This window comes from Anolis sagrei, chromosome 3 (genome assembly GCF_037176765.1).
Source record: "Anolis sagrei isolate rAnoSag1 chromosome 3, rAnoSag1.mat, whole genome shotgun sequence".
Lineage (NCBI taxonomy): Eukaryota > Metazoa > Chordata > Lepidosauria > Squamata > Dactyloidae > Anolis > Anolis sagrei.
The window spans coordinates 34989334-35544549 of NC_090023.1; the positions used below are offsets into that span (position 1 = coordinate 34989334).

Here is a 555216-nt window from a genome sequence, read left to right on the forward strand (position 1 = left end):
TTTTAAAATGAGGTTTTACAAGAAGAGAAAAATCTCAGCTGGAGTCAAAAGGATGATTGAAAAGATACATTTTTTTACAAGTATTAGTACATTTGGAGCCAAAGCTACCAAAAAGTTTTAACGCTCCATGCCATTTAACTATGTGTTCAAAATACCAACTTAACATAAAGCTTTGGGATTTTTTCCCCATTTGCAATCTCTTATACACATACTTTCACATTAAACTCTGGGAGATATATTCATATAAACACACTAGATCAGCTTTATCCAACGCTGGTGGAACCCAGAAGTATTGTACTATAATGCTCATCATACCGAGACAGTATGTGATGCAACATATTGTAATTCAAGACATGGTATTTAAAAACGGGTTACATTTATTGCTGCCTTCCAAATGTAGCCTCCCAATCCAGATAAAAAGAGAGATATGCAGAAAATAGAATTCTTAAAGCTACAGAAGTTGGGTATTTTTTTAGTCTCCCATGAAATAGCTTTGCAACCAGAGAACAGACAGAAATTTTGAGAAGCTTGTTACACAACCTCCAGTATATTCTTCTTGGGCAGTTCTACTGCCAATGGAAAAAGTAAACTATAATGATTGAACCACGATGCAATCGTAGTACAACTATAGTTGCTTATGAATTATTAGATTTTTTACATACAATAGCACAAGAGGAGGTTGCAAATTTTTATGAAATACATAGAAGCCAGTAAGATTTTCTAAGAGTCAGCCTGGAGGTCAAAGCAGCTTTGTGACTTCTACAACAAGAAGTGGCTGGTAGCTTCCATGTCATTGGGGTAATGGATGTCCTCTGAATTTTAACATGAATATTAACCGTCCTTTCCAAAGTGCTGAACCTTATTTCCTAAGGTAATTTACTGCCTCAGAAAGTTTTAAAGTTTGAATTAAACCCACCAGTGGATTCATTGCCCCAATGACATGGGAGACACCAGCTGCTACCAGCAGAAATGCAAGTAATTTAGTATCATGCCCATTTTTTTAAAAAGTGTCATTGGCAAATGGGAAACTGTACCCATGCATAAAAGCAAACAACAAAAAATAGCAAATATTCAGTAATTATTTACTATTTTGTTCAGACCATCAAATAAAGGCCTGTAGGAAAGAACGTGTTGATGATGAAGTTCCAGGTTTCACCAAGTCAAGATAATTAGGTTTATGCACTCAGAGGGTTAACAAATGCTTAAGCCACATACAGTAGCTCATAGCTCGACTGATGAAAACATTCATTGCTTCTATCCCTTTTTGAAAATTATATATATATATGTATGTATGTGTGTATATATATTTTTTAAAAAGCAAAATAGTCTTAACCCTTTGAGGATCGTATTAGCAGCAAGTCACAATCTAGACAGAGAACAAAGATCATTTCAGTCATTTAAGAAATTATTATTACAAAGATACTGTAAACACCTCTTTTCCTTCTTCAAGCAACCGATATAGACAAAAATCAAATGAAACAGTTGCACACGGGTTTGGAGGATATTTTTTTCCAGAATCTCAAAGGGTTAAGCCAAAACCTTCAGCAGAAGTGGTTTATTAAAAGGGTGAGTTAGGTGAGCGAACAGTCTCAGATGAACTTGGTGAATAGTCTTCCGATTCGGAGTTGAGTTCGGGAGGTGCTTGCTGTGACTTGAAACGTCCCCTCACATCCGGGTTGCGTCTTCGTCGGAAAACCTGCCTCTCCTTATCAAGAGCGGTGGTCTGACAGGGGCATAAAATGAGAATAAATGAAATTAGGCTGTGTATATAGTGGCCAATGTGGATTCCATGTGTTCCGCATTCCTCCATTTCCCCCCAATACTGAGGCTAAAAACTATCCAAGTCAAATCAAACTGGTTGCCCCACCCTGTCAGTTTTGCAGGATTTAATTCATAACACAGCTATACAAAAAAGTGCCTAACCCAACTATTAAAGAGGCAGCAAAACATCATCAAGCATATACAGTGATGTGCCTGTGTGTATGTGTGTGCGTCATATGGGTTTCATTAATTTGTTAGAGTTATGGATTCAGGTTTCAGGCAAATGCAGGCAGGCCCTGCTATTCTTTTTCAAAGTAGGCCCCCTACTCTTACAGTAAAAGTAAAGTAAAGATTCTGGATTATTTGATGGCACAAGGGGGATAAATGTTTGCCAGTATTTTTAAAACAGTGTATTAAAAAATCCCCAACCGCTGTCAAAACCTTGGATCATTACAAGACTGTCAAACCTGAATCTGAAAAGCTTAGCAGGACTGTTAATAACATATTATTTTGGAGAGCTCTGATTCCTAGGGTTTCCATAACTCAAAGCCACTTGACGGCACTTAGTTATAACTACTACAAACAAGAAAGAGAACAGATATATGAACATTCTTTATATACAAAACTATGCATGATGGTCTTCAACAACTGGGTTACTAGAAAGAGGATATAATCTAATCTATAGCGCATATATGTGTACATTCCCAAACATTCATTTTCATAAATGGAGTGAATAAAACATCAAATCATCCTTTATGGTTTAACACTGTGGTTATAAAAGCTCATATTTTGTTTTTACACTACAGCAACAATCCATTGCTAAAGAGACAAACGATGTTTGGTTCTACAAACAGCTTGTCTCTTCAAGTGTAAGGACAGCGGTAGCAACAGTATCAAAACCGCCTCTAGTTATATCCATATTTCACCTCCTTCCTGAATATGCATGCTACTACTTAAATTACAACCATGAAATTTCAAAGTCACTGTAAATAGCCTAATTTAACACAGGGATTAAGCATGTCCATGTACCTAAAGTAAGTTAATTTAGGTGGCACTTCAATTTAAGGTGATGTGAAAGCAGGATAAAGATTTAGCTTCTGGACTGCAGATATCCACTTGTGAGTAAGAGAGGCTAAAAACTATTGGGTGGTTTTAAAAAAACCAAATGAATCTAAGTGTTAAGCCAAAAATGCAGGAAAGAACTCTCTTTGTCATAATGATGTCTTTAAAATAATGCAACCAATAATTTTTTTCTCCTTCATTTTCTCTAGGGACATATGCAACTGTTTTTTCTTCTGCAAAATGGGCTTGGTGTCATAGAATCATGGAGTTGAAAGATATCATGTGGGCCATCCAGTCCAACCCCCTGCCAAGAAGCAGGAAAATCGCATTCAAAGCACCGCTGACAGATGGCCATCCAGCCTCTGTTTAAAAGCCTCCAAAGAAGGAGCCACTCTCTGCACCACACTCTGGGGCAGAGAGTTCCATTGCTGAACAACTCTCACAGTAAGGAAGTTCTTCCTAATGCTCAAGTGGAATATCCTTTCCTGTAGTTTGAAGCCACTGTTCCGTGTAGGACCCCCCCCCCCCCCCCCCCGTGGTGCAATGGGTTAAATCCTTGTGCTGGCAGGACTGAAGGTCGGAGGTTCAAATCCGGGGAGAGCGTGGATGAACTCCCTCTGTCAGCTCCAGCTCCCCATGTGGGGACATGAGAGAAGCCTCACACAAGGATGGTAAAACATCAAAAACATCTGGGCATCCCCTGGGCAACGTCCTTGCAGATGGCCAATTCTCTCACACCAGAAGCAACTTGCAGTTTCTCAAGTCACTCCTGACACTGAATTTTTTTTCTGTGTCCTGTGCCTTTGGCGAGTGAACATATATTCCATATTTTGTCTGTTCCAACTACAGTTCCATCCTCATGATGCACTTTCCCCCGCCCTTAATGAAGGTCTAACCCCGTTGTTTGTTCCTTTTGAGCTCCTCCCTCAGAAAAACATTCTTCCACCACTTATCTCATCCAGGGTTTAATCAATTTTATCCTAGTGCATTTGGCCAACCCACTGTGTTCTATTTCTCGATCATGCTATTTTAGAATTGTTTATTTTATTTAGTTATTTCATGTATTTATTTTGATTGCATTTTCTGTTTCTTTGTATTTTATTTTGCTGTACTCTAATTTTGGGATTGGCCTCATATTAGCTGCCCTGAGTCCTCTTTGGGGAGATGGTGGCGGGATACAAATAAAGATTATTATTATTAGTCTCCAGAGCAGCAGAAAACAAGCCTGCCCCCTCCTCCCTATGACTCCCCCTCACATATTTATACATGGCCATCATGTCTCCTCTCAGCCTTCTCTTCTGAAGGCTAAACATATTGGGATTCTGGTTAGACAATAATATGCATTTATAGATTGAATGTTTTAAAGAACTAGATGAAAACAAAATCCAACAGAGAATATTGTAGCAATCCATGCTCCAAAATAATGTAATCAGGGCTGAAAAAATGATGTAATAAAGATGGAAGATGGACAGTGCTTCTACAGCAAATGGATTCAGTTAGGCTGAATTGTTCCACTAATAGCTTTATGGCTGGAATCTTTAAAGCACTAATACAGAGTGGTAATAAAAGTTCATCTTGGGTTTTAAAGAACAATAATTTTCAATAAGGATGCTAAAATCCAATTGCGATGGTTTGCCAAAGGGTCTTTGTTTACTGCTGATCCTTGGAAAAGACTTGACCGTTTTCAAAGCTCTGTATACTGCTTTGCCTTAGAATCAACTTTATGATTATATTTTAATACGAAGCAGAAGACTTTGGGGATCATATTCATGTTACAAATCTAACATTTACAGTATATAATTCTCTGTAACAAATGGAGAGCATGGCATACATTACTATCCTATGACATACAGATTTACATTTTAAAATCTTTTCTTATGCTTGAAAGGAGTTTGTTTAAAGGCCTGACTCACATCGCATCATTTTTATATTAATCCCAGACTCACAAGATTTCCTCCCTTAGATGGAAAGCTTGATTTAAAATATGGAGACTGCAAGCAAGCCACCAGAGTGGCATTGTGCTAATGTTATTGAAGTCAATTGTCTTGATCTGGCCAAGGATCTGTGCATGCAGATGGAGGCTTCTACAGATGTATCTAACTACATTCAAAACTGAAAGTAAGGGAAAAAAGGCATATTAGCGAATATTGAGATTGCTGGCTGAACTGATTACAAATTGATTATGTGCAGGAATGAAGAAAGGTCAACACAGTTGAAAATGTTTCCTCAAATGAAGACCATGAATAATTTCTTACAATTGTATTGCATTAAAATTACTCAAACCTAGTGCATGCTTTTGCCATTTTTGCATGTGTGTCAGAGTGACTTGAGAAACAGCAAGTCACTTCTGGTGTGTGAGAATTGGCCATCTGCAAGGACGTTACCCAGGGGACACCCAGATGTTTTACCATCCTGTGGGAGGCTTCTCTCATGTCCCCACAAGGGAAGCTGGAGCTGACAGATGGGAGTGCACCCCACTCCCCAAATTTGAACTACCGCCTTTCAGGCAGCAGTCCTGCCGGCACAAGTGTTTAACCCATAGCACCACTGGGGGCTGCGGTGCTTTTGCCAAGAATGCTTAGGTTTTTCTCTATAAAAATCTACAAGAAAAAATGCCTTGGATGACATATCTTCTGGTTTATATTGGAGGGATGCACAGGGTTCATAATAAGCCGGTTCTGAATTATGCGAAGAACTCGCTTATCATTAAGATTTCTAGACTAAGGAAACATCATTGCTTACTGAGGGATTAAAATGTTCTTGTATTCAACATTTATTTCAAAGGCTGGAATTTACATTACTTGTAAATGCCTTTTTAATACCATTTAATTCCATGGATGCACATGGAATCAGTACTGCATACTAGTGTGTCTCTGAATTTTTCTCTCTCACTTAAGGGCACTTCAGAGAGTACACTAGCACTCCTGATATACAGAGCAAACACTATCACTTTAACAGATTTATTTATAATCTAGTCCATTATGGCTTTCCATACAACCCTTTATAATAGATAAGCTACTATGAAGTCCATTCAAGGTCCAAGAAATTCCAGCTCTCCATCATATTATGATGAGAGCAATAGAAAGTCACTATTTCAACTGGAGGTCAGAATTACTGAGATTTCTCAGGAAAAGTCAGTAACTTAGAAAAATTAGAAGCACCTTTGTAGGAATTTAAAGCTACTTACTGTGTAGTACACCCCCCCCCCCCCACACACACACACGTCTGAAGGGTTATATTCCTGAACTACATGTGGAAACAGGAAGTTGTGGATAATAGCGAAAACTACTGAAATGAGTTACTTGTATCAGAGAGCTATCCTCACTAAGAATTAGCTAGCTTCTTCAGCTCCCAAAATTCCTGACCACTGGACAAGGGCTTCTGGGAGTTGGAGTCCCAAACACTTGGAGGGCCACTGGTTGTGCAGGCTTGGGTTAAACCATGGTTACTGGTCCTGTGGGGACAGGGGTCACACTGTATATATGTATAGCAGTGGTTCCCAATCTTTGGTCCTCCAGGTGTTGTGGACTTCAACTCCCAGAAATCCCAGCCAGTTTACCAGCTGTTAGGAATTGTGGGAGCTGAAGTCCAAAACACGTGGAGGACCAAAGGTTGGGAACCACTGATATACAGATATACAGTGTGACCCCTGTACCCACTGCTGTATAGCAAATTGTACCTAATTGTTTGGTGCTAATGAATGTGAAGCACCTTAAAGCAACAGTGGTTGCAGTACTCATTTCTTGACATCATTAACAAGACTTGCCATAATTATTGCCATTCTTTGAAATTCTACTATATGTTCAAAGTGTGCCTGCAAAAAATCATTTAATCTGAAATATGGACCCCTATTAGACACTATGATTCTACAAATTCAGCCATCACTGGATTTAAAATAATCACTTTTTTAGATAGTGACTTTCTATTGCTTTATTTTTATTGCTAACAATAGCTAGCAAAATGTCATTTCGTTAATCAAAGATTGTTGCTTTATATTTTGTCTCCTAGAACATCCTTTCTTCATATTAGATATTAGGCTGTGGGCCGGATGTCTTTACAGTTCAGTCTAGAAACACTGCTGGTGGAAGCAGCAAATAACAACTAAGTCATGGATATATTTTTCATTATTATTATTATTATTATTATTATTATTATTATTATTATTATTACATTAACTTTGCATACTTTATAAGGATGTAATTCTTCACTTATTTTCTTCTTAAAGGAGCAATTAATGCATTCTAGCATTTTTCTTTTTCTAAAATTTCACATTTCTCAAACATTATTTATAATTTGGGATTTATAACACACAAAATTTGCCCAGGATTGTTTTGTACAGAAAACATCCTATTTGCACAGAAAACAATATTTATGTGTATAAGTATTATTTTCTGCACAAAAAGCCTGATTGCAATATCTATGTGCATAAGTATTATTTTCTGCAGAAAAAAAAGCCTGCTTGCAGAAAAAGATTTTCAGAGTAAAACAATCATGTGCGAATTTTATACAATCTCCAAACTGCAAAGGTTCTCACCATTCCAGGATTTTGTCAATCTTTGAGAAATATGTTTTTGACTGCTTTCCAGTATTTTCCAACATTTTATCCATTCTCAGTTCTTAGAGGCAGAAATCCAATAGAATATATCCAATATAATATCGGTGGATTAAAAATCCCTACTAGTACAGTTCTGCTGGATTGTGAAAGTGGTTAAAAACTGGACTAGCTGCAAACTATGTATGAAAATGCCTTGTAAAATTGGAGGGATAAACATAATTTAATCCTGCAGAAATGGATGGTAGCACCTCGAAGGATGAAGGATGCTCTCTCAGAGCTGCATTCAACCAACATCTGGAGGGCCTTCATAATTCCTGCCTTTGCACTAGCAATTGAGTCTTGTGCTACCACAATAATATAATGCCATATAGGACAAACATACATTTTTTTTATCATGTCAGAAGTAAATTGAGAAGTTGCTTCTGGTGCAAGGGAATTGGCCGTCTGCAAGGATGTTGCCCAGGGGATTCTCAGATGTGTTACCATCCTGTGGGAGGCTTCTTTCATGTCCTCGCATGGGAAGCTAAGGCTGACAGATGGAAGCTCACCCTGTCTTGTGGATTCGAATTGCTGACCTTCAAGTCTTCAGGACAATAGTTCAGCCAGTACAAGGGTTTAACCCATTGCGCCATTGTGGCTCAACATCCATAACAACTTATTGTTCTATTTCCGTTAGCATTGTTAGTATCTTAGTATGATAACAAATGACAGTGGAATAGTTGCAAGCAGATCTAAAGTTCCTGGTTGCCTACTAACTCAGCTACAGAATCTATAGAAGAACAATCACATCTCAATTCGTTCTCCAAATGTCCATAGATCAGTGCCCTTTCTCAAATTATGTCCATATATCTGTGTCATACAGGACAGATTCACAACATCTTTGGTTTGTGAAAGGTGTATTCCACACATACAAAAACAAGCTTTTCCAAGCTCTGCTTCAGAAAAATCAGTAATCAGAACACACTGGAAAAACACATGCTTTGCAAAGGCATTTCATTGGCAACTGTGTCAGCAGAATTTGATTTGATCCAGCCTGGTTGTTTTTATTTTCAGTGTACTCTTTTTATAAAGTCACTGCTAGTCTACAGTTGCATCTAATATCCTTGCTCACCAGAACAAGACTATATCAGAATGGGGTCAAAGGGACATTAAAATTCAGATGTTAAATATGTTAAAGTTGTTCAAGGATGGTTAAATATTGATATATACTTGCTCAGTGAGGTGTAGGAAATACAATGAAAATGTGAAAGGTTACAAAAATCCTGTCATTTCTTTTTCTCGAGAGAACACATTTTTCCTTCATTGTCTCTTTCATTTTTTCTCACGTTGAGCTTTCTTGATTTTTTATCTTTGCTTCTTTTTAAAAAAGGACAACTGGATATGACATGTTTAAAATTCTTGCTATATTAGAAAAAAAAGCACATCTCTACATACAGAAAATACGTTGGAAGGACTTTTCTTCCTGATGAACTCTCTACAATCTGTTCAATCCACCCAGTTTAGCTGTGACTTTGAAAATCTTGTGAATAGGATGCATGGACTCAGACGCAACTATCAAATTCCAGTTAATTATGGGAGGAGTAATTGTTTCAGTGAATAAAGGAAGATTAAATGAAAAGAGGAAACTACTTTATGCAAGAAATCTAAGCTTAAGCAAATAAGCAAAGTAAAACTGGTTGATGCTTGGACCATTGTCAGGGGTTTTTTTTTTTAAGCAGGAGCAACAAAATTTATTGTCCTCCAAATAGTCCACTTCCCATATTAAAAATGCCCTTACATGGTGGTACCAACTACATGATAACGGTTTACAATTATTCATGGTAATACTGGTTCAATAACTTTAATTTTCTTAGTGGAACCTCTTATTCTAAATATATTTTTCCTATGTTGTTTAATATTTTTAAAGTAATATTACTGCTTTTGTTTATAGCCAAAGCTTTAAGGACAATTCTCACCATATTCAATTAAAATGAATAGGTAGGAGAATGGGGAAAATTGTGTACATGATGTCAAATAATTACTGCCAATAAAGTTGCTTAGACACAATACTGTATTAGATGGATAAAAAACTTGTCTCAATATAAGAGAACTATATGTGGAACTCATTTCCAAAAGGCACCAAATCTATCTGAACAAATTTCACAGGAATAAAAAAACCTGTAGAGGATATGCATTCTTTTGCTATAAAATGCAATTTTCCAAGCCCTGTACTGAATTTTTTTTAAAATTTCAGGAGCAACTTGAGAACCTGCAAGTCGCTTCTGGTGTGAGAGAATTGGTTGTCTGCAAGGATGTTGCCCAGGGGATGTCCGGATGTTTTACCATCCTATGGGTGGCTTTTCTCATTCCCCGTATGCTAGAGCTGACAGACGAGAGCTCACCTAGCTCCTTGGATTCGAACCGCTGACCATTTGGTCAACAGTCCTGACTGCACAAGGGTTTAAACCATTTTGCCATTGGGGGCTCCTTGTACTAAAATCATTTGACACATTTTGATAGTTTTGATCTGTACATAATATTTCACTTTTATCCAACAACATGCTGCCACCTATAACTCATTTTTCAATATTTTTTGGATTTGGTATCTTTTGGAAACAAACTCCACACATATGTTCTTGTGAAAACAAGGTCTTGTTTAAAATATCAAATTCTGTTTTGTTTGTTGAGCAACTATAATGGCTTATTACGAGTCATGTGTGGTTGAAAATCTACACCACATTAGATATAACATTTTATGAAAACTGTGGTTTGCCAAATGTCCGGTTACAAAACACACATAAAATATGGAAACCCTGGGAATGAACTAAAAGGGATTTTTAAAAGGCAAATACATGAAATGATTATTTGTATTGAGTTACGCGCCACGTTTATTGGTGTTCTTGTGCTATAGATTTACACGGAACACAATCCTGTGTAAGAATTAGCAGGCAAGATACACAACAGTGGTATCTGTTATTTCAACTCTTTGTGTTCGTGCTAGAAGAGGTATCACTGCTCTCAATTTGCTTGTATGGGTTGAGCATGCCTTAAATAGAAATCCAAAATCTGAAAATTTCAATATGGCTTACTTTTGATGATTCAAGCTTCACAAACTTTGTTTTGCACACAAAATTATTTAATAATATTATTGATAACATTACCTTCAGGCTATGTATACTTGGCATATATGAAACATACATGAATTTTGTGTTTCAGTCATCTTCAATATGTGTGTGTGTGTGTGTGTGTGTACAGGTAATCCAAAATCCAATCAAGCACTTCAGATAAGGAAAACTCAATCTGTACTATAAAACCAGAAGACCATATACAAGGTGTGGGGTTTATTTAGTGTGTGTTTTTGCTTGCTTTGTGCACACAGTGTGCAGGTCCCAGGAAAAAGTAATTGGTAATGGTTTTTCAAAATCTAGCAAACAATGTACAAATGGAGAGAAAAAGTATCTGGTCAGCATGCTATGCACAATTTGCATGTGAATACCTTTTGCATATTTTTGTAATATCTTCAGATATATTGCAAAATTGTGTCTAGGCACATGCTTACCTTGAAGTGCTAACTTTCTCCTCTTTTTGCTTTACTCACACTACATGTTTCATGATCACAATGCTACCATAACTCATGGGAAGCAATTGGCATCATTATCATCATGCATACCTGGAGAACATTCCACTCACATCTAATGCCAATTCCACACAGACACAGACACACACACACGCGTGCGCGCACACACACACACATATATACAGTAGACTTTCAATTAACATAGGCAACTGGAATTCTCAAGCAACTGGCAAAAAACCTGAAGAAATAATACTTCAAATTAATAAATAAAACAGAACCATTTTACATTAAGTTAAGTTATTTTTGTCTTAATTTGCTTTTACTACATATCCATATTAACATCAAGTCAACACAGAGCTTATGATATGGCATAGTATGAGGTATAGATAGGCCTCTTTTAATAGTAACTTCCAAGTCACCAGAAACTACATTTATTTGGCATCTACCCATCCCCATGGGTGTCGCTTAACTAAAAGTCTACTGTATTTCAAATGCATTTTAGAGTATATTGTCTTTAAAACAGACATTTAATTGCAGAGTGTCAGCTGGAATTACAAAACCTCTGGGAGACATGACTGGCAGGAATTAAAGATAAATATTTAGAATTGCTACTTATTTTATTGAATTTTAAAAAGACAGAACAAAATTCAATGGCTAAGTCCAATCTAGGCCAGAGTAGTGTGATGAAACAATGAGATTTACAGAAGTTTTAGTTTGGTGCATCTAGTGTAGACTGGATCTACACTGCCATATAATCCAGTTTCAACCTGCTTATATCCACAACCATTGCTGCGTTTTACCGAATCTTTTAAATTACTGGGGGTTTTTATATGTTGTTTTATGTAATTTGCTATGTAAACCTATTTTGTTATTCATTTATATCTCTATTTATTTGGCTGTATTTTGTATATTGTTGCACTAATGAGTGTTTTTGTGAGCCGCCCCGAGTCCCTTCGGGGATATGGTTGCGGGATATAAAACAAGTTTTATTTTTTACTAGCCATCCTCTGCCACACATTGCTGTGGCCCAGTCTGTGTATATGTGTGAGTGTATATTTGTGTATATATGCGTGTTTGCATATGCATGTATATGTGTGTGTGTGTGGGGGGGGGGGGGGGGTTGTGCATGCGTTGTAATGTAATTTTAGTTTTTTTGGCTTTTTAAGTCTCTTCTGCTGTGTTTTTCAGTGTTTGTATGAGTGATGGTCACTGGTTGGCCTGATAGGTGTATTGTGTCCAAATTTGGTGTCAATTCGTCCAGTGGTTTTTGAGTTATGTTAATCCCACAAATGAACATTACATTTTTATTTACATTGATTATTTTATTTCAGAATGCAGATTAACTGATTTGAACTGGATTATATGAGTCCACACTACCATGTAATCTAATTCAGTGCAGTTAATCTGCATTCAGAAACTGGATTATATGGCAGTGTGGATGGCACCATAGTTGGATCTAGCAAATGGATTTTAGTCAGAGTGAATAACCTCAAGATCTTTATGCAGCAGAAGAGATATAGGTATTTTGAACAAACAAACTTTTTAGAATCATATGTAATCAGAAAATATGTTGATTAAATAAATTAAAATATTTGGCACACAGATGTGAATTTTAAACACTGGTGGATTGGACTAAATATAGTCTCCTTCCCTCCACCATCCTCTCTTTCTTCTCTCTCCCATTCCTAAGCAAGCAAAAACAAGAAACAAACCCAGTCAGATTTATATAAAAATTCTGGTTGAATATAATGGAAGGAGCCCTAATTCTTTCCATCTAGGCTGCTGAAGTCTGATCCATGCATTTCAGTGGAATTATATGAAAGAAGAGATCTAATTTACTGTAAATGCTTGTGATGACTGCTGCCACCATTGCGCTAATGAAGATAAAATTTGTGAAGTTTTTTTTACAATATTGAGAGCATGTCTTTTAAAAGGAATAAATCTGTCAATCTTCTGTTACAAACCACTGTTTCATTCATTGCATATTCACCACAATCCCCAATGAAAATAAATAGTTATTGGACAGATGAACAGTGACTGATTTAAATAGCGAAGGGTTAACATTTACTTCTGTGGCAGATTATATCTTTTTAAATAAATATGATTACAAGAAATCACCCCACGCCTTCCATTTGACACGAACTCACAATCACAATCCTATTAACACTGTACATTATAGGAAAATGCTAAAGAGAAAGGGAGAGCCATGCAATATAGTTTTTTCAAAGAAAAAAAGTCTACTTCTTTTTATTAATGGGAGAAGGGTAACAAAAATGTGCATACTTTGAAAACACAAGCTTACCAGCACACATACAATGCATTAGATTTTACTGAAACAGGGGAAAGCTTCTAATTGCTATGTTATATCAATGCATTGTTCAGTCTAGAAGGTAAGGGTAGTGGTGGGGAAGAGGAGAATTTAAAATGACAGCATATAATTTCAGATCTCCAAGAGATATAGATATATGGATAGATAGGTCGGTATTGCTATCCTGTGACTGCGTCTCAAACAGAAGAGCACAGGACAGTAGATGCCTTTAAAAAACGTAAACATAAAAGAAACCCATTCATTTTATTTATTTTTTCCGTATACACTGTCCTTTTAACTCTAGGGATAACTTGGTACTGAGCATGTGCAATGACGAAAAAGCTTGCAATGTCAGTGTGAATAATGGGTGGAAAAAAGGGGGAAATGAGGGGGGGTGTCGCATCTCAATCAAGATCAAAATGAAACCGATAAAGCAGCATATGGACTGGATAACAAATCAAAAAAACATGTTTATTCACTGAAGGAACTGGTTAATGGAGACTGCCAGCACGTTGCCATGGAAACACTGACTGTCGGAGCTGTACCATCTCATACCTTATCCAATACATTCCTGGTTGTTGGTAGTAGTCCAAAGACCCTGATCTCTTGATGGTAAACCCGTGGTCCAGCTGAGCAGAGAGAAACGGGGCAACTCAGTGGGTCGACATGGTGCTACAGCATTAAGACCTCCAGACCAAAACTATCCCTTATTTAGTGCATTATTTATTGTTCACTTTCACAAGGTATTATTCTAACATTCTTTTGTGGCTGTTTGTTTGCTTAAATGGGAAAACAAGAAATGAACCAATGATAAAAGAAGATTCTATTCCCAGTTTCTTTCTGGCTAGATTAGAGTCTCACTTTAAACTTAATACCAGTTGCTTGGTGCAGAACACATTTATACATCTGGTAAATACTTTATAGAGAAACAGAAGTGGGCTCTCTCAAATTCCATGTGTGTGTTTTTTTTTACCCATTTTACAAAAGAAAAAGAAAGAAAGGATGTGTGAAGCAGTTTTCTTTCTCCCTAAAAATAACCATTGTAAGCATTTCTGGGGCCAGAATAAGACAAATCACATAGTGGTTAAGCTATTCTTCATATTTGTTGAATTGTATGCAGAATGAACTGAATCACATCTAGACATTTCTATTAATTTTTGTAACGAAGCCTATTGATTTCATAAAGATGATAGGTTCCTTGTTAACTATCCATTAATATAATATACAATGCTACTGTAACACATTAAGCTATATTAATGAAGTACAAGGTTGCACTGCAATATCTGTTAAAACATGTACAAAATTTCAAGTTATTTTTAAAAACTTTCAAAAATAGAGTTATAGAGGAGGCATGTATTCCGTCTCATTTTTTTCAGTTGCACTGAGAGTAAGATAACAACAGAAAGGTGTTATTTTTCTAACCTTTCCATAGTGTATTGACATATAACTGGGGCACCAGTTAATAGGTAATTAAAAGCTGTTTTAGTGCGAAAATTCTTCAGAGACACAGAGGAAAGGCACACTGTGCAGTTTAATACCATTCAATCCACAAAAGAGAGACAATGCTCTTTCTTCTTTTGTTTGACTCATCAGACGAAAATGCAGCGAAATAGTGTTGAAAGTTTACAATTTAAATTACAAAAGGCAATATGATATATTTTCACCAAACCAGCTATTTATTAATTGCAGTACATTATTTTGCCACTGAATCTATAGAGCAAAGTTTCTAAATGCTTTGTTTATATTCTTTCATCAACCTATGTATTGTCTTATGGAAAATATTTTAATACATCTTAAATTATTGAATACTTCCTGTTGAAAAGCCGCCTTTGCCTTGCTTCTTATACTAAGGTAGACTGAGCTACTATTGCCATCTACTGGCCTTCTAATGTTATGTATCTCTAAATCACCAACTCTTTATAGGGTGAATATTATGCTATTATTACTTTGCAATTTGGATTTTGGAAACCTTAATGGGGAATTTGTCTTTGGTCATCATACACATTTCCTCTATTTCCTAAATTAAATTTTTAGTAGCATCTAAATAACAGCCACGCACGCATACACACACACTTTCAGTTCCTAATAGGGTTGCCAGTCCAGGCTCATCTAAGGTCCTGCAACCGATGGATAGTGCTTTGTTATATGGTGAGGCATTGTGCATTAAGTATCAACCACAGTTATTCAATTTGTTATTCCATGCAAATTGACATAATTTACAGCTTGGAAATGAAGACTTTGATAAAGGGGCTAATATTAAAGAGAAACAAAGGATTTATTCCTTCTCACTTACTTAGGAGATGGGATAATAAATATTTAATCTATCCCGATTGCTTCTAAACAGGAGAGAGTGAGACTTGCACCAAAATGGCATGGATGGAAGGAGAAAGTTAACTATGCAGACATACAGACCACCTAGAGCAATGATTCCCAGACCTCTAGTCCTCCAGGAGTTTTGGACTTCCTAGAAGCCTTAGCTACCATTGATCAAAGATTCTGGGAGCTGAAGTCCAAAATCTCAAAGGATTGTAGTTTAGTGTAGTGAGTTCTGGAGAGTCTTTGCAAGCTGAAATAACAAATCAATTAAGCCCAACAAATGGTAGGAACTTCCTCTAGTCCTAGGTGGTCAGAAGATGTGCACATAGCCTTTTTTGCTTGCCTGAAGCTGAGCCTTCCAATCCTGGTGAAATTGAATACTCCTACAAAGGCCAGAGAGTCAGGGGCAGACCCTGGCAGCTAACACCAGTTGCTAGTGCATGGTGCAAACCAAAAGGCTGTAACCTAGGAGAGGCAACAGCCAAGATATAGGGGATGGTGGCACAACCTCTTCTTCACTATGGAGGGCATATCTCACCACTGTGGCAGAGGTCCTCCTCAAATGGTGAGAACCTTTGGCATCTACTTCTTCAGTCAGAAGCAAAGACATTGGTACCAGCTTCCACGGGTGCTTGAAATCAATTCCCCCCATAAATATTATTGGCCCAGCACACTGCCAAGCAGACAACTGTCTGAGAAGGAGGAGAGCTCTTCACAGACTACTCCAACACATTATCTAATGTGAAATATCTTTCCACCACTTGGAAAACAGTTTGGTATGGTTGGTGGAGAAAGACATCAACACCTTCAGAAGCTACTTGATGGTCAAAATGAATGTTTTGCACCAGGACAATGCTGATTGCCTATCTTTTTCTGCACAATATCCAAGACTTCATAAGGAGGAAGTATGTGGGCAGAAGTGGATTTCTTAAGCACCCGCAATTTAAAGCAGACTTTTGGGGACAGGAAAGCTCTACTCACTGCCTCAGACATCCCCTCTTCTCCAGCTCATTTCATTCAGCAGTGGAATAATTTTAATGGGGCTCAAGGAGTGACCATTGAGAGGACCAAACTCTCTTGTCAATGTGGTTGTAAACGCCTAAATCCAGATTCTCTATATGCTTTGATTTTTATCTAAACAAAAGACCACAAGCTTTAACAAGTAAGTTGATCGCTGTTAATTGATGGCTACTTAATTAGTGAGGATCAATTTGAATTGATGATTTTAAGATAAGGTGATGTGTGCTTCCTTTTTAAAAAGTAGACTAGTTCTGGTAATAGAGAATCAGAATGAAACATTAAAGATTAACTTTCCTTCTGAGACTCTGAAATGACACCTTAATTGCATAGATAATGAATGAAATAAAAGGCAAGTGATTAGTCTACAAAAAGAAATCTTAGCTGACAATACACTTTCATTAAGCCACCTGTCATTTATATGATTGTATTATGATTGGATGTATTTAGAGTTAATGTATTTTCAAATGTAGTTTCAAATGGAAGAATCCCTGTATTAGGGCTTTGGGCCTTTTGATATTTTTGATAGCCATTTCATGCACAATGTTCTCCATCCCTTGGAACACTTTGTTATTGTTACATAACTTCAAGTCATTTCTAACTCATGGAGACCCTAATTGGAGTTTTCTCAGCAAGACTCTTTCAGAGGAGATTTTCTACTGCCTTCCTCTCAAGGTGGGAGAGCATGACCTGCCAACATCCTCCTGAGTCCTAGTCCAACATTCACATTATTACACATTGCTGGCTCTTTTATTTACAGTGCATTACAGACAGACCAAATCTGTCTTGCACCCAAAATTCCTTGTGATGCATCTACTGCTAAGCTCAAATAATGAGACTCTTTGAGTCTTGTTTAGGAGAGGAAAGTGGTGTAGTAGTAGTAGTAATAATAATAACAACAACAACAACAACAACAATAACAACAACAACAGCCAGCAGAGTGTCTGCTGTGGACTCATCTTGTTGTGTTTCAAATAATAATAATAATAATAATAATAATAATAATAATAATAATAATAATGGAACTGCATGGAGGATGAGACGAGGCTCTCAAAATGGAGTTTAATTTTGCTAGTGAGCCTTAGAGAGCAATTCTTTGTACATGCACTCCTAAACGAACCCTGCTCAGTTCAATCTCAGTCTCAGTCAAATTGTGAGTTTTGCTGGACTTCTGATTCATGCTCTGAAGAGCACTTAGTTATTCCTCTTTTTCACTGTCATGTGTTTCTTGATATTTTATTTGGTATTGCTAAGAAAACATTTATATCACAGGTTCTCAACCTGTGAGTCTCCAGGTGTTTTGGCCTACAACTCACAGAAATCCTAGCCAGTTTACCAGCTGTTAGGATTTCTGGGAGCTGAAGACCAAAACATCTGGGGACCCACAGGTTGAGAACCACTAATTTAAATGAATATCCTGCCTTCAATTTACCATAATTGAATCTGACTACAAATAGAAAAATCCTTCAAATAATATTGGAGGCCAACAGATCTTTACTACCCCATTTCCCCAAAAATAAGACCTCCCTAGCACGATTTTTTCAGGACTTTTGAGGTTGCTTGAAATATAAGACCTACTTAAAAAATAAGCCCTAGTTACAGTTCACTATTTTAAAAAGTTAAAATAGTGTCTAGACAGCTATACATAAGCCCTAACAGATATTTTGGAGCAAAAGAGAATATAAGTCCCTGTCTTACTTTCAGGTAATCAACTATATTTTGAAATTATATTTAATTCTTCTACATCATAACGATATGGTTTTGGGGGGCTTCAGGTTGAAATCTACTTCCTTAGCTACATTAAGGATCTTGAATAATCTAAACAAAATTAGCCTTTTCTTTTAAAACTACACACAGGGCAGTGCCTCCACACACATGATATCACACTTTTAACATACATGAAACAAACACAAATTGAACGATCTTGAGCTGGTATGTTGAATTTACCATTTTTTTTAAAAAAAGTAGGGCTCATTTATTTTTTATTAATTTTTAAACAGAAAGGTGTTCTCAGTCAAATGTATAGAGTGATGGCATTTTACTAAAATTCTTTCAGTACATCTGTTTTTAGTTAAGCCATAATTGTCAGCTCTCCTCTTTAACGATTGGCAACCCTACTAGCAGTGAGGCCAGTAGTTTGAAGCATTCAGACAAAAGGCGACAAATTGATAGAGTCCATTTATAGACCTGAAGCAATTACTTTTATCTTTAAAACATTTTTTCAGGCTTTACAGTGTAAGAGAGGGAAGTAGCATTTGTTGACACGACTCTTTTCTTTGTTTAAAATCACAACTACTACAACCCTCAAGAAGAAAATTTAAAGTTATTTTACACTTCACAAGAATTTACTATTACCATGAGATGGCTTTAATCTTATCCTATAAAATTCATAGTTTCCTCCAAATCTGAGAAGGTCCATTTGACAATATATTTTCCAATATAACTTTTAATATGACAAGTCATACTTATTGCTTATTTGTACAAATAGCATATGAAGTTCCTAAACATTAATGAATTGTCATCAATCTGTTGTTCCTTGAAATGATTTGAACTGTCATATGAGATAAATGATGCAGGTCTATCAACATATAGAAGAATACATCCATGGTTCCCTAATATTATTATTAGGAGCTTTTCATGAATGAAATGTCTCTATCTCCTCAGTGTAATAATTCAATGAGCACAAAGGACCTTCACAACACTACACAGAATATAATCCTACCATACCACAGAGCACCACTTCTTAAGGTTTCTGAACACTACCTAGACATTTATATGACTCGTTTAGCAGCAATTTGCAATGTTTACAATACACTCTGCAGAATATGATTTAGCTGTACTCCTCAAAAATGAAAATAATCTTGCTTAGCAAGCTTTGCAGATGTTGATTTATTATCAGTAAATGTTTGATTTTTTTATACTTATATACTAAAAATTTCTTGGGGGGGGGATCACAAGTGGAAAAAGTTTAAGAAGTCCTGCCATAAAGTTACACCACTGATTTTAATGGAAGGGGCAGCCTTGTACACAAAGGCAGAAGTGAACACAATTGTTGTCTTTGTTTTTTATGTTTGTTTTTTTGTCGTGTCAGGAGCAAGTCGCTTCTGGTTGTCTTTGTTGAAGAGAAGGAAGAAACCTTTGTGGATAGGGGACTTCTGAGGGTACAAATTGCAGTAGTTGTAATATGTGTGGGGGATTTTCCTTTCAAGCTTGATGAGCATGCAGGGCATTGTCCATTACAAAATTCATGGCAGCAGGGTTTTGGTTCAGATTAGAAGAAGGTCTATGTAGCCCAGCATCCTGCAGTAACTAGCGCACTACTTCAACAAAGCCTACTAGCTGGTTCTAAAAGCAATCGACTCTGGCCATTGTTTGCTCCATATTCTAATACTCCTAAACAAGAAAGTTTTGTATAATCACTTCATCTAATCAATGTGGTTTTAAAAAGAGAAAATTGTCCAATTCCTTTTTCATAAACCATTTAAGCCAATGTTATGTCTTGGAAACATGGTACACCATGCTTTAAGGCTCACATGGATACTAAACACAACCCACTAAATCCAATTTTAGGTTCAATGAGAGCAGGGCCTTTTAAATCCATAGGTATTATGTTAGCTTTGACTAAAAAGTTACATTTGTTTCAGTAGGCCAGTTAGTTTGGCTGGGAATAATACTTAACTAGCGGGCTTAAAATTCAACGGCTCACTTTGTGTATGTTTGATAAATACAACAACACACATAACTTCTCAACACTTGAATGGACATTGAACACCTGCTCACAAGACATGCACATGACATTTCAACAAATATGAAGTCATTAACATTCAGGATTTTTAATTAAATTATGATCAACAGTCTATCTTTAAATCAACTATGCCTGGCATCGCATTTTAATTTTATCAGCTGGTGTTGCTACGGCTAGGTTTTGACTGCAATCCTGAATTTGGTATCCTGAAAGTAATCCCCATTTATATCAACGAGGATAACTTTTGAATATACAGTAGAGTCTCGCTTATCCACCATAAACGGGCCGGCAGAATGTTGAAAAAGTGAAAATGTTGGATAATAAGGAGGGATTAAGAAAAAGCCTATTAAACATCAAATTACATTATTATTTTTCAAATTAAGCACCAAAACATCAGACAGAAAATGCAGTTCAATATACAATAATGTTATGTAGTAATTACTGTATTTACGAATTTAGGACCAAAACATTTCAATGTATTGAAACAGCTGTGGATCTGGGCAAGAGACAGAATGCCTTGGATAATACAGAATGTTGGATGAGCGAAGGTTGGATAAGCGAGACTCTACTGTGTGTGTGTGTGTATATATATATATTCACACACATATACATATACATAGGATTGCACTGTTAATCAGTTTTGAAAGGAGATCTTGATTTTATTGTTGGTAAACTTTTTTAAAGAGATCGTAAGCTATAAAGTTTATGAAAGGAATAAATTTATTAGAATTATTTGCCCTATGATATAATAAATATGGCAGAATATGAAATTTAGAAATTTAGATGAAGTTCTAGTGCTTCTGTTCAAGTTCACAGCAAATCAGACCTATGGAATACTAGCAGAATTGTGCAAAGCTCCAGTACCAAACAGACAGGGTGCCAATACTCAGTAGATAATGATATAGTGCTGAACCCAGTGTTTTTATGTCATGTTTGTTTTTCAGTGCAATTTTTTTATCAAGTAAAATATTAAAACTAGGAAAAGTAATCAACCTCCATTGCAATTGGTACAAATCATTTTTTAAAAAAGAAAAGAAAAGAAAACAGAGTCAAGGAGGCAAGGAATGGGTGCATAAAGGGAAAGCAAAGCATTTTGAAGAGTGGTCTTTTTGTTTTTAAAAAAGCTATGAAATCCCTAATATAACAGAAGAACCTAGAGTAGTACTTCTCATGGACAAGCGTGCTGGCAGCCCAATGGAAAAGATTTCCAGATGGGCAGTTGAGAACATACCTGGCATTTTGTATGAAGAATGCGTACAATGGGATGTTTGGATTGTGGGAGAGCTAACCATTGCTTTTGTTGCTTAAAAATATGAAAATAAAAACAATGCTGGCTGTATGTTAGCTGATGATATTAAAAGGAAAAAAGAAGAAGAAAAAAGACCAAACCTAAGAAAAGCACGAGGGAAAAACTATTTCCACATTGGAAAGAGGGCTTTTTTCACTGTTAAAGAAATAAAATATGAAAGAGATGGAAAGGGCACAGCTTGAAATGGGAAGCATTTGCAGTACTGGATAACTCTGATACTGGATCTAGCATCTAGACAGAAAGACTGTGCCAACTCAGCTGAATTTACTTTTATGCTCACTTGAAATCTGTCCCTGAAAAACATCAAAGTGGGCAAATACCATCAAAAGTGTACACTTGTGGCCACACTACCCAGAGCCTATCATGGTTCAGAGCAAGCACCAATTGCTCAGATATGGCTGATGTTTGATGCAGAACTCCAGTGAATCACTCTGGAGCACAATTAATATAGGCATATTTATACATTATCGTTTTCAATACAGGCAGACATTAAGAAAGGAGAAGATGTGCAATTTTAAGAAAAAGGATCACTTGGCAATACTAATTAGTAAAAACCAGGGGTCTTCATTTATTATGTATGCTATCTTGCCAGAAAAAGAGAAGAAAGGGAGGCCTAGTATGTTACCGTCTGGGTTATTATATGAAAGGGAAATTTTAACAGGGTTTTCCACTAGCTTCCAAAAATGTGCTACTCTGTAGATGCAGCTTGCTGCCAGGTCTGTATAGAATTTGCTTTCTATTTCAGGCCAGTTTAAAATTTCTGCTTGGAGGAAAGCAGCCAACTTAAGCATAGAAATTGAATAAAATCTATAGGCTGTATTTTAGAATGAAAAGGGGGGGGGGGGTGTTTCTTTCAGTGCTGGCAAGCCATCACATACCCCTTTGCAAGGCTTAAAATGAGTCTATTAAGTTTTTTACTGTTTATTGTAAATTTGGAACAAGACACTGCACCCGGAAACACAGGATGGTTAAGTGTTAGGAATACCAATATTCCTAAATAAGCTGGCTGTGTGATCGCCAGTGATGCACACAGAATGTGAATATTTGAAGTAATGTATATGTTACCAGATACAGTTACCCATTTCTGAAATATGCAAGTTATAGCTGGTGTGGGGTGCAATTGCTACACCAGAAGTGATTTTTTGCAGTAGTCCTTAGTATCCCTTTTCAGCATTTTAAAAGGCAGAGAAAAGCTGCAATATGTGGATTCCAATATAATTTTTGGAGCTCCATGGAATACCTAAACCTCCATGAAAAAAATGGGGAGGGGCTTAAAATTGTTTTTTGTTTCAACCCTCAAAATGGACAATGCAAGCTCACTTCTGTTGAAAATGGGTGTGATTGTCTATGTGCTTCCTGTTTAAATATAAGGTGTTAAACAGGTAAAGGAATGCAAAAAAAAAAAAACTCCTCCCAGTGTAGTGTAATGGCCAAAGGTGAAATAATGTTGCTTTCTTTTTAAAATTTTGGTGGGGTGACAATGGGCTGCAGTGCTTGGTTATCCAGAGACCTTCAAGTAGACTGATATGACTCCAATTCTTGGCAGTTATCTCTGTTGTATAATGTTGCTCTTACTACTAATTTGGGGGTGTTTTGTTGTTGTTTTATTTACTTGATCAAGTCCAAACTAGTTATTCTGTAAATAAGTGGCCACAAACCACAATGTCTTGTCATTGAATATATAGTGGACCTTTTCCCCCGAGGAACTGATTTGCAAGAAGATGAAGGACTTCCTAACCCACTACCAGTGGTCCTCAACCTGTGGGTCCCCAGATGTTTTGGCCTTCAACTCTCAGAAATCCTAACAGCTGGTAAACTGGCTGGGATTTCTGGAAGTTGTAGGCCAAAACACCTGGGGACCCACAGGTTAAGAACCACTGCCTAGGCTGATGGCATGACTCTCATGATGAAGCAATAGAACAAAAGAACAGTGACAGGATAAAATAGGTTTTTTTCTTGTCTCCTTAAAGCTGAATCTATCTGTTGAGTACTGGGCAGCACCTTCTCAATACAGGTCAGCATATTACAAACACTGGGGCAAATTTCAACATTGTATGGCAGATGCTTACTGCTATAACAGAAACTCCAGCGGCTGTGCTGTTCGGCTTGGGGCCTGTGTTGAAATGCTTTTTTATCTTCCCAGCTACTGACAACTGATGTTCATTCTCAGGAAGGCCATCATCCTGCAAAGTAAAACCAAACAATTATAGATTATATTCTACAAGAAGCTAAATAAATAATAATTCTAGATGCTTCTTTCCAAATCACATAATACAACTTGGGATGATCTGTTCAATCTGTTTTCTGATTATGGAACTTCAAGACCATTGGATATTTATCATGAATTGATGTACCCTGAAATGACTAAACTGTTAGGACTTCAAGTTCAGCTTTCATATGTATTGATTCATTAAGTCTTAGTTTCCTCATTCTGTATTGAATTCCCTAAGATGAATTTCAAAAATAAGCACAAATTGTAATTTCCTTCCCAAGTCATTGTAAAATGGACTAATTAGGTACTTTAACATACTGTTCAAACACTCTACTAAAATCCGAACACATGGATGATGATACTGTGCTTCATCATGCTACTAATTACATGCAACATGTAATTACATGTAAAAAGGAAACTCTAGATTTCCTTTGACCAATTCATCCTTTTGTCATCATCATCATCATCATCATCATCATCATCATCATCATCATTATTATTATTATTATTCTACATTTATACCCTGCCCTTCTCACCCAATGGGTAGCTTACAGACCATGGCATACAATACTGCACTACACATAAAACAATAAATATAATATATAAATGTAAACTATTAGCATTGTTGTTGTTGTTTTTGTTGTTGTTGTTGTTGTTGTCAGTGATAGAATATCTCTCTTTCTCTCTTTTTCCATTGTGAAGAACACTGGTTCATCTTTTGTGACTATTGCCAACCTTTCACAAAGCTGCACTGCACTGATTACATTGTGGTGCAAGAAAATCTTATTAAGAACAACTGATATCCTTGGCAAGTGACAGCAACTAACATTCTGACATTAAATGTTTGCAATGGTACTTAAACCATGGAGTAATATTCTGCTTTATAATTTGGAAGCAATCTGAAGATGTTTCTGTCAGAGATATTGAAAATTAACAGTGTATTTTTAATTACAAAAATGATGTACAGGCACTGAAAGAGTTCAACCAGCAGGTTGTTATAAGCAGGTGTGCCTGTGGAGTTGTTGGCCCCTGTGTGAGAAGAGCCAAGCTTGCCTGGTGAGAGAAGTTGAGGCCTGTGTGTGAGAGATGCCCAGCGTGTGAGCAGAGAAGCCAAGAGCCAAGAATGAAGGAGTTACTATGGGCAGTGTAAGTTGGTGATGTATGGCTTGTTTGTAGTTGGAATCATCCATGCCTAGTTAAGTTTGATTAACTTTATTTGCATTAGAAGAAACCTTGTTTTGTAAATTCTGCAATAGTGTTACTTTTGTTACAAGAAAAAAAAACCTCCAGAGGAAGTGAAAGACTGGTTTGTGTGTTTTTGTTCTTTTGGTCACTTTCTGGCTGCTGCTGGGTTACGTTGCTGCGGGTAGACTATATGTACTATACTTCTTTTATGTACTATACTTCTTTTATGGGAGGGTCTTTTGTTTGTAAGACCACTCACCCAAAAGTTTCTTCTTCAGCACATTCCAAACAATTATGTTCTCATTATGTGCTTTGCTGAACTAAAGATTAAAACTTACTTCCATGTGATGGCGCGAGTGGCACCACCTATATGTAGAACTGTAAGTTGCAAGATTTGAACTGTTGTTTCATGTCTGATTTTGCCTTTTTACCCTGTAAATGCATAGTTGGATTGATTGATTATTTATAGCTATCAATCAATGTTGTTTTCACCAGTTATATTGCTTCCTCAGCTCAATTGTTTGGCTCCACCTCTTCCTGGAGCAGGACAGTGTTCCCTTTTTCATTCCACCATCAAACTTTCTATCAGATGGACATGAGAAAGAGACTTGGCTCTAAAAGCCCTTGATTAAGTTACCTCTCAGCACCAATTCTGAGGTTTTTACCCTTGAGACTTATGCTTCATGTTCAGATCAACCTGGATGACGTTGAGAAGTCTCAAGTGCCTTCAAACCAGTCCTTTGGCACCAGAGGAAGACTTTGTGTCTTCAAACATTTGCCATTTGGACTGGGGTTGTGGATTGCTCCAGCATTCACAGCCATTGAGAAAGAGGGACCTGAAAAAGCTTCTCAGCTGCAAAACTCCTTGGACCCAAGACAACCAGAGACTTAATGTATATTTTCCTTTACCCCTTTGAAACTTCCAGCTTATTGCCTTAAAGGGATAACTCTTTGTGAACAATTAAACCTATTTTGAGTTAACTATAGTGTTTTGGTCTTTGGGAGTTCCAGTTTCTTAAAGGAGGGAAAGAAGCAATCCCCTGGGGAAAGATGTCACGTCTATGTCTCTTTCACTAAGAGTTATAGCCCCCAGGCACGACGGCACATTCCAGCAGCAAGTATTCCACAGGTAAATAACAAGATCAAAATTCAAAAGTGTTCTCTGTTCTTTAGGAATTTGTAATAGTTTTGTCAAAATGTTCCCATTATTGTTACTTAAGCCATTTTGGTGCTAGCTATTAATATTTTCAAAATCCCCTGAACAAATTGGTATTTTAATAATTGACTCAACTGAATATATTTAAAAAGGAGAAAGAATAAAATGATGAGCTTATTGGTTTAGAAATACAGAGTGACTGACTCAAATACTTCAGTGCAAGCAAAATTAATTTTCCACTCAATGAAACACTGTGGGGAAGAAAACCCTGGATGCAACTTCAGGAATGAAATGAAGTTATTATGGAAAAGTCCAAAGCTTCACTGCAGTTGATACAATGATGTCAGGAATTTGAGACTACATTCTGCTTTGGAGGCATGTCAGTGCCATAAGTATGTTCTTTCAATAAGTGCCCTGTTGTGGCAGCTCCACTGGCTACTGGTCCGCTTCCAGGCTAAATACAAAGTTCTTGTTTACTACCTATAAAGTCCTAAATGGTTTGGGCCCTGACTATTTAACTAACCACATATCTGCATATAAACCAACATGGACACTGTGGTCAGCGGAGGAGGTTGTCCTCTTGGTCTCACCCTTGTTTCAAGCATGGCTGATGGGAATGAGAGTTCCAGAGGCCTCCTGCCTCTGGAACTCCCTCCTCAAGAAGGAAAAATGGCCCCTCTTTCTTCTCCTTTAAAAGGCTTTTTAAAAACAGATCCTTGCACCTTAGCCTATGGAGAGGAGGAGGATTAGAACATCTTAATATATAACCTCGTTGGACACAGGAAGTGCACTTTGGAACTGTTCGGCTGTCGTATATCATAATCATTGTATGTTTTAAATAACACCACTCATCATTTTATACTTTTAATTGCACTTTAATTATTTAGATTTTTATGATGTAAACGTGTATTATGAGGTTATGTGTTTTTAACTATTCTTTGGTTAATCATTTAAGTTTTTTTACATGTTTCAGGAGCGACTTGACGCTTCTGGTGTGACAGAATTGGCCATCTGCAAGGATGCTGCCCAGGAGACACCCAGATGTTTAAACATATGGGGAGCTGTAGCTCTCAGTGGGAGCTCATCCGTGCTCTCCCCGATTTGTACCTCTGACCTGTCGGTCTTCAGTCCTGCTGGCACCAGGGTTTAACCCATTGTGCCATCTTATTGGCTCCCTATTGCTGGTACAAGTGAAGTGCTTAATACTTCAAATGATAATACTAATCATTTAAGTATTAAGTTCATATTGATGCTATTTTTTGTTTTTGATTTGTTCATTGAATGGTTGCCACTTTTGTTTTGGAAATTGCCCTGAGTTTTCCTGGGGAGAGAGATAGGGTGGGTAACAAATAAAGATTAATAATAATAATAATAATAATAATAATAATAATAATAATGTTTGGCCTGTTTCTGGGTCTATTTGACCTACAATTTCAAAATGGTGCCTGTTTCCCCCTATCAGTTCTAATTTTTGAGATACAGAACATATGGCAACATATGGCATCTACCAATATTTTTTTCTTGTTGGGCTGTGTAAATGGATGTTTTACAGTTCTTTGGACGGTGATTCTCAGGATAGGTGATCAAGTAAGACCACTGAGACTCTGAGTCCTTATTTTCAATTGTCAACGTTTCACTGTTTCAATGGGTCTACTTTAGTTGTGACAAGCAATTGGATTTAGAACTGTAATTCAGAAAGTCACTTTCCTCTAATATTTATTTCATTGTCAAATGAGCCACAGAAAGAACAAAAAGCAAGAGTACATTTTTTTAGGATATAGAGTTAAACATCTGCTTTTGGCTTCCAGTATTTTTTCAGCAATGAGCCAGCATTCTCGCCAAGTTGCTTGAAATTGAAACTAAAATATAAACATATGCTTTGATCTCTTGTGTGTCAATAAATCTAGTTTAATTTTGTTGGCTCCCTATTGCTGGTGCAGGTGAAATGCTTAATACATATTTACAAACTCATGTCAGAGCTTAATATGTAATGGAGAAAAGTATCAGGTAATTCCTTAGGTATCAGGTAAGCCCGTATTTTGGCACTTTGCAATGCTCCAGTAAACTAGTTATACATTCCAAAGACGCAACATATTGATTTTCTGACGTCTTTACTTCTTCAGAACACAAAGTAGAGAAAAATATCATTGGAATTTTTTACTTGTGATATATTTAAATATTTCCTCTTTCCAAAACAACATTTAAAAACAACTTTTGCAAAATAAATAGAGCATAACAAGGCCAAAACTAAACCAGCAGTTCTAATATGTACTTACATTAACCCATGGGTGTTCAAGGACTTGCAAAGCAGAAAATCGTTGTTCTATATCTACCTGAAGCATCATTGTAATAAGCTCCTGTGGAATGAAAATTCAGGCACAATTAGTGTCATCCAAACTGAAACCTTTTCTGAAAGCCTTGCCTGCAAATGAATAAATGGGAATACATCGCTTAATATTTTGTAAAATTACTTAAATGAAGGATGTTCTAATTCTACAATTTAGCTCATAAATTAATAACAGACATATTTTGCTGGAGGAAACAATTCTTGATAATGCAAGGAAAATGTTTTGTTTTTCTTTCTGTATACTGTAGTAGCATTAAAATGTAGTTTTTTGTTTCTCAGATTCCTTATAAAGAAAAGAGATTTTTTTTAAAAAAAGACCTAGCCTATGTTTTTAGATTTATCATCTTAGAGCTATGAACTCAATATTTTCTCTGTCATCTCTGTGCTTTAAAAGGCGGGGGGAAATTAGCCATGCAACTCAAAACACAACTTTGGCAATATAATACTAGTGAGGGAATGTTATATATAACTTCCAAAGTATCGTTAAATCAATTAAGCATGGTTGAACATGCTTTATAACAATATATTATTTGTAGTTGGCCTTTTAAAAAGACCATTTATAGATAAAACACAGACACTGCTCATTGATTTCACAAGGCCACATGCCAAGGATCCCCTATATATATATATATATATATATAATGTTTTGTTTTTACAAACTCATCAATTCCAGCATGTGTGTGTCTATGAGCCTTCAAATTGCCTGGTTCAATATCTACTTAATTTATATATTCGAACATAGTTTCATGCTGCATTCAGAGAAATGGCAGAGTAAGTATCTGGCATGCCTTCATACTGCTATTTCAGTGTCTAAATCCTCCTCCACATGATAATCATATTCTGCAAGATCGTGGAGGAGGTAAAAAGATTCCAAGTCTGGGATTTGTTTGTGTGTGGGTGAATGGGACAGTTACATGGGTCTGTTAGCAACAATATAATAATATATAACTTTATTTTTATACCCTGCCTCTTGAAGGGACTTGGGGTGGCTTGTAAACAACGTGCAGTGTTTACAGTGGACTCTGCTGGAAATGCTTCAGCTGTATTTCATGAAAAGGAAAATCAGCCTTTTTAGCAAGCCTTGCAAATACTGATTTATTATCAGCAAATATTTAAATTTTATACTTATTTTATTCACTTATTTACCTGGGGTCGCACAAAAAATTTCTCAGGTGGAAAGGAGTTGCAAGTGGAAAAGGTTTAAGAACCCTTTTATTTTTCTGGACGACATTCTAAGAATGCAGCAAATATAGTGGCCAAATTACAAAGAGGGCCCTCTTGGCTGCTACACATTACATTTGGCAACAAATAGTTTTTTGGGTTTCAGGGTTTTGAAAACTGAGGTGTGCATTAGATTCTGTGGTGCATTAGACTCAAGTAAATACATTTATATTAAAGAATAAATGTGATAATAATGGTTTAATCAGAGTTACAAATTCCACTTTAAATTGCAGATTCATGTAAGGTGTTCAAATTGTTATCAATATGCAGCAATGCAATGCATTTGTCAAAGCACAGTTAGAAACCCCACTTAAAATATTCTTGTAATTTCACAACACCTTTCTATAATATTGAAGCCTTTAATGCTATTACGGGCATTTTTAAGATGTTAAGGGTGAATACATTCTTGGGTACACCCTGTATATCAAAACATCTGTGCATGGTCAGATAAGGTCTATGAATGGGCATCTGACAAAATAAGAACACACGAAGGAGCCCAAACTTTATAAACATACCTTTGCAGAGTCAGAAACATTATCCCAGTAAGGAGATGGAAAGTCTACTTGTCCCATCAAAATCTGATCAAAAAGTACTTCCTGGTCTTCTCCACTTCTACACAAGGAAATAAAACCAACAAGAAATTAAAGCAAAGCAAGCACATGGAATAACAAGATTGTGCTGCTTAGGTCAAATGCCTGAAAAACTATTTTCCCATCATTAGCAGTGAAGTACACTTTATCTTGCCCAGTTGAGATACAATATGAGAAATCTTCTCCCTCCAGCTGCCAACTATCTTCTATAGAAGGGAGAAGAAGTCCTTCTATTCTGCTTTCAGAAACCCAAAAGAATTGCAAAAGAAGATGATGTTGTCATATTATCCCTTACTATAGATTTCCTTAATTAAACCACTGTGTTGCAAATGTTCAAGGAAACTTGCCATGCAACTATTATTATATACCTAAAAGGGGGGAAAGGCATAAGGGATGCCAATATGACATAGTTCCTTTTAAAAGAGATAAATACTATATCATAATCCATACCCACGAAATGGAGGAAAACCACACAGCAGGATGTAAGTAATCACACCAGCTGCCCAGATGTCCACTTTCAAGCCATATCTAGAAAGGATAAGAGATTAAGTTTAGCAAAACCAAAAATGTATGATCCACACAGATTAAAACCAAAGGAAAAATGGTATGATGGCAAGACTCTCATAAAATTAAATGACCTCATCTGCATAAAAGATGTATTTTATCATATTTTTGAGATAGTAGGAAGAAATCTGTGAAAAATTAAAAGCCATTGAGTTAAATCTAAGAGATAAATATTCCAGTGCAGCATAAGTGGTGCCTGAATGGATATCTACTATTCAAAAGAAGGACTGAAGTGCCCAAAGAATATTTTTCTTCAGATGGTCTTCATTTCACACGACAGGCACTATGTGAAGTAGAACAGAAGATGAAGAAAAAAGTATTATGAATAGCAGGCAGTTAGAACTAATGCTACTTGAGAAACACTGTATGTTTAATTGTTGCTGCTATTCTAACTTGTGATGACCCTTTTCAAATCTTGTTTGTTAACTACTGATACATTTCATTTATCATATGAAAGTGATTCAATGCTACAAAATTGGCTCACCCAGTTTCTGCAATGATTTCTGGAGCTACATAAGTAGGAGTCCCACAGACAGTATAAAGGGGTCCATCAACTATGGTGGCCAATCCAAAATCTCCCAGCTTCAGAGATTTGCTCCCATCTTGGTGTTCATAAACCTGAACAAAGAAATGTATACATTAGTGCTTCATTTATGACAGGACTGTCTTACACCTATTTCAATATTTTATTCTATTTTGGTTTGAGGCTGTGAATACTCTTGAGTCACCAGACAGGAAAGAGCTGGTGAATTTGAACTAAGCTTTAACTTAATGAAGATGAAATTGTAGCAATTATATTTAAACAGAAAGGCTCTGCTTAGATCCAGTTGTTGGTCCCAACTACAGTAGGGCCACCGAGTCAATAGACTTTATTAACATACTGACATGTCATTTAACAATTTATGAAGAACTGGATTTCAGTTTTCAAAATATTATAAAGAATTGCTATGTTCAAAATCCATTTGGATGGCATAATTCTTCACACACCACACATCTTCATTCTTTCCTTCTCATTAACACACTCAATAAACAAAAGCCAAGAGAAACCACAGCATTCCAGTTCATGGGACCAGCTAGCAATAAAGTTTTCTCTCATTTTCCAGTAAACTGAGGGTAATGTGACTAAGTGAATGACCTTCTCTGAGGATCTTCAACTTTTGGCAGACCTGAAGGGGAGAATACAGTATTTCACACAAATTGATTTAAACTACAGTATTTTGTAAGTCATAACCAGCATGATGACAGATGTCTGAAAGTAGAAACCTGTACACTGAATCTGGCTCAACAAGAGGGTTAGTGTGCCCCCTGTAACCGTACTTAGTTTTGTACAATTACCAAATAAAAGATCATCAGTTGTGACATAATTCCTATAGGCTGGAGATGTGGGGAGAAGCAACATTTTTCCCCAGAAGGCAAGAATAGGTTGCCTTAGGGATGCCATATCTTGCCATAAGTCATAAATTACTGGAAGACACACAACAGCAAAAGTTGTCTTGAGTCTTGAAATAGGAAAAAAAAGATAAAACTGAGAGATAAAAATTGAGGTAATTCCAGCTTCATCATAGTTTTGGCTAGGTCTTCTCCCCCATTCATTCTATGATTGGGGGTACCTCATAAATGGATACCTGCTCTTGGCAGGGTGTTGGATACGATGCCGTAAGGCACTTCAGACTCAATTATTTCATAGTTTTATGACCACTGACAGCACAGGAGAATATATGAGATTTGACCTGATTAAAAATTCCCCTGGGTGTCTCATTTCTTTCCAGGACTCTTCTCATTAAATTGTGAGGTGGGCAGCCACCGAAACCTGTGGTAAGTATCAATATATAGGACAAAAAGTTTTCTGATTTGCTTGCTATATATATTTAAAAAGCTTTCCCTCCAGAAACCATTTGTATTCAGTGACTTATTTCACCCTCTTCCACTTCAGTTGACTTTCAATGATTTAATATAGTTGGAATTTGTCCTCAGACAGGGACAACAATCTAAAGTTCTCAACATGCAGGCTTTTGTCCCTTCCACACAGCCATACAACCCAGAATATCAAGGCAGAACATCCCACAATATCTGCTTTGAACTGAGTTATCTGAGTCTACACTGCCATATAATCCAGTTCAAAGCAGAAAATGTGTGGAAGGGGCCTCGAACAGGGAACAAGGATACTTAAAATTGTAACTACAGAATTATTAAAATAATTGCTTTTTGGATACATCTGTTTTCTGAAACTGGGAGAAAATGTCACTGATTCGGCAGTCATAAATTATATTTAACCACATTTTAAAATTAGGAGTCATTTTGAAGATGGTCTGATGGGACCATAACAAACTGAGTTGGACCTCTGCAACCAAGCCTACATTAGGCAGTGTGCTCACATTTCTTAATAAATGGTCCCAGATAATGCATTTTAAACATTATATCTGCATGTTCCTGATGTAGGTCAAGCAGGAGAGATGAGGAGAGGAATCCCAGCTGAGCAAAAGTGTTTGGAAAATTAGAAATATAATATGTATTGCTTTATGGAATATAGTACCAGCTTAAAACAACACATTCTCCCTTCCAGATTTTTATCTTTTACCTCTGAGAAGTTCATTTTTTTCAAAAGCAAAACAACAATGCCTCACTTCCTTTCTGTAAACAAACAAACACCAAATTCACTTTATCACTGTTTCCTAAAAAGTAAGATTAAAGGATTAAAAAATAATGATCCAATGTGATGTAGTAATATTTTAATTGTCTGCCCTGCCAAGAACAAAGACTGTAGAGGAGCATTTTAAAGCTCATATGACTTGGAAAGTAAGCTCTTTCTAAGTTCTATTTTCCTTTAAGCCCTGAAGAGCAATTACAGAGATGTGGATTAGTGCAAATTACCTACTATGTAGTGCTTTCACTGTTTTAACTAAGTAATAAAACTGTGTAATTGTACAACACTAATTGAATCCAGCCACTCATAATTGTGTGCTGCCATATGTATCCTATTACTCTAAAGACTGTCCATATTTTCTAAGCTGCTCTTGAGAGCGCCGCAGATGGCAACAGTCAGGGAAGTTGTTCTCCTGGGCTTATTATATGGCTATAAAGCTATCCCATGATTTGACAAAACAATCATGTTAAATAGGTGCAATTATGAAAAAATGCTCCAATTAAAATAGGAAAGGCATGTCTTGCAGATACCAGATGAAGTGAATAGAGATGTGAAATATTACAGCCATTTCTGTATGCACACATGATTTAAGGTCTTTTAAGTTAGGTTGCTAAGATGGTAAACCGCCTAGCTGATTAATAGCATATGCATTGGAATTTGATAGTAATACCATGTGGGATAAATCAGCAAAGAGACTGACCAAGGTGACTAGCCAAAATAGTTTAAACAGAATTTAGTAATCCCTTTACACCAATTCATGTCAACCTCTGCCTTCATCCAGGTCAAAACTATCCACATTCTGAGTGCTTCAGATTGTTTAGGGAATTCTCGGATTTGGAAATTAAAAGCAAGGGTTATTTTTATTTACTTTAAAACATGTTTTCATGAGGACTGTTAATTTCAGAAAAAACATACAAAGTTAAATAATCTTGCTTTGATAACCACATAACTTTTTATAAAGTGCTTACATATTATTGTATACTTTAAAATGGAAGAAATAATGTGCATAAGGATGTCCTTTGTGTGATATTGATTTAATAAAAAAAACTGTGTGGGCTACCAGTCATTGCATAATGTAGCAGGCAGAACTATTGTACGTATTCTGCATTGCAAAAGAAGAATAAACAAAATTGATTTACCATTGCTAACAATAGATCGCAGAATTTGATGTAAGGGAGGGAGAACGATTCAAAGTGGGGGGCAGGAGGGGAAAGCAGCAGGAAATTTACTGCTGCCAACTTCTAGGAAACGTTAAATACAAAAGTACTGCAAGCATTTGCTAATGAGACCATCTCTGATATTCTAAGAAACGGAAATTAATGAATCCTGATGTGATTGTTGTCTATGTGTATGCAATGGAGCACTAATATTAAGACTTCTAGATAGCTAAACATGTATTGTTGAAAACAGAGCCATACTGCTTGGTGTTTTACTGGGAATTGTAGACCAAACAAATTTTCCCCCTAAGTTTTTATGTTTAAACATTTGTCTCATTTGTTGTTATTTGCCTTCAAGTTCAGGCAGCCCTACAAATGAGAGACCTCAAACAGTCTGATTTCCATACAAGAGCTAATTACTATTTCCATACCACCACTCCTTGCAAATTACTGCTTCCATACAGCCACAAATTTAAGGATCTCTAGCTCTGACACACATGCACTGTCTTTCCAAGGCAAGTTTAGATGTACACGAAAGCAAGCTTTTGTGTTGAGCAGATTTTCGTGTGGGGAGGGAGCTTCCCATTTCGTGCTTCCAAAGAAACAAAAGACATGAAAGAAACAGCAGGAACAAATTTTATGCACGACCCTATTGATTATGCCATATCTAACTTATTTTTTTTAAAGAAGAACTAATTACTTACTCAGAGGGAGATTTACTTTTATATTGTGAGATTACAGATACCATATATATATTCTCTTTTTGCTCAGGGCAAAAAAAGTCTGTAAAGGTTATTTCACTATAACTGAGATCATTAACATGCTATGTTGAGTAATTAAATGTATTTAAAATGTTCAACATCTAAAAATAAAATTTGAAAAAGAATTTAGGCAAAATGTATTGAACTGCATAATAGGATTCAGCAGCACAATTGTTCATAGTACATATATTCAATTTGGAGAAGATAGAAATAATCAGGTTGTATTGCACAGGTCATGCATAACTTTTCTAAACATTGTGTAGTTTAGGGCATGGAAATAATTTGGGATGAAAATTTTCACTTAGTCCACTATTTATGACACACATTTCAAATGTACTTGGGATAGCAGGTCAGTGATATAATGTCATCAACAGAAATTTTTACAATACCATGAGTGTTCTGCTTACCAGTAGATTCTCAGGCTTGATATCCCTATGGACAATATTCAAGCTATGAAGGTATTTGATGGCACTGGCCAGATTGTAAAGCATTCCACTGGCATCACGCTCTGTATACTTGTTTGTGGAGGTAATGGCATCAAAAAGGTCTCCCCCCTGGAATAAAGAAACCATCACATAGTAACTTCACTTCTCTAAGCACAGAAAAGAAGGTTGTTGGAATTTCAGTAAAGTCATTATAATGATCGGTGCCATTTTCTTTGAGGGCACCACAGAAATCCTATATTTTACAAAGAAAAGATTAACATTGCGACAGATCACAATCTCCAACTGCTCCTGAGTTATAGCATTTCATACTGCAGGTGGAGCATGAGTTGAGCACATGCTCAAGTCATGTACACACTGTGTGTGGGAAGCTTGCGTTCAGGAACAAAGGTGCCTGGTACATTCAGTTGTTTAATAGACAACATTTGTACACAGTCCATGATCAGTTATAGACTTTGGTACTTGTGGAGTGGTTCATAATTACACAGTCAGCTGTAGAAAAAGGCAAATGGAAGCTGCAACATTTAAAAAAATGGAGAATGCTTTTTTCTAGGCTGCCAGTCAACCATGTCCTCTTGCAGGATATTTCATTCTGTTTTCCTTACTGCCTGGTTTTCTGCCCCTGTCATAACTTCTCTCATTTTCCCCTTAAGGTAACATTAAAGGTAAGGCCAAAAAAGAGTGGGGTGGGGGTGGGGGCGGAATTAGCTGCTGGAAAGAAACATCCTCCCTCGCCCAATGCTCTTGTGCCAAAATGGAAAGTTATAGGGCATGAGGGAAGACTGGGAGAACAAAGTTGCCACATATCGTCCTTTCTACCATTTTTTTGCATTGGAAAAATGGCCTGAAAACAATTATATAAGGAAGGAATCTGTGGGCTTATGGAGGTGTTCTAGAGAACTGAGAAATGGGGAAAAGAGAATGGAGACACCCTGCATTCCATGGATTCCTCCAACTCTGATCTATGACCATGCTGATTTCAAGCCAGAAAGAAGCATACACTACCTTGACTTTATCTGGAGAAGAGATGTAGTGCATGAAAGCAATTATTTGTGAATAATGAGATATTTGTTATTGTTGTTATATAATAATAATAATAGTAATAGTAATAGTAATTATAAGCACTCTGCCATAATCGAGACATAACTAAGAAATATTTGTAATATTTGTTTTGTAACAAGGGACAACTTCACTACTTCTGTGGCCTGGCAGTAGCTTTAGTTACTTTTATAGTTCTAGGGCATATGGTGTAAGACCTTGTTTCATTTCACAAAGCAGTGGATTATAAGTGGATTATAAAACTTAATTACATTAGTTGCTTTTGAATAATGAAAAAGTAAAGTGTTGTATTATACATTCAAAACTGGAAACAGAATAGTAACTAAATATTTTGGTGGATCTTGGGATGGTACCCATAAAGGGATGCTCAATCTATAGAACATGAGCTGTGAGTAAGGATATAATTTTGAACAACATATTTTGGGCCAGGCTGATTTGAATGTCATCCTCTGGGAAAACTGGTGAAAAGGTCCACTGGGACTTAAGGAACAACTACTAGAGGGATGAGGAGGAGGGGTGTCCTCTTTCTAAAATAAGTTTGCACACAATAATCTTACCTATGTGAATGTATCTCCCTTTATGAGCCAGTTAGAGCATTAAGATCCGCTGAGGAGATCCTGCTCCCAGTCCCACTGCTCTTCCAGGCATGACTGGTGGGCATGAGACAGGGCCTTCTTGGTGGTGGCCCCTTGGCTGTGGAACTCCTTCCATACTGAGATCAAATCAGCCCCCTCCCGACATTTAGGAAACTAAAACATGGCTTCTTAAGCAAGCATTTGAGCAGTGAGATGAAGCAGTCAAGATAACTTCGGGATTGGTGCAAAGACTAATGTTCTATGTTTTATGTTTGTCGATGTCCAATGTTGCATAGTTTACTGGTTTTAATCTATTGTTATATGCTATTTTACTTATGTGTTGTATTTTATATTTTGTGAGGCATTGAATTTTGCCTTTTACTTTGTTGTGAACCACTTTGAGTCCCCCCAGGGGTTGAGAGAAGCAGTATATAAATAAAATAATTAAGTACTGCTTTCAGGCAAACGGCTAAAGCAGGGCGATTCCAAAAAATAATCCAAGGACTCCTCCCATGAAATTGATTTTTTTCTGGCCACTTCAATTTTTTTGTATTAACTTTTAATTTTTATTATTTACTTTATTTATACTTCACCTTTTTCCCATAGGGGACTTATGATGGGTAATCTAACAATTAATTGCAATGTGATTCCTTTTTCTCTAAACATTTATTTTGTTGTATCCATAAAAGTCTTCTAGTTTGTTTTGCGATTATAACAGAATGCTCAAAAATGAAGAAAAAAGAAAGAAAAATAAATGCAGAGCTATTCATCAGTCTCTATTTGTTAAAGGGCTTAAAGAGTTTACAGGGAATTCACTTGGAGACAGTACTATTTAAAGTTATACTCAGAGGCTTGCCAATTTCTACCATGCTAAGTTACATCAAACTGTGCACACTATTGCTGAAGCACAGTGCTTCAGTTTTATCATTTAATACCCCATCTGAAGCTTTTTGGAATCCAGACAGAATTATAGCATCATCGGATTGCATTTTATTTTTACTTTTAAGGAGAAACAATCTTGTCACTCATGAACATAAGGTGTTGCAATCCAGAAATACAGTAACCAATTATTTATTTACTAGCTTGCATGTGAAATCAAAATTAGATCCTACACGCAGCAAGATGAAATCCCATAATAAATCAAGTTTATTAAAACAGTGCTAGTCTTGAATGTGAAGGAAGGCAGCTTTCCTGGAAACCTGTTCTTTCTCCTTCTTCAAGTACAACTTGTAATGTGTTTTTATTTCTACTTATGAAGAGTTTTCCTCAGTTCTGAGACCCTTTACTCAACTACACCCAATATGCTTTCCATGATATGAGAACGTGTTCGAAACAGTGACTTATATCAAATTTGCTACTGCTAATTAATGCAAAATGGTATTAAGTCAAAAGTTGGTGCTCCACCACAATAAGTTTTTTTCCCCGCTCGAATAACTTTCCAGTTTGGGAGCTTGAACTTAATTTAAATGTAGGTCTTCAAAAGCCAGTCCATAGCAGATGGTTACTCAATTGTAAAGGGCATGCTGTGCAAAAAGAGAGAGAATACAACCAGCAGTTGCGAATGGATGATTCAGCATCCTTCAGACATATTTGGCTACAGTAATTGAAAAATAACACATAACTAAGTTTGTTCAGAGGAGGAGATGACCAACCTGTTCTGAATAAAAATGTCAAGTACTTTAGAATAGCTCTCACATGCAGTTGAGAAAATGTGAGTATCTTTGTAACTATGAAAAGTTGCCGCATTTAAACTCTATTCCAATGATTTCACGCAGTGAAGTGGAGTATTTTCCAAATCTCTTCTTCTAGATGTTTGGGATTTCAGCTCCCAGAATGCCTGATCATTGGCCAAGGGAACTGGGATTTCTGGAGGTTAATGTCCAAAACATCTGGGGCAACAGAGTCTGGGAATCACTGGTGAAGTAGATTTGGAATCAAAACTTCAGAACTTGAATTTCTGTCATTTGTAACCTCAGGTGTGGGGGTTGAGTCTCTGCCATTAGATTTTTGGAGTTCTTGTTAGCACCATGGCCAAATGTTATCTCAATAATGCTACAGAATGGGTTAATTTGCTAGTACTCTTTGGCATTAGCTTGGCAGTTTAATGTTGGGGAAATATTTATTTTATTTTGTATCTTGTTTTTCTTCCAGATTAAGGCAGAAAAAGGATTGGGGAGGGATGCATTCCCCACTGCCAGTAACCTATTTGCACAATTCTCATAGATACTGGGAAAGAGATAGGTCACACTTGTACAACTTGCTTACTTGCTTCTATAAAACAAGTAAACAACCCTTGCAAGTTTAACTACCATTGCACTCACCAAGGGATGTGCATCTCTGCACAGGGATTATGTCCTATTTAGGCAGCAATGGAGAATTGACAGAAAATAAAACAGAAAATACTGGCCACATCTCACATAATTACCTGTCTGAATGTATATTTCCCTATAAACTGGTTAGAGCAGTGGTTCCCATTCTTTTTTTTTTTTTTTTTACCAGGGACCACTTTGACCAGGGACCACTCTCTAACATTAGTACCAAAAGGGTTACAAATCAGTTTTTGGTCAACTTTAGATTTGGTCTGGTTATTTGGGGTGCTGATTCAGAAAACCGCATTGGATAGACCACATCAGCTCTAGTTTGTGATACAGAACATATTCAATACAGTAGTTGTCATCTGCTCAGCCACAGAAAACCACATTTAATAATCTAGAGCCACAAATCTTATTTTAGGTTTTTGTGGCCCACCAGTAGGTCACAGCCCACAGATTGGGAACCACTGGGTTAGAGCATTAAGATCTGCCAGGGAGACACTGTTAAACTACAATATCCAACCTTCCTCATGAGTAGCTATACTGCTAGATCTGATGTGACTGGCAATCTGACAATATCTGGTGGCCCCCTGAGCCCCATTCCTGCCTTAAGAGTTTTGGCTCATCACCTCCTTCGGTTGCTGCTTCCAGGGAAGACATGAGACTATGTTCAATTCTGAGATTTTACACTAAGATTAAGCAGCTAGCTTCCCCTTAAGAGGTTCTTCTCAGGCAATTAAGAAAATTGTTCTCTGATATGACACACAAGCAGAGTTATGTCCTGTGCTTTCATATGGGACTGGAAACGTAGTGCATGGGAACTATTAATTGGTATTTTTCTTTTACCTTTACAAGCTCCATGACGAGGTACAACTCTGTGGGCATATCCATCTCTTCAATCAGAAGAACAATATTGGGATGCTTGACCCTTCTTAAAATAGAAACTTCATTCTGGATCATATGCTCCTGCCATATAAAACAAAAGGAGTCAGGAAAAACACAAACAAAAGAAACAAATCAGAAGACACTCACTTATTTTTCATTTCTACTGTTTCATGGAGGATTCAACTGCAGGCATCCAATTCTGAGAATACATTAAGAAATTGTAAAATCTGTACACATTAATACCATTTTCAGCCAATGTTACAAATCTGGCATAAGAGACACTAATATAATGCAAGGGTAGAGGAAAAAGTATGTGAACAGACTATATTTTAGCACACTGTAGTCATTTAGCCCTTAACCTTATGGCAATTTCTCTGAGAGTAAGCCCTGCTTAACTTAATAGGAGTTTTGAGCAAATTTGTAAAGAATTGCATAGTTGGTCATTTAATTTTTTCAAAACTATTGTAATAAAAACATAATTTGTACCACCACAAAAGAATAGTTAATTATATTTTGCTGTACTTCTTTAAAAGCTTTTGTTGTAGAATTATTGATGTAAGGACTAATTTAGTTTGTGAAATGTTGTTCATTTGATTGTGTGTGTGTCTGTGTGTATTCTAATTATTCATGTTCCACATTGTGTCAGTAGTTAATTATTATGAGAATTAGATCTTTTTCATTTTGAAGGCATACAAATACATCAAATAGGTTGACTGAATGTTTAAGCACTTTGTGAGCAATTAGCCTGCCTGTCTTAAGATTTCCAGAAAAATAAAAGTTCAAGGTAAAATGCTTTCACAGCTAACTGTTCAACTGAATATATTCAGATGCAGTCAAAATTGAGATGGCTCTTATTACTGAAATGGAACATGAACTGTCTAAAAATGTATCTACACTGTAGTTTTAATGCAGTTTGACACTTCTTCGACTACCATCTCTCAATGTGATGAAATCCTGGATTTTGCAGTTTAGCGAGGGCAATACTCCCAACTTCATAGCACTCAGCCATGGCAGTTAGTGGTGTCCAACTGCATTTGTTCTATAGTGTAGTTGCACTGAAAGATAAATACACTATAGAACAAATGCAGTTGGAAACTGGGGCCTTCTATGTCAGTTTGGATCCAGTCTATGTTTTAGCCCAGATTTGAAGAAATTATATCAGGCAATGAACAACAAAACAAGTTTAACACCTTGGGCACCTCCTTTTAGAAGAAAACATGGATTTGATTTACAACACCACTGACAAGAAAGCCCACCATTGGCATGATCCACATTTGAAATCTTTTACTTACTTTTCCTCTACATTTACTTTTTTTGATGATTTTCAAGGCATATTCTCTACCAGTTGACCTAGTAAGAGGCAGAAGAAAGAAAGAAATAGAATAAAGGAAAATACAATAATGAGCAATAGTTTCTGATTCAAAGATCAATAATAATAATAATAATAATAATAATAATAATAATAATAGTGAAACAACTTGAAAAGCTGACACGATATGAGGATTTAAAGATTGAACTGCAAAGACTCTGGCTCAAACCAGTAAAGGTGGTCCCAGTGGTAATTGGTACACTGGGCTCAGTGCCTAAAGACCTTGGCCTGTACTTAAACACAATTGGCACTGACAAAATTACCATCTGTCAGCTGCAAAAGGTCACCCTACTCAGATCTGCATGCATTATTTACCGATATATCACACAGTCCTAGACACTTGGGAAGCATCTGGCATGTTATCCAATACAACAGCCAGCATAGTGATCTTGTTTGCTGTATGCTAATCTTGTTGTGTTTCAAATAATAATAATAATAATAATAATAATAATAATAATAATAATAATATAAGTATGAATATTCAGAAAATGAGCAGAATGTTTTTTCTCCCTAAGGAAGGATGATATGAAAGGATAAGTCTCAGAACATATCCCAGGAAAAAAAAGATGAGAAATTTCTCTGAAGAAATTACTGCACTGCTCTGTTTAGAACATACATCAAGGTTTGGAGAGGCATTGCATTATGGTTTGAATGGATTGAAATGTGGACTGCTTACTGTTACCATAAAACAGAAGTAAAATGAAAAGTTTAAAACACCTAAGACTAAATTCAAAGAGAAAGCTTGGCAGAAAGGAAAAATGCATTCAAGCCATGCTTATTTACATTCTGCAGCAAAATGCCTATGAGAAGACTCAGTGTAGTATTTCCATTTTATTTTATGCTAGCCATCCTCATGTTTTGCCCGCTAGAGGGCTTCTTGACATAACTGCAAGAAATGAGGCACCATTTCACTGGAGGAAGAGCTTTATATGCATGCACTTATTCTGAAGACGAGCTTCAAATTAAAATATGATAAAGGCCTAATCAATTTACAAATCATTTAATCTCTGTGAATGAAACATCCTGGATATTCTTTGCACTGCAAAAAGCAAAGCAGTGAGGTTGGCTAGTTATAACTTCATGCCATAACCTGAAGGACACTTCTTGCTGTATTGTCAAAGGCTTTCAGGGCTGGAATAATTGGGTTGCTGTAATTTTTTTGGGCTGTATGGCCATGTTTCAGAAGCATTCTCTTCTGACGTTTCACCCACATCTATGGCAGGCGTCCTCAGAGGTTGTGAGATCAGTTGAAAATTATGCAAGTGAGGTTTATATATCTGTGGAATGTCCAGGGTGGGAGAAAGAACTCTTGTCTGTTGGAGGCAAATGTGAATGTTGCAACTGGCCACCTTGATTAGCACTGAATGGCCTTGCAGCTTCAAAGCCTGAGAGACCTCACAACCTCTGAGGATGCCTGCCATAGATGCAGGCAAAACGTCAGGAGAGAATCCTTCTGGAACATGGCCATACAGCCCGAAAAACTTACAGCAATCCAACACTTCTTGCTTTTTATGCTATATTAAAATGTGTATTATAAAAAAAGAAACCAAGCATACATTACAGAGAATTAATATGCAGTTGATCTAACAAGCATGTGATGGTACAACATCTTTTAGATTTGATGGTGGAGACTGGAACTATGACATTGCTCTCCCCAAAAACAATTATTCTCCTGACCATATGGAATGGTTTTGAGCTCCCTAAATTTCTAGCATTGCAATTAGTTAAAACTTCAATTGAACTGTTGTTTTATAGTTTTATAATTTTAATGGTTTTAATCATTGTTGTTGTTGTTTTGATATTTGTTGTTTTATACATGTAAGGCATTGAATTTTGCAATTGATTATCTTGGGAACTGCTTTGAGTCCCCCTAGGGGTCAGAAAAGTGATATATAAGTGTAATAAATAAATAAATAAACTTTTAGAAGTACAAGTATCCAAGGAAAATGAGTGAGCAAAGAAATAATAAATATCCTAGTGTAGCTAAATGAAAGACCACTAACTTTGTTCTGCATCTTTAAATACTACTTACCCTCAGTACATGTACAGGGCATATTATTCGTTTTTGTACACAACCATCTTTTAAAGATAGTTTGCTTGTAGGTAATAAACTCAAAAACAGGTACCCTCTAATTGTGATCAAACAAATGGATTTTCACAGGCATTCAGGAGGGGGATATTTGGATTCAATTCCCCCGTGACTCCTCCATTCTCCAGTGAAACTGAACTTCTTGGAGATATGAAATCAGGATAAATACACAGTTTGTTTTGGTACTCAACTTATTGGTGTAATTTACTCCAACTAAAGTGACATCATGCCAAGCTATGCATAATCTTGAATCAAAGGTTATTCTCCTATTTAGTGCTTGTTCCAGAGTTGGGAAAGTTGATTCTTGGATTATAGTGTATAGAAGATGTCAGTAAGCATACTGGCCATAATGGCTGGGGGTGTCTAGGAGCTGTAGTCCCCAAAAATAACTTTTCCAAATTCTGAGTTGATTTGCAAGAAGATTATAGAATCACTGCATTGGAAGAGACCTTGTGGGCTATCTAGTCCAACCCCTTGCCAAAAAGCAGGAAAATCATATTCAAAGACAAACATTTCATGTCTGAACATGCAACAAACCTTTTCCTGAGACCTGGGAACTGCCACCACTGAGAGTCAGACATACTGGGCTCAAAGGATAGACAACATGATCCTGCATAAAGGCAGGAATTTATGTTTCTCTGATCTGTGTGGCAAGTAACATTTAGAGACATAAGGACCGATGCCCAGGGCACCAGGTGTAAATAACACTGGTGTCTCTGGAAATCAGTCTGAAGCAAAACCTGTGGGCATTTGTTTTCCAATTGCCAAGAAAAATTATTTCCAGCCTATTATTTTAGTACAATGAAAAAGCTCGAACGATCTCCCAGAAGGGGCACTGAATTTATAAACTGTTTCTTGCAAAACACTTTAGAGTTATAGCTGGAGTAGGATTTTTTCATTTTGTACATATGGAGCAGAGACATTACTTTGTTCCATATGTGCTGCAAATAAAGACACGATTCTGGAAAAGCTTAGCATTAGTGACTGCTTTAACAGGAATAAGCAAGAAATCTCTCTCACCTTTCAATACACTCCTTTACAATGGCAAAATTTCCATCTCCTATAGTCCGACCCACTTTATATCTTTCTGCTATAGAGGCTGGAACCTGGAAGCCTTCTTCTAACACTTCTGAAAATAATCATTAGTACATTTTTATTGGTAGGGAAGGTAACACAGATGTGACATAGCATACATATTTTAACTCTGTGGTTTAAGAACAGAAATATTATTCCAATAATATTACATACATGTCACAAACTCAATCCCATAAATTATGAAAGGTCAAGAATGTGGATAGTGGATTGAGTTTTAACATATTTACAATCTTGCTGTATATGTGACTCTTTTAAAGAAAAAAAACCCATATTTTTGTGATTGGCTCAGGTAGAAGATTAATCTCAAATGAATGCTGAATTCATTCAGCCCACCACAATTAAATCTATCTACAAAAGAAGTCTAACACTCGAGCACTTCTTTTATTACATCCTGTAAAGTGAGACCTCTATAAACTTGTTCATGTGATAAGTGCTATTTCCCCCTCTGCTTTAAATATTTAGTTTTTTAAACAAGTGTTCTCAATAATGTCACCCACGCAGACAACCTGGGCACCAGATGCTTTAAGAAATCAGTCAGTCAAAACAGTAAAGAAAAAAGTTCTTGCATTTCTAGTAGCCATTAGAGCACCGTTATTCTTCAAACTAGAAATACAGAAAACTAGAAATACAAACTAGAAATACTGTATGAAAGTGTCTCATATGTTTTTTTAAAGGCCCAGAACACATGAAACACATGAAGTGTGTTTCAACCAGTTCAATATTAGGAATACCCCTTACAAACAGCAATCTCTTCCCCTCCTTCTGTGCTTGTAAATTTCTGGCTCTTAAACAGTAGGAACAGAGTCTGTTTGAAAGAATTAGGGCAAAATGTCCCCTTGAGGCCTTGCTTTCACAGTAGACCCTGGTACACTAAGCCAATGGTTTAGATCTACCTGACAACAGTGTTTCAAGAACAGTCACATATAATTTGAATTTTTCCCATAAAACTCCAGGTTAGAGCTCCTATGTAACAAAATTTGGAAACATTTCTGGCTTTGAAGTGTTATTTCCTGTTTAATTGCATGGTACTTACTTTGAAAGTAGTTGTTATACTTCAGAAACTTTGTTTTTGTGGCTGCCACGATGATACTATAATATTTAGACATTCTAATATTTACCCGCTATATTCAAATTTCTTTGTTCATGTGTATTAAATGTACAATAATATATGAAATGTTTAATGTCTGTTACATTAGTTTGATTGATTATATATAATTTTTTTTACTGTTTTTAGAGCACCAGAAGTTAGTAAGGTGTTGAGTACCTCGATTCCAATAGAACAGGCATGTGCAAACTTCGGCCCTCCAGGGGTTTTGGACTTCCACTCCCACAATTACTAACGACCTAAGGCCCTTTCCTTTTCCCCCTTAGCCACTTAAGCAGAAAAGGAAGGGGCTTGAGACTATTAGGAATTGTGGGAGATAGAATCTGAACACCTGGAGGGCCAAAGTTTGCCCATGCCTGTGACAGAACATCCCTGAATCCACTGTTACTTGTTGAATCTATGTAAACACATACATACATCATTGTTCAGTTTAGTTTTCCCGCAACTCCTGTGAAGGACATATGCAAGTGTAATTCTGCCTTATGCTTGCATGTCCATTTTTTGGCTATTGCAGAGTTTTGTAATACCTTCCTTCCTCTGTAATAAAAAAGTCTCTTCCCTTGGACTCACCACTGCATAATTAACATTCACCAACATTGCTTCAAAGTAAAGAATCCATATTGAATTTTATAGGCATATCTCTAGGTTTATGGGAGCTATCCAAAGTGCTGAGCCTATTTTGGGAATAGGATTCAGTACTTTGGATGGCACCTACATACCTCAGAATTGCTCGATAAAACTCAAATTGGTTTCATTACCTTTAAGCAACATAGCCTCTGGTCAGTTCCACCTTGATATTGAGACATCTTCAATCGACCAAAGTAATGGAGGATGGAGAAACTGTCTACTTCTGCATCCAGACTCACAAAATTATTCAGAAATTTATATTTCCTTCAATGAAATAAAACCATGACTTGATTTGTATCCTGCTCAATGGCTAAACTATTGTGAATTGCGAGCTTCTGTTTCTACACTACGTAGGAAAATATTAATTTCAATTTATTTCATTATGCTTGTCATAACAGTCTTGTACATCAAAGACTATTATTTTGTGGTTTTAGCTCAGTATAATTCACAATAAAATAATTTGAATGTATCAGAATGGATATTAGTAGCTGAGGACATTTTAGCTATACCCTTAGCAAAAGCTGAAAATCATCTAAACAATGAAATAACTTTTTAAACCTAAAAATGGAGTTAAATTGGAGGCTGAGTAGAAGTATTAGTGCTATTATGCTACTGTGCCACACTATACAGATGAACTGTAAGTGTGCGAAGGTGTACATTTTTCTGACAGTAAGCTCAATGACTTCTTCACCTGCTGGTGAATGGCTCATATTTTATCATATACAGGCAGTATAATATCCAACTTAGAAATGTCTCATACCTAAGAACAGAATTGAGACAACAGGAAGGGAGCAAAATCTACCCCACGGAAGGAAAATTTATTCCTGAAAGAGTTATCATGGGAGGGAAAGTGTCTCAACTGAAGTTTTATCACCAATCCTTGTTTTCACAACAAGCATTTTTTTTTCAAAATCAAATTGTTACAGAAACAGAAAGTATGATGAAATTTCTGAACAGGGGCACAGGGATATTAATTCTTCTCTATGTTGCCCAGAGCTAAAAAAATAGATATTAAAAATAGACATTAAAAATTACCTGTTCCAACATACATCCAAATTTAAGTTAAGAACAAACCTACAGAACTATCTTGTTTGTAACTTGGGGACTGCCTGTTCTGAGGAGACAGAAAAGTTCAAGTTTGGTCTTTGTCATCTCTGAATCAGAGTCCACTACAAAAGGCATTCAGAGTCTTAAATGTGTTCTAAGCATTATTATAAATGTTATGACTACCAAAGCATTGTGCTACCAGAATACAGAGAACATTTTGTCTCTGATGCCTGTTCTTTAGTCATCATAGAATTTCACAAATTGACTGTTTCTGCAATTCTGTAGCTAATGTGTAGAGATGCATAGATTTAATTGGAATGTGGGAGAGAAGGAGACTAAAACTCCTATAATCTGTGCTTTAGAGGTGTTTTTGGAAACTTCAATTCCTAAAATATTACAGTACTATATTCTAAATCCTAATTTAGAAATAATCTATTTTTATTCTAAGCCTACACATAAGTGTATTTACAATAAATCCTCTATTAGGTACATTTAATATTATTATAAATTGATTTCAACTTATGGTGACCTTATGAAGGAGAGACCGCCAAGAGGCCCAGTCATCTTATGTCCAGCTCAGTCTTGCAAACTCTGGCCTACTTGATGGAACGAATCTACTTGTCAAGCATCCGCCTCTTTTCCTATTGCCTTCTGCATTTTCAGTGAGTCACATCTCATTATATATGCAAAGTATGACATTTCGGTTTAGTCATCTTGGCTTCTATTGAGAGGGCAGGCCTGACTTGCTCTCAGACCCAATCATTTGTCTGACTAGCAGAGTCTATAGAACTTTCCTCCAACACTATACTTCAAATGAGTTGATTCATTTCCTGCTAGCTTCCTTAAATGTTATTGTCTTTTCCTTTCAGCTTTCTTTTACACCTACAGATAAAAATTAAAAAATGCTACTCTAAGCTCCAGAACACTTTAGATATTAACAGCTCTATACTGAAATTGTCTCAATGTTGTATTAGGATCCAGTACTGCATCTTCAAAATTGGCATTGAATGTCCCTAGGAGGCTGTTCCAATTGACAGACTAGTTACAGCATTTTGTATTAGTTACAGCTTTTAGTTTTGTCTAAAAAGCCAAGCTATTCCATTGGCCCAAATATCTCTGGTCAGGAATATAGTAGCTGGGATGTGGAAAACATTATCTTTAACATATCCTTGTGCTTCTGTTTTGACGAAAGCATAAAATCCACATTGCACTTGCTCCCTCAGAGAAAGAACAGCCAAATACAAAACAGACAACTGCTTATTCAAAGTGCTTCCATTTTGTCAAGTTTCGGGTTATTGCCCTCATCCTTCCCTCTGCTGCCTCCAAGCACTGATCCATGACCCATAGAGCTTTTCCTGATTTAGATGGCATAAAGAAATAGAGAACATGATCCACAAATAATTCAAATTCCTGCTAATTAAAAAGGAACTGAAAATTCAGGGGAGAAAACACAGAGATTGCTAATACATTTTTCTTAACATTTTACATGTATCAATTGCTCTGAATAGACATGCAAACTTTCAATCAGAATTTATTTACCTTCACCAGGTCCATCATTTTCATCCATGGAGCTGCAGACTTTGGTAGATGCTAGTGAGGTAGAGGAACCACTGTGCTGAGAGCTCTGGAAATAGAGGATTGGAGCAGGGGAAGACACATGGCAAAAAAAGCTCTATTAAAAGGTGGCTTCACGGCAAACCTAGATATTATGACACAACAAGACAGAAAGCGTCTTCTCCTTCTCTGCATGTTTTAACTGCTCCTGTACCAAGCCTGAAAATTAACCTTTAAAGTTTAAGTATTTAAAACTATATTTTCAAGGCAATGCAAGTAACTAATCATAATTATAGTTGCATTTTTTAAAAAATATATTAAATGCATTCCTTGTTCTCAAAAAATTACAAAAGCAATTATTTTATTTACTAAAAAACATTTTATTGTTGCTTCATTGACTACAAGAGAGCATGAAGGAACAACACAAGGTATCACACTAGTTAAGACTTGAACCATGAGATGTTGTTCCTTCATCACTTAGTGAGGTCACAGGTCATAACTGTAAAAATAATTAAAAGTTGCAGTACATGATTAAAGGAGTAATGTTATCTCTTGCTAAGTTACATAATATAATGCAACACAGGGGTTCTGTCACTGTTGGAAAAGTATTTATCAATAAGAAAAGAGTTTTTTGTATCTAATTTTGAAGTTCTGCCCTTGTAACAAATGTATCCCATGTTTCCTTCATGTATAATTTGCTTCATTATTAAATTTGTGGGCCTCTAAAACCTTTCTGTTGAGAAAACAGCATCAAACCTCTAAAATATTAATATGTTCTTTGATGCTGTTTTTTTTAAACTACTGCCAAATCTTCTTTTTCCTTCCTGGCTTCCTAATCTTCAAACAATTCAGAGTATCTCTACTAAAATCACCACTCTTCCCTCGGCATTTGAATCATGTCACATTGATTCCTAAATTATTTGCACTGGGAAGCTCCTTATTACTTATGCTTCAGGCTCTCTACCTAACTTCTAACACCTCTTCCTCTGATTTCTCCATAACCGAGTTTTAATACTAAAAAGAAAATGTGAGGTTTTTTTCTGAAAAAATGGATGTGACTGAAATAATTTTTGTTCAGAAAGGGTGGGATCAAAAGATTTACAAGACAGCTTCACAAGAAGCAATCTCCTCCTGGAATAGAAGATGAGAAAACAAGCTTTGAATCTTCTTTTTTGTGTAGGGATATTCCAAGAATCACAGAAGACGACAGCATTCATCTTCCCAGTCAGCAGATGTTAAGATAAATTGTAATGCAACAATGTTTTTCAGTGTTTGGTAATGAAAAGGCTTTAATATAATAGGAGGAAAAAAACAATGGGCAAAATCAACCATGGTTTGTATGAACATATGTGAGATAGACATTGGTTTGTGAAGCAAATCATTATTAGACTACACGATGCTTTAACACTAAATCTGAACTGTGACTTAAAGTACCTATCATATCATTTGTAAATTGTATTGAAAGTGCACACATGTACTAAAAATTCATTAAAAAAATATGGATCCCCAGTACAGTTTATACTAAAATGTACAAGCAGTACATGGTTGTTACATGTGATAATCCATAGGCTCATTATTTCCTTTAGCATTATTATTTTCATACTTTTTGCTGTCTGAAAGTAAGCAGGTCCTGCACTTTTACTGTGTCTCCCACTGGTGATTCAATGGTATCATGTCCTGAGATATCATCTACAACTACAACCTTAAGGTAGGTTCAGTTTCACAAACTTCTCTAATCTGGTAGCTTATTCCATGTGGCAACTGAAGGAGCTAAAACATGTAGTAGCACTTTGAGTTGACAGTGAAGACCCAGCTGAACCCTGCACTTCTTAGGAAAGCAGTTGCTCCTTTCATACTATGTTCTTTTCCTCTGAAATCACACTTTATATACATTGTGAAGGCTTCTCAAGCAAGAACATCTTCTAGTCTGCCTAGCTTACAGTTAACATACTGTCAGTCAGATCGTAAACCATTTGGACCAGCCTGCTTGTGACACTGGCGTATGTCATGGTGTACCATCATAACAGCATGCTATGTGACATTCTGCTGGCATAACTGTTCTGTATCTATCCATCCTAAACTAAAGTGACTCTTGTCTATGTTGTCTTTCAAACAGTGTTTGCTCACTAAACAAGGACATGGCAGCCCACGTCTCCCCTTCCCAAGGCCCTTCACTTCCCTGATTCATGTACCACATGTTCTCTCATTATGACACCCAAGGAGAGACTGACAAATTTATTCTTTTCTGGTGGCTTCATGTGGATTGAAAAAAAAAACACAATAAATCTTCTGCTTAGTGGGGTTTTGCTTAAGCTATCAAGTCTCTCTCTACATTTTTTTGCATTGTATGTATTAATGATTGCACTTTGTTTAATATAGAAAATAACCAACAGTTAGCTGTAATAATTCACTAGGAATATAACATATACTCAGATTAAAAAAAACAAAACAAAATATAAATTGCATTGCAATGTTCTATTAAGAATTTGAGGTAACATTATGGTCAAGTACACAAGAATCATGGGATTAATACAGGTCCTTTAAAAAAAACACCCACATCATCTCCTATAACCTTAGGCAATAAATATGTTACAAGATTGGTTTGAGTAACCAATTAATCAACATTCTTATTATAGTTATTAAACCTGCATCTGTACATTAAGAATTGTTTTACATCCACATCTATTCTATTTACCTTCAATCTCAGCAATCTTCTTATTCACAAGGGCATTTTCTTCTTTTTAAAGGGTAATATCATCACTCCATTCAATTCTCTTCTCCTTTTTAAAGATAGCTGCATACTAAACTGTATATGTGCAAATGACTGTATCAGTAGATAGCTGCCAATAGCTGCTAGGAATAAATAAATGTTGCCCATGGAGTCTTGGTGAAGTTTTGGCTCCAGCTCTTTGTTTGGCATCAAGTCATTATGGACTGCTTTCCACTGGGAGTACAGGGTAGATATACAAAAAACAACACCTCCACAAATTGCCTCCAAGCATGTTCCTTGAATTTATAGAGTGCCTGATTTATGACATTACTATCTTAGCAACAGGATATCACATTCTCTAATCTCTACTGCTCTGCCACCTACTGCTAGATGAAGGGGAAAGATTTTAATGACCAAAACCAGGGTAGGGGCAATCGTAGAATTAAATTGTTCTGGAGGGAGTCACTATAAGACTGCTCTACATGTTCTCATAATGTTCTTGACTGTATTATATCCATTATATTTTCTGCAAAGAGATATTTTCATATACTGAAACAATAGTGTATATGGCATGGTTTGGGTTGAGGAAACTTACCTTAAAGTTTCAAATGTTAATGCAAGATTTAGGGAAAACCTATAGCAAAATTCTATCACCCCACAAAGGGAAGAAATAAAAGCAATTTCTCGGTGGAAAAACGTGTGAAAAGACTATCGGTATTTCCTTCTGTCCCAATGCAGCTAGATATTATTTCATTTTTATTCAATAATCCATGAATGGTAATAATGTGGTTTAAAAGTCATGATTTTCCACTACAATAATTTGTAAGAGTACTACGGCAGTAATTTATTTAAACCATTTCTTTAAACATGATTTTACATATTATAATAGGCAGATTAATATTTTCGCTGATAAAGAATGTCTCAAACATACTTAACACAACTTCAGTGTCAGATAATCCACTGCTTTCTGATTTGAACAAAATATTAACATTTAAACTTCATTTTATAAATTACTTTTTATTATAGAATTTAATTACAAAAGTTCATGTTGAGCTTTTTCAGTTCCAAAGCTGCAGAAGCCTTATTTACATAGGAGCCCACATTAACAGCATTCAGAAATGAGAAACACATAAATCTCTAAAACAAATACATATGAGACAAGCAAATGACATAGTTTTTAAAAGAAGAAAATTTTCCAATCTATATTCTTACTGACAGTGACACACTAATGTCAGCTATCCTTCCCAATCTTGTATCCTTCACAATTTTTAGAATTTCCTCCCCTTCATTATCTAAATCAGGGGTTCTCAAATCTTTTCAGCCACAGAGCCCCTTTTGAAGCAAGAGTTTCTCATGGAGCCCCAATAAATGTTATATTATATTATATTATAATTTATATATATCAGAAAGCTTTTGGACACAGGGGCCACATTGCATTTTAAAATTTGACAGACGGGCCAGGCCAGTGGCAGATGGATGGAGAAATAATTGAAAAAAAAATGAGCAAATTCCTAAGCACATGGCACACATCTCATTTGTAGTGCAAAAAAAGAGAAAGAAAGAACAATACAATATTTAAAAGGAAGAATAATTTTAACCAATGTAAACTCAACAGTATTTCAACAGGAGACCCCAGGGGCCATCCTGTCCAATCCTCTTCTGCCATGCAGCAAAAGCACAAAGTACCCACAACAGATGGCCACCAGTCTTTGTAGTAATGGTAGTAGTAGTAGTAGTAGTAGTAGTAAGAGTTTGGGTGGCAATGCGGGGAAGAGGGGGAGGAGAAAAGTGAAGAGCCCTAAGGACTCCACGGAGCACAGTCTGAGAAACATTGATCTAACAATCGATTACAATCTTGAAGTGTATTGGTCCCAGGACAGAACTCTGAGTAACTCTTTTTGACTTCATTACAACTTGAAGCACAACCATTGATGACAACTCTTTAAACACAGATTTCCAACTAATTATGGAGGCATCTGATGATGTTTCCATCGATTCCATGTATAGTTCATTTGTTAATCAAAATATTATAGGAAGCCTTATCAAATGCTTTGCTGTAATCCAGATAAGTGACATCCACAACACTGCCATCATCTCACCATCATATCATAGGCTATGACTCGTGGCTGAGTATGATTGCCTTACAAGCATAGGGTTTTGATAGTTGGCCTGTAGGTGACTATAGAGGACTATTCTTGATCTGCATGTTCTTTCACAGTGAGGCCATCAATTTCCATATGGATGGTAGTCCCAACAAGGGTTGGCTTGACATGACTTCCTCTTGAAACATTTCTCCCTTTCACCCTCCGTGGGTGACTCTTTGAATCTCACAGCACTGTTGGGAATAGCTGACTTCCAGTTACAACGCTCAAAGTCCAGGGCTTCCCAGTTCTAAGTGCCTATGCCACAGTTTTTAAGGTTAGCTTTGAGCCCAACTTTAAATCTCTTTTCTTGTTCACCATTTTCCATTCCATTTTCCATTCTTGAGTTGGGAATATAGTAACTGCTTTTGGAGACGGTGATCGGGCATTCGGACAATGTGACCAGTCCAGTGGAGTTGATAGCGGAGGATCATTACTTCAATACTGGTAGTCTTTGCTTCTTCCAGCATACTGACATTTGTCTGCCTGTCTTCCCAAGAGATTTGCAGTATTTTTGGAGGCAACGCTGATGGAATCATTCCAGATGTTGAGTGTGATGTCTGTAGACAGTCCACGGTCCATGTATAACAGGGTTGGGAGGACAATAGTTTTATAAACAAGCATCTTGGTACTCCCACAAATGTCTCAATCCTCACATACTGTTTCATTTGAAAAAATGCTGCACTTGCAGTGCTCAAACGGTGTTGTATTTCAGTGTCAGTGTTGACTTTTGTGGACAAGTGGCTACCAAGGTAGTCAACATGGTCAACATTTTCCAACATTACACCATTAAGCTGTATTGCTGGCATTGCAGAGGGATTGACTGGTGCCTGCTGAAAGAACATTTTAGTTTTCTTGATGTTCATTAAGAGGTCAAACTTTTGGTATGCTTCTGCAAAGGTGTTTAGAATGGCTTGTAGGTCTTCTTCTGAATGAGCACAGACTACATTATCATCAGCATATTGGAGTTCTATAACATATGTTGTTGTGACCTTGGTTTTGGTTTTGAGTCTGCTGAGGTTAAATAGCTTGCCATCTGTTTGATAGATGATTTCCATGCTAGTAGGAAGCTTTCCATCAACAAGGTGGAATGCATCCAGAGGAGGGTGACCAAAACGATAAAGTCTGAAGAACAAGCCCTATGAGGAGCAGCTTAAAGAGCTGGGCATGTTTAGCCTTCAGAAGAGAAGGCTGAGAAGAGACATGATGGCCATGTATACATATGTGAGGGGAAGTCATAGAGAGGAGGGAGCAAGCTTATTTTCTGCTGCCCTGGAGACCCAGGATGCGGAACAATGGCTTCAAACTACAAGAAAGGAGATTCCACCTGAACATTAGGAAGAACTTCCTGTCTGTGAGAACTGTCAAACAGTGGAACTCTCTGCCCCGGAGTGAGGTGGAAGCTCCTTCTTTCGAGGCTTTTAATTTAAGCAGAAATTTGATTAGTTATCTGTTGGGGGTGCTCTGAATGTGATTTTCCTGCTTCTTGACAGGGGGTCCGACTGGATGGCCCATAACGTCTCTTTCAACTCAATGATTCTATGATTGTAGGTGCAGTTCTTAGGCGATCCCTCATAGCTTGAGGATGATTGTCCTCGAGATGTGGTGTCCGCAGGTGGCTGTGAAGCCCTATTCTTGATCCGCTTGTTTCGCCCTCCATTTGTGCCTCTTCAAATTCTGCAGCACTGCTGGTCACAGCTAACTTCCAGTTAGAGTGCTCAAGGGCCAGGGCTTCCCAGTTCTTGGTGTCTATGCCACAGTTTTTGAAGTTGGCTTTAAGCCTGTCTTTAAATCTCTTTTCCTGTCCATCAACATTCCATTTTCTGTCCTTGAGTTTGAAGTAGAGTAACTGCTTTGGGAGACAGTGATCAGATATTCGGACAATGTGGCCAGACTAGCAGAGCTGATGGTGGCGGAACATTGCTTCAATGCTGGTAGTCTTTGCATCTTCCAGCATGCTGCCATTTGTCTGCCTGTCTTCCCAAGAGATTTGCGGGAATTTTTCGGAGGCAGTGCTGATGGAATCGTTCCAGGAATTGCATATGACATCTGTAGACAGTCCATGTTTCTCAGGCGTATAGCAGGGTTGGGAGTACAATAGCTTTATAAACAAGTACCTTGGTATCCCTACAGATGTCCCGGTCTTCAAACAGTCTCTGCTGCATTCAGAAGAATGCTGCACTTGCAGAACTTAGGTGGTGTTGTATTTTGGTGTCGATGTTGACTTTGGTGGAGAGGTGGCTGCCAAGGTAGCGGAAATGGTCAACGTTTTCTAATGTTACACCACTAAGCTGTATATCTGGCATTGGAGAGGGATTGGCTGGTGACTGCTGGAAGATAGGTGCAGTATTATAGCCTTGAAGATGGGGAATAAAGCTGAGGCAATAACACATCCCTATTTGACACATCATCCCATCATCTACTAAACTAGTGGTGTGTTAAAAATAAAAGATTAGTTTGACAGGATTTTTTTCTTGATGTTGTCATCAACATTAAGAACAACATTTTTATAATATTTATGTATTAAGATCAGGTTAATAACTACCCTATAGTTTTCTGGATCTTCTTTTAATTTTTAAAAGAAAGGGACAATTTTTGTCCTTCTCCAGTCCTCTGTCTTCTCACCCATTCTTCAAGACTTCTGAAGAATGATGGCAATTGTCTCTGTAAGTATGTCAGCAAGTTTCTTAAATACTTTGGGATGCAGGTAATCTGGTCCTGCAGATTTGGACTCATTTAGGTTAATTAGGTGATTCCTGACTAACTCCTTATCAATCTTTATTTGCAACCTAGATTCCTTTCCAAATTCTCTGCTGATGCATGGAATAACACAGTTTTCTTTTTGAAGGAAAAAAAACACCCCAAAGCAAAATAGGTATTGAGAAGTTCAGCCTTCTTATTGCGATTTGGTAACATTTTGCTATCCTTGCTATTTCCTTCATCATTCTCTTGCTTCAAACACATTTGTGAAAAAACTTCTTTGGACACTACTTGCTTACTTAGCCAATTTCTGGTCATTTTGAGCTTCCCTTACAGTATTCCTAAAAGCTTGGCACACATTTGTATTTTGTCTTGGTAATACATTCTTCATTCTATTCTTTTCTCTCTCCCCCCCACATGCTTTTTTCTATTCACTTCCCTCCTTGAGTTGGCCTTTTCAGGTGTTTTCCATTTTTCTTATTCTATTGAACTGAATTGTGCTTTTAGGAGTACCTTCTTCATGAAATACAATCCATACTGGTTGGTTTTTTTCCCCTTTCACATCTCCAGCCACGGAATTCTACCTAGTATTTCCCTAATCTTAAGAAAACCTGCTTTCCTGAAATTCAAGGTTTGTGTTTGATGACACTCTTCTTTGATATGTCCCACAACGACAAATTCCAGTCTCAGATGGTTGCTAATCTTCCTAAAGTACCAACCACTTTCATTCTTATTGGTTCAAGGGGGAGATTTCTGATCCCCTTTTTTCTTTCTGCACCTTTTGAAAGAGGAAATTACCTGCAAGGCACATTATAAATTGTGTTGGGAGAACCTATGCTCAGCAGAAATAGTCTTGTAGGAGAAATCAGGATAATTGAAGTCCCCCAAAACAACCAGTTCTTACTCGTTGGAGTCTTCTGAGATTTGTTTCAGAAAAACATCATCCACCACCTCATTTTGGTTTGATGGCATGTAGTAAACATCTACCACAGTGCTATTTTTATTTCTTTCTCCCTTTATTTTTACCCAGATGCCCCACAAATCCAGTCGGATCATTCACATGGATTTGTCTACAAGTGAATTTTTATTTGACACATAATGCTGTTACCCCTACTTTACTTACTCATCTGTTCTTTTTGAACAGATTATGGCATACTATTATTATATTCCAACCACAGCAGTCATCTACTAAGTCTCCATTTACCTTCCTGATCTGTAACTTGCACATCTTGTTTGTTCCCTAAAATTTGTGCATTGATGTATAGACATCTAAAGCATTGTTTGTAGTAACTGATATTCTACTATGATTTACTCTTGTTCTCATTTTCTCCATCTACTACTTCTCTAGAATTTTGTTTAAGCTGACATCTCCAACTTCTCACCCTCTCCAATTTAGTTTAAATCAATTTTGATCAGATTTGCCATGCTTTTGTCAAATGAATTATTTCAGTCTTCATGATTTGTACCCCATCTGTAACCAGTAGACTTTCATTTAAGGAGTGAAAACAATGTTTCTAGAAGCCAAATCTCTCCTGTCAATACCATTTTTGTAACCTATCCCTGTATCGTCCCCAACCTTACAATGGCAGAATTGATGAGAAATCCACCTTTGCCTCCAAACTCTTCACTTTCCTCTCTAGGGTCCAAGGAGATCTGTTCCAAAGTTTTTTTTTAATAGTGTTGATGGTGCCCAGATGCACCAGAAGAAAAGTGGTACTGTTTTCTCAAAGAGCTGGATATGCACGCCAATAAGGTGGCAAAACTTTTAGCTTCATCTTGTCTGATTGATGCGGTTTCAATATATCCTTGAGCAATGAATCCTCCTGACATGAGCATCTTTCTTTTCTTCTTGCTGCATTGATAGTAAGGTTGGCTCCTTCCTTGGCATGAAGAGTTTCTTCTGCTGGTCACCTGTCTGTGCCACTTCAGAACCATTATCCTCAGCTAGATGGGGCAAATGATTGCTTAGCTGGAGAGGTTCTGAATCTCTTGTCTCCCCTTGACTGCATGTTCTGCTCCTGGTGGTGACTGCCCTCCATAATGCCCCCTGAGTGTTAGTTTTTCTTGGCAGCCTTTCCCTATAGGATCAATTCTTTCAGAATGTTTCCTGGAAGTTGTGTTGAAGAGGCTCAACATGTACCTGTCGGACATTGACCTTTTCTTCCAAGGGAATCATCAGTTAGAACTTACAGCAAATGTAGCCAGCAAGGTTTTGTGACAAGAAGACAAATATTGCATACACACTGCAGCAATGTCAGATCCTTTTGCAACCATCTCTGAAGTTATTTTTCACCCCTACCATAATTAAATGCCATCTAAATATATTTGATTTACAACTATAACCAATATAATGGTTGGAGGAGCAAAAGAGGGGTGCCCTCCTTAATGTTGCTCTATATTCCTTCATCCTTGTCTACGCAGGCTGGTGCTAATGGGAGTGACAGTCCAACCAAATACGTGTGTCCTGCCCCATCAAACTCTGATTTCAATCTGGCTAACTAAGATATAGTCCAGCTGACTCTTCTTAGAGCCTATAGAGCTGTGTTACTTCGGCAAAGCTATGATTGCAACTCTGCATTTATAAAACAAAGAATGCAAGACTAGCAAAAGGGAGAGTGGCAGGTAAGCAAAATCCTAAATCCCATCTGCTTATATGGATTTCCCCATCTCAAATGTTATTATCCCCTGACTTCCTTGGCTAATTTTTCTAATCCATTATGCTTCTACTTTTAGGACTAGGTTGAGGAAAGAGAATATTTTTGAGCCTAAAGAGGGATGGGAAATTTGCAAAGAATGGTCTTATGGGGGAATGGATAAGCATCTCTTACAATTTAAATTACCCATCTCCTGTCCTTCAGCAAACAAACTCTATGCTACCTTCATAATATAGTGTTGTGTGCCTTCAAGTTGTTTCAGAGCTATGATGACCCTAATGTGGTTTTCTCAACAAGGGTTGGCTTCCTCTTGAGCTGAGAGTGTTAATTACCTATAGTCACCCAGTGGGTTTTTATGGACAGGCAAGGATTTGAATCCTGGTCTCCCAAAGTCATAGTGCAATTCTCAAACCACTCCCAACATGCTAGCTCTCATTTATAATACACACCTTGAAGTGGGGTCTTCATAAAATCTGTTCATCTTACTTCCTGAAGTTACTGTCATTTAGATGTGGTAAGTTAATAGGACAGACTGTAAAAACATACTGCAAACTTCAACAAAATTCTCTTTCTGTTTTGTGGACTTTTATTAATAGGTTATGATGGGCCCTGAAGCTTAGATGATGTTAAATATTTTTAAAGCCTATTATTAGTAAACTGCTTCATATCTGTAGCAATGCCCTTCAGTTGCTGGAAATTGGACAGCAGATCTAAGAGATGCAGCCAAAGCTGTGCACACTACAGTTAAACACAGCTGGAGATCCCATCAAGACCACTACAAAGAGAATATTCCATACCAAAAAGCTTCCATGGAACCTGAAGCACTCAAAATAAATGATCTGTCTTAATTTTAATTCAGTCTGCACCATATGAAATGTCATCACCCCTACATGGGTTTTAAGAGGCAGCTTTCTGGCCACCTGGCTGTTTTTATGACACACCTACATTAAAAGAAAGTTGCTGCTTAAAAGCAAGATTGGGTCTTTGGTGTAAGTACTTCACATCCAGATCAGGTTCAGATTAACAGATGGCCAACATACCACCATTTTCTCAATGATGGGAAAGAGGAGATCAGTGCTATAGGATTTCAGCCACATCTTACTCAAAGATTTGTTCTGCAATTCATTTGCAAATATCTTTAACTGGAAAACCTTGTGCCATTCCTGAACAAACGACAATGCATGAAAATGCTCAAAGCCTACCCATTGTTTCCTTCTGGAAAGATTTTTCTTCTATTAAACATACTTGAACCTTACAGGGATCCATTTACAGTGGCCCGTTAGTGTTAGAGAGCCATCAGAAAATTGTGAAGCATAATGCTCAAGAACATAGCCAACTAACAGATTGCTCCATAATGTTTGTTTCCAAGGCAGTAAAATGTATTGTCAGATTACCCTTGTCAAGTCTTTAAGGAGTTTTATTTGTGCTTGTGAGGCTTGCAAAGATCTCTGACAGTCTGCATAAAGAAATGATAGGGCAAACTGTGTAGGTGTAAAGCTGTTGTTTTAGATGCTCTCAGCGCAGCTACTGAAAATCTTGTTTATATAGAGAATTAAAAACTAGCAAACTAGTTTCAAGAGCACACAAATTTATCATCTTTTAAAAATGCCAACTCCTTCAAAAAAGAAAACTAATGCTGAGTATTCTATTAAAATGCTAACGGAAAATGCCAGTAAAGAGACTGAGCTGTTCGGCAATTTTGTCAATGACTACCAAGTCTCTTCTAGGCATCATGGTGGTGCCTTCAAGTCATTTATGATTTATGGAGACCCTAAGGTGATCCTACTACAATGTTTCCATGGCAAGATTTCCTCAGATATTTGTCACTGCCTTCATCTGAAATTGAGAAAATGTGATTTTCCCAAGATTATCCAGTGGGTTTCCATGGATGAGCAGGTACTTGAACTCTAGTTTCCAGAGTCATTGTCCAACATTCACACCATTGCTCCAAACTGGCTCTCTAAACCATGCTAAGGGCTGGAAAATGCAGACATTAATCTGAAGAGTCATTATTTTGCTTATCTACGGGGAAATCCTCCATGCATCTAAGGAAGTAGACTGAGCCCATGAAAGCTTATGCTACCAACTTCTTCCTCTCAGTTAGTCTCAAAGGTGCAACAAGATCCCTTTGCATATTGATATTCTAGACTAACATGAGTATGTTAGTCTAGAATATCAATATTCTAGACATTAATGATGTGTGTCTTCAAATAATTTCTGTTTTATGGTACTTCAAGGCAAACCTACCACTGGGGTTTCTTGGCAAAATTTGTTCTGACGGGGTTGCCTTTGCCTTTCTCTGAGGTTAAGACAGTTTGACTTGCACAAGACCAACCCATGGGTTTCCATGGTGGAGTGGAGAGTTGAACTCAGGTCCAACACTCAAACCATAGTGGGAGGCATTATATGTTAATGAACTCCCCATAAAAATAGAAGACAGTACATTCATCATCAGCATTGAGATCCATCCTCTTATTTTTCTTTCAGGAATTCAAGAGAAAGGTGGGTAGATGGGTGTATAAAATACCAGTGTAAACTTTCCTATTTCCACCTTTACAGTATTTGGCATTTCTTTAAATGATATTTTACCCTGCCTCTTTCTTTTCCAAGTATGCATTTAGTAATTACTCACTACTTTTTCTCTCCTAGATTACAGTGTCATTCACTTCCCTATTCTTTCCGCTCTTTGTAATCCCATCTACTGTAGAGTCACTGAATCAGTAGCAGCATGGTAAATCAACAGTTGTGAATGTTCTCTTGATTTAAGCCTATGTAACCGTACTTTTCTTTTCTTTTTAGTGATTGCAGTGATTGACTATCCATTTCAGCAGGGCATTTGAAAATTGTAATTAAGTAAGGGAAGAAAAGATTAAAATAATGTAGGGCCCAGTATTGCTGAACAATGTGTGTTTGCTTTAATTTGTTTTTTTTTTTTAATGATCACTTAGTGATCCTGTACTTTCTTTCTCCCTCATACCTCCCATGACCACATGTCCCATGACCTCCCCTCACTGGCTATACAAGTTGGAAGTGGGGAGTGTAAGCTTAGGGAAGACTAAGGATGCATCTACATTTAATGAAGTTTGACACCACTGTGATTACCATGACTCAATGCTATGGAATGACTGGAATTGTAGCACTCTTTGGCAGAGAAGTCTGAAGACCTTGTAAAATTACAGTTGCCATGATTCCACAACATTGAGTCATTAGAAGGCTGTGGAGTTGTGGTGTCTACCTGCACTGATTCTACTGATGCATCCTGAGCTACATGATTATCTCTGTCATATATTTGCTGTCCTTTCAGTGACTAGAACAGTGGTTCTCAACCTGTGGGTGCCCAGTGTTTTGGCCTACAACTCTCAGAAATCCCATCCAGTTTAATAACAGCTGGTAAACTGGTTGGGATTTCTGTGAGTTGAAGGCCAAAACATCTGGGGACCTACAGGTTGAGAACCACTGGCCTAGAATGTATGCATATAATTAATGAGTTAGACTTAATTCTTATATACATCCTCACCAAAAGCTGAGATTCTCTGAATATTTTAAATGCTTAGGATAAAAGAACCATTGGTGGAATACCAACACTTTGATAAGAAAACCAAGATTCGAAACTAGCCTGAAGTAGTTTTTATCACCCCCTTGAATCTATTTCAAAAACGTTTTGCTCATGTAAACAGAGGGCATTTTAACTAGCAAAAATTGACTATTTTCTGTTACTGTGTTTCTCACTGGAAAAATGAGAAAGCATGTCTCAGAATATTTTAAAACAGTAGGCCTTAACCTCTCTCCAATGTCATTTCCATAACTCAAGTCTTTTAAGGTTTTTCTAATAGGAAATGCAAGGATAGTGCTTTTGAAAGCAAGTTGATATGTGACTAGAACAAAACTCAAGAATATATCAAATGCATTCCCCATTCTGACATCAGGTCTATTATTTGCCATAACAAGGATATGTGGTAATATGGTTTGGTTAAATTATTATCCCAAGTACCCACTAGAAATTCCATCTTTAAGTATTTTTAAGGTAGTACCCACAAATTTACATTTAAAAAACCACTGAATGTATTCATATTTCAAACTGCCAGTTAAGATTTATGGCTTCCATACTTGTTGACCACAAAAATGTGGCTAAGTTAGTGTGGAAATTGAGTTTTGTCTAGTTTTCCCATTTTCAGAAGAAGTTCACTAAATTTTTAAAACAGATTTTCCCATTTATTTATTACACGACTCACGGCATAAAATCCAGCAAAGGCAGTCAAGTATGGCAAGATTAAACACAAGATAAACATACAATGCATTGCACTGATGGTACAAAAATTGAAAGTGGATTACTTGATTGATTAGAAAAGCAAAACTATTTTCAATTGCACATTATGTAAAATGTTTTACAGATTTTGCAGTTTAAGAATTATATTGAAACAAAGAGAGAGAAAGATTAAAAAGAAAATAGTATTTCAAATAACAGTATATAAAACTGTAAACTTATTTGATCAATAAGCATTCACAATACTGCTGTTTTCTTTTACTGGACAATAGAAACCAAATGAAGATTATTTATACAATGGGAACAACAATGATCACTTTTTAATATCACAACACACTAGATGAGTACACAATATAACTAGTACATTCTTGTCTATATCTTGCTGCATAGATATTAATTTAAACAAATGCAAATAAAAATGCCCAAATATCTACATTAGGAGGCATTTAAATACACACACATACATTGTGTGTGCATGCATATGTGTGCGCATAGAATAACAAGCAGCTTTGAAGTACACAATTCTGGATGCAATAGGAATACTTCTGTTATTTTTCATGCAATCCTGTACACTGGTATACAATCACACTGAGATAAAATTACATGAAACAGGTGTGCATGTGGTGAATTTGATAAAAATATCAGTTTCAACAGTTGAGAAAAATGATCTCTTAGAACACAGAGAGATCTTCAGTGCATTGCATATGATTCAAAACAGAGCTTGGACAAATTACCATCAGTGCTCCACTTTTAAGGGTGTGACTTCTGTGAATTTGATTATTTGCAGATTTGATGCAAATTTTCTCTCTAGAAATGTCTAGGTCTTCCAGTGCAATCCTGGAGCTAGCTTCCAGCAGAATTCATACTGAAGGACCTAGACCAGTGGGTGTCAACCTGTGTGTCCCCAGATGTTTTAGTCTTCAACTCCCAGAAATCCTAACAGCTGGTAAACTTTTGTGGAAAGGTGACCATAGAATTGGGTTGGAGAACCTATAATACCTAGAGCAGTGGTTCTCAATCTGTGGGTCCCCAGGTGTTTCAGCCTACAACTTACCAGCTTTTAGGATTTCTGGGAGTTGAAGGCCAAAACATCTGGGGACCCATAGATTGTGAACCACTGGCCTAGAGAACTGTTCTCTCTATGAATTTCTAAGTACTCTAGCACAATTCTATAGTCAATATCTGACAAATGTTTAATTCAGAATTATGCTAGAGGATCTAGGGCAGTGGTTCTCAACCTGTGGGTCCCCAGGTGTTTTGGCCTACAACTGACAGAAATCCCAGCCATTTTACCAGCTGTTAGGATTTCTGAGAGTTGAATGCCAAAACATCTGGGTATGCACAGGTTGAGAACCACTGATCTAGAGATTCCTCAAGAGAGTACATATTAAATCATACCTGCAAATAATCAAACCTGCAAAAGTGAAAACCATAAAGTGGAAGGCCAACTGTAGAGAGGTTTCATGATCACAACCATTCTATTTAGGAGTGGTCCCCTCTTACTTCTTGGTTCTTTATTCTTGGGTTATGGGGTTATCAAGATCTCATAACATTTTACATTGCAATTATGTGACCATACTAAGGGGCTCACAAACTTTTTCTTTACATTTATGTCTTTGAGAATTCTGACCAGAAATATGCTTAGTTACCCATTAAGTAACAATTTTAAAAATATACCCTTTCCTACTTAGCAAATCCACAGCCATGAATTTTAAATGCAACAGCACTGAGAATCCTATTCTTACTGGATAAAGCAAATTTCAAATTAGTCTAAGTCTATAATAACAGAAGAAAATCGAATTACAATATTTTAATTTTTTTCAAACTTGTCAATTTGTAGGTTTTCCAAGAGAGATCCCTTTAAAAATTCATTATCCTTGTTCCAGGACTAACTGGTATATGACATTCCTTCTGTCTGTTTTAAATGTAATGGCAAATTGCCTTTAAAAATACAGTACTTTAATATATAGTTTCTTCTGAAAAGAGGAACTATAAATAAGCCAGCCCTTTAGGGTTTTTCAGAAGGAATTGATTTCATTAATTCATAGAAAATTAACTAATATCAGTATAAGCTCATTCACCAGGTAACAAAGTAGAATACATACTATAAGTTATACTACAGACAGATTTTTTTATTTGGTGTTGTTTCTTAAAAGAGAGTGCATATTAAAAATCCTAAATATTTTTAAATGATAAGGAAGTAGCAGGACACTCAAAAGGCATTTAGGTGTAGTTGCAACTATTACCTGTATTGAAAATTAACAATGCAGAGGTCAACTGTCAATACAACTGTTTGAAATGTTACACCTAATTACATCCTGGTTAACAAATACGGAATAAAAATCAAGCAAGCATTTATTCAGACCATGATATTTTGCAGTAAGAACACTGTTTTCCAAAACAGTAGAATACAAACTTTTAGTACAGTACATATATATTGTCACAAAGTGGTTGAGCTACCTAAAGACTGAGCCAGTGGAAATTTCTCTTTTAAAAACTACATTTACTTTGTGTGGCTTTCACAGAAAACATGTCCACCAGATCTTTCCCTTGTATAGCTCTTTAAAATAACCACTTTAAAACCTATACATCTATAGGAAATTTTACTCCAGAATGGGTTGTGCATTTCATTATACACAAAATCACAATGGGAAGGAAAAATTCACAGTGGAGAAATTGCTTTTAGCATAAAATATTTAAATCAACATGGAGATTCAAATTTTCAATAAGGAAACTTGAGGAGAAAACTGGACTCATTTTTGTTGCAACTGAGCCTTAGAAACCCTGTTCCCATATATACATTCAGAGATAATATGTAGAAAAAAATTCTTGCAATCCATTACTTCATGTAATTCATTATTTTATCAGCTTTAATATCATGGTCATTTTTCTTTCCGAATTCAGTTCATGCTATCCATTTTTACTGTAGCAAGAACGAACTAGAAAGCTACCAATAGTTAACTAAAAAAGGTGCAGAATGGTGGCCTGTGTCTATGCTGGCTATTCTTTTCTAAACATGTTTATGGTCTATTAATTGCTCTCCCAGCAAATTTGCAAATTGCCTTTCTCAAATTGGGGGCCCTTTCACACAGCCCTATATCCCAGAATATCAAGGCAGAAAATCCCACATTATCTGAGTGTGGACTCAGATAACACAGTTCAGAGCAGATATTTTGGGATTTCCTGACATGATATTCTGGGATATAGGGCTATGTGGAAGGGCCCAAGTTTGTTTTGTAAGCAAGCATAATGTTATGGGTTTGTATCCAATACTAGTGTGAGGGGGATGGATGTTGATGGAAATTGCCTCAACTGATGTCTTAGACTTTTTGTCCCTCCATCTACCAACTCTGGACCCCTCCACACAGCCCTATATCCCAGAATATCAAGGCAGAAAACCCCACAATATGTGCTTTGAACTGGGTTATCTGAGCACACACTCAGATAATGTGGGATTTTCTGCCATGATATTCTGGGATATAGGGTTGTGTGGAAGGGCCCTCTGTGACCTACATTAGAGATCCTTCAGATGATTTTTAGGGGGTTTAGCCCTACTGGCAGATCCCTCACACTAATCTCTATTCTGCTCCTACTAATCATGGATACAACCCACACAGAGCACTTAGGAAAATAATAGCACCTTTTTGCATTATTTATTTCATTTCAAAAAGTATGCACAATTTAATTTTGATTTTTTTTTAAAAAAAGCATCCCCTAACATAGCATCTCCCAACCAGATTTCTCCAGATGGGCTGGACCACATCTCCCATCATTCTTAGCCAGCATGAGGCATTATCACACTGGTTGCAAATGAGAGATACTACTAGGTTGAGGAAGACTGCCTGTACTTTATCATAGAAATCAAGCAATATCGTATTAACAAATTGTCATCATAATATAAATGAACAAACGCCGGTGTTTTAATATCAAAATAGGAAAAAACACTTTTTGTGCAATTCACTAATATTGATTAGCAACTAACTACATTCTTAAGAAGTGTTAAACTTTAACCCAGTCACAAACCATTAAGCACTGTTCCATTTTCTGTTTTTACACAGAGTCTCCTACTGAATCCAAATCATCCGAAGAGAGTGGGCGATACAGGTCCTGTAAGATGAAGTGCAGTATAGATTTGTTTGCTGTATTTTATTTCCTGCACTGCAACTTAATTCTCTCTCTTTTTTTAAAAAAAATTACTGCCCTTGGGGAAGACCCCATCTGTCTATCCAGCGAGTTAAAGTTTATCTTCTCAAATGAACACATTTGTACTTTGTCAAATATTTATCATATTATCATAATATTATTATTATTGACATTTTACTCTTATTCTGACACTTTAACCCATTGGTGATTTTAAAACAGTTCCATATTGTGAGAATGTGCCACAATGATGCCTTTATATTGCTTTGGCTTTTTTCTTCTTGCTTTATATAAGGGAGGAGGGAAGTAGAAGAATAGCATGGTGGGAAAATGTAGCTTCTGTGCTCTTACCAGTGGTAGCCAAGCAACCAGTTCATATCAGCAGAGGAAAAGAGAGCATGTGCATTTCTGACTCTGTGCACATGTTAAGACTATGCATCTCCATTTGTTTTGCACTCCTACTGCCAGCTTCCTCTCACTGATCAAATAATTTACAAATGCCAAAGGTGTGGGAGTATAATGGGTGGCCTCATTCAATCTATACAGCACAACACATGTCTCAGAGATATACAGTACAGAAAAAAGAAGGAGAGGATGTTCAGAAGGAAGAAGAGAGTGATAGCAGCATTATTTGAGGTGAATTATGAGATGTTTGCTTAGAAGGGATGGAGATAAAAGTGCTAATGTGAAATGTCATGCCTTTTCTATGACAAAATAATTCATCTGACTCTCCTAGCATTGTTTCAATCTACAGTGTGACAATGGCACACTGGAAAGGGCATGGAAGACTCACTTGCAGCTTGGGTCTCTCCATATGTTTCGGCCTACAGTCATGAAACATCAGAAACATCAGCCATGATAGTTGAGGTTTATGGAGCTTATAGCCCAAAATCTATTGGAGGGACCCAGACTGAATCAAAGTTTATTTTCTACTGAGACAGTTTCATTTTCTATTAAGAATTGCACATGTACTATACTCATGCATATGTCTAGATATTTAAGGAAATAACAACCACAAAAATATGGGTTGACCAATACAAGGCCAATGTATTTGTTGTGTCTAAACTCTTATTTTTAATTTCTTAATGGTAAAGGGCAAGAGCTTAGTTCATCCTGGGAAAACCTAAAAGAAGCACCAACACCCTCTCCCCTCTCTACCGCAACATAGCTTCTGAACTTTCTGAATACCTGAGTGGAATAATGGTAGCGACCAGGAGCAGCTGACTTTCTGAAGTGGCTTTGGTGCTTTCTCCTCTCTTTGGAATGACTCTCAATTTATCCACCTATATTAAAATCCATAACTTTGCCCCCAAAAAACTGTCCTCAATTTATACATGAAGTCAACATACACAAGTATATACACAAAGTACTGTTATCTCTTATGTTGAATCACTCACCACCCATTACTTCATTTTCAATTTGAAATTCAGATACACAGGATAAAATGCTACATTACAACATATGAGAGGTGGATCTGACCTATATCAGAATCATGGTAGAATTCTACATGGGATACATAGTTAGTTGTGCATAACTAAGTAATGCCTCCTGGCCTCCCAAACCTTTTTTTTTTACCAGACACTGAGAGAAGAAGGCCTGTTCTGCTTGTGGCTGGGGCAAGGTTGTAAGACACCCCACTGGTATCAAGTGAGATTGTGCTGAGGACCTTTAACAGGGTTCTGCCTCTGATTTTTGTAGATTCATGTATTGGTGAAAAGGATGTGTCTATATCATCCATCTGTGCTCCAAACACCAGGAAAATAGATCTCCTTTTCTTAGTGTGGCCGATACCTGGTGATGCAGGTGAAGGGGAATACAACAGTGCTACACATGTGACTATGAATATATATCAGATGTTGGAGATGTCTATGGACAACGCCGGTTCTTAGACTTAGAAGTGGAGATAAGCACTAACCCCCAGAGTTGGACATGACTAGACTTAATGTCAGGGGAAATTTTCACCTTTACTTACAGATGTATAATTCCAGGTTCGTGATCATAACTGTGATAAAGAATTCCAACCATGTTTCCAGCAATGGGTGACTAGTTTACTACCAGTGTAGAACAACAAGCCCGTATCCAGAACACACATCAAATTACGACAATCACCAGAAAAAATGAAATTAAAGAAGGCCGAGGATTATTATCCAGATTCTGACTTTTCATTGATAAGGTTACCCTATAAACCAATGTATTCTGTGTTTTCCTTCTTCTAGGTCAGTAGTTCTCAACAGATGTTTTGGCCTTCAACTCCCAGAAATCCTAACAGCTGGTAAACTAGCTGGGATTTCTGGGAGTTGTAGGCCAAAACACCTGGAGACCCACAGGTTGAGAACCACTGTTCTAGGTTGATAGTTGCTGAAGTCCACCTTACTGCTGAACTGTAATGGCTCTTCAAGGCAGCACTATATTTCTTTTGGCATTCCCCCATGTCAGAAGTCTCAGGAAGTAAGCACTAGCATTATTCTCCCAACAACATGGTTGGTAGCCATATACTTCCCACATTTAAGTTGCTTTAATTTTTGTGACACAAACTGATATCAGAGACAGCTTATAAGGAAGGAATTGTATTTTTCTTTACACAACAACATAAATTTTCTACAACTAAGCTCTGAAGTAGAATATAGGGGATGAGGATAGTAATGGCACTGCATTGCTGTCTTCTCAGAGCCACCTTAGATATGGGCAACTAAGTTAAATATAGGCAATAGAGCTTTCCTGAAGCAAGAACTAAATAAAATTGCTTTGTGGACTATAGTTTCCAGAATCTCTAAACCAGGATGGATACCAGCTATATTGGCTGGTGTTGTGAACCCTGAAAGTTACTTTCCCAAATCTCTACGAAGTTAACAAAAGACAATGATTCCTGGACAAGCATAATGCACCAGTAGATTCTTAATTACTCTCAAGGTGTCTGAGTAGTTGAAATGCTTTTCTTGTCTCTGCCTTTGATGAGGAATGACGGGAGCTGCAGACAAACAATAATTAAAGAGGCTGCATTCTCCCAATACTTGCAATAAATTCCAAGTCCTTGCCCAATTTATGACATAAATTTAGAAACAATAAGGATGATGCACCAAAAGGAAGGAAGAAAGACAGATTTCAAAAAGTGAAAAATATGTATTATGTTTGGTTACATATACTTGGGTTTAGTTGCAGTAAGCAATAACAAAAGTATGACAAAAGTTTATTGGAAAATCTGGGTTTTGAAGAGTTTTTTTTTTCATGTCAGGAGTGACTTGAGGAACTGCAAGTCGCTTCTGGTGTGAGAGAATTGGCCATATGCAAGGACATTGCCTAGGGACACATGGATGCTTTACCATCCTGTGGGAAACTTCTCTCATGTCCCTGCATGAGAAGCTGGAGCTGACAGATGGAGTTCACCCTGTTCCCCGGATTCAAATCACTGACAGAAATTTAGAGAACATGTCTGATTGATTATGCAATGGTTGGAAATGGGGTGGGAACCAAATCCATTGATATCAAGAGTTTCTCCAGATAGCCACAACTGTTCTTCCATGATGCCATGGTTTTGTAGTTTTCTAGCTTTAGTTCTAGGCAGGTAGCGACCAGAAATGTAGTACTTTTGGTCACTTTCTTTTTCCTTTGGCCTTTTCCACTGCTATAACATGGCCTTAAGAAGCTTCACATTGGCCCCTGGAAAACAGTTTGTCTTAGTAGTTTTCAGAATCTGAGAACTCCCTCAGATGAATCTTAAAGTCAAAAGGGTCAGTTCGTACTTGGAAAAAGACAGTTTAAAAATACAGACTACTTCTTTCAGTCTCAAGCAGTCCTCTACATTCAATATAAGAACAAGTTCGTTGAGCAAGGTATTAAACTCATTTTCATCGAGGGTCACATCAGCCTTATGGATGCCTTCAAAGGGCCATTTGTAATTGTAAGATTGTGTGAATGTAAGTATGCTGCCTGGTATTGAAAGTCTTGCAAGCCTTCAGTGTGACAGACCAGACCATAGAGGGTACAAAAAGTTAGGGGCAGCTATTTTTTTTCCCTGTGCAACTTGCAGTCTGTGTACATAACTGCATGGGGAAAGGTGGTGGTGGGGGGACTTCTCACCATTTTTTAACTTCCCCGATATACTATAAGAGGAAATAACCGTTCCTGATTCCTACTAATTCCTCATTTTCTGTTCACAATGCCTCAATCAACTTCTTTTCTTTAATTTTATAGTGACAACACCTTCCACCTTTTCTAAAGGTATCAATATACTCATTATAGAAAAATACTCAAGAGGCAGACACAAAAGCTAAGCTAATTATGTCATCAACTTATAATGATGAAAATGTTCAGTAGACACTTAAAATAATCAGAGTCTAGGAGGTTAAATTGAAGTCAATTCTTGACTGGAATGCAAAATCACAAATCTTAGATATTCAAGTTTTTAAGACTATATAGGTTCACTCAGAAAACCTAGCTATCAAGAATGTTGGGTTTTAAGGCTTCCTAACCGTTTTGCATTGCCAGAAGTTCTGGAAATTCACACTTAATTACTGTTAAGACCTTGTTCTGCCTTTGAACGTCATCAGACCTATGAGAACTTACATCTCTGTTAAAGAGAGAAAATTCTGGTGCTCAGGTTAATCAAGTGAGACCATTGTACTGATATGATTACAAAATATGGTATGCTTCTTGCTTCACAGCCCACATTGTTTTTGTAGATCCCATACTTTGCACTCTTACTGTGCTCTGTTCCTATGCTTTTGCATCTTACCTGGCAAGGCCAACTTAGTGTCTTCAATTGACTGCTATTGTTTTCATTTTTGGTTGATGTATCATGTCGATCTGTGATATTAGAATTATTTTAAAGTAGTAGATTCTGGTTCGTTTCAAAAATGTGCTTTAGTCACATATTTACTGTTTTAAATATTTTTATCTATAATAAAAATAAAAATAAAAATATTTTTATTTTAAAATGTTTTTATATTGTTTTAGAATCATAGAATCATAGAGTTGGAAGAGACCTCATGGGACATCCAGTCCAACCCCCTGCCAAGAAGCAGAAATGTTGCTTCTTTTATTTTATATTTTATTATAATATGTATGTATATTTGTGTTGGTTTTACTCTGTTGTTGGCACCTCTGCAAAGGTTGAGATAGGATGGGATTCAAATGTTATAAATAAATAAATAAAAACTATTTGTATCCCACCCTATCTCCCCGAGGGGACTCAGGGCGGATTCCAACATAACAATGGCAAACATTCAGTGCCAAACATTCACATGATACTGATATAAAATCCCAGAAAAACCCCACATATAAAGTAGCATTAAAACCTAACATCAAATTAAAAACCTAGCATCAGTAAATTAAACTTAACATCTATAAATTAAACTACACATAGTCAGATAAAATTCTATAATAACATAAATCTAAACAAAACATCCACACTAGTGTACAAGGTTTTACCGAACAGTGCAGGTAGGTTATGTAGTCATTGGGCTGGGAAGCCTAAATAAAAATAATTCTTAACCAGAGGCCTGGCAATGATCTCTCAACCATCTAATCCATCTAAACTGGAGCCCCCAGTGGTGCAGTGGGTTAAACCCCTGTGCCGGCAGGACTGAAGACTGACAGTTGCAGCATGGATGAGCTCCCTTTATCAGCTCCAGTTCCTCATGCAGGGACATGAGAGAAGCCTCCCACAAGGATGGTAAAACATCAAAACATCCGGGCATCCCCTGGGCAACGTCCTTGCAGACGACCAATTCTCTCACACCAGAAGCGACTTGTAGTTTCTCAAGTTGCTCCTGACATGACAAAAAAAATCCATCTAATCTAATCCTCCTCCTCTCCATATGCTAGTGTGCAAAAGTACATTACCTATACTATATTTGGATTGTTCTTGTAAATAAAGCCATCTCCTTAATGTGGTGGTAAATGCATCTTACGCTGAGAACTTTCTGGCCCTAAATCCAGTCCTGGCTATTTGACTACTGTAACTGTATAAAGGAGTTGACCAAGGATCTAGACCACACTGGAAATTATGCAGGTGTTGTGAGCCTACAACTCACAGTTGTCCTCCCCACTGATGATGGGTACATCTATGTTGTTGAACTAGTGTACCACTTTAACTGCTGTGCCTCTATGCTATGGAATCATAGGAGACACAGTTTTATATGACTTTTAGCCTTCTCTGCTAAATAATAATGTTGTCGCACCAAACTACAAATCCTAAGATCCCACAGCATTGAGGCATAACAGTTATAGTAGTGTTAAAGTACATTCATTTTACAATGCTAATGCACTCCATCATGAAAGCCACATGATTCCTTCCTCAGATCTAGGCCAAAAGGTTCTGCTTTAGTGGCTTGATTTTTAGCATTTTAGTAGTCCAGTGTAGACCTGGGTTCACTGTGAATCAAACTGGTTGATGACTGAGATGGTTAGTAGTGTTACCCTGCACTGTCAGTTTAGGCTGAAACCAGAAGAAGGGAGCCAAAAGACTCCTTGAACTAATATAATAAGATTCCTGCCTTGCCAACTTTCCTGGCTGTTGAAGATGTAATGGTTTAGGGAAGGGATCCCCAAACTAAAACTTAAATATGGTATTGTTATTTCATGTGTTATTTTTTGCAGTACAAACAAGATAAATGAACTGTGCATGAGAATCAGTTCCCTTCTCTTTATCTGAAACAGTCACAGGATCAGAAGGTTTGACTCATTTTTAAAACTGCAATAAAGTATTATTGTCAGACTTGGGCAGACTTTGGTTTGTCTCAATATGTCTTAGGAAAAAAGTTTAGTTTCAAAGTATGGTTTATATACAATTGGCCCTCAATATCTGCAAACTTAACTGTTGTAGATTTGTTTAGCTGTGAATTTGATTAACACTTCTCTAGAAATCCCTAGGTTCTCTGGGGTGACTCTGTGGTCAACTTTCACCAGAAACAGACTATATAGCTATTCTAGAGATTCCTAAAGAGAACATTTCTCTAAGATTCCTTAGAGCAGTGGTTCTCAACCTGGGATCCCCAGATGTTTTTGGCCTTCAACACCCAGAAATCCTAACAGCTGGTAAACTAGCTGGGATTTCTGGGAGTTGTAGGTCAAAACACCTGGGGACCCACAGGTTGAGAAGCACTACCTTAGAGCCTTAGTGTAATACTGATTTAGGATCTCATTCCATGGATTCTGAGCTCCATTTCCATGTGCTGCGGAAACAGAGTCCCATGGCCATAACATGAAGTTAAGGGCACTTCTGGTGAGACTCCATTTCCACAGCACATAGAAACAGAGGCCAGAATGCATTTTAAAGAGTTGGGTGCTGCCAGACTCCAAGTGGGGAAAACCAGGGGAAAGGACTTGTAACGGCTGGCTATCCCTTTAGATGGACCTCCGTGGGAGGGAATGGAGTAAGGTGTTTCCCTACGCTTTCCCCAACTTTCCTCCTACTCATGGGATAAGGTCGCTTGAGTCACCCTGGAGGACCAAGAGATTGCTAGAGAAATATTCTCTTGGTTTAAAAAAGGAGAGAGGGTTATTCATGATTTTTTTCACTGTTTCATGGCTTCTGCACTCTGAATCCAACAAAAGTTTAGTTGGCTTTTTACTCCAAAGTTGTCTTCTCCAAAACTCCACAAGTCTATTTTATTGTTGGCATAAATTAACTGAACATTGGTTCTTTAGCTCATCTTACAGTGGGCCAGTGATTGTTCCAGTGGTTTTTTTGGGGGGAGGGGGTGCAATCCTTGGGTAAGATATTCCTAGTGGGCCATCTTATCTATGTGGACAATATATGCCTCTCCTCATCATTGCTGTACTTATTCATTTATGTGATTCTCCTGGAGGAAACAGAACAAGGTGGGTTTCCCTGCTTGTCTTCCTTTCTTTTCCTACTTCACACGGACAGATAAACAAGCTGTAAATAAAGTGAGTAAGAACAGGACCAAGGGTTGGAAATGACCTCTTTATTGGGAAGAGGCCTTGACAAATAAACAGTGGTACTGATTTCGATGTTAGACCTGCTGTACAAAAATACTCATAGCCAAATTGAATGATGTGCATATCATTCTCCTACAATGGATAGGTAAGTTAAGCAATTCATTCCATTTATTTGACATCATTCATCTGACTAGTTGCTAATCCAGTTACTACAAGCCTACATTTACAATTTCTATAAAATTACTGTACCATGTATCCTCAGAGCATGTCTTGGATTAGTTCAGCCAAAAGATGGAACTAAATGAGTTCAGTCAAAAGATGGACCAAACTGTATTAGTAAACAGAAATGAAAGACATGAGTGTGCTGCATTAAGGGTGACTTTATTGGAATACAATGAGTTCACGTGAATAACGCAGGTGTCTCTTCCAATTCGTATGCATTGTTGAGATATATATCCTATGTACAAAACAGTTGAGAGGTATATCTATAGCATTTAGAATGACCAATAGTACTAACATATGTTGAAAACATGAAAACACTTAGTACCATTATTCTGAGTGTATGACTGGTTTTTGACTATTGTATTGTTGTTTTTTTCACCCTCAAAAAGAATACAAAGGAGACCACACAGATACCTCTCAAGTCCAATATAAGGTACAGATGTCTTTATAGTTAATTTGTTTCCCACAGTCCAGAACCATTCTTATGTGACATTTACTGCACTTAGCTTTGAAAAAGCACCCTTTCTTTCTTTTTTATGCCTTAGAATTCATGGGTGTCAGTTTAGAAAATTATATTCACTGTTCTTAGTTCATGTAATATGGAGGAAAGGGTAAGGAGGGCACTGGGAGTCTAACATTTATTTCCTGCAGTAAAATGTTTTTCAATGAAATCTTTAAACTGTATTCACCATAATAAATAACTTTGGGTAGATATCTTTCAACAATGCCAAACATAGTGCAACTTTCTTGGTTGTTGCTAAGCTTATAGAACAGCTTCCTTACAAGAGTTTTAAATGTAATTGTTGCTACATTCCCAGTGAAAAGATGAACAATGGCTATTATGATTCCCTGGAAGACAGCCTGTCCTTCACTATCCTGAAAATATCCTTTAGAAAGAGTTATGTGTCTCCCAGACTGAACTCTGTTCACATAGAACAACTGTGAGGCAAAAAGGTTTAAGGCACAATCATAACTCACATGACCGAGAGCCAGCTGACTCAATACTAGGCCTGCTCAAGCTTTGTTGAATCTAAACCACTTCCAATTTAGGGATTTTGGAAATTATTTAGGATTACTCAGGCCCTTCATAACTTTATACTAATGCAATTACTATATTTTTGGACTAGGGGAACATTTGGAACTCCTTTGTTCCATTCTTCCTCTCTTCTTTTGTTGACCCTTCCTCTGTCATCTCAGCCAGCAGAGCAGTTGTGATAGCAGGTTCCTCACTCATTTGATCTCTGAGACCAGCCAAGAGAAGGTGGATATGTTGGCACAAGAAACTCCTATCTCCTCATCACCCCCACACTGCCTTCTCCTCACATCCAGTACATCTTGGACTACACTGAGCATTATTATACTATACAAAAATACTTTTTCTGCAGCATACCACAATTCCAGAAGTGGGTCACAGGGATTCTTGAGGTGCAAATGTTAAGTTTTTCAAATAAGAAATGTCTTCAAATTTCTCACAAGTTCCAAACTACAAACTTCTGGTTACACTGCAATACCATCATATTAGTTATCTGAACTCTATTTCTTGATTTTTCAAAGATCACCACATATGCACATCATAGTGTTGTTATAAAATGAGATCCCTTCCATTCATTTACAATACTTTTTCTTACTCTGATATGCACACAAGCAGCTGAGTACATGGAAATGCTGCATTCTGGGGGTTTTGGAGAAAGGACATGCATAACAGACAGTATTTTGATGCACAAAATTACTTTTGCCTACCAGTGTAGGAAAGCAAATAATGCATACAAATGGAAGGCTGATAAAACCACATTAGTGTGTACATACACACATTCTGGAAATATTCACAGAATGTGGGTACAGGGGGAAATAGAAATAGAGAAGATCAGAAGATAAGGAAAAGCCAATTAGATGCCTTACAAAGCACAGTGAGGAAATTCCTCACCACAAGAAGTTTCTCAGGTGATCAATGAATAGGCAAAGTATTCCCTGATGGTAGAGCGTGTGAAAACCACTGTAATAGACAAAGCTAAATAGTGCCAAAGCCTCTTTCTTGGCCAATCTTAAGCCTCCAGTTTTCTTACCCTCTGCTTCCGCAGGCTTCCTGGGCTGGTGGGAGAAGGGCTTGGAGACTTCCCAGAGCGGGGAGTAGAAAGCTGGCTACCAGGAGTTCCATTGACTAGAAAAACAGAGAAACAAATAAAGAAGAATAGCATCAGATCTGTGTAGTACTGCAATATGAACAATTCACACTCTTCCTCCATGTCTCTCTACATAATAAATGTTATTTGATCATGCCATTTCTTCTACATATATATGCTCCTAACCTCCATAATAAACATTCAATTAAGGGAGCTTGCAAGTAATTCCGCTTTATAGCATGAGTGTATCAATACTGGCATGCCTTACATTATGTTTAAACAAGTGATCATCTAATTTGTATTCACTCTGTGGACACAACGCTGATAGAATTAAAATTATTGCCTTCAACTGTGGAGTCTTTGTGAATGCAAAAAGAAGCACAGCCATATGCTTTCCCCCCACCATGTTTAAGCAGTTACTCTCTGCATAAAATCTTCTATTTCTGTGTGGGGGTGGGATGTCTCATGGTGTTATTCATTAGCAATTTAAAATCAGTGCCTTAACAGAATAGGGACAGAATATAGAGGTAGTGTTAATAGCAATGGGTTACTCAGTTGTAAAGATTTCTGCATGGTACCTTTGACCCAAGCATTAACCCAGAGATAACTCTTATGGACTCTGCCATTTTTCTAATATCGTTGCCTGGCTGTCCTAAAATATGAATGGCTCTTTGAAACTGTTGATGCAGTTTTTACAAGCATCCTTTCCATTTCCATAAAATCTACTGTAAAATTAAGAGCACCTCCCTCCCAAGAGCAAAGCACAGAGCAACTGAGCACAGGATACTACTAATCATGTACTGAAAAGCCAAAAGAGAAAGCAGGAGAGAGATGGAGAGATTGAAAGCAAGAGAAATGCTACGGAATAAAATGTCTCCTCAGACACAGCACTGCTAGGTTACAAACTATATTCAGCAGCAACAGGGAGAAAAAAAGCATCCGCTACCAGACACCCAACTCTCTGCCTTGAATTAATATTTACACGCCAGGATAGCAATAAGGCATTTAACTTACCTTCTATGAGTTCTAACATGGACACAGACTTAGTTTTTAAACCTGATAATGCCAAGCAGGAAAATGCTTGCCTTTGTACTATAGCCAGGCACTAGCAGAAATGGGAAGCGCTGGGATTAGTTAAGGATAGCCAAAGCTGCTCGCAGAGAGAGCTGAATGAGATGCAGGATTCATAAGCCGAAGCCTTTTCTGCGTAAAGGCTGACGTCTTCTGAGCAGCAGTGGGAGGTGCAGGTGCTGTCTTAGGGGCTACATCAAAGGTGTCAATTAAGCACAATGCCACGACTTTAGGATGCTGAGCAACTGCAGCCCCCACTCGGATCTACGAAGCCCCCAAAGCCTTAGTAATCTTATATGCTGCTGCACACTGAATCATAATGAGGTGCCTTTGGGGGCAATATACTAGATGACTCATCTGAAAATCACAATGACAATAACTCTTGTAAAACCTTAGCTGACTGGCAGTCTCACAACTGCTAAACCCATCAGAGAAAACTGGATTTTACAGCTCTGTGGGGTAGGGAGGATGTTTCTTCCCACCTGCCAAATATTCACAGTGGCAAACACAATGGCCCAGATAGCTTACATGCATGGATTTTTTTATTCAGGTCATACAAGAGGAGCATTAAATGATACACTAACTAATGATTACAATACTGAATGCTGAGTTGATCTTTGAATGCCTGTCATTTGCAGTGTATTGGAACAGGTATATGAAAGCTGTAGAATTAACAGACAACATCTTGAATCCTCTTCGTTAGTGTGAACTAGTCATTTGCATGAGTTTACAGAAAAGACCATTGGAGTGATGCGGACAGCGGCAACTGGAAAGAAGACTTAGGATACCTGCGACATAGATTTAGCCCAGATTTGGATTTGGTTTTAACTGGCGTATTTAATCTACTGTTTTAATGAATTGATTTAATATTTTAATGTATTTGTTGACTGTTTATATGGGGATAGCACCGTACGGTGCTTGTATGAGGCCGCCCTGAGTCCCCCCTCAGGGGGGAGAAGGGCGGGGTAGAAGTGTATGATATATATACATAATAAATGTGCTTGCTTATAAAAACCACATACACCCCTAAATACAGGTTAAACCATTTCCCATCATTCTGGCTGACTACAGCATTAAATTTGTTGTTAACTTTAACTATAGTATATCCATTGAATCAATTGTTGAATGGAGAGATGACATATGGGTAAATTCCATTAGAATGATCAAGGGTCTGGAGAACAAGCCCTATGAGGAGCGGCTTAAGGAGCTGGGCGTGTTTAGCCTTAAGAAGAGAAGGCTGAGAGGAGATATGATAGCCATGTATAAATATGTGAGAGGAAGCCACAGGGAGGAGGGAGAAAACTTGTCTGCTTCCCTGGAGACTAGGACATGAAACAATGGCTTCAAACTACAAGAAAGGAGATTCCATCTGAACATTAGGAAGAACTTCCTGACTGTGAGAGCCGTTCAGCAGTGAAACTCTCTGCCCCGGAGTGTGGTGGAGGCTCCTTCTTTGGAAGCTTTTAAACAGAGGCTGGATGGCCATCTGTCAGGGGTGATTTGGATGCAATATTCCTGCTTCTTGGCAGGGGGTTGGACTGGATGGCCCATGAGGTCTCTTCCAACTCTTTGATTCTATGATTCTATGAGTCAACATACCTACTATAGTTAAGATTAACAACGAATTTCATGCCATTGTCAGCCAGAATGATGGGAAATGGTTTAACCTGTATTTAGGGGTGTCTGTGGTTTTTATAATCAAGTTCATCACTCTTGAGTTCTGTGAACTCATGCAATGGACACTAGCTTGTAAAACAGAGCACATTTATCAATTAATTTTAAATGTATGGAAATAGCTTCACATAGATCATTTAGAAGAGGCAATAAGGTCTTTCAATTAAAAGGGGGCTAATACCAGGGCTACAGTCAACAACGTTTAAAGTTGAGCAAACGCCTGGGTTTCTAAACAAATGATCTACCTTTAAATTCACACAATGACCCATATATGAAAATGCTAAGCTTTTAAATATTTTCTCTACCTTTACCGTCACATATTGTAAGATATAATAGCGCTCATGCACCTTTGAGGATTCGGAATAAAATTACAGTGTAGCTTTAAATTGTCCTTCAGTTGACCACCCCTTTCCAGACATTTCCCCCATCACTAGGCAAGAGGCCAAGAGTTTATGGATGAAACACATACACACACACACATGTTCAGTGTAAAATATTCCAAGGTTCTCTTTCTGTCATCATTACTTGTAAATCTTCTCAAATAATCAGAGGCCTAAATGTGCATGAAAACCTGGACTCCCCTTGAATAGGCATCAGGCTATTTTTACAACACTCTTATTACTTCCAGTGAGTACTATGGGTTATCCTGGGTTAAATTTGGTTTTGCCTCACTGCATGCGAAGTTGAGGTATGCTCCAGAGTTTGCTTGAAACTACGGAGCATCCTGTGGCTTAAGGGCAGAGCTGATAGCTGAATCAGGTTCAGTTCGGATGTCCACTGTCTGCACAAAAAACCACTGCTATCACATTTTCCCTGAACTCATCAGTGTAGGGAAAGGGGGATGAATTGTGCCAGTGTCAGTGCCATCATATCTTTCCCAGTTGGCCACAGACCTCTATGTGACCTGGTTATGCTGGACACCCCATGTAGACATCACCATCATCATCATCATCATCACCATTTATACCCTGCTTTTTCTCCCGACAAAAGAAACTTGTACTAAGCTATGTGGCCAGTTAGGAGTGGTAATGGTGACTCGAAAAGTGAGGTGATGGTCCAGTACAGCCAATGTAGTTTTGGCCTGGCTGGACTGTGTTGGGTGCATGTGTGGACACCTCTGTCAGAGATTTCTGCTCTGAACTGGCCACAAGTTTACCAGCCAGTGTAGACCTGCTATGGGAGAGATGACTTTCACGGAGTTTCATCAGAGAAAACCCTGGCAAGGAGAACAGTATAATCCAGCTTTGCTTCCTTATGGCAGGCCTTTTCAACTATTGCTCTCCAGCTGTTTGTGCTTCCAACTCCCAGACCCCAAGCCAGCTTGTTCAATAGTCAGGAATTCTGGGAAATGAAGTCCAAAATACTAGCAGGGCTGTGGATTGAAGAGGCCTGACTTATGGTATCTCAAATCTTCCCCCCAAACATATAACATTGCCATTTCCCTAGAAATTATGGGCAAGGATGCAATCCTTAATTTACTGGGTCCTTGTAGGAAAGAATGGAAAACTTCAAGTTTACTTTCACTGGGTAAGATCATGATTTTTCATATTTTGGAAGTGTCCCATCCCCCTCCCCCCCCCACCCCACCACAACCACAAAATATGGTGCTTTAAATCACTTTCCAGCCTGCTGGAGCTTCCAAGGTGGTGCACAGCAGATAAAAACATTGTATGAAGGCAGACCGAAACATTTTTTTAAAAAGCCATGCTTTTAAAACAACGAACCCTAAAGCCAACCCTAAAATAGGGTTACCTTATTTTGAAATGCGAAAAAGTCTACTTCAAACCTCCAATTGCTATGACAACTCTCACTTTAAAATACCCTTATTATATAAGCTGCGATAATTGCTACTAGAAATATTTCAAACCTTAGCATTGTATTTCAGTAAGAACAATTCAAATTGTTTATTTAGCAATATTTAAGAATTCAAACAATGGATCTGGCTACAACAGAATTTTCAATACCTATCTAATTCTAAAATGAAATGTGCCCAAAGTATTGCAAATATGCTATGAAGCACATTGGTACATGAAACTCCTGCATGAGTACAAATAAGAACAATAACCTGTCTCATTCTGGTGCATTTTGTTCTTCCTCCTGACACTGACTGGCTCAAGAATGCCATTATACAGATTTTACAGGCTTGGCTACACCAGAGTCTTTCCTTTCTCCCTTCTTTGCCTCTTCTGACAGTCACCGCATTTGGAAACAGGTGTGCCATTCAATAACCTTCACAGGGATGAGGCTTGCAGGTTTGGCATTTTCCTCACCTTACTTTAATCCAGCATGCTTTTCTTCCTCCTTGACATACTTCACCTTGTCCACTTCCTCCAGTCTGAAAGAGGGCATGTTCTAGAAAAGGTGAGCCTAAGAAACTCGAACTAAACCTACTTTTAAGCAGTAGAGGTTCTGCAGAACAATGCAGTCGTATTTAGACTACAGAATCACAGTTTGAAGAGACAAGGATCATCCACTCCGCCCCTCTGACACTATGAAATCACTCCCAACAGAGGGCCATCCAGCCTTTGCTTCAAACTCACAATCCATGGGAACTCCTGGAAACTGAGCTCTTTATTCGTCCTACAAGCAAACAAAAGTCCCAGCCCCTGACTAGTATCATTCATAAGTTCCATTCTTAAGTCGATGGCAAATTGCAAGAGGCAGAAAAAACACAAAGGTATTGATTTTTATTACTATTATGAGGTTTGTAACATTTTAAACATCAAAATATAGTGCAAACAGAGGGTGATATGAAGGTGAAGTGTGACAGTCTCAAAATTAAGCTTAGGTTTAAGGTGCAACCACTTATCCATCATAGATAGTTATGGACGTAATACAGCGACACCTTAGCCTTCACAGTGGGGCACAGAAGTACATATTTTAGAATGTAATTTTATAATAGGATAATCTTGCCAGATTTTGCAGCAAGTAATGGCAGTGCTTTGCACTTAAATCTGATTGTTTGTTAGTTGCTGCTGGTAGAAAGAACATTTTGTACTCTACAAAACATTCGTGCATGGTTGATGTTGCTTATTTACTCAAATTGTTTGCCAGACATAATAAAGACACAGAATTGGGAGAACACTGGTGAGAAAAAATCAAATGTCTTTAAGAGAATTACTGTAGATTTTTTTTTAAAAAAAACAAAAACACTACAATAAAATCACACAATTCTCACCTTACATGATCGTTTAGTGATTTGTATCTAATTATGTATCTTAAGAGTATTTTGCATTATAGCTTTCCCTGCATGTTATTTTACCAGAAGATCCACATGTATACAATATCACAAAATATATAATATCAACCACATGAACAGAATGTCAACATGTATACAATGTTTTTACAGTTCACAGCTCATCCTATGTTCTACCCTGACTGATTGTATACGTATTGATAGATCCTATTGTAAATAAGCATCTAATAATATACCATTGCAATGGGAATGTGCTGTTAAGGATTGGATTTATGAATCCAATCTCTCTGTTCTTAGAAAACTAATATCTGGGCTGAGCCCTCTGAATAATTTTCAATAGATTATGCACACAGCCGTCAAACTCAAGGTCACTGGGCCAAATCTGGTCCGCCATGACATTTTTGTGGCCCTCCAGATGCTGGGCCACAAGTCATCATTAGACATGATGAATTTTCTGTTTAGTCAGGATACTGAGGTTTGAATTTAAAAACAAGGCTTGTGGATATGATGTCCGGATTTAAAATGCCCTTTCACCTCAAAGCCACAGGTGCTGTTGGGGTGTAATTTCCATTAAACCCAGTCTACATGGCAGATAATCAAAAGTGATGGGAATTGTCATTCAATAATATCTGGGGGCCCAAATTGGATAAAAACAAAAGAGTACTGACACTATGCAAGAAAATTATAATTGGCCTGCTGTATCCACAGAATTTCCATCCATGGATTCAACGGACCTTTGAAGGCAACCATAAAGCTGTTGTGTTCCTCAATGATGATGATGATGATGATGATAATAAGAAATTTTATTTATATCCCACCACTATCTCCCCAAAGGGGACTCGGGGCAGCTAAAATGAGGCCAAGCCCAAAATTACAATGCAGTAAAATAAAATACAACAAAGAAAAAATAACATCAAAATAAGATACATAAAATAGCAAAATAAAATAAACAGTTACAAAATAACAAGATAAAGAAATAGAACACAATGGGCGGGCCAAATGCAGAGGATAAAAATGGATAAAACGTAGATGAGATAGTAGTGGGAGAATATCTTTCTGAGAGAGGAGCTCAAAAGAAGCGAACAGTGGGGCTAGACCTTCATTAAGGATGTGGGAAAGAGCATCATGAGGACGGAACTGTAGTTGGAACAGACAAGATATGGGATATATGCTCACTCGCCAAATGAATCTGACACCCCTGGATTATGGGAACTCTGAATTCTTCCTTGCCTGGGATTAAAATAAAATATAAGGAAATATTCCCAAAACCATCTACAGTGACTGTAGATATCACATTTTTTATGCCAGAGTTCCCTGAGATGTGAAAATTATTTCAATGGTTCCTCCAGGTAAAAAGTCTGGGAAAGGCTGGATTAGACAGTCCTGTTCCAGATGGATAAAAAGTCCAGTAAGAATGGAGTAACCTCTTTCCTTCCCCTGTAAAGACTAAAAACTCCAAGAAACCTTTGGGGGCAAATTGGGAGCAGAGGAAGAAAGTCCTGGCTGCGTAGGTGAAAACACTGTGAGATCTAGGCCACTGTCTAGTCTAAGGCAGTTACCTAATCTCCCTACTTTTGTACCAACCCACAGTTATTTAGCAGCCTGTCAAAGACATGTCAGATTCCCAAATCCTTTTTGCACATGCTAGCAGCAGCAGCCTCAGCAGCAGTGACACGAAACTATAAGGGATCATTTGATAAAATCATTTAAAACAATCCTCTTCCCAATATCAGCTATAACAATTTCCTAGTCCTTAAGTGATTGAACGTACCAAGAAACTAGTGGAAACAACTCTAGCACCACAACAAACTGGTTCTGTTGGGACCTAATCTCCATGGAAGACAGCAAAGCAAACAAACATTTAACGCAAACCACTTGTAATATTATTCCAGATTCCTAGAACCTTCTGTTTTTCCATTCTCAAATGATTTAAATCCTGATACAGAAAAGACATAAGAAGAATATGGAATATGGATAACGAGATTGGTTTATGATTCTACGATGAGACGGCGCGGATGATTTAGTGTAATTGTATTATTGATAGTCATGTTGATATTTCGTTGTGATATTCCCTTATTGTAAACTGTTTTTATATGTTGTACACCACTGTGAGTCGCCGTAGGGCTGAGAATGGCGGTCAACAAATGCAGTAAATAAATAAATAAATAAATAAATAAAGATGCACAGAAACATCCTTCTAGTGCATTTTAATATCGTGTGGGATTCTGTTTACACATTGCAAAATAACTGTTGCTGAGATGTGTTGCAGAAATGTCTTGTCAGTGAATATACCCAAAAGCCCCATAGGGAACTTTTAGAAGAATCACAAGTTCAACTAACACAACTGCACTAATCATATAACTGAACGCCAAGCTTACATTCAAGCTTGGGAATGGCCTGGGAAATTATATGATCCTCTAGGTTTTGTTGAACTGTAACTCTCAATAACCCTAGCTTGCACAGACAGTACTGAATGACAATTCAAAACATCTGAACGGCTGTGTGATTCCTACCCTTGATTTACACACTACCTAATATATCTGGCCTCTATAAACTGAATGCTGAAGATGTCGAATAGGAAATACTTGAGAGTTTTGTGTCTCAAGAAAAAAACCCTAAAACATGCACCTCCAGACAGAAGGGGCCAACCAGATGGCAGGAGGGGAGCACTTGGATCCCCTTGTGAAAGACCAGCATTTCTGGCTGGCGTTTGCACCAGTCGGCTGGGAGGGACTTATGAAACTTTCCTGCAGGTAGTTCCTTCCCCTTTCATTTTGGCCTCCATGTACCTTCCTATTTCTAATGTTTCATTATGAACAGTTCTGCTAGAGACTTGTTCTTTCTATTTCCAGAGTTAAAGGCTATCTGATAATCACATCGGGCAATTTGAAAACTCCGCCTTCCTCTCTGTTTCTCCACCAGCATATCTGTGGACCACATCCTCCTCAGAGTCTTGTTGTTTAGAATTGACTATCCATCCTTTCTCCATCTTTAGTATTTCTGGACAAGTACAAAATACTACTAATTGCTACTTGGTTATGGGACCAGGCCTTTGGGCAACCAGGCAATTAAAGATCAGCAGGATGGACGAAATGGTATTAAAAGCGGATCTATGAGACAGCAAACACTGACAATGTAAGGGAGGAATTTAGGTTTGTATTGTTTTTATTGATTTTATTGACTTTACTGGAATAATGCATGAAGCTGTTAGTAACTGTGAATTTTACTGTAAGTTGTGATGATTGTTGTGATGCTGGCATCTAATCGTGCCTTACTGTGTAAGCCGCCCTGGGTCCTCTTCGGGGTGAGAAGGGCGGGGTAAAAGAACCCCAAATAAATAATAATAAATAAATAATACTAGAATGGCAAAGAGTCTGCTGTATTGTTCTGACTGGATTATACTTGTGACATTTTACCTTGTTGGCCCTAAATCGGAAACTAAGGAGAAATCTAATAATCTCCCAAACTCTTTTAACATGAGCGATTTGTTTTTGCTCATATTTTATTATCCAAGTGAGTTGTATAACTCAAGCTCAGCATAGTTTAACAAATATGAACAAGTTAACATTCAAAGTACTTGCAGTACTAAAATTCCTCTGCTGCAGAACACACAGCACTGTTTTGGGTCCCACCAACAGCTCATGACTAAATCCCGCTGAAAGTAATGGGAGTGACTAATTTGTATAATTGGTTTCAGTGGGATTTAGCTTTGATATCTTTGGATCAAGGCCAGAGAGTGATTTGCAGTACCACCCAATCTACAGCATTTTATCTCTCTATGGTTGTTTTTCACTGATAAACTGAAATAGCAAAAGTAAATCAACTATTAAAAGCTATACTCTTTAATCAGTATTTAAAATCTATGCTGCACATTTAAATATATGTAAATTTATTCATCAACGTACATTAAGAATATGAGCACACTAGCAATGAACACAATGTACTACGTGACCATTTACATTTAACAGTCAAGCAGATTAATGGCTAGATTTTTAACATATTGCTCAGAGATAATTTTTTTTCAGGGAAATTGACTATATAAAATCAGGACTAATCTTGCGATGGTGCTACAAGAAGGAAGCAGCATCCTGTGAATATTAACATTATTTCAGTTTAAAACTAGTAAAGAAGAGCACAAAACTTTGGTTTGTGTTATGTATATATGTGTGTTTTGCTGGAGGGTTTTTGGCCTCAGGTTAAAACCTGCCTGCAACAAGTGTCTATAGACTATATTTGTAAGAATAATGTGCTTGAAAAAATATTTTATCATGATTTGGGTAGGATTGTATATAGCTGACAGAGCTCAATGATCTCCCAAAACAATTCTGCCAGTTTTCACTGTGATCCTGCAGAAGGCAGCATTTATGGGGTCAGGACATGTAAGTTAGAGAAGGATATTTATGCCAGAACAATGACTGTCTGCAGTTTGGCAGTGATTTACATGTAAAAGAAGAAACATATGTTGCCAAGATTCTCATCCATTCTCAAAGAGCAATTGAAGACTCGACTCACAAACTTTTGATCACAGAATCATGCTGGAGATCATAAAGGTTCCTGGAGAAGTGTAAAAAAAATAGTGGTCCTATCCCCCTAACCCCAGTGAATGTGAAAGGCCACCTGAATAGCACATATTAATTCACTTTCATAACAATACTCTTGGGACTTGCAGTTTAGAGAAGGGCATTTTGAATTTTCAGCCAGAGAGCTGTGGTACGTCTCCAAACTACAAACCCTACAGAATGTAGCTTTGGAAGTTATAAGTAGAATCATGTTGTGATAACTGTATAGTCCGAAAGGCTTCATTAAAGACACAGGCTGCAAAGCAAAATATAGTCTTTTTGCTTCAACTGTGGCCACAGAGCTTCTGGTTGCCATTCAGCACCTTTGCCTATGTCATCAAGGGTGCCTTTGTGACTTGGAGAAGGGAGGGGGATCACCGCCTCCTTTCTTCCTTTCCCTCTCCAACTCTATAACATTAGCAATGATGCCAAGTGATGGCCAGGAGTTCTCTTGATGCATGGCTGCCGCTGCAAAGACAATATGATACAGGTAAAGGTGGCCATCCAGTGGGGCTGAACTGGATTTGTCCCACCTGGATAGGTGGGGCTCCATCACATGAGATGAAGATCGGATGCCCTAGGGCTGGCCATGAATATCGCCACTTCAGATTAGCTCTGTATTAAATGGCATATGTAGATGGGCACTATGACTCTGTTTAGATGTCACAATAAGCCAGAATTCTGAAGAAGATGAGCTCACTGTAGGGAAATGCCACATTGCTGATGCATACTGTTTAATTGTTCCCAAGGCTAAGGGAGTTGGGAACAAACAGAAAGGCAAGCAAATGATTATTATATGATGCTTCATTTTTTGTTTATTCTGAGTAAGGATATGAAGAAAACATTAATATTCACAATCTTATAAAATAAAAGACACTCATATATTCTTGCCAACAAAAAGAACAGCACCATGAATCTTCACATCACAAGATTTTGTTTGGGAACATTCACTTGTGTAAAAATTACACATCTTGTTTCTGCACAGAAAACATATTTTTGTCCAAACAGCAATATTTTTGCACCAGAAAAGGTGTATTTTGCATGTCTTTATATAGAAAACGCATTTTCTGTACCAAAAACCTTGTTTGGATAGAAAATCCACATTTTTTGCATAGAAAATCTACCTAAATTATTCCCAAACTAGAAATAATATCTAGTTTTAGGAGAAAAAAACTCCTAAAATTATTCATTCTTGCACGTGGAAGCAAAATAAGCAGTGAGTTACCCAATGTATACTCATGTATAAGTCAAACAGATTGATAAGTTAAGGGTAGATCTGGGAATAAAAATTATGAAATTTTATATGACCCAAAGATAAATCAAAGATCATTCCATGGAGAAGGGAAAGACGGTATCTCATGAAGCTAGTTGCCCCTGGCTGCTACCATTTTCCCACTAAAATATTCAAAAAGGACAGAAGTTTTGCTGCAAATTTTGACTAAAATTTCTAGACATATACATGAGTACATACAGTACAAGCTTAGTATTAAGGTAGATTTTCAATATGTATCCTAGCTGGGAAAGACAGGTGTAACTAACAATATGCACACATTTTTCAGTTTAGGGACAGCTTCTGTGTCTTCAGTTGGTTAAGTAGAAGACAAAACTTCAGTGGATGTTGCTTGTTACGGAGTTAGGTAACAAGCAACACTCAATATCAATGAAGGTGAAGAAGTAAAGTTGTTTATAGAGTCTGAAACAATTTACCAAGTAAGGCCTTTGAAAGCTCACCTTCAATGATGTATTTAAACTTATACAGAACTGTTTTACCTGAGCTGGTGGATGCTGGAGATTTGCTGCGTCTAGATGGGCCTGGGCTCTTGGTAGCACTCCTACGTGGTGTCGAAGCTATTTTGGTATAGGAGGTGGATTTCACTACCCGACATTCTGAAAGACAAATACATATGTATCTAATTAGTAAACAGTGAACAGCAGTGCATTTTTATAATAGTGATACATGGGGAAAAGCTATACAATGTATGACTTACTCTCCAGAAGATAATTAGATATTGTTAACTAACATAACAACAACAACAGTAATAATAATAATAGTAATAATAATAATAATAATGACTTTATTTTTATACCCCACCACCATCTCTTCAAAGACACAAGCCCAAAAATACAGATTAAAACCCTACAATAAAATAAAATGAAACAAAATAAAATCGACAACAACATCAGAAAAACATTACAATGCCAGTACACATTTTAAAAACAGTACAATGGCTGAAAGATTAAGTGCTGAGTGTGGAAGTATCAGGAAATGTGCAATCGTTCCTAGATAGAGCCCAGGGAAAGTGCAAAATGCACTTCAATTCACTTAAGGTCACAGCTGGGAGGGTAACATCCTTAGGCATTTAAGGTAACAGGAATATAGGTGGGAGGGCCAATGAAAGTACAAAGAGTTATGGTGATATTGATCCAAATTCTCTGGTGAATTGCCTAATCAAATGCACAGCGGAACAGCCAGGTTTTTAACTTCTTGTGGAAAATGGGAAGGGTAGGTGCCAACCTGATCTCTTTGGGTAGCGGGTTCCAGAGCCAAGGGGCCACCACTGGGAAGGCCCTCTCTCTCGTTCCCACCACTCGTTCCTTGAGACGGCAGTGGAAGCGAGATCAGAACCTCCCCAGATGATCTTAAAATATGTGCTAGTTCATAGCGGAAAATGCGATCTCAAAGATAGGCACAGAGAGATACCCAGAAAGATATAGATCTAGATCTATTTGGGGTACATTTATTTTTAATGGTTTTACAGCTGTTATATTTTAAATGATTTTAATTTTTTTAAACTTCACTTTCATTTTAATATTAGAGTTTATTGGTTTTAACTTTTAAAAAGCTAGTCTGATTGAGTTTAATCATATTATAAAATGCAGAACTCTTTCTTTATATTATAATGTCTGTTGTATACATCCTCAGTCTCTGGACTTGCAGAAAGACAGTGTGTGACTCAAACTAATAAAAATTAAATAAACAGACTTATATATACTTGGTCCAGGTCATCATTCTGCATTGTAATCATGTTGCAGAACAAACATGTTGGCTTAAAGGATGTAGAAGAAGTCTTTCTTAAGCTACATAAGGTAATAACAGGACTCTGCCATGTCAGTCATAAAAGGTTTTGAGGACAGTGAAGCAGGTTTGATTTTCCTACATAATCCTCTGGTTTAGCCACATCTCACAATAAAGCAAACAGAATTTATCAGGAGCAGAGGAAAACTGCTCAGAGATCAGTAAAATCAATGTACAGGAAGAACTACTTTCTCACCTGAGACCAAGCCAAGATGCTGGAATTTATATGTGCACACACAATTCTAAATTATCCCTGCAAAATTATTTCTGGGCTAAATTTTAAGGAAACCGAGTATCCACGAGAGTCAATAAATTCTGCTCACAACACAACCTAAAATAACCAAATAAGTCAAATAAAATCTAAAAGAATAAAACATTTACTTGTTAAAATCAATTGCAGCAGGGAGTTATATGACTGTGGTTTTACCAATGCTGTAGAATTAATGCAGTTTGACACCACTTTAATTGCCATGGCTCAATGATAAGGAATCTTGGCGTTTGTAGTTTTATAAGGTTTTTTGCCAAAGGTCTGTCAAAGACTACAGGTATCTCACAAAAATGCACGTCTGATATGGAGATGTCATTGGCCTATATGAGAGAATTTGGTTGTCTGGGTTTATTAGATTAACTTTCTGAAGTCTTGCAATCCATTTTGCATTTAACACCTCCTTGGAGGGCATCTCTTCTTGATGGCTGCCATTATGACTCATCCCCTCCAGTTGGCCCCAATGAGTAAGCATTCTGCTTAGTGGAGGACATCTCCAAGGGAGAAAACCAAGGGAGCTCTCAGCATCCCCATTGCTGAATCAGGCACTTATCAATTTGTATCTCCAAAACCCAAGGCCTTTACTCAGACTGTTCAGTAAAACCCACACATATCTGAATCAATCAGCATAAACTGATCACAATCAGATCAAGATATAGTTTGCTCTTTATTCACTGTAAGTTAGCTTCCGAAAACTATGACTTTTTTTATTCTAAGAGCAACTGTAATACTGTTCTCTGATGAGGATACTCACACCTGTCTAGAGCCAAACTAACTTTCCCCGCATTACCAATCTAAAATCAACCCCGTAATGCATTTTGATCAAGTATGTAATGGCCAGATAAGCCCTTTGTTTAAAACTAGCAGAATACTCTGCTCTGTGCAGAAAAAGGTAGAGCTTCTTGAAAAGCTGAGCTTAGGATATTGATCTACAGATATAAAGTGGCATCTGCTGGGGTTTGGTTCCAGAGTCCCCAATGGATACCTTAATAATAATAATAATAATAATAATAATAATAATATACTTTATTTAAAATCCATGGATGCTCAAGTCTCATTGTATACAACAGCATCATAAAATGGCCTCCCTTCCAGGAAAAATCAAACATCCTTTTTTGATTTTAAAAAGAGTATTTTCAAAAATCTCTCTGGTTGCTGATGCTGGAAGTGATTATTTTTCCCCCTCATATTAACACATTTTCAAAGCAAAGTTAGCCCCTCCCCCCACTTTTCAACATTATGGGATTCCCCCCCCCCCCCAAGTACCTACAATAAATTGTACGTATTGTAACACAGTGGTTTGCTATGAGTTTTCCAGGCTTAAGAAGCATTATTTTCTGATGTTTTGCCCACATCTATGGCACGCATCCTCAAAGGTTCTGAGGTTTGTTGGAAACTAGGCAAGTGAGGTTTATATATCTGTGGAATGTCCAGGGTGGGAGAAAGAGCTCTTGTCTGCTTGAAGCAAGTGTGAATTTGCAATTGGCCACCTTGAATTAGCATTTAATAGCCCTGTAGCTTCAAAGCCTGACTGATTGGTGCCTGGGGGATCCTTTGTTGGGGATTGTTAGCTTGTCCTGATTGATTCTTGTCTGAAATTCCCCTATTTTTTGACACAGTTTTCTCCTATATACACATTTTGTGCATCATTCTCCACACTCATACAGACATCACATACTATGTTACAAACCTTTTAAAAATGTTCTTTTTATATGTAATCTCTCCTAACATATGCATATTTGTGGAAAAAATGACAGGAAATCAGCATAACTAAAATATAAAAAAACCTGAAGAACAACTGCATTTTCCTTTCTGGTCATAGTCTGGCAAATGTGAATTGGGTTAATACATATTAAAATGAAAATTAGATTTTGCTCCGGTTCTTGTTTGGAGGACTTTAATCACAATCAGTCAGGGACCATCCTATAAAATGTAATGACATTACAAAGTCATGTAGCTAGATTTAGCATAATGCTGAATTAGTCACCATTCAGACTATTCAGAGTATGGGCAGAGTATGGCTGTATTTTAAAGTGCAATGGGCCTTTCCAATCTGTGAGCTCCTGATCTGCATTTCAATTGACCGTGAATTTCCATGGCTCCTACCTCCTGGACACGTTGATGCAGACACATGCATGCTGTTGCCATTTAATAATATGGGATATAATTATCCACTTTATTGGCACCCAAATCCCAGAACCAAATTCCCATGGATCCAGAAGGTCCATTGGAAGAAACCTCTACTTCCAATAACATTATTGTTGTTTTCAGACTTCTGAAAAATACTTGGAGGAAACAGTCAACTATAAACATCCTGTTTTATCTTGTATGTGAACTACAGTCAGGGGGGTTCATGGAAGTAGCATGAAAAATATTCTACACCAATGCTAGTCTCAATTTTTGACTGGTTATTTTTGTGTAACCAAAATAGCATTATCCAGACAGAAGTAGAACTGAAAAGTTTATTAAAGCCCCAAATAACTTCAGAAGAAAGTATTCTGAAAAACAATTTCACATCCTAGTAAAGTCTGGATGTGCCTAAATACCCCAGAATGCTGGTTGTTGGGTGAAGAAGAACTATAAAAATCAAGTGGGCAGGGATGGATGGATGAATCTGTTTCCGTTTTTATAACTTGACCTTTCTACAACACACATTTGTTCCACCCGATTTCTGAGTTAATTTGAGAATTTTTGGTGACAAGTACACAGGAAAATCCATTCAAAAATATATCTTGCTGTGTGCAATCTACATATATTTTAATGCTGGGATTAGAAGAAATTCATAGTGTTATTATATCCACATTCCTACATGGATCCAACAAATATCAATCACTCTATCATTAATCAACTGGTATTATTGTTGGAATGGATAAATAGCAGCAGGAATATAAAATGTCTGACTCTTACTTTCTTTTCTTATGTAAAGATGTATTGGGTTAAAGAAGTGAAAGAATAAGTTCTGTGATCCTTTGTTATTTCAGCTCCACATGAAAGCAGGCTTTCATGTCAAGCTGAGTTTTGTGTGGGAAGGGCACTTCCCATTTTGTGCTTCCAAATAAATGGAATACATGAAAGAAATGGAAGCAATGGTGTAAACAAATATCACACACTTATCTATTGCTTAACACTTTCTATTAAGGACACTATTGTACTATACTGTTGTATATGAGACTTGACCAGCCACTGTAGATTTTGATACTTACAAGAGGTCCTGAAACTAAATCCCAGCAGATACTGTGGGCCTACTGTACATTGGTTCAACGGGCTATTAAAAGTATTAAAGGACTAGCTGGAAAAAAAGCTCAGGTTGTATCTGCACTGCCATATAATCCAGTTCAAACTGCACTATATGGCAGTGTAGATTCAGTCTCAGTTCTGAGTCCCCTGGAGAGCTGTTGCAATGAAGGATAAGACATCTGGTATATGACAGCATCTTGTCTTCCTATGATTATCAGAAAATGATGAACTAGAGAACACTTGGAATAATTGGTTTCCTCTGTATCTAAGCAATAATACCCTCAGATCTGTTTCTGTCAAATCTTGCCTCACTTTGATCTTCAGCCTGCTGTCCTCCTCTTATAGATCTGTTATCACACTCTCCACTCCTCCCACGTGGCTTAGCAGGCTACAATATTTTCATGGCTTTGATTCATCCTATAATTTGTTATTGATCAGGGCTTAGATTTGCAGACCACTCAGGCTTCCCATTCAGCATTAGTGCCTATCCTAAAGCCATTCCCTCTTGCAGTTCTTACATGATTTCTGCCTGGCTTCACTTCTGATATACCTGACATCAGGGCAATTAAACAAGTGCAACTTTAGAGAGCTGTTCATAAACAAAGTCAAAAGTCTATGTGAAGTTGCTCTGGGGCACACACACGTAGCACTGTTGCACTTAACATTGCAATTCTGCTTTTCAAGAATGCAAAAGGAAAGAGCTTATAGCACAAAATATTTCACAGAAATACTTTGAAACAATGAGAAGGAAAAATAATCAATGTTCTATTGACCCAATCACAGAATTTACAATAAAACAGTCACATTTCAAATTGATGCCTCACACTGGTGAACAAGCAAATAGCACAAGTTTCAAATATGTGAAATTATAGTATTGCCTAATATTATACAGGAATGAACATGAAAAATAAGAAAAAAGACAACTGATGGAGAGATGGCAAGACATAATGTGGTGTCTGTGCTAGCGTAAAACAATGAAATGAGTAGAAGTATACTACTTTTATGTAATTATTTGTGAACAAGTCGAATTTGGTTAGTAATCCTATTAATGAGAGGTTTCCAAGATTGCCCTGCTCAGGTATTATTTGACTGAATCAATCACCCTGTAATTGTGGTCTCCCTCTTTTCTTACTGTCTCCCATTTTACTATTAACATATTTTCTAATGAACCATGACATTTCCTGATATGTCCAAAGTATGACAGCCTCCGTTTAGTGTTTCATTTGAGTCAACACTCTATTTTAGCAGCTTACGATATCAGTAGAACTCTTCTTGCACATTACATCTTAAATAAGTTGCTCATCTTCCTATCAGTTTCCGTCACTGTCCGGTTTTCATTTCTTTACATGGAAATTGGAAATACTTTGCATGCAATTATTCTGATGTAAGAATTCAACAATATATTTACACTTGAGGATCTTATCTAATTCCTTCATAGCTTCAATTCTAAGACCTCAGGTGCCACCTAGACTGTAGAATTAATGCAGTTTGACACCACTTTAACTGCCATGGCTCAATGCTCTGGAAACATGGGAGTGGTGGTTTTGCAGACCATTTAGCCTTTTCTGTCAGAGTGCGGGTGCATAGCTTTGAGCCATTGCAGTTAAAGTGGTGTCAACTGAATTAATTTTACAGAGTAAATCCAGTCTTAGTCTTTTGATTTCTTGACAGTAGTTTCCATTTTGATGAACAACTGAGCAAAGACACAGAAAATGTTGAATTATTTCAGTGTCTTTATTATCCACTTTAAAGTTAGGCAAATCACCTATAGCCATTATTTTTGCCTTTTTAATATTAAACTGTAACTCAGCTTTTGCAAATTCTTCCTTATCATAGAATCATAGAGTCGGAAGAGACCTTGTGGGCCATCCAATCCAACACCCTGCCAAGAAGCAGGAAAATCAGATTCAACGCACTCCCAACAAATGGCCATCTAGCCTCCAAAGAAGAAGCCTCCACCACATTTTGGGGCAGACAGTTCCATTGCTCAACAGTTCTCACAGTCAGGAAGTTCTTCCTAAAAGTTCTTCCTAATGTTCAGGTAGAATCTCCTTTCCTGTAATTTGAAGCCATTATTCTGCATCCTAGTCTCCAGGGCAGCAGAAAACAAGCTTGCTCCCTCCTCTCTATGACTTCCCATCACATATTTATACATGGCCATCATGTCTCCTCTCAGCCTTCTTTTTAACAGGCTAAACATGCCCAGCTCTTTAAGCTGCTCCTCACAGGGCTTGTTCTCCAGACCCTTGATCATTTTGGTCACCCTCCTCTGGACACATTCTAGCTTGTCAACATCTCCCTCAAATTGTGGTGCCCAGAATTGGACATAGTATTCCAGATGTGGTCTGACCCAGGCAGAATAGAGGGGTAGCATGACTTCTCTAGATCTAGACACTAGACTCCTATTGATGCAGGCCAAAATCACATTGGCTTTTTTTGCTGCCGCATGACATTGTTGGCTTATTGTTGGCTCGTGTTGGCTCATGTTTCCATTAAGAGTGGTTCTATGTAATATGGTGTTGTATACATATCTTACTTTGTTAATGTTCCTTCCCCCAATTTCATGTCTGCTTCTATTGACTCTAATCCAGCTTCCAGCATGATATATTCTACATATAAATTACAGAGATAAAATGCAATGTTGTTTGACCCACTTGTCTATTTTGTTTCTCCATATTGTGTCCTGACAGCAGCTGTGTAGGTTACTTATCAGGACAATCAGGTGCCCATCACTATTTATGCATAGTCATTTAGAAAGGAAAGGAGGAAATCCCAATAACCCTTTCCCCTGCATTTTCTGCATCTGAAATATTTCAGTAGTATAACTTTCCTATAATAGGCCATGTAATGTAAAGTAAGTAGAATGAAGCTATACTGGAGAAACTGAAGAGACCTAGCAGAATTGCAGCATTCCCATTCCTCCAGCTTCCTTGAAGTGTTATTTGAATTATCAGTGGAACAAAAATGCTTATTTGTAAACCAGATCAGAACTTGTAACGGAAAATTTGCTCAAGTTAAACCCTAATCCTTAACCATCTCCTGCTTTTTGTGTGTGAAGTTGTTTGTGTGGCAGGGATTAATTTTTGGAATCTCCCCAAGGTTATTAAAAAACGATTTCTGAAAGATGGAGACTTTCCCGTCATTTTGAAAACATCTGTACTATAAAGATAAGCCACACAGAGGATCAAAGATGTCTCCGGTTGCCGAAAAGTTATTTTATTGAAAGCTTAGGATGCCATCTCTGTTATTGTTCAAATGGCATCAATAATAGGGCAGTAATTTTGTAGCTTTCACAGACCCTGAAGGGCAATGAGAAACAATATAACAATGTATTTCAGTTTTCAGTGGTGAAGAAGGCATTATAAAAGATAGAGCTTCTTACTGCACAGTTTAAAAAGCATACTTTTAATTAAAATATATTCTCTTGACAAAATTATGATGTTTGAAGAAATGAGATTGTTTAGGTTAATACCCTATACAGTCATCCCTCCACATTAGCAAGTTAAACATTTACAGATTTGATTATATGTCAATATCAGTATTTACTTTCCTCTCAATATTAGTATTATTAAATACTATTCAATACTTCTCTAGTACTTTCTAGGTTCTCCAACACAATTCAGTGATCAGGTTCTGCCAGAAGTTGATCACAGAATGGCACTCAAGGGTAGAAATGCCCAGAGAACCTATTTTGGACACATATAGAACAGTATCTGAGAGGAAAGTAATATAATCAATTCTGTAAATGCTTAACTTGCTAATGTGAAAGGGTGACTGTATAGGTAATAATAAATAAATAAACAAATAAATAAATACTTCATTTATACCCTGCCCCATCTCCCTAAGGGGACTCGGAGTGAAGAAGAGAAGAACTTTATTTTTCTACCCTGCCTCCATCTCCCCGAAGGGACTCGGGGCGGCTTACATGGGGCCCAAGCCCAGGCAGAATACAATTAAAATAAAGCAATAACAATTAAAACAGCATAAAATAACATAACATAAAGTGGCTTACAACAATGTAAATAACACAAAAATAAAAATAAAACGATAATAAAATAAACCAGTAACCAATTTAAATAGAACCAACACAAGTAACTAAACAATCCATAACAGTGAAAAGAGTAAACCAAACATATGAAATTAACAATTAGCCAATTAACAATATTGGGTTGTTGTGAGTTTTCTGGGCTGTGTGGCCATGTTCCAGAAGCATTTTCTCCTAACGTTTCACCTGCATCTATGGCAGGCATCCTCCGAAGTTGTGAGGTCTGTTGGAAACTAGGAAAATTGGGTTTATATATATGTGAAAAGTCCAGGGTGGGAGAAAGAACTCTTATTTGTTGGAGGTAGGTGTGAATATTTCAACTGGCCATCTTGATTAGCACTTACTGGCCTTGCAATTTCAAGATCTGGCTTCTTACTGCCTGGGAGAATCGTTTGTTGGGAGGTGATTAGCTGGCCCAATTGTTTCTCGTCTGGAATTGTCCTGTTTTTGAGTGTTGTTCTTTATTTACTGTTATGATTTTAGAATTTTTTAAAATACTGGTAGCAAGATTTTGTTTGTTTTTATGGTTTCTTCCTTTCTGTTGAAACTGCCCACATGGTTGTGGATTTCAATGGCTTCTCTGTGTTGTCTGACATGGTAGTTGTTAGAGTGGTCCAGCATTTCTGTGTTCTCAAATAATATGCTGTGTCCAGGTTGGTTCATCAAGTGCTGAGTTAGTCTGCAGTGCCTTTCATGTTCCTTGATTCGTGTTTGGGCAATGCTACATTTGGTGGTCCCTATGCAGACTTGTCCACAGCTGCATGGTATATAGTAGACTCACAACAACCCAGTGATTCTAGCCATGAAAGCCTTCTACAATAAATTAGCATATTAATATATCCGGTTCAGGGCTGACCATAGTCCATGGAAAGAAGTGCTGCAGAATAAATGCTATCAATTCACATGTAAAGTTGGGCAGCCACAAAGGATATAGCAAAGGTAATTCCACCTTCTCCAACATTCATGGACCTCCATGGCCAGTTTATTCTTTTCAAGACCAAGTATATTTTAATCGTTATTTCCTAATGTAGTAGTGGTGTGGGGAAGAAATCTGCCACAGAAATAGCTGAAAATATGGTAATTTGTGCACTTCTAAAGGTTTCTAGAGATGTGATTCTCCATTATCAAATGTTTTCTGTAATAATTAGGCTTTTGAGGTCAAGGAGCATTGGGTGTCCCATGTGGAAACAAATCACTCGGGTGGGGGGCAATGCTCCTTCTGATTAGTGAATGCAAAACTATGGAGTTGTAATCAGACATTTATTGTATTTGGTGTAGAACCAATAGAACAAATGCTTACAATGGGTTTTCACCCATTGAAACCCATAATTGATTTCAATAAGTATATCCAGGGATGGCTAAATCTGGATCTAATTTGTGGATAACAGGATATGTATAATATAGTGACTGTTAGAAGCATGACAGATATTTATGAGCTTGTAAACTACAGATCTTTTAGGTCTTAAGGAAGAAATTTATTTTAAGACAAGGAGAAATATTACCAATCTCTCCCCAACAACCTTCACATAGTCCCATTTTAAAAGTGCTAAATTTGAAAGCAGGCACTAGCAAAATGACCGTAGATAATGTTAAATGAAACTCAACATATATAGATCTCAGATGAGCCTGGAGCTTCACTCCAAAATGCAAATAATGAGTTCTATGGTTTGACCTAGAAAAATTATTAATTACAAAGCCAGTGAAAAATGCTTTGGAAGACCTTCATATCTCTATGGCTGCAAAGTGTGAATAACTCTTCATAATACAATTGGTGAAATGTTCTTGGATCTGAGAAGCGCTTGAAAGCTGAGGCCTGTGACTCAGGAGCTGGAGCCCACAGTTGGTCCTGGCTAGCGTCCAGAATTAAAGTTCTTTGTGCACTAATGTCCTCCACCTTTAAATAAAATGGAATCTGAGAAAAGTTGCCAATGACCTCAAAGTAAGAAGGCAAATTAGTCAGGTTACTGTTGCTGGTTTTTTTTTTTCAATCAGCTGGTGGCCTCACATTCGAAGTGTGACCCTTAATATTGACTTTTTAAAAAATCATAGAAATTTACTGGCTTGCAAGGGAAGCAGAAATGATAAAATGACTCTCAGCCAACTCTTGTGTCATCTAGTGTACATCTTGTGTTAATTAAGTAGTCCTACTTTGAGCGGAGAGGGGGCAAGGCCACTGGCACGCAATTCAAAACAGCTATGCACAAATTGCAGCACATACCAAAAACTTGGAAAATGTGACTGGTCTAAAACCCATAGAATATCCGAGGCAGCATGGTTGATGGTCATATTGGTTAGGAACTTCTTGGCTGAGAGGATTCTGAAGGTTATAGTCCAACTCCTAGAACATCATAGGTCCTAATGCTGTAACTCACAACACCAGAGGTGCATTCACTTGCTCATCCTCTAATTTGATATGAATTATTTTTGTCATCAATGTTTTTCTACACTCTGTATTGGACAAACAGGGAAATATCTATGAAAGAAGTTAACAATGCCTAGTATAGTCCTGTAACTTTATGGGTCCATACTTGAACATTGTACTGGTATTCTTTCACATAATTTGCTTACTATCACCAAGTGTTCTCTTATATGAACATCAACAATTTAAGATATGCAGATGACATATTATTTCCAAAATATAACAAAGACTTGGAACAGTTACTGAAGTAAGTCAAAGAAGAGGGTGCAAAGGGGGGTTTACAGATGAACATTAAGAAAACAAATAAATAACTACAGATGATTTATATAACTTTAAACCAGCCCCTACCCTGGTAGCTTTTAAGAAAGATCTAAAAACTTGGCTCTTCCGATGTGCCTTTGGAGAGTGATCACATACCCCATTTCTGGCTGTTCCAACCTTAGTGCCATCTTCATGATGCACTTTCCTCCCCGTCCATAATGAAGGTCTAACCCCACTGTTCATTCCTTATGAGCTCCTCCCTCAGAAATACACTTTTCCACTACTATCTCATCCAGGGTTTTATCATGTTCTTATCCTGTGCATTTGGCCTGCCCATTGTGTTCCATCTCTTCATTATGTTATTTTGCAACTATTTATTTTATTTTGTTACTTTATGTATCTTATTTGGATGTAATTTTTTGTTTCTTTGTGTTTTATTTTGTTGTATTGTATTTTTGGGCTTGGCCTCATGTTAGCTGCCCCGAGTCCCCATTGGGGAGATGTTGGCGGGGTATGAATAAAGATTATTATTATTATTATTATTATTATTATTATTATTATTATCATTATTAAAGTAGACAGTGTAGGCATTGCAATAGTTAATATTTTCTATACTTTGGCTTAATAATAAATCAGAATACAGACTGTAGGAAAGAAAGGAGGAGGAGATGATAACTTGGAAAGATAGCTATGAAAGAACTAAACAAGATCTCAAGAGTATATATACATATTTACATACACTTAAGATTGTCCGTATGCTATCACATTTCCCATTTCTATGTATGAATGTAAAAGCTGGACAGTGAAGAAAGTGAATAGGAAGAAAATCAGTTCAACTTAAATGTGCCGGAATAGAGTTCTGCAGATAGAATAGTCTGCCAAAAAAGACAAATTTTTCTTGAATGCCATTATGACGAGATCAAAGTTGTCATAGGGTACATCTATACTGACTATTTAATGCAGTTTCAATTCAGATTCATTGCATGGTGTTAGACTACACAAGCCACAAAAGCACACTACAGCATGCTTTAAGGGTTTTAAATTGAGGTAAGCAAAGTCAGGGGGAAGTCTGAAATAAAGTCCTCAATTTGCACCACAGTGCTATAGTGCAAACCACATTACACAGTGAAATCAATCCCACAGAAAGTAAATCATTGTGTGGACACTTGAAGTACTCTATTGATCCAAACGTGCATTCCAGGATGTGTGTGCGTGTATGTGTAAAAATGAATTCTCCATGGCTTGCCTATAGTCTCCATTTTGATTAATAATTGAACCAAAGTATATAAAATCATGAATTATTTTAATACCTACACTGTCATGTCATGGATACTGTGGATCCAGGAACTTGTTTAAGGCCAGTATCTGTGGTTTGTATAATCTGTGTGGGAAGTTTGGCCCAATTCTATTGGTGCGGTTCAGAATGCTCTTTGATTGTAGGTGAACTATAAATCCCAGCAACTACAACTCCCAAATGTCAAGATCTTTTTTCACCAAACTCCACCAGTGTTCAAATTTGGGCATATTGAGTATTCATGCCAAGTTTGGTCCAGATCCATCATTGTTTGAGATCACAGTGCTCTCTGGATGTAGGTGAACTACAACTCCAAAACTCAAGGTCAATGCCCACCAAACCCTTGTTGGTCATGGGAGTTATCTGCCAACTTTGGTTCAATTCTATCATTGGTGGAGTTCAGAATGCTCTTTGATTGTAGGCTAACTATAAATTCCAGCAACTACAACTCCTAAATGACAAAAGCAATCCCCCAACCACACCAGTTTTCAAATTTGGACGTATTGGGCATTTGTGCCAAATTTCATCCAGTGAATGAAAATGCATCCTGCATATCAGATAGTTATGATTCATAACAGCAGCAAAATTCCAGTTATGAAATAGCATCATAAATAATTTTATGGTTGGGGTCACCACAATGAGGAACTGTATTAAGGTCGTGGCGTTAGGAAGGTTGAGAAACACTGCTTTAAACAAAGGTCCTGCACTGCTCTGTGCTGAGGAAGTTTCCTTGACTAATGGTTTGTACAATCTAGTATTGGAAATATCATATGTTATAATACCAATATTGATATTAGAGTACTACATTTCAAACCTGAGGTGCCTTTTTATATGAAATACTGGAGCTGAGCTGTAGGGGGAAATCTGGCAAAAGATAACATTTCCTTTGAAGTTGACAACCTTCCACAAAATGTGAATGAGTCATCATCAGCAAAGCATGTTATGCCTGGCAGAGCAGTTCACAAATTTATGAGCTACACCAGATATCTTTTTGTGAATTAAATGTGTACTTTTGCTGCAGGAAGTGATGCTTTGCCAAGGAAATCCAATCCTATCTTATAATTCCACTTTAAAACTAAAAATTCAAAACTTTTTAACTCATTACCTAATTTAGGTAAAAAAACCCACTTCCTTATGCAATGCAATTACTGATTTATGAACGAATAAACCCATGAAACTTCCTATCAGTCTTATTGTTCCAATGGTTCTATCCTAAACATTATCTTGAAGTAATGGAGAATAGAGTGGGTGGATTAAAATTTCAAGGAAATTACAAGTTTGGTTTCCTCAGTCAACATAAAGTTGAAAACAACTTGATACCCTTTAGATATTTTCAACTCCAGCAGGACCAATGGTCAAGAATTATGGGACTCCAAAGAATTATCAACTGTTTACCTTTGTTGCATGCTGTTAAAATCTAGTAGAGGGGGGAAAGCATCAGATGATGTTCCCTGGTTTTACTAGGGAAACTGTCCTAGTCTCTGTATTGTTTCAATACAGGTTCATATCAGGCTTTGTCACAAATACCATATTGAAAATGACTCATTTGAGAGACAAAGGAGAGTGCTACTATTGGTTATTCCTGATCTCATTGAGAGTTTTGACAGTACCATTCATAATTATCTAGGACTCACAGTCCAAGGTCAGAGAAGGGAGAAAATGTTTGCAGTGGTTCCATTCTTTTGTGTATGGCCCAACACTACAAAGTTGTACTTGAAGAATACATCTAAGTGCCAATTCCTCTCTAGTTTGAGCCTCCACAAAAGTAAGGCTTACTTCCAATTACAATTTATGCCAGCTACAGCTTACAGGATTTATAATCCACCAATTCCCTGGAGAGCCAAGATTCCTAACATGATCTACATGAACCCCTGTAACCTGTTGATTTGAAGTGCATTATAGAATGCAGCTCTACATCTCATTTTCATCTCCATCATATGAGGTGTGCTGAAGCAGACTGGATGGGAACCAATAAAACAAGGCTTAAACATGAAAATACAGTCAGTGTAAGTGGTTCCTCTGGCTCAATTATTTGTGTTCAACCTATCTGCACTGCCCTTCATGGAACAGGTTTATTACTTGAGTGTTATTATTCTTATTATGTTTGCTTATTTATTTAATATATTTATCATGTCAGAAGCAAATTGAGTTATCATGTATTAAAAAACACAAACAAATTTAAAGACCTGGCATTATGCTAAATATCCTTTGAACAGAAGCTGGCCACTTCAAGTGCCTTTAGTGTTGCTGTAAGGTCCTCCATTGAGCATGTGACTGGGCTCAGGTGGCATTGTAGTAAGCGGTCTGTGGTTTCCTCATCTCCACACTCACATGTCATGGAGTCCACTCTGTAGCCCCATTTCTTAAGGTTGGCTCTGCTTCTTGTGGTGCCAGAGCACAGCCTGTTTAGTGCCTTCTAGGTCGCCCAGTCTTCCGTCTGCCGAGGAGGGAGTCTCTCATCTGGTATCGGCCACTGATTGAGGTTCTGGGTTTTTGGTTGCCACTTTTGGACTCCCAGGTATTTTGGTGTGCAGCAGTGCTCCAGTGGGATTCCTTCCCAGGTAATCCTCAGAGCTTGAGATTTCTTTAATTAATAATAATAATAATAATAATAATAATATTCTAGGCAAAATTTGGTATGAGTAAAAGTTGTTCTGCAGGCATGAAAACTGTGTGCGCTATATAGAGGAGCTTAGTTTTCCAATTATTCATTGAGCACATTCAGTAAACATTTTAAAATCCAAAATGAATATTTTTGTGGCTCATTTGGAAATTGATCTTGCAAACCCATTCAATTAATAGGGATAATGGCCCTTCCAACATGAGTTTGAGAAATTCGAATCAAGCATCTTTGTTCAATACCTAATGCTTTTAAATTAGTACTTATTGATAAGAACCAATTTTGACTCTAATCTATGGTTATAGTGAAAAGTTTCAAGCAAAAAGGATAGATAAGATACCACTGTCTTCTGTTAAGAGTGCAGCTACTGTTGCTAGGTCTGCAGATATGCTTTTAAAAAGAATTCTAAAAGGAAAAAAAGAGCTTTCTCTACAATATAATAGAATAGATGCAACTGCTTATCTGCAAAAGCAAATTTGTTTCATTTGATTTTTTTTTGTTCCAAGTGCAGCAGAAGCTGAGGACAGCCATTGCTGGGTGATTTAGGAAGATATAATTCTTTTAAAGAGTGTATGAGTTGTCTTTGTCTAGCTGCCAATGTGCTGCCAATGGGAAATTTCAGCCAAAACCCCCTTCAAAACGAATGACAGACAGTTTAAGAATAAGACATCATTATGATCCACAGCTTCCTCTAATCAATGATTTAATAGGACAGAAGACAATTGCTTTGTTATCAGATGTTATTTCATTTATTCGTTTTAATTACTTCATAGCACAACCATCTCAAAATTTGCTGCAGTGCAGGAGAAAATGAAAGGAAGGGAACAAAACTATAAAACAGAGTGTGCTAATGCATCTGTTTCCAGATGGGACTCATTGAGCTCCAGCACATAATAAAAGTGGAGAAAGGCTTCTTCTGCAAATGAGCTTCAAAAATCCCCATGATAAAGACAAGCAGAAATAAATAGGTGGTCTTTTAAAAAAAACATATTATGAACAAAGAGTCTAATTTATCTTCATTACATGCTGAGAGTTTTTTATGTCTAAAATCCCCTTGCACTAGATGAACTACATGTTCAGGAGGGCAGGGGAAAGGGGAATTTGACACGTTAACACAATATAACAAACCTCCCATGGCAACTCCAGCTGCCCCATCCTCCCAAGAAGGAAAGCAGTGGGCCAAAAGGGAAATTAATCTTTTTTTTTTTTAACCACATGGCTACAATCATTTTACAGCTAGTTTCTCTAAATCAGTCACAGCATTCATGGGAGCAAAAGTACACAAAAGGGAGAGTTCAGGTAATTGAGTTTTATTTTGTTCTGGAGAGCAAGTTAGCATTAATCTGAGGGTAAAAACAAAATAATATTAATTGGAATGATATTAAAATAAAATAATAATAATAATAATAATAATAATAATAAGAAGAAGAAGAAGAAGAAGATGGTGGTGGTGGTGGTGGAGGAGGAGGAGGAGGAGGAGGAGGAGAAATTTGTTAATCGCCTTTCACTGTGGCTCAACATGGTTAAAACAGACAAACAAATGCAGCACAATTAAAATGCATATATCAAACTACACACAACAAAGACCAACACCAATACCAATAAAATGTTGGTTAAAATTCATAGTTTAAAATTGACTGGGTAGACTTTCTGGAAATAACAGGTTTTCAATTGTGTTCCGTATTCTAACAGCTCATTTAGCTCTGTTGAATCTCTTCTGGTAGGTCAATCCACAGTCTTGGGGACGCCAATGAAAAGGTACTCTGAGTGACAGTTGCCAGACAGGTTCTGGCAGGCTGGAATAGCCGACCCCCAGAGGATCTCAGTGTCCTAAAGGCCAGATTGAATGGGAGAAGGTGATCCAGTAGGTAACCTGGACTCAAACCATTTAGGGCAGTGTGTCTCAGCCTGGGGGTCAGGACCCCTGAGTGGGTAATAAGGGGATTTCAGAGGGGTTGCCAAAGACCATCAGAAAACATATATTTCTGATGGTCTTAGGAACCCCTTTGGCAGAGAAGGCTGAAGATCTCTCCACCTGTCTTTTCCTTTTGGAAACAGACAGTGAATCCTCCCATCAAAAGCCCTCTTCTGCTATGATAGGCCAGTCTATCTGCCAAAGGGAGGGCTGTTTCTTGGACTCTAAGAAGGAGGGGAGAACATGCATGCTTGGCACATGGCAGAGTGGTGCGCAAGTGTGGGCGAGGGACAGTGTGTGAGGCTGGAGGGAGACTTTGCCCTTCAAGGCATAGGGGTTCTGTGTGGGAAGTTTGGGGCCATTCTATTGTTGGTGAGGTCCAGAATGCACGTTGATTGTAGGTGAACTATACATTCCATCAACTACAACTCCCAAATATCAAGCTCTGTTTCCCCAAACTCCACCAGTGTTCACATTTGACCATATTGAGTATTCGTGCCAAGTTTAGTCCAAAGCCATCATTGTTTGAGTCCACAGTGCTCTCTGGATGTAGGTGAACTACAACTCCAAAACCCAAAATCATTGCCTACCAAACTCTTCCAATATTTTCTGTTGCTCGTGGGAGGTCTGTGTGCCAAGCTTGGTTCAATTCCATCGTTGTTGGAGTTCAGAATGCTCTTTGATTGTAGGTGAACTATAGATCCCAGCAACTACAACTCCCAAATGACAAAATCAATACTCCCCTCCAAACCCACCAGTATTCAAATTTGGGTGTATTGGGTATTTATGTCAAATTTGGTACAGTGAATGAAAATACATCCTGCATATCAGATATTGACATTATGATTAATAACTGTAGTAAAATTACAGTTCGGAAGTAGCAACTAAAATAATCTTATGGTTGGGGGTCGCCACAACATGAAGAACTGTATTAATGGGTCACAGAATTAGGAAGGTTGAGAACCACTGGTGTAAGGTTTTGAAATGTCAAAACAACGCCGTATACTTTTCCAGGAAAAGTATCCATATATTCAGTATCCAAAAAGCAAACTTTGATTTTATCATTTTATTTAAGGGACAGCATTTTACTGTGCCATTGTATGTGATGGGACTTGAGCATCCATGGATTTTGGTATCCACGGGGGCCCTGGCACCAAGCTCCAGTAAATATTGAGGGCCCATTGTCATAAGTTTATATTGACATGCAATATTCTTTCTTTATTTTACCTGAATATTAAACTTCTATTTGAATTGCTCTCTCTCTCTCATACACAGACAAAACTTCAAAACTTTATTATATTAAGAATGCACAGGAATTCATGTGTTTGCCTGAAAATAGCTCTTCATAAACTGCCTTGGGGCCCGAATTGGAAGAAAAACATGCTAAAAATGAAATGAAAGAGGACAGAATGCTATGCAAGAAAACAAATGCCTCAAGAAATTTTGACATGTGTCTCATGTTTTGGGAACACCATAAAGAATATCCTTTTCCTGCTTGCATTGGTAAAATCCCAGCAGCAACCCAGAACTGTACTTTATGAAGAGTGGCAACTGTTGTCTCTATCTTCAGTAGAACCTGATTGTAAAGGGTTTTTTTTGTCTTTTTGCTGAAAAAAGCAGGTAGGAATGCCATAATTCAGAGACATTGGGCACATACTGTTTGTTTATGAACACACTGATATAGATATACATCATTTGTAAGGAGGGACTCTGATAAGAATCCAGAGCTCTCTGTGGTTTTAGTGATGAGCTAAGAACACAGCAACCTGCATTATACTGAGTCAGGTAATGGGGTGTGTCTACACTGTAGAATAAATTCGGCTTGACACCACTTGACTTGAACAGTTCAAAGCAATCCTGGGAACTGTAATTTTACAAGACATTTATCTTTCTCTGCAAAAGAGAGCTTGTGCCTCACCAAACTACAACTCCAAGGATTCCAGAGTATTAAGCCATGGCAGTTACAGTGATGTCAAACTGCATTAATTCTACAGTATAGATACACACATGATTTCATTTGACCCACTATGGATGCTTTTGACTGGAAGAGCTGTTCAGTTTTCAGGCCTTGTCTGGAGACTTGGTTTTACTTGATAATTGCAGCTGATTTCCCTTGTTCCTTTTCTTTATTTTGCTATATTTCATATTCTGCTCTTCCAAAACTCTGACTTAAAAGGAAGAAATTCTAAGATTAACTATCCTTTCAATTTTAGCTCATTCAAATGTGTGTATACTTATGCATTGCTAAAACAATGCACACAGAGCAAAAGCAGTCTTAAGCTCAATGCAATGGAAGTAATGACTGCATCCAAATCCATTTTGTATAGTATTTTATCAGCATACACATTCCCTTGTGCTCATCAGCAAAACATCAGACAGAAAGAATCCCAATGCAATTATATGCCTCCTCACATCAAGATTACTGACTGCAGTGCCTTTATCCATGCGTTATCAGTAGCACAGTGTTGGAGGAAATGAACAGTGTGATAAACGTCATATCTACAGTTTAATATTGGAAGGGTTTTTTTAAAAAATAGAAAGAGAAAACAGAGAATGTAACTTAAAATTAAGTCTACTTTGAAAGCAAGGCACGGTCAGTTTAAAGCAGTAGTTCTCAACCTGTGGGCCGTGGCCCAACAGTGGGCTGCAAGAACGAAAATCCAGTCAGCGAACCTCCTATTTCCACTCCTTTCTGCAGAGTTAACCAGCCCTGCCCCTTTTGGTAGTAATGTTATAGAGTGGTCCCTGGTCAAAGTGGGCCCTAGTAAAGATTAGGAAGAAAATTTTGGGAAGACTCATAATTCACTTCACTTTCAGGGGAACAGATATCATCTGGAGAAAGGCAGAGTACAAATTCAATAAATAAAATAAATATTCCTTCAGCATTACAAATAAAAACAGAAATCTCTAAATTCACCACATTGCTTTCACAGGTACTTGTATAGGAATGTATGTGCTTTTTGTTATCAGTTACCTTATGGCGATGTCATGGATTTCACTGGGATTTTTTTGGGAAGGAATATTCAGAGAGATTTTGCTATCGCCTACCTCTGAATATCACTTACAGCACTTGGTACTTGTTGGCGGTCTTCCATCCAAGTTCTAATCAAGGTTAAAGCTGCTTTGCTTCCTAAATCAGACAGATCTGGTACCTTCAGGATCCCTCATTATCTAGAACGCTCAGGGCTACACTACTTATAGTGAACATATAATCGAGAGCAACAAGTTTACTTTATCCTTTAATTAAACCTGTTTGATAGGTTCTGTTTTTTATTAGGACACCACTCCCATACAGGCTTCCCGCTCTTCTTTGCATCCCCCAAATTTTTGATAATTTATCTCCTTCCAACTTCCATGTGGCTTAGGTGTTAAAAATTGTCTTCCATTGGACTATTTCTAAACCTCATATCAGGACAGAGAGACTGAGGAGGACAGAATCAGAGTTGGAAGATAACACAATGGGTCTTAAGGTAAGAAATACTCAGCGGTGTTTTTTTCCACTGACACGGAAAAGATGCATGGCAATCCTACAAAAAAGTAATTCTCAGCTGTTTTTGTTTTAAACAGTGTGTCTGCTTGCTATATCTTCTACATACTATGTGACTGGACCTTCAGTGTACTGCCTTTCAAAGTTCTGGGTAAGGGTAAAATAGTGTTGTGACTTTTGACAGCAGATATTATGTTGCTAGGACCCCTGGTTTGCCAGACTAGTCTCTTGTCACTATAGGAGACTAGAAGATTGTTGAATAGCTGCTGGGTGGAAGATAAGATTCACAGCTTGAATGGATTTCAAGACCTTTTTGTTGACGTTCTTTCAGCTGAGTCCAAAATATAACATAAATCAAGCATGACATAAAATCCCACACAGTTCTAATTTCCTATGAATCAATGCAAAGATATTATACAAATATTTTGGACAAAACCTAAAATTGTATCAGCAGGTGTCTGCTCATGGAATGAGAGTTTTCCATCTTCTCTTTCTCCCTGTCATCTATTTGGAGGGGCAGAGTTTGAAGACATGAGAGATAATGGAATCAAAGAAACTTGGCACTTCTCTCTTCCACTGAAAGAAGCTATTCCGTCACTGGGAGCAACCAATTGGATGCAACCCTAAATCTTTTTCACCCAGGAAATGTACATACTGAAGTCCACTGAAAATACTCTTAAGCATAATTTTTTTTGCCTGTAGTTATTATTATTGGTATTATTTTAGTTTAAATTTGCAAATTGCAAATTGAATATGCCGATAGTATTTCTCTTTTTGGTAACATATGCTTGGTGGATCTTGCTCTAACATATAAGGAATGTAGAAAGAATCATGGAGTGGTGGTGGGACAGAGATGAAGAGAAATCCATTAGGTCCAGAATCCAAAAATATCTAGTAGCTGCAATACTGCTTAACGTAAGTAATATTCCAACCGGGGCTCCAAACCTAAATCAGTGTCTTTGTGTATCTTTTCAATTAACGAAATCATTCTGCACAAAGAAATGCAACTACAGAGCATCAGTGACTTTATTCTAATTTCATTAAGGAGAAAAGATGCAAAAGTCAAAGGATTTTGTATTTAAATAAACATTCTTTCTAGCAGAGTTAAACCCTTACATTCTTAGGAACAAGTGATATCTCCTCAATTGTAAAACAGTCAGTATTATTGCAACATTCATAAACTCTTTAAGATATTAAGTAAGAGCAACTCAGCAACAAGAATTATTTTTCTCCAATACAATAAGTACTGCCATGTGTTTAAAATTCCTCATTTATGCATCTTTTAAAGTCAACTACTTTAACCGCCATGGTGGTCATGTACATATATAGGATCATCACATTCAATGCTAGGTCATGAATAGGATAAAAAGCATATTCTGTGGGACATTTGAGTTCAGCTGACAATTTTGTCCAAGATGAGCAAGGTGATGACAATTTTGACCATGTGTAGAGAATGAAAGGAGTGTTACTGCACTCATGTCATGCTTAGGAGCTTTCTGTCTAATGAAAATGGCATTTCCCCCTCTTTTCTTTGATTATTTCATCACTCCAGCTAGCAGCACTCATGCAATTAGCCACAATGACCACTATTTTTATGCCCAGTCACAGCTGCCAAGCCCACAACAACAGAGAGAAGGTAAGAGCCATCCCGTGTCCCTGAGTTGCCCAAACTCTGGGAAAGCGGGATGGTCATGTGAACAAAGTGCAGGGAAGTTCCAGAACATCCCACGTTAAGGACAATGGAGCTTGTGCCTCATATTGATACCATAGAGCCTATCCACTCCCGCACTGACTCATTTGGTCTGTGAAAATGGGTCCCCAGAGAATGAGATTTGTACAACTCCAGTTAGTCAATTTCCAACAGGCAAAATGGCATCTGAACACTGCCCTTTCTTGCTGCTGTGTGGATTGTGGAAACAAGATTTGTATCTTGATAATAACCTAATAATCTTGATTCATTCTGATAACCTTACAGTCAGACTCAGAAATAATTTATACATAGACACATCTTGTGTGCATAAAGTTTTAAGATGTGTACAATTAAGTTGATTTTGCTTCCTAGTCCAACTCTGAGCATGGCACAGGAAAAAGCATTTTTAATAATAGTTTTTGTCTCTGTGCCAACTTCCAAATGGCCTCCAGCTAAACTGTCCACAGATTTGTACCCCCAAAGACTGGTTTGTAGAGTCTGAGATGTTAATTAGAGCTGTGGCATATTTAGCTGTTAACACATGTATCCTCAAGGAATTTTTCATTTGTTTCATTTTCTCTTAATTAATGTGCTGGCATGTCAAAAGCAATTTAAAGTAAATGGAGCCTGTTTCACATACAAAGTCACTTTGAACACAAAGTCTGGATTAGATTTCAATTTTTCTGATAGAATAGGGATACAACATATAATTTATACTTACCTCTATAGTAGCCTCTCTGGCCTTGTTTCTACTACACAGCACAGGTTTTGTCTTTAAAGTATGGCTTATGATGCAGTTTCTAATGAGATATTTAGCCAAACTACCAGAAATGCATATCAGCATCTAAATTTGCAGGGGTTTTTTTGTTTAAATTACATTCAGGTGGAGCTGATCGTAATTAATTTATTCACAGCAGATGTAAGGGTGGGAGTGGGATTTAGTTATTTCCTCCCCTGCTGAAATTTTGAGGAAAATCTACTTTCTAAACTGGAGCATTCTTCTGCCAATATAAATAGTAGCTTAAAGAACTGTAATTTTGTTAGGAACCAAAGCAGGAGACAGAAGAGACATATCATACCTGCTTGGATTTCATTATTATTCTGTCCCCATATAAAATAATAGATGCAGTTTCACAATAACAAAACATCACCTTCCCAATGGTCTGTAATAGACTTTGTTTCCAGCAACCTGGCTGGAAACTATATATTCTGGAGGGGATTAATAAATCTGTTAATAGACCAATGGGAGGTGATGCTGGATGGAAAACCCAAATCCTGTCAATAGAAACTTCAATCTCTTGAGGGAATCCTGAGATGAGAGGCTGCCAGACTTCAACAACATACAGATAAAATGTGAATGTTTTCCATTGAACTAATCATATCTGCATAACAGCATTTTTGTATTCTGAGGCTTAACCTTTGTACAAACCGGACTTGGTCAATAATCCTATCATGAACTGTTTTACATATTGATTCAGAATACGTTTACCTGCCCGCTCGACAGGGGGAGTGTGTCCCTGCTGGTTGTCTTGGACATCTCAGCAGCTTTGGATACCATTGATCATGGTATCCTCTTGGCCTGGGGCACTGTTTTGCAATGGCTCCAGTTCTACTTTGAGGGCCAGTCCCAGAAGGTAGTGCTGGGGAACTCCTGTTTGAACCCCAGGCCTTTGTCCTGTGGAGTTCCTCAGAGGTCTGTTTATCCCCCATGATTTCTAACATCTACATGAAGCCGCCGGATGAGATCATCTGGAATTTTGGAGTGCAATGCCACCTCTATGCCAATGACACTCAATTCTACTACTCATTTCCGTCAAAGTCTAAGGAAGCCATCCCACTCCTGAACCAGTGCCTGATGGCAGTAATGGACTGGATGAGAGTGAACAAGCTGAAACTCAGTCCTGACAAGACAGAAGTTCTCCTGGTCAGTTGGAAGGCTGATCAGGGTATAGGGCTACTGCCTGTGTTAAACAGGGTTACACTCCCGCTGAAGACACAGGTTCGCAATTTGGGTGTGGAGACATTGACCGTGGAGACCCAGGTGTCAGCAGTGGGCAGGGGAGCCTTCGCACAATTAAAACTTGTGTGCCAACTGCGCCTGTACCTTGTGAAGTCAAATCTGGCCGTGGTGGTCCATGCCCTTATCCCTAATTCACAAGCAGGCAATGCCTTTTCAAGTGTCTTTGCGATCATATTTTCTACCAGTATAGCTCCATTTCAAGCCTCTTCACGCTTGCCTGCCTATTCAGATTGCAAAGACACTTTGTATGTATCTTACTGACACTTTGTCAGATCAGTTTTTAAGTATAGTACCTATAGTGCACAGTATAGCAGGTCTCTGCCTGAAGACCTTTTGGCTTAAGCTGGCTTTTTTGTATTTGGATGGAAAATATGCAGCAGGAAATCTAAGAACAAGGCAGTCCTCCTTTATAATTCCAATTTAGCAAATGGCTTTGGGTCTTTGTTATTTAACTTAATTATTTCTTCCCCTCCTTTTCTGAAAAACTCAGTTTGTCGTCATAACTGGGTGCACCTTCCCCCCCTCCACCGACCCAAATGGTTTCCAGCTTATAAAATTAAGCACTTTATTAATTAGGTAATGCTGAAGGATCCAGAAATGAGTCATCCTGGCAAATGATCAAAAACAGAGATGGACCTTCCATCCTTACTGCCATTTCAAACTAAAGTGAGTATAATAAAGCAGGCCAAGTTTTTTTTTAAGTAAGCTACCAATGAAGACTGCTCAAATTTCCGTACAGTGGCCCTTATTTCTCATGCCAGTAAGGTAATGCTCAAGATCCTGCAAGGAAGACTCCAGCAATACATGGAGCGAGAGTTGCCAGATGTTCAAGCTGGGTTTAGAAAAGGCAGAGGAACGAGAGACCAGATTGCCAATATCCGCTGGATAATGGAGAAAGGCAGGGAGTTTCAGAAAAACATCTATTTCTGCTTCATTGACTATTCTAAAGCCTTTGACTGTGTGGATCATAATAAATTGTGGCAAGTTCTTGGTGGGATGGGCATACCAAATCACCATATCTCTCTCCTGAGGAATCTGTACAAGGACCAAGTAGCAACAGTCAGAACTGACCACGGAACAACAGACTGGTTCAAGATTGGGAAAGGCGTACGGCAAGGCTGCATACTCTCACCCAACCTTTTTAACTTGTATGCAGAACACATCATGCGATGTGCGGGGCTGGATGAATGCAAAGCTGGGGTGAAAATTGCTGGAAGAAACATTAACAACCTCAGATATGCAGATGACACCACTCTGATGGCCGAAAGCGAGGAGGAGCTGAGGAGCCTTCTAATCAAGGTGAAAGAAGAAAGCGCAAAAGCCGGGTTGCAGCTAAACGTCAAAAAAACCAAGATTATGGCAACAAGAATGATCGACAACTGGAAAATAGAGGGAGAAACCATGGAGGCCGTGACAGACTTTGTTTTTCTAGGTGCAAAGATTACTGCAGATGCAGACTGTAGCCAGGAAATCAGAAGACGCTTACTTCTTGGGAGGAGAGCAATGTCCAGTCTCGATAAAATAGTGAAGAGTAGAGACATCAGACTGGCAACAAAGATCCGCCTAGTCAAAGCCATGGTATTCCCTGTAGTCACCTACGGATGTGAGAGCTGGACCTTAGGGAAGGCTGAACGAAGGAAGATCGATGCTTTTGAACTGTGGTGTTGGAGGAAAGTGCTGAGAGTGCCTTGGACTGCGAGAAGATCCAATCAGTCCATCCTCCAGGAAATAAAGCCCGACTGCTCACTGGAGGGAAAGATACTAGAGACAAAGTTGAAGTACTTTGGCCACATCATGAGGAGACAGGAAAGCCTAGAGAAGACAATCATGCTGGGGAAAGTGGAAGGCAAAAGGAAGAGGGGCCGACCAAGGTCAAGATGGATGGATGGCATCCTTGAAGTGACTGGACTGACCTTGAAGGAGCTGGGGGTGGTAACGGCCGACAGGGAGCTCTGGCGTAGGCTGGTCCATGTGGTCACGAAGAGTCGGAGACGACTGAACGAGTGAACAACCAATGAAGAGTAAACGTGCTCACTTGGATATATGAAATTTCAAAAAGGCTGTGGCTTGAAAGCTAGTCCAAGAATTAGACTCATTCAATCACATCTCTACATTGGTAAATACATTCTTCATTACTGCAGACACAAATGCACCCCATGTACGGAGATACGATACAAGCAGTCTTGTCAAGCAGAACAATGAGATCACCCACAAAGGTCAACAATCCAAGTAACAAAAATACAAAGTAAATGCCATTTTCCTCAGTAACAAGAGCCAATAGAAATAGAAAACTATGTGGCATCCATTTCAATTGCCTTTGTATTAATAAAAATGTCAGGTCTCATAGTTCTACCTGCTTCACACAAAATGTCACCAGCATGAACTGCATTGCTATATAACTCATAGTAAAAATGTAGAGTTTTCAGGGGAAAAAAGAATCTGGATTGACAGGTTCTTAACAACAGAGATGAAAGAATACAAAAGGAGGAGAGAAAATACTTTCAAATTCAATACATTATGAAGAGAGAGTTTGTACCAAATTTCCATGGTCTAACTTGGCGGAATCTAAGAAGAATAATGATAATGTAGATTGTGCATCCCTTATCTAGAATTTCAAATTCCTCTAAAATCCATTAATATTATTATTAAAAGTATAAATGAATGTTATGTTTAGACTTGGGTCTATACATATACTAATACAAGTATTCCAAAATCTGGAAAAAAAAATCTGAAATCCAAAACAATTCTGGTCTCAAGTATTTCAGATGAGGGATACTCAAGACTGTAGAAACCATACCCAATGATGGGCATTTCTAGTTTTTAGTTGATGCTTCAAACATCTAATGGAGACAATGATTAAATAGATCTCATTAACATAAAATATCTGGGCTTTCAAATTTGTTCTCCCAGTCATGAGCAGCATTCACATGATCCCAGAGTGAGATGTCACTTGCATGCCGATCCATCAGACAATTCAATAGGAATGAGGAATGAATTCAAACAGTACAGCCTGTTCATAGACCACCAGAGAGCTTTTCAGTGGCAGTTGGTTATTAGCAAATATGTTTTAATTGGACCAAATGGACACCACACAGCATGTATAAAACAGCAATGTCAGCATCCTCCTGAAGAAGCAGTGCTTTGGCCTCTGAAGGATGCGGCCCCTTAAACTCTTTTCTTTTCTCCTATCTCCCACCATCCTATCCTATCCTTCCTTCCTTCCTTCCTTCCTTCCTTCCTTCCTTCCTTCCTTCCTTCCTTCCTTCCATCCTTCCTTCTCTCTTTCCTTCCTCCTTCCCTCCCTTAGCTCCCTCTTTCTCCCTCTTTCCCTTCCACCCTTTTGTCCTTCCTTCTTCCCTCCTTTCCTCTCTCTTTCTCCTTCCTTCCTTCCCTCCTTCCTTCCTTTTGTCTTTTCTCCCCCTCCCTCGCTTCTCTCCCTCCCTCCCTCCATTCCCTTCCATCCTTCCTTCCATCTTTCTCTTCCTCCCTCTCTCCCTTCTCTTTTTCCTTCTTCCTGGAGAATGTTTAGCTGGAAGAAGAGACAGTAGAAAGGGAACATGGGAACCATGTTTCAAAATTTAAAAGGGTTTCCCATTGAGAAGGAGGGGAAAAATTGACTTTTTATTGCTCTAGAGACCAGGGCACAAGGGATCATTGGTTTCAAATGGCAGGGAAAGAGATTTGACTGAAAAGATTAGGAAGAACTTCCTGATAGTAAGAGCTGTTGGAGAGTTGCATAGGCTGCTGCAGAGTGTTTTGGAGACTACTTCTCTTGAGGCTTTTCTGCAGAGGCTGTCTATCATTGTGCTTTGATATGCCTTCTTGCATGGCAGAGGCTTGGACTGGATGGCCCTTAGGGGATCTCTTCCTGCTTTGGGATTCTAGGAGTAAGGAATATGGGATCTAATGCATATACTCTTTCTCTCCTGTCCACCATCTCATCCTTTTGGGATCCAAATGTTTCCTGTCTTTCCTTTACTTTCTGCCTCCAAAAGAGAAGAGAAAGGGGAGGAAAGGGCAGGGAGGAGGCTTTTGGAGAACCCTTCCATCCTGGACCACTCACATCACCGTGCAGCCCCCAAGTTAAAAAGTTTGCCCATGCCTGCTATATAATGTATGAATCCAAATAATATTTTTTTTAAAAAAAATCAACTCAAACACTTGGATCAACTTATTCATGGGTCAATGTGAGTACTGTCTACCTTAAGTCTCATTGCAAAATGAACCATCTCCTTCCCTGAATATACTGGTAAAAGGCAAGAACCTTGTTCTAGAAGAATTACTGATCTCCTCTAGCCTCAAACCCATGGTGGTGTTTCTGGTGTTCTTGAATGACTGGGTGGGAAAACAGTGGAGGTGGTCTGGAATGACTCTCAACTTATCCACAAATCATATCAAAATCCATCATTTTGGTCACCAAATCTACCCTCAACTTACACATGAGGCTGACTTGTACATGAGTGTATATCATGCTCTAAATAAATAAGCAAAACTTTCCATCTACAATAGTAAAATAAAATATCAAAATAAAAAGCTAGTAAAATAAAATATCAAAATAAAAATATCAAAATAAAAAAATCTGAAAATGGTTAGACCTTTCAAGTCTAGTGTAATCTTACACCAGTTGAATCTACATGGATACCTGGAGGGATGGACTGGGAAGGTAAAGCAGTATGTTCACCATAATGGGCTTCTAATTTTTTTAAGTGTAGGCTCTTAAGTAACTCTTTTTACAGAGCACTTTGCAGAGTTAATATGAAGAAATTGATTCAAAGGTACAGAATGAATGTAGACACATACAGGTAAATGTCAAGCTTTTCTATACCTTTGAAGGTAACACAACTTGTCAGTGCAGTAAGCATTTTTCAGAAGTTTCAACTGATTTTCTAGACTACTTTAGAAGGAAACAAATTTCCTGTAACCTCTCACACTGCAGCTTGAAATGAAAGAATTGTCCTCTGGCTCCACTTCTCAAATTGAGCTGTGGGTTGGGAGCAGAAGATGAATCAATCAAGTCTGACAAAGCTAAGCTGTCTGTCTGATTAGGGTGAATCAACACCTTTTCCCCCTTCTAGTCCTCTCCTGATGTGCCCAAGGAGCCTACAAGATATGCAATTGAAGCTTTTGATCTTGGCCAAATGGACAAGAGCATTTTTAAAAAGCTGAAAGCCTTCATTCTGCCTTAAAGTAGACAATCAAGAATGCCAGTTGATTTCCTTTCATTTAGAGAGTCTCTTAGCAAGAGTTTTGAGATTTTTCTTTTGTTGACCTCCACCTTTCCCATTTAGTAGAAAGGCCACCAATATCACTATCGGTTTCTTCCTTTAAAAAAATCCATTCTTAAACTGTCAGAGACAGAAAATTGAGTAGTAATCGTTGCTCTATCACATACATTATACTGATACCATAGCAACAGAAAAGTAATTCCAGTAGTTACAGTGGACTCTTAATATCAAATGGGGTTTAGTTATAGGACCCTCCATGAATACCCCAAAACCATGGATGTTCAAGGCCCTTTATATACAGTGACATAGTAAGATGGTGTCATGTCAAAATCAAGTTTTTTTTTCAATTTTTTTCAAGTCATGGATGGTTGGATCCATGGATGCAAATGGCTGACTGTACTCTCGAAACAGATAAAGTGTAATATCTACAGGAGAAAGTGACAGGTCTCTTGGAGTAAGCAGCACCATGCAATAAGCTCTTTAAGTTGGCTGCTAAAGACTGAGACTTGCCCTGGGTATTTTAAAATGCACCTAGCATAATAAGATGCGCATTCATTCAAGTTCCAAATTCAATCAGGAGACTTTGTGAAAAATTAGAAGATGTGTGAAGCAAAATGGGTAGCCTCTGAATCTTTCTACTGATTAATCTGACTCGTTGTAAAGTTTCAGGAGTGATACAGAGAAAATGTGGGTGAAAGAGAATGGGAAAATAAATGAGCAATTAGTTCTATGATTGATAGCTCTAGCTTCTAAGCTAGGGATCAGATTTCTTTGATCTGTATGATGTTGAGGGGACAGAAAGGAACTTATCAGAGGTGCCTCCTGTGTTTTCAATGCACTTGTGAGTCAGTGGGAGTTGAAACTCGCTGTTGATCTTAAAAGTGTAGCCCCTACAGTTGAAGTGATCCTTGGCTGTTTAAAAGGGAGCTAATGGCAGATAAATCCAGGAGCGAACATCTCCTATCTTTACATCAATTTCATCAGCTCCACACAGCATGTAATTCCATTTTTGGCCACAAAAGAAATGAAAATCATAACAAAAATAGATGTGGTCTAAAGAAAAAACAGTCCATGAATGCATTCTGAAAGAAACTTTGGTCTTTAGAAGGTCCAGAGTGTTATTCTATATTTATTCAAGGCTTACCTGGCTTGGTCATTTCGTTTCACAAATGCCCATAATGTCAGTATTGAACAAACAAAACATGTTAAAAAGCTTTTCTTTTTTTGCTGTGTAGGATCCTTTCCTCTATTCCTTCCATATCCTTTTTCCAATACCAAATTTGGTGTGGAAATAAATGATGCCCAAAAACACACTAATTTCATTAATGGTGCTATTAGATCTACACTTTTGTACAATACTTTGAACAAATAATTTCAGAAAAGCCATATAATAAGTATTTTCAGAATTAGAACTAGAGCATCATAGAGTTGGCATTTTTATTCTGCAGAAATACAATTTAACTCCATATTACCAGTTGGAGCTTGACTTGATAAAATGAATTCCATCATAAAAACATACAGTAATAGTCATATTTTATCTTATACATTGTTTGTTTTTAAAATATCTTATATTTATACTTTTGTTTTGACTTTTGTATTTTTTTTAATTTGTATTGTTTTAATGTTAAGCCCCATTATTAGGAGAAAAGCAGGATGTTAATGAATGAAATAACAACAACATTGAATTGGTTTATATTTGATGTTTAACTCGGTTAGCCTCAACTAAAGATTTCTAACAGATTGTCATTTAACCTCTGTTTAAAATCTCCACAAAGTACATGCCCAGAGAAGGGCAACAAAAATGATCAAAGGCCTGGAGGCCAAGCCTATGGGGAGTGTCTTGGGGATCTGGGTATGTTTCACTTGTACAAGCAAAGGCTGAGAGAGAAAATGATAAACAGGCAGCAATGGCTCCAAAATTGCAGGGAAAGAGATTTCACAGAGTCATTAGGAAGAATCTCCTGACATTAAGAGCTGGTCAACAGTGGAATATGCTGCCTCAGAGAATGGTGGACTCTTCTTCTCTGGGGTTTTTTAAACAGAGGCTGGATAGCCATCAGTTGGGAATGCTTTGATTCTGTATTCCTGCATGACAGAAAAGGCCCTTGGAGTCTTTTCTAGCTCTGTGATTCTATGATTTTACAGCCCATCCCTTTCTGAGGTAGTTGAACATCTCTTCTCATCAGGAAGTTCTTCATAATGTCAGCATCTCCTTTCTTATCATTTGAAACCACCCGTCACCTGGAGCAGCAGAAAACAAACTTGATTCATCTTTGATGTGACAGCTATTTAAAGAGGACATTTAAAGAAGGCTATCATATCACTTGTTTTCCTTTTCTTCCTCAGACAAACATATCCAACTGTTTTTCAAAGTCCTTGGTTTCCTAACACCATCTTGCTCACCTTCCTCTAGACATGTTATCAATTTCTGGATACAATTAATATTATGTCTAACTCTATAAACCGGGAAAAGATAAAAGCTAATGAATCAATTATTCATATCTCCACTTGCAAGGCAAACTCTTCCTAGTTAAAGTAGCACAACCGAGTTGACAGTATTCCAAGAATAGCCGATGAACATGTCAGGGGAACATGTATGAAAGGAAAATGAAATCCTCAAATTGTTGTAGAAATTGCTACATAAAATAATATATTTTGGTTAGAACAATATTCCACTAATACATATATCAATATCTATGTCCATTCCCGACAGCATTCCTCTAGTTTTCTTCCAGTAGTTTCTGATCTGTTTGCAGAGTAATGATAGTTTATTACTTGTGGTCAATTACACTTTAGACTTCAAGATTGTGCAAAATGCTGTCTGGAACTATAACTCCTGTATTCAACAAATATGGTCCTGTCTGGAGATTCTGGTGTGCTGTGCCAAATGTCATTTTCCCAAATTCTTGTGCTATCATTCCAAGTACATTGTTGGGTTTTGACACAATCAACGATTTCTAGTCTCAATTAGAGTAGAACCATTAAATCAATTACTAAATACTAATTCAGCACTTATAGTAATTTAACACTAACAGCTGAATGATCGTCTCTATTTGCACCCACCACTGGATATAAGATTTAACTTCTTATTGCCCTACCAAACAGGAGTTTGAAGATGACTTTCCAGTCTTGGTTTGCTAGGACAGTCACAAACCAGGCTTTGGGTTTTCATGTAACTTTAATTTTTTGCATCTCTGTCATTTTTGCTTGTTGTTATGTTTAAATATGCCTTCAGTTGCAAACTCTCTGCCCTTTCTGCAAAACAGGACCCAACACTTCCTTGTATGATTTACCTTGTATTTGTGCAATTACAGGGGCTAAAAACACAATCTTTAAAAGAGAAAGTATGATCTAATTAATTAATAAATCCATGGCACCAAATGCCTTGGGCACCAGGAGGCATGCCGAGAACCAATGTCGTATATAACAATTCAGTAAACAAAGCCACTCAGCATGCAGCTATATCATCTTGCCAAGAGACCCATAATAGCAAATAATCACAGGTGGCAGCTCTGGACTTTCATCTTCACACATTTTCTTCACATGGTCATGAAAGATAGAAAATTTCTACTAAAATATAACCTTTTAGATCTCATTCATTTCAGTTCAAGGTTATTTTGCACACAAAAAAATCACACATTTCAGAAAATAACCAACCCCCGTTTATGTATTAAAAGCCCCCATAGAGTAGATATGCATTCTGCACATATTTATTTTCCAAATCCCTTCAGCATGCATCACGAAAAATCTGCTTTATCCCACAGAAAAAAATGCTATGGAAATAAAGCATCCTTGAACACAGAAACAAAGGAGTAAAAGATATCCTTCCTCAAAGCTTCCTGATAGATTTGTCAAGACTATCATGAGTCAATGATATAAAAGAGATTTTGCTGAATATTAACAGATGCACCACATGTTACATACAGGATCCCCCCCCCCCCATTCAGTATGAGGGTTTTCATGTCATGAAATAAAATGGGTAACTCTCTTGAGACCACGCAGGTTCCCCAGGTACTCTGGGTCTACTACTTGTCCTAGGAGAAAAACTATGTTAGCAGAACAAGCAGTTTTATATAGTGTCCAGATAAGTCCAATAAAGACAGTCTAGAACAGTGTTTCTCAACCTGGGGGTTGGGACCCCTGGGGGGTGTCATGAGAGGGTGTCAGAGGGGCCGCCAAAGACCATCAGAAAACAGTATCTCTGTTGGTCATGGGGGTTCTGTGTGGGAAGTCTGGCCTAATTCTATCATTGGTGGGGTCAGAATGCTCTTTGATTGCAGGTGAGCTATAAATCCCAGCAGCTACAACTCCCAAACTCCACCAGTGTTCATATTTAGACATATTGAGTATTCGTGCCAGATCCATCATTGTTTGAGTCCATGGTGCTGTCTAGACGTAGGTGAACTACAACTCCAAAACTAAAGGTCAATGCCCCCCAAACCCCTCTAGTATTTTCTGTTGGTCATGGGAGTTCTGTGTGCCAAGTTTGGTTCAATTCCATTGTTGGTGGAGTTTGAATGCTTTTTGATTGTAGGTGAACTATAAATCTCAGCAACTGCAACTCCCAAATGACAAAATAAATCCCCCAACCCCACTAGTATTCAAATTTGGGCATATAGGGTGTTTGTGCCAAATTTGTTCCAGTGAATGAAAATACATCCTGCATATCAGATATTTACATTACGATTCATAACAGTAGCAACGAAAATAATGAAGTAGCAACAAAATAATTTTATAGTTGGGGTCACCACAACATGAAGAACTGTATTAAGGACTCGCAGTATTAAGAAGGCTGAGAAACTCCCAGAAGCAGATGTTTTTGGACTATATTCCCCAGCCGTGCTGGCCAACATGAAGAATGACAGATACTGCAGGAAGAGTAACACAATTCCCATGCCTCATGTAGGCTAAGTAGAATCATAAAACTATAGAGTTGGAGGAGAACAAGGTCCATCCTATTAAACCCCATTTTGCCATGCAGGAAAACTCAATCAAATAACTCCTAAAAGATGGTCATCCAATCTCTGTTTAAAATCCTCTAGAGAAGAAAACTCCACTATGCTCCGAGGCAGCCTATTTCGCTAAACCAATCCTCACCAATTGCATGAGCAGCATGATTCACAGAATGCTGATTTGGAATACAATTTAATCTCTTTGTTTAAAAAACCCAAATCCTGATGGCTCCCGTATGAGTATTCCTCCACTCAGTCCCACCCAGCTCCATTAGCTCTGCCCTTATGAAATGTTCATCAATTTTATTTCAGGTTATTATACCAGCTGAGAACTAATCAGTTTTGAAATATTTTTCCAGTGAGGTTTCTTCACTCTTCCTTGCTGATGAACTGTGGTTTGTTTTTATAAGATTTTTCTTCTCTCTCTCTCTTTTTAAAAAGTACTTAATGAATGTTAAGAATGAATATATTATCCTCAGATGCCTCCAGGAAAAGTTTGGCACTTTTTGAAAGCTAATGAATTATGGATTTTGAATAATTAGGGTTTTCTTCAGAAAAAAAGAGATTGCCATTATAGCAAAGTGTGTGGATACTTCGGAGGAATAATATGCGCTTATCCAGGGCTCCTGCACACATAATGTGTATCCAAGTAAGCAGTAAAGGTTAACTCTTCCTGTTTTAATATGACACACCAGAACAAAAGGGGAGCAATCTGGATTCATTTAATGGAGGGACATGTGGATCCACATTTCAGACTGAAGAATGAAACTGCAAGGATAGGGGAATATTTTACATTACATTATGTGTAAGGAAAAATAGTAGTCCGGTGAATGCAATCATGACAACTCCTTGCTCCAATTTGAAAGCTGTATGGAATCTCCTTTATTCCAACAAAATCTGAAAGCTTCGAAACATAAATAATAAGATAAAAGCTAGTTAAAGAGGAAAGGGAATGGGCTCCTTTATTTATTGCCAGTTTCATAAAGAGGAGGTTCCACAATTATAGATTTCAAAATGCAACTAGAGAGGCACCTCTTGAACAAATAATGTGAAACTTGACATCCCTTAATTACGGGGTTTACAAATATGGCAAGCTTCAAACTGATCTAATAGAAATTCTCAAGTTCAAGCAAGTTGAAATTACTGAAAATTGCCACATTTACCTTTCTAAATTCAAATTTTGCTCAAGAATATTACTGTAAGTACTCAACTATAAGCCTAGTTTCTAGCCCTTTTTTTAGGCTGATAAAGTCCCCCTCGGCTTATACTCAAATCAAGGTTGTTTATTATTTTAATCTATTATTATTATTATTTTACTGACAGAAAAAACCTGGTATGTCACAGCAAAGGAGATTTATATGCTAGATTTTGTATCACAAAATCACAAGTCTATTATTATTATTATTATTATTATTATTGTTGTTGTTGCATTTACCATTTTACTCTATTATTATTACATTTATTATTTTACTCTATTATTACTGTTATTATTACATTTCCATTATTTTATTATTTTATTATTATTATTTTATTACATTTATTATTTTATTCTATTATTATTGGAAGGATACATAAGCACATTTACATTGAAGACGGTTAGAATAATGGTTTAATCAGAGTTGGGCAGTCTTATCTTAAAATTATAGTTTTATGTAAATATTCAAAAACATTGAACCTACTGATGCCTCAATTAATGTAACTGTATTGGTATCTATTTTTATTTTGAAATTTACCTGTTTCTGCATTTCCCACCCTCAGCTTATACTCGAGTCAATCCATTTTCCCAGGTTTTTTGTGGGAAAAATTAAGTCCCTCGGCTTATATTCGGGTTGGGTTATACTTGAGTATATACAGTATATATTGCTATAGGTTTGGGTGAAAGCTGCTGATGCACTACACTCATGCTTTTTGAGTAAAGGTGGATCAACATCTGTTACATTCTCCTACATTACAACCAAGGGCACCAACTGGTAACATTCATTCTGAAGCTAGAATAATGTCACCGTTCAGAGTTTTTTAAAGAAGGATTCAATATGTAGAAAGAAGCTAATCCTGATTCTTACAACTATTGCTACAGTTATAATTAGAATCCTTGTGGCTGTATATGTATTTTAACTCCACCTTCAACTATGATTCCAATCTGGATCATGCACAATTTCGATCTATATTGCTCAAAAGCATACAGTCGGAATGCAATCACAGGCACAACATTAAATCCATCATTTCTCCTACCCATTGGCACTGATCCATATCAAGTCTCACATGCTTAATTTTGAATTGTAAAAGAGTGGGGGGGGGGGATGTATAGATGGAGAAACTAGAGGAATCCCTGTCTCATGGCACCATTTTATCAGAGAAATGTATTACAAGAATCCCCGATCACAAATAACTCCAATAACTCCATCTACCATGGAGTTTTATTGGCAAGGTTTGTCAGAGGAAGTTTGCATTAGCCTTCTCCTAAGACTGAAAGAGTGTGATTCAAACCCTGGCCTCTGGAATCAGACATTGAAAGCGCTATGCTGTAGTAGCACTCACAGCACCATATTAGCCAGTCCTTTTACGCTTCAATTTCCAAAGCAATTGCAATGCTTTGTAGCATCTGGGTTGATAGAAATCTCAATGGGTGGCAAATAAATATTTTTCCTGTTCGTTATATTGTAGTTCTAACTTCAGAATAGAAATATGAAATATCATGTCATTCAATCTGCTGCTGTGGCACAAAAAAACCCTACTGTGCTAAGAAACCATATGAGTGATGAAGTGGGCCCCTTTGCACTGATGCAGGCGACAGTTCAGCTTGGGTAAATTGAAAAGTTGACTCTTCCAGTAACAATCATTATAGCTTAGTAAGAATCAGGCAATATGGAACCAAAGCAGTATGGGGTATCTATTCCTATCTGGATTTAGACCTGAAAGATCCAGGCGATGGGATACACGGATGTTAGGTTCTAAGCAATCACATTTTGTCATGTTGGACAACATCATTACTGATCCTGAAGAAACATATATAGTTTTGATTTATAGGCTTTATAGAGTTTAAGCCAAAATTAAAATAGTTTTCACTGTGGTCCTAAGCTGGTAGGTTGAGCCCCTGGTGACGCAGTGTGTTAAACCCCTGTGCCGGCAGGACTGAAGACCAACAGGTCGCAGGTTTGAATCCAGGGAGAGGTGGATGAGCTCCCTCTATCAACTCCAGCTCCTCATGCGGGGACATGAGAGAAGCCTCCCATAAGGATGATAAAAACATCAAATCATCCGGGCGTCCCCTGGGCAACATCCTTGCAGATGGCCAATTATATCACACCAGAAGCAACTTGCAGTTTCTCAAGTCACTCCTGACACGACAAAAAAAAAAGCTGGTAGGTTGTTTTGATAAATAAATGTAAACAATTAATCAGAGACAGCCAGCTTGGTATAGTGGTTTGAGCTTTAGATTATGACTCTGGAGATCAGAGTTTGGTTTCCTAGTCATCATGGAACCACATTGGAAGACCTTGGACAAATCAAACACTCTCAGACTTAAAGGAAGGCAAGACAAACCCTCTCTGAAAAAATCTTGCCAAGAAAATGCCTTAGGACCCATATACACCAGGAATTACTTGAAGTCACACCACAAGAATGATTAAGTGAGAATTTGGGAGGCATAGTAACTTAGAAGAGCACCCAATAATGCATAAAAATAGCATGATCAGATGCAACAATGCGGGACTGTGGTTTGTTGGTATCAATACTACTGAGATACATAATTTATTGTCCTGTTTTACTGCAAAATCGATCCTGAAATACCGATAGACAACCTCTGCAACATAAAAAGTGGGAAAAGTAAACTTTCAAACACAATGCTAAATCCAAAATCCTGGATAAGATTTCCTAAAACCTGGACATTTCACTATTTAGAGATTTTAATGCTCAACCGAAACAAAGGAGTGAGCTGGAAATTGTAAAAATAACAAAACATGAGAAAGGTTGACTGGCCTCTGTATTCTGTTGCTAAATTTCATTAGTATTCGGGGAGATTTCCTGCATTTTGAAGCTCTTTGTGGGAAATAGCTTGCAATATTGTTTGGAACAATGTTGTGTTTAGGGTCTTCCGAATCAAAATTTATCTGCATCTTAGCAATGCAATTTAGTTTTGATCCTAAAAACAACAGTGGCCCTAATGAGGCTGCCCCAACCCCTTACTAGCATAAAGGTAATCCTGCAGTTACAATGTTTAGCCAATTTAAAGAAAATTATCAGAGCATATTAAACCTAACACCTAACCAAAGACCTTTGTTAGCAACAGTACTGAGATATTATGACATGATAATCAACGGATGTTTGTTCAGATAGCAAAACAGAATGAGAACAAGATATGGCATGAAACTATTAGTCACAGAGTGTTATATTTTGTATAATTTGATGAATCAATAACTATGTGACAACATGAGGAGGAGGATCTGGAAATTCAAAAATTTTAAAATGGCTGCCAAAGCACTCCATGTCTATTAAAACTGCAATATATTAGTTATTTTGAAATCATAATACCAAAAGACAGGAGTCACATCAGAACTACCTATGACTTCCAGATTATTTTGTAATTACTTTTATATACTGTACATACTCCTGTATAAATCTAGACATTTTAATCAAAAAACCAACCCAAGAAAACTGAGGTGACTTATCCACAAGTCAATGTAAATATTGTAGCTCAATTCTTATTGAAAGTGGAACCATCCCTTTCTCTAAGTAGAGTGATGAAAGGCAAGAGTTTGGTCCTTCCTAGGAGAAACTAACAGAAGTATTGACCCCATTCTGTCTCCACCACAATGCCATTTCATTGGGGAAATGGCAGGAGTGGATACGGACAGCTGCCTTCTGAAGTGCTTCACTGTGGAATAACCCTTGACTTATTCATGGGTCATATCAAAATCCAAACTTTGGGTGCCAAAAACTGCCCTTGATATATGCATCATGTTGATTTACACATGAGTATATAATCTGTACTAAAGATTGAGTGCAGGCTCAATTACAGTATCCCTGACCATTTGTGGAAGTCAGAGAGTTGTTTTTGTTGCTGTTAGGTACCATCAAATTAGCTCTGAAACTGTTACCATCGAACCTGCTGAGATCTTGCAAAACACTGGTCATGGCTTTGTTAGTGAATCAATCCACCTGTGATGCGCTCTTCCTCTTCTCCCACTGCGTTCAACATTACAAAGCATTATCATCTTTTCCAATGAGTCATATAATCAGTTGTTTGTTTTCCTGTAATTTTGATAGAATCTGAACTGTTAAGGAAAAATAGATGGTATGTTACTTACAGGAAATATTGAAAAACTGGAAACTGCACTTTAGGGGAGAATCTTTAAATTACACTTTCTTGGCCATATCACATTCAACCATTACCAAAAATGGAACTCTTGTAGATCTCATCACTTTGTGCAAGCTTTTATGATGTTTGGGACAGTATTTTCTTTTTTGTTATAAATTCTGTTAGCAATAAATCCAGAAGGGTGTTTTGAAACTTAGCAGTGAGGATGCATTTTTTCAACATTGTGATCTTTTATGAGCATGAGCTCCCAAACCTTGGTGGATCCAACCATTCCTACATTTTTGAATGTGAGTTGTTCTCCCATTTTGGATCTTAGGTGAAAAAGACATCTACAGCAGTGATTCATGCAAATAACAGTTGGACAATTTCTTTGTTACATGATAAGACAATTTCTTCATGATATCCTGGTGTGATATCATTCCACACAGTACACAAGCTGTTGGCACCTGAGATTATGATGAGATACTTAAGACCTGATACACTTTTTTGGAATCAGAAAGGTTTCTGGGTTATCTACAGAGCTTTCTCCAATATATAAGTTTATTCTCTTAACATGAGGAGAAGAATGTCAGGTAGCAGAGAGCACAGCCCAAAAGCTGTTTAACTCACTAGTGTGTGGTTCCATAAATCAGAGACTTATGAGCAATTTTCCCTTTATTCTGTCTTGCCAGGTTACAGAAACCTCTGGGGTTTTTTCCCCATAACCCCTTAAAACTGGAAACAGAAAGTGATGCAACATCACCTCCAATAGCTATTTTGGAAGACAAATAGAAATGGAGGATAAACTGGGGCATTGTATTCCTCATTCTGGTTTTACTACCACTGGGATTTTGTTATTTGTTTGAATGTTTTCTATCCAGCCTTTCCACAAGTCTTTCTATCCAACCTTTCTTTCTACATTCTAGAACACAAATACATCTGGAGTGCAAATGAGAAAAATTAATTTCTAACTTTAAATCAGTAAAGATATTTTTTAAATCCACTGAAAAGTGGAAAATAACTGAATTACCTTCCATCTATGATTGGCAACTGAAATTAAAAGAAGCCATGGAAATAGACAAATTAACTAGAATAATGAAAGATGGTTGAACTATTTTAGTCCAAACAATCATAGATCATACAGGTATAATTAAGACATACAAAGATTATATTAAAACCACTATTTTATACAAACACAATGCCTATATTTGAGGAAAAGACAAATTTCTTACCACTTTCATCTAGCAAAAAGTCATCTTGGTAACGAAACTTTTCCGGGCCACATGCAATAAATATGTCATCTTCGCCAAAAAAGTCCTGAAGGCACATCACCTGCAATAAGAAAATAATAAATGTTGGATTGTTGCTTTGCTGATTTATAAAACTCAGATAGATGGACTGGCTGTCTGGGTAAAAGGAGTAGTAAATGCCACTGTACATCAATTAAATGTTATCTTCTGCCAAAAAGAGACAGTTATTAAAATCATGACATCCAAAATCAAGTCCGTAGTGGTTCCATTGGTCTGTTCATTATTCCTTATTATCTTATTGCACTATGAGCTTTGCTGTTCAAGAGCCTGGTCACATAACCATATTTTTACTTAGGCAGAGGGCTGCTCTAATTTCACTAGGGAGGGAGTTCCATAGCCGAGGGGCCACTACTGATAAGGCCCTATCTCTCATCCTCACCAGTTGCGCTTGTGAGGAAGGTGCAATTGAGAGCAGGGCCTATCTAGAAGCTCTTAATCTCAGAGTTTAAGTTCTCCAGTTTAATGCCTCTCAGCTTCAAAGATTCCAGAAGGTGATCTATTTCAATCTGCTTTCAAGTATGGGTATTGAACAGATACTGCTTTGGTCACCTTTATACATGACCAACACTGGATCTCTAAGCAACTTTCAGCACCTTCAACTTTCAGCACCATCAACTTTCAGTACCATCAATCATGGTGTGCTTCTAGACCACTTCTCTGCAATAAGACTTGAAGGCTGTTATTTTACAGTGAATTCAGACCTTTCAGAAAGGACATGTTCAGAAGATTAATCTAAAGCAATCTACATTGAGCTGCCTTTGAAGAATGTTTGGCAATTGCAGCAGGTTCAGAATACTGATCACAGCTAGTTAAAAGATCATAGAAATTCCTATCACAATGGCTCTACAAGCTACTGATCTGTTTCTGGGCACAATTAAAGTGCTAGTTATTAGTTATAAAGCCTTTTAGTTTTCAGGATCAAAGTATCTGAAGGATCCCATCTCTTCACATGAGCTTGTCTGGATTTCAAGATTTGTTTTTCCAATCAAGAACATCCTAAACAAGTGATGACTGACGTAGTTTGAGATTTACTCTCCATAAAAACTGCATGTGGGATATTTTCTCCCCTGCACAGAAAATGCAAAAACCAATTTCCTACATAGAACAGAGTATTTTACATGCACAAAACAGTGGTTCTGCACAGAAAACAAGTGTGCTGCACAAAATAGAACATTTTTCTAGAAAAAAAAAGTTTATGTGCAGAAAATGCTATTTTCCTAAACAGATATTCACAATATAAAATGCTATTTTTTCCATGAAAAAGTAGTTTCCCCCCATCTTTCCCATACTTGAAAATATTAAGTTCTAAGCTTGGAATAGTGTTCAGGAATTGTATAGTTTTGAATAAGTTTCTCAAAATAAGGATAAAATGGTAAAACCATACATTTTTGCCTGGAAGAATGAAATTCATTAAGATTTATATCAATAATATGCTGTGCCTTAACACCTAGGGAGAAAAATATGGAATACATACTATAGAGATTTGTAGAGCATTGGTACTTGCAAGATGTAACATTCTACCTAAGTCTGTATCTTTGGCCAGAATTTTGAGAATTTGATTTTACCACAGATTGCTTTTGTATGTTGAAGAAATCTCTAGTACATGTACAGACGTGACAGCTGGGGGTGGGGGCAGACCACAAAATTTGGAAACAAACTTTCTTGTTTGGGGGAGAATGGAACCTGGGTGGAGGGGGGGGGGTCCCCAAGGGGGTCAATTCTCATAAATACATGTACATAATTTACCATAGTTTGATTAGTCAATTAAGGCAGCCAGAAGTCTACAGTACTTATGAACTGTCTAGAGATAACATTTCAAAATTACTATACACATAAACACTTAGTTGTTTGTAATAACTATACTTAATAATACAGTGTGCTTTTTGTTGTTTTTTCCAGATACAGTTTAGAATTGGATTGAATAGCATGACAATATGAAAGAGTCTCATCTTCTATTCTACAAATGTTAACAATGTGAAAAGTCAGAAAGTCATTACATCAAGCAATATAGCCTTTTTCAAAGAAAACCATAAGAAAAATGAAATCATGACTATCAAGGCATCCATGGATCCATTAACTACATTTTCAACAATGCTTGGGGAGGGCGGGGGATGCTAATTAACCTCAGCAGTCACACTGAACAGCAAAATAAGTAAGTGATGTGGCACACAATAGCAATGCTATCCAAGACTTGAAAATGCAAATTAAATTATTAACATCAGGAGTAATGGTATTTATAAGTAATGGAGAAGCAAAACAAGACAGCTGGTAAAACAATTCTTCTTATAGAAGCGTTCCTATGTTTTTCAAGCTAATAAAAGAGAAAATTTGAAATAAACGTTAGTCTCATTTGGTTCATGCTGTATCCCTTAAAAGGTTAGAACTAATCAAGCTGAGAAATACACAATAAACCACTATTTACACCAAATCACTGATGCTGAGTGCAAACCTTAAAGCCAGAGAAAGAATCCAGTGTCATGTACAGAAGATAGTTCAGAAACATCAACTGGTACAGCCAGATTATTGACTGGGGCCCCTCACAGGGTGAGAACTACTCCCATGTTATGGCAGCTCCACTGGTTACCAATCCGTTTCTGGGTTAAAAGCAAAATGCTGGTCATTACCTTCAAAGTCCTAAATGGTTTGGGCCAAGTCTATCTAGAAAAAGGCATCTCCTTGTACAAGCCGGCCCAAGCTCTTTGATCAGCTAAGGAGGCCCTACTTTTGGTCCCACCTCCGTCCCAAGCACGGCTGGTGGGAAAGAGAGAGGGGGCCTTCTCGGTGGTTGGCCCCTGCCTTTGGAATGTCGTCCCCAAGGAGAGCAAAATGCCCCCCTCCTTAATCTCCTTTAAGAAGCAACTCAGGGTGGTTCCATACAGCCATATAACCCAGAATACCATGGCAGAAAATCCCACACTATGTGCTTTGAACTGGGTTATATGATTCCACACTGCCATATATTCCAGTTCAAAGCAGATAATGCGAGATTTTGTTCAGCTGTGTGAAAGGGGCCTCTAAACATTCTTATGCTCTCAAGAATACAATGAGAAGGAGGAATAAAGCTGATAGCATTGATTAATGGAATGGAAAGGGAACAGATTTGACATTCTACCTCAGCTGGTTTTTAATTGTTTTAATGATGATTATTTAATGATAATTAAATGATGCACTTATTTTTTAATCCATTGTGTAATGTATTGTACTGTTTTTGTTTTATTTTATTTTACTTTTGTTTATAAAGACATTGAATGTTTGCCTGTTATGATGCTGGAAGCTGCCCTGAGCCCCCTTGGGGAGATAGGATGGGTTACAAAAAGTATTATTATTATTATTATTATTATTATTATTATATTGTCATTAGAAAAATCCACATTGTGTAAATACCTTTACTATGCAATCAAAAACGTACATAAATGTGTACAGGCTCCTGTAAGGAGAAGGAAGAAGGGGGCGATGGCAGCAGGAGCAGCTGCTGGGATCCTGGAAGGATTTCACCTTATTGTGGCTTGCACGCTATCTTGAGATGTAATAGAGAGGGATTACATGACATGTAATCCCTCCTATTGTATTTGCAGAACATATTTCATCTACCAAGGAAAGTGGAAGTGGGGCGGTGGCAGCCCTTGACAATATTTGATTCTGAAAAGATAAAAATGAACAATAGCAAATATGACACTGTAAGTTCAGATCCTATTCTATGAGTTTACAGCACAGAAAGGATTACCTAATGAATCAGTCTACCCATTGTGAAAAAAAGTAATTCATTTTATCTACTGACTGAAATGGAATATGTTCACTGCCGTGTCTCTCGGTCAAACTGTATGTACCTTAAAGCAGATGGTGCTCTAAGTTGGGCTGATATGTCATTTAACTCCTTTTCAGCTGGATATAACACTACTCTTCTTCTTTTCGATGGAAGCAAATAATTCTGCATTGATAACACAGCAAAACTTTAAGTTGGTCTAGCTCAGAGCTGTTTGTGGATCATGATAATCTGGCCAGAACAGCACTCACTTCTTCCAACAACTGAAACTCTAAGCCTAGCTGATTCTCAGAGGAACATGAAGCTATCTGTTCAAATAATAAAGTTGACAACAGATTCCAAGTGTAAACTCCGCAAGGAAGCAGATGAAATGATGCTCAGCTGCTGCAAGATTACACAGACTGACTACAAGCAGAGACACAACATAGTTGTTCAGATGATCTATTTGAACTTGTGCCACAAATATCATCTGCCTGCGACAAAGAACTGGTGGGATAACAATCCTGAAAAAGTTACGGAAAATGAACATGTCAAACTACTCTGGGACTTCCGAATTCAGACTGACAAAATTTTGGAGCACAATACTCCTGATCTCACAGTCATGGAAAAAAAAAAAAAACAAGAATGGATTGTCAATGTTGCAATCCCATGCAACAGCAGGATTAATGAGAAGCAACTGGAAAAGCTGCCATGATATGAGGATTTAAAGATAGAACTGCAAAGACTCTGGCACAAGCCAGTAAAGGTGGTCCCAGTGGTGATTGGCACACTGGGTGCAGTGCCTAAAGACCTTGGCCTGCACTTAAAAAATAATTGGTGTTGATAAAATTACAATCTGTCAGCTGCAAAAGGCCATCTTGCTTGGATCTGCATGCATTATTTGTCAATACAACACACAGTCCTAGGCAATTGGGAAGTGTCCGACATGTGATCAAATACAAAAGCCAGCATAGTGATCTTCTTCACTGTGTTATGTATCAAACAACAACAACAAAAACAACAACAACAACAACTTCATTCTTATATCCCATCACCATCTCCCCATGGGACTCGGGGCGGATTACATAGGGAAAGTTCAAAGTGCCTGCCTCGCTCAGTTCTATAGAGGGTTCTGGCCTAAGTAAATCTAGAGTACAAATGACGTGATTAATTAAATTTATTTCCATTCTATGGGAATCTGTTTTGGTTTTTGTTGGCTACTGGGAAAGAAATCAGCATAAATTGTCTTTTAATGTCCTGTCATTTGTATCTTTCTGCCTATACCCAAAGAGAAGTTAGGTGATGTCTTCAAAGGGAAATAGCTAAAGACTGGCAAAACCAGTGGGGACTGAATGGAATTCCATATAGAGGAAAACACAGAAATTGTCCCCACCTGGATTTTTAAAAAACTAGCTTCAAGTTGCATTTGTTAATAGTTTCGACCTTATTTACAACCATGTTTTTCAGGGTAATAATAATAATAGGCTATTTCCAAGCAAGAATACGATGGCTCAAGTTCATTAGCTATTAGATTACATGGTTAAAAAAATTATGACTGGACCACATGTTATGCTGATGCTTGGAAATGATCCCACTTACTCCCATACTTCCCACCCAAAGTGCTACTGTTTCTCCTGAACTAGAACGCCTATCATCCTAAAATCTTAGCTGGTATTTTAAAAGACCAGAGACTCATCTGCAGTTATTTAATCTTACTATATAATCTGTTAATATTTTCTTTTAATTCAGCCATGAACAGTATAAATTCACTGTAGAGATCATTCTGGAGGCAGATGAAGGTGACAATTGAATCATTACACATCCAGAATTGTTTCTCTTTTGCATTTGATTCATTATGACAGAAGACAGACATATCAAGTGACAGTGTCTCCCAAAAGGAAATGGGCTTTTTAAAGACTTGAAACACAGATTTTGAAGTAATTATCCATGTAAAACAGACAATAAAAATCAAAGATGAACCATGTGTCTATGAAGAGATGAACTACATATTAACACTTGGAAATTACAGAAGCATTATTTTGAATCTTTTTCTCAAACATAATAAATCACACATCTATTCCCTATTGTCTTTGGATCAATGTCTTTCACTCACACCTACTTCATTAATCTGTCATCACACACACTACAACGCTGGGGATTGGGCTGCTTATAAAAATGAAGTAAGTATGCCATAGACAAATATGTACTTCCTACTTCTGTTTCCGGTCTACATTATGAGACAGGGATTTAGTAGAGGCATTTGAAGTTGTCTGCTGTTTACACTGTGGAGGGGGGGGGGGGGAGAGAGAACTGCAGAGAAATCATTCTTTTCTATTGGAAGGAAATCTCCATGGTGACATTTGCATCATCAAGCTGTGAAAGGTTTTTCAGTAAAGCAAGATGGTTTTCATTTTCAAAAGGGGGGGGAGGGATGACTGAGATTGCCTTTACAACAGTGCCCTCTGTGAACAAACAGGAGGTTCTGCTCCATTCAAGATGACAAAATCCATGCGGAAATGGTCTCTATCAGATTCATGTGCTACCTTTGAGCTGAATGTCGCAGACATGGTACACAATTGTACAGAAGGTACAGCTCAGCACAAACCTCACCTCTGACCAGTCGTCACTATATGAGGCACAATATGAGGATTAATTACCAGGATAAAGAAGTGCTGTGCTGCCAAAAGAGTAAAAGCGTCACAAATTCAACACCTAAAACCCTTCCTTATGGTCTATATCACACTAGCTCTTCTCATTTGCCTCATTTTCATGCCTGAATGACAGTTAAACACTAAATTGCATGTGTGTTACTATGTTTATGCACTCCTATTTGGACTGTATTCATTTATACCATTAGCTAATATGGCAGATTACCATTTTGGAGGAGACAATAAAATGTTTTATGTTCTGAAAAAACACACTTGATAGTAATGATTTTGGAAAAAGAGAGCAAACCTATCCAGAAGAACATGTAGTTTCTGTTATACTTGGCTTCTATACCCACAAAAGGTTCATCTAACTTGCAACATCATTTAAAAATACTTACTGTTAAACAAATATTTACTTGCTTCTCTCACTCACAAAATTAACCAAATATTAACACTTAGAAATTACAGGATTATTAGTTTGCATCACTGTGAAATATTCACACATGGTTGTTTTTTCTTTATGTCTTTGCAAAAAGCAACATTCTCTCTGTGAAAAATAATATGTCAACACAGGAATATTTCAGTGCAGAATTTTTTTCAGGAAATGATTTAATATTTCTGCATTGACACATTATTTTCCATACAGAAAATGTTATTTCCTGCAAAAAAAACAAAAACAAAACAACAACCCTGTTTTCTGTGCAAAACAACTACTTTTGCAATTTGCAAAGAAAAATCCCAGAACTGTGAAGATTCTTACAAATCTTGTAGGGGTCCCCTGATATTAAAAAAATGCATTTTTCATCATTTCTGAGTATTTTAATACCCTTTCCATCTCAATGAACAAACAAGATGTAGGTCTATGGTAACAAGGTCACTTTTCTTCTCACAAAATGTTTACATCTTTGAATGATAATGAGATTCATGTGCTTCAAAAGCTGTTGTCAAGATTCTTGAGCCTTTCACAGTGGTCCTAACAAAGGCATCACTTGCATATGCATTTCAGATCAAGGATTTTGTTTAGTGGTTAACCTGGCTCCCTTTATAACAGTGGTTCGCAACCTGTGGGTCCTCAGGTGTTTTGGCCTACAACTCCCAGAAATCCCTGCCAGTTTACCAGCTATTAGGATTTCTGGGAGTTGAAGGCCAAAACATCTGGGGACCCATAGGTTGAGAACCACTGCTCTATAACCTTTGGGATGCAGCAATTAATCAAAGAGACGTGTATCAGTTCTTAATATTATCATAAAACACAACTGTCTTGAGTCTGTTTCCCTTCTTCATTTCCAGCTCACATCTATAAATATGTGACTAACACTGGCAGATATTGCTGCTCCAGAACCCTCATCCGTTTCAGTGAGGTCTGTACAGACTCCTGTGCAAACCACAACAAATAGATTAGAGCTCCCCAACCTCAACAGTGTGCCCAGAGATATTTCTTTTTTAATCCCACAACCATTACATACACTCTTATGATCATTAAAGCAAAGGTAAATAACCATCATAAAATCTTTCAATTAAACCACTAAATGCTTCCTCCCAATTGTGAGCCATTTGGTCATGTCCATCACAAAGTTCCTCTGCATTATGGGGAAACTGAAACCAGGCTAAATGCTATAAAGTATGTTCATTTCATTGCAATGTAATACCCAAGCAATTTATCAGCATATGGTTGTGTGGCTGAGATTTCACACACCTAAACAATAAAGAGGAGGAGGAGGAGCACAAGATGGTATTTCAATACAATCTGGTCTCATGAATGGATTTGTTATAACAGTGCATTGGCAGCACTCAATAATGTTTCTGAACAGGTAACATTAATATTCTCTTCCATTCTGAGTAATCTTCCTTTGCTAGATTCACACTTTGTGGTACCTTGAAGTATGATGAAAGGCTGACATTTGGTGGCCAGACCTTCAACATGATGAGGTTAGACCTCAATCCTTTCAACAACTCTTAATAAAACAACTTCTATTAATGCAATCTATCCATTATCTTTTATCCATTGCCTTGAACAGTATTCTTGGACATTTTCATTTAGAAACAGATATTTAATGCTTACATCGAAATAGTACTCTTACATATAATAGATACAATGAATAGTTAAGATGCCCTGCATTTGGAAGCATTTTTTTTTTAAAAAAATAGCTTCACAAAATCTTTACACTAATCAAGATATAACAGAATTGTTAACAATGGGATCTTTTGCAGATCTCTCATTTGTACAGTCATCATGAGACAAAATCAAGGACTCACAATAAAATATATTTTAGAATTGTTGCCCAAAGCTTAAAAAGTGCCCTCCACACAAAGTTGCTGACCTATAAGACCTTGATCTACTGTTAAACATCCACATATAAAACTAGCTTGCTCATCATCCAGTATGTTTTCCTATTCTAGCCAATCCAGTAATGCTAAGTACAAATGACTAGTTTACATCTTGTCAATAATACTTAGCAAGCTGATTGATCTAAAGTGCCTCTGACTATTCTCCTTTTTTAATGGAAAGATGGGTAAGTGGCCAATCCAAGTGAAAAGCTGAGCTAAAACAGGGGCCCAACAAACTAGATTTGCTTTCAGCAGTTCCGGGGGAATGTTACCATTCTGTGGTGCTTTGCTTGGAAAATTAAATTGGACACCTCAGCATTGGTTACAAGGTGTTGTAATAAAATTAATTCTGTCAGTTGTCATAGAGCACACAATACCTATTATGAAAGTAGATCTCCCAAGAAAATGCTGGAACATTACAATCCATCCAGGGGACAAAGTTATGGAGCCCATGAGCCACCATCCTCCAGAATGTAATCTACATGCATCCTAGATGCAGTGATTTAACATCACAATTTTTCATTCCTGAGCCTGCCTTGGTTTCTCCTTAATTAAGGCTTTGTACTTCATTTTCAGAAGAAATCAGTTCATGGGGAACATTGTTGGATTCTATTTTTGATGGGGTTAATAGCTTACAATTAGGGAGCTCTTCATGATCAAACCACAGTTTGTAATTGTAATTTTTGATGTTTGGTCAGTTTAAAGATGTAAAGGTCAATGGATGTTATAAGAACTCAATGAGCTTTTGGGAACACATAGAATCATAGAATAGCAGAGTTGGAAGAGACCACATAGGCCATTCAGTCCAACCTCCCTACCATGCAGGAAAAGCACAATCAAAGTACCCCCAACATATGGCCATCCAGTCTCTGTTTGAAAGCCTTCATGGAAGGAGCTCCGGAGCAGACTGTTCCACTGTTGAACAGGTCTTACTGTCAGGAAGTTCTTCCTGATGTTCAGGTTGAATCTCCTTTCCTGTAATTTGAACCCATTGCTCTGAGTTCTTTTTTTCTAGAGCAGCAGAAAACAAGCCTAATGACAGCCTTTCACATATTTGTACATGGCTATCATGTCTCCTCTCAATCTCCTCTTCTCTTTAAGTCACTCCACACAGAGATTCATGGTCTCCAGACCTTTGATCATTTTAGTTGCCCTCCTCTGGACACCACCAGCTTGTAAATGTCTCTTTTAAACAATAGTGCCCAGAATTGGACACAATATTCCAGGTGAGGTCTGACCAAAACAGAATAGAGAGGCACCATGACTTCCCTTGATCTAGACACTATACCAAAACAGAATAGAGAGGCACCATGACTTCCCTCGATCTAGACACTATACTCCTTTTGATGCAGCCCAAAATTGCATTGGCTTTTTATCTGCTGCATCACGTTGTTGGCTCATGTTCAACTTGTTGTCCACCGTGACTCCAAGATCACTTTCACATGGACGTTGTTGAGCCAGGCGTCACCCATCCTGTATCTGTGCATTTCATTTTTTTTTCTGCCTTTGTGAACTATTCTACATTTCTCTTTGTTGAAATTCATTTTGTTAGTTGTGGCCCAGCTCTCTAATCTGTTAAGGTAATTTTGAATTCTGATCCTGTCCTCTGGATTATTAGCTATCCCTCCCAATTTGGTGTCATCTGCAAACTTAATAAGCACCAGTGGTTCTCAATCGGTGGGTCCCCAGGTGCTTTGGCCTACAACTCTCAGAAATCCCAGCCAGTTTACCTGGGAGTTAAAGGCCAAAACATCCTGGGACCTACAGATTGAGAACCACTGCTCTGAACCTTAATCTAAGTCATTAATAAAGATGCTAGTTTTATTTGTTGTAGCTGCTATTGATATATGAGAAGGGCACGTAAAAGATTGTCCATAACTGAAACGGTGGTGTTGAAATGTCCAGCAATGTTGCTGTACAAAATGTAATGATGACTATCAAAAGTTAAATTGTTAAAAAAAGGAAATTTCAAGTATGGCTAGCAAGGGGCAGAAATTTTTGAGAGACCTTATATGACTGCAAATGCATTATGAAAAGAGATTAATTTTCACCCCTAGAAAGAAAGTTTAATTGAAAAATATGAGAATTAGCATAAAGGCCAATATATGACATTTCAATATTAGCTAGTTTCTAAGGTGTAAAGTATCTTTATAACAGTATTTCTGTAAATGTCATTTTTCCAGCATAACCATTATTGAAGAACCCAATGTTCTGTCTAGAATCCTTCCAAATTAAAAATCTTAGTGCATTAATTCCAAAAAGCTACTTGAGTACATTAACTTAAACAGGGCAGAAAATGGAACACAGATGTCAAGGTTTCAACAAGTCACTGCACACCTTCGACAACTGGAACAAAAGCATTGCACATGTGGTGATAATGTAGCACTTCATGCAATGATAAGGGCAATAAAAACAGCTTCAAGTGTAAAATCCTTGACTGTGTGGAAACTCCTTCAGAATGGAGGCAAGATATATTTGAAATTATTCTATATCATTTTTGGGGGGGGGGGGGGGATGAAAACAGAAATTCCACAATGTTTTGGGATTATAGAAGTCAGGACAATGTCCAAGGTGCTGACTGGCTTCTCTGTTTCCTATGAAATTACTTCAAATCTGACAAAATATCACGGTAGTTTATAATCAGGGGTGGAGCATAAAAGAGCCAGTGCTGTTGCACAATTCAAAAACCGTATTATATTCCTTCTGAATAGAGGAGAATTTGCATTTTATGTTCAATCACAGTTCAGCTTCATGAAAAGGATTTGCATTGATCTTTGGGTGCCATGTTTCCCATTTGTCTTCTGTCATGATTCAAGAAAAGAGGAAGTCACTGATTCCAGTTTATGCTAACAAAAGTTTGATATGGCATTTCAAATAAAAACTATGATGAATTCTGATCATGATTTATTCAAAGAAGATATAGTGTCGAACCATATGTAACTTGCTCGGTTTGAACAATATAGCAAAGTATGTCATGTCCTACCAGTTTTCTGGCAAGATTACACTGGTTAAAAACCATAGCAATAAGGGGGAGAATCCTATTGTTAACCTCAGTATTTTTGGGGAATCAAGGCAGGATGCCAACAGACCTCCTGTTGATAGTGATTACACCAGTTAAAGAGGAAGGGAGCAACAATGAATGAATTGGTAGCCCTCAACATCCACTTGAGATGCAGCTCCTATAAGATCTAACCAGCATAACCAAAGATGAAGGGCAGCAGCTATCACAAGTTGCCCAAACCAGACATCTTTGTTTTAAATTGGAGAAGTAGAGTAAAGCACTATATGTTACTAACCACTTCATCACACTAGATAATGAATCCACTTTTCATCCAATGTCTGCCTCCTGCAGAATTCTGGGGTTTGTAGTTTAGTGAGGCTGTTAAAGGCTCCTCCCTAAACTACAAACTCCAGAATCCTGCAGGAGGCAGCAGCTGGATTTAAAATGGATTCATTCTCTAGTGTGAGAAAATGATGTGTAGGACTCATGTAAAGTCTGCGTAAGTTAGTGCATATACAGCTATCACTAAAGTTCTTTTCCCTAGATGGAAGCAAACATATACCAAGGAAAGAATCTGAGCAGTGCTTGATGAGATATAGCAATGTAGTTTGCTCCTCAACTGCACACCCCATCCAAAAAGCAACAGGAAAAAATAATGTTGACTCTATTAGAAGCTAAGTGTCTAATAATCTTTGTATAAAGCAGTTCTTCCCAAACTGTGCTGCTCAAGGCGTTTTGGACTTCAGTCCCCAGAAATCCTAGCTAGCTTACTAGCTGTTAGGAATTGTGGGAGCTGAAGTCCAAACCATCTGGAGGAGCACAATTTCAGAAACTCTGGTTTAATGGATCACTCGTGACGGGGCTTATCCTCACAATAAAAAATGCAAAGCCTTCTGAAAATGCTGTACTGAAATATCTTTCAAATAAACACTTCCTATAAAATCAAAATGATTCCTAGCTTTGTAATAAGCTGCAATATTTCAAGTTAAACCACTGTAACATCAAAGCCAGTGTTTATCCATAGGAGTGACACACTATTCACATTATTTATTATAGAGATAATTCCTAAAAGCCTGATAACTGTGGTAGATCCAGGAAATGCAGATGCAAGGCACTGAACATACAACCTCCACATACATAACGTGTGCTTTCTTGCTTAGCTATGGTCCTGAATTCTATAATGTTTTGATGCAGATGTGGATTGTTCAATAAAGTTATGAAGTGCTTATAAGAAGCAATGTAATGCCTTGCTAATGTAACTGAAATTGAAACTGCAATGTACTCTACATATAGCTACCTTTGAGGAGTCTTCAGAAACTTCCGCTGGTTCAAGAAAGTTGTACTAAGACTCTTATGGATGTATGCATTTAAGAGTTCAATTCAAAATACTGATTATGATAGTATTAAATGTCTTGGGTTCAGAATATCTGAAAAAAGTCTCATTCCATATGTTGCTTGGCAGGAAATAGTTTACTTCTTCAATATAGTGGAGTTTTGGGTCACTGGGACATAGAAGTGGGATTTGTCTATAAGCTACAACCATTTTATTGAACTCACTGCCAAAAAAGGTGAATTTGACTCTCTCTAGTTTGATCTTCAGTTGCTTCATGGAGACATTTGTATTCTATATAACTTTTGGCTTGCTAGTTTAAGGAGTTCTGATTAGTTCTAATGAACTATTTTTTTTTACTTTTACTTATTTAGCACTTGTTTACCACTTGACATAGCAAAATTCCAAGTAATTTATACTAAAATGTATATGTAATTTGTTATAAAATACACTATAGCACATATTACACTGTTTTAACTATTGTTTCAACCAATACAAGAGGGTTGCAGGAAGTATTTAAAGTTGAGCATCATTTAAAGTTGAATCAAGAAAAACTGTTCCAGATGAATGGGACAGATGGGCCCCACCACTGAGTTGGACTGCTTTTGTGATGTTATTTGACTCCCTCTATAAAGCCTCTAAGTAAGATCTCAGGGGCAGACTGACATCCTGCTTGATATCCTGTTTCTGATGTCTTCAGAGTTTTGTATGCTACTAACCTAACTTTGAATGTAACTTGGTAGGTGGCCACTGCTCTTATTTCAAAACCGATGTGGTATATGCACAGCTTAGTCCTCCACTGAACAGTCTTGCTACTGTATTCAGCTCTAGTAGTACTTTCCAAATAGAACACTTTATATTACTGTAGTGATGAGGTTACAAGGGCAAAATTCAATGTACCATAACTACCCATGATGGTTGTTGCTCTGGTTCTATGAAACCCCCAAGTCTTTGGGAGACAGAGATGGATTCAGCAGTGACTAGAACTACATACATCTTCTTCCTTAGTTTGTCCAGAAACAACCTAGTTCCTGAAGATGAGAACAACCTATTCATAGAATCTCTATTCAGCTTCAGTGTATTTGCTTTCATTCAGCTCAATATTACATACACATCCTCTCTTATTCCAGATGTCACAGAGAAATAGAGTTAGGTGCCATCTACATATTGGTAATGTTGACATTTTATAATGGTAGCTGTCAATGGTTTCATGCAGATACTAAATATGGAAAAATGTTTCATGTCACTGCATAGTCAAGCTGTCAGGTCATTGTGCATTATTCTCTGAAGTTCACATGAAATGCAGAGCAATCATTAAACAATGTGCCCAACTTTTAACTCATGGAGATGGCTGAGAAGGATAATTTAGCCAATGATATCAAGGCGGCTACTCTGGGAACCTCTCCACCATACTCCTCTCTCCCAAAGAAGGACATCTATCAGAGAGACTAAGAATGATTCCATCCAAAACTGTACCTGAACTCTAACTGGAATAGATCAAACTAGAATGATAGCATTTCCAATTTCAAAATGATTTCAGTTACATACTTGTAATATTGAAGAATACATTTCAAAGGCTCTAAGAAATCTCCCTAGACTTCTGATGCTTTAATGAATCATCTTAGAAATGTTTATTTATTTACTTACTTCATTTCTACCCCGCTTTTCTTACCCGAAGGGACTCAAGGCGACTTACAATTTCAGCAAAAATTCAATGCCGGTAATGTTGAAGGTTAGTCTCAACACAGAAAGGAGAATCATTGTCTTAGTGATTCAGTTTCAAAATGGATATGCTAGCATATTGCAGCAAAAACAATTGTTGTGGTATTTTGAAAACTGCAACAACTTCGGTGTTCATAGATTACAACACAATTTAGGTGTATGAGTTATAACATCAAATGTGAAATGGTTAGCACAAAGACACTATGTAATAAATGCACTGTGATTTCCTCCAAAACTTTAAGTTTGCTCTTGGAGTACATTCAGCCAGATAGAAACTTAATATCACATGCCTTCAGCTCTGTTACAAAATGGATATATTCTGCTACATGATGAAAGAAATCCCCAAACTTATTATGAATACAAAAGAAAAAGGTTCAGATATTGCTAGAAGAGACATGTCATCTATATTTTGCTTAAGAAATGATTTTATAGAATAGACAAGACTTCCTAAATATTATCTTAATGTACCTCAATTATTTTTGCAATCCATTTACCAATTATGTATTAGTAAAGCACAAACTTGAAACAAGCATTGTAGATAAGACAAAATCTCATGTCTAAATATTTACCTGTAAAAGGTTCCTAAATGTTTCCCTTTAAATGTCACAAGACTTCAAGATGTTAATAAACAAAGATACAATGAAGTCTGCATAGAGAAAACACAGCTATGAGTAAGATTATTCAATACTGTCTCATCTGGTAAATTATTATATTGAATTCTATGGGATAAAACATGTGGCTAAGGTATCTCATGTCTGTTCAATAGTTGTCATACTGTCAATAACAATTTTGTTTCCTTTCCTCTATTATATGTGGCACAGGGAGGAAAGCATATCTCAATAAGAATTAATTTGAGGTCTAAAGAAGTCACCTTACCACAATACCAGAGAGAAATCTGTGGTTATTTTATTAGAAGCCCAGCATCTTAATGTTTCAATAAAGGCATTTCTGTCATACTGTAATTTTGAATTCACCCACACGATGGCAGGGCATGTTAACAAACATACTTGTTACACAGAGGCAGAGCAGGAATTCAATCACAAACAGAATACTTCAGAAAAATAGGCAGGGCATCCTCATGTACAGTGACATTCACTGGATTAGGGCATAGGGCCACCATGAAAGTGAAAACCCACATTTTTTTTAAAAAAAACTATCTACCTGAGAGAGAAAAAATTCTGGGGATCTCTAGAGAGTATTTCACTGTCAGTGAAACAGTATAATCCTTTTCTTCCTTAACTTCTAGTTGAAAATGAAGGATTGTTGTCAACACACTACCAGAGACTGCTGCAAAACATTTTCTTTACTCGCAAAGAGTCTTGTCACCCTAAGAAATTGCACATGTAGTGTTCAATAAAATGTTTTTAGCTATCTAGATACAGCTGTTTTCCTACAACAGACTACCATGGCCAATACACTCGGTCTAATACACGCTTGGCTTTTGTAATCAAACCATATACTGACTGATTTCAGCATGAGGGCAGATATAGAATCATAGAATCATAGAATCAAAGAGTTGGAAGAGACCTCATGGGCCATCCAGTCCAACCCCCTGCCAAGAAGCAGGAATATTGCATTCAAATCACCCCTGACAAATGGCCATCCAGCCTCTGCTTAAAAGCTTCCAAAGAAGGAGCCTCCACCACACTCCGGGGCAGAGAGTTCCACTGCTGAACGGCTCTCACAGTCAGGAAGTTCTTCCTAATGTAGCTGATAGTCCGATGATGTTCAGAACTTCCAGTTGTCAACAATTGGTTCGGGTCCATTGGTACAGGTCCAGGCTATTTGGCTGACCACATCCCCTTATACGAACCTGCCTGGGTCCTGAGATCTTCAGGAGAGGCCCTTCTCTCAGTCCCACCTCCATCTCAAGCTCGGTTGATGGGAATGAGATAGCAGGCCTTTCCAGGGTCTGCTTCATGACTCTGGAACTCCCTGCCCCGGGAAGCCAGAATGGCCACCTTGCAGCTGTCCTTCTGGTAGCAGGCTAAAACCTTTTTATTCCGGCAGGCCTTTGAAGATGAAGATGTTTAAGACCACCAAGGGCTGCTGTGATTTTGTGATGTGGTTTTATATACTTTTATGGTTTAGACCTGGTTTGTTTTAATATTAATGTGGTTTAATACTGTTTTAACATTTGTATATTTGTATATTCAAAGTTGTATTGAAATGCAATTTTCCTGTTTCTTGGCAGGGGGTTGGACTGGATGGCCCATGACATCTCTTCTAATTCTATGATTCTATGAAATGCTTTTAGTTGTGAGCCACTTTTTGTATGGAGAGAGAAAAAGCGGGATACAAATAAACATTATCATAATAATAGGAAAGAAGGCAAGCAAACTGTAAAAAATAAGAGTATAACTTTAATCTATATATTTTCATATAGTATAGTAAAATAAATGGCATCACATTATGAATACTTTTAATCTTGGTGAGATGCAAAAAGTAATACACATGTATTACATCTAACACAAGAATTTGTAATGACAATGGCAAGAGAACTAGTTTTTCATTCTTTATTTTTTGAGAAAGCTGTATTTCTATTTTGTCTTTTTTTAAAAACTTTATTTCCATGTTTCAACCCAGCCAATTAGTCCAGAAAAACAGCATGATCGGTACTATTAAAATTCCTTGACAGGTCCAGCAGAGGCAACAGTGACACATTTCCCATACCAAATCCTTAGCACAGATCATGCCTGAAGGCAACCAGAGCAGTTTCTGCCTTATTCTTGGTCCTGACACTAGACAGAAAATGGTCTTGATATGATACTATATTCATAAATGCCAGCGCTGAAATGATATCACTCTCCAACAGTTTTTTCAAGAATGGAAGATTTGAAGACCCCAAGAACTTCACCACCATTTTTGGGGGGTATAATGAAACCATGCCTTATATAAATGCAGTCACCACTATCTTCATCCATCCTGCAAGTCCCAGCATACTGTCATGCACATGAAATGTACATTGACATATCTAAACATCCTGTCCATTTTCTTAGGCCACACAAAATGAAAAATCTCCATGACCATAGCATAGGGAGAGACCAAGATTATGTCAACTTGGGTTAGTGTTAATTATAGCACCCAGGGTCTAACACATATATGTATTATTAATTTTATCAGCAAATTTCCCTGCAAATTTGTCACTGCATGTTGTTTATCATACAGTTTACAGTTCTGTTGAGAGACAGACAGACAGACAGAAAGACAAACATAATGTCTTTCTGTCTGTCTGTCCCACAGAATGATTCCACATGGACATGACTGTGCAAGAGAAGAAAAATGTCCATCACATGGAGCCCATTTTCAGTCAGACAAATTCTGGATTTTCAGTCAATGTTGTTTTGCTTAGTATTCTACTTGCTTAACTGTTCTCAACTCCCTTAAAATGCTCTAGAGAAGCGGTGGGTAACTTAGAAGCTTGGGGAGCACACATATAGGCATCCCCCAAGTTATGAACAAGATAGGTTCTGTAAGTTTGTTCTTAAATTGAATGTGTGTGTGGGGGGGGGGGGGGGGGAGAGAGAGAGAGAGAGAGAGCTTTGAATAGCATAGGGAAGGGTTAACACCCCTGTGGTGTTTCTTTTGCTGTCTGTGCCCCTGCTCAAAATATTTCACTTCACTTTCTGTTCCTGTGATAATTGGATTTTGAAAAAAAAAAGGCTAGTTGTGGAGACAAGAATTGGTGATAAAATTTCAGTAGAGATTCATTTTCCCCATGACAACTCTTTCAGGAGTGAATTTCCATTCCGAGAGGTAAATTTCTCTCACTTCCTGTTGTCTCACCCCTGTTTTTAACTATGAGTTGTTTGTAAGCCAGATATTTGTAACTCGGAGACCATCTGTATTGCACATGTGGCTGCACCCACTTTTTGCTCCAAAGAGATGGTCACCCAAAAGGCCTAACTGTTTGAACCCTCAAGGGGGTGCATAAAGAAGGAAGTTTGTTTCAACATGTGACTATGTCCTCCATTTGTCCAACAATAATGGATTCTTTTCTATTTCTACAAACTAAGGATGTGAACAGGATATTTTGAAAATTGAGTATCACTACAGTCTGCCTTTTCATTAAAAGAGTAAGAGGGGAATTGACCAAGTGCATTAAGGGTATAGCCATTGCCTCCTCGCAACAAGGCAAGTTCCAACTGAATGTTATAAGACCTTTTAAAAAAATATCTTCCTAGACTCTTCTATAATAGATAACTATCAGCCAGTGTCAACATTCTATTTTTGGTCAAGGCAAGAGAATGCACAGTTGCCTCCAAACTCGGGATGAAATTGATTGTTGTGATCCATTTCAACTGACTTGAGGGTCTGATTGTAGACTATAGACAGTTTTGGTGACTTTTACAGATGACTGACATCAGGAACTAGACAGAGGAATGTAGCTGTGTTAGTTCTGCCCTTCCACCTGCCTTGGTTCTAAACCAGTGCTATCAATAGTAATGGATTGGATGAAGGCAAACATATTGAAGCCCAACTTGCCCAAGGCAGTCAGTCAAAAGGTCAGATCAAAAGACAGATTAGGAAATAAGGGTCCAGTCTCTGAAGGATGGGGTTATACCTCTTTCTGAAGATACCAGTTTGTAGTTTGGGTGTACTTCTGAACTTGAACTTAGAGACCAAATTTTTGGAATGACCAGAAGTGATTTTGTATGCTTAATGTTAGTGAACTAACTGTACCAATTCTTGGGAATGTCTGATCTTCCCAGAGTGATATATGTCTTATTTACATTCCATTGAAATTACTATAATGGTGCTCTACAAGGGACTACTTCTGAAAAACATATGGAAGGCTCAGTTAGTAGGCATGGTTAAGTACCATTGGAATCATTGTAATTCAGAATGAATTCAGAAAAATTACCTTTTCAAAGCAATTTTGAAATTTTTAAGAAAACTGGAAGTCACTTTGCCCTTCCGAAGCTTTTTCTGCCATTTTTGTTACGACTCATGAAGTGAGTCGGAAATGATTCTGCTTTTCTCCGCTTCTGGTCCCTGGCCTAGGCTCAAGCCAGAGAAGCCAGTTTTAAACCACAGAAGGAAAGAACTTACTCCACTTGCTTTTCCCCGCTTCTGGTCCCTGGCCTTGGTTCAAGCCAGAGAAGCCAGTTCTAAAGCCAGAGAAGCCAGTTTTAAACCAGAGAAGGTAGGAATTTCCTCCTGTTGCTTTCCCCCACTTCTGGTCCCTGGCCTCAGCTCAAGCCAGAAAAGCCTGTATCACCCTTAGTCCAACAGACAGTACAACCAATGTGAAAAACTCTCTGTAGCTGAAGGTGTTTAAAACAACCAAATGCTTTATGTTCTACCACACCCATGCAAAATACCCTGTTCACCAAACTCCTGCTTGCCAAGTTGTAAGGACTGAAATGCAGCTGTATAGAGAACTAATGATTGCTAGCTCCTCACCCAAGTCTCTGGTCCACTTTCTCTTTGCAGATCCCCTGTCCCCAAGATCATGTGCTCAGACAGAGGACCTAAGACTAGACACAATAGAACAGTAGAGAAATCTCCTCCCATTGCACACGAACAAACTACCTTACATCAACATACACAACCTTAACCAAATTCTCCTACAAGACTCCCCAGGATTAGAGAATTTTAACCCAATAGATATAAGCTCATCTTATGCTGGTTCTTTCACCACAGCCACACAAAATACCACCTCCATTAGCCGAGCTCCTGCCTGCCAAGTAGACACTGGAGGTGCATATATGTAGAGAGCTAGTGGGTGCTTGCTTCTGATACAGTGTTTTAAAAAGTCCAGATCCCAGACTTCCTGGTTCATTCTGGCAACATCTGTTCAAGCCAAAAAAGATGTCAACTGAGGCTAAAATACTGTGACTTGGTCAAGGTAACCCAGTGGGTTTCCAAGGCAGAGTAAGGATCTGAATCCTGGTGGTCCAGAGTCAATATTCAAAACCACCACATCATGCTAAACAAGCTTCTTTAATTTTACTTTGTAGCAGCTAGTTCCTAACCAATCACCACCCTTCTCAATTCTGGCAATATCCTCAAATTGTGGCCCTGGTAACTAATACAGTATACCAGGTGAAGTCTGACCAAAGCAGAACAGAGTGGTATCTATATATTTCATGATTGTACTGTAGAATTGCATTTATCTCTTTTAATTCCTATATTGCATCAGAGTCATGTTTGTCAGGAGAATTTAGAAGTTTCCATCTTTTATGGTATTAGCCACCACATTCACTCTGGGTGTCATTTGCAATGTAATAAGCATCATTCATCCCTGTAGTCTATAAGGATGTCAACTACTCTGGTCACAGCACAGAATGCTACAACATTACCTCTCTGAAAATTGGCATGGAGCTCTTGATGAGCAAACTTTGTGGTTACAAAACAGGATTGTCTGGCTCATATTTGTACAAATCATAAGGGCAATGTTGAAAGTCTTCCTGATATCTAGATACACTACACCAGAGCATTCCCTGTATCTACTTAACTACTAACTCCATCAAAAATGGTATTATGACATGAACTGTTCTTCAAAAAAAACACCTGCTGCTATTTATGATTATACAAATCTCCCTCCCAATTTCACGCACTTCAGAATGATTTTTTTCATGAACCTTCATGTATAGCTATCAACAGGTATAGCCATCAACATATTTGATGAATAGTTGTCATCTACCTCGTTGCTGAGTTCTAACAGACAGATGTTATTTTAGGTATGATTTGTGTTTTCCAGATCTGTTTTGTGGTCTATATTTGCTGAATACCCAAAGGCTTAGCAACTGCTTACCTTCTTGGTACAGAGTTAAACTGCAGTATCTCGAGAAATAGTTGTTTCCATGGAGATGGCAAATGAATATTACCCATGTTGCAATGAGTTTCTGATTTCATCTTGAACCATTAGCTGTCAAGCCACAGCTCATTCATTATTCATTTGCTGTAAGGAAACGGCTGAAACACTACAGGCAGATTGAAATCTGTTCATGCAGGAAGACAGAAAAACCCCACAAGATTCACTGGATCCAAATAATACCTTCTTAAAGATGTTTTAGAATCCTGTCATGATTAGGCCATTCAGCTATAGGAATGTATTCATTACAATTTAACTGACCTGGCTGAAATATACAAGAATTTCTAAAAGGTCACATTTTAAAGATCCATTTGTTATCCATGATTAACTTTAGATGTATTTTTTTAAAGTTTAGGGGTTTGGAACAAAGCAGAAAGCTAATGTATTTCTAATTTGTTAGATGTCATTTTAAGGGAGAAAGGACTGAAAAATATGTAGCTGTGTGGGTTTACTACCGACCTCTATGCCAGACTAAAGAACTGGATGAGGCCTTCCTTGAACAGATGACCAAGCATGCAGAAAGAAGACATATACAGTACAGTCTCACTTATCCAACATAAACAGGCCGACAGAATATTGGATAAGCAAACAAGTTGGATAACAAGGAGAGATTAAGGAAAAGTCTATTAAACATCAAATTACATTATGATTTTATAAATTAAGCACCAAAACATCATGTTTTACAACAAATAGACAGAAAAAGCAGTTCAATACATGGTAACGTTAGGTAGTAATTACTGTATTTACAAATTTAGCACCAAAACATAGCAATATATTGAAATAGCTCTGGATCTGCACAGGAGGGAGACTTTGTTGGATAATACAGAATGCTTAATGAGCGAAGGTTGGGTAAGCGAGTCTCTACTGTACTTGTAAATGGAGACTGAGTCACCGATAGGCTGTGAAAAGTGGTATACAAATCCAGTAAATAAATCAATAAACTATTCTGATATTTGTTGGAAAACAAGCTCTGCCAAGAGTCCAACAAATTCCTCAGTTGCCTTGAAGATCATTCTATTGTCCAGAAGGTGGAAGAGGCAACAAGGAGACCAGTTATTCTGGATCTCACAGCAACCTATTCTGGATCTGATTCTAGCCAAAAATGAGGACCTGGTAAATGGAGTGGAAGTGTTGGAATTGACCATATGCTCCTGGAGTTTATGATACAGAGGAAGGGGAAAACTAATAGAAGTCAGGCATGCATTCCAGGCTTTAGGAGAGTGAGACTTCATTAAATTTAAGGAAATACTGAGAATGATTCCATGGACTGGAACACTAAAGGAGAAGGGAGTTAATAATAAATGGGAGTTTCTTAAAGGTGAGATACTGAAGACACAGTTGCAAACAGTACCAGCAAGAAGTAAAAGTAAGGTAAGTGTAAAGAAACCTGAATGGATGTCCAAGGAACGTTTAGCTGAGCTAAGATTTAAAGGAGACATGTACAAGAAATAGTAAACTGGGAAAATTACCAAAGGGGAATTCAAACTAATAACCAACACATGTAGGAAAAAGGTCTGAAAGGCTAAAGCTCAAAATGAGTTCAACCTTGCCAGAGAGATTAAAAACGATTTAAAGGATTCTATGGTTATATCAGTAGAAAAGGGAATAACAAGGAAATGGCAGGGTCTCTGTGTGGAGAAGGTGGTGAAATGCTAAAAGGGATAGGGAAAAGGCAGAGCTGCACAACACCTTATTTTGCCTCAGTCTTCTCCCAAAAGAAAATCAGTATTCAACCTGAACAATGTGGGAAGGATAAGGCAATAAGGGATATACAACCCCAAAAAGGTAAAGTAGTAGTCAAGGAATACCTGGCTACTCTAGATAAATTCAAGTCTCCAGGCTAGATGAACTACATACAAGAGTATTGAAATAACTAACAGACATAATTTCAGTAAAACTGGTAATAATCTTTGAGAATTCTTGGAGAACAAGAGAAGCCCCAGCAGACTGGAGGAGAGCAAATGTTGTCCCTATCTTCAAGAAGGGAAAAAGAGAATCCAAACAATTACCATTCAGTCAGCCTGACATCAATATCAGAAAGATTCAGGAGCAGATCATTAAGAATGCTGTGATCACTAAAATTCAACATGAATTTCTCATAAACAAGTCTTGCCAGACTATTCTTATCTCTTTTTTTCCGACAGAGTTACAAGCTTGGTAGTAACTCAACAACTATGGTTGTAGCATATCTTGATTTCAGTAAGGCTTTTGACAAGGTCCTCCTTGATCTTCTTTCAAACAAACTAGTAAAATGTGGGCTGGACAATACTATTGTTAGGTGGATTCATAATTGATTAAGTAACCAAACCCGAAGGGTCCTTGCCAATGGTTCCTCCTCATCCTGGAAAGAACCCTAACTAACTATAGCAATGTTGCAGGATTCGGTCTTGGGCCTAGTTCTGTTCAATATATTTATTAATGGATGAAGGTTTAGAGGGCATGCTTATCTAGTTTGCAGATGACGCTAAATTGGGAGGGATAGCTAATACCCCAGAAGACAGGATCAGAATTCAAAATGACCGTAACAGATTAGACAGTTGGGCCAAAACTAACAAAATTAATTTTAACAAGGATACTACACTTTGCCAAAAAAAAAAAGAAAGAAAGAAATTCAAAGATACAAGATGGGTGTAGCCTGGCTCAAAAACATGTGAAAAAGATCTTGGAGTCTTCATGGACAACAAGTTGAACATGAGACAAGAGTGTGATGCAGCAACTAGAAAAACCAGTGAGATTTTGGGATGGATCAAAAGAAGCATAATGTCTAGACCGAGAGAAGTAATGGTGTCTCTCTATTCTACTTTGGTTAGACCTCTCCTGGAATTCTGTGTCCAATTCTGGTCACCACCATTTAAGAGAGATGTTGACGAGCTGGAAGGTATCCAGAGGAGGGTGACTAAAATGATCAAAGGTCTGGAGACCATGCCCTATGAGGAGCAGATTAAAGAACTGGGGATATTTAGCCTGCAGAAGAGAAGGCTGAGGGGAGACATGATTGCCATGTTTAAATATTTGAAAGGATGTCATAATGAAGAGGGAACAGGCTTGTTTTCTGCTGCCCTGGAGATTAGAACTTAGATCAATGGGTTCAAATTACAGAAATGAGATTCCACTTGAACATTAGGAAGAACTTCCTGACTATAAGAGCTGTCCAGCAGTGGAACTCTCTGTCTCAGAGTGTGGTGGAGGCTCCTTCTTTGGAGGCTTTTAAACAGAGGCTGGATGGCCACCTCTCAGGGGTACTTAGATTGTGCTTTTCCTGCAAAGCAGGGGGTTGGACTAGATGGCCCATGTGTTCTCTTCCAATTCTATGATTCTATGACTCTAATTCAAGCCTGTGCATGCATTTCATTGTTTTGAGCTTCTATTCCATCATAAAGTAAAGAACACTTTAACTAAATTGATTTTGCTTTGCAGCTGATTTGGGAACAGGAAAAGCACTAAATCATGCCTTCAAATTGTTATGTTCAAATGTATTGCTGAAGATAAAAGCAAATCTATTTATGGTTTGAGGATAGTTGTTTTTAAGCAAGTGTTATCTTTCAGATTGCCATCAGTTATGAAAGCTTCAGAATACTGGGTTCCCTCCTTTAAAACAATAGTGTTTTATATAAAATATCTCAGTTCTGGATATTGTGTTTGCTGCACAAGAATTACAAAACCGCCATGAGTCACCCTCGGGCTGAGAATAGAAGCATAGTAAATAAAATAAATAATAAAAATACATTGACAGGAATACCATAAATTAGCAAAATCTCATTCACTGCTCCTCTAAAGATAGTACCAGTTCAGTAGTACAGTATGTTAAACATTTGGGGGGGGGGGGGGGGAGGTAAAGTATCCCTTATCCAAACTGATTGAGACCAGAAGTGCTTTGGATTTGTTTGTTTTTTTATTTTGAAATGTGTGTGTACATATCATATATAACAGAATATCTTGGACATGGAGTCAATATCTAATCATGAAATGTATTATTGATATTGAGATTGTTGATGTTGTTGATGATGTTGTTTTGATGTTCTTTTGATATTGCTAGGTTGTTGTTGGATTATGTTCTGTAATTTGCACCTTATTCTCTCCATGTTGTACACCACCGTGAGTCGCCCCTGGGCTGAGAACAGAAGTCTATAAGCACAGTAAATAAATAAATAAATAAATAAATAAATAAATATTTCATATACACCTTATACGCATAGCCTGAAGGTAATTTTAAACACACTATTTTTAATATTTTTGTGCATACACTGAAAGCATCAGACAGCAAAAGTGTCATTGTATCAGCCACCTCTGTGGACCTTTTCAGATTTCTGGGTGCTTTAGATTTCAGAATTCTGGATAAGAGGTGGCTAACCAGTACGTTCTTTATGGAGTTGCCACTATCCCAGAAGCTTGGAAATGGAACAAAAGTGTGCAATTTCCATGAATATATGTCTGATTTGCGAAAGATTCGTGTGCACCCTTACTTCTAAACAAATATATCTCATTAACATCACTCAATTTAAATCATATTCTGCTCCCTCATTTGAATTATTGCCTATTAAGAGCCCATCTGTGACACACATAATTGCTCTAATGCTGAGGTGGAAAGTTGCTGTCAGGTAATGAGGAGAAGAGTTATTACATAAAGTAGGCAACACAGAAAAAAATGTGTCAGCCTTCTTCAAAACCAGAACCAACTTACTTCAGTGGTTAGATATTAAATTTCACTTGTTTCATATCTTTGTGGGAATTATTTTCGACTGTTTATGTTACTACTTGCAAACTGAGCACAGCTATTCATCCTCTTCTATCATTTAAACAATCCTTTTATTGGATGACATATTGAACATTTTAGACTGTCATTGCTTAATCATTTTTTGAAATCATCCATTTCTAAAAATGTTTTCTTGATTTCCTACAGTTCAATGTCATAGGAGGAAAGAGAATTTTTTTTTAATGTTTACAAGCCATGGACAGTTTGAGATATTGTTGTGGTTCAGCCTGTGACTGTTTCAATACCTGAGGTTTCAGAGGGCATTGAACAAGCCTTTGCAGACCCACAGGAGTCTGAGGCTTGGGATTCTGGGCAGGAGCCTGGTGCTACTCCTAATGGGGCTGAGGATTCTGGAATTGTTAGGCCTACAGTGGATGTTCAGTTGGAGACAGATTCAGAGGCTGACAGGTCTGAGCTAGCTTTCCCAAGAAAACCAAGATCAGAATTTGATCAAAATGTGTTAATTGCAGATGGAGATTCTTCTGACTCCCCTGAGCTAGATAGAAGGAGGGAGATTTGTTAACAGAGACAGATGGCCGAAGGGAGGGACCGGTCTCAGTGGCTGTTATCTAAAAGGGCCCTCCTCAGAGTTCTCAAGGAAACAGACATAGTTTCTTAAGTACAAATCAGGGTTGATTTGGAGTGATCAACATTGAGGTAAAGGGAACATGCCTACATACCTCTCTCTTGTTTCAAGATTCATGCACTCAAGCCCTGGAATTTCCTATATGGTTTTTCATGGACTCATGTTTTGAATATCAAGTGCTTTTTCATGGTTTCCTGTATTGTTCCTAGAATCACGTGGTTTCATTGACTCATGTACTTTTGGGATCTTTGCTATACTTATCATGTACCTTTGATACTCAGAATTGTTATATTTGCCATAACAATTCTAAGGATCAAAGGTACATGACAAACTCCAGTTTAAAGGTCTCTCCTGTATCTTGGGCTTTTGGATTATTGCTTTCAAGTTTTCTAAGTGTCTGTTTTTAAATTAACTATATTTTGTATTATTTCTAATACTTTTATTCTTTTTGCTGAAGCTACATTTATTCTTTAATAAACTGCTTTACTTCTGCACTGAACTCTGGAGTGTGAGCTTGGTTCAGAGGTACCTTTCCAGCCCTGGCATGTGACAGATATGTACACAGAGAGCTGGGCACCTTACGATTCAATGCTTGCTGTTGTGAGTCATATCTTTTTTTTTCTTTTTTTTTGTTAGTGGGGAACTAATCATTGTGTAAGAGATACTGTTAATGACTATTTGAAAAATTAGTTTTGAGAAGAATGAATATAATTAACACACTAAAGCCATCTCTAACAAGGCAGGAGTCAACCCAATTCACACGTAGTTATTGATGGTGTCATCATTTCAATATAATTTATTCTTTTTTAAAAAATAACTCTCCAAGCTCGATTCCTCTGGAAAAATGTAGGCTGAGCATATAGGTGGTTAGTAGGCTTGGTTGATCCAGTTCGTTAATTTCTTAATTCGTTATTAATTTGTTAAATAATTATCTTTACAAGCAATATCGACGCGTTTTGGAAACCCAGAAGTGTTTTTGCCATATCGAAGCCGCGCTCCCATCTTCTTTACGACATCCACCAGTGAATCGTAAATGCTGGGGGCGTGGCCTTTAGGAACAGCTCTTCTTACCCACACCCACCTCCTTCGTCTTTGCATTGGTGGCTTTGCGAGGTGGGCGTGACTACCTCCCTGGCAACAAGCGGCGATGCGGAAGAGCTGGGCGTAGCCATGCCCACCTTGCAAAGCTGCCGATGCAAAGAGGAAGGAGGTGGGCATGGCCAAGCACAGCAATCCTCAGAGGTCACTGGGGGCGAGGCCTTCGAGGAACTCTGTGCTTGGTCACACCCACCTCTCCCTTGGACAGCTTGCCAGGGAGGAGAAAGAAAGGTGAGATTTAAAAACCAACACTTTTTAAATCTCTCACCTTTCTTTCTCTTCCCTGGCAAGCTGTCCAAGGGAGAGGTGGGCGTGGCCAAGCACAGTGATCCTCGGAGGTCGCTGGGCTTCCCTTGCACTGAGATTCCTCCACTGAAATACAGGGCCAGGATCAGGGAGCCTCCTATATGGTACCAGGAACATGCCAACCTATCTCTGAAGAATTTTCATATTTTTCCATGAATCTGAGTGCAAATTAGCAGCCCAAAGTGAGACATTATATATCCATGCTGCATGCCATTTCAAATCGATAATACCTTCTGCTCAATTAACAGTCATTTCCAACGGCTGCAATTAACACCAATGTACATTTGCACAGCAATAATTCCATAATAACCAGCTTGTGCAAATTACATATGCAGGATAGCTGTGCTTGGTCGCTGGGGGCGAGACCTCCAAGGAGCTCGCTTGGCCACGCCCACCTCTCCCTTCTGCCTCAAAGGATGGAAGGGAAACTGCGAGATTTTAATGGTTCTGGAGGGAGGGAAGGGCACCTTCCATTAACAAAACAAAGGAAATGATTCACATTTCCTGGTAATTTTGATCTTTTTTTAAAGAAAATTTCGGAAATAATTTAAAAATCAAACCTCCAGTGCCCCCTACATACGAAACGAGTTTAGAACCATTTTTTTCTTGATCAACCAAGCCTAGTGGTTAGCTATTCACAAAATATATCTTATAACATCTCAAACTTCTCACATTTAGGGCAAGATATTAAAAAGGTGATAGAGAATGATGTGGAAGAAATAAATTCAATACTCTTTTGAGAGCATTCCAATGAGAGAACCAATCTCCCTATAGGTTAGAATACTTATCTGTCAGGATGATTAATGATACACTGATTGTTCATCCAAGTACAGTTAGTTATTCTACTCATGTAGGACCTTTGCACATTGACCCAAAGCATTAAGCTTCAAGAAATGTAAAGGAACACCACAGAGAAACGTGCATCAGGCATATTTGAACTTACAGTGCCATAACGGCTTCAGCTGCCTGATAAAGATTTCAAGTCTAGTTCAAAGCTTCTCTTATGCCACAACAAGTTATCATCAATGAAAGACTGACTGCCTACAGATGCATCTACAAAGAGAGGTCAGGGTGTCTGTGTTTTGCTGTGGAGCAAGCTCAATGTCCTTCCAAACTGAACCTCAAATGGCACACACAGTTCCTCTGAATGGAACAGAGATTTCATTTCCACACATCTCTTGTGCAGAAGATAGAGTGATGATAATTTAAGGCCAAGTCCTTGAAGGTTAAACTGATTAAATATTTGTCTGTCATTACTTTCTAAAACTTTTAAGTGTTTTTAACTATAAAAAGCGAGGTTATAATTAGCCCTCCAAGTTGGCCAATCACTCATCTGATTGGCCAGATCCTCCAATTGTTCCCAGGACATGCATGGGCCCCTGGAAAGCCAGGTAAATGTTAGAAATTTCTAATTTGTACCACCTATGCACACATATACATACTGGTATACACCTAAAAAAGAGAACATTCTACAATCTGTCCTCCAAATTTACTGTAGTTAGGGGCAAAGGGCCCCCCATGAAACTGGAAAAACATGCATTTGAAGTATGCTATTTTTTTAAAAAAAATCTGAAAGAATAAATCTCTAAGAATCTCTCACTTCTCCAGCACAATTTTGTGGTCAACCTCTAACTGAGGTGGACTGTAGAGTTGAGCAAGAAGATCCAGATATTCCTAGAGAGAACTTTAATCAAACCCACAAGTAATCAAATCCACAAAAGTCATACCTGCAAATATGGAGTTCTGACTGCATTATGAAACCAAAAGCCTGTGCAGGAAATACTGCTACATCAATATGAAGTAAAAGCAAAATTGTTAGATATGTCAATAATTTAGGAAACATGGAAGAACTGGCAACTAATGATTACTTAAAATTTTACTAATTAAGCTGAGCTATAAGAGAAAAAAGGACTGCATGCTGCTATTTTGAACCTCTTGGACAGGAAGCACTACACAGCAAGGACGCTCAACATTATATCGGCAACTAAGAATTTGCACTCCCTCTCCCCATCAAATAGAAAAAGAAACTGCCATTAAGTGCAGAAGGAAAAAAAATCAACCAAATGTAGCCAACAGCACTCAACAAAATCCCCAAAGAATATATTCAACAAGGGAGGCATAAAAGCAGAGTGCATCCTGTCACAGATAGACTTTGTCAGCTCTTCCAACACGACAAGAGCCAAATTTGCCAAAGTATTGATTTTATAGACCTTTGCACTTAGGGTTTCTTGTTCTTTAAGGTGCATTCCCATTTCATCCATACACACACAAAATCTTTTCAAGTGCCTTGGTAAAACCAAGAGCTCTACAACAGTTGAATGTTCTTTCTCGGAGTGTTGTGGAGTCTCCTTTGGAGGTTTTTATGCAAAGGTTGGATGGCTATCTATTGAGAGTTCTTTGCTTGTGTATTTCTGCATGGCAGGAGCTTGGACTGGATGGTCCTTGTGGTCTTCCAGCTCTATGATACTATGATTCTTTTTAACTGAAGATGTCAGAGATCAAACATGGGGGATTTTATGTCAAAGGAACATTGCCTACCATTGGATATTGCCCATCTCATGACGCAAGGATGGAGAAAATGTAGCATGCAGGCCAAAGTATCCTCTAAATTTTTATTCCTAACTTTAAATGTATGAGGCAAGAGGCAAGATTTCAATTCATAAGGACTGTTTAAGGCCAAGGAAATGCCTTTATTTAACAAGGATGTAAACTAGACATTGAGTTCTATATCACTTCTCTGATATTCCAGAGATGGGGAGGAATATACAGCAATATTGCCTCCATGCTCCTTCTGGTGAGACATAGTTTGGGCCAAATGTATATGAGAAGCCACAGAGCAGAACGGAGAGTTCATCGGGACAGCTCTTCATAGTCTTTGGAGGCAGAAGAAGGACCACTAAGTTACTCTCCAGATGCCCACCCTACCATCCTGTAAGAAGCCACCTAATTGAATAGATTTTTTTTGTGAATAATTACCATATGAGACTACTGTGAATTCATGACTAAACTAATACTTGAATATATTTATTTAATTTAGTGCTTTTCTGCATGCACAAACATACACACAGAGAGTCAGACCTCACATTAACCATATCCGCTTTGAGTCGCCTGAGGGCTGAGAAAAGCGGTATATAAATAAAGTAAATAAATAAATAAAGTAAATAAATATCCCTTCCCTCTGATCTCATTGGCTTTCCCTGTCTGAAGACAGTTCATGAGAGATGGGAAAACAGTAAACCTGCTGTTCATTTTCAGACACAAACACACACACACACACATATATGTATATGCATATGTATATATATCAACCTTCATTCCCTCAACACCATTTCCCTCTTCTTCTCACATCTCTCCCTGTCAAAATGACAATTGGAACCAACAGTGGTAGCTGCTGTTCCCACACAATCCCTTTAGAAAAGATTTTCTTACTACTTTAGAATTATGTCATTTTTGTAGTGATTTATAAGTAGTAACTGCCAATGGGAAATTGTTATTTTGGTCTGAGATTAATTTCGGTCTGATGAAGGCAGGCAGAAAAATGTAATGTGGACAAACACGGCACAGATTAACATAAAAAAGGGAAAATTCTCAAAAGCTGAGCAAAGATCTTATTTAACTTAACTATCAATCTTTGGGAGTGGAATCCAAACAATATACAACATAGAATTATAGAATCATAGAGTTGAAAGACACTACATTGGTCATCTAGTCCAACCCTTTGCCATGCATCTTTTTATATTACAACAAGTACAGAGATGTCAATTTTTATTGTGAATCATAGTCTGGAGATGAAAATATTTTACTTCTTGCCTCCCACTGAGGTTCAGAATTGGATTACAGTGCATGTGTACGACCAGAAAGTCTAAAAATACTGCCACCACCCAAAATGAATCTCCCCATTATAATTAAGACCTCATTTCATTCTTCTATACCATATGTGTCTCATTGATTCATAGATTATATTTGGCTGAGAGGGCAGCGATTCAAACAATGCCCAGCAAAAATTGCAAGAAGCAATCCTTCTTCTGGCCACCTGTTTCTATCCCACATTACATCCCAACAGATTAACCAGTGCAACTTTCCGGGAATGAATGCAACTATGTAAAAGCAGACTTTCCCTCAACAGTTGCTCCAGAAATTCTTGAGGCTTAAAGAACAACTGAGTCAAAGTCATCTTCAGGTAGAACAGGGCTGTAATAAGAGGAGGAAACAAACATCACAGTTCATTGCATAACAGTTACTGATCAGATCTTGAAATTCCATTGAAGCTAATTGGATCTACTCATGGGGAAAACAATGAGATGAGAATTTTCAATAATAGAGGTATGACCAAAACACTGGAATGTATACAACCAAATACCAACTCGAAAATGCATTTCCAGTTGGTCCCTTGTGTATATTCAGCTGCCCCAGGAACCCAGCTCATCATCCACAAAGAAATTGCCACAAATGTCAACGGCAAGAAATTCTGAAGAGTAACGCAATGCACGCATTAAAATAGAACAGGCAAAAATTACTAGATCATGATTCAAAGAATCTTCAGGAAATATTGATATGGATTTGAATACTCTGATGGTCAAGTTCAATTTGTAACTCCATTCTAATGAAGCACGTGGTTTTTTAAGCACTACATAAAATCATATAATACTTAGAGTCAATGTGGAGTAATGGCTTAAGTACTGTTCTGAGGCTTCATGATCCAATCCCTGCTTGGCCATGGGAACCCACTGGACACATAACACACAAAAATAGAAATATTATGATAAATTAAAACAATTTAATCAATTGTTAGATTGTAACCAAATAAAACCTTGAGCGAATTTTTGTCTGCTTGTTAATTCTTTCACATTTCCTATGCCATGTCATTATGCTTTGCACATTGTAAGAAAGACCTTTTAGTAGACAAAAAGCTCTCCAAATACAATGATTGAGATAAAATGTTGGTAGTATTTTTTTAAAGAAATAATTTAGTTCCAGCAGTGCCAATCACTATAGAAAGAAAATTTCCAGAAACACATATCAAATTGTTGGAATTGAAGTTAGGTTACTATTTTTTTTCTCAAATAATCTACTTAGTCATAGGGTCTTCCTTATATGTTTGGCTACAACTCCTACTGTTCCCAGCTGGCATGTTGTCAGAGAAATATGGAAGTTGCAATCCAAAGCATCTGAAGGTCATTAGGCCAGAGAAGGTAGATATTACCAACTACTATCTACTCTTAGTAGCTGAAGAACTTTCACGACTTTGGCATTTTACTCACTAACAGATCCGTTTGATTAGAGAGAATCAAAGTCCTTCTACCCACAAAGCATGTGGTCTATTACTGAGCTACAAATAAGAGCTATAACCATGAAGAACAGGCAGATCAGAAAGGACTTGATCATCTGATCATGCTAGGCTGGGTCTACAGCCAGCATCATCACAGTACTGTTCATGAAACATTCAGAGCAAAAATGTTATACAAAATGTATTTTGATGGTTAGGACCTAATTTGCTAAGAACATAGGGCCTAACAATTACCGTAACTTAATAAAATTGTGTCCACTTACAGCAGAGATCCTCAAATTGTGCTCCTCCAGATGTTTTGGATTTCAGTTCCCACAATTCTTAACAGCTGGCAAGCTGGCTGGAGGAGCACACTTTAAGAAATACTGACCTACAATAAGCTATTCTGTTAGTTACCAAGTGCTACAAACTGCACCAAAAAAAGACCAAAAACCAAAAGAAGAAGTAAAATAAGAAATTATTGAACTGTAATGCAACATGCACAATTGCTCATGTCTAGAAATAATGAAGCTATGCAAGCAGCCAACTTGCATACACTGTGAAATAGTGTCAGACACAGTCCTTACACAAGCAAGGGTAGGGGGGCATATTTCAAGACGCTAACTTCATTACCGCTGACTGTCTACGGCGATGACAATATTTCCTGCAGCTATTTTTGACACAGACAAATGTAACATTTGTTTGGCACTGCTCGGTATTATATTCAGTTGTCAAATGTTATACTATTTTTGAACTTTTGAACTCAGACTGATGCTGTACTATTTTTAACGTTTTTGCATTATTGGCCAGATTAGTATCTTTCTGTAGCAAACCAAGAAAAGAAACACACATATAAGGAGAAAAGCAACAATGAGAACAAGGATAAGATTCATCATCATGCATCAATCGGTATCTGCTTTTCCACTCCAGAAAATGATTAGTCATGCACAACCAAATCTGCCAACATTATGTGAAAGTACATTAAAAGTCATGAGTTAGTCTTCTAAACCCCTAAGGAAAAAAGAAAATATATTTGACTACATTAAAATATAAAGACATTTTTGCTAATTTTTTCACTCTTAATGGGAAAGGATGTGATTTCTCCTCTCAACACAATGAAACAGTCTGTTTAAAACTCAGCAGAATGAATGAAATCTTCCACCTCCTGCCCAAAAGTATGATGATGGGTTTTTTTTTAATTCTGCAATTTGCACAAGAAAGCTTTCCATATATCTAGTCTTTCCCACCTTTGAATGAACAAAATATATACACACACAACAGAAGGATGGAACTATTGATCTAAAAGATAAAAAAATTCCTTCCAAAGCTTGTATTTCTCCCCCCCCCCCCCCGAAAATACTAGGTTTATTCACACCCCAGTAATAAACAACCTTAATATGATGTCTCTAGTTTTTCTGTAGGTCACCATCACAAAATACAAAAACTTAAGGAGAGCAAACAAGTAGACAGTCATGAATGTTCCATGTGGTCTCGATGGAAATGATCAGATTATATGGAAGTAGTCAAATTAAAAATGCATGTCACCTCTTAGTATGAGTCACTGCCGTTTCTATAACAAAGTAATGAAGGTACAGCTAGTGCAAGCAGACTTAAACCCATTTAAACTACTGGGCTGAAAAAAGACTTTGGTTGGTTCTTCAAGAAACAAATAATGTTCTCTGTCAACAGTTCAGGTATCTTCACAGCTGCAGTCTAATAGCTACATGACAATATAATAGCTTATATTTCTTAAAAGCCCATGCAAGAGAGCAACAGCAGTCACAATGCTGGATTTAAGCCTTCCCTTCTACAGTACAATGGAAGCTTTATAACAACACAAGATTTTTGGCTCTAAGACAGTGACGATCAACACACTTTATGCCAGTGAAGATTTATTCTCTGTTATCGTCCTGAAATAAGGGTATTCTTCCAAAAAAAATCCTGCATGCTTCCCAGTCAGGCATGAAAACAGGAACAAAAAGATAAACATGGGCTTGTATATCCACCTAATTGCAATACTATAGTCTTAAAAGCATAAGAAAAAATGCACCCACGTCCCCTGCCATTTCACAGATATAAGAAGGAGCATTGCCACTCCTACTGGTGGGGAAAGGTTTTAGCTTTTGCATCTTTAAGATTTAAAAATAAAGGAGACTCCACCTATATAACTATTAAATTCACAATGGCTTCTCTGAACTCCTTCCAAGCTCCCCAAACTTTATTCAGTTCTCCATACCACCCATTCCTAAATAGGTTTAATTCTGTCTCTGGCTGACCTGATTCATTCCATTTCTCCTTGCTTTCATCTAACATTTTATCATGTAGAATGTTATTCCATTGTCATTATAACCATCATTCCATTCACCATAAAAAAATCTAGATCTGGAATGTGTCCTGCAACATGAGTAGTATCAGATAATGCTTGGGACAGATCTCTAGCTGTCATGGCAGACAAAGTCCTGAGCCATTTCCAGCAGTACAACCTCAGTATAAGTGTTACAGCTCCATGAACAATACACCCCAATATTCTCTTGAAGACCACCACAGATATCTCAGGAAGGAAGTCAGTGAAGTAGTAGAGCTAGTGATACTCCAACAGAATTCCTATTGTCTTGTCAATTCATCTTGAAATACACACACTGAAATCTACCATACAGCCCTCTTCTCAAATGGATTATGCACTTTGCTGTCATTCCCAATGGGAACATGCACGGCTCAACTGAAGCCCACCTTCCAGTCCCCCAGCCAAGAAAGAAGCCACAGTTGACATGACTTGTGAGATGGTATTTTCTGCTTGAGATTGCTCACATAAGGCCTTTATTTTACAAACTAACCAAAGGTATTTCAAGTATTCCACCAGTGTAGCACAAACAACAGCTAGCTTCTCCTCTCACTTACAATTGTTGCTTTGGCACTAATTGTCTCCAAAAAGAATAGATAATTGTATTGCACTTGCTGCAAATTGTAATTATTCAATGGCTTCGAAATCACTCAAACAGGATACTGCACTATCCAAATGTTCACCCAGATTTTTAGTTATTAGATTGTCCACCTACCTAGGAGGATGCTCCTTCAACCAACAAGCTAGCATGATATTATTTTTTGAGTATAGGCCAAGACCTCTGGGAGACCAAAGTTCAAATCCCTACTCAGACATGAGAACCTACTGCGTGGCAAGAAAACCTATTTACATTCGAACTTTTCATTCTCAATTCCCAGACAAGGTTTCAAGCTAGTCAACCTGAAGCCACATAACATCAAGGAAGCTTCATTTCATTCAGCAGGAATTCCTTCTCACCAAATATGTGAAGGATTGAAACAAAACGTTAAAAAGTTTATATGTCCATGGACTGGGTTTTTTGAACGAGAGGAGGATAACACAGTGAGAATACCAGAAGGGAACAGACCTCTCCAAGCAAATGAAATCAAGTCAAGCTGCAACTTTATTTCATCATTAATGTCTAGAGGCAGACACATAAAAAGCAGATGATGAAAAATGTGAGACATGTGAGGTGAATTCATTAGGCACTATGAACACTTCTCCAGGAGCTCTCTTCTATGAGAACTCATTTTCTCTTCATTTCCCAGCTTTCCTCCATAATTTCTTTTCAGATTATGGCAAATGAAATGCATTCATTTTAAACCAGCATTTTTGTGGTGTATTTTTGACAGTTGTGACATTTCAGTGTGTATTGCTTTCATTTGCCCTTTTTGGCTGTCTGCCTTGCCAGGCACCTCGAAGTACAGACCCGTGGGATCTCTTTAGAATCAGGCCATGTCTCTACTGCTTTTAAAAAAAATCCCCCTTCCACTACAGTGAACAATTTTCTCTTCCACTATTTCCAAAGGACTCAGATTCCCTATTTGCTTGACTGAGTTCATGCAGGATCTTTATGCCACTGAACTCAACCAACCAGTTGACATCAAAAAAAGAGTTGAAGCATGTATGCAAGAGGAATGAGCTCTGAATGCATTTTAATCTCTAATTTGATATCACTGCACACCATGCCAGACTGTTTAATTCACAGGAAAATTATAGGTTTCATTACCACAGTACATGTGTCCTTAAATATACAGACTATCTATCCCTATAAATGCCGAACTGCAAAGCCACACTGTGTACTGGATGGAATTGTGTGCTCTTGCATATAGCTAGCATAGCCAACGCTGAAGCATGCTGGGAACTGCTCTTCAACAACAAGATGCATTATTCCCATTCCTGCCAGAAAATATTGGGCTAATCTGCATCAACGGGAGGTTTGACAGCATCTGCTGCAAAGTTTAATCTTTTCACTAAAGAAGTACATGGCAGAAAGAGGATAGCTATTGCCTGGCACAATGCTAAAGCAGGTCAATGTCAGATATTTTTCTTTTATGGACACCATACCACCCTAAGCTTGCCTCCTCTTGTATGATTTCAGAAACAAAGTACTTGGATACAAGACCACCAGATATGATCTCCAGTTAAAGCTTGGAAAGAATCCTTCTTGAAACTCTGAAATCTGCCACTAGTCAGAGTTGTTCTTGTTATATCAATTTATATATTGAATTTGTCCCAAAACTGGGATTCAAGGGTGCTTAAAAACAGTGTGCACCTAAAATATAAAAAATGTCATGCCCCCCACAATTAAAACAGTTGTCATACCCCCCACAAAAGCTTTTATGGTTCTCTTTATGTCATTTTCGCACAGCAGGAAGATTGTAGGGAGAGGCCTGTGCTGCCAGTAATCAGTTCTTTGTCACAGGCAGATGGTATTTGTGGCACAAGTTCCAATGAATCATTTGAGCAATGGTGTTATGCCTCTGCTTATAGTCTGTCTGCGCGATCTTCTTGCAGCAGCTGAGGATATGACCTATTGTTTCATCTGCTTCCTTGCAGAGTCTACTTTTGGGATCTGTTGCTGACTTTTCAATTTGGTCCACCAAGGGGACCAAAGCCAGGCCTGAAACCAGATTAAAATGGATCCAGAAATCCTTAGAGTTGTGAGGCCACCATATGCTCCAAGACCTTGCTCAGAAAGGGGAGGTTGGATACTGGCCAATAGTTGTTCATTATAGAGGGGTTTGGAAATGGCTTTTTAAATATAGGTCTCACAACTGCTTCCTTTAGGTAAGCTGGAACTTTGTCTTGTTCTAAGGAGGCACTGACCACCACCTTCACTCACTCTGCCAACCCCCCTCTGGTTTGTTTCATCACCCAGGAAGGGCAAGGATCTAGAATACATGTGGTAGCTCTCACTTCCTCACTTCTCCAAGGATCCTGTCCACATCTTCAAGCGGTACAAATTGAAAGGTATTCATCAACACTGGACAAGCAGGAGCCAAAGTTACATCCATTGGAACTGTATTAATAACAGCATTCAAGTTGGAACGGATCTGAGTGACTATCTGCAAAATGCAGTGCAAATTCTTCACAGCAGACTGCTGAACGATCAGGGATGTCTCCTTGAGGACCAGTATGTAATAGCTCTCTGACCACTCAGCTTTAAGTCTAGAAATCTTAAATCAAACCAGAATTTTTAGGTCAACTTATCCTCAGATCAATGTAATTTAACTCTTATTTTTTCAAAAATGTAAAGTGGTGAAAGTTGAGAGCTTAGTCTGTCCCAGGAGAACTTAAAAGAAAACTAGATTCTGCAAATGGATTTGAGGAGGTTGGGCTGTGTGAAAATGGGTCTCTCCCTGAAGCAACACTGCCACTTTTTCCTCTCTGCAAAATGACTTTCAACTTATCCACAGGTTATATCAAAACTCATAATTTTGGCCCCAAAACCTGCCCTGAACTTATATATGGGGTTGGTTATACACAAATATACACCAGTAAACAGTACTGGGCTAAACAGTTAAATGCTCTGACTTAGGACATACATCTATGACTTATATTTCAACCAGTTGACTTTGCTACATGGAATATAGTTAGAGTCTTCATCTCCATTTGTAGAGTCTAGTTTTCTTTCCATACTTGTGAGAACTCTGGGAAATAGCTTTGCTAGATGAGACTATCAAAGAGAACATGAAGCTTCCAAAAAGAAGAAAAATGTGATTTTTAGAAACTTATAGTGCATTGACAAAGAGTACATCAACACTATAGAATTACTGCAGTTTGACCCAACTCATGGGAGTTGAAGTTTTACAAGGTCTTTAGCCTTTTCTGCCAAAGTGAAGCCTCTTTAAACTACAACTCACATGATTCCAAAGTATGGATCCATTGTAATTAAAATTGTGTCATGCTGCATTAATTCTACAGTGTAGAGCAAGCATGGGCAAACTTTGGCCCTCCGGGTGTTTTGGACTTCAACTCCCTGAAATCCCAGCCAGCTTACTGACTTAGGAATAGTGGGAGTTGAAGTCCAAAACACCTAGCGGGATGAGTTTGGTCATACCTGGAACAGTGGCACCCTTAGTGGGTGAGCACATAATGGGGAATACATTCACATACTTGGCTCCTTCATTTCAAATTTAACAAGGTGCCTCAATGCAAACTGCAATTAAATTTTACATTATGCAATCTGCACAGTAAAACCTCAAGAGGACAAAGGGAGTCGGTCAAGCCAATAAATCCAATGAAAAGGTAGAAGATAAAGATTCACATAGTTTGGACTGCAATCACATTTCAAACTAAGAATGAGGAAAAGATATAGTGAAGAATTGCATCACTATTCCTAACATCTTCAAGATCCTGTCTCAGCTAATAGAATAATGTGATTTAATTTTAAAAAAAATAACATTAAGGAAAATTCTTCCAAAGAATAGCAACAAAATATGGGCTCTATACTAAACTCATCCAGATCCTATTAAATTAAGTGAGGGAAGCTAGTCATTACCCAAGTCTCACTGACTTCAATGAGAACAAAGTTCATACAGTCCAGGCTTAGTTCCCCCTCCCCTGTTAGTGAGAAGGCTCCAAAAATGGGTACTTCAATTCAAGATTTCAGACTGCAAAGGCAAAAAAAACTTGAAACTTTTCCAAAAATATTTTATCTTGCCCACTTTGTATGAGTCTGCATCTCAGATATGACACTGCCTGAACTGAAGAGGGATCATTCAAGAAGCCCAAAAGTTAAAACGTTTTCAGGGCTAGGAGAGGTGAGGTGTCTAAATAATAAATTAATATAACAATGCCATAGGTTTGATTTATATTATCAGCCAATGTCTTTTAAGTTGTTTCAATTTATATGAAATGTATATATAAATATATATTTTAATTTTTTAAAACTACAGTACAATTATTTAGTTTGCTCCTGACACGATATATAAATACATTTATATGTATAATTGTTTTAATGTTCAGTTGATGGCAATGAATGTTTGCCAATTTTATGTTTTATGTTTGGAAGCCACCCTGAATCCCTTTGGAGAGAGGGGGCAAGTTAAAAATAATCTGTTGTTGTTGTTGTTGTTGTTGTTGTTGTTGTTGTTGTTGTAAGTGCTTGTAGAAGACCTTTTTTGATTTTGCTTTTAGCTGATCATATAAAAGCAACGTGAATTACAGACAAGTAAGAGATGCTGTAGTACGGAAGCAGCAACAGCATTCTGTGCAAATTATACAAACAATATAAGAGCTATAACTCAGAGGTGACTTTTTCTACCCACCTAAATGCACAAAGGCCAGAGCTGCATCAAGTCATTCTGGGGCTCTAAAAGTGCTCAAGTAAGAGGCTCTTTAAAAACCCACAAATGGAGTAATTTCTTGTATTTTCTTGTTCTTTTAATCAATGCTCCCTCATAATCTGCAGCTTACTCAATTTGTGCAAAACTCTGGCCCTGACAAACACATGCCAGTTGTGCTAGAGACAGCCTTGCTAGAATCACAGATGGCAAAGAAGAAAAATTATAGTGAATCTGAAGAGGTGCTTCGGTGGGTCAGAGGAATGATCTAGCAAAGGAGAGACACAACAAGGTATGCACTATTTCTGGCTGTTCATAAGCAACACAGGGCACATCTGTTCTCCCAAGAATTTGAAGTTGACATTTTAACATAACAGATGGTTCATGTGTTCTGCACTGTTTTCACTGCCATGTTTTATGATTTTATTAGCATTTATGGATTTTATTTGATTTGCATATAATCTTTTCTGTCACTAGCTTCCTAGAATTTGGGGAATGGATGGGCAAGATTAAAAATAAAACTGGAGCTTAAAAATTCCTGCTAGATTCTTCACCTGCCAAATTAAATACACTAATCTTTTTCATATGAAATATACATAATTACCAATAGGTGTCTTTTTCATTTACTAAAATATGATGTATTCTAGATTGCAATAGATAAACATTAATATTCAGAGAAGGTTATGTCATTTCAGTCATCCGAAAAAGAAAATTTGAGAGATAAAACTTTATGTTCTGGCTTCCTATTAAATGTGTCACTGAAGATAGTTGGATCTTTTTTCAATCTTTAAATGTTATTACTTTTCCCAGCCAGTTTTTTTAGGAGAACCAATGAGAAACATAGGAATTTTGCAGGGAACGACTTGCTTCTCTGTGGTTCTCTTTCTGTTCTGCTCCAAAAACTACCAATCTATCCCTTTGAGTTATTCTTTATACACAGACCTAACTCATATTCTCCTTTTTGAGAGAGGGGATGGTAAAGGTAGATTATCTTCTTCGGGTTGCCAGGTCTCAAAGCCTGGACTCTCTTCTCCAATACTCAGGGTAGGGGAGAGGAATCTCAAGACAATAGCACTGCCTTGAAAACTGTATGAATATTTATTTTCCTCATTTGTTAGACTTGGTGCTTTTCATCTGAATAGTGTGTGTTTAGCTGATGATTAGTGTTAGCACCAGAGGCTGCCTCCTGTGATATCACAAAGATTTCTCCCTATATTTCAGGCTTAGGGCCTGGGATAGTCTTGACAACTTAATCCTCTATGACCATCACCTAAACCATGCTTTTCCAACTTCAAATTATGGTGGACTACAGGCCCCATCTAACACATATGGAGGGAAGTGGGTGAGAGGTATGGGCTGATCGATACATTCCTGAACCATTTTAGTTTCCATTAAGACACGCCAACTAACTATTGACAGGTTTCTAGAAATACTTTTTGGGTGATTGGCATGGTATAAAGCTAATTATTATAGTTTTGAAGCACCCAGACAGATCTTTATTCACAGGACTCTGCAGAAAACCCATAATCAGCTTCATAAAATATACTAGACTGTCTAGAAATCTACCTGTTTTTTTCTCAAATCCAACTTCCTGATCATTTTGTCAGCTAATCAAGGAATAACTCACCTTATTAAGAAACAGTTCTGTGAGGACACTCACCCACAGTAACTAAATTATTTTCCTATTCTATCTGCAGCTTGAACAGAAACATTTGCTACTAGATGTGGCTTATGAAAGTAGTTGATTAACCTACTTACTGAAACTTGAAGCTCCCAGATAGGTATGATGAAGCAGTAATAAAAGCAGAAATATTAGAATGCATCCATATGACACTTGAGACAGAAAAGCAAATGGAGCAAGTGGTTGAGTCTAACTTTCAAGCAACCACAATTCCCTCTGCCATTGTGACAAGACAGCTTTTCTATTTCAAGACTGTACAGTTGTCCTTGTGGGAAACTCAAACTTCCCACCCATGAGCAAGACACAGTTAACTGCACACATGGCATATTTCAGCTCTGATGTTGCACCAAAGTCTAGTAGGCCTTTGGGTAAAGTGGGAGAAGAGTAGAAGGGGATGTTGTACCATTTTAATGGTTTATTTTATATTTATGTTTAACTGCTGTTGTAAATCGCCTTTAGTCTTCGGAGAACGACAATATAGAAATTTCCCAAATCAATCAATAGGTTTGACCACAGTGCAATTGCCTGTCTTGTAGATGGAAACTCAAAGGTTCAAAGCAAAGGAAACAGCCTGAAGATTAATCAGGCCTGTGACTATCAAATGGGGAAAATTTACCATCTGAGTTTAAAAATCAGAAATAAAGTTCCCAATTATACAAACCTGTCTATCCCAGCCACCATGACTAAGGGAGGTTCCATTGCCATTCATTTTAATATCCTGCCCTATGATCCATCTATCCTGTGGAAACTCAGTTATAGTTCTTGTGCATATAAGTCCAAACGTAACAATGAATTCTGATTTTTTTTACATACAACCCCCTTAACCCCCTCAATCTAATCTAATAATCTAAAACCTGTCACTAAATTAACTATGTGTAATCCTTATGACTAGAAATTCCAAAGAAGTAACATTAATAATCTGGTCAAACACCTAAAATATAGCCTGTGCAGGATCATATCTTCCAATATTTCACATATGAAAACTTCAGTACATGTGGCAGGCAACTTCAGAGTGTGGTTAAAATGGCAACAGTTATTAATGAGAAAGAAAATGCAAGATAGGTGAGCAGGCCTGTAGCCGAGGGGGGGGGGGGGTAGGGGTTCAACCCCCCCCCCCCGAAATTATTCAGGTTAAAAAAAAAACCTGGTTTACTCATGATTTTTAACTAATTAACCAAATCCCCATGCTAAGTCTATGAGATGCATTAAATTAAGAGTCCCTCCAGAACTGCAAGCACTATCTCAAGCAAATATTGACAATTTATTCACACTGCCATTACTTGCAGCAATAGCCGATATAGCGAAGCAAACAAGTTGGGGGTGGGGGTGTTGAATGCTCTCATTAAGGAGGCCAAACTTGGTGGAGGTGGTTGACAGGGGCGGAGCTGCAGGCTACTGAAGGCTGCTCTGCCCCCTGCTGTGCTCTTTGCATCAGTATGACCCTAACCCCCCCCCCCGAAATTTTCAAAACCCCCCCCTTGAAATTTTCAATCCTCCCCGAAATTTTTTTCTGGCTACAGCCCTGTAGGTGAGTTTGAAACAATTTATGTTCTCCTGAGACTACTGGGAAAGGCAAGTTCCTGTCCCCTCCACTCCTGAGTTAATTAATTGCAAATTACTTTTGCACTTTGAACTGAGTTTGAACCAATGGAAGTAAGCTGGGGATAAAGAGAAAAAGTGGATTAAGAAGAGATAAACTGGGACATTTTAAAAGCAGGTGGAAAAGTGGGATGACAGAATTAACCAGAATTGCTATTGCCCAATCAGGAAAGTTGAAGGGGATACATGGATGAGGATAGGTAAGGCTGTATGACACAGTAATGCTTTGTTCATGAAGCTGGCTAGCCCATGGATGCCAAGTTCACTCTACTGCCCAACATTTGTGTATTTAGCATATGTATGCCTAAAGAATGAGAATAACATTTGAAAAATAAAGGACGAGTAAAATATTTGGAATTCAGTATGTTTCACTATGTAGTAGAGACTTTCATTTAATCCTGCATTGCCTTTTATCTTTTTTCAACAGCACTGCTGCCATTTGATTGATCTTTTATCCTGCTGTAATAAAGATTTTGTACTTTGTGTATCCATGCTTTGTACATATTCATTTGATGACAGCACTGTATCATCAAAAAATAACCTATTAGTAGTAACAAAAATTCAGATAGCAGTAATATTATAGTGTATATATTATTAAATGTTGCTGTCTCCACCATTCAGTTAAATGTGGCATTAAAAAAGAGACGTTCTTTTGAAATGAAATTCCTGTTCTTCACTTTTTATTTCAAAGAGATTGGTTGTAGAACTGTCACTGTCAACTTTTGTGCCAAAGTTCCCCAAATACTTTGAAAGATATGCCTCTTCTATCTCCCATCTGATCCCCAGCTAATTTGCAGCATTTTGTCCCACATATTCAAGCAATCAAAAAGTAAACAAAATACAATAAATACAGAAGAGGTTCCACCTACATATTTGGAAGAACTTCCTAATAGCTGCTCAAGAGAGGAATGTGTTGCCTTGGAGTGTGGTGGACTCTCCTTCTTTGGAATTTTTTAAACAGAGGCTGGATGGCCATCTGTCAGGAGTGATTCAAGTTTATATCCTTACGTGGCAGGGAACTGGACTGAGTAGTCCTTGTGTTCACTCTTAATTCTACGATTGTTTGATTCTAATTAGATGTAAAAGAAAAAAATAACAATATTTGAGGTTTTACACTGCCACTGCCGTCAAACCCAGCTAATATACTCTAATGCAGGAGAGCGTCTTATATAGTTCACCTCCAGTATCTATGGGGAAAATATTCCAAGACCTCCCATGAATAACTGAAACTATGAATAATAGCAAACTCTTTATTTTTTACTGTATTTAGTAGGCTGGAAGGATACCGTAGAATTGAGCTGCAGGGCATAGAGAAGCCCATAAACACTTCCGAGAAGGATGTTATTTTGGAAAGTGATATTGAATCCATGAATAATGGAGTCATAGTGAATATGAAAAAGGGACTCAATCTAGACTTTGTCACAGACCCCTTAAAATAAAGATTTGGGGTAGATATGGGTTTCTGGTTTAGCCACAAACTTCAATTGCTGCTTTCACCTCATCTGTGATCATAGACAAAAAGGTACTTAAAGTTTAAATAGAATTGGGGGGGGGGGGGGTGTAAGCAAAAAAAAATCTGTTTTATGTTCACAGGTTTTGCTTTCCAGGTAAGAAAGCTGTTAGACCAGGACTTACTTCTGACTGGAGACATAAAGAAGCTGTGCTCTGCATGCATGATAGGATATATCAAAACTGATAAAATCACATAAAATCACATCTTACCTACTTTGGTTTATTTGGTTCTATTGCATCCCTTTACCCACTGCGGTAAAGTGCCTCCTTGTTCCCCCCCCTTGAGCCTTTCCACACGAAATTTAATATTGGAACAGTATTTTTTTTATTTTACTTAATTCCATATGAACTAACAAACCAAAACACAAAACATCAAGCAAAAATAACAACTATAACAAGGTCATCTCAGCCAGTAGCAGTTGCTATAGGTCAAGAGGAAGTTTATTTTCAGCATCACATATACCAAACTCATTTACAGAGTTACTCTCTTCCCTCCATTAAAATTAGGCTGACGGATGATTTCAGAACCTTTCAGCTGCAGAGCAGGCAAGCAATTATGGTAGTGGCTCTCTCATTTCTCAGCCTGCAGAAACTGTAATTAACCAGCTTGCAGATGAAAGCAACAGGTCATAAAGATCAATATCCACAGGCAAAAGCTGGTGGAAGAAAAGGCACACCTAGCTGCAGATTACAAATTAGCTGGAAAAATAAAAGGAGAAAAGGATTTCAGTTTTACTGTAACTCTGCAAATAAATTAGAATAAATATGTCTAGACAAGGAAAGCATACACAGAAAAATTAATCAAGTCACTCCAATCCTTGACAACTGTAAGAGTTGCAGAGATTGAGGGGAAGGGGTTACATTACAGAACAAATTGGTCCTTTCCTTAGAATGGTTTGAAATCCTTACTCAGCCCTACCCTGCAAAGCCAATGTTGTGAACTGATAATATCTGCAGCTCAACCACACCTACCCTAGAAAATATCCAGAAAAGGATGCTATATAATGGCAGGTAATGGTTCTCACTAGGCCTGGGCGGTTTCGTTTCGTTAATTCATAATTCGTTAATAATTTGTAATTTTTCCAATTACAAAACGATAACGAACCATTCTGGAGCAATCATTAAAAAAACGAATTTTTAAACACGTTTTGTAAATGCTTCGTATTTCGTTATTGTATTCGTTTCGTTATTGTTCTGAGGTCGTTTCGTTATTATTTCCGCATGTCTGGGCCAGTTTTATGGTTTAATTAGTGAAAAAAAATTATAATATCACACCAACAGTCAAGAACAGAGGGAGAGGGAAGCTTCAGAAGTTTTTGGAGGTTTTTTAGCGTATTTCGCGGTCGCGTCCGCCATTAACGAATCGATTCGTTATTGTTTCGGAAATCGATTCGTTAATTTTTTACCATTTACGAAATTTCGTAAATATCGAACTTTTTAAAAGGAAAATTTTGTAATTATTTAAAATATTGAAACAAAAAAACCCCCCAAATAAATCGATTTTAGAAACAAATTTTTGCGTTGTTACCCATGCCTAATTCTCACATCAGTGAGGTGGCAAATTACCGTATATTCCGGCATATAAGAGGACTGGGCGTATAAGACGACCCTCAACTTTTCCAGTTAAAATATAGAGTTGGGTATATACTCGCCGTATAAGACCACCCCTCTTCCATCGCACACCAAATAAAAATAAAAAATTAAAACATCAGATTTGATTTCAAATCCAAGATTATCAAAGCAGTATCCAGCTCTTCGGCTTAGAAATGGAGATGAGCGCCAACCCCCAAAGCCGGACACGACTGGACTTAACGTCAGGAGAAAACCTTTACCTCACCTGTGAACTCCTGTATGTTTATTATTTATTTAACAGTTGTGGGTCCATGGAGCGTAATAAAGTTCTATAATTTTTTACCTTACCTTACCCAGAGTGAGACCAGGGCCGGGTCCAATGTCCTTTCCCCAACAACAACAACAATAATGGAAACCTAGAATTGGAAGGGACTCCAATGGCCATCCAGTCTAACCCTAATTCTGCCAGACAGGAACACACGTCCAAGCCCTCCCGACAGGTGGCCATCCTGTTCTCCTTAATAATAGCAATAACAACAATAATAGCAATAACAACAACAATAATAATAGAAGGGACCTCAATGACCATTCAGTCCAACCCCATTCCTACCAGGCAGAAAGACACAATGCAAGCCTTCCCAACAGGTGGCCATACAACTCTCCTTAACAATAACAACAACAACAGAACGCTAGAGTTGGGACTCCAATGGCCATCCATTCCAACCCACTCACTCCTGCCAGGCAGGAAGACACAATGCAAGCCTCCCCAACAGGTGGCCATCCAGTTCTAGTTACCATATATACTCGAGTATAAGCTGATCCGAATATAAGCTGAGGCACCTAATTTTACGACCAAAAACTGGGAAAATGTATTGACTCGAGTATAAGCCAGGGGAGGGAAATGCAGCAGCTAGTGGTAAGCTGAGGGGACAGAAGTTGTCATAAAGCCATCTTGTGCAGCTTCCAAAACCCAACACGTGAGAACATTTTGCACTGCAGCCAGATATTTCCAAGGTCATGCCCAAAGGGTTTGATGAATATACCCTTTTTGAAATAGATCTAAATCAGGCACGGGAAAACTGTAGCCCTCCAGGTGTTTTGGACTTCAACTCCCACAATTCCTAACAGTCAGTATTTGAGAACACAGAAATGCTGGACCACTCTCACAACCACCATGTCAGACTCCACAGAGAAGCCACTGCAATCCACAAGAAGCATGTGGACAATTTCAACAGAAAGGAGGAAACCATGAAAATGAACAAAATCTGGCTACCAGTATTTAACAAAACTCCTCTAAAGTCAGGACAGTAAATAAAAAACAACACTCAAAAGCAGGGGAAATCCAGACAATAAAAAATCAGGACCAACTAACACCTCCCAACAAAGGATTCCCCCAGGCAGGAAGCAGCCAGGCTTTGAAGGTGCAAGGCCATTCAATGCTAATCAAGGTAGCCAATGGCAACATTCCCACTTGCCTCAAGCAGACAAGAGTTCTTTCTCCCACCCTGGACTTTCCACAGATATATAAACCTCTCTTGCCATGTTTCCAACAGACCTCACAACCTCCAAGGATGCCTGCCGTAGATCTGGGCAAAACATCAGGAGAGGACACTTCTGGAATATGGCTATACAGTCTGGAAAACTCACAGCAACCCAGCCAGTAGCTGTTAGGAATTGTGAGAGTTGAAATTCAAAACAATCTGATAGAAAACTGGGACTTGTAGTTTGGTATGGTACTGGCTCTCTTAAACAGGGAAGGCTAAGGACCTTGTAAAACTACAACTCCTGTGATTCCATGGCACTGAATCTGTGGCAGTTTTTTTGGGGGGGGGGATTCCCCTTTAAGAGTAGCTCGCCCTTGCACTGGGACTTCCCCTTTAAGGCTGCCTCGTTCTTGGCTGCAGAAACAAAACAAAACGGGGGAAAGAGACCTTTTTCTTCCTCCCTCTGCAGGCTATTTAAAACATTTAAAACTTAAGAGCGGCTGTTCTTTCAGAGGGAGCTGAGCACAGAGACAGGAAAGAAACCCCAAAGGGGGGAGAAAGAAGAGGTTTCTCCAGCAGGACTTTCTCGGAGGTGCCTTTGTTTGGACTCTCCTTGAGTAGCACTGTTTGAGGAAGGAGAGGAGAGGGAGAAAGAGGCCGGGAATGGGAGGCTTGGGGGCAGCCTCTTCTGCCCCTTTTTCCTTCAGGAGGAGGACGGGGAGGAGGAGGAGCGGCAGTGCTGCTGGGGGTGATGGCCAGCTGGGCTTGTGCAAGGAGAGGGGAGGAGGAGGATTGGCAGGTCTGCTGGGAGTGCTGGCCAGCTGAGCTGCGATACCAGCAGGCTCTCTTTGGCCTCTAATGGCTGCTCGCGTCCCTCGCTCTCGGCATCCTCAAGTGGTGGAACTTATAGCCGGCACACAAAACGACCCCCCCACTTTTAAGATGGCTTTCTTGGCTCAGAAAGTCGTCTAGTATGGCGGTTTTTACGGTAATTGTCTTGAGTTTTACAGATCTTCTCCAAGGTGCTGGACCCATTCAGGAAGAAAGTTCAGCACCTTGGAGAGGTATTTTAATGCCTGAACTAAATCCTGGTGGAAGTATTATTATTACTATCCCACTTAATCTCTCTCAAAGAGTCCAAAAACAAATTCACCACCTCATTGAGATGGGAGCCACCAGTCACCATTATAGTGCTATGCATGCAATTTTTCATGAATTTTCATGATTTTTTCTTGAATGAATTTTTCATTCTCACTCTGTAAGATATCTCTAGGTTATTTCCAACTACACAATTTTAATTTTTAGGTAAAAACTGCAAGTGTAGAAGTAGAATGAAATGAATGTTCTGAAAGAGTATCAACAGTCAAAGTTCATTGCCTTGTCTCTGACCGGGTCCTATCTCTAATGCAAGGGATACTGGCTGGCTACAGGCATGCTGCAAGGCAGTCTAAATGGCAAGATTCATACTCATGATGTACTTACAAGAATGTTTTTTTTTAAAAAAGGTTTTAAATTGCCCAAAGTACACTGAGAATACCATAACCATACAGAAAACCCTCAAAGATTCTGATAACATACCTGACACCCATGCCTGAAATTTAATTACATGGTAATAAAGAACTATATTTGATGATGGCATGTATGTTTCATCATGAAAGAACTGTGTCACATGGAAAGGACCTAGAAAGCCTGTTTTAATAAATACTCAGTTTGGAATGATATCTTTCTGAAGGTGTGGCTCTAAGCATTTTGAGTGCTGAAAAGAAAACAAGACCTTCTAAGATCTGATGAGATCTTAACTTTGGCTAAGATAGGAGCAAAGAAGACAAAATGTCTTCAAACTGACATACACAAAACAAATACATACTGTTATTTTTACTTTTTATGAATCTATCCATCAAGAAAAATTATAATAGAGGGAATGGGTTCATGATGCACATTTATTTCTAAAACAAAAACAAAAATAAAGCAAACACATCCCTGTTTCCATGGGTGAGCTGAGATTCAAACTCTGTTCTCCCAGAGTCCTAGTCCAGCAATCAAACCACTGCACAACACTTGCTCTGGGCTCCCTAAGCCTCCTATCTCAAGTAAATGGTGGGAAAAGGGGAGGACAGATGTTATATAGCTGTCAATATTTATATTGGAAGATTCTGTTAGAGGTCTACTAATGGCACTTTCCACAGTAGTGGGATTTGATGCTCCTGTGAGGTAAGATGTTATGCTGATGGCAGCAGTGCTGCTAACAGAGTTCATGTCAAACAGGATTTTGCTGAAGAGGCAGACTAAATGTGTCAAACAGCTACTGGGCAGCAATGGGCCGGGGGGGGGGGGGGTTAGCCTGATGGAGAATCTCTTAGAAAGAACAGCAGGGGTGTCATAGCTAATGTTGATAGCATTGCTTGATAATATTGCACAGAAAGAGGCATAGTTAATTCCTTTTGAATGTATTTTACCATAAGGAGAAGCAAGAGATATAAAAAAGAGATAGTGCCAGAATATGAACCTCCCAAATTGGATGACAATCAATGTACTACTTGGGTACAACTGAGGAAGACAGCTACACTTACTTACTTAGATGATCCCTCATAGCCTGAGGATGATGGCCCTCCAAGTGTAGTGTCTTGGCTGTGGATACATATATGCCACAGTTTTTAAGGTTGGCTTTGAGCTCATCTTTAAATCTCTTTTCCTGCCCACCAACATTATGTTTTCCACTCTTGAGTTGGGAGTATAGTAACTACCTTAGGAGACAGTGATCGGGCATTCAGACAGCATGCCCAGTCCAGTGGGGTTGATGGCATAGGAGCATCACTTCAACGCTGGTGGTTTTTTGCTTCTTCCAGCATGCTGACATTTCTCTGTCTGTCTTCCCAAGAGTTTTGCAGGATTTTTCCAGAGGCAACACTGATGGAATCATTCCAGGAGTTGAGTGTGATATCTGTAGACAGTACACATTTTGCAGGCGTACAGCAGGGTTGGGAGGACAATAGCTTTATAAACAGGCACCTTGATATCTCTATGGATACCACTACAAGTGGCTAATGACTCAACTGGACTCAAGTCGAAAGGATATTCAACTGTTGAATTTTTGCCCTCTCCATTGAAAAGAACACCAGAAGCTGCACTACATATATTATAAGAACATAATAAATAGATAAAATATTCCATAAGCCAATCTCCAGAATCACAGAATTTTCTTTTCTTTTTAAACACAGCTGAAGATATTATAATTAGACTTTGGAACCTTTTGCATTCAAGACAGATACCACTGAACTGATTAGCTTAGTTCACTTCAGAAGAACAAAAAACAATGTCAGAATGTGTGATTTCTGTTACTAAAGTATAGTTCTAGTGTCCTTAGCATTTTTTTAATCTATTCACAAAGCATAGGATTCCCTGTATCTTTTCAGGAAAACAGTGTCCTGCTTCACTGTAATTAAAACAACATATGCAAATCAGGAAGTTTATAATCTGCCACCCAAACATTTAGTAATGAAGGAATGGGAAGGACAACCAACCATCAGGGAACAAAATTGCCTATGATAAAGGATATATTAAAGAAATTGCATCTGCATCCTTCAAAGCCAGTCTGCAATGAAAGAGAAAGAATAGCATTATTTCCCCATCAGGAGTTCACCTTCTAAATGTCAATAGATGCTGGTAAGAGGCGGGGAGCAGAGAGTGTGCGGGTGACTCATATCTCCTTGGAAGCACGAATGTCTTTTCACTCTGTTATTAGCGATGCACAATCTGTAACACTCTGAAAAAACACTCTGGTATGAAACACAGACCAAAATGGTGTTCCTTATCAAGAAGGATATAAAGTGTAGCAGATTCAGAAGAAAAGAATTATTGTGACTGGTGAAGAGACACAGATTGCATCAGTAACTAGTCTAATATTGATTTTATGAACTCTTCTCAGTTTCATTACGTACTGATAAACCATGGTGCAGCCATTCTATTCAAGGATTCTGAAATTAATCAACTGCTTCCCCAAGAAAGGAGCCTTCCCACTCACATTCCACTTTCCTATCAATTTTGAGATCAAATTTAAGAACAGTGTTCACAGTTGCAGAGCTTTATGCTGCAAAACTTATTAGACTGCAATTGCCAGCAGCCCTATGGAGAAGAATGATGGGAGTTACACTAAAATACACTTAAGAGCAAAATCTGTCCATCCCATTAAAAGTCTGGACCACAAACAGGAAAACTTTACTAGGTCATAAGCAAGCAACTTTCTGATACAGTAACAAGCATGGTAAATCACGGGAATGCTCTGGATGTAGTATATCTTCATTTCAAGAAGGCTGTTTATAAGACCCTTCCTAATATTCTTGCAGACAAGCTGGTAATAGGTTAGAAAATGCTACTTTTAGGTGGATTTGTAGCCAGTTTCCAGATGGAACCTAGAGAATACTCACCAATGGTACCTCACCCTGAAAAGATGATGGGTAGAACAGAGTTTTGTCCTTGACACAGATTTGTACAACATTTTGGTAGGTTTGTTTAATATGCAGATGACATCAGATTATGATAGGTAGCTTAAGAGACAGCCTGCTCGAAGACAAGATATTGCCCTTTCTTCAATCCATTATCAAGGTGCCACACATTCAACCTTGATGTCTCCAAAAGACATCAAAGCACTGCTTCCTTTAAAAGGACTGGTGGTATGCCATTTGTAGAAGTACTGATCATTTACTCAATCTAAGGCCTCAGGCCTAATCTACTGGCTGTAATCGGTTCAAATGATGAAGCACAAGATCAAAGTAGTTGGATGGGTGGGAAGAGGAACTCTATCATGCCAGAATGCAACAAATGAAACTTGGTTGTCAATACAACTGAACAGATTGGTCCATTAGGCACACCTCTACTGTTTAATCTGCACCACAAAAGAAATTCAGGTTGTTGTATTCTCAAATGTACTGTAAGACAGTCACAACAAGAGTTCAAATCAGTGTTTCAATCTCAGTGGACATTACTCCCCTACTGCATATTGTAGTAGAAAAGAATTTTTCTTTGCCATCATTGCCCCATTACGGAGTAGAATTACATCTAACTCAGGTTCAGGGCCGGTTTTCTTTCATTTGTATCCCAGCTGCCTTCCCCTTTGTTTCATGCAAGTAGTTTACCATGCACACATCTAATGCATATGGAAAAGGATATGCATAGACAGGAAAATAATGGAAAGGAGAAGAAGAAAAGAAAACCATATCTCATTCAGTTCTTGTGGGTTTTTTCGGGCTATATGGCCATGTTCTAGAGGCATTTCTCCTGACGTTTCGCCTGCATCTATGGCAAGCATCCTCAGAGGATGCTTGCCATAGATGCAGGCGAAACGTCAGGAGAAATGCCTCTAGAACATGGCCATATAGCCCGAAAAAACCCACAAGAACTGAGTGATTCCGGCCATGAAAGCCTTCGACATATCTCATTCATTTGTATTTGTTTTTCTTCTCTCGAAGAAAATATTCACCTGAGAAACCCACTGAGGCCAGAGAGAGAATGAAACAAAGTATTTCTGGCAAGAGACTCCTGTAATTCTAAGAAAAGGCTACTATATAGCTAAAGGGGAATGAAGGGTTTTTTTTACAAAAAGAAAATTGCAAGCTGCTAATGTGGCATGCAAGATCTTTCTCTTTGTATAAAGAACAAAATCTCACTAAGTGATTTCAAACGATAATCTGAAATAGAGACTGACATGATGAAGCAGCCTCAGGGGAATTTCTTTTCTGGTGCAGTCTGGATTTCAAAATGTCACAGACATGTGGAAAAACAGCAATTCTCCTCCTCCTCCTCCTCCTAAAGGCAGGTTGCATCAGGACATGGTAAGCTACTATGTCATAATGTGCTTGTTGTTCTTGTTGTGTGCCTTCAAATTGTTTCTGACTTACAATGATCCTAAGGTGAACTATCATGGGGCTTTCTGAGGCTAAGAGTGTATGACTTGACCAAGGTCACCCATCAGATTTTCAAGGCTGAGCTTGGACTTGAACCCTGTTCTCCTGAGTCACAACCTAACACTCAAACTACTATGCCACACTGGCTCTCATCATGTGATCATGACATGTCAAAGCATATAGAATGATAGGTTGTTGTGCCAGCTGCAGGTAAAATTTCTCAGGATTTTTCTATGTCACTCACTATCAGAAATGGAAAAAATGAATTACATTTTCTTTATCAGCTAATGCAAGACAGACATTAATGATAACAACAACAACAACAACAACAACAACAACAACAACAAAAACAACAAGTTTATTCTTGCATCCCACCACCATTCTCCCCAAAGAGACTCTGGGCGGCTTACACACGGCACAAAGTGCCAAAAACAGAACATAAAATAAAACACAACTAAAATATAATTGAATAAAACATATAGGCATATTAAACGACAACTTAAACTCAATTAAAACAGCACTCATAACCAATAGCAGTAAGTATTGTAAACATGGCCAGGCTATAAACAATTGGGCAGGGAAAGGGATAAGTGCAAAGCTGTGCCCATGGGATGAGGGCATGGGATGGAGTGCAAGGCTGCATAACAATTGTACAGATCAGTTAGATGATGGATTAGTTCCCAAAAGCTTGTTTGAACAGCCAGGTGTTCAGGTCCTTTTGGAAGGAGGGCAGTGTGGGGGCTTGCCTAATCTCCCTGGGGAGGGTGTTCCAAAGCCAAGGGGCCACCACCAAGAAGACCCTCTCTCTTGCCCCCACCAACTGCACTTGTGATAGTGGTGGGACCAAGTGAAGGGCCTCCCTGGCAGATCGTAGAGCCCATGCCAGTTCATGGGGGGAGGGGGGAATGTGGTCATTAAGATAGGCAAGGCCCAAACCATTTAGGGCTTTGTAGGTAATAACCTGCACTTTGAATTGTACTATTGTGTTATATATTGACGTTTTAATGTGTTAATTGTTTAATTATTTTAATTGTTTTATATATGTATGTATTTGTACATGGGCATCGAATTGTGCCTTCTTTTTGTAAGCTGCCCTGAGTCCCCCCTCGGGGGTGAGAAGGGCGGGGTATAAGTAGCTGAAATAAATAAATAAATTGGGACTGGAAATCAGCAGCCAATGGAGCTACTTTAGGGGCATTGTGTGCTCCCTATAGACACTGGGATATAATTACAACATACACAGGTGTGGGCTATAAGTGTCCCATCAGAAGCCAGATCAGAATATCACATTCTTCCTGTAAGAGGATGCAGACATCATATAGAAATACTGAAATTTCATCTCCAATTACTCTGTTCCACACCTCATGAGGCAAGTATAGATGATAACGATGATTATGCCTACTTACCTGTCTCTCCCTGGGGATTGAGGTGGGGAACACCAACAAATAACATAACAAATAATGCAACACGTATAAAGCCATCAATATGGTTTTTATATATATAACATATAAACCTAATACATATTAAAATCCACAAATAAATACTTTAAATAGTATAATTTAAAAATAGCCTGCCACAAGAGACTGGTCTTCAATCCTGATTTAAACTCAGACAGTATCCCAAGCTTCCAGAAACTAGAGAAAAAGTCCTCTGGACTAGTTTTGACTGACTGAAATGTCCCAACATGTATGCACTTATATAAAGCTCATTGTAAGTGAATGCAATAGGAGATGCTGATGTCAATATAATATATTTTGGGATCCCTCTAAACTGTAAGCAATTCCAAATCTGCAATACTGAAGCACACACCCATCTATTAACTCAAATAATAATAAGGAAATTAATATTCTATGACCTGAGCTATCTTGTCCCTATAACTGGAATACCTGCAACATACCACAGATGAAAAATGGGATGTGCTGGCTAAACAATATCAGAATGTGGTCAAGATGGCAGAAGTTATTAATGAGGAAGAACACAAAATCTGGAAGATGCTGCAGCTATCTATCTTTGCCAGAACCATGTGAAAGCCTAATGGAAAAGCCCACCATCACCACACCAGGAGCCAATAGAGTACAAACAACTTTTGGGTTTAGGATCAATTTCAAGCAACTGAAGTAAATGGTGAAGAGAGGAAATGCAGGAGTAAAGAGAAATTGGGACTTTTTAAAAGTAGGTGAAAAATTGTGATGCCAGAGGATTACTTGGGACAGACCCTGCTGAATCAGGACAGTTGGGAGATATCTACAACATTAACTGGGAAAGGCCATGCAAAATTCATTTATCTTCAAAACTAAAATTGATTTGAAGGGAATGCTTCTTCCTAATTCAAAATACAGGAGATATCAGAACTCAAACACCAACATCCCTGAAATACGTACTTGATATTTGCAGATATGTTATTATAACAAATCTAACTTTAACTAAGATGAAGCTTCATTAATCTTTAAGAAGTTGCCTGGAACTGGTCTCCTATGCTTGATTCACTCTGCCAACCTCTTTAAAGATGCCAGGTAATTTTAACTCACTTTTTGTTTTTCCCCAGGGCAATGAATGGACACATGCATCCTCTACATTATGAACCTGCACTTTTTAATTATGTAAACTTTGCAGGAGGCTATGGCTCCTCATTTATTTTAATTTACAGCTCACCCATCACAACAGGAGCCTGTTCACAGGAAAGAAATTAAAGGCATTCTTCTTGGAAGGCAGAATACAAATGAAACTGAAGATAATGTTCTTCAACAACCATTTGACTTTATGAAGATACAGCAGTGACCACTAGGTACTAAACAGTAGAAGCAAAATGTCTTTTCCAGTTATTTGTGTCATCATTTCATGATGTGTCCAAAATGTGAGGGCTTCAACTTAGTTATTTTGGCTTCTATGGAGATTTCAGCCTTAATTTGCTATCAAGTGCATTTTTTGCCAACTCTCGGTATCTGTATAACTAGCATCACATTTCAAGTGAACTGATTTTCATTGAGTCAGTTTTTTTCATGCTCAAACATTCATATGCACAAAGAAAAATGGGAAATACCACAATGTAAATAAATATAACAAAATATCCAAGCTTGAGTTGAGCTGCAACTCAAGCTTGGATACCCTAGAGCAGCTTTACGAAATTTATGGAAAAAGGCCTTTGCTTCCTATGAAACATGTTCAAATGCAATAAAAAGAAATGAAACTACTATCTGGAGTGGGGAAATGGACTAAGACTCACAGGGTCAACCTGGTCCAACAATAAACTTGTATTTGACCAAACACTGAGTTATCAAACTTGTTTTACCATACATTGTTCTGGATCTTTTTAAACATTATCTGACATTGTGCTTTCTACCCTCTATTCTCAACCATGCAACATTTGGGAAACTTCTGCCTGAATACCCTGTAAACACCATCCTTATATTCAATAAGCACATCCTTCTGTCCTTTGTTCAGTGAATATGGTGCACATGTAGCTTTATACTGAGATTGGGCTCATTAATTGTCTTCTCTCATTTATCATCGTTAAATACAATCTGTTATCTAGTGAATGACACACACACACAAACTTCTTTAAACATTTTGCATGCTCCTAAAAGTCATCTCCTACCTCACTTTTTGGAGCTTTATGGGTAGAGAGGTTGTTTTGCTGGCCCCCATGGTGAGCGCTATAGAGTGGATGGTATTCATTTGTCTGAGGAAGGAAATTCGTTATCCCTAGGAAATTTACAGAAGGGATGAAAGAACAATCCAGTTGTCAGTTGGCCATGGAGCAACACAACTTTTAGTTTCTTATTGGGACCCAAAGGGAAGCTGAGGATGAGGTCTAGGTGAGACCAGCATCCTCAATGTATTCCTATGCTATGTTGCTCCCCTTTTCTCCATTTCCAAAAGGTCAAACAGGTTAACAGATAAAGTAAAATGGCTCTGTTCAACTCAATTTCTGCATGTGGCCTTGCTATTTCCATAGTTGTTCAGCAAACAATCATTAAGATCAAGACAATGGTTTACAGAGTGACCAATTTAACTCAAATATAAACTCCATATGCCTACAGTTGGTCTTCTGTATCCACAAATTTTGCATCCATTGCTTCAATTATCCACAGCTTGAATATATATATTTTAAAAGTCAAAAAACAAACCTTGATTTGCCATTTTATATAAGGGACACCATTTTACTATGCCATTGTATTTAACAAATCTTATGGATCTACTGATTATGATATCCACAGGGGGATGCCTGGAACCCAACCCCAGCAGATACCAAAGTCCCACCACATTAATAATTTGATTTATTTTGAAGTTTATAAACTCTTTATTACATTTACATTCTTGTCTTATCTCCAAACAGTTCAAGGGTTATCCTATTTTATTCCCAAATCAGCTCAATACAGAAAATTAGGCCAGGAGCTACTGAGAGGCTCAAGGTCACCCAGTGAGGATGATGGGACAGCTAGAATGTAAATTCTCCTTGTGATGGCCAATTATTATTCTAAAGCATACCTAATTCCTTACATGCAAAACTAAAATTTTAATATTATAGTGTTTTAATGTTACAGAAAAAAACTGGTAAGACGAAATGATTGTTTGGTTCATTGCATGTTTATGTAATGCAATGCACACATTTTCAGGCACTGATTTCTCATGGCTTTAAAATGCATAAACGAAGTCATGAGAAGATGTTGCCTTGGAAACTAGTGTGATAAAAAAGAATAGGGCACAGCTTACTAAATCTTTGCAAGTTGAAACAGACATTACACAACCCTTGCCACGAGAAAAATCCTCTGAATAATTCCATATGAAGTACATACCCTGCATCTATGCAAATTAAATTCCAAATTAAATATGTGCAAATTAAATGAAGTTGTTCGTGTCAGACAACTATAAATATGACCCCTGTGCTTATTTTATTTTTTATTTTGCATATGCAGTTAACATTGCTACTAGCAATTTTTTCAGCCAGCTATGGAAAGACTCAAGGAGAAGTCATTATAAAAATAAAGACAATGAAAATTAAATACTTTGGTTCTTCATTATATGCAGAATGCACCATCTTATAAATGTTTTCTTATTAAAATAAATACTATCTAAAACAGTTAACTTTTTTATCTGTTACCAGCATGCTCTAAAATGATTTAGGTTCATTACAGTAAGGACCAAAAGGACCAAAGACTGTATTTTACATGTACATTGTAATACCCTAAAGCATATGCAACAAGTACGCGAGTGTGTTTTAAAGAGATCCTGGGAACACTGGCAAAGATCCATTTGTGTTGTTCTGCTATAAGAACAACTTCCCTAATACAGCCAAGAGGGAGAAGGATTATCCTTTCCTACTGCAACCCAGCCTGCACACCCTCAAAATCTGTTGGGAATGCACACTACCAACAGATGTTGGGGCAATCTGGAAGACTGAATAACACTATGGAACACGATTTTTGTTCCTTGGTTATAAATGTCATTTTCTAATAGGTTTGCTCATAAAAACATGGGGAAAGTTTATTAAACTGCAAAAGCTTTGTACATTGAAAGGTTAAAAATGACATATTTTGATAAAGGAGATTTACAAAATTATAATTTGTGGCAGCCACGAAACCAAAGTTTCTGGAGTATAACAACTACTTTCAAAATAAGTACCACACAATTAAAGAGGATTTGGGCTGATTTTTTGGCTAACGTTTTGAGTCTTGCACATTTATCTTCTGGATGCTACAAATGCAATGCTGACATCACTTGCACCTGTTTACCTAATTTTAGACTATTGAAGTTTAAAGTGTTTTCGTAGTCTAATTTTCAACCAGTATTTTCCAAGAAGGTTATGGACGAAGACTCAGTCAAAGGAGGACGAATTGCCAAGACATTTGGAGAAGGATGCATAGTAAAATAAGTAATTTACAGCAAGCAGCTTACATCACTGACAGTAATGTGTTATTGAAATATCAGTAAATGCAAGAGCTGCAACAAATGTTCATTTGCTGATCTCACTCTGATGGGCTTCTATTCAAACTCAGGAATTTTTTTTCAAAGCTTTCATTTCCTAATGAGTCTCCTGGGTTCGCTATGAATCATTTTTCAAAAAGATGTACAGGAGGTGCAAAAAGATGGGAATGAAAGCGTTCTAAAGGCTGTTGACGACATTAAGCAGCTTTATAAAGAGTAACAGTAAGGCTTGACGGTGCCATCTACAGAAAACACAGCTGAAAAATACTTGTTTACAAACATAAGAAGTTTTGTTTCTTAGTCAGTCCTGTGTATGTCTACTCTACTGTGCAATCCCATGAAGAATTGTATTTGCATACCTGGTGCATTAAAGAGATAGAATTATTTAATTAAAATGCACCTAAGATGACTTTTGTACAAACCAAAAGTATGGTTCTACTAATCTCTACCAATCTAGTTTGAGTATTGGATATTGCAACACTGGAATCATTGAATCAAAGAGTTGGAAGAGACCTCATGGGCCATCCAGTCCAACCCCCTGCCAAGAACCAGGAATATTGCATTCTAAGCACCCCTGACAGATGGCCATCCAGCCTCTGTTTAAAAGCTTCCAAAGAAGGAGCCTCCACCACACTCCGGGGCAGAGAGTTCCACTGCTGAATGGCTCTCGCAGTCAGGAAGTCTTCCTCATGTTCAGACTAATAAAGATTCGTGTGATCTGGGTTTTGTTTTCATGAGCTAGCTTTAAGAAATATTGTGTTTTGCAAAGATTCGTATACATACAACATAAAGTAAGAAGCACAACAATGGACTGAATCTACTTTTGTGTTGGCAACTATATCAAAATTTTTGGTGTCCTCCTTGAAGGCCCTGAACCTGGAAACTGGACATTCAGAGGATTTTCAACCCTTCAGAACCAGCTTTCGGTTGTAGTATGTTTTGGGAATGGAGGCTGATCACTCACCACTTGAGTTCATTCCACTGTCTGGCAGCAGCAAAGGATCCTGCCCAGTACTGAAATAATATCAGCCTGTCATAGACTAGGAACAACAATCCAGTGAAATGCTTCCACATATATACCACTCTTATACCACTTTCCTCTCCAAAGCAACACATGAACACCTTTGGAAATCAGAACCCATCATTAGTGTACTTATAGTAAACACATTCTAATTGGCTGTGTCTTGCTATTCTTTCCCAGCATCTATTAATTAGAAGTACGGTATACTTAGCTACACTTATCAAAACCTTTTGATATAGCAATGCTACTTTTCAATTAACTGTCTGATCATTTTTAGGGCCCATCTCAATTAGCAGCATGCCTAATTATTCAATTAATTTGTGTTGTCCCAAGCTTTCTACATACGGAACAGACATATGAACTTGGAGATAATTCTACTTGCCTTAATGTGTTCTTTATCCAGCTCTATGAGATTTATTTTGAGAGGAGACTAACCAGACACACAGCTGGCACCCAAAGCAATGTTCCAACCTCCATTGCCCTTTGCACTTGGCATGTCTTCTTAACGCTGCAAACTTGTTGTGCATTAATCATCAAAAGAAACTTTTCAGAAAGAAGCAGCTAAACAATGATGTGTTCCCTTTCTAGAAAAGTAATTCAGAAAAAGCATTCTAACAACCCTTCCCACATTTTGAATTTTGTATTAGAAATGATGCATAGAAAGGTAACATTCTCTTAATCTAAGAGAAAGCACAGAAGTGGTGCTTAAACTGAAAAAAATGATTTTGTATTAAAGGAGATCTACCAGATTATACCCTATCATTTTCACTATCTGGCAAAAAACAAATAGGTGAAATCTGTTGATCGTTAGTTTGACAGCAAATTGCTCAAGAAACCGACCTTAAGAATAATGTGTTCAATTTATCTACTTGTACTATATATCTGTGTGTGTGTGTGTGTGTGTATGTGTGTGTGTGTATAAGTTTGTTCCCAATTGTATCTTGAAGTCAATACGGTAGGCAGATAGGACTCCTTCTCTCAGCTGTAGTCCTCTTCATACCGAAGTACTTAATTTCAAACCTGCCAAAGAAACCTATAGAACACACTGTGGTAAGCAGCATTCAGGTAGCTATTGTACAATGGGGAGGAATCCAGTTAATACTTTCTCTGCTGGTAGAACTTCTTCTGAAAGCCGAAATGAAAGAATGCAACATCTTCTTCAATCACAGACCACCAAAGTATGCCATGAAAGGTTGAAATGACTCCCAGAATACATAGTGGATTGCTAGAAAGAAGAAGTAAGGTTAACCTGCACAATAGAATTCCTTGAGACAGGGTGAGCTCTCGCTGTTAGCCCCAGCTTCTTCCAACCTAGCAGTTCGAAAACAAGCAAATATGAGTAGATCAATAGGTACCGCCTTGGCAGGAAGGTAATGGCGTTCCATGCAGTCATGCCGGCCACATGACCTAGGAGGTGTCTACAGGTCTTCTGCTTAGAAATAGACATGAAAATCCCGCCCCCCCAGAGCTGGAGATGAGCACCACCCCTCAGAAGGGAAGCCTTTACCTTTATCTGTGTTTGGTTGTTTCTGAGCATTGAATGTTTGCCTTTGTGTTTGTGTATGCTAGAATCTTCCCTTAGTCTCCTCAGGAAGACAGGGCAGAATGCAAATAAATTATTTTAATTATTATCTTTATCATTATTATTATTTTACTGACACAAGAACACAGTATGACACAGCAAACGAGATATGTATGCTGGATTTCGTATCACAAAATCACAAGTCGAACAATTCCCAAGCATCTAGGACGGTGTGATGTATTTTCGAATGGTGTATGCAGATCCAAGTAAGGTGGCCTTTTGCAGTTGACAGATCATGATTTTGTCAATGTTTATTGTTTCCAAATGCCGGCTGAGATCTTTTGGCATGGCACCCAGTAGGCCGATGACCACTGGGACCACCTGTACTGGTTTATGTCAGAGCCTTTGCAGTTCAATTTTGAGGTCCTGATAACGGCTGAGTTTTTCCTGTTGTTTTTCCTCAATGCAACTGCTACCTGGTATGGGCAACATCAATAATCCAAACTTTTTTTCTTTTCCACAGTCATGATGTCTGGCATACTGTGTTCCAAAACTTTGTCAGTCGGATGATGATGATGATGATGATTACTATTATTATTATTATTATTATTATTATTATTATTATTATGTGATCCAAGGAGACAATAATGGGAAACTGTTAAATCAACACGTTCAATGAGTCTACTTACTTGTGATAAACAATTGGATTTATGTCTCTAAAATTACTCCAAAAGCTGGGCAGCCAATTCTGCTACAAGAGAGGATATTTCTACTCCACTTCATACTTTTCTGTATTATAAATCAATAGAGGGTCATACTATGTTCATCTCCTGGAAGAGACAAACCTTACTAACACCACATAATCCCTCAAAGCTCATTTCCCAAAATCTTTATTAAGGAATACACCAGGGCCATCTGAATGCATGGCACAATAAAACAACACCCTATCTAACTTAATTCCACTATCTTACAGGAAAAGCCAGATCACAGAATAATCAGATTTACTATGAGTACAGCAGGGGATCTAAGTTTTAAACCAATTTAAAGCCTCCAAATACCATATGCCAGCAGACAAAATAAAGCAACACGATTGATTGTAGTACTCACCTGTAATAAATAGCAACATACTGTGTTTTAGTAGAATAACAATGGACCATTTGTTTCAGGCTCAATATTTGTAACGCTGAGTTTTCTTTCATCAATAAGTTGTTTGAATAATTAGAAAACACATCCTCAGATAAAATGGCACATTTCAAATGATGTTTGCCCAGGGTTTTTAAAATAAAAAGAGAAGGGCAGGGTACAATTATTTGAAATAAATAACTAAATAATTCCTTTCCCATCAAACTCACCTGTCTCTCCCTCATTTCTCAACTTTCCTCCAATACCCGTCCATCTCTCCTCCTATCTACCTTCTTGCTGCCATTGCCATTTTCCCATTGCTCGCCCCTTGCATCCATCTGGGCAGATGCTCTCATGTTATTTGGCATGTTACAAGGAAAAGCACAGGATATACCACTGAAGATGGCCATCCAGCCTCTGCTTAAAAGGTACCGAAGAAGGGACTTCCTCCACACTCTGTGGCAGTGCGTTCAACTGTTGAACAGCTCTTACAGTCAGGAAGTTCTTCCTAATGATCAGGTGGAATAATCTTTCCTGTAATTTAAACCCATTGCTACGAGTTCTAGCGCCCTTCCAGACAAGTCCCAAAATGTGGGCCCTGTTGGATTTTTACCTGAAGCATCCTAGCAATGCCTCTGGTAGAAGAAGACTGATTCAGAACAAGGCAAGTAAACCCTACTTTGTCCTGAATTAAATAGTCCTAGGGGTCTGTCCGCACAGCCCAATTCAATACTTTGGTCTCCATGAGCCCGGAGAAGCAAAGAGGGCACCTCTCCATCCCCACCCCTCACCCAGAGCTCTTAAAATAAGAAGATATTACTGGGTGCCTCTCTACAGACCTCCTGGTGCATAGAAATGATGTGCCAGGAGGAGAGAGGAGGGCAAATTGTTCCTCCCCCCACTACACCTCATGGCACATCATTTCTATGCAGCAGACCTGCCGGTGAGTTTTTTCTTATTTTAAGGCTTTTGACATTAGTGTCCTCCAGTGCTGGCATGGGGACACTAATCGGGAAAGCCCAGTTGTTTCAGGCAGAGTGTGAGGACTTAAACCCATTTTGGAGCAAGTCTGGAAGTGCCCCTAGTCTCCAGGGCAGCAGAAAACAATACCAATCAAGACTCTGTGCTCTGTACAGCTGGACCACTGATCAAAAGTAGTTGTTTAGGCAAGCTATATTTAGCCTTGGTTTTTTTTTTTTGAGGGGGGGAGGGGTTGGAGAAGAGGGTTGTTCTTTCTTTTAACAACACCTTACCAAATGCATCCTCATTCAAGCTATCTTGTAAAACGTGAATACTTGCAAGCCTTCAATTGTTTTTTTGAACTAGTTAAAGAAAGTAACCCCTTAATCTTAATTCAACTCTCCCCAAGACCATATAATTAGTATCTTTAATTAGGCAAACATTTTGAAGAAGAGAGAATTGGCTTTTTATAGAACTAAAAAACTTCGCAGTGCAAATATGCTCACTGGAAAGGTCAGCCATTAATTGTGTTAGACTTGCTTGCCATGTTATCACCTGGAAGAGCAACTGCACAACTCCAAGGCTTAATTATAGCAACCATTCACTTTTCTTTTTTATATCTTTATAGATCAAAGTGCACTCAGCAGTATGTTAGAAGACATAATTCAAGAAAACACTCTATCAGTGTTTCCAGTGTATTTTCTTTATTTTATGGCATGAAACACTGGGTGCATTGATAGATTTAGTACTCATAATGGGAACTCTCTATTTGTCACATGTGAAGATAATGATTTGTGTGTTGACAGTTATATTAAACAACATTAACTAAATATTTAAAGATATAAATATATTCAAAGGAATTTGGTCTCTTCTAATGATTTACCATTTTAGATCTTATCCAGTAGACAGAATTGATTCAGGAGGCATAAGGGCATATTGACTGAGTGAAAAATATAAATTGACACCCACTATCTGTAGTCAATGGAATGCCAGTGATTTGTTGCTTCAAATATCAGATTTTTTTTTATCTGAGGGCAAAGGCTTTGTCCATCTTGACCAATATTGTCTATGGCCCAGCAGATGTCTTTCATAGTCCCAGGAAAACATTTTCACATTATCAAATCTCTAATCCCTTAAAAAAAACTGGAGGTAATGGAATGAGAACCATAGTAACTTCCACATACAGACATATGCTCCACCACTGGACTGTGCTTCTCCAGATGTGAGGATGGAAGATTTTTCCACAGCTGAAGCACCAAAGTGATCGTAGAAGGGAAGAGGAGAGGACAATTCATCCTTTTCCCTCTTCCTTCTCCCACGTCTCTCTGGCGCTCCAATATATATTATTTATTTATTTATTTATTTATTTATTTATTCCCCACCTTGGGGTACTCAAGGCGGCTTACAGCTCAGGCAAAATTCAATGCTCCATAAAACACAGTCATAAAAACATAGTCCATCAACTAAACAATTAAAACAGTCAAGCAAATAATGCACAGATTAATAACACACTTAAAAACATAAAATGCATAGTATCATTTGTCCATAATCCATGCTCATAAAACTTATCCAGACTGTTGATATCCACAATAGCTTATTCCTTAAATGCTTGTGTGTAAAGCCAGGTCTTTCTCCCCCCCCCCCCCCCACCAAAAAAAAAAATCAGAAGGGAAAGTACCTGCCTGATGTTGCTGTGGAAGGAGTTCCACAGCTTGGGGGCCACCACTTAAAAACCCGTCTCTTGTCCTACCAATCACGCTTGCAACAGAGTTGGGATTGAGAGCAGGGCCTCCCCAGCTGCTCTTAAAGCTCTTGTTGATTCTTAGGAGGAGATGCATTCGGAGAAGTACGTTGGACCAGAACCATTCAGGGCTTTATAGGCCAAGACCAGCACTTTGAATTGAGCTCGGTAGCAAATTGGCAGCCAGTGGAGCTGATGTAACAGAGGAGTAGTATGCTCCCTATACGCCGCTCCAGTTAGAATCTGGCTGCCGCCCATTGGACTAGTTGAAGCTTCTGGGCCATCTTCTAAAGCAACCCCATGTAGAGTGCATTACAGTAGTCTATACAAGATGTAAGAAGAGACATGTACCATTAGAAAAACAGAGAATAGCACACTGGGTTCCTGCAAGATGTATGTGTAAGTAGTAGGTTTAACCACATTAACCTTAAGATTAACCATGTTCACCATTGCTACTACTTTCTTTGAATATTGTTCATGGATTTCTCAAATTTAAAATGCTATCAAAATGCTTATCACACAGTATAAAATTGGCCTTCCATATATTCACAGGTTTTGCTTCCTTGGATTCTCCCAACTATTACTCAAAATATTTTAAAAACCTAAAAACTTTGATTTTGCTGTCTGCTAACTTCTATGGTGATGTGTAAGCAATGACGTATCCTGCTCCAGCCTCTCACCTCAGGCTTTCTCTGGCACTTGTTTGTGTTGTTCGCCATTTTCTCTAAAGGAGGCCATTTTGCTACACCATTGGATATAATGTGCAAATCAGCAGCTGAAGTGCAATTGAATTGCAAGGGATCATTTAGAGTAGCTATATGAAATAGAAGCCTCATTTGCAAAACAGTTATAACACCTGCAGTTTGTAATGGCACTCTACAAATTATTGTCTTAAAAGGTAAGATGCATGCTTGCAGCCTTCAAAACCAAATCCGGGCACTTTCTTGTTTCCATTTATAGGTTGTTGAATTAACAAATACACATTTAATAGAAGCACAGCTTCAAACACACTATGTTCTAAATAATGTATATCAAATCAGTGATCAAAATTTAATCAAAAGAAAAAGTGGAGAAAGATGTGTAATTTCAGTAAGAGTTGAAGAGGAGTCTGAGTTTTACCATCTCCAGAGGGGGATTTTCTGTCCATCACAAATTTTCCCAGACATATCTGGTGAGGACATAGAAGAAAACCTTCTTAATTGATGGTCTTAGGCTATAGAACTTCCTCCTAAAGAAGATATAGTTGGCTCCCCCTCTTGCTTTCTTTTGGCCAATTGGTTGGATGTGCAATAGGTGTAAAATGCATTTTCATGTGTCTTTAATTCATTTTAAATTATTGGTGTAAAAGGAAGATTTTAACTGGATTGTTTGTGAAACTCTCTTTTGTACCACAGAGTCTAGACCACTATATTTCGAGTACTCAACTATTCATTCCTGGCATGGTAGGGAGTTGGAGTAGGTAGTCCTTGCAGCCCCTTCCCACTCTATGATTATATAGTCAAATATTTCCAATTCATAAATAGATCATTATAATTTCATTTTAAAATATATTATCCATATGCAAGACACATTTATTAAGGCTTGGGGCATCTTAAAATGCTGGGGAGGAAACCTGAAATGGCTCCGAAAAGCTTAAATGGAGACAGAGCAGGGTAAAAATGCAGTAAATAAATTAAGCACACTCAGCAGTGCAAGTATGCAAAAACTGGGGAATAAGAATGAAATAGAATATCCTGGGAAAAGATACTGCTAACTGGCACCCTAAAGATTAACATTTTGTATTGCCAGAACATCTTAATGATAACCATCCAGAATGGCTGGAGTTTCACACTGTTTGAGCTAATGACTGGAGATATCTTCTTGAACTTCTGTTTTAGATACTGAGATATCATAAACCTTTGGTTAAGAATGATTGTTGCCTCTCTGTAAGCCACCTTGAGTCCCCCTCAGGGTTGAAAAAGACAGGATATAAATATAGTAAATAACTAACTAAATAAATAAAGGCCCTGCTCTCAGTCCTGCCACCATCACAGGAGCATTTGAGAGACAGGGCCTTCTCAGTAATTGCCCCTCAGCTATGGAACTCCCTTCCTAATGAGATCAGGTCAGCCCCCTCAACTTAGGGAAATAAGGAGCAATTTTTGATCTTTTAATTGGCTTTGTAAGCTGTTGCTAGACTGTCAGTCATGTTTCCACAGCTAAATCATACATTTAATATAAATTATAATCAATTCTAGGAAGATATAAACATTGTGAGTATTTACATAAATTATAAAAGAGCAATCTCATTTATTATGGTAAGATTGTATTACTTTTATTTCAATAAGTAGATTGCATGGACAATTATTCTTATGTCAAGTTTATAAAGCAAAATTTGCTTCCCGTTGTTCTGAATTAATCTGTCTGGAAGAAAATAATGTCTTTGTTAAAACACACATACAAAATGCCAGAGTTAGACGCATACTGTGTGCAGACTTTTGATACATGTAGGAGTAAAACCAACCAATGTAAACATTCATTATGTCTCAACAGAAATGGTGAAGTTTGGGGACAGCCATGACCCTGAGTATGCAAGACCTGATCAAGGGAGTCATCAAGGTTTTTGAAGGTCTCTCATTCATAGAATTGCCGTAAGTTGAAGTAATGTTGCCTTTATGCAAACTATATAAAGTATCACACAAAATTATGACTACAGGAGCCCCCGGTGGTGCAGTGGGTTAAACCCCTGTGCCGGCAGACTGAAGACCGGCAGGTCGCAGGTTCGAATCCGGGGAGAGGTGGATGAGCTCCCTCTATCAACTCCAGCTCCTCATGCGGGGACAAGAGAGAAGCCTCCCACAAGAATGATAAAAACATAAAATCATCTGGGCGTCCCCTGGGCAACGTCCTTGCAGACGGCCAATTCTCTCACACCAGAAGTGACTTGCAGCTTCTCAAGTCGTTCCTGACACGACAAAAAAACATTATAGCTATATGAGTACATTGTAAATTTCTGTCAAATTGGTGTTGCCTATATGAATTATTAGTTTGACCCAACAGATGAGGAAGCAAAGAAGGAGCTATTCTTATAGCTGGGTTCAGAAAGAAAGCACAAACTGGAAAGAAGAGAGGTTGTAATTGCCTGGGGCAAGTGTTAGGCCCTTTTCAAATTGAATTTTTTTTTATCGTGTCAGAAATGACTTGAAAAACTGCAAGTCATTTCTGGTTTGACAGAATTGGCCATCTACAGAGCTGTTACCCAGGGGGCGCCTGGATGTGTTACCATCCTGTGGGAGCCTTCTCTCATGTCCCCACATGGGAAGCTGGAGCTGACAGATGGGAGCTCTCCCTGTCTCACGGATTCAAACCGCTGAACTTCAGGTCAGCAGTTCAGCTGGCACAAGGGTTTAACCCATTGCGCCACCTCAGCTCCTTCAATTTGAATAAGATGGTAGGATTTTCAATCATGCATTGAGGAGATACAAACAAAGAATTCCTTATAATGAATTTCTATTATGTGCATGTACTTCTTTTGTACTTAGAGTTTTAAACTGTGCATTCCAACACTGCAGTACTGCTGAACTATTATTATAATTATTACTATTACTACTACTACTACTACTACTACTACGTAGAAAATTCTTACAGTCGATTCCTGCAGTGGCAGCTCATTGAATACGTGGAACTTACGCACTGGATAGAGGTTCAATTTAGAACATAATGTCACTATTTGTTTAAAAAACCGAGGGACTTGACATTGTGTTTGTGTTTGTAGCATTCAATTATGTTTGGCCCAACAGAATCAAGAAAGAGATGGCAGATACAAGTCATGAACCAATTAACCTTCCTGCACTAATTACTGGGGGGGAAACACAAAGAACTAGACTTCATTTAGGCATTTTGCAACATTGTCTCTGAAACACTGACAAACTATTTCCTCAAATTCCATAAACTTATCACATACAGGGGTGTGTTTTTAATACATAAATACAGTTAATACAGTTTTATGCATAGGCACACCACAAACTTTATTGCTTTTGCCTGTAGGATTTTCCTCCTCCTAACCAATGTAATCTCTTGAGACAAAACATGTCCAAACCATTTTCTCAGCTTTCCATGATCCAATGAAGCAGAAGAGACATGCTCTACTGATCACTAGCTTGGCCTCATTTTCTTCAATGGAACAGAGGCAGAGGAACAAAATACTTTACAACTCACAAAATGTGAGATACTTCTCAGGCATGAGGATTAAATAAAGAAGAGACATCTTGAATATGTAGCTCATCATTTTCCGTTTGCACTAGTCAATGAATAAAGTGTACTGAATTGTAAAAGCACTTCTCTAAAAGAAGCTCTGAATTACATATGTAGTTCCCTTTTTGCAATTTACAACTTTAAGGTATTTACAGATCAAATCTAATGAAATATTTCCATAGCACATCTACTATAACAGTATATAGAAGGTAAGGCACAGCTAGCACATGCCTACAAATAATCGTAAGTATGACTTCTGTGGATTTGATTATTTGTGAATTTGATTAACATATTCTCTCTAGTAATCTTTAGGTTCGTCAGTACAACTCTGGTGCTTCCAGTGATGCAATGAGTTAAACCCTTGTGCTGGTAGGACTTCTGACCGAAACGTTGGTGGTTTGAATTGGGGGATCAGGGGAGCTCCTGTCTGTCAGCTCCAGCTTCTCATGCAGGGACATGATAGAAGCTTCCCACAGGGTGGTAAAGCATCTGGGCATCCCCTGGGCAACAACCTTGCAGACAGCCAATTCTTTCACACCAGAAGAAACTTGCTGTTTCTCAAGTCAGTCCTGACACGGGGGAAAAAAAGTGCAACTCTCTAGTCAACTCCCAGAAGTTGATAACAGAGCTATACTGGCAAATTTGAAGATTCCTAGAGAAGTGTTCTCTCATGTTAAAAATTGTGTTTTTTATTCAATTTTTCTACTTTCAAAGGGCTCCTATACCCACAGCCAGGGCCGTAGCCAGAAAAAAATTTCAAAAGGGGGGGGGGGAGGGTTGAAACTTTTTTTTTGCAGTTTGATAACACAACAACAACATTTTTAATACAATCCAAAGACTGTATTAAAAAGTAGTTCGATAACACAACATTTTTAATACAGTCCAAAGACCCTTATTGCTCCATAAAAGGTATAAGATACAAAGGTATGCAAGGTTAGTAAGGCCAAACATAGCACAAAAAATAGTTTTTTTAACCTGAAAAATTTCAGGGGAGGGGGTTGAACCCCTAACCCCCCCCCCCCCCCCCAGCTAAAGACCTGCCCACAGCCCAAATGAAATTAGAGGGCTGACAGAAGGCAAGGAGCTATTCAAAATAAGTATTTGAGTAGCCATTAATGAAAACACATCTAGTTATTAAAAGGAATTACCATCATAAGCATCATATAAATATTTAGCTGGTCTAACAAACGTTTCCTGTTGCCTTTCATCTTTTGTCAAATTTCTATAGTTCAACTAAAAAAGAAATATTTTTATTGTGCAAACTAAGTACTTACAAAATACAGCTTACCACTGAATGTAGTTTTCTTTTAAATAATCTGACACTAACTCTAGAATATCACACATGAGAGGCAAGCATTCTTGGACTCTTCTTGTTTCATTTCCAGCAATTTTTCCCACAGCTAGTGCTGTGTAAAGTTCCTTACAAGGAAATGACAACTAAGCAAGTGTTGGATTATTCAACAATAGCTCCTTGTATTCTTTTTTCATTGGGATGAAAGAGAAAAACCAATACCACCACAGTCCAGTAACTCACTTAACATCCCTTGAACTAACTTCTATAATGTTTCACAGTGATTAAACTACCATTTTCTCAGCAGTCCTTTGAGCCAAGAATAGCAGCATAACCTTCGACTGAAAAAAAGACTACACCAACAATGATGGGTGGCGGGGGGGGGGGGGTGATTATAAGATGATCCATGATCAGCATCTCCAACTTTAATTTTTTTAAATAACATCTGATAGGTGGCATTAAATAAAATGGAAGGAGTTTAATATGTTTTTTTTAAAAAAAATATAGGCTAATTAAAGTTCATGAGGAAATCATACAGGATAATCTCCCTCTCCAGTGGTTCTCAACCTGGGGTCCCCAGATGTTTTTGGCCTTCAACTCCCAGAAATCCTAACAGGTCAACTGGCTGGGATTGCTGGGAGTTGTAGGCCAAAACATCTGGGGACCCACAGGTTGAGAACCATTGCGTACCCAAGCAAATTTTTGATTGTAGTGGAAGCTAGAGAACCATCTATAAATCTATAGTAATAAAAATAATACTTTATTTATATTCCACCTTATCTCCCCAAGAGGACTTAGGGAGGTTCACAGTACACATACACAAGAAACATTCAATACTGTTTTGGATCGACAGAACAGAGGCAGACAGAACAGAAAGGAGGTATGTTGTGTCGACATCCAGCTTTTTGGCACTTTGGAGGTTGTGCTCAAATCCAGCCACAGGGGGGTGCAGTCACTCCATCCTCTATGATGAAGAGCCATCAGAAATTCCTTCTTCCTTTTGGTCACCAGACATTTTCTGACTTTTTTCTTTATGGTGTCGTAAAATACCTCCCTCACTTGTTTTAGCGGTATCTAATTTCTCTACTTACAGCTCAAGCTGTTTTCAAAGTGCTTAGGTCAACAGTAAGCTGGGCTGACAGTCAGGAGCTCATGCTGACCTGGGGTTTCGAACTTATCATTGCTGGTGATTTACTTATTATGCAAATGTATTGAAGATAATTTTAGTTAGACATGAAGAGCTTTAAATACCATAGAATTGTGCTGAAGAAGCTACTGATGTCTTGAGTAGTATTCTCCCTAAGCCTCAACTGTACTTTCATGGGAAATGTCCACCAAACATTTTTCCAGATGTTGACCAGGCACTGCTAGGTTCTCCAATATGATTCTGTGGTATATGTCTGCTAGAAGTCAAAAACAACATTCATTTCAGGTAAGAAAAACAAGGTTCCAGATTATATGAAACGATTATATTGCACAAAGGTTCCCGAGGAGATCTCTCCTAGGTCTAATGCACATATTTATATTAAAGTTTGCATGCACACTTATGTGTATTTATTGTATTTTTTTGCAAACTGCATTGAATCCTAGTTATGGTGGGAAATATGGCTATAACTGAAATAATAATGTAAGAAGAATAATGTGGAGGTAAAGCTTCTTTCAGAGATGGGCTGGAAGGAACACCAGCTTTATTACAAGTGAAGTGAGTGAGATCAGCAGCAGAAAAAGGAAGTGGAAGAGAACAAACAGTCAACAAGGAAGCATTTTGGAAAACCTGATATTAATTCAAGTTTTTTTTACATTTTCATTGAACCAAAACTAACACCGACATATTAGTTATAAGAAGAATGAAAATCAGTGCAAAATATGCTGATATTTACTACTTGGGGAAGTGGGGAGCTATGGGTAACTGTGGAGTAATCTCTTTTTTTACCATAATCATTCCTGTTGGTTAAAATTATAGAGAACTACATGAACTACTTTGAGTATAGTCATAATATAAATACAAGTAATAAATAGACAGTGAAAAACCAAACTCAGACCCAGAACAATCAAGAGCCATGAAATTGTTGCTGGGTAGAGTAAGCAGTGGGTTAAATCGCTGAGCTGCTGAATTTGCTGACTGAAAGGTTGGCAGTTCAAATCTGGGTAGCAGTGTGAGCTCCCACTGTTTGCTCCAGCTTCTGCCAACCTAACAGTTTGAAAATATGCAAATATGAATAGATCAATAGGTACCACTCCAGTGGGAATGTAGTGGCGCTCCTTGAAGGTGTCTATGGACAGCGCTGGCTCCTCAGCTTAGAAATGGAGTTGAGCACCACCCCCAAGATTTTAACATGATTAGACCTAATGTCAAGGGGAAACCTTTAACATGATTAGACCTAATGTCAAGGGGAAACCTTTAGAGTAAGAATATCACACATGAGAGGCAAGCATTCTTGGACTCTTCTTGTTTCATTTCCAGCAATTTTTCCCACAGCTAGTGCTGTGTAAAGTTCCTTACAAGGAACTGAATGTAGGGGAACCATTTGGGGAAAAGGATCAGAATCAAGTGGATGGAAAAGGGACATGAGCCCCATAAACAATAGAGAAAACCATTTCATTCTGCACTGGTCACTTCATGGTTGACAGAGATTAAATTTTTTAATCTTCTCAGGGACGTAAGTGAAGGTTGCCTATAGAAACCAAAACAGAAAGTGTATTATTTAATATAGCTGGGATTGAACAAATCAGTCCATTAGAACATGGAATGGTAGCAAAGAATAGAAGAGCTGCTCCAACTCAGTTATTATTTAGAGAGTTTTTAAAAATGAAGCCTGTCATCTTGTTTCCTCTTTGGACCCCGTTGAAGGGATGGCCAAACAAGATGTGATCGAGTAAAAAGAATAAGATGCCTGGGTGTCAAGATGTATTTGTGTTGTCAGAAGATGGCTGTGGACTATCAGTATGGATAGAAGGAAATCAAAGGCAAATATATTGCCATAAAGAAAGATTTATTTTTAGTTCCAATAGTTTATGCACTGGTAGCATCCTGATTAGATCACTGCAATGCACTCTACATGAGACTGCAAAATGACTCAGAAGCTACACCAAGAGCAAACTGCAGAAGCAAGATTGCGGACCAGACCAGAGCATCATATTGATTGTGCTTTCCCTTCATGGCAGGGGGTTGGACTAGATGGCCCAAGTGGTCTCTTCCAACTCTATTAATGTATTATTCTTTATGGCCAACCTTTAACTTTAATCTGTCTGCTAATTCACTCCAAGTTGTTGATAGAAATGTAGTGCTTAAAGTCCTAAATGCCGTGGGACCTTGAAGGAAAGCCTCTCCCTATTTATGCCCAAGAACAGAGGTCTATAGGACAGACCCTCCTCTGTGTCCCATTAAAAGGAGCAATGCATGGTGTCCCAATTCTGGAATGGCTTCTCCTTGGAGGTCTCACTGGCATCAACATGGCTTTCTTCTGGACACCAAGAGAAAACATGTTTTCCCATTAAAAGTTCTGGGGACTAATTTAATCTGAAGTATACATTGTACATTTTTTAAATTGTTGCAGTTTTTAAAATAGTTTTAATGGTAGCTTTCATTGTGACTTTTTCTGTTGCAGTGTTTAACAAGTTTTTGTCTTGTTCAGGTTATCTCTGTTCTATATCTGGACGTGTTTTAAATTGTTTATATTGTACACTGCCTCGAGTTTCTATAATAACGGGAGGGAAAGAAGCGTTTTAATAATAAATACCTATTCTGCTCCAGAAAATACTGGCTCAGTCTTCAGTATTCCACACAAATAGATGTTTGTTCAAAATGGTTTCTCTAAACTATTTTCATGACAGTAACATAATGCCATATATTTCAGTCAGCCAGGAATGCTTTTTTATTATTATTACTGGCTTTTCTTCACAATACCACATTTAAAATTCAGGAGGGAGCAAACTTTTCTGCTGCACTAGGGACTAGAACATGGAGCAATGGATTCAAATAGCAAGAAAAAAGATTCCATCTTAGGAAAAACTTCCTGATGGTAAGACCTGTTCGGCAGTGGAATGTGCTGCCTTTGTGGATGGAGGGGTCTCCTTTTCTTGAGGTTTTTAAGCAAAGGGTGGATGGCCATCTCTCCAGGCTGTTTTGATTCTGTGTTCCTGGGTGGCAGAATGAGGTTGGACTGGATGGCCCTTCCAGCTCTTCCAGCTCTATGTTTCTATGATACTATGATTTTAATTTTTCATTTCCATAAATTTCTGCTCATCAGAATTCAGTTAACCACTGATTATGTACAATACCATACAATGTCAAGAGGAAGTATCATGCCATACAATGCCAAGAGGAAGGTGGTCAAGCCAACCCTTTTTGGGACTGCCCTCCATCTGGAAATTGATGTCCTCAATGTAAAAGAACATGCAGATCAAGAATATAGCTCTCTACAGTCACCTGTGGACCCACCGCCAAGACCTTGCACTTGGAAGGCAATCATATTTGACCACGAAGGATTACCTATGATGACAATGACAATACTATGCATGGTTAACAACTATAAATTTAAATATCCTAGAGCACAGCATCTTTTGACTCTTCAAAATACATATTATACAGTGCTGACTCAATGGGTCAGAGTAGTAAAAAGCTAATTTCATTAGACCTTATGAGACACAGTGTTCTCTGCATTTTCTCCATGTTGCCAGAACAAAGTCCCACAGAACCCATTGCATGATGCAAGGCAAATTGAAGCAGGACTCCACCAGGCTGTGTTTCAGCAATATGGAGAGACAGAGCCCAGAGAGGTTTTGGAGGAGTCTAGTAACATCAATTGGATAACATGAAGAGGAAGTGGAGAAAAGATGAGAAACCATGTGTGATAGGAGGCCATCCCAGAAGACAGGGAAAGATGGTAGGGCACAAACAGTTTCCTCCACTTTCCCCCTCTTTCCCCCATTTTCCATCTGCCTGTCTGATAAGGTCCATACGGCCCTTTCACACAGCCATATAACCCAAAATATCAAGGCAGAACATCCCCCATCTGCTTTGAACTGGGTTATCTGAGTCCACACTGCCATATATTCCAGTTTAAAACAGATGTGGGATTTTAGTCACGCAAAGTAATTCAATCAAATATATTTTATTCCCCACACAATTGTTATAACCAATCCTGCTGCAATCCAGCATTCTAAATATGGAATTTGTTGTTTCCTGGCTGCTAGTTTTTTATTTGAAAGGAATATAAAAATCCTTTCACTATTTGGAATGGGGTATTTCATTTTTTGGAAAGGTCAACTGGCCAGTCAGTCAATAAGTCTCAAATCATTCTTGATTCATTTAGAGTAAAAATGTTTTCATCTGCTTATTCCCTAACTAAACATGCAATTAATGGTGTTGCTAACAAGAATACTAGCTTCATGTTCATAAAAGAAACCAAAATATACGTATTATAAGCTCCATAACATTAAAAATAGGGGTTTATTGCTTCCAAACTTCTCTTACATGTTGCACATTTTTCCACATATAAATGGCATTTCTGGCAACAATATTTCTTTCTATTGTGTAACTACTCTGGGTTATGCAAGTGATATAGATTTGGGTCACCATTAATTCATAACCAATCACTATACTTTGAATCAACATTTTTTTTGGGGAAGGATCTATGTTTGAAAGGAGTGTGGTTGTTTGGCACAAATTAGCTTTATACATTTAATTTATATGCAGGCCTATTAATACGGGGTCCTCACTGAAAGAACATTACAATTTTCCATATTTCAATCGTGCCAGAAATAAATCCTTGGGTAGCAATAGCAACCTTGCAGTCCTTTGTGCTGAAAAATCTAGTTCCTTAGCAACACATGAAGACAACCGTGTTGCCAAGGAAATGTGGAAGACATTTTTTGTAAGTATGAAAAGATGAAGCAACAGCAAAGAAAGTCACAAACACATGCAGCCCTATGTTCTGGTCATTTTGTACTATTTATTTCTTTATTTATATCCTGCCTTTCTGTAACCCGTAGGAGACTCAAGGTGGTAGCTATATGATGCCTTTAGACAACTAAATACATTTAAGTTAAAATTTAAAATTAGAGTTAAAATGCATATTAAACATATAAACATTATAATCACTATTAAAATCATGCCATCCACAATCGTAATCCGGGAATGTTCCAAGCATCATTGCACATATTCCGTAGTTATTATTGCACTGTAGTTAATCTCCAAAGGCTTGACCCCAGACCCAGGTTTTCACTTTCTTTCTGAAGGCCAGGAGGGTGGAAGCTGCTCTAATATCTCAGGAGCCACCACTGAGAAGGCCCTGTCTCTCGTTCCCATCAGATGTACCTGCAAAGGTGGAAGGACTGAGAGCAGGACCTCCCTCGACAATTTTAATCTCCTAGGTGGTTCATAAGAGGAGATACGTTCAGACAAGTAAACTGAGCCGGAACCATTTAGGGCTTCATAAGCTAAAGCCAGCATTTTGAATTGTGCTCAGTAGCAAACTCACAGCCAGTGGAACTGGCACAACAGGGAGGTTGTATGTTCCCTGTATGCTGCTCCAGTGATCAACCTGGCTGCTGTCCTTTGGACTACTTGAAGCTTCGAACAGTCTTCAAAGACAACCTCATGTAGAGTATGTTGCAGTAGTCTATTCGGGATGTAACCAGAGAATAGACTACCAGGGCCAAATCAGACTTCCCAAGGTATGGGTGCAACTGGTGCACAAGTTTTAATTGTGTGAATGCTCCGCTGGCCACTGACAAGACCTGGGGTTCCAGGCTCAGCGATGAGTTCAGGAGAATTCCCAAACTGCAAACCTGAGTCTTGGGTGAGTGTAACCCCCTCCAACACAGGCTGTAACCCTATAGCCTGTTTGGCCTTGCAGCTGATCAGCAGTATACTGCCTTGTCTGAATTCAATTTCAATTTGTTTGCTCCCAGCCAGACCTACACAGCTGCTAAGCACTGGTTCAGGACCTGAACAGCCATCTTAATAGCAGGTGGAAAGGAGTGACAGAGTTGAACATCATCTGCATACAGATGACATCAAACTCCAAAACTCCAGATGATCTCTCCCAAAAGCAATACAATAGTAAAAGCAATAACATATTTCCCAAAATAAGTTGAGTTAGTCCTGGATACTTAATACTTAGTATGCGATTTTCATATCTTCTAGTTCAGCACTACTCTGCCAAACTACTACCATCGCAAGCCCAAGTGTGGGTAATTTCTCCATCTTGTACTGTACATTATTGCTTAAGAATAACATGGCTTTCAGCAGACACATCACTTGGTAAGTAATACATGAAGATTGCACTGTGAAAAAGTGGGGTGGGTGTTGTCACGATTATTACAGAACTATTTTAAACTCTTAAGGTAACACTTTGTCCTTGATAAAATAGTTTACCAAAGAATAACCTTACTAGTGTATTTCCACATTCCTTCATAGTACAGTGGGCTAAACCTGACTGTAAGTCCTGACAGGGAACTACCCACTGAATGGATGGGGCCTGCTAAGCTGACATTTTTGTAAGTCCCACTGATTCAATAGATCTATCCTAGTTGGGGATAACAAGCAGATGGAGTCTAGTGTCTTGGATCCAAGACGTTATGAGCAGAACTCTGCTTATCAAACTGTCCATCAAGAAAAATGAGAAGTCGTTTTGGCAATTCAATTTTCAGACCCATAACCCCTTGAAAATCAACAAGAAGGGAAATCAAATTTCTAAGAGCAATTTGCGATATTAGTGTTTCTATGTAAGATACACTGGGAAAACATAAAGGTCACAGAAAACACTTTGGATTAAGGCATGCAAATAGCAATTTAGGAAGACTCTTTCCCTCATCTTTCCTTGTGAAGATTAGCTATATGTATCACTATAGAAAAGCAAAGCCAGGCCTGTGTTTTAATTAATAAATACTAGCATTAATAAAAAAATAAAGCTCTGTAACTAGAACATTATGATTACTGTGCATTTGAACTACAAATTGACAAACTGCTGTGAAATCATGTATGCCTTCTATTGCGCTAATCTGCAATCTATGAAATCCATTTAATTCTTCTTTTTGGGTGGGCAGGAGATGAACAACTGACAGATAAGAGTTGTCATCCACACTTGCAGCTTATTAAATATTTATATTTAAAAAAACCTGCCATCGCATCCTTGAAATGTTTATGCATCAGCTAACTACAGCAAAACACAGTACAACTCCCTCTCCCCACAAATACAACATAGAAAAAATGGCTACTCAACGGTTTGAAAGCTGAAAAAGATGTCGTGAATAGAAACTCTTCTCAATAAAATAAAAACCTGCTTCAAAAGGAAACACTTTCCATTCCAGAGGAACAGAATAAACAAGGGAGCAAAGGAACCTACCAGGTACCAGAAGGCAATAGATAAAGCCTTCTGTCTGACTTCATAAACCAAGCTTCCATCTTAATATAAAATATTATAGGGCAGGGGCTGATAGGACAAAAGGCAGGCCACTTTAATATTTTCATATAATGAATGGCTTCTACAATCATATTGGTCAAGACTATACTGAACAAAGAATGCCAATACACACTGATTAATAGGACAGGTTACTCAGCACAACTGGATTGGATCCAACAAAGCCTAGATGGAAGCAAAATGTGCATTAACATTGCTCACAAATGCTTAATCAAGATGCAATTTCTATAGAAATTGTTGCATTTACATGATTTCAGGAACAAACATTGAATTGACATCCCAATGTACACATCAGCCTTTCTTTAAGAAAAAAAATAGTATTATTTATTTCCTTTATATACCACTTTTCTCACCCCTGGGGGAAACTCAAAGTGATTTACAGCAAATTAAATGACAAAATTCAATGCCTCACATAAAATATAAAATGCATCACATATTAAAACAGCATATAACAATAAATTAAAACCAGTAAACTATAAAACATCGGACATAGACAAATCATAAAACACAGAACATTAGACATTACACCAATCCTGAGGTTATCTTGACTACTCCATCTACTTCATCTCACTACCTGAATGCTTGCTTAAAAAGCCACATTTTAAGTTGTTTCCTAAATGCCAGGAGAGAGGGGGCTGTTCTAATCTCACTGGGGAGAGAGTTCCACAGGCGAGGGGCCCTGTCACTCATCCCCACCAGTCGTACCAGCAAGGGCAGTGAGACTGAGAGCAGGACCTCCTCAGCCGATCTCAATGCTCTAACTGGCTCATAAAGGGAGAGGCATAGATCTTTTGTATACAGTACATGTTGGTTGCCATCCAACTTAACAACTTGAAATTTGTCACAAATTAGTAAACAGAGTGGAGAAGAAAAGGGGTAGAAGTTCTGTAAAATCAACAAGTTAGATGGGGCCTTTGTAACCAATTCTCATCCTCTGTACAAGAAAGCATGATATACAGGGCCGGGCTGTAGCACAGCTGGTTAATCATTGGCAACAATAAATCACTGCCGACCAGAAGATGGCAAGTCAGAAGCCTGAGTCGGATTGAGCAAGAGTATGTTAAACCTAGCATACTCTTTACCTAAGAAGTTCGAAAACAGCTGAGCACTGAGTAGAGAAATTAGGCACCACTTAAAGTGAGGAGGTAATTTACGACAGCATAAAACTGCCACAGATCAAAGAGCAAGGAAGAAATACTAGGATCAAAAGGGCTTGGCGTCATAGTGGACAGTACCCCTTGTGGCCAAAATCGAGCATAACCTCCAGGCGCCAGAGTTGGAAAATGCCAAAATACCCCTATATCTGTCTATCTTGTATAAACACTGTAAATAAATAAATAAATAAATAAATACACCATTCCCAACAGATGATTCCCAGATTGTCTTGAAAATTTTCTTTAAGTAATAGTTCACTTGTCAAACTTGTCTCTTATTAGCAAGAGGGCTCCACAAATGTTCAGCTGAACTATACCATCCAGTGCCTTAAGTGAATCAAGGCAGTTTTACCCATTGGGGCAAAAACTACAACAACAATTCTTCGCTATGTTCTACATCTTTTTCAATATTTGGCTATTATGTCATCTCCTCTTATAGTCATCTCTACAGCTCCATTTTAGACAATTCTACATGTGACATTTTCCCCATCCCCAAGTTGTCTTCATTAACCTTCTAAACCCATTCCAATTTTCTGAAATTCTTCTTAAAGTTCAGTGCCCCAAACAAGACACACAAATAGGCTCTTGTGTCATTTATGTCTGGTGACTCTGGAATTATACTTTTATTAATGCAGCTTAAATTACTTTAGCCTTTACTTTTCAAACTGAATCTGATCATGGGGATTTCTTCCATAATCATTTCCATAATTGGTTGGTCAAAATAAACAGTCACAGTAATTGCGCTATTTCGTCATAAAGACATCCATGATTTTTTTTTTAAAAAAAAAGCAGCCAAAGAGTCGCAAAGCATTTCTACAGAAATGAGTTGGTAAAAGCAGCGATATCAAGCTGACAAAGTGAAATTGCCTTTTAATTGACCTCCATCTCTTTGCAATTACCATGTCAGATTGCTTTCAACAAGTACAACCAAACGATAAACTCCTGCTGACTCTGGGAATTTAAACCTCAAAGGAAACACAAATCACAAACATTTGAGATTTTGTGCTTTAGGGCTGACTGAGCAATTTAGCAAGATTGAGAAATGCATGTGTTCGTGTAGTGAATCTTTACAAAAGTCTTTCTGTTCTTCTACCTGAAGATGAAGGATGTCCTTAAAATGCATGTGAATATCATGGAATACCCAAACCTTTTATGATAGCTCCATGATAAGGGGAAGGTGATTACAGTTTTACTACATTGGGTGCTGAAAGGATCAGTCTGGGCAGGGCTGCATTCTTCTAAAAGGATCAGATTCAGTTTAGTGATGCTGTTGGGCACAGCATTGCTCCTGGTTGCCCAGGTTGTATCCATGTCTAAAAGCAGATTGAACTGCTCAACAGCTGCATCCACTTCTGGAGAGAGTGCCAGCCATTTCTGCTCTTGTGATTTCAAGACTAAATTACTGCATTGGGGTCTATGTGCAGCTGCCTTTGAAAATCACTCAGAAGCTTCAGCTAATGCAAAATGCTATTCCTTACATGCTTTGAAAGACTTGAATCTGCACTTCTACTGTCTACTCTAAAACAGCTTCACTGGCTGGCAAACAATTTATCTGCCAATTCAAGGACTTTTAAGTGCTTTTCATTTTTAGAACGTTAAATAATATAGACCCCCAAAATTTCCTTTCACAATAATAATAATAATAATAATAATAATAATAATAATTTATTTTCTGTTCTATCTCCCCGAGGGGACTCAGAGCAGAATACAGGTACATATATGGCAAACATTCAGTGCCGTTATACAATCGATAGAGATAGACAGAGATAGTTCATAAAGAATGGCAAGGCTTCCCTCTTTTCATCTCCGGCATCCAGCTGTGCTCATTCAGCCATGGGGAGGTGCTGTTGCCAAGGAGTCTGTTGTCCATGGACTCCTTTCCTGGCTGGATTTTTTTTCCAGCATATTTTTCCAGGGTACCATTTACCTCCCCCACCAAAGCAGTACCTATTTATCTACTTACATTTTTGTTTTCAAACTGATAGGTGAGCAGAAGCTGGGCTGATGGTGGGAGCTCACCCTGACGTAAGCTTGAACTGCCAACCTTCTGGTCGGCCCAATCTTCTATACCAGGCAGTTTAGACTACCATGTTAACCCAGTCTAGTCTAGTCCAGCCTATTAAATGGTTAAATGTTTATATTTTTAAATTTTAAATTGTTATTGAAATGCTTTTAATGTAAGCCACTTTGAGTCTCTTTGTGGATAGAAAAATATATTATTATTATTATTATTATTATTATTATTATTAATCTCCATTTGAGTCGGGATCTTTCCCATCACACCCCACCACCTTTTTGGACATTTACCACCAAATCAAGAATCTTGATTCAACAACTATTAATTTTTCATAATTTTTCTTCTTCAACTTATTTTTATTTAGTGTAATGAATCAGTGATTTTGTAGGAGAAAACACAGTATACAAATTCACTAATCAGATAAATATTTTAATATTCACTCTGTTGTGTATCAGCTCAAGAACCTCTTTTGTACTTTTCCTTTAAAACAAACATAAACCAAAACAAATACAAGTAATGCGATTAGAAGCGGTACATATTAGGAATGGTAAGAAACAAGAGATTAGCTTGTATACCAATTAATTTTACATTTGTCTGTCAAATGGCCAGTCATCTGTATTTACTCTCAACCCTGTTGTGTTTGTTCTGTTGGTATAGTACTCTGTGGAGTTTTGCCTTATAGGACACACCGCTATTTTGAATAACGTCTAAATATAATAAATAAATGATATTTTGGGTGCACCTGCATTGCCTATAAAATGGACATCTATTTAACTCAAAGAATAAAGGACTGCAATTCCCAACCAGATGGGTTTGCAAATTGATCAATTATGCCTTCTACTCTTTTAATCAAATACACGATTTACTATTCCATTATCTGCCCCTCGGTTCTTCCAGCCTGTCAGCTTCAAGAAAACCCAAGTCAAAAGATAATTAAAAATAGTTCAAACTGTGGGTTTGGCCCTGTATTCACTTGATGAGTAAATATCTTTATATCGTTAAGCCCTAAAGCCTCAAAGGAATTTTGCATAGAAAGAAGCTTCTGAGATGCAGCACTTAATAGAAAACCAAATCCCCCATTGCCAGATAGAAAGAGTCAGGAAAGCCAAACCAAACTCTGAAGCTCATGTTGAACTCTGCTTTAGAAAGTCTTATCCTCCTCCACCAGTCTTAAAAATGCTGTGGCCTTCTGCCACATTCTCAAAAGTTAGGAAATACTCTTATCTTTGTTAATTTCACACTCCTTTTATTTATGCATTTTCTTCCTCTGCGTGAAGGACTGAAAGCTGCTGTAAAGCCATGGTCCTCAAGGAATATTTCCTCCTATATCTGCACTTCAAGGCCCTTTTCCAACTGAAATCCTGATTAAAAGTCTCAGAAGTCAAATCTTCATCAAGAGTGAAAGCATCCCTGTAGCAAATGAATTAACCTTCAAAGAGGCTTTTCGGAGTAGGAGAAGCAAAAGAGCAAAAGCTGTATACAACCTACAAAAATATTTAAATCAGAATAATGTAGAAGGAGATACATAGGAATAAAAGGCACTCATAATGCATTATTATTATTATTATTATTATTATTATTATTATTAATTTCTTACCCGCCTCTCCTTATGGCTCGAGTTACAGAATAATTTAAAGACATAAACATTGTAAAAATGCCACAAATACACATATTAAAATGTATTTCTATAATATACGTATTAAAATAATACAGGGTTCTCCTTCTGTTTTTGAATCTAACTAGGAGTGTGAGATAAAATCACCTTAGACAAAGTTCAGCTAAACCTGATCCTAAATTTAGCAGTTTTAGAAATTTAGAGGAAGACATAGAGAAAAGTGGTAGAAAAGTGATCATGAATTAATCATGAAAATTATGTAGGAACGTAAGAATTATGTCCCCTAAATCAGTCTGCCCAAATTTTAAGTTCTTCACAGAATCAAAGAATCACACTTTCTTGGTCCCACCACCATCATAGATGCATTTGGTGAGTATATGGGAGATAGTCTTCCTATAGACTCCTCCTAGGACCTAGACCAGGCATGGGCAAACTTCAGCTCTCCAGGTATTTTGGACTTCAACTCCCACAATTCCTAACCGCCTTGGGCCCTTTCCTTTCCCCACTCAGCCGCATAAGAGGGAAAAGAAAGGGACCTGAGGCTATTAGGAATTGTGGGAGTTGGAGTCCAAAACACCTGGAGGGCCTAAGTTTGCCCATGCCAAGTCTAGACTATGACAATCCCTTCCATAAAAGGCTCCATTTGCTCCTTCACTTCTCCTTTTTCAGGCAAATAGTGTTGTTCTAACAGCACTTTCTAATTAGTTGTGCAGAAAGGTTTTTAAAAGGAGGTGTGCTGATCTTTGATCTCTATGTTTTAAATATATCCTAAATACTTCTGAATTAACAATTACATTAATCTTGAATAACATTGCATAATTTTTTCAGCATTAATGTTAAACACTGTGTTACTGTACATGCCACCTTGGATTTAACACTTGGAGAAAAACAAGACAGAAATAATAAATTATTAAGTTTAAATGCCAAATGAGATCAAAGACCTAACTAGTTTTTTGCTCACATACTGGTCCCAGGTGTCTACGGGAAGCCTCCAAGCAAGGATGTGAGTAGCAGCCTTTCACAGACATTTCCTAGCAACTGGCATATACAAGCATAGTGCTTCTGATATTGGATATTGCCATCTTCACTAGTAGCCATTAACTGCCTTATCCTCCATGATCTCGTCTAATGTTCTTTTCAAGCCAGTCAGGGTTTGAAGCTATCACTATTCTCACCATAGACTCAATGAATCATAGAAACATGCTGGTCATGGGAGTTCTGTGTGCCAAGTTTGGTTCAATTCCATCGTTGGTGGAGTTCAGAATGCGCTTTGATTGTAGGTGAACTATAAATGCCAACAACTACAACTCCCAAATGAAAAAGTCAATCTCCCCCCAACTCCACCAGTATTCAAATTTGGGCATATTGGGTATTTGGTCCACAAATGAAAATACATCCTGCATATCAGATATTTACACTACGATTCATGATGGTAGCAAAATTACAGTTATGAAGTGGCAACAAAAAGTAATTTGCTGTCACCACAACATGAGGGGTTGCAGCATTAGGAAGGTTGAGAACCACTGATTTAGAGTGCTTGATTTTCCAGGGGATTTTACAAAATTGGTATACATCAAGGCTATGTTCAAATTGCATGTATTGTACAAATATACACTATACTGACATACTAAATTTATAAACTCACCAGATAAAATAATTACTTCAAAATATTTAACTCACCTTAAAGTAGCAATAATTAGAATTCCTAAATGTTAATAGACACAATGGTAGCATTGCACACACACACACACTATAGCTTCCGAAAATGTTAAAACTGAACAATAAAATATTTCATTGATGATATAACCCACAGAAAAGAGAAGTGGTGGCATTTAAATACTTACTCCGAAAGTTTATGACCAGATCTGTATTTAAAAGGAAAATAATTGTACTAAAAAGCTTTATCCTCTGATCCCCATAAAACAAAATTACACTCTCTAGTCAAGAAGGCTTTAAGGTCTTTTTTTTTTTAAAAAAAAAAAGTCTGATCTAAGACATTTCCAATTAAGACTTAGCCACTGAAAGCACAGCTTTGGGGTTTTCTACATGGTCTGCAAGGCCTACAGATGGAAATGTAACTATGCACACATAATGGAAAAAACTTTTTGGATTTATCATGGATTTCCTTTCTTTAATCATGCAAGCAAGGGAAGAAAATCCACCCTTGTAGTTCAAATGCCTCACATGAAGAAAGGGCTCTGGCAAAGAAAATGGAACATCAATTGCTTAAGTCAGACAGAAATCAATGACTTTCTCTACACACAAACAACTGACCAACAGGTCACTCCCGCTGGGTACAAAATCACTGCCTGGCATTTCTGCTTGCTAAGCAGCTTTGTTTACTCACCAGACATAGCCCTCTATGTTCAGGGTTCAACTCCCCTCCCTGCAACTCTCTTGCCTGCTGAAATTAAGCAATCAACTCTGCCACTTCAGCAAGATACAATAAGTAAGAGAGGAAAACATGCACCGTGAGAATTGTCATGCAACAGACATACATTTCCAAAGGTCTTAAAAACTAAGTTGTAGTCTTGACATTAATCTGAGATCACCTCCTTGGGTTTCCTTGAAGTTTGCTGTCTTGCCTGCAGATAAATTCTGGGTACATCTATACTGTAAAATTAATGCAGTTTGACACCATTTTAACTGCCCTGCCATGGCTCAATAGTTATGGAATAAAAGGAGTTGTAATCTAGTGAAGCACCAGCACTATTTGGCAGAAAAGGCTGAAGACCTTGTAAAATGACAAGCATTAATTCTATTGAGTAGATGCACACTCTGTTTAGAAATAAGAGTACAGCACTGCTTCTAATTGTTTGGCAACTGGGGCATGGACATGGAAGTCTTTTGTTGGGACTGGTGGGAAACATGGCAAAAGACTCACAAGTGGTAAGGAAATGCCACAACAGCTGACCGTTGAGAAGAAGCACAAGCCTACTCTTCAACATTTCACAAGACACATGTGCCAAACAAGATAAAAATGTGATCAAGATAGTGATGGTCATGAATGGGGAAGAGCACAAAAGCTAGGAGAAGTTTGCTTTTGGCTAAACCTCCTGGGAACTCCAGGATTACACCTCTTTTCCTGGCCACCACCACACTGAATTATGTAATTAAGCACAAACTGCTTTTGCACTTTTAACTCGATTTCCAGCAAATGAAATACACTGAAAACGAAGGAAGAAAATAAGAGGACAAGAGAGAAATTGATCACAGAGTAACCCTGGTTCACATGTTCTATTTTACTGTGAAGGAAACATCTGGATCATCTGCAAATGGCATTAAATCTGTTTGGATTACTTCTTTTTTGTGTGCCATTTACTCCATAACAGGCTTGCCAACCCAAAATCAAGAATAGGCAGATATAAGGAAGTACATTGGGTAGTTTTAATTTAGGGAAATAATTCCTCACAAAGTTTCTTTTCAAATGTAGCAACGGGTAATTTTGACAATTTTATTTTGGGAGGAAAATGTGGTTTTCAACACAAAACATCAGTTCAGGATTCTTCTTGTCAGGATTTCTCAACACATTAAAATACAATTTTTAACAATTTTCATTTTTTTTAATTATTATTCTATCCCTACAGAATTCTAAAGTGGAACATCCCACCCATTTCAACTATACCAATACATATCAATCTTAAGTGGAAATTTCATTCAAGGAAGTTGATGTGACACATCCTGTATTAAATTACTAAATCGTGGTGGTGCTACCTGCATAATTGCTAGATGCCAACTGTGATCATTATTACTTTAGGGAAAAGAGAAGCCACTGCCACAGCAATTGATTTGAATGGCCCAAGTCCCCTTGAAGAGATAGGGCAGGATATAAATATAGTTTTATTATTTTATTATTATACATGGAATTCAGACAGGTATTATCCAGTTTCAAATGGGTTAAAACAATTGCTTCAATACTGTTTTACTTTGGTGATTTATGACACATTTAAAAATGTCAAAGATACCAGATAATATGCATGCCTTTAGAAAATATTCGGATCTTTGTTATCCCAAATGAAAGGTTTATATACTGAATTATATATACTGAGGAAGAATGGAACAATAAGTAAGAACAGAAGCAATTTTTAGTCATGCAGTCGACTAATCAACAAACACTCAGCTCTTCATTTTCAAGATTGAACAGAACATGTTTCCACAGTACAGGAACATCTTACTCTTCATGTTTAATCCAGGATATTATCAGGCTGAATGTTCCTTAGGATAAGAACATGAACATTTCTCCCTTAGCGTGCAAGTGCCAACATAATAAGAATTAAAAATATGTTCAATGTAGAGGTAGAGATCAATTGAGTGTAACGGTATGTAAGAGTTCCAGCAATTATACAGTCACATTTGCTAGGGTTAGAACACAGAATCCATGTCAGAGTGACAAAAAATGCAAATAAAGAAATTGCTTTTTTTTCTACTTAAGAAAACACTTCTATAGGAATTTCTAGGTTTTCCAGCATGTCTCTATGGTGAACCTCTGCTGGAAGCTAACAACCAAATTGTACTGAAGAGCCTAGAAGTTCATAAAGAGAAGTTCTGTCTAGAAATCTCTAGGTCAGAGCTTTCCAAACTGAGTGCCACAACACCTTAGTGTTTCAGCTGCCATGTACAGGTGTGAAGCTTAGACATAACAAGAAATGACAAAAATCTTGGAACTGTATCTTCACAACATACTTAAATACGGTAATTTTTACAAATCATATATTTAAAAAAATATAAATGTAGTATACTTTGGCATTACAATTTATACATGTGTCCATATCGTTTATAAGGAGTTGGTTTAACCACCTGTTTGCTAGTAAAACTGAATTACTGTGTCTAAATAGTTTGTTATCAACATAAAATGTTTGGAAAGCTCTGCTCTAGATCCTTCAGTAGGACTGGAGAAAGGTGACCATAGGATCACACTTGGGGACCTAGAGATGCCCAGAGAGAACATCTTAAATCAAATCCATAAATAATCAAATATGCAAAGTCAAAACCACAAATGTGGAGAGACTATTGTAGTACAGCAAAGTGCAGATACTTTATTAACATAATGCTGCTTAATGGCCTTTCTCATGGCTTCCTGTTATGTAGTTATTGAAATATACTGAGATGGCTATGTTGCATTACTTTATTTTTTATAAAAATAAAAACAGTTCTAAGATTATTTTTCATTATGAAGTACATAATCTGCTAAGATATTAATTCTGCTCTCCTTCTATTGTAGGCTGCTATATCAATATAACAGTATACTTGTCTAGGAAAGCTACCCAGTCTAGTTATTTGCAATTCTTCCTGCATCAGATTAGAGGATTCTCTTACCTGTTTCCCATCAAGTGTGTACAGGCGCTTGACTACTCCTGAATCCAGTTTGATGGCATCAGTAATATCAGTGAGAACCTGTTCGAATGAATGTGCTGTCTTCTTGTTAAGCAGAATCCGGACTGCTTTACGTGGCTTCACGCCGCTCCTGATGATTGTGACCAGTTTAGGCCGAATGAAATCCTTATTCTCCTTTGAATCCAAAGGACTTCCTTTGGCCGCACCAAGAGAGGCCACTGCGCGGGCAGCCGAGGTGGTTTTGACATTCACTGACCAATTAGGATTTACATTCTTTGTGTACTCCAGCTTCTTGAAAGGCTCTATTGAACCACACACGTAGCTCTCTCCTAGGAAAAAGAAGTTTCAAATTATTAAGTTAAATCAGCCCAACTGCATCTTCTGTTTTGATTACAAAATCTTAAGATGATGATGCATGCACATGAATACTTCCTTAATATCTACAAGGTTTTTGTTCTAGAATCTCCCATGGACACCAAAATCTATGGATTATCATTATATATAAAAGGTTTTTAAAATGGCATCCCTTCTATAAAATGAAAACAACTCAAAACAAGTGTCAAAGAGAGCCTGAGGATCTATGAAATGGTGATGAGATATAACAATTTATGCCTAAACATCAAAGTAGAGCTCAGTGCATGGCAAAATCAAGGTTTGTTTTTTAATATCTTCTAGCTGTGGTTGGTTGAATACATGGATACATAATTGTGGACGTAGAATGTTGACTGTATTTTTAAACACCAGTTCTAACTGACAAATTGTCTTCCAAACTTTGGGGGAAAGTGTGGGAAAGAATGGAGTAAATTAGAGGACGAAAAGTAGAAACTGTGGTATAAGTTGAAAACCTCTCATCCAAAATTCTTGGGACTGTCCTTCTGATATTTTACAGATTTTTAATACTTGTGTGTGTGTTGCATCTATGTATTTATACACACACAATGAGATATCTTAGAGATGAGATCAAAGTTTAAACATGAAATGTATATATGGTAAGTTCTTTGAACATAGCCTGAAGATTATTTTAAAAATAATTTTGTGTGTAAAAGAAAGTTTGTGTACAGTGAACCACCAGAAAGAAAAGTGTCTCTACCTATGTCACTGCTTCTTAATCTGTGGGCCCCAACTCCAAAAGGGGTCCCCTTAGCTCAATGTTGGAGTCACACAAAAATTGACAACAGTACATAGTTTTTGAACACCACCTATTCACACGTATCTGTTAGCAACAACATGCAATGTTTATAGTGGACTCTGCAGAAAATGCTTCCGCTGTCAAAAAAGAACAGCCTGTTTAGCAAGCCTTTCAAATGCTGATTTTACTTTCAGTAAATGTTTGATTTCATACCTACTTTATACCTAGGGTCACAAAATAATTCTCAGGTAGAAACAGGTTGCGAGTTAAAAAAGTTTAAGAAGCCCTGATCTAAGTCACCCATGTGGACAATTTTGAACTTGGGAATTCTAGATATGGGGTATTCAACCTGTATTTTTCGATTTTCATTGCAGAAATGTTAGCAAAATACGTCAATGAAAATAAACCTCACCAAGGAATGCAGCATTTTGATTGATTGATTGATTGATTGATTGATGGAAGGAAGAAAGGAAACTTCAGCAGAAAAGTTTTAGTCCCAATACTGTCCCAAGTATTTACCCTCTTTATTTAGAGCAGGCAATGCTAAGCTCCTTTGTAAATCAGTTTATTCTGTTAGAAGCTTTGTACAACATAAAGGCCAAGGGATGAACTGTAGCAGTGATCAAACAGAACATATTCCCTTTTATCTGTCTCTCCATCTAATATTTTTAGCAAGAACAGTTCAATCATCCCAAGGTCAAAAACTATATAAGTGCTCCCTTCTTTGAGTAAAAATGCTTCCTTCACCAATTTCATCAATTTTAGGGCATTATCCTTTTTTCTTTTTTATCAGAACATTTTCCAAAAAGAGTGCTTCACTGATCCAATGCAATAATGATTCAGGATGAGACTCAGGATAAGTATTGAATCAAGTGACTGAAATTAAACATTAGTGAACATGGGAAAGAACCATTAGTGAAGAGAGTAAAGAAGCTATGAACTGGATTGCTCTCCATCAGGGAATTATAGATGGCTAAAATAGCTGAGGGTTGTTTCAATTCAGCTCTAGTTGCATAATAAGCCACATCTAAAGTAAATCTAGATCAAAGTGGTAATAGATGTCACAACTAATGTGAAGTTAGTTGACCTGTAAGGTGTTGACAAAAACATATAGCTGGTCTTTCTCATAAGTTTGGAGCCACCACTGAGAATGTATCCTGACACACTAATTATAGTTCTGGTCGTCCACCTCAGGATACTTTTAAGGATTAATGAAGGTAAAGGTATTTCACCAAGCCTAAGAAGTTACAATATGCAGGAGCCAAGCCCTTTAGGGCTTTAGAAGTCATCAATACCACTTATATGAGTGTTCTACTGCAAACATGTGGATGTGTGGTTTCTACACAGTGGCTGCAATCTTCTATGGCTGAGTGTAATGCAGTAATTTCTTATACACACCTATGCAAAGATAGGTTATATGCTACACACCCCAAAATTACTGTATAACTTCGGGGGGGGGGGGGGGGAACGGGACACAGACATTCCATGCCTTGTGGTGATCAGAGAAGCATCTGGTTAGAATCTCCACAGATAGACACAGAATGGTAATATCAGTACTGAGATCTGCCAGAGCTCACCAGAGCCCTCAGCACAGCTGCAATAATTTCCCAGGGACATACACATGCATAATAGGTAAGAAAATATTTCAATGGAATATAGACTTAAAATATATTCCCAGGTTGGAGGCGAAAGCTAAAGAAACATTTCTCCATTGCCAATCATACATATTCTTTGGATTATACTGCTGGCAGCTCATATTATTCATTGATTTATTTTTAAAAGTCATGAAATACCTCTCATCCATACACATATTAGAATTCTGAGTGATAGATAGAAACTCCTTCTTAGTACCTATTACATATTGTTTTATGACTGTCATTTTCCCCATGTGTTGTTTATTTGTTCAGTTGCTTCTGACTCTTTGTGACCTCATGGACCAACCCATGCCAGAGCTCCCTGTCAGCCGTTCCCACCCCAAAGCTCCTTCAAGGTCAAGCCAGTCACTTCAAGGATACCATCCATCCATCTTGCCCTTAGTCAGCCCCTTTTCCTTTTTCCTTCCATTTTCCCCAGCATCATTATTTCTCCAAGTTTTCCTGTCTTCTCATTATGTGGCCAAAGGACTTCACCTTTGCCTCTAATATCCTTCCCTCCAGTGAGCAGTCAAGCTTTATTTCCTGGAGTATGGACTGGTGTGATCTTCTTGAGGTCCAAGGCACTCTCATAATTTTCCTCCAACACCATTGTTCAAAAGCGTCTATCTTCCTTTGCTCAGCCTTCCTTATGGTCCAGTTCTCACATCCATAGGTTACTATGGGGAATACCATTGCTTTAGCTATGTGGATCTTCGTTACCAGTGTGATGTCTCTACTCTTCACTATTTTATCAAGATTGGACATTGCTCTCCTGCCATGTAAGATAAACAAATGAATGTGACCAGGACTTTTGAGACTTGATTAGAATTTCGTATAACTAAAAGTGGCTTTAAATTCTCTCAAAAGGGAATTTGAGCTTTAATAAAAGTTCAGTCAAATAAAATGCTGGGATTCTTCAGCCTATCTTATTTCCATTAGCTTAGAGCGGAGCTATCAAGAGAGCCAAATAATTATTTCCAATGATGTTCAGCCAATCAGAGTTTAAAAAGGAGAGCACACCTGCAGCCGCAATCTCTTGAGAACCATTAATTAATAATGTCATCTATGAGAGTAGCACTGAAGCATGCTCACCAATCATGGAAGAGTCAACATTTCCAATCCTTTTCCATTCCCTGGTTAAGGAGATGTCCAGTAGTTTTGCTCTTATTTTGAAGGGAACAAAATACCATTAGGAAGGTCTGAGTAGTCACTTGTGGGTTTTTTAAATACATCAGACCTTAGAATGCTTAGCTGATCAATATTTAATGGAACAACACTCCTTTCTGCTGTCTAAAGAGTTTTTTGTCCTCTTTGTTTCACACCTATTATATTTGATGTCAATCAAAATATTTCTCTAGAGAATATGTAAGAAGCAGCACTTCCCAACTAAGTAAAGCCACCAAATAGACTGGCTATAAAGGAGAACATACTCTCTTGTGCTAGCAAATTAGGTAAGTGAATGTCATCCACCTTAGGATAATGGTCAGAACTATCTAAAGGACTCTCAGAGTCATTGTTTCAGAGCAAAACTGAATAGCTGCTTCACATTGGTTTCACAAGAGACAGACTACTTTTCTTTTTTTTTTAAATGTCACAGATAATCAACCTCATCATTTGGTCTGTAGTGTATTATTTAAGCAATGATGCCATACAATTTGGAATGCTGCCTGGAATTTGGTAACTTTTGATATCCATAATATCGCCAATTAAAAAATCCTCTACATAATATCTTCACCAATAATGATAATGATCAATTTTCATAAGAATGATCCTTGCTGACCCTGCAATGAGGAGAATTACATGCAAGAAAATCTCAGTGAAAAAATATAGTGAAAAAATGTGACTTCTTAGTGTTACTAAGCAAAATATTCCGAAATTGGCACAAGGTTTATGTTTTCTGGATTGAACACACATTGCTTCTGCTGTAAGTTTTTGTTGTTGTCTGCATCAAGGTTTCAGGCTGCATTTTCACATCTAGACATTTCCAAATGCTGAAGAATAAGACTTACGGTGTATTCAAAAAGTCAATCTATCATGCTCTCATTGTGAAAGCAGGATTCCCTAGATTAAAACAATCCGTTAAGGTCCACTGGTTTACTCAAAAGAACAAGGGGGTAAGCAAAAGGCATACTGTTTTAGCTTAGCCATAGTAAACATCAAATATATTTGGACTTAAGTTAGTCATGACCAATTCAAGTGCTATTATTCTGAATGGATCTATTTTTAAAATATGACAATGTCTGGAGCCAACCAATAGCCAAAGTCTTGTATTTTTATAGCAGTAGGGTTCTCGTCAAAATCTACAATGATCTACCTGATCATCACAATTAACTTTAGTTTGGCAACTATTGCTGCCACTGATTGCCTCTCCCTCTGCAAAAGGGAGTTAAATGCATAAAAAGAATTGGGTCCTATCTGGAAAAATGAGAGGCTGATCTAAATGGGGAAGAGTGAAGGGGACACTTTTTCCTCTGACTTTCATATTTGTCAATTTCAGAGGCAACATCAAATTATCTTTCTAGCTATTTAGAGTTCATACACAGCTGCAATCTAATTCTATCTTATTACAAACTTGCAGCATCAGTTTAAAAAAGAAAGCTATGGGAGGGAATAACACTGACACCAACTACCAGCTTGTGAGATGTACTTGAAACAGCACTTTTTTCCTTTCTAAATATACATTCCTTTTGGGTAGACCAGAAATTGATTTCCAGTTAAGTAGAGCTCAGACCTTTAAATCCTAGCAGATTGCCCTGCTCTGTTGCATTAAAGTTAACTCTTCAAAATAATGTTGTCTTGTATTGTTGAAGCCTTTCATGGCTGGAATCACTGGATTATCATAGGTCTTTTGGGCTGTATGGCCATGTCCTAGAATCATTCTATCCTGAAGTTTCACCTGCATCTATAGCAGGCATCCTTAGAGGTTGTGAGGTCTGCTGGAAACTAGGAAAAGATACATAAACCCAATTTTCCTAGTTTTCCAACAGACCTCACAACTTCTGAGGATGCCTGCCATAGATGCACATGAAACGTCAGGACAGAATGCTTCTAGAACATGGCCAAACAGCCCGAAAGACCCACGACAACCCAATCTCGTCTTGGATATTTTAAAAAGTGATACACAACTCTGAACGCGGTGGTGGGAAAAACTGTGATGCAATCTCTTCTAAAATAATTTTGTGCCTTTGACTCTGCCAGACTTCCACAGCAGAAAAGGGGGTGGATTGCATTTCCAGAAAGCCTCCTGGTCCACTGATTCACCTTTTAAATAGCTTAGTTTCCCACTCACTCCCTCAAAAAAATTACTGTATTTACTCAATTCTTACTGACTTTTTGGACTAAATTACCTTCCCAAAGTTAGGGTGTGCATTAGAGTCGCATAATATGGTAAATGCTTTTTTGGGTTTCTGAATTTTGAAAATTGAGATGCACATTAGATTTGATGGTGCATAGATAATACCTATTTGGGGGGGGGGGGATTGATACACCTGAAGCATATGCTTAAATCAGCTAATTAGTCTTAAAATCAAGACTCAATCCTTATACATTTATGACTATTTAATTTTCTGTGTTATCATAGCAAGCCTTTTACTGCATTCTCACTTTTCAAGGCAGTAACAGACCAACCATGGCTGATAATCACAGTATTACAATATCATAATTTAATCAATATGCCTTGTTGAGTTCCTCTTTCCTGTGAATCAAGTTTTTAAATGAGTTTGGCAGCTGTTAAACCACATAAAAAGAATTACTAGCAAGTGGTATTAGTTTCAAAAACTAATTTTTAAACAACCATGTTTGAGGTCTATCTCATTACACTTAATTGTGTGATAAAATGTCAGAAGGTTGCCACTCTACTACTCAACTTATACATTTGAGGGGAAGATGTAAAGGACTGCATCCCCATTTCTTTGGTGAACATTTATCTGTGCATCTTTATTACACTAATGTGATTATTTTATTTTGACCAGCAGTGCTGCAGGATTTGAAGAGGCATGAATGGAGGGTGAAAGGGAGAAACGTGCTAAGAGGAACTAGAATCCAAAGACATTTAGGACAATCTGCCAAACACAGCATACCTCTTTCAATTGACAATTGTATCTTGCTGGTGTTTGAAGACTGATTACAAGAGCAACAGCAGACACTACAAACCAACTTGAATGTTTGGCATTCAACCATTGAAACAGATTAGAAAACATCTTCAAAATGAACAACATAAAGAGCAATAGGCTTAAAAGGCAAATTTGTGGAGTTTTGAGCTATTTATGCCTAATAATCATGACAAATACATTATTTCCCTGTAAAAACAGAAGTACTGTTTAAGCAGAATATTGAATTGTTTGAGTTACATTTGCTTTGTTTGTTTATTTTGTTTATTTGTTGTTCACTACATGCTTATTGTCCAGAAGGTCCCAAATATTATTAACATCTTCAGTTAATAGGATTTCCAGTAGCAGGTTAAAAGAAAACCTTTAAGACTTTGAAGAGCTGATGGATACAAGATGTAAGTCACAAGCTATAGGGTTCACACAAATGATTCTATTTAAGGCTGAATCAAGGCATTATATCCCCATTTCTCATAGCTGAAGAGTAAATTGAGGACAACAAATATATCACAGGCTATTGATCTCTGGAATTACCAAAGCTTCCCCAATTTCTTGTTGACTGTGACAGCCATCCTCTGAAGCCATTCCATTGTTGGTATAAAGTTACAGGGGATTGGGGAAGCATCTGGCTATGTCCCTATAGCCAGACCTACTGGATCTCAATGTAAGGTGGTGAGATCTGGATCTGGCTATAGAGACATAGCCATTATGGGATGACCATGGGGACAGGACACCATAGTGCAATGGCAAGTCCTGTGAGTGGTGACAGTGAAGCTGAGTCCCACATGCAGATCTTTTATGTTTGACCACATAGGCTCTTGACCTATGAGTGGGAGAAGATGGTCATGGTCTACATCAGGCATCCTCAAACTGTGGCCCTCCAGCTGTTTAGGCCTTCAATTCTCAGAATTCCTGACAATTGAACAAGCTCATTAGGGTTCTGGGAGTTGAAGGCCCAAACAGCTGGAGGGCCGCAGTTTGAGGATGCCTGATTTAAACCATGACCATCTTCTCCCACTCATAAGCCAAGAGCCTATGTGGTCAAACATAAGAGATCTGCATGTGGGACGCAGCTTCGCTGTCACCATTCACAGGACTTGCCATTGCATTCATGAAGATGCCTGGTCTACATAAAAGAATAAGCTAAAGATAGTCAACTAGCAAAACATACTATCAAACTACCTAAGACAGAAGCTAACATAATTTTTGTAAACAGGTTCATATGTTTCCTGTGGCATGGCCTGAAGGCAATTGATGCATAAACCATGCTGTAGCTAAGCATATCTCAGTATTGTCAGTATGTGGATGCCATAAGAAATCTCTCCTTTCCCCCCTCTATCTGTCTGTCCCATATGCATCACACATTAGTGAAAGAAGGAAAGGTGGAAAATATCTATTATAAAGTATATTATTTAAACAGTTATGGAAAAACATCCATTTCCTATCACTCTGGAACTGCAAATTCAATCATCTTTAAATAGGAGATAATCTAATTTGAATGGAATTATTTTGTAACTGACATAGAACAGATTAAGTAACACGTTTCATTACAATAATATAATTTCCGGCTCCTAAATAGCCTTGAAGACACTGATATTGGAAGCTAAGAAAGGTTTTTCTGAATGGATTTATCATCCGTTTTCCACACATTTGGGAAAACTGTATTTGATTTACCAATTTACCCTATTTCATTTAGTCTAAAGACTGATATAAGAACATACACTTAAGCTAAACAGAGTGGACCCTCCAGTCCCACTAGTTCTAAATCCACAGATAAAGTCATGTGCAGAGACAACAGTCTCTTTCCACAAGGGGCCAGTATCCATGAGATTCATGGATTACTAACTGGGAACAAACTATGCTCCTACTAAGGCAGCTCTACTGGCTTCCAACAATTTTCTGGGCTCAATTTAAGCTGCAGGTTATTACCTACAAAGCCCTATACACTTCGGGTATCTATCTTCGTGACCACCTCTCCTTCTATGAACCACCGCTGGCTTTAAGATCGACAGAGGAGGCCCTTCTCTTGGTCCCACCACCATTTCAAGTGTAGTTGGTGGGGACGAGAGAGCGGGCCTTCTCTGCTGTGGCTCCCTGGCTCTGGAATACCCTTCCAAAAGAAATTAAGTTAGCCCTCACCCTTGAATCTTTCCAATCCAGCCTAAAAGCATGGATTTTAAAACAGGATGTTGGCCTCGAGTAGGCTGAAATGGACCCATATGAGGTTGACCCTCTGGCACTTCAGTTGTGAACTGATGGCAGCAAGTTTTAACTATGGATGGTCTGCATTTTTAATTGTGTTATTTTATTTTATATGTTGATAGCAGTTGTTTTATAACTTTATATGTCACATCGTTTTATACTAATGTACCTTTTATGTTATATTACATTTAGAGGGCCTTATAAGTCACACTGGGTCTCTTTTGGGAGATGGTGGCAGAATAATAATAATAATAATAATAATAATAATAATAATAATGTGCTGTCTCCTCCTAAAATGTCCTGGAAATTGAATCATAGAGTTAGATGAGACTTCATGGACCATCCAGTCCAACCCCCTGGCCGAGAAAGCAGGAAAATTGCATTCAAAACACCCCTGACAGATGGCCATCCAGCCTCTGCTTAAAAGCCTCCAAAGAGGCAGCCTCCACCACAATCTGGAGCAGAGAGTTCCATTGCTGAACAGCTCTCACAGTCAGGAAGTTCTTCCTAACGTTAAGGTAGAATATCCTTTCCAGTAGTTTGAAGCCATTGTTCTGCATCCTAGTCTCCAGGGCAGAAGAAAACAAGCCTGCTCCCTCCTCCCTATGACTTCCCCTCACATATTTATATATGGCCATCATATCTCCTCTCAGCCTTCTCTTCAGCAGGCTAAATATGTCCAGCTCTTTAAGCAGCTGCCCATAGGACTTGTTCTCCAGACCCTTGATCATTTTAGTTGCCCTCCTCTGAACACATTCCAGCTTAACAACATTCCCTTCAATTGTGGTGCCCAGAATTGGACACAGTATTCCAGATGTGGTCTGACCAAGGCAGAATAGAGGGGTAGTATGGCTTCCCTGGATCTAGACACTATACTCCTATTTATGCAGGCCAAAATCTGATGTGGCTCAAGTTAAACATGAGGCACATGGCATTGTTAGCTCATGTTTAACTTGTTGTCCATGAGGACTCCCAAGATCTTTTTCATATGTACTGCTCTTGAACCAGGCGTCCCCCATTCTGTATCTTTGCATTTCATTTTTTTCTGCCTAGGTGGATATCTTGCATTTGTCACTGTTGAACTTCATTTTGTTAGTTTTTGCCAATCATCTCTCTAATCTGCTCAGATCATTTTGAATTCTGCTCCAGTCTTCTGGGGTATTGGCTATCCCTCCCAATTTGGTATCATCTGCAAACTTGATCCTGCCTTCTAATCCTTCATCTAAGTCATTAATAAAGATATTACACAGGACCGAGCCCAGGACGGAACCCTGTGGTACTCCACTCGTCACTTCTTTCCAGGATGAAGAGGAAGCATTGGGGAGCACCCTTTGGGTTCATTTGCTTAACCAATTACAGACCCACCTAACTGTAGTTTGGTTAAGTGAACAAACCCAGAGGGTGCTCACCAATGCTCCTTCTCATCCTGGAAAGAAGTGACGAGTGGAGTGACTCAGGGTTCTGTCCTGGGCCCAGTCCTGTTCAACATCTTTATTAATGAAATGAAGGGTTAGAAGGCATGATCAAATAATAATAATAATAATAATAATAATAATAATAATAATAATATGCGGTCTCCTCCTAAAATGTCCTGGAAATTGACACACACATAAAGAAAGGGTTAAAGTAGAATCCAGAAATAACACCACATGGTGATGCCAGGATGCACTTGAAAACAGAATGAAAACTCACCATCGCCTTTCTATGTCAAGATTAGGTACACACATCTTGTATTATAATCTGCTCCTACAGAACAAAACACTTCTGAAGCAAAGGTTCTTTACTGATGTTATACATAATATCTTCATGAAAAACAAGAGATAGAATCTTGATCTTGGTGCAGATTGCAATTCCCCATTAACCTTGTATTAAGGGGCATTTCTAAATCTTAAGCAGTACTCACAAAGGCTAGAAGCAAGGACTGGTTCAAGTTGTCAGAGGATGACAGAATGAGGGTCCATCACAAGCCAAATGAACCTGCTTCTGAACACTTAGGTGCATCTACACTGAAGAATTAATGCTGCTTTAACTGCCATGACTCAGTTCTGTGCAATCATGGGAGGTGTAGTTTTTTTTACAAGTCATTAGCCCTCTCTGCCAAAGTGTGGTGGTGCCTCACCAAACTACAAATCCCAGAATTCCATCGCATTGAGCTCTTGTCTCCTCATTGTAGTAACCGCAGACCGTTTACACTTCTCCCCCAACTGCATTAATTCTACAGTGTAAATGCACACTAAGTTACTGCAAGACCACTAAGGAAATATAACCAAGATGCACAATCTTTGTCATGGAACAATCCTTTCTCATGTGTTACATTATTTATTTTCTCCTGTTCTTCTTCTTTCCTTAACCAAGAGATATTCTGAACTGACAGAATTATGCATATCAGACATGCCAGAGCTACCTGCACAATGCATTTTGAGCAAGGAATTTAAAGTAGTTTGTACTGATAAGGGACCTTAATGTGTTGTTAGAACACACTTTGCATGTATAAACTCCTTTACATATCCATGCAGCAGGATCCGGATAAAACCACTACCTGAGTCCTTAGAGAGTTGCTGGCTGCCAGAAAAGATAATACCAGTTCAGACAGACTCAATATATAATAAGCACATCGCAAACAGTACTGAAAAAAAAAAGATAAAGTCACTCAGGTCAAATCATTCTGCAGTTCAACATTGCACCAGCAAGCATTGGCAAGGAAAATCTACTTCAGAACCTGGAGAAGCAGCAATGAGAAGTGCTCTGTCTCATCCCCTCTTTGCCCAGAAGCCAATCCTACATGTAAATCAGCTAAACAAGAGATGCTAATGCAACAGTGTCAAGGATTACTATAATGTTACACTATGACACAGGTCTGAGCACTGAAGAAAAAGGATCAGTGGAGAGGTTTGCTCAAATTCATTTTCGTCAGCACAGCAGTACATAAAGCGAAGACAAAGCTCCAAGGAACACTTTAGCATTTAAATCATTGGAAAATCTATTTACCTACTTATGCAAGATAATTACCTTGGAAATATCTATTGAAGGCTGACATATGCAGTCATTACCAAAGTAATAAAGCATGTATAACTTTTTTTAAAAAAAAATGGAGAATAAAAACCAGAGAACTCTGCAAAACAGAGATAAAGTAAATATTTAAATTCTAAAAAAAATCTACATTTATTTATTTATTTATTTATCACACTTCTCACCCCAAAAGGGACTCAGGACTGCCTCATAAAGGTAAAAGCCAATGCCATATACACATATATATATATTGGTAAATAAACAACTTCATTAAAATCAGCCCAATTAAAAACATTAAAATATCAGTTAAAAGTTACAAAATCCAGATCATATTCCAGGGCCAATCCGAGTCATCATTCCATTATTTGTAGTCTCTTACTGTGCTTAGTCCTACAGCCATGACTGTAGTTTTCTCCTGAAGGTTAGGAGGGATGGGGCCAATCTAATTTCATTATGGAGGGAGTTCCATAGATGAGGGGCCACCACTGAGAAGGCCCTGTCTCTTGTCTCCATCAGTTGTGCTTGTGAGGGGTAATGGGACTGAGAGCAGGGCCTCCCCGGACAATCTTATCCTCCGAGGTGGATCATAGATGGAGATACGTTCAGACAGATAAGCTGGGCTGGAACTGTTTAGGGCTTTTAGGCTCAAACCAGCACTTTGAATAGTGCTCGGTAGCAGATGGGCAGCCAGTGGAGCTGGTATAACAGGAGGGATGTCCTTTCTTGGTGAACAGCTTGGCTGCCGCCTGTTGGACCAATTGAAGCTTCCAAACAGTTTTAAAAGACAACCCCATGTAGAGTGCATTGCAGTAGTCTATTTGGGATGTAACAAGAGCATGGACCATTGTGGCCAAGTCTGATTCCCCAAGGTATGGGTGCAACCGGTACACAAGTTTTAATTGTGCAAAAGCTCCCATGGTCACCACCAAGACCTGGAGTTCCAAGTTCAGTGATGAATCCAGGATCACTCCCAAGCTGCTAACCTGTGTCTCAGAGCGAGTGTAACCCCATCCAACACAGGGCATAAATATACAGAGACAGGACATTAAGAAGGCAAACAGTAAAAAGGGGGCACAATTTATTAAAAGGAAAACTGGATGTTTTCCTGCTACTGGCGTTCTGTGAAAATGATACTAGCCTGCTAATATAGGGGGAGAACATTTAAGAATATAGCATAAAAGCCGACATTATTTTAATATTTATTAGTTGCCTGATTAATTGATTGCATCTCCCTAGATGGAAACCAAGGTAGTTTATAAGCAATAAAACAAAACTAAAAGAAAACCTTCTCTATAAGACCTTAAGAATCTGGTAGTTTGGAAAGAGAGATAAGGTTTTCCATGTAACCTGGACTTTACAGGTCAAACTGTGCCTGAAAATGAACTGCAATTGAGATGTTTCAACACAGGAGTTTTATGCTCCCTGTGACTGTGTTTTGGTCCCAGGATTTTTTGTAACTTCTGCAGAGAATATACATCTGGTCCTGCTATTGATCAATCTAAACCTAACATTGTAGCAGCAATTAAAGCTATTTTAAAGCTAAGCTAATCAAAATGGGAAGCTATGGCGCACTGCTGGTTCATGAGCTATTGTCTGTTATAGGACAGAAAGAAACAGATGTAGCAACTGAGCACAAATACCATGGCAGTTCCCAGCTTTGTTTTATGGATTTGCTGCCCCCCCCCCCCACACACACACACCAGAGACCTGTTCTAAAATAAACAAGAAGGCAGTTCAATATTATATATGTATATGCAGAAGCAAAGTTCAGTGAGTTCAGCAGAGTTAATCCCGTGAAAGTGTGGCAGAATTGCAGCCAAAGCCTCTGATCCTATGCATTCACTCAATATTTGTGAAGTTCAAGAAGAGAACTAACCAATCTAAAATCTGACAGAACTTCGATAATGTTGGGGTGAAGGTAGGACCATGATCAGTCATCACACCAGACACCCACAATTCATTAAAGTTACATCAATGGCACATTGAACATTCTTAATTTTGTGTGGTTTGGTGAGGTATCTGATAGAATACTGTGGTGTTGGACTTCAGTGGAGAGGCCTAGGCTCTCTAAGAGAGAAATTTAAGGATGTGACTACAACACAAATCCCAAGATTCCATAGAATATAGCCATGGAAGTTAAATGGTAACATACTCATGTGTGTGAAGCTCTGCTAAGTGTAGGTGCAAGGGACAAGAGAAAAGCAAATTAGAGAGGGGAACTCAATACAACATCATGAAGCATCTTCTACTGACCTTCCACCAGTTGGTCTAAGGTGGTAATCTTTTTTACTCCATCAATGGTGTAGATTGTTCTCACACCCTGGGGCAGATTGACATTATCAGAGAGAGTTCGGGTCAGATCAGCCAGCAGGGCCTCAAAAGACCTAAACCGATCAGGAGAGATGGCATATACAATTCCCTTGAAATACCGGTCACCGTTGCGATAGAAGCGGACTTTCTTGGCTTTCTTTTCAGAGCTGAGGGTCTGTAGAGTGCGGGTTCGGTAGAAGCTGCAATGAGCGCTATGGGTCGGGCTGGGTAGACCGTTCACCCGCGACCCTCGACTGTACCGCTGTGCTTTATCACGCTCATCAAAGTGTTCCAGCTCCATATCTCTCACAAAAGACATCTTGAACTTTTATCTTGAAAAAGAGGGAGAGAAGAAACACAGCAGAAGATGATCAATATATGCTGTAATTGTTCAGCTATAATATTAAACACGAAAGATCAAGTGCTCTGCTAACAACTAGTCAGAATTCACCCTACGCTTTTAATGAAGCCTGGGAATTTTGCCTACAAGAAGATAGTTACAAGAGACAAGAGATGAACAGCTAACATTTAACAACTAGTATGCATTGAGTAACATTTATACAAAATTCTAGGGACTAGCAGTACTTTAGATTTTGAGTTTTTTTGGAGGAGAGGGGATTTTGAAATATTTGTATCTGGGAGATGGGACCCAAGTCTAGAAAGAAAATGTATTTATATTTCATATACACATAATCTGACACTGATTTTATACAAAATATTTGAATAATTTTGTACGAGGCACAAACATTTCAGTACACTGAACCATAAGAAAGCAACAGTGTCCCTATTTCTGCCACCCATGTGGATTATTTTGGAGCATTCTGGATTTCTACTAAGTATCTGAGGCTGCCCTAGACAGCCATATTATGATTTGTGGTAAGAAGGCAGGATTGTAGAAGTATGTAGATATGTTCACATAGCCGGACACACAATCTTTATGATAAGCTTCTAATTCCTGGAAGACACCAATGAATCTCAGAACTGATATTAATTTGTGTTTGGGTGTTCAGATGTAGCCAAGTGCTTTTTGCTCACTGTGAACACATTATGGCTTATGGAGTGGCTGTGGCAGCTTCATACTTCATACTAAGTTGAGGAGCTCCCAGTGGCACAATGGGTAAAACCCTTGTGCCGACAGGACTGAAGACTGACAGGTCGGAGGTTCGAATCTAGGAAGAGAGCGGATGAGCTCCCTCTGTCAGCTCCAGCTCCCCATGCGGGAACATGCCTTCCCACAAGGATGGTGAAACATCAAAACATCCGAGTGTTCCTTGGGCAACGTCCTTGCAGATGGCCAATTCTGTCATACCAGAAGTGACTTGCAGTTTCTCAAGTCCCTCCTGACATGAAAAAAGTAAGTTGAGAGGGTCTTTGGGTGCAGTAAAGGAAGGAAAGGGCCCCCACTGCACCTGGGGGGAGGGTGAAACCATGAAAGTCTATTCGTTTTCATTAATAATCTTTTTTTTATGCTAAACTGTCAATGTGTGTGAATATTTCCTAAAAATTCTAAAGAGAGGAAGTTGAAACTTGCCATGAAAAAATGATCTAGAGAAGTTTGGGGCTGGAAAAAACCAAAAGAGGCCACATGCCACACCTTCCATCCCTGAACTAAAGTAAGATCAGGAAGTCTTGATTGATTGATTTTGATTTTTATCCCGCCTTTCTCCTGATATAGGGATTCAGTTTTCAGAAGGTTCTTACTGGCAGAGGAAAGCTGCTCTGACAAGAACAAAGCTATAAGAGCGGCCTTCAACTCTTCATGACAGGACCTGGTACAAAAGCTTGAAAGTATTCTTTCCCCATGATGCCGTTGTTTAGTACAGTGTTTCTCAACCTGTGGGTCCCCAGGTGATTTGGCCTACAATTCCCAGAAATCCCAGCCAGTTTCCTAGCTGTTAGGATTTCTGGGAGTTGAAGGCCAAAACATCTGGGCACCCACTGGTTGAGAAACACTGTACTAAACAACGGCATCATGGGGAAAGAGGGGTCCCTAGGGCCAGATTGGGATCTTGGGGAGGGTAAGAATCAATTCTAAAACCAAAGCCCCACCCTACTCCAGCTTTGTTGTTATGTGTCTTAAATTTGATTCTAAATTATGCTGACCCTATCATACAGTTTTCTTAGCCAAATTTCATCAAAGGAAATTAGCCATTACCCTTCCTCTTAGGGTGAAACAATATGACTTGCTTTAGAGCATTCATTTGTTTTCCATGGCTAAGTGCAGATTGGAAGCCAAGTTTCCCAGAGCTTTAGTCCAACATTCAATCTACTCCAAGATCTCCTTATAGCTTTAGCAGTGGCAAATCAGAGAGTCAAAGGGTATCACTGCAATCTTTCCTCTGTGCGTTGCATCTTTTTCTTTCTCTCTCTCTCTTAAAATCCATTAATGACTTTAGAATCTGAAAACTCTCCACATAAAGTTCTCTTTTTAAGTGCAGCCAGAACCAGGGAATAATTGCATTGCAACAGTGACCCACTGTTTCCCGAAATTCCCGTTTTTTCTTTCTGATGCACTTTATAGTAAGTTTTGACACTCCATTATTTTCCTCATCCAAGCAAAGTTATCACACTCGATCTATAACATGTGGGCATAACGGAACGTATTCTACTTCTACCACTTGATCAGGACTAGTAGTTCAACTTACCCAGAGTACCTTGTTTTCAATTGCCTGGAAAAAAAACCATCCTGACCACAAACAATCAAGCTGTCACTGGGTGAATTGGGAAGACCGCTGTCCTCCAGTGAGCCACCAATAAATATGGAACACTTCAGAATAAGAGCCCTGTCTTTCCACTCTCTGGCTGATGAATGCAAGTGAGATTAGTATGATGGGACACAACCGAGCAGCAGACTCTTCTGCACAGGCCTCTCTGAATGCACACATGAGAGCACTGAGTGGATGCACAAGAGCATACAGCAATGGATTATGCCCATGGTCAATTTAACAAAAGCAAACATTCATGTGTCTCGTATTTACTGACATTCTTTTATGATAGATATACAATATATTCCTATGCATAGCTTCTCAGATCTCTGTTCTATTAATAAGATTTCTCTCCAGGTGACTAAAATGTTGGCCATATTAGGTAATCAAGCTACAAAATGTAACTTCTTCGAATTGCAGTTCCCCGAATCCCCAACCAATATTAGTCACTGGTCATGGTGTCTGGTGGACTCTAGGAACTTTAGTGCAACATGTAATTTCCTCAAACGATCAGGACTTAGTTTTGGAAAACCTATCAGCACAGGACAATTTTAAAAGAATTTTCTTCAGTGTGGGGGGTTATAATTGTTGCTATTTAGGTTCCTTTGAGACTGACAGTTTAAGGTCAGTTGCTTTGTCATTGACCCATGAGCAGCACTCCAGTCAGGGGGTGAGGCATATAGTCCTGCTTGCATGATCACTTGGCAGTTGCCTTCCAAACATCATCCCACCCACCCTCCCCTTATCTTGATTATTTTCATTTTGTAACTTGGACATTTCCCATCATGTTTCCATTGTTATTGTTAAAACTTGCATTGGGGTCAGGGAGGGGTAGCATAGATTCTGGATCTGGGACAATGATTGCCAGTGACCCTTTGATATTGGTACCATATAAGGGTTTACTTATGGGATGTGGGGTCTGTGGGACGTGGGTCTTGCCTGGTGCAAGGGAAGAGTATCTTCAGCACCCCTGATGACATGGAGGACTATGCCTAGGGAGCTGCCCACATGGTTCCTTGTCTTGTCATCCAAGGGTTCCATCAGTAGGCCAGTGTATCAGGCTCATTGATCAACAGGTGCGTTGGTTGATGTGAGCACCCATGTTCTTGGACCAACCCAATTTACATATGAAACTAATAAAGTTGTGGCCTTCATTACCCATTTAAAAGTTATAGTGTTGATGTCATTTTAAAACAAAGTGGTTTTTGCCCCCAGGCCACACAAAACCAGCAAGTCTTAAAAGTGCTGCTACATTCTTCCCTGATTCCTTTTTCCTTTTCATACAGAAAGACAAAGAACCACAAAAAATATATACAGTTATAAAAGGCTAACTATTTTTATTTTAAATGCTCCAAAATAGCATTCAACCCTGTGGTGGCTTCAGTGGATTAGGAAGGAGCCACAGTGGCTCAATGAGTTCAACACTGCCGGCTGAACTGCTGACCTGAAGGTTGGCAGTTTGAATCCACGAGATGGATTGAACTCTCATCTGTCAGCTCCAGCTTCCCATGTGGGGAAATTTGAGAAGCCTCCCGCAGGATGGTAACACATTTGGGCATCTCCTGGGCAATGTCCTTGCGGACAGCCAATTCTCTCACACCAGAAGCGACTTGCAGTTTCTCAAGTCACTTCTGACATGGAAAAAAGTGGATTAGGAGACTGGGAGACCAGGTTCAAATCATTCATCCATAGAAACCTCTGAGTGACCTTGCACAAACTACACTCTCTCAGCCTCAGAGGAAGGCAAAGGCAAATCTAATCTAAACAAATTCTGTCAAGAAAACCCCATGATAGGGTTGTTATAAGTCATAAATTACTTGTAGGCACACAACAATACAACAACAACATCAAGAAATTGCATCTCAATCATCAACTTCAGAATAAAAACAAATTAGCGTTTTTATTCTGAAATCAAACGTCAAATTATTGTCCCCTTCCCACATTTTTTTTCCTAATATGCTACATATATTAAACCTCTTAAACTGATTTTGATAAAACAATGTAATTGATATAGTATATGTTGCTCTTTTTCCAAGGTAACACAATATATTCGAGGAGATACATCAGAACAGGCACTGTACCAAAATATACATATTTTAAAGTGTATGAGGATATTCCTTATTCAGAATGGTGGCCTAGACATGTGGCTTTGTTTTTAATAAATGATCCACAGCAAATGTATTTGCAGCAGAATTGCACTAAACCTAATTTGGAAGTGGTTTCTCTATTGTATTGATTTCCAATTAAAAAAGAAAATAGCAGAACTAGACTTCCTACATCACTAATCATTTGCTGACAGTTTGGGATGGGGTGAAAAACACTGCTGTCTGTGGGGGAAGCTTTTATATATTTCCTTGAATGACCCTCTAATGCAGTGGTTCTCAACCTGTGTGTCCCCAGGTGTTTTGGATTACAACTCCCAGAAATCCCAGCCAGTTTACTATCTGTTAGGATTTCTGGGAGATGAAGGCCAAAACATCTGAGGGCTCACAGGTTGAGAATTACTGCTCTCATGGCAACAGGACTTGCTTTTCACATAGCCATGCTTAGAACTCCATTTTTAAAAAATATATGAATAAGGCGTTAACAGTGGCTTGGGCCAAGATTTGGATCTATATTTATATGTACTCAACTGAGTGCAACAATTGAATTAAGAACACAAGGTGCTTATAATAGCACTACAATTCTGCAATGTGATAGGACCAAAAATAACAGGAACTGATGAGGTACCCAGCACACCAATGCCATGAACCACCTGTAAAAGCCTCTGTGAGATCCATATATTTGGAAGGTGCACATGCAGTACAAGAATATAAGCCAGGGTTAGGTAACCTTTATTCTGTTAACATTCCCATTCCCATAGTGGTAGTACTTCAAGATACAAGCATCAATAGTTGAACTGCGCCAGAACAGTGGCAATTATTATGTTCCATATAGTGGGGCAGTGAATTCACTCCAGATTTAATCAAAACTTTAGTGGAATTATCCAAGGTGCTGAAACCTACCCACCCACCTGACTGTCCCAAATTGGTTCAGGACTTTAGACAGCTAAAACCCAGATCAAATATATATGTGATCCCACTTATAAATACACATACAGTTAGCAACAAAACATCACAATGTATTGAAACAGTTGTGGATCTGGGCAGGAGGCAGACTGTGTTGGATAATACAGAATGTTGGATGAGCCAAGGTTGAATAAGTGAGACTCTTATCCAACCGAGAAGGCTGAGAGAAGACATGATTAGCCATGTATAAATATGTGAGAGGAAGCCATAGGGAGGAGGGAGCAAGCTTGTTTTCTGCTGCCCTGGAGACTAGGACACGGAACAATGGCTTCAAACTACAAGAAAGGAGATTCCATCTGAACATTGGGAAGAACTTCCTGACTGTGAGAGTTGTTCTGCAGTGGAACTCTCTGCCCTGAGTGTGGTGAAGGCTTTTAAACAGAGGCTGGATGGCCATCGGGGGTGCTTTGAATACTATTTTCCTGCTTCTTGGCAGAGGGTCAGACTGGATGGCCCACGAGGTCTCCTCCAACTATGATTCTATTGTAATTACAACAACAACCCAGCATGAATTCACAATCCTGATGCAGAAACGACTAATAGCCTCGAGGCAGAATTAACACTGGGCAAGGCTAACCTTTTCCTTTCTTTCTGAGACCATCTTTTTTGTTTCTGTCTTACTTTTTGACACACCCTTCTCTCTGCCTTCCTACTTGCCTAGCACCCCCCCCCCCTCTAATTTTCCTCATAGTTTAGGAAAGTTCCCTTTTGTTAAACTACAGCTTTAAGCTCTGACTTTCCCTCCTTGACAGTGGATTGACAAGATAAAGCTGGGATGCTTTTATTAGAGCTCTGAATTGACTGTGAGCAGAGCTCTCTGGGAATTAAGCCAAGGGACCCAGCAGACTTAGGCTGAAACCATGTTCTATGTTAATAGTTGTCTCCAAATCATGAATGTCAGGAAGCAGGACTGAAGAGTCACACAGCATTGGGCAGAGGCCAGCAGGGACGAGAGACCATATCTTTTCAGTGCACAAAGATAGAGTCAAATAATTCTTGAAAGCTTGATCAGATTTTGAAAATCTTACATTAGCACCTTAATTCCTAGAACCTCTAGCCCAGTGGTTCCCAACCTGTGTTCTGTGGACCACCAGTGGTCCACAAGAACTAAAATATGGTCTGTAGCCTCACCATTGCAACGAGAGTGACTGGTTTCGTGCAACCTTCTTATAGGGCCGAAGCTTATTAAATATGGTTTTCTGTGGGTAAGCAGATGGCGATTACTGGATGGCATATGTTCTGTATCAGAAACTAGAGCTGATGTGGTCTACCCAATGCAATTTTCTGAATCAGCCTCCTGAAATAACCAAACCAAATCTAAAGTTGACCAAAAATTGATTCGTAAGTCTTTTGGTACTAATGTTGGAGAGTGGTTCCTGGTCAAAGTAGTCCTTGGTCAAGTGGTCCATAGTCAAAAAATGTTGGGAACCATTGCTCTAGCCTACGTGGGCAACTGAATGTTGCTTGATAAGAGATTCTGGTGAACATAGTCCAAAAAGTAACAGCCATATTTTGAGAGGGCACAATGGAAGCCCTCTCCTATTGATAGTCCTGAGTAACTTTAAAGATATAATGTTCCTGGACATGGAGATGCCATTTAAGCATTATGGTTTATGCCAAATCAATCATAATAGACTAGACTCCATGAATGTGGTTTGAACTGTTTAAAGCTAAACACTCCAAATCAAATCAAATCAAATAATTTATTTCGGTCATTGACCAGCACAGGAAATAGTCACATTTTCATACAAACTTGGTATGTTTGGTACATTAAAAATATAAATATAACTACTGAAGCACAATATGGGTGAGGGAGCAGACTAAACACTCCTACTTAGTTATCATGGTCCTTAAATGTGTGTACTTATGGGTTTTAGAGTGAAAATGCTATCCTGAATCTGCTCATTTTTCTAGGAGAGAGGGCTCTTTAGGAGGGCTCCTCTTCTGTCATGCATATGGCTCTCAGGGCCCTTCCACATATCCATATTACCCAGAATATCAAGGCAGAAAACCCCACAATATCTGTTTTGAACTGAGCTATCTGAGTCCACACTGCCATATATTCCAGTTCAAATTAGATATTGTGGAATTTTATTCAGTTGTGTGGAAGGGGCCTCACTTCATTTCTATGAATTAACAATTGTGTCTAAATTGGGCAATAAACTCCATGCACTAGCTTATGGGAGTTTTCAGTTTTACTGTCTACATGTTGTGGAATGCATCTGCTTACCAAATTAAAGCTACAAGTCCAAGGGCCAATGATGAGGTAGACTAGGAACCATGACATGGCATTTGAAGGCATGCTGGAGGCCTGGTTTAGGCCCCAAATCCAAACACAGACATTTTAAATATATTCTGCATTCCAATCCCGAGAGCAGCTTATATAAAGCAATGTGACACTCCTCCAGCATTGCAACAATGGCTCTGCATCTGAATGGGCATATAGATTGACTGTGCTGCAAATCAAGCAGAAAACTAAGCAAAAAATGCAGAGGATTAAAATGTAAGTCTAGGTGGAGATTTATTTTTGAAAAAATAGGAAGTTTTAAGAGGAGACCATCTTATTTAATTGGAATGGCTGAAATGGCATCTAGACGATGCCATTCGAGCCCAACATGGCCATGTCACTCCCAAATTTGTGCATTTTGCACATGAGGAACAGGGCACAATTCCCACATTGCTGAATTCCACAAAATAACTGAATGCTATAAAAACCATGACATAAAGGGTTGGAAGGTGGAGGTAATAAATCCATTCAGAGGCTCTGACTGGCACTTAATATACAACAGAACACACCCTGCGAAGACCTTCCTGCCCCACAGTTCACGCCACATCCATTCATTATGGGCACATCACCACCAGGATGAGTAATATCAGAGGGAAATAAATGCAGACCCAAACACGCACCACAAATCAATAGCAAACCAGACCAAAGATTGAACAATAGACTCAGTTTAGGATGTCATTAGAGGAAAATCCACTGCCCTCAGTTATATAATGTGATTTTTTTTTCATATGCTGCAAGAGTTTTAAATATAGAGTGAACAGCCACGTGGATAAGCCATAAATGATAACAGACTTGATGGCCATTTAACCCAGCAAGGAAAAGAACCTCTTGCCATCTCTTTATCAAAAAAGAGGTGTCACCATCTGCCCCCATCTTAGCAGATGGAGCACGTTTCTCCTGCCTCTGCCTGCAAGTTAAAAGCTATGCTGCAGTTGCCAGGGCATAAAATGATGGTCTCTTCTACCTAAGCCATATAAACCAGAATATCAAGGCAGAAAATCCCACAATATCGGCTTTGAACTGGATTATTTGAGTCCACACTCTGATCTATTCCAGTTCATAGCAGATATTGTGGGTTGTTGTAGGTTTTCTGGGCTATATGGCCATGTTCTAGAAGCATTCTCTCCTGACGTTTCACCTGCATCTATGGCAAGCATCCTCAGAGGTTGTGAGGTCTCACAACCTCTAAGGATGCTTGCTGTAGATGCAGGCAAAACGTCAGGAGAGAATGCCTCTAGAACATGGCCATATAGCCCGAAAAACCTACAACAACCCAGTGATTCCAGCCATGAAAGCCTTCGACAATAGATATTGTGGGATTTTCTGTCTTGATATTCTGGGATATAGGGCTGTGTGGAAGGGCCCATCCACATGACCAATATTTTCTTTACAAAGAGAGAAATGAATGCAACATTCTGACCCTAAACGCCAGGCACCTGATTAGGGATTAGGAGGAAAAAACCCAGGGATGGAGCCGGTTTGAAAGGGGGGCGGATTGGCTTCACTCAACACACAATGACAGCAATCCTTTCTCACAGGCAAAGAGGGAACCTCCTCCTCCTCCTCCTCCTCCCCTCTGCTTTCAACCAAGCAGCCCAAAATGGTGCAAAACCTGCAGAGCATCAGCTGCAAAAAAAGGGGGAAAAGAAAGCTTCCTCGCTAACGAAACAAAAGGGGCAAAAGATTCAGGAAAGGCGGCTTTCCTCTACCTGGCATCCCAAACTGGGAGGAGGAGAGCCGGGAGAAGGGACTGGCACTCCATCCCTTTCATTCATTCATTCCCCCGCTTACCTAGGACCAAGCCCAAACGCCCCTTCCTCGTCGGCTGCGAAGGATGCCACCCGGGAGACAAAGCCGGCTCCGAGGCTGAGTTGCGGCCGCGCGAAAAGGAGGCTTGCCTGGCTTTGTTGCGCCTGCAGACCCCCTTCTTCGCTCTTCTTCCTCCTCCTTTTCTTCTTCCTCCTCCTCCTCCACTGGCTGAGGCTCTAAGCTGAAGCCGAGGCGTGTGGCTCCAACCAGGGCTTCGCCTTTCTCCTCCTCCTCCTCCTCCTCCTCCTTCTGCCGCCACTTGTGGGAGAGATTTGCATTCGCCCGTCCCTCCCGAAAATGCGGCTCCACGCGGCTTCCTCCGGGAGAGGCGGTGCCTCCTCCTCCTCCTCCTTTCCCTCTTCTTCTTCTTCCTCCTCCTCCTCCTCTTCTCCCCCTTAATCCCTTCCTCACTCGGAGAGAATTCTTAAGGCTTGGAGAAGCAGATGGGAAAGTCTCCCTCGTCTCTTCCCTGCTATGTGTAGGTCAAGGAGGCCTATAGCCAAGCCCTGGGCCTGGAGGAAGGGGCCCTTGAAGTGGGCAAACACGGGATTGTGGGTCAGAGGGAATGTCAGCACAGGTGTCTATTGTGTGATGGGGAACACCTGCTGAAACTCCCACCTGTGGATCAAGACTAGGGCTTTTTGGGGGCTATATGGCCATGTTCTAGAGGCATTATCTCCTGACGTTTCACCTGCATCTATTGCAAGCATCCTCAGAGGTAGTGAGGTCTATTGGAACTAGGAAAATGGGTTTATATATCTGTGGAATGACCAGGATGGGGCAAAGAACTCTGATCTGTTGGAGCTAGGTGTGAATGTTTCAACTGACCACCTTGATTAGCATTTGATCATCTGGCAGTGCCTGGGGCAATCTTTTGTTGAGAGGTGATTAGATGTCCCTGATTGTTTCCCCTCTGTTGTTTTAATGTTGTAATTTTAGAGTTTTTTTAATACCGGTAGCCAAATTTTCTTCATTTTCATGGTTTCCTCCTTTCTGTTGAAATTATCCACATGCTTGTGGATTTCAATGGCTTCTCTGTGTAGTCTGACATGGTGGTTGTCAGAGCGGTCCAGCATTTCTGTGTTCTCAGATAATATGCTGTGTGCAGGTTGGTTCATCAGGTGCTCTGCTATGGCTGACTTCTCTGACTGAAAAGTAGTCTGCAGTGCCTTTCATGTTCCTTGATTCGTGTTTGGGCAATGCTGCATTTGGTGGTCCCTATGTAGACTTGTCCACAGCTGCATGATATATAGTAGATTCCTACAGAGGTGAGAGGATCCCTCTTGTCCTTTGCTGAATGTAGCATTTGTTGGATTTTCTTAGTGGGTCTGTAGATAATTTGAAGTCAGCCATAGCAGAGCACCTGATGAACCAACTTGGACACAGCGTATTATTTGAGAACACAGAAATGCTGGACCACTCTAAAAACTACCATGTCAGACAACACAGAGAAGCCATTGAAATCCACAAGCATGTGGACAATTTCAACAGAAAGGAAGGAACCATGAAAATGAACAAAATCTGGCTACCAGTACTTAAAAAAACACTAATATTATAACAGTAAATAAAAAACAAATCTCAAAGACAGAAGAACACCAGACAAGAAACAATTAGGAACACCTACTCACCTCTCAGCAAAGGAATTTCCCAGGCAGTAACAAGCCACACCTAAAAACTGTCTGGCCATCAAATGCTAATCAAGGTGGCCAATTGAAAAAATTACACCTAGCTGCATAGGGACCACCAAACGCAGCACCCACACATGAATCAAGGAACATGAAAGGCACTGCAGACTACTTCAACCATGGCTGAGCACCTGATGAACCAACCTGGACATAGCATATTATTTGAGAACACAGAAATGCTGGACCACTCTAAGAACCACCATGTCAGGCTACACAGAGAAGCCATTGAAATCCACAAGCATGTGGACAATTTCAACAGAAAGGAAGGAACCATGAAAATGAACAAAATCTGGCTACCAGTGTTAAAAAGGCTCTAAAATCAGGACAATAAATAAAGAACAACACTCAGAAAGCAGGGGAATTCCAGACAATAATCAATCAGGGACAGCTAATACGTCTCAACAATGGACTCCCTCAAGCAGGAAACAGCCAGGCTTTGAAGCTGCAAGGCCATTACATGCTAATCAAGGTGGCCAAATGCAACATTCACACTTGCCTCAAACAGATAAGAGTTCCTTCCCCCACCCTGGACTTTCCACAGATATATAGACCTCACTTGCTTAGTTTCCAACAGACCTCACATAGATGTGGGCAAAATGTCAGGACAGAACATGGCCGTACAGCCTGGAAAACTCACAGCAACCTAGATCTAAGAAACTGGTTGCCAGGAGACCAAGGGAGCCCACATTCAACAGATTTGAGCCTATATAAACATAATCATTTCCTCACATAACCTGAATCAGAATTATTTTTTCAGAGTTCATTATATTCTTAAATCTAAAGCATTTTTCAAAACAATTTTATTCATGTTTATATAATTTTTAGTTATATGCAGTAATAATATTGGAACTTCTATTGCATTTTCAAGCTACTAAAAAGTCATTGATATTTTTCACATACTGTGCAGTGTTGGGCCACAGTTATCACAGCGGGTTAAGCTGCCAGCAACAGAAAATCTTGCCAACCAGAGGGCTGGCAGTTCAAGCCACAGGTGGGATGAGCTCCCACCATCAGCCCTAGTTTCTGCTTACCTAACAGTTCAAAAATGGCAATCTGAGTAGATAAACAGGCACTGCTGGTAAAAAGGTGCTCCTGAGACATGCTGGCAATTCAGTCAGGAAGGTGTCCATGGACAACAGACTCCTCAGTGTGGAAAAACAGAACACCACCACCTATCCATGGCCAAGTCTATCACAGCGTCCAGATGCCGGAAATGAAAAAGAGGGAAGCCTTGCCTCTATCTATTTTCTGTCTTTGTTAATTGTTTAATGACATTGAATGTTTGCCATATATGTATTCTGTAATCTGCTTTGAGTCCCCTTGAGGAGACAGAGCGAAATATAAATAAAATTTATTATTATTATTATTATTATTATTATTATTATTATTATCAAAGGGTCCCCCCTTACCATCGGCAAGCTGAGCCCTGCCCAGTCCACCACTGAGTGTGAAAGAGGCCCACAGTGAGACCCTGTGTCACTCCACATGCATGTAGGAATTAGAGCTGTTCTTGGGTGTGTTCAAGTTGTTTTCCACTTATACTGATCCTAGGACACTCTACCATTTGGGTTTTCTTGGCAAGATTTCTTCTGATTTCCTCTAAGGCTGAGAGAGAGAATAGCTTTTCCAAGGTAGTCCAGTGAGTTTCCACGGACGAGTGGGAATCTGAGTCTTAGTCCTAATACAACACTCATACCACACTGGCTGTTACTTTACAAGCATTTCTGTTGAGTTTCTCTCTCCTGCTGAAATCCCCTCTTCTACAGTAGTAGCTAAGTTTCAGAGGAACCTGTCTTAAAAAAATATGGCCAACCTCCTTAGGAGCAAAGCTTGTATTCATTAGCATTTGTGTATCTGTTTCTATGGCAATGCCAGGCTGCATCTATGCATGAAAGTCCATGGATGATTTATATCTCTCATGTCAGATTATGTGCATTCAGAATGATTCTCCTTTACTGAAAAGAAAACAGGGTTCAGGGCTGGATTTCAAAGAAAGGAAGTGCTGGGGTAGAATTTGGCAGACAAGTGGGTCAGCATTTTTGTTTGTCATTCTGGTTCTTCCCATGTGTTCCTTCCTGTTATGAATTTACATGTTCAGTCAGGAATGAAGATAGGAATTGAGAATGAAAGCTGTAATCCTAAGGCCACTTTCCTGGAACAAGCCTCACTGAATTCAATGGCAGTTTTGAGTAGAAAGATGTATAGTGTGTCAGATAATAAGATGGAACTTCTGAACCTTTGCTTGGGCTCTTCCAAAGTAATGTAAGATAATATGAGTACCCAGCGGAGTTGATGGCAGAGGACCATGGCTTCAATGCTGGTGGTCTTTGCTTCTTCCAGCACGCTGACGTTTGTCCGCTTGTCTTCCCAAGAGATTTGCAGGATTTTCCGGAGGCAGAGCTGATGGAATCATTCCAGGAGTTGTATGTGACATCTGTAGACAGTCCACGTTTCACAGGCATATAGCAGGGTTGGGAGGACAATAGCTTTATAGACTATAAAGGACAAATTGGGAGGACAATAGCTTGGTATCTCTACGGATGTCCCGGTCCTCAAACACTCTCTGCTTCATTCGGGAAAATGCTGCACTCGCAGAGCTCAGGCAGTGTTGTATTTCAGTGTCGATGTTGACTTTGGTGGAGAGGTGGCTGCCAAGGTAGCGGAAATGGTCAACATTTTCTAATGTTACACCATTGAGCTGCATCTCTGGCATTGGGGAGGGGATGGCTGGTGACTGCTGGAACAGCACTTTGGTTTTCTCGATGTTCAGTGACAGGCCAAGCTTCGTGTATGTTTCTGTGAAAGTGTTTAGAGTGGCTTGTAGATCTTCTTCTGAATGCGCACAGACAACATTGTCATCAGCATACTGGTTTTGGCTTTCAGGCTTTGGCCCCCACCAATAGCCAGGACACAAAACGAGTCAAGGTTTACCCAGATTGTACAACGCTACTACATCTCTTTTGAAGGAATATCCCCGTTCAACCATGAAAACCAATGGGATGACCCTCAACCAGCCTCATTCTCTCATCTTCAGAGGAAGACAAAGGCAAACCTCCTCTGAACAAATCATGCCAAGAAAACTCCATTATAGGTTCATCTTAAGGAATCAGTAAGTCAGAAACTAAAGGCATGCAACAATAACAAAGCTAGGGTAAGAATAAAGTGACCCTTTGGATGTTGCTGAACTTCAGTTCCAACATCTCTCACCAATGTCTATGCTGGAAATGTGTATAGGGTGTTATTGCCTCTTAACATTTGTGGGGCCACAGCTTTCCCATCTTTAGTATTAATCTATTAATAATAGATTAACAATAAAGGCCTCACAGATTGACAAACTCTCTTGTCAATTAGCTAGTGAATTAATTGTTAGATACAATATGGAATAGTTTCTCTTTGCTGGTTTGTAAGAAACAAACAGAAAACTTGCAAGCTATCCTCTCTTCTGAAGGGAATACTCATGGTACAGATTCTAGCGAGCCAGTAGCACCCCTTCCACAAAGTAGGATGAAGAGCCTCCCCCTGGCAACAAAGTGCATGCAATGCAAGTTGAACACCCCTTATTGGAAAATCCAAAATTCAAAATATCCCACATGCATGGCTGAGACAGTAACACCCTTGCTTTCTAATGATTCAGAGTATGACAACTTTGTTTCATGCACAAAATCACTAAAAACTTTCAGGCTATGTGTATAAGATGTATGGGAAACATACATTTTATGATTAGATTTGGGTTTCATCTTCAAGATTTCTCATTATGCACATATATAAAATAATAGGTATTCAAAAATCCAAAATCCAAAACACAATCCCAAGCATTTAGGATAGGGGATATTCTGTGCTATTTTCATTCATGTCAGAGAAATTGATGGGATTTTCTACCCTCTTTCCCTCAACTTTGGGCTGGGATATCATTTGATATACCATCTCAAGTAGCTAGATATTTGAGGCAACAGTCCTGCTAGCCATTCCTCCAATTCCCTCACCATCACTAGTCATAGTGCTCTGTGGCTCCTGAGCATGCTCAAATTTCATCAGTCTTCTGATTTAGGGTTTTTGGTCATTGGTCTTCTACAATCTTTAGGAATTACCAGTAGGTCTTCTTGTTGCTATTAAAAGGGCATGCCAAATTGATCTTAGAGAGTCATTTTTTGTTCCACAACTTGGAAATCATATTTTTAGGCTAGCCAGGAGCATAAAAGTTCAATAATTATTTTTCCAAAATCAGTATGCCATGAAGGGCAGAGACAGATAAAGTGGTGGGTTCTGGGCATATAATCATTTCTGACACTATCTCCATCATAAAAATGAAGTGCTTTATATACTTACTCCCAACCACATGGGACTTTAAATTAATATGGATAGGATTGCTTTATACAGTTTGTCAAACCGAAAATTAAATTATTCCATGGAATTAGCTTAACAGGCTTATTCCCAAGATTGTAGCATAATAAAGAAGCAGATAAAAACTTAATGGCATAATGCTTGAACTTCACTGAGATCTTTCAAAAAACAGAACATGCCATAATTCAGAAATACCAAGATTCAACTCAAGCCATTACTCCTGGAGTTTAGAGGTCCCATGTTGACTTATAATAGTAGTGTTCATCCAAACTGGAGATTTGTGCTCATTAATATTGCACCATTGGATTCTACGTGTTAAAGCTTCTTGGGGTTTCCACTCATTTAAAGGGTGACAAAATTCAGTTCCCTTCAGAATTTCACAGACGGAGAATTCCTGCTGATGTACTTTCTCCATGTGCTATAACCCTGTGCAGGAGTAGACTATACTACTGTAAAGCCTAAATTCCATACAACTGTTACAAATACAGTCATTGGATTTACCCACACTCTGTATAGATATGTAAACATGCCATCTCAAATTACAAGGGTGATTGATTGTGTTTCAGCTTCAGGGTCAATTGACAACACACTTCTGAAAGTTTTTTGAAATATTTTTCTTCATGCCATATAGTAACTATTCTACATAGTAAGTAACATATTTTGGCTGTTTCTACAAAAGCCTTTAAAAGACATTTTGTTTATGTCCACATTGAATTAATGGTGTTGGGATGAGCTGTGCTGCTTATAATTTTATACCGCTTTTCCCATAGATAGCTCATCTTGTTCTTTATTGTTTTGTGTCACTTTTTGAGCATTACTATTTCATTTGTGTGTTTTATATATTCTAATTGAATTTGTTGTTCATGTGAGCCACCCTGGGGGACCATATAAAATATGTGACTAAAATCATTGCCTTTGTGAATGAATTATAGGTTATTCATATGCGTGCTTTTTCATAAATGATGCAGTTCACGTCTATTTTGAACTTGGCTATTGGGACTGCAACCCTAAAATTTGTATGTGGAGTTGGTTTGCGGGGCCTGTCCCACCTTTGTTTTGACTGTCTGCTCATTGAACAGCTGCTGAATAAGTGAACATTGTTTTATGCAGCAGACAGCTACTCTGTGTCCAAAATGCAGCGCTACAGCTTTGTCAGCATTGCTTTCTTCCTCAGTTCTGTTGACAGTGTTTTGGCTTGTCTGTCATCCTTATGGATTGTTCTTCTCTCTTTTTATTGTTAAAGTCTCGAGGAGAATTACAACATTATAAAGGACAACCAAAATAAGTTGCATTCCCTGTGAACCCAGAGGCATATTGGCCTGCCTTTCAGTGCTCTAGCTTTTAGTGCCAAAAAGAATGGGTAACAGAAGCAACAGAAGAAAGCAAGCAGACACTAGAGAGCAATTTTCCGTTCCTGGGAGCAAGCAAAAAGCTAGCCAACATGACCATTTCTGTACATTGTGTTTTAAAAACTACAAAGATTGTCCTTTTAATGCATCACAACATGGACTGCATAAATGATTCTTCAAGCACTGTCTACACATTTCCAGACATTCTTCCTACAGAAAGGTGCAGGCTACCTGTTAGATAAGAAAATAGAAAGGAAAGTTCTCTGTGTGTGTGTGTGACTTCTCTCACCCATTCTTTTTGGCACTGAAAACTATAGCACTGAAAGGCCAGCCAATATGCCTCCTGATTCACAGGAAATGTAACGTATTTTCCTCTCTCTCTACTGAATGCAATCTCTTAAGACAACCCAAAATGACCTGGTTCCAAAACCATTCCTGACACAGAAAGAGTGAGAGAAAGTGAGAGAGTCACGAGTTTAAGAACACCACAGATTTTTTCCTTCAGAGAGAGTGCAACCAAGAATTTCCCTAATTATTAAAAAAGGAAATACAAATTTGTAGTGTGTCTCTTTTATCATGATCCACCTTCTGTTTATCAGCCTCACTTGCAATCTAGACAAGAAGTGCATAGTGTCCTCTGACTGGTGTACAAAGAAATAGAATTGGATGTAATCAGTGTGGTAAAGTATCACATAAGAACTGCTCCTGGTAAAATCACAAATATTGGGCACAGGTTGAAACACCATAGCATCTTACAAAATTAGGTCACTACTATGGATACTTGCAGTTTTGGACACTTGGAATCAGGGCCATAGCCCAAAATTTTTTTTTGGGGGGGGGCAGGGGTTGAAACTTTTTTTTAGTGAATCACGAAGAGTAGTTCCATAACACAAAATAATTTAAACAGTATGGTTCATTCTATATTTTATATAGATGTAATTAAATGTATTTTCTATTTTAGTTACAAAAATTCAAGTCTTAAAATAACTGAAAATGACTGCAAATTGATAATTGATGGATACAACAGAATACCACAACATCTGTTGGAAACACTTGAAAACTGTGTCAATACACAGTGTGAATAAATTGTCAAAATTTGCTTGAGATAGTGTTGCAGTTCTGGAGGGATTTGTTTAATTCTTGCTTGTCACAGACGTAGCAAGGGGGTTTGGTTAACCAGTTAAAATTCATGAGTAAATCAGGTTTTTTAAATGTGAAAAATGGGGGGAGGGGGGGGGGCGGTTGAACCCCTACACACACACCCCAACTTGGATACAGCCCGGCTTGGAACTAACTTGGGCACTTAGGAACTGGACCACTATATCATTGTTCTTCCATCTCAGAGCCTAGTTTAAAAGGAAACAATAAAATTCTAAGATTGGAAGAAATCAAGAGTGTCACGGTCCTCTTTTCTCTTGAACTCTGAAATGTATTCTCAAACTGACTTGGTTCCAAAACCATTCCTGGCTGCATTGGATCTAGGCTTTTGCACTAAAGGAGTGATAAATGTTATTTGTTGCTTACAAATTACTATGATGCCCCTTCTGCTGACCCAAAATGGTGCTTCAGCGGTCTTCTGCATAACCACATAAGAAGGAGCTAAGCATTTTTAAAAGATTAGTCTGATGTGTAAACAATGGTTGTAGTTGTCTGCCAGACATGAGCTTTGCTTGATCTTATGGAAGAAGCCCACTGCCTCTGAAACAAGCTCTTCATTGATATACTGCTCACATTTTGATTGGAAAAGACGGGAGAGACCAGGATTTGGAGCTTTTGCTATAATCCAGAATTCCAGATAGGCAGAGGCAGTTAATTACTGTAGTGGAGATATATCCCATGGTTTGCAACAGTTTAATATTTATGAATATATTAAGCATAAAATAAGCATTTCTTATAAATACCCAGCTGGGAGAAATGCGATTTTGTCTGCTTCAGAAATAAGAGATTGACCTTTTGTCAGGAATCAGTAATCGTATTTTGCAGGGTGGATAAAAATGTATTATAGAGAACCACACAAAAGAAAAGCCCTTGAAAGAACATAGAGTTATTATTATGTAACAATGGGCATATATTAGACTAAAACAAGTGATGCCATGCTGAGCCAAATCTCCATTTCAGAGCTGGCAAATATTTTAATGGATATTTCCCAAGCAATGGAAAATAAACTATAGGTCTAAAAATGGTTATAGGATAACCTAAACTTCCCTTGCACAAAGTAGAGAAGACCCCTTGGGGAAAAAACCAATTAGAGTTATTACAAAAATCCAAAGACCATCCACATATATTTGTAACCATGTGCTACAAACATGTAATTTCATATTTTAACATTTGATTGCATTCGTTGACAAATCATCCTTTGAATAATCCAAAAATAATCCATCTCGGCCTACGAGCCCACGAGGGCCTTGAGATCATCCGGGGAGGCCCTTCTCTCGGTCCCGCCCGCCTCACAGGCACGTCTGGCGGGGACGAGAGAGCGGGCCTTCTCGGTGGTGGCCCCCCGGCTGTGGAACACCCTCCCTGCCGAAGTTAGACAGGCGCCCTCCTTGATGGCCTTTCGTAAGGGCCTGAAGACATGGCTCTTCGAGCAGGCCTTCAACTGAGTGTATTCGAATGACACTGGAATGAACTAGGACTACGAATTTTGGCTATGACCCCAGGACTTGACGAAGCGGATTTTTAGTATAAGTATATGTTATGTTGTATCTGTCTGGTTTGTATCGTCGTGATTCACTGTACACTGTCTGCTTGTTGTTGTTCACCGCCCCGAGTCGCCCCCGGGCTGAGAGGGGCGGTCAATAAATGCAAGAAATAAATAATAATAATAAATAAAAACTACCCAGGATATGATTTGATTCAAACAACAAATTAATGAATTTCTGAGGAAATATGAAGGAAGGTAGCAGTGGGTCAATGGGAATTCAAGAGAAAGAGGCACGTTTTGATTACAGGTTTCTGAATGGATGATCTGATTCTGAGATCTTGCTCTGCATTACAACTGCAGCCTGAAAGCACAACGGAATGTCTCAGCACCAAGTCAAATGGACAGAGCTCAGCTATAGTAATAACAAAAGGGCAAGTCTATAGTAGCAGTTTCCAAACTTTTCTGTCATGGAACCCTTTAGAAGACCCCCCCCCCCCCCCGGAAACTTAACTCTGTTCCTGATTTTCCCCGAGGAATCCTAACTTTATTCCTAAGCATTGTGAACTCACAAAGTTCTTTCATCTATTGCTTGGGTGTTATTTATAATGCACTAAGTTGGGAAGGCTTCCTTCTTAAAGCAGAGGTACATTGAATGTCAGTAAGATCTTCACACTCTGCATAGACCAGTGTTTCTGAACCTGGGAGTTGGGACCCCTGGAGGGATCACCAGGGGGCATCAGAGGGGTCACCAAAGATAATCAGAAAACACAGTATTTTCTGTCAGTCATGGGGGTTCTATCTGGGAAGTTTGGCCCAATTCTATCATTGGTGGAATTCAGAATGCTCCTTGATTGTAGGTGAACTATACATCCCAGAAACTACAACCCCCAAATGTCAAGGTCTATTTTCCCCAAACTCCATCAGTGTTCACATTTGGGAATATTGAGTATTTGTGCCAAGTTTGGTTGAATTCCATTGTAGGTGGAGTTCGGAATACTCTTTGATTGTAGGCTAACTTTAAATCCCAGCAACTACAACTCCCTAATGACAAAATTAATCCCTCCCCAACCCCACCAGTATTCAAATTTGGGCATATTGGGTATTTATGCCAAATTTGGTCCAGTAAATGAAAATACATCCTGCATATCAGATATTTAAATTGCCTTTCATAACAGTAGCAAAATTACAATTATGAAGTAGTAACAAAAATAATTTTATGGTTAGGGGTCACCACAACATGAGGAACTGTATTAAGGGGTCATGGCATTAGGAAGGTTGTGAACCACTAGCATGGACTTTTAAGATAGCATTTTTAATAGAGTTTCAAGATTTTTCGTGGAATTTCTATGATGTTTTTAGTGGAAGCCTAAGGTTTTACGGAACACAATTTGGGAACCACAGGTCTATAGGAAAGTCAGAGAGGCTGCAGGAGGGTCAGAACTGTATATCTGTGAGGAGAGTTCTCAACAAAACAGAAGATATATACAAGAGCAAGGCAAAAGCTCAAAAACAGGCCTCTCTATTTGTACCTTAAGGGCACCTGATCTTCTCTGATCTTGTAAGGGCCTCATCATACTAGAGAAAAAATCCGGTTTCTGCCTCCTGCAGAATTTTGCTTCCCTAAACTACTTAACAGTCTCACTAAACTACAAGCCCCAGAATTGTGCAGGAGGCAGAAACCATATTTTAAGTATTTTAAGTATTTTCTCTCTCTAGTGTGATGGAGCAGTAACCAAAGCATGGTTTTCCCTTGTTAGTACCTTAATAGGAGAACATCCATGATTACTGTAAGCTATATTTAAGAGGAAGGAACTGGCAAAAAACAAACAAAACAAAAACAACTAACAACACCTTTGAGCATATCTTTCCTAAGAAAACATATGAAAAATTCATGGGGCCACCATATGTTGACAAGGAAGTATACATACACACAGACATATATATTTGTAATTCCTAGGGAACAATATAGGGTATGTGTTGTAGGCTTTCATGGCCAGAATCACTGGGTTGCTGTGAGTTTTCCAAGCTGTATGGCCATGTTCTATATGGTGTGTCCAGGTCATTATTATTATTATTATTATTGTTGTTGTTGTATTGTCGAAGGCTTTCATGTAGATACATAGGGACCACCAAAAGCAGCATTACCCAAACACGAATCAAGGAACATGAAAGGCACTGCAGACTACTTCAACCAAAGAAGTCAGCCATAGCAGAGCACCTGATGAACCAACCTGGACACAGGATATTATTTGAGAACATAGAAATGCTGGACTACTCTAACAACTACCATATCAGACTAGCCATTGAAATCCACAAGCATGTGGACAATTTCAACAGTAAGGAGGAAACCATGAAAATGAACAAAATTTGGCTACCAGTATTTTTTTTTAAAAAAAAATCTAAAATCAGACGAGTAAATAAAGAACAACACTAAAAAAACAGGGGAAATCCAGACAGGAAACAATAAGCCCCAGCTAACACCTCCCAACAAAGGATTCCCCCAGGCAGGAAGCAGCCAGGCTTGATGCTGCAAGGCTACTCAATGCTTATCAAGGTAGCCAACTACAACATTCAATTGTCCTTTGTCCCACCCTGGACATTTCACAGATATATAAACCAACCATACTTGCATAGTTTCCAACAGACCTCACAACCTTTGAAGATGCCTGCCATAGATATGGGCAAAATATCAGGAGAGAATGCTTCTGGAAGATGGCCATGCAGCCCAGAAAACTCACAGCAACCCAATATAGGGTATACTAGACATTGGCAAGAAACTGGAAAGAACAGAGAGCGCAAGGCATTTTTTTTCTATGTAAAAATGTAAACTCCCAGGCTCTCTGTTAAGTTCTAATGTTATAGAAGTCTGTGATTTTTCTCTCTCCCAAGGGGAGGTTTATTTTGGTATTGTCTTAGGGAATTCTTCATCAGCCTGAAAGAAAGGAGATAGTGACTTTTATTTCCTCGGTATTTATTCTTGCTAAACATCTTAAAGGATTGCTGGGGCCTCCACACTATCAGAGCACTATGGTGCCACTTGAAATGCCATTCTGCTATTCTATGAAATCCTGTAAGTTGCAGTGTAGAAAAATGTTTTCAGCCAGAGAGCTCTAGTGACTCATCAAGCTGCAAATCCTAGAATTCCCATTAATTGAAAAAATGTGTGCATTTTTTAATGCAGTCAATAAGTATGACAACCAAAAGTGCCATTCATAAGAACGGTATAGGGAGAACATGTTTTGGTTTCAGAATAAGCCGGAACCATGAGTAGTATGAGCTAAATGGTTTGATTATGTTCGACTTGTTGAATATTTAGGATATATGGAAAGGATTTTGGAGTCCTTGTAGACAACAAATTAAACATGAGCCAACAATGTCATGTGGCGGCAAAAAAAGGCAATGGGATTTTGGCCAGCATAAATAGGAGTCTAATGTCTAGATCCAGGGAAGTCATGTTATCCCTCTATTCCACCTTGGTCAGACCAAACTGGAATACTGTGTCTAATTCTGGGCACCACAATTGAAGGGAGATGTTGACAAGCTGGAATGTGTCCAGAGGAGGGCGACTAAAATGATCAAGGGTCTGGAGAACAAGCCCTACAAGGAGCGACTTAAAGAGTTGGGCATGTTTAGCCTGAAGAAGAGTTGGCTGAGAGGAGATGTGATGACCATGTATAAAGAGGTGAGGGGAAGCCATAGGGAGACTAGGATGCAGAACAATGGCTTCAAACTACAGAAAAGGAGATTCTACTTGAACATTAGAATTAACTTCCTGAGAGAGCTGTTCAGCAGTGGAACTCTCTGCCCCACAGTGTGGTGGAGGCTTCTATTTTGGAGGCTTTTAAGCAGAGGCTGGATAGCCATCGGTCAGGGGTGCTTTGAATGCGATTTTCCTGCTTCTTGGTGGAGGGTTGGACTGGATGGCTCACGAGGTCTCTTCCAACTCTATGATTCTATGATTTCTAAAGCTGTTCCTAGTAGAATAAATTCAGTTCAAATTTCCAAGGGCTAAACTATTACCAAACACAAGACCTTTATATACTGCCAGTGATGTTTCAGCAACTGTTGGTGTCCCTTTGTTAAGGAGAGTTTTTGTCTTGGCTCTTATATAAAATTCTCAGTACTGACAGAACTCTATGATCGGCATGCATCAGGCCAGTTTTTTTCCAAGCAAAAATATAAACCTCTTATAATGATCGACTTGACCCGGTAACAATCTAAATTGAGTAGATCTGCCTCAAACATTTTTATTGAACAGAGTTATAGAACAGTGAGCACATAAAACATTTCTGTTAAGTTATTGTTTGTTTTTTAAACAATCTATAAACTGCTGCTATGAAACTGAAAGCTGTTTGAAAACGGGCTTGTATAGATTACTTCCTAAGGCAAATAAATCTTCTGCTTGAAAAGCATTTTTAAAAGAATATATGCATCCAATAATAGTAAACCCTTGGTGCAACAAAAAGAGAAAAGACCTGCTTTGTTTTTGAGAACCTTCAAAGCAATTACAACCCATAAACAAAAATTATGGTAACAGTTAAAGAGGCAAGAAAGTGAAATAATGCAGACTTAATATGGCTGAGTGGTTTGGGCTGTCTTTGGCCAGAATTTTGTAATTAAATATGGTATATGCATTACACAGCTAATGTTAACATGAACAAAAGCTGCAAGCCCAAGTATAGTCAAAATATAATGTTTGCTGTTATCCACAGTTTTTGGTATCCATGGGGGAGACATGGAACATATCCCCTACATATATGGGGGAGGGGGCATACTGTACTCAGAGCTGTTTTTTTCCATTGCCTTTCTCTGAAATGTATCCTGCAATAGCTCATATTCCTTGAAATCTCCCATCCAAGGACTTATCAAAGCTGATCCTGCCTAGCTTCTGAAATCAGACAGGTCCTATGGTGCCTTTAGAATATTTAGGCCTGGTACTCTAGTACTGAGCTATTGATTTACCTTATGCTTATTACTGGTTTATTTATGTATTTACTGTATTTATAAACACCCTCCCCCCCCCCCCCCCGCTTCTCATCCCGAAGGGCACTCTGAGTGGCTAACAAATTATGGCAAAAATTGAATTCATAGAATCATAGAATCAAAGAGTTGGAAGAGACCTCATGGGCCATCCAGTCCAACCCCCTGCTAAGAAGCAGGAATATTGCATTCAAATCACCCCTGACAAATGGCCATCCAGCCTCTGCTTAAAAGCTTCCAAAGAAGGAGCCTCCACCACCCTCCGGGGCAGAGAGTTCCACTGCTGAACAGCTCTCACAGTCAGGAAGTTCTTCCTAGTGTTCAGATGGAATCTCCTCTCTTGTAGTTTGAAGCCATTGTTCCGCATCCTAGTCTCCAAGGGAGCAGAAAACAAGCTTGCTCCCTCCTCCCTGTGGCTTCCTCTCACATATTTATATATAGCTATCATATCTCCTCTCAGCCTTCTCTTCTTCAGGCTAAACATGCCCAGTTCCCTAAGCCGCTCCTCATAGGGCTTGTTCTCCAGACCCTTGATCATTTTAGTCGCCCTCCTCTGGACACATTCCAGCTTGTCAATATCTCTCTTGAATTGTGGTGCCCAGAATTGGACACAATATTCCAGATGTGGTCTAACCAAAGCAGAATAGAGAGGTAGCATTACTTCCATGGATCTAGACACTATGCTCCTATTGATGCAGGCCAAAATCCCATTGGCTTTTTTTGCCGCCACATCACATTGTTGGCTCATGTTTAACTTGTTGTCCACGAGGACTCCAAGATCTTTTTCACACGTACTGTGACACATCATATACACCAGAATAAACATACCATATCCAATTATAAACAATTTAAACATATAAACAGTTAAAACATATAAATACAATAAAACAGGTTAAAAACATATGTAATGCCAAGTCTTGATTTTCCATACTTCTTGATTTTTCCATAATCATCATTCAAGGTGGGTTTTTGAGCTGTATGGACATGCTCCAGAAGCATTTCCTCCTGATGTTTCAGGAGGGAATGCTTCTGGAACATGGCCATACAGCCCAAAAAACTTACAACAACCCAGTAATTCCAGCCATGAAAGCCTTTGGCAATATATTATCCAAGCTGCCAAACTGAGGCTGAGTTCTGTATTACCATACTTCCCAAATGCCTGTGGACAAAGCCAGGTCTTTAGCTTTAGATCAGGAAGGATGGGGCCAGTATGATGTCACTGGGGAGGAAGTTCCATAGCTGAGGGGCCACCATTGAGAAGTTGCACTTGCAAAGCAGGTGGGACAGAGATCAGGACCTCCCCAGCAGATCTTAAAGCTCTAGTTAGCTCATAAAGGGAGATACGTTCGGACAGGTAAGTTGGACCAGAATAATTGAATATCCAGTCTTTCTCCCAACGTGGGAACCAAAGCATGTTAGAAGAGCATTGTTATGCTTTGATGACAGAAAAAAAAAGTTAGAACACAATTAATGAAGTTATCATATCAATATGCCAGCTGAGGTCCTATTGGCTAGTAAAAAATAGAGTTGCCCAATTAAATTAATTACTGCATAGTGAGTCAGCCTGTAAGTTAGTCCACTTGATTCAATTTAGTAGAAATCCACCCTCAATTTTAAAATTATAAAATCAGTTAAAAGCATGAAATTAAATAAAATTATGTTGTTATTATTTGCTTTATAAAGTTTCAATGTGCAGTAAGAGCCATTGCTTCTTTTGAAACTGTAGCTCTTATTTTTTACTTATTATGAGTTTTTAAAAAACAAAACAAAAACAAACCATTGTTGTCTAATTTTTATATCATTTGCTCACAGTTTGCTAATACAGGAAGCTCAAGCTTCCAATTTTGTTCCTTAATTATAATATATTAAGAAAGTTGGAACATGCTGAATTTAGAGAACAACTTGCCATAGGAGAAGGGTAGGAATTGCACAATCTCTCAGCTGAATGTGTCTTTTTGAAGGTCCAGTGTGGACCTTGGATCCCCTTACCCCCAAACCCTCCAAAACTCCAGTCCCAAAAGAATTCAACCCCCAAATCCTCATTTTTCAGTTTTAAAAGCTTCTACCTGGCCATATTTCAGGGGTGATGCCCCAAAAGAGCATCATTTTAAAAAGCTATTAAAAGTATTGAGACATCACTCCAGTTATCCTAAATGCCAGCCACAAGGGGTGCTTTGAATGCAATTTTCCTGCTTCTTGGTAGGGGGTTGGACTGGATGGCCCACGAGGTCTCTCCCAACTCTGAGTTTATGTCCACTTGATTTTTTTTAATTTGAAATATTTAGAAAAAACACTTTGCATTTGTGGTTATAAACATAAAATATATGATGTGCAATTTTCTAAAACGTGATCTGCCAATGTTACATTCTTTCAAACACATTAGTGTTCCTTTGGATCACTGTTTATTGGACAGGGAAACATTCAGATATAGACCCCCTGTATTCCCACCATCATATAGATGTTTTTGGACTCATGAGCATTTTGCTGTGGGCTAGTAGTTAAAGAAAAGGAGCTACAAATGTATAGAAGTTCACCAAGGGGAATAAAAGGTTCTCTAAGCTGTATTTGAAGTACTAATCCATTGTCAAGGGCCTAGAATAGCATCAGTAAGATTTGTAAGCATAGACCCTTACTTGAATCACTCTCAGAGGACTACTTTGCTTTGAATAAGTCATGATGTCCACTGTCCCTACACATGGGCAAAGTAATTAGAATGATTTGTCTTGTGGATGGAAACTTCCAGAATCCATTTTGCAGATTCTGGGAACTATAGTACAAAATATAACACTTCCAGGTCCTGAAATCGAAGGCTCTCTCTTCAGTGAACATTCAGTATCTGTTTTTTTCTCTTTCCCTCCCTCACCAGCCCTGCAAAACTGCAGGACCACACTATAGACTATGTTTCAAATCTGACTGATTTTTAAAAGTAGCCATTGATGAAGTGAAGTTACTGTTTAGATTTCTATATCTAAAGAAATTACTAATATGTCTTCTTATACAGGCAATATTGAAGAAACCATAGCTCATGGTAGAGCACTGCATTCAGAAAGTCCCAGCTTTGTTTCCATTTCACAAATGTACAATGGGAACATTGGGCTTTAGCACAGCGGATTAACCACCAACTACAGTGAATCTTGCTAAGCGGAAGGTTGGCAGTTTGATGCCTGGGTCAGAGTGAACTCCTGGCCTTCAGCACAGGTCCTGCCAACCTAGCAGATCGAAAACAGCAATTGTGAGTAGATAAATAGGTAACGCTTTAAAAGTGGGAAGTTATTTAGGCACTCATTAGGAAAATGCCAGAAAATGCCAGAGATTCAATCAAGGAGGAGAACTCACAAACAAAAGCTCTTTGGCAGGGAAGATGGCGCAACCACGTGCGCACACACACACACACAGTGGCTGAAACTGAGCACAGCCTCCAAGATGCTGAAGATGGGAAAAGCTTATATGTACACACACACACACACACGTCTATCTATGTACAAGTTGTCTGTCTTGTCATTGTATATAATCGGCATTGAATGCTTGGCAATTGTATATAATCAATTGTATGTAATTGACATTGAATGTTTGTATATGTATTTTATGTGTTTTGTGATCCACTCTTAAGTCCCCTTTGGGTTGAGATGGGTGGAATACAAATACTGTAAATAAATAAATTTTGCCATGGCTGCATTCTATAAGGGATTTGTAGTCTGGTGAGGCACTAGACCTCTCTGGCTGACAATTCTAAATACTACTCTCTAAACTGCAAATCCAAGGACTTCATAGAATGGAAACAGAGCCATTAAGTGGAATCACAGCATTAGCTGGGTCAGGTGATAGTTGAAAGAAGAACTCTACAAGAAGATCTTGTAGAGATCCTGTCAACCAGAGAAAACAATACTGCACTAGATTTAATAAATACTGGCTTGTTATGTGGCAGAGAAACAAAAGGCTGGATTTTATCATGTCACTCAACAATTTCAATACCTACAAATCCTTCCAATCTGAAACTTTCATCATAAAAACATATTTCCTGTCAGAAAGAGCTGATATAAATTACCTGGATTATGTTTAGATTGACATAAAATGCACCTAAGGTACAATGTCCTGAAAATCTTATTGGTAGTTGAAACTAAAGTAGACACTTGAATTATTTGTTGAACAGTGAGTCAAAACATATATAAATTCCACTGATTTAATGGGAATACTTTTGCTGAGACTACTGAAAAGGTTTAGGCCATTAAACATTTTGTCCCATGTGAGGGCCACCCCGAGTCCCCGTGGAGATGGAGGTGAGATAGAAAAATTAAGTTATTATTATTATTATTATTATTATTATTATTATTTTACTGACACAAAAATACAGTACGTCACAGCAAACGAGATCTATATGCTGGATTTCGTATCACAGAATCACAAGTCGAACACTTCCCTAGCGTCTAGGACTGTGTGATGTATTTTCAAATGATGCATGTAGACCCAAGTAAGGTGGCCTTTTGCAGTTGACAGATTGTGATTTTGTCAATGTTTATTGTTTCTAACTGCGGCTGAGATCTTTTGGCATGGCACCCAGTGTGCAGATTACCACTGGGATCAACTGTACTGGTACTGGTACTTTGCAGTTCGATTCTGAGGTCCTGATAATGGCTGAGTTTTTCCTGTTGTTTTTCCTCAATGCGACTGTCACCTGGTATCAATAATCTAAACTTTTTTTTCTTTTCTACAATAATGATATCTGGTGAATTGTGTTCCAAAACTTTGTCAGTTTGGATTCAAAAGTCCCACAGCATTATTATTATTATTATTATTATTATTATTATTATTATTATATGAGGCTTCTATTCACTTTCCAGACCCATATTCGAATTTACTTTAAATTTGCTTGAGAGTACTATATATGTCCATCAACTGGGACTTTTAACTGTTTGGCACATGCTGAAACCATTCAGTGTTTTGCATTGTGGCTTGTGAATGAGTGTCAAAGAATATATGGAGAACTCTTTTGAAGAAACACAAGTTCAGAATTCTTTGGATCAGTGAATGGATTGAATTAGTAACCTAGTTTTCATATGGTAGCCTCAAAATAATAAAACCTTAAGCAACCAAATTTCATTAAATTTTTTCAAAGGACATACGTTATTGGTGCAGATCAGGCAGGAAACACCCAAATTACTATTATGATGTAATTTTTCCATTTAAATTATTTGGGAAAATAAACGCTAAATGGTATAGAAGAAGGCATTCCAATAGTAATTATAAGGTATTTTAGAGCTCCCAAATCAAATAAGTAGCTGCTCCTAGGATTTTTAACATAACTATCAGCTTTGCCATCTGTACTGTACAGAAAGATAACCACAATACTCAACAGATCAAAGATGGTTTGATAGAAAACGTGTAGTGTAATACCAAGTAAGCAAAGACATCAGGTTACACAGATGGGGTGTGGTGGCAGAGATGACAAGTCCTGTCCCTAATCATTATTTCCAGGTGATGCCTTTCAAGCCTTTCACAACCAAATTTAGTACCAATGTTGCATTAGGATATTAGAGTATACTAGATCATTATAGACTGGAGACACTGAGGACTGCAGCTTGAATGCTAATAATAATAATTTTATTTTATGTGTATACCTTTATTTGTATACTGCTCTATCTCCCCAAGGGGACTCAGGGCGGTTTACAGCATGGTAAATCATTGCAATTACTAACATAAAACATACAAAAAGTAATTATAAAAAGTATAAACATAGTACTATATAACAATCGTACATATTTGAAATTAAAAAGCCAGTTCAGTACTAATTACATCAGGCAGCTCAGCTTCCAATGACTAAGATTCCAAAGTGGGCTTCGACAACTGTGGGCTGGGCTAGTACAACAAAGTAGACTAGGACCTGGGGAGTGAGTAAAGTACAAGCATGGCCTGCCTGATGGTCAAGGTGGGACCTGGAGCTATTTATTTCCATGGTCTGCTACATAAGCACAAGAGGGCTGAGCCAACGGGGAAAACATAGGGAAGTGGGCAAAGTGCATGACAAGACCCTAACTAATAGCCAGGGTGGTGCCTGGAGCTCTTCATTTCCAGGGCCTCCTGAATAGCTGTAATAGGGCTAGACCAGGGCTAGTAGCAAAGGGCTGGGGAAGTGTGTAGAATACAGAGCAGGGACCTAACTAATAGCTAGGGTAGGGCCTGGGGTTAGTCATTTCCAAAAGCCTGCTGGAACCACCAGGTTTTCAGGTCCTTGTGGAAGGAGGCAAGTGGTGGGGCTTGTCTTCTCTCTGGAGAGGGTGTTCCAGAGGCAGGGGGCCACCACCAAGAAGGCCCTCTCCCTCACCCCCACCAACCATTTGAGATGGTGGTGAGAACAAGAGAAGTACCTCCCCAGCAGATCTAAGAGTCCACACCACTTCATAGGGAGAGATGTGATCACGGAGATAGGTGGGGCCTGAACTGTTTCTATCAGAGACTATAGAAGTTATAATCCAAAGAAGAAATGTTTCAAAATGCTCTCTAGGTACATAAACTGTATACTTAATGTAGATTGGCACAATGTTAACTGCATGACTCAGTGCTATGGGGTTGTAGTTTTACAAGGTCTTTAGCCTTCTCTATCAAAGAGTGCTGGTTCCTCACCAACTCTCATAATTCCATAGCATCGAGCCATGGAAATAAAGTGGCATTAAACTGCATTGATTCAGTAGTGTAGATGTGCGCGCACACACCCTCTTTCTTGCTCTCTTTCTCTCTCTCTCTCTTACACACACACACACACACACACATAAATAAGCAATATTCCAATGTGTTTGCTGGATATGTAGGACACACATTATCTGCTGTGTAATTATAGGCAAATTAATAGTGTGATAGGAGATTCAGCCTAGGGTAAGAACAGACTACAGTAATAAAAGCATTTCAAATGATTTTAGTTATCTTCTGTGCTTCATCCAATAGCCTAAAAACTGCAATAATGTGAACTTGCCAATTAATGTATTATCTAAACGAGATGAAATCTGACTAAACATTTTAAGTAATCATTTAACATTGTCATAAGCATGGATTTCAGTCATGGGTTATTTGGATAAATGAAGTGCTATTAACAGGGGGAAAATCCTAGTTCCATAATTGCACTTTACAACACACTGCCAATGAATTGCTAGTATACATAAATAAATGAATACAATATCTATAGTGGGCACTGGCTAGCAAAGAGAGTGGAGTTTTCCATTGAGATTGTAAACCTATGTGAAGCAATGGAAGCTCTCCAGATGTTGGAAGGCATTTTTTCCACTGCTGGCTATGCTAGCAAAGATACAGTCAACATATGGGTAGAGATTCTCCATGGAGCAGCTGGAGCAAATGTTTCCACCCATAAAACTCTTTATCCTTCGTAAACCCCAGCAAAAGTCAAACTCTAGGGTGCCCCATATTGGAAGGACAACAATCTAAAAAGAGTAAAAAAAATGCCCTAGAACCAGAAATAATAATGCACTTAGATAGTTTTAAATCACCCAAGGTGTCCTCCTTTATGTCTACCTATCCTAATCCTTTTGTGATGTAAACTGGTACTCTTGGGGATGTTTCTCCACCTTTTCTTCTCATGAGTTCTCTCTTTAGCTTCCAAGAGGTGGAGAGGTTAGATCAGCACCCTGAGTAACGTTCCTATTTTAGAATGGTGCTCCTAAAATAAATACTTTGGTTTGCTTACCCAAGCCAGTGGCATCTTTACTCCATAACCAGGTTTTCTAACCACTGCATACACTCTCTATATCTCCTACTTTTGCTATTGCTTACCGTAAAAAGGGGGGGGGGGGAGCCAACTGAGATGGCAAAGCAGCAGCTGTTAGGAGAGAAGAGTTATGGTTGTGCACATAGATGGATTGCATCTCTTTTATAAAATCCCTGGCAGCAATGGTTGCTAGTGTCAGTGGGCAATGAATCAATTCCAAGTCTGGACTAGCTTTAAATGAGCTCTCCTAAGTGCTGAACCTATTTGGGAAAGGCACGTTCATCACCTTGGAAATTTCCTTTAAAGCTTGGATTCAAACCAGGAGTAGATTTATCATTCTACTGACATGGAAGTCACCAGGCCTGGGAACCCAAACTAATACATCTGAAATGCAAAGGTTAAAGAATAACTCCCTTCACCCCATCCAAAATGTAATGTAATCAGCATAAATCACATTTAATGCACACTTATTTCATAGCAGGAAGTTGTTCATGGAGGACCATAGCTGTTGTCCCTCATGCAAATTAAAACAAAACCAAGAAATGTGGCCCCATAAGTGTCATGTTTTACATATTTGTTCATTCGACGGCAGCAGCACCTACAAAAAGTGGAGGTATAGGAAATATGCATCACCATCACCTAGTGCAGGGGTCCCCAAACTAAGGCCCATGAGATGGATGTGCCCCTCCCCCAAAGGTCATTTACCCAGAATCTGCCATAAATTTTAGACTTAGGGTTGCCCTAAGTCTGAAATTACTTGAAGGCACACAACAACAATCCTAACTGACTTGAGTATCTTATTAGCCAAAAGCAGGCCTGCATTTCCCATTAAAATACTGGTAAGTTTATGTTGGTTAAAATTGTTCTTCTTTTTAAATATTGTATTGTCCTTTCATGTTTTGTTGCACTACAAATAAGGAATATGCAGTGTGCATTGAAATTTGTTCATTTTTTTTTTCAAACAGTTGGAGGGACCGTGAACTGGCCCTCTGTTTAAAAAGTTTGAGGACCCCTGACCTACTGCATGCATGGGAATAACTCAGTTACCCAAACTATGTTCCTCCAGATGTTTTGAACTTTAGCTTTCACAATTCCTAACAGCCAATAGGCTGCCTGGGATTTCTGGGAGCTGAAGTCCAAAACACCTGGAGGAGCACAGTGTGAGGAACACTGCAATTATTTATTTATTTACTATATTTATACAACGTCCTCTCTCACCCCGAAGAGGACTCAGAGTGGCTAACTCAATAATAAATAATTCCAATAAACAGGAAAAAGTACTATATTTCACTGATGCCATTGATTGTAAGCCACCACCGTTTTTAAAAAACTCTGATTTTGAGAGGGGAAGAGAATTTTTGACTGAAAGGAAAGAAGGAAGGAAGGAAAGAAGGAAGGAAGGAAAGAAGGAAGGAAAAGGAAAAGGAAAGGAAAGAAGGAAAGGAAAGGAAAGGAAAGGGAAAAGGAAAAAAACCCACAGTCAGTCGCAATCTGGTCCCCATTCCTGCAGGCCCTCTGCCAGCCCTTCAGCCCCCTTGGGCCCCAAGGCAAAGGGCAGCATGGTAAGGTAAGGTATGAGGGTGGAAGCAGTCAGGTGGCCACAGATCCAGTGGTGGTCGATGGCAACAAAGGTCTTCCTGGCTGGTTGAATGACTGACCTGGGCCTACTCATCCCACCCTTTCCTACCTCCACCCTACCAGTGCCCATGGCCTGTTCTAGCTCTTTGACCATTCTTTAAGGGTGTGATGGTGCCCCCTGGGCCAGGTCACACAGTCTTAGCCCTCTAATCCTATCTCCATCTGCAGCCCAGCATCAGAGAGTTCCCTGGGAGGTTGAGGCAGAGGTAGAGGGGTCCCTGGGTAGGAGAAGGCCAAAGCCACTGCAGTGGCCATGGATGAGAAGTTGTTTGATGGCCACCAAAGCTCAAGCAGGCCAAGGACCTCATCAAATTGATTGATTCACCAATATCTGTGGCTAATCAGGAGGCAGTGGAGCAATCTTGGTGCCACACCGTCAGCTGATGCTTCCCCATCACCCATAGGAAAGTGTCACCATGTGCCCCCCCCCCCCTCACTGTAGCTTCATTGTTCCAAATGGACCATGGGGAGGCTCCTGTTTTGGCATTGAAAACGAGGCTACATCTTGTGACAAGCGGCATGGAGCTCTGTGGCTCAACTGGGGAAGAAACATCCTAGGACACTGACATTTCCTTGTGATTAGGTCCCTAGTCAAGTCACTGGGCTACTCCACCTTGACACCACAGATGATCCAAGGAGGAGAAAAAAGATATCACATTATTCTCCCCTGTACACAGTGCTTCCCATGATGTTTGATGTGTGTCCTTCGACCAGCAGAACCTATTCAAATGAAAAGCATTTAGATGGCCCACTCTCCTACCTATGCTTTGAATGTTTTGGGAAAATATTGGAACACTGCTTGATGGAGTGGGGGGTTGGCTAATCATACCTCCTTGATCTTCCACCAACTGATTAACACCTAGAGAGTCAAAAGGTTATTTTAGACCACAACTCCCTGAATCCCCAAGAAAGCATGAACATATGAACTCAGAACATATCCTATAGCAGTCAATTATCACTCAATAGGATTGCCATGGTATTTTTGTATAGAACTTCACAGAAGCCTGCAAAAGCAGAGTCATTATTGGTCTGATGCCAATAGTTCCCGTATACCATTATTTGTGTTTTACAGCAGTCTTAAACCTGTTATCCTGCCTCCATAGGACACATGGTTAATTGTATTGAATAGTCTCTTATACATACAACAGTAATCTCTGTGCTACAGAATCAGATCTTGCATTCCAGTTGAACTGAATTCTAAAAGCCTATATTAGCAACTGTTGCTATTAACAATAAATTAAATGATCTGTCAAGAGCTACTGATTGCAAACCAAAGTAATAACGTAGACTTGAGTAACAGCAGTATCTGAACTGGCTGGATTTCCTTTGAAGCAGACTTTCCTGTAACTCCAAATTCTGAAGAATCACAGTTTAAAGTTCAGCTTGCTTCTTTGGGAACAGTGTGTGAACCCCTCTGAAAGAGGAGAAAAACAAAGACATTATCTTCTGTATACACTGCCCAGTACTTATAGTACATATGTTACCTTGATGGTGATTGCCCATAGTTTCAATACATCTTACTCCGGCTCTTTCTTGCTGATTCTCAACGGAACGTGGAGCTGAATTAGTCACCGCGTCCTTCTTCAGATGCCAATTAGCAGTTCTTTGGCTGTGCCACAGATTAGAGTCTGCTGCTACAGATTTGGCTTTGGTTTGCTTTGCATTATCTAGAAATTCAGCTGTACTTTTGATGCCCCTTAACAGGTCTGCTGAACAGAAATAAGGGGAAAGCAGGTGGCATACAAAGGGAAGTGATGGAGGACACACTGGGCTACCAATGTGGTAGAAGCCAGATTCTCTGCAAGACTCTGTTAATGAAACATACCTTGAATAACTCTTTGTATGGCCTATAAACTTCATGCTGTCCTGGAACATGACTTCACAGAGTGGCAGAGAAGCAGATGCATGACAGTTGATATCATTGCAGACAAGCACAGAGCTGTCATGCAGGACTCATCCATAAAAAGAGCCTGAACAATGCCTGAGAAATAGTAGTGGGTGTTGTTTTTAAAAGCCTTATTAACAGCATTTTCAGAAGCAAAACCATAAAATTATCATTAGTTTAAGGAAAATGAAAAGTAAAGATTTTCCCTTGACATTAAGTCCAATCGTGTCTGACTCTAGGCGGTAGTTCTCATCTCCAGTGTTGTCCGTAGACACCTACATAGAGTGTCATTACCTTCCCACCAGAGAGGTACCTATTGATCTACTCACATTGGTATGTTTTCAAACTGCTAGGTTGGCAGAAGTTGGAGCTAACAACAGGAGCTCATCCCACTCCCCAGATTTGAACTGCTGACCTTTCTGTCAGCAAGTTCAGCAGCTCAGCGGTTTAACCCACTGCATCACCAGGGGGGTTACCAATTAATTGGCATGGTGGAAGAGAACATGAACCTCTCTCTCATGGTATATGACAATAAGAAATATTTGAAAAGAATGTTGCAAACACAAGGAACTTGAGATTTAAACAAACAAGTTAACAAGTCAGCATGATATGGTGATTGCACTAGGATTGTGAAGACAGAGTTCAATTCCATATTTAGCCATAGAAATCCATTGGGTGACCTTGTATAAATTACACTCTCTCAGCCTCAGAGGAAATCAATGGAAAATGTCCTCTGGATAAATCCTGCCATGAAAATCCATGACAAGAGGACCATATGATTATTATTATTATAGTTATGATTGTCCTGCTTTTATCTCAATTGAGACATATTAGAAGAGCAGAGGCCACTTTTAAAAGTCTCAAAATTATTATTCAGAGTGAACTTGAAGACATATAATAGCAGCAAAGTAAAGAAACAGTGTAAATATAACTACAGGTGGATAATATGCTTATCAATATACCATATGTGGTTCCTCTCATTCAATTCATCAGTAAAAAGAAGTTACTTGAACAAATGTCCAGGGAGCCAGTCAAGGATGCATTGAACCAAGATACGAGTCATCTTAATGGACATGAGCCAGAAAGAATAGTATTTATTAAGGATGTGAAAGGTGCTCAGGCTATGCTGGATGTTTGCAGTAAAAGATGGCATGAAGATAAAGTAGTGCATAACATTTTTATGTTTGAAATGCTTAACCTTCAGGGTCCATTTTCCACATCAGTGTGTCTATGTGAGGTACACATGATAGATCCTAGAGGTACATAGTTGTTTTTTCTGTTCTTTGTAAAGCACCATATAAAAGAATGGTGTTAGGTAAATTATACAAAGAGAAGAGAGGAATTTACTATCTTGGCACTCCACTGATGTAATAAAGTATGCTTTTTGGTATTTATCTTGGCACTGAATGTTTGCCATTTCTGTTATATTTTTGGAAACCATCTTGAGTTCCTCCGGGGAGAGAGGGCAGGTTATAAATAAAGCCTTCTTCTTAGTTTTGGGGAATAAAACAATGTTGATTTTTGCAAGATATCCAAACAAACATGCCAGGAGGAAATCTCTAATTTAGCGATTTCAGATATTTAATACTCCCCAGTCAGTTTGAAACCATCCCACAGCAACTCACAATCAATAATTTATGAAATAATATTGATTCTAAGTTATTTACACAACAGTGCTATGCAACAGACAGCTGAGAAAGGGAATCAAACTTAGACCATCATACACACACACACACACACACAACACAAAGACAAAGGAATCAAATAGCACACCCTGGGCTAATGGCAGGGGCTTTCATGCTATAGAGTTAGAGCCCTATATAACATTGACTGTCATAATTCCAGCCTATTGAATCTTGTGGCTTGTAGTTTACTGAAGGGTTTTTGGAGTTCTCATCCAGAGAGCTCTCATGCATCTATAACTTCAAATCTTATTATTTCATGGTGTTATTGAAACCTAAGAATTATTGTCTGTGGCTCCACTAAGATATACAGCCAGCCTACATTGGATGCTAGAAATCTTTCATGGATTTGCCTTGGAATGTTTTAGAATGTTTCCTACTGCACCTTAGGTCCTTGGGGAATGGCTTCATAATTATCATAATCCTCTCAAAATACCCTGGAAAAATCCTAGGACACATAATGGGTTTTCTCATGAAAGATGGTCCTCCAAAAAACCAGATGCCCTGGCAAATTTGTGAGCACCTTGCAGCGCCTCCATGATGGCACAAGTGTTGGATGGCAATGGCTCCCAAAGTGACCCATTTAAGTTGGAATCAGGTTGCAAACAGGGATGTGTTATTGCCCCAACCTTATTCTCCATCTTCATCGCTATGGTACTGCACCCTATTGATGGGAAGCTACCCACTGGCATGGAAATCATCTATTTTACAGCTGGCAAGCTATTTAACCTCAACAGACTGAAAGCCAAAACCAAGGTCACAACATCTGTTATAGAACTCCAATATGCTGATGATAATGCAGACTATGCTCATTCAGAAGAAGACCTAAAAGACATTCTAAACACCTTTGCAGAAGCCTACAAAAAGCTTGGCCTCTCAGAACATTGAGAAAACCAAGGTGCTCTTTCAGCAGGCACCAGCAAATCCCTCTGCAATGCCAGAAATACAGCTTAATGGTGTAAAATTAGAAAACATTGACCATTTTTGCCACCTTGGCAGCCACCTCTCAACAAAAGTCAACCTTGACACTAAACTACAATACCATCTGAGCTCTGCGACTGCAGCATTTTCCCGAATGAGGCAAAGGGCATTTGAGGATTGGGACATTCGTAAGGATACCAAGAGGCTTGTTTATAAAGCTATTGTTCTCCCAACCCTATTATACGCCTGTGAAACGTAGACTGTCTACAGATGTCATAACATCTGGAACAATTCCATCAGCATGACCTCCAAAAATCTGGCAAATTTCTTGGGAAGACAGGTAGACAACTGTCAGTGTGCTGGAAGAAGCACTGAAGCAATGATCCTTCACCATCAACTTCACTGGACTGGCCACATTGTCCGAATGCCCGATCACCATCTCCCAAAGCATTTATTCTACTCCCAACTCAAGAATGGGAAATTGAATGTTGGTGGATAGGAAAAGAAATTTAAAGATGGGCTTAAAGCAAACCTTAAAAACAGTGGCATAGACACTGAGAACTGGGAAGCTCTGGCCCCTGAGAGTTCTAACTGGAGTTCAGCTGTTTCCAAACATGCTGTGGAATTCAAAGAGGCATGAATGGAGGGTGAAAGGGAGAAATTTGTCAAGAGGAAGACATGTCAATCTAACCCTGATTGGGACCGTCTTCCACCTGGAAACATGCAGGTCACCTGTGGATCCACCTGCAGACTCACCACCAAGATCCTACACTTGGAAAGCAATCATACTTGGACACTAGTGATCGCCAATGATGATTTCTCATGAAGAGACACAAAGGTTTCACACCTTTATCTGATTTTATCTAAAACTTTATCCCAGGAGTGTTTCCTCAACTATAGCATCTATCTGGACCCTCTCTGTGAATCCTCCATTGCATGTAACTGTATCTTAAATGTGTTTTGTCCATTGGCCAGCACCTCCTTTGTCTAACTGGCATCGGACCATCAACCACTCATAAAACTGCATTCAACACAGATGCACCCAGTTCCTGGGTAGGAGTCACAGACACAAGACTTCAAATCCACAAATGACAGTTTATTAAATTTCCAGTCTTGCCCCTAATTGGCTCAGAGGCAGAGGTGGACTTATGCCTCTTCCAATGGGGTGGCAGATCCTAGTCAGCACCCTCCAGGACCAATGAGGAACTGGCACAACAATTTCCAATTGTCCTGTACTGCTCTGCCTTTCTGTTAAATGTACTATAAATAAACCTATGTATCTGCAGTTCTTTGGAGTATTTTTTCCCCTGACATCCTCTCTGGCCATTGAGAATAAAGCTTCTGATTTTGCCTTCAACCCATCTGTGTCTCATCTGGCCTTCTAGAGGCTTGGCACTCTGGGCCCCGAACCTGCGCTTATAACATTGTTGGAATGATGAATATGTGTCTGTTCATAGTGCTATAATTCTGTGGTGTGAAAAGCTCAGGGGTGGAGAAAAGGTTTTTAATATTTGTGGAATGTTCACAAAAGATAATGCTAGATATTTTTTCCTCCAGTTGATATCAGAGTACTACTGGGTTGCTTTATGTCTTTTTTTTATGCTGAACAGCCTAATACAGCCTGTTCAGCATAAAATACAGGCTAATACAATATGGGATACATGCTACACAAGAAACAGTGGTTGAAATCTTGCACAGGGAATGTAACTATGATTCATCTCCCATTCTGACACACACAGACCCCAAAACCATTTTAAAAGCCAAGCAGCTGTACCAATCCAAGAAGTTCAATGGCACTTCTTAGGCATTGAATGATGAAGCAATCAGATTTTTCTTGGCAGTCTATCATGGTTTGTTGAACAATTGTGATAGTGTCTTTTTCTGAGCTAGTCCTTCTTTCTCTTTTTGTAGCTTTAGTTGTTTTTTATTTTATGTTCTTTTTTCCTTAATATATATAAATATGTGTGTCTGTCTCTGTGTGTGTGACATCATGGTCCCTCAGGGTCTGCAAACTACAGGTTAAGAACTGTGGTCCGATGGAATTAGGTCCAATTGAACTGTCTTAACATTGAGTTGTTACTTTGCACCACGGTATTAATGTGTTTTTTTTTGGGGGGGGGGGGGGGGAGTGACCATTTCAAAGTTGTTGACCGAAATGCTATTGGTGCACTACACTAGTAAAAGTGTTTGTTATGTTGGCATAAAGCACTTTTACCCAGATAGTAGCGCACCATGGAGGCAGACAGGCAAGTAAATTCTTCACATTTGTTAGAGGCGAAAGAGGACAGCAGATTCAAAGCGCATATTTCTTCAGGTCATATGTGGCCTAAGAACATCAGAGTGCATTCAAAATGGCAAAGGTACGTAGATATGAAAATTGGTAGATATGAAAAGTGGTCAAGTTGCCCTTGCTAAATCCATCACAGTTATCTGGATGTTTATGCTCCTTTGGGGTGCATCTATGTCAACTGCCTTAATAAATGCCTATACTTCAACACCCACCACTGGTCTAATTGGAATAGCCAAATAAAAATGTTATTAAGGTCAGTTTACAGCAAGTATAAACAAGGAAAAGAAATAATGTTGTAAGCAGAAACACAGCTGATCGATTGATTTCTGCGTTGTGTACTGTGGTAAAGGCCAGAAAAATAAAAGTCAAAGAAAACACCACACCATCATTCACTATTAGCTGAGACAGTCAAGGCATGTGCCCTTTTACCGAGGATGTCCTAAAACTTGAGATTATTGGAAGCAATTTAATTAATGCCTTGGGGTTTTTTATCAGCTCCTTTTAAGCACCCATAGCAATTTGCTGCAAGAGACAGAACACTGAACTAGATGTACTATTGGTTTGACCCAGTATGGACTTCAGATTCAATAAATGACTTGGTGCATGTCAAAATTGTGCTCTCTCACACAGCAGGGAACTTTGCCAATAAATTGACATCAGTCAGGAGACATTAGTCAACTTTGCCAGCCCATGCTGGGTTCTCCAGGCAACATGCAGAGTTTGGAGTAAAAGAAACTGACCAATACTCCATAGGAACTTGTTCAAAATGTAAGAATGGAGAAAGAAGTGTACCCATTTTGCACAACTGCGGCATTTTGATGCCACTTGGTTGCATTCTAATGAATCACCCAGGAGTTTCAATGTCTTAGTGAGGATTCAAACCCTGATCTCCAGCATCACAGTATAATGCTGCTTTTTTTTCTTGTCAGGATAGACTTGAGAAACTGTAAGTCGCTTCTGGTGTAAGAGAATTGGTCGTCTGTAAGTATGTTGCCTAGGGGACGCCCAGATGTTTTGATGTTTTATCATCCTTGTGGAAGGCTTCTCTCATGTCCCCAACAATGGGGAGCTGGAGCTGATAAAGAGAGCTCATCTGTGTTCTCCCCGGATTTGAACCTGTGACCTGTCGATGCAAGAATTTAACCCAGGCATCCTCAAACTGTGGCCCTCCAGCTGTTTGGGCCTCCAACTCCCAGAAGCACTAATAAGCTTGTTGAATTGTCAAGAATTCTGGGAGTTGAAGGCTCAAACAGCTGGAGGGTCACAGTTTGAGGATGCCTGATTTAACCCATTGCTCCACCGGGCTAGCTTTCTAATATATTATTGGAATAGGTACTATTCTTTGTTTTCCTTTTTGTCTTACTGTTCTGGTGTTATGAGCCACTTTGGGCTCCCTGTATACAAAAGTCACAAGCAAATTTAAAGTGTATTGTCAAAGGCTTTCATGGCCAGAATCACTGGGTTGTTGTAGGTTTTTTCGGGCTATGTGGCCATGGTCTAGAGGCATTCTCTCCTGACATTTCGCCTGCATCTATGGCAAGCACCCTCAGAGGTAGTGAGGATGCTACCTCTGAGGATGCTTGCCATAGATGCAGGCGAAACATCAGAGAGAATGCCTCTAGACCATGGCCATATCGCCCGAAAAAACCTACAACAACCCAAATTTAAAGTGGTTATTGTGTCAGGATTTAAACCAAAACTGAAACCCAGTTCTAAAATTTAGCAAATATGTCTTTATCATCATCACAACACTCCAAGACATAAAATCAACAGTGGGGGGCAAATGCTTTTTGAAACAGCAAGAGAAGCAGTATAATCTTCGGATCTCCCGTTCTATATTGATGCACATAAGTGTGTCTTTTATTTTGTCCTGTTGGTGAATACAGAATTGATATTTGCAATTTAAAGGTCAAACCCTTCTTGGGAAAGGTTGAGGGGCTTTAACTGTAGGGACTAATGTTATATAGCTCTACAACTTTATGTCATCATATATAGATAACATTTCACTCCCCCTAGAAATAAAACACTCTTATTTGAAAGCCCCCCAAAGCACTTAGCAAATAATTGTTTCCTAAACACCTTGCCCAGCTTCCATCTTCCAGGCTGATGCGAACAGAATGTGAGGAGGAACCACATGAGTGTTTGGCTGACATTCCAATCAAGACGTCTGCAGCAGAAGGCTCCCGTTCCAAAAGCTGCATCAAGTGGGTGGATGGATCACATAACAAATGGGTTGGGAGAAAACCTCTGATTGCATGGAAGCTATTTAAGTTACAGACAGAAAAACCCTGCCTGTGAAAGGATATCATTATTAAAAAAAAAAAAAAAAAGCACAAACACACTTGGACACTTTCCCTATTTATCAGATTATCCTCATGTTGCTATTATTTGTGTCAAATCTAATGCAACCCAGGACAACTCTTTGAATGAGAGACCTCCAAGATCCAATTGTCAATTGATCTCAGGTCTTGGAAATTCAGTGCTACAGGGTACATCTACACTCGAGAGGTAATGCAGTTTGACAGCCCATTAATTGCCATAGTTGAATTCTATGGGATAATGAGAGTTGTATTTTTACAAGGTCTTTAGCCTTATATTTCAAAGTGTTTTAAAATATTTAAAAAGAATAGACCAAACATGAAAACTCAGACTTCTTATCTATTCAGGGGTTAGTCTGTATTAAACACATGCACTTGTCTTGTTTAAAACACTTGTCCCTTCCAAAGGGTTATTTTATTTTTAATAAATCATATTACTTTGTAATAAAGGTTTTAAACATTTCTTTTTAAAAAAAATTACTTATAATTCCAAGACCTATAGTTACACCTATAGTCAGTCTCTCTCTCTCTCTCTCTCTCTATATATATATATAATTTCTCAAAAGTAACTAAAAGAGATATTCCTTAAATACTTTAAAAATCTGCATGACAAAAAGTGTTTTTTTCTCTCTCCATATTAGGTTACAACTATATATATATTACCTTTTTGAAATTACAGCTTTAGTTACATACTTGTTTTTGTGTAAAGGAACTAGTTACATCTAAATACATATACTGGTTCCTTCTGAGCCCTAAATATATTCATTTTTGGTACTATCCTATTATCCAGGCACAGGCTACAAGGGGGTGCTAGAGAGAGAAGGGTAGTCCATTTTATGGGATGGAGTAAAAACCCCCATTTTCCTGTTATTCTCCCCCACCCATGTCCCCTTTCCTCCTTCAACTCCCCTCCCATCGTAAAATGGGCTATCCTTCTCTCCCGAACACCTCTTGTGACCTCCACCCAGATAATGGAACAGTACCTCATTTTTAACTTTCGTATGTGATACCTTTGTCTGATTTTTTTGTACATAAAGCTTTTTGCTTTTGTGGTGAATTTGTTTGCTGCTCTGGGTCTATTTGTGAATAAATGTTGAAAGAAATCCTGAAAAGAAAGGAAAAACATCACAAGAGTCTCCCATTTGTTCTAGCAGTCTTGGCAACCTTCTCACAAGGAGGCTTTTGGGGCATCTGGCCAATGGTTTAAGGTTTATCCTCTTTCCCTTTTGATGCATAATAAAGAAGATTATGCTGAAGTGAGTGTTGGAAGACAGACCTCCCATGGTCTGACCTCCCTTGGTCTGATCTGCTTCCCTTGTTAGCCTGCAGAATGGAAGATGGATCTCACATCTCCAAAGTCCTAATATGCATCATTTACCAGTTTGGTTGTATGTGGAATGGTTTAGTAGGAGGGAATGCCATCTCGTCTGTTATCTCTGGTAGCAAAAATGGTTGGGTTGACCCTGTCAGTTGAGAGTAACTTGAACCCTCATCCCAACCTACAGGTAGTACTGTTATTATTATCAGTTGTTTCTGACTTATAGCTATAAGGCTGATGGATTTTTCCGAGACTGGGACTATGTGACTCATCCCAGGTCAACCAGTGGGTTTCCATGGCTGAGCGGGGGATTCAAACTCTGGCCTCCAAAGTTATAGTCCAACACTGAAACCATGACACTACATTGGCTCTCTTAAAAGAGTAGACTTCAGTTTTAAAATATGGGTCCTCCATATACAATCTCCATTTTGGAAAAGTGTGGCCACTGTGTTTGTATCTGCAATGAATGTGGTTGGATAGACATTACTTCAACTGTCATGACTCAATATTATGGAATAATGGACTTATAGTTTGGCACTCTTTGACAAAGAAGTACATATAATACTCTTGTAAACCTTCAAATCCCATTATTCCATAACATTGAGCCATGGCAGCTAAAATGGTGGCAAACTGCATCCATTCCACAGTATAGATGCACCCTGTTTCATTTCTGTCCCTCGTTAAATGCATTATTATTATTATTATTATTATTATTATTATTATTATTATTATTTCTTGCATTTCTATCCCGTCCTTCTCAACCCCCAAAGGGAGACTCAGGACAGCTTACAATGGGCCCCATTCCGAAGCCATTACATAACAAATTAACCATGGCTTTGACTCCCTGCTCCCTCTTGCCCCTGCAAAGCATGACTGCTTTCATTTTCATGCAACACAACAACTGCCTAAGATTTTAGATGAAAAATACTTCACCAAACTATTACTTCCCGAGGAACATGAGTCCTGTGATGGTCTTTGGGAAAACGATATTGTCTCGCTTTATTCAGGGGCTATCTGATACCTTCTGATAAGATTAAGACTCTTTAACAAAGAGGCACTTTAGGCAACGTGAAAAGATAACCAAATGGGTTTACTGAAACAAGATGAATAAAGGGTTAACTCCACTCAGGACTATTATAAGGTAATTTAAAACAATATATTACAAAAGGAGGTTTTGCTGGTTGCAGTCATCTTTTTGGAATCTTCTGCCTCTGATGCAAAGTGCTGTATTACAAGTTGTTGCTTGTAAACTATCTTAATCTTAATAAACAAGTTGTTGCTTATAACCTGTCTTAATCTTAATAAACCTGTGAAGCTCTGGCTGGCCAAAAGCGTCTGTTGTCCTTTGGATCGTTGGTATAATAATACTGCTAAATGCAGCAGCTGCTAAGTGCAGCAGCTGCCTGTTTGGATTGCTTGGCCTAGGATTATCAGACAATGCCCCAAGCCTCTAGTGACTCTAGAAAAGGGAGGAAATGGAACAGACCAACTAAGACTGACCTGTGTGGGGATTGGAATAGACCAACTAAGACTGACCTGTGTGGGGATTTTAAGATCCACCCAAAAACTAATTCAAATGAAGGTGTCTACACTATCTGAAGGTCTATAAACAAGGGCAACTAAAGCAGAAGAGAGAAGGCAGAGCCAAGACTTCACAAGTTCTCACTACAAATTATAATGAAAATAAAGGCAGAATAGATGCCATCAGACATGCCAATAGAGCTGGAGAAGTTTATGTAATATTTAATTATCCTTAAAGCCTCTTGTCCTTTCAGGGCTGGTATGGCAAATAATCTAGTGTATGGAGGGAGAGGTTGGTTAAGTGAGGGTGAAATGCTGTTGAATGTACATATTTCTAAGAATGCTGATTCACCAAGGACATCCTTCACTGTAATGGTGGTAATAGACATTTTCAGAAGCAATTTCTAAACAGCATTGGTTGGGGTGTCCACATATCACTACTTTCCTCTAAGAAGATGGTTAGACTCTGCTTATTTTCTTTTTTTAAGAAATGAAAATGGGGTTCCCTTCACACCCTCTATAGTTGAATGACATTCATTTTTTAAAAAATCAATTTATATATCAGTCCTCTGCATATTTATTCAGGAGCAAGATTCACTATGTGCAATGCAACTACTCCCTCATACACAGATGACACTCAACTCTACTACTCTTTTCCACCAAATTCCAAATTCCAAGGAAGCCCTCTGGATCCTGGCCGCTGTGCCTGGCCGCTGTGATGGGCTGGATGAGGGCTAACAAGCTGATCCTGAGAATACAATCCTAAGCATAAGAGAGAGGGAAGGTATTTTGAGTTCAATACTTCTATAATCTCTCCTGGGTTTTAAAATTTATGCATTGGAAATTTCTTCTATTTTTACTCTTGCTTAGCTTCCTTCTTTAATAAAGAAAGTGACAGGGCCCTTAATATTATTCTGCTGTGCAGCCAACACAGCTGCAGCAAGTTTAAGCACCAGGCAGTTGCCAAAAAATCATAGCTCTAGCACTTTATAATAGTATTTTTAAAACCCTAAGAGTGCTCTATCAGAAAAGGATATCTGTATATGCAAGTATTTCCAGATGCACCTGCTTCAAAGGGCACTTTCCGTAGCCTTTTGCTATTCAGCTGCAAATTGAGGCTAGTTTTATAACTTACATAATGGAAGAAGTGGATATATTCTCAAAACAGGAACTGCTGTCAATCAAAACTCTCTAAGAAGCAGAATGTACCATTAGACCTGTGTTCGTGACATTCACAGTTGACAATTTTTAGAATAAATCTTTTTTTAACAAATGTCATCTATGAAATGAGTGTCAATTTAGCACGGTTAATTGTGAAATGGAAAGAAGGGGGATTGAATGCAATTAGCTCGTTTTGGCCAATTTTCAAGTTTACATCTGTATGTTACATGTGCTAGTTTGGGAAGGAAAATTGTTTCTGTAGCACTTTATTTTTATGGTGGTCCTTTAGGTTTGCAACATCTGGATATCACGGTGAAAGCCATAGATCACGACGGAGAAAAGGGTGACCCTCCAGAAGATGACTAACTACAGCTTTCATCATGTCTGGCCAAATGGCTCTGTTGGCTAGAAATAAGAAAAATCAAAGTCCAATAGAATCTGGAGTGGCAAATGCAAATAAAGTGTAAAAAAAATCAATTAACGTCTCCTTAACAATTACCCTCAACAAGGGAAATAATATGAATGCAATAGACAACCCTAATTGCAAAATGAAGTCCATTAATAAACTAGGAGTGAGATGAAAATGTAAGAAAAAGCCCTGACAGGATAGTATTAATGGACATAGTTGTCCATAAATATGCAATTGTGTATAAATAAGATGGGCACATAAGATCAGCCCCTTCATTGATGATATTCCGAAGAAGATTGAAGACCTGGATGTTTAAGCAGGCATTTGGTTAACCCAATGCAACGAATGGTAACTGACTAAAGGACTGGCAACATGGATGACGAACTGGATCACGTTTTTAGTTAAGAGTCGAACTGGATTGGTATTGATGTATGAATTGTGTTTTTATGTTTTTTATGTTTTTTATGCTTTTAACTTTTTTACTGTTGATGGTTATATTATGTTGTAAACCGCGTTGAGTCGCCGGCTAGGCTGAGAAACGGCGGTATATAAATATAGCAAATAAATAAATAAATAAATAAATAAATAATTTTGTATCAGGACACATAGATGGATTGATTATAGGCATATTATGCAATACTGCCTTTTCTAAATTGATACCATACAGATTTGTTGGTCTCAACATGTTGCTCTGCTGACGTACCACCTGAGGAATATAGGAACTTATATTAAAAAGGTAAAGGTTTCCCCTTGACATTTAATCTAGTCATGTCTGATTCTGGGGGGTGGTGCTCATCTCCATTGCTAAGCCGAAGATATGGCATTGTCCATAGACGCCTCCAGGATCATGTGGCCAGCATGACTGCATGGGGCGTCAGAACACCTGGTGGCACAGTGGTTTGAACCTCAGAGGTGCTGAACATGCTGACCAAAAGGTCAGCTGTTCAAATCCAGGAAGTGGGGTGAGCTCCCACTGTTAGCCCTAGCTTCTGCTAACCTAGCAGTTTGAAATTATACAAATGTAAGTAGATCAATAGGTACTGCTCCAGCAAGAATGTAATAACAGGAACATATATGCTTTATTATTTATTATTTATTACGGTTGCTTATACCCCGCCCTTCTCACCCGGGGGGACTCAGGGCGGCTTACACAAACAAGGCACAATTCGATGCCTGTATTACAAAACATAATATCAAAAACATAACATCAATAACAACAATAATTATAACACTGATAACAATTAACGTAAACAATCAATATTATCGGCAAGAATAGCCATAAACCCGTAAAAACAATTAAAACAATAAAAGCAATACAAACCTCATTGCTGGTCAGCGTTTAACCGACTCATAGTTAGGTTCTACTTTCCACACATTGTTGGTCCTATCATTCTGGTTCCATGTCTAATTGTCAGGGTGCCCAAAGGCCTGGTCCCAGAGCCACGTCTTTACCTTCCTCCTGAAGGCAAGGAGGGAAGTTGAAGCCCTGATTTCCCCCGGGAGTGAGTTCCACAGATGAGGGGCCACCACTGAGAAGGCCCTGCTCCTCGTCCCCACCAGCCTCACTTGTGATAGCGGTGGGGTCGTGAGCAGGGCCTCCCCAGATGATCTCAGATTCCGAGATGGGACGTAGAGGGAGATTTATTTATTTATATGTTTTTATCTGTATGTTTGTTCATGTTGCATTGACTTGTTGCCTACTTGTAAGCTGCTCTGAGTCCTCTTCAGGGTGAGAAGGGAGGGGTATAAATGTAGTAAATAAATATGCGACAGATATGAAGGGCATGGGTTGGAGTAAGCTTGTGTAAGTAATATAGATACACTAATACATTTATATAGTATTAGCATCGCTCTATTATGATCCTCAATATCATTCTTAGAAGTCTCTCTTTCTCTCTACCCTTTTCATTTCCCATTTTTTGTGATACAATTTCATTATATGTATTATATGCTATGTATGAAAACATGTTTATGCATAAATAGATACATAGATATATTGTGTGAACTATAGACAGAGTGTATGTAACTGAAGAAACCAGATACTAAACTGTTTTGCTTGTTTTATAGGTTTATTTATTTTTTGTTTGTTAATCATTTCATAACTTCTTAAGGAATGCAGAGAAAGAAAAACCCCTGTAGGGTATAGGGCTACAGCCTGTGCTGGATGGGGTTACACTCCCCCTGAAGGTTCGTAATCTGGGAATGATCCTGGACTCATCGCTGAGCCTAGAACCTCAGGTCTCGGCAGTGGCCCGGGGAGCTTTTGCACAATTAAACCTTGTGCCCCAGCTGTGCCCGTACCTTGAGAAGTCTGACTTGGCCACGGTGGCCCACGCTCTGGTTACATCCTGTATAGATTATTGCAACGCGCTCTACATGGGGTTGCCTTTGAAGACTATTCAAAAGCTTCAACAGGTCCAGCGAGCGGCAGCCAGGTTGCTCACTGGAGTGGCGTACAGGGAGCACACAACCCCCCTTTTACGTCAACTCCACTGGTTGCCAGTCTGCTACCAAGCACAATTCAAAAAGCTGACTTTAGCCTATAAAGCCCTACCTGTCTGAATGTATCTTCCCCTATGAACCAACTCAGAGACTAAGATCATCTGGGGAGGCTCTGCTCTCGGTCCCGCCTGTCTCACAAGTATGGCTGGTGGGGACGAGAGACAGGGTCTTCTCAGTGGTGGCCCCTCTGTTGTGGAACTCCCTCCCTAGCGACATCCGATCAGCCCCCTCCCTACTTCAGGAGGAGAGTCAAAATCTGGCTCTGGGAGCAGGCTTTCAAAAATAGGACAGTGCAGTAATCTTAATGTGGAATTATATGCAATTGATCACAGAATGGCTTTAGACCTTGAACTCTGGATGGTGTGTTTTAACCTTTAATGTATTTTAATCATGCTTATTATGTTGTAATTTTAATTCAAACCATTTAAGGTTAATTTTGTATGTTTTGAGGCACTGTGTAGGTGCCATTTGCAAGCTGTTTTGAGTCCCCCCTCATCCCGGACTACAGAAAGGCGGGGTATAAATAAGGTAAATAAATAAATAAGTAAATAAATAAATAATAGATGCCATTTCACCTTTCAGCATAGTGCTCTTCTTTTAAAAGGCAGCTGGCAAAATTGGGATGTGTCCTCTAAGGAACTGGCAGCTCAACCAAACGGCTTTAAAATGCACATTGATTTTTTCAACAGTACAGGTGTGAGGTCTGTAACATCCACACTTCACAAGCTGAGAAACCAAAGCAGAGGAAATTGTCATTATTTGAGCCTATCCAGAAGAGCCATTACCAAGCTGGGATTCTGATCAGGTAACGTTTTTAACACCACCAACTTCTAGACCATTCTATTCTATATTAGGTGACTCATGGCTATGTTTTCAGGCTCGGAAATGGGCCCATTGCCAACATGACACATCCCAAAAATTATTTTAGCAAACCTTTGCATTTCCAATAGCATCGCTACAATTGCATAATTTCTGTTGTGCAGGTGCAATTTTTAAACATATGATAGAATAGCATCAGAATAGCATCAGATACCTCATTATTCATGGCAATCACCACAAGCTCAATGGAACTTTCTACAACAGTGGAATGATTCACTTTACCAGTGTAACACTGGATTCAGACTCTTTTTCCTGAGCCTTAGGAAACCACTGTTTCTGAGTGATTTTGCTCTTGGTAATATAAATGTAATTTACTCACATCACCAAAATAGAGCAATAGAGAGAATCCAGTGATTCTTTATTTATGGGGGAAAAGAGGAAGGGAGAGAAGTGTTAAACGAAAGCAGAAGAAATTCACACCACTTAGCAGGAGTCCATGGAGAGCACATGGCAAGCACACACCGTTTATAGAAAGCAGCTTTTTGCCCAAGAGTGTTTTTAAATCTCATAAAGCTTTTTGAAAGTGAGGATACCATTTCAATGACATGCCTGCTTTTGTTTTTGTTACTGTCCCCCAAACTGACAGTTACATGCTTTTAACACCTGAGCTTCTCGCCTCATAGGAGTTGTCAGTAACTTAAATGTGTTTGAGTCAGAAATAAGAGACGAGGGTGGGAGGAGGAACATGAAAAATGTGATGTATCAGGAGCAGAAAAGGCTGAAGGTCACCTCTACCCAGAGAAGCACAAAAGTTGAGATGAGGGCATACTGGAACATACCCTGGCAGAAAAGACATAGTAAGTGGGCTGTTTTTATATGGTTTTTAAATGACAAATGGAACTTGCAAGAAGTTGTTATATTGGTGGCAAAGATTTGGAACTTCCACTGTTTCCTTGTGATGCTGAATATGAATTGTGTGGTTTTAATAATTGTTTTAATGTTTATATGGTTTTTAATTTTATGTTTTTAATGTGTATGATTATTTTATTATTGGTTATATTATTGAAGGCTTTCATGGCTGGAATTACTGGGTTATTGTAGGTTTTTCAGGCTGAATGGCCATGTTCTAGAAGCATTCTCTCCTGACATTTCACCTGCATCTATAGCAGGTATCCTCAAAGGTTGTGAAGTCTTCATAAATGTAGGTGAAATGTCAGGAGAGAATGCTTCTAGAACATGGCCATACAGCCCAAAAAAACTTATTTTTGTTGTTTGATAAGGCATCGAATTGTTACTTATTGTAAAGCCACCATGAGTCCCCTTTGGGATGAAAAGGGCGAGGTGCAAATGTGGTAAATAAATAATTAAATAAATAGGAATATATTCACACATCCCAATCTATTATCAGGGAAATGGACAGAAATAATAATTTCTTGGAACAAAATCTATAGTAATATCCCAATCTGTCAAAATAAAACCTTCTCAGAAAAGGTTTTGAATTCAAGTAAACTGGTTTCCTGATTAGAAAAATCTATATTGTGAATATACTTTTTGGATGCTAATCCAAAGGCCCAATGTAATTATGCTACCTTTTGATGCACACCAGTTTCTTCATCAAGCAAAGACATCAAAAACCTCATATCAGAGAAAAAAATAATGTTGGACCCACTAAAGGAGCACTGGCTTTTTCAACTGGCATCCTCTCCAGGGGTAACTGTGATGGTCAAACAGCAAAATACAACAATATCCAAATTCCACAATTCCATCTTCAGCCCAGAGTTCCTAAGAGACTGGTGGCTTCTATGTCAGTGATGCAATGAATCTGTCCCAGGCTTCACTCTAGATACAGAAGAAGGTTGTGAGACCTCACAACCTCTGAGGATGCCTGCCACAGATGCAGGTGAAATGTCAGAAGAGAATGCTTCTAGAACATGGCCATACAGCCCAAGAAACCTACAACAACTCAGTGATTCCAGCCATGAAAGCCTTTGACAATACTTTGGACAACTATTTTCAAATTCAAAGAAATTTTGAGCAGAAGCAACCACATGGAAAACACTGATTCCATTCCCAAAGTTTACATAACTGGGGATTGAATGGTGGGAGAAAGCAGTTCAAATGTGGTTGAGAGAGGAGTGAGCAAGGGAAGAGGTGATGAAAAAAGAGATGATGCTCCCCATTTTAGGTCCTGGCTCTGCCACTTTTGCAGAGGAAATGAGAGGCTCATCTCAAGACATTCAAGAGGTGGTTATCAATTGGTAGAAAACATCAACATAGGATAAAACATCCTATGCATACTCTCAAGGTCTTCTTTGGAGACTGCATAGAATGAAACGTAAAAAAATTCTGCACCAGAAGATCTTAAACCAAATGGAAAAAAATGCTTTCCATATTGGCTCTACCTAACCTTGGGTAGATGGACCTTGATCATTTGTTTCTGAGACTTTACCAAACGAGGTCCTGAATGTGTGTTCTGACATTGCGAACCATCCTTGCAGAGAGCCAGAACATGCCAGGATAGCTACTTTTCACATTGGTGAAAGTGCTTTCAAATTGCTGAAAATGCTTTCAGCTTAGCAAACCAGGTTAACCTCAATTTCTACCAACTATGCATTGCCCCTCATTGTCCATGTCCCCTTTTTTCCCCAGAAGAATCATACAACTCCAAGATTTGAGTCAGCCTTGCAAGACTTCATCATTTTGTGGTTTGGTCTCTGAGCAAATTCACAGTTGCAGAATAAATGAGTTCCAGGTTTCTCCAGTATACAAGCACCTTCCCTCCAAACATATTAGCATGCACACACATACACACACTTTTGAAATTCCTGTCTTTTTCCTATTTAGTGTATTCTGCAAGAGAGAGGTGTACTTATGAGTGCCAAACTGCGTTTCAGCCAACAGAACTTGAACAAGCTGAAACCTTTGCAAAGCAGACATTGGGATACTGCCTTGCAAACTGTAAGGCAATGGCTACTCAGACTTAGGAATTACCTGCAAAACTGCAATTATCTAGAATGTAAAAAATAAAAGGAAGCAAAAAGCATGAATATGGGAAGTTATGGCTTTGCAGCCAGACATCCTCTCTAGCTGCTTGCCAGAATAGAACAGAGAACAGATTGAGGGCAAGGGAGTGAAGCAGTGAAAATCATGGCCAGAATAATATGTATTCTCCAAAGTTGCTGCAGCAGTGATTTTAACTTAATAAAACACATCAACACAGTTAAAAAGTCTTTCTGAAGCCCAAAAATGGGAATTCCTCATGTATAGAAAACAACAGCCTAACGATCACTTACAAACTAGCTTGAAGTGAGCATGCAACAGCATTATGTGTTCAGGAACATTTCCAGTTCTTGTTAAGGAGTGTCGTACATATGCCTCAAACCTCACACGATAGTGTCCTAACAGAATTGACACTTTAAATATTACTCACCCTTAGGGCAATAAAGATTATACTGAAGGGGGGGGGATCAATTCACAGCACAGTGTTTTAATCAATGTGCTTACACTTGGAGAGAGATTTAAATTTTAGAATTGGGGGTGTGTGGAGAAGTTGGAGGTGAACTTGTAGAAAATAGCTTCCTCATGCTTTGGGGCTCAACCTGAGACTTTAGCCCTCTTCTTGGAGAATGAAGCTACAAGCCAGAAACTTCAGATTATATCCCGAGACCTTGCTTCTCCAAATGACAGATGCATCAGCATGTTTTTGTTTAGGCATCATTCTCCATGTGAACTTCACTCCTTCAGTGGGTCCTTGTCCTCTTTCTTGATATTGGGTTGATTGTTGCCAAATTGGGGTGGGATAAACAAAGGGAGCAAGAGAATCACAGCCATTGATATTAATTTCTCCCATCCTTTTAGAGGCAAAATTAAGCAAAACAGGTCATAGCAGCAAGTAACAACAGCACAGCCAGGTGCCCTTGGGGATTTTCCCTTGCTAAGGCATAATGCTTTGGAAGGTGCCCAGCCAGGCCTGATGCCAGGACTGTTTCAATTATCCTGCATACAAATTCCTAGAGGAATTGCTTTTCTAGACTAATGCTGTCTTGGAGGTCTAAAACAACTAATGCAAAAAAATCTATACCCAGGCATTTTATCTGTAAGCAGATGATGTTCAACAATAGCACTCCTTTCCACCTGCTACTAAGAAGGCTATTTGAGTTCTGAACCGGTGCATGACAGCTATGGTGGTCTGGATGAGAGAGAACAAACTGAAATTGAATCCAGATAAGACAGAGGTCCTCCTTTAGCTGAAAGGTTGAACAGGGATACAGCCGGTGCTGGATGGGGTTACACTTCCCCTGAAGGCGCAGGTTTGCAGCTTGGGAGTGATCCTGGACTCATAGCTGAGCCTGGAATCTCAGGGTTCGGCAGTGGCCAGGGGAGCTTTTGCACAATTAAAACTTGTGTGCCAGCTGAGCCCATACCTTGGGAAGTCTGACTTGGTCACGGTGGTCCACGCTCTGGTTATATCCCGTATAGATTGCTGAAATGCACTCTATGTGTGGTTGCCTTTGAACACTGTTCAGAAGCTCCAACTGGTCCAGCAAGTAGCAGCCAGGTTGCTCACCAGAGAAGTGCTCAGGGAGCATAAAACTCCCCTGTTGCGTCAGTTCCACTGGCCGCCAGTTTGCTACCAAGCACAATTCAAAGTACTGGCTTTAACCTATAAAGCCCTAAATGGTTTATAATTTATCTTTCCCTACGAAACCAGTTATAATGTATCTTTCCCTATGAAACCAGTTCAGAGACTAAGACCATCTGGGGAGGCCCTGTTCTCAGTCCCATCTGCCTCACAAGTATGGCCGGTAGGGACAAGAGACAGGGCCTTCTCAGTGGTGGCCCCTCGGGTTGTGGAACTCCCTCCCTAGCGACATCAAATCAGCCCCCTCCCTACTAGCCTTCAGGAGGAGAGTCAAAACCTGGCTCTGGGAGCAGGCTTTTGAAAATTAGGGCAATGCAGTATTCTGAATATAGAATTATGTGCAATTTGACCTTGGAATGGCCTTAAACCTTGAATTCTGGATGGCGTGTTTTTAACTTTGAATGTGTTTAATCATGTTGAATATGTTGCAATTTTAAGCTATTTTTAGGTGAATTTGTTGTTTTGAGGCACTGCGTATGTGCCGTTGCAAGCCACCTTGAGTCCCCCTGCTAGGGTAGAGAAAGGCGGGATATAAATATGGCAAATTAAATAAATATTTATTTATTTATTACCCTATTTATAGCCCGCCTTTCTTAACCCCAAAGGGGACTCAAGACTGCTTTACATAGAGGCAGCTATTCAATGCCTTGAAGCAACATACAATGAGTTAAAAGTTTAAATTAATGCACATTAAAACATTTTTAAAACATTGCATTTGCCATTAAAATTACGCCATCCACAATTGTAATCCGGGACAGTTCCAGTAATCATTGCACGTATTCCATATCTTATCATTGCACTATAGTTATTCTCCAAAGGCTTGATCCCAAAGCCAGGTAGGGAGCTGATCTAATGTCACTGGGGATGTATATGTAGGTCCAATAGAGTCATTCCCCTCTACCCTTCATTGCTTAGTCAATTTTTTGTCAGTTTTAAAGGTGTATTTTTCATTGTCTAGCAGTAGTTCTCAACCTGGGGTCCCCAGATTTTTTTGGCCTTCAACTCCCAGAAATCCTAACAGTTGGTACTTCTGGGAGTTGTAGGCCAAAAACATCTGGGGACCCCAGGTTGAGAACCACTGCAAGGGTTTCCCAACATTCTCCTTCCCTTCCCTAACATTCTCTTAAAAATCCTTAACAACAACATGCATTAATAAGATTCAAGAGTCAACACTTTCAGACCTGGTACATTTGAGAAACTAATTTAAGCTTTTAACCAATAATGTAAACTCGAGAGTGATAGCAGGACTCAGCAACTAAAGGTAGAAATAAAAACTGCAGTTCTTGGGGAAAAGATAACAGGTCCTGACTTTTGCCCAGATTTGTATTAAATAAAGGCTTTAATGGAGCCCCCGGTGGCGCAGTGGGTTAAAGCACTGAGCTGCTGAGCTTGTTGATCGAAAGGTTGCAGGTTCGATTCCGGGGAGCGGCGTGACCTTCTGCTGTCAGCCCTAGCTTCTGCCAACCTAGCAGTTCGAAAACATGCAAATGTGAGTAGATCAATAGGTACCGCTCCGGCGGGAAGGTAACGGCGCTCCATGCAGTCATGCTGGCCACATGACCTTGGAGGTGTCTATGGACAACACTGGCTCTTCGGCTTAGAAATGGAGATGAGCACCACACCCCAGAGTCAGACATGACTGGACTTAGTGTCAGGGGACTACATTTACCTTTACCTAAAGGCTTTAATGTACTGAGTATATAAACATTGCTTTATATTTTTTCCACTGGACTACTACACACCAATACAAGGATAAAGTTAAATGTATAGAACTTTTTAAGCTATTGCCCATTTTTTGTCAAAAATTATTTAGCCACTTATGCTTCTTCTATTTTATCAGTTTTATACTGGTTTATGCAATGCTTTTGACACAAAATAAATGCAATGCTTTTGACACAAAACAGCTTCTATCCATCCAGTGGAAGAGAGACCCTCGTTTCCTGAGTGTCTTTGTGTGTATATGCCTTCAGCTATGGCAACTCCATGAACTTCATTGGGAAGGAACACTTAGAGGTGGTTTTGCCAGTTCCTTCCTCTGAAATATGTTCTACAACACCTAATATTCACTGGCAGTTTCCCATCCAAGTACTAACCAGGGCTAACATTGCTTAGTGTTTAATATTAGATTGCACCTTTAGGATATTGCTAGAGAGTGTTCCTCTTCTCCTAAGAGGAGTGGAAGAAGTTGTGGCTTCCATGTTGACAGCAGCCCCTTTTGACATGGGTCAGCAAAACTCAGTTAAATAGTCCATAAACAATGTAGTAGAGCTTGTCAGTGTACTTACAGAAGTTCTTTTAGTCCATCTAAATCACTGCACAAGATTTACAGGCTTCTTCTTTATTTCTTTTCTGGCTTTTTCTCTTTCCCCTCCTTCTCTTCCCTTTATCTTTCTCCAACTCCACTCTTCACACACTCCTTCTCAATTAACCAGCTGATATTCATTCACATCCACTTCCCTTTGAATTAAGACAGTATGTGCTCTTCCTTTCAATGGTGGGACCCTCTGCCTTGCTCTCCCTCTTACAGGTATTTAGGTGGGCTTTCATCCAAATGTGGCATGGTCAAGGAGAATAGACCAAGATCTCACTGACCACTTTAAAACTAAAACCAGGGCAGCACCTTTAGAGCAAAAGCAGTGGCTCCTTCCCAGAAAGAAGCTGAGACGAAAATCTTATTGATATCTTGGCTGATGATAAAAGGTTTTAGTTCTTCCTAATATTCCGGTGGAATCTCCTTTCCTGCAATTTGAAGCCATTATTCCGCTTCCTAGTCACCAGGGCAGCAGAAAACAAGCTTGCTGCTTCCTACCTATGACTTCCCCTCACATATTTTATACATGGCCATCATGTCTCCTCTCAGCCTTTTCTACAGGCTAAACATGCCCAGCTGTTTAAGCCACTCCTCAGGGGGCTTGTCCTCCAGACCCTTGATCATTTTAGTCGCCCTCCTCTGGTCACATTCCAACTTGTCAACATCTCCCTTCAGTTATGGTGCCCAGAACTGGATGCAGTATTCCAGGTGTGGTCTGACCAAGGCAGAATAGAGGGGTAGCATGACTTCCCTGGATCTAGACACTATACTCTTATTTATGCAGGCCAAAATCCATTTGGCTTTTTTTGCTGCCGCATGACATTATTTCAGGTGTCCCATTTCCTCATCCAAGAGGAGTGTGATCTCTTTCTCAGAAAAAGGGCTTGGAATCTAGAAGCGATTGGACTACTAATATCCCTGACAGCATAGGTAAACATGTGGAACTATGGAAGCTGTCACCCAGAAATATCTAGAAGCAGGGCCGTAGCCAGAATTTTTTTTCCCGGGGGGGGGGGGGTTCAAACCTGCCTCCTAGCCCACACTGAAGCAAAGAGCACAGCAGGGGGCAGATAGCCTTCAATAGCCTGCAGCTCCACCCCTGTCAACCACCTCCACCAAGTCTGACCTCCTTAATGAGAGCATTCAACACCCCCGCCCCAAACTTGGTTGCTTCGCTACATTGGCTATTGCTGCAAGTAATGACAGTGTGAATAAATTGTCAATATTTGCTTGAGATAGTGCTTGCAGTTCTGGAGGGACTCTTAATTTTTTGCGTCTCATAGACTTAGCATGGGGATTTGGTTAACCAGTTAAAATTCATGAGTAAACCAGGTTTTTTTTAAACATTTCGGGGGGGGGGGGGTTGAACCCCTAACCCCCCCCCCCCTCCCCCTGGCTACAGGACTGTCTAGAAGGCTGCACAATGCCGATGTTCACTGCATATTAAGAACTAGAGTGTTGGGTTTTCCAGAAGACTATCCCTATTAAGTCTGTTTCAGAAGAGCAACAGTCTCATGGCATCTTAAATGCTGGCAGACATATAGCATACTTGGGATGTAGACTATTGCAATTATTTTTTATATTTCAGTGCTATTATAATTCTCCCATTTTCCATTTCCTTCATTTCCCCCCTTTCCCCCTCTTTCTGTATCCATTTTTATACAAGACAGTTGCCAATTTCAGCCAATATGCCATCCATCCAATGAAATGGACACTAAAGATATATGGCACTATAAATTTGATTATTCTTAGGAGTGCTGCAAAACTCCACTGTTTTTACTGTACAGTGACATTAGGGTTGAATCAATAGAAGGCTGCATGAGCCAGGAGAGAAGAAAAGTTGTGAAGGTCACCTAGTGAATACCACTGCACTATTAGTTATCCATTCCTTTATAGAAATTGTGCTCTTTCCTAAAACCAGTGCAAATAACAGGATGCAATGTTTCCAAAATACTCTTTTCCATTATAATTTGTTTTCTGGCATTTCAGCAATGATGTCATTCCCTTCTTGTAGGAGTTTAATTGCAGCTATACTTTAATGCTACCAGCAAAAGCAATGACCCTATTAATGGTTGCTCTTAATAAGGCAGACAGTGACAATGAGAAACACTCCTCCACAGAAGCACTTTAAAATGCTTGAAAAGAGCCCATCCATTAGTTTTGTGCTGCAGCATGCCTTCTGATTCTAACCTTCATCCTAAGAGGTCAAACACCACATCCTTCTGTTCATCCCAAGTTGTTTTTTAAAAGCCAAAGAAAGTGCAGCAGCAGCAGCAGTAGTAGTAGTAGTAATAATAATAATAATAATAATAATAATAATAATAATAATAATAACAATAATAATAATAATAACTTTATTTATACCCCACCACCATCACCCTAGAGGGGACTCGGGACGACTAACATGAGGCCAAGCCTAACAATTACAACAAATCAAATCAAATACATACAGTAATAACATCAGTTAAAAATAAAGAGCAAATTAATGCAAAATCATAGATAGGAAATGAAAAAAAATAGTAAAGTGAACATGACGGGCTGGGCCTGTTACAAGGAATAAAATTATGAAATGTAATAGCCCTGGGTGAGATGGATGAATAGGGTAGTGTGCCTGTTGGGGGGTTTCAGATAGGACTAGCAATGGAGTGAGTTTCACTAAAGGAAGAGATAAAGTGCATCGTAGGGCATGTTGTACTGAGCTGTTCGAAGTATGGGTATTTGCATTCATTCCTCAGAGGCACACCTGAACAGCCAGGTTTTTAGGCTCTTCCTGAAGGCTGCCAGGGCGGGCGCTTGCCTAATCTCTCTGGGTAACGAATTCCAATATTTCAGTAACATATATACTTTCCATTTTGAGACTTTTGCTAGGGCTTCTTGCTATATGTCAATCAAATAAAAAATAGACAGCCTGCAAGTACACCTGTGCTCATAGTGGCATGCTAAGATATGGGAATGTGCTACCAAACTCATCCCTAAACTTAGATTGCTATAGCTGTTTTCGACAAGATGAATCAGAGCAAGTGCTCCATTTCTGGACAGAAGAGCAGGACGTGATGAATAGTTAATGCTTTTTTCCCCGAGCATGCAAATAGAGTATTCTGTTACCCACAATTTGATGTATTCATGGAAAGTCCCTGAACTTGTCATCTGTGGATGCAGGAGTCGTCTTGTACATAAGGCTTGGGTGAGGTTTTTTTTAATCATATAGTTTAACTGTGTTTAATGGGTTCTGTGACATTTCTTAAATTTGTGACTGATTAAAGACTTGGATGTAAAAGTCTTAGATAGCTGTGTATCCACAAAATAACCTGGGCACAATATATTATTTGACAAAACAGAAATGCTAAACCACCCTAACAACTACCATGTCAGACTACACAGAGAAGTCACTGAAATCCACAATCATGTGGACAATTTCAACAGAAAAGAGAAAACCATGAAAATGAACAAAATCTGGCTACCAGTATTTAAAAAACCCTCTAAAATCAGGACAGTAAATAAAGAACAACACTCAGAAAACTGATGAATTCCAGACAAGAAACAACCAGGGCCAGTTAACACCTCCCAACAAAGGATTCCCCCAGGCAGGAAGCAGCCAGGCTTTGAAGCTGCAAGGCCATTCAATGCTAATCAAGGTGGCTAATTGCAACATTCACATCTGCCTCAATACAGACAAGAGTTCTTTCTCCCACCCTGGACATTCCAGAGATATATAAACCTCACTTATCTAGTTTCCAACAAACGTCATGAGAGAATGCTTCTGGAACATGGCCACACAGCCCAGAAAACTCACAGCATCCCAATATTGATTTTAATCCGGAATTTTCAATTTATTTTTATTGAATGTAATTGAACAGTGATTGGGAGAGATTTTAGCAACTTTTTAAAAAGAAAAAAATATTCTTGTAATGCATGGATAAGGGCAAAGTAGGACTAAGATTTCCCCTCCTTAGTAACAGAATGTATCAGTAACTGTGTTGGAGAGACAGCTAACATGGAATGGTTCAAAATCACCTATTAGAGATTTCATGTTCTACTTTTTCACACATTTTATGAAATGTTTCTCCATGGTAAGGCAGTCATTTCTTTTCACAATGTGCTATATATGAGAAGCATGCACTCTTGAATAACCCCTAGTCAAGTCTGTGTTGTAGAATCTACAAGGAGAAGCCCTTGTATGGCAATCCTTCCAGAATGCTGGCGTCATGCTCTAAAATACACACTGAAGTGTGCAACGAAAAATGATAGATGTGGTTCCAAAACAGAAGTCTCTCTTCAAAAAAAAAAAAAAAAAAACACTGACAACACAAGCCTGCATTACATAAGGTTACTTGTCTGGAACAATATCCTAACTTATTTTTTAAAGTGCTTTGGACTCATTCCAGAGAGACGTTGGATTCCCTGGCTAAATAAAGATAAAAGACATGATTGATTTAGCAGTACACTCCACAAAACATGGGAACATCAGAAGCCATTATATGGGAAAGATCTGTTCTTCCCTCTGGCAGAAACAGTCAACTACATTACTGAGGTAGCTGGTTGGAGAGGCTTACTGCAATCTCTAATGGTTTCTGTTGTCCTCATTTGGAACGTTACACTGGATTGCCTTGAAGATATTGGCAACATGACTCCAAGAGGCTTTATATAGTTTTAACCATTTCTTTCCATGTCATTACTTGAAGTAAATCCCTCCAACATATGCTAATAACTAGGTTTACCATATTTTGAAAAGCAAAACAGACAGTATACTTACCAACATAAACTTGTGTATAAGGCAATTTCATATATAAGGCAAGGGCAGGTTTGGGGGTCAAAATTATGGATATTGATACGATATCTGGATCAATAAGAGACATTATCTGGAGAGGGGAAAGTGCCAGCACTACCGCAGGTCACCAGCTAGTCCTGGTCACTGCCACTGTCTTCTTCCCTGACAATGTTCTTGACTTCAGCCCACAGTTTTTATAGCTCCCAGTCAGTTAGGCATTGTAGTACATTTTAAATATTATCTCTACATTTAATAGGAATGTTCTTCAGGTTGTAGTTGAGCACAATGATTGATTTAATCTTCTTTACCTTGATTCTAATTTTGGATATTTGCAATTCATGGTCTGTGCCACAATGTGCTCCTGATCTTCTTTTTACAAAAACAATGGCACTTTTCTATTTTCTGCTTCGAATTACACAGTCTATCTGATTTTCTGTATTTATTTATTTATTTATTTATTTATTTACTGCATTTATATACCATCCCTCTCAGCTCGCAAGCGACGTTTACAGTTGGTACCAAGACCATAAAATACAATTTCAATATAATAAAGCAATGGAATAATAAAATAACAGAATCAATAAAATCAATAAAAACATGTATCATTAGGGTCTTCTCGTTAGGCAAAATCCATGTATGCAATAATCTTTTGTGTTGCTTCAAAAGTGTGTTTGCAATGGTTAAATTGTTGACGTCACAAAATTAATTCAGAAATTCACCTGCTTTATTTCTTGATGCTAGGCCAAATTACATTGCCATCTCTTGGTTCTGCTGTTTCCTACTTTGGTGCTCCAATTGCATATAATTACCAATATATCCTATTTTGTTGCATGATCAATTTCCTCCTGGGCTCCTATGTAGAACCTTTCAATTTCTTCCTCTTTCTCTTCTGTAATGGGAGCATAAACTTGATGGATTTTCCCTAAAGAATTATTGATTTTGTTTAGTCAAATTTTGTATTATATTCCTTGATATCTGGGATAGCTGGGAGCAGGGTCAGCGTCGGAGGGGTAAAAAAATAATTTTTGCGTACTGGGTTTGTTTTGCTCAGAGATTTCAGACGACCATTTCCAATGACATAGGTTTTCTCAAGGCTATACTTTTCTGTGAATGTAGTCATATGTATTAAAAGCTCAACAAAACATGAAAGGTATTTGTCATCAGGCTGCTCGGAAGCTGTCTGACAGCTGGCGATTCCAGGAATCAGATATTCAGTTGACATATTGTTACACAAAAGGCACAGTGTATTTCTGCCACCAGGAAGTTCTTCCTAATGTTTATGACGTGTTTTGTATAGTGTTTTAAATTTAGACAAGGACTCTGTAGTTCAAATCTCTGCTCAGCCATGGAAACCCACTGAGAAACTTTGAGAAAACCACACTTTCTCAACCTCTGAAGAGAATGCAAATCCTCTTTGAATTTTTTTTGCTAATAAATCCCTGTGTTAAGTTTGGCCTAGAGCAATGTTTCTCAACCTGGGGGTTGGGACCCCCGGGGAAGTCAAAAGGGGGTGTCAGAGGGGTCACCAAAGACCATCAGAAAATACAGTATTTTCTGTTGATCATGGGGGTTCTCTGTGGGGAGTTTGGCCCAATTCTATCATTGGTGGGGTTCAGAATGCTCTTTGATTGTAGGTGAACAATAAATTCCAGCAACTAAAACTCCCAAATGTTAAGGTTTGCTTTCAGCAAACTCCACCAGTGTTAACATTAGGGCATATTGAGTATTCATGCCAAGTTTGGTCCTGACTCATCACTGTTTGAGCCCATGGTGCTCTCTGGATGAGGTGAACTAGGACTCCAAAACTCAAGGTCAATGCCCACCAAACCCTTCCAGTATTTTCTGTTGGTCATGGGTGTTCTGTGTGTCAAGTTTGGTTCAATTTCAGTGTTGATGGAGTTCAGAATGCTCTTTGATTGTAGGTGAACTATAAATCCCAGCAACTACAACTCCCAAATGACAAAATCGTGTCCCCCCTCCAACCCCACCAGTATTCAAATTTAGATATATTGGGTATTTGTGCCAAATTTGGATCAATAAATGAAAATACATCCTGCATATCAGATATTTATATTACAATTCATAACAGTAGCAAAATTACAGTTATGAAGTAGCAACAAAAATAATTTTATGCTTGGGGGTCACTACAACATTAATAATAATAATAATAATAATAATAATAATAATCTTTATTTATAACCTGCCACCATCTCCCCAAAGGGGACTCCGGGTGGCTAACATGAGGCCAAGCCCAAAATAATACAACATGATTAAACACAAGATAAACAGCCAAATAAATCATAACAAAATATATAAAATAACAAATAAAATAAACAATATAAAATAGCATAATAAAATCGAACACAGAGGGCGGGCCAGATGTATGAGGTAAAATGTTAAAAGGTTAAAACCCTGGGCGAGATAGGAATAAAACTGCATTTATAAGAGGGGAGCCCAAAAGAGAGGAGCAATGGGATTTGGCCTTTATAGGGGACAAGGGACGGTGCTTTATTCTGAGGGCAACTGTAGGTGGACACAACCAAATGGGTTGAGTGGTCACTCTCTGAAGGCACATCAGAAGAGCCAAGTTTTTAGATCTTTCTTGAAAGCAGCTAGGGTAGGAGCTTGCCTGATCTCCCTAGGTAGTGAGTTCCAGAAGTGGGGGGCCACAGCAGAGAAGGCCCTCTCCCTCATTCCCTCAAGTTGAGCCTGTGAAAGAGGAAGGAGCGAAAGAAGGGCCTCTCCAGAGGATCAAAGCGATCGGGCAGGTTTGTGGAAGGGGATACGGTCACAAAGGTAGGTGGGTCCCAAACAGTTCAGGGATTTATAGGTGATGACCTGCACCTTGAATTTGGACAGGAAGATGAAGGGCAGGCAGTGGAGCTCCTTAAACAGGGGTGGGTTGAGCTTTCCCTGTAATTCGCCCCAGTTAGAAGTCTGGCTGCCAAGCGTTGGACCAATTGAAGTTTCCGTGCCATCTTCAAGGGAAGCCCCACACAGAGTGCATTGCAATAGTCCAATCTAGAGGTAGCTAATAGGGCTGGGTAACAACGGAAAAATTTGTTTCTAAACTCGTTTCGTTTTTAGGGGGTCCATTGCGTTTCATTTTTAAAAAGAATTCCAAATTTTTCTTTAAAAAAATTTCGTTATTTACGAAATTTCGTAAATTTCGAATTGATTCGTTAATGGCAGACGCGATTGCACAATACGCTAAAAAAACCTCCAAATGGGACAGGGGGAACTTCTGAAGCTTCCCTCTCCCTGTTGTTGACTGTTGGCGTGATAATTTATTTTTTTATCACTGATAAAACAAACAACAACTATAAAACTTGCACCAGACCTACGGAAATAATAACGAAATGATTTCGAAACAATTTCGAAACGATTTCGAAACGATTTCAAACCAATTACGAAACAATTACAAAATAAATTGAAAAATTCGTTTCGATTTTTAGTTGCTCCTGCATGGCTCAATATCGGATCGTAAGCTAATTTAAATACGAATCAATAACGAATAACGAAATTAACGAACGAAACCGCCCAGCCCTAATAGCTAAGGCATGGACCATCATGGTCAGCTCAGGCTTCACGAGCTAAGATTGCAGCTGGCACATGAGTTTTAATTGTGCAAATAAGAATGAGACCTTTAAGAGTAATCTGTGGTTTATTGATTTTGCCACACTGCTGAGACTGGAAAATCTGATCTCAACAATCTTAGTTCACTGCATAAGTTAAATTCCATTGCAGGATTTAATAAGTTACAGCACACATGCATTTATGGCTATGCAGAAATTCTGTTCAAAGGGACTCTATCTCAGTTAAGATGACTTTTTAGATGACTTAGATGAAGGGTTAGAAGGCATGATCATCAAGTTTGCAGACAACACCAAATTGGGAGGGATTTTTATACTTCAGAAGACAGGAGCAGAATTCAAAATGATCTTAACAGATTAGAGCAGGGGTCCCCAAACTAAGGCCCACGGGCCACTTCCGGCCCGCCAAGGGCACTTATCCGGCCCGCAGGGGAGGAGCGATCCCCCCACAGTGCCCCTTCCTTAGTGCTCCTCCCTTGGAAGGCTCACACTGCCCATCAGCCCGATGAGCAGCGTGAGCCAGCCAAGGGCAGCTGCTCTGCGCAGTCTACTCTTGTGTAAAACACCTCGCCAGTTGCTTTACGCAAGAGTAGGCCACGCACGCGATGCTGCTCCTCCTTTGGAAGGCTCACGCATTTTTTATTGATTTTTTAAAAAAAAAAACTATAGTCCGGCCCTCCAACTGTCTGAGGGATAGTGAACTGGCCCCCGGGTTAAAAAGTTTGAGGACCCCTGGATTAGAGAGATGGGCCAAAACTAACAAAATGAAGTTCAACAGTGACAAATGCAAGATACTCCACTTATGCACAAGTAATGAAATGCAAAGATACAGAATGGGGATGCCAGGCTCGACAGCAGTATGTGTGAAAAAGATCTTGGAGTCCTCGTGGACTCAATGTCATCTGCCAAAAATGTCATGCAGCGGCTAAAATGCCAATGGGATTTTGGCCTGCATCAATAGGAGTCTAGTGTCTAAATCCAGGGAAGTCATGCTACCCCTGTATTCTGCCTTGGTCAGACCACATCTGGAACACTGTGTCTAATTCTGGGCACTGCAATTGAAGGGAGATGTTGAGAAGTTGGAATGTGTCCAGAGGAGGGTGACTAAAACAATCAAGGGTCTGGAGAACAAGCCCTATGAAGAGTGGCTTAAAGTGCTGGGCATGTTTAGTCTGCAGAACAGAAGGCTGAGAGGAGGCATGGTGGGCATTATAAATATGTGAGAGGAAGTAATAAAGAGGAAGGACCAGGCTTGTTTTCTGCTGCCCTGGAGACTAGAATGCGGAACAATGGCTTCAAACTACAGGAAAGGAGATTCCACCTGAAAATTAGGAGGAACTTCCCAACTGTAAGAAGAGCTGTTCAACAATGGAACTCTCTGCCCTGGAGTGTGGAGGAGGCTCCTTCTTTGGAGGCTTTTAAACAGAGGCTGGATAGCCATCTGTCGGGGGTGCTTTGAATGCAATTTTCCTGCTTCTTGGCAGGGGGGTTGGACTGGATGGCCCACAAGTTCTTTCCCAACTCTATGATTCTATGATTCTATTTTGAACCAACCTTTCTTCTAGAACTGGAACACAAGGCAGATCACACCATGATTAAAAAAAAGACAATTCAAAACCAAATTAAATGATAATGTTAAAATACAATTATATAGATTATTCTATATTCTGTCACATATTTATCCCATTGCTGGACTGAGGGGTCCAGGGCTGAAACTAAGGAAATATATGTGACAGAGTTCCTCTCCAAGTTGGATTATAATGGAACAACTAAAGAAAAATAAAATAATAAGAACTTTTCAAATGACTTAATGGACTGCAATCTCATTTAGCATTTTATTTGACCTACATTTAATAAAGAAAAATAGCAAAAAGTACATCATATTAATATTTTATAATTTTTTCAAAGGTTTATTCAATAGCCTATGGGAAAAAATGATGAGGAAGAGAATTTTCAGAAAAGTACATTGAGCATTATTTCTGTTATGATTAAACATATTCAAAACTTTATAAAAGTATTTTATATAAAATGCTTGTAAATATTCCAAAATGTAACAAAATAGATCACAGTTCCTTAGTTGTTTAAATTATTGTTTTCTTTTAATAAGAAAAAAAGAGTTACATAGTAATTCGGCACATGTGATTAGTGTGATTCATGTTCTTTAAAAAGAGATCAGCAAGCCTACATATGTGTTGAAATGTTTTGATTTCTTGCATGACATCTTGGATCTAAGATGTGGTGTGCAATTTTCTCCTGCCCAATACAGGATGTCACCCACATATTATGGATAATTCATTTCAAACATACTAATTCACCCATGTCTTGTACCAGTTTAGAAAGGAAAGGAGTAACCTGGCAGAGATCCCATCACAAACTGCAGATTTCGCCAATAAATGCACATAGTACTCTGATAAATATATTGCAAATCAGATGGTGCAGACACAGAGGTATATGAGCATTTACACAGAATTTAATCTTAAGCATAATTAGTGTGAAGATGCTTATTTTAATATATTATGATTTAAAATATTTTCTACTTTACTATAATTCCTACTTGGAAAAGGAATAATTAAGAGAATAGAAAACAATGAATTAAGATATCAGAGCTTCAGTTTTGGAAGTTGCTTCACTCCTGCCGTCTTTTTAATGGGTCCTTTCTTTGGGTCCAATATTCTTTGATTTCTTGGAATATTACATTTTCCTCTGAAATACAGAAAGCAGAGATAATTCAGACAAGTATTATGTGACTGGAGATTCTAAATGGAGATTGCATGGTAATCTCATACTGTCATCAAGATCTAAATCCAATTGGCTGTAACTACTGGGGCAGATCAACTGAATCAATTAAATGATAATGTTAAAATACAGTTATATAGTAAAGTAACCTACTGACTCAACTGGTCCACTCTAAATGGGAATAGCCACTGGATTTATGCTTAAATCTATAATAAAAAATGTTGTCATCTCAGTTAGAGATGCAAGTAGATGCATCTAAGTTTTGGAGGAGAATTAGTCTTTATTGAACCTCACTAAAAGCCAAAATGCCTAAACTTAGGCTTTAGTCTAGAGCAGTGGTTCCCAACCTTTTTTTGACCAGGGACCACTTTGACCAGAAACCACTCTGCAACATTAGTACCAAAATGGGTTTTGGTCAACTTTAGATTCGGTTTGGTTATTTGGGGTGCTGATTCAGAAAATTACATTGGATATACCATATCAGCTCTATTTTTTGATACAGAAAATATGCCATCCAGCAGTCGGCATCTGCTGACTCATAGAAAACCATATATCTAGAACTGGTGTGGTCTGTCCAATGGAATTTTTTGAATCAGCACCTCAAATAACCCCAGGAACAGCCTCAAAAATGAAGACGCCAAGGCGTCTCTGCTTCCAGGCGCCACATGGAACCGCTCCTCTCTGGGGGGTGAGGAGGAGAAGCAGCAGTCAGGAGGCTTGTTGTTGCACCTTTCATGGGTAGTCACCCTCCTGACATCCCCATTGCCTCTGCACTATAAGAGGGTTTCACGAGACCAGTTGTTCTCATTGCTAAGATGTAGTAACAGTGAGGCCGTGGACCATATTTTAGTTCTTGGGGACCGCAGGTTAGGAACCACTAGTATAGAGAGGCGACTGAAGAAGGCACCTCCCTTTTGAACTGTTTTGGAGATGTGGCCTCTTGATGGAAATTGTACTTGTGCTGGTAAAGTAATTTAATAAGTAAAATTAATTCCATTTATAAATGCCATAGTTTATCTCATAGGTGTGAGCATAATGTGAAATCAAACGCCATTCTCAAGTCAACTTCCAATGCTCTTCACCAGAATAGTTAAGGCAAGGAATACTGGGAGGTACAATCCCACAATATCTGGAGGGCCACAAGATTCTCACCCTTGATCTAGAAGCATATGCTCATTACAATCACTACCATTACAGTGCTTGCACTAGAATATTACATTGTGTTACATCATCCACTGGGTAAACAAATGCTCCTGACATTAATTTTCAAAATGTCTGTTTTTATTTAATGAAGCATTCATCAAAGCATGCTTCCTTCTGTGCTTGTTGCTTCTCAGATACTATTTCTGATCTGGGAGTTCCCGTCCATTATCTGTCCTGTATTTAACATCTGTTTCTTCTTATTTGCAAAAGGTCTTCTCAATTAATTTATTTGGGTCAATAGAAGCAGGTCTACATTTGTTGTTATGTAACTTTAAATCAACTCTGATTTACAGGATGGGTTTTCTTGGCTAGATTTATTCCAGGAGATTTCCCACTTCCTTATTCCTATTCGGGGATATATGGTGGGTTATACATTTATTATTATTATTATTATTATTATTATTATTATTATTATAAAATGGAGAGTGTGTGATTTGATAAGTTCATCTAGCATGATTCTGTGGCTAAGCAATTATTTCAGCCTTGGTCCAACATTTAAGCCATTCTGGCACCAAGGCATTTATGTTGCTGCCTAAAAATTATCTTTAGGCATACTAATAATTATTTCTTTCATAAAATGATTTAATCGGTCAATTATATTTAAAAGGCCTTAGATGTAGCAATATTCCATTTTATTCTTTTACTGACGTTTATTCTTTTACTGACGTGGCTTGTGATGACATCTAGATTTAACACCAATATTAAAAATCAATCTATCAATTATTTTATTTATAGTCTGCTTTTTTGCCATGTCTGGAACTCAAAGGAAAGTGATCACTTATGAATTATTCCAATATTAAAGCTCCACAGACATGTATATAATGATTTAACATTTAAATGATAAGCTATAGTATCTGAGCTATTTTTAGAGACATTAAAAGTGTTCTCCCCAGTAGTCAACTTTATAATAGTGAATTTATGTCTCACTTGTAGAGAGTAAATAATTACTTTGTCATTTAAATTAGTGACTGTATACTGGCATTCATTCTTATCCTGAGTCCAATGCTTACATTTCAATATGGTCTGATCCAAGGAGCCCATTCTATAATTAAGTCATACCTAACAAAACTTGGGCTGCTTGGTGCAATGTAATTAAAACTAGAAAACATTCTTCAACTAGGATCCCATTCCAGTTTTTTTTTTTTTTTGTACTAGGAGGTAAAATGTTTTAGTAATAATTATACTTGGTCCATTGAGTCTAAGCAAAATTGTTATTGCATATGTTTTATATTAGGGAAATTCCTCAATGTAAATATCTACATTGGGAAAGAAGCTGTATCAGACATTTACTTCTTTACAATTTTAGTGTAGCAGTTATTTATCCCAAACTCCATTTCTAAAGGCATGAATAGCAAAGATTAGAGCTAAATTCTAAGTGCCATATTTCTCCATCAGAATACATTCCTCCTGAAATGGTGATATGATAGTGTGGTTTTAGCATTGCTCCATATAGTCCACCTACATAATCGTGAAGCCAACAGGAAATCGAAGGTTACTTGGGAAGGCCAATAGCTCGAACACTGTTCCCATCCTAAATATCTCAGTGCCACCTTAGATCAAACACTAACATTTAGAAAACACTGTGCAAACACTAAGCACAAAGTAGCTGCATGCAATAACATTCTGCGGAAACTTACTAATAGCGCATGGGGTGCAGAACCCACAATTAATAAGAACATCAACCCTGGCCTTGGCTTACTGAACTGCTGAGTATGCCTGCCCTGTCTGGCATAAATCTGTCCATATGAATCACGTGAATATAGCACTAAATGAAAAATGTAGAATAATCACAGGATGTCTTAAACCTACACCTGTTGATAGACTTTATAAGCTAGCTGGCATTGATGTGTGATTCCCTGATGTGTGAAGGGAAGTTGCTGCCCACTGTGAGATAAATAAGGTTGAAAACTGTGAAAGCCACTCACAGTATGGTTATCAACCTCCTCCCAGTAGACATAAAGCAAGGAAAAGTTTCATGAGAACCACCACTCCTCTAAATGTTCCTCCAGCAATAGCAAAAATAACCCTATGGGCAGCAAAATCAAGCATTCCAACTGGATGGTCCCCCACAAGGGTCTTCCTCCAGGGGCAAATCAAGAATGGGCAACTTGGAAGTTCCTGAAGAGACTCAGAAGTGGTGTAGGGAGATCAAAAGACAACCTGGCAAAATGTCACTACCTAGAAGAATCCTCCACCTTCTGCGACTGTGGAGCAGAACGAACAACTCAGTATCTATATTCTTGCCCACAATGCCCTGCCTCATGCACAGAGGAAGAACTGTCTAAAGCTACAGACAATGTGATTGCTGTTGCCCATTTTTGGTCTAAAATTATTTAACTGCTTGTACTCCCTTTATTTTATCAGTTTTATACTTATTTATTTATGCAATACTTTTGGCACGAAATAAAAAGTATTGTTCCAGGATGGAAGCATTCAGAAGCTCTACTCCAGCCATGGTTGAAAATAGGGGCAGATAATCAGTGCCCTCCTAAATGCTGTTGGACTCCCATTTCCAATCACAGGCTAATTAATGGTGAGAACTAATGATAACAAGAGTTGTTTGACATCTGAGGAATCATGCTCTCCCTCCTCCATCCCTAGTTTATACTAGCTTTGCCAAATCTGGAGCTTCCAAGTGTTTTTGAACACAGCTCCTATCATCATTTATGATCATGTTGGATTGGGGTTGATGGGAGCTCAAGTCCAAAATATCTGGATGAGAAAGAGGGGGAAAAGAGTTTTCATTACTAAAGACAGTGGCTGTAAATTGTTAAAAGAAAAATCAAGAAAAGAATTGGCAGTAAGTACCAGTAAGTCTCTTTCCCCTTCCCCCTGAAACCAGCTGAATCTTTCTGTCTCTTCTAAGTGGTAACTCTGTAATTTTGAGAAGTTTCACCATAGCTTGATCACATAGTGCCACTGTTAACGATGATATAACATAGTTATCAGAATCCTAAAGTAGACAGGATACAAATCTTTTTTAAAAGGCAAGGTAAATAAATGTATAAAAGATATTCTTATAGGGGTCTTTACTAAAAGTATTTATTGTACAGTACTAGCATGATACATTTTATTGGAACTGCAGTTAGAATGTTAACCCAGGAATGTTATATAATCTGGGGATAACTGAGATATCAATTACTTCTTTAGAACAGACTGAAATCATTCTCGGTGGCTCTAATTAAAAATTCTCAGCAGGAAGTATTCTCTAGATTCAGTTTTCAGTTTTGTGCTCTTCCGTACAAAATTAAGGTAGCTGGCCAACCAGTCTGCTGTCTTCCTGGGAAGCTTGCTGCCTGCAAAAAAAATCTAGGCAGACAGGACTCATCAGCATATTGTATTCACTCCTGCTAAGAAGTTTTCCTGTGGATTTGTAGTTGCAGTTTCTTTCCTGAGAAAGCAACAAAATGAGTTCTGAGGAAGGACAGGAACATGGGGAAAGCTACTTGTTTGGAATACAGCTCCCATAATCCTTCAGCCAGTATGGCCAATTCATATATGGGGGGGAGGGCTTGGAATCCATGTGGTTTGGTTCCACAACCCCACACAGGTACCAAAAATGTGGGTGATTGAATTTCTATTAATGAAGTGATGAAGAGTAGTAACCAAGGTCAAGCCCTGGCCAACAGGCAAAGCATAAGAAGTGCATTATTTCTGCTTCCTTGCCTCCAGAGAACCATCTGGTTCCACAGCAGGGCCTCAAAGATGCTTCTCCTGGTGGGCTCCTTGGATTTCTCCATGCTCTTCTATATGTGCCTCATTATCTTCTTTGATGTCAGAAAAGCTTTTTTGCAACATTCAAGATATTCCTGCCTTTTGCCTCAAAAGTTGGAAAGCTCCTGAAATCAATGACTACATCTCATAATCGATTCCAACATGCATTGATGAACTTGGGCTTTATGTCATCTATAGCCTCTGCAATATAGCATCTGCTATAAAGCATGATGCTGCAGCCAGGTGTAACATCAAGTGCAGCACAAATCCTCCAAAAGGTGAATGTAAATCATTTTAATGCACTTGCTCAAGTGGCGGCAGTAGTAATGTAGTGTTAGACAGCAGTAATATCACTTCCATGTTCTTGTTAGTGAAGCAGAAAGATTGGGGATGGTCAGGAGTATTGCCATTCCAAGATCATCATGAAGCATGACTTCTTATTGCGCTGTCAGAACATGGGCAGGCAATTTTTGTCTTTGTTCTCAAGGGTTCCAAGATTTACTTTGGAGACAAGGTCTGGCTTGATCATATAAACTGCTGCATTGCCACAAACTAGAATAAGATGATCTTTCTAGGCCCTAAAACCAGACCCTGCTTGGCATTCTTATGGATGTAGGTACATTTGTGCATACCTTCTTCTAGAGCAAACACGCTTCATCATAATTGAAAACTTACTCTAGAACAGTGGTTCCCAACCTTTGGTCCTCCAGATGTTTTGGACTTCAACTCCCAGAAATCCCTCCAATTTATCAGCTCTTGGGGTTGTGGGACCTGATCTCCAAAACACCTGGAGGACTAAAGGTTGGGAACCACTACTCTAGAAGATAATATTTCTCTTCTTAGAGCTTTTTGAACTCTTCTTGGCACTGGCTGATGTCAATTCTCCTGTGACATTTCAGTTCTTGAAGCTGAAGAACTTTACACAGATAGCCAGCCATCACTTAATAGCCTTAAAACTTCTTCAATCTTGCTCTATTAAACCCCCTCAGAGTAATACTTCCAGAGGCTAAGTGCTTTGGGCACATAATGTTGCCACCAACAGAGATATGTTTCTGTGACATGTCCTATATCCAGATAGTTAATGCTTTCATGACTTTAAAAGCACTTTATCATAAACCAGAGAGACCAATTTCTGCTGTTGTGGATTCAGCACTAAGACATCCACAAATTTCAATATCTTTCTTCTTTACTGTGCAAATGCTGAATTTGTTGTTGTTTATTATCTTTATTTGCCATATTTATACTCCACCCTTCTCACTCCAAAGGGGGCTCAGAGCAGCTCACATTCAATGCCATACAAACATACATTCAGCAAGTAAACATATACATTAAAACCAACCATTTACAACATCTCAAATATTAAAAACCAATTAATTAGAACCACATAGTCCAGGCCATTCCAGTTGTCATTGCACTGTGCTTTTGAACCCCGGACTATGCCTTGGATATCGGATCTGGACTTGTGGTAAACTTCTGTGTATTTAGACCTATTGGAATGGATATTGGCTTGCTTGCTCCTGTGCCTTCTGTGTGAAATCCTGGACTGCCTCTGACTACTCTTAGGAGGAAGGCTGCAGACCATTGACAGTTAAAAGTATGTTAAATAACGTTATAAGCTCTAAGGCAAAGTATAGTTTGGAGCTTAAAGCATTGAAGGTCAAATGTTCCAATGTTCTTTCAATCTGAACCTAAAAGACTAATTTGAACCCATTTTGAGGAGACCACCTTAGGACAGTCCTCTTTGAAAATTCAAGCTAGGACACAAAACACAATCCTGGCTCCACTATCATTTGAGCCATTCAGTTAGGACATCAGTTAGGTGATCCTTCCATAGACCGAGGATGATGGTCCTCCAAGTGTAGTGTCTTGGTGGTGGGTCCGTTGTTGTTTGGTTTTAGCTTTCAGTCTGCTGAGGTTAAATAGCTTGCCATCCATCTGATAGATGGTTTCCACTCCTGTGGGAAGCTTCCCATCAATAAGATGAAGTATCATAGCGATGAAGATAGAAAATAAGGTTGGGACAATAACACATTCCTGTTTGACACATGATTCCACCTTAAATGGGTCACTTTGGGAGCCATTGCTGTCCAAGACTGTTGCCATCATGTCATCGTGGAGGAGTCATGGAATGTTCACGAATTTGTCAAGGCATCTGATTTTTTGGAGGATGGTCCAGAGAGCACTGCAATTCACTGTGTCAAATGCCTTTGCAAGGTCAATGAATGCCATGTACAGAGGTTGATTTTGTTCCCTGCATTGTATTTAGAGCTTGTCATGCAGTGAAGATCATGTCCACTGTTCCTCTGGAGCCATTAAGAACCTGTTCTTTTTAAAAGTGGCCATAGATTTGATTTAAGAGCTTTTCTATGTACAAAGGTGTTTTATGTATAAACAATTGTACTATCAAAGACTGCATTCCAGAAGATCTTCCAAAGAAACAATATTTTTTTAAAAAATAAAATATCAAGACATAACGTGTCCGTTAGATTAATCTATACATATTTTGGCTTCTATATAGTAAATTTTGTTTAAAGAATAAAAAGCAAAGCAAATTAAGCAAACCTTTAATTTGCGATCTGCCAAGCGATGAATATTATGAAAATGAGGCAGGTTTTGTTTATCATCATTTTGTTTAAATAAAGGGATACATTAATCCAGCTCTATGGCAATTTTAATTGCAATTATTACTTGTTTTCTGCATTTAAGCTTGGCACAAATACACGACACTTCAGAACAATTTTGTACTCTTGACTCCTCAAACATATTGGTGCTTGATTCATTATGAACATTTAATAACATGGAAAGGTTTCTATAGAACCTGTATAATTAAAATACTGAGGTTGACTTTTAACAAATCTATCCGAAGCCATTAGGAAGTGGCATACTGCCATCTTAAAATTATCCACCTTATTAAAAAAAAGAGTGGTACCATCTCTGAAATATTAAAGTTCGGAGAGAAATTGTTGCTCAAATGTCTTGTGCTGAAGAGGGAGGACTGGGGGAACAGAGGGAGAGTTGATATTAGGAAGAAAATTAATTTTTAAAAAGACTATTATACTAGGGATATTATCCATTACCCATGACTATTTAACTAGATCTGCAAATACAAGTATATTCCTAGCTTCCACTTAAAGTTAAATTAACATTAAAAAAAATCAGGATATAGAAAATTATAGCTAATTTCACAACTGTTACGGAGTTAAATATCTTCTCAGCTGACCAAAAGGCACTAGATCAGGTATGGGCAAACCCAGGCCTGGGGGCCAGATGTAGCCCCTTGGGCTCTTTTCTCAGGCCCTCCTTTCTCTCACCATTCTATCCTTCCTTCCTTCTCTCTTTCCTTACTCATTCCCTCCCTCTTTCTCCTTCCCTCCCTCTTTCTCCTTCCATTCCACCCTTTCATCCTTCCTTCCTCCTCTCTTTCCTTCCTCCCCTCCCTCTTTCTTCCTCCCTCCTTCCTTCCCTTCCACCCTTTCGTCCTTCCTTCCCTTTCTCCCTCTTCCTCCCTCCTTCCATTCCCTTTTACTCTTTCATCCTTCCCTCCATTTTGTCTTTATTTATTTATTTATTTATTTACTTACAGTATTATTCTGCCCTTCTCACCCCACAGGGGACTCAGGATGGATTTCAATGTACATATACATGGCAAACATTCAATGCCATAGACACGCAACATATATAGACAGACACACAGAGGCTATTTAACATTCCAGATTTTTCATGAGGCTACTCTGGCCAGCAGGGGAGCTGTTGCTTCACCGTCCATTTATGACACTGATTAAGTACTCTTTCATTCTTCCTTCCCTTCCTCCTTTTCGTCCTTCCTTTCTCTCTCTCGCAATTCCCTTCTACCCTTTCATCCTTCCCTTCATTTTGTCTTTCCTTCCTCCTCTTTCCTTCCTCCTTCCCTTCCTCTTTCTCCTTCCATCCTTCCCTTCCTCCCTTTTGTCCTTCCTTCTCTCTTTCCTTCCTCCTCCTCTTTCTTCCTTCCATCACCGGGCAGCCAGTCCTCCTAGCAGGGAGTGCTAGTATGCAGCCTCCAAGTGAGAAAGCTTGCCCATGCCCATACTAGATCCTATCTGATCTTGAAAGCTAAGCAGAGTCAGCCCTCATTGCTGTTATTATTATTTGCTTCATTTTTACCCCACCTTTCCCCCCAAGAGGACTCAAGGCAGCTTACAATCATAGACTTTGATCAATTTTAAACAAAGCAAATACATTTTTTAAAAAAAATTAAATAGTACTGAGTGCCCATTAAAAATACAATTTAAACAAAATAAATACAATTTAAATGCATTATTGCTATCACTTGAATGGAAGACTGCCAGTAAATATCAGATGCTGTGGGCAATATTTGAGAGAAAGGAACTGGCAGAGCCACCCCTAAGTATTCCATGCCTAAAAGAATCCTATGCACAGGGATGTCACAAGTCAAATTGAAGACATAAATACACCTACACGCCTAAGTATTGTTTTTCAGGAGCTCAAAAAGATTGGGCATGATCTGTGTACTTAGGTGAGATGGTTGCAAGAAGAGTATAGACTATTAAAATATATAATACTTACTGTGACACTACAATAATAGCACAGCATAACAATAACTAAAGGTTGATAAATATAAAATCCATACAAACCCACTGCAGTGGGTAAAACATCTTCTGTAAGTTTAGAGATTTCTAATTGGTGTTCCAATCAGATCAGGGGAAACAGACGCAATCAGCCCCATCTTCACGATTGGAATATTCAAATATCCTCCAAAGCAAAATGAACCCACAACATATGAAAGTGCCTGCCAACTGTTCTGGGTACATTTGAAACTAATAGCTGGGTTCTGATACCAAGAAAGTTTATAGATATGGTTTAATGTTGCAGCTATAGCTCTAAAGACACACACAGAATCAGACTGTGGTTTAGACAAGAAAATATACATTGCTCCAAGAGTGGTTTGGGATCTTTCCCTTGTTCAGTCATTCAACTGCCTGAAAAGGGAGCAATCAGTAGCAATCAGCCTGAACTATATTATATAACATTGTGGGTTTTTAAAAATGGTACATCTCAACAAATGCTGCAGTAAACTTCAAAAGATGGGCTAGATTTGTTTTTAAGAGACAGAGTGAAGAATGCTATGTACTGGTCTGGATGAGGGCAAACAAATTGAAACAAGACAGAGGTACTCCTGGTCAGTCAGAAGGTAGATCAGGGAATAGGGATTCACACTGTGCTGGATGGGGTCACACTACCCTCAAGACACAGGTCTGCAGTTTGTGGGTCCTTCTGGAATCAGCATTCAACCTGAAGGCCCAGGTATCTGCGGTAGCTGGGGGGGGGGGGGTCTTTGTACAATTAAAACTTGTGTGTCAACTGTGCCCATTCCTTGAGAAGCCCATTCCAGATCTGGCCAGTGTGGTACATGCCTTAGTTACATTCCTGCTGGATTACTCTAATGTACTCAACGTGGGGCTGCCTCTGAAGAGTGCTCAGAAACTTCCACTGGTCCAAAGAGCTGCAGCCAGGTTGCTCATTGGGGCTGGATACAAGGAGCAGACAACCCCTGTTTTGCAGCAGCTCCACTGGCTGCCAGTCTGTTTCTGGGCACAACTCAAAGTGCTGATTATGACCTTTAAAGCCCTAGATGGTTCAGGTCCTGGCTGACTGCATCCCCTTATATTAACCTGCCCAGACCCTGAGATCTTCAGGAGAGGCCCTTCTCTCAGTCTCACCTCCATCTTAAGCATGGTTGGTGGGAAAGAGAGAGAGGGCTTTGCTTTTCGGTGGCTGTCCTGCGACTCTGGAACTCCCTGTCCAAGGAAGCCAGAATGGCCCCTTCCCTGCTGTCCTTCAGGTGGCAGGTTAAAACCTTTCTATTCTGGCAGGCTTTTAAAGAAGGTTTTAAAGATCTATTCAGGGGATACTGCGCTTTTATATGTTTATATGGATTTAACCTGAATTGTTTTTAAAACTAATGATGTTTGATACTGTTTGAAAATTTGTATATTTTAAATTGTATTGTAATGCTTTTGATGTTAGCCACTTTGAGTCTCCTTATGGGGAGAATAAGCAGAATATAAATAAACATCCAAAGTGTAATCCAGTTCAACAGCCAGCAGAGTGTCTGCTGTGGACTCATCTTGTTGTGTTTCAAATAATAATAATAATAATAATAATAATAATAATAATAATAATAATAATACTGTACTTCAGGAGCTGGTTTTCCCTCTTCGTATCTGCTGCCTCCATTTTCTGCCTCTCGAATGGTTTCAGGGATCTTGATATCTGTAGAAATAAGCACATGGTATTTCCTAAATCTACAAGAGCTTTGAATATTGTTTGAAGAAAAATACCTCCCAGACATTGAATAACTAATGTCTTACAATTTCATTTGTGTGTGTGTGTATAATTATGGTTAAAATATGAAAAGGGCCCTCAATCTCCCAAAGTATATTTCAAACATCATGAGTAAACACTATTCTTGAGTCCCAATTTTGGGAGGAAAGTGAGTTATTAAATACATGAAAATAACAAATCAATAAATGTATTCCACACTGGGCATGCGTATTCAGGAGCAGAGTAGCAAAGTGCTTTAGGCCAAATGTCTTCACTGTGTCTGGTTGTGATCCCGTTGTGCCAGTCAGCTTTCGTACGATGTTATTTCAATCACTCACTTTTTGCCTGATAATCAAGAAGTGCTTCTTATAAGTCAGACCCTGCACTAGATGAGAATAGGGAATACATATTTTTGTTGTAGAACTGTATGGGTATGCCTTTATATTGGACATCCACTTCAGCTGACTTGCAAAGTAAAGTGCTTGCTCCAACATTGTTCTCTGGTGGTTATTTAGCATGTTGGAAAATCATTTGTGACAAGCATGGAAAGGCTTGGCTACTGTGGGGGCTCAACTGATGAATTTTGTGGCAGTTTTGAATCACACGTGAACACTATTTTTTGTTCAGTGGGGATCTGGAGCTTGAGTGTTTTCAGGGGGCATAAAATTTGGCCCTGTACATTGTTTGAAGCTTGTAGGTTACATTTTCCCTATCTCTGACCTACAGAAAATTAGCGTGTTTAAATTACAATGTGCCACTGAGTGAAAATACTTTCCCAACATATAGATGTTTCTGTCCTTCCTTTTTACTCCTTATTTAGCACAGTGTATGCCACTCTTGCCCATCCTGTTGTCCTCCCAAATATGGCATGCTAGAAGATGGTGACAGGGGTCCAACATATCTGGGGCAACAATTTGGAGATAGCTGGCAGTGTTGGCCCCCATATCAATGGATTCTGCATTCACAGATTTTAAAAAATCCCAAAAGCAAATTTTATATAAAGGATGCAATTTTGCTATTCCATTGTGATTTTGGTATCCACAGAAGTTCTGCAACCAAACCCTAGCAGATACCAAGGGCCTGCTGTATTGGGAGTGACTGATATTGTGTACACCACAACATGTAAAGACATCCATATCAACAAGCCTACATGATGCCTTTGGCAATGCATCACGTTGCAAAAAAAACCAGAGATAATTACCCATGCAGAGCCCTTCTCCTGCTGGTGATATACTTGGAAACATTACTAATTGCCACCTTCCTATTTCTCTGCACTGGGAGACAATGAAGTGAATGAGAGTTGTTTGTTTGCAGAAGGCAAAGTATCATGACAAGCTCCTGCTTTTTTACACTATTCAAAGAATAGGCTCCTTAAAACAATATAAGGAACTGGAAAAATATCTTTCTTAAAATATACATTACAGACTCTATTTATTTGGCTATTATTCAGAACATTACTGGCTGATTCAAATAACAGAATGTTTTATTTGTCACAATACTTCCCACTGAGCTGTAGTCCTGTAATTTGGCACATGCAGGGCCCCCAAAAGAGCTCCAATTACAAGAGCATCTGAAAACTGATATCTACATTTCTTGCACACAAGGAGGGAAGTGTATTTTCAGGTTCTTTCAGAATATTCAGAAAATTGGAAGTTGGCACATCAAATAGTGGAAATCATTCTGATTATTTTTTTAAAAAATGAGAAAATTGATGCTTTTAATCTGACAAGCCAAATGTAGCGGATGGTTTCTCTAATACTAAAAGGCAACAACTCAGAACAAAGCGAATAGGGTTTGGATTAGTGGATGGGACAGGTCCATACCAAGAAGCCCGTGTCTATGCTTGCAGAGCACAAGCTTGATTTATGCAGATGTAGAACAGTAGCCTCCTATCTCCATTGGGGTTTGGTTCCAGGATCTGCCATTGCTACAAAAAAAGTATGGATGTTGAAGTCTCATTATACACAATGGTGCAGTAAAATGGTGTCCCTTTTATAAAATGGCAATATTAAGGTTTGCTTTTCAGGATACGGAGGACTGATTCTATACTTATAAGGTAAGGGATATATAGATATATATCTGTGTAAAGTCAAACAAAGAGTATTTAACGGGAGGCCCTGAATATTTTTCAGTAAATCACAGACAAAAATCTACTGCTGCAAAACACTAGATGTATCCACTACAACAGCTGCCTTTTGAAAAGTCCATCAAAATATGTCCCTGAATCTTTATTAAGGATTCATATGACTACCTATAAGTTTCTGATCCAGACCAAATTCAAAAAAACTGGTTTGGACTTTGGCACTGCAATCCTAGACACATTTTCTTTAAAAAATATATGCTTTACTGGAAATAAATAACAAGGCACATCTCTAAGTAAACATGCTCTGTTAAATGTCCTAAAGACCTCAGTATGTATCAATATCCAAACTATCTGTTAACTGAGATTACCCCCAAAAGCCCTTCTCTATAAGGGCTATAAACTGATTAAATAAATATGTTCTCATGCATACTATTCTCATTTCTGCAGTCTGTTCTGAAAGTATTTGGTGAAAGATTGGAAGATAGATCTTGTGCATCAAAGGGCATCAGAGGTCATCCAAGGGCATACTGAAATACTTTAAGGAAGTATTTGAGATGATGGCCCCCTGGTGGCGCAGTGGGTTAAACCGCTGAGCTGATGAACTTGATGACCGAAAGGTTGGTGGTTCGAATGCGGAGTGACCCTCCACTGTTAGGCCCAGCTTCTATCAATCTAGCAGTTCAAAAACATGCAAGTGTAAGTTGATCAATAGGTAGCACTTCTGCAGAAAGGTAATGGCACTCTGTGCAGTCATACCAGCCACATGATCTTGGAGGTGTCTATGGCTCTTCGGCTTAGAAATGGAGATGAGCACTACCCTCCAGAGTCAGACACGACAAGACTTAATGTCAGAGAAAATCTTAACTTTTATTTGTTTGAAATGAAGATGGAACTTGGAAATAAAAAAATTACAAGTAACTGTTAGATGTAGTCAGTTTGTGAAGTAATTTGCTTTTGTAAAGAAGGCATAGTGGGCCTTGAGCTTGGTTCCATAACCCATGGGTGCCCAATGCCATGACATATAACAGTGAAGTAAAATGGTGTCCCTTATTTAAAATGGCAAAATCAATGTTTACTGTTGGATGTATTTTATTTTATGTTCTCAAATCCTGGATGGTTAAATCTGTGAATACAGGATCCATGGCTGTGGAGTCAGAACTGTAAAACAAAGTTACATTTCAAAAGAAACATGAATGGGAATTAAGTTGCATCATTGGTGAATTGCATGTTGCAAGTTGCTTCCCCTGCCTCAGGGGAGTGTGCTCGCTCTACCAATGTTTAACATTTACACAAATGATCAGCCACTGCCAGAAGGGACAGAGAATTTCATCTATGCTGATGATTGCACCATCACTGCTCAAGCAGGGAGCTTTGAAATGGTTGAACAGAAGCTCTCTGAAGCTTTAGGTGCTCTTACTGGCTATTATGGAAAAACCAGCTGATTCCTAATCCATCTAAAATGCAGATGTGTACTTTTCACCTTAAGAACAGACAAGAATCTCGAACTCTGAGGATTACCTGAAAAGGAATCCCACTGGAGCATTGCAACACATAAAATACCTGGGAGTTACCCTGGACAGTGCTCTGATGTACAAGAAACACTGCTTGACTATCAAGCAAAATGTGGGTGCTACAAATAACATTGTACGAAAGCTGACTGGCACAGCCTGGGGATCACAATCGGACGCAGTGAAGACATCTGCCCTTGCGCTTTGCTACTCTGCTGCTGAATATGCATGCCCAGTGTGGAATACATATCACCATGTTAAAACAGTGGATGTGGCTCTTAATGAGACATGTCGCATTATCACAGGACACCTACACCCCATACCACTGGAGAAATACTGTTTAGCTGGTATGGCAGCCAACAATGAGAAGATCAAGGCAGTGACATCTCTGACCCATCCTCTGTTTGGATATCAGCCAGCACACCAATGCCTTAAATCAAGAAACAGCAAGATTTACAGCGATACTCACAGGAACACCTCAGCAAGCGAGAGTCTCAAAGTGGCAGGCTAAAACCTGGAATCTCAATCCATGGCTGATACCAGGTGAGACACACACACACACACCCTGCCCTGGGCACACAGAAGACTGGGCGACTTGGAAGACTGCGCTCTGGCACTACAAGGTTCAGAGCCAATCTTCAGAAATGGGGCTACAAAGTGGAGTCTGTGACATACAAGTGTGGAGAGGAGCAAACCACAGACCACATACTATAATGCAGCCTAAGTCCTGCCACATGCACAATGGAGGACCTTCTAACAACAACACCAGAAGCACTCCAAGTGGCCAGCTTCTGGTCAAAGGACATTTAGTATAATGCCAAGTTTTTTTACTTTGTGTTTTTAAATACATTATAACTGTACCCTCAATTTGTTTCAGACACGATAAATACTGGTGAATTGAGAAATACTTTCTAACTATTGTTTCGAGCATTCAAGTTTTTTTTGCCACCAGGTCATCAATCTTAAAGTTGACATTTTAAAAGAAACAGAAATGAAAGATTAACGAACAAGGCATTGAGTAAGGAAGGATGATTCTTTTCTCATATTCTAACAAGCAAAACCAATGAATTATTTCTTGAACGCTCCAACAAATAACAGGGACAAATTACTTTCCAAGCGCTGACACAGACAGTAAAGAAAGACTGATTCATCCGTCTCTACCAGCTCCTCAGAGACAATGGTGCAGCCAAGAATGACAAAGAAAAAACACAAGATGTGAGAAAAGAAACTCATGAGTGAAAATCTTCTACATTATGGTGTTCCCAAAGGGATACAAAGCTTTAGCTGATTTTAATTGACCTAATCTACAGAAAACTCATTGTTATGTTATGTTATTTTACTGTGTATGATTTTGTTTTATTGTCTTTGTACTCATATGTTGTATGTATTTTACTGTGTTGTTATTGTGTTTTGGTTTTACTTTATTGTAATATGCTGTTGGGCTTGGCCTCATGTAAGCCGCCCCGAGTCCCCATTGGGGAGATGGTGATGGGGTATTAAATAAAGTGTATTATTATTATTATTAAAACCAGTCTGAGAGTATAACGAAAAGGAAGTCTTGTGCTACATTTAGTTAATTTCAGAAGAAGCTCTCATTGACTCTAGACTACTACTTCAGATGCAATACTGCATATGTCTGTAAATAATACTATATAACGTAACCCAAAAATGAGTCAGAATAATCAACGGGGTGTCAAGAGCAACAGCCTTGTAACAGCACTGATTTCACTATTAAGTCAACAAGGGCAAAAAGATGCCATGAATGATTAACATTCCTTTTTAGCATTCCAGCTGAGTCAGACGTAACTCTGCAAAGTTTTCTAACTTGAAGACAAATCAGCTTAAAACAAAGTAGAAGAGTCCACTGGGGAAAGAGTAGTGATTAGCTTAGGATAAAATGTTTTCTCATCAGGTGACAGAGGTTCTTGTACTTACTTGTGAAATCATTGTTAAGTACGCACGGCGTTCATCATTCACTTTATGATAAGCCTAAATAACAAAACAGTAAGAAGTTAGAAAAAAGAGCTATTGGAAAATTGGACAAAATGAAGAGGCCAGGATTGCTACAAACAAAAACCCTGCCCTACAGCCTTATTGTGTCCTTCTTACTATCACTGTAGGTAAAAACATATCAGATATCAGAGGAGGGAGACTGCAAATGTACTTGAGGTGATGGTTATGGCAAAATACAAACCTTTGCTTCTTGCTGTAGTCTGAGCTCATAATCTTTCAGTTGGTTCTGGAGATGTTTCTTCTCCTCTTCCAGTTTTTTGAGAAATTGATTTAATGAATCCTGGTTCAGAAACAAAACAAACAAAGGTTATATAGTTTCCTTGCTATGCCAGTAAACCAATAATGCATCATGAAACCAGAGCCTATGGTTGTGTGAGTTAAGTTCTGAACAACTGGGGTCACCGTTCTTCCTAGTCTTTACAAGGCTTCTACTGATTTGCCCACAGAGATGCTAAGAGGACAAAACAGGATGTATGTTACCATTGGGGTGTTGTGTGGTTTCCGGGCTGCATGGCCACGTTCTAGCAGCATTTTTTCCTGACGGTAGACCTGAATATGTGGCCGACATCTTCAGATGATCTTCTAAAGATTCGTAGAAGTTGCCAGCCACAGTTGCAGGTGAAACATCAGGAGAAAATACTGCTAAAGCACAGCCATGCAGCTTGGAAACCACACAACATTCCAGTAATTCTCGCCATGAAAGCCTTCAGCAATACATATATTACCATGCATTCAGAACTGTAAAATTTTAGTTTTTTAAAAGATTTTCCCCAGTTTCTTTTCTTGCCCTTACTGTTGGAAATGACAACATTCTTCAAGCTTTCTCTAGTAATGTTTATCTATGATCCTGTTGCTTACTGTTCCCTGTATGTATGTTCTAGTATGCAGCTCCCTTTACTCTATGGTTCCTGAGAAGGGACTACAGACCACATGATGACTATAGCAGACTATAGACTACTTCAGACTTCAGATCACACACTTGCTTGCTCTTTTGCTGTAAGAGATGTCCTGGCCAGATGGCACAGTGAATTATCTAAAACATATTTGAAACTGGACTGATAAGTTTTGTAACTGTGTATGCTGAACACATGAAGTTGTGAGTAAACCAAATATGTTATTTTTATCAAAATCTACTTCATTTTTGTCTCTTGAGTGTATGATATAAAACAAATTCTTTTATGGAAGAGTATATATATATATATTGAGCACTGAAAAACACTTCTAAAGCTCTGCTATTTTTATGCACTGGCAAAATCTCTATTTTCCTAACAGATCAGAAATAACAGGTTATTCAGTCTAACAACTGAAACAATTGCCTAGCATAATTGTATCTGGTTGTATACCACAAGAGAAGATTCTGCTCTAAAGGGTTTTTGGCTCTTCTCTGAAAGGTCATGCTTTTCTAAAAAGGCTATGATCTCCAAAAGGTGCTTTTCCAAAATGTTATGAATGCCATTTTCCAAAGCTTAGTTCTTAAAAAAAACATGGGAAGAATAGGAAACTATAGCTGGAATCCTGTTGGTGATATGAACACATGTTAAATGTTCCTTATATGTATGTATGTCTCTCTTTGGTGAGGGGACGTAGTGCTATTTTGTAGCCTTTTTGAATGACATCCAAAATTTCATCCAGGAGCCAAGCCCCAGAAAGAGTTCCTACTGCTAACGGGGGCAAAGAAGATGATGGCAAGACATTGAAGACAAGCAGTTCAGATTATGCATTTATGAGGGAAAGCAATAGGAGGATCATTCCTTCTGTAAGTACATTCCCTTTTCCTTTTCCTTCTGAGATGAGACAAGCCAGTTCATTTTCTCTTGTACCTCTTCAAGGATTTGACAGCTTCAGATGGAAGAAATTTTGGGTTGTGCACAAAGAGACATATGTGGGCAGAAGAACAGAGAGCTGTACAGGCAGAGCACAGTTTGATGGACAATCTGCTTGATATAGTAGAATCTCGCAATTATCTCTTTGCTATTTCAACAAGCTGAAGTGAGCTTTGAACTTACATACATCCCTCTTCTCTCTCATACAACTGGAGAAGGAGAGGATTGGAGACTTATACCTCTAAAGAAGTCACAGTTCCCTGTGACAACTAAACACAAGGAACCATGGGCTTAGACTATGGTTGAAAAACGAGACATATGTTTAAATGAAAACACCAGTTTAACCTTGTCTACTTCTCATTAGCTTAAACAAACCGAAATGAGTTTAAATGTTAAAAAGAACAGGAAACAAGATCCTACAGTTTCCTTGTGGACATGAAAAGGGAGAACTCAAATCAGAGGCTTGCTACAGATTACTTGTAAAATTGGAAACCAAAGCTGCCCGGTTACAGCTAAACAAAGTCCGTAAACCATAGAGTAAATAGGACACATTGTGCTTATATGTATATTCAGGGCCACTAGTGAACTGACATTTATTCAACAGGAGTTCTGTAGTTTCTTTAGGAGAAGTGAAGAGGACTGATGTATTATTTACTTTTCCTTCTTTCCTGGTATTAAGGCACAAGATTCCCAAACATATATTAGAATCAGCATCTCTCCTCTCATAAAGAAATTGAACTGTTAGCTCTCAAATGCTTATCCACTGGCTGGGTGGATGGGATTGCATGAAACACATCAACTTTTGGCATTCCACTTTGCCACTAATCATATACCTAAGGTAAGGTAAAGGTAGTCCCCTGACATTAAGTCCAGTCATGTCTGACTCTGGGGTGTGGTGCTCATCTCCATTTCTAAGCCGAAGAGCCAGCGTTGTCCGTAGACACTTCCAAGGTCATGTGGCTGGCATGACTGCATGGAGCGCCGTTACCTTCCCGACGGAGTGGTACCTATTGATCTACTCACATTTGCATGTTTTCGAACTCCTAGGTTGGCAGAAGCTAGGGCTGACAGCGGAAGCTCACGCCGCTCCCCGGAATCGAACCTGCAACCTTTCGATCAACAAGCTCAGCAGCTCAGTGCTTTAACCCACTGCGCCACCGGGGGCTCCAATCATATACCTATATCCCATTAAAGATCTCCCCAAATCAGTCTTTCTTAATCTTAGTTCCTTATATGTCATGTTTGGTTGCAACTCTTATAATCCTTGATACTCGCCACACTAACTTGGATGATAACAACTGTAGTACAACATGTTGACATTTAAGACGGGGCAAAGCAGCACTAAAATTGTCAAAAGGGATACCTATCACTTCTGTCTTCAAAATTCAACCACAGGCACAGAAATGAAGCTTGGCATGCAACACAAAGAGCAAAAGAGGAAATTTAATAATAATAATAATAATAATAATAATAATAATAATAACTGAGTATTCTAAAGCCTTTGGCTGTGTGGATCATAATAAATTGTGGCAAGTTCTTGGTGGCATGGGCATACCAAATCACCTTGTCTCTCTTCTGAGGAATCTGTATAAGGATCAAGTAGCAACAGTAAGAACTGACCATGGAACAACAGACTAGTTCAAAATTGGGAAAGGCGTACAGCAGGGTTGTATACTCTCACCCAACCTATTCAATTTGTATGCAGAACACATCATGCAACGTGTGGGGCTTGATGAATGCATGGCTGAGGTAAAAACTGCTGGAAGAAACATTAGCAACCTTAGATATGCAGATGATACCACTTTGATGGCCGAAAGCAAGGAGGAGCTGAGGAGTTTTCTAATCAAGGTGAAAAAAGAAAGTGCAAAAGCTGGGTTGCAGCTAAACATAAAAAAAACCCAAAGATTATGGCAACAAGAATGGTTGATAACTGGCAAATAGAGGGAGAAAACGTGGAGGCAGTGACAGACTTTGTATTTCTAGGTGCAACGATTACTGCAGACGCAGACTGCGGCCAGGAAATCAGAAGACGCTTACTTCTTGGGAAGAGAGCAATGACCAATCTAAATAAAATAGTAAAGAGTAGAGCCATCACATTGGTAACGAAGATCCGCATAGTATGATGAATGGATGGCATCCTTGAAGTGACCTGCTTGACCTTGAAGGAGCTGGGGGTGGTGACGGCCGACAGGGAGATCTGGTGTGGGCTGGTTCATGAGATCACAAAGAGTCAGAAGCGACTGAACGAATGAACAACAACAGCAACAACAACAACAATTCATGCCCCACCTCCTCTCCAAACAGAAGTTGGGGTGGCTTACAGAAAATAAGTCACAAAACAAGACTGAAATAAAAATAGAAATAATATATATACAACAATATTAAAACATAGCAAGCTAAAAATAACAATAACATAATAATAATAAAATATATTTTAAAAATTGTTGCTGGATAATATTGTACACCATGGTGAAAACCAGTTCCACCCAATTTACCATCATGATAAGATATAATTAATCATTTGCGAACACCTGCTTCCACATCCATGTTTTCAATTCTTTCCTAAAGGTGGCTAAGAGGGGGCCTGTCTAATTTCTTTGGAAAGAGCATTCCAGAGCCGAGGGGCCACCACCAAGAATGCCTTCTCCCTCATTCCCACCAGCCACACTTGTGAGAGTGGTGGGACCATCAGGAGGGCCTCCCTGGAGGACCTTAAGGCCCAAATGGGTTCATAGGGGGAGATGCAGTCACACAAATAGGCTGAACTATTTAAGTAGATTACTTTTTCAGGAGGCTTTCAATTGATGTCAGTATTTTAAAATGACAACAATGAAATGTCAAAAATATGTGAGGCAACAATGGACATTACCACAATACGTAGAAACAGATGAGAATTAGTTTCCACAGAAATTAAATCCTACACATGCCTACTAAGAAATAAACCTTGCGGAGTTCGCTTGGCATTCCTGGCATTCCCTTCCTGCATCACACATTTAGTTGGCAACAAGCACAATTTACTAACATGCAGAAGATTTTCATTATAACTCTCTCCCTCTGAAAGCATTTTAGTAGATTCACAAATTCCTTAGAAATTGAAGTCAGATACACTGTGGGTTAAACGGCATGGTCGCAGAAAGCAAGCAGTACATAGTGGGAAGAGCCATTTGGATATGTTCATTAAAACCATGTCATGCCAGAAGAGCGATATGTCTGTTTTTGAGCTTTCCTAGAAAGGGCTGTTTTAATACCCAGAAACTAGAGTGTACAGTGAAGTGAGCAAAGGTGACACATTCACAAAAAGACACTGGCATGCCTCAAGAAATCCCCGCTGATTCTAAAGTCAAAAACTGACAACAGGGGCATGGATTTCCAGGAAGTTCTCCCATGACTGGGTCACTCACTGTTCGCTCTTCTGTGGTTAGAAAGTGGCAGGCAGCATGACAATATAAAAAGCTACTTTTTCTTCATACAGTAAATCACATACACCCCTTCGCTACAGATTCCCTCTCAAATGAACTAGAATACTGCCTCTGATGAATACTTCATGTGCCTAGAAGAGTGGCAGCTTTAAGCTGGATAAATGGAAATAATTGTACAGATACATAATGCATAGCTAAGGTTAATAAATACCTGTCCTCATATTGGTGTGTCCACCTGCTTTCATCATCTGACAATAATTTCATTATGGGGTGAAGTAGGTAACAGACTTCTTTGGTTGTCTTGCTATCTCTACAGAGGTATGCCGGATTGGAAGCTACTTTCATATTCCCCAAGCGTTTAAAGAAATTTGCTGTATGCTTTGAGCATTTCAGATTTTTGTGCGCTTGTTCACTAGTTTCAGATACTATTCTATCAATCTTTATTACACTTTGTTGTGCTCCACTGTTGTTTTCCTATCACAAATTGCCCTGGAACTGGTGGTACAAGAACATCTCTGGATTGAATTACCATTGATACAAAGCAACCATTGTCATAAACTGTTTTGGTAACAGTCAGCATCAAGGTATTTTGCAGAGATCACAGACAGATCAATGTTTGCCAAGGAATTAGAATTACTGTGGTTAGTTTTTCAGAGAAAGAAACACTGGCTGGAGTCTGCTGGTTTGTGTAACCTACAGTTTTGCTTCTTTAAAGTCCCCTAAAGCTGACTTACTGGTAAGCAGCTGCTGCCATCAGCAGGGGTCTGTTCCCTTGTTGATTTGGAAACAGCTGCCTCAGTTTCCCAGCACAGGGGGATTTGTGACAAGGGGCTTTTTTGTCTATCATGCTAGAGACTGCTCATGAAAGGGAGTGAGAATGCCATACAGCTGCAATTGACAGAAGAACAGACACCTGTCAATCCCAGCAGTTGCTTATTGGTATGCCAGAATTCATTACATAGCAACATCATTACAGTGCTACATAGGATGTAATGAGTGTATAAAATTCCTAATGGTTTTGAAAAAAATGGCATCTGTTCCATTATACCAACATTTATTGGACCGTTCTCACCTCTAGTTTTAATTCCTAAAGCCTGCTAAATACTTTAGACTAGTGTTTTTTTAAAAAAAAAACTAAAAAAAACAAAAAGAATTTTCCATACAAGATGCAGGAATCTGTCTTTCAAGCCACATTTGTCCATTTGTTTGTCAATTACTACACACGTACACCATCTGTTTTGATGCTAGGAACACATTTGGAACTTGGAAAGTTTGTGTTAAGAATTAATATGATGACATTCTGAAGCCACCCATGACTGAGCAAAAGCAGGATAATGTTGATACCCGGAGGTTAAATCCTGTGTACTTACATAGAATAATATGTTCTAGGCAGAAATATGGCTCCTTATGGTGATGGTTTTAGGTTTACTCCAAGAGGCACAGCCCAGTGGTGTCTTGAAGACCATTTTAAAAATGTTTATAACAATATTATATATTAACATTTATATCAGAATGGGTCATGCATGCACGCGCGCACACACACATACCAGAATAATATCCTTAAATTCAAAAAGATGTGGTAGATAGTTCTAGTTTTGAAGTACAAACATTCCTTTTAAAATGTTGAAGTTTTTCCACCTCAAAGCTAGTGTTAGAAAAATCTGTTTGTAGTGAAGACAAAATGACAAAACATCAGGAGTAATAAGTATCAACTGTCACACAAAACTCTCTTGGGATTTGACAAGGCAAACTATGAATGTCATTACCAGATGAAACAAACATTTATCAATGGATATCCCATTTCATTTGAGAGACAAGGAACTGTAAAGAACAAACAAAAGAGCAAACAGCAGTATTTTGCTGCCAAAGATATTGCCAACAAGCTTTCAATATAAGTTGTATTTAAGGTATTATATTCCCAAAGTACACCATATGGTTTTTTGTTGGTGATGTTATCTAAGAACAATTTCTGCCATTTCAAGTTAGTTCACAATCCGTATTGGACAAAATAACCAACACACACACCTGTAAAATATACAGCCTAAATTAAGACTCCAACCTTGTATGCAAAGACAAACTATTACACAACTACGAGGGTTATCCGGAAAGTAAGGTTGCTGGAGGAAAGTTCTGAGAGTGCCTTGGACTGCAAGAAGATCCAACCAGTCCATCCTCCAGGAAATAAAGCCCGACTGCTCATTGGAGGAAAGGATACTAGAGACAAAGTTGAAGTACTTTGGCCACATCATGAGGAGACAGGAAAGCCTCGAGAAGACAATTATGCTGGGGAAAGTGGAAGGCAAAAGGAAGAGGGGCCGACCAAGGGCAAGATGGATGGATGGCATCCTTGAAGTGACTGGATTGACCTTGAAGGAGCTGGGGGTGGTGACGGCCGACAGGGAGCTCTGGCGTGGGCTGGTCCATGAGGTCACGAAGAGTCGGAGACGACTGAACGAATGAACAACAACAAAGGTTACAATATTTTTTTTAAAATACAAAGAATGAATATATTTTAATAAAACTTACATGGATTATAGCATAAGTATTACATTATTTTTCCACATAATCACCATTCAGTTCAATACATTTTGTCTTCCGTGGGACAAATTTTTGTTGCAAGTGTCATAGAAGTTTTCCTCTGCCTTTTTCAGACAGTTTGTCACTTCGATTTTTACTTCCTTGTTGTCAGAAAAGTGTTTTTCACCAAGGTGTTCCTTCAATTTAGTGAACATATGATAGTCACTGGGTGTGAGATTGGGCTGCTAACATCCCAAACAAATGAAGTCAGCAACTCTTGTGTTGCATGAGCGGTGTGCGGATGCGCATTGGCATGAAGAAGACAGTCTCCTGCCGTCAGCATCCAATGACATTTGTTTTGGATGGCTCTGTGAAGTTTCTTCAGGGTCTCATAATATGTTCCATACCCATTTTGTCACATGCTGTCTTGACATTGCATTCTCTCCATAAACTGAAATGATTTCATGATGAATCACAGCGGCGTTCATGCCCTTAACATTTAGGTAGCATATTCCAGCACAAACTTTGCACATGGAGGGAAACAGAATGAAGAGACACATTTCAAAACTTTATCACAACACCAGTCAATGAGCTACCGACGACTGGCACTGCTCGTTCACTTCTGATGGCTTCCTGCTACACGTGCCTTGTAACCTTACTTTCTGGATAACACTTGTATTATAATAACTGCAAAGAAGTACAAGGCAATGAAAAAGGAAAACCAAAAGCCCTTTCCCACAAGACCCAATAGGACAAAAAGAAAATTAAACCAAAATTAGAAATATTGAATGACCAATAGGGGAAGGGTTTCTATTATGAGAACAAATTAAAAAGAAGATGGAAGCAATATTCTAAAGAACTATACGAAACAGATGCAAGAATGACAAATTCCTTCAAAGAGAAGCCAATGAATAAAGAACCTATAATTTCAGAAAGTGAAGTGGAAGCAGTTCTCGCAGCACTTAGAAGAAAGAAAACACCACAAACAGATGGCATAGCAATAGAACTGTTTTAAGCTATAGAGACAAAATCTGTCCAAACTGTAACACAAATCCACCAATATAGAAAACAAAGCAATGGCCCACAGACTGGAAATGCTGACTGCATGTTCCAGTCTCAAAATAAAGGGAACACCAAAGACTGCAGTAATCATTGAAACATTCCATCAATCTTTTATGCAAGCAAAGAGATGCTCAAATTTTGCAATAAAACTTTTTACCATATGCTTTATTTTTTACTTAGGCTATCCCTCGTTGGACGAGTAGGATAGTCTTCCAGGACCAGTATTCTTGTGGATCTGCAGGTTACTGTGGAGCCCTATTGTTGACTTGCATCTTCTCCCACAGTGAGAGCATTGGTTTCCAGGTGGAAGGCGGTCTCGGTCAGGGTTGGCTTGACGTGGCTTCCTCTTGGCACGTTTCTCTCTTTCACCCTCCATTTGTGCCTCTTCAAATTCTGCAGCACTGCTGGTCACAGCTGACCTCCAGCTGGAGCGCTCAAGGGCCAGGGCTTCCCAGTTCCCAGTTTTTTACCATATATAACTCAGTTAGAAATCAAAATGGAGGCTAAAGTCAAGATACCAGGTGATGACTGAGGTTGCATCTACACTGTTAGATGAATGCAGCTGGACACCACTTAAACTGCCATGGCTCAATGCTGTGGAATCTTGGGATTTGCAACTTAGTGAGGTAGAGAAAGCTAAAGACCAGTTAAAACTATAACTCCTATAATTCCTCATCATTGAGTTGTGAAAGTTAAAGTGATATCAAATTGCATCAGCATGACTGTAGATGCAACCTAAGATTTGGAATAGTACCTATGAAACAATTAAAAAAGCTCCTCAAAAATAAAGACAGTATCACCAAATTTAGGATCATTCATACCACAGTATTTCTGATTACCATTTATGAACTGCTAAAATGACAAATAAAGGATTGCAGGAGATTATCAAATCCGGAATTTTCCTAGATGTTCAAAAGATGGAACTGAACCTAAGCTACTTTAGTCATATCAGGAGGCAACAGGAATCAATGGAAAAGATAACCACGTTCAGCAAAATGGGAGGCAGTAGGAAAAGAGGGAAGCGACTCTACAAGTGGATAGACTCAATCAAGGAAGCCACAGTACTGAGTTTGCAGGACTTGAGCAGGACTCTTGATGACAAGAACTCTAGGAGTGGTCAACTTGACAACACATAACATTTAATGCAGAAAATGAACAAGAAGAAATTGTAAACTGAAATAAAAGAGAGATCTATATGGTAACCATCAGTTTCAGCCTACAACTCCCACCAGCATAACAAATGGTGCCAAGATTATGACAGTTGCTGTCAAAAACAAATGGAGATTGTAGTTCTTCATCCTCAGGGATTTGGGGATAAGCAGCACCAATCTCTAGAAAACGAGCAGAATGCACGAGTGTCAAGTTGCCTGCCTTCATGTTTATTCATCTTGTATATTCCAAAATATATTCAAATACGACAGAAATGCCTTCAGATATTCCTTCAAATTTGCATAGAACTTTAATCTAAGACAAACAAGAGCTGCAGACGAGTTACCCTTGGTCTCATATTCTATTTTTGCATTCGAATATTGTATTCAAGCATTTTCTATTCTTGGTATTCTGATTGGAGGGAATAATAGGCCTATCAAACCCCTTTTTCTCCTCTTCTGTGATACTGCTGATTTAACACAATGGTTCAACAATTGGAGGTTTAGAGGGGACGGGGATTGATGTATGTTGTTGCTAGTTTTTGTAAAAGAAATACGAGAATGCAGAGTAAACCCATTTTGGTTGATATAGCAGATCTCACACATAGCTAGCAATACACTAAGCATTTCTATTTAAATGTGTCTCTAGTACACTAAAATTGCATTTTGAAAGCCCTCCAAAAGGAAGTGAACAATTTGCTTTTCTACAGAATTTGGCATATTAACACTGAGCTAGCAGCATTTTTTATTTTATTTTGGCCTCAATTTCCTTTGACTTTCTGTGTGAGATATACACACAGATGTGATGTATCTGCCTGACATGTTATGAAAATAACACAGCCGTGAAGCCACCATAATCTATTCAACCTGCCATTTAAAGTCAATTGCAAATATGTCACAGATGGAGCAAATGTCCCCTTCCCTAAACACTAACAGCAACTTTCAGCTGCCTTAGTTACATATTTTAACATTATGGACAATTGTGGTATTTTTTTATTTATTTAGCTTACATTAGACTTCCTTAGTAAAAAATTAAAGAGTATAAAAAGGCATGAAACATACCTGAGAAAAAAATTATACTAATACAGTATAACAGTTTGTCACTAGTAAATGTATCAGTGGGCTGTCTTTTGACAAGGAGGTTTGACTGATGGACACATTTTCCCATCTATTGATGTGACAGTCCTGTTTCTTATACTGAATTTTATAGTGTTTGTAATAAAACATGCTATAAAACTGAAAACGAGACATGCTTCAGCCAGACATAAAACACACAAAGTAATTTTATCCTCCATTGTTTTCACTAAAATAAACTGGTCTGAAAAGTGTCTGGTGTTCTTGCAAAGCTTAGGCTCAATCTATTGAATATCTCATCAGCCTTATTCCAGGAGATAAATATTCCCAAATTACAATATTGAATCTTATTTAAAGATGAAGTGCCCCCTGGTGGTTAATGTTTAGATTTTACGATAAGTTTGGCTTGTTTTCTCTTCTGGCAATTTTTCCTAAACTACGTCCCAGAAAAAGCATATAAAATTGTTCTTTTTAAAGTACCATTTCAAAAGCACCCAGCCAACAAAACAAGTATGACAATCCTGTTGGAGCATGTAAGAAATCTGCTAATGTGTGTGTGTCAACTATAAAATATGATGTACAAGCTGATTGGTTGGGCTATGCCTGGGGAGCTGGCTGAGCCTGGGACTTTTGGATACTGTTACATTTTTTAGGCTTGAGCAATGCAGGTGCTTGCAGAGAAGCAGAGAAAGATAGGTTTGGAGTGTGCTCTTGCTTCATGAACTGCTGAAGGAAGATTATCTACATGAACAAAGAAGGACCTTTTTAAATCTCTCATAAAAAGACATTATGTAAGTCGATGCAACTGGTCACATAATTGTATATATGTTGATCTGAGCTATGAAGAGTAAACTACTTGTTCTATACTGTTCATCTGTGAGGCATATTTTCTTTCTCTGGCAAGACAGTGTGTGAACTGATCAAATGTGAACTACACGTGGTTTATTTTACAGTATACCACAAATCCCTCATCTCGATGGAGGATTATGTAAATGATAGTCAATAAAGAAACTCTTTCAGAAGGTCCCAGATCATACTGGGAGGAACTGGCACATTGCAGTAGTGAGCATGATGTCTTGAATTAGGGACATTCTGTCAGTTCAGTCACTTTAAAGTAAAATCATTTGATAGTCTTAAGTCTTAATAAAGATTACTAAATATGTGAAAGATTACCAAATACTGAAGATTGAGAATGCTTGTTTTCTGCTACTCCAGAGAGTAAAATATGCAGCACTGGATTCAAACTGAAGGCAACGATTTTGCAGAGAACGGGTTTTTTTCCCCTTTTGCCAATGGATTTTATGAGAAAGAAAATACCCATTGCATTATACACTATGGTGAGCCAAGAAACGCCCTCCTTAAAGTATGAGTGTTTTAAGTGTGCAGTGCTTCATTTGGGATGGGAACAAGCCCCAGAAAATATAAGCATAGCCTCAGGACATATTTTTTTATCAGCTTTGACCCTGAGACATGCGAAGTAATAATGAGAACCACTGAGTACATGAAGATAATCCTCTTCAACTTCTGAATAACCTAAGTCCCTCCTACACATTAGAGATTAAGAAGGAAGGCTGCCAATTCTGCAATGACCTGCAGACAAGCCAGACAAGGAAAGTTTAAAATCAGTTAGCTGAGCCACTGTTCAATTTCTCAGAAAGTGACTGATTTAATTTTAAAACACAGGAACCTAATTCTGAGCCAGTATGGTATACTGGTTTGAGCAGTAGACTCTGGAGGTCAGGGTTCAAATACCCACTGGGCCAACACATTTCAAATGAGATTTCCTTCTTATCAGCTTTCTTCACACATTGAAACTGGAGATATGTACTATTGTTTAGCTAATTCTGACTTTAGTATTTAATAATATACAACTTGAAAGACTGATCTAGTTGCTTCATAGGTGTCCTTCCATGTCTTAACTGTCTTCTGATATCTTAACTACATTTTGCATTTAATTTGCAACCGAGACAAAATACAGAAAATAGTTTAAATCGTTTGATGTCTCCATAACCCTTCGGAAAGTCACATAAACCATTCAGGGTTATTATGAAGTCTTTTAAAATTAGGCCATAACAAAAGACTAGAAACTTCCCATATCAAGGGGTGAGTGAAATCCAGCCTTACAAATACTAGAATATCTCCACTGTAATTTAATGGATACATCCAGTTTTTTTAACTATTCCCAATGGGGATGCTGTTATTAATAATATTAATGAATTGTCGAAGGCTTTCATGGCTGGAATCACAGGGTTGTTGCTTCTAGAACATGGCCATACAGCCTGTAAAACCCAATAATAATAATAATAATAATAATAATAATAATAATAATAATAAACACTGATACATCACACAGTCTTAGACACTTGGGAAGTGTCCGACGTGTGATCCAATTCAACAGCCAGCAGAGTGTCTGCTGTGGACTCATCTTGTTGTGTTTTAAATAATAATAATAATGATAATGATAATATTTATAATAATAATAATAAAATCACGATCTGTCAACTGCAAAAGGCCACCTTACTTGGATCTGCGCACATCATTCGGAAATACATCACACAATCCTAGATGCTTGGGAAGTGTTTGAATTGTGATTTTTTTATACGAAATCCAGCATGTAGATCTCGTTTGCTGTGACAAACTGTGATTTTGTGTTAGAATAATAATAATAATAATAATAACAACAACAACAATACTTTCTTTATATTTCAACCTTCTCTCCACCATTTACACACATAGGCAAACATTCAATGCCTTTACAATCATATACAATGAGACACACAAACACAAGCAAAGGCAGAGGCTTCCCCTTTCATTTCCGGCTCATCTCTGGCTCTGGGAAGGTGCTTTTCTCCATTTTCAAGCCGAGGAGCCTCTGTTGTCACCTCCTGGTTGTGTGGCTGGTAAGATTACTTGGAATGTCTCTTTGCCTTTTCCCGCTGAAGCGGTACCTATTTATCTACTCACTTTTGCATGTTTTCAAACTGCTAGGTTGGCAGGAACTGGAGCTGACAGATGGGAGCTCACCCATCAAACTGCCAACTTTAAGGTCAGCAGTTCAGTCAACCTTCAGGTCAGCAGTTCAGCAGCACAAGGGTTTAACCTATTACACTACCACAGCTAAGGTGAGTACCTGCAGATATTCCACATTATTCATCAATGTATTTGCATATCTGGCTCTCTCTCTCTAAGGTTGCTTTAACACGTGCAACATCCTAAGAGAAAAAGATGAAAGTTCTTCCTGCTAATGTAGAAAATTAATTTCTGAAGAAACATTTGTACATTCCCTATAATCTTTTTAATGAAAGGACACTGGTTGACTAATTTTGCAGAAAGTAAAGCATGTAAATGAAAGTAAAGCATGCTTCAAAGTGAGTGGATTTTGATTGCTTTAGAGTTATAAAATAAGGCATGTATGATACAAAAGAACTTAGCAATTAAACAGAGCTCACTCACAACAGAAATGCCATTGAGGTGCCCTTGATATTCCAGAGTAGTCACAATACCCAATTCTAACAGGCAGAAATAGAGTCGCCCATTCTCTTGTGTCTATTATGCTGTCTAAACATGCTTGTCAATTCTCCTCCATCATTCCTTACAGAAAGAAACCGTAGCAAAAGAAGATTCTCTGAAAAACTATGACACTCAGATAAGAGTGGACTGTAAAAGGCACAGAGCCAGAAAAAAACCTCTATGCAAGCTGTATCCCCAAAAGAGCAAACACGAGTGACCTTTCACAGCTATTGTGCATCTGAAATCCAATTTCCTCCTTTAATTCATCATTCAAGCATCTTCATTACCACAAAATACTCCATGAAGACACCAATGTGCCTATCCCCATGACACCTAAACACTCTCCTTAATATAGCCTTCCTCTGACTGGATGTTCTCCAGATGATTTGGATTATAATCCCCATTAGTCCTAGTTCTCTCCAGCAACAGCTCGAGGGGAGTGATGGAAATTATAATCCTAAAAATATTAAGGGCATTAGATTGGACAAAGCCGCCCTGCTACTTTATATCAGACTAGCTGTCCCCTACCATGCGTTGCTATGGCCCAGTCTGTGTATATGTGTTTTGTGTGTATATATATTTGTGTATGTGTGTATATATGTGTGTCTGCATATGTGTGTGTGTGGTTTTGCGTATGCGTTGTAATGTATTTTTCATTTTTTGGCTTTTAAGTGTCTTCTGCTGTTTTTTTCAGTGTTTTATGAGTGATGGTCACTCGTTGGCCTGAGAGGTGTATTGTGTCCAAATTTGGTGTCAATTCGTCCAGTGGTTTTTGCGTTATGTTAATCCCACAAACAAACATTGCATTTTTATTTCTATAAAACTGCAAAAAGTGCCTTCCATGTGAAGCCCCATTTCAGAGGGGAAATAAAGATCCATTTTTTCTGCTCTTGAAATTGTTCAAGAAATTGTTATTTTTGTATTGAGGGATCACATATTCCTCCAACTCCGGGGGGAAAACACCTCCCAAAATCAAAACCATAGATTAATATCCACTCCAAGTAGTCAAAAACCCCTTCCAGTTTTTGGTTGTGGTGCAACCTATGATGGATGGTCAAATGACAACTGAAGCCCCTGGTGACGCAATGGGTTAAAGCCTTGTACTATGACTGAAAGGTTGACAGTTCAAATCTGGGGAGTGGGGTGAGCTTCCATCTGTCAGCCCCAGCTTCTCATGTGGGGACATGAAAGAAGCCTCCCACAGGATGGTAAAACATCTGGGTGTCCCCTGGGCACTGTCCTTGCAGACGGCCAATTCTTTCACACCAGAAGTGACTTGAAGTTTCTCAAGTCGTTCCTGACATGAAAAAAAATGACAACTGTGTTCCCAGATTTACCCATCCTTATCTTAATTAACTCAAGACCATTGATTTTCAAAGGTGAGACATTCATGTGCATAAAAGACAAATTCCTACAGAACAACCTATCCTGATTTGGTACTTCTCAAGAAGACAGTAATGACCACTTGATGCCAGTGATCATTAAACTGCCTTCATTTTGACTAGGGATTGTGTTACTAGTAACAAGTCATCTTATAGAACTCCTAGAAAAAGTGATTTCTCTCCTGAGTTTTAAATTAATTCATCATATTGATCATATTGTATTAAATTGGCTTAAATGTCATCTATTCTAATCTTGAATACAAACTGATGTTCAAATCAATGAAATCAAGATAACCCCGAAAAGACTTTTAATGCTTTTGAGACCACGTCCACTGATGCTGCCAAGATTTAAGAAAAAATAAGTTTCAAAAAAATTTTTCAGGCCAAGTCAGTGAACTCTTCCCAACTGAGGTCAAGAAACAAGCAGTAGCTCTAAGTGGCATTTTTGTTGGCACCTGCTAAGCATTGGCTCTTCTTGTGGTGTCCTAGAGTACCACATTCTAGAGTACCACACTTAGAGTACCACAGTTGGAGTGCCATCTTTTCAAAGATGGCACTCCAACTTTGGGATCTCATTCATTTACAGATACAGCAGTTGGGTCACTTGGCCTCTATAAGCACACCACATGAAGTTTCAGCACAGTATAGGCACTAGTACAAAGAACTGTTATTGGAATAGTATTATTAGCAGCTGTAGAAGAGGAGCCCCCGGTGGCGCAGTGGGTTTAACCCCTGTACTGGCAGGACTGAAGACTGACAGGTCACAGGTTCGAATCCGGGGAGAGGCAGATGAGCTCCCTCTACCAGCTCCAGCTCCTCATGCAGGGACATGAGAGAAGCCTCCCACAAGGATGATAAAAACATCAATTCATCCGCGTGTCCCCTGGGCAACGTCCTTGCAGACGGCCAATTCTCTCACACCGGAAGCAACTTGCAGTTTCGCAAGTCGCTCCTGACACGACAAAAAAAAAAGCAGCTGTAGATATATATTTTAAAACTCCATGGAAAAAGTGTAATAATTCAGTGATGCTATCACAGAAAATTAAAGTATCTGTCATCCAAAATGCTACAAAGCCAAAGGCTAGGGGAAAGATGTTTCTCCAAATGGTACTAACATTCCTTACATGGTAGCATTTTCGAGATATTTGTTCAAATAAATGTCATCAGACTTACCATGTGCATCTGATCAAAGGAACGAACAGAAGCCAATCTGTCTGCAAAAGAGAAAAATAAGAGGTCTTTTGATAAACACTACATCATTACAAATTTCAGTGAACAGTAACAAGCAACTCTAAAGGAAGTAAATTAAACCATACCTGTTGGGCTGCCACGAACATGTTCCATCTTTCCTTGGAGAAGTCCAATCTGTCTTTCCAACTGTCTGTTCAATTCTATTTGGGTTTCATATCTGGTTTTCCATTCATTGTCTTAAAAAAATACATGGAAGTGGTAATTCTTCTTATTGGGTCATGTGCTATCAAGTTGGCTTTGACATGTGGCTACCCCATGATTATTCCCCAAGTCAGAATTTCTAAAGCAGGAATAAATGGTAGTTCGTGCTCTTGTTACATCCTGAATAGACTACTGCAACACACTCTACATGGGGTTGCCTTTGAAGACTGTAAGCTTCAAGTGGTCCAACAGGTGGCAGCCAGGTTGCTCACCAGAGCAGCATATAGGGACACACAACCCTGCTTTTGCATCCACTCCACTGGATGCCAGTCTGGTACTTAGCACAATGCAAAGTGCTGGCTTTAGCCTATAAATCCCTAAACAGTTCCAGTCCAGCTTATCTATCCAAATGCATCTCCCTTTATGAGCCAGTTAGACCATTAAGATCAACTAGGGAGGTCCTGCTCTCGGTCTTGCTGCCATCGCAGGTGCAATTGGTGGGGACGAGAGACAGAGTCTTCTAGGTGGTGGCTCCTTGGCTGTAAACTCCCTCTTCAGTGAGATTAGATCAGCCCCCCCCCCTCCCCGTGTTTAGAAAACAACTAAAAACTTGGTTATGCAAAAAAGCATTCGGTGAATGACAATAATGGAGTAGACAGATGACAACCTTGGGATCAGTGAAATGTTAAAATGTTTCATGTTTATGTTTGATGGTTTATAGTTTTAATGGTCTAATTTATAGTCATGTGTAATTGTTTTTAATTAATTAATTTATTTTTATGGAGAATAAAAAGGTTCAAAAAAAGGTTTTTGCTTCCAGGTCTTTTTGGGCTGTGGATCCTTCTTTTCTTCAGATCTGTTCTGACCTTGTAGCATCGGTTTCTTGTTAATCTAGCCTTTGAGTTTCTCTCAAATCACTTTTACATAGATTTCTGTATTTTCCTTTTTTTTTAAATCCATACATTTACCCCAGTCTGTTCTTTGTGTTGTAAATTGTTCTGGGTAAGCTTTTGTGTCAGTAAGTCCATGTTCATAATATCCATTACTTTCAGAATCTATTTTTCAGTAGTGGGTATTTCTTGTGATTTCCATAATAGGGAAATTATGGAAATCACAAGAAATGGCCACTATGAATTGTTTTTACTAGGGCTGGGCGGTTTCATTTCGTAATTTCGTAATTCGTTAAAAATTCGTTATTTTTTTATTACGAAGCAATAACGAACCATTCAGGAGCAACTAAAAAACGAAACGAATTTTTAAATTCGTTTCGTAATTGTTTTGAATTCGTTATGTATTCGTTTCGTTATCGTTTTGAAATCATTTCGTTATTATTTCCGCATGTCTGGGGCAAGTTTTATAGTTGTTGTTTGTTTAATCAGTGAAAAAAAATTATAAATATCACACCAACAGTCAACAACAGAGGGAGAGGGAAGCTTCAGAAGTTCCCCCTGTCCCATTTGGAGGTTTTTTTAGCGTATTGCGCGGTCGTGTCCGCCATTAACGAATCGATTCGTTATTGTTTCGAAATTGTTTCGTAATTGTTTTGTATTGTTTTGTAATTTACGAAATTTCGTAAATATCGAACTTTTTAAAAGAAAAATTTTGGAATTCTTTTAAAAATCGAAACGCAAAACCCCCCAAAAAACGAATCGATTTTAGAAACAAATTTTTCCGTTGTTACCCAGGCCTAGTTTTTACATGTGCGATACATATTACCCACTACGTAATTGTTTTTAGATGTGTGATATATTGTTTTATTGTCTGTGATGCATTAATTTTTTGTGAGTATTATAATATCAATTTTGTTGTGCATATTATATATCTTTGTTATGCATGTTATAAGTTCCATGTAATTATGTAGAACTACCTTCAGCCACTATGTATGTTCCCTTTAGGATCCACTTTTCAAGAGCGGTTAGTAGACCACTTGCCTCAAATATTGAGCTTTTTTGATAAGTGAGTAAGTAGCATGTGTATATATATATTTACAAGTTCGAAGTTTCCAGTTGTGGTTGACTTGCACACAACCACACTGGCAATGAGCACTTATTGACGGAAATTGTATGGTATTCTTTCATCTATCCAGGGTTTTCCACCTTATAACAGAGGAAAGTCAGAAACAGTACAGCAAAAATGCAATAGTTAACCTTCTTCATTCTAACAAAAAAAATACTGATTTCTTTTTTTAAAACTGTCTTTTGTAATGGAGCACATTAAAATTGAAAAGTCACTTTCTACGTTGTGCTTGATAGATCTTTCAACTTCAGTGCCTGAAGACTCTTGATTATGTAATTGAATATGGATCATCACTTGCACTTTATTTGATTGACAAAAAGTCTAGATTTACTCTCTTACCTTCATCCTCAACACTGTTGAGCCTTTTTTCCAGCTGCGCTACCGTATTTTTCATTTCAAAGACTGAGTGTTCTAGCATTTCTCTGCATTACAAAAGAACAAGTAGTTATATAATCAGAATAGACACTAAAAATGTATGCACAGAAGGAAATGCAAAGGTTGTCAGTCTTTCCAGTACCTGGGGCTGGAATCCAGTAAGTTAAAGATAAGCCAATAATGTCATGCTATGGCCAAAAAAGCCAATGGGATTTTGGCCTGTATCAACAACAACAACAACAACAACACTTTATTTATATTCCACCTTTCTCATCCCAAAGAGGACTCAGGGTGGATCACAGTACACATACACGGAAAACATTCAATGTATCGACAATACAGACACAGACAGAACAGAAGGAGGTGTGTTGTTTCGACTTAATGTCCAACTTTTTGGTGCCATAGAAAGTTGAGCTTGAATCCAGTCACAGGGGGTGTGGTCGCTCCATCCTCTGCGATGAAGAGCCAACATGACTTCCTCCTTCCTTCTGGTCACCCAGCATTTTCTAATCTTCTTTCTTTATGGCATCGTAAAACACCTCCCCACTTTTAGCAATACCTAATTTCTCTATTTACAGCGAAAGCTGTTCTTGAACTGCTTAGGTCAACAGTAAACTGGGCTCACAGTTGGCACCTCACACCAATCAGGGGCTTCGAACTTGCAACCTTTTGGTTGATAGATCTTATAATTGCTGGTAATTTACCAGCTGTGCTAAACCCCCAGCTCAATAGGAAAATAGTGTCTAGATCCAGGGAAGTCATGCTACCCCTCTATTTTGCCTTGGTCGGACCACATCTGGAATGCTGTGTCCAATTCCAGGCACCACAACTGAAGGAAGATATTGACAATTCGAAGTACCACGGGCTAAACTACAAATCTTAAGATGACATAGGTTAGAACCATGACTGGTAAAGTAGCATCTTAGTGCTATGACTGTGTAGTGTGAAAGAGCCACGTATCTCAGCCAAATTCTTTCAATGCTGGTTTTGCAGGATTCTTTAAATGCACAACTTCCCAAATACTCTCATTAGCAGAGCCTATAAAGCTGTGGAGCAGCTGCCAGCACAACAACATATTCCTGCCTCAGCCAGTATTTTCTGGAAATGAACTTTCAAGTGGAAAGCTTAAGCAGACAGATGGCATGCTGAGTTCATGCTATTGAGCAAGACCCACATTAAGATGTTGCAAGTCCCAAGACACTTGGATTATTGCACTCTCATTCCTGCTGAGGTCGGTGTACTTTCACGACCCTAATATTTTAATTAATTATTCATATTTTATCATTCCCTTCTGGCTATGGGAGACATACCATTCAATTTAACATATATGAATGAACACAAAGCAAAATACAGATTAACATAAAATGAACAGCACTTTCATAATTTTTCCTGGCTATTAAACATCTGTCCACCATGTGAGGCAAGAGGCTATGTTGATAGTAGCAGTGATGCTTGTAGGATCTCCTATATCAGACAGGTTTTTGCTGAGGAGACATATTAAAGTGCCAAAGATGCAGCTACTGGACAGCAGCAGTGAAACCACAATGGATGGCAGATAAAACTCTTCAAAAAGTTAAGGACAGTCAAGAAGCAAAAATAAAAACAGACAGAAGTAAGAGTCAGAACCTGAATGCAACTGTTCAACATCATATGCACAAGAACAGAAGAATTACTATAATAATACAGCCCAACCCAAAAAGATTCTTGCTGTCTTGGTTCTTCAACCTGTTCCTGGAGTTATTTGTTATCATGATTTTCTGAGGGTGAGCAGATGGGGACTGGTATTTACTTAGTTATTTACTCTATTTGTATCCCACCTTTCCCTATTCTGAAGAGGACTCAAGGTAGCTTTGCATATGGCAACTATTCAATGCCATTTCACATAATTCCATAGCTATTATTGCACTATAGTTAATCTCCGAAGGCTTGACTCAAAAGCCAGGTTTTAACTTTCCTTCTGAAAAGTCAGGAAGGAGGGAGTTGCTCTGATATCACTGGGGAGTGAGTTCCACAGCCAAGGGGCCACCACCAAAAAGGCCCTGTCTCTTGTCCCAATCAACCGCACCTGCAAAGGAGGCGAGACCAAGAACAGGGCCTCCCCAGATTATCTTAATCTCCAAAGTGGTTCATAGGAGGACATATGGTAGATGACATATGTTCTGTATCTCAAAAACTAGCACTAACAAGGGGAAACTGATGCTATTCCCGGAATCAGCAGGTCAAATATACCCAGAGACTAACATTTGAGCACCAAAATGTGTACTGACCAGTGTAATGAACGCATTGAAATATAACAACAAAAAAGGAAGAACAAAAGACCTTTTTCACAAGATCCAGGGAATGGAAATTGACACCAAGAGTGGAGATGCTCTATGACCAGCCAGGGAATATATTACATGGCCAAGAAGATATATATAAAAAGGAAATAATGTGTGTAAGAAGAACTATATGAAAGAGATGAAACTATTCGAGGAAGGACCATGTGGAGATAAACCTCCAATTTTAGACAGACAAGTGGAAGGCATTTGTAGGAAATAAATCACCAGAAACATATGGCATATCAATAGAGCTGCTTCAGTCTACAGAATCAGAACCTACTCTAGTTCTAACATCTGTCAACAAATATGGAAAACAAGGCAATGGGCTACAGATTGGATACTAAGGACTGCTAAAGAAAAATAAATGGGTCCTAGAAGACAAGAAGACACAACTTGTCTTTGGCCATATCATGAGAAGACATGACTCACTAGAAAAGACAATAAAGTATGGTAAGATAGACAGTAGTAGGAAAAAGGAAGACCACATTACAGGTGGAAGGATTCAATCAAGGAAGCCATGGTTCTGGGTCGGCAAGTCCAGAGCAGGGTTATTGATGATATTGTGACTTGGATATCGCTCACTATTGCATTTTGTCCTATGGTGCTGTTGTAAGGTTTACTGAAGACCTAAATACAAATGGACCAGATCCCATATGATCTTGGAAGCTAAGAAGGGTCAACTCTGGTTAGTAGTAAGATGGGAAAATGCCCATGAATGCCAGCTGCTGTAGGCTGTATTTTAGAGCAGTGGTTCCCAACCTGTGGTCCATGGACCATCAGTGGTCCCCAAGAACAAAAATATGGTTCACAGCCTCACCATTACGACACCACATGGCAACAAGAGTGACTGGTCTCATGAAAGCATCTTATAGTGCCGAGGCAACGGGATGTCAGGAGGGGAGAGGCTGACTACCCACAAAAGTTTACTACTACCACATCAGCTCTAGATTACTAAGTATGGTTTTCTGTGGGCAAGCAGATGGTAACTACTGGATGGCATATGTTCTGTATCAGAAACTAGACCTGATGTGGTCTATCCAATGCAATTCTCTGAATCAGCACCCCAAATAAAGCTAAACAAATTCTAAAGTTGACCAAAAACAGATTCATAACCCTTTTGGTACTCATGTTGGAGAGTGGTCCCTGATCAAAGTGGTCCCTGGTCAAAAAAAGGTTGGAAACTACTGTTATAGAGGAAGGAACTGGTAAAACCAACTCTTGAGTACTTCTTGCCTTAGAAAAACCAATGAAATTCAATGTGACCAATGTGTCTGTTCACATTCACGCACACACAATATTGACTGAGATAATACTTCAATGCCTTTGAATCACAAAATTATTAAGATGGCCTATAATAATAAAAATCACATGGTTATTCTTTGTAGTAATAATTTGACAACAGTACATGTGAAAACGATCTTGGAGTCCTCGTGGACAACAAGTTAAACATGAGCCAACAATGTGATGCAGCGGCTAAAAAAGCCAATGGGAATTTGGCTGTATCAATAGGAGTCTAGTGTCTAGATCCAGGGAAGTCATGCTACCCCTCTATTCTGTCTTGGTCAGACCAAACCTGGAATAATATATCCAATTCTGGACACCGCAATTGAAGGGAGATGTTGACAAGATGGAATGTGTCCAGAGGACGGCAACCAAAATGATCAAGGGTGTGGAGAACAAGCCTTATGAGGAGCGGCTGGGCATGTTCAGCCTGCAGAAGAGAAGGATGAGACGAGACATGATGAGGGCCATGTATCAAGATGTGAAGAGAAGTCATAGGGAGGAGGGAGCAAGCTTGTTTTTTGCTGCCCTGGACACGAAACAATGGCTTCAAACTACAGGAAAGGAGATTCCACCTGAACATTAGGAAGAACTTCCTAACTATGAGAGCTGTTCAGCAGTGGAACAAGGTGTGGTGGAGGCTCCTTCTTTGGAGGCTTTTAAGCAGAGGCTGGATAGCCATCTGTCAGGGGTGCTTTGAATGCGATTTTCCTGCTTCTTTGCAGAATGGGGTTGGACTGGATGGTCTCCTCCAACTAAATGATTCTATGACAGCATGAATTTGACAGCTGCGTCAATTTGACAACGTTGATATGGGCTGGATGACCATCTGTTGGGAGTGCTTGGATTATGTTTTCCTGGACTGGGCTGGGAACTACGATTCTGTGATTGAATGCATTTGTGTCTTTAAAAAAAGGTGGGGACTCACTTCATCTGCCTCTCTTGCCCCAGCTCTTGCATGAGGACATCATCTCCCAGCACCTGGCTGCACCTTGCCTCTTCGCCCATAGTCGCTCCGCGTCCTAATCGCCTTGGAGAGAGAGAGAGAGAGAGACAGAGAAGGAAAGGGATCAATAGGAAGGAGGCGCGGAGCCCGCGAGTGTCACGTGACAGGATTCTTTCGAACGCCGGCTCCTGCTTTTCTCTAGCCAGTCTTGCCCAGGGAAACGGAGCCCTGACGTCACATAGGTGCACACGTCACAAGGGCCAGCAGGTGGCGCTCTTCTGCTACGATGCTCCCAGGTAACCTGATCTGAATGTATACTATATACAGTGTAGAATTTATTTAATTTTGCTTCCCAAATTTTCTAAAAATACAACTTTTAGCCAAGCAAAGGCAATAAAATAAAATCAACAAAACGAAGGGGTGCTCAAACTGTGTTAGCTAGAGCTCATCTCATCTTATTTCCAGGTGGTGACAACCAGTTGGTTATTTTCATGGCAAAACTCATGCTTTCACTCTTATGAAAATTTCTGTTTATTTTCCTTCCCATATTTTGGAGTATTTGTATTTGCATATATATAAATAATGAGATATTTGGCATATGGGGCCGAAGCCAAAGCAAAAAAAACAACCCCCCCCCCCAAAAAAAACCAAAAACACACATTTCCAATACATCTCATACATTCTTTATTATGTTTTTAATAATGTGCAAAAACACATTACTGAACTGATCTGTACTGAACCAACTATTTGCTAGTTATCAATCAGTCTGGTTGCCATAATTTTAGTTTTTTGATGTTTTGATGTTTTTTGATGTAGAATTTGAAGAGGCACGAATGGAGGATGAAAGAGAGAAACATGCCAAGAAGAGGGCGCGTCAAGCCAATCCCGACCGAGACCACCTCCCACCTGGAAACCAATGCCCTCAGTGTGGGAGAAGATGCAGGTCAAGAATAGGGCTCCACAGCCACCTACGGATCCACAAGAATACTGATCCTGGAAGACTATCCTACTTGTCCAATGAGGGATCGCCTAAGTAAAAAATAAAGTATACGGTAAAACCCACCCCCAGGACACCAAACTTGGAGGACCATCATCTTTGGACTACGAGGGATCGCCTAAGTAAGTAAGTATGTAAGTAAGTACTGAACCAACTATTTGCTAGTTATCAATCAGTTTGTTGCCATAATTTTGGTTTTTGGATGTTTAACTGCAACCCAGCTTTTGCACTTTCTTCTTTCACCTTGGTGATAAGGCTTCTCAGCTCCCCCTTGCTTTCAACCACCAAAATGGTATCATCTGCATATCTAAGGTTGTTAATGTTTCTTCCAACAATTTTAACTCCAGCCTTGCATTCAAGCCCTGCTCCTTGCATGATGTGTTCTGCGTACAAGTTCAATAGGTAGATTGAGAGTATACAGTCCTGCCATACTCCTTTCCCAATCTTGAACCAGTCTGTTGTTTTGTGGTCTCTTCTCACTGTTGCTACTTGGTCATTATACAGATTCCTCAGGAGACAGAACTTGCCACAATTTATTATGATCCACCAAGAACTTACCACAATTTATTATGATCCACACAGTCAAAGGCTTCAGAATAGTCAATAAAACAGAAACAGACCCCCCCCCCCCAAACTAATGTGAAAAGAACAAAAACCTGAATTAAAACTACTGTAAGTACTTACTGAAAGGGCTAGCATCAATAGTAGCATGAGGCAATTTTCTACTGCAATAACAAAATACTTGCTGAGATAAGCATCACTCATATAAGGGTCATTCTTTATACCTACCACTCTTAAAAACAAGTAGAGTGTGTCACACTTCAGTGCAACAGAGATCCTTGCAAGAAAATTTCTCACAGCTGATGCACCATATACTGCCCTTCTTACTCCAAAAGTAACATGGGTGAATTTTTGTATGGTACATTCTTGTCAAATGGCACCAAAATACATTAGCAGTTTAATTAGCAGACATTCTGCCAGGTTTATAATGGTAGGGAAGAAAATCCCACATCTCACCCAGTTTGGAAATATAGTCAACATTGTAAGCAACTTGGTCTTCTAATGGTAGACCATACTGCCTGCCTTCTGAGGATATGCCTTAGAATCACATAACTGCATTATAAACCATACACTTCCAGAGTAACAGTGCATTTTGGGTTGCATACATGGCATATGCTGACAGAGTAGACAATGTACCTTATAACCCACCTGCTGTTCCTCAGTCATTAGAAACATCCCTGGTGTGTGCCATGTTTGCAGCTGCTCGTATGGTCCATCTGGTAAGACAGTTAGTTATCAGAAACTGTGCTTTATTCATTCCTCTGTTGCCAAAACTTATGCTCCTTGGGAGAACACACAATCTTTATAGGTTCATTACTGCTTTGAAGTGGTAATAGCCTAAAAACAGATGCCATAATTTATCTAGCAAGATGAGTAGGATAATGTGAGCCATCAGGTCATGGGCACACTTAGATTTTGGTACGATTTCACCGTTATTCCAATTTGTGTCACAAATTGTGTATAAAAACAGCATTCTGTGAGGAGCAGTCAAAGGTATTATTATTTCCATCCTTGTTTGGCCCTGTGCATTCCCCAAAGATATCTGAATGCTACTATCTTTTCAAGTCAATTAGAACACTAAGTTCGGCTGGGGAGGTCCTCCTCTTGGTTCCGCTGCTGTCACAGGTGCGATTGGCGGGGATGAGAGACAGGGCCTTCTTGGTGGTGACCCCTTGGCTGTGGAAATCCCTCCTCAGTGAGATTAGATTGACCCCCTCCCTCCTGGTGTTTAAGAAACAATGTAAAATTTGGTTATGTACACAAGCATCTGGAGAGTAATAATATCAAAGCAGATAAATAACACCCTTGGGATCCGTGCAATATCTACAATGTCTAATATGTTTTAGGTCTATGTTTGAAGTTTTTATAATTTTAATGGTTTAATTTATAGTTTTATGTTATTGTTTAGATATGTGATGTACTGTTTTTATATGTGAGGCATTGAATTTTTGCCAGTCATTTGTTGTGCACTGCTTTGAGTCTCCCCAGGGATGAGAAAAGTGGTATAAAAGTGCAATAAATAAATAAACAAACAAAAAACTGATTCAGCCTCAACTTCTTATCTCTGCATGGTTCTTCTTGGAGAGGATTGACTTCCTGCTGTCCCACCACTGGATTTAAAAATCTCTTATTACACAGCTATATTCTACTCCAGATTTTTTACACACCGGTTTCTATAGTTGGAAAGAGCCATAATATAACCTGGCAAGCTGTCAGAAATACAGCCAACTATAAAAAATATTTTGTGATAATAGTACATATTGGAAAAGACAGTCTTTAGTAACACAGATATTTAACTTCACATGTAGAAAATAAAATGCCAAATTCTTCAGGGTGTCTTTACATCCCCACTCAATTCAAATGAAATTGCATGTAGCCAAAATATGCTTCTTAAAGTTTATTTAAAGTTTTAAATCCATCAGGCTTTCAAAGTGGTTAACTCCTTAAATAATGAATGTATTATTTGTTGTAAGTTGGAAGAACACTACAAATCTGATACATCTGTGAAACCTCACCATAAGTCTGAAGTCAAAATCTGATGCAAATACATAGTGAAAAATTTCCACTTCTGTAGCAGCTGAACCTTTATCTTGCATTCTGAAGAGGTACAAAGTTTAATACTTAACGCATGAAATGCACCACATTCCACCAGAAGGCAACAAGATTCACTCCTGAATACTATATAATTTCCAATGACCATTACAAGAGTGACTTGGGCCAAATACGAAGCACAACTAAAGCTTTTATACAGAGCTCAATATTTTTGCTGATGGAGTATTAACCTTCAAGAAAATATCTGTGCCCACAGACTGGCTGAAAAAACAAGATGAACAGTGAAATTAACCCACACCTAAGCAAGATTTTCACCATTTCCAGTAAAATCCAGGACTTCACAAAGTTTCATTGACTATACTGTGTTTCCACTTGAGAAACAGTGGCATTTCAATCTTTGGTTTGTTTGTAAGCAATTTACAGGAAAAATGTAATTGCTTATTTTTTGTGTACAACTTAGTGAAAATATATTAGTTCCATTTCAGAAAATAATCAAATGATTAGGCTAGAAATAGTGTTATAAAAATAGTCCCAGGACAGAAGAAGCCAAACTCATTCCACTTCTGTTTCAAATAAAATAAATCACAAATCTTTCTTGTGCAAATTTAACACTATCTCAAAGTCACTTCTATTATCTAGGTCTTAACAGCAATACTGGAGTTGTGGATACATCAATCCACCCATTAAACCATCAATTTCAGAAGAAGGTAAGTAAGTGTCAAGCGTGATAAATTAAGTGCAGGAAGCTTGCAGTTAGAAAAATAAGACATCTATCTGTTCAATTTTTTTAAAGTTACACCATACATTAAGGCTTTGGGCAGCTCATTCACAGTGTTTTCAATGTCAGTCATCTTTTTTATCTCCTTTTTTCTCTTTTTTCTCTATCGCTTTGTATTCCTCTTTTTCTTTAATGTTATATTCATCCAACACAGCATGGCCTGTTTCTTTTGCAGTTTTCTTCACCACTGCTTTGATACCAAGATGGTCAATATTAAAAGCTGTCACACCAACGTTGATGGCAGAACTCACTGCGTCGTGTGTGGCGTGGCCAGCATCATCTCCATACCTACATGCAAATAAGGAAAGTATTAATACAAATTCCAAACGTTTCTGTACAACAAAGGGATGTTATTATATGAATACCCCAGTCCCCAAAAGGCCACTCAAGATTCATTTGAAATCAACCTGAAATCAAAGAGTACATGGAATGAAATCTTTCCAAAGTAAAAGAAGCCCAGAAAAGAAAGTACAATCTTAATGTTAGTTGGCTGTTAATCTATTTCAGATTTAAAGAATCCGCTTTGTGTTGGAGAATGAGTTTTTACCCAGTCTTTTTCGTTACAGCTCTCAAAAGCAGTGCTCACAGATGGCAGCTAGATCAAAAGCTTTGATCCCTCCAGATTTCTGAAGTTAAGTAGGATGTGAGATTTTTTTTTGCTGAAAGTCTTAGGGCTAAATCATTCTTATATTATGCACGTACACCTTGTGAAAAGTGTGAATTTACAAGTCTCATGCCCAATAATTTATGTGTAATGGATTACTATTTTTAAAGTACTACTGAAAAAATTAGGATTCCTTCAATTAGTTAATGAACTTTATTATAAAACACTATCTTGCCATGACAAACAAGTTGAGGGAACTTATTTTACATAGTGTAAAAGTTAATTGTGCATGCTTAAGTTTATATGTACAACTGACTGGATAGAGTTCATTTTGATCTGACATTACTTACTTCTTAACTAAACTACTGCTATTCTGTTCCCTATACTGGTTGGGGATCCTTTATTTGAAATGTTTAGGATCAGAAGAATTTGGGATTCCCCCCCCCCCCCCAGATTTTGGAATGTCTGCACTTGCATATATGTACATAACGATATAATCCTGGAAATATAACCCAACTTACTCACATAACCTTCAGGTATTTGTACACATTTTAAATAATTCTGAGCATGAAACTAAGTTTGTTTACATTTTTTCGTGTCAGGAGTGACTTGAGAAACTGCAAGTCACTTCTGGTGTGAGGTAATTGGCCATCTACAAGGACGTTGCCCAAGGGATGCCCGGATGTCTGATGTTTTACCATCCTTGTGGGAGGCTTCTCTCATGTCCCTGCATGGGGAGCTGCAGCTGACAGAGGGAGCTCAGCCCACTCTCCCGCCAGCACCAGGGTTTAACCCACTGCACCACTGTTTATTTACAGGAAACAGTTTGTCTACATGGGAGACTGAGATAATGACACCTCTGCTTTAAGATGTTCAGTTTGTTTACATGGAACATCTTAAAGCAGAGGTTTCACTATCTCAGTCCCCCATGTAGACAACTTCAGGTTTTGGAATATTTCAGAATTCTGTATAAAGGATGCTCAACCTGGATAAAGGATAGCTCACCTGCTCCCACAATTTAAGAGAACTAATATCTAAAGCCTACGCCAGGGGTGATATATTAGAAGACCATGTTTAGCTGTCAAGATTTATCATGGAAGGTCAGAGAGAGTACATGTTCATTGTTATATGTTTCAAAGTTGTTTCTGACTTATGGCCACTCTAAGCCAATCTATCACAGGGTTTCCTTGCCAAGACTTTGTTCGGAGTGTGCATATGTGTGTGTGTGTGCTCTCCTCTGAGACCAAGAGGATGTAACTTGTCCAAGGTTTACCCAATGGATTTCCTTGATTAAGAGGCACTTTGAATCCAGTCTCCAAAGTCACAGTCCAGGGCTCAAACCACTACACCACACTGACTCTCTTAAATTCCATCTAGGTAAAGTAATGGTAAAGTAAAGATTTCCCTTGACGTTAAGTCTAGTCATGTCTGACTTTGGAAGGGTGGTGCTCAACTCCATTTCTAGACCGAAGAGCTGGCGTTGTCCGTCGACACCTCCAAGATCATGTGGCCAGCATGACTGCATGGAGTGCCATTACCTTCCTGCTGAAGCAGTACCTATTGAGCTACTCACATTTGCATGTTTTCGAACTGCTAGGTTGGCAGAAGCTGGGCCTAACAGCTGGAGCTCACCCTGCTCCTTGGATTCAAACCGCCAACCTTTCAGTCAGCAAGTTCAGCAGCTCAGCAGTAAGGTTTATTCATGTGTAATTTTGAGATAAACTAGACTGAAAAAATTATAGCAAAGAATAAACAAATATTTTCAAAAGTTACCATTTTCCGTTTCCTAATTAAACTAAGGAAGATGAACTATGATGAATATGAGCTATATAATTATATGGAGTATTACAATCCTCTGCCAATTTTCCAGCTCTGCTGTTTGATACTAAATTATTGAAAACTTGCAGACACAAAGAACATTTGTTGTCATTAGAACCCAGCTCTTCAATCCAGTGGGTTAAATCCAGCCATGGTCAGGTTTTAGTTGCATAGTTTTTAAGCTAATGATGACTGACTTATCCTCCACTTATTTCAATGAGTAATTTCTAAGTATGACTAAGGCCATGTCTACATTGGCCAAATAAAATGAACTCACGTTGCAACTCTAGCGACTCCATATGACATACAGCTGGTTTTGCAGAAATGCTGTTTCCAGCCGTTAATTGAGCACAAAGAGAACTGCTAAGAGGCTTCGGGATTATCCCAATACTTTTGAGGTGTAGACAGTTGGATTGGGCCAGATTCAGTCCAATCTACACATTAAATAGACCTACCGGTGTGTTGCTGCCTAGAAGCAGTTCCTCAGCAAAACCTTATTGGTGACATCAGTTCTACTGAGTGCCCTGTTATGAACTCATGAGAAGCGACATCTTCAGTAAGGCTCTGCCAGTGAGTGGCTTTTGGCCCGTGAAATGATGACAGTGGCCCCAATGAGACCTCGATCCAGCCAGCTGTCTAGACACCAAAGGGCTCCAGGGACTCTCCTGTTCTACACCCAGAGCAGCTCTGGGACAAAGATTAGTAAGTGCAGATGTAGCGTAAGTTTCAATTCAATCCACTAGTACAAATCCCATTTCAGAACATGCATAAAAACTGATGAAAGCTGGATAATAGTCCTTAAATTCCCATTAGACACCACGGCAATATTATCTGCTAAGACATAACAAATCACATCAAATCAATTGGATGGCAAAATATTTCTGCTTTGATTGTTTTAGCAAGATGTAATAAGTTATAAATATGATAATTACATGATAAAGAGAAATGATTCAAATAGGGTCAGAAGTAAGAGCAGAGTATTCACCCCATTTCAGAACTGTGTACTGTACTCCAGAAGTTAGAAGTTTGGATTATTTAAGTTTTTTTTTTAATATAAGTGGATTCAAAAACAAGAATTGAAATGTATGAATGCACTTCAAAAAAAAGTTTGATTGAGTCTGTAACAGCAATGAGCTTAGTTAAGAAATTAAGATGATTAAAGCTGGAAAAGCTCCAAGCAATCCCAGACAGACTATTTGCAATTTACTATAATAAAATTGAAGTTGAGTGATTTCTAAAGGCTGGAGAAAATGAATTTTACTCTAAGTTGTGAAAAGATGATATTGTGTGTGTGAGTACACACACACAGTTTATGAAGTTACAATTAGAAAGTAAACCTATAAAAAATAACATGGAGCTTAATTTCTTGGTATAATACAGGTTGAACATCTTTTATCCAGAATTCTGAGATCTGAAATTTTATAAAATCCATTTACCACATAGGTGGCTGAAATAGTGATACCTTTGTTTTCTGATGGTTCCATATATATAATCTTTGTTTCATGCACAAAATTATTAAAAACATTGTGTATAAAATTATCTTCAGGCATCAATGATCCAAAACATTTCTAATCCCAAGCCGTTTGGAAAAAGGATACTCAACCTGTATTCAAATTGATATATGGAGGGAAATATATTTTACTTTGGATACCAATTTAAAAGAAAACCTGCAAAAGACAATACAAGTATGGTACTTCATCCCAAATAAGTTTTTTTTCTTTTCTCTCTCTCCAAATGTGTAAGAAATGTTTCAAATATTTGTAGGGGATTTTTTCTGTATCAGAAGCGATTTCAGAAACTGCAAGTCGCTTCTGGTATGAGAGAATTGGCTGTCGGCAAGGACATTGCCCAGGGGATGCCCAGATGGTTTACCATCCTGTGGGGGGCTTATCTCATGTCCTCACATGGGAAGCTGAAGCTGACAGATGGGAGTTCACCCTGTCTCGCAGATTCAAACTGCCAACCTTCAGGTCAGCAGTTCAGCTGGCAGTTCGCAATGGTTTAACTCATTCAAACTGCACCACCAAGGGAAAGAAGGTTCTTTTTCCATATGTAGGTGGACGTGATCTAAGATTTATATGTTAATAAAAGTTGTAATGTCACTAGAAATATTTCTGCTGGACATTATGGATAAAAAAGGGTAATAACTATGGGTTACATTTCAATATATGGTAAACAATACCAAGAACATTTTTCAAACAGACTGAAGTGCTGATGATGGAAGAATGGATTACTAAATTTGCTGAGTTAGCCAAAAGGCATAAACAAATGTGGGTTTTTAAATGGTAAGCCAACTGAAGACTTTGTGAAATACTGGAAACTGTTTATGGAGTTTTTGAGCAATAAGAAACTTAATAATAAGTAATAATATGTGATTCTGGTTATTAATGATTAATAATTTTTCTACACATTACACAATAATTCAGGATGCTTAAAATAACATTTAACATTATTAGCAGGGCACCCTTAATCCTCAACAAAGAAGAGCTGTGAGCAGAGTGTCACAAGGCCAGACAATTAACTAAACTCAGCAAACAATTCAAGGAAAATGAAGTCTGTGTAGAACCTTTGGTCTAAATAGTAGTTAGCCTGAAGTCGAGTAAATACATGAATCAATGAGATTTATGTAAGTGTCACCTGGTTACCATTGATTTAATGACCCTACCTCTAGTTGAGAATAACAATTGGATTTATATCTGTGAAATCCAGCAGCAAGAGGACTGATATTAGTTTTGTTCCATGCCAAAGTGCCCTAAACAGCAATACTCGGTTATTGGGGTGGATTTTCTTTTCTCTCTCTCCAAATCTACCCCCTCATCCCTCTTTCTCCTTCGGTCTTCCTATTTGTTGGACCAACTTGAGAAACTTCAAGTCACTTCTGGTGTGAGAGAACTGGCTGTCTGTAAAGACATTGCCAGACACCCGAATGTTTGATGTTTACCATCCTTGTGGGAGGCTTCTGTCATGTCCCTGCATGGGGAGCTGGAGCTGACAGAGGGAGCTCAACCTGCTCTCCCTGGATTTGAACCACTGACCAGTCGGTCTTCAGTCCTGCTGGCACAAGAGTGTAACCCATTGTGCCAGCAGTGGCTTAAAAAAAAGGAAGCACCTGCTCAAATCCTAGCCGGAAGACTCATCTATTGAGGGCGTTGAGGTGCTTAGGCATCTTAGTTGGAGAGCAAACCTGGAGTACTGGGAACAGTATCAAAGGGCAGCCAAGAGTAGTGGCACAAAGGCTGGAAGGGGCAGCTAGAGGGCAAGGCAGGAGGAGCAACAAGAGGGCAACAGCTTCTTCCTCCTTTGTCACTGCTCTACTGCTGGTGGCAACAGTAAAACATTAACATGCTCCTCTTGTATACAAGATTTTTGATGAACTCCTCTTGTTGAAAAAAAATCATTAAGAGCTGCATATCATTTTTAGGGTATTACACAGACAGGAGGTGGGGTGAATACTCAAAGATGTAGAAATAATTGTTAGTTATAGAGAGCTGCAAGTTACTTATTGCTTTTCACTTATAGTGACCACTGAAGACTCATCTTGAGTTCTCAAATTTCTAAATCTAAAACAAGAACAAAGATTAATGTGAGTTGTATTATACAAAAGAGCAAAAAAAGGATCTTCAGCCTTCCTAGTAATAATACTTGTGGAGATATACTTTGGTCTTGGCAGGATATTGAACAGATCAAGTAGATTTTAAATTAGTAGACTTATGGTAAAGTGCCCAACAAAGCCTGGATAAGTAGTCATCTTTAGAGTTGGAGAAGAAAGGCTATTTCAAACATCCTTCAAACTGACACAATTGTATTTCCCCAAATCCTCCATTCTGATCCCACACTCATGTAAACTCCTTTTCTTTGTTTCAAAACTCTCCGATTTGACCCAGAAAAGAGACAGCCTTTCAAAAACAGACTTCATTTTGGGTTGCTGTGAGTTTTCTGGGCAGTATGGCCAGGTTCCAGAAGCATTCTCTGCTGACATTTCATCTGCATCTATCTATGGCAGGCATGCTCAGAGGATGTGAGTCTGTTGGAAACTAGGAAAATGGGGATTATGCATCTGTAGAATGTCCAGGCTGGGAGAAAGAACTTTTGTCTCTGTGAGGTAGGTGTGAATTGACCACCTTGATTAGCGTTTAATGGCCTAGCAATTTCAAGGTCTGGCAGCTTCCTGACTGAAGGAATCCTTTGTTGGGAGGTAATTAGCTGGCTCTGGTTGTTTCTTGTCTGGAATCCCCCCACTTTTGAGTGTTGTTCTTTATTTATTGTCCTGATTTTAGAGTTTTTTTTAATATTGATAGCCAGATTTTGTTCATTTTCATGGTTGAAATTGTTCACATGCTTCAATGCCTTCTCTGTGTAGTCTGACATGGTGGTTGTTAGAGTGGTCCAGCATTTCTGTGTTCTCAAATAATATGCTGTTTCCAGGTTGGTTCATCAGGTGCTCTGCTATAGCTGACTTCTCTGATTGAAGTAGTCTGCAGTATGTTTCATGTTCCTTGATTCGTGTTTGGGCAATACTGCGTTTGGTGGTCCCTATGTAGACTTGTCCTCAGCTGCATGTTAGAGGATCCCTCTTGTCTGCCATAGATGCAGGCAAAACGTCAGGAGAGAATGCTTCTGGAACATGGCCATACAACTCAGTAAACTCACAACAGCCCAGTGATTCCAGCCATTAAAGCTTTCAACAATACATTCTCTGAGGTTGTGAGGTCTGTTGGAAACTAGGCAAGTGAGGTTTATATATCTGTGGAATGTGCAGGGTGGGAGAAAGAACTCTTGTATGTTGAGGCAAATGTGAATGTTGCAATTGGCCATCCAAACGTCAGGAGCGAATTCTTCTGGGACATGGCCATACAGCCTGGAAAACTCACAGCAACCCAGTGATTCCAGCCATGAAAGCCTTCGACAATAGACTTCATTTTATCTGTTGCTTCAAAGACAGGCTCCAGACTTTTTAACTCTTGTGCCAAGTTCACTCACAATGTGCCTTCCTAGTATTCGGCAAGGTTATTGCTAAATGAAAGTAATAAATGTGACAAATATGCTATTTCCAACTGTTTACTATATAATCTTGTAAACTGTTCCAATTTTACCTGTCATGTCATTTCAGCACCAGTCTTTTGTTTTTCTCTTACATGTTGGTTACAAGCAATGGCACATTTTCCTGGTTTTATTATGGTGCTTAAGTGTTGCCAATTATTTAATGTTACCTACTTTAAATGGATAGTCCTAAATAGTTTCTAGTCTATCACTGTCATATGAAGACCACTCAGTAAACACTCTCTCCCGAATTACTAAATGTTTTGGTGCCATCTCTTTAAATTGCCTACTATCAGTTGGACAGATGACAAAGAGGCTATTCACACTTTCAGTTATTGGAAGACAGCTACATTTTAAAACAAGGACTTAGCTCCTACTAAATCCCCAAAGTTAAAGTACGTGCAGTCACATACAATAATACAAAACTGTGAAGCACAGATGTGCATTGAGGAGGATTTTTCTCAGCACATCACATTCTTAGCATTGAAATCTATCAAGGTTCAGTATTTGAATTGAATCAGCTTTGCAGTATTTCCAGGCTGTACCAGGTTATGCTAATATCAACAAGGAAATATTTATTCAGTCGGAAACTGTTTAGATAAGACTAAAGTACACTGTTAGAAACAATCTACTGCATCCTGCCTGACATTTATATGATAGTAGCAGCATTTTTTTAATGCACCTGTTACAGAAAAAATAAGTTTAAAGATTAAGAACATATAGGGTTATGCTGGCAGAATTCTACCATTCCCTTCTGCACATTGTATTCCATTAAATTCAGGTCACTTCTAGTTCTGTGTTATTTATAAGAACACATATGCTTAGAGAGGGATTGCAGAAAAGTAGGCTTATCTGGCTCAACCTAAAATAAGTGGGCTTTTTCAAAAAGTGTATGACAGGTTTTGTGTGGTGGTAAGGTCAACACTTCCTAGAATTCATGTACCATCACAATTAACAGCACATTAGAGGAAAAAAAGTTAACTTACTTATGCCTGACAGTCTGTACCGTCTCTTTAGAAACATTCTGAGCAATGCATTTTGCAGCGCTTTCTAAACCTTGCCATATTGTAGAAAACCCTGCAAGAGTTGGCAGCTTGTTAGAACAAGAAAGTCTTGAACATTATATAATGCAAGTTCAATCACACAGTATAGGAGAGGTCTTTAACACTACCTTGGACTCCACTTGCTGCTACAACTAGAGCTCCATCGAATGTAGATTTTCCATCTTTGTCTTTCTTCAGGGATTCTGGAACCAGTTTGCTTCCATGCTTCTTGACATGAGGAGCTAACTCTTTCCCAACACAACTTGCTATAGAACACACACCTTCAACTAAAACAGAAAAAGTTATTGCTTTTTATGTTTTATTTCTCCTGCTAGATGATATTATATTATTTCAAACAGCAAACAAAATAACTATGCTGGCTTTTGTATTGGCTCACAAGTGTCTAGGACTGTGTGATGTATCGGCGAATAATGCATGCAGATCCGAGTAGAGTGGCCTTTTGCAGCTGATAGATGGTAACTTTGTCAGTGCTGATTGTTTTTAAGTGCAGGCCAAGGTCTTTAGGCACTGCACCCAGTGTGCCGATCACCATTGGGACCACCTTTACGGCTTTGTGTAATAATAACAACAACAACACTTCATTTATATTCCATTCTATCTCCCCGAGGGGACTCTGAGCGAATTACAACATACACAGATAAGCAAACATTCAGTGGTTTTAATACAGTGAAATAACAATGACACACAAATACAAAGAACAAAGGTAAAGGTTCCCCTTTGACCTCCGGCTTCTGGAAGTGGTGCTCAACTCTGGCCATGGGGAGGTGCACTTTTTCTATTTCCAAGCCAAGGAGCCTATTGTCCATAGACACCTCCTGGTTGTGTTGCCGGCGTGGCTGCATGGGCACCTTTATATTTGAGGCTTGTACAATGTTTTAAATTAATGGCTCATTTTTCCCTGGCAATATTATCAGGTTGGTTTGATATTGTAGTTAAGATTGCAATATTTTAGCAGAAATATCTCCAAGTTCTTATCACAATCTAGATAATTAAAGCTGTTCAAACAGGATGCGATTATTTGTGCTTATAAACAGAGCAGATGTTGTTCCTATCACTCAATGCTCAAAAGCTTCCCCCTCCCACCCCCCCAAAAGGTAATTTCCTTTTCCCATTCCAGTTTTAATAGGGCAAAAAAACAGAGCTCAGAGATAAAAAGGAATGGCCCCACATTCAGCTGGTTGCATCTCCAGTTTGGAGACTAGTGACTTCACTGAATGACCACTAACAGTTCAAGCCCTTATTAAAATTAAGTGTCCAATTATTTTAAGAGTATAACTTCCAGGCATCTGTATGCAAGATTAAGGCAAATGTAAGCTTCTTCAAATCCTGCTTAGCTCAGAAGCTGAGTGGGTGGCCTTATGCCAGTAAGGAAATCACATGTTAAGGTATCACGCAGGCCTAATGCAAGGGTAAAGTAAGACAATTTACATCAGTGGTTCTCAACCTTCCTAATGCCGCGACCCATTAATACAGTTCCTCATGTTGTGGTGACCCCCAAACATAATATTATTTTCTTTGCTACTTCATAACTGTAATTTTGCTACTGTTATGAATTGTAATGTAAATATCTGATATGCAGGATGTTTTTTCATTCACTGGAGCAAATTAGGCACAAATACTTAATACACCCAAATTGAATACTGGTGGGGTTGGGAGGGGTTGATTTTGTCATTTGGGAGTTGTAGTTGCTGGGATTTATAGTTAACCTACAATCAAAGAGCATTTCAAACTCCACCAACAATGGAATTGAATCAAACTTGGAACACAAAACCCCAATGACCAACAGAAAATACTGGAAGGGTTTGGTGGGCATTGACTTTGAGTTTTGGAGTTGTAGTTCACCTACATCCAGAGAGCACTGTGGACTCAAACAAGGATGGATCTGAACCAAACTTGGCACAAATACTCAATATGCCCAAAATGTGAACACTGGTGGAGTTTACAGTTATGAAGTAGCAAAGAAACTAATTTTATGTTTGGAAAATAGACCTTGACATTTGGGAGTTGTAGTTGTTGGGAATTATAGTTCACTTACAATCAAAAAGCATTCTGAATCCCACCAATGATAGAACAGGGACAAACTTCCCACACAGGACCCCCATGACCAACAGAACATATTGTGTTTTCTGATGAGCTTTGGTGACCCCTCTGACATCCCCTCACAACCGCCGTAGGGGTCCCAACCCCCAGGTTGAGAAACACTGACTTACATACACACTGCCACAACACTCTTAATGAAAGAAAAGATTGAAAAGGCCTAAAATTTGCTGGATAATATATGTTTGCTAGAAAGCATCTGGTATGAACTGTACCATGCTACTGGGACTTGAGAGATCGAGCCTCCCAGGGGGAATTACCACAAATAGCCTCATTCTATAGAGGCTAAAAGATCTGTCTGTGGTCTCACATATATCTGGTTAATTTAGGCCTTATGACAGAGTACATATCATGTTCATTTTAAGCTCTATGGTGGAGCACCCCCATCTCCCTTCCAAAGTGGTCTTTTGTTTGTAGTTAAAGAAAATCAAAGTTCATGCCCCTTTAAAAAAAGAAATAAATATTGCAGAAATTGACCCTATTACAGTCTCATGAGTTGTCACAAAGTATTCGAGTTTTCACATCTTACCTAAGAACTGGCTGACTTTCACAGCTCCCCCTGTAGCTTGCTTTGCTACATGGAGCCCCTTTGATACAGTTGGACTAACTTCCACGGGCTTCTCCTCTGGCTGAATGTGTTCCCTTAGTTTCGAAGCTCCTTTGTGGATTGCTTTGCCGGTATACTCCGCTCCTTTGACCAGTCCCCAGCTCACCCAGGACGCTCCTATAGAAAAACAAAGACAACACCAACTGGCACAATAGTACTATTATTTAGTTATTTATTTATTTATTATTTACAATATTTCTATCCCGCCTTTCTCAAGACCGAAGGCGACTCAAGGTGGCTACTATCCTCTTCATCTAGGCTCAAGAAAGAAATATGGATAAAATTTGATCTGTTTACTTTAGTCCAATTTAATATACCAAAATAACAAAGAGCAGCAAACTGACATACTTTTGCACCTCCCATATAATCCAGCCTAGGCACAATCCCAATTTCGGAAGGCAGCAGGGACACTGCAAGGATAGGAAATATTTGCCTGTCTTGATATAGAGCCAATAAAAGAAGAGCTTGCCACACTTACAACAAAAAGATCTTTCCTGTCCTTCCTTCTTACAATACCTACTCTAATGGAATCTAGTCTATAAGCAATGGAAGCTTGCTTAGCTATTTCTGTCTCTCATTCAATAATAACTCTGGACTGAGTCTGAGGAGTATCAAAGCCCCAAATGCCATGGGACCTAGACATTTGGGGAATGTCTTTTCAATTATTAGGAATAAGCCAGTTGGGGCAGAAAGTGGAGATCCGGGGTTTAATGACAAAACAGATTGATTTCCAACATGTGACATTGCTACTGCATATATTTGAGTATATGCTGTTGGAATATAAGAAAAGACATCTGCTTTTACCACAGAAACTGGGAAAACATATTGACTCGAGTATAAGATGAGAGTGGGAAGTGCAGCAACTACTGGGACATTTCAAAATATAAATAGATACCAATAAAATTACATTAATTGAGACATCAGTAGGCTAAATGTTTTTGAATATTTACATAAAACTGTAATTTAAAGTAAGACTGTTCAACTCTGATTAAACCATTATTCTAACCTTCTTAAATGTAAATGTGCTTACGTTCTGGTTGAGAAGAACAAATCCTATTTCTCATGCCCTAAGATACTGATGCTACAGTGTTAAATAGAGAGTACACTACCATCTGGGGACTAAATGGCCTAAAACAGTGGTTTTCATCCTGTGCTACATAAACGCCTAAGGGTTGCTCCAGGGAAATAAATAAAATTGAATAAAATTAAAGTAAAATCAAAATAAAATTAGAAATTATATTCTGAATGGAAATTTGAGATATTATGGTATGATTAGCATTTAATGGCCTTGTAGCTTCAAAGCCTGGCTTGTTGCTGCCTGGGGGAATCTTTTGTTGGGAGGTGTTAGCTGGCTCTGGTTGATTCTTGCCTGGAATTCCCCCCCCCCCCTTTTTTTTTAGTATTGCTCTTTATTTACAGTCCTGATTTTTGAGTTTTTTTAAATACTGGTAGGCAGATTTTGTTCATTTTTATGGTTTCCTCCTTTCTGTTGAATTTGTCCACAATAGTAAAAACAGGGGAATTCCAGACAAGAATCAATCAGGGCCAGCTAACACCTCCCAACAAAGAATCCCACCAGGCAGCAACCAGCCAGGTTTTGAAACTGCAAGGCCATTAAATGCTAATGAAGGTAGCTAATTGCAACATTCACACTTGCCTCAAGCAGACAAGAGTTTTTTTCTCCCACCCTGGACATTCCACAGATATCTAAATCTCACTTGCCTAGTTTCCAACAGACCTCACCACCTCTGAGGATGCCTGCTATAGATGTGGGCAAAATGTCAGGAGATAATGCTTCTGGAACATGGCCATACAGCTTGGAAAACTCACAGCAACCCAATGCTAAATACACTTTCTAGCCAAATATTAATACAGCAAACCTAAAGATGTGTGGCTGCCAACACCGAGCAAATAATACAGCCAGAAAGCAGCTAAAATAGCTGTAATGTTTGTACTGTGTTGCTTCACAGCTGTTTCACTCATTCTCCAGGAGACAGTAAAAATATTGACTATACCACATAAGATGGCTGGCACATCATATTTTCAAATGCTTTCATGCTCAGAGGTTTACATTCAATAAGCAGGAAAAGAAAAATGACAGCTTTACTCCGCAGAGGCAACTTTTTATACGGCAAAGCACTCAAAAACATTCCCCCTGCCGCAATAGTCTAAAGTGGCATAGGAAAACTAGGATTTAAATTACAACCAGCCAGTTCTTCTCTCAATTTGTTGAATGACATGTACTATTCATTTCAAATATATGAACATAGTTTGGGATCCATATAACATGGGGGCCATAGCTTTCCTTAAATGGGACTATAGTGCCCAAAATCTGAAAATAAATCCTCTTAATATCACAAATGCCCTAGGTTTGTATATATATAATCTAATTTTTATAACATATGTGTTTCTGTTGCATCCCAATGCCAAACAAAGGTAATGACAGAGAAAACAATCTTCCTGCTTCTATCATGTGAATTCTAAACAGTTCTATTTGCAGAAGTATTTAGCAGTTGTGCTCTTAGAAAGGAAAATAAACCACCACATTCCCCTATGAAAAGAGACTAGCTTAAGACGGTGCTGTTCCTATTCAGAGGATACCTGATAAGATTCCCTGGGCTATTTTCTCACTCCAGACAGGTAACTCCCGTTCCCTCTCTTCAGGCACTGGTTGAACAGGTACAGTGTGGCTGAGGTTAATGGCATCACTTGAAGCTTCACCTGGCTGGAAAAAAAATGAAAAGACATAGCTATGAATAACAAATAGTAAGAGCAAAAGTAAAGGAAAGCTGTAAGGTAGTTATCTGGCAATTTTCTGTTGTCACTGTAATACTTCCCATTCCGTCCTATACAACTGTGCTGACATCACTAACTCTGGTTTCAGTTGTGGGAGCCAAGGAATCTAGATTTAGTTGCACGCCCCATTCTCTCCAAAACATAAGCACTGGACACACTTTATTGTTGTTTTTGTGTACCTTCAAGTCATTCCCGACATAGCAATACTATCATGGGGTTGAGAGTGTATGATTCACCCAAGCCACTGGATTTCCGTGGCTAAGAATGGAATTGAACCCTGGTCTACAAAGCCATCATTCAATGATCAAATCACTACAACATGCTGACTCTGGCACACTTTATTAGATTTACCTTTTCCAAGTTAGTATGTTTATATGATTTTATTCAGCACAGCTGCAGTGGATTATTAAATTGCATCCTTGGAACCCCCAGTGGCACAGTGGGTTAAACTGCTGAGCTGTTGAACTTGCTGACTGAGAGGTCGGCAGTTCGAATCCAAGGAATGGGGTGAGCTCCCGTTGTTAGCTCCTAGCAGTTCAGAAACATGAAATGTGAGTAGGTAACAGCGCTCCATGCAGTCATGCTAGCCACATGACTTTTGAGAGATCTACGGACAATGCCGGCTCTTTGGCTTAGAAATGGAGATAAGCACCACCCTCCAGAGTCAGACTCAACTAGACTTAATGTCAAAGGAAAACCTTTACCTTTACCCTAGTTACATAACCTCACTTTGATTTACTAGACTGGCTTCTAGATTCAAGAACCAGAGGGATTCAGTGAGGTTAGTTCAGAAACACAACCTTTCTCCGTTCTAGAAAAGTTTTATTTTAGAAACTAAATGGGGTTTCCCAGTTATTTTTTTCATACTTTGTTTTGTTCTGATTAATTTGATTACTTAGTTATTTGGCCTTGTTTTTTTTTAAAAAAATAGTAGCATTTCATATTTTTTTATAATTTTTTAAAGTATAAAGGCAGATTATGTGTAATGACACATGTTTCAGAATGAGAAGGTTGGATTTTTCCCATCCTCATTGCCTTCCGGTATTATTAAGTGTCCACACATTGCATCCCTTTGTTTAGAAAATCAGGAGTGAAAGGAGAACGCTTTTATGAAAGATCGAGTGAAAAGAAGGGTGGTTTTATCCTACATGTTTTTCCCCTTTTGAATTTACAAACAATAGAACTGCATTCATTTCATTTCTCTCTGGCATTTTGCACGCTGGCACAGCCAGGAACAAGAGCATGTGACATGTCTTTTGTTGTTACGGAGGGAAATAACTAACAGCAACAGATTTTAGATTAGGAACCAGACATCAAACTGCAGTTAAAGAGAAAGCAACAGCAATTATGGATAGAGAAGCATACTGAAAATATATTATTTTGACATGTTATATTATTATAATATAACATTTATATGTATGTCTACCAAATATACACAATGTGTGTGTCTACCAAGATACACAATCACAGCTCCAAAAAGGCTTCACGGATTTGACACCAGTACGCTAAAATTCTGACATTATCCCTTTTTTCATGTAAAGGACTAAATGCAATTATTATTAATCCTTTCTAGAGCAGCAGCCATTTAATCTTCTGTTGTTGGAAATAGCAACCTTCCAAGCCTCCACTAACTGTTTGTAAATGTGTATAATTGTTAACCTATATTGTATGTACATTTTGGTTTGCCAGTTTGACTGTACCTCTTTGGCGTGGTAGGTTCTTCACACACGGGACTCCATTGTTGTTATATTGTTTGCATCAGATCTCAGTGGAGGTGGAGGTACGTTGCTGTTTGGACTTCAGTAGTAAAGTATGACTTGTGGACTTCAGTGAGTACAGTTATACTTAAAGACTATGGACAATTGATTAAGTACTCTGTGTACTCAACACCGGGAAGAAACTACATCTATTTAAGTGAACTCTAATAAGAAATGTGCCTGTATGGTGAATATATACAAGTTGTTTATGAATAAATATGTTATTTTTAAGGAAGACTACTTTGTTTTCTCTTGAGTGCATATTTTAAACAAGAGGTTTTTAAGGGAGAGTAGATGGGCAACTTCAACTTCAAAGAAACAACCATCCTCTGCTAACCAAATATATTTTTGTAGTGGCATGTCTTTATCCTTGGCAGTTTAAAGACACGGTTTTTCAGTTTAACAGCTGAGTTACCTGTGTGCCATTACATTAATGCTTATGAATATCACTTGTTTAAAGAGTTGACTTCTAACAAGGTCATTTTTCTTTTACTAGTGGTTTTCAAAAGGTGGTCTCCACATATTCATGGAAAGTCACATTTGCTAAACGGGTGTAACATCATTTTTACCTTTTCAATAAGGTTATGGTACAGTTATTTCCAATAGGTTATGGAATTTCCAATGTCTGTTGAATACTAAATCAGCATTTATCTGACTCTTACTTATTCAGTTGGACTTCTCTATTTGATACTGGCAACTGGATTTGGGCTAGTAACTTCAGTTGACCCAAGAACACAATAATTTTTCATTAGAATGTATCATTTAGATAAATATATTTCTATTTAATATCTCCCATAAGAAATTCATGGAACATATTTTGCTGCAAGTCAATTTCTTGGTGTGATACAATGGTCACTACTCTAGATAGGTGAACAAAAAAATATTTGATCTTCTTCCTAGAATTGCTGGGTTGACCTCCCATTTGTATCTATTGCCTGACATCCTTGGATATCAGTTAAAAATAGTCCTGACTCATGTGAACAGCAGGAGCTAAATGTAAGTAACTGACATATATTTCCAATTAATCCGCTATAAGCTCCTTAAGTGTGTCACTGTGAAACAGAAATAGGTATTTGGTAACCCAAACTCAAGCTCAAAACAAAGATCAGATCAAAGCTCACTCAAATTTGTTAAGTTGCCAGTCAACCAGAACCAGTATTAGTACAGTAGTAATATTTGTTTTTAAACCAGTTTCTAAACCAGCGGAGATCAGTATCTGTAGATTTATTTAGTCATGTCTGATAAAATATATGATCTCTATGCATTTTCAGGGTCCCCAGAATCATTCTAAGGTAATCTTAGATCAGATCTTCATTGCAATAGGGTTTGCTATTGTTTGAGGTTTTGCATATACATGCGAAATCTGAGAAAGTGTCCCACATTATTATAGGGGCTATACCGTATACTGAATTTGCATTGTTGTATGCTTGATATAACACAACATCTTAAAATCTTGAATGTCAAAATTTCCCCCTCCTCACACAAAAGCACCTAATTGACAAAAAGCTAAACATGAAATATTCTTTGCGAACACTCTCGTGGTTCTTAACAAAATAAAATTGCTCAATAACTTTTACATTTAGCATGGTATCTTCTGGTTTATAACTGTCTCAAACAGTTTCCTGGTTGTTATAATCTTAGTACATGATGTTTAACCATTATTACCTCTAAAGCTAGGAACATGGAGGGGAGCATGAGAGTGTGCAGGCCTCAAGAACTGGTCTCAGTCCAATCTCAAGACAATGTATATTACATGAACCCATTTATTTTTAATTCGTATTAATTAGGCCACTCTACCAAGAAATATGTTAATTCAAGAAATGAAACTAATTGTTCCATCTTCTAAATTTTACTGACTATCAAAGTTGTATGTACACAGAATTGGTCTGATGCACGGGACCATCTCATAACTTCTGTCCTTTATGTACACAGAATCTATTTCATCCCTGATATATTCTGGTACTCAAATATCTTTTTCTAATTTGATTATATTCTCATTTTTGTATACATGCCATATTATTACAGACTGCCAAGCAATATTTCCTCAATTGTTGAAATGAGATATTTATTTATTTATTTATTTGCTTCATTTATATACCACTTTTCCCACCCCTGGGGGACTCAAAGTGGTTTCCAGCATATTCACTGAAAAATTCAATGCCTTACAAAACATAAAAACCTAACATGAAAATCACATGATCCAAAAGCATGGTCCAGGCACATGTATCGAGCTATTTTCAATGTTTACATTTAATGTATAATTCTTTGCTGCTGGCACATTCAGTTAACAGCCAATAAACCCCACACCACAAAACAAAGGCAATTCCTTATTAAATTTTAAATGTGTAAATGTAGTAAGAGTGAGTCACCACTTAAAAATCATAGCCTTAAAATTTACCTTGGCTATGAGATCAGGTTTCTGTTTTAATAGATCCTCAAAAAGCTCTTTGTGAGATCTTGGGAGTTGCCCCTCATTGGATCCTGGAACCTGTGGTACCATATCGAGGACATGAATAGATTCACAAGGATGAAGGGTCAACAATGCATCTATTCTGCACTGGTCAACAGCAACAAGTAATAATATCACACAGTGCAGAGAAGTTCTGTTTCTATGAAGCACACACAGGTAGACTCAAGCATTAGTAAATCTCCCCATATGTCTGAGGAATATTGGAATAAGTAATTTCAAAATCAGATCGTTGACCATCAGATGACTGACAGCTGAAACCACTCTTTTATAAAATAGTATATATATATTCAACAACAATGCTAATAAATTTAGCATTTAAAGATCATGTATTAAAGACTGGTTATCCCTTACCCAAAATATTTGTGGCCAAAAAAGTTTGGGATTTTTATGGGTGTCAGAATACCACATTACTATATACATCCATATTTAGGTATCTTGGAGATGGGACCCAGGTCTAAGCACAAAATTCATTTACATTTATTACACATCAATATAGCTTGAAAATAATTTATATACAATATTTTTAATATTTTCATGCATGAAACAAAGTTTATGTACACTGAACCATCAGAAAGCAAAAGCATCACTATCTCGACCACTCATGTGAAGAGTTTTGGATTTTGGAGCATTTTCAATTTCAGAACTCTGGATAAGAGATTTTCAATCTGTACACCTTCCCCCCACCCTCATTTTTCAGTATTCAATTTTTATTTCATTACTTGAAAAAAATCTAATTGGAAATTTGCCTTCTCTGACTTCTACTTTCTATCTTCTTAAAGTGGAATTTCTTTGCTGGAGTGATGGACCATCAAATAATATTTGCAGATTTCATGAGTAGAGTGAACAAATGGCCTCTTCATGATTAAAACGGACTATGCCAAGTTTTGAAATCATTTAAAAATATATATAAGGATAAGATTTTGTTTACTTTTGCTTTTACTTTTCTGGGAACAAGTACTTTTCTGGGAACAAGTGCCTTCATCAATAGTATCCCCCTAGAGCTAATTAAAGAGATCCTGAAAGCAGGGGGAGTTCTACTTTCCTCACCTTCCCTGCCCTTCAGAAAACTACACCTGAAACTAATTTTCAGCCAAATTCATTCAGATGTGGTGCAATAGGTTAAACCCTTGTGCCGGTAGGACTGCTGACCGACAGGTCAGTGGTTCGAATCTGGGGAAAGCGGGGTGAGCTCCCTCTGTCAGCTCCAGCTCCCCATGCAGGGACATGAGAGAAGCTTCCCACCAGGATGGCAAAACACCCAGGCGTCCCCTGGGCAACATCCTTGCAGACAGCCAATTCTCTCACACCAGAAACGACTTGCAGTTTCTCAAGTCACTTCTAACATTTTTTTTCAGAAGTGAGGTTTTCCAATATGGACTATCTTCTACATCCTCAAAGAAAAGTCCTTGTGACAACACTATTGAAATGTATTGTGTTTCATGAACTACATAATTCAAGAGCTCGCCAGTGTCACCCAATGAGCCCTGTGCATTGTTTTTCTTAGATCAGCCGAATGGATGGGTTTTTATTAATGCTGGTGTTTACCTGCACTCTGAGGTCAGACATCTGTTTTAGCAGATCTTCAAACAGCTCTCTGTCAGCAGCAGGAAGTTCTGAAGATAGCACCACTCCCACATAAGACCCTGACACCTGAGACATCAAGTCAGGAAACATGTAGACCCCAGTGTTACAGGAGAGGACAGGCGACTGGTTGCACATAAGAGGATACAGCCAGTCACAGACCTGGAAGAAAGAAGGCAAAAAGGGCATACTGAAATAAAAACCATGCCAGTTAATGAATAATACATTAGCACATAGGAAATTTCAAGCTAATTTCAAATACCAAAGAATCTATAACTCTGACCGAACAAACCCAACAGTTGAAAATTGCATCCCTCTTGTGCATATTATTATACAATATCTACAGGGCTATTTCCAGACCTGCATAAAATTCATTGTGTAAAATGTAGCTTCAAAAACACCATGCTGTGGCTCTTGCATTCTGGACACTAATCCTGAACATAAGGTGGCCATTGCTAAATCATAAAATTAAAATCCTATGTCACTGTGTACCTATAAAATTAATGTAGGCCTAATTTAAAGAGGCTTCAAGAGCAGAAGCCTGTGTGTCATCTTCTCACTATAAATTTTTCAATTGGTATTTCCAGAACACCGTTTGACAATCCCTGTTCCAAGACAGAACAAACACATTAGTTGAATTTCCCTAAGGGGAAAAACTCTAATATTTAGGGCCAGGTTAATTCAAATACCACATTCTCCCTTCCTGTATTTTGAGATGTTCGCAGACATTTTGTTCACTCCAGCACCTTCAGAGACACATTGGATGAGGAAAAAGAGAGCTTGTTGGAGGAAGCAACCTCTCAAGCCTCCTCTATGTGATGTTTTGTAATAATGTTTTATTAGGATGTCATTTTGTAACCTAAAGTGTATGTCTTGTTTGTAGTTTGCAGTTACCTCGTCTCTTTGTACTGAAGCAGTAAGAGGGGTTGTGACCATGTGACTGATGGTCATTCAGGTTTTTTTTTTAAAGGAATGCCAATTAGAGAAGTCAGTTGAGCTTTGAGCCTTGTTAGAGAATGTCAGTTGGAGCTAGAAGTTTCTTAGGGCCCCTCCAAACAGGTCCTATATCCCAGGATCTGATCCCAGGTTTTCTGCTTTAAACTGGATAAAACTGGATTTCTTAGTGTGCAGAAGCTAATGTTAGAGGCTAGCAAATTGTTGAACCTTGTATTTTCTTTTAAAGCCCTATGAAGAGCGGCTTAAAGAGCTGGGCATGTTTAGCCTGAAAAAGGGAAGGCTGAGAGAAGACATGATGGCCATGTATAAATAAGCAAGAGAGAGTCATAGGGAGGAGGGAGCAGGCTTGTTTTCTGCTGCCCTGGAGATTAGGATGCAGAACAATGGCTTCAAACTACGGGAAAGCAAATTCCACTTGAACATTAGGAAGAACTTCCTGACCGTGAGAGCTGTTCAGCAGTGGAACTCTCTGCCCCAAAGTGTGGTGGAGGCTCCTTCTTTGGAGGCTTTTAAGCAGAGACTGGATGGTCAACTGTTGGGGGTACTTTGAATGTGATTTTCCTGCTTCTTGGCAGGGGGTTGGACTGGATGGCCCACAAGGTCTATTCCAACTCAATAATTCTATGATTCTAAATGAGCTCTTATTGAGGAGAGCTGTGTGGAGCAGCATAGTTCATGATGAAACAGTTAAAGTTTATAGGTTTTAAGATACAAAGTATTTTAACCCTCAAAAGAAATATACCTGTATCATTGAGGGCATGAAGTAATATGTCAACAGACATTGTTATTCTAAAAGAAGTCTGCCTGAATCTTTACCTGCCTAAAGCATCAAATAAACTCAAGGAATACTTCTCTCGAACTCTGCCAACCCTGATGGGTTGCAATCCTAACAGGTCATGATCCATCTATCCATTATCTCCAATAGCTTTCCTGGTGTCTGCTCCCTGGCTGCAGATGTCCCTACTAAGAGAAAAAGACTTTTTTTTACTCAATTGGGTTTTTGGGAAATGCACTAGAATTTTAGAATCTTTAACTGGAAGTAGACTGTTTTTCTACTAATGATTTCTTTTTAATTGTGTTGTAGATCACTTTTATAATTTAACTAGTTTTGTGTATCCGGCAGTGCCTGGGTTATTTGAAAAAAGCATTGTTTGTTTTGTGGTGTTAGGCAATACCATTTAGTTAATTAGTATCACTATTTATTAGGAAAAAGCCAGTCTTTGATTTTGTTTTTTATTAATGCTCCCTTCAAAAAAAAAAAAAACATAACTATGTGGGTGAACTACAAGGTCAATTCCCCCAAACCTGGTCATGGGGGTTCTGCATACCAAATGTGGCCCAGGTCCATAATCGAAGGGGGTCACAGTGCTCTGCCTTGATGCAAGGTGAACTACAACTTCCATCCTGTTGAGTCAATCCCCCAAACCCCTCCAGTCTGTTCAGTTGCTGATCAATTCTTCTGTGTTTCCTGTGTGCCATAGGAAAGGATAGGAGAGGTTTAAGGGAGAGGCAGTGGGTGGGGTCATGCAAATTCCACACAAGGAACCCTGGGATGCCTGCCTGTGGTGGACGAAACACATCAAATCGAGGATGAAATTCTCCCCAAATGAAAGCATTCCTTGAGGAGAGGGCCATAGTGTTTGGGGAGGACATTGGCAGTGTTTGGGCTACATACTCATGGTGCTCACTATAATCTGCAATGTCAGTTGAGGGAGTGCCTATGGAGGCTTCTCAGCACTTGGAACTATAGCCTGTTTGTGGAGGTGGGAGGCTGTCTGTGTAAGTGGACACCTCTGCCACATACACACACATTTTTCAGATTATTTGCCTTACTTTTCATGGTAGTCCTTTGTGAGAAAAGGCAGGATATACATTAATTGAACCATATAGTAGCCGCTTTGAGTCTCTTTGTGGAGACAAAAAACAGGGTATAAATAAACATAATATTAATAATAGAGACCACAAGGATCATCCAGCCAAACTCCAATCAGCCATGCATAAATACAAACTCAAAGCTCTGCTGACAGCCTCTGTTTATAAACCTCCCAGGCAAAGTACTCTCACCATCAGGAAGTTCTTTCTAATGTTTAGATGGAATTTTTTTTCCTGCAGTTTTTTTTCCTGCAAATCTATTGCTTTATATTCTAATCCCTAGAGCAGTAGAAAACAAGCTTGTTCCCTCTTCAATATGACATCCATCCAATCAAATATATAAATAAAAATTGTTGACAACTCTTGAATGAAGACCACCTCAATGCCTTCCGAATAAATTAGACATCACTGAAGCAGAAATCTAGATCTTACCTGAAGGAAAGCAGGAGGGCGATTCTGGGCCACCGCAGCATCAGCGTCCAAAAACCTCACAATGCGAAGGTATCCTGGATACGAGGGAGCACTGACTTGCCCATCAGGGGTGACATAAAATATCTGCACCCCACTGGGAATGAGGATCAATTCATCAGCATCTACTCCAAAATTCTGCACTGGAGGTGGCTGTGTGCATTTTGTGTAGAAGTCGTTGCCAACCGATGAGAATTCTCCGGAATCTGTCCCGTAAGAGACGGTATAGTGCCCATTGGTGGCCTCCGGGGTATAGGCTGGAGGCGCTTCATTTGGCATTGAAGACGAAGGACTCATCACACCTATCTGCCCCTGCCTTCCACCTGCTGCAAGCGGCTGAGAAGGTGGAATCAGTGAATTTGGTACTGGAGGCCTCTGTGGCTTTTCTTGGGAAGGAACTGCTGGATATAACCTGGGTGACTCTGCAGGAGGAGCTTCTGGAGTAGAAGGATTTGTATTATTATCTAGGATGCTCAAGCGAGCACGAACGTTTTCCAGAGTCTCTCTCATTTTCTGTTGCATTTGCCAGGCAGATTCCCAGCGTGGTCCAGTGCATTCAGGGCCTTGAGATGGAAGGCTAACTCCCTTTGCCAAGTGGTTCAGACCCTGCCGATAATAATCCCGTGCCTTTCCCTTTTGTCCCAATTCATCTGCATTCAGGGCCTTATTAACAAATGCAAAAGCTTTCCTGTATTCTTCTTCAATCGCCTTCACATTTGCATCGTCTTGCATAGCTGGATCCTGCTGCTGCTCCATTGCTGAAAAGGGAAATAAAATATAAATAAAGGAAGATTAAAAAATGAAAGGTAACATTTTTATAGCTTTCTCCAACCTGAAAGGCTGGGAAAAACCAGATTAGGCAATATCTGTTTAACTACTCAGAAATTTGAGGATCCCAACACAAACAAAAGTAAGTCATATGCATTGCTTTTATTATATTTTGTTAATATAATATTTTATTTCAGAAGTTTTTCAATAACTGAAAAGCTTCTGAAATCCTTTTTATATTCCAGGATATATCAGTATTTATTTAATGGGCTGCTCTCTTACCGATGCAAAGTCCAAGTTTTCCATCGGTAACAGATCTGCTTCTCATCAACTCTAGATTTAATGGCAGTCTTTGAATAACTTAGTTTCTTAAAATTCCAGCTTTCATATGTGTTCAAAGCTTGTGTCAGAAACAGGGATATAACCTGAATTGTTACAGTCCATAAGAAGTTATTTTCTACAATGCTCCTGACAGTGATGTATGTTTTCAAATCACCTGTTGACTTATGGTGACCTCATGAATTTCATAGGGTTTTCTTAGGCAAGAAATATTCAGAGGTAGTTCTGCTAGTTTCTATTTCCAAAATATAGCCTAGAGTTACTTGGAAGTCTCCCATCCAAAGTACTAATCTGGGCTGACCCCAATTAGCTTCCAGGATCAGATGGTATCTAGTGCTTTTTTGGTATTTAGGCTTTAGTTTTTGTAGATCAGCTAGAGACTGATGGTTTAACTGATGATTTAGAGAGAATTGGGAGCTTTCCTGTGGCACAAAATGAAGGGCCTTTAAATCTGGGAAATCCAAGCATGGGAGATTATTGTTTTCTCTGTGATAAAACTGGCTTGGAAAGTGCAGAGCCTCAAGAGGATTCAGAAGAGTAAAAAGTAGCAACAGTAGATAAGGAATCAAGTGAAGAGCTGAGTGATTCAAAAGGGTTCCCAGGAGAAACTACTTGTAGTTATGAAGATCAACAAAAGTCTTTATATACAAATTAGAGCAGAAAATAGATTGCGTCGTTCAGAAAGATTACGTGGGACAGTATTGGGAAAAAATCATGGGAAATGGAATGGTTTCATGGGTGTCTATTAAACAGCAAGTTGTTTATCTTAAGGTCAGTCCAGGCAATGTAGCGTTAGAGTGAGAAGCTAAGCCTGAGTCTTCTGGTTCTTGGTTCTAGTCAGGCCTTGGTTTTCTATGTTCCTGTATTCCTGTTCGAGTGTTTACTTTTTATACCTTCTTGCTTGTGGACTTACGCTTTATCTTTGATTTCTGGCTGTTCATGGACTTGGTCATCTTTGGAACTTTATGAGACATTTGGAGGACTGTTTGGTTATCACCTGTTGCTAGACCTTTTTGGATTATATATCTTCTTTTTTTATTCCTGATTTTTATATAACTTTTATTTGTTTTTAAAATAAACTGTTTGCTTATATTCCTGGACTCTTGTTTGGTGCAGTGGATATAGGAGTGCAACATTAGTCCTGACAGTGATTCTGAAAACATATATATGTGTATGTGTGTGTGTGTGTGAGTGTGTACACACATACACACAATAGAGTCTCAGTTAACCAGCACTTGTGGGAATTGGTAAGTGTAGTTTCTGGTTGCTTGGAAGTGACTACTAAAAACAGCCCTAACTAATACTATACTCATACCATAAATTCTATATTGACTTATTATTAATATTAAAATACAGTAATGAAAACAAAAGAAGACAAATTTAACTTAATGTAACACTGCTTTACTGCATTATAAAAACAGCTTTGCAAATGCAGTCTTCCATTTTAGTTTTAAAAAACTAAACAATTTTTTGTTAGTTGTTTGAAAGTTCTGATTGCTTGAGTTTCAGGTAACTGAGTCTACTCCACATACTTCCATACATTGAAATTACGTGTACTGCTTGAGGAACAAAGCAATATCCAGCAGTCCAGCCTGACCACGACCATTTATCTTTATAGAGAACTAAATCTGAATGTGTTCAATACAACTTCTTTCTAACTGAGGCTACTGCCTTGGTTTCACACCAGTTAAATCCCAGATCACAAGTCCTTCTGGGATAAGTAGTAGTGCTGGAGACTAATCCATACTGAGCTTATGGTGCTTAGGGAATCTTCCTGGGCAAAAGAGTGAAGCTACTAAATAGTGAGGCAGCAGATTTGGGGGTATCATGAAAACAAATGGCTATGTATTTAATCAGTTATTTTTGCATTAATTGTCAGGAATGGGGAGATGTGCTTTGGAAATTTCTCATCTCATATATTCAAATTAGGTACATTATGCCTTGTTGGGGTATGTGCCTGCATAATCCCATACACCTCTTTTTCAGGAAGCAAAATTATTTCAGCCAATCCCAGAGTAACAAGATACAGTAGATCAGGGGTCCCCAAACTAAGGCCTGTGAGCCGGATATGGCCCTTCAAGGTCATTTACCTGACCCGCGCCCTAAACTTTAGACTTAGGGTCGCCCTAAGTCCAAAAAACTTGAAGGCAAAGAGCAACAACAATCCTAATTACCTTGACTCTCTCATCAGCCAAAAGCAGGCTTACACTTCCCATTGAAAAACTTATACGTTTCATTAAAATTGTTCTTCATTTACAATATTGTATTGTTCTTTCCTGGGGTTTTTTTTTTATACTACAAGTAAGATAAGGGGGTGCTTTGAATGCAATTTTCCTGCTTCTTGGCAGGGGTTGGACTGGATGGCCCTTGAGGTCTATGATTCTATGTGCAGTATGCCATAGGAACTTTTGTCTTGATATTATTGAAATGCAGTAATTAAAAGCAAATTAAAAGAAATTAAAAAATTAACACAGTTTTTCCATATTATAAAAACAGCTTTGTGAATACTGGACACAATTTTAGTTTGATTTTTTTATGTTTGTTTGAGAGTTCCAGTTGTTGAGTTCCGCTTAACTAAGTGTACTGTAAAGGTAAATGTACAGTAAAGATTTCCCCTTGACATTACATCTAGTTGTATCTAACTCTGGGGAGAGGTGCTCATCAACACTGTAGAATTGATGATTTTGACACCACTTTAACTGCTAGGATTCAATGCTATAGAATAACAAAAGCTGTATTTTGGTGAGGCGCCAGAAAACAGTGGAAGACTAAAGACTGAAGACATTGTATAACTACAACTTTCTAAGCCAAAGAGTCAGCATTGTCCATAGACACATCCAAGTTATTGTGATCAGCATGACTGCATGTAGCACCATTACTTTCCTGCAGAAGCGGTACCTATTGATCTACTCACATTTGCATATTTTTGAACTGCTAGGTTGGCAGGTACTGGGCTAACAGCGAGAGGTCACCCCGCTCTCCAGATTTGAACCGCCAACCTTTCGGTCAGCAAGTTCAACAGCTCAGTGGTTTGACCCGCTGCACCACCAGGGGGCCCAAGTCTACTGTAGTAGTTCAAAAACAGTAATAAAAATATAGGAAGTGGTAGCTTTCAATACCAACTTCAGATGGCTTTGGAGCAGGGTGCCAAACTCATTTCCGTCAAGGGGACACTGAATCCATTGACAAGAGACAATCCGTGGATACAGATGGCCAATGGTAATGTTCTAGTGGTCGACGTTCTTCTGTTTTACGCAGTTTTGGTCTCCAGATTTATTTGTGTGTGTGTGTCAGGAGCAACTTGAGAAACTGCAAGTCGCTTCTGGTGGGAGAGAATTGGCCTTCTGCAAGGACATTGCCCAGGGAACGGCCGGATGTCCTGATGTTTTATCATCCTTGTGGGAGGCTTCTCTCATGTCCCCCCATGGGGAGCCGGAGCTGACAGAGGGAGCTCACCCACATTCTCCCTGTATTCAAACCTGCAACCTGTCGGTCTTCAGTCCTGCCGGCACAAGGGTTTAACCCTTGTGCCGGTAGGGGGATCCCCAGATGACAACTCCCACCCCTTTATTATCTGCTATGCGGAACAGGGGATAACGGGAACTGCAACTAAACAGTACTTGTGACTCTGAGGTTCAGGAAAGGTTAAATGACATTTTAAAGCCACGCATCATACCCATAAGCCTTGCATCTAAATTCAAACCTCAGTATCCTGACTAAACAGAACTAGCTGCAGCTTTACAGATGTCACTGTATCCCAACTCCCATCTGTCCTAGTCATGATGTCGAATGAGGAGGAATACAGGAATTGTAGTCCAGCATCAGGAGGGCCACATAAAATGACACGACAGACTGGATTTGGCCTGTGGGCCTTGAGTTGTGAGCCTCCACGTGTGCTTTGGAGCATAAGAGTTGTATGACAGAATCCATATTTCAGGGCGAGACTAGGAACACAATACTTGTACCACAAAATACAACTTTAAACAAACACAATCAACACATAAGCTGTGTGGCTGCTAAACAGCTACCATCAGCAAGGCACGTGAGAGAGAAAATGTGCTAGTCATAAGCTTATCGTGGACTGGAGCCAGCTTTTGTTTACAGGGCTCTAAAGTCCGGCATCAACGCCACCGGGGAAGATTCATTCAAACAGTTTGCAAATACTTTCGATTGCAACCAGAAAACTCAGTCTGGAAGGAAGATGATGCAGCTCCTTTGCCAAAACTATCCAGGCCAGGCATGGGTCTGCTTAGACTGGATCCACACTGTAGAATTAATGCACTTTGACATTACATTAACTGCCATGGTTGAATGCTATGGAATCCTAGGAGTTGTAGTTGTACAAGGTCTTTAGGCTTCCTGCCACCGAGTGCTGGTGCCCCACCAAAATGCAACATTCGTGATTCCATAGCAGTTAAAGTGGTGCCAAACTCATCAATTCTACAGTGTAGATCAGACATGGGCAAACTTTGGCCCTCCTGGTGTTTTGGACTTCAACTCCCACAATTCCTAACAGCCTACCGGCTGTTAGGAATTGTGGGAGTTGAAGTCCAAAACACCAGGAGGGCCGAAGTTTGCCCATGCCTGGTGTAGATGCACCTTTGAATAGGTGATCTGTAACCTCATTATACACAAGTCACCTGATGCTCCATCACGGAGTAAGTTCGGAGATAGGGATCTCTTAAATAAATTAGTTCTCCACTCCTTTCCATTCAGGAGGCCATTTACTGCTGCAATTACTCACAACTCAACCAAATATCTTGTGCAGTTCAGAAATCAGGTAAAAGAGGCACGCATAGGGTTTTGTAACTCTGTTAGCTCCTGTATGTTATCTATTTAACAGATGTGGGTCCATGGGCCATAATAAAGTTTATGTATAGACATAGGCTTTTGGAGTGCAGAAGACATCAAAACATTGCGATGGAAATAGTTAATTCAGAGCAAATCCTATTGAACTCATTAGAACTTGGCCCCAATCTTGACACAATTACTCACAACTTATATAGATATATATATATTTAGAAAGCCTGTCTCACTCAAGATAAAAGCAGGTTGTAACTAAATATAGTATGACAACAACTACTAATTAAATTAAACACTGCATAGAAAGGGGCTGCAAAGTCCTAAGTGTGAAGATTTACCATCATGTGTTGTCGAAGGCTTTCATAGCTGGAATCACTGGGTTGCTGTGAGTTTTCCGGGCTGTATGGCCATGTTCCAGAAGCATTCTCTCCTGACATTTCACCCACATCTATGGCAGGCATTCTCAAAGGTTGTGAGGTCTGTTGGAAACTAGGCAAGTGGGGTTGTCCAGGTGGGAAAAAGAACTCTTGTCTGTTTGAGGCAAGTGTGAATGCTGCAATTGGGCAGCTTGATTAGCGCTGAACAGCCTTGCAGCTTCAAAGCCTGGCTGCAGCATTCACACTTCCCTCAGGCAGACAAGAGTTCTTTTTCCCACCCGGGACATTATTCTACAGATATATAAAGCTCACTTGCCTAGTTTCCAACAGACCTCACAATCTATAAGGATGCCTGCCATAGATGTGGGCAAAACGTCAGGAGAGAATGCTTCGGGAACATGGCCATACAGCCCGGAAAACTCACAGCAACCCATCTACAGACTATGTTTAGGTAAAATACTTTTTTGGGATTATGTCTCTTCTCAATACTTAGCCAAGCAGGGGCAATCAGAGAGTTACAATCACAAAAAAGTAACTTTTCCAAACTCTAGATTTAGATCTATTTGTGCCTATATACAAAACACAAGGGAAACACGCCTTTATGGACAGATATGACTTAAAACTGGTTTTAGCAGAACGCAGCTTTGAAGCCTACTAACACAGTAAGGCTTCTCCTTTTTAAAGGTTTGGCCTCTGAGCATGCACAGAGTGCATTCTCAGCAGCAGAGGGGAACAAAGCCTATCTCCCACCTATAGGGAATCAACACAACAGTGGTTCTCAACCTATGGGCCCCCAGGTGTTTTAGCCTTCAACTCACAAAAATCCTAACAGCTGGTAAACTGGCTGGGATTTCTGGTTGTTGTAGGCCAAAACATCTGGGGACCTACAGGTTGAGAACCACTCACACAGAAGAGGGATTTCAACCGGAAAGGGCGTCTGCACTGTAAAAATAATGAAGTTTGATATCACTTTAACTGCCATGGCTCAATGCTTTGGAATTCTGGGACTTGGCAGAGAAGGCAGTAAAACTGCAGCTCCCATGATTCCATAACAATGAGTCGTGGCAGTTAAAGTGGGTGAAACCGCTTTAATTCTACAGTGTAGATGCACTCCCAGAGAGCCCTGGGTTCCGAAGTTGCCCTTAGACGCGAGGGAGCTGTGCCTTTCCTTGCTTTCACGCTCTCACGTACACCCTCAGACACGCATCTCTGCCTGGTGTCCCCTCCACTCACAGAAACCGGAGTGCCACGATCTCTTCGGAGCCTTCCAAGGAGAGACCCTCCTCCTGGTCGCGGCTGCTTCTGCCTCTGATCAGCTATCGGAATAGTGGGGCCCAGGTCACGTGACCGGCTGCTGCCGTCAGCTGTCGGCTCGCTTTGCCTCGGTTTTTCTCTGCTCCGCACGGGCTTCCCTTCCGCCACATTCCGCCGCCAGGGGGAGCTCCAGGCACTTCTGCTGTCCCACCATTGTCTGCCTATCCCTGGCAGTAATGAGCTCAAGCAGAAAAACCTGATCCCATTGTCGTGACGTGGGCGACCTTCCCCGAAGAATTCTGGGAGTTGTAGTTTGGAGGGGGAAAGGCAAAGCAAAGGGATACAGTACTTCACCAGGCTTGTTTATCACAGAATTAGATGAAATCCCCCCAAGGGCCATCCAACAAAACTTCATTCTGCCAGGCACAATTAAAGCCCTCCCGACAGATGGCCATCCTGCCTCTGCTCTTAAAAAGCTTCCAAGCCTGGCTGCTTCCTGCCTGGTGGGGATTCTTTGTTGGGAGGTGTTAGCTGGCCCTGATTGATTCTTGTATGGAATTCCCGGTTTTGTACGTGTGTGATGGTCTTTATTTGATGTCCTGGTTTTAGAGTTTTTAAAATACTGGTGGCCAAAGTAAAAAAACAAACAAAAAAAACCCTACAATTAAAGCCCTGGCATGAAATACTCAGGGCCAGCTAACACCTCCCAATAAAGGATCCCCAGACAGGAAGCAGCCCGGCTTTGAAGCTGCAAGGCCATTTAATGCTAATCAAGATAGCCAATTGTAATAATCACACTTGCCTCCAGCAGACAAAGAGTTCTTTCTCCCACCCTGGACATTCCACAGAGATATAAACCTCACTTGCCTAGTTTCCAACAGACCGCACAACCTCTGAGGATGTCTACCATAGATGTGAGCGAAACATCAGGAGAGAATGCTTCTGGAACATGGCCACAGCTCGGAAAATTCACAACAAGCCAATGATTCCAGCCTTGAAAGCCTTCAACAACACATAATAATAATAATAATAATAATAATAATAATACTTTATTTGTTTTCTGCCCTATCTCCCCTTGAGGACTAAGGGCGGATTCCAACAAACAAAAAACACAGAGACAAACATTTAGGTATAAACATGAATATCTACCTGCCACAGAGCTCTTAAAAGAGACAGAAGCCCTTTGAGAACATTAGCATTGTAGTTCTGTGGGCAGTATGGAAAATGCAGTGCTGATAGACCCTGCCAATAAAAGTCAATAGATGACTTCCACTGCTGCAGGATAAAAGGCTGGAACAATAAGAGTGGAAAATATATTTAAGCCGGCATTTCTCTCTACTCCTGGGAACAACAAACCTAATATCCACTCATAGATTTGGCCTACAGCAAGATGGAGGAAATTTCTGAGACATTTATTTGCCTGGGGAATCTAGCATGCTGTTTTGAAATAAATAAATACTTAAAAATAGTTTGTCAGTACTTGGTTTAAGGGTAAAATCTATAAGCACAGAGTGGAAGGCTTGTCAAGTAATCTCTTCTAAAGCGCTGAACTTATGAAAAGGAAGATCAGTGCATTTTCAAGACCAGGGGTCTCATTGGTATGGATACTATCTATTCCAGAGGAAATCTTTTTGCATAGCTGCATATCAGGGTAAGATACTGTATATACGTAAGTATAAGCCTAGTTTATCAGCTCCCTTTTTAGACTGAAAAAGCATCTCCTCGACTTATACTCAAGCCAAGGTTATTTATTATTTTACTCTGTTATTAGTATTATTTTATTACATGTATTATTTTACTTTATTATTATTATTATTATTATTATTATTATTACATGTTTACTCTTATTTTATTACTTTTATTATTTTACTCTATTATTATTATTACATTATTTATTTATTTACAGCATTTTTACCCTGCCCTTCTCAACCTCCGGGGGGGGGGGGGGGGGGGGAAGAAGGGTCGGGACGACTCAGAGCGGCCAACAAAGGCAGCAATTCGATGCCACAAATCAATAACATAGTATAAAACCATAAATACATACAGAGTTAAAACAATAGCAATTAATTATAACCAAATTATCATAACAGTTGTTAAATTAAAAACAATACTCAGTCCACAAGCCCATTGATAGAACAATAAAACCGTATCCTCATATATATTGTCTTGCCAATCCATTTCCAGTCAAAGTGCTGCTTTATGTTTATTGTCTGAAAGCCTGGTCCCAAAACCAAGATTTTAATTTCTTCCTGAATGCCAGTAGGGATGGGGTCGATCCTATTTCATTTGGAAGCTTGTTCCACAGGCGGGGGCTACAGCCGAGAAGGCCCTGTCTCTCATCCCTGCCAGCCGCTTTTGCGATGTTGGCGGGAGTGAGAGCAGGGCCTCCCTGGATGATCTTAAGTTATGAGGTGGGACATAGAGGCAGATGCATTCGGACAAGAAAGCTGGGCCAGAGCCGTAAAGAGCTTTATAAGTCAAAACCAGCACTTTGAATTGAGTTTGGAAGTGGACAGGCAGCCAGTGGAGATGACACAACAAGGGGGTGGTATGCTCCCTGTATGTAGCTCCTGTTAGTAATCTGACTGCTGCCCGTTGGACTAACTGCAGTTTCAGTACCGTCTTCAAAGAGTGTGTTGCAGTAATCTATTCGGGATGTGACTAGAGTGTGGACAGCCGTAGCCAGATCTGACTTCCCAAGGTACGGGCGCAGCTGGTGCACAAGTCTCTTTCCAAGAGCTTTCCTGGCCACCGCCGAAACCTGGGGTTCCAGGCTCAGCAATGAATCCAGGATCACTCCCAAGCTGCGAACCTATTTCACTCTATTTATTATTATTATTACCTTTACATTATTTTACTCTATTATTATTTCACACCAATGGAGAGTGTAAGAAACACTGGGATGTCTGTGGTGGAGGAAACATGTAACATCTAGGATGAAATTGTCCTTGCATGGTGGGCAGTATGGTGTTTGGGAAGAACATTGGCAAGGTTTGGGCTATGTGTTCATGGCACTCACTATAACCTGCAATGTCATTGGAGGGAGGGTCATTGGTGTCTCCTGAGTAGTGGGACCTATAGCAGTTTATACATTTGATGCATGATGTTTATACATGTGAGGTATTTGTACTTGTTGTCTTTGTATTTGTATTTCAAGACAGTTCCACTTTGCTATTTCCCTTAAATTATTTTTCCCACTATCCATGTACCCATATATACCCTTAATAAAAAATTATTTAAAAAAATACACGTGAGGCATTAAATTTTGCCATTGATTATGTTGTGAACTGCTTTGAGTCCCCCCAAGGGTGAGAAAAGCAGTATAAAAATGCAATACATAAATATTTATTTATTATTATTTATTTACCATATTTATATACAGCCTTTCTCAGCCCAAGGGCGACTCAGGGCAGTTTACAAATAGCACAATTTGATGCCTTCAATAACATAAAAACAATTAAAACATTTTGCATAAATAACATTGGATAAAATAATAAAACTAATAAAAGTATAAATCCTCAGCATCTCATTACTAAAATCATTACCCATAAATAAATTTGTGGAAGTGGGAGCTTGCCTATGTAAGTGGACACTCCAGACACATACACACAAATGTATTTTCACTTTTACTATATGTATGTGTATGTATAGATAGATAGAGATAAGATAGATTGTTGTTATGGTGTAGCATTAGCAACATTGTAACGCTAGATGGCAGGCTTCTATTGTTTTTGAGTTAGTTGAACACTTATATCCAGATTTTTTGGGAAGTTAAGAAATTATATTCTGATGCAATTTGAGTCATCTGTCAAAACTAAGATTTTTATAATAATGTACAGTGGTTGTCTAATTGTCAATGATAATTTACATAACTGTGGAAAACAATAGCTTCCCTATGTTCATTTTGTTGTGCTGTTGTTATTCATCAATGGCCAAATATTGTTGGCTGCTGTTTTGGAACATTAATATCATCTGAGTATATTGTATGCTATACCATTTGGGAAATAATGTACTTTATTGATATTAGTTTTCTAACATTGTTTTATAAGGTTTTACGAAATGGCATCTAGTTCAGTTTTCTCAATTTTAATTCTGCACCTTACAAAACTACATGTGGAAATCCGGTGAGGCTGCTTTCTGGAATAAATAAACCTATTAATAAAGAAGATCATGCAAAGAATAATCTCTATGGTGGATTTTCACTAAACCTTTTGTCTAAAGGTTTTTGCAGTTCTCTTTTACCAAAATATGAAAGGAGCATAAATCCCGGGTAAAAAGAACACATGGATTTACATAAAAATGCAGATAATGGTTATATATACAGGTACTACTTTACAAAATACTTGTTATTATTTAAATAAAACTGGAAATGTGTATACAGTGAAAGCTGTTCAGCAGTGGAACTCTCTGCCCTGGTGGAGGCGTTTAAACAGAGGCTCGGTGGCCATCTGTTGGGGGTGCTTTGAATGCAATTTTCCTGCTTCTTGGCAGGGGGTTGGACTGGATGGCCATGAGGTCTCTTCAAACTTAATTATTCTATGATTTCTGTCTAGGAACCATGAGTGTAAGTGGCTTTTTTTATTTTATCATAGACAAGAAATACATTGATTTCCAAATAAGAAGGGATATGGTTTGCAAAATTTATTGGCATCTCGCTTACCTTTGCCCACTTAGCTATTCTTTTAAAGGCTGAAACTGGGTGGGATAATTTGGCTTATGTTCTGCAGAGCAGATTTAATTTAACGTCTCCCTCTAAACACACACACACATACATCCAAATTTACTTGTTGAAACCACTGCCAAGTTTGTAATTCTCTTTATTGATTGAACAGTAACTATAGATGTATTTTGAAATTAAGCTTGAGATATTTCTTGTTCAAGATGAACATGATATGTGTGTGTGTGTTATTTGAACCACATGTTCTGATATCTAGACCCAATAACCAAAGGATCTGGTGCAGATGTTTATCTGGTTAGTAAAGCAGTAATTGTTATTTCGCACAGTAGACCTTTCAAGAGACCCTCAACAAACCAATTGAGGACAACAATCAAATCCAAACCAGCCAGTCTTGAATTAGATAGCTGTGGTGTTTGAATGAGACCCCATCTACATTTCCATAGAATGCAGTTTGAAATGCAGTTTGGTCAGTGTAGACCAGTGGTTCCCAACCTATTGTAGTAGACCACCAGTGGTCTGCAAGAACAGAAATATGATCTGTGGCCTGAGCATTACTACACCATTGCAACAAGAATGACTGGTCTCCCAAAACCCTCTTATAGTGCCGAGACTTATTAAATATGGTTTCTGTGAGCAAGCAGGTGGCGACTACTGGATGGCATGTGTTCTGTATCAGAAAGTAGAGCTGATATGGCTTATCCAATGCAATTTTCTGAATCAGCACCCGAAATAACTAAACTGAATCTAAAGTTGACCAAAAAGTGATCTGTAACCCTTTTGGTACTAGTATGTTGGAGAGTGCTCCCTGGTAAAAAAAAAAAAAAGTTGAGAACCACTGGCGTAGACTCATATAACGCAGTTCAATGCAGATGGAGCCAGAGTTAAACCATGCCACATGGGTGTCTAACTTAAGTTTGGCCCCTTCTACACTGTCATATAATCAAGATTATCTGATTATATATGTGGATTATCTGCTTTGAACTGGACTGTATGAGTCTACACTTCCAGTTCAAAGCAGGTAATCTGGATTTTATATGGCAGTGTCAATGAAGCCTTTGTAGCCTCTTTGAGGTACAAACTTCAGCTGATGGAGCATTGGATGTTTTGAGAAGAGCCGCATCAACACAACACATCTTTGTATTCTGTTTTTTATGATGGTCAATTCAATTGTGTTCATTTTTGACATATTACAAATACAGCAGTTTAATGTCTATCAGAGATAGTTCATGCATCAAGTCAATCTCAACAGAGGCCTTCAGGACTCACTCAGAATCAGATAATGGAACATAAAAATCTGAGTGGGAAGTTTATAGCTGTTTTCTTCTGAATCACAGCTGAGAGCAGAACCAAGAAAAACCACCCTTCAAGGCACAAAAGATTATAAAACTGAAATTAAAGTTGACTTGGACCATCGTGCCTATGAATGAGACATAATTCACTTCATTGGGAGTACACAGAACTCCCCCTAAATGCCTGCAGCTGCTGGATACTTTTTGACCTGGAGAAAAAGTGCCTCCTTTGTAATGCAAAGCTATGTTTCTGAATGTTGTGGCAAAAATACCATCAATTTTAGCTATCTTTAGCTCCACTATAGAAAGGGTATCATGGAAAGTTCAGTAAACATCCTCCCAACCTGCAGTTGGGGTGAAAAGGGTAAACTCCATGCCCAGATATTGGGAAAGGGATTGAAATTAAAGTAACGAGATGTTGTGATTTGAATGTTTACCCAGGACTCTGGGAGGCCAGGATTTGAATCTTCCAATCACATATGGAATGCCATTGGGTGACCCTAGGCAAGTCACTGTCTCTTTTGTCTAAGAGGAAGGCCATAACATATCTCCTTTGAATAAATATTGCTAGGAAAGTCCTGTGGTACCGTTGCTATAAACTGAAGACAACTTGAAGGCACATAACAACTACAGAGAGCAAAACAGTCAGCCGTCCACATTTGATGGTTTGACTTCTGCAGATGTGATTATTCACATCTTCTTTAAATCTTTTTTTCTCGGAATCTCTACATTCTCCTTTTTGTGTGTGTGTCAGGAGTGACTTGAGAAACTGCAAGTCGCTTCTGGTGTGAGAGAATTGGCTATCTGCAAGGACGTTGCCCAGGGGACGCCCGGATATTTTGATGTTTTACCATCCTTGTGGGAGGCTTTTCTCGTGTCCCCACATGGGGAGCCGGAGCTGACAGAGGGAGCTCATCTGCACTCTCCCCGGATTCGAACCTCTGACCTGTCCGTCTTCAGTCCTGCTGGCACAAGGGTTTAACCCATTCCACCACCAGGAACACCTAATGTGACTCTATGGTCAGCTTCTGCTGAAACCTGATCATTGATTCATGCGGAAGAACCTAGAGATTCCTAGAAAGAGCACCTATCCAGGAATCTATATATTATGCAGTGTGATTCTGTGGTCAACTTCCAGCAGAAATTGACCACCAAGTGGAAGAGATCATGGATATTTCTAGAGAAGTGGTCACTCAGGTTAAAAAAATACTTTTTTAATTTGAGGATTTTTTCCTTTTACAGGATCCTGTGCCCCTAATGTCTGTAAATGTCAAAGACTGAATGTAACTAGAAGGAGCTAGAGAGTCAGGTTAGCTGTTTTCTCTTTAAAAGAATTGCCAAATGGTAAAGTAAGTAGAAAGCATTCATTGCCATTGCTGAACATGAAAGATAAACATCAGACAAAAGGGCAAGCCTAATTTTTTGAAGGGAGCTTAACCTGCACCTTAAACAGGCTGAGAAATCTCACTCAGATGCTGGTATTCATGATCAAGTTTCTGGATTCAGTTCAAGTTTATTCATCTTCCATCTGATCTTGACATGGTTCAAGTTGAGTCATCAACACATGTGATAGATTCAAAAATACAGCCATGTTACTCTGGATCAGTATGCAAAGAGATCTTTAAGCCGAAGAGCCAGCGTTGTCCGTAGACACCTCAAAGGTCATGTGACTGGCATGACTGCATGGAGCACTTTCCACTGGAGCGGTACCTATTGATCTACTCAACGCCCCTGCTGTCCCAGCTCCACTGGCTGCCGATTTGCTACCGGGCCCAATTTAAGGTGCTGGTATTATCCTACAAAGCCCTAAACGGTTCCGGCCCAAAATACCTTGCAGACCGCATCTTGGCCTACGAGCCCACGAGGACCTTGAGATCATCCGGGGAGGCCCTTCTCTCGGTCCCGTCTGCCTCACAGGCACGCCTGGCGGGGACGAGAGAGCGGGCCTTCTCGGTGGTGGCCCCCCGGCTGTGGAACGCCCTCCCTGCTGAAGTTAGACAGGCGCCCTCCCTTATGGCCTTTCGTAGGAGCCTGAAAACGTGGCTCTTCGAGTTGGCCTTCAACTGAATGCTATATCCTTGGCAATGACGACCGGAATGGACTACGACTATGAGACTGACTATGACCCATGATACGACGAAGCGGATTTTTAGTATAAGTATATGTCAAGTAGTAGTAGCATGTTATGTATTGTTCTGATTACTGTAAATTGTCTTTTCTATGTTGCTGTTCACCGCCACGAGTCGCCCCCTGGGCTGAGAGTGGCGGTAAATAAGTGCAAGTAATAAATAAATAAATAAATAATAAATTTGCAGGTTTTTGAACTGCTAGGTTGGCAGAAGCTGGGCCTAACAGCAGGAGCTCACCCCGCTTTCAGTCAACAAGTTTAGCAGCTCCGCGGTTTAACCCACTGTGCCACCGGGGCCTTAAATTACGGGCATAAATAATATCATAAAGGTCTCCATTCTCTTTTGTAGAGGCACTTAGAAGATGGAAGATTAATCTTTCAATTTAAACTACAGCTTGAGGCATTTACTAGCTGCTTAAATGATTGTTGAAAAGCAGTTTATGATTCTGTCGGTTAGACTCAAGGAAGAATGGAAATTTCCAGAATTTATGCTACTGTTGGAGGCAATCAATATCTACATCTGATATATATTGCAGCGGGCATTTAGCAGACAGTTATGCATGCAAAAGAGCAACACATGGAACCTTGAAGTCATTTATTGCAAGTACTTTAAATGATTTTGTGTCAAGGTGTTCAGGTTATAAAATAGCAAAGACTTATCCCCTTGGCGCATCTAGTACAGAACAGAAAATCTGCTTATCGGGAGATTGGCTTTGCATTCTGAATAAACTACCAGTCACTCTGGCTTTGCACAAAGTACGAGTGCAATTAAGATACTGCCGTTTATGATGGAAAGCAGCTTTTGTTCTGATTCATTTCTCAGAAACTCAAAAGGAGATTGATTTGAATGTGAGTCTCTTTCAGGCAGCGGACAGCGAAAGCCTGCTTCTTGTAGAGTTTCAGTAGCTTAACTCTCAGAGAGTTTGCTTTAGCATAAAATTGGTTTAAGAAAATATTCAATTTATATTGATGTATGCTATTAGTTCCCTGTAACCACTTACTGTGCACACATCATCATCATCATCCCTGTAGATTTTATAATATTACTGTGCTGTAATATTCATTGTACTGTGCCAGGGGCTCCGCCATTTTCACTATCAAGTTAATTCACACTATTACTTTTCTTAAATGCTTCTTTGTAGAGTTGTTGAAAAAGCAAACTGGGAAAGCTTACAAAGAAATCTGGCCATTTGAACATCACCAGAAAAAATGAAATCCATGATGTCCACTGGAAAAAAATTACCAAAGAGAATACAGGTTTGCATATGTTTCTCTGTACTTTGGACACAATTACTATCTATATAAATAGATATAGGTGAGGAGAGCCCAAGGGACAGTCAAACTGTCAAGGTTAGAATTGAGAGTTAGAGGTTCCACAATTTTACTTCAATATCTATATATATAAAAATGCTCTGTGTGTAATGAGTACCTTAAAAACAAAAGAACCAATGAACGAAATCACACCAAATTTGGCAACAAAACGTCTCACAACACAAGGAGTGACCATAACTCAAAAAAATTACGATTTTGTCATTTGGGAATGTTTGAGATTTATAGTTCAACCTATAATCAAAGAGCATTCTGAACTCCAACAATAATGGAATTGAACCAAACCTGGCACACAGGACTCCCCTGACCAACAGAAAACACTAGAAGGGTTTGGTGGGCATTGACCTGGAGTTGTAGTTCACCTACATCTAGAGAGCACTGTGGACTCAAACAATGATGGTTCTGGATCAAACTTGGAACAAATACTCAATATGCCCAAATGTGAACACTGATGGAATTTGGGGGAAATAGACCTTGACATTTGGGAGTTGTAATTGCTGAGATTTATAGTACACCTACAATCTGAACTCCACCAAGGACAGAATTAGGGCAAACTTCCCACACAGAACCCCCATGACCAACAGAAAATACTTATGGCTATCGAGTCCAACTCCCTTCACCAGGGCAAGAAAATGTAATCAAAGCCCTCCTGACAAAGAGCCATCCAGCCATAGATATAGATATATATGATAATCACACACATATGTATATGACAGATATAGTATCATAAATCTGAAAGGGACCCCTAAAGAAGGACAACGATATGTTGCATGTTCCAGAGTAGGCAAACCAGACAATCTCCACATCAACACTGACAAAAAAACAAGAAGTATTTTTATCCCACAAGCATTGCATATATTAGAAACCAACACTTTCTCATTACTTTATTTTCCAGCTCACGAGATTGGGCCACAGCAACACATGGCAGGGGATGGCTGTTAATGTATATTGAAGGGTATGACTACATCAAGGTGGAAGTTTTGTCATGGTACTGGAGGAGGACTCCAGGAAAAGTTTTATTCAGGTAAATTGGTTTATTCTGAACCCATATTATCAGGAAGATGGTAAGTAGTTTCCATTGAAAGGTATTTCATCAATATGGTTTCCATGGAAAAGGATTTAGCTTTTAAAATCTGATGTAACCAGCTAAACTCACATAGGCATTGATAAGACCTATTGTGTGTATTAAAATATAGGCACAGGAGCATATGAAAATGTCTTTTACAACTTGATGTGTCCAGATAAACAATGAATGTGGTAAACATTTGGATTTACTTTGTTAAAATGTCCCCCCCCCCCCCCCCCCAGGAATTGTATTCATTGTCTTTTTGCTTGTGTGAGAATGGAGAACAGTGAAATGTGATATGCATTTGAATGTTTATGTGTACTGTTTTAATGTAAACTTACCTTGGAATTTTCTTTTTATCTGTTTAGGAAAGATATAGAGTGTCGTTGTAGAAAGGTTTAGATAAACCCATTGCTACAAAGGAGGTTACAAAACTTATTTTGCAATGTTTCAGGCGGGGGAGGAAAATGTAATGGATCTAACTCACCTTAGAAAGTGGCCTACCTTTCTAGCCATTTTGTGACTCTCAAGGAGCAGCAGCACCAGAGGAGAAGCTATTTGCATGAGAGTGACCTGATTGGCCGGATGCAAATGAGTGGGTGCCAAGATTTGAAAGGTGGGTGGAGCCAAGGATGACAGTTGGAGGAGTCTAACTTGAGCATTCTATGTCAGTTGGTCAGTTAGCTGGAGTCAGGTGGAGAGTTGGCTAGGAAATAGCTTAAGAAGTTGACTGATAGGAAAAAGCAAGTGACAGTAGAGAGATTTTAAAAGTACCAAGGAGTCAGGATCTCTCCTTCAGGTCAAAGATTGTCGGAAACCAGTTTAGCCTTTTAGGACAGAGGAAAGGCTTGAATGAAAGTCACGCTGAAACATTGTTTTGTAACATCTTCATAAAAGAGTATTTACCTCATCTGTAACCACCAAGCATATATACTTCTGAAACCATCACACTTTTGTTACAAAAAGGATACAAATAAACCAACAGTTACTGTTTTACTTTAAGCAAAGTCTCTCTCACTTTCTAACCTCTACTTTACTAAAGGTGGCAAAGATATTTAAAACACCCTCACCTGACGGATTTATTCTTTATATTGGAGGGCGACTAAAATGATGAAGGGTCTGGAGAACAAGCCCTATGAGGAACGGCTTAAGGAGCTGGGCATGTTTAGCCTGAAGAAGAGAAGGCTAAGAGGAGATACGATAGCCATGTATAAATATGTGAGAGGAAGCCACAGGGAAGAGGGAGCAAGCTTGTTTTCTGCTTCCCTGGAGACCAAAACACGAAACAATGGCTTCAAACAACAAGAAAGGAGATTCCATCTGAACATGAGGAAGAACTTCCTGACTGTGAGAGCCGTTCAGCAGTGGAACTCTCTGCCCCAGAGTGTGGTGGAGGCTCCTTCTTTGGAAGCTTTTAAGCAGAGGCTGGATGGCCATCTGTCAGGGGTGATTTGAATGCAATATTCCTGCTTCTTGGCAGGGGGTTGGACTGGATGGCCCATGAGGTCTCTTCCAACTCTATGATTCTATGATTCATTGTATGGTCGCAGCAGAATTAGGCATACTTTATATTCATTAGTGGGGCACCTCCAAAATAGCTGGCCAGAGAATACGGAGACCTTTTGCAGCATCCTAGCAAGAGTTGTACAATAAGATAGACACTTTAGATCTAAAGCAAAAAGGTCTTTTAAACTCTATATCTAACAAGACACAGTTCTAAGTCTGCATGACTTTTCAAAGTGAAATTAGATTAGTGCCAGACATTATTTCTGATAGTTTAACCATTATTAGGAAAACTATGATGACACGCCCGAGCCTTTGGGAAAAACTATAGTGTCTGGCTTTGTTGTTGTTCATTCATTCAGTCGCTTCTGATGCTTTGTGACCTCATGGACCAGCCCATGCCAGAGCTCCCTGTTGGCCGTCACCACCCCCAGCTCCTTCAAAGTCAAGCCAGTCACATCAAGGATACCCATCCATCTATCTTGCCCTTGGTTGGCCCCTCTTCCTTTTTCCTTCCATTTTCCCCAGCATCATTGTCTTCTCTAAGCTTTCCTGTCTTCTCATTATGTGGCCAAAGGACTTCATCTTTGCCTCTACTATCCTTCCCTCCAGTGAGCAGTCGGGCTTTATTTCCTGAAGTATGGACTGGTTGGATCTTCTTGCGGTCCAATGCACTCTCAGAACATTCCTCCAACACCACAATTCAAAAGCATCTATCTTCCTTTGTTCAGCTTTCCCTATGGTCCAGCTCTTACATCCATAGATTACTACGGGGAATACCATTGCTTTTACCATGCGGATCTTCATTGCCAATGTGATGTCTCTACTCTTCACTATTTTATCGAGATTGGTAAGCATCTCCTGATTTCCTGGCTGCAGTCTGCGTCTGCAGTAATCTTTGCACCTAGAAATACAAAGTTTGTCACTGCCTTCATGTTTTCTCCCTCTATTTGCCAGTTGTCAATCATTCTTGTTGCCATAATCTTGGTTTTTTTATGTTTAGCTGCAACCCAGCTTTTGCACTTTCTTCTTTCACCTTGATTAGAAGGCTCCTCAGCTCCTCCTCGCTTTCAGCCAACAAAGTGGTATCATCTGCTTATCTAAGGCTGTTAATGTTTCTTCCAGCAATTTTACCCCAGCCTTGCATTCATCAGGCCCTGCACATTGCATGATGTGTCCTGCATACAAGTTGAATAGGTTGGGTGAGAGTATACAACCCTGCCAATGCCTTTCCCAATCTTGAACCAGTCTGTTGTTCCATGGTCAGTTCTTACTGTTGCTACTTGGTCATTATACAGATTCCTCAGGAGAGAGACAAGGTGGCTTGGGATGCCCATCCCACTAAGAACTTACCACAATTTATTATGATCCACACAGTCAAAGGCTTTAGAATAGTCAATAAACAGGATTGAAAGTGGTGCTGTTGAACGCCAGATCTGTCAATGGTAAAACAACTTTCATCCAAGATTTAATCCTGGATGAACGGGCAGATCTGGCGTGCATCACAGAGACCTGGCTGGACGAAGCGGGAGGTGTAAATTTGACCCAGCTTTGTCCACCTGGGTTCTCTGTGCAGCACCAACCGAGATCCGGAGGGCGGGGAGGTGGGGTTGCAGTGGTCTATAGAGATTCCATTCCTCTGACCAGGGCCCCCATCCCGCAGTCAACAAATTTTGAATGCGTCCACCTGAGGGTGGGTGACCAGGACAGACTAGGGATTCTGTTAGTGTACCGTCCACCTCGCTGCACTACAGTCTCCCTACCTGAGCTTGCAGGGGTGGTCTCAGACCTGGCACTGGAGTCCCAACGGCTACTTGTGCTGGGGGACTTCAATGTCCACGCCGAGACCGCCTTATCGGGAGCGGCTCAGGACTTCATGTCTACCATGGCGACCATGGGGCTGTCCCAACAGGTATCTGGCCCCACCCACAGTGCTGGACATACATTGGACTTGGTTTTCTGTCAAGGATGGGAGGAAGGTGGCGGTATTGAGGAGTTAACCATCTCTCCGTTGCCATGGACCGACCACCACCTGGTCAGCTTTAGACTCACTGCACCCCCTAACCTCCGCAGAGGTGGAGGACCTATTAAATTGGTCCGCCCCAGGAGGCTTATGGATCCAGAGGGATTCCTGACGGCTCTTGGGGAATTCCCCGCCACCTCGGTTGGTGATCCTGTCGATGCCCTGGTCGCTCTCTGGAATAGGGAGATGACTAGGGCAATAGACACGATCGCTCCAGAACGTCCCCTCTCAAGTAGCCGAGCTAAACCAGCCCCTTGGGTTACTGAGGAGCTGGCAGCGTTGAAGCGAAAGAAGAGGGAACTAGAGGGCGTGTGGCGTTCGGATCCGAGCGAGCCAAATCGAACACGGTTTGTGTCCTTTTTAAGGTCATATGCCGCGGCAATAAGAGCCGCAAAGAAGACTTTCTTTGCGGCCACTACTGCGTCTGCAAAGAACCGTCCGGCTGAACTGTTCCGAGTTGTCAGAGGCCTGTTAAAACCCACCACTCAGGATGGGTGCCCTGATGACTCGGCAGCTCGCTGTGAAGCCTTTGCTCAGTTCTTTGCAGACAAAGTCGCTTTGATCCGCTCTGGACTGGACACCATATTAATGGCAGTCTCTGAGGATGTAACACGAGCATCTGCTTGTCCAATTTTGATGGATTCATTTCAATTGGTTCAAACCGAGGATGTGGACAAGGTGCTTGGAGGAATGAGAGCTACCACATGCATCCTAGACCCCTGCCCATCCTGGCTTCTAAAGGAGGCCAGAGGGGGATTGGCCGAGTGGGTTAAGGTGGTGGTTAATGCCTCCCTTCGGGAGGGCAAAATTCCAGCCAGCTTAAAGCAAGCTGTTATAAAACCGCTGTTGAAGAAACCATCACTGGACCTCACTCAATTCGTCAACTATCGGCCTGTTTCCAATCTCCCCTTCTTGGGCAAAGTCATGGAACGTGTGGTGGCCTCACAACTCCAGGCATTCTTGGTAGACACGGATTATCTGGACCCGGCACAGTCTGGCTTTAGGCCGGGGCATGGTACGGAGACAGCCTTGGTCGCCTTAGTGGATGATCTCCGTCGAGAGCTTGACAGGGGGAGTGTGTCCCTGTTGGTGCTACTGGACCTCTCAGCAGCCTTCGATACCGTCCACCACGGTATCCTTCTGGGACACCTCGCGGGAATGGGTCTCGGAGGTACTGCTCTGCAGTGGCTCCGGTCATTCCTCGAGGGTCGGTCTCAGAAGGTGTTACTGGGGGACTCCTGTTCTACCCCACAACCTTTGTCTTGTGGGGTTCCTCAGGGTTCAATACTGTCTCCCATGTTGTTTAACATCTACATGAAGCCGCTGGGCGAGATCATCCGGAGTTTCGGGGTGCGGTGTCATCTGTACGCAGATGATGTCCAACTCTGTCACTCCTTTCCACCTGCTACTAAGGAGGCTGTCGAGGTCCTGAACCGGTGCTTGGCCGCTGTGACGGTCTGGATGGGGGCGAACAAATTGAAATTGAATCCAGACAAGACAGAGGTACTCCTGGTCAGTCGCAGGGCCGAACAGGGTATAGGGTTACAGCCTGTGTTAGACGGGGTCGCACTCCCCCTGAAGACACAGGTTCGCAGTTTGGGTGTGATCCTGGACTCATCGCTGAGCCTGGATCCCCAGGTTTCGGCGGTGACCAGGGGAGCATTCGCACAGTTAAGACTCGTGCGCCAACTGCGACCGTACCTTGGGAAGTCTGACTTGGCCACGGTAGTCCACGCTCTGGTTACATCCCGCCTTGACTACTGCAACGCTCTCTACGTGGGGTTGCCTTTGAAGACGGCTCGGAAGCTCCAACTAGTCCAACGGGCGGCAGCCATGGTACTAACAGGAGCAGGGCGCAGGGAGCATACAACTCCTCTGCTGTACCAGCTCCATTGGCTGCCGATTAGCTACCGAGCCCAATTCAAAGTGCTGGCATTGGCCTTTAAAGCCCTAAACGGTTCTGGCCCAACATATCTATCCGAACGTATCTCGGCCTATCAGCCCACCAGGACCCTAAGATCTTCGGGAGAGGCCCTGCTCTCCATCCCACCTGCTTCACAGGTGCGGCTGGCGGGAACGAGAGACAGGGCCTTTTCTGTGGTGGCCCCGCGGCTTTGGAATGCCCTCCCTATAGAGATAAGATCAGCCGCTTCACTGATGGTATTTCGAAAAAAACTGAAGACATGGATGTTTGAACAAGCATTCGGTTGACCCGGTGCGATGAAGTTCATGATCAAGGACTGGCAATCACAGACAACGAAATTGGATTATGATTTTAATTAAGAGATGCATTGGTTTGTATTGGTGGCCCAATACTGTGTACTGTATATGTGTTTTATGCTTTTAATCTGGATATTGTTGTTTTTAAGTGTTGTAAACCGCAATGAGTCGCCGATTTAGGCTGAGATATTAGCGGTATACAAGTGTACTAAATAAATAAATAAATAAATAAATAAATAAATATTTTTCTAAAACTCCCTGCCTTTCCTCCATTATCCAGTGGATATTGGCAATTTGGTCTCTCGTTCCTCTGCCTTTTTTAAACCCAGCTTGTATATCTGGCAACTCTCGCTCCATGTATTGCTGGAGTCTTCCTTACAGGAACTTGAGTGTTACCTTACTGGCATGAGAAATAAGTGCCACTGTACGAAAGTTTGAGCAGTCTTTAGCATTTCCCTTTCTTGGTATGGGGATATAAGTTGACTTTTTCCAGTCTGATGGCTATTCTTGTGTTTTCCATATTTGCTGGCATATGGCATGCATCACCTTGACATCATCATATTTCAAGATTTTAAACAGTTCAGCTGGGATCCTGTCGTCTCCTGCTGCCTTGTTGTTAGCAATGCTTCTTAAGGCCCATTCAACCTCACTCTTCAGGATGCCTGGTTCTAATTCACTCACCACACTGTCAAAACAGTTCTTGATATTATTATCCTTCCTATACAGATCTTCTGTATAGTCTCGCCACCTTCTCTTGATCTCTTCAGCTTCTGTTAGGTCCCTGCCATCTTTGTTTTTTATCATGCCAATTTTTGCCAGAAATTTATCTCCAGTGTTTCTAATTTTCTGGAAGAGGTCTCTTGTCCTTCCTAATCTGTTGTCTTCTTCCACTTCCATGCATTGCTTGTTTAAAAATTGTTCCTTATCTCTTCTGGCTAACCTCTGGAATTGTGCATTTAACTGGGCATATCTTCCCTTATCACTGTTTCCTTTTGCTTTCCTCCTTTCTTGGGCTACTTCCATTGTCTTAGCAGACAACCTTTTTGCCTTCTTGGTTTTCTTTTTCTTTGGGACGTACTTTCTTGCCGCCTTCTGAACAATGTCGCGGACTTCTGTCCATAGTTCTTCTGGGAGTCTATTTACTAAGTCTAGTACTTTAAATCTGTTCTTCACTTCCACTGTATATTCACTAGGAATGTTAGTAAGATCATATCTAACTGGTCTGTGTGTTTTCCCTGATCTTTTTAGTTTTATTCTAAATTGAGCACTAAAAAGTTCCTGATCTGCAATACAGTCAGCCCCAGGTCTTGTTTTCACCAACTGGATGGATGTCCACCACCTTTGACTGCGGAGGATGTAGTCAATCTGATTTCGGTGGTGGTATGGGGATTTCGGTGAAGTCCATATATAGAGCCGTCTTTTAGGTTGTGTCTGGCTTTACTTGGTGGCTATCTGTATTTCTCTTAAGATTGAGACCCTTAACATACAGAGGCACTTTAGACAACATGAAAAGATAACTCAAATAAGTTTACTGAAAACTAGATGAATAAAGGGTTAACTCCACCAGTGACTATTATCAGGTAACTTAAAACAATAATTATAAAATGAGATTTTGCTGGCTGCAGTCATCTTTCTGGAGTCTTCTGCCTCTGGTGCAAAGCGATAGTTTACAAGCTGTTGCTTATAAGTTTTCTCAATCTTCTTTCTTGTGAAGCGTAAGCTGATCAAAAGCTTTTGTTGTCACCGGGACTGGTGGTATGAGAATACTGCTGAATGCAGGTGCTAAGAATGCCTGTTTTTAGATTGCTTAGGCCCAGGGTTACTAGACAGTATCCAAGCCTCTGTTCTCTGTAAAACAGTTGCAGAAAAAAAGGAGTCTAGCAAGAAAGCTCTGGACAGGCAAATGGAATAGACCAACAAAAGTGCAAAAGTCTACAACTCCCAGAAATCCCAGCCAGTTTACCAACTGTTATGATTTCTGGGAGTTTAGGGCCAAAACATCTGGGGATCCACAGGCTGAGAACCACTGGCTTACAGGGACACCATTTTACTAGACCACTGAATATAATGGAACTTGGATATCCACGGATTTTAGTATCCACACAGGGTCTTGGAACCAAATAAGGGTGCATTGTATAAAAATTTGTCCTCTAAGAATGCTGTCTCAAGATTCAATGATACCAACATTGGATATAGAGACCACATGTCCAGTGAGAACAGAAGTTGCATAAATCCTCATAGGGAGCTTGAGGGCATTAATATGGTTTCTACAGTTGGTGTCACACAAAGAGGAGATGAGCCTTGGGGATAGGCAGGTAAGAAACGAAATATATCATCATCATCCTCTATTGGAAGAGGCAGGGATAAGGAAAACTACTCACTCGTGGCAAGTATTTTCGCTTACAACCTTATTCTGCATATAACTAGTGTCTCTTTTCCTCCATAAACAAGATTATTTATTTGCTTCATGGGCATGGTTCCTGTCTACCTTCCACCCCATTTCAAGAACTGGCATTCTGTCAGGAGAATGAATTTGGACACAGTTTCAAACCCACAGCCAAGAGAACAAAGTTTCAGCCCCAAAGCCAAGAGTCCAAACATAGACATCAGGAGTGAAGAGCCAGAGGAGAAAGAAGAGGAGCCAAGAGAAAATAAGGCAGAGACTTCTAACACAAAGCACAACATTGTAAAGTCAGAAATCGAGTCAGGAAGCCTAGCTGATGAAACTAGGGGCCTGAAGCCAAAAGAGTAAAGCCCAAAGCAGTACAAAGCTCAAACCTAGCAATTTAGTACTCAAGTACAAGAGTAGAAATCCTTGAGATAAATGAGCAATGTCTAATGCTGGAAATCAATGTGCCTACCAAACTCTTGGTTCTCAGATAAAATACAAATCAAAACATCCCCAAAACATTATCTAAAAGTAATGCCAAAGTCTGATATCAGGAAAAGAGTAAACTCAGAATCCAGGAAATTAAGAGGGAGAGAGATTGAACCAGAGTTTCAATGAACCAAAAGGGCAACCAATCTCCTTGAATGTTAAAAAGGGTTCTTAATGTTTAGGCATAATTTCCTTTTTTGCAATTTGAATCCACTGGTTCATGTTGTCCCTCAGGCAATGGGAAATAAGCTTGTTCCATCTACTACACGGCATCCCTTCAGATATTTAAAGGTAGCTGTCATGGCACCTCTCCATCTTCTCCAAACTGAACAAGCCCAGCTCTTTAAGTCATTCCTCATAAGACTTAGTCACCCTCCTCTGTATGTGTTCCAGCTTGTCAAAAGCCTTCTTAACCTGAACAACCAGACACAATATCCCAGGTGAGTTTCTGTTCAAAGGAGAATAGAATGGCACGACTGCTTCCCTCCATCCAAACACTGTATTACTGTAGAGCAGGAATATGAAAACAAATCTATTTTTTCTCTTTTTCTATTTTCTCTCTTTAGAGTCTGTATGTCTGTAACTGAGCCAGAGTAACCCCCCCCCCCTTCCAAGATTTATAATTCACCAAGGGCTCAGAAATAAATATATGATCTTTTTCCTTTTAAAAACACCCTTTCCAGACTTATCCAGAAGGCCAAGACCACCATTTCTCAACTTTGAGGTCTCTGGGGGATGGAGGGTTGTGGGGGGGAGGGAGGGTTCAAAGGGGTCGCCCCTTTGTTTCTGATGGTCTTAGGAACTCCTTTGGAAGAGAAGGCTGAAGATCTCTCCACCTCCCCTTCTCTTCCTTCTTGGAAACAGACTGTGAATCTTCCCACCCAAAGCCCTCCTCCACTGTGATTGGCCGGTCTCTCAACCAGCCTCGCAGCCAAGGGGAGGGCTGTTTCTGAGACTCCAAGTAGGGAGAGGAGAGCAGCTGTGCTTGGTGCATGGCAATGTGGTGCGCATGTGCGGGCGAGGGAGAGTGTGCGAGGCTGGAGGGAGGCTCATGCTAGGGAGTCCCTTCAAGGCATGGGAGCTCTGTGTAGGAAGTTTAGCCCAATTCTATCTTTGGTGGGGTTTAGAATGCTCTTTTGATTGTAGGTGAACTATAAATCCCAGCAACTACAACTCCCAAATGTCAAGGTCTATTTTCCCCAAACTCCACCACTGTTCACATTTAGGTATATTGAGTATTCCTGCCAAGTTTGGTCCACATCTATCATTGTTTGAGTCCACAGTGCTATCTGGATGTAGGTGAACTACTATTCCAAAACTCAAGGTCAATGCCCACCAAACCCTTTCAGTTCTGTGTGCCAAGTTTGGTTCAATTCCATCGTTGGTGGAGTTCAGAATGCCATTTGATTGTAGGATAACTATAAATCCCAGCAACCACAACTCCCAAATGACAAAATCAATCCCACCCCAACTCCACCAGTATTGAAATTTGGGCATATTGGGTATTTGTGCCAAATTTGGTCCAGTGAATGAAAATACATCCTGCATATCAGATATTTACATTATGATGCATAACAGTAGCAAAATTACAGTTATGAAGTAGCAATAAAAATAATGTTATGGTTGGGGGTCATCACAACATGAGGAACTGTATTAAGAGGTCGTGGCATTAAGAAGGTTGAGAACCACTGGTCAAGACCAAACCAGCAACAGCTATCATATCTAACCCTTTAATAAATTGCATAAATTCTTCATGACTTTATAACTTTTATCTTTATCTTTGTATCTATTTCATAAATCTGAAATGTATAAACTGATTTATAAAATGTATCAAGGCAGCCAATTCTGCATAACCCTGCAAAATAATCCCCTGGGTACAGAAAGGTTAAATAAACCTCTAGGCCTCAATCTCTCTCTCTCTTTTTCACTCAGCTAACCCCAACCTCCCCTGACATGCCAGAGCCAAGAAGATGAGAATACAAAGCAATACAAAAGAGGGTGATGACATACAGTGGTCCAGTCTGGATACCAAGAAGCAGGATGATGTACAAATGCAAAGCCAGACTAGAAGCCAAGAGAGCAAAGCCACTTACTAGTAGTCAGAGGTTTCTTCGGGCTCAACATTTTGAACTTAAAGGACATGCTCTTGGTTTCAAGCCATTCATTACTGGATGTTGGTTTCTGCTTGGGGGAAAGTTCAACATGCAAAACCAAGGTCAAAAGCATAGCCTGGTGGGAATCATCCAATGTCATGAAGCTACAGGCTAAAGAATGTAAAGCTAGAGGACAAATTCTCAAAGTGGTGAGTTCAGATGTAGTGGCAAAATGCTGGAAGTGACATGGGGGAATCCAGAATCCATGAGCGAAAAGTGTGAAACTAAACGGTTGAGGCTGAGAGCAAAGATAGATGCTGGAGGCAATATTGTAAAACTGTTACAATGCAGCCAAGACCATGATATAGTAGCTGAACTGAAGCCAATAGCTTCACCCCAGAAGCTGGCCATTATCTACCAAGAACACAAGCTTGAGTAAAAGAAAGCTGACCCAGAGGGCAGAAAATCTGAACTGAAGATCAGAAGCTGAAGAGTAGAAAGGCTGAGGTTGGAGGCAATATTACCAAATTACAATGGGAGAAGGAGGCCACTGGCTTCAAGCAGTCCTTGGAGTTAGGGCATTATTAGATAGATGAATCTGAAATGTCACCAGGGTTTGGGAAAAACTGCTGTCATTTTAGACAGAGCACCTATAATCCTCTGTGATACTTCTTTTGAAGGAATTCTATTGAGACAAATCGTCATATATAGTATTTATTTATCATATCAGAAGCGAACCAAGGGTACAGTATATTTATTTATTTATTTAGAACTTTTATATCCCATTCTTCTCTACCTTGGTGGAGAGACTCAGAACGGCTAACAACAGCAAAAAATTAAATGCTACACAATAAATAACATTTCAAAATCAACATACATAATAAATAAGTTATAAAAATACATATAAATGATAGTTCGTCAAGTTAAAAACATCCAACTCAATTCAAACATTGTGGTCCAATAACTCTTAGTTTTTACCACAGGGGTCCTCAAACTTTTTAAACAGAGAGCCAGGTCACAGTCCCTCAAACTGTTGGAGGGCCAGATTATAATTTGAAAAAGATATGAATTAATTCATATGCACACTGCACATATCTTATTTGTAGTGGGGAAAATACACTTAAAAACAATCCAATAATTAAAATGAAGAACAATTTTAACAAATATAAACTTATTAGTATTTCAATGGGACATGAGGGCCTGGTTTTGGCTGATGAGATAGGATTGTTGTTGTTGTTTTGTGCTTTCAAGTAGTTTCAGACTTAGGTTGACCCTGAGCGAGGGCAGAGTAAATGACTTTGGGGGGCCATATCCGGGCCTTAGTTTGAGGACCCCTGCTTTACCGGTTCAATCTAACAATCTTTGAATACCTGATTCCAAAGTCAGGATTTCAGTTGCTTCCTGAAGGTCAGGAGGGAGGGGGCAGACCTAACCTCATTGGGGAGAGAGTTCCATAGCCGAGGGGCCACCACAGAGAAGGCCCTGTCTCTTGTCCCTACCAAATGCGACTGTAATGTATTTAAAAAACAAAAAGTTTTAAAACTTGGCATTTATTAAATGTCCTTTGACCAGTAGCTGGCCACTTGAAGTGCCTCTGGTGTTGCTATAAGGAACTCCTCCATTGTGCATGTGGCACGGCTCAGGCTGCATTGTAAAAGATGGCCTGTGGTTTGCTCTTCTCCACACTCACACATCGAGGACTCCACTTTGTGGCCCCATTTCTTAAGGTTGGGTCTGCATCTCATGGTGCCAGAGCACAGTCTGTTGAGCACTTTCCAAGTCAGCCAGTCTTCTGAGTACCCGGGGGAGTTTCTCATTTTGTATCAGCCACAGTTTGAGGTTCCGGGTTTTTGCCTGCCACTTTTGGCAGGCAAAAACCTCCCTTTCTGAGGTGTTCCAGCGAGTATCTCTGTAGATCTTAGAAAACTATTTCTTGATTTAAGGCATTGGCATGCTGGCTGATATCCAAACAGAGGATGGGTCAGAGATGTCACTGCCTTGGTCCTTTCATTATTGGCTGCTACTTCCTGGCAGATGTCAGGTGGTGCAATACCAACTAAACAGTATAATTTATCCAGTGGTGTAGGGTGTAGACATCCTGTGATAATGTGGCATGTCTCATTAAGAGCCATATTCATTGTTTTAACGAGGTGAAATATGTTCTACACTGGGCAGAAGCAACCAGAAGCAACCAGAAGGCAAGCACAGTCCAGATAAATTCTCTGTCATTCAACTTTGCCGGCTACTTTTAAAATACCCCCATTTTCTCTATTCTACTTTCCCCCTTTGTATTCAACTTATTTCAATCACTGCAAAATGAATTTGAAGTACAAACGGTTATTCAATAAATGATTAGTAGAAAAGGCAGAATTTGTCCTTTTCAGCAAGCACAGGCAAAAGCAAACTGCTTCTGCACATTTAAGGCTAATAGGCATTTTAATAAGTCAGATTGTTTTGCATGTTTCATGATGATAACTTGTAATTCCATATCCTCCAAATATCTTGATTTAGCGGGATAATTAAAATTAATTCTGTTTAAAGCTGTGCTCACAGTGTAGTTGGACATCTCTTCTTGCCTAACAGTATCTGACCGTGTACACTTGATAGTAAACACAAGAAAACAGAGGGCAATAAAATGCTCTTTGTCCCTCATTTGTCTGCCAACTGACCAGGCACTTAATGGGAAGATTAGGCAGACCGTCCTTAACCCAGCTGGTTGGCAGTGATAGTGCATGACCCATTCTAGTAACATATGTTCTGTACAGCTTGACTATTCATAGGTGCCATTTGCACCATAATGTTTTGGCCACAAGTCTCATTCCCTAAATTTAGCGAAGATCCAGAACACACAATTATCCCAGGACACACTGTGTGTTGGGACATGATTTTTCCACTCCCGAAGTATGTCATGTGCCTCCAAAAGCACTTCAAAATTTAGCAATATTTTTTTCTTGCAAACTAGTTTATGACTTCCTTTGTCTTTGAGTGTGTCTCTGGTTGTCAGTCTTATGGGGAAGGGGAATCCCTTTGTTTTGAGGTTTGGTACTGTTCTTGAGGGTATGGGTGATTATACCAATTGCCCTGAGGAGTAATGGGATTAGTCCGGTGCGCCCTCCTGGTGTGTTCTTGTGCAACTCTATCTCTGCCTTTGGAAGGCAGTGGACCCTGTCTCTGGGGGAAAGTTTGTCCTCAGATTTTATCCAGTGGGACCCTTCATGGCATCTCCCTTAGCTAAGGGTTTTGGGGTCTTTGGTGATCTTGGGTTTCAACAACAAGTTCATAGGTAGCCGCTTTAACTAAACTAAATTATCAATAAAAGAATATTTCTGATGTCTATCAGAAAAGGAGTGAAGACTTTCCTGTTCAACAAAGCTTTTCACTGATTTTATTGAGTCGTTGCTTCTATAGTTATTTGGGAATTTTAGATGCATTTTATTGAATACAATTTAACAACCTTTTATAGTTTTATAGTTAGGCCTAGTTTCTGCCAACCTAGCAATTGGAAAACATGCAAATGTGATTAGCTCAATAGGTACCACTTCTGCAGGACAGTAACGGCACTCCATGCAGTCACGCTAGCCACATGACCTCAGAGGTGTCTACGGACAACACCAGCTCTTCAGCTTAGAAATGGAGATGAGCACCACCCCTAAGAGTTGGACACGACTAAATGCCATGGCAAATCTTTACCTTTACTATAGCTCTTATTACTTTTTATGGCTTTTGCTACTTTTATGACTTGTTTTATGAATTGTTAGGATGATGTTTTATTGATGTTGTAAGCCACTTTAGGCCCAACTGGAGAAAGGCAGGATTAAAATGCCCAAAATAAATACATAAGTAATGTCAGAAGAATAGCATTCTGAAGGCAGAATCCCAGATTGGTCCAGGTCCCTTTTGGAATTTAATCTATGTGGTCTATGCTTTTCAGAATTATATCTGGATAAATACAGTAGTTTGTGTGTTTAAAGCATTAGCAATCAGTATCCTTATCAGCATGCTACTTTGGACTGTGGCCTCTTTCCAGCTAACAATCACATGCAAATGCTCAATTTTGTTCACAAAGATCAACACATGTACAGAGAAAAAAATCCTTTGTGTAAACAGTATTTCACAAATGGTTTTTATAACTGTGAACACTGTGAGTCAATACAGTCTATTTTCTTTAAAAAGAAATGCACATATCTAATCAGCCATTGCAAACTTGTTTATACAATCCCTGATCTGTTTTAAGCTGTATGACTTTTTCATTTAGGTCACAGGAGTTACTTTAAAAAATCAATCTCTTGTTGGAGCATGATAATGCAAACAGTGTTAGAGGTGCACACAATTCTTTTTCAGGCAGAGCGGGGAAAACTATTAGTCAAAATGATTTGTCTACAGCCCAATTTGATAAACCAAAAAATTGTGTAAATGTCTTGCCATAAGAAGGGAGTTGGACAGTGGAGGTGATGTTCATAGATGAATACATGTAGAGCCTTCCAAATTTCCATTATTTGTACCCAGAACAGTTAATGCTCTAAGTAGAAAGACTTCATAGTAAACACAGACATCTAGTGCTGAAACCACTAGCAAATTATAATAATCCAATGTAATTTTGTATAGTTATTCGGATATAAGATCCATTAAAAGCTGTGCTGACATCTGATTCAGCTTATAAAACATGCAGAGCTTTAATATCTTCAGCTAGTTGAAACACATCCTTAAGCTTTTAATTTGAAATGCAAACAATCTTGCAGAGGAGCATTATGATTGAAACGATTAGCATGAACATAACCATATCAGAGAGAAAGTTTTGATTATTTCTTCATTCTCAGACTGCTTGCTAATCTGTCACAAACACCAGTACATCTTGAAAGACTTATTATCCACTTGTTCACTTGCCAGAGAGAATTATCATTGATTATTGATTATCAAGGAACCTCAGCAAATAAAGTCACATACTCTCCAACTTTTCATAAATGGAAACCAGGTTTATGTGGCTGAGCAATTGAAGTCAGTTCGTACCAGTGGAAGGGGACCCCCCTGGCTGCACAGTGGGTTAAACCACTGAGGTGCTGAACTTACTGACTGAAAAGTTGGCAGTTCAAAACCGGGGAGCAGGGTAAGCTTCTGCTGTTAATCCCAGCTCTTGCCAACATAGCAGTTTGGAAACATGCAAATGTGAGTAGATCAATAGGTACCGTTCAGCGGGAAGGTAACAGCACTTCATTCAGTCATGCCAGCCACGTGACCTTGGAGGTATCTATGAACAATGCCTGCTCTTCGGCTTAGAAATGGAGATGAGGACCAACACCCAGAGTTGGGAACGGCTAGACTTAATGTTAGGGGAAAACTTTACCTTTACCTTTACCTTGCATCAATGGAAGTAGGTCAATGCAAAAAGGGGGATCATAGAATCAGAGTTGGAAGAGACCTTGTGGGCTATCCAGTCCAACCCCCTGCCAAGTGAGAGGGGGAGGAAGTGGAAGAGGTGAAAAATGGGACAAATCAAATTTTTGAAAACTGGGCTATGCGTACCTGCCAGATTGGGAATGTTGTAGGGTTTGATGCTGTTGCTCCTATGCAGGAACCGTGCTCCTATACAGTTTGCCCTCCATGGCATTGCTGAAAGCACCTTCTTTCTCTCTCAAGCAGATTCCTGACAAGTGTGTTGATTATGCTCATTGTTATACAGTTTCTAAATAGAAGGACAGCATTAGTGGTCAGTGAAATGGTGCACATCCAAGGGTAAGACACATCATGGGAGCATTCCCCAGTTCTTCCTTTTCTTCTTTAGTTCTGCTGCTTGTCAGTGTGCTTTCTTAGCCAGCCATCAGTAACAAAATCAATGACTTTGAGGTTTATATGCCACTAAAATGTGACCCATCATTCAGAACTGTGGTTTGTCTCTTGGGGATAGCTGGTGTGACTTTGCTCTGAACTGCTGGTTTTACATTTTCAAATGACTGAATACATTATGCTGCACACAGCACTGAAAAATGTTAGTGAAAGAAGCAGGTGGAAATGACAACAAAAAACATCAGCCTCATTTCATTATGTTCTACAAACCATAGTAAATAGATGTTTGCCTTAAAAACTGACAATTCTCACCCAAAGCTAATTAAACCTTTGTATACATTTGCACATCTGCTGATAGGAGTGAGTGAGTCTGTGACAGTAAAAGAATACATTTTGCCAGTGGTCACATTTTTGACCTCCTGCTGACATACCTTTGTTCTGATCCTCCAAGAAAGACTTCTAAGCTATTGAAAAGCTAACCAAAGAATAGTTGAGAGTTTATTACATTTACACTGTGAGTGAGTTTTAAAGAAACATTCCACCCCTCCCCCCCCAAAAAAAAAAACATGAAGGAAGAATAGCCAAAATCATGTTTTCATTTGACATTGGGATTAACAGCCCTCCACTTTTTCTGGGGTTAGGGATGCAAGAATCCTATGAAAGTAGAAAAAACACAAACTAAAAATGCTGGGGTTTTTTCTGCCCAGGAAAACACATCTCTAGGCATCTCTAGTTCTTGCAGTATGGGTCTATCTATATATATAAATTTGTTAGGGGCATCCAACAAGGAAACAAAACTCAAAAACCCCCCAACGAAACTTAACCAAAATTCCCATGCCCATAACACAACCCACAAGGTACAAACATATCTACTCAAAATGAAAAACAACACAACAACACACTCACAAAACGGCAAAACAACAAAACTCAAAAAAACCCAACAAAACTTAACCAAAATTGCCATGCCCATAACACAACCCACAAGGTACAAACATATCTACTCAAAATGAAAAACAACACAACAACACACTCACAAAACGGCAAAAGAACAAAACTCAAAAATCCCCCAACGAAACTTAACCAAAATCCCCGTGCCCATAACACAACCCACAAGGTACAAACATACCTACTCAAAATGAAAAACAACACAACAACACACTCACAAAACGGCAAAACAACAAAACTCAAAAATCCCCCAACGAAACTTAACTAAAATCCCCGTGCCCATAACACAACCCACAAGGTACAAACGTATCTACTCAAAATGAAAAACAACACAGCAACACACTCACAAAACGGCAAAAGAACAAAACTCAAAAAAACCCCAACGAAACTTAACCAAAATTCCTATGCCCATAACACAACCCTCAAGGTACAAACATATCTACTCAAAATGAAAAACAACACAACAACACACTCACAAAACGGCAAAACAACTGAGCATGCGCATTGGCGCCCAGCCGCAAGTTCCCTGGCGCGCACACATGGCCTTCCGGCCAACGTTCCCTCTGCGGAAACCATGCCCACTCCAAGCCCCGCCGCGCCGCTTCCCGCACACACACACCCCCTGCCGCACACACACATGCAACCCCACGCTCCATCACTCCCCCTGCCGCCGCATACACACACGCAACCCAACTCCCCCCGCCGCCACACACACACACACAACCCCATGCTCCATCACTCCCTCCACCGCCGCACACACACGCAACCCCACTCCCCCCGCCGCCGCACACACACACACACGCAACCCCAGACTCCATCACTCCCCTGCCCCAATCTTACCTCCTTTTACTTCAGGCCACCTCCAAACCCCACCCCGCCCCTTCCCGCCCTGTCAAAATCTAGGAAAGACAGGAAAGAAGGAAAGAAGGAAGAAAGAGAAAGGGAGGTAAAGAAAAAGGGGGAAGGAAGGAAAGTTACAGGAAGAAGAAAAGGAAAGAAAAGGAAATATGGAAGGAAAGAAAAGAGAGACAGCAGAAGAGAAAGAAAAAGGGGGAAGGAAGGAAAGAGATAGAGAAAGAAGAGGAGAAGGAAAGATGGGAAGGAAGGAAGGAAGGAAGGAAGGAAGGAAGGAGGGAGGGAGGGAAAGAAGGAGAGAAAGAAGGAGAGAAAGAGGGAAGATTGGCCACAGCAACACGTGGCGGGTAAAGGTTGTTATTTCTATTATTATTATTATGCTATTGTTCCTCTGAGACCCTTTTAGGGGGAATGGGAGAGGTGTCAGGTCCCGGAGGCAATGCATTGCATTATTGTTATTGTTATGATGGTGGTGAAATAAAAGGAAATAAAAAGCGAAAGAAGGAAGCAAACAGGGAGGGAAGAAAGGCAAAGGAAGAAAGAGGGAGGGAATGAAGGAAAGAGAGAAGGATGAAACCAAGTAGTGAAAGAAGGAAAGAAAGAAAGAGGTAGAGAAGGAAGAAAGGAGAGAAAGGGGGAGGAAAAGGGGGAAGGAATAGGTAGGGACCTTTCTTTCATAATAGTCCAGATATCTACCTCAACTTTAATAAGTTTTACTAAAGGCCACAGCAACGCGTGGCAGGGCACAGCTAGTAGTCCTATATGAACCTGTCAAGAAACAGATACCCAGTGCAATTTTTAAGTGATCTATAACTTTTTTACAATCTACACACTCAAAGGCTTTGCTATCATCTGTAAATCACAAGCTAACTTTATTCTGGAATTCTTTGGCATTTTCCACTGTCTAGCATATACTGTATTTGCAGTCTGATTTTGTCTTTTCCTGGACCCACCTTGGACACATGTCATTTCTCACTATATACATGATGCACTGATTATAACAGTTCTCTTTGTCCCTCTGCAAAAGTTACTGTATAGTTGTTCTGGGTTCTGATCCTATTTTGGTCCCTCTAACTTTTGTTTTTCATCTGGTCTCAACTGGGTGAAGAGTTTTGGCTATCATCCATTGAGGTTTTTCTCTCTTTTTGTCTGCAGATAGTGTCTTTTCATATCCCTCACCAACAGTGTCCAGATTTCTTCTATATCCCAGAAAATGGGGTTAACAGTGTAAATCTGTTTTTATATTATCTTTTTTTATTATTCTCAGTGTAGGAGTAGAGGTAAAATTAAGAGTGAATTCACACTTATTACAGCAGTGAATTCAGTTGCACTGGCCTTAGTCCAAGTCCTAGTCACAACTAAAATAGATTCATTGAATCAGTTGCTGAAGAGTAAGGACTTCATCAGATGGGTGGTTTTTCCCATCTCAGTGCATTGCCAGCATGTTGTTGGGATGGAGTCTGATGTAGGCCATCAAATGATGCAAGGCTACTTCCAATGGGACATTGTTGAGTTCTGTGCCAGCATTGTGCCAACAGAGCACAGAGATGGAGCTATGAGGAGTCGGGTGACTACCTGATTTCTCATAGAAGAAACTGGGGAGAATACAAAGGGAAGTGGGGACAATGGGGAAACGTTGTGGGAATAGCAACCCATGACGATAAGGAGACAAAGTACGCTGCTCTACGGTTTCCCCTGCTGTCCCCCAGATTCTGGACCTCCATGTGATGAGGTCCTTAATCAACACTTATAAAAATCCCTTTGGTTCAATGTGCTACTCTAGTGTCTAATATTGTTTTCACCTATTTATTATACACAAGATCCAACCAAACAGCGACAGGGTTCTACTGAGGTGGTTGTCCACATCCATGCCCAAATCCACCTTTAAACTGGAATTCAGTAGCTTCCCCAGCACCAGCTTCTGCCTTCTGGTCAGCACCAGATGAAGCAGCCTAGAAATGATTTAAGCTGCTGGGGTCAGTCTAAACAAATGCTTCTCTGAAAGCTAGATTCATTATTTTACTGCTTCAGAGAAAATAAACTGTCACTGCTATTTTCTGCCTCCCTAGTTTCTGCACGTATCCCACCCTCATCACTATATACATGGATGAAAATCATGTTGAAACCAGATATTGTTGACTGCAACTTCCATCAGGTTTGGCTGGTATAGCCAAAGGAGAGGAATGCTGGGAGTTGCAGTTTAAATCTTTGTGTGTGTCCAGCATGAGAAAGAATTGACTGTCTGCAAAGACATTGCCCTCATGGGGAGCTGGAGCTGACAGAGGGAGCTCATATGCGCTCTCCGGATTCGAGCCTCCGACCTGTCTGTCTTCAGTCCTGCCGACACAAGGGTTTAACCCATTGCACCACCAGGGCTCCAATTTAAATCTATGATTACCATCCCTAATGTAGAGAATGAATATATATTGATGTTTGAAAATTATCTTCCATTTTTATCTATTTGGTTCAAACAAAATATAGTTTGGTGACATGCTGAGAGAGACTAACGTGGCTCCATTTTGAAAGCTATGCACAGGAAGGTTATTTCTGATAGCCTATTTAACACACTCAAAAGCTCCACTTTAATGACACAGACTTACTTAGCATAAAGATTAGAACTGCTCACCTACTCATTTTTCAAGGCTCCTTCCAAAGTCTGCTGGCCTTGGGAGGTAAAAACTCTGGTTGGCTTCCGTGCATACAAATCTGGGCTTGAACATTCTTGGGGTTGTGACAAAATTCATAACTGAGATGAGAAGTTCAAAGGCTAGTGTATTGGAAAGTAGATTAAAATCAATAGTTGTGAAGTTTCTGAGCTGCCAGGTCCTTTTTTGATCTTCAAAGTCTGCAGAAACAAGCTTCCACTTCCAGCTTCTTCATTATTTCACAGTCAAGAGATCAAAGGTCATCAAGAAAACACACCAGGCGAAATTTAAGTTGCCATATCACTCAAGGTGCCTGGGCATGGTGTTATGAACAAGTTAATCTGACAACAGGCAGGACACAACAATATCAAGGCTTTCCATGTTGTCCACAGATCACACTAATCTGGAGTAAGCTTTCATTCTGCAGGTGTTTGGACCTGTTTTTATTGACTGGGCAAAGAATTCACTTCATTACTGTTGCTACATTCTTCTCGGTGGTTGTGTCTTTAAGAGCAATGCCAGTAATTAACTCCGGTCTTGCAAACTCAGGATGCTGGCTTTCTTGATTGAATTCATCCACCATTGCATTAAATACCTCTTTTCTTTGTGCCTTTCACTTTCCTAAGCATTATGATCTTTTACAATAAAATATGTCATCTCATGGTATGTCCAAATTATAATAGCCTCAGCTTAATTATCTTGGTTTCTAGTTCAAGCTTGCTTTGGTTTAAGACACATTTATTTGTCTCTTTAGCCATCCAAAGTATTGAGAGATATCTCTCTAGCTCCAAGTATCATGTGAGTTGGTTTTCTTTCTGCCCACTATTTTCACTGTTCAGCTTTTACACCCACATATAGCAATTGGAAATGTTATGGCATGCAGTAATCCAACCTTGATATGCAATAATATATATCAAATGTTTGGCTCTAAAACAACCCAGAGTAAAATTTCAAGAGAATTCTAATTCTGGGATGATACATGAAACTTCTGGAATTCTCCATACAGCTTGGGCATGCTCAATAAAGTCTAGTCATAAAACATTAGTTTTCCAAGGTCTCAAATAGGGCCATTCCATCTGAGCTAGATGTTGTGCTTTTGTACTCCTCTCTCATACTTGTTCTCACATTTCGCAATATTTCAACCTGTTGTTGCTCCGTTTTTACTTGTTCAAAAATGTAGATATATTAGTCTGGATCATTATGCACTTTGCAGTAGTTTTGAAACTGAAAGAAATATGTTGCTAGCATAAGCTTTCATAGAGGAAATTATTATTATTATTATTATTATTATTATTATTATTATTATTGACACAAAAGCACAGTATGTCACAGCAAATGAGATCTATATGCTGGAATTCAAATCACAAAATCACAAGTCGAACACTTCCCAAGTGTCTAGGACTGTGTGATGTATTTTCGAATGATGCGTGCAGATCCAAGTAAGGTGGCCTTTTGCAGTTGACAGATCGTGATTTTGTCAATGTTTCTTGTTTCCAAATGCTGGCTGAGATCTTTTGGCATGGCACCCAGTGGAAGGAAATAATGTGAAGAAATGGATGCTAATGATTGTAGTTTTCCCAGCCTGGGTGAGGATAATGCTCTATGCTGGTGAAATAATGGATGTGAATTAGCCTGAATAGTTCCCAGGAAGAGGACAAAAGAGGGTGTTGGGTATCTTATGTGGTTTGTTGCATTGTTAGGTGTGTGGAATCATTATTAGGAGATGTCAAGGGGTGGTGAAGCAACAGCCCAATGAAATTCATGGCAAGTTACTTTTTAGGGCAATTAAAAATGATCATGTGGCTGGCTATATTTTCCAATAGAGTCACATCTTATTTGATATAATTCATATTGTTGGTATATGTGTCTAATTTCTCAATAACATACATATAAGAAATTACACACAATACATTATTATTATTATTATTATTATTATTATTATTATTACGTATATTTATATCCTGCTTTCTCTCTTCAAATGGATACTCATAGCAGCTATACAACTATTAAAACCGTATTAAAAACTTTAATATTAAAACAATCCAAGTTAAAACCATAAAAGCATATAAAATCACATCGCAAAAGCACAGCAGCCCTTGATATTCTTAAATACCTTCATCTTTAAACACCTGCCTGAATAGAAAGGTTTTAGCCTGACCTCCATCTCAAGCTCGGTTGGTGGCAGGGGCAGCCACCTAGAAGGAAGGCCAGCTCTCTCATACCCACTAACCGAGCTTGAGATGGAGGTGGGACCAGAGAAGGGCATCTCCTGATGATCTCCTGATGATCTCAGGGCCTGAGCAGGTTTGCATAAGGGGATGTGGTGCCAAATAGCCTGGACCTGAACCGTCTAGTCAACTTCATTGTATACATGGACAACTTTTTTCTCTCAATTAGGTCCAAAGGTCCTATGAGATACCTTTGCATTTTAGCTTGTTAGTAGTCATGCCTGCACAATATAATTAAGATCATTAACATATATGTTCATCTGATATCCTGTGGCATTAACATCTGTGCAAGAAGCAAATATTCAATGCATCAAAGTTACACATCTCCAGCTAAGAAAAGTTCCACTTGCTGAATGCTATTACAGAGAACATAAATGACTAGGAGCACATTCCTCTCCCCAGGGATGGCAAACCAAATATATTTTATCATTGGCCTCTAGACTACTTGCCATTTAGTCTTGGTATGATTTAAAAGTGATGTAAAATTGACAATTTGACAGGCCATCTTGTCATCTTACTTCATCAATTGCTTTTTAAATGTCCCGGTTTTTCTCTCTTTCTCCCAATTTCCCTTTTTGTCCTCGGTTTTTTTCAGTTGCTGAAAACTGAGTTCAAAATGGAAAAAAGGTTTACACTAGTTTAAGGTTTACACTAGACTAAAAAGCGTAGAACCTCTTTTGGAAACAATTGTTCAGCTCTTCAGATCACCACAATCCTGACTACTAATTCTACATTTAGAAAAACTTTGGTAGATATTACTTTTCTAATTTTTTATGCTGCTTTTTATAACATATTTTAGTTTTTGATGTGAAATAAAAGCAGAAGTGAAATATGCTAGGCAATAAATTAAACTGGAAAACAATGACGCCAAGCTATCTTACAAAACTTCTTTTGCTTTTATTCTTTGCACTGTAATTTGCATTTGCAATTAATTTCTCTCCACGCACAAACATGGTGTGTGTATCATATTTTTAATAGCAGTACCAACAAAAGCCCTTCACTTTTCCCCCAACACACTTCAAACATTTTTATTATTATGCAATGTCTTAGTTGAGCAAACACGTTAATACTTATGAGACTTCAATATTCTATGCACTAGAAGCAACGCAACTTCATTAATGAGACAGTATTGGGTTTTGAAAAATTGTGTGTCTCTAGCAAGAATAAAAATCAGGGCTTTGTGAAATATGTGTAAGCATATATTTGCATGCATTATAAACTCTTTGGGAGACTTGCTTTGCAAAATTGACTAAAGTGTTTCAAACATTTAATTTTGTTTCTAGCGATGTTAAGCAATAGGCAAGTTCATGAAAAGGCATTCAACCAGTCCCTTCCTTAAATGGGAGAAGCAGTGATTTGTCAAATACAAACATGAAAATAATATGTGGAATGGTTTGCTGTTATGTGCTTCTTCCATTTTCAATGTGTTGTAGAACTTTAAAATATGGTTATAATCCCATTAATATTCAGAGAGCCACCCATCTCATTCAGATAGAATAAAACATAGATAATTGTCTTGATATTAATTATTCTAATAACCACCTTTGAGACTGAGTCTACAGAAACATAACAGTGATACTGGAGATGTATTTGCTATTCTGTTTAACAAGAATCTACAAGGAATGCCACATTTATGGACATTCAGGTCAGGGATGAGAAGCATGTGGCTCTCCAAATGTTCTTAGATGGTAACTTCTAGCATTCCTCAACATTGGCTATGCTGGCGAGGACTTGCTGTCCAATAAAAAATGGAGAACTGCATGTATGAATTTCATTTCCTTAACGAAACCGCCAATTGTTCATAACTGTGTAAATCTGCTTAATGCTAGATTTGTGTTCTACCAAACTGAGTTGTCGGGAAAAGCTTCTGATGTATTGCTTCTAATTTGCACAATAAATTACAGTTAGAAAGCAAGGGAGAGAGTAAAAAACAGGGAATAATTCATTTCACTTCAGTTATGATTGGTGATTTGTCACTGAAACAAGTAGACAAATATTGGGAAAAGAAAAATGTCACAACATATCTTCATAGAGTTTTGGAAGGCTTAGAACTTCCTCTAATGCACTTTCAAACCTAATGTGATTTTAAAGAGAAAGGAAACTTGAACCAATGCTTTAAGTTAAATCACTTGTTCAAATTAAACACATACAGAAATCAAACACTAAGTATGGCAGGGAGATTGCCAGTGAATGCCAAGCATTGTAGGCTATATTTCCAGGAAAGAGATTGGCAGAACCTCCTCTGAATATTCCTCACCTAAGAAAATGCTATGAAATTTGTGTGGTTGTCATAAGTTGAAAGGTGACTTGAAGGCATATATAAACAAGCACAGACTAAAACATGGGTGAAGATTATCCCGCCAGATGTTTTGGCCTACAGTTCCCAGCTCTTACATGGTCAGTGATAAATGATTGTGGGAGTTATTGTCTGAAACATCTAGAGGGCCAACAATTACTTCTCCATATCTAATTAAATATAATAAATAATGGATGACCTACCTTATAATACATTCACAGTTTTGTTCTGGTAATCATGTTGGACCCTCCAGCAGTAATCACTGCAGTTGTTTTCATGTAACAGTCAGGCAGCCTTGTCCCACCTGGTACATTCCAGATGTGTTGGACTACAGTTCCATCAATCCAGCTGCTAAGCAGCTGTGAGATTTTGAGAATGGTAGTCCTATAGTTCAAGGTGGCACCAAACTGGAGAAGGTTGCAATAGAGTCAGCAGGAAAAATCTCTGGTCACAATTGACCTTCCAATTCTTTGCCCTCCTACCTCTCCAGCTGTTTTTGAAATATCCTGGATCTCCACCACTTCTCCCCTTTGCCCTCAGTTTACTTCAGTTGTAAACATGAATTCAGAGTTTTGGAGCGGTTTGCTCATAAATAACTCGGCATAAAAGAACACTGAGTGAAACCCTGCTCTTCCCAGTAGGCTCAGACAAAAGCAAACTATTGCAGCTGTTTTATTCTTTCTTATTAATAATGTTTGCCATCTTTGACCACACTCTGAAGATGCTTTCCTGTTTTTAACGTTCCCAGTTTTTTATTTGAAATGCTTCAGGTACAACTTAATTTATCTGTTTGTTTACCTGTAGAAATTTATTTATTTACAGTATTTATATACCGCTTTTTCACCCCTGAGGGGACTCAAAGCGGTTCACACATGAAAGTGGTTTACACAATGTTTGTATTATGTAGCAATGTGAATGAGTGGTTCATTATAAGGCTACAGAAAGAGGAGCAGGAGATGGGACATGATTTTTGTATCTCATACCCAGTTTGGAATCGTGATAGGAAAGCATTTTGAAGAATGTAAACAATAGGGCTGTGCAAAAAGTCATTTGTGCATTATATGTCAGATCAATTTCATAACATTTGTACATATGACATGATTTTGAACTGCGAGCGACACCCATGCAAAAAACTTACAATTCAAAACACTAACCTATAACTTTTCTGAAGAGTTATGTTAGTGGCTCCAGATCTCCATCGTGGGTGCCACATATCCCCCAAAAGGGTTGGGTTTGGTTTACCCAAAAGGCCTCAAGGAAGATGGCAAGGCCTGGAATCAAGGGAGGAACACCGCTTTTTCCCCAAAGGGGGTGGTGAGGGGCCCCTGGGGCAGGTGGTAAGGAGGGATGCCTGGCTGGATGGCAGGGCAAAGAAGAAGCCCCTCCAGCACATGGCCAGCCGAGAAAAACAGGCAGAGACTTCAAGGCTTTAACATGGGCAGCCCTAGTATTCTGAAATGAGCATAATTCAGGGAAATGTAGTTTAGAGTGGGGACTTTTGAATAGTTTGTGGGGTCCTCGACTTCCCAAACTACATTTCCCAGAATTCCATCCTGAACATTTTGGTGGGAGGGAGAACCCATGTTCATTCTCTAAAGGGATTTTAAGATAAAAGGGGATTGTTGAAGTTGAATCAATCCTGTGAGACAGGTAAAGTGGAAAGGTAGCAACCAAAGTTTACCTAGTAGGCTGCTTCTTCCTCTTCTTCCTTCTCTTCTTCTTCTTCTTCTTCTTCTTCTTCTTCTTTCAAAGGTTGTTGGGGGTGCTTTGGCTGTGCTTTTCCTGCCTGGCAGAAGGGGGCTGGGGTCCCCTGGGGTCTTCCAGTGAAATAGTATTAAGTTTATGTTGGTTAAAATTCCTTAAAAATCAGTGGATGTACAGTGATTTGATTTGATGCAGTGGATGTTCATTTTTTTTCAAAACTTGAGGAGAATGATGCCCTGGTTATGTTCTATAATTGAAAATAGAAATTCAAAGATATAGCACTTGTAGATTCTTTTTAAAAAATGTTGTTCATAAAAACTTTTTAAAATTCCCAAACATCAGTAGATGTGTGAAATGTTCTGAAACTTGTGGGGGGAATAACAGTGTTAAATGTGTTCTACAATTGTAGCAAGTTTCATTTTGATAGCTCTAAAAATGAGGAAGAAAGGATCCCCAGAAGTTCCCCTACTTGCGCAATTACATAACGAAAAAGTAACAAAAATTTCATTATATCATAATAGTTAACGATGCGGACCCCTTCGGATATTTTAGAAACATGTTAAAAACTATTTGCTCCCCCCCCCCCCAATTTAGTAATGAGTATTGAAACTTTTTTTTATGATTGCTCACCTCTAGTAAACAATACTGTTTGATAATCCAGTCAAAGTTAAAACTTTTAGGTCTCTTCGGTGGAAGAATTAAGAGCACATCCAAAATTTCATTTACATGTATTTGACAAAATATGTCCTTTCTCAGCATTTTCGAAGTCCTTACCAATAGTTGACATCAGTCTGAGCTGAACCTGTGGGTTTTTTGGTCAAGGCTCTGCCCATTGGGAGTGAGAGATACTATAACATAGAAATTATGTCTAAATTTCCCTATACATATTAACAAGACAGAGCAAATTTTATGCAGTGCTTTCTTTTGACAACCCTTCTCTTTGATATGGCCTTTTTTGGCAACCTGTAAATGACCATCTGGATCTGGAGAGAGATTTTTTAAATATTCTATAATCAATGCATGCTGCTGTCTGTAAAACCAGCCTTCTGGTTTCTATGTGACTACATTTTCCTTGCATGTGTCACTGCAAAATGTGGCACTAATGTTTGTATATAATCTCAAAGGAAATAAGAAGAAAAATATAGAACAATTAATCAACTGGAATCTTCTCATATATGGGGCATTTGTTTGTTTGTTCCTGGTTATCTCATAAGTGCCACAAGGCAAGCCTGAATGCTGCAAACAAACAGCAATGATTGTCCAGTTCACATGGATACTAAAAGGCTTGGCTTGCTCAACCGATGGGAAACTCTTCAGAAGCTGTGACGGTTCCTTTCTCTTTCACATATCTCTTGAGAGTGGAGTGCTGTATTCAACACAGGATTTATCTTTCTTACAAGGGAATAATCTTTTCTGCTTTTGGATGTAATTGGGAAGAAATGCCTGGACTGAAGAATGGCAGCCAAATGCCATCAAGCTCTCAAACTGGACAAGGTAGGCAAGGTTTGCAGCCATTCTGAATGGGAAAGGAAAATATTAGGGCTGCAGCCAGGCCCGTAGCCAGGATTTCGTTTCGGGGGGGGGGGGGGGCTAAAAAAATTTCAGGGGGGGTTTCGGGGGGCTGAGTTTCGGGGGGGGGGCTGAGTCTGAGTGAAAGAGGGTCTAGCCTAGCAAACCTTTTGTATCATTACCCGAATACCCCCATGCATATGGGATATATTGAGTATGGTGATCAGATCATGATATGAATAAACATAACAGTTTAAATAATGCACCAGTAAGGCCTTTTCACGAACCACCATGAGAATTTCGGGGGGGGGGGGGGGCTGAAGCCCCCCGAGCCCCCCCTCCCCCCCGGCTACATGCCTGGCTGCAGCCAAACTTTGCACATATTTGAAATGCTGCAAAGTATAAGAAGCTGGATCCTGACTTTTAGGCAATGTTTGGATTAGGTTCCAGTGATCTGAATAACTAGGCAAATGCAGTAGGCCCACTTGTTATTTAAAGCTGCACCTATACAGTAGAATTAATGAATTAATGTACTTTGCCACCGCTTTAACTGCTGTGGCTGAATATTAGGGGATCCTTGGAATTGTAGCTTGGTGAGCCACCAGCACATTTTGGCAACTTCTATGATTTGGAATTTATTTATTAATTGTGGATTTTTGAATCCCTGTATTTGCTTGCGTGTATGTGTGTGTATATATATTTACCAATACACCAGGCTGTAGCTGGGAGTGGGGGGGGGGGGGTAGGGGTTCAACCCCCCCCCCCCAATTTTCCAGGTTTAAAAAATCCTGGTTTACTCATGAATTTTAACTGGTTAACCAAATCCCCATGCTAAGTCTATGAGAAGCAAACATTAAATTGATTTAATTAAGTCTATATAAAATGTAGAATGAACCATACTTTTAAAATTATTTTGTGTTATGGAACTACTCTTTATGATTTGCTATTTTTTTTCTCACCCCCCCCCCTCCCGAGAGAGAGGGAGAGAGGGGGGGAGAGGAGACAGAGACCAACATTGGAAAGGAACACAAGTCGAAACACAACATCACAACATTAATTAATGTTTCATATACGCCTTCAGTCTGAAAGTAATTTGGCATGAACCAAAGTTTGTGTACCCTGAAACATAAAGAGGCAAACTCATGTGAGCAGTCATGGATTTTGGCATATTTAAGATTTCAGGATGAGGAATGTTCTACTTGTATGTATTCTGAGACTGCTATTTTCAGAAAATAACATAGTGTCATTTGCATATCTTTAATTATTGATGTTTCTTTCACCAGTATGCTTGCCTTCTGTTTCTGAGTCCAAATTTACTTTCCATATGATGTGTTCTGCTTATAAATTAATCAAATAGTGTGGCAAAATGCAACCCTGTCTGGTCCCCTTTAAATGGAAAATTGTCCTCACAATAGGTTTTGTCTAGACTCAAGAAATTAGGTCATGCATCAGGATTGTCAAATGTTGTGGCATATGCATTTCTTTTTGAAAGAACCAAGGGCACATTGAAAAAGACCCTCCATAGGCAGTTGTGCCACATCTGAGATGGATCTGGCCATAACAGTTTACACAGCCATTCTGTATTCCTTGGGCTCTGGCAGCCCATGAACACATGATGGCATGCACCATCCTCATCCTGTTGCTGTCATAATGCTGGCCAGTAGGAAGTGACTGAAAAAGGAAGAGGATAAATGATTGCTTCTGTCCTCCCCCACCAATGACGCTCTGTTGCTCTAGCAGATATCACACCATGTGATGAGAGACCAACATTAGCCATGTCCCCCTCGCTGGATTGCCACCTTGTCTTAGTAAGGCTTGTGCGTTCCAGTGAACCTATGAGTGAAGCCATTGGGGTCATGTACTCTCAGAGGCATCTCCCATGGCAGCAGGGTCAAGAAGGCTGCAACTGAAGAGAAGCCACCAGTCTTCATGTTAAACATGCCTTTGTGAAGACTGTATATTGATCACTATGCACTGATCTCCACTCATAAAACAAATTCACACACAGGCGTCTAACAAAACTAACAAAAATCCCATGGTGATTGGTGAGTGGCAACAGGGCCAGAACTGTGAAACCCACAAGCCCCTGGCCACGGACTGGCAAATGGGCAGTGGATATGGATTCAGTCAAGCAAACCCTTGTTGCAACCACTTTCCATCTGGAAATCCATGTCATTGTGAAAGACCATGTGAATCTAGAATAGATCTCTACAGTCATGTACAGACCCACAACCAAGAAGATAGCCTATGACTAACCATGTTGCACCGGCTGGCCACCTCTATAATGAAAACGGGAGAGGGGGTGGTAAGGGCTACTGTTCTGTGATGCCAAACTGGGTTCAGCACCATTAAACAATCAAGACCCCCCTCCTGCTCCTGCAGCGGCGAGGAGGTTGGTAGTCATAACCATCCCAGAGCCAATTTGGTATTCACCACTCCAGATCAGTCCCGTGTAGAGCTGCCCTATGACTTCCCAATCACATAAACCACAGAAATAGTTTCAAACAACAATCTGACATGGTAAAATGACAGCAGGAAGAAGAAATGATGTCACGGAAACTACACCAGGCCATCTCTTAACAATACAAACTAGAATAAAAATGGTAGGATAACTCTGCAGTGATAAAGTCAACCTGATTTAGGAGGGATATTTACAACTGAAGTGTTGCTGTAGAGAAAGTTCTTATGTATTATCAGCACAACCTCCTGAGAGAGTGAAACAAAAAGGACAGTTTCTACTGTGGATCTCAAACTCAAGGCAGACTCTAAATTTGCTATTGTTTCATGCCTTCAAGTCCTTTCCAACTTATGGCAACTCTAAGGCGAACCTATCATGGGTTTGTTCAGAGTTGTTTTTCCTTTGATGCAGAGACAGTATGATTTACTCAAGGCAACTCAGTGGGTATCCTTATCAATGGAGAGATTCAAACCCTGCTCTCCCAAAGTAATGGTATTTCACTCAAACCACTTCATCACCCTGGCTCTGACTCTTCAAATAGCTATATTACTAACTGAGCTGCTATATTTTGTACACACTCTGTTTTCTGCCTGATTTTCAAAGGCAGCATCACATTCAGTGCTTTGCTGTAGTCAAAACTGGAACTCCATCTAGTTCGGATTTCAGAATCACCAATCAAAACTTCAAGAAGCCGTTCTCTCATTCAAAAGGCAGTTAATTTTTCTTACTAGGTATTTGCATATGAGACACAGACCTGCTTTTACAAATGTTCTAAAAATAAAACTAATTATCAGACTTTCATGGGTTAGGAAAGCAGAGCTGATAAATTATTTCTCGTTATATATTATTTAAAAAATAAATTTAAATAGGCAAAGAAATTGTGAGCTCTCACAGAAATGGGATTCCATTCATCTTGAGCTCTTATGGGTGATCGTCCTCAGAGACATCAGGAATGTTTCAAACTAGTGCAGGTTTAATCTATCAGGTGAACCCTTGCTAAAAGAACTACAAAAACTCATTTGAAGAGTTAATGAATAATACATGGATGCGCAGCCAACACCATAGAATTGGAAATATATATTTTTCCAAGCTAGACTTCTTAGAGACTTTGATATTATTTTCACAATTTCATCAAGATGAATGGCCTCTAACATAGAACTGGCAGAAAAAGTTGTGTTTCTAGTGAGATGATGATGGTTATGGTGATGTAGTCACCATATTTCTTGCTGTTGTTTTGTAAGGGTTTGTAGAACTAGCATTTTTCAGTTGTAATGCATGGTCAAGAGCACTTGCCCATGTGGAATCAATGTACTGGATCTGCTACTAAGGCAAAGTGAAAATATCTGGAAAGGATAGATATTTTGTGCTAACATTCTCATGGATTCAGTAGGTGCATAGAAAAGGTTTCTTTTTTGAATCCCCGAGCCAACAAGTGGCCACCATTGCTGGCAATCTTTGAGAATTTAATTCCAAAGAATAACTTTTAGAAACTTTGGACACAATTCTGGATCACTTTTAAACATATGGATTGTGACTCTGGAAACCAAGGTTTGAATCTCCACTCAGCTATGGAAAGCTCCTGTGTGATCTTCGGCAAGTCAGACGGGGTTACACTCCCCTTGAAGACACAGGTTCGCAGCTTGGGAGTGATCCTGGATTCATCGCTGGACCAGGAACCCCAGATTTCAGTGGTGGCCGGGGAAGCTTTTGCAGAATTAAAACTTGTGTGCCAGTTGCTCCTGTACCTTGGGAAGTCATACTTGGCCACGGTAGTCCATGCTCTGGTTACATCCCTTATAGATTATTGCAATACACTTTACGTGGAGTTGCCTTCGAAGACTGCCCGGAAGCTCCAATTGGTCCAACAGGCAGCAGCCAGACTGCTCACTAGAGCAGGGTAAAGGGAGCACACAATCCCCACCCCCTGCTATGTCATCTCCACTGTCTGCTAGTCTGCTACCTAGCACAATTCAAAGTGCTGGCTCTAGCCCATAAAGCCCTAAACGGTTCTGGCCCAGCTTAACTGTCTGAACGTATTCCCTCTATGAACCTTCTTGGAGATTAAGATAGTCCGGGGAGGCCTTGCTCTCATTCCCACCTTTCTTGCAGGTATGACTGGTGGGGACAAGAAACAGGAATTTCTCAGTGGTGGCTCCTTGGCTATGGAACTACCTCCCCAGGGAAATTAGATTAGCATCCTCCCTCCTGGCATTCAGAAAAAAAAGTAAAAACCTGGAATGACCAGGATTGTGTGCAGTGGATATTGATATTTGGAACGGCCCTGGGCTAATATTGTTGAATTGTGTGATTTTAATGTTTATGTTAATATGATTTTAACTCCACATTTTAAAGTTTAAATGTCATTAAGGGTTTTTTTTAAATTTAATTGATAGCTGTATGTTATTATTGTTAGCTTTTTGTGTATATGAGGCATTGAATTTTGCCATATATAAGCTGGAAACCACTTTGAGTCCTCTCTCCCCCACCCCCACCCCCGGGGTGAGAAAAGCAGTATACAAATGAAGTAAATAAATAAATAAACAATGCTCTATCAGAATCAGACTAATATAGAAGATAAACCTCCTATGAACACGTATTTCCATAAACATCCCACCATAGAGCCTACAAGTCAGAAATGACTTAGAGGCACACAATAGTGGTCTTCCATGGCCCAATAGGATTTGACATCCCATCTGCACAGTATTTGGTTGCATCTATTCTGTAGAAATATCAGTTTGACACCCCTTTGACTACCATGGCTCAGTACAATGGGATCCTTCAGTTTGTAGTCTGGTGAGGCACCAGCACTCTTTCACAGAGAACACTAAATAAAGTGTAAAATTACAGCTTCCATGTTTCTATAGCATTTAGCCAAGACAGTTACAGTGGTGTCAAACCGCATTAATCATACAGTGCAGATACACTGGACAATATGCCCAACTTGATGCTGCTTAGATGTGGGTTTGACTGAAACTCTCATTATTTCCAGCCATAATGGAATGTAATTCTAAACATTTGGAGCGTGATTGGTTGGGGAAGGTATTTTATAAGTTGGGCCATGAAAGGTTACTTTCTTGGACTATAGCACTCAGAATCCTCAACCATGGCCTTACCGGCTTGTCATCCACAATATTCCCCTCCCCCCCCCCCCTCAGTTTACAGCAGATTCTGAAAGCATTTAATAGGATGATTATTGGGTAATTGCCATTTATTCAATGTATGTCCCACTTTTAACCCCAAAACGAGATCCCTCAAAGCAGCTAACAGAAAATAAAAAATGACATTACAATAAAATGCCCCGAAGTATTTGCAATGCATGACATCAAAAGAAGCATTAAAATTCCATCAGCAATGAAAAATTATAGCATCTGCTGCACAAATTAATTCCAACTTTTCTAGTAGATAGAGCAAATTTACAGAATTAAATAAAGTGTAACAAAAATCCAACAAAACTAATATTGACTTTACACAGTATGATGCCAATATATTCTGACTCATCATGTTTTCCTTATATCTAGACATGAGAAATGTTGGTTATCCCACCAAATAAATAATGTTCAACAGGCCTGTATGTTAGTGTTACAGAAAAAAATATGGTATCTATTCTGATTTAGTGTTGGAGGTAATATGATTTATTATAATATAATGTGGAATTTTGATACTTTCTATAAACTTGTGTGAGTGTTTTGTTGTCCAATAACACACCGTGACTATGCATAATGTACAATGAGAATTCACAGCAGTAGTTGTGTTTGAAATAAATCAAAATACAAGATAGGTTATTACAGAAATGCGGACTGCATGTACATGATGTTGCAGATAATTTTACTGTATTTTTATTCTAGCACGATACAGTGCAAAATACCTTGAGGTATCATTAATACTAAAGAAAGAGCTTTCAGCAAGAACCGAACTCTTCACTGACACCAATAGAATGTAAACATTTGTTGGGAAATAAAGTGTTTATTTTTTATTTTTGCTGAGATCATACAGTGTTTTCCTATCAATTTTTATGGATGACTACAGCAGAATATGTTCTAGTTAATAGAAATGAAAGAAATAACCAGTTTGTTTCTGAGAGTGAAGAAAGCAAGAGATGAGGAGATGGCATCAAGCAAAGTTTAATGTTTGTCCTGAATTGATTCTTTCATAAAAATTTGCACAATGATTGAAGCAAAAAACCCAAAGCAAAACGTAACATAAAATAACCTGAGAAAATGAAACCTAGCTACCATAGTATCAGAGTTGGAAGGAATCCTATACCATATTTCTTAATGTGGCACATAGGCTCAAATCAAACCCTGTATTTTGCAAATAAAAACAGTGGTTTCCAGCCTGTGGTTTGTGGACTACCAGTGGTCTACAAGAATGAAAATATGGTCCGCGGCTTCACCATTACTACACCATCACCTTGAAACCATGTGGCAACGAGAGCAAATGGTCTTGCAGAGCCCTCTTATAGTGCCGAGGCAATAGGGATGTCAGGAGGGGAGAGGCTGACTACTCATGAAAGATTACTACTAACACATCACCTCTAGATATTGAATATGGTTGTCTGTGAGTGAGCAAATGGTAACTACAGGATGGCATTTTTTCTGTATCAGAAACTAGAGCTGATGTGGTCTATCCAATGCATTTTTTTTGAATCAGCACTCCAAATAACCAAACCGTATCTAAAGTTGACCAAAAACTGATTCATAGCCCCTTTGGTACTAATGTTGGAGAGTGGTCCCTGGTCGAAGGAGTCCCTGGTCGAAGGGGTCCCTGGTCAAAAAAAGGTTGGGGGCCACTGATTTATATCCTACCTTTTCCCCCTTTCCAACTTATGGCACCCTACGGTAAATCTATCATTGAGTTATGTTGGCAATATACAAAGTCATTCATAAAAGTACGAACAGCTGACTTATTTTAAAAGTGATTACACAATTTATAAAGTAAAAAAAATAAAAAAATATCAAAAGTCATTTAAAGACTATATGCAAACCTTTAAAACTCTATGTATTTTGCATAGAGTAACGACATAATAAGCGTAAATATCTCAAAGGCCCCAGGCCCTACTTATCTTGGAAGTTAAGCAGATCAGGACTGGTAATTATTTGTTAAGGAGACCACAAAAAAATATAAGGTGACATAGGCTACATTCAGAGGAAGGCAATGTGAAGCCACTTCATAGTATTCATTGTTTAAGAAAACCATATGACATTTGTGTGATCACCATAAGTCAACAGGCAACTTGAAGGTACATCTACTCTTACATGGACCCATAGAATCTGCTGGGGTTTGGTTTCAGAACCATCACCACATTGTTGATGTTTGTTAAAGCTCAAGTCCCATTAAATGGAATGATGCAGTAAAATGGTGTCCCTTGTATTAAATGGCAAAATCAATGAGATTTTGGGGGGGGGGGGGAGATTTGGAGATAGATAGATAGATAGATAGATAGATAGATAGATAGATAGATAGAGATAGATAGGGGCTGTGGATGATTGATACCATGGATGCAGAATCAGTGGAGAGAGAGGGTCAACAGTACAGCAAAATATAGAATAACCTTCTTTATGAGAATCAGTATAGGATAGAAGGTTCTTAGGCTACTGCTGAGGAAGACTAAGGTCAACCCCTCCAGCCATAATAAAACTCTCTGTAGGTGACCCAAGGACAGTCAATTTATCTCAGCTCAGTTTACCACGCAGGACTGCTACAAGGATAAAATGAGAATGACAAAGAGCTGCCTTTCAGCTCCTTGGAGGAAAAGGGAGAGGATAAAAATGGAGTGCCTAAAATAAACCTTTCAGGGAATAACAGTGTGGATGTTTTTTTTTCTTTTGGAAATGCTATGCCTTGCTATCATTTTATAGTTGTGTACACCTAAAAGGCAGGAAGAAGTGTTCAATGGTACATCCTTCATGATGTCCTGAGAAAGGGTGACTCCCTATCAGAACCTAAGAAAGATGCTGTAGTTTTTGGTTGACCTTGAACAGGCGCTTTCTCACTTTTTTCTGTTTATGAAAAGTCATAAGATGTGTAACAGTTTCCTTCTCTAAAATTTTATGCATTTACTGGAGAATAAATCCTACTAAGCTTAATAAAGCTAAGCTTCATTTCACATTACAGGTTTAGCATCTCTTCTCTGGAATTTCAAAATCCAGAATACTCAAAAATTTGAAACTGTCTATATGGGTGGCTGAGATCATGATAGCTTTGTTTTGTTAATTGTCCGGTGTACATAAACTTCATTTCATGTACAACAGTATTAAAATATTGTATTAAATTATCTCCAGATTATGTGCCTGGTTTATATGAAATATAAATGAATTTCATATTTAGAATTCAGTCCCATCTTATTTATTTATTTATTTATTTATTTATTTATTGCATTTATATACTGCTTTTCTCACCCCTGGGGGACTCAAAGCAGTCCACAACATAATCACTCCACAACATAATCAACGGTAAAATTCAATGCCTCACATGTATAAAAACATCACATATCAAATCATCAACATATGACAATAGATTAAAATCAATAAAACTATAAAACAATAATCCCGATGTTATCTTTAACTATTTCCATATTTCTGTCATTCAGCAAATGCCTGATTGAATAGCCAGGTCTTGTTTCCTAAATGCTAGGAGGAAGGGGGCTGATCTAATCTCACTGGCAAGGAAGTTCCACAGCCAAGGGGCCACCACTGAGGAAGCCCTGTATCACATCCCCACCAGTCGCACCTGCACAAGCATTTCAAATATTCAATGTGTATATAATGCAGTGCTATATTCCAACTGAACTGCCATAGCAATAGCCTATGCAGCCCTATTTTTTTGCAGTTGAGAGAGGGTCATTTACAATTCAGACTACATAGCCCAGGATGCCACAGGCAGTAACCATAGTGAAGTCGATTTCTGCCAGTCTTTCAAATCCTCCCGTTTCTACACACAGCATAAACTGAATTCCGTGAGCAACTCATGAAATGGGAAATGCATCATTTGATCAGCTTCGTGGGACTCTGTCTTGGAAGTTTGTAGAAACAGAAAGGGAAAATCAACCTATTTAACAAGCCTTGTAAATGCTGATTTGTTACCAGTAAATGTTTAATATTTTTATTCCTATTTCAAGTAACTGTATACTTGGGGTCATGTAAACATTTCTCTGGCTGAAAGGAGTCATGGTGGAAAAGTTTGTAAAGCTCTGCTACTGTGGTATAATAGAGAAGGTTATCAAACAGAAGTTTCTGTTTGTATCTTAACCTTCTACCATGGATGAAGTATTCGTCTTTTACTTCCAGTTAAGGATAGAATTTGATTTGCTGTAAAATGCATAGCCAAAAAAAGTGTTTTGATTGCATAGCAAAATACAGCCAGCCCTCTGTTATTACATATTACATATTGACATATTCAACTGTCCATTGGCTTGAAAATATCCCCCTCCAAAAAAAAAAAACATTTATATATTTATATTTTGCCATTTATATAAGGCACACCAATTTACTACAACATTGTATGCAATGGGACTTGAGGAGCCTGGGATTTTAGTATCTATGGGGAGTCCTGGAACTAAACTCTAGGACCCACTGTTCATCCTTTTTGGCTTCTAATGGAAGTTGTTCCTTTCATCAGCATTTATAATTATCCACATTCCTAGAGAAGTATCCTTTGCTAGTTCAAATTTATGTTAACTTCTTATGGGTTAGCCTGAAGGACCTAGAAAAATGCCAGAGAGGCCCTACTTTGTCAAATGCGGGTAGGTAAAGCTGCAAATGCCAATTCTACAGTTACAGAGGTCATACTAAAGTGAGCTCAATGTACATTTAATGCTCCATATATATTCACATCCTCAAGAAAGAGAATGCCATGGACTGCAGTAATCATGGACTGTTACCCAGGAAGACCAAAATGCTTGTTTATAAGGCTATTGTCCTCTCAACCCTGCTATACGCCTGTGAAATGTGGACCATCTACAGACTTCACACCCAACTCCTGGAAGAATTCCATCAGCAATAATAATAATAATAACTTATTAAATATTCTGCCCTATCTCCCCAAGCGTTGTTTCTGAAAAATCCTGCAAATCTCTTGGGAAGACAGGCGGACAAACATCAGTGTGCTGGAAGAAGCAAAGACCACCAGTATTGAAGCAATGATCCTCCGCCATCAACTCCACTGGACTGGCCACGTCTGAATGCCCAATCACTGTCTCCCAAAACAGTTACTTTACTCCCAACTGATGAACGGAAAATGTAATGTTGGTGGACAGGAAAAGAGATTTAAAGATGGGCTTAAAGCCAACCTTTAAAACGGTGGCATAGACACTGAGAACTGGGAAGCCCTGGCTCTTGAACACTCTAACTGGAAGTCAGCTGTTACCAACAGTGCTGAGGCCAAATGGAGGGCGAAAGGAAGAAACACGTCAACAGGAAGGTGCATCATGCCAACCCTGACCAGGACCGCCTTCCATCTGGAAACTGGTGTCCTCACTGTGGAATAACATGTGGGTCAAGAAAAGGTCTCCACAGCCACCTACGGACCCAAGGCTTGGAAGGCCACCATCCTACTCAGATGTGAGTGATTGCTGCTGCTGCTGCCCTGGTCTCCTATACATGCAAAGGGATGCTTAAAATCTTACAAGAAAAGACTTTTGCTACATATGAAGCAAGAAAAACCAATGTCTAAACTGCTTTTTAACAAAAAGGCAAACTACTAAGAGTTATTTTTTGCAAACATATGTTGAATAATGGAATCACCTCTACATTTTAGGGGGGAAATCACCTATGCCTTTATTTATTTGCTATATTTAAAGCCTGCCTTTCTGAGCGATATGGCAACTCAAGGCAGGTTACAGGCTAGCACAATTCCATGCCATACATTCACAAAAGAGCAATTAAAAACAATCAACATAACCATATATATATATATATATATATATATATATATATATGCCAATAAAGCATGTAATCCTTTGATTGCAACAAAGCCTTTGATTCTGCAAGATATAATTTATCCAAGGCCACCCATAGGGTTTGCTCTAAAAGAAATAAAAATGTCAGTTTGCTTGACTTGATGTATTATATTTGTCAGAATTATATCCTGACAAAACTGCCACTAGAATGACACAATATAGAGAAACACTGGCAATGGGGTCAAAGCAGATCACATGCAAAGCAGGATTAGACTCAGAAGAAGGTGGCATCAAAAGTGAGGGAAGGAAGACCAGAAATGTAAGATATGGAGTTGATCCCATTGCAGAATATAGCAAAGACTTTGAACGAGTATTGATGGCAGTTAAGGAAGGCAGTTCAAAAGCAGAGTTAAAGCTAAAAAAAATTAAAAACCAAAATAATGACCACAGATGCTTTACATAACTTTGAAGTGGGTATATTGAAGACCTCAAATAGTGAAAGATTTTCCATAATTTGACTCACTCATTGATCAAAATTTAGATAGTCGAGAAACCAGAAGAAGGATAAAACTTGGAAGAGCAAATATGAAGGAACTAGATAAAATAGAGAGAGAGAGAGAGACAGACAGACAGAGGGCTAGTACAAATCAGGACTGATCTGTCAATTGAATGCCTAGCTCTTTAAGCAGCTCCTCATAGGGCTTGTTCTCCAGACCCTTGATCATTTTCGTCGCCCTCTTCTGGACACATTCCAGAGTGTCTGTACTGTAGAATTAATGTCGTTTGACACAACTTTAACTGCCCTGATTCAGTACTGTGAAGCCTTGGGAACTGTAATTTGGTGAAAGGCATTATAAAACTAAACTGAGCCATGGCAGTTCAATTGGTGTATAGCTGTGTTAATTCTACAGTGTAGATGCCCCCAAAGAAGCCACTGCCCTGAGTTTAGGAGACTTGAGCAGGACATTTGATGAGTGGGGCTCTTGGAGGTCTCGCATTCATAGATTCACCATAAATCAAAGTCAGCTTGACAACATATAACAACCACAAAGAGCTCAAGCTTCCAGCTGCACCTATAGATTAGCCCTGCTCACTGTGGGAGCTCCAGCTGTTGTTCTTGCTGCTTAAACCACCTCTCCAAACACAAGAGGCTTGAATAAAACATTCATTAAAAGAACAGCCCTGAAAATCTCAAGCAGGGAGTCTTAAGTATCCTCTCAAACACATAGAGGGAGACCAACGGAAAGCAAAGCATAATTAATTTCTGTTGAAACTAACAGGAAAACAATGGCAAAACTTTACTGCTCTCGGATTAAAACCTAGAACTGAGTCACACTTTGAAAAATGCCTCCTGGGGATTTTTAATACCATTTTATTTCCTTGCATAGCCTACATGCCAAATGTATATAAATGAGCAAATTAATTCTACCAGGTCAGTTTATAAGGAGGCAATACCTTTATTAGGATTAACGACGCTTCCACAACAGTGAACGGCATTTCCAGTTCTCCAGAATGCATCACCAGGCTTACTTGAAGTTAATTTAAAAACAGTCAATTTAAACAGTTCATAAATAAATAAGTCAAACCACTGCCATCCTAGATAAAGCGTTCTGGAGAATACAAAAGGTTGCACCCTGTTGTGAAACTGTCCTCAGTCCTAATAAAGGTGTTGCAGGCATGTGGGTATATATCTAACTCAAAATATTAACAATGGCAAACCATAAATAAAATAAAAATATTTCTCAAAATGGAACAAAACATACAGTAAGATGAAAAAGTATGTTTATTTTTGTGCATGTCCACTTTATTTCTATTTGAAATGTGTTCTTTGACTGTGATTTCCTGCTTCTTGGCAGGGGGTTGGACTGGATGGCCCACGAGGTCTCTTCCAACTCAGTGATTCTACCATATTCACATATCTAAATTCAGAGCCCACTCTCCTGACTAAAGAGAACAAACTGCAGCCTTCTAGATGCCACTGTATCCCAATTCTCATCAGCTCTACTCATGATACCTAATGATGAGGAATACAGGAGTTGTAGTCCAGCATCCAGGGGGACACATGAAATGACATGACGGGCCGGATTCCACCTGCAGGCCTTGAGTTTGACATTTGTGATGTATATTGCACAGTGAACTAAGCTTGTCACGACCTGGGGTTGCCTTCTCAAGGCTACAGAATCCTGGGATTTGTAGTTTGACAAGGCCTTCTTTGCCAGAGTGCTTGTGCCTCAATAAACTGCAAATCAAAGGATCCCATGGGGTATAAATATAGTAATAATAATAACACTTTACTTTACTGGCACAAGCCAGTCAAGGTGGGCCCAGTGGTGATTGGCACATGGGTGCAGTTCCTAAAGACCTTGTTCTGCACTTAAACACAATTGGCACTGACAAAATTACCACCTGTCAGCTGCAAAAGGCTCAGATCTACACGCATTATTGGCTGATACACCACACAGTTGTAGAGACTTGGGAAGTGTGATCAATACAACAGCCAGCATAGTGATTTTGTTGGCTGTGTACAAATCTTGTGTTTCAAATAAGCATTGAGCCAGGGCAGTTCCCAGTGGTGTCAAAACTGGATTACTTCTACAGTATATAGATCAGGCATGGGCAAACTTGGGCCCTCCAGGTGTGTTTTGGAGTTGAAGTCCAAAACACACCTGGAGGGCCCAAGTTTGCCTATGATTAAGCGGCTGAGGAGGGAACAGAAAGGATCTGAGGCCAGGAATTTTGGGAGTTGAAGTTCAACACACACCTGGAGGGCCTAAGTTTGCCCTTGCTTAAGCGGTTGAGGGGGGAACAGAAAGGGCCTGAGGCCAGGAATTGTGGGAGTTGAAGTCCAAAACACACCTGGAGGGCCCAAGTTTGCCCATGCCTGATATAGATGCACCCATGGAGGCCAAGGACCTCCTTGGGTGCATTGATCTACCCTGTAAGATCAACTCATTTTGAACTGCAATGGCTCAAGGCTATGGGTTCCTGGGAGTTGTTGCTTCACAAGGTCTGTGGCTGTGCCCGGGGAGAAAAGGACCTCGGGACACGCGACGAGACTGAGCCACGCGTTGTTGTGGTGGTGGTTTCTCTTGCGGGAAGGGGCCTAGGCTGGCTCTCCCTGGGCTTCCCTGCCGCATGCCGAGGAAGGAGCGAGAGGCTCCAACCAACAGCCATCCCCAACAGACAGTCGCGGGCGGCTTCCAAGTAGCGGCGGAGGAAGAGGCGGCGTCCGGTCCTCTATATAGGCTGCGAGGAGGGCGTCCCCACGGGCCATTCGCAGTCCCGGCTTTGTTTCGGAGCCTTGGCCTGCTTTGGGTTGGGACAGGAGAGGCCAGGAGGGAAACCTCCGCTGCCAGCTGGAAAGGACGCAACAGGTCGGGGACTGGGCGGCTGCGTCATAGAAATGGGTCTCCCTCCTTTGGCAGGGAAATGCGGGGCAGAAAGGAAGCGGGGGGGGGGGGGGCTTCTGCTGGGGAGCATGGGAAGCCCTTCCAACCTCAGACCCCCACCAGTGGGCACTTGCTCTTTGGGGAAACGCCAGGCAGAAGAGGAGGAGCAAACTTTTCTTTTATGGTTTTTTAGCCCTGTAGAGCAGGCAAGGGCAAACTTTCTAACTTGGGGGCCTCCCTGCTAGGAGGAATGACTGCCTGGTGATGGAAGGAAGGAAGGAAAGAGAGAAGGAAGGAAGAACGAAAGGGAGGAAGGGAAGGATGGAAGAAAGAGGGAGAGATGGAAGAAGGGAGGAAAGACAAAAGGTAAGGAAGGAAGGAGAAAGGGAGAGAGGTAAGGATGGAAGGAGAAAGAAGAAGAGAGGGAGGAAAGGGGGAAGGAAGGAAAGATGAAAGGGTGGAAGGGAAGGGAAGAGGAAGGAAAAAGAGAAGGGAAGACAATAGGGAAGGAATGAGAAAGAGGGAGAGAGGGAAGGAAGGAAGGACAAAAGGGTGGAAGGAAAGGATGGAAGGAGAGAGAGAGAAGGGAGGAAGGTAAGGAGGAAGGAAAGAAAGAAGGAAGGAAGGACAAAAAGGAAGAAAGGAAGGAGAAAGGAAGCTTATAGTTTTACAAGGTTTTGAACCTTCTCTGCCCAATATTGAGTGCTGGTCCTTCACCAAACTGCAGATCCCAAGATTCCATAGCAGGGAGCATGCTGCCAAACTGCATTAATTGTACAGTGTGAATGAAAACTGCAAGGCTCAATGCTGTGGATTCCTGGTGGTTTGTAGTTTGGTGAGGCTCTCATTGTTAAAGAAGGCAAACTGCTGAACGACAAACTCCCATGATTTTATAGCATTGAGCTATGGCAGTTCAAGTGCCAAACTGCATTACTCAGTGTATCGCAGACCTGGGAAAACATGGGGCTTCCAGGCTTCAGCCCCCCCCCCCCCCGAAATTCTCATGGTGGTTCGCAAAAAGGCCTTACTGGTGCATTATTTAAACTGTTATGTTTATTCATATCATGATCTGATCACCATACTCAATATATCCCATATGCATGGGGTTATTAGAAAACGATACAAAAGGTTTGCTAGGCTAGACCCTCTTTCACTCAGACTCGCTCCCCGCACCCCCGAAACAAACTCAGCCCCCCTCCCGAATTGAAATCCTGGCTATGGGCCTGCTTCCAGGTGTTCTGGACTTCAACTCCTACAATAACAACAGCCTCGGGCCCCTTCCTTTCCCCCTTTAGCCGCTTAAGCTTAAGTCCAAAACACCTGGAAGGCCCAAGTTTGCTCAGGCCTAGTGTATAGTGTCTACAAAGCCATGGAAGTCACTGGGGGAAATTGGACCGACTTTTGCCTGAACTACCTTTTGAGGTTGCAAGGTGGAGAAATAAACGTGTATGCTGTATTGAGAGTATTAGAGGAAGGATGGGAGTGTAAATGCACCTATTTCCCCCCCTCTGATTCTTTCCAAGTGAAACATGTTTTTATGATTTGAATACAACAGGAATACCTCTGGAAATAAAGCAACAGAGTTGCAAACTGTTTGGAAACATGACCTGTTGGATTCTGCAGGACATACTCCTGGGAACACTTAAATATCTCCTCATCTTTTGATGTAGTCATTTGGAAGTAAATGCAGTGAAACCTGGTTCCACCTGAGGTCCTTAAACCTTAGGATCTTCAGCTCCATTCCCCTTAAATCACTCTAATCCCATTGGTTCCAAACAGATGGATTTGGTTTGAGAAGGGAGGGAAGGAAGCAGGTGATGGGTCAGTGACACCAGTTTGCAGTTTGGGGGAAGCTGCAGGTAAGTTCATATAATGCTCCGGTTTTAAGTTTTGGCATTATTTAATTTCCTGATATGTTTACTGATAGCCTTTGACATGGCTATCAGTATGTCTGAATGAATCTGTGGTCAAACTATACCCAGTATTTTGCTCGTGAGGGCCACAGGGATTGCTTGAAAATTGAGTATTGTAAGAAATAGCTGAATGTTTACTCCAGGTTTTGAAAAACAAGTAGCTTTGGATGTTGAATAAGGCAGTCTTGCAACCTGTAAACCCCAAGAAGCAATTCATCCTTTTCTTGGCATGAAAGGCCATCTGAGGAATCTGGGAGGTTTAATTGCTGTGAAATAGCTTTGGGAAGCCACTTACCACCTAGGATAACATGCTTATGATTCTCACTGAAACAGGATGCCTCTCAACAAAATGTTTAATGTATTTGTATATATTTTAACTAGTACTGATGAAAGAGCCAGAATGGAGTGATAGTTTAAGTATTGGACTAGGACTCTGTGAGGCCAAGGTTTGAATTGCTACACTGTCTTGGAAACCCAATGGTTGACCTTGGGAAGGTCACATGCTCTCAACCTCAGAAGAATGCAATGGTAGGCCCCTTCTGAACAAAGCTTTTTTAAAAAAAAACAACCCTTGTGATGGGGTTGCCATAAATTGGGAGGGGTTCAAAGGCACATGGCCTTTGGCGTTCCATTCTGGAACCAGTTTGAGGCCCAGATGGTGATTACACAAATCACCGAGCACTGAAGCACATTTAGGGCTGTCTTTCTTGCACTTTTTGTGGAAGTTTGTTGTCTAGCTGCCACAGCCTGAAGCTTCCTTCGAACGTCATTGACCAGTCAGTGTATAAGGGGCCAGCAGCAGCAACTAGAAGAAAGGTCTGATTAACCTTTTCTCCAACCTGCAGTCTTATGGATGTGAAGCACAACAAATCCCACCATCCCTAGGTGTGAAAAAGAATGGTTATTTTAGGTCAATCTATCTGCAAGACTCTAAGTTGGGGGATGATGCCATTAATAAAATTTCTTCAATACCAAAGGCAAGCATTCAAAAGCAGAATGCACTTTGCAGGTTTTTTTAATAAAGTTAAAGCACCAGGCTAGAGATCAGAGCTGTTATCATGAAAAATAACTAAATGTGTGTTTCCTTTTCACCCCAGCATCAGTTGCTGTCCTTGAGAAAATGAATCCCAGCAGCAAAGAGAAAGAGAAGGAACAGGTGGGGTGCTGGGATGACCTGTTGGAAATGGCTGAGCCTCATGCCCATCAAAATGCCCCTCAGAGGGCTGTTCTGAGAGAGATCTCTGAAAATGGACAGCGCCCGAGACCCTGTGCCCAGGTAAATTGGGGAAGAGTGGGCTTCCTAGGAAACTCATGGCACAGTCAGTTTGGTCTGAGCAAGTCTTCAACCTCTTAAACTAAATGTTGAGAATTGGTTATGGTGGATGTTTTAAATGACTATCTAGACATCTTCTCCTTATTCTGCAAACTGATTTCACAAATAATCAGTCAGTTTGACCAGCATTACAGTCAGCTCTCTGTATCCATGGGTTCTGCATCCATGGATTCAACCATCCAATGGCTTGAAAATATTCCCACTATAAAAGTTCCAAAAAGTAATTATTGATTTTGCCATGTGATATAAGAGACACTATTTTACCATATTATGTTATATAATTGGACTGATTTTGGTATCCACGTGGAGTTATTATTTTACTTACTTACTTAGGTGATCTCTCATAGTCCAAGGATGATGGTCCTCCAAGTTTGGTGTTCTGGCAGTGGGTTCGTAGGTGACTGTGGAGCCCTATTCTTGATTTGCATCTTCTCCCACAGTGAGGGCATCGGTTTCCAGGTGGAAGGCGGTCCCAGTCGGGGTTGGCTTGATGTGCCTTCCTCTTGGCACATTTCTCTCTAACCTCCATTCGTGCCTCTTCAAATTCTACATCAGTGCTGGTCACAGCTGACTTCCAACTGGAGTGCTCAAGGGCCAGGGCTTCCCAGTTCTCTGTTTTATGCCAGAGTTTTTAAGGTTGGCTTTGAGCCCATTTTTAAATCTCTTTTCCTGTCCTCCAACATTCAGTTTTCCATTCTTGAGTTCGGCGTAGAGCAACTGCTTTGGGAGACGGTGGTCGGGCATCCAAGCAACATGGCTAGTCCAGTGGAGTTGATGGTGGAGGACCATCACTTCAATGCTGGTGGTCTTTGCTTCTTTAAGACCACAATGTATAATCTTTTAGTAATTCCCTTATTCAAGACATCACTCTATCCAATGCAGTTTTCTGAATCGGCACCCCAAAAAACCAAACCAAATCTAAAGTTGATAAACTGATTCATAACCCTTTTGGTACTAATGTTGGAGACTGATCTCTGGTCAAAGTAGTCCCTGTTCAAAAAAGGCTGGGAAACAGTGGAGTAGGAGAAAGTATCACATTGCTGAATGCCCTTCATTTTATGTATCTAGTATTGTATTCCTCATCTGAAACCCATATTTGTGGTTTTCAGATGTTTGGAAACTGGGCATAGCTTTAATCTTCAGTGATCCTCAGTAGAGATTTTATTTATTTATTTATTTGCTATATTTATATACCGCCGTTTCTCAGCCTAGCCGGCGACTCAACGCGGTTTACAACATAATATAACAATCAACAGTAAAAAAGTTAAAAGCATAAAAAACATAAAAAACATAAAAACACAATTCATACATCAATACCAATCCAGTTCGACTCTTAACTAAAAACGTGATCCAGTTCGTCATCCATGTTGCCAGTCCTTTAGTCAGTTACCATTCGTTGCATTGGGTTAACCAAATGCCTGCTTAAACATCCAGGTCTTCAATCTTCTTCGGAATATCATCAATGAAGGGGCTGATCTTACCTCCAAGGGCAGGGCGTTCCACAGAAAAGGCCCTGTCTCTTGTACCCACCAGCCGCACCTGTGAAGCAGGCGGGATAGAGAGCAGGGCCTCCCCAGAAGATCTTAGGGTCCTGGCGGGCTGATAGGCCGAGATACGTTCGGATAGGTAAGTTGCGCCAGAACCGTTTAGGGCTTTAAAGGCCAACGCCAGCACTTTGAATTGAGCCCGGTAGCAGATCGGCAGCCAGTGGAGCTGGTGCAGCAGAGGAGTTGTATGCTCCCTGCGCTCCGCTCCCGTTAGTATCATTGCTGCCGAACGTTGGACTAGTTGGAGCTTCCGGGCCGTCTTCAAAGGCAACCCCACGTAGAGAGCGTTGCAGTAGTCCAAACGGGATGTAACCAGAGCGTGGACTACCGAGGCCAAGTCAGACTTCCCAAGGTACGGGCGCAGTTGGCGCACGAGTTTTAACTGTGCGAATGCTCCCCTGGTCACCGCCGAAACCTGGGGCTCCAGGCTCAGCGATGAGTCCAGGATCACACCCAAACTGCGAACCTGCGTCTTCAGGGGGAGTGCGACCCCATCCAACACAGGCTGTAACCCTATACCCTGTTCGGCCTTGCGACTGACCAGGAGTACCTCTGTCTTGTCTGGATTCAATTTCAATTTGTTCGCCCCCATCCAGACCGTCACAGCGGCCAAGCACCGGTTCAGGACCTCGACAGCCTCCTTAGTAGCAGGTGGAAAGGAGTGACAGAGTTGGACATCATCCGCGTACAGATGACATCGCACTCCGAAACTCCGGATGATCTCACCCAGCGGCTTCATGTAAATGTTAAACAACATGGGAGACAATATTGAGCCCTGAGGAACCCCACAAGACAAAGGTTGTGGGGTTGAACAGGAGTCTCCCAGTAACACCTTCTGAGACCGACCCTCGAGGAATGAGCGGAGCCACTGTAAAACAGTTCCTCCAAGACCCATTCCCGCGAGGCGTCTCAGAAGGATACCGTGGTCGACAGTATCGAAGGCCGCTGAGAGGTCCAGAAGCACCAACAGGGACACACTCCCCCTGTCGAGCTCCCGGCACAGATCATCCACTAAGGCGACCAAGGCTGTCTCAGTACTGTGCCCCGGCCTGAAGCCAGACTGTGCCGGATCCAGATAATCCGTGTCTACCAAGAATGCCTGGAGTTGTGAGGCCACCACACGTTCCAGGACTTTGCCCAAAAAGGGGAGATTGGAAACAGGCCGGAAGTTGACGAATTGAGTGGGGTCCAGTGATGGTTTCTTCAACAGCGGTTTTATTACAGCTTGCTTTAAGCTGGCTGGAAAGATGCCTTCCCGGAGGGAGGCATTAACCACCACCTTCACCCACTCGGCCAATCCCCCTCTGGCCTCCTTCAGAAGCCAGGATGGGCAGGGGTCTAGGATGCATGTGGTAGCTCTCATTCCTCCAAGCACCTTGTCCACATCCTCGGATTGAACCAATTGAAATGAATCCATCAAAACCGGACAAGCAGATGCTCGTGTTACATCCTCAGAGACTGCCGTTAATATGGTGTCCAGACCAGAGCGGATCAAAGCGACTTTGTCTGCAAAGAACTGAGCAAAGGCTTCACAGCGAGCTGCCGAGTCATCAGGGCACCCATCCTGAATGGTGGGTTTTAACAGGCCTCTGACAACTCGGAACAGTTCGGCCGGACGGTTCTTTGCAGACGCAATAGTGGCCGCAAAGAAGGTCTTCTTTGCGGCTTTTATTGCCGCGGCATATGCCCTTAAGAAGGACATAAACCGTGTTCGATTTGGCTCGCTCGGATTCGAACGCCACACACTCTCTAGTTCCCTCTTCTTTCGCTTCAACGCTGCCAGCTCCTCAGTGAACCAAGGAGCTGGTTTAGCTCGGCTACTTGAGAGGGGACGTTCTGGAGCGATCGTGTTTATTGCCCTAGTCATCTCCCCATTCCAGAGAGCGACCAGGGCATCAACAGGATCACCAACCGAGGCGGCAGGAAATTCCCCAAGAGCCGTCAGGAATCCATCCGGATCCATAAGCCTCCTGGGGCGGACCAACTTAATGGGTCCTCCACCTCTGCAGAGGTTAGGGGGTGCAGTTAATCTAAAGCTGACCAGGTGGTGGTCGGTCCATGGCAACGGAGAGATGGACACCGCCACCTTCCTCCCATCCCTGGCAGAAAACCAAGTCCAATGTATGTCCAGCACTGTGGGTGGGGCCAGATACCTGTTGGGACAGCCCCATGGTTGCCATGGTAGACATGAAGTCCTGAGCCGCTCCCGATAGGGTGGTCTCGGCGTGGACATTGAAGTCCCCCAGCACAAGCAGCCGCTGGGACTCCAATGCCAGGTCCGAGATCACCCCCGCTAGCTCAGTCAGGGAGTCTGTAGTGCAGCGAGGTGGACGGTACACTAACAGAATCCCTAATCTGTCCCGGTCACCCACCCTCAGGTGGACGCATTCAAAATTTGTTGACTGCGGGATGGGGGCCCTGGTCAGAAGAATGGAGTCTCTATAGATCACTGCAACCCCGCCTCCCCGCCCCCCGGATCTTGGTTGGTGCTGCACGGAGAAACCTGGCGGGCAAAGCTGGGTCAAATTCACACCTCCAGCTTCGTCCAGCCAGGTCTCCGTGATGCACGCCAGATCTGCCCGTTCATCCAGGATTAAATCCTGGATGAAAGCTGTTTTGCCATTGACAGATCTGGCGTTCAACAGCACCACCTTCAATCCGGGGGGACCGCCGACCTGGTTACACCAATTCACCAATGGAGGGCATTGTCCTCAGTGTGGTATCTCTGTGTCAAAAAAAGCCACAGAGTTTGAAACCCTGCTCACCCACGGAAACCCAGAGTAACCCTGGGCAAGTCACACACTCTCAGCCTCAGAGGAAGACAAAGGGTAATTTTACACTGCCATATAATCCAGTTCAAAGCAGATAATCTGGATTTTCTATGGCAGTGTAAAAGGAAACACATTTTGAATAAATTTCTGACATTCTCCATATGCCAGAAATTACTTGAAGGCACACACAATCTCCAACAGCAAATATGATATGAATAAGATTGTACTTCAATCATGTATATAGAGAGAGCTCAGAATTTTAAACAGTGAGGCCAGCGATGATGAATTTAACAGGACTTGTACTACTTATATGCAGAGTTCAAAGATGAGCAACTGTTTTGCACTTCATGGCTTTTCAGTCCTAGGTTTTTTTCCTCTTCTACTTTGTGTGTCTTTCATATATACTTTGTGGTTCTCAGATGAGTTTCAGTCCGCAACATTTTTCAATACAGTGAATCTATGCATGAGAGAGACCGTGAGATCTCTCAGGGGTTTACCCCCTACAATTACTTCCAGCCCAATAGAACATGGCCAGGGGAAGAACTATTACAATTCTAATTTGACCATCTCAGGCATCACTTGGAGAAAAATACTATTGAAAGGCATAAAGAGAATGACACACTGAAGCTTTGTGTGACTAATACTAGTTGAACAGTACTTTGGATGCCATGGTGCAGCTACCCTTGGGCTTTAGCCTGTCATTTTAGGAATCACAGTTCACAGTGCTGGTTATGACTACTAAAACCCTATATAGCTTAGATGCAGACTCTCTTAAAGTAAACTTTAAATCCTAGGATTCCAGAAGCATATCAGTTGAAGTGGAACCACAGCACTGTCATTCTGCAGTGTGAACAGGATTTCAGGAGACCCTTCGGGCTAGAAACACAGCCTTAAGGGCAACATGCAACCTGTACTTTGCTCTCATGCTATAAACAGCATGGCTTTTCCTCTGGACTAAATTTAGAATTTTTGGTTTTGTGTAGTTTTGAAAAACCTGTCACTTAGTCATAGTAATCGTAGGCTATTCCTGAAATGACATGTGTGTTGTGTACCACTGTGTGGTGAGTATCCCACTATGCATTATATTATATTAACAGACAGTATTGCTGACAGCTGCTGTAAAAGCATATTGTTTCTCTGGCACTCTTGTGATATTGTGACAGGTTGAACTGGGTTACTTCCTAGCATTGGTAACTAGAGTGACGAGTTCTTTAAGGGAGCATCTAAACTGTAGAATTAATGTAGTTTAAAACCATTTCATATGCCACAACTCAATGCTATGGAATCCTGAGAGTTGTAGTTTGGTGAGGTGCCACCCCTCTTTGGCGGAGAAGGCAACAGATCTTGTAAAACTATAACTTCCAGGATTCCATAGCATTGAGTCATGGCAGTTAAAGCGGTGTCAAATTGTAGTCATACTTCATTGTAGATGTACCCTAAGGCCCCGTCTATACTGGCCATTTAATGCAATTTGAAGCCAGTGTCACACTGTGGGAGCTAGATAGCAAACTCCCACAAAAGTTCACAAAATAAAACTTTTGTTTAGCAAATCACGGAATATCAGTGCTTTGTGATTTGTATAATCACCATTTGGGCCTCAAAGTGTTTGCAGGATTTTCTATGTAATTGTCTGCACAGTGAAACCATTTTCTTCAGTGCCTGTTTGAACTGTGAAGATGGCCTTAGTCTGTGCTTTCCAGTGTGAGCAATAAACTGGAACTGAGCCTAAGGTTCATTCGTACTTGGTGTAAAATGATTTAACCTGGAGGCTGGCAACATGGCACTGGCAGATGCACTCTACTAAATGATCAGTCTTGCTGACATGATACTGAAAGAGATATTCATATTTTTGGTTGGTGAGACTGCAGCATTTTAGGACTGTTAGGATTAACTTCCATGACTTTGTGTTTCAACAATGCAGAAATATTCATTAACAAGCATGTATTCAGCATGGCTCACATCAGCGATTCTTAAACATTGTTGTTGTGATGGTTGTTTTACTACTTTGTTGCCTTTTGCAGATAACTAGGTTTTCTTGTATTACAGTCAATATTTGGGAACTTGCTTAAATTAAAACCTCTGCAGTCTTATTGGTGTGTTTACTGATACTGAGAAATGCATGTCTGCAAAGAGAGCCATCCCTTCCTTTTTCTTACCCTGTTCTGTATTATTGCAAGATCAGTACACAAGACACTGAATTACAAAGGGATTCTTTATTTCACACCTTTCATTGCTTGAACAGAAAAACAGCATTTTATATTTTCTTTATGACTAGCTGGAGAATCTATTTAAAAGAGTATTGTGGATTCTTAGAAGTCTAGAGCTACACAAATCAGTGGTTTCCATAGTACAATTGGTTACAATCCCCCTAAGCCACAGTGAGTGTGGATGGTGGGGACTGTTGTCTAATATCTAAACATGTAAAGTTAAGAAAGTCTGCCTTATATTACTGTATATACTCAAGTATAAGCCTAGTTTTTAAGTCCTTTTTTTAGGCTGAAAAAGTCTCCCACGGCTTATACTCGAGTTAATGTAATTTATTATTTTACTTTGTTGTTGTTGTTGTTATTATTACATTTATTTTTTATTATTGTTGTTATTATTACATTTATTTTACTCTATTTATTTATTATTGTTATTGTTACATTTATTATTTTACTGTATTGTTATTATTACATTTATTATATTACTCTATTCTTACTGTTATTACATTCCATTATTTTACTCTATTATTATTATTTTACTCTATTTATTATTATTGGAGGACATGTAAGCATATTCACTTTGAAGAAGATTAGAATAATGGTTTAATCAGAGTTGGACAGTCTTATCTTGAATTACAGTTTTATGTAAATATTCAAAAATATTTCATTTAACGATGCCTAAATTAATATAATTGTATTGGTATCTATTTTTATTTTGAAATTTACCAGTAGCTACTGCATTTCCCACCCTCGGCTTATACTCAAGTTAATCCATTTCCCCAGTTTTTTGTGGTAAAATTAGGTGCCTTGGCTTATATTCGGGTCGGCTTATACTCGAGTATATATGGTATATTATATATGTGTTTACTGTAATCTGCCCTGAGTCCCCTGCGGGGTGAGAAGGGCGGAATATAAGAACTGTAAATAAAAAATTAAATAAATTATATTCAGGTCGGCTTATACTCGAGTATATATGGTATATTATTCCTTTACTGTTCAAAGTTCTGTCCTCTCAATGCATTTTTTTCAGGGAATGGCCATAGTGAAGCATCTCTCTGGAGCTGAAAATGTCTTTCCTGCTGCTAGCGAGAATGTGTTGTCCATTTGCTTGCCATCTAAACAAAACTTCAATGTTTATGTTGATGATATGGAAGAGAGGAACCGGTGTAGTTATATGGCTGTAGAAGAGGCGGAACCCAGCATGTGTGAAATCAATAGCAGTGCACTAAAGCCCAGTTTTCACCTGCTCCTGACTTTGAGTACAGGTAACTTGTTGGGTATTCCGACAAAATTTTTAATATCTTATAGTAGAAATGGGATTGTTAATGCTGCATTCGCTTAGTCTAGGTGCTGGGTTGCATCCATGAGAACCTCTCACCATTGACTATGCTGGCTTGTGCTGATATGAGTTGTAGTTTAACAAGAACCTGAGGACTGCACTTTGCCTACTTCTGCCTCTTAACGATGGAAGGATAAACTGAAGTTTGTGAATAACTGTATATTCATCTCTGAAAATAACTCTTCTTCAATATTTTGGCACTTTAGGATCTCCTATGTCAGTGGATAGGTCTTTGCAGCAGCAAAATGAAGAGCATCGGGATACCAACGTGGATGTCATGAACTTTGTAGAGTATGAGGAAGATATTCACTGCTACTTGAGAGGGGCTGAAGTGAGTAGAATATCTAAGGGTCTAATCACATTGGCCAATAGCTTCTGGTCATGCAGTGTGTACTCTTGTAGGAACTCAGATCATATATGAATGGTGCAATCTTCTAGGTCAGGCATGGGGAACCTTCGGCCCTCCAGGTGTGGTGGACTTCAACTCCCACAATTCCTTGAGGCTCAGCATTCGCCCCAAAGGCTTACCTTGGCCCAACGAGGTTTGTTTGGCTCTTTTTCATGGAGGACGGGCAGCAAAGGGGGAGAGACGAGCGTAACGTAGCTGTGCAGATGGCGAGGAAGGATGCGGAGCCCACAGACTGGCCTCGGATGGAGAGAGCGGGCGGAAACCCCTGCGGGCAACGCGCCTCCTCGCCGCTTCGGCCCTTAGCAAACGCCCCGCATGGACCCCCTCCCTAGCAACGACGGCGGCTGAGTGACGTCGTGCAGAGCTTGTCGGGGAAAAGGGAAGGCGAAGGCTGGAGGGAAAGGGCTCTGCGCTGTTTACAGAGACAGGGAATGTTGTTGTCCTCTTGGACAAAATGGGGGGGGGGATGTCACACTTATACAGAGGGGCATGGCCAGGCCCTGTAGTGTCCTGCCATGCATTTTGGGGGAGAGGGGCACAAGAAAGTTCTGTGGCACTAGAAATAGCCTTGCTAGTAACATGTGACCTGCAGTTCAAAGTGGCTATAGCTAGGGAGGGGGTCCATGCGGGGCGGTTGCTAAGGGCCGAAGCGGCGAGGAGGCGCGTTGCCCGCAGGGGTTTCCGCCCGCTCTCTCCCTCCGAGGCCAGTCTGTGGGCTCCGCATCCTTCCTCGCCATCTGCACAGCTACGTTACGCTCGTCTCTCCCCCTTTGCTGCCCGTCCTCCATGAAAAAGAGCCAAACAAACCTCGTTGGGCCAAGGTAAGCCTTTGGGGCGAATGCCGAGCCTCAAGGAATTGTGGGAGTTGAAGTCCACCACACCTGGAGGGCCGAAGGTTCCCGACCCCTGTTCTAGGTGTTCCATCATGGCCCACTTTTCTTATATTGCCTTCCAATAGTATATCCTTTGTTCCATTAGCCTTAATGTTGAGACTGAGAGGCCCTATCTATACTGCCATTATAATGCAGATTCAACTGCATTATATGGTCAATGTAGACATATAATCCAGCTCAATGCAGTTAAACTGTATTGTATGAGTCTACAATGAACATATAATGTAGTTCAATCTGCATTGTAATGGCAGCGTAGATGGTACCTTAATGAGAAGGACAAGTGGGGTAATACCAAATAACTAGTGATTTTGATTTAACTAATTATCAAAATCGGTAGCTACTAGTTGGAAATGAATGATATTTTTACTGTTCAGCTCTTATTTGAATTTTTTTCTCATTTTGTACACTACTCTTTCTCCTCAAAGAGTGTATTGCTCCCATAGGATGCATCTACACTGTAAAATTTATGCAGCCTGACACCACTTTAACTGACATGGGTCAATACTACCTTCTCTAGCAAAGAGGACTGTTGCCTCACCAACTCCCTGCAACTCCTATAATTCCATAGCATTGACCCATGGCAGTGGTGTCAATCTGCATTAATTCTCCAGTATAGCTGTACACACAGAGGAGATGCAGAATAATAATTCTGTAGGATTCTTTCAGCAGGTGAGGTGCATACCATTCAGTGTGGAAGCCTAGAATACTAGGGCCATCTAGGGCCATCTAGGAAAAGAACAGTCAAAACACCCCTGACAGATAGCCACACAGCATTGATCTTAAAACCTTTAGAGAAGGAGGCTCCACCACACTCCGACACAGCATATCCCACTGCTGAACAGTTCTAACCATTAGGGAGGTCTTGTTAATGTTTAGGTGGAATCTCTTTTCCTACAATTTGAATTCCTTGCTCCGTGACCTCATCTCTAGAGCAGCAGAAAATGATTTGTTTCCATCTTCAGTATGACATCCTTTTAAATATTTAAACATAGCTGTCATGTAACCTCTTAACCTTTTCCTCTTCAGGCTAAACATGCCCAACTTCCTAAGCCACTTCTCATAAGACTTGGCTTTCAGACTTTTTACCATTTTGGTCATTCTCCTACAAACATTTATTTATTTATTTAAAACATTTATATTCCACCCTTCTCAGCCTGAAGGGGACTCAGGGAGGAGCACAGTGTACTTATGGCAAACATTCAATAGTGGGACATAATATCATTGGATGCATATATAAACATTAAAAATATTTGTCTTAATATTAAAATACATTGTTTTAAAACAGTGTCCTATCAAGTCACCATTCTCTTAGCAACCTTGGTTGTTAACCAGTAATTGGCCCAGCAGAAAATGGCCAGCATCCAGAATGCTACCTGGTGTGTTTTAGTAATAAACACTCAGTAGAATGCATGTGAGTGTCCGTATTGAAATGCCTCAGTATTAATTTGTATTCAGGTGCTTGTGTAATCTTATTCTTAGCTCCTTCTTAGCACTGCCAGATGGAGATCCCTCAGGTTTTAACTGTGCTTTTTGACTGCTCTTACCTCAGTACAGAACGTTTTGCTTAAGTACAGCTCTCACCTGTTTTCCTTATTTGTTCCCTCCACTGCTTGAGATCATCTCGTATTGTTTTCTTCCAGAATTATAGTAATTCCGTACAGCTTTGGGTTGCCTATGAATTCAAGTGTCCCACACTCTTTCCTGTTTATTGGTCATTAATGAAAATATCAAATGAATCTATGCTCCAAGTTAAATCTGGTAATGAGAGCATGAGAAGAGCCCTTGTGAATCAGACCCAGGACCTTCCCAGTACCAATACTTTGCTCAGAGTATACCTATAAACAGGACATTGAAAACAACATCACTCTCTCATTCATGGTGGTTCTGTTCTGAGCCTTCAAGTTGATTCTGTCTTACAGCAACCATGTAATAGAGTTTTCTTGGAGAGATAAATGCAGAGGAAGTTTCTGTTAGGCATAAACAATGTCTAGCATTACCAAAGGTTTCCATGGATGAGTAGGAAGGAACCATGATATAATAGAGTCTTAATCCAAGACTCAAATCATTAGGACAGACTGGCTTTAATGGTGGCAATCTGTGACTATTCTCAGTAGCATCTAATCTTCCATGGAATTATCCAGTTGCAACTGCAGACAACTCTCCACAGTCACTGGGGCTAGAGGTACAGGACTCCTATGAAAGGACTTGTAAATAAAAACATTATCTCTCCCCTGAGAGAACATTCTTTTAAGTCCTGCAGCCTGACTCTGTGATCAACTTCAGATAGAATCATAGAGTTGGAAGAGACCTCATGGGCCATCCAGTCCAATCCCCTGCCAAGAAGCAAGAAAATCACATTCAGAGCACCCCCAACAGATGGCCATCCAGCCTCTGTTTAAAAGCCTCCACCACAACTCCAGGGCAGAGAGTTCCATTGCTGAACAGCTCTCACAGTTAGGAAGTTCTTCCTAAAGTTCAGGTGGAATCTCCTTTCCTGTAGTTTGAAGCCATTGTTCTGCATTCTAGTCTCCAGGGCAGTGGAAAACAAGCTTGCTTCCTCCTCCATATGACTTCCCCTCACATATTTATACATGGCCAGCATGTCTCTTCTCATGCAACCCTATGGACCATAGGATCACACTGAAGAACCTGGAATTTTCTAGAGAGAACATTTTAATCTAATCTGCAAAGCCAAACTCACCAATGTGGCAGGCCAACTGTAATAGGTTTATCCTACATTAATTTCTACTTTCGGTAAAGGTAAAGGTTTCCCTTGACATTAAGTTTAGTCATGTCTGACTCTGGGGGGTGGTGCTCATCTCCATTTCTAAGCCCAAGAGTCGGAGTTATCTGTAGACATCTCCTAGTTCATGTGGCTGGCATGACTGCATGGATCAGTGTTACCTTCCTGCCAGAGCAGAACCTATTGATCTACTCACATTTGCATGTTTTCGAACTGCTAGTTTGGCAGAAGCCGGGCCTAACAGTGGGAGCTCACCCAGCTCCTTGGATTTGAACCGCTGACCTTTCAGTCAGCAAATTCAGCAGCTCAGCAGTTTAACCTGCTGTGCCACCAGGGGGCTAATTTCTACTTTTAAAGCCAACCAAATTGACAACTGTATCTTACAGAAGTTTAGATTTCCACAGTTTAGCTAAATGATGAGTACATAATGACTGGCTTGTTTTACACTTTTGCAGATGTTGCACTATTCTTCTTGTGTATTAAGACTATGTTCATCTAGACAGATTTTAATCACCCCCAGGCTTAATATAACTTTAGTTTTATCTGTTGTGAGTTGTGTATTAAAACAGTTCATGTGATTGATTTCACTTGTTCTGAAAATGAACATTCTCCATGTAGGTGAAATACAGACCCAAACCATGCTACATGAGGAAGCAGCCTGACATCACTTCAGGAATGCGTGCCATCTTAGTAGACTGGCTGGTGGAAGTTGGGGAGGAATACAAGCTCCAGACAGAGACACTGTATCTTGCGGTGAACTACTTGGACAGGTTTCTTTCTTGCATGTCTGTCCTGAGAGGGAAGCTGCAGCTTGTCGGAACAGCAGCAATGCTTATAGCTGCGTAAGTATGTTTGCATGAATGAGCCAGCCTCCGGCAGATGACAAATAGTTTGAGTCACACTGACACTAGTCCAAGTCTATATTGGCAGAGATTTTGCAGGGTTTCAGACACAAGCCTTTCCCAGTTCTGCTTTGAGATACTGGAGAACAAAATTCAAGGCCTCCTGTCTCCAATTTGTGTAATGTACCATTGAGCCACAATTATTCCCTGGACAGCCAGATGAGGGGCAGCAACTGGCTTCTCAAGCCCCCTCTAGGGCACAGCCACCCCATACCGAGCCCAGATACCAATTGTCTTCAGCAGTCCCTCTCAAAATGACAAGAAAAAGTGAGTTCCCATCACTTTTATAAGACATTTCAAAGGAAACTTGCAATAGTATGAGGTTCTGGAGAGTTTCTGATAAATGGAGTATTTTATATGTTTTTGCAAGGTTAGAGTTTGAAGACAAAAATGTTTGAAAAATCACAGTTTTTAAAATACTATCAGGGTTTCTGGGTAGGGGTAGGCTTTGGAGTTACAAAAGTAGGATTGAGGTTCTGCATGCCTCCCATGAGCTACCCTTTGTCCACCCCTTCTTTAGAATTAGATGGCAAAATGTAGACTTGGGATCACTTGGCCATCTTGGATAGTTTTTATAGCCTTCCACCTAGCTGCCCTACTTTTCACATATGAAACAACTGAACTGCTTCTCTTGGAATGTTTTCGGGAGCTGTGATTCACCTTTTAAATAGGTCTCAGGGCCCATGTTATGATTGTTTAGCATAAGAATTACCCAATTTTCAAAACCAGAAGTAAACTTCTGGTCACTTCCAGTATTCTTTTGTTAATTTTTGGCAATCTACAAGGCATAAAACTAGCCTTTTCTCACTCCTAGCATAGAGAATTAATTAGAAATCTCCAGCTGTGACCTACCAATGATTTGTAGGGGGAAATGAAGTTCAATATATCTGGGATGTGATGTGTAGGAGCTTCCTTTTTCTACCTCGGTGTGGATATAGTTATGTAATTCTTTTAACAGACGTGCTTCTGTCAGTTCTTCCATCTACATGAAATTTTGCAAGGCACTTATCTAGACACACTTCAACAGTGGATGCTATTTTCACCAAAACACACCGAGAAAGCAGACCTATCTCTAGATCTCACCATTTATCTGAAAATCTTCACAAAACAAGGAAGAGTTAAATACTCCTACCCTATACATTAAGGTTGGGTGGCAGGTCTCGTTACATGACTTCAGAAGACCTCATGACTCTACTAAAAATTATATATGACTTGATTTTTTTCAAAAATGTTTAAGTTGATTGTGGTTTTTTGAAATCTCAGAAGGAGACAGTTTTGCCTTGTCCTCTCCCTATCAGCTTCCCCAACTGTTTTAATTTCAGGAGTTACCTCTTTTAAAAGAGGACTTACTTTCTGGTTTTATAGAGTATTTAAATCAAGACCTAAAACAGTCCACAGGAATTTAAAAACATGGCAAAAGTGTCCTGGGCTATGTGTAGGCATTGTTTGAAAATCAAAATGAGGCAGGCTGGAGGCCATTAGCTAGTACAATCAGTATGGAAGAATACTGGGAGCTTCAGTCCAGCAGTATCAGGAAAGAGGAATGATTTCCAGACCTGGATTAAGAGGTAATGTTTCAGCATCCAGGCTTTTTTTTTATCTTCCCAGGAAATATGAAGAAGTCTATCCACCCGAAGTAGAAGAGTTTGTGTACATAACGGATGACACTTACAGCAAAAAACAACTCCTGCGAATGGAACATCTGCTCCTCAAAGTGCTAGCTTTTGACTTGACAGTGCCTACCATCAACCAGTTCCTCCTTCAGTATTTACAGAGGCATGGCGTCAGTCTTAAGACTGAGAACTTTGCCAAGGTAAGGATGTGTTGTGTCCTATATTGTCACCTAGGCAAGAAAGGACTTATTGTGTAATTTCCATGATATTACCATGGTTCTACTCCAGAGAAGGTTATTTTGCTTGCCTGAATTAACACTATGTAAAAAAAATTGAAAAAGAAATGTTCCTGGTTTAAAAGTGTTATTTCCTATTTAAGTTCGTGGTACTTTGAAATGTAGTTGCTATACTCCAGAAATATAGTTTTTGTGGCCTTTCAGTGTGCCATTTTTAACCTTTCATATGCCATTTTTATTTCTCCCCCCCCCCCCCCCATGTTTTTGTGATAGAAACAGTTAGGAAATACCATTTCTAACCCAGGAACAAAAATTGTGTTACATAGTGTAATTAGATTCAAAGTATCCACAGATTGAATATCACTTACTCACGCGACAAAAAATCTCCTTCACAAATTTTTCGTTAAGCCTCTCTAGGTCCTCCATTATGATTCTATAGTATGCTTCCAGCTCAGATATAGCAAACATATAAGGGTTACTATTATCCACAGTTTCAAGTATCCATGGGGATATGGAACACATCCCTTGTGAATATGGGGGTCCTATTGCATACAACAAATTGATGCTTTGACTGGGAATTAGTACCATTTCAAACTGGCTTTCCTTTATTTATGATCAATACTTAGCTGTTCTGTAGACAAAACAGGTATGCAACCATTCTGTTGAGGTTCCCAATAGGCAGATAAGTGCAAATGTACTCTGGAAACCACAGCCCATGGAATACGTCAGCCAATGGGTATGGTGTTTCAGGAATTTAGAAAATTGTGGTCCATAAAGGAGCTTTTTTCAATTGTTCTTTCAATGGTCATTGGATGGGGACATTAGGATGACAGTGAATAAGGTGGAGTCAGAACCAAAGAGGCTTGTAAATTTGACTTATTTCTTAAAATATACCACTCAAGAACTCAGTGCAGTTTACAATAAAACTGAGCTAAACCAATCATATCAAATCATTTTTAAGACTAGAAATATATCAAACCATGTATCACCTACAACCAGACAACCTAAAGCCAGTTAAAGCAATTCAAGATATTGTCAACTATAAAATCGGTTAGTCCCCTAAGGCTTTAACAAAAAGTCATGTTTTGACTTATTGTTGGAATGACACCAGTCTTGGTCCTCTGAAGGCAGTATATTGACCCATGGTGCCACCACAGAGAAGGCACCATGTCCACCAGTAGTCTATTGTCCCCACTAATGGGGTACAAAGGGGAACACCTCAAGCAGATCTCAATTCTTGAGCATGCATATATAAGGAGAAGGACTCTGCTGATATTATTTAGGGCTTTAAATATTATCATCAGCACTTTGCAATCAGAGCAGAAGCATATTGGTAGCCAGTGCTATTGCTTTAATACCAGTGTTACATGCTTCAGTATGTGCACCAAAGCCCTACAAAATCCCATGTGACTCCCATGACAGTAGAAAAAAGTGAATGAAAGCACTGTTTTTTTCATATGAAAAATTACCTCACTCCTAGGTCCTTCTGCACAATTCTCTGATCAACTTCTGCTGTACATTGATCATGATATCCAGAAGAAGGATATTATGATTACTGGAGGATGCTAGAGAGAAGATAGTTATCAAATCCACAAATAATTGAACCTGCAAAAGGTGTTCCATCTAGGAAATATCTAGGTCCTCCTGTGTGATTCAATGGTCAACGTCTGGTAGAAGTTGATTGTAGAGTTGCTTTGGAGGACCTAGAAATTCAGTGAACTAACATTTTAATCAGATCTGCAGAAGTCAAATCTGTAAAGGAATGTACATTGTGAATGGATAAAATCACCGATGTGCCTTGACCTTATACATAGTGATGTGTTAATGTTCAGTATGGGGGCTGTGCAATGGAAGCATATCATAACTCCGCTGATGTACATTAACTCTATGTAATTTTTTTTTTTAAAAAAAGGTCATAAGCATCTTACTAAATAAAGAACCAGGTAGTTTGGACTTAAATGTCAATGCAGTTTTTAAGTGGACTTCAGTATAGTTGATACAGATACTTAAAGATGAGCTTCTTGAATCCCTGTTGATTTCCTCAGTGTTCAAACAGTACACAATTCCCTTCCCAGTACATAGCAGAACTGAGTCTCCTCGAAGTTGATCCTTTCCTGAAGTATCTTCCTTCCCAAATGGCAGCAGCTGCTTATTGCCTGGCAAACTACACTGTGAATAGGCATTTCTGGGTAAGCCTTTCAAATACAGTGGTGGGAGTTGGGATTTAAAATTGCTTGTACGGTTTTTGAAGAATATGCAAGACTGAAAGGCTTCTACATCACGCTTTAGCTGCATGTAATTGGCTTGCTTTAGCATTTGTAGCAAAAATGGCTGATGCAACAGAAATATCCACATTTCTAACAAAATGAATTCCTGTCTTTTCTCAATCTGGAGACTGTAACACTGCAACGCTAATAAAACTATTAAAAACTCAAATGAGAGCTTCCAGAGTTGAGAAACAACTCGCTGCCATTTTAGTTCAATTGAACTTTCATGTATTTTTGTTGTTGTTGCACCCGTTTGAAATATATCAACTGCACTGCTGTAAACCGCATGTTTGCTGGCACCGTGTCCCAGTAGGAACATGTTGATATCTTTGCTGTTGTGAAGTAAAATGTGGATGCTAAGAAGGGGTGAAAGTTTTGCTATGCAAAACAGTTATAGCAAGACATTTTCCCAATGCCCTCCTCCTATCCTATGACCAGATAGGATAGTCATAAAAGAATCCTCCATCTTATGCAACTGTGGAACAGAACAGACATTTGTGCTCCTTCTGTTTTTATCAGTTTTATACTAATTTATGCAATGCTTTTGATATGAAATAAATAAAATCTTATGACCTCATCACATGGGGCTTGAGATGGATTGACACATTGCCCATCCCACAACATTGCCGGATTTCTGGTGGAGGCCCTTCGCACAACTAGAGTGGAAGCATTGTATGATGTTTCCCTCCAAACACGGGAGCTTGCCTGTGTTGTGCTAGCTCCAATGGAGCCAGCACGCTAATGGGCCACTTGGGCAATGCTTCCCCTGTGTGATGGAGGAGTGCACAGGGCAATGGAATCGCCTCTCCTGCCTACCGTTTCACCACACTTGCTGGCAAAATGTCATTGGGGAGGGGGGCTCCCCTGTGTGATAAGGTCACTAGTCAACATGTCTTGTTTTTCCAGAGATTTTATTTTTGCACTGGGGAGTTTTCCAACCTAACGTGGGACAGAATATATTATATGAGCATAACTGGGGGAGGTCTGCTCAACAGGGGCTAAGTTTTACTATTAGAAATTCAGTTAAACTTTTTGGCATTGCCCTTGCTTTGACATAAAGTAGAAGTATTAATTAAAGATTGGAAAAGTAAATGTTCTGGGCTGTAACTCAGAATATACAAGATTGTGGGACTATGAGAAATGCTATATACATGTCAATATAACATTTGTTATTTTGCCAAAAACCCAGGACATCTTGCTAAAAAACCAACCAAGAGTACAGGCATTTCTCTGCTATTCCCCATGACAACTGTACTAGCAGCAGAGACATTTTCACTTCCTTGTCCATTTCCAGCCTTAATCTGCAAAGGAGTGCAAAATGGAGTCGCTAAAGTCCTTGTGGACAACAAGTTAAACATGGGCCAACAATATGATGTGGCAGCAAAAAAAAAAGCCAACGGGATTTTGGCCTGCATCGTTAGGAATATAGTGTCTAGATCCAGGGAAGATATGCTACCTCTCTATTCTGCCTTGGTTAGACCACACTTGGAATACTGTGTCCAATTCAGGGCACCACAATTGAAGGAAGATGTTTCAAAGCTGGAATGTGTCCAAAGGAGGGCAACTAAAATGATCAAGGGTCTGGAGAACAAACCCTATGAGGAGTGGCTTAAAGAGCTGGGCATATTTACTCTGAAGAAGAGAAGGCTGAGAGGAGACATAACCATGTGAGAGGAAGTTATAGGGAGGAAGGAGCAAGCTTATTTTCCGCTTCCCTGGAGATTAGGACGCGGAACAATGGCTTCAAACTGCAAGAAAGTAGATTCCATCTGAACATTAGGAAGAACTTCCTGACTGTGAGAGCTGTTCAGCAGTGGAACTATCTGCCCTGGAGTGTGGTGGTGGCTCCTTCTTTGGAGACTTTTAAACAGAGGCTGGATAACCATCTGTCAGGAGTGCTTTGAATGTGATTTTCCTGCTTCTTGGCAGGGGGTTGGACTGGATGGCCCCCGAGGTCTCTTCCAACTCTGATTCTAATATAAGATAACTCTTTCACACCAATGGACAGCCATTAACATTTGGCCATGATGAACAGAATGAATCTAAAACCCATTTGTCTCATGGTAAAGCCCTAATATATTACAGCAGGTTAATCATTTGACATAGAAATCGTTCTTTTTTTCCATGTGCATTAAAGATTTGCTCACTCTCTTTTCCCCAATTAGCCCGAAGCCCTTGCTGTGTTCACCGGATACTCGCTGAGTGAGATAGTGCCCTGTCTAAGTGACCTGCACAGAGCTTGCCTTGAAGCTCCTCATTGGCAACAGCAAGCAATAAGAGAGAAATACAAGCTGGCAAAGTAAGTGATTGGGTCAGAAGCAAATATCTTTGTGCTCTCCTTGCCACAGCTTCCTTTAAAATTGTGATTGATGGGAGCAAAGTTAGAGGAGCAATAAAGCTGGTCAGAATGACTCACGGGGTTTGCTGATTTGATACAGAAGCTCTTCAGGCTGAAAGTTGGGAGGTCTCTTCAAAACAAACAGATTTATTACAGCTCAAGCCTTGATGGGTTACACTCAGCTTTCTCAGATGCTTGAGCTTTGGTGAGAGATCCCCAGTGTATGGAAGGAAGGACAGGATCAGGACAAACTGGGTGCAGAATCTAACCATTATAAGAACACTGCTCATTCAAAAGCATTTTAGCAATAATTAAGGCAGTTGTAACGTATGGGAAGGATACGTATAATCCTATATGTGTACATATGTATTCTCTCTTCATCTCCCAATGGAACAATGAATAACTGATTTTAACATATATAAAACAATCTGTTTAATGTTACCTGGTGTCCCCTTTTCTCTAGTCATGGAGCAAAGTAAGTTGCCAATCAGGATAATCAAACTGCTCCATAATAACTGCTGAAGAGCCTGTTCGGATATCCTATCTGCTGTAGAGTATAACTCCCATACCTTTGGGACCAATCCCTGTGGTTTCACTTACCCTGCATCTGACAAAATATGTCATTTCTAGGGAATTTCTAGATCTTCTAGGCAATTCTATGGAAGCTACCATAGCACCAGGTTGGAGGACCTCAAAAATTTCTTGCAAGGATAACTCTCTTGGAATTTTCTAGGACCTCTAGGGCAGCTCTATGGTAACTTCCAGTGGAAGTTGTTGCTTTCAATTGGGTTCACCATTGTCCACCATTTTCTGTTTCCACTTTAAGTTCAGGAATGTATCCACAAGCGTGTAGACAATTTCAACAGAAAGGAGAACACGATGAAAGTGAACAAAATCTGGCTACCAGTATTTTAAAACCTCTAAAATCAGGGCAGTAAATAAAGTTAAACACTCAGAACAATAAGGGCCAGCTAGCTTCTTCCAAGAAAGGATCCCCCCAGGCAGGAAGCAGCCAGGCTTTGAAGCTGCAAGGCTATTCAGTGCTCATCAAGGTGGCCAATTGTAGCATTCACACTTGCCTCCAACAGACAAGAGTTCTGTCTCCCTTCCTGGACATTCCACAGATATATAAACCCCACTTAACTAGTTTCCAACCTCTGAGGATGCCTGCCATAGATGTGGGTGAAATGTCAGGAGAGAGTGCTTCTGGAACATGGTCATACAGACTGGAAAACTCACAGCAACTCAGGAATGTATCCCCCATATAAATGGGGATCATACGTTATTGTCAATAATTATTTGAAAAATGATTTTTAAAAAAAACAGTGGAGTTTATCAACTGAGCATGAAGTAACTGATACCCAAAAATATAGAACTGTGGTCAAAAAGAACTTGGATTTGTGTTGGTGATTATTAAAGTAATCTGAGTGACTCTTGATAAATTAACTCTGCATTCTGCATTTCAAGCCAAATTTGTCTGTCATATCAGATAATTTGGATGTGACAGAATACCAGCAATCTGTCAATATAGATCTTAAAGAAGAAAAAGTAAATCCAGTGTAGTGTTTTTGATCATGATTCTATAAAACTATGTAATAAACTTTGGAAAAAAATATTTTCCTGGTTTGAAAGTGTTATTTCCTGTTTAATTGTGTCGTACTTACTTTAAAAGTAGTAGTTATGCTCCAGGAACTTTGTTGTGGCTGCCACAAACTATGTTGAATTGGTTGAGACTCTATGGGCCCTTCCAGACAGGTCCTATATCCCAGGATCCGATCCCAGGTTTTCTGTTTATCCCAGATTATCCGGCAGTGGTGACTCATATAATCCAGTTTAATGCAGAAAACATTGGATCTATTCCTGGGCCCTAAGTAATATTCATTGAAATCTATCACAAAATGTGCTGCGGGATGTCCTGCAAAACCAAAGTTTTTGCAGTTTAATAACCCTTTTCCATGTTTTTATGGCAGAACCAATTAGGAAATGACATTTATAACCCAGGAACAAAAATCATGTTATATAGTGTAAGCATTTGAAACAATTGGACTTAAAGAGACAGCTGAGACATTATTGATTTGCGATCACCTGTTCCCTTTGATAAATGGCTTATTTTCTTTTCCAGGTATTTGGAAGTATCCCTCCTGGAGCCTCCAGTCGTTCTCCCTCTACAGTGAATGCCAACGTGACAATTAGCCACAACAGCACTTACCTCCTGATCAATAGAGTTGATCTGGCCAATTAGTATTGCTTTTTTAAAATAGGGCACTGCAGGCCACGTGTCGAATCTCCTGCTTAATCTATTTTTAGAATATTTTCTTGGTGTACAGCTGTAATGCATTTGCAAGGACTCAGGACTGTGGTTTTAACATAAACTAAAAGCCATTTTAATAAATATCATTTTCTTATTAAAAAAATCTCAAGCCTTCAAAAGAACTAGAAACATTGTGTGTGTGGTTTTTTAAAAAGTACTTCCTGACAAAATGGATTTTGCATTCTGAACCAGAAAGCTATGCCCACCTCGACTGTTTTGGTCAATCACCTCTGAAGAATGGCACTTCGTAGAATGAATACTAAATTTGCCACCAGAATAAAGCTTTGAAATGTCACCTAGAGAGTTTTTTAAAAGCTTATCTGCAGAATAAACTATCTTAGCAGTCATTCTTTTCTCCAGCCCCAAATCTGTGAGAGTGGGCAGATGCCAAAGAATATTCTCAGTACATTCACCAATCTGCTACTTTGAATGTGCTCTGGGAAGCCCCGCAACACTTTGGCTTTTCTGCAGCACAGATACGCTTATTAGAGGCTGGTGGCACTGCTGGAGGAGACCAGCGGGTGGAGGGTTCCTCGACACTGACATGAATGCTAATATCAGGCTGTCTCTTTCTCATTACATATATAGAATTGGGCAATTTATTTTAATATGTCATTGTGGGACCAAGCAAAAGAACTGACTTAAAAATTCCAAAACATGCTGCTAGGAATCGAGCGCTGCACCCTTTTAAAGCTCTGAATCGCTAATCTGCTTTTTTGAAGTCTGACTCAACTTCATTTAATGTTCCTATCTAAATTCTGATCTCTGCGAGGATTGTTAAGGCCTGTAAATAGCATGGTAAAGCAAGATAGTTAGAGACTGGATAAAATCTCATCTGTCCATCTAATACGTGCAAACTAGAGGACTGTTGGTTGGTAATTTCCAGCATGTGTAATCCTTATGTCTGGTCCTAACTGAAACTTGTCCAGTGTGTGCCCTCCTGTATTTCTTCTCCTTTTCTTTACTTGAGGCATATTCTCACTCTTATGCCAGAGCCCTCAGTGGTGCAATGGGTTAAACCCTTTTGCTGGCAGAACTGCTAACCAAAAGGTTGGCAGTTCAAATCCAGGGAGCAGGATGAGCTCCCATCTGTCAGCTCCAGCTTCCCATGTGGGGACATGAGAGAAGTCTCCCACAGGATGGAAAAACAGTTGAGTGTCCCTGGGCAATGTCCTTGGAGACGGCCAGTTCTCTCACACCAGAAGCGACTTCGTTTCTCAAGTCACTCATGACACAGAAAAAAAACCCGTCTTCTGTTTGCTGTTGCACTGACTGCCCTAGCCATTTCTCCTGTATGTCCATGCATATTGAGGGTTTATCAGAGTTTGGGAATGTGCTCCGGTCCAGTTTGCAGTAAAGCTATGACTCTACTGCCAGAGGGATCTGCCTGCTCTTTTTCTTCCTTCTCCTCTGTCATGACTTTGTAGCTGAGGTCACAACCCTGCAGGAAAGCGCCCTTCTTACTGCTACATCATGCTCTCTCTTTCTTTCCTAAGTTCCCTATTGGGACTGCAATAGTATAGTATAGTATATGTTTTATTGATTGGCCTATTGGCCGTATCAAAACATTTAACACATAACACAGTTAACACATAGTCATACATAGTCATACATACAACATACAACCCTCGGTATAAAAGGAGTTAAAATAAACAAGCTGTCAACAGGATCTCGTTCAGATCAAATGTCTGCGTCACCTCCACAGTTTACCCCAATTGATTCTAAATGTGCAATTCTCAGCTGTGTTGCTTTGAATAGAAAGAGGGCTGTTTTGTGTGTTATTTTAGGGTTCTGTCCGGCCAACAAAAATGAGGTTTTAATATATGGGTCCCAGTGTGTTTTTTGAATAATGTATGGTCCAAGGCAATGGTCTCTCTCTTTCTTATACAGCTCACAGTTGAACAATACATGTGTGATATCCTCCACCTCTGGTGCTCCACAAATACAAAATCGTTCGTTGTATGGGACTTGATTAAACCTTCCGTGCTTGTCCATTGTATCCAGCTGTTCAAAACGAGCTCTGGTAAATACCCTCCTAAGGTGTTTAGGCATTTCTGTTTTTAGATATCGAGCTGTTTGGAAAGTATGTTTAAAGCGGCCTAACCATTTCAGTGAGCCAGCTTTACTGAGGGTAGCGATATCTTTTTGGCCTTCTATATCCAATACTCGTTGAGCAACTATTTTTGGGTCTAACTCTTCTAAGAGATTCGGATACCGAGTCGGAAGTCCACAGCTCCTGATGTATTTTGTCAGGATACAAGAGGTATCCTGACAAGAGGTCTGATGTTGATTTTCTATCTGCTCTAACAGGCACAGTTTGGGGAGTCTATCATTTTCCATGGCCATCAGTTTTGCCCAGTAGTTGTAGGCCCTGATTTTGGATAAGCCATCCACTGTGTGTACTCCCAGTTCCACTCTTACTGCGGCAGCTGGGGTCGTCCTGTCCACTCCTAGGAAACTTCGCAGGTGCTGTGATTGTGATTGCTCTAATAATGGTACCTGGTTTAGACCCCAAACTTCAGCTCCGTACAAGAGCATGGGAGTAACCTTTGCTTTATATACTTTGAGAAGTGGTCTAAGGATCCTGGTTGGCTGTGATTTGTCAGTTTAAGTAGTTGATTTGCACGTACTCTTGCCCTAACTGAACTTTTTTGATGGTGTGGTAGCCAAGAGCCGGTCTCAGAAAAAACAATTCCCAGATATGTGAAGGTGCAAACTTGCTCTGACTGCAATATAAATATGCCAGGGCAAAAGTTTTTTTTTCTTTTTCAGGACCGTCTCTACTATTGGACAAACCCACAATAACCGCAAGGATGTGCTGGAAGAGGATTGTAACCGGTTGCTTTCCTGATCTTTGTAGCAGGAAGAACTGCTGAGTGTAATGCAATACACTTTTTAGTAACTTTTTACCCAACAAAAATGGATAGCATAATAACAAAAGAGTAATAATACAAAGAAGCAAGATTTTATAGTATATACTGCTTAGACTACACAGCTACACTTTAACTTCTAGAACTAGCTACAAACCTACATCAAAAGTGCAAACACACACACACACAAACTAAACTTCATACAAACATGAAAACTGTTCTATGAACTTCTGATCACTATCTTATGGTCATTCTATTCCCTTTAGATATTATATAACTGCACTTCTACATTTGGCAACGATCTTCTAATCCATAAAATTTATTATAATATACTTTATTTATATTCTGCCCTATCTCCCTGAGGGGAATCAGGGTGGATTAAGATACACATATACCGGGAACATTCAATGCCGTTATACAATTAACAAAGATGCTACATAATCAGAGATAAAGGCTTCCCATCTTTTTCCATCTCTGACATCTTGCGGCTGTGACCTACTCCATCCATAGTGGTAGTGGTGGTGGTGGTGGTGGTGGGGGGGGGTTGCTCCATCTTCCATGCTGAGGAACTTTGTTGTCTTTAGATGCTCTCCTGATTGAATCGCCAGCATGTCCACATGGGTGTCTTTTATTATTTCCCCGCTAAAGCGGTACCTATTTATCTACTCAAATTTCTAGCTGAGAAGAAGCTGGGCTGCCGCTTGGGAGCTCAACTCAACCTGGGCTTGAACTGTCAACCTTTTGATCGGCAAGATTTTCTGGAGCTGGCAGTTTAACGTGCTGTGTTAAAACCTGGCATAAATCCTACAATTGACAATTTACTCCATCGTTGTTGTGAAAAGATGATAATCTCACTAGGTGGGCAGGCTGGCATGATCCTCATTCATAGGTTTGGATAAATAAACAGGACCATAATCTTTTGGATCATCACCTTGTGGAGACCTAGTTTTTACTGGGCTTGGTTGTTATGCTGGAGATTGCTATAACACCGGTCTATTGTCCTTGCTGTTTTTATTGCCTAGCTACATTTTTCCTCATCTATTCAGAACATTTTTTTCAGGTGAATTCAAGGCCATTTACATTTACAAGGCCATCAATATGTATTAAACAAGCATCAGATGAAAGCACAATTAAAAACTGGAGTTTAAAGCAACCAAACAGTAAAAATGTTTCAGAGCAACTGAGTAAATAAATAAAAGTCCCTATAATTTAAAGCAATAGCTTAGGTTGGTGCCTGGTATGCCAGTCCAGGGAGGGAATTCCAGAGCAATGTATGTACAGTGTAGGCTTACAAGTCACCTGTTGACTTGTGACTCTGATTTGGGGGGGGGGGGGTTTCGCAGGCAAGGAATACTCAGAAGTGATTTGCCACTCCTTTTCTTTGAAATATAGCACATGGAAATTCTTGGTGGTCTGTCATCCAAATACTAGCCAGGGTTGATCCTGCTTATTTCCCAGTACTACCAAAAGGGCCTTGCCTTGGTAACAAGCCCTACCTTGAGAGGTGACATTTGAAAGAGGATATTGGTTAGTGACTTTACTAGATGAGCAGGCTGGACAGAATGGGAAGAGGTTCCTTGTTCATGTATTTGAGTCCCAAACAACTTATTTATTCATTCAGTTGCTTCCGACTCTTCATGACCTCATGGACCAGACTATGCCAGAGCTCCCTGTTGGCTGTCACCACCTCCAGCTTCTTCAGAGTCAAGCCAGTCACTTCAAGGATGCCACCCATCCATTTTGCCCTTGGTCGGCCCCTCTTCCTTTTTTCTTCCATTTTCCCCAGCATAATTGTCTTCTCTATGCTTTCCTGTCTTCTCACCTTGTCTTCTCTAAGCTTTCCTGTCTTCTCACCCAAGCAACTTAGAAATTTTAAAATAAATGCCCATCACTATGAAATTGGTCAAGAAGGCAAAGAGATTGGTGAAGTTGCTTAAGCTTGCAGGAATCTAAGTCACATTACTACTCGAAATTGCTACATTTTGGGCTAATTAAATCTTCAACAGTATCTCTCTATACAATGCATAGCCGTGATCCTGTTGGGTTTTTATTTTGACCTACTTAAGGGAAAATGTTTGTTTGTGCATGTGTGTGTTTTGTATATCTACAGATAAAGGGTACGACTTTCAGAAATAGTTGAGATTCAAGCCAATTTTTTAGCAAAGGACTGTAAGTGTGTGATTGGAAAAATGAGCTTTAGAAAATCTATTTGTAGAAAGAAACTGTCATCATACGAAGTAGGAGAAAAACGGCCCTGCATTTAGAGAAAGAACAAAAAACGTGCAGTGCATTCACCAAAATCTGTGAAATGATTTTATTGATCAACCAGTTGGCCTTATCAAAACAGACAATATAAACACAACATATAGTATACATCAAGTCCAAATAAAATTATGGGGATGGCCAACTTATAACCAAATGTAACTTAATCTTAGGTTTATATATCAGATGTCCTCATCCCCTTTACACTGCATACCAATCTGATCAATGTACTCTGCTCTCCTTTTAAATGCTTTAAAGGGCAACTTTTGATGGTACAATGGAGTTATAACCAGCTAGTAAGAATGTGGTTTTGCCAATGTATCCCATTTTGTTTTATTACAAACTAGCTTGGAGACCTGGCTCTTGCTGATCATTTCCTGTTTGCTGTGTGGTATAGGAAAGCATAGGAAAGGGTTAGTGAGAGGCAGTGGGAGGGGTCATGCAAATTTCACAGCAATGGAAAGAATAAGGAACCCTGGGATGTCCATTCTGGAGGATGAACTTGTCCCCAGATGAAAGTATTGCTTTCCTTGGGTGGTGGGCAGTATGGTATTTGGTGAGGACATTTGCAGGGTTTGGGCTACATGTTCATGGCACCCACTGTAACCTGAAATGTCCTTGGAGGGAGGACATTCGTGGCTCTTCAGCACTGTTGGTTGTAGTGGTTTGTGGAGATGGGAGGCTGTTTGTGTAAGTGGACACCTCTGCCACACATACACATACAGATTTTCACTTTTATATATGTATAGATAGATAAAAAGCCATTGATGTTGTTTCCTTTCTTTTTAATACAATCAGCATTTGTGTAATATGTGATTCAGGTTTTCAACCAGTATCTAATATCAGTACCCAACAAACTTGGTAATAGATTGTCTCAGTATAAGTGAACAGTAGTAAAACTTAACAGTTCCTCTCTATATATGTGATATAAGAACCTATATCTATCATTTCCATGTTATTTCTGCCACTGGTGCCAACTTTTCTGTTAAAAATGTAGGACCCAGAAATACCCCTGCTTTTTAAATAAGGTGTTTTTCTATGTATTTATAAACATTAATGGTCCAATACTGGGTGCAGATTTTTTACTTTTATACGGACAGGGTATCTGTGCCTATTACAGCTAACGGGCAAGTAAAAAGGTATTAGGTGAAACTTGGTCAGAGCAGGGGAAGCCAAAGGAGATCATGACCTTCTATGCGTAATTAAGAGAACGTTTGCCCCTCCAGAGGTTGTTGAAATACAACTGCAATTGGCTCTGACTCTGCTTGTTAGGATGGCTGGGAATATGAGCATCAACATGTATAGTACCATATATTTTGTGGGAGGAAATGAGGATGCTTGCCATAGATGCAGGCGAAACGTCAGGAGAGAATGCCTCTAGGACATGGCCATATAGCCTGAAAAAACCTACAACAACCCAGTGATTCCAGCCATGAAAGCCTTTGACAATACATTGAAATGAAAATAGATTTTACTGCTGTAGCAGTGGTGAGACAAGGAAGAGCAATCTCAGGTAACCTTGTGCCAATTTAAAGTTGGCGGCAAGCACTGAAAGAAAAGGAAAAGGTCCCCTGTCCTGTCTTAAGTAGGCTGCGTGTAGAAAAAAGAAAGGGAGAGGTGAAAAGAGCACTGACTTGCTGTCACTAAAATATGTTAATGGAGAGATACTAGAATTCAAATATTAAGTGACACATTGGATAGCAAAGATGGATGTTGAAGGGTGGAGGGAACTATATAAAATGATGGGGGTTGCTTTGCTTGATGACAATTGCTAGTATTGCAGTCCAGTTCAGAAGATTACACAGATATTGGACGTGTGACACCTGGCTTGAAAACAGTACATGTAGAAGGGATCTATGAGTCTTACTAATCCACAAGCTGAACATGAGTCAACAGTGTGATGCAGCAGCTTAAAAACTCAATTTATTTATATATTTATTTACTAGGGCTGGGCAACCATGGAAAAAATTGTTTCTAAACTCGATTCGTTTTTGGGGTTTTTTGCGTTTCGATATTTAAAAGAATTCCGAAATTTTTCTTTAAAAAAGTTCGATATTTACAAAATTTCGTAAATTACGAAACAATTACGAAATGATTTCGAAACGAATACGAATCGATACGTTAATGGCGGACGCGACCGTGCAATACGCTAAAAAACCTCCATATGGGACAGGGGGAACTTTTGAAGCTTCCCTCTCCCTCTGTTGTTGACTGTTGGTGTGATATTTATAATTTTTTTTCACTGATTAAACAAACAACAGCTATAAAATTTGCCCCAGACATGCGGAAATAATAACAAAACGATTTCGAAACGATTTCGAAACGAATACAAAACGAATACGAAGCAATTACGAAACGAATTGAAAAATTCGTTTCGTTTTTTAGATGCTCCTGAATGGTTCAAAATCGCTTGGTTATTAAAAAAATAACGAATTTTTAACGAATTACGAAATTACGAAACGAAACCGCCCAGCCCTATTATTTACCATATTTCTATCTGGCCCTATCTCACCCCAATGCGGACTCAGGGCAGCTTATAACTTGGCACAATTTGATGACACATCGAACATAAACATAGCAAATTATAAATACATTAGACATTAAACCATTAAACATAAAACAATCACATATAAATACAATTAAAACAGGATTTAAAACAGCAATTAAAACAACCTCATAGTCCATAATCAGAGTCCATGAGCCGTTCCAGTTCCAGTCACATTGATTCCTAACTCTCTATTGCATTGTAGCTATTCTCCGAATGCCTGGTTCAAAGCCAGGATTTTACTTGTTTTCTATACACATATACATAAATATTGAATATGGGAAAAAAGAACACATTTGCCATTTTTTGTACAGGAAAAAAGAAAATTTGAATCCAAGCCCACAGGAAGAACAGTAATGGCACAGTTGGGTGTACAGAACATACCAGGCAGCATCACTGACTGAAAAAGGAACTCTTCCACAACACTTTTGAGGCTCTCAACATCTTGCAGAACAAGGGCTTTAATCTGATGCAATTCATCAATGTGATTCTGGGCTGCATCAACAGGAACATAGCGTTAAGATCAAAGAATGTCATAGCCCTACACTATTCTGCTTTGGTCAGACCTCATTTGGAATACTGTGTCCAGTTCTGGGGACCACAATTCAAGAAGGATATTGACAACTGGAAGGTGTCCAGAGAAGAGTGATTAAAATGATCAGTGGTTTGGAAATGAAGCCCTATTAGGAATGTTTTAGGGATCTGGACATATTTAGCTTGGAGAAAAGAAAGCTGAAAGGGCACACAACAGTCATGTTTAAATATGATAAAATATGTCATATTAAGAAAGGTGAGAACTTGTTTTTGGCTGCTCTGGAGACTAGAACACAAAGCAGTGGATTCAAATTGCAAGAACTTCCTGACACTAAGAGATGTTCAGCAGTGAAATATACTACCTTGGAGTGTGATAAAGTCTCCTTCTCTAGAGGTTTTAAAGCATATACTGGATGGCCATCCGTGAAGTTTTGGCTCTGCTTTTTCCTCTTCTCTGTTTCAGTTCCCCCTGTTTATATGTTTTCCCAATAGTGTAGATACCTTCTTTTGTATTAGTTTTGGGTGGAGCATAAAAACCCCTAGGGGCTAGCATTAATTGGTCTATTCCATTTCCTGTATAAAGCTCCTTTGCTGGACTCCTCCTTTTTCTGCAGGAGAGTTACAGAGCACAGTGGCTTGTGTATTGTCTGGTAACCCTAGGCCTAAGCAATCCAAAAACAGGCATCCTTAGCACCTGCATTCAGCAGTATTCTTACACCAGCAGTCCAAAGGATAACAGAAGCTTAAGCTTCACAAGAGGCAGAAAACTCCAGAGAGATTATTCCAACCAGCAAAATCTCCTTTTGTATTGTATTGTTGTAAGTTACCTTATGATAGTCCCAGGTGGAGTTAACCCTTTATTCATCTTGTTTGCAGTAAACTCGTTGGATTATCTTTTCACCTTGCCTAAAGTGCCTCTGTCTGCTAAGGGTCTAAATCTTAACAGAAGGTATACAGATAGTCCCCAAGTAAAGCCAGGCACTATAGTTTCCCCAGAGGCTCAGGTGTGCCATCATAACATCTGTTGAGGATGTTTTAATTGGGTCAGGTTGGACTAAATGGCTCCTGTAGTCTTTTCTAACACTGTGATTCTATGATTTTGTCTTGTTTAGTAGTTTTAGCATAGATAGATAGATAGATAGATAGATAGATAGATAGATAGATAACATACTCTTGATACCAAAATGCTGGCTTCTTCAGAGAAGCAGCAGTAGCAGAAAATTAGCCAGGATAATTTAAATCTGAACAAGACCTTTTTCTTGATCAAGAAATGCCAGATAAGCTTTGCTCCAGGAGACATGGCCTGCTGAGCAGTGATGGTGGCATAGCACATCGTCACATAATTATTCTGTGGTTTTGTTGGTGTGATTGTTATTTTTTCATTCTTGTCATGTTCTTCTATGAAGGCTTAAGGAACAAACATATTGAAGTCTCAGCACAACTGAATGCAAGTCCAAACATTTATTAGGCTCTATCTTTACTACCCCAGAAATGCTCAGAGCATCAACTCTGGAGAGTCACGGATAAAACACCATTGACATGAGAACTGAGAGAAAGCCTGGAATTATTCAATAAGAGCCTCCTGCCAGTCAGCAAGGCATTTTCTTGATCTGTGGAAGTGGCACAGACTATGCAAACAGACTTGTTTGCTTGTTGAAATATTTGTACTTTGGTAATCATGTTTTAGTGTTTACATAGCACACGCATTTTTTTTTATTTTCCTGACAAGAACTGCCAGTTCACCTGTATGAAGCAAAGCTGTAAGAAAATGCTGCCAACAAATGTTGGCTCCTGCTTTTATTGGTGCAGCTGGTTGGCTTCAGTGTCAACAGAGATGGAAATCTGCTGTGGCTTGTACTCTGAACTTTAAAGAACATATCCAAAGTGCTGAAGCTGAACAATAAATTCAGCATGCCGGAGAGTTCCTTTAAATTTAGGCATGGTAATGAATTTATTACTATCACAAGCTCTTGTGAGGAGCAGCAGAATGGAAACTGAATCAATAAGAATTTCTCTTTGCCTTCTTAATTGCACTGTTTCTTTTCAGAACCTTAGTGACTGCTGTTTCCTCCTCCAGGAGCACATTCACACTATGGAATTATACCACTATTATTCCACGTTACCACTGAGATTCTGTTTTGCAGAATCCTAGGACAGGCAGTTTTGGGAAAGGCATTCAGGATTTCCAAACAAAGAACACTAGTGCCTGATCAAACTGCAACTGCCATGGAATGCAGCTATAGCATTAAAATGGGATCATGCTTCTTTAATGGTGTAGTGCGCCTGACCCCTGGCATATTATAAGCTGAAAGGGAACCAATTCTCTATTCCTCCAATACCCACCTCTTTTCCCTCCTTTTCAATATCCTAGGACTTATCTAGGCACACCCAGTCTTCATTGGGCTGCTATGTTGGGGAGTGGGGTTTGTGGTTTAGTCTCTTCCTTCCTTTCCTTTTTTGCCCCTTTTGTCTTTCCCTTTTCTTCTTTTCCTTCCCTTTCTTCCCTTCCCTCATTCCCCCCCCCCCCCCCTTTCTTTGTCTTCCTTCATCTAGCAGTTTATTGGAAGTCAAAGTCTCTCAACTTCAGAGCAAGGCACAGGCACACATGCACACACACCTTCCAAAATTTACATCTTCATTAAATTGCTTACTTCTTTATGTGGCAGAAGTCCCAACTTCAAGACTATGCCTTTGCCTTATGGTAGCACTCAAGGTTTGGATGCCATTTTGTCTACCAGTGGCTAATCCTTTCTATCTATATACTGACCTTTTCTGGTTGTATCTGGGCACTTCATACATGTCTTTTACTTTTGGGGCTCCTCGCTTCCAAACGGTGATTTTGTAGCTGAATCCTTGCAATTATTTTAAGGAGTAATGAATAGCATGTGTGTCAAGTTTGGTACAGACACATCACGTCATATGAGAGCCTTTGTGATACAAACAAACAAACTAAACAACACTCAGTTCTTGTGGGTTTTTTCGGGCTATACGGCCATGTTCTAGAGGCATTTCTCCTGACGTTTTGCCTGCATCTATGGCAAGCATCCTCAGAGGTGAGGTCTGCTGGAACTGGGGAAAAAGGGGGTTTATATATCTGTGGAATGACCAGGAGAAACGTCAGGAGAAATGCCTCTAGAACATGGCCATATAGCCCGAAAATCCCCACAAGAACTGAGTGATTCTAGCCATGAAAACCTTCGACAAAAACTAAACAACATACCAACATCTATACATACACCTACTTCTATATATATACATTTTTGTATATGTGCATGCTATGTATTCATCCTGAGCATAGGGATTAACCTACCTGTTCTTTCCCAGTGGCCACAGTGTAGCTCCCATAGTCTTATCTTTTTCACCTCCGGATTAGAGGAAATGATTGCAGGTGGAGAAACAAAATAAAAGTCAGCTCCATAACACCTTCCCCCAATTGAGTTTGCAGCTGTGACATGATCTCTAATGCTGCATCAGTTTCCAGGTAGTGAGCCGAGCCTGGCTTTATTAGTATTCTTGAGCTTCTGTGGAACTTCAGAGTGACCATTTCGTTTGGATGGATACTTGAGAACAAAACATTGTATTCATCAATATCACAGTCTGCAGAAGGAGGCTCATATGTTACAGCCACAAAGGCAGATACGGCAGTTGTTTTTTGTTTCTCAAAAAAGCGACCCAGAAATTGCAGCTATGTAATCACCCTCTGGTTTAGTTATGCTTAGGCTCATGAATAGATAGATAGTGATACATACTTGCAATTCAAAAGGGCAGACAAGATTGGATAGAACCAGACTGTGGGAGTTTCAAAGCAATTTCAGAAGCACTTCCTAACAATAAAAATAAGATACACACAGGCATGCAGTGCTTCGGTAAATGCTGTGAGCCTTAGTTTTCAAGATGAATGCACTGAAGTAGTTATTATGCATTAGGGAAGAGAAAAGTAACTCCCTTTGTCACCATGTTTGCTGCCAGTTTCTGAGTTTGTTAGTGCTGCTACTTTAGTTTAATATTTTATTAATAAGTTACTTGTCAGGGTCTGGTGATCTGATATTGGAGTTTTCAGTACTGTGAAGTTATTCCATTTATTTAACTAGCCAGTCAAAGTGGACTCTTTGGGTTTGCTGGAATAGTTCTAATTCATTGTGGTGTATCAGAAGTGAACCGAGGGTACAGTTGCAATGTATTTAAAAACACAAACAAAGGTAAAAACTTGGCATTATACTAAATGTCCTTTGACCAGTAGCTGGCCACTTGGAGTGCCTCTGGTGTTGCTATAAGAAGGTCCTCCATTGTGCCTGTGTCAGGGCTCAGACTGCATTGTAGTAGATGGTCTGTGGTTTGCTCTTCTCCACACTCACATGTTGTGGACTCCACTTTGTGGCCTCATTTCTTAAGGTTGGCTCTGCATCTTGTGGTGCCAGAGCACAGTCTGTTTAGTCCAGTCTTCTGTGTGCCCAGGAAGGAGTCTCTCATTTGGTATCAGCCATGGATTGAGGTTCTGGGTTTTAGCCTGCCATTTTTGAACTCTTGCTTGCTGGGGTGTTCCTGTGAGTATCTCTGTAGATCTTATAAAACTATTTCTTGACATCACCGGCCCATCTCCTGTAAGGATATCAGCCAGCACACCAATGCCTTAAATCAAGAAACAGTCACAACTGATCCACTGTCATCCTACTTTTGTCCCAGTTTCTCCTCCTCCCACTTTCTCAGCTTATGTCAGTTGCTGAATACTGAATTCAAAGTGCAGAAGTAGTTTGCACTCAAATAACTGGCCAGGGAGAGAGTAGAGCAGGAGTGGCATCTTGCATTTCCCTGTAGATTCAAACAAAAGCAAACTGCTGCAGCTTCTCCTGGCTTGTCTGTTCTTCCTTGTGAATATCTTCTGACAATTTGATCACACACTGGTGTTGCTTGGTCACATGGATCCCTCTTTTCATCTATGACATTCTAGGAGAGATACATATCACATTCACAGTACGTAATAACAGCAGTATAATACTTTAATGCTATGTTCCATCCTATGAAATCCTGAGATTTGAAGTTTGGAAAGGGGCACTTAGAATTCATGGGGTTGTCATAAGTTGAACTCAGCTTGACAGGAGTTAACAATAGCTTTTAAGATTCTTAGCCAAGGAGCTCTGCTGCATTAAAGTAAAAGTAAAGGTTTCCCCTTGACATTAAGTTTAGTTGAGTCCAACTCCAGAGGATGGTGCTCATCTTCATTTCTAAGCTGAAGAGCCGGTGTTGTCCATAGATGCCTCCAATGTCATGTGGCCAGCATGACTGCATGGAGCAGCGTTACCTTCCTGCTGAAGCTGTACTTATTGGTCTACTCACATTTGCATGTTTTCAAACTGCTAGGCCTGCCTAGAGAGATAAGATCTGCCCCCTCTCTCCTGTCCTTTCGAAGAATGGTATAAACCTGGCTTTTGAACAGGCCTTCCCAAATATGGCATAGATATATGATATTATGGAGAATTGATGACACAACTGGACAATGATTTGAGATGGAGACACTTTGACAATGTTTTTAAATGTTGTGTATGATTTTTATGTTTTATATTGCTGTTAGTATTTTAAAGTATTTATCATTATTTTAAGTTGTTGTAACTGTACTAGCATCGAATTGTTGCCTATTGTTAACCGCTCAGAGTCACCCTTGTGCTGAGAGGGGTGGTATATAAATGTAATAAATAAATAAATAATAGGCTGGCAAAAGCTGGGGCTAACAGCAGGACCTCGCCCTGCTCCCCGGATTCAAACTGCCAATGTTTCTGTCAGCAAGCTCAGCAGCTCAGCGCTTTAACCTGCTGCATCACCATGCATTATCAAACTACAAATCCCAGTATGGCCCCAGTGAGTGTAGCACTGGTCAAGAAGAAACCACTGCCTTTACACTGAGTGAGCAGAACTCATTACTTCTCCTTTCAGTAAAACCTTTTTAAATACTGCTGAAAGTAAGGATGCATTTTGATACTCTTTGGCACTATCCTTTTTAAAAGAGCCAAGCTAAGGAGCCATAAAGCTGAAACTACCAAACACCTTGAGAAATTTATGCAAGTTTTGGACAATGCCATGTCTTTAAGCAGACAATAATGGCCCATTTTATCATTTCCTGCTGGTTGAAGTCATGTTCTGTAAAAGCACTCAGAGTTTAAAAGACTGAAACTCTGCTCATTTGGTACAGCACAGCAGCAGGCAGAAAGTTTGAACAAGATTGTTTTAAAGAAGTACTGCTGGGGAGAGTGTAGGCTTAGCTCATTGTGCCAAAATGCTGGGATGGTTGAATCTGTGGATATGGAGAGCCAACTGCCCTCTGTAACCATAAATTCAACCATCTTTGGCTTGAATATATATATATATATATATATATATATATATATATATATATATATATATATATACAGAGGCGGCCCTAGGTAATTTTCAATGGTAAGCAAACAGTATTTTGCCCCCCCCCCCCCAACCAATCATTGATATATATTTTCTGTTCATCATGGGAGTTCTGTATGCCATATTTGGCTCAATTCCATCATTGGTGGAGTTCAGAATGCTCTTTGATTATAAGTGAACTATACATCCCAGTAACTACACCTCGCATATGTCAAGGTCTATTTTCCCCCAAGAGCGCCTCAAGAGCGCCCCTGGGCAAAATCAACTGTACTGCAAAGGCTTACTTTGCTTAATGGGTTGAGCCGCCCCTGTATATATATATATATAATTTCAAAATCATTTCATACCAGGAATAATATTTTGTTATGCCATTGTATATAATAGGATTTATGCATCCATGGATCTCAGTATTCATGGGGAATGGGGTGTTCCTGGAACCAAACTCCAGTGGGTACCATGGGTCCAGTGCACCCAAATGTGTATCTTTCAGTCTTCACGGCATTATTTTTTCTTGCTCTCTCTTTTTTAATTCAGTGCTCAAATCACTATACTTTATATATTTTATATATTTTTTTATTCTGGAAAATCAATAATCAGGAAAGCATTAAGTACCTCTTCCATGACCTCTATGAAAATGTATGCACATGTGCATCATTCAGTATTAACATATGACATGTGTGGGCAAGCTTTATATTTAGGTTCCTGAGCTACAGGGTCGAGAGGGAAGAAGTTGTATTCAAGGCAGGCATAGATGTTGCTCTTAACTCCAAGCTTTGATAATACACAAAGTCTCAAAGCCCCAAGGTCTTTCGAATGAGCTGTCAAAATGTTTCTAAAGCTCTTATGTGACAAAGAAGAAAAGCGATGAGGACAAATGTTTAACACTTCATAAATTCTCTTGATGGAAAATTCTTCTTCCATAAGTGCAAGGCAAACAACTGGGATGGGAAATAAAATGAACCAAGTATTGTTTCCACACTGAGCTGCTTTAAATGCTGTCTATGATCCCTTATGGATTCAGATGTAAGGTATTTGGTTTGGTTAAATAGGTAGGGTGAGAGTATACAGCCCTGGCGTACTCCTTTCTCCATCTTCATCCAGTCTGTTGTTCTGTGGCCTGTTCTTACTGTTGCTACTTGGTTGTTTGGTCGTGAAATGCATATATATCCCAAAAGCACGAGATCATGCCTGATCTTAGAAGCTAAACACAATCAGTCCTAGTTACCATTTGGCTGGGGCACTGTCATTGAATACTAGGTACTATAAGCAATATTTAAGAGGAAAAACTTGTCAAAACTTAGAAAAACTCATGAAATTCATGGAGTTTCCATAAGTCAAAAGGTGACTGAAGGAACACACAAATTGCTATTTACACACATAACCTGAATAATATAATAATAATAATAATAATAATAATAATAATAATCAGAAGAAAAAGGAGGAGGAGGGGGAGGAGGAAGAAGTTGTTCAGTACACTCCAGGTCAAAGACAACAAAACATAACACTGTAAATATATGCAACACTCCCAACATCCCACTATCCATTTCAGCAACCTCAGGCACAACTCAGATTCCTGATGTGGATCATCATCTTTGACATAATATGTGCTCCAAACTGGACATACACATGCTGTTGTTACCCCAAGTATTTTACTTTCAGGCGTGGTCTCTTTGTAAATCTTAAATAGTGAACTATGGCCTATAGCATTCAATATTTAAGCTGATTTCAGAGTGTTTGTTACTATTTTTTCTATATTTTTAATATTTGATGGTATTATGTTTTCTGAATACAGATTTATATTTAATGAAGTGTTATTTTATACATACCTTGCCTTTCCCTTGATATGAAATCCTGAGTTGTTACTTGTCTTTGGGTTATTCAGATATCTTTAGTTACTCATATTACAATATATGAGGAAAACTATCTGTAAATAATGTTGGCCTAATTCTGCATCATTTAGATGTCTTATCTTCTTTGCTGTCATTAGTATCTTCACTCATTCCAATGCTCCTAATGAAAAAGAAGGAATGCTGCTAGAATTTAAGTGTATCCGCATTACACTGTTGTATCAATTTCATACTACTCGAATAGCCATGATTCCATCCTGATGACTTCTGGGATTGGTAGGTTCATCGGTATCGAGACGGTACCAGTGTACTCCAAGAAGAGGTGGATTGAGGACTAAATCAATTTAATTATGTGGTGTAGACAGGTAATGACAGTATCTGGAGCACAGTCTCCCTCTGGTCCTGCTTGCAGGCCTCTCATAGGCAGCTGATTGGAAGCTGTGTGAGGAGAAAGTAGGAATAAATAAGCCTTTGGCTTGACCCAACACAGCTCTTTTTATTTATTGTTATTCAAGGGCATGCGTTATTGATCTCTAGCTGTGAAATCTCAGCATCTGACTAATTTATAAATCCTAGAATTCTTGAGGATGCAGTGATGGTAACTAAAATGGTATGAAACTGAAATAAAAAGTGTCATTTGTGAACACATATACTATACTCTTGTTATAAAGCCAGCCCTCCATATTCCCTGGGATTAAGGGCATGGGACTGCCATAAAAGTGAAGCACATTCTTCTTCATTGTTATAGGGTACCTTGTTTGTTCTAAACAAATTAATACAGCACTACATTGAGGAGAGTAGTTGAACTGAGCAGAAGTGGGATACATCTAACACAACCTGCATGCAAAACTAGGAAGTCATTGAGATTGTCATTCCAAGATACTTTTCAGAACAGCAATTAATTTCATGCATCACAGTTGGTGACAGCAGTGCAGGGGCTAATAAAATTTACACACCAAATGAACACAGTTAACTTGGAGAGACATCAAGAAGATTTCCCTATCAAAGCCATGTATTGTCACCCAAAATCCCACTGTGCCTCTTGTTGTGTATCAGTGTCATTTTTGCAGCAATAATTTATGGCAGGGGAGACATGTTTTGAGCATCTGCCGACATGAAATTGCACATCTCTTCTCTTTCCAATCCCCGATTGGTGTGCTTTGACAATGAAATGGCATTTGTTTTACATAAATGATCTTCAATTGTACTACTTTCTGGATTCTATGACGCCAATAATAATAGAATATTACAAACATGATCACAATGTAAGTCCCAATATGATATTAAATTACCCCAATGTTCTTATGCATTTAATGAGGTACTAATGCAGGACTCGACTACCTATGCAACTTTTGGGTGCAACTTTAAAGTCCTACACAAAAATGCATAATAAACACACATATTTATTTTATTTTATTTATTTGAAACATTTATTTTTCACCCTTCTCACCCCGAAGGGGATTCAGCACAACATCTATACAGCAAGCATTCCATGCTGGGACATAAAATAACTATAAAATATACAAACACTAAAATCAGTTATATCTACTTTAAAATGAGTTGTTGAAAACCATCTCAAAACACCATGCTGGCTCCAGTCAGGAGAGTGGGTTTCCTATTATTGCCTCATTGCACTGCCCCAAAGGCTTGGTCCCACAGCCAGGTCTTTACCATCTTTCTGAAGGGCAAGAGGGAGGGGGCTGAGCTATTCTCACCAGAAAGGGAGTTCCAATCACTGAGAAGGCTCTCTCTCTTGTCCCCACCGAACGCGCCTGTGATGGTGGTGGGACTGAGAGTAGGGCCTCCCCAGAAGATAATAGTCTTTGCAGTGGTTCATTAAAGGGAGATGCATTCAGATAGGTAAATATAATAGAATATGCTCCCTTGTTGTCTCTTAAATTTGTGGTCTCGAAAGTGGAATTGGAGCCAAAAGCCACTGTGTCTTTCCATCCATTGGGCAAAGACATTTTTTAAAATCTCTATTAGCATGGAAAAAAATATTCTATAGTTAAAAGAGGGTCTAATCAATTTGCGTTTTGCTTTTTCTTTCTTGTTATGGTTTTTCAATGCTGTACTTTATTCAAGAGTTTGCATGTGTGTGTGAGTGTATGTATTGTATGTGTGTGTGTATGTGTTTATATATGTGTGTGTGTAGTGCTATGATTACCAAACAAATTCATAATCAGGCCTAATTTGGAACTGGACTTCTATTGAGTTGAGCAACTATTTCAGCTATCTATCCATAGTTCATCAAGCTAAGGCCCCAATCCTGTTGGCACAATACTCCTGCAAAATTATGCCATCATAGTTGGCATTATCATCGGAAAGAAAAAGGTTACAAGTCTAGTAGCTCTGAACAAAAAAAAAAAAAAAGCATCAGGGAAATGGGCAGCTCATAGTTGACAAGTTTTTGTCAGCCATCCTCGCCAGAACTGTGAGACCAATACGATAAGCATCAAAAGGATTTTGACCCTTATGTCACACCACATGGCTCCTCCATTGCTGGGATCAACATCTTGGTCATTGGTATGTATGCATGTTCAAAGATTCACAGAACTTTTTGGTGGCCTCCTCCTTTCTAGATAATTTTGAATAGCTAACTAGATCCTTTCTCCTGTCCTGCAGTTAAAACAGGATGGAAGGAGTTCAATACTTGTGGAAAAGAAGATGCCGGTCATGAAGTATTGGCTGGAGGAAGCAATTATCTTCCCAAACTGAGATTCTAACAATTATTAATCACTGAGCTTGAAAACATTACTTTTTGAACTACAGAATTCTTCAGCAAGCATGGTCACTGAGATTCTGAGAAGCGTAGTCTAAACAACTACAAGCTCTGGGGAACTGATATGCCTTTGAATAATTTCCTTTAGCTGTAGAGTAGATCTTTTCTGCAACATGGGAAGAGCTTTCTTCCCTTGTTAGATTAGGACAACTGTCCATGGTATTTGAAAATCTGAGCACATAATCAAATGTTTGATACAAGAAACCATGGGTCTTTTTCTGTTCCTGTGCTTACAGAACATCTTTGGAAAGTTAATCCTATCAGAAAGTATTTTCTTATCTTTATTCCCATGAAATGTGTGGCAGTAAAGACCACCTTATAACCCCACTGCAACGAGGTTTAGCACAGAGCTCATCCTTTAATTGAATTCTTATCTACTGACTCACTTCTTTCAAGCAAACATTGCAGGTAAGTTTCACGGTGGTTGTGTTGTAATTACAGCAAAGTAATCTGCTATTTTATCTACTGAGCTCAGTTCTCATTTTAACCATTTCTAGTTAGGTTGTTGACAAAAGTAAAACCACGATTAGCAAAACACATACCTGAGCAAAGAATCCAATTTGTCTTGTATCCAGCAGCTCACTGAATGGCAACCTCAATGCTATGAGCAACCAACAGCAGGGAAGTTGGGAGCATTGTCAGCATGAGGAAGATGAGTCATGTATGGTAATGGGAGAGCTCTTGAGACCAGAGAGAAATCACAGAGAATAGGATGAAATAGCTCCAACTAACAAATGAGAACATCCCATGGGAGTAGTAGTCAACTTCACTCATGGCTTCAGCTTCAGTTTATTGTTTGAAAATTTCACAGAGATGAGTCCAGTAATGGAAAAAAATACAATGGAAATGTTCACATGGGAGTAATCTGCTTTCTTCCTTCACTTCTGCAGCTGTTCTTCTGTGCTACATGCCAGATCATAGAATTATAGAGTTGGAAGGAGCCACAAACACCATCCAGTCCAACACCCTGCCATTCAGGAATACACAATCAAAACACTCTTACAGATAGCTATTGGAAAACCTCCCAAGAAGGTGCCACCACACTCTGAAGACAGCATATTTCAATCTTGAACAGCTCTTAGCACCAGGAGGTTCTTCGTAATGTTTAGGTGGAATCTCTTCCTGTAGTTTGAATCCACTGTTCCATGACCTATGCTTATCTGTCCAAACTTATCTCCCTCTTGATCCACCTCCGAGGCTAAGATCATCAGGGAAGACCCTGCTCTCAGTCCCACCCCTCTCACAAGCACGACTGGTGAGAACGAGAGACAAGGCCTTCTCAGTGGTGGCCCCTTGTCTGTGGAACTCCATCTCCAGTGAAATTAAATCGCCCCCCTCCCTCCTGGCCTTCAGGAAAAACTAAAATAATGGCTCTGGGATCAGGCTTTTGGTTAATAATGAGAGCAATGCAACAAAAGACTATAAATTAACATAATGATGACTTGGACTGGTCCCGGAATATGATGTGGATTTTGTGATTTTAATTGTTGTTTTAATGTTATGTTTTAATTTGTTGGTTTTTAATGTTTTGTTTATTCATTGATGTATGTGTACATGCGGCATCGAATTGTTGCCTTTGTAAGGCCGCCCTGAGTCCTCCTTGGGGTTTAGAAGGGTGGGATACAAGTATGGTAAATAAATAAATAAATACTCTCTGGCATAGCAGAAAACAACTTGGTCCATCTTCACTATGCTTCATCTTTTATCACTTTTCCTGCATCTCAGCAAGGGGTTGGACTAGATGGCCCACAAGGTCTCTTCCAACTCTATGATTCTATGATTCTACATCAGATCACCATTTATCTTCTTGTATAATGAATGTCTGTGAATGACTTGATATTGGTCAGTGCTTCATTCTTGCTCCTCCTTTTTAATACATCAGGTGTTTTTCAGTTAACTTTGTAAAGCTCATTATGGAGCAGCAGAAGTATGGGAAGGGCTACAAAGATATTCGGAAGTAGAACCACAGGACTAGGGATCAGCAAATCAGCACTATTATACAAATGGAGAGTGGTGTGATAATAAGGATGCTCATGTCAGTATGTAGCTGTTATCGGCAATTGTGTAACTGTCATGGAGTAGTTGCTTTGTGCGATTTGACCAAGATTCATCTGTCCTCTCTACAAAAAAATGCTTTTCATTCTAATAAAATGTTCTGTCCATTTTTTGTCGATTATTCCAAGCACCAGCATTTACATAGGCGAGGAGTAAGAGCATCTGCAAAACTGCCCTGGATGAGAGATATGGAGATGTATATAGCCCAGCTCCCCGACACGTGCACTTGTATGATGCTCTGTGAGTAAAAACGTGTTCATTACAGCATATTTTCTTTACACACAAATGACGAGAAGACCTCTCAATGCATCAGAGTTCCAGAGTTTCATTCCTGAGAAGTTTGCAGTGGCAGAGTGATAGCGATTTCAAATTGGGTCCATCTTTTTGAAACACCATATAGGATTGGATAAATTGTTCTCTCCGGGAGATTATTAAACTGTAACTCACATCAGCCCTAAGCCGGCAGCGAGGGATGAGGAGATATTCAGCCCAACAACATTTGGCAACGTACCTTTCATTACAACAGCAGCAGGAACCACATCCAAAATCACCACGGCAAGAAAGAACCCCACAAGTCTTGTGACACCTTTACAATGAATATGTTTCTTATTGTGTGATGTTTAAAGGCAAATAATCCTTCTGAGATACATTTCAGATGCTGGTTTTAAAACTACCCTTATGTTCTGCAAAATCATGGTGTCACATTGATACTTTGGGGAACCGCCAGAGTAATTTAAAACAAAGTTGGAGGGTAAAGGACTATGTTTACTGAATTTGTATAAAACACAGCTGTGAGAAAAATGAATATGCTGTTGAAGAGTGTCAATATTTGTTTTTTTTAATGATTTATTGCATAATATTTCATGAGGGGAAGGTGAGCTAAAATCAAACACTGGTGGGATGATGGTGGAATTAAGAATGAGAGTTAAGGGCACCCAGTGTGCGAGATGTCATTAGCACACATCCCACCGCGATGCTGCAGAGCTTGCTCATCTATCTCTGTGTAATTTGCAGGCAAGATGGATGGGACTGCAACCCAGAAATGCTGCTTTTCATGCCCTATTCATTGTACCTTTTGTGTAGCCGTGGAGTAACCTTGAATGCAGATTTCAAAGTACATTTCCAGGATCAGTGCATTCATTTTGGGGATGCTCACACCAGGGCAGTTGAAATTACTTAACTGTCAAAGTCTATAATGTATGGTTCAGCTATTACTCCATGGAAAAATAAAGAAGTTCAAATAAATGTTGATGACAGCATGTAGATCGCACACAGGGGCAATAGGCAAATGATCTGGACCTTTAAAAGTCCTGCAGGTTGGAATGGGAATAAATTATATTTGCTAAATTGCCTGGGATAATGTCCTCTTCAGTGGACTTCGGTTTCGCCTCTTGACACTTGATTATTTGGATGAAAGGAAGGGCAGCAGAGCTAATAGAGAACTGTCCTTTTATTTCCCACGGGGTTTTTTGAGCTGATTCGAAATGCAGCATTACAGTACGTGTTAGGACTTGAGCAAGAGATGTTTTCGTACCTAGCTTTCCTATATCCAGAGGGTTTTTTAAAAAAACCTTCTGAAAATAGGAAATGGCAAGCAGATGGAGGAAGGGAAGATGAGAAAGTTTCAGCCAATGTCAATGGACTGATTTGGATATATTCAACATTAAACTGCCGAAAGAGTAGGGGTGTGTGTTATGGCAATGTTATCAATACCTGTCAAATATTCACCATCAATTACAAGATTAAAAAGTTGCACTTTGAACATGCTCATCGGGGCATGTGTTATTTTTTGAAATAGGAGTCTGAGGGTAGGTCTAGTTATTTTCCAAATAAATAAATAAAATAAATGAAAGCCCCTAATGCCATGACCCCTTAATACAGTTCCTCATGTTGTGGTGACCCCAACCATAAAATTATTTTCATTGCTGCTTCATAACTGTAATTTTGCTACTGTCATGAATCATAATGTAAATATCTGATAAGCAGGCTGTATTTTCATTCAATTGATAACATTTGGCACAAATACCCGATGGCCCAAATTTGAATACTGGGGATTGATTTAGTCATTTGGGAGTTGAAGTTGCTGGGATTTATAGTAAACCTATAATCAAAGAGCCTTCTGAACTCCACCAATGATGGAACTGAACCAAACTTGGCACACAGAACTCTCATGAGCAACAGAAAATACTGGAAGGGTTTGGTGGGTACTGACTTTGAGTTTGGGAGTTGTAGTTCACCTACATCCAGAGAGCACCATGGACTCAAACAATGATAGATCTGGACCAAAGTTGGCATGAATACTTAATATGCCTAAATATGAACACTGGTGGATTTTGGGGACAAGAAACCTTGACATTTGGGAGTTGTAGTTGCTGGGATTTACAATTCACCTACAATCAAAGAGCATTCTGAACCCCAACAATGATAGAATTGGGTCAAACTTCCCTCACAGAACCCCCATGACCAACAGAAAATACTGTGTTTTCTGATGGTCTTTGGTGACCTCTCTGATATCCCCCTTAAGACCACCCCAGGGGTCCCGATCCAGAGGTTGAAAAACGCTTCCCTAAAGAGTGATATCAAATGATGTAAAATTCAGCTGAAGAGAAAGAGAAACATCTTATTCTTTTAAAATTGCACTCTTGATTTGATTTTTTTTCCTTTTGCCCTGTTAGCTTTTATGGAGATAGATCTATTTAATTCTTTTTCAGCTATTATCGTAAATTTTATGTTAGTACTGTAAAGCAACATCACGTTCTAGTCTAGAGATTTGATTATGTTTTAATGCAGGACATAAAATATACATTAAATATAATATATGATTAAATACTGCTAAAGTGTTAAATGCTACTATTAAAACTCATCAATTTTAAACATTAATTTAAAAAATATTTGTACTATGGATCTTTCCAAGCAGTACAAACAGACGTCATTATTCAATTTCACTGGACTTCAGTTAATATAAACGAATACTTTGGAATCTCATATCGTTATTGATAGCATGTTACATTTATTTCTTATTGGAAATGCTTGGGATGAAAGGACAAAGCATTTCATAGAATCATAGAATCATAATGGGAAAGTTACCGCAATAAAAAGGGAACTGTCCAGATGACATCCTGGACAAACCCAAATTAATTCGCCACAAATCAGGAAAGCCATCATTTTCTAAGGCAGCCTTTCCACTATTGAACCGTTTATTGAGTTCTTCCTAATAGTCAATCTTATTTCTTGTATATGTAATTATTTAATGCAAGGTTCATCTGTGCTGCAGAATTAACACAGCTTGACGCCACTTTAAACGCCATGGCTCAATGCCATGGACTCATAGGAGTTGTAGCTTGGTTAGGCACTAGCACTATTTTTCAGAGAAGCTAAATGCTTCTATAATTCCATTGCATTGAGCCATGACAGTTCAAGTGGGGTCATATGTCATTGAGCCATGACAGTTCAAGTGGGGTCAAATTGCATTCATTCCGATGCACCCCCTGACCATACATGCTGGAGCAGCAAAACAAAGTTGCTCCATTAATTTTTTTATAAGCCCTTTCACAAGATGGTTATGAATTGTCTTTTCTTTGGCTTCAGTGTACACAAATCTTCCAATTTTCCTTGAGGGATTTAGCCTCCAGGATCTACACCACATCCTCAGAGGTCGTGAGATGTTTTGACTCAAGGAACCAGTCACAGAAATCTTAAATTAAAAATTTCTCAATTCAACCTTTACAGTGATAGTTTTTTTACAAACATGATCCATACATGACACTATCTCCAAATAGCCATATATTGTAAATGAGAAATGACTATGAATGAGTTTGGATTGGAGCATGAAAGGCGAGCTTTTGGATTGCAGGTCCACACTCTCCAGCTGTCCTGATTTGGCAGAGACAGTCCCAGTTAATCCTCCACCACGCCACTTTTTCAATTGCTTTTTTGATACACTGATTTAAAAAATGTACTCACTTTGTAGCTGCCTTGATTCCGACACATGATGTATAACTCCTCTAACAATGAAAGCTTCTTTTAAGCTTTATTGTGATATACCAGAGCTCTTTACCTGCAATGCCTTTTCCGTGAAAATTGGTTCTGTTGCTATGTTTTGCTATGTGCATACAATCTAAATCAGGGTGGTGTTGGAGGATGGGAGATGATAGATTTCTCAGGTGGCAAGTGTTGCAATTTAAAAAAATGTGTGCAGTGTTACCTGTTGGGATGCATGCTTGGTAACATTACAGGTCCACTTAAATGTTTGTGGTTAGCACAATCTCCATTCAGAGCAGCAGTATTCACAAGTAAGTGAGTGAAGGGTCACTTTTCTTTGTCTAGGATTTGAAACTATTTGTTGCAATGAAGTCTGGTTGTCTTCCAAGTTCACTTTATTGTGAACACACAACAGAAATCCACCAGTGCATGGCATTTTTTTTTCAGAACTGAAAGTCCTTCCAGAATTTTCCTTATAAAGACTTGCATGCCAGTTACCCTTGAGGTCATAAATCATACTTTTAACCCTTCGCACCCCTCTGGCAAGGGATTCTAATTTTCCCTCCCTTCAAATTCTGAGTAATAAACTTTTATTGCTTCCTTGATTTCCCTCTTTATAATCCCCACTTAAAGGACCTTGTATATATACAACAATTGTAGTCCCATGTTCACCTTTATTGCATGACTTCAAAGGACTCATAGCACTAAGCTAGCTCCTGTCTTACTTGCTCCTACTGATGCTGCAGCAGCTGCCACCATCCTCTCCTTGCCAGGTGAGGCCCCACACTCACACTCCTGTTCCAACTTCTTGTCGAGCTCTGGTGACAATATACCACTCTTCTCTGGTTCCTGAACAACAGGGTGGCCATGGTAAGCCCAAGGCTGGTGACAGCAGCTTTGTCCATAGCAGTGCCAGCAGCTCCAAAGCAACCCTACAGGTCATCCAGCTGCCTGGGAGTTGAATAAAAGAAGCACCCCATGGTCATTGACAGACTTATGCTGACCTTAGGGTCATTATAAGTCAGAAATGACTTGAAGGTGCACAACAACAAAAATGAGCAGGGGGGGGGGTGGATTCTTGCCCTTTCCAGTAGGCTCAGGCCAAGCAAACTCCAGCTCATGTCTTCTTCCTCATTTATAACTTTTGCTATCTTAATTGTACTCTGATGCTGCTTGGTCACATATTTTCCAGGTTTTTTTCCCCAGAGACACAGATGTTTCCACGCAGGATAGTCACTAGCCTCTTTGAAGGTTTTTGGAGTTGATAGTATTTCCAAGATTTGGTTCAGAGAATGAAAGGTGTCCACTCCTTTGAAAATATGATGTACCTCTCTGACAAACAGCTTGAAAAGCCTACCAAAGATATGTTGCTGATGCAAGACCTCCAGCTTCACACATATGAGGCACATTAATAAATGCCTTGATGAGTAAGTTATTGAGTCAGTTAGTGCAGCTGATGCTATTCCTAACTATTTTTTAAAACACCCTGAATCAATTCCATTGGATTTAGTGTCACACAGAGGTGTGAAATTTAATCTCATACAGAAGTGTGACTGTTGGACAAGGGCTCTGGGAGACTAGGGTTCACATACTTAGTCATGGAGATACATTGGTTGACCTTAGAGAAGCCATGCTTTCTCAGCCTTCAAGGAAGCCAAACCCCAACAAGAAAATGTTAGTACAAGTGCTTTATTGACCATCACTATATAAGCTAGTTACTATATAAGAACTGACAACCTAGCAGTTTGAAAACATGCAAATGGGAGTAGATCAATAGATACCATTCTGTTGGGAAGGTAACAATACTCCATGCAGTCATGCCAGCCACATGACCTTGGAGATGTCTACGGACAACGCTGGCTCTCTGGCTCAGAAATGGAGCACCAACCCTCAGAAAAGAGCACCAACTCCCAGAGTCGGACACAAATGGACTTAATCTCAGAGAAAAACCTTTACCTTTACCTAGAGTAATTGTATGTTATCTTCTTGGATGCTGAGAGACTGGGATTTGAATGCCTACTCATCCATGGGAACCCATTGGTTGAGCATGGTTAAGACACACTGTCTCAGTCTTAGAGGAATTAAGTGGCAAATCTGATTTGAATAAATCTTGCAAGAGAACCCTTTGATCGGGTCCTTGATAAATCAGCACTCTGAGAACCAGTATGGTGTAGTGGTATGAGTGTGGTGTAGTGGAAATCGACTACGTAACATTTGACAATTTGACCTTTACCAGCCTTAGGCTACCTAAAAGTCAGAATCAACCTGAAGACACATTAAAAAATATCCCTAATAGCAATATCCCATTGAGGAGTTAATTTACATTTTCTTTTGTCAAAAGTTCACTTTACTTATTTCTGCAATATAAACCTTTAGCAAGGGCTAGAAGCATTTTTTCCGAGTTCGAACTTTCATTGCAAGTAATTCCAATTTATGGCAACTCTAAGGTGAACCTTTTCAAAAGGGGTTCTGGTGCAAAGAGTGTGCAATTTGCTTAGGGTTCTACGTTATGTTTTCATGGGCAAGTGGGGATTCGAACCCTGGTCCCCAGAGTCATAGTCCAAAATTCAAACCACAGTGACACTCTGGCTCTTCAGTATCTCTTACTTGGGCACAAGTTCCATTGAACTCAGTAGAGTTTACTTCTGCTTAGACATGCATAGAATTGCAGTGTAAATTGACAGAATTATTCTTCCTGCAGTGGGAAGGCTTACAGCAGATCCCAGAGAGGCTTGCAGAATGACAGAAGCTTTGTATAAGACAAATAATGTGAGCACAAATGCTACCTTTGAGAATTCACGGCACAGGATTTGGCAAATGCAAAAAAGGTGTATGAGCAGATAAACAAGGGAGGGAGTTGGAAAGGATCATCCATAGAGACAGGTGTGTTTGCATAAATTAGTCACGAGGGGATGACAATCTAAGAAGCCATGCTATAAGGTAAATCCAATGTACAGTGAAGTAGGGAATGGTGCTAGGGAAGAATAATACTACAGAAAGCAGATGCTAGAAGGAAAATGCAGAAAGAAATAAAAACACAGTGGAGGGATAAATTGGAGAAAGGTGAGAAGATCGTAGCAAAACAGAATACAGAATTGGGCTAATGTATTATTAATTTTAATATACATGGAAATAGAAAAATGTGGCATTGCTATGAATGGCAATTGAGCAATATTATTTCCAAACTCAAAAACCATTGGAATGGTACATGGGATGTATATTGCCTGCTTAGAAATGGTTGCTGTTCCCTCTTCTTTCATTTCCCCTTTCCATACCAGCAATGATATTTACAAGAGTATAGTCTATTGTTCCATTTAATATTATGTGTTGAAAATTTGGATCACAAATGACATCGTTATTTGGAACAAGATGTTATCCTTCTCTTTTTTTGGTAAGCAAGGTGCTATGAAGTTGCATTTCAGAAGTGACATACAGTGAATATTGCAAATATTTTCAAGTCATGGATGGCTGCATCTGTGGATACAGGATCTGTGGATATGGAGAGCTGACTATTGAATGGGAATGGAGTTACTTTAAGGATGTTGAGAGTGTCCTTTTCTAATTACTATCAAAGGTTCCCATTAAAAGGCATTTTAGTTGTTTTAGCAATATTTTGATAAGACCTTTTTCCAGAGTTTCCCCCTTATCATCACCTCTAATGCTCATTTTACAAAATATAATAAAAAGCTGTGAAAAGGAACATATAGTGGAATACACAACCTTTTAGTACAGTGGAATAAGTGGCAGGGATACTCTTTAAAATATTGTGATGCATAACAGGAATTTGATGTTTTTTAAAAAGTAATATTTACACTCCTCTGAATAGTAAGGACCTCATCACATTACCTTTTCAATGTCCAAGTATACTTGGAAGACACTGGAAGCACAGAGCCTATTGGATAACGTGGTTGGGTTTGTTTATCTTGTAGAAGGGAAGATTGAGAGGAGACCTGATAGCTATGTACAAATATCTGAAAGGAAGGAGGAGCAGGCTCATTTTCTGCTGCCTTGGATGCTAGGACTCTGAGCAATGGGTTCAAATGATAGAAAAGGAGATTCCACCTGAACATTAGGAAGAACTTCCTGACTTTGAGAGCTGTTCAACAATGGAACTCAATTCCTCGGAGTGTGGTGGAAGCTCCTTTTTGGAATTTTTTAGACAGAGACTGTATGGCTATCTGTCAGAGAAATTGATTATACTTTTCCTTCATGGTGGGGTGTTAGATTGGATGCCCCACATACTCTATTCCAGCTCTATAATTCTACGTTCATGGACAGAAGTCCACGATAACCGGTTCTCCATTAATTTTTCTATTTCCCTTGTTGTTGCTGCCATTGTGTGCCTTCAAGTCATTCCTGACCTATGGCAATCTTAAAGCAAATCCATCATATGGTTTTCTTGGCCAGATCTCTTCTGAACAAATCTGTGATGTGTTTAACTTAGGGTCTGGTTTTCCTTAGCCTTCCTCTGAAGTGGAGACAATGTGACTGGTTCAAGGTCACCAAATCATAGCCAAGCAGGGATGCAATCTCTGGTCTCCAGAACAGTATTCCAGTGTTCAAACCACTGCACCACACTGGTTCTAGCTCTCCGAAATGACTCCCATTACTACAGGTGACTGAAAATTCCCTCCTTTTAGCTATATAATTGGGTTTGATATCTGATTAAAATGAATGTTATACTATCTCAGTGGATGTAATTTTAAAGAAGGAGGTTTAATTAGGATAATAGCATACCTCATTTAGAACTATCTGAATAACATTGGCTAAAACAAGATGGGTGATATGTGTATGCCTCACGGCTAAACTTGCTAGGTTTTTTAAGGTCATAGGCTTTTGATCAATGTGAGTGCCAAGCACGTACGTTCTAGCCCTTCTAAATCGTTCTGAATATATCTCTCTTTGACAAGATTTCAGTAGTCTGTTCAATTTATTGAGTGTGCTGTTTTTAAATCAAATATCAACATTGGGGAATACAAATGCACAAGGTGTTGCAGTATTCTTCCTCTGTCTTCTCTACTTTTCCACAATACTCTATTCCAGGGATTCTCAAACTTTTTCCACTTGCAACCTCTCTCTGCTTGACCAACTTTTAAATGATCTCGGGTATATAGATATATAAAATAAATACACAAATGCAACATTTACTGATAATAAATCTTAAAGAAATTTACTTTTGACAATTGTTTGCTATACAGATAATTTTACCATTTATAAAAGATGAAGACAAATTTACATACTAATGACATGGATGTGCTTGTTTATTTTGACATAACAACTTTAATTTTGGCTGAATAGTTGATACTTCAGGATGTAGAGCATCTTCAACACTTTTTAATGCCCCTGGTGGCACAGCAGGTTAAACCACTGAGCTGCTGAACTTGCTGACCGAAAGGTTGGCAGTTCAAATCTGGGGAGTGGGGTGAGTTTCCACTGTTAGGCCCAGCTTCTGCCAACCTAGGAGTTTGAAAACATGAAAATGTGAGTAGATCAATAGGTATCGCTTCTGCAGGAAGGTAACGGCGCTTCATGCAGTCATGCCAGCCACATGACCTTGGAGGTATCTATGGACAATGCCGGCTCTTCACCACGCCCTAGAGTCAGACACAACGAGACTTAATGTCAGGGTAAACCTTAACCTTTACCTTACCTCCAACTGAAATAGGCCCATAACCATCTCCTTCTTGCTCCCATCATGATCTGTTCACATACATGGATGAAATCCGTATCCTTTCCTCCTCCCAAAAGAAATAGGTGCTATTAATCATTTCCTCCCTGAACATGTTATTGTTTTTATTGAACTTTAAATGGAAGATGAATGAGATTTTTTTACTTCAACTTAACATGGTTTATTAACCCAATTTAGTTTTTTAGAATCAAAATTTGAAGGCAGATCATTCTGAAACTAGAAGGAAAGCATTTGCAAGACTTGCTAAACAAGGCAGATCAACTTTGCTTTTTTATGAAGTACAGCTGAAGCATTTGCTGCATGTCATTGCTAACAGACACATGTAAATGTCTAAAACAGCCACTAGGTGGCAAGATACAGTTTTTTTCTCAACCCCCACATTCAGTTAGGAAACCCCATATGGGATTGTGACCCTCAGTTTAAGAAGCTTTGCTCCACTCAATCGACATCTTTCAGTACTATTGTTTCTCATGAAGACGTTCTGTGTTATTCTGCACCTATTGGAATGCTCTGCCCCAATTTTTTGGTATTTCTAAAGATGTTGGTTTCTTGCAAGCCAGCTGATATATCTCTCTAGCTTTAGAATGTGAAATGTCACCATAAAAGTTCACATTCACAGAATAATAATAATAATAATAATAATAATAATAGAAGAAGAAGAAGAAGAAGAACAACAACAACTACTTTATTTTTGTATCCCATCTCCATCTCTCCGAAGGGACTCAGAGCGGCTTACATACAGTACAATGTGCCTAGAACAACACATAAAATAAACAAACAATACAATAAAAGATAAGACCACTAGCATATAAAACAACGATTTAAACTCAAAACAGCACCCAATAACCAATGGTGAGACCTGTCGTAAAACATAGTAAGAAGCTTACTCTTTGTCACTGAATAGCCCAGGAACATTATAATTTGTTGATCCAAAGGGAATGGTCAAGAGATCTCAAAATGTATACCACCACATTCTGGCCATCATAATAACAACAGTACACTTTGGCTATTGCAATATCTGTAGATATATAATGTATAGGATTTCACAAGGTGCATGTTATCTTATGTACTACTATACATATACATTTACATAAAGTCTATATTTTTAACACAAAGATCATAGAGGTTCAGGTTATTTATTTGTCGTGTCAGGGCAACCAGTCAATTATATTACATTTCTAACAGAACAAAGCAAACAAACAGACAAAATACAAAATTTGTGAGTTTGGTAGTTGATTAAATGTCCTTTGACCAGTATCTGGCCACTTGGAGTGCTTCTGGTGTTGCTGCAAGAAGGTCCTCCATTGTGCAAGTAGCAGGGCTCAGGTTGCATTGCAGCAGGTGGTCAGTGGTTTGCTTTTCTCCACACTCGCATGTTGTGGATTCCACTTTGTAGCCCCATTTCTTGAGGTTGGCTCTGCATCTCGTGGTGCCAGAGAGCAGTCTGTTCAGTGCCTTCCAAGTTGCCCAGTTTTCTGTGTGCCCAGGGGGGAGTCTCTCATTTGGTATCAGCCATTGGTTGAGGTTCTGGGTTCGAGCCTGCCACTTTTGGACTCTCACTTGCTGAGGTGTTCCAGTGAATGTCTCTGTAGATCTTAGAAAACTATTTCTAGATTTAAGTCGTTGACATGCTGGCTGATACCCAAACAGGGGATGAGCTGGAGATGTCTCTGCCTTGGTCCTTTCACTATTGGCTGCTACTTCCCGGCGGATGTCAGGTGGTGCAATACCAGCTAAGCAGTGTAATTTCGCCAGTAGTGTAGGGCGCAGACATGTCTCAATAAGAGCCACATCCACTGTTTTAGTGTGGTGAGATGTGTTCCACACAGGGCATGCATACTCAGCAGCAGAGTAGCACAGCGCAAGGGCAGATGTCATCACTGTGGTAGCAAACAGGTTATCTGAAATTCCAGACATAACTCATGTCCCTTCCTTCACCACAGACATTAAACTGTCTCTCTATTTTATTGTTCTTCATTAACATGAATTCTTGAATGATTTAGAAAGGCTGCTATTATGTGATATCAGGTCTTTTCTGATTTCTGGAGACTCTAAGTGACCCTGTGAAAGGGTTTTCTTGGCAAAATTTGCTTGGAGGGGATTTGCATTGCCTTCCTCTGAGGATGAGAGAGTGTGACATTCTCAAGATCACCCTGTGGATTACCATGCCTGAGTCAGAATTTGAACTGTGGTTTCTCATAGCCTAGGTCCAACATTCACACCACTGAACCATGCTGGCTCAAATTAAGAAAAGCACCCATAAAAATGAAGGCAGAATGACAACTTTAATGCACTATCCCTCACCGTGGTGAAAACAATAATAAAAGTATCAACACAAGCTCAAAGTCAACTAAACATTTCTGCCAATCCAGAATTGCTTATCATAGCTTAAATAGAATCTTTTTTGCTTGGTCAAAGTACCATGTCTAGTAAAACTGAGTCTATAAATCTGTCATGAATTGATGTATCTATCTAATTAACTTTTCAGTTCCTAGTGCTGAATGAACTGCTGATTTTATAAATGATGAGAGAATGCTATAATTTCTGCCCGTGCAGTATAAAAACCAGTAATGCCTCAAGCGCGACATTTTGTCAGTTGTTTGCACACCTACAAGAAGGGCACACAGAGAAGTCCCATCAATTTGTAATTGCCATATTTATGACACATATTAACATTTATGATCATTTAGAGTCCAAATAATTTGTGAAGCGCAGGATTGGGAATTACATGGCATTCCAGAAGTTCTTGGACTGAAACTCCCAATGAATGTAAACAGGATAACTACAGGTGAGAACAGTTGGGAGATGCTATCTAGTAACATCTGGAGAGGGCATGATTCTAAACTGCCCTTGGAAAGGTTTCTGAGAGTTATTGGGGAACTGTGAACCTTGCACCTCTCATTTCGCATGACACACTTATAATTGGGTTGTTGTGAGTTTTCCAGGCTGTATGGCCATCTTCCAGTAGCATTCTATCCTGATGTTTCGCCCACATCTGTGGCAGGCATCCTCAGAGGTTGTGAGGTCTGTTGGAAACTAGGAAAATGGGGTTTATATATCTGTGGAATGTCCAGGGTGGGAGGAAAAACTCTTGTCTGTTTGATGTAAGTGTGAATGTAGCAATTGGCCACCTTGATTAGCATTTAATGGCCTAGCAGTTTCAAGGCCTGGCTTCTTACAAGCATGTGGACAATTTCAACAGAAAGAAAGAAAGAAAGCATAAAAATGAACAAAATCTGGCTACCAGTATTTAAAAAAAACCCTCTAAAATCATAACAGTAAATAAAGAACAGCACACAAAAACAGGGGAATTCCAGACAAGAAACAATCAGACCTAGCTAATCACTTCCCAACAAAGGTTTCTCCCAGGCAGTAAGAAGCCAGACCTTGAAACTGCCATGAAAGCTTTGACAATACACAATTATAATCTATGATTCCACTTAAATGGCCATGATTCCATTCTGAGATTTACAATTTAAAGAAGAGTAATTAAGATTCTCAGCAAAAGAGCCCCAGTTCTTCACAAAGCTACAAATCCCAGGATTCCATAGCATCCAGGCATGGCATTTAAAGTGAAAGGGTCGTTCTTTAATTGTGTCATGCAAAAAGGACCAAAATTTCAATAGCCTTTATTTCCCCCAAACTCCTCTATTTTCCTTTGCACTTCTTTGAGGCATGTACTTCATTTAGTTGCTCGCTGATTGGAAATGTTGCTTTTAAAGTCTAGAACCCTTTCAGTCCCCTAGCCAACATGGTCACTTGCCATTTTGGCTGTGTACAAGATGCTTTTAGTTTGGGTCCAAATATTTCGAAGCTTTGAACTGGCATACTTTCAAACAGCATATTGGCTCCACTTACAACTACCTTTCTGCTAAAATAAGGATTATGGCTTTCCTCTTTGGAGGTTTCAAATGTTTTTGTACTTGGATTTGGATGCCCTGAATGCAATCAAGCTGAGCTGGTCACAGATAACTTGGGGCTTAATTATTTTAATATCTACTCTATGCTGTAAGAATAAACTGATTACAGTTCATTGTTTATTTTTTTCCACTGTCTATGTATATAGTACTATGCAAAAACCCAGGTACAACACATTCCAATCCCAAGGGATTTATGCAGGCCCGTAGCCAGGATTTCGTTTCCGGGGGGGGGGGGGGGGGGGCTAAAAAATTTTCAGGGGGGGTTTGGGGGGGCTGAGTTTCGGGGGGGGGGGGCTGAGTCTGAGTGAAAGAGGGACTAGCCTAGCAAACCTTTTGTATCATTACCCGAATACCCCCATGCATATGGGATATATTGAGTATGGTGATCAGATCATGATATGAATAAACATAACAGTTTAAATAATGCACCAGTAAGGCCTTTTCGCGAACCACCATGAGAATTTCGGGGGGGGGGGGGCTGAAGCCCCCCGAGCCCCCCCCCCCCTCTGGCTACACGCCTGGATTTATGTATTAAAACAGATACAGGAAAACAACCAGGGAAGTGAGAAAGGGCAAGCAGGGAAAGCAGGTATTATCAAAGGCTTTCATGGCCGGAATCAATGGATTGCTGTGAGTTTTCCGGGCTGTATGGCCATGTTCCAGAAGCAGTCTCTCCTGATGGTAGGCATCTTCAGAGGTTGTGAGGTCTGTTGGAAATTAGGCAAGTGAGGTTTATATGTCTGTGGAATGTCCAAGGTAGGAGAAAGAACTCTTTGCTTCAGGCAAGTGTGAGTGTTGCAATTGACCACCTGGATAAGTATTTAATGGTCTTGTAGCTTCAAAGCCTGTCTAGTTGCTGCCTAACACCTCCCAACAAAGGATCCCCTCGGCTTATACTTGAGTTGAGGTTATTTATTATTTTACTGTTATCATTTTTATTACATTTATTATTTTCTCTATTTATTGTTGTTATTATTATTATTTTACATTATTTAACTATATTATTACATTTATTATTTTACTCTATTTATTATTGTTATTATTACATTTATTATTTTACTCTATTTTTATTATTATTATTACATTTATTATTTTATTCTATTATTATTGGAAGGATACATAAGCACATTTACATTGAAGAAGGTTAGAATAATGGTTTAATCAGAGTTGGATAGTCTTATCTTAAATTACGGATTTATGTAAATATTCAAAAAATTTAACCTACTGATGCCTCAATTAATGTAATTTTATTGGTATCTATTTTTATTTTGAAACTTACGAGTAGCTGCTGCATTTCCCACCCTCGGCTTATACTTGAGTCAATACATTTTCCCAGTTTTTTTGGTAGACTTAGGTACCTCAGCTTATATTCGGGTCGGCCTATACTCGAGTATGTATGATACATAGAGAGAGGGAGGGGGGTGTTCCTGGTAAGCATTGGAACTGAACTAGTGAAACAGAATGGCCTCATTACTATTTCTTCTTCTATTCACGTTTCTTTGTGTCCAAGCCAAGGTAATTGAGGATTTTGTAATTAGTTTATTATCTATCCCATTGCTTTGAGACAAGGTGAGCAATGAATTGAATTGAGCAGAATGGTCCAGCTATAGCTGGACACACCATGATTTAGGTTTGCAATAGGTAGCATGTAATAATAGTTCCTGTCTACTTATGGCCTAATCTAGATTCATTGAGCAAATATGGATATCTTAAAACATGCATTTGGCCTGACCTCATATAAAGCAGGACTATACGTCTGTTCTGTACATAAAATGGAGTAAGCAGAGTAGATAAAATTGTGCCCTCTCGTCCCTGGCCTTACCTTTCTGCACTCCATGTTATTAAGCATCTTATATCCTCTGACTCATTCAAGTCTGCTATTACCACTATCTTCCAAGTGAAAGGAAACCAGTTTTAAAGCTATGAAACACAATGAGTTGAATTCAGATGTGTTTCTTTTCTTCAAATGTTCTATTTTGCACACAAACAATAGACCTACCTATCCTGCCTTGCACATGACCAGGTAAATATGTATCTAATGTTGATGGGTTGTCCCTGCACATCTAATTTCTCCTGTGTGTTTGTACATAGAAACATATAGCAGCAGAGTGGTGACATTGGGAGACTGTTTGCATAGCCTGCTTTGGGAGAAATGAGGTCTCAAGGCATAACACGGTATTTATTCTGCTCTGCATCTTTTTGTCCAGCTCTGAATCTTTGGCTACCAAAAGCCTTCCTCTCTTGTGGAAATCTAATGGCCTATTCATCTTACTTTACTAGATACCCCATGCCCATTCCATTTGACATTACATGTGTGCAGGGAAGAGCCAATGGTACCCATAAATCTGATTATTAAGCCTCTGAATTGTCTGGAGTTACTGCTTCATTGGACCTCCTTTCTAGGGAATAGCAGGAGCTGGAGGTTCTATTAAGAAGGTTATTCATAGGTTGATATTACTTCTTAATGAATGACTATGAGAAGGTCATGGTGTGATGAAATCAATTTTTTTGCTCTTCTTTGAGGAGTCTGGAGAGATTTGGAGCACATACACACACACACACACACACACACGAGGAATCTTCAAAAAGTTTCTACACTTTAATATTTTTCTTTGGAAACAGTGAAGGCAGAAGGAGTAGTAATTGCTTGTTTCTGAGAGTGCAATGTGAATAGTCTGTCTGGAAAACCATCTGATCTTGCGGTTTAGTGTAAGAGTTGTCACACTGTGGTGAAGATAACTGTGATACTTATAAATGACACCAAAGAGGAATGGTGTTTTGTCATACACTTTTTGTAGGCAGAAGGTGTGACAGGAGCACAAATTCATCTCCACATATGCACTCAGTATGGGGATAAAGTTCTCTCTCATAGAGTTATTTACAAGTGGATTAAAATGTTTGAAAATGTCCATACTAGTGTGATGAATGCAGAGCTCCAACTACAAACACAAGGAGTAAAGTAGGAACCCTAGAAGTGGAACTGAAGGATGATAGTTGAAAAAGTTGCAAGAAAGCTAGATGAGAAGTCAGTCATAGCAGAGCATCTGACAAACCAACTTGAACACAGCATATTATTTCAAAACACAGAAATGCTGGACCATTCTAACAACTACCATGTCAGACTACCCATTGAAATCCACAAGCATGTGGACAATATCAACAGAAAGGAAGAAACCATGAAAATGAACAAAATCTGGCTGCTAGTGTTTACAGTATCAAGACTGTAAATAAAGAGCAACACTCAGAAAGCAGGAATTCCAGACAATAATTAATCAAGACCAGCTAACACCTCCCAACGAAGGATTCTCCCAGGTAGCAACCAGCCAGGCTTTGAAGCTGCAAGGCTATTCAATGCTAATCAAGGTGGACAATTGCAACATTCACACTTAGCTCAAGCAGACAAGAGTTCTTTCTCCCACCCTGGACATTCCACAGATATATAAACCCCTTGTTTCCAATAGGCTCCACAATGTCTGAGGATGCCTGCCATAGATGTGGTGAAATGTCAGGAGAGAATGCTTTTGGAACATGGCCATACAGTTCGGACAACTCACAGCAACCCAATGAATGTGAGTGTTTGATCTACCTATGCCCTGATTCATGAAAACCTTACATTCAGTAAATTGTGTGCCAGATGGGTGCCTAAGTAACTGACAGAGGAACTTTTAAGGAGATTTTCCTGTGATAATGATGTGATAGCAGTAGTGCATCAGTGGCTAAGCGCTCAACCAAAACATTTCTTGCTGATGTCATTAAAAACTTGGTAGGATACTGGGGGAAAATGCATTGCAAAGGAAGGTGACTATATAGAAAATTGATGTAATTTGTTCTTGAAATTCTTAATAAACAGAGTTTTAGAAAGCGCGGAAATATGTATGCTTGTGGGTTTTTTTTGGGGGGGGGGGTTGCTGAAATTGAACAATTGTGGTAAAAACAAAAAAAATATGAAGACTTCTTTTTGTTGGAAAACACCAACTGTTTGGAGACTCTATGAAGATTTATACTACTTTCTCCCCCGCAAGATTCCACCCTTCCCCTTCAATGCTGCCACACCATAAACACCAATGTCTGAAAAAAGCTCTCAGAATAATAGTGATTCTAGAAAACAAATGTGTATTTTAAAAAACTAACAACTCTGATTATAGAAACTAAACACAAAACAATGTATCCTTTGTATATCATGTTTAAAGCACCACACTCTTTCCTCTCAGACTAAATTAAAGCCTTACCAAATAACTCAAACACCTTTCTCTCATTCCAAATGTTGTCTAACTCCAACCTCACGGAAACACTTATTTTTTCGGCATTCTCCTCAAACCCCAGGCTAAACTGAAATATCTACTCCAGCTGAAAAAAAATAACCCAACTGCCAGTCACTGACTGTCTCCTGCTATTCTCCTAAAACTTTTCACAGCATTCACTTTAACACCACAATAATCTCCCTCAACAGCTCCTTACATAATTGTTGTGTGCCTTCAAGTCATTTCTGACTCAAGCTGATCCTAAGGTGAACTTATCACATGGTTGTCTCAGGCTGAGACAACTAAGGTCAGCAATGGGTTCTCATGGCTGAATGGGGATTCATACCCTGTTCTCCAGAGTCATAGTTCCAACACTCAAACCACTATGCCATACTCAATACTAAATCGAGCAACATTTTGTTATACAAACTCAAATGCAAGCCTCTCTTCTGCTGTGGAGTTCACTGGAGGGATCAGTTTGATCTCCTACTGTGGGGGGCCCTCAGTGTGAAGCATATGGACAAGTGATACAGAGAGCCCTACTGGACCAATTGACTAGATAACCCACCTCAAGGACCCCAGAGAGCAAGGCATTTTGTGAGTGGAAACTCCATAGAGCCCATCAGAACTCAATACTTTGCTATGAACAAGTCCCTTCTCCAAGGTAGGACATTATGGTGAAGTGTTCAGGAAACTGTCTCTGCCACCACAATATAGGTGTCTCAAAAAATTGTATCACTCACAATGCTTGCTGTGATAAAGGATCCCAAAAATGAGGTCCTGGTGGGAGAAGGAGTGGGGATGCAGCGTGAGTCCTTTCATTGCAGGTGGTGGGGCATGTTACAATGCGTCTGATTCTCTTCATTCCATGAACAGAAGAAGGAAGCATAGTTGATATGGATATAGGACAGGGTCTTCTTGGTGGTGATGCTCCAATTGTGGGAATGTGTCACAAGGGAAGTTAAGGTACAGGAACAAGAAACAGGAAGGAAGTGGAGTTTCTTAAGTGTAACTATTGCACATGTACTCACACCTTTTCAGATGGTGCACTAACCTCTCACCAGAGCTTTCAATGTAGAACTTACTTACTTAGGTGATCCCTCATAGCCCAAAGATAATGACCCTTCAAATGTAGTGTCTTGGAGGTGGATACGTAGGTGGCTGTGGAGACCTATTTTTTATGTCCTCCTGCAGTTAGGATATCGGTTTCCAGGTGGAAGGCAGTCCTGGTCAGGGTTGGCTTGACATGCCTTCCTCTTGGCACATTTTCCCCTTTTGCCCTTCATTTGTGTCTCTTTGAATTCTGCAGCACTGCTGGTCACAACTGACCTCCAGTTAGAGCAGTCAGGGGCCAGGGCTTCCCAGTTTTCAGTGTCACTGTTTTTAAGGTTGGCTTTAAGCCCATCTTTAAATCTCTTTTTCTGTCCTCCAACATTACATTTCCCCTCTTGAGTTTGGAGTATAGTAATTGCTTTGGGAGACAGTGATCGGGCATTTGGACAATGTGGCCAGTTGATGGCAAAGAACCATTGCTTCAGTGTTGGTGGTCTTTGCTTCTTTCAGCACACTGACATTTGTCCACTTTTCTTCACAAGAGATTTGCAGGATTTTTCAGGCAATACTGATGGAATCATTCCAGGAGATGAATGTGACATCTATACACAGTTCACATTTTGCAGACATGTGACAGGGTTGCGAGGGCAATAGCTTTATAAACAAGCACCTTGGTATCTCTACGGATGTCATGATCCTCAAACACTCTCTCTGCTTCATTTGGAAATATGCTGCACTCGCAGAGCTCAGGCGGTGTTATATTTCAGTGTCAATGTTGACTTTTGTGGACAGGTGGCTGCCAAGGTAGTGGAAATGGTCAACATTTTCTAATGTTACACCATTAAGCTGTATTTCTGGCATTGCAGAGAGACTGGCTGGTGACTTCTGGAAGAGCACTTTGGTTTTCTTGATGTTCAATGAGAGACCGAACTTCTCGTATGCTTCTGCAAAGGTGTACAGAGTGGCTTGTAGGTATTCTGAATGTGCACAGACTACATTGTCATCAGCATATTGGAGATCTATAACAGATGTTGCTGTGACCTTGGTTTTGGCTTTCAGTCTGCTGAAGTTAAATCGCTTGCCATCTGTTCGATAGATGATTTCCACTCTGGTGGGAAGCTTCCCATAACAAGATGAAGTATCATAGCGATGAAGATGGAAAATAAGGTTGGGGCAATACCACATCCCTGCTGTTTCACACCTAAATCTACCTTAAATGGGTCACTTTGGGAGCGATTGCTGTCCAAGACTGTTGACATCATGTCATCATGGAGGGGCCACAGGATTTTCACAAATTTGTCAGGGCAACTGATTTTTTTTTTTTGGGAGGATGGTCCAGAGAGCACTGCAATTCACTGTGTCAGATGCCTTTGAAAGGTCAATGAGTGCCATGTACAGAGTTTGATTTTGTAGCGCATGATTCACTGGGATTGCAGAAACAGCAAGCATGTTCAGAGATACACAACTTAATGTTGATATTCCTCAGAAGGGTCGTACAGCAAAACCACTGCTCAACTACACAGATGTGGTGTAGGACTTCGGGTATTTGTTTTAATTTTTATAAGCTACGTTAAGTCCTAGTATTGGGGATGGGTAGGCTGTAAATAATGATGATATATTAAAAATAAATACAGACAGCCCTCTGTATCCATAGATTTTGCTTTCAAAAATTCAACTATATATGACTTGAGTTTTTTTTTTCATTTCCCATCCTAAAATGCAAACTTTGTTTTTGCCATATAATATAAGGGACATCATTGTATATGATGGGATCTCAGAATTTGTGGATTTTGGTATTCTCAGGAAGTCCTGGAACAAAACCCCAGCGCATGCCAAAAACCCATTGTAAATGACTTACCGTAATTCCAATACTCATACTTAGAAGGGTATCCAACAACTGTGTGCTGGCAAAAGAATGTTAACCATTTTAATTAATGGTTGTTTACTTAACTTTTATCCCACAGTTTTTGCCTTTGAGTTATGGAGCCTTGCTAACAGCTGCAGTGCAAATTCACAGTAGAGTTCAATGGACCGAGAGGAAGGCTTGCAATAGGCAGAAGGTGTCATGACTCATTACACTGACTGATTGTTAAGATAGATGGGTGTCCTTACTTGCATGTGTCTCAACAGAATGAGAATTTTAATGAGTCCCTAATTGCTAATTGCACAGTGTGACCAAATAGGGGGCATTCAGCAATAATCAAAGAGCTAACTCAGAAGTCTTCCAAAGGAGAACAGAAATGTAATCTTAATAGCTGAAGAAACAAAATCATCTCACTCAATAAGGAATCTTTCTATAAAGCAAAATGCATTGGAGTTTCTAGATGGGGAGCTCCCGATTCCTAGAAATGGCTATTGCTTGGACTTCATCCAAACACATGCTTCAGTCTCTTCTAGCTCTTTCTAATTGGTAATATTTGTGTGTTCTTTCTTCACCATTTTGATCTTGTGTCATGTGTAAAAATGTGGAGGGTATAAAATACACAGCCTGCACAACCTCTGTACTCTTTCTGCCACAAAAGAAGGAGAAAGGGAAGATGGCAGCAACAGCAGCAGTTCATACTATTGTGAAAAAGGCATTCTCAACCCTATAGAACTAAGACTTACATTAACCCTTCCATCACCAACTGCTAGGTCTTTCTCTGCCTTTAAGGGGCCATGGTGGAGCAATGGGTTAAACTTTTGTGCTGCTGAACTGCTAACCTGAAGATCAGCAGTTTGAATCTGCAGGATGGGATGACCTCCCACTGTTAGCCCTAGGTCCTGCCACCTAGCAGTTCGAAAGCATGCAAAATATGAATAGATCAATAGGTACAGCCTTGATGAGAAAAGACAAAAATATGCTCCATGCAATCATGCCAGCCACATGACCAGGAGGTGTCTATGGAGAGTGCAGGCTCCTCGGCTTGGAAATGGAGACGAGCACCTCTCCCGGAGCCAGAGATGAGCACCACTTACAGAAGCTGGAAATGAAAAGGAGAAGCCTTTGCCTTTGCCTTTGTGTGTGTGTGTTTCTGTTTCATTGTATGTCATTGTAACAAGGCATTGAATGTTTGCCTGTATCTGTTTATACTGTATGCTGTAATCCGCTCTGAGTTCCTTCGGGGAGAAGGGCAGAATGCAAATAAAGTGTTGTGTTGTTGTTGTTCTCTTAAGAAACCACCAAGTTTCTCATTCTTTCCTTTTCATGCATCCACATCAGGGACTGGATCAGGATGTGTGGAAGGAAACATACAACTATTTATTATTTATTTACTTCATTTATATACCACTTTTCTCAGCCCTCAGGCGACTCAAAGCAAAAACATCACAAAACGAATATGGGACAGTTAAAAACAACTTCCCTGACTGGCTGCTGATCCCCCTCCCCCCCCCCCCACTTCAAAAAGCTGAAAATGGCCTCCTAACAAGGGGCTACATGTCATGTATCATGTTCTGCAGTTGATGGTGGTTGGTGGTGGTAGGCCTAGCAGTTGGTGATGGAAGGGTTAATGAAAGTCTTAGTTCTAAAGGGTTGAGTAATCTGTAAGGAAGAGTTCATGGGTGAAAGCAATTAAGGGTGGAGACATGCAAGAGATAAGTTGCAGCTTGGTTTTTCTGGATATAATGAACTAGACTTGGGACTGATCTTTGAGAGAAGAGTATTTGTCTTATTTTGGTGGTAGATGCTGCTGGTTTCCCTCCCAGGTTTGTGGATTTTTGGTATCCTGACCTGTCTCCTGGAACCTTGAATATCTGGACTGGCGTTTGACTATGGTATAGACTCTTAATCCCTGCACTTTGCTCATTGAACTCTTGGTGTTTAACCAATGGACTGGACCTTTTGACTATGGTGTTATCTTGAATCTGCAACAGTGTTTTCTGTCAGTTTGTTTTATATTCAGTGGCTGAGTGCTATCTTTATGTTTTATGTTTTGGACTATTAAAACAGTCAAAAAGTAAGTGCTGTTTTAATTACATTGTTTAGCACAAACTGGGAGTTTGTTTGGTTCATCTCTGCCCCTGTATCAGCAGAGCCCTGGCATTGTGACACCACAACAGCTGGAAATAGAAGGGTTACACTGTGAGAACCTTTGAGTCTTTAGATCAGTCTGGAAGATTTGTTTAACACCTTAAGGGAAGCAACTGCAATTGGACACAACACTTTGGGTGTACAAAACAGATGCTCTGCCATAATTAAGGCTCAGGCTAAAAATATTGCAAGTGATGGAAGCAAGTTACTGCTGGTCGGAACAGTAACTGGTGTGATGTTACATAATGCACAGGTTTCCATTTCGTCTCTCCCCCCATTTGAAAGACTTGACCCAGAAAGGGAGGGAAGAATAGTAAAAGTAGTAAAAGTGCATAAAATACTTCCCTGCTTAATGCGGTTTCTATTCATCTATTCACATTGCTGTTTTTGATCCAGTAGGTGGGCGGGGAGCTGGACTGAAAGTCAGGAGCTTACCTTGCCCTAGCTTCAAACTGTCAATGTTTCGGTTGGCAAGATTTACTGCAGCTGGTGATTAATCTGCTGTGCTAAAGTTGGCCCAATTAATTATTTGTTTACATAAAGTTCTTCCATTATTCCCAAAATCCTTCCCAAACTTTTTTGCATACCTGATATTTTCTTTTAAAGTTCCTGGTGTTTTCCCAAGCCAGCCATTCAGTTCACTACATGGCTAGACACTTTTGGATAGCATCTACTATTTGGATGCTAACTAAAGCACAGTAATATTGTGTGTGTATCGGAGGGTGGGGTGGGGTGTAAAATACATTAACAAAGCTGAGCAGGAGAGGGCTTTGAGAGACACTTACTGTCTCTGCTATGCTTTCTTTTATTTCACGATATAACAATGTCCCATCCAAATGAGCTGGCTGGGCAAGGTGCTGGCATACTTCCAAGGCACCATAAATGTCATGTCTATTTACATAACCCAGCTGGCAGCCTTATAATTGGATTGTGAAAAAGAACAACTGTTCTGTTTGAGATATATGACTACAAATGAAATAGAAGAAATAGTTTTCTCTTGTTCCTTATGGAGATATCCTTTATACCTGTGTGACAGGAACTACTTTTCTCTTAAAGGGTTGCATAAATCACTTTTTGTGAATCTGACTTTTCCATACATTTAGGGATTAGCTCTAAAACATAGAGGAAGACATCAAGGAAATTCAGAAGACTGTTAAGGTCTGGTATCAATGGCCTGGCCACTTCTATTAGTCAAAGTTAATAGAAGTTACATTTTTCCACTACAGTTCCCAGAATTCCCCCAATGATTGACTCAGGAAATTGTGGTCCAGAACATACATTTTTTCTTGAGCATTGTCTTCTGTAAATCACAACTACAAGGTGCAACTTCAAACCTATGTCTGAAAATAAAACTAAGAGAAACCCAATTCCCAAGACTGTTGATACCAAAAAGAGAAAATGCAGTAACACATTGTGAAGTTTTGGGACTTTTGCATTAAAAGTAATGATATGATCTATTCAATCCACCTAATTCTGATATTTTCATTTTTCAAAATGGATTATGAAGAACAATCTGTTCAAAAACCCACTGTGCCTCATTATTTACAAGAGAGCAAGTTTCATAGAAGTAAACCCTACTGAATTCAACCACGAGGAACGAAAATAATATCTATATTTCTAGGCAAAAACTACTTAGTTGTGATCTACAGTATTCCTTGGAGAATGTTGTAGGGGTAAGTGTGCCACAGTCTTGCATATTCATACCTCGAACTGGCCCGGATCAAGAAAAGCTGTGTTTTGTACTGTGGCTGTAACATTGGGAAATGTTACAAATAGCAATGGATCTCTCAGCAAAGTAATCAGATTGGCAAGACAGCAGATGAACAACAGTAAATCAGCCACTCACACACACACACACACACACACACCAGTTTAGAAAAGAAAAGAAATAGTTAAATCTTATTTGAAAAATATTTGAAAAAAGGTAGCTTTTCTTATTAATTCCCTGTTCAAAGGCAAAAACACGATCTTATGGAGAAGAAAGAGAAATGGAAAAAACATAGCTACTTACTTTACCTACTTACCTAGGCAGTCCCTTGTAGCTCGAGGATGATTGTCTTCCAGATGTGGTGTCTTGGTGGTGGGTCTGTAGGTGGCTGTGGAGCCCTATTCTTGATCCAGATGTTCTCCCGCAGTGAGGATGTCGGTTTCCAGACAGAAGGTGGTCCCAGTCAGGGTTGGCTTGACGTGCCTTCCTCTTGGCACATTTCTCCCATTTGCCTTCCATTTGTGCCTCTTTGAATTCTGCAGCACTGCTGGTCACAGCTGACCTCCAGTTAGAGCACTCAAGGGCCAGGGCTTTCCAGTTCTCAGTGATTATGCCACAGTTTTGAGGTTGGCTTTAAGCCCATCTTTAAATCTGTTTTCCTGTCCACCAACCTTCTGTTTCCCATTCTTGAGTTCAGAGTAGAGTAACTGTTTTGGCAGATGGTGATCAGGCATTCAGACAATGTGGCCAGTCCAGCGGAGTTGATGGCGCAGTAGTTAGTGGGTGCAAGTGCATGGAAATTGGCTACTGACTTACATTGATCCTCATTAATTTATGGTAATAGGGTTTTTGTAGGCACAGAATACTGAAATTTGGTTGTTCCAGTCCCCCCCCCCCCCTCTGAAATATAGCTGCCAACTGCTGGTATTTTTGGTGGTCTCCCATCCAAGTTCTAACCTGTTTGACTCTGCTTCAGATCAGACAGGATCTAGTGTCTTCAAGGTATTTAGGCTCATTTGGTGAGTTATAGGCATGGAAAAATTGCTAACTCTAGTCACTAATTCTAATATAATTGGAAAGTTTCTGGAGCTGGAGCTTGCAAAACAAATCTGGAACCAGTCAGCAGAAAACAAGTGTTTCCTCATAGCAGCTTCCTGTACTGTCAACTGAAATATGCATCAGCAGCATAGGAAAGAGGAATCACTTTACAAAGAAGGTACTGTTCTATTTTTTGGATTCAGAAATTTGTCCCTGATATCCATATTATAGCACCACATTTTAATTGCTATCTTTTGCCAATAGAAAGTGAACCAAATATGTGAAGTTTCTGTAAAAAGTTGGTACACTGATAATTTCAGGAGACTAATCCTATGAGATACCATTTCCTTCAGGCCCTTATGGGTCAAAACATGCCAAAACACAGACAGAAACCAATTGTTTCCAGACTAAATTGTTCCCAGCAAGTTTCTCACTTCTTAACCTTTACGTTCCGATTTATCATCATCTCAAACTGTGAGATGGTGCTATTACCTTTCTGTGCTTTTGCTGAGGGCTACATGTACGAGCTAATGTGACAGAATCAGGACAAAACTAGCAGAGGTACCTGGTGATAAAATTTCCTCCGGGAAAGAGCTGAAAATGCAGATATAGATTCCGCCTTGCTATCAGTGATGCTTTCAGCTAGACTTCCAGAGAAAGGCATCATCTCCCTACCACTTCCCTGCTGAAACAGCAATTCTTCTTGGTTCAGTCACCTACACGTCAGCTATCTTCGTGCATGTCAGCTATTTTGGCTCTGTCTGGAAGGTGAAAAAAGATGAAAGAACATGGAGTGCAAAAAAAAAAACAGACATGGTCAACAGATTCACCTACCGAAGAGCAGGTTTACAAATCCTGAGGGGTTCTGAGAAATGTAACCCTCACCCCCAAAATGAACTTTTCTAAGTTCTGGCCATGTCATACAATATTCCCGTGACAGGCCTTAATTTGCACTAGGACTCTCAGTGTTCCTCAATTAGCATACTGTGAAAGGGCTCATTCATTTCTTTATTTATTGAGCATAATTCACAGCAATGCCAAAACTGAGAGTCTTGGTGCAAATTAACTCATCTTATTGGCATGTTATGTTCCTATAGAAACCTGGGATTTGGACTTTAGGGAGGAAATATTGAGCATTCTCATCAGAGAGCTCTAGTGCCTCACAAAACTACAAACCTTGGGATTCTTCAGGATGGCAGTTAAAGTGGAATTATAGTGTTTTAACTGTGCGGTATCAAAGGGCCCAGTAATAATGAGAAACTAGAAAAGCCCTTTTACAGTCCGGGAAAAAATAATCATGGAGCAGTGAATATAAGATTGTGCACCTGCTATGCCCAGCAGTCTTGGCTAATGGGATCTGTGTGCACAATAATATAAAAAAAATGCAATCTATATTGGAGCAAATGTGAACAATGCATTCTGCTGGATTCCTAATAGTTCCTGTGACTTATATACAGAGTAAGGGTGTGCAATTTGGCCACAAGGCTCCAGTTTTGGGGCCCATTGTTGGCTGACTCCTCATTCTGTCTACTGGGAAGTTACTTGCCATTTTCATTTGGCAAAGCTTGACCCATTGGATACAATGGGAAATTTTAAATGCTCAATCCTCAGCCATTTTAAGGCCTATCTGCATGAAACTTATCTCAGTTTTAGACCCCCATTTACCACTGCAGGCATACCAAGTTTCAAAACATTTCACCAATCTACTGATTTTTTAGAATCCTTTTAAGTTTTACCCATAACATTTTTTTTAAAATAAGACAAACTGCAAGAGAGGGTTCTGGGAATTGTAGTCAGTGGTTGTGTCCATTCTCAGTCAATCAGAACATGGGCACTATCAGGATTTTTATTGGCTGAGAAACAAAGAGAGAGAAAACTTCAATTCCCATCATTCTCTGAGAGGAACTCAGAGATTTTTCAATGCCCATCCTATGTAAGTCCTGCTGGGAAAGTGAGTTCTGGAGGAGGAGCCTAGAAATGTTTCCAAAAAGAAATGGTGGATGGTGCTGCTGCTGGGGAGGGAGAAAAAGATGCTACAATGATCTCATCTTCTCCCAGGAGACCCACGGCAGCCCCTGCCTCAGATATGTTGCAGATTTAACTCTCTCCTTTCCAGTAGCTGATAAAATCTGGCTCTCTTAATCTGTTTTGCCAGGCTTTTCAGTTCCATCCGCCCGGGTCTGTTTTTGCAGATTATATAAAACGGCCCACTGAATACTAGAAATCTTTTTTGTTCAAATTAATTTGGGCCCAGACTTAATATAGAGAGAGATAATGTCTTGAAAACTCTTCGGGTTTTATTTAAATGTTATATGGAACTATCCAAGGTACTGAATCCTATTCCCCAAATAGACATTTTGAATACCCCTACTTAAGTTTGGAGCAAATTTACCACCTTCCTGACACATAAGACATGCATTTTCAGGCATGTAGCCTGAAATTTTCATGGTGGTTCGCGAAAAGGCCTTATTGGTGCATTATTTAAACTGTTATGTTTATTCATATCATGATCTGATCACCATACTCAATATATCCCATATGCATGGGGGTATTGGGGTAATGATACAAAAGGTTTGCTAGGCTAAACCCTCTTTCACTCAGACTCAGCCCCCCCCCCAAACTCAGCCCCCCCAAAAAAACCCCTGAAAAAAAATTCAGCCCCCCCCCCCCCCCCGAAACGAAATCCTGGCTACGGGCCTGTGCATTTTGAAATTTTAAAAGCATTAAAGGGTTGTCCTCCATCTTAAAGATTAATAGATTTCATCTGACATAAGCTCTCATGAACTGTAGGAGTCTTCATCAGATCAGATGCAGACTGGTGTCCATGAAAGCCTTTGAGCAATAAAGTCTGTCAGTTTTCAAAGTGACACAAAGTCACTTTGGGAAATTCCAGCCCAATGGAAACCAAAATAAAGTCTGATATTTAAATAATAAATAAAATAATTTAATTAAATAACATGATGCAAAAAATTGGAGCAATAGTGCAAGCCATATGAAATAAAATGAGGTGATAGGAAATTTGAGATCATACTCCCGTCCCCCAACACAATTGCTAGGACGAATTATCACCATCTTTCACACTGTTTCAGTTCTGGTGTTTCACAGGTTTATAATTAATCAAGTGACAGGCTAGCATATCTGCAGAGCACAAAGCTATTTTTAATATATTAACCCTGCTGAGACATCCTGAGGTTTGTCACTTCTAGCAAACTTTCCTGCTGTAAGTAGACACAAAGAAATAAAATAAAAATGTACTTCAGGGTTGAGGAAATAAAAATACTTACTCTGTAATGAGATTCATAAGTGTACTGGCAGAATGCTCATAAAATGCTGCCATATAAATGGAGCAGTTTTGCTGATTGTGATTTACCTTTCTGTGTCTGCCTTTATTTTTGAATGTGTGCTTCTAGGTTGATAAGCATGGCAATTTTTGCCCTTTCTCATCAAGTAACATTTTTTGGTTACACTGCCATGAGACATGAGTGGGGATTGGTGTTCAACACTATTGATGTTCCTTAGGCATTAAACATTTTCTTAACAAGGAGAAGCCATTTCACATGTGCTGTAGTTCTAAGATGAGGAAAAGTCAGCTTGTGGATCCCAGGCAGGTTTACAAAATGTAGGTGTAGATTTCCCAAATGTAGTCATTGTGGCATAATCTAAAATAAACCACATGTAGTTCACGTTTGATCAGCCCACACACTGCCTTGCCTGAGAAAGAAAATATGCCATGCAGATGAACAATAAAGAACAAATAGTTTACTCTTCGTAGTTTTATTTACCTTATTTATAGTTCAGAACAACATATGTACAATGTGGTCAGTTGCATCAACTCACATAATGTCCTTTTATGAGAGATTTCAAATGATCTTTCTTTGTCCATGCAGATAAAATCCTTCAGCAGCTCAAGAAATGAGAGCATACTCCAAAATCTGTCTCTCTCTCTCTCTTTCCCTCTGATGCTCATCAAGCACCTGCATAGCTTGAGTCTGAAAAAATGTATCAGTAACCAAAAGTCCCAGGCTCAGCTATCTCCCCACATGAAGCTCAACCAATCAGGTTCATGCATCTTATTTAACAGTTGACACACACACTGATTTCTTGCATGCTCCAATAGTCATCACTTTATTTTTTTATTCTTTCTCAAAATACTCCATCATCACCTTTCTCATCTTCTTACACACACCCAATTATTCTGATTTTGAAAACTAAGCACGTGGGATATTTAAGAAGCAATTCAGATCGCAAAGATTTAACTGGTCTGGAAAGAGAAATGAGGTTGTGTTCTGCAATGAAGTGACTTTCCTTTCCAGAAACTCAGAGAAGCCAGATCACTGTCTGAATTGCCCATACCTCCTTTTCCAATGGCAAGTGACAGCAGAATGGGTCAGTCATAGGATTTGACATCTCAAGGATATGGGAGGTTTAAATCAGAATGCAAGGACAGTAGGATAGCCCTCTATGCCCCATCCAAAAAATGAAGTTAGCTGTGGGAATGCCAGCCAGTAAGGCTTATCAAAGGACAGAATGCCAGTCAGTAAGGCTTATCGAAGGCTCTTTTACTCTAAAAAGATATGGAGAGCACATATCCTTTCACAAGCAGTATGCGCTCAACCAATATTGAATAATACTAAGGTCTTGCTTAAACAGAATTTTGGAAATTGTGAATCTCCATAACCTTTTGGAAAACCACTGGTCCCAGGAAAAGCATGACCTTGTTAGAGAGCATAACCTTTTGAAAATGGCATTCATAACTATTTGGGAAAATCAGGAGTCTTCTGAGAAAAGTTAAAAACTCTCTTGAGTCAACCTTCTCCTTAGTGGTAAATATCCACTAGTATTCATGCAAGGCAACCCAGGTTTCTCAGCTCTTAATCTGAAATCCTAGATATCTCTTTGAACTGTTAGGGACAAATATATGCCAATGCACAAAAACAGCAGAGTTTCAGAAGTGTTCTTTCAGTTGCCCAAGAAACATGTATTCTCCCTTATAACATCTTGGTTTAAATTATATTCTCAAGAGACCAAAAATAAATAGACTTCTTAAAAAGTAACAGTTGGTTTACTCACAAGCTTCATGTATTCAGCATACAGGTACATTGTATATCAGACCAGTTACAGATAGGATTTGAAGGAGTTTTTTCTTTGTGTTGATAACCCAGGGCATCTTTCTTACAATCTTAATAGTTCGAAGTCCAAAGCATCTCTCTGTTCTGTCAGCCCAATAGTCTCTAAAGTAGTGGTTCTCAACCTGTGGATCCCCAGATGTTTTTGCCTTCAACTCCCAGTAAACTAGCTGGGATTTCTGGGAGTTATTAGGCCAAAACACCTGGGGATCCACAGGTTGAGAACCACTTCTCTAAAGCATCCTGTTTCTACAACTTCTAAACTGTACTGCTTCTGATGCAAACACACACTGACTTCTAAAATGGAGTCTCAGGTCTGAATATCCCCAGATCTGGTCACATGGTCCCACTCCCCGCCCCACAACAAAGACTTTAAGGAAAACTGCAAACCAATGCACAAATACACAATACAGCAAGTAATCTGAATTATATACATAACAAATAACTAGTGGAGGCTTGAAGAAAGTTGCTATTTCCAACACAGAAACCTTTTTCCACACTGAAATTATAACTGAAACTTAAGCTGCATCAGAAATTTAACTGTAGCAAACTCAGCAGGAATTCCTTCAAAGAAAATTAAATCAGGGTGGGAGCATTAATATGAAATATACCATTCCCCTTCTTCTGCAAATCTTACACTTTGAGCAACCCTTTGATAATCCCTCTGTGTTTTGTCCATTCTGGGTTTGCTGTCATTTGCCATCAAATTGACTTCAACTCATAGTGTCCCTAAAGATCTCCAAGAGTTCAGTCATCAACTGCCCCTCTCAAGTTTTGCAAACTTAGAACTATGGGTTGTTGTTGTTGTTTTTTTAATTGAAATTGAATCCATCTGCTTGTAATGTTGTTTCCTTCTTTCATTATGACCTTCCTCTTTATGAAGCATTATTGTCTTTTCCAGTTAATTACAACTTCTCATGAAATGTCCAAAGTATGACAGCCTCAGTATAGTAATTTTCATTTCTAGTGAGCGTACTGGCTTGATTTGCTCTAAGATTCATTCCTTTGTCTTTCGGGCAGTCCATGATATCTCTAGAATCCTAGTCCAACGCCCATTTCAAAGGAGTCAAGGTGTTTTGTTTTGTTTTTTGAGGATATGGTTTCCTTCACTGTCAGCTTTCATAACTATATGAAGAAATGGGAACTACTATGGTCTCAATGATTCTGATATGATTCTGATATACCCCATTGTTTCATTTTTGTATTACAGAATACATTGTGATACAGTTTATGATTTAAATCTCAAAGAAATGATGGGGTCATTTCATAAAGAGCAGAATTTTCCACACAGCTATAGGGAAATATGGGATACAGGAAGCTAGCATTTAGTGAGTACAGTCATAGCTTAGTCCAGGGGTCCACAAACCTTTTAAACAGAGGGCCAGGTCACAGTCCCTCAAACTATTGGAGGGCCGGGTTATAATTTTTTTTTTTAAAAAAAGAATATTATGCATGCTGCACATAGCTTATTTGTAGTGTAAAAAACCCCAATACAATAATTAAAATGAGGAACAATGTTGACAAATATAAACTTATTTGTATTCCAATGAGAAGTGTGGGCCTGCTTTTGACTGATGAGATAGGATTGTTGTTGTTGTTGTGTGCTTTCAAGTTGTTTCAGAGTTAGGTTGTCCCTGAACGAGGGCCGGGTAAATGACCTTGAAGGGCCGCATCCGGCTCCCGGGCCTTAGTTTGAGGACCCCTGGCTTAGTCTCTTGCATTGTCAACAGTGTACAGAAATCTGGCAATTTCAAAGGTTGTTTTTGCTCATGAATAATCTAAAAGGAGTGAATGCTAAGAGTGAATGGGGGCAAGAACAATGATTTGCCAATGGGAGGAGAAGGGGACAATTGCGGCATTGCTCCCCATAAAACTTTTACCTTAACAATCTACTTTTTCTGCCCCCAAATGACTAACCTAAAACTTCAGTTGAACTTTAGAAATACGGTTTAGTCATCCAAAGAAAACAACATTCCCAAGGATGTTGTGGGCTCTCGGTTTCATTCGAGGACCTCCATGAATACCAAAATCCACAGATGCTCAAGTTCTTTTATATATAATAGCATTCCTGATATAAAATAGTAAACAAATCAAACATGTGCCAGAGAGAGCCAGAGGATTTGTAAAATGGGGGAAAGCTACAGCAGGGTATGGCTGCACATCAGCACAGTTATTGCTGCATGACAAAAGCAAGCTTTGCTTTTAGGGATTTTTAAAAAATCAAGCCATGGTTGGTTGAATCCATGGATGAAGAACCCATGAATATGGAAGAGTAAATAAAAACATTCTAGGTGGGCACATTTTTCAGTATCTCATTTGCAGTGCTGGAAATTTGGAAACTGCGGTAAAACTTTAGATATGGGACAGAATTCCTGGGGAGGAGGAAGGACAGTGGGTCCATATGTGACTGTAGAGACTTATTCTTGATCGGCATGTTCTTTCGCACTGAGGATATCAGTTTCCAGGTGGGACGTGGTCCTGGTCAGGGTTGGCTTGACGCACCTTCCTCTAGACAAGTTTCTCCCTTTCATCCTCCATTCATGCCTCTTTGAATTCCACAGCACTGTTGGTAACAGCTGACCTCCAGTTAGAACACTCAAGGGCCAGGACTTCCTAGTTTTTGGTGTATATGCCACAGTTTTAAAGGTTAGTTTAAAGCTCATCTTTAAATCTCTATTCCTGTCCACCATTATTCTGTTTTCCAGTCTTCAGTTGAGAGTATAGTAACTATACCCATGGTAAGAATGACAACTAAGCAGGCATGGCATCAGACCAGGGGGGCGGGGATCATTGTCACATTCAATGTTTGCCTTTTTTGTTTGTTGGAATCCTCCCTGAGTCCCCATGGGGAGAGAGGGTGGAATGTAAATAAAGTATTATTATTATTATTATTATTAGTAGTAGTAGTAGTAGTAGTATAAATATCTCCAAATGCTGTATAGGATGCATGTTGAAGGAAATGTGGTGAAAATGCCCTGCACCCCCTAAAAGTATTTTAAATCTATTTATCATAGAATCATAGAATTGGAAGAGACCATAAAGGCCATCCAGACCAACCCCCTGCTATGCAGGAACAGAACAATTCAAAGTGTATGTAATATCACCAACCCCCACTTCTCTCTTTCTCTCGCTCTCACTCTCACCATTGGAGGCTTGGTAGATTAGATTTTAAAAATTCAGCTGAAGGCAAAGGGGTCTTAAGGCAGAACTAGTTAACTTTTTTTCTTTTTGCATTACCAGAATCTCACAGGAAGGATGTTCCATTTATGCTGGCTGAAAGATTCTGGGACTTGCGGTCCAAAGAAGGGGTGGAAGAGGGAGAGATGACCCTGTTTAACTTTATGATTTATCCTACCTGCAGTTCTGACAGACTGCCCCAGGGGAACAGTGCCTTTGGCAGAATGAAGGCAATCCACTTCCAGGCAGCACTTGTGACTATCAGCATTGACTGCATTTTTTCCTGATGCAGGATGTAGGGGCTGACGAGACCAAAAAGAATTCTTCTATTTAATGTTGTCATCTTTCCTTCCCCTCCTTGGAAAAAGCAACTTGGGTAGAGGAAGAGATGTGATAGGATCTTGAAGTTTCCAAAAGCCATCTCTGAAATTCAAGAGCATGCTGGACATGAATCCAAATAGAGAGGTAAGGTGGTTTTCATGATACATCAATGCAAGTTTTAGTTCACATTTCTGGCAGTGATTGCTTCAGCCCATTAGTTCAGCCAGTCAGCTCTGCTACCAATTTCCCAGGTAGGAGGAGAGGCTTGCCAACTGTAAATAAATACGACAGATGGTATAAAAACAGGAGCCGACAATTGCTCAAGAGTACAAATATTAGGCTATAGAAAACTCTCGCAAGTACAGAATATGAGAATCAGCTCTCACACCTAGATAAGACAGCTCAAAGCTGATGCTTTATTTGTATGCCAAGGAGCACCTAACAGCCTGCGAAAAACAGGAGCTTGCTTAGCTGTGAGAACTCCCCTTCTGTAAGTGTCTGTGGCAGAGAGTCACAGAAGCAGTCCAAAATGATCATCAGCAGGTGGCCTGGTCAAATCAGTTCACACTTTTGGCAGATAAGACACAGCTACTCATCTCAAATTATCATGCTGGCCTGTAATAAATTTAGTCTGAACAGAATTTCCCTTCCATAATCTCATAGAATACAGTCTATGTTCCACATATATCCCTCAAGGCTATATGGTCCTTCTAATACCCAGCCTTTTTCATTTTTGTTTGTTCAAAAATGACTCCAATTGACTTCTTGTTGCAAAAGGGATGAGGGGAAAAGGTGTAAAATGGCCAGAGGCAATGGGGCAAAAACACATAAAATTACAGAAAAAGTCTAGAAAGCATTGGGCTTTAAGGCAAAAAAAACAAAATATATAAGATAAATATATTTTAAGGAGTCGGGTACAACAGGGTGTGAGGTGTGCAAGCGTTCAAGGTCCCACAGAAGATCAATGGACTTTCCAACTCCTAGCAAGTATACACCTCTGAAAACACTAGAAAACAGCATAAAACAGCTCTGACTGCAGACTCTGCAACAAATGTAGAAAACAAGGCCCATAAAACAAGGACAAGCAGCTTGTCACAAATGGGTAAAGAACAAAATGGGTTTATCTCACAATGAGACGGAATAGTTGTGAAATTGTGGTCCTATACCATTACAATTTCCTACATTACCAACACTATTGGCCATGTTGGCTGGCACACTCTGGGAACTGTGGTCCAACTCAACACACAACACAAGGTCAAGATCACAAGGCAACTGCTTCCCATTTATGTGAAATCCTGTGGATCAGATGGAGATGGTTGATCCAGGATTCGCTAACTTTCTGCTTTAAGCTTTAACAAAATGACCAGAAATAAAAAAGCTAGGAAAGAACAAGGTAAAGCAGGGATTGAGATCCTGCTGAGAGTAGGTATAACATAGGTATAACCAGTGTAACATTGTGGGATTGTGGAAGTAACTGAGGGGGCAGACTGATGGGAGAAAAACTGATGGCAGGGCTGAGAACTATTGCATAGCCCAGACATGCCTGCATATGATACCTAAAAAACTTCCTAGCATTCCTGTCTGCGTATACTCCAAGAATTAGTGTGCTTCTAACACAGATAAACCCAGAGTATGATCTACATATTCTCCAGAACAATGCTTTCTAAGCGAATTGGTCAGGCCCAAGATTGGACAACCTTCTTCTGGCCTGAGACCATAGCCTTACCCCAGAGTTTCTCAACCTGGGGGTTATGAGGGGGTTTCAGAGGGGTCACCAAAGAACACCCGAAAACTCATATTTCTGATAGTCTTAGGAACCCCTTTGGTAGAGAAGGCTGAAGATCTCTCCACCTGTCCTTTTTGGAGACAGATGGAGAATCCTTCCAGCAAAAGCCCCCCTCCTGCTGTGATTGCCCCCCCCCCTCCCCAACCCCACCAGTATTCAATGTAGGGCATGTAAGTAGTATGCTAAGTTTGGTGCAGATCCACTGTGGGCTTGGTACAGAATGCTCTTTGGTTATAGGTGAACTATAAATCTCAGCAACTACAACTTCCAAATGTCAAGGTCTATTTTCCCCAAACTCCACCAGTGTTTACATTTGGGCATATTGGGTATTCATGCCAAGTCTGGTCCAGATCCATCATTGTTTGAGTCCACAGTGCTCTCTGGATGTAGGTGAACTACAACTCCAAAACTCAAGCTCAATGCCCACCAAACCCTTTCAGTATTTTCTGCTGGCCATGGGAGTTCAGTGTGACAAAATCAATCCCCCCGCAACCCCACAAGTATTCAAATTTGAGCATAGTGGGTATTAATGCCAAATGTGGTCCATTGAATGAAAATATCCTGCATATTAGATATTTCCATTATAATTCATAACAGTAGCCAAATTACAGTTATGAAATAGCAACAAAAATTATGGTTGGGGGTCACCACAAAATGAGGAACTGTGTTATGGGGTTAGGAAGGTTGAGAACCACAGCCTTACTGTTTTCTTTGTCTTTGTGAAATTAGGAGCACCCCCTTGCTTTTTTGCACACTGTTTTAGGCTTGAAGCCAATGGTATAGTTTCAAGTTTAGTTAATGCTTTGCCTTATTGTACACCCTGTACCATTAGCAGAGCTTGGGAAAACTATTTTGGGAAGACTACTTTCAGTGTATGGTATTATCTCTACGCAGATGACATCCAAATCTTTCACTCCTTCCCACCCATTACTAAGGAGGCTATTCAGACCTTGAACCAGTGCTTGGCAGCTGTGTCGAACTGAATTGAATCCAGACAAGACAGAGGTCATCCTGGTCAGTTGAAAGGCCAAACATGGTTACAGCCTATGCTGGTTGGGGTTATACTCCCCCTGAAGGCAAGGCGCAGAAAAACTTGGGAGTTTTTCTGAATTCATCACTGAGCCTGGAACCCCAGGTCTTGGTGGTGGCCAGGGGAGCTTTCGCACAGTTAAAGTTAGTGCGCTAGTTGCACCCATACCTTGGGAAGTCTGGACCATGCCATGGTGGACCATGCCCTTGTAACATTCCAAATCGATTACTGCAACTCACTCTACATGGGGTTGTCTTTGAAGACTGTTCGGAAACTCCAAATTACTCACTAGAGTGACATACAGGCATCCCACCTTCTTCACAAATGTGTTTGGTGGGGAAGAGAGACAGGGCCTTCTTGGTGGTGGCCCCCCGGCTGTGGAAAACGCTCCCCAGCAAAATTAGGTCAGCTCCATCCCTCCTTTCCTTAAGGAAGAAGCTCAAAACATGGTTTTGGAACCTGGCTTTTGGGTAAGAGGCTTGACAGCAATCACAATATTTTAGAACGGATTATGAGCAGTCTTTGGACTGGGTCGTTGGTCATTGAATTGGACTTGGATATGGTAATATGGTTGATAATAATTTTTAAATGGATTTTAGCCTAACACAACATAATCTACCCTGTTATGTCATGTTGTGTTGTGTTTTTGTATGTGCTGGCATCTAATTGTTGCTGTTGTAAGCCACCCTGAGTCCCCCCTCAGGGGTTGAGAAGGATGGGGTACAAGTGTTTGAAATAAATAAATAATAAATAATACTTATTTGGGTGAAACCTTTAGATCAGGCTAAAATTTCCAAAGCTGCATCACTCTCATGTTGGCTAAGAGGTTCTGCATACTTTTGTCCCCAAAACTATTGCATTACTGTGTTCTGGGCTTGACACCATCCATGGAACTAATTCCTCTTAACCTCCTCTTCCACCTGTGATGCTAATGGCCTCAGTGAAGTTCCTTACCATCCTGAAAGTCCTCTGTAATGCTGCTTACTATGAGGAGCTGTGCCAGAGAGTGAGAGGGCCCAGCTGCTACTTGTTTTGTTTAATGTTGATGCAATCTGGGAGTCTGCATATGGATCGGAATATATCTGCCTTTGAAGTACCTAGACATATGGACTTCATTCTGTAAGAGGGAATGTCTCTGTAGCACAGCGATAAATACAGGAATTCAATCAGATAAATAAACCACTGTCTGCAGGTCTGATAAAGAAAACACTTGAATTGCCCCAAGCTTAAAGGGTTGTTTCCCCTGTCACTCCGAAAAACCCACTCCTGACATTTTGAAATAATCACTGGCTAACTGATCAATATGACAGGCTCAAGGTCACTGAAGAAAGTGATGCCGCAGTAATTGGGAATGCAACAAGAATAATGAAAGCAAGCCAGTGTGTTCCTATTAAATGCAAAGAGAAGCAATGAAATCACTCTTGGCTTTGAAAAGTGGTGAGTGACAGCACAGTCAAAAATGAAAGATAACATTGTCTTTTCAAAATGTATATCTTCAAAAAACCTGAATGATTCTTTTGAATGATGAGATAGGAACATGCTGTATATTTGCTACATTGCTCCTGAGGCACGTAATAATCACTACTATCCACTTTTAATCATTGACCGAGCTGTCTGTGGAAAGAATTTGCAATTGTGAATGAGTGGCTCACTGCGTAGGTGATTTGTCTCACCATACAATTTCTAGAAAAGTAGCTGTTTTAGTTTGCTGCAGCAAAGAAAAATAGAAAGAATACTGCAGCAACTTGAAGATGATATGAGCTTCTGTATACCTCACTTTCCCAGCCATAATAATAATAAAAATAATATTTTTTTTCGTGTCAGTAGAAACTTGAGAAACTTCAAGTCACTTCTGGTGTGAGAGAATTGGCCATCTGCAGGGATGTTGCCCAGAGGATACCAGGATTTTTTACCATCCTGTGGGAGGCTTCTCTCATGTCCCCACATGGGAAGCTGGAGCTGACAGACAGAAGCTCACCACACTCCATGGGTTTGAATCACCAACCTATCAGTCAGCAATTCAGCCAGGCCAAGGGTTTAACCCATTGCATCACCAGGGGCATAATAATAATAATAATAATAATAATAATAATAATAATAATAATTTATATTCCGCCCTATCTCCGTGAAGTGACTCAGGGTGGATTCCACCAAATGTTGCACTCCAGGCAGGGAAAGCCCTCTGACTTTAAACACCACACAGCTGAGTAAAAATGCAAGCAGTTTATTGAAGATATTTGAAAAACAGTAGTAGTAAAAAGCAGTCCACAAAAATGGGTAAATCCAATTAGGTAGAAAGAAAGAAAGATAGAAACAAATAGTCTAGGAAATTAGTCCATCAGAGTTCATGAAAACAAATACTGAAACTTCCAAGGTAAACCCCCAAAACTTGAACATGAATCAAACAAGGCACTTAACACAGGAATCTATCTAAGGCAAGGCTTTCAGGGACCTGGGACAACATCTTGACCCATTTCCAACGTTGCTTCATCTGTACTTGACATTTTTATCCCCTAATCTACTCTATATCCCAAGCAGCCAGGAATGGATTTCTTTTCAGCCTTGACTCTGTTAGCAATCTCTCTCGCAATCTGGCAGAGCACTTGAGAGCTTGGTTTGTTTGTCTGTGCTGACTGAAAGCATTTCTCCTATCTGCTGGTTCATTAATTTCTGCAGATGGCCCAGGAGCTGAACTTTTCTCAAGCTCAAAGCCTTGGGAATTCTCTGGTAGCAATTCAGGCCTAGGGAAAATAACATCATCCTCAAACCCTACGGGAACATTCTCATCAGAAAAAAACCACTTTGAACAGGAATCCCATTGTCAGTCTCTGCATCTAGAGCAACCTCATTTTTAGAAACATCATTAGATACATGAACCTCATTGTCACTCCCAACATCCAGAGTACCCTGATCATTAGACACAATCACAGGCTGAACTCCAACACTAAACAAAAAAAGGCAAACATTCAATGCAGAACACAGAACTTGGGAAAGTTACCTTTTTGGAGCTGTAAAGTTAATTTATATACCAGTTATAAATTTCCACTGTTCCCCTTTCATGCACTTTTAAAACATACAAAATTAAAATGATAAATTCTTAAATACTTCAAAATAGAAAGGGATATTCAACCTGTAACTCATATGTCCTTTAATACTCTAGCTAATACATAGCCATTATGACTAATAATCATTGACAGACTTGAACTTAGTCATGGAGAATAACGTGAAACTTAAAGTGGGAAAGGAACGTGAGCTGATTGAATAAAGGCACTCCCTTTCACCCTTCAACATTAAATATTCAGTTTTGATTTTCTTTATAAAATATTTGTGAATACTTATAAAATAATCATGAAATACCCTCATAGGACTCATTAAAGCAGTATGGATTTTACTTTTAACAGTAGAAAAGAAATACTGTAATAGGTCATCCCTCCCTCCTTAGCTGTGACATTTACCTGAGTTTTAAACCCAGTAAAATTTAGTGAATGCCTTTCTTTTCCTTTTTTTTTTTAAAAAAAATCATCTATTGATGTAACGGCTTCTGCCTAATAGCCAAAGCATCACCAACAACATGATAAATCTGTTTAAATGTTTACATTTCATACTGTATATGCAGGGGAGGCTCAACTCATTACACAAAGTAAGCATTTGCTGTATAGTTGATTTTGCCCAGGGGCGCTCTTGGGGGGAAATAGACCTTGACATATGCGAGTTGTAATTACTGAGATGTATAGTTCACCTACAATCAAAGAGCATTCTGAACTCCACCAATGATGGAATTGAACGAAATATGGCACACAGAACTCCCACGACGAACAGAAAATATATATCAGTGATTGGTTTTGGGGGGGGGGGGCAAAATACAGTTTGCTTACCATTGAAAATTACCTAGGGTCACCCCTATGTATATGCTTACAGTATCGAATGGCTGTCGGGTTGTAAGCTACCTTGTGTCACCTTCGGGTTCAAGAAAGGTGGGATAAAAATATTGTAAATAAATAAATAACCCATGTACAAAAGATTGGTTGAAAGAACTAGCCCCTCTCCACTCATCAACAAGTGCAATACTACATGTGCCTCCCAAAGATGTATTATTTGGCTTCCTACGCATAACAAAAATCCAGAATTGCATTCTCTTTCCAATAAAAAGCTTGGGAAATGACATGTACTTCTCCTGGCTCATTACATTAGTCAACCCTTAATCTGCTTTCCACTCCTCCTCCTGCTGGCCCTATTCACTGATAGCCTTGAACACCAAAGACAGCCATCCTCTTTTCAACTTTTGAATGTTTCCATTATCATTTTTCTTGTATCTTAGCACTATGAGAACAAGTACAGTGTAATAGTTTGAGTGCTGGATTACATCTACTATGCAAGACCAGAGGTTTATTCCCCACTTGGTCATAGAAACTCTGATCTTAAAAATATAGCTCTCCTGATAGTATAGCGTTGAGCCATGACAGTTAAAGTGGTGTCAAACTGCATTAATTCTACAGTATAGATGTGCCCTTTAATAGCAGATGTGCCAAGGAAAGTGGAGAGAATTTTGATGATAGGTTTATTCCAGCTGAAGATGCTTGATCCAAATTTTAAGGGTCACCTACTCATTACTTTAAATGCATACAAGCAGCAAGCCTTTACGTTTTTGCTTTGAAACAAGCAGAACTAGCTCAGCAGCAGATGCAGACCAAGTCGATCACATGGGGCAAGGAGTTCAGGGCTTAAATAGCAAACAAGCAAGCAAACTTTCTTTATGAGATAGGAAATGCATGTCTGGTTCCTTCTGTGAGTGCATTTTAGTGGCATGGAGTAGGAATACAGCTCACAATGACTCTAAAGTCCAGGGAATGGCTCCTGAACCAGCTAAAGCTTTTCTTTGGGTGGATTAAAACTGGAGGCGCCATTCAGAATCAGGGTTGAGACAGCTATCCCCACTAAGAGTCTTGTCAATGAGCCGTTGGGGTGGCTTCTATAGTTTCTGGCTGGAAGTGGCATAAGTTATCCAACCATCTGGTCATCTATGTTCAGGCACTGGAAACCGATTAACTTTAGATGCCAATGTTCCTGATGTCATATTTGGCCCAGTAATAACCATTTTCAGTGTGGATGGTCATTTTCTGGAAGTCTGGTTTGAAACCAAACTAGTAAAGCAAAGCCTGGAAAATCTGCATTGTTGCTTTTGGATACCCCAGGTTCTAAACACAACAGCCATGCGCCTGAGGTCTCTTGAGACAGACTTAGCTTGTACCCTTGTTCTGACAGGCTGATGGACAAATTGGAGACACTGGATTTGGTCTTTCCTCTGATCCAGATGTGAACCCACTTCCCCTTTGTGGCAGTGCCAATCCTTACCTCCCTGCAGCTGCTATTGAACAAAACAGAATAACAAATTCCAGATATGACAGAAGGCTTTCTACAAGAATAAACAGAGGGCAACCCATGGCTTTCACAAGCCTCTGACTGGTGCCTTGCCAATGTAGCTCTGCTTCCTTGGATCTTGATACGTCAATATTTAGGATTGAGTGTGCAGTCATGAAGTAAAAATAGCAAACAGTCTGCACAAAAGGAACTGTCTTCAGTAAGTGTATCATATAAACAGTAAGTCTTGCAGTGTGTTTACAGCCAGCTAACAGAAGCTTATGCAAATATTCCAGCTGGCAAATTGAAAACCTGTCATGAGTGTCTAATGAAGAAGGGAAAAAACAGAGAAGAATTAATTTGTTAAGAATAATTTCATCAAGCAGCAAATGCCAAGGTTTTTCCAACTGTATTGTGAATTTGATTACTTCCTGAAGAAAAGTGCCAGTTTGTTACGGGAGGTGGTTTTCAAACATCCTAAGTAAAGATATGAACAACATACCAATTATTCTCAGAAAGCTCAGACATCAAAGCAAGCAAAGTTGGCCATATATATCCTTGTGGAGAGTAACCTAACATGTTTCCTGTATTGTATTGCTATTTAAATTCTTATAAGTAGGGCCTACAATGGTGTATTCTTGTTCAGATTTCAGCCAGCAGAGCCCTGCCCTTTTCCAGGAGACCCCATTCCATGTCTTCCTCCTTCCCAGTATTCTCTCAAAATTTGTAGCTATGGGGAAGGGCAATATGAGAGCCTTGCTTCCTCAGATAAGGATTCTGCACACATACACACCCATAAAAGTTTCCTTCAGGCCTCAAATTTCTAGCATAGCAGAGTGGGACATGGAAACTTATTCACACCTAGATTCGTGTATTTGCTTTGTTCACATTCCCTACTGTACCTTTCCTTTTCCTTGGGATGCCTAAACCATACAATGATACCTCGAGTTATTCATTCATTCACTGAGCTCTTAACTCAAACCATTCTTATCTCAAATCAATTTTTCCCTTTGAAATGTTGAAAGGCAAGGAGTAGCAGTAAAGTAACTTCCTCTGGACTCTACAGAAAATATAGGAACAGATGGAATTCAGTTTGATCAAACCAGATAATCCATATAGTTGTTTCTGCTCATTGTATCTTAGTTCAGATAAAGATTTTTTTTTTGCCTAGGCTAGTCTTCACTGACCTATTTCCCTCTAAAAGTGCAGGTCCAGAACACTCCAGTTAGTCTAGCATGCTGTCTAAAGTTGTGGTGAGTTGTAAACCAAAATAATAGGTCGGCACCAGATTGAGAAAATCTTTAGTAATGTTCTGGTACTACTTTTCTTTTCAGACCTTTTAGTAGTATCAAAACAATTATGTTTATATTCTTCCCCAAACTGAAGCAGACACTGACAGTGAAAATGTGCTATCTATATGAGATGTTTCCAATGGAGACACTTGCTCTTAGGCAATGCAAACAAATAAATAGAGCACTGGCAGACATAATGAGAGAACTTGTCTGAAGCCTCTCTTGGTAGAATGAGGCGTCAGCAGATGTCAACACAGAAAAAAATTGGCAGCGATCATAACTGCAGGAGTTCATGTAAGCCTTTCTGCATCAGAGTGCAATTTCCATATACACTGAACATAAGAATAGCAGTGAATATTATGCAAAAGGTTGTTGATAAGGTTACTGTTGTCTGTATGTTTCAAAACACATTTCAGATGTATTGAAGGCCTTGTCTACACAGATTAAAAAGAATCATACTCATGTTGTAGGCACTACAAGCCTGATAGACAACATCTTGACAATTAGCTTGTAATGCAGTTCTTGGGGCTTCGATCCAGTTTTTAAAATTTTGCCTTTTACCCAACAGTTTTTGAGAAAATCTAGATTTGCATGTGTGTGTGCACAGCCAGCACTCTTAGAAACATGGCTTCACTGGGAAATTACAGGGAAGAGTTATCGGTGCCAAGAACGGGTTGGTAGGACATGCCTGGCAGAAAGTAGTTATTTCCCAGGTTAACTTTTTTTTAAAAGAAAATGCATGTATGTGAATACTTACATATCATATTAGTGGACTCCCATGTGATATAATATATATATACACACACACACACACACGCTCACAGAAATTATAGGGAAATTTGAAATATAGACTGCCCCTAACAGTGAGGCATGTTCACCAGGGGAAAATGTGTAACCGGTTATGTAGATCTCACTATGATGTGTCTAATGTGTGTGGCATTAATGGAAGAGCGCAGATGAGCTCCCTCTCTCAGCTCCGGCTCCTCATGTGGGGCCATGAGAGAAGCCTCCCACAAGGATGGTAAAAAAATTAAAAATATCTGGGCATCCCCTGGGCAATGTCCTTGCAGACAGCCAATTCTCTCACACCAAAAGCAACTTGCAGTTTCTCAAGTTGCTCCTGACATAAAAAAAAAATTGGCTACACTCCTGGGTCAATGCAGATCAGGAACATGTGATGCTAAACAGATTTATTTTTTGGTCAGTGTAGACAAACCCAAGGTTATTAAATTACATTTTTGACCAAGATTTTCACAATTCCACAACTAGCATGCCCATTAGAAGTTCTTGTCAACACTAGTATTTTTTCTAACTGTTTCTCTCTTCAATACAGTGGCACTTGGGTTGATAGACTTGCTCTTCCTATCTGGCAAACTAACTGCATTTCCACATTTCCAGTTCCAAGACAGCCATGTAATTAATACTGACTGGACATCGGCATCAATTCTACTGTTGACTGTCTGGATATTTTGGAACAAATTCGCCATGCAAGTGGAAACCTATTCATGTTGATTTTTGTGCGAGGAAGGAAACTTATTTCTACTTATTTCTAAGTAGGTGGCAAGGAATCAGGTAGCACAATTTTGTTTGTTTGCTTTGTTAACTGCCATACTCCTTCTCCCCATGTTAACCTTTAATAACAATCTAGAATAGAGTTTCTCAAACTGTGCTCCTCCAGGTGTTTTGGACTTCAACTCCTGCAATTCCTAACAGCTATTAAGCTGGCTGGGATTTCTGGAATTTGAAGTACAAAACACCTGGAGAAGCACAGTTTGAGAAATACTGATCTACCAGCTCAAGTTACCCAGTGAGTTCCATGGCTCAGGGCAAACTTTTATCCAGATTTTTTGGATTTCAGTCCAGGACTCTAATCATTATTAAATGACATAATTAAAGGACCAAAAAGATAATCTAATCCAGAGTTTCTCAAAGTGTTCTCCTCCAGATGTTTTGGACTTCACCTCCCACAATTCCTAACAGCTGGTAAACTGGCTGGGATTTCTGGGTGCTAAGTCCAAAACATCTGGAGGAGCACAGTTTGAGAAACACTGATCTAATCCAACACTTGTTTTTGTTGTGTGCCTTCAGGTCATTTCTAACTTATGGTGACCCTATTATGGGGTTTTGTTGGCAAGTATGTCCAGAAGAGGGTTTCCATGACCAAGAGCCTTCTCAGTGGTGGCCCCCCGGCTCTGAAACTCTCTTCCCGGGGAAATTAGAGTGGCGTCCACCCTATCCACTTTTTGTAAAGACCTAAAAATGTGGATGTTCCACTGTGCCTTTGATTAACCAGTTCACTATATAATTCCTCCCCACCCCCAGCCATAACTCATTATCTGTTTTTAATTGCACTGACACTGTTATGATAATTTGTACCTTGTAAACCGCATTGAGTCGCCTGTTTGGGCTGGAAAATGTGGTATAGAAATAAAGCAAATAAATAAATAAATAAATAAATCTGGCTCCTGCATTTTACCACTGTTTCCCGCCCTATAGATGTAGTGTCCTAATTGACATTGCCCTTCTAGCCCTAACTTATCATCTGGCTCCTGCACTTTTTCCATTTGCCCTGTCTTTGAAACTGTATTGTGCAGGCTCTGCCTGTCCGAGTTTAGCATTTGGCTACTATGTCAGGCCACTGGTTGTTCGTTGATGTTATTTTATGTTGCTTTACTTTGTTACTTTTATAAATGTTACTGTGCTATGTTTTAACTTATGTTCTACTGGGCTTGTCCCCATGTAAACTGCCTGAGTCCCTTCGGGAAGATGGTGGCGGGATACAAAAATAAAGTGATTATTAAATGGGGATTCAAATCCTGAACTGCAAATATAGCCCAACACTCAAATAACGATACCATGTTGACTGTTAATTCAACCCTTTCCATGCAGAAGTAAGCAAGGCCAAATGAAATCTCTTCTTCTAAATAACTATTGAAGGGAGAGGAGCCCTGTGCTTTATTTCACCTGACAGCCCTGTCAACAACCCATCCTTGGGCTAAAATATTGTCTGCTCATCATCAGTGACAGTCAGAGTTCATTGTGGACTTTTTTGCAAAATACAAAAGAGAGAAGGCGTTTGATGAATGACTGGTGTGGCACAGATAGTTAGTAGCCAGCTGCATTAAATCACTACTGACCAAGAGGTCATGAGTTCGAAGCCAACCCGAGTTGGAGTGCGCTCCCGACCATTAATAGTCTAATTTGCTATTGACCTATGCAGCCCAAAAGGCAGTTGCATCTGTCAAGTAGGAAATTTAGGTACCGCTTTATGCAGGGAGGCTAATGTAACTAATTTTCGACACCATAAAAAACCTTCCAGCAGCATGCATACGAATGAGGAAGTACTCCATCAAGGAATTGGTGTCACAAGTGGATGGTGAAGTGGCAGCTCCCTCTGTGGCTGGAATCAAACATACCCTCATGAAGCCAGAAAGCTGGAATGTTAAATTGCCTCTGTGTCTGTCTATATGTGTTGTATGTTTAATGGCATTGGATGTTTGCCATGTATATGTGCATGGTAATCTGCCCTGAGTCCCTTGCAGGGTGAGAAGGGTGGAATATAAATACCGTAAATAAATAAATAAATAAACCACTTCTGGGCGATGGCTATTTCACCTCTCCTTAAATATCTTCTCGGGCTCCTTCTACACTGCCATAATAATAATAATAATAATAATAATAATAATAATAATAATATACTTTATTTGTAGCCTGCCCTATCTCCCCAAGGGGACTTATCGCACTATCTGATCCCAGATTATCTGCTTTGAACTGGATTATAGGGCAGTGTATTTTATTTATTTATTTATTTATTTACTATATTTCTACTCCCTGTTCTCACTCCAAAGGGGACTCAGAGCAGCTTACAGCTATATGAGTATAGACTCATATAATCCAGTTCAAAGCAGATAATCTGGGATCAGATACTGGATTATATGGCAGTACAGATCCAACCTCAGAAAGAGAGTCTTCTTTCTTCCCAAAGCAGTTTATTCCAGTGTGAAAGTTCTTACATTATACAGATTGTTCTTACATTATAAAGATTAGGTGGAATCTCTTTTCTTGTCCTCACAATTTATCAATTTGTGTCCTATTCTCTGGAGCAGCAGAAAACAAGGTTATTTCCTTTCTTCTGGGACAGCATCAAAGCGTACATCTTGTTCTTTCACAAGAGAACCTTAAGTGACTTGCAACGTTAAACATGCCCACAAATGATACCATTGCTTCAATCCCATGGGATAGGTTGAGTGATGGAGCTGTGAGTTCAGCTGTCTGCATGTGCATAAGAGAGTGAGAATGAATACAAATATACCTTAAGAGTCAGTGGCAAAGTCATTAGGTACACCTCCTGTTAGAGAAATTGCAGGTAAATGGCCCTCAAAGGCTAACAGATGGTTGAAGATGATTCACCCTCATTTCCCACCTCCAGCCAGTAGAAGAGGGCAAATTATGTGTGAATGAATAACACTATTTTGGGATACAAGCTGCAGGGTGTTGGTTCTAAGCAAGAGTCAAAAGAGACACTGTGGAAGGACTGAGTTAAGTTCAGAGAGAGGATTTCAATGTGTGTTCTTAAAATCTAACATAAGCCATTGGATTTTGCATCTGGATAAATCATGGTAACACCTTTGCTTAGAGCTTAGATTTGTGAATTAACTAAAATATTTCACACTGCTACAAGGCCCCAAAGGAAACCAAGTTCAATACTGCTGGAACTACTTCAGAGTTTATAATAATAATGGCTGAGTTTCATATGAATAGAGCAGTGGTTCTCAACCTGTGGGTTCCCAGGTGTTTTGGCCTACAACTCCCAGAAATCCCAGCCAATTTACCAGCTGTCTTGACTCTGCCTTTTCCTCTCCTCTGCTTCAGTCCCGCCTGTTCATAGGTTTTCCTAATAATGTAGATACCTTCCTTTGTATTAATTTTTGGGTGGAGCATAACACCCCTCAGAGGCCAGTCTTAGTTGGCCTATTCCATTTGTCTCTTGCTAGACTCCTCCCTTTTTTTTCTACAGTCACTAGAGGCTTTAGGCATTGTCTGGTATCCTAGGCACAAGCAATCTAAAAACAGGCATCCTTAGCAGATACATTCAGCAGTATTTTTATACCAGCAGTCCAAAGGACAACAGAAGATTATGACCAACTTATGCTTAACAAGAAAGAAGATTGAGATAGTTTATAACCATCACTTTGCACCAGAGGCAGAAGACTCCACAGAGATGACTGCAGCCAGTAAAGGCTCCTTTGTAATGTATTTTAAGTTACCATATGATGATCCTGGGTGGAGTTAATTCTTTATTTATTTTGTTTGCAGTAAACTCATTTTGGTTATCTTTTCACCTTGCCAAAAGTGCCTCTGTTTGCTAAGGGTCTTAATCTTTACAGAAAGTATACAGAAAGCCCCCAAATAAAGCCAGTTTTCCCATAGGCTCAGGCGTGCCATTACAGTTAAGATTTCTGGGAGTTGAAGGCCTAAACATCTGGGGACTCACAGATTGAGAACCACTGGAGTAGAGTGTTTCTCTGCAAATTAGTTCTAGATTCAAATTCCCCTGGTCATTTCCTTCCACCCAAAAATATCGTTGCTGCCATACCCGTGGCTTCCCCCCCATGTAGACACTAGTGTTATTTCCCCTTGGAGTGGGACCCAAAACCATATCTCCAGATGTTAGGACATTTCTCCCAAGGTGAGCCTCCTCAAATTTTGAAAGTCTTTATTGAAAGTCTTTATTGAAAGTCTCTCAATTCCAGAACTGCATCAGATGCATTTGAGGAGGACGAATGTGCCTGACGTAATTTGGAAATTGATGTTGCTTTTACTTGATTATTTGTTCATTTGCCTGTTTTGTTGTTATGATTGCTTTTAGCTTTGCTCTGCTTGAATCTGTGTTGCAAGCTGCCTTGGGTCCTACCCCTGGAGAAAAGCAGAATAAAGGTAAATTAATATATGCTGTGTTCTTCCTGCCATCTAGGGTTATCAAGTGAAATAAGGAACCAGCCTTTTGTAATTTTGATGATTAGGTAGAAAAGCGAGTGTTCTTTGTCATATTAGCAAGGCCAAATGAAATCTCTTCTCTAAACTATTAAAGGGGGAATCATAGAATCATAGAATCATAGAATCAAAGAGTTGGAAGAGACCTCATGGGCCATCCAGTCCAACCCCCTGCCAAGAAGCAGGAATATTGCATTCAAATCACCCCTGACAAATGGCCATCCAGCCTCTGCTTAAAAGCTTCCAAAGAAGGAGCCTCCACCACACTCCGGGGCAGAGAGTTCCACTGCTGAACGGCTCTCACAGTCAGGAAGTTCTTCCTAATGTTCAGATGGAATCTCCTCTCTTGTAGTTTGAAGCCATTGTTCCGCGTCCTAGTCTCCAAGGAAGCAGAAAACAAGCTTGCTCCCTCCTCCCTGTGGCTTCCTCTCACATATTTATACATGGCTATCATATCTCCTCTCAGCCTTCTCTTCTTCAGGCTAAACATGCCCAGTTCCCTAAGCCGCTCCTCATAGGGCTTGTTCTCCAGATCCTTGATCATTTTAGTCGCCCTCCTCTGGACACATTCCAGCTTGTCAATATCTCTCTTGAATTGTGGTGCCCAGAATTGGACACAATATTCCAGGTGTGGTCTAACCAAAGCAGAATAGAGGGGTAGCATTACTTCCTTCGATCTAGACACTATGCTCCTATTGATGCAGGCCAAAATCCCATTGGCTTTTTTTGCTGCCACATCACATTGTTGGCTCATGTTTAACTTGTTGTCCACGAGGACTCCAAGATCTTTTTCACACGTACTGCTCTCGAGCCAGGCATCCCCCATTCTGTATCTTTGCATTTCATTTTTTCTGCCAAAGTGGAGTATCTTGCATTTGTCACTGTTGAACTTCATTTTGTTAGTTTGGGCCCATCTCTCTAATCTGTCAAGATCGTTTTGAATTCTGCTCCTGTCCTCTGGACTATTGGCTATCTCTCCCAATTTGGTGTCATCTGCAAACTTGGAGGAGCCCCATGCTTTATTTCACCTGAAAACTTTGTCAACAACCCATCCTACAGTGGGCTAAAATATTGTCTGCTCTTACAGTATTCATCAGTGACAGAGTTCATTGTGGACTTTTTTGCAAAATACATAAGAGAGAATGAACTCTCCCAATTTTGTCTGAACATACATTAATCAGATCTCTAAACCCTTTTGGTTAGGTGTATGACTGTTCTACATGAATAGGGATTTTGGCAGCTCTGAATGGCTATTTCAATACATATTAAGATAGAGAAGGGAGAAGGGGCAGGAGAGATAATGCCAGATGAGGTCAGGACAAACCACCATAATAAATGTGTTTCATGAATGACTGGTGTGGAGCAGGGAATGAGTCCCCTGTGCTGAAGGTTTCAGGGTGCAGCTATATTGTAGAAATGTAGGTGTCACAATGGGTTAAACTGTTGAGCTGCTGAACTTGCTGACCTGAAGGTTGGCAGTTCAAATCTGTGGAATGGGGTGAGCTCCCACTGTTAGCCCCAGCTCCTGCCAAACTAGCAGTTTGAAAACAAACAAATGTGAGTAGATCAATAGGTACAGCCTTGGAAGGAAGGTAAATGGCACTCCATGCAGTTATGCCAGTCACAAAACCAGGAGGTGTCTACAGACAACACAGGCTTTTTGGCTTAGAAATGGAGATGAGCACCACCCCCAGAGCTGGAGATGAAATGGGAGGCCTTTACCTTTATCAGTGTGTCTGTGTTTCATTGGTTTGAGGTACTGAATGTTTGCCTTGTGTCTCTGTATATGCTTGAATCCCCTTGGGGAGATAGGTTGGAATTCAAATAAAGTGTTGTTGTTGTTGCAGTTTGACATCACATTATCTGCCACGGCTCAATGTTATGGAATCCTGGCAGCTGTAGTTTTATAAGTTCTTCAGCCTCCTCTGCCAAAGAATATTGGTGCCTTATCAAACTGCAAATCCCAGGATTCCATGGCATTTAATGTCAAAATGCATTAATTCCACAGTACAGAGTACATCCCTGGACTCTTAGGAATTAGGGGGTCCTAGTGCTTTGCACTCCACGCAGCTTTGGTATGGCAGTCCGTGGCACACATTATTCTTTGCATATGTGTAGACTGAAGCACTAAAGATTGCTAGAGATGTGTTCTCTCAAGCAATTTGTTGGTCTTTCAGCACACAAGAGCTCCTAGCGATTCCTAGAAAGATGCTTTTAATGAAATCCTTGAATTAAACAGGCAAAAGTCAAATCATCAGGTCTAAATGTAGTTTCTTAAGTCAGTCAAATTACTTTGGCATATGAATAATAATAATAATAATAATAATAATAATAATAATACACTTTATTTATATTCCGCCCTTCTGCCCTAGGGAAGTCAGAGCGGATTACAGCATTTATATACATAAGCAAACATTCAGTGCCTTTACAATCATATACAGTGAATCACACAAACACAAGCAAAGGCAGAGGCTTCTCCTTTCATTTCTGGCTTCTGAAGGTGGTGCTCATCTCTGGCTCTGGGGAGGTGCTTTTCTCCATTTCAAGCCAAGGAGTTTGCATTGTCACTTCCTGGAAAGATTGCTTGGAGCATCTCATTGCCTTTTCCTGTCAAAGCAGTTCCTATTTATTTACTTACATTTGCATGTTTTCAAACTGCTAGGTTGGCAAGAGCTAGACTGCCCTGAGTCACCTAAGGGCTGGGAAGGGTGGTACACAAAAATAGTAAATAAAATAAATAAATAAATAATAGAGCTGACAGATGGGAGCTCACCCCGTCTCACGGATTTAAACTGCTGACCTTCAGGTCAGCAGGTCAGCCGACCTTCAGGTCAGCAGTTCAGCAGCACAAAGGTTTAACCCATTGCACCACCACGGTTGCTCCACCACCTTCCCCTCTTTGAAGTAATTGAAATTAATAAGAAATAATTGCCCTTCCGTGACACAAAAATTATGCTGCCTCATGCAGTCAAGTCATTTTGAGTCAGTCTTGTAGAAACTGTCTTTGAAGAAGGCAAAAGAAGGAGGTATTTTTTTAATACCTGGGGTCTGGAATGTGGAAGTTTATGAACAAGCTGCGTACTTCTTTGGATGACAGCTTATTGCTCCAAGCAACTTTGCACACATTAAATAATGGATGATTTTTTGTAGCCTTCCAACTGGGGAGAAAACAGTGTGAACTGGGGGAATGCACATCAAATGTTTTACAAACATTTGACAAGACAGCATGGATTTCATTATTATCATATCAAGTTTCGCACACTTCACCAAAAAGAAAAATCCAGCATCGCCTTCTGTTATTTAATATTCATCCCATTCCTTTAATATTTATAAATTTCCCCTTAGCACAAATCATAAAAACTATTAACAACAGCACAGCATGGAATTCCAGATAATTCAGACTTGCCCACCTAGCAATATCAATACAACTTACAGAGCTCACCTAGGATATTTTATTGCCTGAGAAAAAGCAGCAAATGCCTTTTAATTCAGAAATTTGAAAAGGCACTTTTGGGAATTGTATCTACCAGAAAGTACTCAAATCAGAAATGTTACTTTTTAAGACTTTAGAATTCGTCAGTCAAAATGGAATTGCCCTTCTGACTAGGAGATTCCAGGTGGTCTAAAAATAATAAAACATTATTTTTAATTGAATTTTAACAATATATACTATATAACAGTCAATACAAACCACAAGCTATTTTTTATTTTATCTCGCCTACTCTCTTGCCCCATCTTAAATCACAGACATAAGAAATACTTCCTGGTTAATCAACTTATTAATATTTTTTCCTCCATTTAACTGTCTACTTTTAAAAATCATAATCTATTAAACGTCAAGTATGTTGGCAGATGAACCTTACTTCAGCACTCAGCTGAGGACAGCACACTCACTTGCAATGTGCAGACCTGGTTATTTGGGAAATAGTGTTTGCTAATAGGAAAGAACTACCAGAAATAGTTGTGGTTCCATATTGATGACAGTGGTCCTCCCTGATGATAGAGCCAGCCCTGCTCTGTTGCAGTTGTCATTCTGTCGCTCTCCTTTCTGGATTCAGGAGAATGTCATCCATTCAGGTACTTAACATATAGGTAAAGGTAAAGGTTACCTTCCTGCCGAAGCAGAACCTATTGATCTACTCACATTTGCATGTTTTTGAACTGCTAGGTTGGCAGAAGCGGGGGGTGACAGCAAAAGCTCATGCTGCTCTCCAGATTCAAACCTGTGACCTTTCAGCCAACAAGCTCAGCAGCTCAATGGTTTAACCCACTGTGACACTGGGGGCTTATATCTTAAAATATAAAGTGAGGGGGGAATGATGGACAGATTGATAGTTTATTCATCTATGCAAATCATCAGCTGCTACTGGCTGAAAAAAAAACTAATTACTTGAATTACACTTGAGTGGCTCTGAAGATGAAACACTCCATGTGGGTACATGCTCAACAACAGTATCCTTACTGTAACCTCTGATTTTCTCATTAAGCATATTTTAACGTTAGGTAAGAAAAGCAAATGATATCTAACAGGAAGAAAAGGGGCTTTTTTCAGGTGGAAGGGAGACACAGGGTGGGCTTGCACTGTAGAATTAATGCAGTCTGATACCACTTTAACTGCCAAGTCTCTGTGCTATGGAATCCTGGGATTAATAGTTTGGTGACACACAAGCCTCTAGGGCAAAGCATTAAAGGGATGTAAAACTGGATTCATTCAACAATGTAGATGCAGCCATAGAGTTTTCACATGAGCTAAATACAATCTATTCAAAATAGGAATAAAATCTTCTGTCTTTGAATGTTGTGAATTTAAATAGAGACTTACCTTACCTGGAAGAAAAAAGAAGACAGCATATATTGAGATTGGATAATTTGTGGTGTCACAAACAGCAATAATGATTCATGATTAAAAAGTTTTATCCCTTTTTCTGATTCTTTGTACATGAAGTAGACACCCCAGAGCTCTCTGCATGCTCTTTACTTTCTGAATGTTCAGGACCAAACTTGTCAATTGGCAGTATGAATCCAGTGCCAATGCAAATACCTTAAAGGCAAAGGACAAGATAGTATCCCTCCTCTTTTCTATCTTGTCACAGACTGTTCAATTTGAAATACCATAGACACCCCCAACTCAGTCATAAAATACTCATATTATAGGTATTATTTTATTTTACTATGAGAAAAAGGAGAAGTGCTGATTCTGTCTCAGATGCCAAAAATATGGTATTTTTTTGTTCTTAGGTATGCTGTTAGTTTAATTACATTTTTAGCTTTTATGCAGTGTGAATGTTTTAGCTGTATCTTTTTAACCTTTACAAGCTGTCTCAATTCCCAGGCTTGGGAAAAGGCAGAAAACAACAAGAACAGCAGCATTGTTGTGTGCCGCTGGATCCAACTTATGGCAACACTATCATGGGGTATTGGAGGATTTGGGAGAGCATAATCTTAAGATATTTAACTTTTTAGATATTATTATTATTCTTATTCTTCTTCTTCTTATTATTATTATTATTATTATTATTATTGGGTTGCTGTGAGTTTTCCGGGCTGAATGCGACATTTGGCTTGGCCATAAAAACACTGGGTGACTTTGGGTAAGTTACTGTTTGCCAGAGAGAAAGGCTATGGGAACCCCCCCCCCCCCCTTGAACAAGTCTTGCCAAGAAAACTCCACAATTGGATTGTCTTAGCATCCCTGCAAATGGGAAATTACCCTAATGTGCACAACATCAACAATATTTATTTACTTATTTACTTACTTACTTACTATATTTATATACCACCCTTCTCAGCCTGCAGGCGACTCAAGGTGGTTTACAGAGGCAACAATTCAATGCCCAACAACATTTTTTTCCTATACAGCACCTCAAAGATTTTCCAGACATAGAAATACCATTTTTATTAGAAATTTAGTTTTCAGCTTCATACAGGACAAGGACAACCTGGATCTCCAGGGAAGTTACTTTTCTGTTGCCAATGGAGATGAAATTTTATTATCAGTCTTTTATTGACTTGTGTTCCCAGGTCTCATATGGCCAACAAGGAACGTGGCCTCGGCCAACACTGAACAACCGAATTACAACAGAAACAACATCTGATACAAAATGTAGTCCTGTGATTCTATCATTGTCACTTTCCTTCTTCTGTTTGATTTTTAACATCTTTTGCCTGATGAAGTATTTTGTGCATTTTGGTAAGCCAATAAAGGTCTTACTTTTGTGTGTGTGTGTGTGTGTGTGTATGTATGTGTATATATATATATATAATTATTTTGCTGCACTTTGTTGCATAGCCAGTGCAGCTATCATTAAATATCTTTCCTAGATATCCGTCAAGCCACTTGCCTATTATTCATCTTTGAGGTGTCAAAGCAATATGTTCTGCTTGTCTGGAAGTCGGTTCCCTTGAAATAGAAAACTTTTCTATAGAGAATGCTTTTGTTACATGTGGAACTGTGATAGGAACCAGTATATTAATAAATGCAGTGGGCCAATAAACCATTATGTCTGTTCACACCTCTGCTCAGGAATTGGAATTTGTTAATATATCCTGTTTTATCCATTCCTCTTAAGAGTCAAAAGTGCAGCTTTCAAAAGTTGCTGCTTTGTGGTTGGGGGATATATATACACACAGGCCTATTTACACTGCCATTCCATAGCCTGAGAGTTGTAGCTTAATGGGAGTTGTAGTTTGGTGAGGTATCGGCTCTCTTTGACAAAGAAGGCTAAAGATCTTGTCAAACTATAGCTCCCATGATTCCATAGCACTGAGCCATGGCAATTAAAGGGATGTCAAATCACATCAATTCTACAGTATAGGTACACCCCAGAGGCACCTAGCGACATTTTCTTGCTTTTGGTAACAAACAACATGGCATCCCTCCCCTGTTCTTGGTATAGAGGTTCGCTAGACTGAGAGGCTTGAATATTTCTTGAACACCATATTGTGGACCTGTCATCCTCTACACATGAGTGAAGAAGGGTGGCATAGTGGAAGGGAGAGAAGTTGTATGGCAGTGGTAATATCTGTCCTCTGTCGAAGAAGAAGAAAAAGAAGAGGAAGAAGAGGAGGAAGAGGAGGAGGAAGAAGAAGAAGAAGAAGAAGAAGAAGAAGAAGAAGAAGAAAAGAAGAAGAAGAAGTAGTAGTCATCATCAGATACACTGCTGGAATTGTGAACTGGACACAAGCAGAGCTGGATGATCTGGACAGAACAACAAGAAAACGGATGATTGTCCACTACTCATTACACCCACGTAGTGATGTCGACAGACTTTACCTGCCCAGAAAATCAGGAGACAGAGGGTTTCTGCAAGTGAAACAAATGGTAGAAGAAGATAAACACGCACTGGCATATTATGTGAAAAACAGTCAAGAACCAACATTGATGGAAGTCAATAGTAGAAAACTGCTTAAAGTGCAAAAGACAAAGAGTGAATACCGTAAAAATACAATGTAGAGCAGAAGAGAAAACCAGCAAATGAAGGCTCTCCATGGACAGTTCCTGGGGGAAACAGAGAGCAAAATTGACAAGGAAAAACCATGGCTGTGGCTCACAAATGAAACTCTGGAAAAGGAAACGGAGGGCCTGATTCTGGCAGCCCAAGTACAAGCAATTAGAACCAATGCCATCAAAGCCAGAATTGAAAAGTCGACAACAGATCCCAAATGCAGACTCTGCAAGGAAGCAGATGAAACAATAGATCACATCCTCAGCTGCTGCAAGATGATCACACAGACTGACTACAAGCAGAGGCATAACATCGTTGATCAGATGATCCATTGGAACTTGTGCCACAAATCCCATCTGCCTGTGAAAAAAGACTGGTGGGATCACAAGCCTGAAAAAGGTTACAGAAAATGAACACTTGAAACTGACACTGTCAGAGTTTTGGAGCACAATACTCCTGATCTCACAATCATGTTAAAAAACAAAGTATGGATCATCGATGTTGCAGTCTCAGGTGACAACAGAATTGACGAGAAACAGCTGGTAAAGCTTATGAGATACAAGGATTTAAAGATCGAACATCGAAGACTCTGGAACAAGGTGGTTCCAGTGATGATGGTACACCAGGTGCAGTGCCTAAAGACTTTGGCTTGCACTTAAAAACAATTGGCACTGACAAAATTACCATCTGTCAGCTGCAAAAGGCCACCCTACTCAGATCTGCACACATTATTCACCAACACATCACACAGTCCTAGACATTTGGGAAATGTCAGATGTGTGATCCAATATAACCACCAGTGTAGTGGTCTTGTTTGCCGTGTACTAATCTTGTTGTGTATCAAATGATGATTATTATTATTATTATTATTACTCACCTCTCCTCAAAGTGGGGTATGACAGAATTAGGGCACATAGATAAAAAGATAAGACCATTAAAACACATATTGCTAAAAGACATAGTCCTGAGATTAAAACACATTAAAATAATATCAGTAAAATGCCAGTTTAAATTCATAGCTGAAAATTGACTGGGTAGGTCTGGCAGAAAATATAGGTCTTTAATTCTGTTTTAAATTCTGATAACTAATTTAGCTGTTGAATTGCTCCTGGCAGGTCATTCCATAGTCTAAGAATGAAAAGGTCCTCTGGGTGACAGGTGTCAGTCAAGTTCTGGCTGGATGAAATTAATTTTCCTCAAAGGACCAAGATGTGTGGGGTAGATTATATGGGAGAAGGTGATCCTGCAGGCTGGACCCAAACCATGTAGGGCTTTAAAGCTAATAACTCACACTTTGTGCTTTGCTCAGAAACTACTTGGAGGCCAGTAGAGTGATTTTAATATGCTAATTTCTAGATGCACCCATAACCTATCTGGCTGCCATATTTTGAAATAACTGGAGTTTCCAAACTTGCTCTAAAGGTAGTCCAATGTATGGCTACCCATTCAACATTTCACCAAAAGCCTGTTTGCCACTTACTCTGAACTCAAGAATGGGAAACGTAATGTTGGTGAGCAGGAAAGGAGATTTAATGATGGGCTTAAAGCCAACCTTAAAAACTGTGGCATAGACACAGAGAACTGGGAAGCCCTGGCCCTTGAGCACTCTAACTAGAGGTCCCCTGTGACCAGCAATGCTGCAGAATTCGAAGAAGCATGAATGAAGGGTTATAGGGAGAAACATGCCAAGAGGATCGGGCATTTGGACAACTTGGCCAGTCCAGCAGAGTTGATGGTGGAGGAGCATCGCTTCAGTGCTGGTGGTCTTTGCTTCTTCCAGCACGCTGACATTTGTCCGCCTGCCTTCCCAAGAGATTTTCAGGAGTTTTTGGAGGCAGTGCTGATGGAATTGTTCCAGGAGTTGTGTATGATGTCTGTAGACAGTCTACGTTTTGCAGGCGTATAGCAGAGTTGGAAGGACAAAGGCTTTATAAACAAGCACCTTGATCTCCCTACGGATATCCCATCCTCAGGGTTTGGCTGCATCACTGTGCAGAGCAATGGATGCACATTGACACAGGGAAGTGTATACCTAATCAACACCTGGTTGGGGATACAGGGAAAAATGACCTAAGAAGGTGTTTTGTTTTTTGTTTTTTTGCCTGTTTACTCAGGCAGGAGCATCACCCAGTCCTACCATTAGACTAAAACTCAAAAAGAAAACATTTGGAATTGAAAAACCCAGAGGCTCCCTACAAGTATTAATGGAAGAAACAGATTAATGTGTGTATTTTGTATTAATTTGTAGGATTGGAAGCGCTGACAAATATTATTTTATATCTCAGCACATAAGTACAAATCCCTGAAATACTTGTGATGGTTTTATTTAGATATGTGAAATCTTGCTGAGGTTCATGCTGATTTTAAAAATATAACAAGATCAATGCTGGGAACCAAGCCATGCTAAATATGGAAATATAGAAATCGACGGGTGGAGAGAAAAACTGGAATACTATGTTAATGTACAAGTTGACCTATTTTAAACATCCTTGGGATGAGAAAAATCAAATAAAATGCAACTTTACTGACAAAATGTATTCCATTTGATAATGAAACTAGATTGTTCCAGATGAAAAGGTAGGAGGAAGAATTGGCTACCTTGAGTTGGACTTTTTAATGAATATGGACTTTTCTGCATCTAGATTTGAATCCTATGATACAAAGTTAGTAATCTCCAGGTCAGATAGAATTGTTGAAATAAGTGGGATATGAGACAATCACAAGTAACCTAATTCCCATTAATTTCAGTAGGCTTACTCTAAGCTTGGACCCAATTCATAATATCAACGAAACCAAGTAGTGTGTTTTTATTGTGCAATGACATGGTTGTATTTTTCACATGATGAAAGTTTTTATTTCATTTGTATATGTTCTCAATCATAATGTAGATAGTGGACTACTGCTCCCAACATCCATCAGCATTAGCCAGTATAGTTGTGAATACTGAAAATGTATGTTCCACAACCTATTATATAATATTAATATACTTTATTTATATTCCACCCTATCTCCTCGATGGGACTCAGGGTAGATTACAGTACACATATACAGCAAACATTCAATGCCATTATACAATTAACAAAGACAGACAGTACATAAACAGAGGTAAAGGCTCCCGTCTTTTTCCATCTCTGGCATCTAGAGGCTGTACTTGACTTTGCCCATGGGGAGATGCTGTCACTCTATCTTCCATGCCGAGGAGATTTGTTGTCCTTAGATGTTCTCCCGTTCGAATCACCAGCATGTCCGCATAGGCACCTTTTATTATCTCTCCTTCAAAGTGGCACCTATTTATCTACTCACATTACTGTTTTTGAACTGCTAGGTGAGCAGAAGCTGGCCTGATGGTTGGAAGCTCACCCCAGACCTAGCTTGAAGTGTTGACCTTTTGATCTGCAAGATTTTCTGCAGCTGGCAGTTTAACCGGCTGTGCTAAAGCTTGACTATGTCTAAGCAAAATACAAAACCTGCAAAACAATGATATTGGCCAAGGCAAATGTATAAAACACATCATACAGGCTTTCAAAACTCCACTGGCTTCTTCACTAGGCAAAGATGTTAAAGATCATACAGCAGAAGCAATTATGCCATGATGTTTGTGTGTTGGGGTGGACACATTTGCGAATATAGCCATCTGTTGCTAATTAAGATGGCCTGGAAAGATCACAATGCTGGCCAAGGTCACCCTCTTCTTGACAATGTGGGAACAAAGGGCCATAGAAGGCAGTCAATGACATTTCAAGCAAAGTAAGTTCCATTGAGAACCTGGAAAATTCTCTCATGTAAGACTATTTGCGCCTATTGGCCATGCAGCAAAATACAACAAAATACACAAAACAGAACATAATTGCCTTTCTTCTTTTATATCAGTGGTTTTCAACCTGTGGGTCCCCAGATGTTTTGGCTTTTAATTCCCAGAAATCCTAACAGCTGGTAAACTGGCTGGTATTTCTGGGAGTTGTAGGCCAAAACATCTGGGGACCCACAGGTTGAGAACCACTGTCCTATATGATCTTTATCATCTTTGCCTGATGAAGAAGTCAATTAAGCTTTGAAAGCTTCCATGTTTTTAGCATTTTAGTTGGCCAACAAAGCTATTGCTATTTTGCTATCATGTGAACAGTTTCCATGTTATGGTTTAGATAAGTGATTCTCAGCCTGTGGGCCATGGAACACCAGTGGGCCGCGAGGATGAAAAACTGGTTTGCAAGCCTCCTACCTATTTATTTTATTTTATTTCTGCTTCTTTCACACCACCTGCCACTCCTTCCCTGTCGCTGACCATAGTATATGTTCTGTATCAGAAACTAGAATTGATGTGATCTATCCAATGCAATTTTCTGAATCAGCACCCCAAATTGAATTTAAAGTTGACCAAAAACTGATTCGTAACCCTTTTGGTACTAATGTTGGAGAGTGGTCCTTGGTCAAAGTGGTCCCTGATCAAAGTGGTTCTTGGTCAAGAGGTCCCTGGTGAAAAAAGAGTTGGGAACCACTGGTTTAGATAATTGTTATATGCAATGACAAATAATCTGTTGGTGAAAATGAGAAGTGATATGGAGAAATGTCATTGTGAAATAAATTTGCCAAGAACACAGAAGAACAAAGTTGTGTCCTTCTTGGTCACTTCTCCCCTCCTTCCAATAAATGACCGGAGCAGCAAGCTCTGCTTTTATGATATGCCTAGACAATGTGTGTGAAAGAACAAAATGATAAATATCAATAAAAGGATACACGGTTCATAATATCCACGAAATATGTGTGGCATAAAAATTTCAGTCTGGGATAAAATTATCTGAAATACAGTAAATATTGTTTCATTCATTTTTATAATCCATCATAGCAGGCAAACAGATCCAGATAATACACAAAAGCACCTGTTTGTTTAATGTGCGGAGCTTTAGCTACAAATTATTGTGTGTGTTGACGATTTTCAGACATGCTGTACAAAACGGATGCTGGATTAGTGAAGGCCAGACGGTGCACCTGGGGAATTGGAAGACAGAAAGCAGGAGCTGTTCATTCAGCACCAGAATGGGAAAGCTTGTCTAACTACAAATCAGGGGAACGTTATCCAAAACAATTAGTCCTGCTCTGGCAGCTCGCAGGAGCAGTTGGCAATCTATTGAGGCCGCCGCGGTGCTTCATTTATGGGCTTTGTGCTCCACACCAGAAAAAGAAAATACAGTATGAAAATTCCCTATCTCTCCATTATTATTATTAAATGCAGGCTCTTTTTCCCCCAGACTCCAAGTCTAATGGAAATTCAGAGTCCTCTTGAGCCAAGAATGCCATGCAATCATGAGAGGAGATACAAATTGTTGTTATTCCTTTTTTTCCTCTCAGCTGGTGGCACAAACTACATTACTGGATGGCTGGGGAAAAGACGTTAATCTCAAGAGAGGAAGCGGCCTACATACGCCTAGATTCATGCATTCTCTGGAAGCCTTATCTTGTTTCACAGTAATGCCAACAATGGTGCTACTATGTTTTATGCAAGTTTAATGTTTCATGCCACTGTGATGGTTTGATAGAGATATTTGTCTGCTGCCTTTCAGTGGACCTTAAAGCTGCAACTTGCTTCAACAAGAAAAGGTTAGTGTCAGGAGGATAAAAAAAAACATCATTTGACCTTTAAGAGATTGAAAGATTGTCAGATATATGCATGCATATAGAAAAAATGCATCTAAATTATGACGTCTATATTTTCCTTTCAATATTACTAGTGGCCAGCTTCTCCTACTTGACCAAATGCCATGCTTTCAAATATGTAGATGCCATTCTTTAAGTGACAAATGTTTCCATACAAACTAATAGATTTGGCCATGGTTGTCAATGCCTTAGTCACATCCTGCCTGGACTAATGCAACGCTCTCTATGTGGGGCTGTCTTTGAAGATAGTTTGGAAGATCAGCAGCTAATTTGCTAACAGAAAGTGGCTCTCTTCCGTACAGGGAGAGAGCCACTCCCATGTTGCAGCAGCTCCACTGGCTGCCAATCTGCTTCCAAACTAAATGCAAAGTGCTGGTCATTACCTGTAAAGCCCTAAATGGCTTGGGTCCAGGTTATTTGACCGATTGTATCTCCTCTTACAAACCAGATCGGGCACAGTAGTCATCAGAGGAGGCCCTGCTCTTGGTCCCACCCCCATCTCAAGTACAGCTGATAGGAATGAGAGAGAGGACCTTCTCCGTGGTCACCCCCCACCTCTGGAACTCCCTCCCTAAAGAAATAAAGCTGGCCCTCTTCCTCCTCCCCTTCAAAAACAACTGAAGACCTACTAGCATATAGAGAGGAGGAGGATTAGATGGCTGAGAGATTACTGCCGGGCCTCTGGTTGAGAACCATTTCTATTTGGGCTTTCCTGGTCCATGCCAGCCCAATGACATTATTTGACTACATAATCAACCCACACTATTTTATAAACACTTGCTGGTTGTTGTAAATTAATGTGAAAGTTTTGTTATTATATAATTTTGTCTGACTAAGTGTAGTTTAATTTATTGATGTTAGGTTTAATTTACTGATGTTAGGCTTTAATTTGATGTTTAGGTTTTAATGTTATTTTCATATGTGGGGTTTTTCTAGGATTTTATGTCAGTGTTTGTTAGTTTTATTGAATGTTTGCCATTGTTATGTTGGAATCCGCCTTGAGTCCCTTTGGGAAGATAGGGAAGAATACAAATAAAGTTTTATTATTATTTATTATTAATACTTTGGCAAAGAAATATACCCATATTTCTTCAATTCTAATACACAACCAATTGTAAGATGCATACTAATGTCAGCACCATCAAGAGAAAAAAAACTTTATTTATATATAAGAATAGCACCTGTGATTCTAAGAAAACCACATATATATGCGGAGGGAAAGTGTCTTAGATTATGTTGTAAACTGGCAAAGCAGGAAGGGTGGTGAATCTGTATCCAGATTACACCATTAATCAGGGTGCTGCAACCTGGGAGTCCTTCAGTGTTAAAGAACATAGCTGGCTTCTAAAAAGAAGCTGAAGCATTTACAGAGAAGAGCATCCATTCTTTTTCTTATCATTCAGGGCAGTTACACTGCAAAGTTAAATGTTCCAAGGGTACTTCACCACATTACTACCAGAAGCTAAAAAGCAAGGGCTGAATTGTTGCAGCCCTGTCCTTTGATTTTCATTTAATCATTTAGTATTCAGCTGCCAGCAAGAGTTAAACAGAGATATAGCAGGGCATTTATTTTATTTTAGTTTTGGCCTTGTTTCAACAGCAAATTTGTACTGGATTATAAAGGCTCTAGAAGAGAAAAACATAACCATGACTCAATTCTACAGGCAGCAATAAGGGCTTAGTCATGACTGCTTTTAGCTGGATCAAGGCCGAAGAGTAAAAATCCAACCTTACCTTTGCAAACTGGTTTCACTCAACCTAGACTCTACTCCTCTTCTGTGTGCCTCAAATAAGGCAATTCTGTACACCTTTACTTAGAAATGAGGTTAGCTGTCTTTCATAGACACTTCCTTCTGGATAAGTGTGACTTCAGGCTTAATGTAAGTATTAAGGAGGAGTCTTTAATCCCACATTTTCAAGCTTTAGGAGGAGCCTGAAAACGTGGTTGTTTCAGTGTGCCTTCCCAGAATAAGGGAAGAATTGTTGGAGGCTACAGACAGTGGCATTGCTGTTGCCCATTTTTGGTCAAAAGATATTTAGCCACCTGCGCTCCTTCTATTTTTATCGGTTTTATACTAATTTATGCAATACTTTTGATACGAAATAAATAAATAGTTATAGTTAGATGGATATGCTGGCTGGAATCCAGTTAGTGTCACTTACCAAAAATTTTCTTCTGTACGAAGTTGTCTTTCTTCGGATATTGCTTAAAATTGTATTCAGTTCACAGGTGTGCAAGTGCAGATCTGGAAACATAACTTATGTTGTATAATTGTGCTTTCTTGAGCAGTGCATGCCAATTTTTCAATGCATTCAGTCTAATTATTGGAATTGCAAAGGTAGTCTAAGGCCTCTTCCACACAGCTAAATAAAATCCCAGACTTTCTGATTTGAACTGGATTATATGGCAACGTGGACTCAGATAACCCAGTTCAAAGAGGATATTGTGAGACTTTCTGCCTTGATATTTTGGATTATATGGCTATGTGGAAGGGCCCTAAGCCATGCCTTTATAAACCGTTTTATTATGTCTGCACTTTCCCCACTGCACAACTGAGCAGTGAGCAAGCACCTTAGGCAGATATGCAATCAGCTTTGCAGCATTGTCATTCACAGTTAAGATATGGAATGACAGAATCACGGAGTTGGAAGGAACTGCAAGAGTCCAACCATACAGGAATGCATAAGAATAGATGGTCATCCAACCTCTGCTTAAAGATCTTTATTGTGGGGGAAGAATGTAGAAAAAACTACTATACAACTTCACCAGCACAGTTTTCAAGTGTGCAAAGGAGATCAACCACAGAATGTCAAACCATTTAAACCATTTTGCACATCTTTAGGACAATGTCAAATAATAATTGACGGATCCAGTGTAGCAGAGCATTTAATATTTTATGCAGAACTGTATGCATTGAGAGATGGGTCTTGACTTTTTCAAGGCTATATGAATTTGTTAATATAATACATATGACATTTAGGATAATGGATTTCCTGATATTCTGGAGAACTCTGATTAAGAACATTGTACCTCATGAGGTTATTCTGGCACAGAAAGCTCTTCAGTGAGTGAATAGGAAAAATGGCTGAAGTGAAATGTCTGGTCTGCCGAATTACTACTGCTTATCACTAGATAATTGGAAGGCTGGATCTTTTATTTAAGAAGACAGTTGAGTAATGGATATATGTCACTTTGAAGTGCTCACAAATCTAGTTTTAGAGTGACAATCCAGGACAATTAGAGTTAGCATTTCAAACAAAGTAACAAAAATCCTCCATTATTTGTTTTTGACATGGAATCATATATGTAAAAAGTATATAATTTTGAGACTAAGGACATTATCTCATGGATCTGCTTTTCTTTTGTTGTCATGCTGTCATTGATAGTGGATATATACATGGATATCGCACCAAGGTAAGTGATAAGACTACTGTGGGGTTGGGAAATATTGATGGATTTAGGGATGACAGAATCACAGGGAGCAAACAGACTGACAGCAGGATGTACACAGTGTCATGCAGTAGGGATCTGCAGCTGCAATGTCAGTTTGCCTGCCTCATGCAATAATTTTGCAATAAAAGCCTAAGTGGGAGAAATACATTTCTAGGTTGCTGAGGATTTATTGGGCTGTATGGCCATGTTCCGGAAGCATTCTCTCCTGACATTTCATCCACATCTATGGCAGGCATCCTCAGAGGTCGTGAGGTCTGTTGGAAACTAGGCAAGTGAGGTTTATATATCTGTGGAATGTCCAGGGTGGGAGAAAGAACCCTTGCCTGCTTGAGGCAAGTGTGAATGTTGCAACTGGCCACCTTGATTAACATTTAATGGCCTTGCAGCTTCAAACACTGGCTGATTCTTGCCTGGGGGAATCCTTTGTTGGGAGGTGTTAGCTAGCCCTGATTGTTTCATGTCAGGAGTTCCCTTGTTGTTTGAGTGTTCCTCTTTAGTTACTGTCCTGATTTTAGGGTTATTTAAAATACTGGTAGCCAGATTTTGTTCATTTTCATGATTTCTTCCTTTCTGCTGAAATTGTCCACATGCTTATGGATTTCAGTGGCTTCTCTGTGTAGTCTGACATAGTAGTTATTAGAGTGGTCCAGCATTTCTGTGTTCTCAAATAATATTCTGTGTCCAGCATACCAACCACCACGTCACACTACACAGAGAAGCCACTGAAATCCACAAGCATGTGGACAATTTCAACAGAAAGGACAAAACCATGAAAATGAACAAAATCGGGCTACCAGTATTTTTTAAAAAAAACCACTAAAATAAGAACCGTATATAAAGAGGAACACTCAGAAAACAGGGGAATTCCAGATAGGAAATAATCAGGGCCAGCTAAAACGTCCCATCAAAGGATTCCCCCAGGAAGCAGGAAGCAGCCAGTCTTTGAAGCTGCAAGGCCATGAAAGCCTTTGACAACAGAATACATTTCTAACTTACATCAGATGTGTACTGTGAATCCACTCTGGACAAGCGTATATACAGTACAAAGTGGTGAGATGTGGTGGAAAATGTAAATAATATTGGTGTAATAAGTTCAAACATAAAGTTTAAAAAAACAAAGATGAGAGACAGGTTTGGAAAAGAAGCTAAAGTGGTTTTGGTGGTTCTTGCATGATTTTCAGGTGAAAAAAGAAATCATCCCCAAATTGGTCCTATTATTTTGTCAGGGGTGATTCTGTCAGGGGTGATTTGAATGCAATATTCCTGCTTCTTGGCAGGGGGTTGGACTGGATGGCCCATGAGGTCTCTTCCAACTCTTTGATTCTATGATTCTATGAAACGTGGATTCTTATTAACTTGGGGGGGGGGGGAGCATCTGAGTAGTTCAGAGGCCACACCTAGGGCTGCATGTCCACCCCTCTATGAAGCTACCTATACAATTAAAACTATTTACAACATTGGTTTAAGAAAAACCCTTTCCTTGTAACACAATCCGTTCCCCACGGCCTGTTGGAATAAAGAGGTTTTTATCTCCTGATGAAAGGACAGCAAGGAGAAGCGAGTCTAGCCTCTTTAGGAAGGGAATTCCAATCCCTGGGGGCAGCCATGGAGAAAGATTGATCTGCTTTAAATCAATTTGATGTAAATTACGTCTCTGAAGGATTCATCTTTAATGATGCAAATCACACTTTGAATAGCAACTGAAGAAGATTCTATTTAGTCATCATTTTTAGTAGAAGTACATTATTGCTTAATATCACCTTCATGCATATTCGGAGGTGCAAGTTTCATTAGAATGTAGCCACACACAAAGCAATTCCTCTGAATTGTTTTCTGTTTAATTTTTGGTTTCTGATAAAATGGGATCCCTTGGCTTCATATCCGGTCTTCTCTTTCTTGTTTAAATCTAATCCATCTCTACTCTTTCTCTGTTCATTGGCCTTCTCTCTCTCTCTGCCTTTAGTGAGAGCAAAGACCGAAAGAGAAAGAGAGAGTTCTTAACATACATTAGTCCTACTCCATCGGTAATCATCTTATCTCCCCTCCACATAAACTGCTGTGTTAATATATTCATAGAATATAATTAGACATTCCATAATTACTATTCATGATGATATCATTGACTTGGGCTTTTTAAATCTACAGCCTGCCCTCCACATTTGCAGGTTTTTCTTTCGTGGATTTGATTATTCAAGAGTTTGTAGCTCAGGCATGGGCAGACTTCGGCCCACCAGGCATTTTGGACTTCAATTCCCACAACTCCTAAAAGCCTACCAGCTGTTAGGAAGCCTGGGAGTTGGAGTCGAAAATACCTGGAGGGCCAAAGTTTGCCCATGCCTGTTGTAGCTGCTGCTTAACTCAGCAGGACCTCTTCGCCTTTCACTGCCAGAATTTAAACTCCTTTCCCCGATGATCCACATCCTTGCCTCACATCATCATAAATGTGGTATACATGATGGGAAGTTGGTGAGAAAGGAGTCTGTTGCCTACCTGTGTTTTTTTGGAGAGGGAGAAACTTGTAGTATTCATTTTTTCCCACTTTTGTGGGGTGTTGGGCCCTTAACTCCTGTGAATATGGAGATCTGATTGTAATGTTTAGAGCATTAAATTTAACCTGAGCAAAATATATTATGTAATTAAAAACACACCCAATTCCAATTAAAATTCAAACTTGTTAAACAATTGATCTATTTTTAAAATCAATGGATCTGTGGCCTTTGTAACTGAGTGGCAACTGTTGCACTGTGTTTATGAATTAGAGCTATTTCCAATCCAACTTGATGGAAATAGCAATCTTCTCAAGCCTCCACTAGTTGTTTGTTATTGCTTACTTACTGTAGTGTATTGGTTTGCAACTTTACCTTAACTCTTCGTTGTGGGAGGGGCTACAGACTATGTGATCAGAACTGGACTTTTTCAGGGCTCAGGCTCCATTTTAGGAACAGTGTGGTTTAGACTTCAGTAGAAACAGATGTATATTTTCAGAAGTTAGGTGAAACAGACTGCAGAGATGCTATTATACTCTCAGAACAGAGAGGTGCTTGGACTACGAACTACTGATTTTAAGAATAATGTCCTGTGTTGCCTACACAGAGAAACTACTTCAAATCCTATTTGCAACTGGATTGGTAAGCAAAGTACCTATATGCTGAATATATGAAGTTTGTGAGTAAACCAACTACAAGGGTTGAATCAAAAGTAATGCCTCCACCTTCATTACTTGGGTTTGGATGGGAATATTTTAATAAATCAAACGCAGAAACAATTTTATAATGTGCACTTTAACTACCACTATTCATTTTTTCCACATAATCACCAGACAATTGGATACATTTCTGCCAATGATGAACAAGTTTTCTGAAGCCGTCATGGAAGAAGTCGACATTCTCTTTCCGCAACCCATCATGCACAGATCTTCCAATAGCCAAGCAAAGCAATAATGTGACCCACACGTTCTTGTGAAATGCTGATTATGCTTGAAAATTTTCTCTGAATGATACAATGATCATCCTGAATCAATCTGCCAACCTTTTGCTTGTGAAACTCTGTGGTTGGTGTTAAAGGATGTCCAACTCTTTGTTTGTCACACAAGTCAGATGTTCCCACCTCAACATCTTTAAACTTACTCGCCCAATGACGCGCAGTACTCACATCAACAAAATCACCATAAACAGCTTGCATTCTCTGATGGGGTCCTTTGGGGTGACACCATCTGCTGTCAAGAATTCAATGACTGCACGTTGCTTAAGTCACATTGACTGATCGTCTGTGCAGGGTTCCATACTTCACACTTTAACAACACAATCATTCAATACTAATGGTTCGTGCCAAAATGAAACTGTAGAGAAGAGTCTACTGAACAAGCCAGTACTTGCTGCATACAAGTACTGCCATCTGTTGAGGAGTTATGAAGGTGGAGGCATTACTTTTCATTCAACTCTGGTATCTTACTTTTTAAAAATTCCTTTTTTTTGTCTCCTGAGCATGATTTAAAGACAAATATATTTTAAGTGAGAGTAGATATGCCCATGTCCACACACACACATATACAGCAGTTTCAAAAGTGCCCAAAAACATCTATTCTGCTGAATATATATATATATATATATATATATATATATATATATATGTTTGTGCACTTGCATATCTTTGTCCCTAGCAGTTCAAAGAGATTGATGGATTAATAATTTATGTTTTTACCCAGTCTTTCCACCAAGCACCTTACAAAGAATACACTGTTCTTGTCAATTTTATCCTCACAACAAGCAACTCTATAAGGTAGAGCATACAAAGAAAGAAAGACTGAGAGCGCCACATGGGCCCCATCTACACTGACCATTTAATGCAGTTTGAATCTAACTTCCAACTTTAGTGGCCAGAGAAAAAAAAACTCCTACAAAAGTGCACAAAAGAAAACACTTAATGTGCATCAATACACTGTGGTTTATGTAATCCCCATCCAGGCCTCAAACCGGTTTCAGGGTGCTTTGAATGCAATTTTCCTGCTTCTTGGCAGGGGGTTGGACTGGTTGGCCTATGGGGTCTCTTCCAACTCTATGATTCTATGATTTCGTGTGTAACCATCTGCACAGTGAAACCACTTTCTTCAGTACTGGTTTGAAACGGCATTGAGTGTAGACGGGGCTGTGGCAAATTGGAGTCGTGCACCTGGATAGTTCATGCTTCAGGACAACATTCAGATGATTTATGCATAAAATTGCCCACACTGTGTTATTAAATCTGTTGAGCAGCCAGCAGGTTTTGCTAAATTATTAGTGTGCCTAGTGTAGTCCAATTTGACATAAGCGCACATATGATTTAATTCAATAATCATAATAATATTTGACTAGCAGAAATAATTTGAAGCAGTGCTTCTCCTGTGCCCATTGGAAACAACTGTTTTTCTTTCCTTCCTGGAAACCTGTTGAGGATCAGCAGTAGTCCATAGCCATCATATTGAGAACCATCACATTGAGAAGGGTTTTCTGAAAAATACTTTCTCAGAGAGGGATTGGTGTGCATCTACACCAGGCTTGGGCAAACTTGGTCCCTCCAATTGTTTTGGACATCAACTCCCACCATTCCTAACAGCCTCAGGCCCTTTCCTTTTCCCCCCGAAAAGGAAAGGGCCTGAGGCTGTTAGGAATGGTGGGAGTTGAAGTCCAAAACAACAAGAGGATCTAAATTTGCCCAGGCCTGATCTACACTGTAGAATTAATGCAGTTTATTGCTATACAATCATGGGAGTTATAGTTTGGTAAGGCTATAGCCTCAATGCTATAGAATCATGGAAATTATAGTTTGGTGAAACTATAGACTCAATGCTATAGATTCATGGGAGTTATAGTTTGGTAAGGCTATAGGCTCAATGCTATAGAATCATGGGAATTGTAGTTTGGTAAGGCTATAGACTTGATGCTATAAATTCATGGGAGTTATAGTTTGGTAAGGCTATAGAATCAATGCTATAGAAACATGGGAGTAATAGCTTGGTAAGGCTATAGACTCAATGCTATAAAATCATGGGAATTATAGTTTGGTAAGGCTATAGACTTGATGCTATAGATTCCTAGGAGTCATAGTTTAGTAAGGCTAGAGAATCAATGCTAGAGAATCATGGGAGTTATAGTTTGATAAGGCTATACAGTCGATGGTATAAAATCATGGGAATTATAGTTTGGTAAAGCTATAGAATCAATGCTATAGAATCATAGGAGTTACAGTTTGGTAAGGCTGTAGACTCAATGTTATAGAATCATGGGAGTTACAGTTTGCTAAGGCTATAGAATCATGGGAGTTATAGTTTGGTAAGACTATAGAATGAATGCTATAGAATCATGGGGGTGGTAGTTTGGTATGGCTA

At 39.3% G+C, this 555216-nt stretch overlaps 4 protein-coding genes across 10 annotated transcripts; 1 reads left to right on the forward strand and 3 right to left on the reverse strand.

The window, feature by feature from the left end:
* Window positions 1-359: 359 nt before the first annotated feature.
* Window positions 360-247993, reverse strand: DCLK1 (doublecortin like kinase 1). 4 transcript variants are annotated; one of them, XM_060770819.2, is made up of 18 exons: window positions 247650-247993; window positions 237742-238130; window positions 223391-223737; window positions 132014-132113; window positions 90750-90866; window positions 78423-78517; window positions 49612-49696; window positions 45219-45327; window positions 42033-42090; window positions 40702-40821; window positions 35874-36020; window positions 31389-31522; window positions 30791-30868; window positions 30266-30362; window positions 28459-28539; window positions 23699-23812; window positions 13798-13871; window positions 1580-1723 (listed from the first exon to the last, which is right to left on the reverse strand). In XM_060770819.2, the coding sequence occupies exons 2-18, from the start codon at window positions 238115-238117 to the stop codon at window positions 1666-1668; spliced, it is 2190 nt and encodes a 729-aa protein (XP_060626802.1). In that variant the 5' UTR covers window positions 238118-238130; window positions 247650-247993; the 3' UTR covers window positions 1580-1665. The 4 variants fall into 4 exon arrangements, with proteins under 4 accessions (XP_060626801.2, XP_060626803.2, XP_060626802.1 ...); XM_060770818.2 differs by lacking the exon at window positions 13798-13871 and having other exon boundaries at window positions 360-1723; XM_060770820.2 differs by lacking the exons at window positions 13798-13871; window positions 90750-90866; window positions 132014-132113; ... (1 more) ...; window positions 237742-238130; window positions 247650-247993 and adding an exon at window positions 79494-79833 and having other exon boundaries at window positions 360-1723.
* Window positions 247994-306272: 58279 nt separating this feature from the next.
* Window positions 306273-348196, reverse strand: CCDC169 (coiled-coil domain containing 169). The gene is made up of 8 exons (XM_060766938.2): window positions 347982-348196; window positions 343419-343501; window positions 340988-341098; window positions 340845-340885; window positions 323918-324016; window positions 323659-323712; window positions 318005-318081; window positions 306273-306858 (listed from the first exon to the last, which is right to left on the reverse strand). The coding sequence occupies exons 1-8, from the start codon at window positions 348059-348061 to the stop codon at window positions 306756-306758; spliced, it is 648 nt and encodes a 215-aa protein (XP_060622921.2). The 5' UTR covers window positions 348062-348196; the 3' UTR covers window positions 306273-306755.
* A 3243-nt stretch (window positions 348197-351439) lies between these two features.
* Window positions 351440-383225, reverse strand: SPART (spartin). Of its 4 annotated transcripts, none has more exons than XM_060770813.2 (9): window positions 383039-383223; window positions 375483-376276; window positions 372186-372383; window positions 370569-370658; window positions 366219-366342; window positions 363540-363734; window positions 361021-361179; window positions 360836-360926; window positions 351440-352675 (listed from the first exon to the last, which is right to left on the reverse strand). In XM_060770813.2, exons 2-9 carry the CDS (start codon window positions 376272-376274, stop codon window positions 352453-352455), a joined length of 1872 nt encoding a protein of 623 aa, XP_060626796.2. In that variant the 5' UTR covers window positions 376275-376276; window positions 383039-383223; the 3' UTR covers window positions 351440-352452. The 4 variants fall into 4 exon arrangements, with proteins under 4 accessions (XP_060626796.2, XP_060626797.2, XP_060626799.2 ...); XM_067466598.1 differs by lacking the exon at window positions 351440-352675 and adding an exon at window positions 358163-358369 and having other exon boundaries at window positions 383039-383224; XM_060770814.2 differs by lacking the exon at window positions 370569-370658 and having other exon boundaries at window positions 383039-383220.
* Window positions 383226-436887: 53662 nt separating this feature from the next.
* On the forward strand, window positions 436888-461896 carry CCNA1 (cyclin A1). Its single transcript, XM_060766937.2, has 9 exons — window positions 436888-436957; window positions 439983-440161; window positions 447771-448005; window positions 448286-448410; window positions 452743-452966; window positions 454635-454839; window positions 456951-457064; window positions 459308-459441; window positions 461603-461896. Exons 2-9 carry the CDS (start codon window positions 440006-440008, stop codon window positions 461652-461654), a joined length of 1245 nt encoding a protein of 414 aa, XP_060622920.2. The 5' UTR covers window positions 436888-436957; window positions 439983-440005; the 3' UTR covers window positions 461655-461896.
* The last annotated feature ends 93320 nt before the right edge of the window (window positions 461897-555216 follow it).

Excerpts from the sequence above, each read along its gene's own strand:
- DCLK1 (XM_060770818.2), bottom strand. The coding sequence starts at position 238,117 with ATGTCTTTTGTGAGAGATATGGAGCTGGAACACTTTGATGAGCGTGAT. Across the intron at positions 42,091-45,218 it reads GTAAAGGAGTGTATTGAAAG|GTCAACTGGTAGAGAATATG; the intron begins GTGAGAGAGATT and ends GCCTCTTACTAG. Across the intron at positions 23,813-28,458 it reads TTGAACACCCATGGGTTAAT|GATGATGGCCTTCCTGAGAA; the intron begins GTAAGTACATAT and ends TTTACTTTGCAG.
- SPART (XM_060770813.2), bottom strand. The coding sequence starts at position 376,274 with ATGGAGCAGCAGCAGGATCCAGCTATGCAAGACGATGCAAATGTGAAG. Across the intron at positions 361,180-363,539 it reads GAAAGTCAGCCAGTTCTTAG|TTGAAGGTGTGTGTTCTATA; the intron begins GTAAGATGTGAA and ends TTTCTGTTTTAG. Across the intron at positions 352,676-360,835 it reads GTACAGACTGTCAGGCATAA|GTATGGAGATGATGCTGGCC; the intron begins GTAAGTTAACTT and ends ATTTGCATGTAG.
- CCDC169 (XM_060766938.2), bottom strand. The coding sequence starts at position 348,061 with ATGGGCGAAGAGGCAAGGTGCAGCCAGGTGCTGGGAGATGATGTCCTC. Across the intron at positions 340,886-340,987 it reads TGTTCGTGGCAGCCCAACAG|ACAGATTGGCTTCTGTTCGT; the intron begins GTATGGTTTAAT and ends TCTCTTTTGCAG. Across the intron at positions 318,082-323,658 it reads ACTTAACAATGATTTCACAA|ATATCAAGATCCCTGAAACC; the intron begins GTAAGTACAAGA and ends TTATTTCTACAG.
- CCNA1 (XM_060766937.2), top strand. The coding sequence starts at position 440,006 with ATGAATCCCAGCAGCAAAGAGAAAGAGAAGGAACAGGTGGGGTGCTGG. Across the intron at positions 452,967-454,634 it reads GCAGCAATGCTTATAGCTGC|GAAATATGAAGAAGTCTATC; the intron begins GTAAGTATGTTT and ends TTATCTTCCCAG. Across the intron at positions 459,442-461,602 it reads GAGAAATACAAGCTGGCAAA|GTATTTGGAAGTATCCCTCC; the intron begins GTAAGTGATTGG and ends TTTCTTTTCCAG.